At 44.7% G+C, this 576,716-nt stretch overlaps 9 protein-coding genes and 1 long non-coding RNA gene across 15 annotated transcripts; 5 read left to right on the top strand and 5 right to left on the bottom strand.

The window, feature by feature from the left end:
* Nucleotides 1-14,199: 14,199 nt before the first annotated feature.
* Ecel1 (endothelin converting enzyme like 1) lies at nucleotides 14,200-21,498 on the top strand. Its single transcript, XM_051154253.1, has 17 exons — nucleotides 14,200-15,080; nucleotides 15,654-15,722; nucleotides 15,854-15,964; nucleotides 16,051-16,143; nucleotides 16,308-16,432; nucleotides 17,115-17,337; nucleotides 17,790-17,888; nucleotides 18,050-18,124; nucleotides 18,239-18,342; nucleotides 18,601-18,659; nucleotides 18,738-18,789; nucleotides 19,343-19,410; nucleotides 19,562-19,686; nucleotides 19,991-20,056; nucleotides 20,487-20,582; nucleotides 20,853-20,929; nucleotides 21,075-21,498. Exons 1-17 carry the CDS (start codon nucleotides 14,295-14,297, stop codon nucleotides 21,172-21,174), a joined length of 2,328 nt encoding a protein of 775 aa, XP_051010210.1. The 5' UTR covers nucleotides 14,200-14,294; the 3' UTR covers nucleotides 21,175-21,498.
* Nucleotides 21,499-33,587: 12,089 nt separating this feature from the next.
* LOC127196069 (intestinal-type alkaline phosphatase) lies at nucleotides 33,588-36,499 on the bottom strand. Its single transcript, XM_051153661.1, has 11 exons — nucleotides 36,430-36,499; nucleotides 36,228-36,344; nucleotides 35,997-36,112; nucleotides 35,637-35,811; nucleotides 35,387-35,559; nucleotides 35,066-35,200; nucleotides 34,912-34,984; nucleotides 34,659-34,793; nucleotides 34,393-34,584; nucleotides 34,067-34,180; nucleotides 33,588-33,980 (listed from the first exon to the last, which is right to left on the bottom strand). The coding sequence occupies exons 1-11, from the start codon at nucleotides 36,497-36,499 to the stop codon at nucleotides 33,604-33,606; spliced, it is 1,677 nt and encodes a 558-aa protein (XP_051009618.1). The 3' UTR covers nucleotides 33,588-33,603.
* Nucleotides 36,500-58,246: 21,747 nt separating this feature from the next.
* LOC127196500 (intestinal-type alkaline phosphatase 1) lies at nucleotides 58,247-61,345 on the top strand. Its single transcript, XM_051154255.1, has 11 exons — nucleotides 58,247-58,477; nucleotides 58,564-58,680; nucleotides 58,795-58,910; nucleotides 59,132-59,306; nucleotides 59,375-59,547; nucleotides 59,784-59,918; nucleotides 60,004-60,076; nucleotides 60,180-60,314; nucleotides 60,401-60,592; nucleotides 60,807-60,923; nucleotides 61,014-61,345. Exons 1-11 carry the CDS (start codon nucleotides 58,408-58,410, stop codon nucleotides 61,343-61,345), a joined length of 1,635 nt encoding a protein of 544 aa, XP_051010212.1. The 5' UTR covers nucleotides 58,247-58,407.
* Nucleotides 61,346-69,875: 8,530 nt separating this feature from the next.
* Nucleotides 69,876-72,860, top strand: LOC127196492 (alkaline phosphatase, germ cell type-like). Its single transcript, XM_051154245.1, has 11 exons — nucleotides 69,876-70,099; nucleotides 70,180-70,296; nucleotides 70,419-70,534; nucleotides 70,703-70,877; nucleotides 70,957-71,129; nucleotides 71,364-71,498; nucleotides 71,614-71,686; nucleotides 71,850-71,984; nucleotides 72,065-72,256; nucleotides 72,367-72,483; nucleotides 72,571-72,860. The coding sequence occupies exons 1-11, from the start codon at nucleotides 70,036-70,038 to the stop codon at nucleotides 72,858-72,860; spliced, it is 1,587 nt and encodes a 528-aa protein (XP_051010202.1). The 5' UTR covers nucleotides 69,876-70,035.
* A 21,067-nt stretch (nucleotides 72,861-93,927) lies between these two features.
* Dis3l2 (DIS3 like 3'-5' exoribonuclease 2) lies at nucleotides 93,928-397,320 on the bottom strand. 3 transcript variants are annotated; one of them, XM_051154243.1, is made up of 22 exons: nucleotides 397,188-397,320; nucleotides 360,665-360,812; nucleotides 359,984-360,141; nucleotides 351,915-351,968; nucleotides 345,037-345,138; nucleotides 321,622-321,663; nucleotides 290,679-290,904; nucleotides 266,003-266,103; nucleotides 262,981-263,228; nucleotides 251,020-251,193; nucleotides 210,035-210,114; nucleotides 185,347-185,459; nucleotides 170,490-170,597; nucleotides 158,650-158,883; nucleotides 125,392-125,471; nucleotides 100,122-100,305; nucleotides 99,428-99,514; nucleotides 97,135-97,282; nucleotides 96,481-96,611; nucleotides 96,244-96,348; nucleotides 95,128-95,229; nucleotides 93,928-94,494 (listed from the first exon to the last, which is right to left on the bottom strand). In XM_051154243.1, exons 2-22 carry the CDS (start codon nucleotides 360,714-360,716, stop codon nucleotides 94,357-94,359), a joined length of 2,667 nt encoding a protein of 888 aa, XP_051010200.1. In that variant the 5' UTR covers nucleotides 360,717-360,812; nucleotides 397,188-397,320; the 3' UTR covers nucleotides 93,928-94,356. The 3 variants fall into 3 exon arrangements, with proteins under 3 accessions (XP_051010200.1, XP_051010199.1, XP_051010201.1); XM_051154242.1 differs by lacking the exon at nucleotides 397,188-397,320 and adding an exon at nucleotides 380,142-380,237; XM_051154244.1 differs by lacking the exons at nucleotides 321,622-321,663; nucleotides 397,188-397,320 and adding an exon at nucleotides 380,142-380,237 and having other exon boundaries at nucleotides 93,929-94,494.
* Nucleotides 130,623-131,166, bottom strand: LOC127196501 (uncharacterized). Its single transcript, XR_007831487.1, has 3 exons — nucleotides 131,068-131,166; nucleotides 130,785-130,840; nucleotides 130,623-130,673 (listed from the first exon to the last, which is right to left on the bottom strand). It is a non-coding gene; the product is annotated as an uncharacterized LOC127196501 (long non-coding RNA).
* A 29,900-nt stretch (nucleotides 397,321-427,220) lies between the features above and the next one.
* Nucleotides 427,221-431,745, top strand: Nppc (natriuretic peptide C). Its single transcript, XM_051154251.1, has 3 exons — nucleotides 427,221-427,464; nucleotides 427,849-428,159; nucleotides 431,277-431,745. Exons 1-2 carry the CDS (start codon nucleotides 427,375-427,377, stop codon nucleotides 428,137-428,139), a joined length of 381 nt encoding a protein of 126 aa, XP_051010208.1. The 5' UTR covers nucleotides 427,221-427,374; the 3' UTR covers nucleotides 428,140-428,159; nucleotides 431,277-431,745.
* A 58,809-nt stretch (nucleotides 431,746-490,554) lies between these two features.
* Cops7b (COP9 signalosome subunit 7B) lies at nucleotides 490,555-515,463 on the bottom strand. Of its 4 annotated transcripts, none has more exons than XM_051154247.1 (7): nucleotides 515,219-515,463; nucleotides 507,653-507,830; nucleotides 504,552-504,627; nucleotides 499,416-499,504; nucleotides 496,549-496,751; nucleotides 494,274-494,379; nucleotides 490,555-490,880 (listed from the first exon to the last, which is right to left on the bottom strand). In XM_051154247.1, exons 2-7 carry the CDS (start codon nucleotides 507,812-507,814, stop codon nucleotides 490,722-490,724), a joined length of 795 nt encoding a protein of 264 aa, XP_051010204.1. In that variant the 5' UTR covers nucleotides 507,815-507,830; nucleotides 515,219-515,463; the 3' UTR covers nucleotides 490,555-490,721. The 4 variants fall into 4 exon arrangements, with proteins under 4 accessions (XP_051010204.1, XP_051010203.1, XP_051010206.1 ...); XM_051154246.1 differs by lacking the exon at nucleotides 515,219-515,463 and adding an exon at nucleotides 509,656-510,019; XM_051154248.1 differs by lacking the exons at nucleotides 490,555-490,880; nucleotides 515,219-515,463 and adding exons at nucleotides 493,226-493,731; nucleotides 509,656-510,026.
* A 295-nt stretch (nucleotides 515,464-515,758) lies between these two features.
* Nucleotides 515,759-558,367, top strand: Pde6d (phosphodiesterase 6D). Its single transcript, XM_051154250.1, has 5 exons — nucleotides 515,759-516,005; nucleotides 552,812-552,900; nucleotides 553,498-553,623; nucleotides 554,181-554,286; nucleotides 557,778-558,367. Exons 1-5 carry the CDS (start codon nucleotides 515,956-515,958, stop codon nucleotides 557,857-557,859), a joined length of 453 nt encoding a protein of 150 aa, XP_051010207.1. The 5' UTR covers nucleotides 515,759-515,955; the 3' UTR covers nucleotides 557,860-558,367.
* Nucleotides 558,368-571,868: 13,501 nt separating this feature from the next.
* Ptma (prothymosin alpha) lies at nucleotides 571,869-576,027 on the bottom strand. The gene is made up of 5 exons (XM_051154252.1): nucleotides 575,778-576,027; nucleotides 573,446-573,517; nucleotides 573,131-573,230; nucleotides 572,807-572,880; nucleotides 571,869-572,609 (listed from the first exon to the last, which is right to left on the bottom strand). The coding sequence occupies exons 1-5, from the start codon at nucleotides 575,820-575,822 to the stop codon at nucleotides 572,562-572,564; spliced, it is 339 nt and encodes a 112-aa protein (XP_051010209.1). The 5' UTR covers nucleotides 575,823-576,027; the 3' UTR covers nucleotides 571,869-572,561.
* Nucleotides 576,028-576,716: the final 689 nt, after the last annotated feature.

The raw sequence follows: 576,716 nt of genomic DNA, 5'->3' as shown, positions 1-576,716 counted from the left end.
ACACGTGTATACACAGGCCTATACCTATAAGACTTTTTAACACACACACACACACACACACACACACACACACACACACAGTGTGGGGGGATATACCCAAAGACAAGTACACCAAGGCGTCTCCCCAGCCACATGCAAGCCTTGAGTCAGACTAGGCTAGAGCTCTCAGAGGCCCTTTGCTTTGCAAAAGCCTGAAGGAGGAAGCTCAGCTTTCCTCAATCAGACTCTAAGGAGCATTAGAGCCCAGGTTGGGGAAGGGGCAGGAGAGGGGGAAGGGAGCCTTGTCAAGGACACCAGCAAGGAAAGGGAGGGGGAAAAAAATGAAGTGGAAGAAATAAAATCAAAAGGCTTTTAAGGCTGCTCTCCCCAAGCAGTTGATGTCTTGGCTGCGATTGCCGGCAATGAAATATTGTGCTCTCTGATCGCTTAATGCACAGAGCCCAGCAGTCCCCTCCCCCTCTGCAGCCCCCTCCCCCCCCTCCATGGCAAAGCAGCTTCCTTTCTCCTAGAAGGGCCCAGGGTGTGAACTGGAGTGCACAGCTTGGCATTGCCCTAGGACCAGCCCTGGAAAGCCATAGCTTTTGGGGACTTTGCCCACAGCCTGGGCACAGGAGACGCCTAGCTCCAGTGCCCTCTCTCCCTGCAGTGTGCTGGCTTGGGGGAATATTTTGAGATGTGAGAGCTATACCTTCCATCAGAGGAAAGAGGAAATCAGGACCCTGTGTGGCATGTTGGGGATCCCCTCCTGCAGAGCCCTTAGGGGCTGATGGTGTGGGGTTGAGGTTCTTGGACACTGTTGAGTAGGTGGGTGAACAGCTGAACGATGTCTGTGCTGGCTTGAATCTCAGTCTTCGGTTACAGTGGAGCCCAGTGATAGTTAGAAGGCCTGGCTTTAAGCCCCAACTCTTCCTCCCAACTCCCATCACTTTTTGGCCATATGACCTTGAGCAAACACAGTGCCTCATGCCTAAGTTTCACATCAGGAAGGATGGAGAAAATAATAGAAATGGCCTCATAGGGTTATGGAGGATTAAAAGAGGAAAATATATGCAAAGTGCTTAGCACAGGAGGGGCCTGTAAGTGGGGGTAATTATCTCTGTAATCTCCCCAATGGCTCCACCGCCCCTTGCTGGACTATGAGGCCTCAGCCTGGAGCAGGCAGAGAGGTGGGGATGCCTGCAGCCCCTTCTGTTCCTATCCTCCTCAGCTCTCCCACCCCACCCTACCCTCAGGCAACTGTTCATTCGGTGCGCCTTTCTGTCAGGGCCGCCAAATTGGCCAAATCTCCGTAATGCTAAAAAATTGGTCCATTAGCTGGCAGGGAACATTGACAGCCGTGAGCATGACTGCTGTAGCCTCCAGGGGTGGATGGTAAGGGTGGTGGGGGTGTCCGGGCTTCTTCAGGGGAGCCAGGCATGTGTGGGTGTGTATATGCTCATGCTCACGTGTGTGTGTGTGTGTGTGTGTGTGTGTGCGCGCGCGCGCGCGCGCGCGCACGCGCATGTGCATGAGAGAGAGAGAGAGAGAGAGAGAGAGAGAGAGAGAGAGAGAGAGAGAGAGAGAGAGGCCGCCCCTGCCACGGTATGCCTCACATGCTGCCGAGAGCTTTCATTATGTTGCCTTGCATAAATCCCACAATTCCTGAGAGGCTGGCCCTGTTAGGCCATCCTTGCATTTAAGAGGGGAGCACCTGCTGATGGGCCTCGGGACCCCTGGTCCTTCCTCTACCACCCCTCAAGGATCCCAAATACTCTCACCCCAGTACTTCCAGAAAACCATCATAGGGTACTAAGGACCTGATTAGATGCTGAAGATGCAACTGCTGTCATTAGCCTCCCTAAGTGACCAATACACCAAGGCTAACAGACCGGTGAGGGTGAAGAGTGATGGTTGGCAGATTGGGAGAAAAGAGTTTTCTCTTGGCCATATCATTGGCTATTGCCTGGCTCACCTGTTAACTGCTCTCTGACCTCACTGTCTATTATAGCCTGGCTGATAGCGCTCCCTCCTGGCTGATAGGTTGAAACCAGAACACTGATGGCATTACTGGCATGGAACTCTTGTCCCCATAAAAGGAGACATGAATGGGTTTGCCTTACCCCTCTGCTCTCTACTACGTGAGGGTAGAGGAGGGAGATTGACAGGTACAACCAGGAACAGGTCCTCACCAGAGCCTGACCATGCCAGCTCCCTGACCTACACTCCCAGCCTCCCAAACAAAGGAATCCCAGGTCCACCATGTTTGTTACAACCACCCCTAACTAAACACAGTCCATCCTCAGCTTGGCTACCATTGGGGACAGGTGCCTCCTAGAGCTAGCCATGGCTCACAAAGCACAGGAACACAGGCAGCCTGGCTTCCGTTGTGCTGGAGACAAGACTGGGGAAGCGACTTGGTTGGTAAACTGCATGCTATCTAAACACGAGGAGCTGAGGTTCAGTTCTCTAGAACCCATGTTAAAAACAAACCGAAACCAAAACAGGCATAGCACAGCACTAAAGAGGGAGGGGCTCTGTCCAAAAAAAACTAAGTAGGCGGGGCTAGAGAGATGGCTTGGTAGTTAAGGAGCACTCCTTGCTCTTGCAGAGGTCCTGGGTTCTGTTCCTGGCACACACATAGGTATCTATAGCTCTAGGTCTAGGGAATCCGATGCACTATTCTGACCTCCACAGGCACCAGGCACACCCACTGTGCATATACGTACATGCAGGCAAGACACCCATACACATCAAATAAGAAAGTATGTACAACAAAAAATAAAATAGCGAGCAATTGGGGAGACACTGGGCTTCAGCCTCTGGCTTCTGCATGAGTGCATTTGTTCCTCACCTCCAGAACAAACAAAACTCTGGAGTTCAGCGTACATATTCTTTAAAATTTTTTATTTTAATTTTATGTGTATGAATATTTTGTCTGGATGTACGTGAGCCACGTGCTTGCCCTTGCCTGATACCTGCAGAGATCAGAAGAGGGCGTTCGATGGTTGGGAGCCACTATGTAAGTGCCTAGGGTTGAACCCAGGTCCTCTGGAAGAGCAGCAAGTCCCCTTAACAAGCTACCTCTCCCCTCCCTTTGCTTGAGTATTAATGGCTTTTCTTAGGATTCCCCCCCCCCCTGCAGCTCTTGTAAGGCACAGCCAGGGGAGGGCTGGGAGCAAGGCTGTTAAGCACTATTAGAGTGACAAGTGGCTGTCTGCTAAGAAAACTGAGCTAAGTACTGGGCACACCTCCATCTCTGCTGCTTCCTAAGTATCCCTAATGGGCATCTCCCAACTTCTCTTTTCTTTTCCCCTTGACACGGCCCAGTTCTCTGGACTGACAGTGGTGGTATGTAGCAATTATGCCTTCGAATTTGGGGGTCAAGCAGTTCAGATTCAAATCCTGCATCGGTGGCTTTGGGTAAGCTCTTAGGCTGCAAGGCTTGGTTTGCCCATCCGAGAAATTAGAGCATCCTTATTCTAAGGATTCGGTGAGGTTAAACGGTTCTGGGTACCAGGTGAGCCCTGGTGATGATGGTGGTGATGACACCACTGCTGATGGGACAGTGATGACATGATGTTGATACTGATGCCCATGGTAGAAATGATGATGAATTGTACAAAGACAAGGGTATTAGATGAGGTGATGGTGGTACTGATGGTGGAGAGGGAGATGAGGTTATGGAGGGGACGATGCTATAACAGGCCCACATTGAAAGGAGAGAATTGGCGGTTAGGAAGCAGAGTGGAACAGGACAAGAAACACAGAGGTGTGCCTCCTCCTCCACCAGTGAGGCCTACGTGCTGTTAGCCCACCGTCTCCAGCCATCCTAGGAGAAGGCAGGGGACCTTTTGCTTTCTTGCCTGACTCTGGCTAGGTCAGTATCTAGGCTCTGCTCTGATTATGGCCAGTGCTCTCCTCCCGGAGGGGCCTGTCAGCAGGTAACCACAGAGTCTGGAGTGACTGGCCTGGACTGATGCCTGATGGTAGGCATTGTCATGCATCTCAAGGCTGTACCCTGTCCCGTGAGGCCCCAAGGGTAATCAGGGTAGGGCTGTGGAACTCTAGGAGGAGACAGGTGTGTGGCTGGATGGGCAAGTTAGCCTAATGGCTTTGGATTTAGGGTCCATCCCATTTGAATCGTGTCCTACTAGGGAACTGATTGAGAAGGCAGGGCCCCATGGCTTTTTCTTCCTCTCTCCTGGGAAAATGCTGGTATCTCCACAGGAGTGGTTGTGTTTGCAAGTTGAATAGCCAGCAAAACACCTGCAGGGAAGAGGCTCCTGGGGGCTGCTCCTGACTTCATTATATGGTCTTTGTTGGCTGTGGTGGGCTCCACAGACTTTGGTCTGGACTACAGTCAGGATGCTCATGGGCTGGACCAGGGGCCTCCTGGCAGGCTGGCTGGGCTCAGTGCTTTACCCCTCTGACTCTAGCATGTGCCAGGCGCCTAGCTCTCTATTGCCTCCACCTCCTGGCTTCCCCCTGTGCCCTCTCCGCAGCCTGGCGAGGGCTCTGACGTGTGAAATAAAAAGGCATTTTAATTACCTCTCAGCAAAACAGCAATTAGAGAGAATCACAGCACAACAGCCTCCCCCCTCCGCTCCCTGCACCAGGCCCGCCTTCTGCCCTTCTCTCCAGTCTCCATCCAGTGCCGAGGCTAGATGTCATGGGAAGTCCTCCAGCTCAACTCAGCGCCTCTGTTTCCTGAACCCTGGGAGGGAACCAGTGCTAGAGGTTAGGGCTAAAGAGTGCAAGTGGCTGCATAGGAAAAGCCCCCAAAGCCTAGGGCTGGCTCTTGTGTCTACACCTTAGAGACACTGTACCCAACTCTGAGGTCCAGGTGGGTACTCTGGTCTGTGTATGTGCTCCTAGTGCCCTGGTACCAGACGGTGCTTGTGTGGTGTGAACGGCACATGAACATGCTGTGTGCTAGCAGCCTGTCAGCTACCTGGGTCAACATAACCTCAGGAAGACGCGCTGCACTGGGTAGGCAGCACATTTCCCTCAACAGGCTTTTAAAATAATTGCCTGTAACCCTGAGCTGTGGCTCTGTGCCCACTGGCCAGCCCCACCCCAGGGCTCTGCAGCAGGGGTCACATCTCTGTCCATCTGCACAGTCTGGGGCCCCTATGCTACATTTTAGGGGAGGTGGGGTGGACTGGTGGGGTGTCCCTATGGGTGGCCTGAGGCTGGGGGGGGTGTCGGGTGGTGGGTGGCTGATTGAAGTGGTAATTGCAGGCAGCAGGCCCGAGCTAATGCATGTTATGATTAAGCCCATTACTGAGGGAGGCAGCTCAAGCGTGGGGCGGGGGAGGGGGGTGGGAAGTGGGGGAGGGGACCATGGGGGTGACTGACAGCTTTTCTCATGGGGGAGGGAGCAGGTGGCCATTGCTTCCTCTGCATCTCACCTCTCTCCCCAGAACTGCCTCGCAGAGAGGAGAGATTGGCAAGAGAGGCACACTTCATAGACACATGAGTCTATTGTGGGCCTAGGGTTTTAAGCCCCACTCAGGTGTCTAAAGGCCAGACTGCATGGGTGAGCAGCAATTTCTGGCCATTAATCTTGGGGTTCTTGATGCTGGAAGGCCTCTGAGCATCAATGCTGGGGGCATTGTCATTGGGTTGCAGGGTCAGACTGGCTGGAGTTGGATGGGTCTCAGGGACTGGTCCCATTCATCTTATCAGGTATTACAGATGCCAGTCTAGCAGCCGCATGCCAACTGGCATTGGAAGGAGTGGGCCAGCTTGCTGGGTTTCTGTCGTGCGAGCATGGACTCTGATCAGTTTGTCTATGGAGAATGTATTTTAGTGTTTTTCATTGAACAGAGGCCCAGAGTAGTTACATGATTTTCTCAAGAACATACTAGATCAGACCCTGGGTAACCCTTGGGTCTCAGCCAGGCTACTGATCAGCTGTGTGTCTTTGTGGAATTTATGCTATCTTGTTTGCATTCTCTGTAAAACAGGGAATAGTGGTGCTCACTCCTGGGGTTGCCCCGAAGGCTGAAGGACATAGTCTAAGAGCTCAGGATCTGTTTTAGGTTTCTGTTACTGTGATAAACACCACAACCAAAAACAACTTGGGGAAGAAAGAGTTTATTTCACTTTATAGTCCTTCATGATGGGACATTAGGCCAGGAACTCAAAGCAGGAACCTGGAGGCAGGAACTGAAGCAGAGACCATGGAGGGTGCTGCTCACTGGCTTGCATCCAATGGCTTGCTCACCCTGCTTCCTTACACAACCCAGGACCACCTGCCCAGGGGTAGCACTGCCCACAGTGGGCTGGGCCTTCCTGTGTCAGTTGTTAATCAAGAAAATGCCCCCACAGACTTGCCTATGGGCCAATCTAATGGAAGCATTTTCTCAATTGAAGTTCTCTCTTTCCAGATGACCCTGGTGAGTTTCAAGTTGACAAACAAACAAACAAACAAACAAACCCCAAACAACTAATCAGGTTAGATCAGTGCTCAGTGCTCATATTTTAGCATTGGCTTTGACCTTTGACTTGTCCTTGTGGTAGGATTCTATGGGGTCATCAAGGTTCTAGACCCCTCGTGTCCACACACATCTCTCCCTGTAATTCAATCAAACACACATCTGGATACTACTCTGAAGAGGCTTTAAAGATGCAATGAAGATTCCAACGAGTTGGGATGGGGGAAATATTGGGTATTGGGATGAACTGACCCAGGACATGAGTCCTTCAGAGCAGAACATTCTCTTGGTTGTTTGGTGGGATCCAGTAGATGTTCAGATTTGCTGTAAAGCAAGTTCCCCATTGCTGGCTTTTAAGATGGGGGTGCTCATTAGGAGTGCAGAGATAACATCAGACCCTGGGGGACAGCCAGCCCCAAGCTAGCAACCTGAATCATCTAGCTACACGGAAGAGAATTCTGACCCATCAAGTGAGTATGGCAAAGGACCCTGACCTCAAGGGAGAGTGATGCCTGTGGTTGACACCTTCATATAAGCCTAGTGGGACATTGAGTACAAAAATATAGTGAGCTGCACCTGGGCCAGGAATGTAGAGACTGTGTTCCACTGGCTGTGTTTGGGGCAGCTTGTTAGGCAGCAACAGAAAATGAAAACCTTCTTCAGCAACAGAGACCAAGGCCTTTGGATATCTTTAGGAGAGGTTCTTTGGAGCCATGCTGATGCCTGTATGTGACTGGCCTTCTAAGCTGGTGCTCATCTACCTAGCTGATGGCTAACTCTGTGAGGCCAAAGTGCTTGCTTCAGGAGCCAGCGGCAGAGGAAGGCAGGGCAGGAACTTAACACCAAGGCTCTCTGCTCAGAAGTCAGCCTGGAACTGGGGAGGAGGGGGGAAGGGGAGGGGTGTCCTGGAACCCTACTGCTTGTTTTGAGAGGATACTGTGGAAGACCCTCGGCAAGCCCATTCCAGTCAACACCTGGAGGGGCGGGTACAGAGCATCGAGCTAGACAGTGGACACTCATGGCATTACACAGCTGCTCCATAGGACTCTTATCCTCCATCCATTTTTACCAACCCTCTGCCTTCCCCAAACACACATAGGCATTCTAGAAAGCCCCATCCATGGCCAGAGCCAGGCCTATCCCCTTAAGACTCTCCGTCCTCTCCCTTCTTGCAGCTAGGCTCTCTTTCCTAAAAGGAACAATTAGTGGCTCAGCTTTAATTACCTAACAATCCCCTTCAGCGCCAATCACTTGAAATGATGATGGAGTGCTGGGGGAGGGGACTGGGAGACCCTTTGAGCCAAGGAATGTTTCTTTTTGGGTCCCTTTGGCTTCTTTCTTGCAGTAATGGGCAGTGGCCATGGTGACCCTGGCAGGAAGGGGACACCTAGGTTGTGAGGTCCAATGCCACACAGTCCCTAATCCCCTGCCTTATTTCTGTCTGCAGCAAGAGTTGAGCTGGCTGGCTGGCTTTCCATCAAAATGGTGAGCCCCAGAGGCCCACCCATCAGAGCTGCATGCTTGCAAACTCGACTTCCTAATGTCAAGTCCTTTCACCCTCTGATAGATACTGCCTTGCTGGTTCTATTGGCCCAGCACAACCCTGACCCCGTGCCTGGTGCCCAAACCTCACTAGGCAGGATGGATGGTGCAATGGGTAAAATCTGCTTCCAACAGACCAAGGGAGGCTGCCACTGGGAACAGAGCAAGTCACAAGAGAATGTCAGGTGGGGACAAATCCGGTACAAGATGTACCCAGAGCAACTGATGAAAGATGGCTGGGCCACTCCAGACAGGGAGATCCAGGAAAGGCCTTTGGAGGCGGGATGTCTGGACAGGAGGCCAAGGCCCTAGCCACAATGTCTGAGATTCATTCAGAGGTTTCTGGGTAAAGCCAGCCCCTAGCACTGCCCTACCTAAGCTCAACACCTGCAGCTTAGGTCCTGGACCTGAGGTTAGAGCTGAACCACAGCCAACTTCAAGATGCCCTTGCCTAAGTTTCTGGGCATGGAGCTGCTCCAAAGTAGAGTGGAGGAAAGTGAGGAAGAACATGAGCAAGGGGCTCACATGGGGTATGGACAAAGGCCCCAGAGCATGGGAAGCGATGGGGAACAGAATCTTCAGGTTGGCTCCCAACAAATGTGCATAACTTAAATGGCTTAAAGCTTTTGAAACAAAAAGATACTCAGGTATTTACTAACATAAAACATTGTTCTAGGGGCTGGGGAGATGGCTCAGTTGGGAAAGTGTCCACTGTGTGAGCATCAGGACCCAAGTTCAACCCCTAGAGGCCGGGTATGGTGGCAGCTTTGTAATCTTGGTGCTTCCGAGGTAAGTAGAGGTGGATTCCCACTTAGCGAGTCTCCATAGTGGACTCAGTGCCAAGAACAGTATGGTGGGGTCTTGGGGAGGGCATACCCCAAGCCCATGAGGATAGGTCTTGTCCAGACCGCAGAACTGATGAGGCCATCCGAGAGTGTCACAGAAAGCCAGAAAGATGACTGACAACTGGCCAAGAGGTGACAGAGGAAGGCTGTTCCATCCAGTAAGTGCGAAAGTCCTGACGCACAAGAGAACCAGCTGAGTTCTGGGAAATGGGACCTAGTCAGAGTTTTGCAGGGAAGAGGAGACTCAGAATTGGAAGGTCAGAGAAGGACAGAGAAGTGGCCACTTCTAGGCTTGGGGGGGGGGGTGGTTGAGATCTCAGCTGGTAAGGTGCTTACCATGCAGGCTCACCAGAGTTTGATTCTAAGAACCATTTTTTTTTTTTAAATCTGGGTGTGGAGTCTATGCTTATAAAACCCATACTAGGAAAGAGGGTCAGGAAGCTCCCCAAAGCTTGATGACCAGCCATGTCTACTCGGCGAGCTCCAGGCCAATTGGAGACCTCGTTTCAAAAGACAAGGTGGGGTAGTACCTAAGAAAGGCCACCTGTAGTTGGTCTCTGGTCTCTACACATATACATGAACACACATACACACACACACACACACACACAGATGGGGAGGCCATTGCCTTAAGGGCTACATTAAAGTGACTAAGCTTAGTCATGAGGGGTGACTGGAGGCCAATGAGAAAGCCAAGGCAGCTGCCTATACTAAAGGATGCACAGGAAAGAATTGGGGTTTCACATAGGAGCTCAACTGGGGACCGAAGAGAGATTGAATGTAGGTGATTCCAAGCTTCTTTGGTCTCTGTCTCTTACTCCAGCCACCAGGGAATGACATTTCATTTCTCAAATTAAAAGGCCATTTCATGCCAGGCATGATGGTGTATGGTGTACCCTTTAATCCCAGCACTTGATAGGAGGTGGCAGGTAGATCTCTGAGTCTGAGGTCAGCTTGGTCTACAGAGTGAGTTCCAATCCAGCCAGGGTTACACAGAGAAACCCTGTCTCAATAAAAGAAAAAAAAAAAGTCATTTCATAGCCAGACATTGGTTGTCTGCTCTGTGACCCCAGTTACTTAGGAAGTTGAGGCAGGAGGATCACCTGAGTCCAGGAGTTTTATACCAGCGGTGGCAACATAGTGAGACGCTATTGCAATAACTAACTAACTAAATGATAAATAAAATACACTTTAAAAACCCGGTTGGAGCTGTGAATTACTGGGTAGGCTGAACCCTGAGAAGCCAGATGACCAGGCAGTGAAAACCAGGACTTTGAAAGGTGACAGACCAGTGAGGAGCTTGGCACAGGACCCTGAAAGCAAAAGGATGGTAGGCTTTAGCTGTTCCCAGACCTCATTACGGGCCAAGGCAGGACTGATGGTCACCCTTAACTCAATGACAGCAATGGCAGGAGTGTGGGTCTGGGTGGTGGGTGGGCTACATGTACCTCTGGTACCCCTAAAACCTGCTGTGGATATTCATTTTCCCAAGGATAGCCATAGCCAACAATTTTGTGCAGCCATCTCTAAGAGCCGACCTTTCTCCCCCACCCCTCCCTGCCACACCAGCCACTAGGGAGAGTCATTTCATTTCTCAAATTAAAAATCCATTTTGTGCTGTGAATAATGGATGGATGAGCCCAGGGAGGCCGGGCGGAGGGCAGGAAGCTGGTTGTGGCCTAAGAGCCCCTGCAGAACTGCTGGGAGACCAGGGCACTGGCTGGATGAAGGGAGAGGCTGGGGTGTCTCATAGAGCTGATACACTGAAGGGGCTAGAGCAGTTCTATCCCACTTGGTACAGAGCTGGTCTGGGACTGACCTTAGCTAGGTCTTGGATTGGCTCGTCTGGCCTTAGGCTATAACCCTTTTAGGGCAAGACACACAGCACCCTGGTGAATGCTCAAAAGCTGTGAGTCCTTAGTGTGAAGACTGCTGTCCCAAGGCTGTGCCGGAGATGGGACACTGATGCTCCTTTCGTAGAACCCAGATGCAGGGACAACTTATCAGCAGAGTAGTTGGGACATGCCCTTGGCACGTGTGGAGGCAAAAGACTACTTCTGAACGCTACTCTTCTGTCCCTGGCAACCTTTGTTCCTTCTCTGGCTGCCACCTACCTCCTCTCCCCGTGCTGGGATTCTAGAGCCTCTCTTGGGGCTTTGCTGGACTCAGCTAGGCATGGCCATGTCCTGTCACTCTATTGCTTATCAGTTCTGGGGTCACCTAGCAATTGAAAGAGGATCTCTGATGATCTCAGAGAGCGGTGGAGCAAAGACCTGGAGTCCAGATCCCAGGGCCTCTCTCACCTTCCCTTTTCGAAGATAGACAGGAGAGAGAAAGGATGGGTCTTTGGGCCATTTCTATGGGCAGCCTCACCATAGGACATTTCAGGGTGACAAGGACCTAGTGGTCAAAGGACCGAATTCTTTTTTTTTTTAATTTAATTTTATTAATTTATTCATATTACATTTAAATGGTTATCTCTCCCTTGTATCCTCCCATTCCTCCCTCTCTCCTGTTTTCCCCTTACTCCACTCCCCTATGACTGTTCCTGAGGGGGACCTCCTCCCCCTGTATATGCTCATAGGGTATCAAGTCTCTTCTTGGTAGCCTGCTATCCTTCCTCTGAGTGCCACCAGGTCTCCCCATTCAGGGGATATGGTCAAATATAAGGCACCAGAGTATGTGTGAAAGTCAGACCCCACTCTCCACAAAGGACCCAATTCTAAGCTAACTCCAGCTGCCCCTGAGGTGTTGAACACAACAGGAAGCCTGGGAGGCCCAAACTGCCTGGCCAGGAGACAGATGAATGGATCGATGGCAGCTAAGAGTGGGAGTGGTGACCAGAAAAAGAGAGTCCAAGGGCTGACCTCAGAGGAAGGAAGCAGAGGAAAGGACTGAGGACCAGGGTGCCCATCTTCCTGTGGCTGCAGGGGATAGTCCCTGGGGAAACATGTTTGCCTCTGTGCCTTCCTTGAGTAGTCAGCTTCTTGAGACAATATCCATTTTTGTATTTCTTGGAAATTTCACGGCATTCATTTCGGTGGAAAATAAAAGCTGTCATTGCTGGAGAAATGATACCAATCAGGGCCTGAAAAGGCTGGAAAATTATCCTCCTGGAGATGGAATGTTGAGGGGAAAATGCAGATTAAAAGCACAAAGAGCCACTCTGCCACCGCCCTGCCCTCCCCTCCCCCTCATGGAAACACTGCATTTTGCGTAATTCCTTCTCTCCTCAGTAGAATTAATTGGCGCTGAGAAGAATGCATGGGGCAGAGAAGGACCTTAGGATGGTCAGAGTGAGCGACATCCCTGAGAGTGGGACTTTGGAGATGGAGAAATGGACAGACTGCACAGACAGGATAGTGGTAGAAGGCTAGTGACTGGGTAGCTGGATGAAGAACAGCCCTAGGGGAGGGTGACAGGGTACCCTCCCGTACCACCTCAGCGTGGATTCCATCACACGGGTATTGGCCAGTGTCTGAAATATTGCTCAGGCCATGGCTGCAAGCTGGTGCCACAGGGTTGGGATTGCTGCGGCTGTGTAGACCTCTGCCAGGGACACGGGAAGAGATGGGTAAGGCAAGGCAGAGAAAGCAGATTTTTCAAACAGTCCTTCAGAAAGCTCCCCAGTTCTCTGTCACATGTAGCCTTCACCCTGTGGATACAGTGAACAGGCAAAGATGGTCTTGCCTCCTGGAAAGATGGAGGTTCAACACTTAAGAAACAAGTACAACTCAAAGGGGTGGAAGGCTGGACAAATTCACCCCAGGTAGTCCCATGAGGGAAGTGGGGCAAGATTCCGCTCTTTCCAGGCCTCTTCTTGCAGCCTCCCCAGTAGAGCTAGATGAAAGGCTTTGCACCAACCAGAACCCAGACGGGGCAAGCATGAGCATGAGGTGGAAGGACAAAGAAGTCCCGGTGCTGAAGGCGCCTGGCAGAGAGCAGGGGGCAAGATACAGTCTCTTCACCTGCGCCTCCCACAACCCATCAGAGTCTTCCCTAGACTGAGCTTCTGTGGGCTCGGCCCAGACGGCCCTCAGGCCTCCAGATCTCCAGCTTCAGCCCGTTTACCGCAGACTGGTAGGTGGCTCCAAGTGGGGGCACCTCATCAGAAAGGACTGTGTTTCGTCCTCCCGGGACAAATGTGGACTCCGGAGTCTTGGAGCCTGAAGCTGGTGCACAAACCTCAGGAGCGTATATCGGCGGACGGTCGCCATTCCCACCTCTTCACTGCTGGAGCTGACAGGTAGCCCAGAGGAAAGCAGGGAGAAGGAGGGGTGCAGGGGGCGGGAGGAGGAGGGTGGAGCCGCCGGCGCGCCCCCTCCTTCGGGGCTGGCGGGCGGCGCGGCGCGGCGGCAGAGGAGGCGGCGGCGGCGGGCGCACGGGAAGAGAGCGGCAGCCAGCTCAGCTCCGCTCGGGCTGAGGCCGGGCTTTGCTCCCGACCCCTTCCGTCCTCGCCCGTCCCAGACGCGCACCTGCCGGGTAAGTGACATTCGGGCCCCGCTGCTTCTGAAGCCACCATCGCAGCCACCTCCCGGGCCACCGCGGCCGCTGAGCCGAGCTTTCGGCTTTGTCTGTGTCCTCCCGGCTCTGGCTCCAGCTGCGGCTGCGGCTGAGACTCCAAGACTCGGCTCTCAAGCTCCGCTGACTGCGCCGCGCGACGCAAGGGACTCGGAGCTCAGGGATGGCGCAGCAAAGGGGGTGAAACTTCGCTCAACTTTGGGTTCTGGGGAGAACCTGTTGACGCTTAGGAATGGCCCGGGGCAGAGATGGCTGGCAAATAATGAAGCCAGTCTCTGGGTCTCCGTCAGGGCCGTCGGGGGTGGGGTGAGGGCTGAAGTGGGCTGCTGCTTGGAGAAGGGGCAGGTGAGCTTTGGGGCTACTAAAGAGAAACAGCCAGAGGCTGTCTTGGGAGTGGATCTGCAGACTTCCCCAGGACAAAGTTTGGGTGCCTGATCGCTCTTTAGTGCGGAGAGCCGAAGGAGGCTTCAGGGTCCGCATAGAGGCACCCCTGACCACACCTCCTTTCTCTGGTGTCTGCTTCCCCCTCCCCCACCTGGCCTTGGCTGGAGCAGATGATGGGCAAGAAAGGCAAAGGCAAGGGAAACAGGTTGCCAGTGAAAGCCCACTTTGTGCCCGGTGCTCCTTTGCTTTGTGTCAGGGCGTCCCTACTCTGCGGTGAGCAAGTGGAGACGTGGGGGAAGGCAGGTAAAAGGGTTACTATTCCCGTAAGAGCTGGTGGCGGCTGAGCCCTCCTCTTTCCTTCTTCCTTGGGTGGCGAAGTGAAGCCAGGCACAGGCTTCCTAAACTAACCTCTACCTCTTGTTTTCTGGGTTCCCTCGCTTTCCAGGGCCTCCCTGAGCCTGTTAATGTTATTCCCTTCCTACAGCGGCTACCGAGGGCCATGTGGTCGCCGACTAGAAAGCCCGTAGACGGAAGAAGTCTGTAACTGACCAAAAAAGGCGTGAGCGGCCAAAGCCTCGGCACAATGGAGGCTCCGTATTCCATGACAGCGCACTACGATGAGTTCCAAGAAGTCAAGTACGTAAGCCGGTGTGGCACCGGGGGCGCCCGAGGGACCTCACTGCCTCCAGGCTTCCCGAGGGGCGCGGGCCGCAGCGCTAGCGGGTCCCGCACCGGGCTGCCGCGCTGGAACCGACGCGAGGTGTGCCTGCTGTCGGGGCTGGTGTTCGCCGCTGGCCTCTGCGCCATCCTGGCGGCCATGCTGGCGCTCAAGTACCTGGGCCCGGGCGCAGCAGGCGGTGGCGGAGCCTGTCCCGAAGGCTGCCCGGAGCGCAAGGCCTTCGCGCGCGCTGCCCGCTTCCTGTCTGCCAACCTGGACGCCAGCATCGACCCATGCCAGGACTTCTACTCGTTCGCGTGTGGGGGCTGGCTGCGGCGTCACGCCATCCCCGACGACAAGCTAACCTACGGCACGATCGCGGCCATCGGCGAGCAGAACGAGGAACGTCTGCGGCGCCTGCTGGCGAGACCTGCGGGAGGCCCCGGCGGCGCTGCGCAGCGCAAGGTGCGTGCCTTCTTCCGCTCGTGCCTCGACATGCGCGAGATCGAGAGGCTCGGACCCCGGCCCATGCTCGAGGTCATCGAGGACTGTGGCGGCTGGGACCTGGGCGGCACGGCCGATCTTCCTGGGGCGGCTCGCTGGGACCTCAACCGACTGCTGTACAAGGCACAGGGTGTGTACAGCGCAGCTGCGCTCTTCTCGCTTACTGTCAGCCTGGACGACAGGAACTCCTCGCGCTACGTCATCCGCGTGAGTGTGTATACCCCCCTGCCCCCGCAACCCCGGCACCCCATCTGAAACCTCCGACCTCTGCGCTGCGTGCCTCATGCTCAATCCCTGAGTCGGAGATACTGGTTTCGGACCAAGAGGGGAACCAGGAGTAGACGGGCGCGCACGGGAGGAGGGCGCAAGTAATTTCCCCGGAGTAATTGCGGTGTTTAGCAGAGCTGCGGGAGCTGCAATTCCCAACCCTCAGGCAGGCGGGGTTCGGGGAGTGGGAGCCCAAGGGCGACAGCCCTGAAAGGCTAGGGGTTGGCCAGGAATTCCAGGGGCTCCAAGTCCCAGTATAGAGAGCCTCATGGTGTCCCTACAGGTGGGGAAAGTGAAGGCTGTTGGGGAAGGAGTGAAAGGTGGATTCTCCAAGGCTTCTTCAGGCTGGGCTAACAGCAGTGAGGTTTAGTTAGCTTTTCTGGATGGAGGGAGGGGCTGGTTTTCATGGTCCCGGAACTTGTGACAATGGTCTTCTCTTCTGTAACGTTTGAGTGGGGAACGCTGGAAAACTGGCCATGCACTTCTGACCTGGGGTCCCTGTTTCCTCGCCAGATTGACCAGGATGGACTCACCCTGCCAGAGAGAACCCTGTACCTAGCTCAAGATGAGGAGAGTGAGAAGGTGCCTGGGCATTGGGTGGGGCTTCTAAAACAGAAAGGAGCCCCAGAAAGGAGGTTGCGGGGTGCAGCGCGCGGGGGGGGGGGGCGGTGTGTCTCCCTCGTGGTAACTGAGGCGCTCTTGTCGAGGTGCAGATCCTGGCGGCGTACAAGGTGTTCATGGAGCGTCTACTCAGACTATTGGGGGCCGACTCTGTGGAACAGAAGGCTCAGGAGATCCTTCAACTGGAGCAGAGGCTGGCCAACGTGAGCAGGAGGGCCTGGGAGCCTCCAGGCCTGGGATAAGGGTGGGAACATAGGTCAGGCCTGGGTCTGTCTGGTCTCCACTCCAGATCTCTGTGTCAGAATATGATGATCTCCGTCGAGACGTCAGCTCCATGTACAACAAAGTGACTCTGGGGCAGCTGCAGAAGATCACTCCCCATGTGAGTGTTCCCAGTCCTGGTGGGTGGGCAATGGGGTGGTGGTGGCGCAGGACAGGCATTACAAATGTCGTTAAGTATGTCTGGGGTCTTCCATGACCCTCACTGCCATGCGGCTTTCTTTGACCTCATTGCTGTCTCTTGTTTCCTGCCTTCGGCCCCCACAGTTGCAGTGGAAGTGGCTGCTGGACCAGATCTTTCAAGAAGACTTCTCTGAGGATGAAGAGGTGGTGCTGTTGGCCACAGACTACATGCAGCAGGTGTCCCAGCTCATCCGGTCCACACCCCGTAGGTAAGGCTGCAGATCCCCTACCCCCCCTCCACCTCCCCCATCCCCTGCCCTGGCTCCTTACCTGTCTCCATCAGCACCTCAGAGCTGTCCACTTGGTGGACACCGCAGGAGGTGGGTGGGAGCACTGTCGTGGGAATCCAGATCCCCTGTCATATGCTGGGGCTCACTCTTGCGCTGTGGGAGCCTGAATAGGCTAGGCTCCCCTAGAGCTGCCCTCACCTCCTGGGATGGTGAAGCCAATAGTTTGGACGTCACTGAGGGACATGTAGCTGAAGTCATACTGTACGTGGGGAACTAACTCCTGCTAGTCTCTCCACATCCAGGGAAGGGAGAGAAGGCCAGTTGGGCAACCATCTCTGAGTGCTCCATGTCCCACACAAAAGGGAAGTGGCAAACACTGCTGGCCCACCAGGGTCAGACTTAAGGGCTCTTGCTAGCGGCAAGTCTGTATTCTGCCCTGCAGCTGGGGCTTGGGACATATCAGATAGATTTCTGCATGTCTAAATTGATCTCTCTCTCTCTCTCTCTCTCTCTCTCTCTCTCTCTCTCTCTCTCTCTCTCTCCTTAGTTGGGCAGGGTGGGTACTGAGTCCTCTCCTAGCATGGGAGCACAGGTGGGTAGGACGGTGATAACCTACCTGTCTGTCTGTCTGGCCAACCCCCCTGCTTTATCTGGCCTCTAGGATCCTACACAACTACCTCGTGTGGCGTGTGGTGGTGGTTCTGAGTGAGCACCTCTCCCCACCATTCCGAGAGGCACTGCACGAGCTGGCCAGAGAGATGGAGGGCAGCGACAAACCCCAGGAGTTGGCCAGAGTCTGCCTGGGCCAGGCCAACCGCCACTTCGGCATGGCTCTTGGTGCTCTCTTTGTACATGAGCACTTTTCGGCTGCCAGTAAAGCCAAGGTCAGGCTGCTGTGGGTCTAGGGCGGGGGGGGGGGGGGGTACAGGTGGTGAGCTCCGTGTGGAGAGTGGATGGCTCTGTACATTCCCTTGTGGCTCAGGGTCCAGGTTGGGCAGAAGGCTTGGCTGTCCCTGGGAAAGTTGCATGCAGTCAGCTGCAGGTAGCTTGCTGTCTTTCCCCCCGAGGGTCCTTCTTAACCATGCTTAGGAGACGTGACCTTAGGGCTGTATAGAATTGTGTTGAGACAGTTCCAGGTGAGGTGTGGGGTGGGGAGCTCCCCGCCACACTGCTGAGTGTAGGGCCCTACTTCCCAGGACTCTCCTTGGTGCTCAGCATGGTGCCCTGTAGTGAAGACGTGGCACCAGATAGGAACACCTTTGGTGCCAGGTGCTGGGCAGGTCAGATCTAGGACTTCCATAGTTGACTCTTGATCCCTGACTTCTGACCCTGGAAGGTACAGCAACTGGTGGAAGATATCAAGTACATCCTGGGACAGCGCCTGGAGGAGCTGGACTGGATGGATGCCCAGACCAAGGCAGCTGCTCGGGCCAAGGTGACATAGGGTCTGAGTCCAAGTTGTTGGCTCCACAAATATTATTTGTATACTGGGTATCTATCTAGTCTGGAGCTTTTTTTTTTTTTCCTTTTTGCCCTTGAGTGTCTGTCGTCTGTCTCCTGAGGCACTGGCCCCTTGCCCTGATCTCTCGCCTTCAGCTCCAGTACATGATGGTCATGGTTGGCTACCCAGACTTCCTGCTGAAACCTGAAGCCGTAGACAAAGAATATGAGGTAGGCAGGACGTCACTGCCTCCAGGTCCCAGGGAAGCCAACCATCATGGCTCCCCAGCAAATGGCTTGGCCCTCCCCCAGCTTGTGGCTGAGCACTGCCCATCCCCCATGCAGTTTGAGGTCCATGAGAAGACCTACTTCAAGAACATCTTGAACAGCATCCGATTCAGTATCCAGCTGTCCGTCAAGAAGATTCGACAGGAGGTGGACAAATCCACGTGGGTGCCGGGCCCTGACCTAGGGGGTCAAAAGGAGGGGCCGTGAGGGAAGAGAGGGTGTGCTGACATGCTGGACACATGGGCCTGGGAAGAGCATGAGTGACGGCGGTATGTGGTGGCCTGGCCCAGGGGAGACCAGAGGATGCACTGTTAGAAGCTAGCTGTGATGTCAGGGCCAGCTGGAAGGAAGCTAGGATGTGAGGGTCCTGGGGGAAAGTACTATGTGCCTTCCAGGTGACTCTGGTCTTCCTCGCACAGGTGGCTGCTCCCTCCGCAGGCACTCAATGCTTACTATCTACCCAACAAGAACCAAATGGGTAAGGAGATGTGCCCTGGCCTTCCAGGAGGTGGGTCTGGGATTGATGTGTTTTCCACTAACCATGCCTTTTTCTTAGTATTCCCAGCTGGCATCCTGCAGCCCACTCTGTATGATCCTGACTTCCCACAGTAAGTAGGGCACTTAAAAGGATACGGCTGAGCCCATCCCATCAGGTTGGGGGTTTGGTGGTGGGGAACTGGGTAATTTCAGCTATAGACTCTGGGTTCCCATAGTGCCATTTCATTTCATCTGTGGTAGGAGAAATTGTAGGCAATAGCTTCCTTTGTTGCAATGAAATACCCTGACCAGAGGCAACCCTTGCGCCAAGCTTACAGGTGGGAGGGAGGTCAATCCCTTACCCATCCTAGGTCCGGCTAGGTGTTTTAAAAGTGGAGGGGTGTAGTGATGTTGAAGGAGGCTCAGTCCTCAAGTGAGCTCCTCGGTTTCCTTCCTGCTTCTTTTAAGTCACAGCCTCCATCAGCTTTGTAAGATGTTATTCCCCAAAACACAGCTAGACGTGTCACTGGTCCCTTTCATGGAGTCTGTGAGAAAGCTGAGGGACGCATACCCATGATCTTGGAGATGCTGAGACCCCTGGGGCTTCCCTGGCTACCTGCCAGGGGCAATAGGAGCCTAGGCAGCAGCGGAAGGCGAGGGCCTAACCTGCTGCTGTGGGTCCAGGTCTCTGAACTACGGGGGCATCGGCACTATCATTGGGCATGAGCTGACCCATGGCTACGATGACTGGGGTAAGGCCTGAGAGGGTCTTGTGGGAGGGGGTGGAAGATAGTGGGAGGATCACAAAGGACCAGCTGGTAGGAGAGGAGGGGCTTAGTGCCAGCCTGGCTGTAGGGTGAGTCTCAGTCTTGGTAGGTTGGCATGCCTGTCCGTTGCCCACAGGGGGCCAGTACGACCGCTCAGGAAACCTGTTGCACTGGTGGACTGAGGACTCCTACAGCCGCTTTCTGCGCAAGGCCGAGTGCATTGTTCGCCTCTATGACAACTTCACCGTCTACAACCAGCGGGTGCGACCTCCCAGCCTTGTCTTTAGTCCCCCTTTGGCGGGCCACAAACTGGAAGCATACACATGCTCGCGCACACACATACACATGCCCAAGTAAGGCCATACGTGCTCCAGAGTCCCACGCACACCAAACAGCCACATAGTTCCCGGAGACTCACATAGAAGCTGTGTAGGGGGCGGCGAAGGGAGGAAAAGGCTTCCCTTAATTCCCTGGGGAAGGGGGAAGGGCAGCAGTAGCTCAAGGCAGCCAGATCTGTGAGAGGCCAGCGGGCCCCATACAGGCCCTTCCTCTTCCTTTCTGGCAGGTGAATGGGAAACACACGCTTGGCGAGAACATCGCAGACATGGGAGGCCTCAAGCTGGCCTACTATGTGAGCCACTGTTCTCTGTCTGCTGGGGGCGGGACAAGTGGGAGCTGATGAGAACCCCAGGCTAGGGACCCGGCCCTTCCCTTCCCAGGCTGCTGATGCTATGGCCTAGGATGGGGTACTCTGGGTTCAGGGCAGGGGGATGGGGTGGGGGGCGAGGGGGAGGGAGATGAAAACAAGCACCACCTTTACTGGAAGAACAAAGAGACAAAGAGGGCTACCTGGAAGGGGTGGCACAATCCTGGGGTCAACATGCCGGAAGCAGGAAGGTGGACTGACCGGGCAGGAGTGGATGGTGTAGAGCTGGGGCTGGCGGGGGAGGGGGTGTAGTCTTCTCTTGGGAGTATGACTGAGTGAAGGAGGGAGAAACGGCGGTGGGTGTTCAGCATAGGTGGCTGGTCACAGCAGCTCCCTGCCCTCCACACCCTCCCAGGCCTATCAGAAATGGGTCCGGGAGCATGGCCCTGAGCACCCGCTGCACCGGCTCAAGTACACGCACAACCAGCTTTTCTTTATTGCCTTTGCCCAGGTGAGCTGGATGGAGAGCTGATAGGGGTTGGGCGGGGCCTAGGTAGGGAACACAGCATCCAAGCTCAGGCTCAGCCTCTCCCAGGCCTTCAATGGTCAACCCCGGGATCCAGCCTGTGTCCTACCACCTGTGTCCTCTTGGAGGTGATGTCCCATGGCTTCACTTAGGCTGAAGCCTAAGCATGGGGGGAGCAAGGATAGAGAGTAGGCAATAGCCACCTGGCTCCATTTCCCCCTCCCTCTCCTTCCCTTTGCCTGTTGGCGCCCCCAGAACTGGTGCATCAAGCGACGGTCGCAGTCCATCTACCTGCAGGTGCTGACGGACAAGCACGCACCTGAGCACTACAGGTATGCTCCTCTGCCTCCCTGGGCAGTCCCCTCCTGGTGTCTACATGGGGGCAGAGGGACAAGAAGGGACAGGGGGTAACCTAGAAAAAATGATGGGGGAGGGGCTAATGAAGCCCACATTGCTGGGGTCTCTCCCCCACCCCAGGGTCCTGGGAAGCGTGTCCCAGTTTGAGGAATTCGGCCGGGCCTTCCACTGTCCCAAGGACTCTCCCATGAACCCGGTCCACAAATGCTCTGTGTGGTGAGCCTGGCCATCTGCCTGCCTACCTGCACGTCCCCACTGCCCTGCACGGATCACCTCCGCCAGCTGCTGGGGCACCGTGAGACCCATGCTGCCTCGCTCCGGGTCTAGCTGCCTTCCAACCCTTCTGTCTTCCCACCCCGACCCTGCAGTCCTTCGCTCAAGCAAGGGCCTGGAGTAGGGGTAAGGCTGGGTTCTGGGGGTACTCCAGGGGGAGGTATGAGCTCCCCACACCTGGTCTTAGGTGGCTGGACCCCCGCTGGGGCTGGACTGTACAGGTCCTACTGATGTGTTCTTGCTGATAAGTTTGGTCAATAAAGCTGCTGTCTGTGCTATAGCCCTGGCCTCCAGACCAAGTGGAGAATGGAGGGTCTCTCTGGGTGGAGCATCCACCCCACAGCACAGCTGGGACCTTGGAGAGGCATTCTGACTCCCTCTGGTTTTGGATGCCTCTGTTTCATCTCTCTGTTAACAACTGCTTAACCCCTACCCACACCCCCTTTCCTCCCTGTCCCCCACAACCATGAAAGCACTCCCACTCCAGCCCTGTGGCCTTCTGACCTTTTACTTTTAGGGTGACACGGGGACTTGCTGCCAGTGGAAAGCCAGTGTCCCATCCTCCACTCTCAGCCCCCTCCAGTGTTCTAGGCAGGCCTCCATGTCAGCTTGTCCTCTAGAAAGGTGACTGGGGGCCCCAGGTTCTGTCGACTTGGGTCCAGCCTCCATAGCACCTGGCATTCTGTAGCTTGGAGTGAGAAATGCTATGGGAGCTAAGTAGTGCTAAGTAATTAGCTTAGGGGCCCCAGACACAACCAGTGATGCAAGAGATACAGAAAGGATTGCCTGGGCTGGGCATGGCTCCATGTTGGGCAGCCTGACAGTCCCAGCGTCTATAAGGAAGGATGCCAGTGGGCACCTGCCTTTCTTCCCAGGTCTGGCTTTTTTTGTTTGTTTTGTTGTTGTTTTTTTGTTTTGTTTTTGTTTTCTTCCGTGGCCCCATCTCCATTTCATCACAGCACTCAGTCTCTTATCGGCCCAGCACCTGCTGGCATGCTCAGAGAATGTGTGACCAGAGTCCCCAGCTTCAGTGACATTTAAAAAGTCCCAGTTATCTATCTGAGCTTGGGCTACAATAGTATGACCCTTATGAGGGGGCAGGCTCTGCGAAGGACCTCCCACCCCCCCAACACTGCCCGCTTGAGTAGCCAGCCTAGGAGGGACAGCTCTTCCTCCTAGTCACTGAGGTGGTGGTCACCGAGGATTCCCAGGTGTTGGGAAAGACTGCTGAGGGCATGCTGCTCAGCCTTGGGCACACAGCCCAGCTCAGAGCTGCTTGTCAGGGACATTTTCATGACACTCCTTGGAGTTGGATCCCATGCGGAAGTGGTTTCTAGACCTTTTCTCTTGGGCTGGGTACAGATACACCATGCCCCTTGTGTATCTTGGGTAGAAGGAAATTCCTCTTGCCTTGACCTATGCAATATTCTGGGGTTCTGACATCTGAGACCTCCTCATATCCTAGACTCACCCCACCCTTCTGGCCCGGGTCTAGATGGAATGGGGCTCCAGACTGAACCTCCACATCTTTGCTAAGATTGTCCTGAATTGCCCAAGTCCAGTCGCTTCCGCCTCTGTGGCTGCAGCTAAGGAAAGTCTCCTCAGGGCAGCAGCCCAAGCTCCGCCCACAGCGCCCTGCTCAGGATGTCAGTGAGGTAATGAGAGAGGATATGGATAGCCTGAGCTAGAGACTCAGGCCGCCAAGCAGGTAGCTTAAGGCCTAAAGTCATTGTGTGTCACCCACTAGTTCCCACACTGTTGTTGCAGGTAGGCCCTTATAAACACTGTCATTGTAACCCAGAGACACAGACATAGCAATGGGTCACCTGCTGGCTTCTGAGTCCTCTTGCATTCCGGCCTCTAGATTCTGCATCTTCTCATATGTCACATACAGCAGAGGCCATGGCCATTGTCCAGCCACCTGAGGTGAGGAACATGCTTACACACACACTCCTGACACACACACACCTTAGGCTCCTTTCCGTTTGCTGAGGGGGCATCAGTGTGGCTGATAGCTCTTCCAGGTCATAATGACAGGAGTCTAGAAGCCCAGAAGGGCGCTGATGGGCTCCATCGAGCTCATCTTCACAGCAGGCGTACTCCAAACAGCACACTAGGGTGACAAAGGCAATCTTCCACTAAGCATTTAACAGCAGGGAAATAAAGGAGCTGGGGACAGTGCAATGGCACTTCAGCTGCCAGGCGTCCACCTGTATGCCCACGTGCCCAGAGCTGCACCTCTTCCCCAATGATATTTCCTGAAATCAGATGCCTGGGCCCTTCTAGGCTGAATCTGGTTCTATCACCTATCTTTGTGATTGGCCCTCAAGCTCAGGGGTTACTGCCGTGTGACCATGGGAGATAGCTACCTTCTCTGGGCTCCTAACAGCATAGGTGTGAGGCGTGCCCCTAACAATATCTCACTGCCACGTGTGATGATGGGACCACCCCCTCTTCCCTCTCCAGTGCTGCACCCCCATAACACCCCACCTCGGCCCTGCCCCATCATGGCTGCCAGGTATGGTCTACAGTATGAACTAAATTCAAGGCCAGGGACGCTGGGGTATTCCTCAGGTTGGGGTTATTGTTGTTGTTGGTATTCCTTTATACAAGTAGAGAAAGATTTGATGCTAGCTAGAAAGATCTGGAAGGGACACCCTGAAGGTCTATCCTGAATGGATCCTAGGAGTCATGTGACACCCTGAAGGGCCACTGTCTGGTGCCCCTAAGGCCCAGACTGCTCTAACACATTCAGAGGGGCCAAGATTTAGGTCTCTCTATTCCTGCAGTTGATCTTCTCAGCTGATCCAGATGTCTAGCATCCTGGGGCCCTGAGGCCAAAGACTCTAAGCATCATTTATTTATTTTTTAATATTGAATCTTATTGCAAATGTATTGGTGAGGGTCTTCCACATAAAAATCCCCATGGGGCCTTTTTCTACTCCCTTTATGCTTAGAAGTACCCATCTTTTCTGTCTCTAGTGTAACATTCATATAAGACTGGGACAGTCCCAGACCCACAGAAGGGACAGTTCTTAGAAGTGCTGAAGGGTATGGCCTGTGCAGCTGTTAAGGTGTTCTGCCTCTGTGTTCTCTCCCTTCCGAGTTCCTCCTGCTATCTCCCCAAGGTTACCAGCACCGCATAAAGGCTGTGTGTGGTAACACACACCTATAATCCCAACATTTGGGAAATAGAGGCTACGGGATCAAGAACTGAGGTTACCCTCAGCCACACCGTGTATGGTCAAGGCCATCACACATCCAAGGCCAGCAGCGGCTACATGAGACCTTGCTTCAGAAACAGAAGGGCTGAGGAGAGTGTTCTCCCCAGCTGGCAAAACTCTTGCTTCAGGAATGCGAAGGCCTCTGTTTGGATCTCCAGCACCCATGTAGAAGCGGGGCCCAGTGGCATACCTAGAACTCCACTGATGGGAAGGAAGACAGAGAGGGGCAGATGTCTGGAAGTCTGCAGGCCAGCCAGCTTGCCAAATATGGTGAAGTACTAAGCCAATGAAAGAACTATCCCAAAGAAAAAGTGGGTGACACCTGAGTTTGTCTTCTGACCTCCACTTATGTGCTCTGCACATATGCATGTGTACCCTCTCACATGAATGCACACACACAGTGTGTGTGTGTGTGTGTGTGTGTGTGTGTGTGTGTGTGAGAGAGAGAGAGAGAGAGAGAGAGAGAGAGAGAGAGAGAGAGAGAGAGAGAGAGAGAGACAGAGCAATTAGCAATTTCCTCTTTTTTCCTGCTGGCTCCAAATTGTCTAGGGCTGAGCACTTCCTGCCCATCCATGGCTCTTTGAGCCACCCGGTGCCAGGGCATGGCAGAACTATGGCTAGACTTCTGAGCCCAGCTTTCCTTCTCTTCATCATGGCCTCTGTACCAGTTAGAGATTTATTTGTACAGATAAGAACTACTCCTCTCTACCCCTTAAAAGAGGAGAGTTTCCATTTGAACTCACACTTTCCCTTCATCCTTGAAAGGGTCAAGGGCTTTTCCATCACCTCTAAACCCACAGGGCTGTGAAAGCAGGACCCTCTGGGCTTTGAAATCAGCAGTCTGCTGTCCAGGTTTAGGCCACTGAGCAGCAATTGATCTGCAGGAGGTGGTCCTTGGGAGAATTCATGGAGAAAAATCCACCCGTAATCGTGCTATTTATAACTCCTTCATATGCTTCGAAAAGGTCCAGGACAATGAGAAACTAAGCCCATCCTCCCTGGGGAGGTCCTTGCTCTATAAGCTCACTTGTCACTGTGTTTTGACGTCCATGGATTTGTATGGCTCGTAACTGACCGAGGGACCTGGCAGCCTTGCAGAGGACTGCAGATCTCTGCCTCATCCACCAGGCAGTCATCGGCCCCGCCTGGAGTGTCGTTGGGACTGGGGACTGTGCTTTCCTTTCCCTTTGAAATAAATGGCTGTCCTGACCCCTCCTGGCCTTTCCCACAGTCCTTGTGATGAGCTGGAGCACACACTCTGGGATCCTTGATGCCTTCCCCCACCCCCACCCCACCCCACCCCTAGACCCATAATTTCTTCCTCTAAGGCAAACCATAGCTCCCTTCCCTCATAGGTGTTATACCCCACTGCCTACCAAACACCATCTTCCTTTGTTCTGACTTGTTCATGTGACATGAGTTGTGACTCATTTGGAGCCTCTGGGGTCTCCTGAGGTGAGGACTCTCAGCCTTTGTTTGCCTGTAACCTATCTTTGAGGTGTCTTCCTGTGTGCTCCATTGGTCATAACCTCCATACTCTGTGATCCCTTCTGCAGTCATGGCTGTGCATTGGTGGTGATTGCTTTTTTTTTTTTTTTTTTTTAAACTGTGCTCATTTTGCCACATATTCCCAGCTCAAGTCACATTCCTACCAGACAGTGTGTTCAGGTGTAGCACAAATAAATCCACTTGGTGGGTCACAGCAGATGCCCCTTCCTCCCTGCCTTTCCCACCGCTGTAATCAGAACAGGGTTCAAGGTGCACAGAGTGATGCATGGGGCATTGGGTTCAGTCCCGAGTGGGCTAGAGTCCAGCATGAGCTCATCTGGTGGACCGCAGAGCAGGCGCCTTGCCTTCCAGGACCTCAGCTGCTGCCTGGATGCAGGGGCCTCTGGCAGCCGCTCACAGCTGATTCATTGGGCCGGCAGGCAGCTCAAATCCCCAAGCTGCTGTCACATGGAGCTGTAAAGGCACATCTCTCCTTGTCTATACTTTGCATAAATAAGGAAAAATAATTCTCCCGTCTTCCTGGGGGACCAAATAGTCCCAGGGGCTGCTGTCAGGGACTTGTGAGGTGGTGTCTGAAAGTGGCTCTTTGGGGGAACATTTTCCTTTCACCTTATGAGGTAAAGAGGGTCTGAGATGCCACGGTAGCCAATGGTGAGACTCTGTAAATATGATAGAAAAGAAGGCAGGGTACCACATCAGGATCTGGAGGCCCCTTCTTAAGGGCAATGTGTGTGTGTGGGAGGAGGATGTGGGGTGTCTCACTACTGGGGCAGGAGGAGACTGTTTCTTCTTGAAGGGCAGCTCAGCAGGTTCCTCCCCCTTTTGGTTCCCTGGCATCTTGCCAAATGCTCAGTGCTTGCAAGCCGACATCCCCAGTGGGCAAGGTTACATCAAGGGTAACTTCTAGCTGCTTGCAGGTGCTGCGGGCTGTTGTGTGAGCTACTAGCAAACATGGAGGCTTGGAACAGCAGAAATAAGTAGGCCCTGGGGCCACCTTTGATCAGGGGTGTGAGGGGAAACCCCACACTGCTTCAGTAGGCCTCTGGAAGGTCAGAGGCTGGATCATCGTGAGAAGGCTTCCTCAAGGGGCCATAGCTTTTCATGCAAATGCTAACGGGTAGAGGCACCTGTTTCTAGGATCAGTATCAGATGCAACTTCAGCAGCAAGGGCAAGAGGAGGGCACACCTGGCACCTGCCTGAATCCTCCCAAGTGGCTGAGGCAGCTGTGCCCATTTCTTCTTGTTGTGGCACTTTCTATGCCAGCTGTCAGTGCTTGGAAGGGTCTGTGAGCATGGGCAGGTAGTGAGAGCCTGTAGTACTTTCTGGCCCTGTCTGGGGCAGATCTGTGCCTGGGGCAAAGTGACCACCATCACAGGGAGTTATCCTGCCCAGGGCCCTGCACATCGGGCCCCTAGGGACTTGGCTAGGGGGTGCTAGGCCTTCCCAAGTGCCCACCATGTGCTACAGTATCTTCAGACATGTTTCTGTCATATGCTTCGCCACAACCCTGCACAGGAATAGTCACTCTTCATACGCAACGTCAAACTTCAGTGCTGGGGGTGTGGCTCAGTTAGAGGGATATTTGCCTAGGATGCATAAGGCTCTGGGTTCGATCGCCAGTACTGCATAAACCCAGCATGGTATTGCATGCCGGTAATGAGGCAGGAGGTTCAGGAGTTCAAGACCAGCCTGGACTGTGAGACTCTGTCTAAAAACAACCAAGACAAGCCAACCCCTCGCCCAAAATGCAGTCTGGAAGATATCTGAGTCAATAAAGTGCTTACTTTGCATGCAGGAAGACCCAAATTTGATTCCGATAACCCATGTAAAAAGTACATTGGTGGCCGGGTGTGGTGGCACGTGCCTTTAATCCCAGCACTCGGGAGGCAGAGGCAGACGGATTGATATGAGTTCGAGGCCAGCCTGGTCTACAAAGGAAGTCCAGGATAGCTAAGGCTACACAGAGAAACCCTGTCTTGAAAAACAAAACAAACAAACAAACAAACAAAGTACATTGGTGTACACATGTGATGCCAGCTCTGGGAGGTGGAGCCAGGAGGATCCCTGGGGCCACTGGCTGGCCAGTCTAGTCTACAGATTCAATAAGAGACTCTGTCTCTCAAAATAAAAAGTAACAAAAACCAAACCCCAAGCCCCAAAAGGTGAATGACTCCTGAGGAAAAAAAAAATATCTAAAATTCTTCTCTGGTCTCCATGTGCACGTGCACACACATTTAACTGCACACACAAGTGCACCACAGCAACATGCACTCAAGTGTACACACACACACACACACACACACACACACACATAAGAGAGGGAGAGAGAGAGAGAGAGAGAATATGAGTGCTTTATACTGGAAATCTTCACCTTTCACTTGGGTCCCTGTGTGAAGTCACAGGGGTCCCAGAGGAAAACAAAGGGTGCCTCAAACCAGGGTGGACCCAGTGGCTCTTCAAGTCTGGTGTGTCTACCTAAGTGGATTTATGGATTATATCATCCAGCTTTAACCAGACTAATCCTCCAGGGTGGCCAAGTGACTTACAAGATCCCTGCCAAGAAACTGCAAATTGTCCTGGTGAGCCAAAAAGAGAAGAGGCCAGCAGCTGCTCCGACACATGCTCATCGGCACCAGGTCCCACATGTGAGAAGAGTGCAGGACAACAGACCCTGGGAAAGCATTTGAGGGCTGGAGACATGGCTCAGCAGAAGATGGTGTTTGTCAAAGCCTACATGATCTGAGTTCAATCCCCAAACCCACATGGTGGAGGGGGAGAACCAACTCCCTGAAAGTTGTTCTCTGGTCCTCTGACCTACACAGACAGACAGACAGACAGAGACAGAGACACACACACACACACACACACACACACACACACACACACACACACATACACACACCCTAAAAACAAAAAAACCCTATTTTTAGGTTCAAGGTCTGAAGCCTTACCAGTTGAGCTATATAGGCATTTAAAAAAACAAACAGTTTTTGAAGTGCTGTTTGAAACACCCCGCTCCCGTCATTGCTAGTCCAGCCTCAGCCCTGGGTGGCTTCTGCCTTGAGATATTCATCAACGACAGCGTAAAATCCTCATGGTTCACCAGACATTTAAAAACAGCCTTCAGAATATGAAGACAAACCCCTGCAATATTTTCCCCAACGATGTTTAAAGCTATGTGCTTCTCAGCCCAGTACTTTTGATATTTCTCTAAGCAATGATAAATATTTGGAAAGCTTTTGTAAAGTTTCTTACATAATAGCATAAGACAAAAGGAAAAAAAAAACATCTAGCATCAGGCAAACACTTTTTCTTTCTGCTGCAGTAAAAATGGCAGAAACAATGAACAGTAAATGATCTGTCGACAAACCGAAAGGCATATCTTTGTCAGCAAATACTCCTGAAAGATGTGGGGGGAACACTGCCGTTGATTGGAAGGAATGAGTATTAGAGAAAATTACCCAGTGTGGGAGGCTTGCTATACAGTTGACTGAAAGTACAGATGTTTCTTAGCTTAAGGTATCTGCTGGATTCTTTTCCCATCACGAAGCACACAAACCACTTTTTTTTTTTTTGGTGTGTGAACCACTAAAGGCAAGATACAGCAGGGAAGATATATTGCCACAGTAAATGCCTTGTTGAATAAAAGCAACGGCCTATGGGGAACATGGTAAAAGTTACACTGATGGACGAGCCATTTGGAAAGGATTTTTCAAAAGGATTCTGGGTAAACAGTCAGGGTTGAGTGCCTGCAAAACTCACCCACCCACTCTCCAGTCCCTACTTTAAACCAGCACTGCAGGCAGAAGCCCGGGCACATATCGATGTATGAGGTATGGAGTAAGCTTTAACAAACAAGATTGTCCTGTTAGAGCAAAATCTTTGTGAGTCTTGGTAATGAGCTTGGGTGTGGTTTCAAAGGCTTTCTAGACAAGAGAGAATGAGTCAGGAATAATTGTGGCAAAGTCCTAGAGAGAGATGTCATGCGTCTTCCCCGTCCCTTTTCTGCCACATCCCCACTCCTGATGACACAGTCTCACTATGCTGCCCTAGCTAATCTAGAATTCCTTAGCTCAAGAAATCCTGCTGCCTCAGCCTCCTCAGTAGCTGGAACCCCCTGGCTGCCTTCCTCCTCTCTCTCCCTCCTCCTCCTCCCACTTGCCCCTCCCCCTCCTTTTTCTTCTTCTTTCTCCTCTTCTTCCTCCTTTCTTCCTTCCTCTCCTCTTCCTCCTCCTTTCTTTTGCCTCCTTCTTCTTCTTCTTTTTTTTTTTTTTTTTTTTTTTTTAAGACAGTGTCTCACTACATAGTCCAGGCTGGCTTATGTAGCCCAACCTAATCTTTGAACCCGTGGCTATCCTCCTGCCTCAGCCTCCCCAAGGCCTGGAAATTACAAGGCCAAACCACCACGCCTGGCTCTTATTCAAGATTCGTGTGTGGACATTTATTAAGGCAACACAAGTTGTCTGTTTAGGCACTTGGTGAAAAGCTTGAAAAAAAAATAATAAATGCGCTTTCCCTGCTTTTAGTGAGGATGTCCTCTTATTGAAAAAGTAATAAGGGCCTGTCTTTGGATCTTGAATAATGTCTCATAGTGAAGAAAGGGAACTTGACAACAGATTTGAAAAGGATTTTTTCTTTTTTCTTTTTGCATTGGTGTAGGTACCTGTGAAAGCATTCATAGTGGCCTCCTCTAGTACTCTCTGCCTTCTGATCCCAGAACTCACAGGCACCAAGCGCCAGAAATCCTCCTGGCTTCGTTCTCCATAGTGCTGGGGTTGTAGAGATCTGTGAGAGCGTGTCTGAATTGTCAGGTGGGTGCTAGGATCTGACCTCTGGTCCTCATGTTTGAGAAGCAAGTGCTCTCACCACCAGCCACTAGTCCAGTTCCCAAAAAAGCTTTTCACAAAAGCTTGATTCTGTGACCAAGTGATGTTTTTTTTTTTTTAATTAAATTTTTGCAGGGCAGTGGTGGCTGACACCTTTAACCTCAGCACTTGGGAGGCAGAGGCAGGTGGGTCAATGTGAGTTCGAGGCCAGCCTAGTCTACAGAATGAGTTCCAGGACAGCCAAGGCTACACAGAGAAACCTTGTCTTAAAAAACATGAATGAATGACTAAATAAATAAATAAATAAATAAATAATCCCCCCCCCCCCCGGTGTGTGTGTGTGTGCGCGCGCGCGCGCGCGCGCATGCTCATGCACGCACACACACATGCCTGCCATGAATTTTTTCTGGAGATCAGAAGAAAACATTGGAGCTTTCCTTTTACCTATAGTGGATTCTGAGGATCGAACTTGTGCTTCTGGCCAATAAGCAGGCACCTTTACCTGCTGAGCCGTCTTGTTGGTTGCCCAGCAATATGTGAGTAATAAAACCCTCACACCCACACCTTGAAGGTTATAAGTAGAGACCAGTCTAATCTGCTCTTTGACATGTAGGTATAATCTACATGTACCATAAAATTCTCCCCCTTAAAGCACACAACTTGGTGGTTTTCAGACTGTCCACAAAGTTGAACACCTATTAGCTAACATCTAATTCCAGAATAAGCTGGTTTTTAAAAACTGTGAGTTTTAAAATGAAGAGGTCTTTGAGTTTTGAGCAAATTTATAAAACATAAATGTGTAATGCTGCCCCATTGTGTTGAAAGAGCAACTAATTGACACCCAGGAAGCCAGAAATACATCAGCTGGGGCCGAACAAAAGCCCTGCAGAATTGGTGGATGGAATTTAAAAACTAGTATGATGGTTCTGGAAGCTCCACTAACGACGCCTTCTTCCGTTCGGCTCCCATATTTTCATGACAGCCACTAAAATCTAGAATTGAAATAAACTACTCCGAGAGCCAGGACTTCAAGTTGATGTTTCACAGTCTTAAATCAAGACTTTAGCAAATAAGGAAACATATTCAATCTTCCTAATATTACTAGTGGGAGCAAAGTGTGTTTTTGTGCCTTTATAAATGTAAAAATAAATTTGTAATGTTGCAGAATTTACTAGGGACCACAGATGGTTCCACCTTTATGTAAGTCTTTCAAATGCTATCATTGGGCAGGTTGGGAGGTGCAGACCATGACTGGACTGGGGTGGTGCTCCATCAAGTTCCCAGTGCAAGTCAGAGATGATTAGGGTCTGCACCTCACCTCCGGCTGACCAGATCTACTTCCTCCTTCACCCTGACAAAACAGAAAAGAAAAAACTGCATGTTTCTGGCAATAGCCAAAGTACGACACCCTGAGCCAGGGCTGGTCTGATTCCTATTCAAAGGCTTGTGACCCCAGCACTATAGACTCCGAAGCTCTTCCTCTCCTTTGACTTCCTGCCCTTGTTTTACATCCTTCATCCCAACGCCCTCTCCGACCCTGCCATTCTAACCCCGCGGATGGCTGCCTCAGGGCCTTTGCACTGCTGTTCTGTGTTGTTCAGGCCTTCACTCTGTTCAGGATTCTTGCTCAGCTGGTTGTGTCTCCTGGGCCTGATCTCCATCATTACCCACCCCTCCCCACCTGAACCCTGTGTTCCAGGCACTTTGGGCTTTCCTTCTGCAAGGAATCTACTAGAATGCTGGAAATGTGGCTCACTTATGATCCCAGCATTTGGGAGAATGCAGCAAGAGGATTGCTGCATATTTGAGGCCAGCTTCAGCTACAGAGTTTTAGGAGGAAGAAGAGGAGGAAAGGGAGGAGGAGCATGAGGAGGAGGAGGAGGAGGAGGAGGAGGAGGAGGAGGAGGAGATATTCCTAGAGGATGGGCACGTGGCTCAGCAGTAGAGCACTTTCCTAGCAGGCACTGGGCTCTAGTTTTGAGCTGAAGAAAAGGAAAATGAGTATTGATGTTGCATTGCACAACACTTTATTATTGGCTTGTCTCTCCCAGCCTAGACCTTGGAAGGAAGGGACTTTCCTTAGTTCAGACGTTTAGGCGCAGCCTGAGATGACCTGGGAGTGAGGAAGGGGTGCAGCTCCTTGGATTTCCTAGCTGGGTGATAAGCATGGGAGGGCTGAGTGATTCCAGAATCTTCTCTCTGTAGATTGGTATGGCTGGGCCCATGAAGGGTTCTGAGTGTGGAGCTGGTCCAGTAAGGGTGGGGAAGGACTATGCCAAAGGCCGGCTGGGGGACCCCATACAGCAGCCTTCTTGCCAGCACAATGGGTTGAGTACTGATGGGAGGGTAGCCTCTCTCTGTGTTCTCTTGTGCCCTTGTCCTGGGTACCCCAGAGCCTGTATGCATCCAAGCTTGGTGAGAGTACCAATGGGTGGGTGCACGTTAGGTCCTCCACAAATTATTGTTGGAGCCCTCTCTTTTGTTAGGGGCTGGTGGTGAGATAAAGAAAAGAGAGTCCAGACTGCCCCAAGGGGGGACAGGGCCAAGGGTGTCGTGCTGCCTCAGGAAGGAGGAGCTCTGTGGGATCTGAGGCTGGCTGCTAGTTCAGAGGTGACTGTCCTCTTGTGGTTGCTTGGGCAGCAACCCTAGGCAAGGCTAGGGGTTGAGGCCGCTGGCAGAAAGAGAGAGGGTCCTAAGGTAGGTAGGGCTTACCGCCAGAATGCAGGGAACACTAGGTAAGGGTGCAGCCAAGGGAGGGGACCGTGAGAAGTTAGTGGGAGGTCAGGGTGGGTGAGACCTGGTGGATGAGCTGGAGTTTAGGACTCTGCTGTGGTCCCTAATAGCAGCATCAGGGTTCCGGCCAGCAGCGTCAAGGCCAGCGGGCTGATGGCTGAGCCCAGGCTACCAGCGCTGCTCTGGGCAGGGGTGGTGGTCTGGCGGGTTGTCGTGGTGCTTTTTATGGTGGGGTGGCCAGGGGTGGTGACGCTGCTCTGGCCGGCAGGGGGCGGCAGGCCGCAGTCGGTGTAGGGCTCCAGGCAGCCTGCGAAGGCCATGACGTGCGCGATGTAGTTCTGCTCTTGCACTCCGTGAAGTAGGTGCGCCTGCGGGCCACGCGCGAATATCGCCACGTCCTCCCCGCCGTGGGTCTCCGACTTCACTGGCACAGCCGCCTGCTGCCGGTACGAGGGGTCATCTGGAGGGACAAGATGTTCAGGGAGAGGATCTCTGACCTGAGTGCCCTCTGCCTGACCCTCAGGTGAGCCACTCAGTGGCACTCACTGCTTTCAGCGGTAGTGACGTTGGGTCTTTCGCCTGTACCGACATAGCCTGGGCCGTTGCCATACAGGATGGAGGTGTAAGCCTTGCCGTCCAGAGCCATGAGGGGGGCCAGCCCTGCATAGAGGAAAGAGACACCTTGTTCTCCCAACGACTGGTGCTTAGATGATTCTCCCCACCTTCTGCCTGGCCAGTGGGTTCAGTCGCTGCTAGATCCACACATGCCTAGGTGCCCTTTCTGTCCACTTAACAGACAGAGAAACTACGGTCCAGAGGAAGCTCTGTATGTAATTTGTGGAAAAAACACCTGCCGCTGTCCCCTGACCCACCGAAGATGGAGGTTCCTCGAAGCGTGTAGCCACCAAAGGAGAAAACATGGGAGTGGTCAGCGGTGACAATGGTCAGCGTGTCCTGCTCACTGGTGAGCTGGCTAGCCTTCTCGATGGCTGAGTCAAACATCACCGCCTCAGTCAGCGCCAGATAGGCTGTGCCCAGATGGTGACCACGGTCGATTCGGCCCCCTGCAGGAAGCCAGTGAGCTTGAGCCTGCCCCCTGTCCATCATCCCCTCTTTTCATGGGAACTGGGAGACTCACCCTCCACAAAGAGGTAGAAGCCTTTGGGGTTCCTGCTTAACACTCTCAGGGCTGCCTCTGTCATGTCCTTCAGAGATGGGTCCATTAAGGGATCTCTTTGGATCTCGAATTTTGTGTCTACAGGCTCAAAGAGGCCTGAGGGACAAAAACAAAAAAAATGATGGTGACCACTTGGTAGTGGGGCCAGGGCGCACATACACACAGTGATCGCCATCTGAGAGGTGTACCAGCGCAGGAAGCGTGGGGCCATTACCCATGAGGTATGTCACTGATGGGTCCAGGGACTTCTGAATGAGTTCTTCACGGTTCCAAACATACTGGGATCCCTAGAGGGTCATAAACAATTGGTAAGGCCCGCAGTCCTCCCCTGGTCTCTGCCGTGCCACTGATCTTGTACACCCCATCACCTGGTGCATGGATAGCCATTCCTGAACCAGGTCCCGGCCGTCCAGCCTGGTTCCAGTCTCATTAACATCATTTGGATACTCGGGATCTGGGGTTCCCGCAGGAAACATGTATTTTCGGCCCCCACCAAGGATCACCTGTGGTCAGAGAGGATCAAGGAAGGTGAACTCTCCTCCTCCTTTTCCAGCCAGTCCCCAGCTCCCCAATAAGTCTATGGGAACTACCCAGCCCTCAGAGATCCTGGAAGATCCAGGGGGCTCAGTCTACAGGATGCCTGGGATCACCCCCTCCCCCAACCTCTTCCCTGCCCTTTTAGTCCTCACATTAATGTCCATGTTGGAAATGAGCTGTGTAGCAATGTCTTTGCAGCCTTCCTTTAAAGCTGAGGCAGGCATGTCGGCATCCCCATACCAGTTGCGGTTCACCGTGTGAACATACGTGCCTGCTGGAGAGGCATGCTGCACCCTGGTGGTGGTCACCACCCCTACAGATTTTCCTGAAGATGGCGAAGGTCAGTGTGAGACGTCCTGTACACCAGGCCAGCCGCTGTCCCTGAGCCGGGCTCCAACTCACCTGCTTTCTTCGCACGGTACATCACAGAGAAGACCTCATTGCCAAATGTGGTGTTGCACTGGTCGAACCGTGCAGCCGCACTCACACCTATGGTCTTGTAGTTGGTCTTGACCCCACACAGGTAGGCGGTGGCTGTGCTTGCACTGTCTGGGACCTGTCTGTCCACACTGTATGTCTGGGGACAGAGACACCCCCAACTGGGCTCACAGCAGACATTTATTTCTTTACCCAAGCCTGGGGCCTGCCCATTATGCCAGACCCTTAACTGGGCTCCAGGTCTCCTGGGCTCCCTCTGCCAGCCTTTACCTGGGCCCTTGTCAGCCTCTTCCCTGCATCCCAGAAATGTCACCCACAACTCACCTTGGACAGAGCCATATATGGCAAGCGGTCCATGGCTAGGGGTGTCTCAGGTCCTAGGTGACCATTCAACTGTCCCTTTAGGATCCGAGTAGCTGTCACGGTGGGTACCCCCATGCCTGAAGAAGCAAAATCTGGTCAGGACTGAACCATAGGCCTGCCCGGATCCGTGAGGGGGGCCTTGGGTGCCTGGAAAACGAGGGCCTCAGGGTGGCCCAGGCCTCACACACTCACCGTCCCCCAGGAAGATGATGAGGTTCTTGGCTGACGTCTGAATAGGCTGCAGCTTTTTGGCGACATCCAGGGCCTCCTTTGCCTTTTGGTTCCAGAAAGCTGGGTCCTCCTCCTCCGCTGGCCAAGGAAATAGCAGAGGTAGGGTCAGTGTGGAGGCCCGTGTGTGTGAACGGAGTGTGCATCGATAAAGAGCCACCGTTACCTGGGATGAAGCTAAGTGACAGCTGTAGCCTGAGGCCCAGCAGCAGCAGCAGCGCCCAGGCTCCCTGCATGGCTGGGGCCGGTAGTGGGACTGCACTCGATGAGGAATTGGGACACCAGGGTACCGACTAATGCCCAGTCTGCCTGGACTTAAATAGGGCAAGACTTTGCTCCTAAATGAACAACCCCTTGTCTGTCCCTCCCCCGGATCGAAGTAGCCGTCCAGGCCCCACCCCTACCCTGTGACCTTAACTGAAGCCCTGATTGCTTCAGAGGAAAATGCCAGGGTGTGTCTAACCCAGCCTGGGCCAGGGGTCCTGACAGAACAGACTCCACGTGTGCCTTAGGTGTCCTCCCAGGTAGCGTGGGAGGCTAGGCAGCTACCCCATGGGCAAGGAGCTTGTGCCCAGTGCTACCAGGCTGCCCACCTACCTCTTGCTCACGATGTCCTGTATAGACACATCACTCTTGCTCCGGAGAGGCAGGATGACTACGCTCTCAGGTGCTAGAGGCAGGTGGTCCTTGATGGACACAGCTTGGATGAGGGGCCATTGTTTGACCTTTTGATATCAGGAGCCACAATGACAAAGGAGACAAAGCACACTGAATGCCCTGAATGCTGTCCAGTTGGCCTCTTGTTAAGCTCGTCCTGGACAAGTGCTTGGGATTTTTTTTCTCTTTACTGTTTGTTTAAAACGGGGTTGCAGACACAGCTCTATCATCCATGTTGAGAGAGACATCACACAGCAGCCACAGACAGGAGCAACCATGTGCTACGGTTTGGATATGGCTGGAACTTTTCCTCTACAGGTGCACATGTTGCAGGCTTGGTCCCTAGTGCAGTGACGAAGCTGGAAGGATGGGACACCTAAGAAGTGGAAGGCAGGGGCAGCTAGGCCATTTGGGGCTATATTCTTAGAAGGGGTTATTGTAGATTTCATGAGATCTTACTTGAGCGGGGTTATAACGAAAGACCAAGATTGGCCTCTCCTTCGTTTCTGGCTCTCTTGGGAGCCAGCAGGATGCTACCCACCATGTGATTTAGTGAAGGGGGCCCTTATGGGATTCATGCACATACAAGAGCCAGGGTGTTGGACTTTCAAACCTACTTAAAGAAATCTACTTTTTAAATTCAATCCTCACTACCAGTTACTTTGCTATTGCAATGGAAAATGGAATTATACTCAAAGTATCTTTGGGTGGATGAATGGGGAGGCAAACAAACGGTCCATTTAAGTAATTGAATATCATTAGCCCAAAAAGGAAAGGGCACCTGCCAAGGGTAATTACAGAACTCAGGAGCTGGAGGCAGGAGGATCAGGAAGGAGTTCAAGCCAGCCATGGTTTCATAGTCAGTTAGCCAATAGGATGAGCACCTTTCATCCCAGCGCTCAGGAGGCAGAGGCAGGAGGCTCTCTCTAGGTTTGAGATCTGCCTGGTCTATATATTGAGTTCTAAGTCAGACAAGGCTACATAGTGAGTCTCAGTCTCTCTCTCTCTCTCTCTCTCTCTCTCTCTCTCTCTCTCTCTCTCTCTCTCTCTCTCTCTCTCCACACACACATATATACACACACACACATATATACATATATACACATATGTATGCCAACATATATATAATATATTAACATATATATATCCAACATGAGATAAGAGCAAGAAGGGTGATTGGGGCGACAGTTCAGTAGCAGAGTGCTTGCCTAGCACACATAAGGCCCCTGGGTTCAAACTCCTGTCCATGGGCAAAACTACCATGACCATCACCAAAACAACCTCAAACCAAAATCAAAGCCAAGGGATTCCTGATTCACACTGCAGTGAGGTTGAACTGTTAGAAGATTATGCTAAGTGCAATCCTCCTACCACAAAGGCACAGACCCTGCCTCCTTGCCCTTCTCAGGTACTACCAAGAGATGTAAAATTTTTTTTACATATGTAAGAATCCGGCGAGGTGCTGAATAGATGGCTCAGAGGTTAAGAGCACATTCCGTTCTTGCACAAGGTCAAGTTCAGTTCTTGGCTCCCGCATCAGGACGCTCACAGCCACCTGTAACTCTAGCTCTGAGGCATCTGTCGGCTTCCTTGGACACCGTACTCACACATGCGCATACCCACATGTAGTTAAAAATAAAATAAGGGGATGGAGAGATGACTGGCTGGTTAAAAACACTGCCTGTTCTTCCAGTGGACCCAGACTAGCAGAAGGCCCTGCACACATGTGTGTGTGCGCACACACACACACACACACACACACACACACACTGCACAGACATACACACCCATACATATAAAATAGGTGGTGGTGTAAGAATATCTTTTTTAAAAAAGAAGTGTAAAAAGTTTCAGTTTAATCAAGTTCATGAAAACAAAAAAGATGCCGGGTGATGGTGGCGCATGCCTTTAATCCCAACACTCGGGAGGCAGAGGCAGGTGGATCCCTGTGAGTTCGAGGTCAGCCTGGTCTACAGTGTGAGCCTGGGACAGCCAAGGCTACGCAGAGAAACCTTATCTCGAAAAACCAAACCAAACCAGACCAAACCAAACCAACCAAACAAACAAACAAAAAGAAAAAAAAAAAAAACCCAAAAACAAAGAAGGTTTTTGGGGGGCTAGGGGATGGTAGAGATGGGGGGCTTTTGCCTAATGGATTTAGTGTCTCAGATCTTCAGCACCTCTGGCCATGTGCTGCTCAATCACGTGAGGTCCTTAACACTGCATCTGTAGAACGGATCTCTAGAAGAGTCTGTGACCTCTAGGAGAACCTGTCTGCCGCCTCTCACCAGTGCTCTAGTCACACCCTCTACTTCCTGTGTTGGCTTGCTGTGCTAGGAAAATGAATTTTTTCAAGTTTATCAATAAATGATTTTATGGCCATACAATAATTACACATATTTATGGGTACAATGATAATTCAATCCATGATACAATATTAAATGAGGAAATCAGAGTAATTAGAGTTTCCATCTCATTAAATATGTCTTTGTACTAGAAGAGAATTCTTGGCTAAAGTTCAGGGGTGATTGGCTACCATGCAAGCTCTTAATCGATTAATAAAAAAAAAAACAAAAAACAAAAAACAAACAAACCAAGTTATAGGTTAAAGGTTCATGACCTTGCCATGGGTGCTCAGTCTGAAAGGCTTAGCTGTGACACACACCATTTTCTTTTAAACATTTTTAGCTTCCTCCTATCCTTTTCCTCCTCCTCCTCCTCCTCCACCACCACCACCACCACCACCACCACCATCATCATATCTCTCCTGCTACCTTTATAAGTTCCATGGATTGAACTCAGGTCTCCAAGCTTGTGTGCCAAGCACCTTTACCTGCTGAGTCATCTTGCTGGCCTCTGTTCCCTTTTGAAATTGTAATGTTGGCACAATTGTAGATTCCTGTTTATAGTTGTAAGAAATAAGATGAGCTGACCACCAGGGGCTAAGGGAAAGTGTGGGTGAACTTACCTTAGTTCCCTCAGTGACACAATCCTCAGACACTGTTCTGACGTCCCTCGTTTTACATCTGTGGATTTGTGTGGGGATGTGATGCTCTGCTCAGCCCCCCTTCCTTCACATTACAAATATTCATTTTTGTCTTTAGTTGTGTGTGTCTGTGTGAGGGTGTGCGCGTGTGAGTGCAGGGGCCTGTGTAGACCAGAGGGGATGTGGGATCCCTCTGAGTGCTCCATGTGGTTTTAAGTCACCTGAACTGGGCACTGGGTACCACTGAGGCATCTCTCCAGGCCTCTTCCTCCCTGCCTTTCCCACTTTCCTTCCTTCTTAATTCACTCGGTGTTGTCTCTGTGCAGCCCAGACACCTGGAGCTTGTGATCTTGCTGCAGCCTCCTGAGTGCCGGGGTTACAGGTGTGTTTCACCACAGCCAGCTTCTCCCCAGCTTTATCACCTGAGTGGGTTCATGTCTCACCACCACAGCCAAGTCCCCTCACATCTCTAAACCCACAAGAGCCTTCTGCAGCCATCGCTGGATTCCCCCTTCCTCTCTGTCCCTAACCCCTGATCCACTAATCCAACCTTCTGTTCTAAAATGTTGTCATTTCCCAGAAATTGTGCCAATGGAACAAAATTCTTTGGATCAGATTTTTCACTCAGTGTAATTCTTTGGAGTACCCCATCCCTTTGTGTGGCTGAGCAGTATGACCCTGGATGGATGGGATACCTTGCCACTCTCAGCCTTAAAGTGTATCTGTTCTTTTCAGCCTTTCTGGAAGACTAGAGGTGATTTGGTCAATAGTGGTGCTGTCACCTTCATATTGCCTTACTGGGCACCTTTATCATGAGTGTAGTAGCTGAGCTCCGAGTCTCCGTAGGGTTCACCAGGAAACAAGTTTCCGGGTAGCTTGACTGCCATCATAGTGTTGGCCCTGGATGGAAAAGCTTCTGACCAGTACAAACCATAACAAGTGCATGATGGGATGATGAGGCATGGATACTCTGTAAGCGTCCAAATAACCCCTCAAGGGATGGAGATACACCAGCTGGGTTTTCCTATATTCCCAGGGGTAAGGGCCACTCAGGAGCAAGCACCGATTATAAACCACTGTAGCAGACTGGGAATAGAAAACCTACAACATGTTCCCACAATTTGTACCATTTTGTCTATTCTATGAGTTACAGAGTCCAATACTTTTTCTAGCATTTATTTATTCAGTAGTTCTTCATTTTTGGCGTATTGAGACGGGTAGTTTTGACTGGCCTTGTAGTGTCTGTGTAGCCCAGGCTGGCCTCTAACTCTTGACAGTCCGTCTGCTTCAGCCTCATGGGTGTTGAGGTTACAAGTACACACATTCGAAGCTGGCTCAATTTATATGCTTATTTATTTACTTTGAGAGAAATGGTATCACATATCCCACACTGGTGTCAAATTTACTATGTGGCTGAAGATGACCTTGAACTTCTGAGCTTCCATACCTGCCCTCCCAAGTGCTAGCCTTATAGGTGTGTGCCACCATGTCAAGTTTACACAGAAATGGGGATTTGGCATGTTAGGCCAACACTACCAACTGAGCTACACACACAGCACCTACTGATTCTTTGAGAAAGGGGCTCACATGGCACAAGCCTTGTGCTTGCTATGCAGCCAAGGATGACTGAATTCTTGATCCTCCTGCCTCCACCTCCTAACTGCTAAGATTACAAGGATGTACCAGCACATCCTGCCTTATTTATATATTTTTACTTCATTTATTTCTTATTTTTTTGGTGGTGCTGGGGATCCAACCTGGGACTTTGCACATGCTGGGCAAAGACCCTGGGAGGAAGTGCTTATAACGGAGTTGTAAGGACACAGGGAGTCAGGCTTGTTTGTTGTCTTCCTTTGAGACAGGGTCTCCCTATGTAGCTCTTACTGGCCTGGAACTTGCAATGTAAGTCAGGCTGGTCTTGAACTTACAAAGACTTGCCTGCCCCTGTCTCTCCTTAGTGTGCACCACCACACCTGACACCATTTATTTTTCTTTTGAATTTGGTCACTGCATTCTTGTTGCTATCACTAGCAGAAATAGCTAAAAGTAAAGAGGCTTAGTTTCCCTCAGGGCGTAAGGGATGCAAACCACCATGGCAGAGAAGTCGTGGCAGAGTTTGCAATGGTAGAGGCTCCTCACATCATGGCAGGCCAAGAAACAAAGAAAAGACCTGAATCAGGCCTGGGCTATAAGCCTCAAGTCTCACTCCATGACCTAGATCCATTCCATAGGCCCTAAGTTCCAAAGGTTCCACACTGTCTCCAATCAGCATCATCAGCTGAGGAACAAGTGTTCAAACACTAGTTTAGGACTTGCTGACATAGCATGAAAAAACCTGCCTGCCTAGGACCCCCAAAACCTCAAACAAATCAGAGGTGGGGGGTACAGGAGATGTGGCTCAGTTGGTCGAGTACTTGCCCATCATGCAGGGAGCCCTGGGTTTAAGGCCCCAACGTCCTACAACCCTAGGTGTGCATTACCCGTATTCTAGCACTCAGGAAACATGGGCAGGAAGATCAGTTCCCAGGTCACCCTTGGCTACATTGGGAGTTTGATACCAGCCTGGGATACAGGAGACCCTGTTGGAAGTAAGACAGACAGACAAACAAACAAACAGAAAAGAAGAAGGAAGGAAGGGAGGGAGGGAGGAAGTGGGAGGGAAAAATCTACTAAAGTATTTTCTTGGTATTTAATAACTTGTCTTTTAGATGTGTAACCTGGGCTGGAACTCGAGCCTCCTGTGTGCTGGGATCTGGCCTGCACCACACACCTGGATTTAATGAATTCTTGCTCTGCTCACTTTGGGTTATTGGGTCTAAACCAATTGGTTTCTTGGGATGCACCCTGGGACTTCTCTGTGGTCCCATGGCTCCATCTTAAAGTCATCAGGAAGTTGTCAGAATTTTTTCTGAGGCAATCCTCAAGAACAAAACACGTTAGGTTGATGGTTGCTTGGGAAATTACTATGTAAACAACCATCTGTGAACGTGGAAATTCAGTTATTTCTTCTGCGTACGCTTGAAGATAACAAACTACGGTGATAGTGCACCAGACTGTCAGATCTGTATGAATTTTGTCCAACTTTTGAGACACATATTAGTAACACACTTATGCAAATTAACTCACCAGGCTTATCATTAACTTCCTCCTTGACAACGTTCCCATTTAATTCAATATATCAAGTAAGCCTAATTAGTTATTGTACCTTGTCATTGTTTGGGGGTTTTTAAAAAATGGGGTCTTGACTGGTGTGGTGGCACATAGCTTTAATCCCTGACAGAGGTAGGTGGATCTCTGTGAGTTTGAGGCTAGCCTGGTCTACATATTGAATGCCAGACCAACCAGGCAAAAAGGTAGACCATCCCTTAAAAAAAAAAGAAAGAAAGAAAGAAAGGAAAAGAAAAGGAAAGAAAAAAGAGAGGATTAGGCTTATTATGTGACCTAGACTGGTATCAAATTCATTGTGTAGCCCAGGTTAGCCCTGAACTCAAACTCCTCCTACTTTAGCCACCTGCGGGGATCAGAGGCGTGTGCCCCATACCTAGCATAGCCTAATTAGTTCACTTTTTCTTTTACCAAATAACAACCAGCCTGTGTTATTTGAGGCGAGCTTGTCTCAAAAAAGAAAACAAAACAAAAAATGCCAACTCTGTACATTGCTATACTGGAGACCAAGCCTTCAATATATTATCTTTTCAGCACCTATTATTTTATGCAGTAACAGAGTCTCATGTAACCCAGGCTGACCTTCAGCTTGATATGTAGCCAACAAAGGATATCTTGGAATTTTTAATCCCCCTGCCTCTATCTCCTAAAGGCTGGGGTTACAGGCATGCAATATAATACAATACTCAGGTTTATGCTATCCTGGGGATCAAGCCCAGGGTTTCATGCATGGTAGGCATCAATTAAAGTATATTCCCAATGGATGGTGGTGGCCCATGCCACCTGAGTGGCAGAGGTAGGAAGGTCTCTGAGAGTTCAAGGCCTTCCTGGTCTATAGAGTGAGTTCTAGGACAGCCAGGACTATATCCTGTCTCAAAAACTAATACATACATACACCCATCCACCCATCTATCCACTCATCCATCTGTTTGCTGTTACTGTAGTGGAATACTTGAAACTGTGTTATTTTCCTTTCTTTCTTTTGAGACATTGTTTAAGGTATTAGTAATCTAGCCTTAAACTCATGATGTAGACCGGGGTGACTTCTAACTTGTGGCAATCCTCTTGCCTCAACTTCCTGAGCACTAAGGCTACAGGTATGAGCCACCACCTGTGGCACCTTCTTCAGTTTTTTGTTTTGTTTTGTTTTGTTTTTTGTTTTTTGTTTTTTGAGACAAGGTTTCTCTGTAGAGTCTTGGCTATCCTAGACTCACTTTGTAGACCAGGCTGGCCTCGAACTCAGCAATCCCGCCTGCTTCTGCCTCCCCAGTGCTGGGATTAAAGACGTGTGCCTCTATGCCCAGCTATCTTCTTCACTTTTAATTTTGTTCCTTTTGTTGTCTTTGAGATATAGGGCCTTACATCTCATGCTGTGCTCACTCTTGCAATCCTGCTGCCTCTGCCTCTCAGTGCTGGGATTATAGGCGTATGCCACCATGCCTAGATCCCCCAACTATTTTATTAATGAATTCGATCTCACATTTACCAATTCTTTTTCTGCCTGCCATTGGGTTAGTGGTTTCGTAAACTCACCAATTTCTGCCAAGGAGTTCTGGAAAATTCTTCTCCAGTTGGAAGTTATTAAAAATTCACATTTCTCGGGTACCTCATCCTTCCCGGCAACTTCTCAGAAGACACCGCTTGAAGGTTTTAATGCATGCAGAAAGCATTCAGAAAGACACAGGATAAAGTAATTGAGCCCAAGAAAACCAGTGATACAGAAAGATCTGATAGTTCACAATGAAGACACCCATTATTCCTCAGCCTACAGAATTTAACGTTGCAGCCAGGTGTGATTGTGTCCCCGGCCCTCGGGAGGCAGAGGCACGAGGATCACCAAGAGTTCAAGGCCAACATAGACTGTATAGCAAGTTCCAGGTCAGCAGGGGCTACATCATGAATTCCTTTCTCAAAAAACATTAACAGAATTATGACTGTTGCCAGGTGCAGTGGTGCATGCCTGTAATTCCAGCATTCAGGGAGGCAGAAGCAGGTGAATCGCTGTGAGTTCGAAGCCAGTCCAGAACAGCCAAGGCTACACAGGGAAACCCTGTCTTGAAAAACAGACAAAAACAAAACAAAACAAACACTACACACACAGAGAGAGAGAGAGAGAGAGAGAGAGAGAGAGAGAGAGAGAGAGAGAGAGAGCGCGTTATGACTCTCATACAATTTTGGATCATATCTTAATAATGCATTCAAAACATCATTCATATAAAAATTCATTTATACAAGTGCAAGTCTTTTGTACTCTTTTAGGGACCATCTGAAAAATCCCAAAATTCCTTGTAGACAAGGGGCCTGATGAGATGGCTCAGTGGGTAAAGGCACTTGCTGCCAAGCCTGACTAATCTGAGTTCCAATCCCTGGGACCCACGTGAAGGTAGAGAGAACAGATTCCACAGAGTTGTCCTCTGACCTCCACACTTGTGCTGTATGAATGCACGCGCGCGTACACACACACACACACACACACACACACACACACACACACACACACACATGAATTGGAACAAGGGGGAAATTTTGATTTGGGGAAGTTTGCCAAATATATGAAAATCTTAAAGCACTTAGTTAACTAGGGCCATTTTGAAAGGAAACTTATGAAGAAACCTTTAAAGAGCACTCCAAGCCGGGCGTGGTGGCGCACACCTTTAATACCAGCACTCGGGAGGCAGAGGCAGACAGATCTCTGTGAGTTCGAGGCCAGCCTGGTCTACAAAGCGAGTCCAGGACAGCCAAGGCTACACAGAGAAGCCATGTCTCAAAAAAAATAAAAAAATAAATAAAATAAAATAAAATAAAATAATTAATTAATTTAAAAAGAAGAAGAAGAAGAAGAAGAGCACTCCAGGCATGGTGGCACAGCCCTGTAATCCCAGCACGAGAGGGGTAGAAATAGGAAGATACGAAGGAGTTTAGGGCTATCCTTAGCTAGTTTATTAAATTCAAAACCAGCCTAGGCTACACGATATTCTATTTCAAAAACAAAAGCCAGCCTGCTGTGGTGGTTCAGGCCTTTAATCCCAGCACTCCAGTGGCAGAGACAGAGGCAGGTAGATTTCTGCATTCAAGGGCAGTCTGGTCTATATAATGAATTTCAGAACAGCCATTAAAAAGACCCTGTCTCAAAGGAGGTTTAAAAAAAGCATTACACACAAAATAATGTAATCTCAAACCTTAGATTTTAGCCATTAGAGGAGCACTCCAAGCTGGGGGAATGGAGTGAAATCTTAGATTTCAGCCCGGCATAGTGGCATATACCTTTAATCCCAGCAGGTAGAAACAGGTAGATCTCTGTGAGTTCGAGGCCAGCCTGGTCTACAAAGTCAGTCTAGGACAGCCAAGGCTACACAGAGAAACCCTGTCTTGAAAAACAAAACAAAGCAAAGCAAAACAAAACAAAAAAGTCTTAGATTTCTAGGCTGACTGCTTAAAAGATTAAAAAACAAAACAAAACAAAACCGTTACAATTTCCTATTCTAAGGAGACCAAACAAGTGCGATGGGACAGGCCCATAGTCCTAGCACTCAGGAGACTGGGGATGGATGTTAAGGAACTTGAGACCAAGTGGGCTACATAGTAAGACCCTGTCTTGAAATATCAAAATAAAGCCACTCTGAAGGCAGAGGTAGATGGATCTCTGTGAGTTCAAGGCCAGCCTGCTCTACTGAGAGAGTTCCAGGAAAGCCAAGGACACACAGAGAAACCCTGTCTCAAAAAAACAAAACACAAAACAAAACAAAAAACAAAACAAAACAAAACAAAAAAACCAACCAACCAATCAAATAAATTTATGAATAAAAAAATCAGTCTTATGGCAAAGACTAGAACATAGGGTGAACAACGCCTTTGGATTATGTGTGTTTCTTTATCTGTCCTGTGTTTCCTCCGCTCTAGTCCCTCACAAGGCCCAAGCTAATCCATGAAGCCAAGACATATATGCAAGAGGGTAATACTGGCTGTAAGCGTAACTCAGCAGCTGGGTGCTGGCACACAGAAGGAAAACATCTTGTGAATAGTGAGCCGCTGTCATCCGGTAGCGCCACCCCTGCCCCCTCCCCTGCCTCCTGTGGCTGGGTCAGTAGCCTGTTCACTTGCTCGCTCAGCTTCTTCCTGATTTGAGCTGACATCCCAGTAAAGGATCTTGTCCCAGGCAGTTCATAATACACACTTGATGCTGTCCCAACTATTTGTAAGCCATCTATATAAACCACTAATGCCACTATTCTGCATTAAGGATTTAGGATTAAAACACAATTTCTAGCCTAGGACTGTGGATAAGCCAGTAGAGTACCCGCCAGGCAAGCACAGGGGTATGGCGGTGTATCCTCACAATCCCAGCACTCAGGACACAGATGCCTGAGGATCGGAAGTTCCAGGCTGTCCCCTGCCACACAGAGAGTTTGAGGCCAGCTTGAGCTACATGAGAAGCTATCTCAAAAAGCAATGTCATTTCTTGTTTCTGGATACATCTTTAGATTCTATAGTTTCCCTTTTAAAGTGTGGCTCATGGGGCTGGAGAGATGGTTCAGAGGTTAAGAGCACTGGCTGCTTTCCCAAAGGTCCTGAGTTCAATTCCCAGCACCCACACAGTGGCTCACAACCATCTGTAATGAGATCTGGTGGCCTCTTCTGGCAGACAAGCATACATGTGCTGTACACATGATAAAAAAAAAAGAAATCTTAAATACATCAAGTATACTCACTTCCCTCACATACAGAGCTGTTTCTTTTCTTATTTTTAGCTTTGTGAAGCAGGCCTTCAGGAGACTTATGCCAAGTTATTAGAAATCCCCCTCCCATGGGGCTGGAGAGATAGCCATTAAGAGTTGGCACTGCTCCTGCAGAGGACCCAAGATCCCAGTAGCCACAGTTGGGAGGCTCACAACCACCCGTAACTCCAGCTCCAGGGGATCCGACACTCTGGGCTCCTCAGGCACCTGTACTCTTGTGTATGCACCCACAGATGACAACAACAACAACAAATAATAATAATAATAACAATGACAATAATGATTATGATGAAATAAATCTTGAAAAAAAAGAAATCCCCCTCCCCTCTTCAGTTCTTTCCTTTCTTTGGAGGGGTTTGAGGTCTAACTTGGGCCTGAAACTCACTATGTAGATCAGGCTGGTCTCAAATGCAGCAATTCTCCTGTTCCTGTCTCCCAAATGGCCATAATTTTCAAATGTGGAAACAGAATGAGTTTTTTTTTTCTTTCTTTCTGTTTGTTTGTTGTTTTAGACAAGGTTTCTCTGTGTAGCCCCGACTGTCCTGGAACTCGTTCTGTAGACCAGGTTGGCCTCAAACTCACAGAGATCTGCTTGCCTCTGCAGGCACCACTACTGCCTGGCACAGAATGAATTTTCTAACAGATCAAAATATATTGGTCAAAAACAAAAACAAAACAAAATATATTGGTCTATTTTCCATATTATAAAAAACTAAAGGGGACAGGGACATAGCTCAGTAGGTAAGGAAACTTTTGAATCCAGTGATGTGGGGTGGAAAGAACCCAGACCTATAAAGATGACCTCTGGACAGCCGGGCAGTGGTGGCACATGCCTTTAATCCCAGCACTCAGGAGGCAGAGGCAGGTGGATTTCTCTAAGTTCGAGGCCAGCTTGATCTACAAAGTGAGTCCAGAACAGGACAGCCAAAGCTACACAGAGAAGCCTGTCTCGAAAAACCAAAAAAAAAAAAAAAAAAGATGGCCTCTGGACTCCACGCATGTGCTGTGGCCCAGAGGCATGCAAGCATGGATAACAAAACGAAGACATGTAATAAAAAGTATAAATCTTAAACTTAAGCTTAACAATTGAGGTTTAGAATGTTATTTTTGAGATAAGACCTCAAACTCAAGAAAATTCTTCTGTCTCAGCTTCCTGGGTTTCAGGACTATAGCTGTGCATTATGATGTCTGGCTAGGAATTTAACTTATTTGGAAATGGCCTAGATATCTAATTAATATGAACTTAAATTGGTATAACATAAAACATTTTCAGACTACTTGCCCGAGCTGTCATAAACTCCTTATCCTTCTGCCTCAGCACCCTGAACCCTGGGATTACAAGCATCTCTAGCTTGCTGGTTTTGGAATTAAAAAAAAAATTTGTGTGTGTGTGTGCGCGCACATACATGTGCCCATAAAGTAACTTTTATTTGCCTGATTTAATTGTTGTCTGGGAGGCTTACTGTCTCTGTTTGCTAACCTAGGCCTAGTCCTGGAAGCTTCTAGCCTCCAGACAACCTTACTTAGGGCTAGAATGTTTTCAGCCTCTGAAACTTAATGCTGAATAAGCTCATCCTTTCTTGTTCTTTCTAAGCTCTGGCTGGTTCAACTCAGCTGTTCTGGCTCAAACTCCTCTCCCAGCTGATTTATTTAATCTGGCTTCTCTCAGTTTCTCACTGAATTGCTCTGCTTGGCCTCAAACTAACTCTAGCAATCTGTTGTAATCTTTTGGCTCCTTTTAATTCTGTGGCTTGTTCTGCCTTTACCCTTGTCTGGCTTGTTTTCTCTTCAGGCTGTCTCTGTAAAACTCTCCTGGTAAAACTGCCTCTGGATTCCACAAGCTGAACTGCCATGAACTCCACTCCACTGCACTGCGTCTCAGCTCCCTGACTCAACTGAACTGCCTGATCAGCACTGACTAGAACTCAGAGATCTGCTTGCCTGTCTCCTGAGTGCTGGGATTAAAGGCGTGTACCGCCACGCCTGGGCCTAAGCTTTTCTATACTCGGAACTTGTTCTAAACCAGCCCGGCCTTGAACTCAGAGATCTACTTACCCCTGTCTCCAGGAATTAAAAGCGTGTCCATATTCCATCCAGAGTAGCCATGTTGCTGCATTAAAATTCCTCTGCATGCAGGTGCCCAAGGAAGCCAGAAGAGGGTGTTACAGTCCTTGGAGCTGAACTACAATTAGCTGTGAGCCCTGGGCTGTGGATAGCGAGTTCTCTGTAAAAGTTATATTCCCTCTTAATCTCCTGCCACCACTGCTGCCCTGAAAGGGTTTTGAAGCTAAAATTGTCTAGGGGTGCCCTTTGCTGCCTCCTCCCCTGGCCCTTTCATTCCTTCCTAATGCTTCACTGATGAGAAACCCTGCCCAGATGGTGAAGACTGTAACTATCCGGGAGTGGTGGTGCATGCCTGTAACCCCACAGGCAGGAGGAGTTGCTGCAAGTTTGAGGCCAGCCTGGGCTATATAGTGAGTTCCATGGCAGCCTGAGTTTCAGAGGTTGACTTTGTTTCAAGGGGAAAAAAAAAAAAAAAAGGAACTGCGGGAACTGACTTCAAGAGGCTGGGGTTCACCTCAATCTTCCAAAAGAGGAGTAAAGAGGAGGCTCCTGCCCTGTATGAACAAGACTTCAGTACTCAGCCTTCCTGCTCTGCTTCATCTCCCTATAAGCCAGTGGTTCTGGTCCCTATAAACCTGAGGGTCGCGACCCCTTGGGGCTTGGATATCAGATATTTACATTACCACTCATAACAGTAGCAACCTTACAGTTATGAAGTAGCAGTGAAAATAACTTTATGATTGAGGGTCACCACAACATGAGGAGCTGTATTAAGGGGTCACAGCATTAGGAAGGTTGAGAACCACTGCAAACGCTTGCCATACTCCCCGAGCCCTCAAATTGAGACAATGGCCCCTCTCTCTTCTCAAGACGGACAACCCTTGAACAAGCCTGATTCGTCCCTGTCAGCTCCCAAGCCCTGAACATTGGCCTTTGAGAGGCGAGCCTCTGCCTCCAGTAACACGGCGAGTACATTTATAAATTGCTCATTCCATTTATATTCAGCTCATTTACTTGTTCTTAACAATTATGTCTAAATTGCTTCTGGAAATTTCATGGGGTATTGCACAGAGCCTGCAGGTGGCCCAGCTTCTGTCGCCCTGAGCACTGCTTCATGGTCACCTACAACCAGGACACAAAGCATACAGTGTATCAACCGCCCACTGCTCATGACAGCCTTTCCTGTAGGCCCCCCTCAGTCAGTCAGGCTGAGAAGGACAGAGGAGTGGCCTAGGCTCCTCCCTTGGTCACAGAAATGCATGGACAAGCCTGGCATGTGAGACATGCCACATCATAGGGATGGAAAGGTCATTGCCACTCTGGCTAGGCTGAGGCCTACTCCCCCCCCCCCACTGTCTGCCTACCAGACCCCCATGTAAGGATTACCCACTCATGGAAGGAATGGAGCTATACCTCTAAGTCTGCAGCAGAATTGTTGCTGCCATACGATCTCGGGGTAGGGGTGAGGGCAAAGCAGGATTGTCACCAGTCATGTGACTCAGGCATGGAGATGTAGGCACAAGCCCAGGTGGTTCCACATGGCTGGAGGGTATCCATAGACTTTGTGGATAAAGCATCCTTTGATCACTGCAGGTGACACACAGTGTATGCCTGCTCTCCAGCCCCGCCCAGGCACATGAGGAACATTCTCAGGGAAGCCTGGCTGATTGTGATGGAGGGTGACAGCGTGACTACAAGAGAGCACAAGAGACACCTTGAGACACCTGTCAAAATAGCTAACAACAGCAAGAGGACAGTGGCAACAACAAATTAGGGTGTGACTGCATCAGAATCAAAATGAACCACTCACGTCAGCCCCTGCAAATGTTTAAGTGCTGCAGGTCATAGGGGGAGGGGCCCAATGTGAGGTGGATACTGGGACTCTGGCTTTGATATATTTGTCAGATCCTTTGGACTCTGGTGTGGCCAGTAAACATGATTAGAGGGTTATCTGTCACTTGGATAGCTTTCCAGATTCTACTATAAGGACTGTGGCGCCAACAACGCTCAGTAAGTTCTCTCTGCACAGTGAAGCTGGATCAGAACCTTTCTACTGAGTGTCTGTCAGTGTGGTCAAGAGTGTCCATGTTGTCCTTGGATAAACTCCTCAGGGGTAACTGAGATGCAGTTACAAAAGTTAAGAGACTATGCCAAATGTCTGGGTAACCAACATCTCGCCCAATTCAGTTCTCTATAGTTACTTTTAGGCTTGGGTTCATATTTCAAAAATGTTTATACAAAATGAAATTGTTATTATTATTATTATTATTATTATTATTATTATTATTATTATTATTACTATTACTACTACAATTGCATGATCTGGTCTTGAACTTCTGCCTCTTGAGGGCTAGAATTAATGCCACCACGCCCAGCTAACTTGAAGTTATTATAATGTTAATAATACCACTTTGCATCTTCATTTCTAAAAACCTTGTTCTTTGTTCTAATTGTGGTGGCTAGCAATATTTTGGAGGCTGAGTTGAGAGGGCTGTCATGAGTTCAAGGCCAGCCTAGGTGACATAGTGAGTTTCGGGTCAGTGTGGGCTACAGAGTGAGACCCTGTCTCAAAAGACAAAAATGCAAAAATTAAAAAACAATAAAGGGACTTGAGGGACGGCTCAGGGGGGTAAAAGTGTTTGTCATTAAACCTGATTCCCCTGAGTTTAACAAAGGGTCTCTCACATGGAAATGATTGACATGGCACAGGTAATCCGCACCAACAGCCCAGGAGCTTAACTAATGACATGGCCAGTGCTGGCACTCCTAGGCACCCCTTCCACAGAGTAGAAATGTGTGCGTATAGAAAACTGACCCTGCACGCTCACCGATACTTTATACATGAAGGCCAAGGCTGGAAGCAAGCAGCAATCCTTCAGCAAGTGAATGCTCAGTCACACGGTGATGCATCTCAGCCATGTGTCCTGGCAATGATGACCGGCCAGCTCTGAGAGAATCATGTCATGTGAAAAAAGCCATTCCAAAGTCCACAGATAGGTTCTGAGGCTATAACCTACTAGAAGCAACAGAATCTGAAGGTAATGGGTCCAAATATTAGCTCTCTGAGGTAAGGGACAGAAGATGAGGTGCGGGGAGGAGGAGGGGAGGCTGCAGAGGAGTCTGGAGGGGATGGAGCTGGGTGGTAACTTGAGCAGAGTGGCAGTTGTATAAGTGATAAGGCTGACTAGGGTCTCAACCTCCACCCCTCACACAAATATTCCTGGGGAAATAGGAATGACATCTATAGACAGAGTCATGGGGGAAATTGAGTGAAATGTATATGGTTCTCTCCATATCATTTATTTTAAAAAGAATATTTTATTATTTTTTATGTGTATGAGTGTTTCACCTACATGTAAGACTGTGTACTGTGTATGTGCCTGGTGCCCATGGAGGCCAGAAGAGGGCATTGGATCATCTGTAGCTCAGATGGCTGTGCCCTGCTACCTGGGTGCCTGGAATAGAACTAGGTCCTCTGGAAAATCAGCCGGTGCTCTTAGCCTGTGAGCCCTTTCTCCGACCCTTTATCTTGTTTCTTAAAATGACATGTGACTCTAGGGAATGAAATGTCTCCATGGGGAAAAGCCTGGCACACCCAGAACCACAGGAAGGCAGAAGGAGAAAACCAACTCCACAAAGTTGTCCTCTGACCTTCACGTGGGCACACCCACATTTCGGCTACACACACAATGATAGTAACACAAAATTTAAAAAGTGGCAGGTGGCTCTGTAGTAAAGTCAAAACTTCTACCGAAGTAGGATGTGCCACATCAAAGGCTTCCTGTCTGAAGACTGTGGTGTTCTGAACCTTTAATTTATAGCCTGATATAAAACTAATTAAATGATTAAGCCTTGCTCACTAGCGAGTCATCTCTGACCTTTAGTCAAGGAATTTTGTTTTCCAACACAAAGAATGCTTAAGAGACAGGAAGCACACTTACTCTGACTCCACTGCTACAAATCAACTGATCCAACAATACAACGTCAATATCCATAATTAGTATTTGCCAATTAAAATACTTTTCTAGTGCTGAGGATCCAACCCAGGGTATGGAATCTGTATGCCAGTCATGTACCTGTGCTGAGATAGTTCCCCAGCCCCCTAGGCTGGTCTAGAATTTATGGCAATCCTCCTGCCTCAGCCTCTTGGCTGCTAAGGTTGCAGTTATTAGCCTCAATGCTTTGCAATAAGCACTCTGTCAACTGCTAAACCCCTACACCTCTAGACCCTGTATCATTTCTTGACAAGCCTGAAAAACAATAGATGTACCCTAACGAAGCTTGATAATACAGCATTCTGGGCGGCAGCTATGAAGGTGGTGAAATACCTGTTGTTTTGTAGCGTTGGCAACTGAACTTTGGGCTGCGAATGCTAGGCAGGTGCTCTGCTGCTGAGCAAATCTCGGCTCTGTGGTGGTGGACACTGTTAGGACTCCCCCTAGGTCTTGCTTCTGTGATTTGGAATCAGCAGGTACAGATCTGGGGTAGAGATGAGAGAGAGGGTTCTGGAAAGCTCTGCCCGAGGGAAGGCAGGGGCCATGGGGGGCACCGTGGGGCAAGTGAGGGTGAGAGGAGGCTTGGGAGTTAGGCCTGTGGCCCTGGGTAGAAAAAGATGAACGTAGCTGGGAAGGAAAACTCTTTTCTTTTCCTTTAATCTTTGAAATATGTTTAAGTGCACCTAAAAGCATATACAATAAAAAATTTCACCATCTAACTGGTTTAGCTTATATTTTATTTTATTTGAGACAGGATTTTACTTTGTAACCTTTGCAGTCCTGGAACTTGTTACATAGACCAGGCTGGCCTCGAACTCACAGAGATCTGCCTCCGCAGTGCTGGGATTAAAGTCCTGTGGTACTATGGCCACATGGGTTTTCATTTTTGCCAGGGTTTAGCTGACTGCAAGGTAGGATGACCTTGAACACCCGATCCTCTTGCCTCTACCTCCTAACCATTCCCCAGGATTTCAATTGTTTCTAAGAATTTGACTTCCTGGAAACCTTCTACACATAGAGTTATGCAGCACTGTTAGCTGTGTGTGGGTCTGGACCTCTTATCCAAAGAGCTGAAAATAATTAACTCACATGGGTTTTCCCAAGGAGCAGGATAACTTTGTTTAGGGTGAAATGAGATTAAAGAGGGGTTGCCTGGCTGGGCGGTGGTGGCACACACCTTTAATCCCAGCACTCGGGAGACAGAGGCAGGTGGATTCCTGTGAGTTCAAGGCCAACCTGGTCTACAAAGCGAGTCCAGGACAGCCAGGGCTACAAGAGAAACCCTGTCTTGAAAAACAAAAAACAAACCAAAAACAAACCCAAGAGGGATAGCCTGGGCTGCCCGAGTAAGGGTACTCAACGGCCCCACTTATTGCTGTGGCTTTTTATGGAGTTTCAAAGAAAGAGGAGTTGGTCACCATCTTTGTTATGGTTTCTATTGCTGTAGAAATGCCATAACTACAGCCACTGCTATCAAGGAAAACACTTAATCGGGGCTGGTTTACAGTTCAGAGAAGCATGGCAGCACGCAGGCAGACATGATGCTGGAGAAGGAGCTGAGAGGTCTACATCTGGATCAGAAGGCAGCAGGGAGATGGAAGAAGGAGGGCAGGAAGGGGGAAGTGGGGGAGACAGAGAGAGAGAGAGACAGACAGACAGACAGACAGAGAGAGACAGCAAAAGAGAGACAGAGAGACAGAGAGAGGGGGGCATGGGGGAGGGAGGAAGGGAGGAGGGGATAGAGGGGGAGAGGCTGAGAGACTGGACCTGGCTTGAGCTTCTGAAACCTCAAAGCCTGCCCTCAGTGACACACTTCCTCCAACAAGGCCTCACCTAATATGTCACTCCCTATGGGCCTATGGGGCACACTTTCACTCAAACCACCGCAGTAACTAAGGGGTGTAGTCTGGGTTTTTATTTGGATTATAGGTGTCAGGTCATACATTTTCCTGCTACCTATGTCCCTTCTCGCAGTGCATCTGACTTTAATCATATGCACACCCAATTATGCACAGACACAATATAGGACATACAGACTCTTCCTAAAACGTTGCTTGGAGCACAGTTTAATTTTACTGCACATGTACCCAAACCCGTTCAGGCCAAGTTGGCCTCTACTCTTCATGCCTAGGAATGTTGGAGAATGCACTTGAATACAAACTTGTCTGAATTTGACTGTGGCAGGAAACTTATACTATTGGTCAAAGATGGGAGAACTTGCAGGCCAGCACAGGCGGGGTGTCAAGGGGTTCTGAGGGTTCTAGCAGGCAGGTTGTGCAGAACCCACAACTCATAACCCACCTAACTCCTGCTTTACACTCATGAGTGCTAGATTATCACTGTGAACAACACATCTTTTTTTTCCTTTCTGCTGCTACTTTTGTTTGGTTTTGTTGACATATGTTAATTGTACATTATAATGGTTTCATTATGACATTTTCATATGTGTATGCAATGTATTTGATCGGATTCCCCCCCCCCCCGCCCTTTTGAGGTAGATGACACCTGCAGTGTATGTGGAGTACATTTTGCTTAGCCATTGATGCATCTAAAATGCTTGGTACAACAAGAGTCTTTTCCATTGCCATAAGAAGATGCCTGGAGGTGGGTAACAAATACTGAAAAGAGGGTCACTTAGCTCAAGGATTCGGAAGGTCAAGAACTGTCACTGACCTCAACTCTGCTCTGCAAAGAGCCCCCTGGGGATGTCACAGGGCACATGGCAGCACAGTGCTCTACTACATGTGAGAGGAGGCTCACAAGGAAAGCTGGGACTCAGAAAGGGCTGGGGAGCTGGTCTTACTTTTTCATTACCCCATCATATCAGCACCCTTCTGGGTCCCAGGAGAACCACATTAACCTCTTCAGAGGACAGCGATCCCAGTGACTCAGCTACCATTCACTCCTCTTTACCTGCCCCCGCCCCAAGCCCAGCCTCACACTTAGGACTGGGCTTGCAACACCTCAGCCTTGGTGGGACACAACTAACCAAATCTAAACCATAGCACGTGCTCCCTGACTCTTGGTTGCTGTGAGTCATGTGACTGTCAATCTTAGGCCAGAGGTCTAGTTGTCTGAAACCCTGCTTTTTTTTAAAAAATCTATTTCTTCTAGCATTTGAAATATTCTATTTTAAATTATGTGTGTGTGTCCGTGTGTGGTGTGTGCAAATGAATTCAGATGCCTATGGACACTGGAGGCAGTAGGTCCCCTTGGAGCTGGAGTTACAGAAAGTTGTGAGTCACCTGACACAGGTTCTGGGAAACAAACTTGGGCCCTCTGCAAGAACAGTAATCACTCTTAAACTGAGCCATCTCTGCAGCCCCACTGAGCCGGCTCTTACATTTTTATTAATTTACAAAGAGGTTTTAAGATGGCATGTTTTCACACAACATTTGTTTTATTTATTTCTCCCCTTTCTTCCGCATTACCTCCCCCTCTCCTGTGCCCTCTCACCCCCAGTGGTCCCCTCTCCACTCCTATGTCACAAGTGATACTTTTAAACTTTGTTGTTTAATTGAGACAGTGTCTCCTTAAGTTAGCCCAGGCTATCCTCAAACTTAATCCTGTTTTTGACTCCCCAGAGCTGAGATTATGGGCAGGTGCTGCTGTAAGCAGTTCGTAAGGCCCCTGCTTTAATTCCTATTCATATCACTCTGAAGTGTAATTGCTAAATTGTAGAAATACTTTTGAACCTGCCTCTTACTCCTTATCAGAGGCTGCTTGGGTGTGCCCAGTGCTGGTGGATAATACAGTCACCCTCAGGCCCCATCTACCTGCCTGAGGGAACAGGGGTCACTCTTACTGACACAAGCTTGAAGTCTGCTCTGAAAAAATGCAGCCAATACCACATCTAGTCCAAGACAGAGGAGTTCCACTCCATCCTGCCACACACATAAAAGACAAATACTCAGGGATCTACAGGGCAGGCCCAGCACACCACCAATAACTGAAGACACGGACAAGGGTGTCCCCTTAGGTAGTGCCATCACCGCTATTTGTCCCACATAGCAGTCACTTTGAGGCCACATCCTGAGTGTGCCACCTGCCTCAGGCAAAGCTAGTGAGAAGGCAGTTGTATTGGTAAGGTACTCAGGCCACTCTCTGTGCTTCCTTCTCCTTTACAGCAAGCATCCTGCATCCAGGAGACTAAGTCCAGGTCCTGGCTTAGGCTGGGTGCTCAGAATCCCATTTACGTTCAGCTCCAGCTGCCTCCCAGGGAGTGTGAGGAATTCTCGACAAGACAGCCACAAGAAGTGGGTGGCCCAGCAGCATACAGCACAGGTTTCTCTTCCAGGATCAGTTGCCCCCAGCCTCCCATCCAGCCTGCAGGAGAGGCAGGACCCCTGGCCTAGCCACACCCTGAGAGCCAGACTTCAGTTCACAGGGCAGAGGTGGGGCCAGGGTGACTTTGCATCTAGGGGAGGGACGTGGACCCTTTACAGCCACGGACAAAGTCCTCCTTTCCCTTGAGCCCAGGCAGGCAAGCTGTAGCTGGTACCTTGGTTTTCTAGCTGGGCAGTCCACCAGTAGCCCTAACCATGCAGGGAGTCTGGGTGCTGCTGTTGGTTTTGGGTCTCAGGATACATATGTCCTTTGGCGACATCCCAGGTAAGAAGGCTTCTTTCTGACTCTCACAGAAGGACTAATCTGCCACCCACACTAGGACTAACATGGGTCTACTTCCTCTTGGCCAGAGGAGGAGAAGAACCCAGCCTTCTGGAATCAAAAGGCAAAGGAGGCCCTGGATGTCGCCAAGAAGCTGCAGCCCATTCAGACATCAGCCAAGAATCTCATCATCTTCCTGGGGGACGGTGAGTGTGTGAGGCCTGAGCCACCCTAAGGCCCTTACAGTCCAGGCACTCAAGGCCACTGATGGGTCCAGAAAGGCCTGGGAGCTCAGGCTTAACCAGGTTCTGTTCCTTCAGGGATGGGGGTGCCCACAGTGACAGCCACCAGGATCCTAAAGGGACAGCTGCAACAACATTCAGGGCCTGAGACACCCCTAGCCATGGACCGCTTCCCATACATGGCTCTGTCCAAGGTGAGTACTGGAACACATATCTGGGATGTGGGATGTCTGGGAAGGGAGCCTCGGGGAGGGGGAGGGGGAGGGAGGAAGGGTGCAGCAGCATTGGAGATGGCTGGAGAAGGAAGAATCCAGAACTGGAGCCCAAGTTTACAACCAGGACTGGGTGGACATGTCCCAGAAGCAGGGACAAATGTCTACCAGTACCACACAGCTGAGAGTATCTCTGTCACCAGACATACAATGTGGACAGACAGGTCCCAGACAGTGCAGGCACAGCCACTGCCTATCTCTGCGGCGTCAAGGCCAACTACAAGACCATCGGTGTGAGCGCAGCTGCACGGTTCAACCAGTGCAACACCACATTTGGCAACGAGGTCTTCTCAGTGATGTACCATGCAAAGAAAGCAGGTAGGTTGGTATTGGGCTTGGGAGCTATGGCAGGCCTGGACCACTGGGTGATCTTCCATCATCTGCAGGGAAGTCTGTGGGAGTGGTGACCACGACCAGAGTGCAGCACGCGTCTCCAGCTGGCACCTACGCACACACGGTGAACCGTAATTGGTACTCGGATGCAGACATGCCTCCTTCTGCAGTACAGGAGGGCTGCAAGGACATCGCCACACAACTCATCTCCAACATGGACATCGATGTGAGCTCCAAGAGCCAGAGGGAGGGTTGGACCAAGGGGTGAGCCTTAGACTGGCCATAATCTCAGGCATAAACCGACTGAACTCCAGGTCCTCTGGAGTACATGTAAGGGAGCATGTGGACCGTCCAAGAGAAGCATCCCCCCAGGCATGGTGTGGACACAGGGGGCTGTCTTTTAGGAGTGAGTAGAGTACTTATAAAGCCTTAACTCTACCTGTGCTGGTTCTCTGACCAAAGGTGATCCTCGGTGGAGGCCGCAAGTTCATGTTTCCCAAGGGGATTAAGGACCCTGAATACCCAGCTGACCCTAACCAGGCTGGAACCAGGCTGGATAACAAGAACCTGGTAGAGGAGTGGCTAGAAAAGCGCCAGGTGATGTGGGTTCCAGGGCAGGGGCCAAGGCAGGGCCTAGGGCAGCACTGTGCCTCTATGGCTAAGACTGGCTGTGTCCCTGTAGGGGGCCCGGTATGTTTGGAACCGCCAGGAGCTCCTTCAGGCGTCCCAGGACTCAAAAGTGACTCACCTCATGGGTACTACCTTAGCCCTGCCCTGTCACCTCTCAGATGGCTTCCATTGGAGCCTCCCTCCCCATTTTCCAACTTGGTGGTCACCATGAATTCCTGTACCCCTCAGGCCTCTTTGAGCCGACAGAAATGAAATATGACATCAACCGAAACGTCTCAGTAGACCCTTCCCTGGAGGAGATGACAGAGGTGGCCGTGCACCTGCTGAGCAGGAACCCGCAGGGTTTCTACCTCTTTGTGGAAGGTGAGCGGTTGTACCTGACAGAAGAGAGGAGGGGGCAGGAGTCCAGAGCAAACTAACGTATCTCCCACATCACTGGCTTCCTGCAGGGGGGCGTATTGACCAAGGCCATCATGCGGGCATAGCTCACCTGGCACTGACTGAGGCTGTCATGTTTGACTCTGCCATTGAAAAGGCCAGCCAGCTCACCAGTGAGAAGGACACGCTAATACTCATCACCGCTGACCACTCCCACGTCTTCGCCTTTGGTGGCTACACATTGCGGGGGACCTCCATCTTTGGTAGGGCAAGGGACAGTGTCAGGCGATGTTGCCTCAGGGCTATGGGGCTAGATATTGCTAGGCCTCAAGTTTCCTCAACTGTCAAAATGACACACAGAGCACCTGCCGGGTAGGGAGCTGCGAGAATTTAACCATTGAGCAGGCGAAATGAGCTCACCCGCCCACCAAAAGCTGCGGTCAGTATGAGGACAAGATGTCTCCTTCCTCCGTGCAGGTCTGGCCCCACTCAGTGCTCTAGATGGCAAGCCCTACACTTCCATTCTCTATGGCAACGGCCCTGGCTACGCACTTAATTCAAGCACCCGTCCCACTGTCACCGAAGCTGAGAGTGGTAAGTGCCACAAGGTTGCCTAGCTGGGGCTGCTGGCAGGGGAGACTAGGGCAGATGGATGCTACTCTCCTGAACACTCTATCTCTCTAGGTGACCCGTCGTACAAGCAGCAGGCGGCTGTACCCCTCTCGTCAGAGACCCACGGAGGGGAGGACGTGGCTATATTCGCGCGTGGCCCGCAGGCGCACCTAGTGCATGGAGTGCAGGAGCAGAACTACATCGCTCACGTGATGGCCTTCGCAGGCTGCCTGGAGCCCTACACCGACTGCGGTCTGGCGCCCCCTGCCGGCCAGAGCAGCGTCACCACCCCTAGCAAGACTGAAGTCACAAATGGTGCAGCTGGCCAGGCCACTGTCCTGCTGTCCCTGCATCTACTAGTCAGCATGCTGCTGGTAGTAGGGGCTGCCGTGGTGGCATCCTGATGGTCAGGTCCCCTTCTGGGCTTCTCTGATGGTTCCCTTCACCCCCACTAATAGTTCCCTGTGCTCTGTCAGTCCCACGTTCACAGTTCTCCACCCAAAGTTTTCACTGATTTTTTTTTGCACCCCAAGTTGGTAGTTCTTTTATGCAATGTTGAGACATCAGCTCAGCCCTCAGCTCTAGGAGCCATCCCTGAGAGAACACTCTGGCCTTCAGAATTTGCTTTGTAACTCCAGGCTTCTGCTTCTCAATGGCTGCCTTTGCAGGGGGAGATGCCAAATGGTACCCGGAAAGCTGAGGCCCATTGCTGCCCCAGACTCCCCTTCACACCATCACCCTTCATAGGGACACAAGTAACTTAGCTTTTCAGGCCTTGACTGGTCCCTATGCTCTTTCCATGACAGGAAATCTAAGCATTATTCAAGGAAGCTGTGGGGTCTCAGCAAGCAGCCTAAACCAGCCCTTGGCCTCCACCTCTATCCACCTTAGGCTGCATAAAGATACCACACAGAGACTATTTCCTACCTGTGGGGTCGCCAATCCTTGAAGAGACATAACAACAATAAAAGTAACTGCAGCATAAGGCAATGTGTCCAGTACTTTGTAGTAAGAAAAGCCCTGGATGCCTGGGGTGCAGGATACAGGTGGAGAGGTAGGTAGTGCAGATTAGGAGGTCAGAGAGGCCATCTAAGGAGGGGATAGCTGGGTGAAAATGGAAAAAGTAGAGGAATCACAACTTCCAGGCTCCGCCTTCTGATCAAAAGCTCGGCCACACACAGTTCAGCCCTTGCCTAAGGCCCTACCACATAGCTGGCTGGAGACGCAGGGTGGGGATGGGGTGGGGTGGGGGTGGGGCAAAGAGGTCCTGTGAGAGCAGCCAGGGCCTGCAGTGTTGGCAACGGCCCCAGCTGAGCCTGGACTTGAGAGTTGCAGAGAACCAAGGGGCTCCCCGATCTAGGTGGAGGCCAGGAGAGGCCTGGGAGACTAGTTTAGCATCTGTCCTACACCCTGAGCAGCTGGTAGGTGAGAGTAGCTGTTGGCCTGGTCATGGCAGACCTGGTGTCAGTTCCTGGGATTCATCACTGTCCTCCCTCTCTCAGGCTCAAGATGGGTGGAGACCAGTTAGCTCTCCCCAAGGTGGTCACACCTGCCCTGGAAAACAAACATCCAGACTTTTTACCATCCCAGGGTACAGGGACAGCTCAGTAGGACCCCAGCCTTCCCAGGGTCCCATGGGGCAGCTGTGAGCATCTGACCAGAGGGTCTGATCCCTACTGCAGTGCTCCCTGTAGAGATGGAAATTTGAAGGTCACCACGTAGACAGCTCTAAGATGCTGGTGGAGGGGCCCCGAGGCAAGGAGCTGGGAGTGCAGGAGTGGGGGGGGGGGTCTGCAACCTCACCCTGGGATGTGGAGATGAGCTGGGACAGCTGCTGCAGATATTTCATAGCTAGCAACACCTCCTTGTCCTAAGAGAAGGCCTTCTGGAAAATTGGATAACAGCCACTTCCACTGCGGCTGTGGGCTGAGGGCAGGAAACAAAGGACCTTGAGTACATGGGTATCTAGAGACATGGAGAGCCTTGGATGTCCCTGAGAAGATGACCCAGGGTTCCAGGACCTTCCTCATGTTATCTGTCCACCAGGTCTGGATGACCCTCACATGAGAGCTGATCTGCAGCAACTTCAGAGCACTACGTTGTACACAGCGATGACGTCTTGCTGCTGTTGTTGTTTGTTTGTTTTTCGGGACAGGGCTCTTCTGTGTAGCCTTGGCTGTCCTGGACTCGCTTTGTAGACCAGCCTGGCCTTGAACTCACAGAGATCCGCCTGCCTCTGTCTCCCGAGTGCTGGGATTAAAGGCAAACGCAACCACGCCCAGCTGAGATGATGTCTTGCTGCGGGGGTGATTATACACTCTTTGACACAGAGATCTGGGGTGGAGAGCAGGTGGACCCAGTCCTTATCAGTGTGGCCTGTCCCTGTCCCAGCCCTAGCTCCAGCTGCTCTCATCAGCTAGCTAATGTTCGAGCTGTAGGATCTCTGGGGCTCTCTGCTTCACAATATCTGCCCCAACAGGCTAAGAGGATGCTCCTAGGATGCCACCAGTAAGTATCTGCAGCTGGATGGAGGCTCTTCTAGGAGGCTGAGGGAGGAAGAGACTTCTCTGGGACCCTGAGATTAGATCTAAGGACATGTGGAATTCTAAGTAACACCATGTCCATCAGGGCTATTGCCTCTCCCTCTGACCTCCTTGCCTATGTGGTAGGTATTATGGCTTCCAAGGCTTGACTAAACCCTGTGAGGTTTTTTTGTTTTTTTTTTTTTTACCTCCCCCTCCAGTGCTCTGCCTCAGCCCAGCCTAGCTCCCCTCCTAGCACCAAGCCACCTCCCAGATTTCTGACAGCTGGGGAAGTCTCAGGGACAACAGGCACACTAGCACACAGTGGGAAGAGTCTGTGTGGCCCAGTCCCACGGTCAAGAAGAATACAACCATGCCATCCACGCCTCATTCGGCAGCTGGCTGAGGATCACAGACTTTACAGCGAATATCACTGGCCCAAGTGTTCAGAACCCACAGCAGTAACTAAGGGATCATGGCTCCAGGGGCTCCCGCATCTTTCATGAGCTTCACTCTTGCTATGACACAAAGAATCTTCCTATAAGCCCCTGGCTGAGCCTGTGACCCTGAAGACAACCAAGTTCCCACTGCTCTGTGGTGAATGTGCCTTTTGGTCCACACACAGGGAGTACACATTGTACCTATCTGCTCAGTGGAGCAGCACTAGCCTTGGAGGCCCTTCAGTCAGGATGTGTGGCTGAACCTTTGCCCCTGGCTCCTTAAATGCTTGAACAGACTTGGCCTGAGAGGAGAGACACCATGGCACAACTGATGAGAGGGTCACTGGCTGAGTGGGGCCTGAGATGACTTCTAGTCACAGCCCACCCACCCCAGTGCCCAGGTGTTTTATACCTACCAATCCTCTGCCAGTTCTGTGGGCTTGGAATCCTGATCACTCAAGGTCTGCTGCATGTGACACCCGGGGAAAGAGGCGAAATGAAACAGTCTTTCATCTACAGGAAGCAAGATGATCACATTGGTTTTGCTTGTTCGTGGTGGAGGCTCCCGTGACAGAAGGGTAGAGAGTGCTTGGGGAACCTACCTGAAGGAAGCTGTGCCCCTGTGTCTCACAGTACTCCCTGTGCATGCTGGGACTTTTGGTGGTCCACATCTATCTCCAGACGCTGCTATGTGTTCCCTGAGTGTAAAGGGCTGTCAGCATACACTTAGTAAGCTGTCCTAGTGAGATCTGAGCGGTCAGAAGCAGTCAGGAGCCACACCTGCTCCCTCACAAAGAACAGACAGACCTTGACAGTACCACCTCACTGCCCCCAATCCCAATGTTAATTCTATCAGTCTGGTGTGCTCCAGCCCCAGGCAAAGGTTATTCAAAAGTAGGAGGAATAGAGGCTACACACACACACACACACACACACACACACACACACACACACACACACAATCACTGTGAAATTAAAAACATTTTTCACTGAATATATTCATTGGTACGTTTTTGTTTGTTTTGTTTTGTCTCCAGTTTTGGTCTTTTGAGCCAGGGTCTCTGGCAGCCCAGGCTTTCCTCTCCTTGAATTTTTTTTTCCAGACAGGATTTCTTTGTAGAAACTGTAGCCTTGTAGACTAGTCAGGCCTAGAATCACAGAGATCCTCCTGTCTCTGCCTCCTAAGTGCTAAGATTAAAGGCGTTCACCACTGTGCCTGGCTTTACCTTGATCTTTTTGTTTGTTTGTTTTTGTTTTTCCAGACAGGGTTTCTCTGTGTAACAACTCTGGCCGTCCTGGAACTCGCTCTATAGTCCAGGCTGGCCTTGAATTTACGGAGATTAAGTGTGTCACCACCGCCCAGCTTCACCTTGAACTTTTGATGCTCCTGACTCCTGAGCCTTGAGATGACAGGCACCACAAAGGCCAGTCTATGTGGCCCTGAGGCCTGAACCCTGGGCTTCAGGCATATGGACAAGCACTCTGCCAACTGAGCCACAGCCCCAGGCATCTTATTTGTTTATCCCAAACTGCTCTGGACCCACTATTTAGCAAAGGATGGCCTTGAACTCCCCATCCTCCTGCCTCCATCTGCTGGGTGCTGAGGTCACAAGTGTGTACTGTCACACCTGGTTCTGTGGTCTGCAGTGGAAGAACTGCAACTATTATCCCCATAGTCAGGTGACTCAGACCTGAGATGGACACAGGGATCCAGTGGCCCCAAGTGGTTGTCTGTAGCCTTTAGGTATAGATGAACATCTTTTTGACCAGTACAGGTGACAGTCCAATCTTTTTGATCAGTTCAGGTGACAGTCCAATCTTTTGTAGACACATGAAGAATTTTCAGGAAACTGGGGCAAACCCCAGCTCAGGAAGTAAAGGTTTCCACAAGAACAGCAGGAGAGGCACTTGATACTGTGCATCTATCACAAGAGCAAAGATAATGGCAACAGCAGATTCAAAATGGAGTCACTTACATCAATCTTAAGAAGATAAACTATCAGTCAGATGTGGTGGCGCAAGCCTTTAACCCCAGCACTCTGAAGGCAAAGACAGGAGGACCTCTGAAAACTGGAGGCCAATCCGACCTACAAAGTGAGTCCAGGGCAGACAGGGCTCAGTTACACAAAGAAATGAAAAACAAACAAACAAACAAAAAATCCAAAAAAGAAAATATTGCTGTAGGTCATGGAGGGAGTGGCCAAATGCATTCGGCTCAATTGACACCGAGGCTGTGGACTTGATTTCAGATGCAGCGAAAACTGGGTCATTCAAGCATTGCTGTGGGCATGTAAAACATGCAGCTACTCTCTGTAAAATTGTTCACCAATTTCTTCAGTGTGCTGGGGACACAGTTCAGTTGTCCCAGTGTTTGCCAGACATGTATAAAATCATTGCTTACGGTGTACGCCTATGATCCTAGCACTCTTTGGCTACGTATTGAGTTCAAGGCCAGCATGGGCTATGTGAGGCCCTGCCTCAAAATATCGAAATCCTCAAATCAAATCAAGCAAACCCACCTGTGGCTGACTGAGGCGGCATCTGCCAGTCATCCCAGCACTCCAGAGATGGAGGCAGAGGATCAGGACTGCCAAAGGAACCCCAGCTCCATGGTGAATTTGAGGTCAGCCTGGACTACAAGAGGCCTTGCATCAAAGGCAAAAACAGACTCGGGGTGGTGTATTCTGCCTGAATTCAAGCACTTGGGAGGTGCAAGCAGGAAGATCAGGAGTTCAGGGTCATCCTAGGCTACACAGCAAGTTCCCAGCTAGCCTGGGCTACATAAGACTCTGACTCAGCAAAATCAAGAACACAAAAGCAAAAACCAAAACAATCACTATCCAAAACCAGGCATGGACGTTTATCCCATTCATTCTACCACTTTGGAGCCTAGGGCAGGAGAACTGTAATTTTGAACCCTATCTATCTTCAGAGCGAGACCCTATCTTCATACAATAAAATTTTAAAAGGGAAAGGCTTCCCGCCCCACCCTCCATTTGTGTATTACAGTGGCACATGCGTATAAACCCAGTTACTTGGGAGACTGAGGTAGAGGGAGCCTAAGGCCAGTGTGGGCTACATAGCAAAAACAGCCTGCACGACCTATTGAGACCCTATCGCAAAAGAAATTATTATAGATCATGCCCAGGGGCTCATGCCTGTAACCCCAGCATTTAGGTTTGGATTGAAGTTGGTCACATTCATAGCTTTAAGGCTGTGAGGGCCATAGGGGTCAACTAAGCTGAGTGATACAACCAGACAGCTTTACCAGCAGCCAACAGGAAGGTTATCAGATATAAAGCTTGCCAGCCATGCCTGGGGAGGAAGAAGCAGCTGACTCTCTGTGAGTTCAAGGCCAGCCTGGTCTCTATAGCCAGTTTCAGGCCAGCCAGGCTTAGTAAGGCCTTGTCTCAAAAGGACAACAAAGGTTAAGTTTCTATCCAAGGGCCTAAGGGAGGCCTGGGTTGTTTTGGCTTTTCACTTAAATATCATCTCCATAATCCATATCCTAGGTGAGCAACTAGCCTGAACTTTCCTACTTTATTATTATTCTTGAGACAGTGTTTCCTTATGTAGCCCAGGGTAGCCTGGACTCACTATATTGCCTAGGCTAGTCTCAAGCTTATGAACTCTGGTGACTCTTCCACCTCAGCCTGGAGTGGCTGGGCCCACAGACACATAGCATCATGCCGGATCTCCGCAAGACTTAAACATACAGATGTAGCTTCTTCAGTTCAGAGGGAGCTGAGTGGGGCAGGCAGCTTCTCTGGGTAGCAAGTGAAGGGGCCCTGGACTTGGGGACCAGCCTTGTAATCCAGGTATGATGAGAGAGGAGTAGAAAAAGAGGCTACAGCGGGTGGGCCTTGGTGAGGAGAGCTTAAGTGAAGAGATACTAATGCTGGTTTGGTCAGATGGTTTGTTGGCTGTTGAAATAGGATCTCATTATGTAGACCAGGCTTGCTTCTTCTGCCCAGGCCTCTCAGTGTGGATTAAGGTGTTGGGGTTAGAGTGCTGGGATTAAAGGTGTGCAGTACCATGCCCTGCTCCAGTTTGTTTGTTTGTTTGTTTGTTTGTTTGTTTGAGACAAAATCTCCCCTTAGCCCAGGCTGGCCTCCACCTCCCCCACAGCTGAGATTTCACACCAGCTACCAATCTGGCTCACTTTCTTTTGACTATTTGTTTTGTTCTGTTCTCTGAACCTTCTAATATAGTAAAAGAAAGTGACCTTGAACTATTGTTTTTTTTTGTTTTTTTTTGTTTTTTTTTTTTTTGAGACAGTTTCTCTTTGTAGCGTTGTCTGTCCCAGAACATGATTTATAGACCAGGCTGGCCTCAAATTCACAGAGATCCGCCAGCCTCTGCCTCCTGAGTGCTGGGATTAAAGGCGTGCACCCTCAGGCCAGGTGTGCCTTCATATTTCAAGTGCTAGGATAACACAAACCCAGCCCTGTCACACACACTTGTCTTATGCCCTATGGGGATCAAACCTGGAATTCATGTGTGCTGCCATCTGAGCCACATCCCCAGCCCACTTATCCCTATTTATTTATTTATTTGAGACAAAGTCTCTGTGTAGGCTGGGCTGCCCTAGAACTCATTTGTAGACCAGGCTGGCCTTGAATTCACAGATATCTACTTGCCTTTGCCTACTAAATGCTGGGATTAAAGGTGTGTGCTACCACTTCTGGCTTGATTGGTTGGGTGTTTTGTTGTCATTGTAGTTGTTTTGGCTTACTTGGTGTTTGGTTGTTGATTTTCAAGGCAGGGTTTCTCTGTGTAGCCCTGACTGTCTGGAACTATGTAGACCAGACTGGCCTTGAACTCACAGAGATCTACCTGCCTCTGCCTCCAGAGTGCTTTGATTAAAGGCATGCACCCCCAGTCTCTGGATGATTTGGTTCATTTTGAGTCAATATACTTGCTTCGTAGCACAGGTTAGCTTTCTATCCTAACCCTGCCCTAGATCAGAGGACCTAGCTTACAACCTTGAGCTACCGTGCCTAGCTGGATCACATTTCTTTGATCCTCTCATCCATTCATAGGCATATGTCTTCACCTACACACCACTTGGCCACTGGAGATAATGTTGAACTCCATGCGCATAGGCTCTGGGCCCCAGCTTTCCAGTCTCAATTTATGTTCTTGAGGCAGTATCAGGGCAACACAGAAATGCTTTGAGCCCACCCTTAGGCCAGAGGAAACTACCAGTTTCATATTGTAGGCTAAACCTACAGATGTGCCTAGGGTCTGTGCAGAACACTCACTCTGGTGTCCTGCACAGGAGAAGAGGGGTCAACATGAAGAGTAAAACAAACAACAAGGCCTGCTCCTCAGGAAGACCCTGGCCTTGCTTGGTTTGGCTGGGGATCTTATGTGTAAAACTCCACTGCAGTTTGCATTCAAACACACTCAAGCGGGACGTGGTGGCACACGCCTTTAATCCCAGAACTTGGGAGGCTGGGGCAGGCAAGATTGCTGTGAGTCCAAGGCCAGCCTGGTCTATGAAGTGAGTCTAGGACAGTCAAGGCTACACAGAGAAACCCTGTCTCAAAAAACAAAACAAAACAAAAAACAACAAAAATCAAACACAGTCAAAAGCAGAAGGCTCTACAGGACCCATCAGCCCATCTTTCTACTTCAATATTCCTTCTGCCTAACACTCTTGGATGCCTTACCTGCCCCCAGTCTAGGGGAGAGGCAACTGGGGCCAATGCTCATGGGAACAAAAAGAGTGATGGATGCCCATGGGCCAGAGTAAGCAGAGTGCTGCTGACTGTTGCAGCATAAGATCATGGCTCTACACTCAAGACAGCACTCCCCCAGCCGCCCACCTAACCTGGGTGGGGTGGGGTGGGGGGTGGGGCGGGGATGCCTGAGACCCACCCGTTGTCCCGGATTCAGGACACTGGCCTGAACTTCCATTAATCCTGCCACCTTCTTACAGCCAGACAAGCTTCAATTCATTGGCTAGGGTGGGGCTAGGGTAGAGCCTGAGGATTAGGGAGGGACCCTGAGCCTTTCAGGCAGGAACGAAGTCTTCCTCTATTTAAGAGGAGGCAGTCAGAGCCTCGGGTAGTACTGTGCTACTGCAGGTTCTCCTTCCACCCTCCTCATGACTACTCCCACACAGCCATGTGGGGAGCCTTCTTGCTGCTGCTGAGCCTCAAACTGCAGTTGTCTCTTAGCATCATCCCAGGTAACGGTGGTTGCTTCAGGTGCTCTTTTCACACACATGGGCCCTCAGTCTGACCCTGACTCTGTTCTTTTCTTGGCCAGTGGAGGAGAAGAACCCAGACTTCTGGAACCAAAAAGCGAAGGAGGCCCTGGATGTTGCCAAGAAGCTGCAGCCCATTCAGACATCAGCCAAGAACCTCATCATCTTCCTGGGGGACGGTGAGTGTGTGAGGCTTGCCCACCCTGAGGCCCTTGTTTTCCAGGCCCCCAAGGCCCCCAAGGCCCCCTCACGGATCCGGGCAGGCCTACGGTTCAGTCCTGACCAGATTCTGCTTCTTCAGGCATGGGGGTGTCCACAGTGACAGCTACTCGGATCCTAAAGGGACAGTTGAATGGTCACCTAGGACCTGAGACACCCCTAGCCATGGACCACTTCCCATATATGGCTCTGTCCAAGGTGAGCTTGGAGGCCCTGTGGGAGGCAACGAGAATTGGTAGAGCAGGAGGGAGGTTGGGAAGAATACAGAGCCAGGGCAGCTGGGTCGGGGGTGGGGTGAGGGGCAAGTCCCAGGAAGAGACAAGGCAAGTGTCTTCCAGTAGAGTTGAACTGAGTGTCTCTCCCCAGACGTACAACACAGACATGCAGATCCCGGACAGCGCAGGCACAGCCACAGCCTTACTCTGCGGCGTCAAAACGAATTTCAAGGTCATTGGCTTGAGTGCAGCTGCATACTTTGACCAGTGTAACACAACATGGGGCAATGAGGTCATCTCTGTGATGCATCATGCTAAGAAAGCAGGTGGGTTGGGACAAGGCTTAGGGACATGGGCAGGGCTTGGGGTCCTGGGTGGCTCACCAGACTTCTTTGACGTCTGCAGGAAAGTCTGTGGGAGTGGTGACCACCACATCGGTGCAGCACGCCTCTCCAGCTGGCACCTACGCACACACAGTGAACCGTAATTGGTACTCGGATGCAGAAATGTCGGTCTCGGCACTGCAGGAGGGCTGCAAGGACATCTCTATACAGCTCATCTCCAACACGGACATTGATGTGAGCTCCAAGAGTGAGGGAGTAGGGCTGGAACAAGGTGTCACTCACTGAGATCTATGCAGCCCACAGTCTGAGTTCTGAGTCCTGCAGGGTATTTGAGTGGTGGGTGGGGGAGGGGTAGATGGAGAAGGTGCAGCCCAAAGAGACTTCTTTCCCTCAGACCTACTGGGACCAGGTGTTGTCAGGAGGCAATAGAGTCATCAAGTCTGGTTTCAAACTCACCTCTGATCATAGGTGATCCTCGGTGGTGGCCGCAAATTCATGTTTCCCAAGGGGACGCCAGACCAGGACTATCCAGCTAACCCTGGCCAGGCTGGAACCAGGCTGGATGGACGCAACCTAGTTCAAGAGTGGCTGGCAAAGCACCAGGTATGGGGATTGCGGGGGCGGGGGAAAGTAGGTATAGGGCAAAGGGCAGAGCAGGAATTAGTAAGGTATTTACATTTCCAAAGTATGGACTTAGTGATTGGCTGTGTCCCTACAGGGGGCCCGGTATGTTTGGAACCGCACGGAGCTCATTCGGGCATCCATGGATCCATCTGTGACACATCTCATGGGTAATAACTCCCATTTCTTGCCCTGAAACCCTTCCATTAGGAAAGTGTGTGTGTGTGTGTGTGTGTGTGTGTGTGTGTGACAGAGAGAGAGAGAGAGAGACAGACAGACACAGAGAGAAATGAACCTGTGATAATGTCCACCATGGAATTTCTTACTCTCCAGGCCTCTTTGAGCCGGAATTCATGAAATATGACATCTACCGAGACCCATCCCAGGACCCTTCCCTGGCGGAGATGACAGAGGTGGCCGTGCGCATGCTCAGTAGGAACCCCCATGGCTTCTATCTCTTTGTGGAAGGTGAGTGGTTGTGCCTGGCAGAAAGGAGGAGAGGGGCCCAGCACAGGCTCAACCATTTTTCCATCACTGGTTTCCTGTAGGGGGCCGCATCGACCATGGCCACCATGAATCTATAGCGTATCATGCACTGACTGAAGCGGTCATGTTCGACTCTGCTGTTGACAAGGCGAATAGGCTCACCAGTGAGCAGGACACGATGATCCTTGTCACCGCTGACCACTCCCACGTCTTCTCTTTTGGTGGCTACACATATAGGGGGACCTCCATCTTTGGTAGGTGTGAACAGAGGCAGATATTGCTCCCTTGTAGGGATCTGGTGACGCAAGGTGAAGGCATGCAGAAGCAGCTGTTTGAAAGCAAGTCATTCCCTCTCTCCCTGCAGGTCTTGCTCCCTTCAAGGCTCAGGATGGCAAATCCTTTACCTCGATCCTATACGGCAACGGGCCCGGCTACAGGCTCCATAATGGTGTCCGGGCAGATGTCACTGATGAGGAGAGCAGTAAGTTCAGTGGTGTTACCAACATGAGGCGGGGTTGAGAATGCTCATAGAGGTGAAGAACTTGCTCTGAACACCCCCTCTTTGCAGGCAACTTCTCGTACCAGCAGCAGGCAGCTGTGCCCTTGGCCAGCGAGACCCATAGTGGCGAGGACGTGGCGGTATTCGCGCGTGGCCCGCAGGCGCACCTAGTGCACGGAGTGCAAGAGCAGAACTACTTCGCGCACGTCATGGCCTTCGCAGGCTGCCTGGAGCCCTACACCGACTGCGGCCTGGCGCCCCCTGCCGGCCAGAGCGGCGCAGCGAGCCAGGGCCAGACCACGCAGCTGTTCGTGTTGGCGGGAACAATGCTGATGCTGCTGGTGGTAGCTAAACCCTGACCACCTAAACTCACTGGACTCCACCCCCTGTGTTCCACAGCTGGCTCCAGTGCCTCCTGCCAGTACTGTTTTCTGGGCTCCAACCTTCTCTGCTGGTATTTTTCATCCCCACTTCCAGGTTTCTAATCTCAATCCCGCAGTCCCACCTTAAGCTCCAACAGGACCCAACCCACTCCCCCCCTTCTTCCTGGGGGCTCTCCATTCTCTTGGGGACAATAAAACCAATTGTTACACAATGTCAGTAGCACCTGTTTGTCTAAAGCAGCTGGAAGGGCGATCCCTGGGTGGGCATGGATGTGGGCACACTAACACAAGTGATTGGTGGTGGCAGAGGGCTGGTCTCTCATGATCATGCCTCACATAGGTGAGATGTATCAGGAATGGCACTGGAGTTCACGCTCCACTGTCCCCTGGGCTGGCCTCAGGTACCTGAATAACAGCATAGGGCAGACTCAGGTGGCAAACACCACATTGTTGTCCTTCTGTCCCAGAGCAGAGACAAAAAGGTCCCTTGGGCTCCCCAGATGCCACACTGGCTCAAGTGTTTGGCCTCCCAGAACTCATAGTAGTGCACAGTCATAGAAGGCAGAGTATCTTTTGTGCCAGTGCTTAGGTGTCTTGGTTATATTTCAGGACCTAGGGCCCCTGCTGCAGGATAAACCAGCAGGCTCAGAGCTACAGAGCAAGCTCAGGGCTACGGATGCTGAGAGGGCAGAGACAGTCCAGGAGCTAGAGACTTCCAAGGGCTGCAGTGGAGGCCTGAGGCTTGGCCTCTCTGCTACCTGTGGAGGACTGGAGGGAGGTTCCAAGTAGCTGCCACCTCTTGCAACCACGGCCACATTATCAGTTCATTAGACCCTTTCGTCATCCTGCTCACATGCCAGGATAGCACAGGGCATCCAGTCTGACGCGTGGTAGCTCTCCATTGACAGCCTGGCTCTTTTTGTCTTTGAGTTTCTTGTCTAGACTCTGCTTCACTAAGGCCAGGTATGACAAACAGTGGAGGCCAGAAGCCTCATGGCGGTGGTGATGGCGGCCCACACCTTTAGTCCCAGCTCTCAGGAGGCAGAGGCTGGCATAGCTCTGAGTTGAAGGCCAGCCTGCTCTACAGAACCAGTTCCAGGACACCCAGGGCTACACACACAGAGAAGCTTCTGTAAACAAAACAATGGAGAATGGAGATGAAGCAAAGAGCCTGTCTTTGTGACCTTGCAGCCTGTTCTATCCCAGGTGTGATTGAGATCTTTTTTTTTTTAAATCGTGGATAACCTTGAACTTCTGACCTCCCAGCTTCCACCACCCAAGTGCTAGACTGCAGGCATGGACTGCTGTGCCTACTTTACACTGTGCTGGGGGATGGAACCCAGAGCTATGCATCCTAGGCATGTACTCTACCATTTCAGCTAAACCCCCAGGCCTGAGATTCTCAGAAGAGCCAAGGAACAAGACTTTGTCCTTTTATAAATCTGATGGTTGTTATCCCACCTGCAAGTGGGAGCTGCCTGGCTGAGCATCCATTCTGTTGGACATACTCTTGCACCTCAAAATTTCTTCAGACTGAGACCCCTTGTGCCTTGGCTGCAGCTGCAGAGGCTCAACAGTTTGCTGAGGCTTTTTTTCTGGAAAACAGAAGTGTTTCTTGCCTTGGAAGTCTCCTTTCTGTCCCCATCACAGGGCTCTGGGGAATCCTCCAGTGCATGGGGATGCCTGTTCCTCTTTGGAGCAGAGCCCCAGCAATGACCTGCCTCACAGGCTTCCATCAGGATGGGTCTCGTCCTGGAATGAGCACCTATTTTGAAGCTGGTCTTGCACAAGACTTGCAGGCCCACTGTGATTCCAAGGCTTGCCTCTGTACTGAAGTTCAGGGTAAATCAGGCGGGCGTGGAGGTCCACGCCTTTAATCCCAGCACTTGGAGACAGAGGTAGGCAGATCACTGTGAGTTCAAGGCCAGCCTAGTTTACAAAGCAAGACCAGGCCAGCCAAGGCTACACAGAGAAACCCCGTCTCGAAAAACAAACAAACAAGATAGGTGGTGGTGGCACAGACCTTTAATCTCAGGACTCAGTAGGCAGAGGCAGGCGGATCTCTGTGAATTCCGAGGCCAGCCTGGTCTACAGAGCGATTCCAGGAGAGCCAGGGGCACAGAGAGAAACCCCGTCTCGAAAAACAAACAAAAACCTCCTTAGGCTGAAGCTTAGGGTACGCCCTCCTGTCTGTCACTCTACTCCACCTGTCCCTTCTCCACCACCACTCCCAAATCGGGCTGACAACAGCAAGTCTATTTAGAGCTACCAAAACTAGGAGACCTCTATCATAAGCCATGAATAGAGGGCAACTGTATTTCCAGCAGGCAAACTGCCTGTACATTCTCGCAGGTGCCTATTTGTTAGAATGCAGACGATAATTTAAGACCTATCTCAGTCTGCTACTTGTTGTAACAAAATATCTGAGGCTGGGTAACTTACAAGAAATGGAAAAGTGTTCACCTAGTGTTCTGGAGTCTGGAATACTTATCAAGCTGCGAGCATCTTCCTAAGAATTTCTACTATGGGCTCCACATCCGGTAGATTGCAAGGTCAGCCACTCCCATCCCCTCACCTATGCTTGTTCTTGGGGGCCTTACAGTACAGAACTATAATATATTCTTAGCCCTTGATTCTGAAGAAAGTTCAGAAAGTGGGTAAATTGCCACCAAGCAGCATGGTATACTGGTGTGTGTGTGTGTGTGTGTGTGTGTGTGTGTGTGTGTGTGTGTGTGTAGTCAATCTGGGATATAGGAAACTTAACTGTTAAGCTATTTGAAGAAATTACCACAGCCACCCCAACCTTTAGCCACCATAATCCCCCATGGGTCAGCAGGTATGTAAACCAAAAACAGAACACCCCCCCCCACCGCCACACACACACACACACACACACACACACACACACACACAAAGGTTACAATGTGCTGAAGGCTATGATGGCCCCTCGTACTTTTTGAGGCAAGTTCTTGCAGCATAAATTGACCTCAGTTTCAACCTTCTGCTTCCTTGCCCTTCTGAGTCCTGAGAAAGCACAGATGTGTGGTACCACACTCAGTGGGCCCAGCAGTTACGACCTAGAGCTTACTATGAAGTCTAGGTTGCCTCAGGCTCCCAATTGTGGCAGTTACAGGCATCAGCTGTCATTATCACTAGTTCTTAGCTGTTACACTTTTTTTTTCACATTGATTTATTACTTATTCTCCTTGGGCTGGTGGTCCTGGATTCTATAAGAAAGCAGGCTGAGCAAGCCATAGGGAGCAAGCCAGTAAGCAGCACTCCTTGATGACCTCTACACCAGCTCCTGCCTCTTTCCTGCTCTGAGTTCCTGTCCTCACTGCTTTTGATGATGAACTGTGATGTGGAATTGTGAGTTTAATAAGCCCTTTCCTCCCCCAGGCTACTTTTCCTTGTTTGGACATGGTGTTTCGTCACAACAACAGGAACTCTGTTTGGACCTAAGCTCCAAGGTAAGGCCTGCATTTAATAACGTGCTATTGTTCGTTATTGTTTCATTGTTTGCTGCTTATGGAAGCACTCCTGCCACCCCCAGACAGGGTTGTATTGTTTGTTTTTTGTTTTTCAAGACAGGGTTTCTCTGTGTGGCCTTGGCTATCCTGGACTCACTTTGTAGACCAGGCTGGCCTTGAACTCACAATGATCTGCCTGTCTCTGCCTCCTGAGTGCTGGGATTAGAGGCGTGCACCACCATGCCTGGTCACCCAGACAGAATTTCCATGTGTATCCACAGCTGTCCTGGAACTTGCTCTGTAGACCAGGCTGGTGTGGAACTCACAGAGATCCACCTTCCTCTGCCTCATGAGTCCTGGGATTAAAGGGGTCTGCCGCCACCATCACCCAGCTGGAAATACTGTTTTTATCTTTGTCCTATTGATGAGTTCTGGGACTGCTTCCAATGTTTGGCTATTTAAAGAAGGTCACTTTGGCCTGGCGGTGATGGTGATACATGCCTTTGTTTCTTTTGTTCTTCCTTCCTTCCTTTAACTTATTTTTGGTCTTTCTTTCTTTCTTTCTCTTTGTTTTTTTTTTCCCCAGACAGGGTTTCTCTCTCTGGGATTAAAGGTGTGCACCACCATACTTGACTATTTTTGGCTTTTCAAGACAGGGTTTCTCTGTGTAGCCTTGACTGTCCTGGATTCTCTTTGTAGATCAGGCTAGCCTCAAACTCACAGAGATCTACCTGCCTCTGCCTCCCTGAGTGCTGAGATCAAAGGTGTGCACCACCACACCTGGTTCATACACACCTTTAATCCCAGCACTCAGGAAGCAGAGTCAGGCAGATCTCTGAGTTTTGAGGCCAGCCTGGTCTATGAAGAGAGTTTCAAGGATAGCTAGGGCTACCCAGAGAAACTCTGTCTCAAAAAACAAAAACCAAACCAAACCAAAACAAAACAAAACAAAAGGTCACTTTGACCAGGCTGGTACATACAGCCCAGGTTACAAATATGGTAATTTTTCCTGTCACAGCCCAACTACATCCCAGACTCTGCATGCCAGGACCTTCCTGGATGATGCTCCCTGGTCCTTCCCATATGGTGCTTCTGTCATTAGTGGTGGGGACTCATTATGCTTCTCAGGTGCTCTGAACAGGTGACATCTTCGCCATATGACGGTCTTTGTTTTGCTTAGGTTGGACATCCTTTTCCTATGACCATTGGTTTTAGTTTCACTGTCTGCAAATCCTTGAATATTGTAGGGATCTTAAGAAATAAGCAGACAAGAGGGTCACGGACAGGCAGTGAAGAGACCCCTGGGAAATTGGGGCAGAGGCAGTAGAGACTGCAATGGATTTGAACACAGCCAGCCAGGCTGCATTTGTTTGCATGGGGTGGCCAGCTGTGGACAAGAAAACCTGGGCACAATCAGCCTCCTCTAGCTCACAGTGAGCCTGGACAACAGGAACTGCTTCTCTCATCACCTGCAGGAGCGAGTGTGTCCCCCTTGGGCTGGCAACCTGCGGGGAGGAGCAGAGGGTGGGAAGAGAGAATGAGCAATTTCCCCAAATAATTGCAGTGTTTAGTGAAGCTGCAGGAGCTGAAATTCCCAGCCCTCAGGTGGGCGGGGAGCGAGAGTGGCCAGGAATTCCAGAGGTCCCAGCTCCCGCAGTGGGCCAAGTGAAGGCTGACTAGGGAAGGGCTGCAGTGTGGGAGGGGACTCTTCTCTATGCTGGATGGAGAGGAGTGGATGGGACTTTAAGCACTTGGTGGCTGGGAGGAAGGACTATAACTGTGTTCCTGAAGTTGTGACAATAAATGTCTTGCAAGTCACCCAGAATTTGAAAGCTGGGCCGAGCAGTGCTATGTTTTGTTTAGTGTGTTTTAAAGAAAGGGTTTCTCTGTGTAGCCCTAGCTGGCCTCAAAACTCAGAGATCTGCCTGACTCTGCGTCCTGATTGCTGGGATTAAAGGCATGTACCACCACCACCCAGCTTCCAGTATCCACTGTTTCCTTCTGTTCAACCAGGCCTGAGTTGAAGCAGACTTTGGAGAAAAAAAGGCAAAGGCAAAAGAACCAGATTGTCAATGAAGACCCACTATGTGTCAGACTGAATGCTCTGTGCTAGCCTGCTTTCAACCAGGGACCTCCCAAGCCTGCAGTCTGGCATGTGTGTGCAGGATGAGGAGAAAGGGCCATGTTTGCAAGAGGTGGTATCTATGTGGAACCTCCCTCCCTCCCTGAACTGTCTCTGCACTGGCTCTCCACTCCCAGCTCAACTCAGCCTTCCTCTGAGCTGCCACTGCTCCTTCCTGCAGCAGTGGCCCAGGGCCTCAAGTGTAACCAAGCAAAGCACCCAAGGCACCGGCACAATAGAGACTCAGCATTCTATGACTGTGCACTATAGTGAGTTCTAGGAGGCCAAACACTTGAGCCAGTGTGGCATCTGGGGAGCCCAAGGGACCTTGCTGTCTCTGCTTCTTCCTTTCTTTAAATGTAGCAGAGTTGGAGTTTTACTAAAATACATTTTTATTAGAATCTTTGAGCATGGGGGCTAAGGGAGGTCAGAAAGAGGTGACTGGGAAGAAGGTAAGACACAGTGGCAGGCGTGAGTGTGAGCTTCTCAAGATTTGCCAGGTTTTGTTCTTTTTTGGGGGTGGGGGGTGTCTCATGCAGGCCAGGCTAACCTCAGACTTGAACTTGCTGTGTAGCCAAGGATGATCTGGAACTCCTGATCCATGTTCATCTGCCTCTCAAGTGCTGTGGTTGCAGGCAAGTGCTGCCACATACGGCTCAAAGACGCCTCTTGGTGGCTGAAGCAAGAGCCAATTAAGAGCGAGCCCAGGGCAGCACAGTGCTCTGCTTAGTGGGAACTCCCTCCTAGAGAGTCACCATTAGGCCAGGCATCCCAGTTTACATGCCACAGGAAGCCCCAGCCCCAGGCAGTGTGGACAGGTCAAGGCGCAGTATGAACACACCCTTGGGTGCCTCCTCTGGGTGAGCTGGAGTTCCCACCACCAGAAAGAGCACTGACCTCTGATGACACTCCCCATGAGGCTGGTCACCAGTTGTCATAGAGTCAGATACTCTGCCGCCTCTGTAAGCCCTGAGTCCTCTATAGTTACCCAGAGTAGACTGGAGGGGCCTTTGTCTCTTGGTTGGAGACCAGGGACCTCATGTAGACAAATCTCCAATAGGATTGACATTGTTGGCCTTTATCAAATCATCATTATAGACATGGATCGAGCCAGATTAATGACAAAGTGATACATGAACAAGTACAGCACTGCTCAGGAACCTAGAGTAATAAATAAACTAAAAGATCGGACAATATAGTTAAATCAGAGTGTGCTTAGATACTTAGGCCAAGGCATTTCTTCCAATAACAGATCACCCACTTTCATCATGAGGGAAGATCTCTGAAAAGTCTTTACTTGGAGACTCGGCTTCCTTAGTCTGACAAGAGGGGCTGCCTAGTGCAGAGACCAAAATAGCAACAGATCTAAAAAGGCATAGGTCAGATGCCAACATTTGAAGCAAAAGACTAGAGCTCCACATACAGGGTGGACTAAACAGCTCCAGGGCAGCCAGCAGGCATAGAAGAATGTTGCCCATTGTAGTATGTTCACTCATTTTTTTTGTGTGTGACCCCAAAAGAGAACAAGAAAGATACTAAAGCAGTCAATAGCTTTATTAGTCAGGGTTCTCAGAGGAACAGAACTTATAGAAAATCTAGCCGGGCGTAGTGGCGCACGCCTTTAATCCCAGCACTCGGGAGGCAGAGGCAGGCGGATCGCTGTGAGTTCGAGGCCAGCCTGGTCTACAAAGTGAGTCCAGGATGGCCAAGGCTACACAGAGAGACCCTGTCTCGAAAAACCAAAAAAAAAAAAAAAAAAAAAAAAAAAAAAAGAAAATCTATCTATCTATCTATCTATCTATCTATCTATCTATCTATCTATCATCTATCATGCGTGTGTGTGTGTGTGTGTGTGTGTGTGTGTGTGTGTGTGTGTGTGTGTGATTTTTTAGAATGGCTTACAGAGCCAGGTGATAGTAGTTCATGCCTTTAATCTCAGCACTTCAGAGGCAGAGGCAGGTGGAACTCTGAATTTGAGGCCAGCCTGGTTTACAAAGCGAGTTGAAGACAGCCAAGGCTACACAGAAAAACCCTCTCAAAAAAAAAAAAAAAAAAAAAAAAAAAAAAAAAAAAAAAGCAAAACAAAACAAACAAAAAAAGGAAAGAAAAAAAAAAAAAAAAAAAAAAAAAAAAAAAAACCCTCACAGGTGTACCCAGCTGCTTGGATTTTAGCTAATTCCAGACATAGTTGAAGTGACAACCAAAGATAGCTTGCATAGTGCCCTTTAAGAAAGGAACTGGCGGGTTGGAGAGATGGCTCAATGGTTAAGGGCACCACCTGCTCTTCCAAAGGCCCTGAGTTCAATTCCCAGCAACCACATGGTGGCTCACAACCATCTATAATGTGATCTGATGCCCTCTTCTGGCCTGCAGGTGTACACTGTAAATATAATAAATAAGTCTTAAAAAAAAAAAAAAAAAGGAACTGGTACGATCCTTGGGATGGCTAACATTTTCAACAGACAGGGTCTAGAATCATGAGACAAGCTTTGGGTAAACCTGTGTGGATTATCTGACCTTATCTTGTAAACAGCAGCGAAAATCCACAGAGCTCAATACGTCGTGCCTGACAGGGCTTCAGAGTGGGAGTAATCCGGCAGTGAGGTAGCTTTTCATATATGTGGGTCTGTTGGGCTAGAGGAGAACACACTTTGAGAACTACATGTGATAGCCTATGCTTTACAGTGGGGGTGGGGTGGGGTGAGATGAATCCTTCCATCCATGGGTGACAGCGTGAAGAATACAGGGTTGAATGAAAAGAGACAGGAGAGTTTCTTCACTCCATGCTGTGGCCAAGAGACCCTGGGTAGTGTTGGCTCAACAGGCGTAGAAAGTGGTGCCCTTGGGCTGTTGGAACCCAGTGTGGTGGTGAGAGGGTTTGTAACTTTTCCAAACACCCCATCTGATACTCCTAATAGGGCCACAGGGAGTAATTGGTGGTTAGAATAATGGTCCCTCTAGGCCCATATATTTGAATACTTGGTGAAACTGTTTGGGAAGTATTAGAAGGCATGGCCTTGTTGGAGGAAGTGTGTCACTGGGGGTGGGTTTGAGGTTTCAGTCAGCATATAAGTGCTCCAGAGCCATGCTAGGACTGCCTGTCACTATGCCTGCCTGCTGCCATGCTTCTGTCATCATGATCATGGACTCAACCTCTGAAACTGCCATCCCCAAATCAGATGCTTTCTTTTATAAGTTGCCGTGGTCATGGTGTCTCCTTATAGCAATCAAAACATAACTAAGACAGGATTGCAGGTGAGTTCAGTTCTATTTCCTAGGGACTAGAAATTCCGAGAGTGGAGCTGAGTGCCAATAGTGTGGGGGTGGCACCACAGGCTGGTGCACCTCTCCCATCTCCACCCCTGCATCAAGGAAGAGTTAAATTTGAACAGAAGTGATGAGGGAAACATGCACATGAAGAGGGCTGTGTAGCAGGAGGTGAGGAATAGGACCCAAGCCCCCTGTCCCAGAACTTGGTCTAGACAATTCAAATCAAATGATGGGAAATTGAAAGGCTACTGGCTGGATCTGTAAGCTTGGAGCTCTTCCTTTGTTAAGTGTAGGTTTACTTTCAGTTCTGAAATTCCCCATACCTAAACTGAAAAGGTGTGCGCTTGGAGGTAGTAGGGATTTTGAAGGTCTAGAAAGATTAACAGCAAAACCTGAGACCCTCACACATCTGAACTCAAGGGAACTAGAAAGCAGTAGCTTGAGCCACTGAAAGAGACCCTTGTCCGAAAAGCTCGGCTGTTTAACTCAGACTAGCCTAGCGTCCTCAAGCCCCTCCCCCAGCGGAGTCTGGGAGCACTGGGAAGACCCTGACTGGGCTGCAGATGTGTGATGAGGACGGAGAGGAGGTGGATGAGGAAGGAGATGAGATGGAGAAGGGCAAAGAGGGAGGGTTCGATGAAGAGGATGGCAGTGGAAAGGAAGAAAGAGGCTGTCAGTGGTGAGGAAGCTCTGAATCTGATGAAGATGAGGATGAAGGGTAGGAAGAAAGTGGGAAAGTGAAAAGAGAAAGAGCAGATTAAGTAAAAGATGATTAAAACCCTAATAACCTGCAAACCCAGAGCTGTTCAGTACTGGTAGGACTCCTCGTGGATTTGGTGGCTGGCTTATTATTTTTAAGGGAGCACATACACTTATGAATTTTATTGAGCTGGAAGGAAAAATGAAGATTTCAGGCAAACATATGAAACTGGAGAAAATATATATATATATTGTGTTAGCCAGCCCTGAAAGACAAATGTTCTTACACGTGGCTCTTAGCTTTGCATCTTTAGTTGTATGCACTTACCTTGGAGTGCTTGTAGAAGCCAGGAAACTAGAGTGAGTGTGTATGTGTGTGTGTGTGTGTGTGTGTGATCCCTTAAGTGTGAGGGGACAGCAAGACACAGATAAAATGAAAGCAGAAAGGCTTTTGGTTTCATTTCTTAAGACTGAATTTTTAATTTGTGTGTGTGAGTATTTTGCCTGCACGTATCTGCGTTATCTGGTGTATGCAGAGGCCTGAAGGGGGTGCTGGGTCCCTCAGAACTGGAGTTACTACTGCTGTAAGTTGCCAAGTGGGTTCTGGGAATCAAATCCATGTTCTCTGTAATAGCAGTAATGCTCTTATTAGAAAAAGAAGGGGTGTGTGTGGTAGGGGGTGGTTAACCAAAACAAGGTGTGTAAACTTATCTTCTAACACAATAATATATACCCTGAATAGCTGGATAATGCTGTTCCTAGAAGTTGTGGGCTACTAAACAAAACTCCCAGAACCAGGTTTGGAATACTTTCATGTCAGCTGCTGCTCAGGAATGCTCCAGAGACTCCCCAAATAGTGCAGGCTCTTCTTGCCACCTGCTTGGTTATCTATCAAAGTTATATAAGATACACCAGGCAAGATGTGCCTACTTGTTATGGGAGTAGCCAACCCCTGAGAAGAAATGTGGCTGAGTGCTTGGCCCTAAACAAGACATTTATACCACTCTTCTAAGGCTCGGAGAACAAGGTGAAGAAAGAAGAGAATACAAGCTGGAAGGCAGGAAGAAGGACTTGGAATTGCCAGGTTTTTTTGTTTGTTTGTTTGTTTTGCTATGCCAGTTATCACAACCATAAACTCACAAGACAGACACTGTCAACAATTAGTCAGGGATGGAAGAGAGGGACACGCTCTACATGGTCTTCAGCGGTGTACCACTGGTGGGCCACCCAGCACTCATCAGCATGAGCCATCTCAGAAGGAAAAGAGGAAGGAAGGAGCAGGCTTGCAACGTGATTGAGGTGAGCTGTATCTGTTTATGCCATGGTTCTCTTCTCCATCTCAAGCATCATTTCCAAGTTGGGACAAACTGCTCCGTCAGGTATCTTTTAGATGAAATGGGGTAGTTTAGCTGCCACCACATAAAACATCTTAGAGCTGATACTGAGACCGAGTGTTCAAGGGACAGATCCCTTGGATTTAGCCTCCCAGGCACAGGGGCTATGGGTGTGTGCTGAGAGCATTGTTGATCTCTCTTCCCACCCCTTTGATGATATCGAGGGAAGAATCTCAGTTGGTTCCTGAATATCTTTAATATTGTGCTAGTTTTACCATCTCCTTTGAAGCAGAGCCCTGCAGGCAAAGGGCTAGCACTGCTGTTTGCAGGCTTGGAATACACAGTTGCATTCTACTCATGGCTGGTGACGGTGGTCTTCCTGCTTTTTAATTAATTTAGTTCTTTGCCAATTTCATGCATTTAAATAATGCATTCTGGGTACTCCCCCTGCCTTCTTTTATCTCCTTTCCTTCTGCCTGTTTTTTCCTCTCCCTCCTCCTTCTACATGATGGGCTCATGTAGGCCAGCTAGCCTCAAACTTGCTCTATAGCCAGAGATGACCTTGAGCTTCCCCCTCCCCCTTTTTGAGACAGTGTTACTTTGCGTAACAGAGTCCTAGATGTCCTGGAACTCAATTTGTAGCCCATGCTGAACTCATAGAGTCCTGCTTGCCTCTGCCTCCTGAGTGCTGGGACTAGAAGTGTACAACACCACAATTGGCCATGACCTTGAACTCTTGATCCTGACTCCCCTCCCGGAAGTCCTTGGATTACAGTCAGACAGCACTACACCCCATTTATGGGGTATTGAAGATGGAACCCAGGGCTTTGTGCATCCTAGGTAAACACTCTACCAACTCTTGCTACCGCCTCTGCTGGCCTTTTGTTTTTGGCAGCTATAAGTTTCCCTTTCTAATTATTTCAAGGAAAAACCTAAGCTTGTTTAATGAACACATTAAATAAATATGACCACAGGCCATATGTGGCTATGGCAAAAAAAATTATTAAAGTGATATATGAATGGCTGGTGATTTTGATAAGTACTAATTTAAAGAAAGAAACCAGAGATGGTTAAGAGCACTGGCTGCTCTTACAGAGGACCTAGGTTTGATCCCCAGGACCCACACAGAGGTGCACAATTGACTGTATCTCCAGTTCCAGAGGATCTAAAACCCTCTTCTAGCCTCTGTGGGCACCAGGCACACATCTGGTACACAGACACACATGTAGGCAAAGCAGCCACGTATACACTGTTAGAATTAAAAGTATTTAATAAAGAAATGAGGTAAATTTTGTGTCTGAGCTCCTGTTTGCTCTCACCATTTTCTGATTATCTTTCAAAGGAATTCCTCCCCAAGTCTAGATTCTCTCACGCAAGAATGGGCAAGCGACAGGACCTGTACTCCAGGGCTGCTATAGGGACTCAGTGGGGACCTGTACTCCAGGGCTGCTATAGGGACTCAGTGGGGACTCGGTCAGTCTGCAATGAAGGGGAAGTGGGGGGAGGAGATGGAGGAACAGGAGGCCAAACCCTGAGCTTCAGAACAAAGAATCAAGCCTTGGAATCCTGGTATTCTGGAAGGTCTACAAGTGGAGCCCAGAGGCAGCGTTAAAGGATGTGCCTCATTTTTGCACAGTGACCCTTCTGTCCTGACAGAGTCCTACAGGGCAGAGCCTTGCTTTGATCATCCCATTTCCAGTGAGGAATATATGCACACAGCCCACCCCTGGGGAGCAGAAGAAGCCTTGACGCAGAGGAGCAGATAGAGTCCTGAGTGAATGTGTGTTGATGACATAGGCTGAGCTACATCAAGGACCCCAATGCCTCAAACCCACATGAGTGGCAAAGCCTTCCTCAGATGAAGCTCAGATGGATGGCAAAGCCTTCCCCTGGTCTGAATGCAGATTTTAACAGTAAATACAGAAACTATCAACCTCAGCTTCCTCCTTTGGGATGACTGAAGCCTAAGACTGCTCCTCTACTGAGACCTCTTATAAAGATGAGCTAAATCCACCTCTTCGTTCAGCTGTGTACCATAAACTCACCTCCACGACTCAGGTATTTAAAATAAATGCTCGGAGGTTCCTGGTTGCAGTTGGTGCCCTCCATTAGGGGGAGCATAGTCTGCCAATTCCAACTCTTCTGTACTTTATGTCCTAGAGCTGCTATGGGGACTTAGTGGCATCAGTCTTTCGGTCCTTTCTTTGTCCTCTCATCATGCCATTTAGGTCAATCCCTAAGCCATGCAGGATGCTGCATCCCCATGCACAGAACTTGCTGGGGCTCTGGGGTGGGAACAAGGAGGCTGATCTAACACCAAGGCAAGAGACATCCCTCCTGCCACTTGGCCCCATGGTCCCCAGGGAGGAGACTCAACCCACACAGAGAGCCCCTACTGCAGCTTCAACCAAGGCAAGGGGGTCTCAGCATGTGAGGATCTAGGAGTTCAGGAATGGGCCTGGCAGAAGTAACTCTCTCTGCTGGCACCCTTGACTGTTCATTTACCCACCAGGCGTGATCTCTTCTGTCTAGCTGTAGTGGTTGCAGCATCAAGGATAATTGGCAGGTGTAGTTCAAAGTCATCCTTTAAAAATTTATTATGGGGGGCTGGAGAGATGGCTCAGAGGTTAGGAGCACTGGCTGTTCTTTTAAAGGTCCTGAGTTCAATTCCCAGCAACCATATGGTAGCTTACAGCCATCTATAATGAGATCTGGTGCCCTCTTCTGGCCTGCAGGCACATATGCAGGCAAAACACTATATACATAATAAATAAATCCTTTAAGAATTTTATTGTGATGTGTATGATGTGGAGGTCAGTTCTCCCCTTCCATTTTTTTTTAAAGTGTGAGTTCTGGGGTCATTGTCACCAGGCTTGTGTGGCAGTGCTTCATCTGCTTAGCCATCTCCCCAGCCCCTAAGTCATCCTTTTCAGTCAATAGGAAGAATCTGGATTTTGTGGTTGCCTGGTGTTTTGGGCACAGAGGAATACAAAGTCACAGCTCTGCAGGGCCACACTTGGTAACTTCTCTGTGAGTTTGTGCCATAAGCACGGGAGGACAATCTCACCCCAGCAGCACTCTTGTTAGCTGGAGCATCGATCAAGGTAAACTAAGCTGAAGGAGAGCCTTTGCTTCTCACCCATCCTGCATTCGTGTTCTTGGTATTTGGATAACTGCTTTCCAGAACTACACAATGTACAGTTTATGAACACCGAGCAACACAGTGCAGTTCATGAACCTGTTTGAGTAAAACCACCCCTTTTTTAAAAAGTAAAATAAATTACTTAAATGGCTCTTATGCCCTAAAATGACTTTATATACTAGAGAAAGAAACCCTTGGTAGCCATCAAAGCTCATAGAAAGGCAGAGCAGGTTCAAAGAGTTTATCTTTTTTAAAATTGTTTTTTATTTTTTAATTTTTGAAGACAGGGTTTCTCTGTGTAGCCTGGCTGTCCTGGATTAACTTTGTAGATTCGCCTGCCTCTGCCTCCTGAGTGCTGGGATTAAAGGTGTGCACCACCACCACCTGGCCAAAGAGATTATTTTATGCTAGGGTTTAATTGGCCACTTGTTTATTTTTTGTAGAAATGAGGACAGAACTTGGGGAACGCACAGAGGCCAGGCCAACACTCCACCCTCAGCTATGCCTCCAGGCATCTCTCTCCCTTTAGTTTCTGTTTTGAGAAACTAACAGTGCTAAGAAGCCCAGGCTGGCTTTTAACTCATAGGCTCCGTAGCCCAAGCCAGCCTTCAATTTGCTATCCTCCTGAGCAGCTGGGATTACAAGGATAGGCCAATAGGACTGGATACAGTTATCGTTTGCAATTTATTTTTATGTATACAAATTTTTTTTTTGTTGTTTTTTGTTTTTCGAGACAGGGTTTCTCTGTGTAGCCTTGGCTGTCCTAGACTCATTTTGTAGACCAGGCTGGCCTCGAACTCACAGTGATCCACCTCCTTCTGCCTCCTGAGTGCTGGGATTAAAGGCGTGTGCCACCACTGCCTGGCATATATAGATTTTTATGTATATGCCTGTATGTATGTCACATGTGTGCCTGCTGCCCGAGGAGGTCAGGTGTCAGATCTCAGTGGGACTGAAGTTTGGACAGTTTGAACCACTGGACTCAAGCTAATTTTCCTAGGTCCAGAGCACTCTTTTCTCTAGAACCTTTCTTTTTAAGGGGCTGTGCTGGGATTGAACCTAAGGCTCCTTACATGCTAAGCAGGTACTCTACCACGGAGTTACCCCTTAGCTCTTGAACTTTTACTGTTATATAGAGCATCACCATTGTTCTCACATCCACCAAGGTAGAGTTCACTCTTCAGTCTATGTCGATTCCTCTCATCCCCATCCCAACTCCAAATAATCCCGGAAATCTGCGATTTCACTCCACAAAGGCCTAGTGTCGTGTAAGGTCCCTGGTCAGCTCTTCTGCAACATGCCTATGCTACCTTTCTCAGGCCTCCAGTGGTCTGTTCACTCTGCCCCATACCTTGGGCTCCAGACCTAGCCCTCAGCTCACACACAGGAACCTGCAAGGTCTACTGAGGCAACCAGCATTCGTCACCACCAGACTTGCTGCCTGTGTCTTTAAGCAGACCTTATGGAAGCATTTTAATGGTCCTGGAATGCCAGGCTGCCTGTCAGCAGGGATTTTATCTTAGTTACTAGAATAATGGATTGTTTAGTACACTCCTTGCTGAATGTACAGGAAAGCTTTTAGGCCAATTGTGGATCCATTCTGGCTAAATATAAATAGCTTCCCTCCCTACTTTTAGTTTTTTAAATCCAAATTATACATAGATATAAAGTGTCAAATGGATCTGGCAGGTTTATTAAAACAAAATGAGAGAGCACTTCCATGCTCCACGATGCATTTTCCATCTTGGAGGCAACCACTTTCCTGTTTCTGTATTTATTAGTGTGTGTGTGTGTGTGTGTGTGTGTGTGTGTGTGTGTGTGTGTGTGTGTGTGTGTGTGTATAGTGGGTATGTGTGTGCATTGGGCATGTGTGTGCATGTGGGTGAACATGGAGTCCCAAGGTTGACAGCAGGTACCTTCCCTGATTGTTCTGTTGACCCCGAGCTGACTGACTCCAGCTAGTCTAACTAGCCAGTTTGCCTCAGAGGTCCATCTGTGCCTCCTGAGTGCTGGGACTGCAGGCAGCTGGCACACCTGCCCTGCTTTGGTGTGAGCTCTGAGGATCAGAACTTCAGTCTATCCCCTGTGTACGCAAAGCACTTTATCTGCTGAGCCACCTCCTTAGTCCTCCCCAGTCTGCTAGAGTTTTAAAATTTTTATAGTTATCATTGTTTGTAAAAGCCACACCTCTCAGAAAAACAATAGAAAACCAAAAACAACCATTTCTCCACTTCTACTTTTAAGCTATATCTACTGATATTTTCCACTAATATTGTCATGAACTATCCCTGAGCAACTTACATATAATTATTTTCTTTTAAAAATTGACACAAACCAAAGCAGGGTGCTGTGGCGCATGCCTTAAATCCCAGCACTCAGGAGGCAGAGGCAGGTGGATCACTGTGAGTTCCAGGCCAGCCTGGTCTACAAAGTGAGTCCAGGACATTCAAGGTTACACAGGGAAACCCTGTCTCGAAAAAACAATTGACACAAACCTGCAGTTTGGACAGGGTTTGATGGGGCCCCTGTGTTTCCTCCATAAGGCCACCACTGGGGTGGTTTGCTGGAGGGTGGGGTGGGAAAGCCTTCCTAAGATGCCTCACATCTGGTGAAACTTACAGCTTGGCTGTGGGGCTCTCACACAGAGTGACCTGATACAGTGCAAAGTCCTCGCTTCTTCTGAACTTGAACTCTGCAGCCCAAGAGCCTGTCCTGATTCAAGAGAAGGACAAGAGCACAGAGTGTGTGTCATGGGTGGGCAGCGAATCTTCAGCCATCTTTAATCCCTCACAATCTCCCTCTGAAGAAAGTGAACTGACTACTCACCTTTCCCATCTGTCCATCCTCAAAATATGGTTCCAGGGCACTTTAGATGTCACTCAGCATTTATCTTAGAATGGCCATGTAAGTGCTGTTGCCAGAAGTGAAAGGTGACAAACCAAGGAAAGCTTCTTTCTTGTGCTGTTGTTTCCCCACGTCCCCCAAAAGCCAATACCTTTCTTATTGTCACATACGTCAGTGTGCTTAGTGCCAATGTAGTCCTGGAGTCATCTGTGTTTCTGAGCCACTTCTCTCTCCTGCTATCTCAGGCAGGAACCTTTTAGACTGGATGTCTCACACACCTGGTGGTGCTGGCCTGTTCAATCCTGAGCATTCTGTCACTACTGTTTACGTGTATGAGACATAAAATAATCCAACTCCCCCCAAGGGTGTTTGGTTAAGAATTGAGCACCATTAAAAACCATGAAAGTTAATGATGGGTATTTATTCTAAGTACCTCTTTAATGTTTATTTTTCCTTCCTGACAGTCTTGCTTTATGGCCCTGGCTGCATTAGTGTTCACTGTGTACTGCAGGCTGACCTCCAATGCATGGTAAGCCTCTCACCTCAGCTCCCAAGGGCTTGGATTATAGCTGTGAGCTGCCATACTCAGCTATTTCTCCTTACAATCAGTTAAGATGGGGGCCAGGGAGACTTGGCTGTAACTACACCTTTCTCTGGAACCTACGACAAATAGCCAAGCAGCCAACTGGATAGCCCTGAGAGTCATATAGCAACCACAGTTGGCTACCGTGTGGCCAGTTTTTTCCCCTAGGACTTGTTTTCCTTTTAAAAAGAAGTTTCCAGGGCTGGAGTGATGGCTTGGAGGTTAAGAACACTGCCTGCTCTTCCAAAGGTTTCAAGTTCAATTCCCAGCAACCACATGATGGCTCACGACCATCTGTAATGAGATCCAGTGCCTTCTTGTGATGTGCAGGCACACATGTGGGCAGATTATTGTATAAATAATAAATAAAAAAAAAAGTTTCCTTGGCTGTCTTTGTTTACAGATAGGAGCCACAAAGTGACTAGAAGCCCAAGTGCCCTAGGGACTTAGCAGACTGATTCCTCATGAGAAACCTGGCTGGGATTTCATTGGAGGAACCTCTGCTGCCACATTTGTTTCATGTAGGGACAGGATGTCCCCAGGGAAGATGCTTCCAATCTCCTGCCTGGCTGCTGACATCTTGAGGGCTGACTAGATGCTGCAGCAGAGGGGCTGGGGCTGTCTGCATCTCATGGAGTCCTGCACACAGGAGGCTTTACCAGGCCTGGTGGCTCTGGCCCAGAGAGTCTCAGCTTACCTCCCCAATGATGAATCTCTTGCCTGCTGGTGTGGGGGAAAGAGTCTAGTTTATTTTCTACAGCGGCAATATTGGCGTCTGTGGCCATTGTTCTACACCCCACCCCACCCCCGCCATCCAGAGCAGCCCAGTCTTGTTGGATGCTGTGCAGTACTGCAACTCTGCTGTTCAGCATTCTTTTTCTGATGGCCTAGAGTCTGCCTTTCTCAGATCTAACAGGAACTATTTTTTTCATCCTTACCTTCCAATTCTACTTCTTCCTCTATTTTCACTCTCCTTCACAGGAATCTCTGAACACAAGCTCTTTGTGTCTTGTGGGGAGGTAATGAGAATGGATTTTTATATTATTCAGAAACGTGTAGTTTTTAACCGGGAGATCTGGCTCTGGATCCCACTGACTGCAATGCCCTTTTCTAGAGCCCGACTATACTCACTTCACGTCGTCTAAGCCTCTTGAGATGCCCTGCATGCTCTCAGAAGTACATCCTCTTCACACAGTCCAGCTGTTTACACATGGAGTCAATCACCAGTGTCCTATAGCTCAGCCCTCTACTACAGGCCAGCCTCATTGGAAACACTTATCCCTAGTAGGATCTACCTCTGGCCTCTGTTGCTCCCACTCTACTCACTGCCACCTCAATTTTGGGAGACCACCCACCCTAATACTCTCTCTCTCTCTCTCTCTCTCTCTCTCTCTCTCTCTCTCTCTCTGGCCTCCTCCTCTCACCTGGACTGCCCTCACTGGCTGCTGCAGTGGGCGCCTGACATGTTGCTGCAGTGCCTATCCTCACTGGCTGCTGCAGTGGGCACCTGACATGTTGCTGCAGTGCCTATCCTCACTGGCTGCTGCAGTGGGCACCTGGCATGTTGCTGCAGTGCCTATCCTCACTGCAGTGGATATCTGGGATATTTCTGCAGAGGCTTTGTCTCTGCTTGGCACAAGCTCCATGTCTTACCATGCCTCCAGTGTGTGGTGTTCCAGTTCCTGTGAGTCATCATACTGGGCCACTGCAGTCTTTTCCAGGGCTCTTTCCAAAATAGGACTGTGGAGGGTAGGTTACAAACTCCTGCCTTAGATTCTTCATCAATGCTGGGCCCACAGCCTGCTCCATCTTCCCCTGGGAATACATTCGCCCCCTGCTTCTGAGCCTTGCCAGACTCTAGTCAGTCATGGAGTGGGATTGTTCTTGTCTTCCTTCCATGTTGAACTGAAGGGGCCCCTGAGGAAAAGCCAGTGACCTGCTCTGTATCTTATGCTTCAGGCAGGTGTCTTGGATAGCTAATGAATGAGCAATTCTTTGTTTATTTCTTGTCATCTCTTTTGCCATCAGTTCCCTTAGTGTAGGGTGCCACCTACCACCCTCTGTGGTGCACGGACACAAGTTCCATCAATGTGCTGACTTGGGGCTGAATGGATGGACACAAAGCTCAGCTTTTGCAATGTGGGAAGATGGTCCGGCCACTGGCTTTGAGTCTGGGAGGTGATGGAAGAGGACAGGTGGGTCCTGGCCAGGTGAGGACTGGCTGCATCATCTCAGGTAGAGACCTGAGACATCCATTTGTCAGATAGGTTGGGGGCAACCCAGAGCTTCCATGGCCTCATAGATCCCAGTGACATGCTGTCTAACCCAAGAGTGAAGCAAGTCTGTTGTAGAAGGTTCTCGTCAAACGCCTGCCCCCTAAGGAAGTCCTTGCTGACTGGTCAGCTGCTCCTCATGGGACAGGAGGGAGGTGGTGTCTCAGCCTCTGGGTCTTGAGAGAACCCAGTTCTCTAGCCACAGATTCCATGAGGGGCTCTGTGGGAGGCAGTGAGAGGAGGTAAGGGGAACCTGAGCTTGGCAGGGCCGAGAAGCTAGCTACTTCTCCTCAGAGGGTGGCATAGGTCTGAGGGATGGGGTCTTTAGTCTGGCATCCAGGACTGGGAAAGAACCAGAATCCTCTTCACCCAAGTACCAAACCACCATCTGTCACTGACCTGCCCATCCAGATATGTTGGTCTGGGAATGGGCGCAGAAGGGACATCTTAGGGGTGGTGGGATGGGCAGCTGAAGGCTATCTGAGGTTGACAGGGCATTGAGGAGGTAAGGAGCCCAAGGCAGGTGTAGCGATGTGCCTTTGGCTCTCCTCAGGCAACAGCCCACCCTATGGTGGCAACATCCTTGCAGTTGTGCCAGTAACACACTGCAAAGAAGCCGCCAGGGGATTCTACAGAAGCTTTCTTTGAAGAAAATCACTGTAACCATATCAGGTGAGCCTGTTAATCCTGATGCCACAGGAAACAGCACTGGAGAACAGGGCCTTGGTTGCTTTGGTTTTCATTCTAGATTCCAGTAGCTCTTGAAGCCAATTCATACTTTTCCAGTTTGGTGGAAGGAGGACAGGCTGTGGCCAGTCCCCTAGGGAGAGGCTGTCCAGTGGCCACGAGGGTAGGATCTACCAGTACTTAGGATGCTAAGCCGGTGGCTGGGTCAGGTGGGATCTGGTGTGAAGGCCTCCTGCCCTCTGGAAGGCCTGGCTTCACCTATATCCATGATCCCTCTAGGATGCTAGGGTACAGGTTTGAAAGTGCAGGTTTTGAGGTACTTACTCATATCCCAGATGTGAACAGGGCTAGTGGGAGCTTTGGCCTATGATATTCAAGAGGGAGAGGTTGTAGCCTCACACTCCCAGATCCCATGGGCTGGCAACAGAGAGGAAGGGTGGGGAGGGATGGCCGCAGTCACATGCACAGGGTGACTGGCAGCTCTCTGCTGTGCATACTAATTACATTTTTAATCAGCCAGAAGGAGGCTGCAGCATCAATCTGCCATACATGGCTTGTGAATCACCCTGGAGCTGTCAGGAAGGTCCTCAGCTGATGACCCCAGCTCAGCTGTGCGGTGGACCCTAGGGAGCCCCTTGCCCTTGGTGCACAGGCCACCCTGCTGCCATGCTTCCCCATGGCATTGACACAGACAGCAATTCACACTTGATTTTATTCCATGACAATGATTTGCTGAAACCCCCTATTTCCTGGGCAGGGAAGGGCAATGGGTGGCCTGGGAGAAGTGGGGCTGCCTGCCCAGGAGGACTAGGATCCTCTCTGCTCAGGGAAGCACTGGCCAGGCCTCAGCATTCCCTCCCCTGACCCCCAATCTTCCAGTTCATTTAAAAACTGAGCTGCAAAAGTAAAATAAAATTAAAAAAATAAAAAATAAAAACAAACCCCTGAGTTGTTAAAAACCAAATAAAAAACCCCCTTTGGTGTTAAAAGGTCCAATTCCTAAAAGCCAGCAGGGCAGGGCAGGCACAGGCCTGGCGTGGGCTAGATTTCAGTCCTCAGGCTCCTCATCAGACTCCTCCAGGCCCAGGGAACGCTCAGGGCCCGGCCGCTTCAGGACAGCACTGTACTTGAGGGCTGTGGCCTCTGCCTGCAGGACCACATCCACCAGGGTGAAGATGGTGATGACCTGTAGCAGAGCCAGGCACAGGGAGAGGACAAGGTAGGTAAGGGCCTATAATCCGAGCCAAGTTGACCACTGAGCTTCACTTAGCCCACCTGTAAATGGGAGTCACAGGGCCTGGGGAAAACCAGTGGACCAGATAGTGCTGTGTGGTCAGTGACCATTCATAGGGATCAAGAGAACAGTCTTTGGAACAAGAGGAATACAGGGCCACAGCTTTTATCAGCTTCTCAAAGAATTCTGAAAATTGTGTTTATAGGAGAGGGACATCTCCTGTCTCTATGTACACAGCAGTGGTTTTCAACCTGTGGTTCAACCCTTTGGTAAATCTCTATCTCCAAAAATATTTACATTATGATTCATAACAGTAGCAAAATTATAGTTATGAAGTAGCAATGAAAATAATTCTATAGTTGGGGGTCACAACAACATGAGGAACTGTATTATAGGTCTGCAGCAGTAGGGAGGTTGAGGACCGCTGTTCTAGTGGATATCCCCATAGGAGAACCTGGCAGTCTAAGCCAGGGCTTAGGCCTCGCCTTGGGAGCCTGGAGTGCTTAGGGTGAGATGGGGGCAGAGGAGGCCTAGGGACACATGTGGGAGGCAGAGGGTGGACTCGGGACACAGTTGGGGGCTGACCTGCTGTGTTGGCTCCGCTTCAAGGTCATCAGGCTCCCAGGTGAGAGTGAGCTCTGGCTTCTTCCCCACCTTCTGGAAGTGGTAGGATCGCAGGGCCAGTGCCTGGGGGTGGACACACCAGAGCCTCAGGCCATGGGCTTCAGATGCCACTTCTGCCACGGCCTATTTCTGATTGGCTGGAGGGAGCTTTGTACCTGGTGCCCTACTGCTTAGCCTGAGACATGGGCCACCTCAGCCTGTTTTAGCAGGTTCTGCCAAATCACCTTTGGCCAACGTAGAACCTGAAGGTGACCCAGGACCAAGGGACAACCTGGGAGGGACCAGGGTTCTGGTGGTGACTGTAGGGAAGGGGACAGGCTTGCCTAGGCTTACTCAACTACATGATGGCTGAAGCCCCTGCTGGCGAGAGGCCTAACAGCCCCGGCTAAAAGCCAGGCAACTGCAGAGCTGGCCTCAATCTGAACTCCCATCCTGCTCCATGAACCACAAGAGCCTGATGTTTCCAGCTGCACTTGGCCCTCTCCTGTTCTACCTCCTGCGTCTCTTCCAGTGTAGGGCTCCACGTTTCCCTAGGTACTCTGAGTGTAGGAGTTCAAAGCCAGGGCAGGAGCTGGGTGGAGACTTGGTGACCACAGAGCAGCTAAAGTGAAGCCCCCAACTGACATTACAGCAGGCACCAAGAGGACTTCAAATAGTCACCCAGGGAAGAAGCCAAGACAGAGCAGGCCTCTTCCTCCTCTTCAGGAACACAGTGTTCAGAGCGGTGCTGGCCACCCTCTGGTCCTTCCATATGTTCCTATAAACACCCAAGGTCTCACATATGTGCTGAGTGCCTGGGGCTTTAGGGAAGAGTTTAGACCTGACCCTTAGCCTCAAGTCCTGTCCCAGGCAGGCCTGCCTGGGTGTCTGTTAAGGGATCTGGACCCTCTTTGGCCAGCAGTGAAACCTACTGCTGAAGGGATCTCAGTTTAATCCCACCTTCATGGGCTGTTCTGGACAGGGACACACTTCCCCAACAAGGAAATACGCATAGGCAGGGAGCAGAGCACAATAAGTCCTGTAGGGTTGGGTCTGGCTTGCTGGTGCATGCCTCCCACTTGCACCAGGCACACTCACGTTGCAGTAGATGCGCTTTTGCACCCCAAAGCGCAGCACCAGCACATCAAAGGCTTGGTTCAGGACACCCATCACCATGGCTTCAGACTCCAGGGGTCCACTCTCCTGTAGGAACAATGCTTTAGTCATGGCATCCTCCCAGGGAGGGCCTGCACTGGTGCTCTACACAGGCTCCTGGTGAGTGTGTACCTAGGAGGTGAGGAAGGGGCAGGGGGAGGGGCCAGGCTAGACATTCACCTTCACTAGAACAGCGAAGAAGAGGCCGATGCTTAGCTCCTGAACACGCTTGGAAGCCATGCGGCGGTCATTGCAGTGGTCAGCTTGTTTCTGTAGGGTATCAGGCTCCACATCTGGCTGCCTACTGTAGCCTGGGGAGAGGATGATCAGGGTTGCTACTGTAGGGGTTGAGAAAGGCCAGCCTGGTCTACAGAGTGAGTCCAGCACAGCCCAGGCCACATAGAGAAACCCTGTCTCGAAAAGCCAAAACCAAAACCAAAACCAAAAACCAAAAACAACAACAACAACAACAACAACAACCAAAAAAAAAAAAAAAAAAAAAAAAAGGCTGAATGCTGAGGCAAGGGCTCTATGGTACCAGGCTTAGAGTAAGTCCCATTGCAGCTTCCATTGTCTCAGTGTGGATGGACAGCGTTCAGACTTAGGACCTCCATGGTCTGTGGTCACTTACTCTTTTTTGTTTGTTTTTGTTTGTTTGTTTGTTTGTAGACAGGGTTTCTGTAGCCCTGGCTATTCTAGAACTCCCTCTGTAGTCCAAGCTGGCCTCAAACTCTCAGAGTACTGGGATTAGAGGTGAGTGCCACCATACCCTGCTAGAAAGTGGCTAACTATTGACCAGCAAAGGCCTTCCCAGGCCAGAGTGATGCCCCTTACCCAGAGCAGCAGCCAGGAGGCGGTGTACTATGACATCAGCGAAGCGGCGGATGGGAGAGGTAAAGTGTGTGTAGAGGGGAACGTTGAGAGCATAATGCCGGAACTGCGCCTGGTCCTGCAGCACCCCAGAGCAGAAGTACAGCGCCATCTGGAGAGAGAGTGAGACTAGGCTTGGCTGGGTCTGGTGGGTACTGAGACCCAGAGCCTGGCCCATGGCAGGGTTGGTACAGACCTCCCCTATAAGCTGTAGGCAGCTGATCAAAGCCAGTCAGGCTCTTGGGGCCATCGTTATTCTAAGCAGATCTCAGCAGCTGCCATGGAGGACAGGTGGTGTTTAGACCCCTTTCCCACTCAGTGTACATGCTAGTCATGTCCAGGGATGCCAGGGCTCCATCCATGAGCGCAGTAACTTGGAACAACTCAGAAAACTATGCCCTGCTGGGTATGGAATGTTGGGAACCCTCAGGATGCTGCGTGGCCTCTAGCCCTGTGGGACTAGCCACCTGGGCAGCTATGTAAGGGCTCTTCCTCCTTAAGGCCTGTGCCTGCTGAGTCTCTGCCATGAATGATGCAGATTAGTTGCCTGGGGACCAATCCTCCTTAGGATGGGTCTGAGCAGCCACACTGCATCAGGATTGCAGACAAGAAAACATGGCCCTTTTGGCCCAGGGCTGTGAATTGTCTTCTGGAGATACAAGCAGGTGAGGCTGTCCCTGGCCAGCAGAAGATGCCAATCCCCATAGGAGTGCAGCCCATAAGGAGCTCCTTGGCCTTTGGTTGAGCCAACCCCATTCCCTCTGGCCCTGATCTTTAACCAGTTGATGGACACACACTGGCCCACCGGTTCCACAATACTTGAGTATATGCCAGCCATAGGAGGCAGTTTGTTAGCCTGTCAGCCTGCATCTCTTTGCTTCTGAACAACGGCCCAAGGTGACACACAGGTCTAAGAGACCTGAGCAAAAAGAGCCAGTGAGCTGTTGTAGCCTCAGTACAACCTAGATAAAGTCTGGCCTCAGCCCTGCTGTAGCAGCTGGAATCAGCAGCTACTGCCTGGAAGGACACTCAGTGTTTAAAAGCTCCAGGGTGCCTGGTCAAATGGGCAGCCTGCTCTGGTTACTCCATGTACATAGGCTTGGAATTCAGGGTACAGACCTGCTTAATCTTGAGTTACTTCTGAGGCAAGTAGCTATAGAAAGTGGGCATAGTCTACACGGTAAGTCATGTTTATCTTTGTTTTCAGTGGTAGCTCAGTTCCTCAAAAAGGTGACAGGGGTGAGGAGGAAAGGGGCCCAGGCTCCTTGGTCAGCACGGCTATCTCTGGCCAGAGCTTCTCTGCAGTGGCTGGAGAGCCTTGGGATAGCTCTGGTGTCCTTTTTCTAGATCTCTTGGGAGCTCAGGGCTTCCTCCTCCCACTTTTGTGATTTCCGTTGCTGTGCCCTGTCCTGTCCTGTCACTGGTTACTCCTCGCCATCAGAATCCGAGGAGGCAGGAGCATCCCATGGGGCACAGTCCAAGGTCCTTTAGGCTTCCGGTGAGCACAGCAAGGTGCTCAGCCCCTCTGCTGTGGGCACTGCCTAGGGCAGGGCTTGGGGTGGGGAACAGGCACTGGACATTAGGACCAGAGTACAGGCAGCCAGATCCCTAGAGGCCCTGATGGCTGCATTCTTAGTAGATCCAGGAGCTAGCAGGAAATAAATAAGCTGTGGCTGGCTGAGGCCACCTGACTCTCATGAACAGATTGAATCTGCTGAGAGTGACTGACCCTTGAAAAATGGCCTGCCACTGCCCTGGCAAGTGCTGGGGCCCACAGCTGACCCCATTAGTACCTGTAGCTCCAATTGACCTGCCAATCTACTGAGATGGCTCCCATCTCCAGGATGCTTAGGCCCTGCAGGAACTGAAGTGTAGCTTGGAGGGCTGTGACAGGTTGCTAGGAGCCAGCCCATCTGTCTACCTCATAGCTGTCACCTGACTGGGTACATGGTCCCAAGCAGACTGATTCTCCTGGCCAGACTCTGCAGCTGCAGTAATGGTAGAGACCTTTTCTCTTGTTTGGGGTCAGAGCAGCTCCTGAGGGCGGGAGCATGCTTTTGAGCACATGGGATAGATTCTTCTAGAGCCTATGGTCTGCCTGACCCAGGTGTGCCTGCAGCTTCTCTTGCCTTGTAGGGCCTCTTTACACAGCAGGCTCCAGAGCAGAGCAAGACAGTAGCAGACTGTTTACCCAGGATGCTCGCTGGCCAAAGTTATGGGTCCTACTGGAAACAGGGACAGGCACGGCCCTCCTTACCTGCATGGGTCGGGAGTACATGTTGGTGAGCACCTCTTTCCGGGCCAGAGAATACTTGTCATCTCCAAATGTTTTGGTCAGGCTTTTCTAGAAGCAAACCCCAGAAAACTGTCAGGCTTGGGAAGAGGCTTGGGACTCATTACTTCTGTCTAGTCTCTAGTTTGGGGAGGGTAGAGAGGGGTTCTCAGGCTATGGGCCCAGCCTTTGGTCTATGACTACCTGCACGATACAGGTACAGTGGTCCATAGCCTGTGTCATACAATGGGCCTAAGATCTTTCATGTGGACCCAGTAGGCCAGCTCTCTAGACTGGAGCAATCTTCTGCCCTTTTCACCCCCATCTCCATCTTGGAGCATGGGTGGGAGATCTCCTTTTTATTGGTTAAGCAAGGACACTAGTTTTGTAGCCCTATAAAGTTTAGCTCCAAGAAGGAACTTCCTCTTGTTTCCAGTCAGCCCAGCTCAGCAAGGCCAGGCCAGTCCTTGCTAGAGGACATGCGAGTAGCTACACCTTGAGTAGCCTCCCTTGGTCCAGACCTGATGACAGAGCCTGCCCCTAGAAGAGCCACTTTCTCCATTGCAGGGAGGGACTAGGTGGGACAGAGAAGTTACCATCAGCCCTCCTTCTAGGCTTTCATCCATTTTCTCAAAGCAGCACCCTACCCCCCACCAATTACCTGCCCACCAGCACTCACATTGAGGGCCCCTGCAGAGCTGACATCCATGGGAAGCCCCATCTGGTCACAGAACTCCACCAGGTCACTGAGCATCTTTGCTTGTGGTGGGGGATGCCGACGAAGCAGGGCAAGATCCGGGAAAGTGCGGAAGATCCTGTGGGCCACCGCCATGTTGGCTAGGAGCATGAACTCCTCTACAAGCCTGTTGGGGAGTGGTAGTAGTAACTAGAGGAGTCCTGAAAGCAGGTGACAATGTGTCTGTCCCAAGGTCTTTGCTCGGCTGGTTCTCTTACACCTTAGTTCTTGGTGTAAGAACTTCCTGTGACCTGATCAAACTTGCTCTTCTAGTTTTCTCTTTCATCTCCATGCTTGGGTTCTCCCAGAGTCAGCCTCTCTGTGACTCTGTGTGTGTGTGTGTGTGTGTGTGTGTGTGTGTGTGTGTGTGTGTGTGTGTGTGTGTGTGTGAGACTGTGTGTGTGCCTGTGACTGTGTGTGTGTGATCTCCTTGCTAAGTGGTACTCCTGGGGAACAACCACTGAAGGCGGATACTCCCAGGTCATGCCTGGTCCAGAGATGGTGTAGAGTGAAGACTTGTGGGGGAGACTGGCTGGGCTTCTTCTGGGGCTCACTTGTAAGAAGACTAATCATTCTAACTCCCCTTCACTTCCATGTTAGGACGTGTGGATAAAGCTCTAAATAGGAAAATGAAAGCATGTTAAGGCCCTAGTGGGAAGAAGCAGGGAATGATGGAAGATGGAGGAAGTGTGCCAAGACCAGGAAGCCAGACAAAGCAGAAGTTATTATCATCAACCAACCTGAGGTCAGTTACTTATATTCTGCTCCTGGGCAGGGCACATGCTTATTTTCCCCCCGACTTTATGGCTCCCTTGGCAAGATAAGTAGATTGAACATGAAACGTTCCAGACACTGTGCATCCTGATACTTTAGTCAGGATGTCCTGCGTGGGAAGCACTTGCCCCCTGGGAAGACATGGGCCATTAGAGGCTTTGTTCACTTAGCGGAGATACCAAAGCTGCATGTCAAGCCTTAGGCTTCTCCCACTGAGGCAGCTCCATGGGGTTGGCAGTCTGAGGAATCCCGGGATACATTCCCCTATTGGAGGTTGAGTAGTGTTGTTTGGTCAGACCTGTTATCTAGACAAGGTCTTAGAGGGGAAATCAGATGCAGTGAAGGAGTGTTCCTCTGACCTGCTGGGAGGAAGCTTGCTTCTGCTCTGCCAAGGTGCCTACTAGTGGAGCTGTCTCTACAGCAAAGGCTAGGTAGGTACCTCATCAGTGAGGGTCCCACCAGGGACCCTTAGTTGACTCTTTCACTATGAAGGAGACACAGCTCATGATGCCCACTAGTTTGTAGCCAGAACTTCTTAGGCTATCACCCTGCCTTCCAGTACCCAACCTATCCTTGTGGTTATAAGTGCCTGCCAACCACCGTTATTGATCACCAAGTCTCTGAGACACAGTTTGAATACTGGTCCTATCAAACCATCTTGTGGGACCCCCTAGTGAGTCACAGACCCCCCAATCTTCCTTCCCAAAGTAAGCCTGGGATAACATCTGATCACAGGGCTGGTGCAAAGGCAGAGGAACATGTGTCCTGGGTAACATACTAGGCAGGACTATCAACTACCCAAGACACAGTGGTGCTTTCCTTTCTTCCCAACCACTACACAAATGCTTCACATATCTGGTAATCCTTTGCCCTGCTTCAGCCTCCAGAGTGCTGGGGTGCTGGCTGTTCCTACTCCCACATCTGTGAACTTGACTACTCAACAGGCATTGATATTGTGGAGCAGGCATGTGGCAGACCCTTTCTCTTCACACAGTCCCAGAGTCCTATGGACCAGAACACACAGTTTGTTCCTTGTAATCTCAGGGTTGAGCTAGGACTGCAGTTTATGAGTGAGGCCGGCAGGTGGCAGCAGGGCCTCACATCAGGGCTGTGAGGACAAGACAGGCAGGCAGGCAGGACCAAGAACAGGGCTTGGCTAGTGGCTCAGGATGGGGACTCTCCATGCCCCAACCTACAGGTCAGAGAGTATCTTGGGATGAGCCAGGGACTCTTCTACTTTGCTATTCATGAGCTCGTGGGGAGGGGGCGGGAGTGAGGAAGGGACCACTATGGGAAACAGGCGCTAACAGACCCTAGGCAAGCAGCTTCTCCAGGGACATCTGCACAGCCACATAAGCTGCAGGGACATCTGCATAGCCCCATAAGCTGCCCAAGGCCTTGAGAAAAGATGCATATGGCTAGCTCTGATCACAGTCTGGCATGGCTCTGGATGCACAGGCCAGCCTTGTCCAGGCACACAGGTGTCAGTGGTTTCCATTTCTATTAGCAGCCCTTGACCGTCTGCCCATCCTCCTTCCCTCCATCCATCTGTCCTTTCCTTCCTTTCTCCATCTAAGACAGCAGCCTGTAAACTCTCCAAGCATTTTAGCAAGATCAAAGCATTAACCTAAACACCGTCACTAACCACGAGCATAGCACAGCAATTAAGTTCCCACTCTCTGGGAACTCATAAGGCTCATTACTGTTCTAGGGAGGCTGTGGGGGACCATTTCCCCACACCTTGCCCTTAAAAATCCTCTCACACATGCAAGGAAAAGGGGAAGGGGCAAGTATGTGCACGCCACAAAGGGCCTGACAGATGCTCTGGTCCTGGAGTTCCCCAACTCCCAGGAGCCTCAGGAGTTGTAACATGGTCCCAGCGGAACTGCAGAACGGTCAGGCTGAGACATGGCCTAGCCACCATCAGCCAGAGATCCTGCTCTGGGTCAAGATTCCCTGTGGGGCCAATCACCTCATGGAGGGGTGCTGCACAGGGATCCCCACTCTCACCTGGGGCTAACCAAGGCCCCCCATTGCTGGCACCTATCTACCCCTGGGCAATTCTCACCATGACCAGCAGGGGGCCAAAGGAATTTTCCCTCCCAGGACTTGGGACGTGGCAGGAATCACTTAGAACCCAAGAACTCCCCACCAAGGGGAAGTGGTCAAATATGGGGCACCAGAGTTCATGTCAGAGTCAGTCCCCGCTCTCCACTCAACTGTGGAGAATGTCCTGTCTATTGGTTAGATCTGAGTAGGGGTTCGATGTTTACTGCATGTATTGCCCTTGGTTGGTGCAGTAGTTTGAGCAGAACCCCTGGGCCCAGAAGAGAAAGGATAAGCAGGCTACCAAGATGAGACTTGAGAGCCTATGATCATATAGTGGGGGTGGAGGTCCCCTTCCGTCACAGACATAGGGGAGGGGAATAGGGTGAAAGCGGGAAGGAGGGAGGAACGGGAGGATACAAGGGATGGGATAACAATTGAGATGTAATCTGAATAAATTAAAAAAAAAAAAAAAAAAAAAAAAAAAAAGAACCCAAGAACTTGACCAAGAACAGCCCCAGCCAGAGTTTACAAATTGTGGCCTAGTGGCCCAAAGTCCAGGAACCCCCGAGACCTAGTTGCTGTTTCTTTCTCAGCCAACTGGCTTAGGGCTGAGGGTTCTTTGCAAATGGGTAGGATAGTGGCTGTGGGGCCTCTGACAAGTGAGCTCATCAATTGGGAAAGGGGCGAGGCTGCACACGTAAATTGGCAGCCAAATTCAAATGATGCCCTATGTTATCCCAGGGCAAATGAACCAGACTGGAGCACATTAGGGTTTGGGACTGGGAAAGTGGCTGAGGGCTGTCTGGGTTGCCATGGCTTAGACTTTCCTTCTGGTCTGGGCACCTGCCTTCAGTCTTAGGGCACCTCCTCCCACAGTGACAGCATTGCACAGGCATGAGATCACTCAACCCCGCTGGGGATGGGGAGCTGGAGCCCAGCAACTGCCTGACAACTGCTCTAAATAGGGGCTCAGGAATGGCTGCCAGCCAGGATCACCTTCCAGAACAGCAAGCCAAGCCCCCAGAGATGGGGCCTCAGTCCCAGGCCTGGCATCTGCTGAGCATCTGGAGCCCTGAGCCACTGGGGCCCCACAACTCTGGAGGTCTTGGGTGGGACTGTGCTGTGACAAGAAGCTGTCAGCTAGGACATTAGGGAGAAAGCTCCATAGCCCTCACAGCATCCCCTACCTGTTGTCTGGGCCTGCAAGGCCTGGTGGTGGAGGGAACTGGGCAGGTTTGGGGCTTCTCACCTCAGGGAATAAATGAACCAGGGTTTCATCTCATAACAAGCAACAAACAACCTGCATATAAGTACACATCACAGATGCACATTCCGTACCATATAAGAGGAGCTTCTGCCTAGAACTGAGCTAATACCACTCAAAGATAAAAATGTATGCGGGCTGCCATTTCTATTAGTACAGCACTCTTCACCTGAGGAAGTGAGCATGCTCAGCACAACTTACAAGAGAGATCTGCAGGACGCAGCACCCCACCGTCTGAGGACACTCACTGAGCCTTGTGTGCTTGTGTTCCAAATGTGCTTACTACTTACACATTTCTTAAGATTGCACCTTTCTCTATGTAGGGTCTTTCAGGCTGGCTTGAAACTTGTGATCCTCCTGCTGCAGCCTCCTAGAGATTGGGATTTGGTGTGACTCGCCATGCCTGACAGGGGTCAGACAGAGGTTACAGGGGAAGCATGCCTCTGAGGAAGGCAGGTATGCCAAGCAAGCAGAGAGGCAGTACATTAAATTCCTGGTCTTAAGTAAGTTCTGCACAGACTGTGCTATGTGTGCCCTGGCCTCAGACTGCGCTATGTGTGCCCTGGCCTCGCTAGACCTTGCTCCTCTTGTCTGTGCACCTGCCCTGTTATAACCTCCTTCTTCCTAGAGCAGCAGGGCACGCAAGACTGGCTCAAATGTTCCAATTCTAGAGTTTTGGGTAGATTTCCAGAGGCTTCTCTTGCTCTCCCACCACACTGTCATCACCTTTGTCCAGGTTGTCATCTCCTCTGCTCTGTTGCCTTCACACCAAACAGGTCATGTCCCTCCCAGCAGAAACCACTGTTTAAGAACGGTGGTTCTGCTACCTGGTAAGATGATGTGGTGTGTTTGGAGCTCATCATTCTCCACCTCCATTCTACCACTCCCGATCTACTGGACTTTTGAGGCCCTTTCGGCTTCTGTCCTTCTGTATTACTGTTCCCTCAGCCCAGAGTCCAGGCATGTTGGGGCTACTCTTCTCTCACATCTTTTCTTTGGCTATCACTCAGTCTGGAGGATGGTCTGAGGAATTCTCTCTCAGGATTCCCTTGGTTCCCAGCATAGCACCTGGCCTTCCTGACTGTGATGGCTCCTGGTCCTAGGTTATATCTCATCCCCATCCCTAGTGCTGCATGTACTAGTGTGCAGTTCAACAACCTGCACAGAGTAAAGGACTCCTGGGACAAATTGCATCAGGCTCCAGTTCAGGAGGGAGGACTGCTGGGTCCCTACCCCAGTGCCCTTTCTGTGTAGTCCCCAGGTGCTTCTGACTGCTCAGTGCCCACAGGCAGGCATGCTCATAATTTGGAGTCTCCTGCTCTTCCTCTACAGCCCCTAGCCCACCTACTGAGTACCACTTCCTAAGACACAGCAGCAGAGTTATTTACTACAGCAATGGCTGGTAGGTCTCAGCCTTCAGAGGTACTGTCTCTTTGTTGAACTTCTTACTCACCTTTTCTAGCTGTGGCCTCACTCCACCTTGGGTGCCACTTCTCCTATGGCCCTAGGATACATTTATCTTTCTGGGTGGGAGGAGCTTAATGGGTAAACAGGGAAGTGATCTGCTCCAAGTCCTACAACCCCCTAAGCAGCAGTCTGTGCTCTTGAGGCCAGCTGCCTCTGTGGCAATCAGAATGCCTCAATCCTTCCCTAAGATGCTTCCACAGGGAATTATACTTACAAGCAGGATTGACTCCAAGGGATGTCAAGGAATTAGGAACAAAACATAAAAGCTCCAGGAGGAAAGTTGGGAATTGAGGGTAGAGGCTTGGACTCCACTTGGGAGTAAAGGAAACTGTTTCAAATAAGAACGTGGTAATGGGTGGGTCTGGGGGACAGAAGTAGGGGCAGGTAAGATAAGGGTTGGGGAGCTCATGGCTGGTAGACAGTAGCTAAAGCAGTAAGGGAGCAGCATAGAGCTTGAGCCAGGTGAGCAAGGTGTGTGCAATGGCCCTTAGGAGGCCAGAGCAGAGGGTTGTGGATGAGTTGCAGCAGGCTGTCCCTGGTGAAACACTGCAGAGGCAAAGGGAAGGGAAGGAAAGGGCACCTCAGGCTGGCAAGTAGAGGCAAGCCACTGGGGTGGCAGGGCTGGGGAAGCTGGCTTAGACAAGCAGGGTAGGGTGGTAGGTCAGTGTGGACAATGCTCCATTTAGTTATGGTGAGAGTCGGCATCAGAAGGAAGGGAGCCAGGGGCCTTGCTACTATTTTCAGATGAGCTGAAGATATTCTAAGAGGCAGGAGCTCATGCTATGAGCGAGCCTGCAAGAAGCCAGCCAGCAGGCCATGAGAGGGGAGGAAGGGAAGGGTCACTGTTGTATGTCTCATCATAGAGCAGTTCCCAAGCCAGTGCAGAGGGGGGCCCACTGGTCTCTTGTAGGAAGACTGGTTCACAGTAGCTACTGCTGTTCCGTTACAGACCCTAGAGGTCACAGAACTCATCTCTGACACCACACTGCCGCTGTCAGGAAGACAGGACTCTTGCTCAGTCTTATAGCCAGTCAGGGACAGAGACACTAGATGCTCTATTCCCTGGGCTCCTCACCCAGCACGGTGCCAAAGGGCAGATGAGTAAATCCAGAGCACTGTCCCTGGAGCTGTCGAGCCAATTGGGCTGTGAAGAGAAGAGAAACTACCCTATGTACTAGGAACAGCTACCTCGCTGTGTGTGGCCTGGGGACATGGGTCCTAGGGTAGCCACTGTTTCTGCTCCTAGACCTCAGCTTCTTGAGAGAACAGCAAGAGGCTGGCACTAACCTTGGGTCTCTCCTCAGACAGGGATGTGGTGCCAACTCTGTCAAGACCCAGCCTCCTCAGACTTTGCCTTCATACTTTCTACTCCTCTCACCTGGTCTCTCAATGCTGCCTGGCAAGGGAGGGGGGCCTATGGGATAGTCTACACTCAGATCCATTGTACCTGCTAACCCAGAAGAGGAGCTCACTCTGCCCCTTCCATACCCAGAAGGCTTGCAAAGTGGCTTCAGAAGTGGCCTGGAGCTGAGCTGGGACTGAGGGTCTGGCTGTTGCTGAAACCTCCAAGTACATTCATTTCAAAGACTAAAAGTAAGTGTGAGAAAGGAGGAGCCTCTCTGCCCTTGGCCACCAGGGCATTTGTCAGACTCTGTGGGGATCTCATGATAATGGAATTAGGCCACTCACAGAGATTGTTCAATTAGCTCTTGGTGAAAACTGCTAACTTGGAAATTTGATAAGAATTGCTCCCAGCCAGTTTCAAATTCATTTCTTCTGAAAACCAAATTTTCCCCACATGGGCACATCCTCACTGTGGGCGAAGGAGCCTTTGGGCTCCTTAGTAGCTGTGGAGGCAGCTGCTGGGCCTCTCACAGGAGCTGTGTGCTGGAGCATGGCCCCTTTTCTACAGCTGGGCAGCCCAAGGTGGGGAGGCAGCAGCCGCCCTCACAGGAGACCTGCTGCTCTCTCAGCGGCCCCAAATTGAGTGTAGTGTGGTGGAAAACTGCAAGGGAATGGGGCGTGATGGGAAGTCAGTGGTCCGATCAGCACTAAATTGAGGGCTGCTGGGGGTGGGAAAGTTTTGAGATCTTTGTTGCAGTTCCCTTTGAGGCCAGGCTAGGGCGGAGCTGACGGATAGGGAGCTGGGGAGTGGAGGCCTGGGGGAGGGGCGATGCCTGCAGCAGGCCAAACTTCACAGAACAGGGAGGGATGCCTGGGGAGGAGAGGCTGCAGCAGACTGACAAGGCGCCCATCTTGGCTAGACCACAGGGACACCCCACGTCACAGCTAGGGCCTTTCACTGACCCCTTTCCTCCTGGGCTCCCTGCAACCTGCTCAACATTTTGGACGTTCCCATGAAACCACAGGGAAATGAATGGGGCCTAGTTCACAGGGATGGAAAACCCCAGAGGAGCGGGCCTCTGGAGCCAGACATAACAGGCCTTGTGGGTGAGGCCAGAGCCAGGTTTTCTAGTCTGGGGAGCTGAATCTACTCCAGGCCTTTCTATAGGTTCAGCAGGCAGAGCCCTGCTGCAGTGAGGCACGTTTGAGCCATGTTTTTCTAGTTCAAAAGAAGTCTCCAGAGGCTAGCTGTCCAAGTGCAGCCCTCTGGCCCTGCCAAAGGGAGGCCCAGTGGCTGCGGTAGGGAGGGGGAAGGGATTGCTCCCAGCCGGTTGACAGCACTGAAAGCCCTTTGTCAGCGTAAAGCTAGCCACAAAGCCTTGATCTTCCCAAGGTTCAGCTCTGCACATAGAGGCACGGGGCAGGCCTGCACGTGGGCAGCGGCTCTGGCCCCTAAGCAGAACCAGGCAGCAGTTTGTGCCCTGTGGCCTTGCAGCAAGGGGTAATTGGGCCTTGCTGGCTCCTTTATGATGTTGACACATATGCCTTTCTCTAGTTCCACTGGAGCTGGAACCACTGGGCGGAAGAGGTATGGCCAAGGCACACAGAAGCACACCACCTCAGGGAGCCACTGCTTGCCCAAAACAGCTTTGTGTGCCCCCCCCCCCCCCCAGCTAGAGCCTGGGCTCCCTCTCACACCCAAGTAGAGGAGGCTGACTCAGTAGACCTGCACCAAGAACAGAGCTTGGACAAGCTTAGGGGGAACCAACTGGGTCACCCCTGAATTTGGGAAAGATTGACTTGGGTTTAAAGCTAGAATTTGGGTGTTAAGATGTTCATGGGAGAAGGGTGTTTTCGAATACACAGGTTATACACAACTACAAAAGATAGATAGACAGGACAGAGGAGAGCTGGGTACGCCTGGGGATCTCAGGCTCTGCTTTATCGAAAATGTGTTTTGCTTGCCTCCAAAAAAAATGCTCTTGCCCGGGCTGCTGGGGAGTGGGCCCCATTTTCCAAGGCCACCAATGGTGCGAAGGAAAAAGAATGCAGCCAAGCCCTATGTGTGCTTTGTCATCCAGCCCTACGAATCCTTTCCCAGGAAGAAAGTGTAGGTCTTAATATGCACAGAGGGAAATTGAGTCTCAGAGGCTATAGACTGTGGCAGGGCCCAGATCTGGAGGTGGGTGGGTGGGCACCACTTTGACGTCACTAGGCTTTCTGGAGCTGTGGTGGCTGTGCTAAGTGGGAAGGAGATACAGAGATAAGTGATTCCCTTTGGAGAGCCCTGCTCTAGGGATGGCAAATGAAACCCAAATCCTTGCAGGAATTCTGTCCCCTAAATAACTCCATGCCTTACTTGGCCTAAACCCTCCAGCTCTTTTTCTATAGAATGCTACCCTTTCCTCCCCTTGTACGAGGCAGGCTTGTATATTAGCTTGCCTAGGCAGCTTACTCCCACAGCAAGTCAGAGGCAGAATACAGCTAGATTTGCATGGTGGGGCTGCCCCTGTGGGTCTGGGTCTGTATTCTAACATTGTTTGGTTCCATCCAATCAAGAGGACACTGGAAGTAACTGAGTGTCCTTTCTGAAGTGTAGGCGATCTCTGTCTGGGCAATACAAGACCATCCTGCAGAGGCCGTGGGAGGGACGCTAGTGCTGGGAGCAAGACTCTTCTTGGAGGGAGCCCTGGACTGAGTGAATCAAGCTGCCTGCTCTACCTCATTCCCCTCCCAGAGTGCACACTGCACCTGCAATGAATAGCTCCAGAACCAAGCATGGACTCATTTCTGTCTGCTGGTCTAAGGCTCCTGGGGAAGACCAGAAAAGATGAGAAGAGTAGACAGGCTGCATTCTGGCACAGGTCATAGTCAGAGCTGTCTGAGTTGTCAAGCTGCTGGGTGAACTGCCTAGGGCCCCCTCCACAGGCTTCAGTTTTTGGAGGGTCCAAGGGAGATGGCCCTTCTCACTTTTTCATCCTCTCTATGGCTCTGTTGACATTTAAGGTTGTGTCCGAGTAAGCCATAGCTCCACCACGCATGGGGGAGAGTTCATGAACAAGCCATGGCAGATCCATTCTCAGTGACGTCCTTGTAAATGTGCTCACTCAGCTGCTCTGTCCACAGCGGTCCTGGCTTGGGGTCTCCACCTGTCTGCTTGTGATTTATTTACTGCTATTTTTGCCCCTGCTTTCGTCTGGGCCAGACACAGCTGCCCAACATCACTAACCTAGGTGGCTCAGACAACTCAATTGCCTTATTTCCCAGTACCTTGAACACTATCTAGGACACAAGAGCAGCCACTAAATACTTTTTAATAATGTTAATATTAATAATAACCATTAATAATCAAGCCATCAACATTATAAATAAATGTTTTAAATTAATTATTAATAGGTCATTATAATTATAATTATAATTATTATTATTTATCATGTAGCCTAGATTACCTGGAACTTGCTACACTATAGACCAGGCTAGCCTCAAGCCTATGGGAAATCTTTTGTTTAGTCTCCTGAGTTCTGGGGTTACAGGTGTGCACCTGTATGCAGCAGTGATTATTTGCTCTGTTTATAAAGGACCAATCAATACCTTATGATTCTAGACATGCTATTTTCACAGCAAGACAATGGAGAGTTAGCAAGAACATTAATACCTCATGATGTGACGCATGCCGACAGGTGAGGCCTGAGCCACTAAGCTGTGTCATTAAAACATACAAGAGGCTAGAGAAGAGAGAAGGTGCCTCTGGGTATCTCAGTGTAGGACTTGGGAGGTGACAGAGCTTACCAGCCCCTAACAAAAGCTCTGTTGAGAGTTGTTTGGGGGTTAAGATGTTTTTAGGTCCCATCACAGCGGGTCACTACTTTCATTCTTTTTCCTGACTGGTAAGGGCGTCAATGAAGGCTGATTGGACTTGAGTCCTGACCTTCCCCTTCCCCTGACCAGTTTCCTCTGCATGCTCCAAGCCTAGGGAGGGAAGGTGTGGGGAATCTAGGCCTGACTTGTTTGGGAACTCTAGAGCAGGATATAGGTGGGCACTGAGGAGATGTTTGGGAACCAAGTGAACTATGCCAGAATCATAGTTTGTTTGTTGCTTCATAGAAATACTGAGTGAAAGGCACTATACCTTTTCAAAGGGTGAAAGCAGAGCTCTCCAGAGCTAGGAGCAGAGGTGGCGGTTTCCACAGCGTTCTTTCTGCTTATCCCTGCTAGACAACAGGCGCGTGAACTTAGCAGTCAGACCCTGAGATGGCTTCTGCTGGCCTGATGGGACCTACTGAACTTGCCCTGATTGAATTTTTACTTGTCTGTAGACAGTTATAATTACTTAAACCCAAACAGGGTGAGCATGGTAACTAAGCTCCTTTGTGGGTGACCTGATAAATGAATACTCTTGTCCAAGGGCAGCTGCTCTACTAAAAACATGAAACCCAACAGATTAAGAAAAGCCTCCTCCTGCCTGGACTGTTTCCTCTGAGCTCACACTTGTCTTATCACCCACTGGGATGTGGTCTGTTGAGTCTGGCAGAGCTCATTCGTTATGTGACTCTACAAATATTGACCCATGGTTTTATGAACTGGGTTCAGAGAGCTTTAAATGGATGTGTTCCCACCCAGCGAGTTCTGGGCTTCCCTGACGTGCGCCTGGACCACACCAGACACATATTCACAAGCGGTTTGCCCCTTTCCACCTCGCAGCACCAAGGCACCTGCTTTGTCCTCTCCATGTCACTTGCTCACAGAATACTTGCTCCTCAGATGAGCCCCCAGCTGAGAGAAGCAGTGCCTGCACTTTCCTTCCTAGGCTGGGTGTCTCTGAGAGCCTGGATCGTAGTTCCTTTGTCACCCTGAATGGTATGAACACGAAATACCCCCACAGGTTCATGAGTTGAAGGTTTGGTCGCCTGCTGGTGACACTATTTTGGAAGGTGGCAGTGTCTTTAGGAGGAACTGGGCCTTAAGGGATGGGGACTCTTGGGGTCTATTCCTTGCTCACAGCTCCTTCCTCCAGTCATAAGCTGCTTCCTGGCCAGAGCTGGGTGAACTGTGCTCATGTTCCCATCATACTGCTCAGCCTATTTGCAGGCCAGCTGACCACGGACTGATACCTCTGAGCCCAAGTATATCTCTCCCGTCAGGTATCTGTCATGAACGCTTTACATGCCTATCTCTGGGCCTTTCTTATTTGTGTGCTCTGCACAGTGCTTGGCTCCAGCAGGTGTCCAATCAAGTTTGCTGGGCAAGCCAAAGGATGAGCTTTATGCTGGAGTTACAACAGACACAGTGATTAGTCGTCTAATTTGTAGAAGCCATTTTCTAAGTTTAACGGTGGGGACAGAACTACCTGGTATGGAATACAATCTGCATAGAGGGACTTTGTGATGATTTCTGCACCTCCCGGGCTGTAGGATGGGACTACTGAGGCTCTGAACGACACTGGCTTGGTTCCCATGGTGGGCTGGCCTGAACAGGAAGGATGTGTAAAAATGATGGCAGTAGGTGTGAGGGCTGTGGAGTGGTATCCTCCCATGGATGGCAGCTTTATTTCCTAGCCCACACCCACCCCTACTCCCATCATCATCATCATCATCATCATCATCATCATCATCATCATCATCATCCTGGTCTTGTTAATTCAATAGGTACAGGAAGGGCATTGCTAATCCCACAGGGCCTGTAGAATCTCAGGTGGCCTACTTAACTGACCACCTCCCTCCCAGGTTATCCCAAGGAGGAGGAGGTGATTTCTCAGTTCTTATCTTAGGGACCAACACACTGCTAAGCACTCCATAAATACCATTAGCATATGCACTTCAGATTTCACTTCTTAGATTTGAGAATATTTGCAGAGACTCCCTGATACAAAAATATAAAGTTTGAAATGCTCTAAAAATTTAAAGCTTGAAGCGTATAAGGTATTTGGCTTTTGATTTTCAGATCAGGAATTCTCAACCTACATCATGAAAGCCATCTGAGTAGATGAAGGAGGCATGTTTGGAAGAGACAGAGGCATGTTAAGGTTAAGGACTGAAGGGGGAAAGTAAGCCGTGCTTGCACCAGGAGAGGTATCCACCGGGTGTCTGCCGAGCTGTGCTGGAGAGTCTGTCCTTGCTGTTGGGCACATGGAGTCAGAACACCTGCTCATCACCCAGAACTTCATCCGTGCTACCACTGGCTTTTTCTCAACAGCCTGTGGGGGCCCCAAGTCTGTTCCCAGCACTGGGAACTAGAATCTGGAGAGAATCCAGCAAAGCCTTTTGGTATGCATTCTTCACCTCACAGTCAGAGGCGTCCATATTCCACTGAGTTGCACAGGCAGAGGCAAGACCCGGCCTCTTGCAGTGCTCAGCAAGGGACTGGTGGTTCTGAGACAGAGGGTTATGTTAGCATTCAGGGTCAAGTTTGATGACATCATCACTGGAAAATACAGTGAGAAAAGTCAGAGGGAGTGAAAGGGCATTCTTTTCACTAGCAGAAAAGTGATGAGTGGCATTTCTTACACAAAACATGGTGAGCTCCTGACTAGTCTAGCTATACTGAAGGCTAGAGGACGTCCATTTAGCTTAAGCAGTGGCAGCTCCACCAGGCTCCAGGGAAGGCAGTGCTTCCTGATGGGATGGGATAGGATGGGATGCAGTGGGTGAGTCAACTCAGCTTAGTTGGCAGATGTGGAACACAAACATATGGAGTCTCAGGGAACGGAAAACGGTGCAGAACTAGGAGCTGAGCCTTAAACACAGCTCTGGGAAACATGTCATGTGTCTGCATGGAACAGGCACTTTGCTGTGTGGAGCTCCCAGGGCAGCCTTGGCTCTGACCCATAACCTTTCCTCACCTGGGATGATAGTTCTTTTAAAAAATTGTTATTTAATTAATTTATTCAGATTACAACTAAATTGTTATCCCATCCCTTGTATCTTCCTGTTCCTCCTTCCCTCCCGCTTTCACCCTATTCTCCTCCTCTAGGCCTATGACTGAGGCAGAGGGATGATAATTCTAACATTTGCCTCATCTCCCTAATGATTCTATGTCCCCACAAGGCCTAGTGTTCACAGCTACCACATAGACAGTGTTGAGGAGACAACTGGTGTGACTATCAGGGAAGAGACAAAGACATATGGGGCTTCAGTAAAGTCAAGTGAAAATCCTGCAACCCTGGTCACTTACTGTAAGGCACTTATGAGCACAGCAGAGCTCATAGAAAGCATTTCCAGCTGGGCATGGTACTGCAGGGGTGTAATCTCAGTTACTTGGAAGCTAAGATGGGAGCATCCCAAGGTCAGGGACAGGCAGGCCAACTTGGGACATTTAGAAAGGCTTTGTCTCAAAGTAGGAAATTAAAAATAGCCAAGGATGCAGTTCATGGTAGAGCTTTTGCTTGGTGTGTATGAAGTTTTAGCTTCAATCTCCAGTTTTGTAAAAACAAGCATAACACAACAAAACACCCACACACACTTTTTACATGATGACATAAATATTTTGAATAATCCTCAGTTATGTCTAGCTGATGCCATTAAAAGCATAGTATATACATTAAAGGACAATGTTTTGATGCTTCGCAGACTCCAACCTCTTCCAGGTGAAAGCAAGGGTCTATTATAGAACAAGCATACCCTATCATTCTAAACAGCGCAAATGCTACATATCTCTGCACACCAAAGCCAAGGGCAGACACCCATGAGAAGACGGCCAAGGTGTCCTTTGAGAAAAAATCAGGGACAAGAATGACACAGACAGAGATGTTATAGCTTTTGAGACAGAAGCCCTGGCAGGGTGAGTGGAGCACTGCCACCCTCAGGCCTGACTGCAGAATGAGAGAGAGAGAGAGAGAGAGAGAGAGAGAGAGAGAGAGAGAGAGAGAGAGAGAGAGAGAGAGAGAGAGCTCTAGACAGCCTTTAGGTTTATGGGGTGACAGCACAGTCTCCACATCTAGGGCTAAACCATATTTGCCACCCCCCCCCCAGAATACCTCCTTCAATGTGGTGCCATCCCAACTAGCCACCCCGTTGCTTGCTCACCCTGGAGCCTGGCACAACTTGAGGTAGGGTGGGTCATCTGAGGTTGCCCAGTAAGGTGGGGCTACAAGTCAATGAGTGATCTATGTTTTGCACCTTGGACAGGCTTTGCAAAGTTGTGCCTAACTGGGCTACTTCCTCCCACTTAACTCAGTGGGCACAGTTTGAGCCACTCTGTAAAAGCCCTTCCCAATTGGATGCCCACTACAGGAAGACATACCCTTAGGACAGCTAACATGCCCTCATCCCCTTAACTAAGCCAGGCAGCAGCTAAGTGATTTATAGCCATCAATAACCTTTGTCTGTCATCAAGCATGGCAATTCCTTCGGGCTCTGAAGGCTCGCTGCCCAACCACCAAGAAAAAGCCACAATGCCTCAGAGAGCAGGGAAGCAGCAGTGACGACAGATCAGAAACACTTCCCTATGGAGAGCACAGCCAAAAGCTGAGCAAGCCAAGCATGTCCTGGTCACCTGCCAGGTAGCTGCTGGAGGTGATGGACATGGGCACCTTCTTCAGAGTCAGATCCAACATGTGGTTCTGTGACCTGCTTCCTGTAGAGCTAACCTGTGAGTGTCACAGGCCTCTGGTGCCTGGGGAAGGTGTTTAGAGCAGGCACACTTGCCACTCTCACTTTCTGAATGTGCCTAGTGTCTGGTCCAGCGTGCCAATAGAGAGAGGCTGTTGCTCATGATCTACTCGATAGCAGTGCTGCGGCCTGTTCATTCAATAGGGGACAGGCCCAATGATCACAGCCTCTTCTAGAACGTCTTGAAATCTTAGAGAGGAGCCAGCTTCCTTGAGTTTGGAAGCTCCTGGATGATTATATGCTTAAAGAGCTTGGCTCTGAAGTGTCTCTGTAGTACAGAGGAATGCCTGCACAGATGCCCAGAGATGTGTACCCGCATGGGTACCCAGAGATGTGTGCCCGCACGGGTACCCAGAGATGTGTGCCTGCATGGGTACCCAGAGATGTGTACCCGCACGGGTTCCCAGAGATGTGTGCCCGCACGGGTGCCCAGGGATGTGTACCCGCACGGGTGCCCAGAGATGTATGCTTGCATAGATGCCCACAGATGTTTGCTTGCACAGATGCCCAGAGAAGGCAAAGGAAGCAACTTGGTCAGGCCAGGAAATTCAGAGAAAAGTATGGTTGTGACCAGTATAGATTCAGAGACAATAAAAAGCTGATGATCACCAGCCCTGCCACATTGCTGTAAAAGATGTCACCATATGCTGCAAAGCATCTGGAAAGGCAATGACTGAGGGCACCAAGAGGCTCCTCAGAAAGTCAAGGAAGAACTGCAGTTCATCACAAGCAATTAAGGAGAGAAAGTAGCAGAGTTAAGCAAAGGCAATTTAACCCAAGGGTCATTTAATGCCACCTTGTGTTAACCAAGAGCATACTTTTTAAGGTCTCTGTGAAAGATGAGAAATCTTTAGTTGGAAGAGTTCTTGGTCGCTTGAAGTTTTGTCTTGTAGGAAAATCTCTTGGGTCATCTTTAGGTAGTTATTTGGGCTGCAAAGAGAGGCATGTGGGAAGAACTGAGAAAGTTCTCAGGACCATGGCCGGCTCTTCCCAGAAGTCTCTAGGGACTGTTCGGTTTGGGTCTCTGTGCTCTTCATTTCTCTGTTTCAGTGAGTACAGAAAGATTCTGTGCATCTACCCAGGACTCATAAACTGCAAACAGGACAGCTGAGAGTTGCAAAGTGCTGTGGATCCTTTCTGTAGGCTGAGCACCTGGCCAACAAGACAGTCCTTAGTTGCTCTGGACACCACTGGGCACCAGACAACAGGAGTTAGAATGGCCTAAGAGACCTGATCCTAATAGTGTGTGGCTCATCCAGGAGACCATGGAGAGCAGCATGCAGCCCTCTAGGGTTGCACACAGACAGGCATGGAGGATTTCTTCTAGTTTAAGATCTATGACCATCTTGGTGATGCGTATCAGAAGATGGAATGGAGGCAGATGAGAGGGCCATAGGGGATTTGGGGAAGGATCCACTGGAGAAAGGAGCAAATGCCAAAACAAAACAACAAAAACCTGGTGTGGTGGTTAGTAACTGTCCTCAAGATCTCTGGTGTGATCTTGGAGGTTGCACTTTCAGTATTTAATCACAGACTCCAAAGACATTACTGCCCTAGGCTCTGTGGGCTTACAGATCTCCTGAGTACTGGTTTACCTGTAGAATCACATGTTTCTTTAGAGTATTCATGTGGTATGTTTCATTAGAAATTTCTTTACTATTTCTTGTAATGTTAAAGAGGGCTCTGAACTCATCTCTCCTGATGGGTTTCTCCTGATCTCTGCTTTATGCATTGATACAGGTTAAGGAGTATGAGTTTAAGCATAGTGACACCTCACAGGGAATAAATGTCTCTATAGCCATGGAAAGGGATAGAGGATCAGCCATAAAGTTAGGTCCCTAGGAGACACCAGAGGAGAATAGTTTACTGATGATTCTGTCTGTGGCTATCCTCAATCTGGAGAATTGTGGTTCCTGAGTCTAGAATCACACTTCCGTAGCCAAAGCCTTGGAGACCAGGAACCAGAGACTGGTGCTCTTAACTTCTCCTCCTCCATGTAAAGAGCCGCAGGGCCTTAGGCTTTGCTCCTGTCAGCTAGTCATTACTGCCCAACTCTGGGCTTATACATGCAATATATACAGCCAACAAAGAATTTATATCCTGAACAGGGTAGAAACACACACAAGGGAAAAGCCAGACAGGAAATTTGAAAAAGCCTGAACTCTGACACCTTGCTAAGTGCAATTATATATAGGATTATCAGTTTTATTCCTAGGCCTACACTCAAGCAGAATATATGCATGTGCACCCAAAGGTATACAGAAACAGAATTATCTGTAATAACGTCAAAGCAAAAACAACCCAAACACTGATTGGATTAATGCAGACTAGATAATCAGGTGGTTTTGTTGTTGTTGTTGCTGTTTGAGACAAGAGTTTAAGTAGTTCAAGATGGCCTCAAATTCACTATGTAGCCAAGGATGACACTGAAATCTTTTTTTTTTTTTTCCTGAGACAGGGTTTCTTTGTGTAGCCTTGGCTGTCCTGTAGACCAGGCTGGCCTTGAACTCACAGTGATCTGTCTGCCTCTGCCTCCCGAGTGCTGGGATCAAAAGTGTGTGCCACCATGCCTGGTGACATTGAAATCTTGATCCTCCTGCCTCCACCTCTTAAATGCTGGGATTACATTATACTTGGCTCTAAAAACCTTTCATAGTTTGGTTGCCTACTAGAACTTGACGATATTGCTCAAGACCCAACACCACATTTGTCACAGGTACTGACTGGTACTGACTAAGATGCTTCCTCCCTGCTGCCTAACTTTAGTAGTGAAAGTTGCTATGCAGATTGCTGTGCGGAAAGTCTTGAGTAGTTATTATTCAGCTGTGAACCCTGTGAACTACAATAATGACCAGAATAGTAAGACATGACCATGGGTGCAACTGTTGCATAAATGTTATGGGGGTAACCAATCACTTACTAGTTGGATCTAAGGCCCATTCCATAGGAAGCAACAGATGCCTGGTACTGTAAATCTGGCCAAGAACCCATGGTTGGGGAGTCACAGAGCCCAGAGGCAAACTTACTGTTAATACTTTGCTAAAAGAATATAGTCAAACTGCCCTTTAAATTTGTGTCTTTCTACCCAGAGACTAGTGGAGCTCTCAGAACTCATCAGAGAAGTATTCTTTGTGTGCAGTAGATGGTGGTCAGTGGAGTACTCAGCCACAAGTAGCACATCCATAGCACATCCATCTCCAAAGCCCAGGCACTATCTCAGAAGGAGATGAAGGTCAGGGAGGACTGGAGTGAAACAGTAGCGTTTGGGCATGACAGAATTGCTGTACTCACGCTCTCACAACAGCCAAGGTTACCTGCATATGACCTGCACAAGATCAAGCCCAGGCAGCATTCTAGCAAGGAGTGGGGAGAAGTTTATGAGCCTCCACCCCTAGCTGAGGACCTATGAGCAGTTGACAGCTTCTGGGAGAGAAAAGAAGTAATTTTATTTAGGGGCGTGGATCCTGGTAAGTCAGCCCACACCTAAAAGTATATAGACAGCACAAATTAGAAGAGGAGGGGGGAGGGAAAGGAGAAGAAGACAAGGAGGGGCCAGAAGAGAAGGAGGAGGAAGAGAAGACAAGAAGTTGGGGGAAGTAGAGAGGTGGCGATGGATCAGGAAGGAGTTAGAAGTGAATATGATCAAAATATAGTATATGAAATTCTCAAAAAAACTGATAAAAAGTCTTTTCTAAGGAAAAAAAAATATCAGTCGGGCATGGTGGTGCACGCCTGCAATCCCAGCACTCGGGAGGCAGTGGCAGGTGGATCACTGTGAGTTCGAGACCAGCCTCATCTACAAAGTGAGTCCAGGACAGCCAAGGCTACACAGAGAAACCTTGTCTCAATAAAACAAAAACAACAACAACAACAACAACAACAACAACAAAAACAAAAACTCTCAGTTATCTTATGTTATCCCAGTGTTAGGCATCAATCCCAGGGCCTTGAGCATGCCAGGCAAGTGCTCCATTGCTGAACTATATCTCCAGCTTTTCAAGGGAAAGTTTTGTAGCAATGAAAATGAATGGAACACAACCATATACAAGAATGAAGATTAATTCTCATTAATGTAATACTCAGAAGAAAATTACTATTTACTGAATTGTTTGGATGAGTGATGGGAGGCTCTGAATGGGGGAATGAACTAACAATTTGAAACTGTAATCGAGCCCCCAGTAAAATGCTTTCTTTTATAAGAGTTGCCTTAGTCATGGTGTCTCTCCACAGCACTAGAACAAAGACTTAGACAACTGCCTTGAACTACATGCTTAGGGACTGTAGCTTTTCTCTTATGCACATAGTGGTTTCAAAGCAAGTTTTACAAAGTGAGTTTATTGTATAAATTTGTGTTCTAGTATGCACCATGGAAGCAAACAGTGGAATTCCTACGTCATACTGCATGCTGGAACACGTACCACTCTGTCAGTGTATATGCACCGATGGGTCTGTGGCTAGCACAATCAGCTTATTTTTCTGCCCTTTGTGTTTCCTTGTTTTGGACAGTTCTGGCCTTAAAGGGGAGCAGTAGCTGAAGAGCCAAGTACCAGCTTAGCAGTATGGGAAATCTCTGGTAAAGAACTTTAGGGTTTCATCTCTTCAGCCCCACATCTCCTGGTGCTGCCAGTAAATCTGAGAGAAGGATGCTGACTTAGGCCGGCTGTTAAATACCTTGGTCATCTGTGCACAGATCACATGTGTACACACTGCAACCCTGAAGTGGCTGCATGCAATATATGAAGGTGCTATGAACCCTGATGCAGCAGTAGCTACCTTAGTCCTGCTGACTTCCCTGTCCCAGGTCCCCCAGGCAACTTAGCATCATTTCTCTATAGACCCACAGGCTGGGCCCATGCATGCTGCGCACCTCATAGAGGAAGCAGCACCCTAGGAGAAGCCTGTCTGACCGCTCTGCTTCTTAGACACAACTTGACCTTGGGCAGGACATCTCTCTGATCATAGGTTCCCTTTTCTGTGAAGTGAGAACCCTCATGATTTTTCATCTTCTGTTAGGGAAAGCAAGGGGAATAAAACACTGTATTTTGGCACCTAACATATCCTGGTTGCTGCTGCTGTCATCTCATGCTATGTAGCAAAAGAAAAAAGAGCCAAGGATACCCCTCTGTGTGGTAGGTAGTGGGGAGACATTACCCCAGAGTTCAACCCTGAAAACAGGAGTTGTGTTGGTGCCATGGAGACACCACACTCCACCTGCTGTGAGGGGTCATAGAAGCCCACACCTGCACTGTGAGTGGCTGACTCCCACGTGCATGTTTCAGCGGCAGCTGTTCCCATGAGGTCACTTCTGGCACTTCTATGGCTGTGCTGCCTCCAGCTCTGCAAGCCCTTCCTACCTTTGGACTGATTCAGCTCCTCTTTCTCCTAACCCAGGGCTTTACAAGAAACAAGAAAGCCATTCTTTATTCTGACCTGGCAGCATCTGTATTTGCGGGAGGCCTGGAGGTGCTCACCCTCTGTCATGAATGACTCTTAGGTAATACTGCAACAGTTCCGAGCACAGACAGAAAGTGCCATTTCCGAAGTGCTAGGAAGTGCAGGTGCTGGTTTGAAGTTGTCAGAGGCTGCTGGGAAATATTTCATCTGCTTGTTCAGGGGGAAGCAAGAGGAGAAGAACCACGCAGAGGGAGGGATGAATTAATTAAACATGGGACTTGGTCCAGAATACCTTGTTTTCCTCCTAAGGGTGGGACAGGGAAAGGTACACTTGGATCCTTTGTCATGGAGCATGAGCTGCTGATGGGCCCAGAAGTGGTTACTCAGTTCTGATGCTGCATCTGTCATGAAACCCTCTTCCTGCTGCCTTGTCTTGAGTCATTTCTAGCAGTTACCCCATGTGTGTGGAGTCCAGGCCCAGGCCAGGCCCTCAAGAATGAAAGTTGCCTCCAAAGGAAGGGCACTGGCCCTGGGGCATCCCATAGACTGGCTGAAGTGACTCAAAACTAAGTGCAGCCTGGGAGTCCCTCCCCAGCCCCTCCATTCCCAGATTCCTTCCCAGGGGATTGTAAGGAGGACTATGGCTGCTCTGCCAGTCTCCTGCTTGCTTTTCCTATTGTTATAGGTGGCACATTAGACCTCTCCTGGCCTCTGCTTCCTGGCAGATGTGAGCCCACCCAGATAAGAATAGATTGTTCTGAGAAATGTGCAGAGCAATAGAGTCAGAGGTTACATCTGTAATTCCAGCATTTAGGAGTCCAAGGCTGAATGATTACCAGTTTAATGTCAGCTCGGGCTATCTACTAAACAGTGTCTTAAAAAAAAAAAAGACAAGGAAAAAAAAAAAAAAAAAAAAAAAAGAAAAGAAAAAGAAAAAGAAAAAAAAGGAGTAAGGGGACTGAGTCATTTACTACCTGGTAATTTGTGGACAAAAAGGCCACTATGTGGTATGTGGGCAACGACAGTCTATGGGACAAACAGTTATCCCACTGACCAGGGATGACCTGGGAAGAGGGCTTTCCAGGCTTCTGGAAGGTGCAGTACCCAGGCCTGTGGTGGCTGAAAGGCAAGAGTGGTTCTACAAACAGAGGGCCCTGAAACATTTGAAGGCCAAATGTGAGAGCCAGAGGCCTCTTTAGTCTTTCCTAGATCAGATAGTAGGGCCATTATTAGGAGGATAAAGATGTGCTGAGGCCTCTCTCCTCAGACATGCCAGGTGTAAATGCCACTACAGTGCACTGAGGATGTGCTGAGTCACCTAGAGCCAAGAGGCTATACACCAAGTGGAAGCCTCAAGGCTAGGAAGCTGTATAAAGGGCCAGGAAACAAGACTAGATGAGTAAGAATGGATTTGAGGAAGTTTTCTTGAAATGCGGGACCATCCTGGAAAAGATGCCAGGGATGGGACAGCTTACTCTGAGCGGCCCTGAAAAACCTGATAAAAATGATAGTTAAGGGCCTGAAAATGATTTGGCAGATGGAAGGAGTAAAAAGGGAATAAAGTGGCCAAGCTGGAGTGAGCATATTACTTAGAACTAGGAGACCCTAACAGAAGGGCCCACAGTATACCCTACCACCATTATTACCTAATGTGCACACAACATGAGTAGTGGTGTCTCTCTTCTACAGACCAGAGTGAGAGCAGGAAGGAGTGCCATACAGGTGGGGAAATATGGGCTTCATTTCCTAACAGTTGCTATTCTACATTTGGACTTAGGCATTCTAAATAATAAAAATGAAAAGACAACTACAAACAGGGCGGGCATCACAGTCATGTTCATGGGTTCCTCCACGCCTCACCTCACAGTTCACTACTGTGAAGAGTCTGTTTTCATCAGAGAACATCACACACAACTGAGGCCATGGAACTACATCTGTCAGCGTCTTCCCTGATCATAACCTTGCTCTGGATCCAGATGCAGATGTTGGCATTGGGAAAACAAGCAAGCCATAGGCTGACAATTCTGCTGGGATGTGGGAAGGATACTGTGGGCATCCTGCATTCAAGGATGGTGATGCATGGTCAGCATCTGCACAGAGCACCCAGATGCCCACAGAAGAGACAAAAGCTCAAGGTTTAGGGAACTGGGAATGAACCCCAAGATGGACTAAAGACAAACAAGAGTGTCAGAAAGGGGTATTGAAGCATTTGGTGGCTATACTGTCTAGGTCATGGCTCCTGTACGATTTCCTCAACAGATGCTTTCTCTGAAAAGCCTTGCCGGGCACCAAGGCTGAGTTACACATACAACCCCTAAACGTTATTCTGCTGTGGGCTCAGATCAGGATGCAGAGTTTAGCTAATTTCTCATATTCAGACAACCTACATTGTCATCATCATTGGACATAGTACCTCTAAGACATGAATTTGAAGGAAAGAGCGCTAGTATCTCTGTCGTACTAAATAAGAATTCTGCAACAGCAGAGAGTCGGGCCAAAATTGGGTTTCACAGAGCTTTCTGGTGCTATGGCCTGTATGCCAGGGCTATCATCTACTGACAATCAGCAGGCAGTAAGGAGAGCAGTGCTGAGCAATGAGAGGGGTGCAGATGGGATGCTGCACTGTTTATGCTGCATGTATCTTACTCCCAAAGAAAGTATGTCCATCCACCCAGAAAGCTGCTCAGTTCCTCCATCTTGTCCTTGGCTTCAGAGAATCCCAGATGGACTTTACTGCTGACCTGAGCATAAGAAGAAACCATGCAGATATTTCTGACACAATGGCTTTTAGAAGCACTGGAAATGCCTTCTAGGCACAGCACCATCTAGACAGAGGGGAGATGGAGGCCCTGGAGGATGACTGGCTGACCTTCCCTAAGCATCATGTGGTGGGAGGTGGTGTTATCCTATAACAGCTCTAGACGCCCAGGAGGCAATCTGAGTGCAGATGTGGCCACAAGGGAACCCACTAACCTGTCTTCTACCCACATCTCAGCAGTAAATATGTGAGGAAGACATGGTATTTACTTCTGGGAGGTAATGGATGACTCTGCTGGCAGGTGTCTACTCCTTCCACTGAGTAAGATTACATAGTTTGGATAGCTATCTAATGATATAGAATACATGGTCTTCAAGGCCAGGCTGGGCCTGGTTATTGAGTATGGTTTCCTAGAGTGGTAACAACTGTCTTCCCCCTAGCCTTTCCCCAGTGTGAATATGTTCAAGTTGACTGTGTATGCAAGTTACTTGGAGTAAGCTGGCAGAGTTCCCTAGGCCTCAGCTTCTGCAGTACACAGTGATAAAGGCACACTCTTCTGTGAGTAGGAATGGCACATGCCAGTCCCCAGGAGTCTAATGCAGAGCAGATGCCTAATGTAGGTTGCTATCATCATCATCATGGCATATTCTCTCTGCCTCACTCACCACCACTGTCCTATCTTGCTAACAACACACATTCGGAGAGTCAGGGTCTTTGAAGCACAGAAAAGGTACTTTAAATTATGCCAGGGATGACTTTCTAACAGAGTTATCACTTCCCATCTGTGTACACCCCAGACACCTCCCAACTACAAAAGCCACATGAACGCTACAGAAGCAGTAAGTATGGAGGCAGTGACTACAGAACCAGAACAAAGGCCGAAGTCACACCTGAATCAGATAAGCAGGGAAGGGATTAACCATAGAGTCAGACAGTGAGGAGGGTGGAGCCTGAAAAGGAAGGTTTGTTTTCAAATACACTTCTTACTCATGAGCATCTCTTACACATGACTTATTTTCATGCATGTGTGTGTGGTGGATAGTTGGAGATATAGATGTGTGTGACGTACAGATACATTTATGTATATAATGTCTATGAGTGTGTGCCATGGAGCAAATGTGGAAGTCAGACAACAACTTCAATGTTGGTTCTCACCTTCCATCTTGTTTGACACAAAGGCTCTTTGAACATCGGGCTAGCTGACCTGTGAGCTTTGAGGAGTCTCTTTTCTCTTTCTCCCATCTCACCATGAGATACTGGGGCTATAGGCTTGTGTTACTGAACTTGGCTTTATGTAGGTTCTGAGGGTTCAAACTCAGGTCCTCATACTTTCACAGTAAGTGCTTTGAGCCACTGTCCCAGGCTCCTGTACAAGTTCTTTTCTATTTATAGTTAAGGGCAAAAGAGACTTTGTGGGGAAATATTGTGTGTGTGAGACATTTTTTCACATGGCAGCAAAAAGCTTGGGCACCCTTTTAAGGGAAGCCTGAGCCAGAAAGCCTGCCATCACTACTCAGCGTGTTTTGCTGATGCTTCCCCATTGAGCATGTGGCTTACTTGTTGCTGTCTCGGTACTCATAGATATGACATCCTTGAGGCAATCCAGTCTCATGGTCCAGAGTAAAAGCAAGCTTTAACTAAACAAAGAGAGAAAAGAAAAACAAGTGAGTTTTTGCTCAATGGAATGGAGAAATTAAACAAATCAACTACTTCAGTGTGATGTGGAGAATTTCAGCCTTTCACCGTAGGAAGAGCCCACACCTCACAGGAATTCTGACATCAGCAGATACTGTCACTACGAGGGTCATCTTATGCATTGGGCATGTAACCAGTATTCATAAAGCACCTTTTGTGCCTGCCTCTGAGCTGGTGGAGGACACAGGAGCACCACAGCAATGAGGAATCACCTTTGGGGAGCCTGTAGTCGATCACAGGAGCAGACAGCAGTCAGACCTCTATTCTAAGGAAGATTCAGGTATATGTTGAAGTCTGAATTGAAGACAGTTCTTAGGTCTGTTATGAGGGCAAAATATAATTTACTATGTTTCTAAGAAAGCAAATGATCTGACCTTAACAGAATAGGGAAGAAGGGGTGACAAGATCACAGGTGAAGGGAGCAAAGAGTTGTCCCAGGCAGAAGTCACAGCATGTATATAGGTCCTGGGCAGGAGCTACAGAAATTGATGGATGGCTAGGAAAGCTGGGTCCAATAGATACAAGGACCACAGTGGGTGATGACACCGGGGAGGAGGAAGGCCATGCAAAATATGCATGACATTCCTGGCATTCTGGACTCTCTGACCTTTGTCTTTACTGCAAAGGAAGACTACCGGTCTGCTCTAAGAACTGGGTGGATGATGTCACCACAGCTCTGTTTGGGAAGACCCTTCTGGCTGACTACTGTGCTGTCTGCAGGAAGAGGAGAGGAATGGGGAGCCTATGCAGGGCTGTTAGTGAGGCTGCGAGAGTGGGAGTGGGGGCTGGAGGGTGGTTAGGCAAGATGGAGAGAGTGGACACTTTGAGATCTAAATGGTTGTAAATATAGAATCAACAGGGTATCTTCATAGATATGGTGACATATCTGGGATTCAAGATTTTGATTTGAACAACCAGTCAGGTAAATATTACAGGAAAGAAGGAAGTTCAAAATTTGGATAGGAACTTGGAGACCCCGTTAGTGATGATGAAGACAGGAACCTGGTGAACCTGAGGACTCTGGCAGGAGACTTCAGGTGAGCACAGAAGTTCATGGAGCTCAGGCAGCTTACTGTCTTGCTGGAGCCCAGGCCTCAGAAGTTTTAGCATTTCCACATGTGGAGCCAATTACTATCTTTACAAAATCTCTGGGTTCTTGAATCACCAGGGAAAGCTTGCCTACATTAAGGACATGTTAGGGGCATAGTGTTATGATTTTTTTTGCTGTAGGGTTGTTAACATTGCCAATGATCTGCACCATTAGACACTGGACAGCTTCTCTCTCTCTCTCAGAGCAAAGCACACTCATGGGAATGCTCTGTCCTCTTTCTGACCCAGATCAACAGTCAAACTAGAAGCAAATCCTTCTTTACCACTACAAAGCCAGGAACCTCACTGGAGTCAAAGACATGCTTTTCCTACAGAGTATACCTTGGCTCTAACCAGGCCTCTATTTCAGCTAAATAAAAAATAATTTAGTTCAGCTACTATGAAAATCAGTGTGGAGGCTCCTCAAGAAAAAAGAAAAAGGAAGGGAGAAAATAGCACTATCCTCTGATCCAGTTCTACCGCGTCTGGAGAGCTGCCTAAAGGAGCCAAGGTGAGAATGACACAGACATCCATACCAAGGCGCTCTTCACACAGACCTTCACACAGTTCCATAGACCCAGCCTAGATGCCCATCAAGGGAAGGAAGAGAGGAAATGCATCACATACACATAGTGGAGTTTTACTCAGCAATAAAAAAAAGAAAGGGCTGGGGAGATTACCCAGGATTAAAGCACTTTTTGCCTAAGTATGAGGACCAGAATTGGACTAGAACCTACATAGATGCCTGTAATTCTAATCCTGAGACATAGAGGTGCCAGCCTCCAGAGCAAGCTGGCTTGAAAGACTGGCCATGTAAATGAGTGCTGAGCTTGACGAGAGAGACCCTGTCTCAAAGAAAAAAGGAAAGAAGCAACTGAGGATGGTTCCCAAGCCTCTGCATATACCCACACGTGTATATAGTTATATGGAAAATGAAAGAAAAAAAAAGAACAAGAATGAAAATTTGTCATTTAAAAGGAAATGCATATTAAGCGAAATAAGCCAGACCTAGAGAGACAAATATATTTTCTCTCATCCATAAAATCTAGATAAAAAAAGAGACATGAAGGTAGAAGTGCCTCTGCTTTGGAAGGGCAAGGGAAGCGGGGACACAGTAATGGGGATGACTATGATCAGAATACAAGACACACGTGTATAGAAAGGTCAAAGCGAACCCACTATTTGTATAATTAATACATGTTAAAAACCAAGAAATTCAAGGCAGGTGTGTGGTGGCACACTCCTGTTATCCCAGCACTCAGGGAGGCAGAGGCAGAGGCAGAGGCAGAGGCAGAGGCAGAGGCAGAGGCAGAGGCAGAGGCAGAGGCAGAGGCAGAGGCAGAGGCAGAGGCAGACAATGACAGGCCCCACTGCAGTCCTGTGGGAGAGCAGGTGGTCATGAAACTGCTCATGAAGAATTCTCACCAACCTGGGAAATTTAGGATGGGTGGCTAAAGCAGGCCACACATTTGATTGCAGACCTTGGAAACTACAGAAGGCTTGGGGGAGAGCGATGAATACAGCACAGTGGGAAGCTCCCACCTGGAGTCTCCTCTTTATATGCACTCTCCAGGTTCTTCATCACAAAGTGACACTACTTTGTCTTGGAGTAAGGACAAGCATGCTCACTGGCAGTCTTGCTTTATGTCTTTCCTGCTTCCCAGGGTTTTTGGCTCCTGGGCTTGAGAGCTGGTGTGTGCTGAATGTCTCTGCCTGTCCTACAGGTCACTATACCAAGAGATGTACTATCCAGCTTCTCAACCACCCCCAGTGTTTATCACGGATGGGGAATGGGGTTGGGGAGGACTAGACATCAGGCTGCTTCTGGGAGGCAAGCTGCAAGCGAGAGTATGATAATTTACACTGTCAGAAAGGGAAACCACAGTAGGTGTCAGAGAAGAAGACACCAGGTAGCGATGGGCTGAAGTGAGGGCGAGCCTGCAGGGAGAAGGGCTTTGGGGAAGGCCATCGTGGCCGTGGCCGTGGCCATGGCTGATGGAAAGGATAAGGCCTGGGCCTCAGGCAGGGTTGTGGGGATGGGGTCATCCAGAGACAGCTAAGAGAGAAGATACATCGAACCATGTAATGCTCCTTCTAGCCTCAAAGGTAAAAAGGGATGAAATAGGCACTGTGGTTCTCAGTCATGTGAACACTGGTAAGTGTGATTTTTTGGGGAGCTCTAGACACAGCAATGTAACAATGAGACAAGTCAGAGTGGTGGGAAGGAGGGGACAGAGGGCCACTCAGCTGTTGAGTAGCTATCTAGTCAAGTACTCATGTTTACCAATGCATACCAAGTGACGAAGGCTTTCCTTTCTCCTGATGACAACCACTTGAACTAGGTGTTATAACTTCCTTTTAATAGAAGAGGAACTTGGAGCTGAGAAAAATTAAGAATTTAGGTGGGTTTAGTGATAAATGCCTAGTCTTAGCCCTCAGGATTCTGAGACAGGAGGGTCACAGTTTTAAGGACAGCCTGGGCTACATTTTGAGATCCTGTTGAGGGAGGGGGGGGTGTGGCTATGGAGAGAGATCAGCTGAGAGAGGCTAAGGAGGTAGCTTAGTAGGAAGAGTACTTGCCTTACAAGCAGAAGAATCTGAGTTTGATTTCCCCAAAACCCATGTTTTTAAAAGCTATGCATAATGTGCATCTGTGGGCACATCTGTAATAGTGCTGAGAGACAGAGACAAGCACATCCTGGAGCACCTGTGAGCACATCTGTAATAGTGCTGAGAGACAGAGACAAGCACATCCTGGTGCACCTGTGAGCACATCTGTAATAGTGCTGAGAGACAGAGACAAGCACATCCTGGTGCACCTGTGAGCACATCTGTAATAGTGCTGAGAGACAGAGACAAGCACATCCTGGAGCACCTGTGAGCACATCTGTAATAGTGCTGAGAGACAGAGACAAGCGCATCCTGGTGCACCTGTGAGCACATCTGTAATAGTACTGGGGAGACAGAGACAAGCACATCCTGGAGCACCTGTGAGCACATCTGTAATAGTACTGAGAGACAGAGACAAGCACATCCTGGAGCATCTGTGAGCACATCTGTAATAGTGCTGGGGAGGCGGAGACAAGCACATCCTGGTGCACCTGTGAAGACATCTGTAATGCTGGGGAGACAGAGACAAGCACATCCTGGTGCACCTGTGAGCACATCTGTAATAGTACTGGGGAGACAGAGACAAGCACATCCTGGAGCACCTGTGAGCACATCTGTAATAGTGCTGAGAGACAGAGACAAGCACATCCTGGAGCATCTGTGAGCACATCTGTAATAGTGCTGGGGAGGCGGAGACAAGCACATCCTGGTGCACCTGTGAAGACATCTGTAATGCTGGGGAGACAGAGACAAGCACATCCTGGTGCACCTGTGAGCACATCTGTAATAGTGCTGGGGAGACAGAGACAAGCACATCCTGGTGCACCTGTGAGCACATCTGTAATAGTACTGGGGAGGCGGAGACAAGCGCATCCTGGTGCACCTGTGAGCACATCTGTAATGCTGGGGAGACAGAGACAAGCACATCCTGGTGCACCTGTGAGCACATCTGTAATAGTACTGGGGAGGCGGAGACAAGCGCATCCTGGTGCACCTGTGAGCACATCTGTAATAGTGCTGAGAGACAGAGACAAGCACATCCTGGTGCACCTGTGAGCACATCTGTAATAGTGCTGAGAGACAGAGACAAGCACATCCTGGTGCACCTGTGAGCACATCTGTAATAGTGCTGAGAGACAGAGACAAGCACATCCTGGTGCACCTGTGAGCACATCTGTAATAGTACTGGGGAGGCGGAGACAAGCACATCCTGGTGCACCTGTGAGCACATCTGTAATAGTGCTGAGAGACAGAGACAAGCACATCCTGGTGCACCTGTGAGCACATCTGTAATAGTGCTGGGGAGACAGAGACAAGCACATCCTGGAGCACCTGTGAGCACATCTGTAATAGTGCTGGGGAGGCGGAGACAAGCGCATCCTGGTGCACCTGTGAGCACATCTGTAATAGTGCTGGGAGACAGAGACAAGCACATCCTGGAGCACCTGTGAGCACATCTGTAATAGTGCTGGGGAGGCGGAGACAAGCGCATCCTGGTGCACCTGTGAGGACATCTGTAATGCTGGGGAGACAGAGACAAGCACATCCTGGTGCACCTGTGAGCACATCTGTAATAGTGCTGGGAGACAGAGACAAGCACATCCTGGTGCACCTGTGAGCACATCTGTAATAGTGCTGGGGAGGCGGAGACAAGCACATCCTGGTGCACCTGTGAGCACATCTGTAATAGTACTGGGGAGGCGGAGACAAGCACATCCTGGTGCACCTGTGAGCACATCTGTAATAGTGCTGAGAGACAGAGACAAGCACATCCTGGTGCACCTGTGAGCACATCTGTAATAGTGCTGGGGAGACAGAGACAAGCACATCCTGGTGCACCTGTGAGCACATCTGTAATAGTGCTGGGAGACAGAGACAAGCACATCCTGGTGCACCTGTGAGCACATCTGTAATAGTGCTGGGAGACAGAGACAAGCACATCCTGGTGCACCTGTGAGCACATCTGTAATAGTGCTGAGAGACAGAGACAAGCACATCCTGGTGCACCTGTGAGCACATCTGTAATAGTGCTGGGGAGGTGGAGACAAGTGCATGCTGGGGCTTGAGAACAGCCAGTCTAGCTTATTTGAATGCCAGGACAGTGAGAGTCAACAACAACAACAAAATGTGGGCAACCCCTGAGGAACTACCCCTGAGGTTGTCTTTTGGCTTCCACGTACAAGCACATCTGCATATACACATATGCCCACATATACACATACACACACGTGCACACACAAATCCACTCACACAAATAAAACATTAACTAATTTGTTCACAGCACAACAGAACCAGTTTTAACTCAAACTTTGCTGGTCTGGATGTGAAGGGGGAAGAATGCATCACAGACACTGTTACAGGTTCTCTGCCTTAGGAGGTGGGGCAGATGGTGAGCTACTCCCCCAGACAATGAGGGTTGGTGAGTTTGGGAGAACAGTGTGGGTCCCATTTGGGATTTCTTTGATTTTGGTGGGGATGACCAGAAGGCTGCCGTATGTGCAGTACTGAGCTTTCTAGGTGTATCTGAGGGCTTCATCTGGCAAGATGAAAGCTTACTGCAGTGGGTGACACTGTCTTGAGTAGGTGAGTGGAAGAAGAGGATCCTAGTGGAGCCTAGAGAAACACCTCCATGAGAGAGCTTGGAGCAGAGACTGAGAAGGGGTGGCTGTGGGTCTTGATTTATGTCTTAAAGGAGCTAAAGGGACACACTTCTAAAAGGCCATGTAGGAGAGAAGTGTGTGTCCCAAACAGGGACCCACTAGCTCTGGAAGAACAGGCTCTGGAGAGTGTGGAGGGAGTAAAGGTGGGTAAGAGACAGACTGAGAGGTGGGAAGGCAAGGAAATGGGGGCTCTAAGTGACACTTTAACAGTTGTAGGGGACAGGCAAGAGAAACTGCAGTGTGGCAGCACTGTAAGGGAACAAGGGAGCAGATCTAAGATGACGATTTTTTTTTTTTTTTTTTTTTTTGGTTTTCCGCTGTGTTAGCCTTGGCTGTCCTGGACTCGCTTTGTAGACCAGGCTGGCCTCGAACTCAAAGAGATCTGCCTGCCTCTGCCTCCCAAGTGCTGGGGTTAAAGTTGTGCGCCACCACGCCTGGCTCAGATGATGACATTTTAGGTAGACATGACTACAGTAGGAGAGAGAGAAAAAAGAGATCACCAGGGATTGGAGTCCAACACACAGTGGAAGACCCCTTCTCTACTGCAGAAGATGGTAAGGATGAGCAGGGGCGCTGACAGATCTGTAGGCCAGGCAAGGAAGGTTTAGAGCATTTAGTGTGGCTTCTGGTTTTTGTTGCCCCCTCCTTCGAGAACTAGGAAGCCAAATTATCTACAAAGAATAGAGAGTTTGGTGAGAGGACTAGAGTCTGAGGAAAGGAAGGTTGAAGCTGCTTCTTTGGAGGATAAGACAAAGGACTGGGGCTGGAGAGATGGCTCAGAGGTTAAGAGCACAGACTGCTCTTCCAGAGGTCCTGAGTTCAATTCCCAGCAACCACATGTTGGCTCATAACTATCTAAAATGAGATCTGGTGCCTTCTTCTGGCCTGTTGGCTCATATGCAGGTAGAACACTGTAAGTAATAAATAAATAAATCTTTAAAGAAAAAAAAAAAAGACAAAGGACTGGATGGGGCAGAGCATGAGGACTTCTGGGGAGCACCCAGGAGCTGCGATTAATGAGCAACCCTCTGCAACCTTGACATTAGTGTGAAGAAGAAAGACAACTTGGTCCAAAGTGGGATCTTTTCAGGAAGGTTTGAGGGACAGATAATGGGCAAGGGAGGGGCAATATGATATGGCAACAGATGGACACAGATGGACCAGTAAGTGTCAATAGACATGAAAGAAAAATGAAGCCCAGCTAAAGAAAGCAGAGAGTCTGAGTGACACATGTTGTATATGCAACTAATATTTATTAAGTACATCTGTTCTAAGCATCCTTCATGTGGTCTTACTAAAATCTCATACTACCCTGTGTTTGAGAGATTTGATAAGTGTTAGGCCTATGTCGGCTAGGAAGCAGCAGAATTGAGTCTATACTACATTGCAAACCATGGGGCTGTACTGGCCTCCTAGGTATTTATGAACTCTAGGGAGGTGGGAGAACCAGGAGCTGTGGTCAGATAGCAGACTGAGTGTGACCTTAGAGATGGACAGGTAATTAGAAGTGGAGAGGTAGGGATGGGGCAGGATGGGGACAGTCCTCTGGAAAGCTTTAAACTTCACCCAGGATGGTGATATGCTGTTTCTCAGAGAAGGCAAGCCATTACACATGACTACAGGTATGTAAGTGCCTACACGTGCCATGTTCAGTATGAATAAATGAGCACGCAATTCCTGTAACAGACACAGAGGCAGTACTGGTAGGCATTTCCTTCTTCCTAATGAGATGCCATCCAGGGGCTACAGGGGAAAGCAGACCTGATCTTGGAGGCAGACTAGACCTAACAGTGCTAAAGGAGGCCCATGGTCCTTCAGTTGCTGATCATATCCATACCAATAGTGTCTTGTCCTAGGCTCAGGCTTGGGAAGGGACGTGTGGCCCAGCTAAGGCCCACAAGCAAGGAGAGGGTGTACACTGAGTACAAGGGCCAACGCAGCTGCACCAGTACCTCCCAACCAGAGAGCAAAAGGAGGGGTTCCCAAGGGAAACAGGTCAAAAGACCTACAGCAGAGGACATCCAGGCAGAGAAGCTCAACAAAGACCATCTCTCCTGAAACTAGGGGCCCAAGTCCCTGGGAAGCAAGAAAGTGCTTCTATCTTGTCAACACCCTGAAGAGGAACAGTGTTTCCTGGATACCTCCCACAGCGAGCCAAGCCAGGACAGAGAGTCCTAGTTGCTGCTATCACTGACAGCCTGGGTCTATAATTAAGGGACTCACTCAGTGGGGAGTTGGCCTGCAGGAATGGTAGCCACTCGTGACACAGCTGCTACTTGGAACAGATGCACTAACTGCTCCTCAGTCCTCTTGCAAGGATGGCTTTCCTTGGTAGGCACTGTCTAGATGCACAACATCCCTGGTACTCAGTGAGGGGGAAGGAGTTGAAGGCCTCCAGTTATTCACAAGGCTGTTCTCGAGGCTTCTGCCACAGGGATAAGGAGAGGCAAGACAGAGAGGCAAGATCATCACCCTGACAAAGGACAAGCAAGCCTTCTTTGAGTAGAAAATGGAAGAGCTGCTGAGTGTGGTGGTATGCACCTTTAATCCCAGCACTCATGAAACAGAGGCAGGAAGATCTCTGTGAATTTGAGGCCAGTTTGGTCTACACAAAGAGACCCTACCTCAATAAAAGGAAGGAAGGAAGGAAGGAAGGAAGGAAGGAAGGAAATGAAAGAGCCTTTAATTTCCAGAAATGTAAGCTAAGATCACACAGGAGAGCAGGCTGTGGGCAGCAGAAGATAAGACTTCCGATGGAGCCTCCAATGTCCAAGCTCCATGATGGGGATGAACAAGGCATCTTGTCAAAGGACCAAGGCTGAGTTAAAGGCTGGAGCCCTCTGGAGAGGAGGAGAAACTTCCCACAGATTTTGGAAAAGTGGGTTGCAAGCCTTACTGGGGTTGTTGAGTCTCTTGGGTTTTAAGCGTAGTAGCAAAGAAGAGCAGCAGGGTACCCTTGCAGTAAGTGGCTACCGGGGAACCACAAGACTAGTTGGCTGAGGAAACATAAGGCTTCCTTTAGGATCTCAGATTCCACCACTTTGGGAGGAGACTTTAGCAAAACCTTAGGGAAATAAAGAACATCCAAGGCTAAGTAAGCATTGGGGGGGCATCTAGTTGTTCTCTATGACTAGTGACAGGCATGTGGCCTTACTCTGGATCCAATCACATTCATAAGAATAACCAACATAAGGTTATAGAACAAATGGGAAAGAGTGGCCATGCCAGGTGTCCCCTGGGCCAGTGAGCAAGTCAGTCTTACACAGCTCAGGCGTACAGCTGTCCTACCCAAGTGTCCTGACCTGGAGAGCACTATGGCCAGATAGCTGCTTCTCAAACCCCATCACTTAAGGAAGATAGAGGCGCAGAGCTTTTGGTGCTTTTAAAAACTACTAGTCAGACCTTGGGCAAAAGCTGAAAAACTCCATGCAGGCAGTGAGAAGGCTCAGTGGGTAAGGGGGCTTGCTTCAAGCCTGATGGCCTGAATTCAATCCTGCGAATCCACATGGAAGGAAAGAACTGACGCCCATGAGTTGTTCTCTGACCTCCACACATGCACCATTTCATTAGTACATTTATGCATATGTGTCTGTGTACATACATACAAAGATAAATAAATAATAAAAAAAATCAAGGAGTTCCCTGTCTTGCTACAATAGCTGCAAAATGACCTCATGCGCATCAGGCCTTCTGTGTGGGCCCTGAAGGTACTTGCAGCCCTTGGTGGTATGAGCAAGCAATCTGAAAGCCCAACTCAGAGATCCCTCCCAGGGATGTAAAGATAGAGGCTGGTGTGAAAGTTGAGCCTAGTTTTCTGGCTAGAGCCACTCTAGTTCAGTCTCCTTGTTCTCCTGGAGGCTGAGGTTGCTTCAATTTGTTAGCCGGTAGGACTCAGGTTCAAGCTCAGGTCAAGGAGCAATATGGGAAGCCTCTCAGCTTCCCATGGTGATGCGCCCTCACGGTTCCTGGGTCTTGCAGGGTATCTTACTCCTTATGTGCAAGGTAGCCAGTCCTACACAGGGCCAACATTTGGGGAGTGCCATTTACGGCATACTTAAAAGGGACAGAAAAGGCCCTCCCACCTGAAGCTTAGGTTTTGAAATTGAAAAATCTTATTACGAGGGAATCTTCACATTCTTTGAAGTGATCTTTAGTTTTCCTTTGTTAGTCTTCTTTGTTTGGTTTGGATTCCCTAAGCATTATTTCTTTTTTCCATCTCCCCTTTGCTTTCTTTTATAAGACAAAGATGCTGTGGGCTTTGCTTTAACTTGGTTAACAGCGATTCTATGGCAATGTATTAAATTTCTTTCTCCTAAGTCCACTGAAGTCTTTTTGGACTTGAAGAGCTTTTTAAGAAAGAACTTGCTCATTCAGCAGGATTTTCCTCCCTGCTCCAAGCTCTGGTTCTGACCTGGAAAAAATAAGAGTAAAAAAGAGCAAGAGAATCCTGCAGCCCTGACGCTCAACTTCACAAACCACAAAAAAGGCCCTCGTTCCAGTAACGTAATCACAAAGAGTTCTGGCACCTTGGTCTTTCAAGAAAAATACATCCATCTGCTGGCACAGGGACCCTCAAACCAAACCCTGTTCAGCATGGAGTTCCCGATTCATTAGTGCTGGAAAGTCTATAGCGAGGCTGGCTGCTCCCACTGGATGACGCCTCCCTGCAGTGCAGTCTGTAAACCCCACAGCTGTGTTTTCACTTAAGGCCACTTCTCCTGACTCCACTGTGTCTTGTTCCAGAAGCTTGTTCTATTCTTGTTAAAGCTAAAACCGACAAGACAAGGATTCTTCGATGTTGAGGTTTGACTTGCTCAGAAGAAGCCATGTCTGTCTTAGAGCTAAGGTCAGTCCCCAGGGAAGGCTGCTCACTCAGAAGGAACCAGCAAGCAAAGCAGTAGTGGTTGTCTTGCCCTCCTGGCTAGTTGCCTCTTCTTCTGAGGACCACTTCTTCACTCCCCATGGTAAGATAGGGCAGTAGGGCTATCCTTTACCACTGTGCTCTGTGGCCTCTGTCTCCATCATTGGTGAGACCTGAGCAGAAGAACCTGCTTTCCTCCCTAGGCTTTCTAGAAGATTAACAGTCCTGGGGGCCTAGAGGCTTCCAGTCAGCCTGGACACTGGGCCCTGCTTGCCTTTCTAGTTCTCAGTCAAGGTGACAACAGTAAATACAAAGTATGATGAGCAAGTCTGCATATGCACATGCAACCAGATGAGGAGGCTGTAGCCATCTGACCATCCTACTCAAAACACAACTACAGAAAGAACTATTCCTCTTGCAGCTAGGGCCTCAGATCAGCCGTTGTTTGGGCACTGATGCTGGCAGAGCTACTTACATAGGAAGGTGCCAACGTTGACTATGGAGGTTGTAAATGCTCCTCTGAGTGCATGGAAGATACTGTGCAGGTGTCTTGGTACATAGATGTTCTTTTTCTGTATCTACCTAGCTACTTTAAACCCTGTGATCTTACTGTGAACAGTAGAGACCTCCACCTCAAAGTGGCTGCCACAAAAAATTGAGCGTGTTACCTATTTCTTTCTTTGCTCATTTGTTTGTAGACAGGGTCTCAAATAGCCCAGCATAGCCTTAAGCTGGCTACATATCAGTGGCTGGTCTATCTTGCACTTCTGATCCTTCTGCTTCTGCCTCTTACGTGCTGCAATTACGGACATCGAACCGTGCTCAGGCTGTGTGGCTCAGAACTTGGTGTGCATTTGCACTTAGTGCACCAGCACTTTTCCAACTGAGCCACATCCACAGTGATGCTCTAACTTTACCTGGAACACACTGAGGCTCCAGGAGAGCTAATGCTTACCAGACAGCATGGCCTTCCTTGAGAATGACTTAGTCATAGTCCTCCATTCTCACCAAGGTTACCTTAAGACACATCCTATAAAACCTTTTTTTCATTGCTGCAAGTGCACATAATGTCCCTAATATCAAGCCCCATGTGAGAAATTGTTTAGAGTACTAGAAAAGACATCTTTCAACTTCTAGTGAAACTTGCTATTTCAAAGTTTTTACCTCATTACCTTCCCTCCTAAAATCTTTGGGATAGGACTGCTTCTGTCTTTGGGGTACGGCAATAAAAAATCTGATGCCTACTCTGCGCACACAGATATTGGGAGCTCACATCCCTTTTTTCTCCTTTCCTTGTTTCTCATGTCCTGTCTTCCTAGTGGGCTCACTTCATTGCCTATTTCCTTTGCTGCAAGACCTCAAACTCCTTTTGGAAAAAGAGGAGGGTGCACACAAGATAAGTAAAGCTCATTCAAATACAAGCCAAACATGCATCGAACAGAACCTGACTAACCAACAGCCATGATGGCAGGCCCTCAGTTCGTGGAAGAAGAAAGCGGGACATTCTCACACAGTCTTCAGAGCCAGTCATCAGGCTGGCTCTCTTCTTGAAAAAACAGGAGAGAACAGAATGATCTTCCAGGGAATTGGCCTCAGTTTCCAGGGACTTGAGGAGTCAGGAGTTATGTAAGCCAAGCTGAGAGCCAGCAACTTTGGCTTGCCTGCTCTCTCCTCGAGTCTGAATAGAGGTGGGCTCTGGGACCTTAGATGCCCCACCTGTACCATGGCGCTCAGTGCCTTTGTGGCTGTCCTGAGGTTTGTTTCCTGGAGGAATGTGGAATCTTTTTTTTAGGGCTATTGAAGGAAAGCATCTATAACCAGTCCTGCTATATCTGTTTGGAGAGAAGCTCAGCGCTTCTAGAAGAATCAGTATGTACCCCTTGAGATGTTTTAACGAGGACCAAGTGGCAATTATGCTCTCTGACTAAGGGTATCTTATGTAAGAAAGAATAGTTGTTAGGTTCATGTCTTGATGCTAAGATAATTGGCATCCTCCCTCCCAGAGGGCCAAGTACCTGCACAACATACTCAAAAAGACAATATTTCCCCCTTAGGCCTCTTCGGGTCTTGGAGGAACCCATCTGCCCTCCTCTATTGCCTGCTCTTTGCTCCAGTGGTTTTGGTGTACTTCCTGGCACGAGAGACACTCTACTACCATTCAGCCATATAGGGCTTACCATCTTACAACTGCTTACTAGATCATTCATAACTATCTCCAGTGAGTGTCCAGGAGGCGAAGGCTACATGAAATTGCTATTTTTATCTGGGTTGTTACCTGTGTTTGTGCCTGCTTCCTTATAGAACAACAGGCCCAGGCCTTATCCACCTGTGGTGAAAACTAGGGAACCTTACAGCTTAGATGAGATGCAAATAGTAAACAAAACGTAAGAGGTTTAGGGAGGGTAAGAGCAAGGGCCAGGATCCAGTAAGGAAATAAAAGCGTTCTACTGGCCTTGGTAGCTATGCGACATCACCTGTGGTGAGAGAGAGAGAGCCCTTGGCTAATCTTGGCCTTTAAGAAACTGCACATAGAGACCAGCGGGAAGGCTCTGGCTGCCAGTGTGATGACTTTAGATCCCAGGGACCTACATGGTAGTAAGAGAGAACTGAGTCCCAGAAACTGTTCTTTGATCTCCACATGTCCTGATCTTGTGCATCCCACTCACACGTACGCACGCACACAAAATAAATTAGGATGAAATTTTAAAAGAAACTATATATACTACTGAATGTTAACAAAATAAATTCACAGTCCTGTCAGGGGCCACTTTGTTAAGCAGAAACCTGTGTTCCCTCTAACTCTATACTATGTGACACACAGTCTGTGTGGTGCTCCAACACTACGGTTCAGGAGACAGACCAAGCCTAACTCTGTTCTAGTCTAGATCCTTTCCCCAGTCTAGCTTTCTTTTTCTTTGTAGCACTCCAAAGGCATCACCCTTGTGCTTCCGGCTTCCTTTTCTGTGCCCAGGCCTTACAGCTTGGGAAGGCTATTTAGAATAGAAGGAAAGGGCGTGGCTTCTTCAGGTCCTCCAGCTTTGAACCCCAGCTTTACTTTCTAACAGTTATGTGACCTTTCTTCTTTACCTCTTTGTGCCTCATTTTCTGACTGAAGGATTACAGGAGATAATGACTTCTGTACTTATAAAAGCACTTCTGAGGGGGTTGTGAAAATCAAATGAGGAAAACCACAGGCTAAGACCTGTCCTCGATGGTGACCCTGCAATGGCAAGGCCTGGGGCCTGGGGGCAGTCCTGCTAATGTGCTGAGCTCCAAATGAGAAACAACATAGTGAGACAAGCTAATTCAGTTAGTCCTAAAGAAATGACTGAGCAATTTCTACAGCTATGGAGTTGAGTTCCATTTTTCTTTTTTTAGATAGGATCTCACTATGTAGCCCTGGCAGGCCTTGAATATACTATAGACTAGGCTAGCTTTGAAATCACAGAGATTCACCTGCCTCTGCCTTCCCAACCCTGGTGTGAAAGGCATGTGCCACTGTGGCCCCAGCAGGGTTCAGTTTTTTAACTTGGCCTTCCTGGGGGATTTAACAGGAGAGCTAGGTTTCAGACTTCAGTGGAGTCTTGTAGCACTTACACTACTGCACAAGTGGCCAGGCTGACACAGGCTCCTCTGTCACGTGGTAGCCCCAGTCTTCTTCCTTGGTGATTGGTCTTTAGGGCTGCTTCAGCCTCGGGCAGCATTATATACCCCTAGCTGAGCTACACTGTTCAAAAGCAAGGCTTCCACTAGTGGTGCTGGTACATGCCTCTAACCCTGGCATGCTGGAGGCTAAAGCAAAAGAATAGAGAGTTTGAGGCCAGCCTGGGCTACACAGTGAGACTTTGCTTCAAAAACAAACAAACAAAACAAAAACAAACAAAAATACTAACAAATTACCCAAATAAACAAGCATCCAAATAAACACTCAGCCCTTCCTCAAGTCCCCAAATCAAACAACCTAAGACGCCCTGCTGGGTTGGCAGATGTGCCTCGCCATGGTAGCAGCCCAGCCAGCACCTTGGCTCCAGCAACACTTGTCTATTAATTGGTACCTAGGCAAGAAAGAGGCCACAATGCCCCATTAAAGCATGGCCTGCACTGGCTTACACAGTCCAGATGCAAGAACTGTTCTGTTTACTCTTCCCATTTATCCTCAGGCTGGAACGTGTCTGCACTGTGTATCTGCACAGCTATTATCCCGCCCCAACCAGCCTCGTTCTGACACAGAAGTCTCAACTTTGGGCCTACGCAACCTTGGGTAAATTATACTAAATAAAAACATTAAACAAGGCCAGGTGGGACTCTGGAAGAAGAAACAGGAGCCAGGCTCCTTGTGCAGCTGTAATGATGCCAAGAGGGTCACATGTCCTATTAACATCGCCACTATTAAAAGGAGTTCAGGATGGATGCTAGGGGAGGTAAAGTAACTTGGCTATTTAAAGTAAAGCAAATGAGCATTTGGTCAACTGGTATACAGACCCAAACCCATCTGCCTCTAAAGTCTACATTTCTCACTTGCTATCTTCTCCCATATGTAAGGGCCCATGCTACAACCTCTCATTGTCTAGATTCAGGCAGATAGATAACAGCAAATGGCATCCAGATGTCAACCTTGCTGAGGACCACCGGCAAAAGGGCTTCTGTCTATGCCCTTGTATTGGGACATGCAGCCCCCATGAATGGCTAAACACACTGGCCCTGCCAGAATCAGGGGCTGGCTGAAGATGTGCAGAGGGAAGGGCCTGTCGGAGGCAGGATACAATGTGGAGACTGGAGGGGCCAGGTATGTACATCTGTGTATGAGTGAGAGACACAGGCATGCTGGCTCTACCTTTCCATTCAATGTCAGCCTTCTAGCTAACATAGCTCAACTGCACAGATAACCAGTAATGAGACCAGAACTGAAGCCAAGAGGATCTCACTCTCAGAGGATGCTGAAGGCTGAAATAAGAAATGTTAGTCAGCTAGTCAACACAGTGACTGACAGGAATCAAGAGAAAAGGGGGGGGGGGCTGGGGATTCCTGTGTCTAATTTTGATTTCTTAGGGCATGGACCTAAGTATACATTGTCTGTAGCTCTGGTCACTGTGTAGACATTATGTGCAGTTCAGAGAAAAGGCTGGCAGAGAGTCCTCAGCCACATGTTCTACACAGTGGGAGTTCAGAGATGGAACTAGTAGAGGAACCTAGGCATAGGTCTACTGGAAGTTCTGAAAGGCATGATGGGAGAGACTCCAGGTGATAGGAAATACCAAGCCCTTTAGTGGCTGCCTCAGGTAATGTAGTGATTTGAATGAGAACCACAATAGGTTCCTATGTTTTGAACACGCGGTTCCCAGTTGGTGGCAGGGTTTGGGAAGAACTGGGGTGTGCTCTGTTGGAAGGTGTTTGTCACTGGGAGCAGGCTCTGAGGTTTTAAAAGACTGCTGTTATTCCCAGTGCTTGTGCTTGCTCTGTCTGTCTCATGCTTGCAGATCAAGATGTGAGCTCTCACATGTTCCTGATGCTATGCCTTTGCTCTATCATCAGAGACTCTAACCTCTGAAACCAGAAGCCCATTAAATGCTTCCTTTTAAAAGTTCTCTTGGTCACAGTAATAGAAAAGAAAGAAATATATGTAGAGACCACCTAGTTACACCTATCAGTTTATCACTAGTGACAGCCCAAATCTTCAGCAACATAGTGAGTAAAAACAGTGAAGAAATAAATCACCAACTTCAGAAAAAATAAAAATAAAAAAGAATACGTCTTGCTGCTTGTCTATCTGTTGGGTAGGTCTGACAACACCATGAAGAGTAGACACCAGACTAGACAGATACTCATGACGGAACACAAGGAATCACTTTCTGTGTTGAGGGAGGGAGGGCTGGGGCTAGAGGGATTTGCTGGGCTTCCGGAGAACCCAAGTTTAGTATCCAGCATTCATTTTAAGCAGCTCACAACCACCTATACTCAAAAAAAAAAAAAAAAAAAAAAGTGTGTGTGTGTGTGTGTGTGTGTGCACATGCGCACACGCTGCTAGATTCTCTCTTTTATTGAAAAAATTTTATTTGTGTGTGTGTATGTGTGTTCAGGTACGCACAAGTGTAGATGTCAGAGGACAATTTGCCAGAGTTAGCTCTCTCTTTACAATGTAAGTCCCAGAGATCAAACTCAGGTCATCTGCTGGTCAATGTCACTGGCTCCTCCTGGATTCTCTTACTGGCCTCTTGGGATGGACATAGCTAACACAGCTACCTGACAGCTAGGAACTGAGATGGTTACAGCATTTGAGAAACTTGCTCTGGTCCCCAACTACAGCCCTGAGGTACATAGGTCCAACCTCTAGTTTAGCACTTTCCCCAAAAAGAATAATTTCAGCTCACATCTGACTGGTGCCCTGGAAGCTGCATGGTATGAGCTACTTTAGCAGAATGAGGCTCTTGGTCTGAGACCTGGTCATCTCCCAGCGGTCATACTAGTGTCCCACACAATGGAATTAAGTAGCACTTTTGTCCTGCAGTACTTAAGAGAGTTAATAGAAACAAAAATGGGCCACAATGTTTTCATGCCTCTATCACTCAATTTCCACTGAAGGTTGCATCTTACATGGTTGTAGCCCAGGAAATTGATGTTGGCATAATGTCCAGATCGGGGCCACTCTGCATACACGGCTGGATCCCTGTAGCTGCTCCTGCCACTCAGACACAGATGGGAGGACACGGGACTCTCTCCTGGCCCCATCAGCTCTAACACCCAGCAACTATGCCCCGGGTCTCCTTGTCTGGAATTTTGTCATTTCAAGAATGCCTTATAAATATACTCACATGGCATGTTAGCCTTTGAGAGTTGTCCTAAATTGAAGACATAGTCTATTTTTAAAGTTTGTAGAGTATAAGCTGTGCCATCCACATCCGACAAAACAAACGGACTAGTGGCAGAAGATGCATCTGTAGTCCTGCCCAGTGTGTGATCTTACAATTCCTCAACCTCAAGCCTCGGTTTCTTCATCTATAAAAATGGGTATGAAGTCTGAGGGTGAAGGAAGACAGCATGTGAAAGCACTTGGCAAGTAGAAGGCTCTCAATAAATTCTAGCTGTTTGTTATGATTGAGAAAGAGCCAAGGAAGCTTCCGAGCTTTACTGAAAACAAGGCTCTTGCCGGTCACAGATGATTAAGGAAATGACCACACCAGCCCTTAAATGACCCCAGGTTTTTTGTTCCCTGTGTTCCCAAGACCCCAGCATGGGACCTCGACAGGGTGCTTCACATAGGCACCTCTACAAGTGCAGCCTCACGAGAACAAGTGGCCCTGAAGCACTAGATTCCCTGGGCTCAAAACATTCCGGGTGGGGGGTGGGGATGGGATGGAGGAAGGGCTGAGCACTCTCCCTCCACTCACTATAAAGGCTCTTGAGCAGCCAGGCTTGTGGGAGGCCCCTGGGAGCTACTGAGCTCAGAGGAGTGGCCAATATCAAGAGGACAGGGGTCAGATGAGTGATTGAGTTAGGTGCTGCCTGGATACCCCTAAAGCTCAGCACAGCTCAAAGGCTGCAGGGTGAAGAGGGATGATGGTCTGCATTGCACTTGAGGTCACTTCTACTCTAATTAATTATGGAAATTTGGAAAAAACAACCCTCCCCCCAAATCACATATGCAAAGACTCTGTTATACAATTGAGAGAGCACTCAGTGTCCAGCCTTTGAGTAGCTGGGAACCCAGCACAAATGGCTGCCTACATCTTAAGCAACATGCCCACGGCCCATTGAAAACAGGACAAAACTGGGCATTCAGGACCTGTCATGATTTACTGAAAGTGGCATTGTCTGTGCTTCTGCATGGCACCAGCAGGGGTGGGATGGGGGCGCTCCTCATGATGGCAGGGTCACTCCTGTGTCTCCTGCTCCCTGGGACTTTTCAACTTCCCTGGCCAGTATTCACTCTACTTAGTTTTCCTCCTTTGAAGTTAGAGAATACAGCCTCATCGATCACTGACACATTGGGCTTCAAAAGAACTGGGAGTGAATTCACTTTTTTTTTTCCTCTCTCTCTAACAAGTGAGAAAGACTCAGCTGGGAAGAGTGAGTGAGAAGGAGATGAAGAGGGAGAGGAGCAAGCCAGGACTAATAGGGCTGGCTGGGGTTCCCAGTCCCACAGTGAACAACTGGGGTTGGGGTACTCCTGTAAAGTGTCCTGCCCTGCTCCACTCCTAAGTACCTGGGCAGCTCACAGTGGCCACATCTAGATCTGCTTGCTAGTCTTGCTAGTCTAGCGGGGCAGGGAAGTGTAGCACCTTCAGGGATTAAGTCCTCCTACATATTTCACTGGAACACAAACAGAAGCAAAGATGGGCAAGACAGTTTTCATGTTCCCATCACCCAATGGATGTCTGCTTGTCCCTTCTAGGCAGATGGCCTCTCCTGGCAGCACCATTTGCCCCTACTGTGCAGGCAGAAATTCGTGGGTTTCCTGATGACTCCCCTACTCTCTCACCTGTTTCTTCCTCTCAGCTATGGTCTGATGTCTGATGACCTCTAAATGTCTCATGTGATGTCCTATCCTGAGCCTGTCTAGTTGGGTCTCTACGGAGATGGGCCAAGACATTTTCGAACATGGCAAATTAATGCACTAATCTGTCTGGATCTGTTCAGAGGAGCCATTCCTGAACTGTTCTCTCTCACTGGCCCTCCCTGACCAGAACTGGAATCTTCTGCCTGCCCCATTAATATTCCAGCACGCTCACTCACACTCTGAACCCTGACACTTCCTCAAGTCAGGGCTATGTCTCGTCTGATAAACAGTGACTAACACTGCATTATCAGTGCCTTCTGAACGCTTTTACTGCTCTGTACTTTCCCATGGATGAAGATGGCCGGCCTCTACTTAGATTGGCTGAGGGTGGTCATTTCACAGATTCCTATCAAACATTAGCTGCATATCCTTCCCAGGCAAGCAGGCTTTGGCCTCTCACCCACAGCAGGCTTTCTTCCCACCACACTGCACTCCAGCTGTTCAGAGAAAAACCTGGTTCCAATGGCAGTTGTAACCCACGAGCTGCCTTGTTGACTGTAGTTTTTAAAGCTGCTCAGCTATGAGATTAAAGCATGATTGAGTGAGTCACTGACATGGGTGTTTGCATGTAATCGGCAAAGTCTTGCCTGGCACCACTCACCATCTCCCTCTGTGATAGTCAAGAGGATTTATCTAGAAAGTTGAGAGGTTTTTCTCTTATCGTTCTGCTACCTGATTGAAAAGATACAATCCTCGGTTTTATGCCAAGTCTTAAGCCAGAGAAGATCTACTGACAAGCCACTGCTGAGGTAACTTGTGAAGCATACACTTCTTTGCAGATGGCCCCTGGAGGGCACTGTGTCTGGCACAGCTCCCAGGTCTGACTCACCCCAAATCTGCTCAGGTGTGTCCAGCTCTGTTGGTGGAACTGTTTTCCAAAAGAAACTTCTGGGCCTGGAAATGTGTTTATAAAGAAAGAAAGTAGAAATAAATTCTGAAGCTATAAAACTTCCAGAAGAAAATCTGTGCTTCTAGGTTAGTCAAAGATTTCTCATGCCAGGAGTTAGAGGAAGAAGCACTTACAAAGAGGAGGCAGGAGGCTCTTGAGTTCAAGGCCAAGACTGTTAAAAACAAAATGAATAACAAATAACTTAGATATAGTAACATAAGGACAAAATGTAATAAACTAGACTGCCTTAAAATTAACTTATTTTCAAAAGAAGGTGAAGAAAGGAAGGCAGGCAGAAAGACTAAGGCAAGAGAATGAAAGACTGGGTCAGATCATCTGCGGTGTCATACGCCTGGTAGAGGTTCTAGCTAAAAGATCAAAAGAACCTTCAAAACTTAGTACCAGGAAGCCAAATACCCCAACTAAGAAATGGGCAAAAAGTGGGCCCGGGAGATGGCTCAGCCAGTACATGTTTCTATGTAAGAATAAGAATCCAAGCTCGATCTCCAGGACCCACATTAAGAGCCAGGCATGGTGGTGCATGCTTGTAACCCCAGTGCTGGGGAGGTGGAGACAGGAAGAGCCTTGGGGCTAGTCTAGCCAAATTGGTCACTCTGAGTCCCAGTGAGAGATACTGTTTCAACAAACAAGGTAGAGGGTGCCTGAATAGTGACATCTTAAGTTGACCTTTGCCCCTGCATGTGTGTACTCATTCATAGCTTACCAGGGGCTAAGGAGGACAAGTGAGAAGGCCTGGCTACCAAGGGGCACACATGGAGTTTATTGGGTGATACAACTATTCTATTGTTTGACCATGGTAGTGGTCATATGACTATGTGCGGAGTTTGTGGGCCTGTACACTAAAAATGGTGGGTTTTATTGTATATAGCTCTACCTCCACAGGGAAAAGGTGGTTATAGTTGGTCATGGCAGAGGTCTGTGCTGATGGTGTTGGAAGTCTCAGGAATGTAGCATTTGCTTTCCACAGACCTCGCAAAGAGAAGCCAGAAAGTTGATGGAGACACAGAAGGAAAAAAGGCAGCTCTAACAATGAAACACCATTTCCAAGTTACTTAAACATTAACAGAGATAAAGCAAAGCCACAAGCTGAATTTGCTGAGAAGAGCAACAGCATAGTACTGTTAGCTGGTGGGGCAAAGCTCAATTAGTCCAACCTCTGGAAAATACTCAGAAGCCCAAATGCTCTAATATGTACAGTATAGAGTGTTCTTACTGGGTAATGCGTGGCCAATGGCTACCTTTTCCTTGTTCTTCCTACAGTGTTTATAATGTAAATATATATTACTTTTAAACAAAATAATCAAGGTTAACTTTAAAAACTAACACAAAAAAGTTCATTTTCTTCAATCTACTAATTTTAAGAATGTGTTTGTATTTCTAAGTGATTTGTAAACTTTATGTTTAAGGATATTAATTACAAAGTCATTTACAGCAGCAAAAACGGTAACCATCCCAAGTGCAACAACACCAGCAAGTGTTCGGCATGTAGGTCAGTTTGTACACTGATTTGAGTGCTCAGATTTGAGTGACTTGGAATGTGACATGCAAAATACCTGCTTTCCTTCCTTGCTCATGCTCTTGTTTTCCATCAAAAGGCAGAAGACCCTTGGGTCTGATGTGTGAGTCTAATAATGCTCATAAGTTACTCTGACATAAACAAAATGTGAAAAATGATAACTAAACATGGTTCCAACAAGATCAAGCAAGTTGATATAGAAAACCTGCTTCAGGGCTGGAGAGATGGCTCAGTGGATAAACATGCCTGGTGCCAACCCTAACAACTTGAGTTCCATCCCTGGGACCCACATGGTAAAAGGAGAGAACAGACTCCTGCAAGTTGTCCTCTGACCTTCACTTGAATGCTGTGCTGTGTATCCCCCCAACCCCAATAAATAAAAAAATGTAATAAAAATCCTACCTTATATTGTCACATTATGTATTTCCTTTGTCTTGGGGCTAGAATGTTTTTGTCTGTACAATATGGTGATTCTGTTTGTTTTGGTTTGGCTTTTTGAGATGGGTCCAAGCTGGACTCAAACTCTCAGTGTACTTGGAACTGTGGCTTTGAACTTCTGATTTTCCTGCTTCTACCTCCTGAGTGCTGGGATTTCAGGTATGTGGCCACTACACAGTTTATGCTGTGTAGGGGACTGAACCAAGGCCTCATGTTGTTAGGTAAACACTTAACAACCACACTATATCCCTGGCCTGGTGACTGACTTTTTAAAGAAAAATATCCTTGCTTGGCAAAATAGAATACCTGTATCTTGTCCCTTAGACATTTCTGCCATTGGTCCATGATATCCACAGGTTCTTAAGTGACAAGGCAGCATTTGCAGGAACTTAATGTGGCAAGAGAGTTTAGCACAGAAAATGAACAGAACAGAAGGGCTTTTGGCTTAGGAAACAGAGTCCCCAGCACACTAAAGAATAAAAATTGAAATCAACTGGGCCAGTCCCAAGAAGCAGTCATGGTTGAAATCTAAGGATCAGCTGCAAGAGTTCCCTTTCTCCAGTGCAGGTTTTACCAACGTCAAAGAATTCCATGTTTCTTATGTAGCTGTTTGGCTCACATTCAATTGACGTACGCGTGACATGGAGGCATGGCATGGGTGTGCAGTATGTCCTGTGAATAAGAAAAGTCCCAGGGTTTCCTAACTGTGAGTATAATTGCCCAAAAGACAAGGTCCCAGAAGGGCCAAATTTCATTTTATCTGTCAAGGCCACTAATATGAAAGAATCTCATCTCTGAGGAAATAAGGGTTCTGGCCACGCCCTGTTCAAGTCACAAAGGCTCTTATGCCTCTTCTGGTTAGCATGAGAGCCCTCTCTCCCTTTCATTATACCCTGGGAAGGTCAGGGACTTGTGTTTGAGTCACCTGGGGTTTATTCTAAACTCTCTTCCTTTCTTAAAAAGCCCCAAAGACAAACACAATGTCTTTATCTGATGGCAACTATTTCCATTCTAAGCAAAGCAGACCTCTTTTGTGTGTGTGCGTCTGTGTGTGTGCATGTGCGTGTGCGTGTGCGTGTGCGTGTGTGTGTGTGTGTGTGTGTGTGTGTGCGCGCGCGTGTGTCCTCTCAGAGACTGAAGGCTGCCATTCCTATCCAACTTGTTCCCTCCCCACCCAGGGCTGAGAGGAGCAGCTGATGGTAGCTCATCTAGAATTGTCTGGGGTCAGTTATGGGTCTGGCCTTTTCAGGCCAGCATCTCTCTTCTCTGGTGGGTGGAACCTTGGGAGGTCTCTGCCTTTCTGGAGAGTCCTTTCTGATACTCCCAATGGGGACATCCTAATCTGAGAGGGAGCCCCGAAATACTCGATAGCTCTGAAGTGCTGACAGCCCTAAGGACTGAACAAAGCCTTCTGACTCCTCACACCTGTCAAGGCAGCTCTACTTGAGAAAGTCCTCACCACATCTTGTTCTACATGCTGGATGCTCTGGCAAAGATTCAAATATCAGACAGTTTCTTCACACAGGGGAGGGCAGCCCTAGTTCCCACTGTATAGTAACTCTCTTATGCAAACACACCTCTGCTCTATGGCCTTGGTTTCCATTCTCCCCACTGTAACTAGCAGCACCTTATTTAAAAGAGCAGCATGTATAACATTGTTTAGAGATCTGGAACAAGTGGCTTGTTTAAAAGCAGCATGGATCAGGGACTGAGGATACAAAGATGAATACCATGTTGTCTTTGCCTTAGGGGAGGAGACAGGAGTACAGATGGAAGATGACAAGGCAATTGGACAATGTGGCAAAGACAAGCAAGAAGTGCTAGGTGCACCGTAAAAGAGAGGACTACCCAGAGGCTGTAGCAGCAGGAATGCAGCAATGCTTTTTTTTTTTTTGGCCTGGAAGAAATGAGGCTGGACATTGCATGTAGAAGGAACCAGAAGGAAAGCAAAAACTTCTGGAGGTGGGCTGGAAGCCAAGCTTGCTTTCTAGAGTTGCTTAGAAAGCAGACCTCTTTTGTTAATTGTTGATCTTAAGGCCTGGGCTGTTGGTGTTCTGTTCAGGAAGTTGTCTCCTGTGCCAATGTATTCCAGGCTCTCCCCCACTTTTTCCTCTAACCGATTTAAAGTCTCTGGTTTTATGTTGAGGTCTTTAATCCACTTGGACTTGAGTTTGTGCATGGTCACAAATATGTGTCTAATTGCATTTTTCTACATGTAGACATCCAGTTAGACCAGCACCATTTGTTGAAAATGCTATCGTTTTTCCATTGAATAGATTTGGCTTCTTTGTCAAAAATCAAGTGACCAAATGTGTGTGGATTCACAATTAATTAAATGGGACCTCATGAGGCTGAGAAGCTTCTGTAAGGCAGGAGACACTGTCAACAGAACAAAGCGACAGCCTACAGACTGGGAAAAGATCTTCACCAACCCTACATCTGACAAAGGTCTAATATCCAAAATATATAAAGAACTCAAGAAATTAAACACCACCAAATCAAATAACCCAATTAAGAAATGGGGCTCAGAATTAAACAGAGAATTCTCAACAGAGGAATATCGAATGGCTGAGAAACACTTAAAGAAATGCTCAACCTCCTCAGTCATCAGGGAAATGCAAATCAAAACGACACTGAGATTCCATCTTACACCCATCAGAATGACTAAAATCAAAAATTCAAGTGACACCACATGCTGGTGAGGATGTGGAGAAAGAGGAACACTCCTTCATTGCTAGTGAGAATGCAAACTGGTACAATCACTTTTGAAATCTACCTGGCGCTTTCTCAGAAAAATGGGAACAGGGCTTCCTCAAGACCAGCTATTCCACTCCCTGGAATATACCCAGAAAATGTTCCACCACACAACAGAGACATATGCTCAACCATGTTCATAGTGGCCTTATTCATTATAGCCAGAATATGGAAACAGCCTAAGTGTCCCTCAGTAGAAGAAAAAGATAAAGAAACTGTGATGCATTTACGCTATGGAATATTACTCAGCTATTAAAAACAAGGAATTCCCAAAATTTGTGGACAAATGGGTTGAACTAGAAATGATCATAATGAGTGAGTTCACCCAGAAGTGGAAAGAGTCAAATGGTATATACTCACTTATAACTACACACTAGCCCAAGGGATATGTCCCATGAAATTCTTCACCTACCAGGAAAGTGGGATAGATGTGAAGACATCCTATTGGGACTCTAGGTGAGAGAAATATGGGAGAATGGGAAAATAGAAGGATCCAGAAGGTCCTGGACACCTACAAGAAGAACACTATGATGTGCAGATCTGGGCCTAGGGGTTCTGCTCAAACTATGGCACCAAACAAGGATAATACATGCAGTCAGGATCAAATCCCTACCCAGATCTAGCCAATGGACAGGACATTTCTCTACAGTTGAGTGGAGAGTTGGGTCTGACTTTCATATGAACTCTGGTGCCCCATATTTGACCACGTCCCCTGGATGGGGCGGCCTGGTGGCACTCAGAGGAAGGATAGCAGGCTACCAAGAAGAGACTTGATACCCTATGAGCATATACAGGGGGAGGAGGTCCCCCTCAGTCACAGACATATGGGAGGGGAGTAGGGGAAAAGCGGGAGGAGGGAGGAATGGGAGGATACAAAGGATGGGCTAACAATTGAGATGTAATATGAATAAATTAATAAAATATTTTAAAGAAAGAAAGAAAGTAGGCGGCTTGGCAGAGGCCTGTTGACCAAAGGCAGAAGCTCTGGCTTTAGGCCTCACTACACTCTGCCTGGGAAGGACTCCCAGCAGCCAAGGTAATACCCGCGGTGGAGAAGTGTGGAAGTGCGTGGCTCCATCTTTGGCTACTCTTTGTCTCCTTTCATCTAAACTGTCTCAGGGGTAGATGGAGACACCTTTTTTCTCAGCCATTTCCAGTCTCTACTGGCTCAGGGCTCAGAGGAAGAACTGCCTTGGGCTCTTCATGATGCTCATCAGTGGGCACTGCCTTCCCCTTTAATCCCTTCCAGTCCTCAAACCCAACTGGTTTGAGATGCCCTCAGCCCCCTTTGCTCAGTCCACATGTTCTCCTCTACCTCATGTGACGTCTTAGGGGCCATCTCCCACTGCCTATGCTCCTTCCAGAGTTAGAGGAGAGAGAGCCCAAGAGGCAACTCATCCACCCATCACGGGCCAGTGGTCATGTGTGAGTCAACTTCTGAGATAAACAGGATCTGCTGAAGTTTTTAGAAGTGTGGGAAATGGCTCTATGCCACGTCATAGGAAGAATGAGTGGAGGGAGAGTGTAGACGATAATAACGAGCTGCCCAGAGGAGTTCACCTGACAAGGAAGGATGTGCCCCAGTTTTTATATACCAGTTAACAAGCCGCAGACAGTGATCAGGTCATAGAAGTGGCTATAATTAGTTATGCATAACTAGGTCAAGTTTCAAGGTTGTTTCCTGCCCATGCCTTAGGATGCAAAATATGACTATTTTCTGTAATTCATATGAAATTAATGCATAGTAACTAAACCGATTTGTTACTCTCAGAGGAAAGTTTCTGTGAATGCTGTGTGTCCCTATCGTGTGTGGTGATGGTGCAGCTCCCTGCCTTTCCTACCACCCATGAGAGTCCAGGTGCTGAGAGCTGGATCTACAAATGAAAATGGAACATTTCAGTGAAAAGTGTGCTTTCATGAAGGCTATGAAAGTAAATGGGAAAGTAGAAAAATCAGCAAGTTGCTAACTATCTGAGTGAAGCCACCTGCGATCAGCCCTTAAATGGAAGACCTGAACGTAGCAGCAGCTCACTGAACCACAGCCTCTACCCTACAGAGACGCAGTGCCAGTCTTTAAGGTGGGGGGAGGGAGCCATAGATAATGGAGGCATTTTCTTTAGTCTAAATTGCTGGTTTTTCTTATAATTATTCACATCAGGCTAACACAAATGACTCCTGTGAACTATTGCAAACAGGAAGTGAAAGGCACAAAGATAAGATAGAGACACTGTCTTCTGAAGATCAGAGGAGACAGCAAGCTCTTGGTGTCTTCAGGCTCATGGATGTCTTCAGGATTCTAAGGATTAGCACACTTGAGTCTGGGGCAGGAGTCACTCAGTCTCGGGTTCCGCACATACTTCCAACCACCCCTCCATTCCCTCATTCTGGGTGGAGTCTGTCTTGATGCTTCTTATTGTCTAGTGGTTTGCTGCCTCCCTCCCCATACCTGAAACTTCCCACTCCTCATCTTACAGTCTCAGCACCTACCACACACGAGGCTCCTCCTACGTGTGTGTGTGTGTGTGTGTGTGTGTGTGTGTGTATTTTTAAAGTTTTTTGAGACAGGGTTTCTCTGTGTATCCTTGACTGTCCTGGACTTGCTTTGTAGATGAGACTGACCTCAAACTCACAGTGATCCACCTGCCTCTGCCTCCCAAGTGCTGGGATTAAAGGAGTGCGCCACCACGCCCGGCTGGCCATGGCCTATCTTGTGCTTTAGTATGACACAGGCACTAGGACTAAAGGAAAGCCAGAAGAATGTGCCCATCCTTCGCAGCTGCATCCAGCTGCCAGTGAGAATGCAGCTATGGTGGAGAGAAGGACCGCGCTGCTGTGTTTAGCACTGTGGGCAGGTGCAGGGAGAGAAGCTACCCAGCTTCCTTATAGCCTGTTCTTCCTGGAGTAGTCCCACCCTCAAAGGGCCAGGGGAGGTGAGAGGGAAGGCTGCCCTGAGGCTGAGGATCCCACAGAGGAGAAAAGAGAGTGCTGTTTCTTTGGCTTCATGCTGGTTAAGGGGCTGGACCTTAAGGAAGGCAAAAGAACTGGTGCTAAAAGGAGTCACTCTTTCACTTCCAGCCTCCAACTGGACCCACTAAGCATGGTACTAATCAAAAGAATAATTTACTTAATTGCATGGAACCATCCTGAGAACTCACTTAGCCCACTCTTCTCCATTACCTAGCCTGGCTTCCTGGGGAAGTGGTAATGAGCTGCTAAAGGCTCTCTGGGTAATAGAGCTGAAAAGCTTGCTGGTCAGTTAAGCAGGGCTCAGTGATGTGTGGGCCACAGGCTCACCTGCTTTGTGTGGCCTGGGAATGAAGAAGGATTTTTACATTTTTAAATGGTTGAAAAATAATCAAATGAAGAATAACATTTTGTAGCCCGTGACAATGATATGAAATCCAAATTTCAGTGACCTTCACATTTTACTGCTTGTCAACTCCCCCCACTCAGTTGCAGCACTTGGTACTTTCACACTACCAGGCAGGGCTGAACCACAGAGACAGACCTTATGGGCTAGGAGCTCAAGTCATTTACTATCTGGCCATTCCTGAGAGAGCCTGCCAGTGCTGACTGAAAGGCTAGATTAGGTTAGGGTCAAACATAACAGCATTGCACAGCTTGAGTCCCAGTGTATTCAAAAATGGCTTTCATTAGTAAAGCTACCTTTACAAAGAAACTGCATGGAGCTTGGGCCTCAAAATTGTGTCAAGTAGGTTCCATGGATGACAGAGCTGAGTGAGAGCTTAGTAAAGGCTCCTTTACTTTGTAGGGATTTGCCCTAAATTTTCTTCACTTGACTTCCAAGGCCCTCTGAACTCAGAGAGTCACAGTTCTAACTGCCTGCTGAGGGACCCTGGCTGACCACTGCAAGCCTCTGGTTTGTTTCTCATAGAAGCCTTAACCTGACTGAAGAGAAATAAGAGAGCTTCAGAAAGTAGTGGGTGGAGTTTCCTGACTTCAGCCAGTATTACTAAGATGTCTTAGTACAGAGGATCCCTTTGGCCCCCCACTACCTTATCACCACATCCGTCCTGAAGGCAATAGCTAAGCTAGAAGTCCAAAGGGATACAGGGTCTTAGGCGCACCAAACCAGGCAGTTCTAGCTCCCTCCCTCGATGGCAGCTGCTGAGGGCAGGCCTTGGCCTGGACAGGAACGAAGCTCTCTGATGGCTTCCCTTGCACCAAACTCAGGATGTGGATATTAAAGACCACTATGCTTTCTTTCATTCCACACACATAGAAGTCTCAGCCCCATCATGAGAGCCCCCTTTTAAGATGCAGGAGAGACATATAAACAAATAATTAAAATAAAGTGGCCATCTGTATCAAGTCCTTGAACTACCCTGCCAACAGAAAACATGGATTCAGAGACAAGCCACTCAGAAGGGACAAACTGACCAAAAATCACAAAGTAGTCTTGGAGGCCTATGTAGCATTTGGGGCAGTGGCACAGAGGAAAATTCTAGAATATAACTGTGTTAAAATCGGGGCCAGCTCTTGGTGAGCATCACTTAGAGAGTTACTCTGCCTCAAAGCAGCACTTTAGAGTGCTTCCCAGCACAGGCCAGCATACCAGGCTGGAACAAGGCTGTCAGCTGGTGTCCCAGAGGCCTGGAGCCGGGCAGTTGGGCTAGGCTGAAGTTCACTATCCAGATTGGGCCAGCAGCTGAGTTGCTGACTGCAAACACCCCAAGCTCAAGTTGCTCTGCCGGTCTGCATTTATCAAGCCTGTATCTCCAACTCTGCAAACAGGCACCATATTAGTGCCTCGTCTTCCACCCTTGCTCACTCTCAGGGTCATCAAATACTGATTTCTTGGAAAGGCAAAGCCTCTGCATTGGCTGAAGACCTATTAATTGCTGTTGACATAAAAGGATGTGCTTTTTTTTTTTTTTTTTTTTTTTTTAAAAGGACTGCCACCCAAAACATGGGCACAGTGAACTACGGCAGACAAAGCTGCAAAGAACAATTCCAAACAGCAGGCCACTGAAAAGGCACCAAGGAAAAATGGACTTGTGAGGGTAAAGAAGGCAATAAGGACAGGAGAACAAATGCAGTGGCTTCTGAATACAGCCATTTAGCTGATTTATAAATGGTCTCACCAGTGTCCTTGGCTGCAGAGATTGATGTGCCCATCTAATGTGGGGGTCTACAGACTTGTTTTCTGGGGAACTAAGGAATCAACTCCAAGGACACAAATTCATTATTTTCAAACCTTAATTAACTGGAACCTAATTAGGTTTGTGAGGGTGTTTTTCCTTCTCACTTTAAAGGCAAACTTTTTTTTCTTATGTCAGCATGGTGTAATAAATGGAGGCAAACCAAACAAGGAGCTACTTGGCTGTCTGGCAATAAGCAGCCCTTTTACCTGTGGGGACCTCAGCCTTCTAATTTATGAATTAAGAGGGCCACTGAGGTATATATATCTAAAGTCTTTTCAGGAAAAAAAAAAAAAACCCAAAAACCAAAAACTAAGTCTCAGACATGCCAACAGCTCATCCTCTCTCCACCAATAACCTGTGGTCATTCCTTGATGACCACACTGCTTCTAATGGGAGGGAGCAGAAGTTTCCTCCTCACCCCCACCCCAGTTCACAGATGAATTAATCCACTTGAATTTGTTACAGAAATCTGACAGCTCAAAATGGTACTTCAGAAACTCCCTCATTTGCTGAGCTTGGGTAACAGTTGATTTGTCATTGTAAAAGTCAAGTAAACAAGGGAATTATTCAGAAGAGGCACACATAAATATACAACTTAACATTTTGTATTATAATTTAATTTATATAGATAAACATTTCTTCACCATTTTTGAAAAAAGTAAGACTTTAAAAAACAAAAGCTGGTACCTGGTGTAGGTGGCTCATACCTGTAATTCCACCATTTGGGAAGCTGAGGCAGGAGGCTAACCATGAGTTCAAGTCCAGCCTGAGCTACAGAGAGAAAACTAAATTTATTATTTTCATTTACTTTCTCTCTCCATCCTTTCTTTTATTCTTTTTATTTTTTGCCACAAGGTCTTGACATACACCTTATGTGGCTTTGCATTTTCAATCTTCCTGTTTTGGCCTCCTGAGTGCTGGGATTACAGGTGTCAACATCATAGATTTCTATAGTCAGTCTCTCTCCCTTTCTCTCCCCCCCCCTCCCCCCCGCTCGGAAATTAAACTCAATTCATTTTTCTGAAGACCTCCCTAAGCCTCACAACATTTGTAAAGTGATTTGAGTCTAGATGCCTCCTGAATTTTAGGATTTCCCAGCTTCTTACCTAAAGAAAAGAAATTTTGACGACTTATCTCATCCAGGTCTTTCCAAAACATTTATGTGTTTACAGAATAAACAGCTTCCTTTTGAGACTTGTATTTGGTAAGTCTGTCGAATATTTAGTCAAAGGATAATTGCAGCAACCTGTACAAGTGGCACACCCAGGTTCGGGAGCACACACACAACACTGCAGGGATCAGAGAAGAAGAGGATGGCAAGGAGCCCTGTGCCATGCTGTAGGCACCAAACACTCTTTTATGCAGAAGGAAGGGTAAATGAGCACTGGCAAGCTGCTGAGGGGCAGTCGGGCAGTTATGAAGGCAGGTGGAGAGACTAGATGTAGGCTGGGGAGGGAGGTCAGAGACGGGTTCCACCATCATTAGCATTAACTTAGCCACCTGGAATCAGGGACGAACTGTGGGTGGAGATGATGACAAGGCAGGCTCCAACACCAAGTGTAAGGCAAGGAGCAGAGGAAGAAACCTCTGCGAGAGGACACACTGGTGGCACAAAAAGACCCACGGGCTTCACAGAGAAAATCTGGGAGTGCTCCTTCTGTTTCTACTTCATGAATAGTTTAAGTAGGCTGTAGACCTTCAAAAGTCTATGCTATGACTCCATCTGGCCCTAGACTTTTCTTTTTAGCTGGAAGTTTTGTTTTGTTTTTTGTTTTTTACTATTTCAAGCTCCTCATTTGTTATGGGTCTGTTCAGGTTACTGACTTCTTTTTGGTTTAATTTTGGTGGTTTGGCTGAATCTAGAAACTTATCCATTTCATTTAGATTTTCCAACTTAATGGAGTACAGGTTTTTAAAGTATTCCCTTATGAAACTCTGAATTTCTCTGGTGCCTGTTGTAATGTTTCCCTGTTCGTTTCTGATTCTGTCATTTGGGTCCTCTTTATTTCTTTTGGCTAGTTGGACCAAGGGTCTCTCAATCTTGCTTATCTTTTCAAAGACCCAGCTGCTAGATTCATTGGCCTCACTGGGGTGCGCCCTGGAAAGTATATCTTGTCTCTGGCCCCTTCACATGTCTGTGTCTCTCTATCTCTCTCTGCTTATTGGCTGCTGTGAGACAAGCAGCTCCGTTGGGCCACATGCTTCTCACATGTCATGGCCCCCTCACTATGGGCCAGAAACAACAGAGCAAAGTTCCAAGTGCCTCTGAAACCATGAGCCAAAAAGTCTTTCCTCTCTTGTTTTTTCCAGGTACCTGTCACAGCAACGTCATCTAGCAAGTGAGAATTCAATCCTGGACACAGGCTTTCCAGGTAAGAGCAGCTGGGAGTCACAGAGCTACCTACACAGATACCATCTTGCCCTGACTCAGGTTACCATGGTGTGGTAGAGTGGCAGGGTAAACAGGTAAAGAAGAGAAAGAGACTACTAGGCTGCATATCACCCTTGGGTTTTGGACACAAGCCAGACTCAAGATTGCACTAAACAAAAGAGACTCAGTGACCTGATCTAAACGAAGTGCACCATCCACAAAGCGCTGCTGGCGGAGTTGCTTTGCAATGCTGTGCAGATTCAGGACTGCCTGTTGCACCTCCTCGCTGCTATGTTCTGGAGAAATGGGGGGCAGCTCCTCCTTGGAGATCTTCTCTGTCGGATTTTCAATCATGCTCTGGGCATGGTCGTAGCTCAGTTTGGTGCAGGAACGGATGATTGTGCGGCCAAACCACTCCTCAAGGATCTGCAAAGACAGATAGGCATTGCTTACTCATTTGCACACACACTCAATGGAGCACTGAGCGTGTGCTCTGGCTGATGTTACATATATGAACAAGACGCAGAAGCTTCTGCCCTCAGGCAGGTTAGACTACCAGGCCCAGGCAGAATTCAACAGATAGGTGAGGTTATGGTTCTCGCCAGGCACAAAGCAAGGCCACATGGGAGATTTGCACTGAAGTGTTTCCATTAATTTAGATGAGTGGTCATCAGTGTCACAGGTAGGGAAGAGAAGATGGGGTAGCTACCTAAGACATGGCAGATGGGGCTCTGAGTGCTAGCTGATGGCTTAAAGAAAGCAAGAGTAAGAAAGGAGCCCAGCAGCTGTGTACACACCACATCTCCTTAACACAGCATCTACCCCAGATGGAGACAATGACCTTTTCGATCACCCTCCCTGAAAGGAAGAACTGCGGCTTTTTGATAATGATACCATGGGCACTTGCAGAACAGCAGCTGCTGTTCACATGTTTATCTACTCAGCACAAAGACCTTTAAAAGAAGTCTGGAATTATTAATATTAGACTTTAACTTCTCTTTAAAATTTCTAAAACCATACTTTTCAGATTATTCCAAGAACTATCTCTATTGCAAATAGTAAGAGACTCTACGAGTCCATGTCTTCTACCATGGCAAGCAGGCCTCACATCTGGCACTCACAAGGCCTGCATGCTATAGGCAAGGACATCTATAGAGCCAGTTCCAGGGACTGACAAGTAGTCTGGAGACAGATGCAGTTAAAGGCCTCTACAAGAAGCTATCCAGATGACCCAGGCTTGAGCTCCAAGCATACCCACATTTCCTCAATGAGCCTCAGCCTGCTTAAGAAGGCCATGGCTGTGACCTCTTCATTCTTGTGGTCTCAAAGTTTCCCTGGAGCTTTAGTTTCTTTCCTTTTCTTCACTTCCTTCCATAATGAGGCTCCCAGGCCCGGCCATGTGTACAAGTGTGCTGGGCAACCTGTTTCCAGCCCGCTCACAGGAGGTGGCAGCTTACACTCTGTGCCACCTTTCTTATTCTTATACTTTCCAGTGAGCTAGCTCATGGGCTCTTTCCCATACCCAGGTCATGGCATATGGCCTCCTGCAGCCTGCATCCTCTTCCCTAGTAGTGAAGGGGGATCTGTTGTCACACAAGCTGGAGGAACAAAAACTGCTTTAAAATCTAACAAACATTCCTGACAAAATCTCATGGCAAGCTGTACATAGCTCTTAGATGCCCTTCTTCCTGTATGCCACCAAGTGTCCTAGATCTACACACCTGTTGCTTCCTTGGTACCCTTTGATTGTTGAGCCTTAACTAGGAGCCATGTGCAACCCTAGGGAGCTCTTAAAGTGTATTATATGCCTACTATTCCCCACCAAACCCTGTGCACATGGCCACGAACAGTGCAACATCTTACTGAAGCACCTGTTCTTGCCTAATGAGCACTTCTGCCTCTTTGCTTCCTTCTTGGTCAAGAGAGGAATCCTTTCCCCACCACCCACAAGGACACTACCAAACTTTCTTCCTCAGTGCTGGTCCCCACAGCGCCTTCACCTGACTTCTCTCCCTCTATTTCATTCCTGCATCACTGACATTCTGTGACATTCTTCACATACATACAAAGGAGAGACTTTTGGAACTTCCTTCCTTCCCCAGCCAAGGCTGCCTGGCTTTACCATGGTTCAGGACTTGGGGGAGGCAGAGCTGACATGCCCTAGAACAGTTCCTAGCCTGGGAAAAGCAGCTTTGAAAGTACCTCTGGGAAAGCCAATAGAAGGACGCCAGCCAAGGCAGCTGCCCACAGAGAAGGCAGCAAAGACCCACATGGAGGAGACCTGGGAGCAGCCAACCAACCCAGGGTAGGAGGCAGGCTTTTCTCAATGGAACACCTCATTAATTTCCAATCTGAAAGCTGTACTCATATCAACACCCAGTCCATAACCAGGGCCAGTGGCAGAAGACAAAGAACTTTTCATGGAAAAGGTAGGAAAAAAAAAAAAAAAAAAAAAAAAGGAGGAGACACATGGACAAAACCCTTGAGGAGAAAGTGCCCACCCTCCTTTGCAAACCACAGGATTCAGGCCACTCCCTTCTTCATCTATGGGGTGCCACTGTGCTGAGTGTCAGGTTAAACACAGTGTTGCCACAGATTGAAGGCACAGAGCTGGGAAGCACATCGTTTAAGGAGGCACACACACCGAGTCTCCTCACCCCCTACTCCTGATATCTGTAAGACCTAAAACAGCACAGCGCTGCTAGGTCCCACTGCCTTTGAGCTTCACTTTGACACTTTGGGGAGGGGGGCATTCTTTAATCAATTTTGCAGCTAGGCAATCTGGTGGGGAATTCCTAAGAATCACTCAAACTCTTAGGTTCATACCTAAAAATTCAGACTAAAAAATCTAGTGGATAGTGGATGGACATGGACACACACACACACACACACACACACACACACACACACACACTTGTTCATTTTTAGCTGAAGATCATAACATAGAAGGTGAAGAAGCAAAATATACCTCAAATACATATTCATTTCTATAGTTTGTAGATACAAGATGTGGAGAAATCTTTGGATACCCTGTCCTATTACATAAAATTGCTTTAAAAATTATTCTCTGAAAAATATAAACTAGTTGAGCCATCTTTTGTTCAAAAACTACTAATGGAGCTAATTTAAAATGTTAAATAACTAGATGTGAAATGACTTCCACATCTCTGGGCTTCCACACAGAGAACATTTAGTTTAAAAAGCCTGCTAAAGCAGCAAGAAACACTTTCCTGATTGGAATAAAAGACAGGCTGTCTGGACTGGGGTGGTGTCTGGGGCAGGTAGAGTTGATTGCTGCTGCTTCTTACAGCTACTGAAGTTAAGGCCATCCTGGCCAACATGGCCAAGAGGCAAATCAAAAGTGTCAGAAGAAAGTGTCTGGAAAAGACCAGGGCAGAAAGCAGAGAGGCTGGGGGATAGCAAAGGGCAAGAAGTTGCTTGATGATTCTATGGAATGTCCTGTGGCCAACTGGGTAAAAACTGTGAAGTGGCTTCAGGATGAACAAGGGTAGGCCAGAGGGCTAAGGTGACCAAATGAGACTCAGGTTTCTTCTTATAACAGGAGAAAGGCAGCAGGGTAGAGTGAAATTGTAGCAAGGCTGCCACCCTAGAGGCAGCAGTTCCCTTTATCCCACAGGCTTGCTCTTGTTGTGTGAAGGCAGTGACAGGACTCAGCTGGCTAAGGAGTGTGCCTTAGCAGCCTGGCAGCACAGGGCTGGTTCCAGGTCTGCCAGCCTGTTTGGGTTTTAAGTCACTTTGTTTACAGGCTAGAGCTTGCATAGAAAAGAAACTGGAGTTACCTACACAATCTTAGCACTCTTCTGGCTTGTCCTCCAGTCCCAAGAGAGATTGTTAAGTCTTTTTCCATTTTAATCTGTTGGCAACTGTGTGAGGTTCTAAACTAAAGACAAGGAAGCAGAGGAAACCAAGTCTTTGCCACAAATATACCTACTAGATCAGTGGTTCTCAGTCTTTGGGCTGCGGCCCCTTTAGGGGTTGAATGCTCCTTTCACAGGGGTCACATATCAGATATCCTGCATATAAGGTATTTATTTATGTTATGATTTATAACAGTAACAAAATTACAGTTATAGAGCAGCAACAAAAATAATGTTATGGTTGGGGATCACCACAACACAAGGAACTGTATTAAAGGGTGGCAGCCTCAGGAAGGTTGAGAACCACTGGCTGGATGGAGGGAATCGAAACTCTAGCTGAACTGGAGGGTCTGGTGTGGCAAGAAGACAGGAAGTTTGTTCTTATGACAGCAGGTGGAGACTCAGGCAGATATCTGAGGGGTGGCAGGAGGAACCTATAAAGGCTCATCTTTGGAACTGTTTGCTGCACAGGAAGGAAACTGAAGGAGGGGAGGGAGAAAGTGAAGGAGAATGTGGGAAGCAGAGGAGGGGACAGCACAGACACCTTCTGCCAGGCGAGCCTAGGACCCAGCCTTCCTTTGAACAAGTCCAATGGAAGCCAGCTCACAAAGCCCCTTGCCCTTGTAAAGACACCCAGCATGACTGTCTATTCTGTGTTTACTAAAACAAATGCCTTATTTCATTTCTTGAAAATGTTCCATTTTGAGTTCTGATTTTTATCCCCAAATTCACAGGAAAATGAGCGTTAACAACTGAGTTCTGTTGTTCCTCTGATGTGACCTGGGTAAGCCATTTAGGTGGCTTATGCTTCGGCAGGAAACTGGGACATGGGGATATGAGCACAACAGTTCCTTCCACCCCTCTCGCGCTGCAGAGGTCTTCCTACAGGTCTAGAATAAAACAGCTAGGTTCTGACCCTGGTAATGACTAATGGAGAGGTGCTGGGAGTGCTTGCTTTATGATTCTCAGAACTGGTCTTTGGAGCTTAGTGTCCCTCCAGGGCTGCTCAGGCAAGGTATTTTAGCAGGGCGCCTGGGCATGAAGCACAGCACCCAGCACCACTTCTGGCACTGTTGGAGCCTTGCTCCGTGAGCTTGCTATGGACTGCAGTGACCCAGGAAGAATGTAACAGATGCCTTTTCAGGATTTCAGTGGTGGTATCTGGCAGGCCAGTGGCAAGGCATGACAGTCCAGAGGGGTTGTTAAGGGAATGAAGAGCAGTGCCGTGGGGAAGCAGGGCAGAGCTGCCTGAGACACTGCTCAGCTCCTAGCAAGAGAGCAGAATGGAGAAGTGGCCCCAAATTGTAGGACCGCTCACATTTACCATGAGGGAACTTGACAGGGAGCCCATCTAATCACCCTCCCTTGACCCACTGAACCCCATCCATCCCAGAACCCTACCTTTATTTTATTCAAGGTAGGCGTGCTGGTCCTTGTCCCATGGGAGCCCATCTTCCACACACACTGAGTCTTGAGCCTACAACTGTCACTTTCTCATCTTGTCACTTTCACTTAGCCTACAAATACACTCTGATATCTTATCTGCTTCTTAAAAAACAGTTGAGAGAAAAATCTCAAAATGACTTTCGCTTTTAAGTTGTAATATACCATCACTGTAGGAAATTTAAAACATGCAGGTGGGGGAAAGAGAGAATAAACAAATTTACCACCAGGAGAGAATGACTTCTGTTTTGATGGGGATTTAATCTGGGATTTTCAATACCTTGTATGGTGTGTGAGCACAATAAATATCACTCGCTATTTACCAAGTGAATGAATAACTGCTAAGACTGTCAACATGCTTGGGTTTTGGTACGTGGCCCTGGACTTGATCCTGGAAGAAAGGCATTTTAGCTGGGTCACAAGGGATAAGCAGGCTTCCAGCTGGCAGTGGTAAGAGGAAGGGTATGTATAGAGTCTCAGTGTCACAACTCCCTGTTAAGCTCAATGAACCCCTCAGCAGCAAAAACAGAAGATGAGGATCTGGGGCAGGTGACAGATGGCTATGTAGGAAGAGAGCTGGTCTCTAAAGCCACGCTTGGGATATTGGACTTGTGGGGTTTATCAGGACATGTGGTCAGAAAAGGAATCAGATTCAGCTTCTAATGGAGAAACAGACTGGAAGGCTCCAGAATACGACAATGTGGACTGGAACTAAGGTAGTCACTGTGCTAAGAGAAAGGACTGAAGAGAGGTCCTGCCGAGCAGACTGGACTTGCTCCATGTAGCTGCTGAGAAGGGCGGTAGAGATCTAAGGTCTGAGAGCTCGGCCTCTAATAGATCTAGAAAACCAAGGCTTACTTTTAGGTAGCAGCTGAAGGAGGAGTGGGAAGGATGGGGAGAGAGAGAGAGAGAAGTGCTGATGTTAAAGGGGAGCGTCATCTGCACTGGCTTAATCAGAGCAGAGATTTTCTTGTGCGTGCTGAAAATATCCATATTTAAATAAATTAAAAAAAGGCAGGGAGGTCTTCTCATAGCACAGCTTGTCTGCCTTAGGAAGCAGGGTATTTCAATAGGAAGACCGCAGTAGGGAGATGGCAAAGCTTTCTCCACTTGAGCACCACCCCTTCTAGCCTTGTGGTCCTACACCAAGAGAAGCCTCCCACAACCTGCAACCTCAGCCTGGGGCTTTAGCCACACAGGCTTTGCATTTGTTCCTCTTCATTCACCTGGGCTCTTGAAGGGCTGCTATCTTTGCCTCTAGGGCCGTCCATGGCACCCTGACCTCCCACCTGGTCTCAAGCTTAGCTCAGGCTTTCCTGTCCAGTGTCTTGGATTAGCAGCCCTTGGGCCTGGAGTGTGGTACTGAACATTTCATTATGGGCATCTTGACTGTGGGTGAGAGAGGTCACCACATCCCTGGCTTACCAACTGAAATACCTCTCATGTGGTCACTGGGTCTGTGTGACCACAGAATGAAGAGTGTGGTTAGTGGGCCTAGCTCCACAACCCCGCCCAGAGTTCCCGCCCTCATACTTCCTATCTGGTGTGGCCTGGCGGGAAGCCCAGCACCCCTGTAGACCTGTGCCTCTTTACACCTGTCTTCCAGAGCTTCTCGGGCAGAAAGCCTGAGTTCCATATACCGCTTCCAAAAGAAACTCCAAAGGACAATGAGTGTTGGTGTTTACATTTTTCTACTGTTTCTTTTAGGACCTCCATATTCTAGAAGCACATTAGGCCAGGCAGCTCCAATTTCTCAGGTCTGCCCTGGCAGTACAATTTAGACCTGTACAGTGTTCTTTTCTGTTGGCTCAGGTTAGGATGCTTCTATGGGCTTTCATTTTCTATTCAGTCACATTAAAAGATATGTATTTATAAAAATATAAAAGTTATTTATATTTTTATAAAACATTAGAAAACAAAAAAGAATAGAAAAATTACTCATAGTTTTACTATCCAAATACAGCCACTAATGGTATTTTGTTTTATTTTCTTCTGGTCTTTTTCCACTCACCTCTCCCCAAACTTGCCCCCACATCCACCAGAATGGCTGCTGGCACACTGTACTCGTAGTTCCTGCTCTGTAGTTCAGATAATGTTTGCCTCTTCAATCTTGAAAAGGAACTTTTTACCAGATAATTAAGAGCTATAAAAACTAAATTTAATGTGTGTAACTTTATTTGATCCAAATTTGGACCAATCAATTGGCAAGAACCAAGGAAATGCATTATGGACTAGATTTCTGGATGGCATCCTGATACCAGCATTCATTCTTAGGTTTGCTGAGGACGTTGTGGTTTTATAGGAAAATGCCCAGATTTTTAGTCACACATCAAAACACACAGGAGTGAAATGACATGTCTGTGGTTTGTTTTAAAATACTATAGTCTGGACATAAACCAGAGTCTTGACAGTACTGACTCTGGGATACAGGGATGGGGGCTTACTGTGATGTTTTCCTTATGTTATGTATAACCGATCTTTTCCTAATTAGCGTATACATCATTTTAACACTATTTTTCTCTGTTTCGTTGTATTGTTGTTGTTGAGATAGGGTCTTGCTATGTAGCCCTGACTGACCTAGCACTCACTATGTAGCCCAGGATGCAGCTGTCTCAGAATTATTAGGGCTCACTGTATCCAAACACTTCTGTATTTATGTAAACAGGAAGTGTCACTGTTTTTGCTGTATAGATTCATATCTGTTTTGTTTGGTTTGCTTGATCAAACAGTAGTCTTCATCTTCAAAATTTTGTTCATTGCCTCTTGAGTCCCATTCAGGGGCCTATGTGGTCCAGTGCATTTTGCAGCCTGTTCTGTGTGCTGTTGTTTACAGCAATGGTCTAGACGACCTGTCAGGTAAATTATTTCACTTGTGTAGGATGCAGTGGTCACACTGCTGTCCCCTACCATATACTGGCAGTGAAGAAAAAGCTCGTTCCACTTAGAATGTTCTCATTGCACAAGTAAATCCTTTACTTTTTTATGTCTAATTTCAAGTACTTGTCTTTGTCACTGATACTTCATTAGGCAGGAGCATGACCTTTGGAGGAAAAGCATGCACATAGCTAGCCGTGAGCGAGCTGGTAGATTGTATTCTTAGAAAAATTCCACTTTTCTTTTTGCTTTTTGAGACAAGGGTTCTTTGTGTAGCCTTGGCTGTTCTGGACTCACTTTGTAGACCAGGCTGGCCTTGAAATCACAGAGAACCTCCTGCTTCTGCCTTCCTGAGTGCTAGCATTACAGGTGGGTGCCACCACACCCAGATAAAATAACATTTTTTCCCTGAAAGAACAGCTGACATAGAAACCATGGTTACTTAGACTGGGGTATTTAGTACTTCAAGGAAACAACTGACATTGCTTATTGACAATTCAAGTTGGACTGTCACAAAACTAGAATTTTAGAAACCCTACATATGATACATGAGCTTGTGGGTTTCCTAATACTGAAAAGGTTGTACTAATAAGAATAGCAATGACACTAACAATGTGGTTTTAAAATACTATATAATGAAATGTGCCCACAGTTAGAGGTCAGCATGTTAAGTCAGTACTTTCTAAATGGTCAATAGATGTTAAAAAGTCATGCCTGGGTAAAAAGTCTATTCTCAGTAGATTTTTATGTAACCTGATTAACAAAGTTCATCTGATACTGTGTTAGTCTATTCTGGCTGCTATAACAAAATACCACAAACCAAGTGGCTTAAGCCATAGAAATTTATTTCCCACAGTTCTGAAGGCTAGAAGTTCCAGATCAAGTGCCAGCCAGTCCAATCCTGGGGAGGGCTGTCTCCATGACTCCAGCACAGCAGCTGCTCAGCAGCATCTTCCACATGTCAAAGAAGAGACAGCAAACTCTCTGCTGTGCTTTTTTTTTTAATGGGAATGAACTTTATGGGACCATTGTTCCACTCTTATGATCTTATGTAGTGTCCACATGCCTATGTGCATGTACATGCAGTTCAATGTCTGTGGGCACTGCTGTCATGGTGCACATACAGAGGCCAGAGGCCAGCCTCAGGAGCCAGCTCCACCTTCTGGCATAGATTGAGACAGATTTTTTGGTTGTCTGTTGCTGTGCTGTGTATGGCAGTTGGCCAGAGCTTCTGGGGATTCTCTTTGCTCTGCCTTGCCCCACATCTCAAATGTAGGAGCACTGGGATAACAGATACTCACCACTACGCTTGGCTTTACATGGTTTCTGGGGATTTGAACTCAGGCCCTCATGTCTGCATGGCAAGTACTTTTATCTACAGAGCTATCTCCTTAACCCAGCAACTTTCTTTCTCCTCCTTTTCTTCTTTCTTATTCTCTTTTTCTTCCAATCTCTTATCCCTTCCCTTCCCCTTCTCCTCCTTTCCCTCTAAGCTTGCTCTCTCTCTCTCTCTCTCTCTTTGAGATAGTTTATCTGAGTATCCCAGGCTGGTCTTCAGCTCATGAACTTCCTGTCTCAGCTGCTATGATTACAGAGCCAACAATGAGGCCTTACGAAGCTTCATGAAAAAAGGCTTTGTAAGTGCTGCTTTGTTTCTGAGACTTCACATGGCTGAAGATGCGCTTTTTTGATGTTCACACTTTTCCGATAGCTTAGGTGGGTGTGTTGGATGGGGATCCTACCTTCGAGACAGGGAGGCATTTTCCCTGCACTACTAGAAAGCCTCTGAGGCTGGAGTGAAAGAATGTACATTTGCTCTACCTTCTGATGTATTTATTGTGTGTCTGCCTCTGGCCCTTCTTAGACGCCCTCTTGGTCTTTTCTTGTCACGTCCTGCAACTCCATAGTGGTTAGTATATTAGGGATGTTAGGGGTTGCAGTGAGCTTTTTGCACCTGCAAAGTCACATCCTCTAGGAATGAATGGTTTTGTTAGCATTTCTTCCTGTTTCCTCTGCTCTTCCTTCTGGAAATGTCACAGAGATGATTCTGGGTGTCTCAGATTGGTCCCCTAAATTTCTTTTCTTTGTTTGCTCTAGAATATTCAACTTTATTTCAAACCTGAATTATAAATCCCCTGTGCTTAAGTTGGCTATTATAGCATGGATCGCTGCTATTTAAAGTTCTCTAGGGATTCCTCTCCTTGTAAGTGTGCTTTGCTGTATTCATTTCAGGAAAAATGATTTCCACCTGGTTGTCTCTTCATGCACAAGAGTGAAATAGTGTAGCTGGGCATGTTGACAGGGGCAGGTGTGAGGTTAAGGCAGGTCGATCTCTGTGAGTTCCAAGTCAGCATGGTCTACATAGCAAGTTCTAGATTAGCTACACTTACATAGTGAGACCCTGTCTGGGAAAAAAAAAAAAAAAGAAAGAAAGAAAGAAGAAAGAAACCCCAAAAGTCTCTAACTGTGTAGGTCAAGCTTACTGCCACTAAGCTCCACTGTACCTGACAGTGCTGGCTGGAAGGTCCTTAAGGGCATTGAGTTTTAAATTTTGATTACTCAAATTCCTTGGAGAAAGATGGTCCCACCTCCTGACTCACAAGGTGTAGGTCTAGCTCCTAGAAGTCTGGAGCCCCTGAGGATCTGCACTATTAAGAGTGTTTTTGTCTCTGATTCACACATCCTTTCATTTGTATTATCTATCTATCTATCTATCTATCTATCTATCTATCTATCTATCTATCTATCTATCTATCTATAAAACTCTAGGTCTTCCGCTAAGACCAGGAGGGTCAATCTTTTCAATAAACTTTTCGCCAATACTGCTGTCAGCCTCACTCACACCCTCCTCTACCTCCAGAGTTATCTGGTGCTGTCGACTTCTGAATTTTTATTTCTTGGCTCCCTGCATGCCTGGCTCAGGGTTAGGCTTCCTCAGAACTGCTAAGTCCGTAACCACTCATCCATCTGCTCTCTGGCTTCCAAAGTTTTGTTGCTGTTGTCTCCTCTCCCACTCTCTTTGTCCTTGTGGGTTTATGTCTTTTTTGTTTTTTGTTTTTTTTTAAATCTCTTTACTGTTGTTTTAGTGAGGTTTTGGATGAAATAAAAATCAATGTGGTTATTTAATCTTCCATCTTTATTTGGAGCCTCTTTATAATTAAATCTTTTTTCACTTCCATTTATTATTATAGCATACACATTTCCCATGTTCTTTCATGGTATTTGCAAGCAGCTTTGCAGAAACCTGCCTCAGCAAGCCCTAGGTCCTCAAACATGACCCTGTCATTTATAGTTGCTCACTTTGGAGAGGGAGTTAGTTGGTTTTCCCAAGTGTCACCTTTATCTGTCTTCTCTCCTTCTTTTGTATAGGGAATGCTTGATGATGTTCTTTCTTCTCTGTGTTTTCCTTACCTCACGCTCTGATTCCTGTGTTACTCTACTAATTTTTGCTAGTCTTCATATTTTCAACATCTGACAGGATGTTGCAGCCCTCATGTCAGAGAAGCACACAATTCATTTACAGCCTGGCCTCCTATCCTGCGTCCAGATGTGTATCCACCCTCACTGAACCCATCTCTCACCCTAAGCTCCCGCCTCACAGTTAGTACTCTCCATTAACTGGTAAATATTGGCAGTAGGTAGGGTCAATCTTGCCTTCTAGGATCTTCTAGGCTAGGGTCCTTAGACTTCTTCTGTTCAGCAGCTATTCCAGACCTTCTGCATCTACCTACCATGAAACTCCAGCTTAGTGCAGGCACCCAGTGGGTACTTACCACGATACCCAGGATGGGACAGTGTTAAGTGGAGAATGAGTGACAAAGTACAATTTGCTACTACCTTGCCTTCAGGGCTCAGCTTCCAGATCACAGAGAAGGTCAGCTTGTCCGTCATGGGGTTGAGGCTGCACAGTTCCTCACACAGGAGCCTGGGAAGCATGGGGACCACCTGTGAACAGAGGAGAGCGTCTCAGCAATTTTGTCCAGTCTGCAGGAGCCTGTCTCAGGCACCCAGGCATAGCCCAGGCACAGAGTTTTGGTGACCAGTTTGAACTTCCAGAGTGACCTGAAGGTGAAGGAGGTTCACTGCTAGAAGCCTCTGCAGAAAGAGCACATTGTCTCCGCTCTGCCAAGGGACTGGAAACTGGGAAGTAGGAAGAGAAGGTGTTGTACAGCAACACACCGCCACTGTCTGCAGTTACTGTTCAACCTCTGGATCCCTAGGGCTCTGCCAGGGCTGGAAAGGTTTCTTCATTTTAAAAATTGCATCTGTAGGAATACATTTATAGATATTTTTCTTGTCATTATTCCCTAAGTGACAGAAAACAATATTGCATTATTATTCCTTAAGCAATAGAAAACAATATTGCACTAATGATTATGAGTGATCTGGGGAAGATCTGGAGTCTATGGGAGGAGGGAGCTGGAGAGATGGCTCAGCAGCTATGAGAACTTGCTGCTCTTACAGACGTCTGGTTCTCAGCACCCACATAGTGGCTCACTCCAGTTCCAGGGGATCTGGTGCCCTCTTCTGGACCCTTGAGCACCAGGCATGCACGAGGCACACATACATTCACATACATAGGTAAAAATAAATAAATATTTAGAGTATATGGGAGAGGTTTGAGGATATAACTGTTCTAATTGAATAACATACTTAAGAACTCAAAGGTTCAACATAAGCTCTCTAAAAGCTCTCTAAAGTCTTATCAAAGTAAAATCATCAGTTATTTAATTTAGTAATTGAACTTACAATAAAATGCAAATTTATGTTGTAGTATAAACAGAATAATAAAATATAAGTACGACAAATGAAATTTATAAATTTAGGTTCAGAGATGAACACTAGCTAACTAATCACCCATTTTTCAGGATAAAAAAATTCGCTATTTGTTTATGTGTGTATGGGGTATGGTGTGTGTGTGTGTGTGTGTGTGTGTGACATATGTGGAGGTCAAGGGACAACTTAGGACAAGTTGGGACAACTTAGTTCTCTCTACTATATAGGTACTAGAGATTGAACTCAGATCATCGGGCTTGGCAGCAAGCAGATATCCACTGTGCCATCTTGCCAGCCCTATTTTGCATTTAAAAAGATTTAATTATTTTATTTATTATGAATACAGGGCTCTCTGCCTGTATGTACACCTGCTGGCCAGAAGAAGGCATCAGATTACATTATAGATAGCTGTGAGTGACCATATGGTTGCTGGGAATTGAACTCAGGACCTTTGGAAGAGTAGTCAGTGCTCTTAACCTCTGAGCCATCTCTCCAGCCCCTATTTTGCAGGTTTTAAACCCTGAATTATTTCTCTTGCTTAGTATTTTTTAATCTCATAATAATAAACTGATCTTGCTGGATATTGTAGCTCATACCTTTAATATTAGCCTTCAGGAGGCAGAAGCAGAGGCAGGTGGACCTCTGTGGGTTTGAGGCTAGCCCAGTCTACATAGAGAGTTCTAGGCCAGCCAGGGTTATATAAACAATAAACAATTAAAAAGAACCCTAATTGTATGACATATCTCCTTAACAAAATAATCTGTCTTTACTATACTTTCAAATGATGACAGATAGCTGTCACTGAATACTGTTTGTATTATCTATAATACCAGAAGCAGAATTTGCATCCTCCCTGCTTCCCGCAGCCAAGATACTTTGCCCTCTCTCCCTCCTGCTTTCAAACATATTCCTTCTCCCATATTTTTCTTGATTATAATATCACCACTCACTCTATTACCCAAATTGAAATAGTATTATAAGTCATTTCTTTGCTGAGTTTACCGTGGACCACCCTGATGTATACCAATGAACCCTGTGCTGGGTTCCATTCACTGGGAAGGGAAGGCTGTTATACTATACATTTGTAAAATTAGCAAATTTCTTTATTAGTAAAATCAAAACAAATCCCAGTGGTTTCTCTTGCTATGTGACATTTCAGTAGCATACCATTTCCATAGAGAACATGCCCTTGGTATGGAAGAAATTCAAGAACACATGGCCTATAGCGATAACAAAAAATTAATAGTTGTTTGGCAGTATTCTAGAGGCTTTACACCTAGGCAAAACCCAAGGACTACTTAAAAACTTTTGGTAACAGCTTCTATATAAAAGTGTTATTGAAATTTTCTCTTTTTCTTGTCTGGTTTTTATACCATCAGCCTAAATGACACATACTATTTGCTATCTTGTTTTTTGTTTGCTTTGAGACAGGGTCTTGTATTGCCCAGGCTTGCCTCAGAATGGCTTTGCTGAGGATGACTTTGAACTTCTGATCCTCCTGGCTTCATCTCCTGAGTGTTAGGATTACAGGTGTGCAAGCCATGCCTGGTTTCTCCTGTGCTGGGGATCTAACTCGGGGCTTTGTGCATGTTAGGCAAGCTAGATCCTCAGTGCTTTAGTAGAGAGTTAAAATGCGTTCTAATATAGGAATTTTCTTGTGTCAAATGTTATAAAATACTACAACTTCATCTACACCAACACACTAAAGAGTCTCTGTGTCATACAGTTTGTGACTGAGCTACAAATATTTTATATAATTTCAGCCTTTGAAGTATGCTACAAACTGAATTGTACCTACCCATTTATATACTAAAGCTGCAGTCTCCAGTTTAATAGTATTTGAAGATGGTGTTTTTAGGTGATTACTAAGGTTAAATGAAGACATATGGGTGGGACCTAGTCACACAAAAACTGTGAATTTAGAGGAGGAGAGGACAACAAATACATAGCCCATCTCTCTAAGTAAGTGCAGAGGTAAAGTTATGTGAGGACACAGACATGAAGCAGCCAGGAAGAGGTGGTCACGAGGAATCGCACTGGCTAGCCCCTGAAATGGGGACTTCTGTCTGCCAAAACTGTGAGCCCTGAGTCTGCTGTGGAAGTCACCCAGTCTGTGATGCATTATCATGGGGGCCGAGTAAAGTTCCACTATGTTTTCTGGGTTACCTATCAGATGATGACACCAGCTATTCTATGGAAACTCCCTGCTTAATCAGTATGCTTACTGCAATGATTAGTCCAGAGCTCAATGTTTTTGTTGTTGGTTTTAGACAAATATCATACTTTAAGTCACAAGACTGAGCATCTAATAATGTAATATATCTCTGGGCACAACACTTCAGTGTTTGTCAAAAGAAAGTCATTGTATCTTGGGCCTAGAGTGGACCCCAAAACAAAAAACACTGATAGAAAAAATAGGTGAAATCCAAATAAAGGATGGAGTGCTGTTAACAGCAATGTCCTAAAGGCAGTCTTTTATGTGATACTTTTATAAATTATGTTATACATAAACACAAATATATGAATCTTACACATAGTAATCCTGATCTACTTTTGTAAACAAGTATGGCACTAAAATTTTATTTATAAAATGAAGACCTGGGTAGGGCTCAAGGTCTTAAGACCATCAAGCAGTTGAGGGCAGTACGGTGGTGTTGGCAGTAGCAGGTGTAAGAAAATAAGGAAGGCTTTGACACAGAGACCTGAAGTCAGACCCTGGCCCAGAGCTTCTTGATGATCCAATAAGTTCTGGCCACATAGGTTTTCTTCCAAGTGAAACAGCCCTGAAATGCCCAACAACAGCTCAAGGTGTCCAAGCCCCTATGCCACTTGGCTCAGCTTTCCTTACCCAGCCCTGTGCTCAGACACTCCCCTCCAACATCCATAGCTCTAACCCATGGCCCCTTTACAGGACAAGCCTTCCACCTGCCCCGCCTGCTCGCTACTCCAGCATGTGCACATGGTGTTCCCATTTTCTGGAACACCTTTCTGGACACTTAGCTTTGGGCAAACTTTGGCGCATCCTTCCACATTCAGCTCCTTGCCATTTCCACGGTTTATCCAGACTCCCCCAGGCAGAGAGTGTACTGTTTTGTAACTTCTGATTTTTCACAGAGGCTGTGGGGGCAGTCCCAAAGAATAAGTTAGGTACTCCACCCTCCCTGGTCTTTCACACCACTTCTAAGGCCCTGACCACACTGCATCCTGATTGCTTGTTAGGTGTCCCCTCACCAAGGCATCCTCTAGGCTATGGAACCCCAAGAACAAAGAGAGGTCTGGTTTTGTTCCTCTATCTAGTGCTCCCCCCGGCCCCGCCCACAGCAGGCACTATTAGTACACAAACGACTGACTTCTGTTATGAAAATAATAACCTGGGGTTTTCTATGTTTACTGTATACTCTTACACACACACACACACACACACACACACACACACACACACACACACACTCCTTCATGAAATCCTTGCTGACAGAATTCTATATTAACATCTTTACCAAAAAAAAAAAAAAAAAAAGCCTGTGGCAATTAATACTTTCAGTAGAAAGCAAAGAATTTTTGCTGGGTGAAAAAAATCCCAATAAAACAAAACCAACTACCAGCATACCCCATGGCTGCCCAGGTTATCAAAACTGCTTTGCTCCTCCCGCTGGTCAGATGCCAAATACCTGGAATTTCATGAAGAATTTGTGGCAGTGTAATTGCATTTAATTTTTAAGGGACAATCCTTTTAATAAACTTTCTACCAGGTCTTGGGGAAGGAATCAGATGGAATTCAGAGTTAACAGTCCATGCTCATCCAGTTTTGTAAATAGGTAGTTCAGCTTGTGTCTTTCAAAGGAGAAGAAATTAAGAGGTTACGATCACATTTGTGGTCTGGCACATCACACCCTCTCATAAATCCACTGGTCCTCCAGGGGTCACTGTGCATGCATTCCTGCTCAACCCAGAGTGCAGCAGGCTTCCTTGGAAGAGGACTGGTGAGGTGAGGCCACTCTCTTAAAAGCTAGTTTCTTTAAACCCTGCCCAGGCAGGTGAGGAGGGAGAGGGGTGCAGCACATGGCCCGTCACAGTACTTGAGGAGATTCTGGGATAGAGTGAAGTGCAGAGCACCAAGGGTACCCAGGAAAGATCTCTGTGTAGAGAAACTCCTGCTGCCAACAGCACAGTGCCTATGCTCCCTGGGCTCTGGTAGTTTTCTCCTGGCCCTGCGTTTATCCCATTCCCTGCCTAGCATGGACTTTCATGACAGTTTCCCAGGTGCCTGACTCCCACTGTCCTAACTGCAAGTCTTGTTACCCATCTCATAGTCTGCCTTCTTTGTTCTTGGGACCCTATTAGCTGAACACCAACGCTGGGCGGTGTAGAAACGCATCAACAAATAGTTCTAGCTCCTGCCATGCCTTGCTAGCATCTTCCCCAGGCTTCACACTCATTACTGCTCCCCTCCAACTCACCCAGCACCTTCTCACTTCTCAGCAGAAAAACTCAGCTCTTCTACACAGAGAAGATAGAGTTAAGCTGGGCACGGTGGTGCGTGCCTGTAATCCCAGCACTTGGGAGACAGAGGCAGGTGGATCTCTGTGGGTTTGAAGCCAGCCTGGTCCAAAAAGTGAGTCCAGGACAGTCAAGGCTACACAGAGAAACCCTGTCTCAAAAAACAAAAACAAACAAACAAACAAAGAAAAAGATAGACTTAGGTTCTTTCTAGCATTTTTCCATCAACTTCCCTCTTGAGCCAATTTCCCTAGCTTTTCAGGGATGCCCTGGTTCTGTTACGTCATGACAAGTGTCCCCACTCTTAAGCTTGGAGCTCTTGCTTATGATCTCAGTGCTCAGCTGGTTCAGTTCCCAATGATCAGAGCACAAGGGTGGAGCTACCCCTAACTCCAGGCTCTATTCCTCCCCCAGCCACACTCTTCTCACTTCTCCACTTAAAGCTTCTCAAAATGCTTTATGCTTCTCATCTTCCATTCCTTTTTTAACTGCAAAAATTACATGATTCTATAAACCGGGACTCAAAAACACAAGCACCATGGGATCCCAGTTCTTAGAATGTTAGCGTGATGGACAGAACTCACACCTCTCATTTGTGCACACATGACCATATGGAAGGTAATATGGGGTTTGTTTTATTTTGTTTTTTTCGAGACAGGGTTTCTCTGTGTTAGCCTTGGCTGCCCCAGACTCGCTTTGTAGACCAGGCTGACCTCAAAATCACAGCGATCCGCCTGCCTCTGCCTCCCGAGTGCTGGGATTAAAGGCGTGCACCACCACGCCCAGCTCCAGTAATATGTATTTTAGAGTCTATATTATATGTATTTTAAAACATAGAACCAGTGGACACCCAAGAGTGGCCTTTCCTATGCTCCCTTTTCAGTTGGCCCCTCACCTCTGCCCTCTGTTCTTCCTGTGGCACTGTCTCCTTCCCTCTGGATTCTGCTGCTGCTGCATTATGCTCAGGCCCTATCCACTCTGCATTTGGAGCTGCTTCTCCTTGGAATCTAGACTCCTCTATGCTGACACCTGAATCTGGACACTGTGGATTCTTCAGGCACAGCACTAGAACACAGAGCTCAGCATTTTCCTCCCGTGTGTTTCCACCCTCCCTGTGTTGATGCTTCTGTAGGAATAGTATCCCAGCCTCCATTAAGTGAGCAAACAAACAATAAAGCTTCCCAAACTCCTAAGAAACAAAACACCACATTCCCACTGCTCTATCCTCCCAGACAATTGGGTGTTATCTTGTGACTGCCATAGTCCTTACCCTACCCAGTCAGTGCCTGTACCGGAAGGCTTGGTATTTTAAATCTCTATCAAGTGATTTTCTTTGTCTCCACTTACAGTGTTCAAATGTGGACACTTGTTTTCCCTTTTGCATACAGTCCATAGTTTCCTGGGATAGAGGCAAAGCTCTTTGTGAAATCACTGTAGATAGAACTTCTACTATAGTTCAGACATGATTTGAATGTTCTCTCACTCAAGGGTTTGTGCAATTTGAGCTAGTTTCTCAGTGGAGCAGTGTTGACAGATGTCGGACCTTCTTTTTCTGTTGTTTGTTTTTTGTTTTTGGAGACAGGGTTTCTCTGTGTAGCCTTGGCTGTCCTGGACTCACTCTGTAGACCAGGCTGGCCTCAAACTCACAGCGACCCGCCTGCCTCTGCCTCCCGAGTGCTGGGACCTTTAAGAGGTGCAGCCAATACTGGCTCTTCCTTTCATCCTGGCTGCCTGTCATACCACATGATCTTTTATTTTATTTGTGAAATTTTTAGCCTTTATTTTTATTTTATGTGACTAGGTGTTCTGTCTACATGCATGTCTATATTCCACGTGTGTGTGTGTGTTGTGTTTCCTAGGATTGGAGTTATAGACAGTTGTGAACTTCCATGTGGGTGGTAGGAATTGAGCTTAGGTTCTCTGAAAGAGCCAGTGGTGCTCTTATCAACTCAGTAATCCCTCCAGCCCTGATCTTTTCTTTTTACATAGCTCCTGCCATTATCATGTCATTTGTCTTGAGGTGATACAAAAATGGGCCCTCACTAGAGATGCTCTATGCTGTCTGGACTTTCAGGCTTTAAAATTCAGCATGCACATCTAATTCTAGCCTTGTGAGATAGAGGCAAGAAGATCAGGGCTTCAACGTTACCTTCAGCTACATGGAAAGTTTATGGACAGCCTGGGGTACATGATACCTTGTCTCAAAACCAAACCAACCAAATAACAACAACAACAACAAAAAACCCCAAACAAACAAACAAACAAAAAACCCCCAAACAACAACAAATCAAACCAAATCAACCAATCAACTACTAACCAAACAAAAAGTCAAGACACAAAATTGAATTCAATAAACCTCATCCCTACCTTCAGATATTTCATGGTAATAATGGAAAACAGAACAATAAGGCTTCCTTCAGTAAGCCTTATTTTTTTTTTTTAAATATGGACACTCCTTAAATTTGCATGTAAGCTTTACTCAAGGGCAGTATTAATCTCTGCATCCCAACTTTGGCACATGTATTACTGAAGCAAACATCACCTGCCTTATTTTCTTTAGACTTCTGTATGATTTTTTGCTTTTAAATTTATTTATTCATTCTCATTCTCTCTCTCTCTCTCTCTCTCTCTCTCTCTCTCTCTCTCTCTCTCTCTCTCTCTCTCTCTCTCTCTCTCTCTCTCTGTGTGTGTGTGTGTGTGCATGAATGTATCTGGTTGTCTGTGGCTATGTGCACCTGTGCATGAGATCCTTTGGAGCTTAAGTTCCAGGTATTTTTTAAGGACACCTGGCTTGTTAACCTGGGTACTGGGATATCTCTGAAGCTTGGTCAGATTATGCAGCAAGTGCTCTCAACTACGGAGCTGTCTCTCCAGCCCATGCATCTTCCTTCTTACTACATCTCATCTGCAGATACCCTGCAATCCTATTCAGACAGGTGATCTGCCAGTAATCACTACATTCTCTGTCTTAGTGATTCTGTTTGTATTAGGTCCTGTTGCCTTTACCTTTCCTAGGAATCAAGGAGTTCGATGAGCTGGATTCAGCAAACTAGATTTGGGTCTCTTATGGATGAAAGGGACCCAGATACTTTTGGTTGGCTTAAGAAGTTGTCACTAAAGACTAGATCCATAGGTTGGATATTATTATAGACAGAAGCAGAAAGATCCTGAGCTACATAATGATACCTCAAGTCTACAACAACAAAAACAAAACACAAGGTGAGCAGGACTGAGTCCTTACAATCAGTGGCCAGGGGTCATATGTGCATAAATTTGCCCTCTCCATTTATCTCAACGTAGGCAGTAGCAGTACCTGAAGAAATAGCTTCTCCACTGCCCCACTCTTTGCCTTTCCTTCCTTTTTGCTCTGTGATAGGGATTGCTGGAATTGGAAGTGACTGACTACCTAGATACTGTAGCACTGATAAACTCTTTGGAGAGGCTAAGAATGAGCATCTCTGCCTTTGTGGGGACAGTTATTCAAAGCTTCACAGGACAGAGATGTGTAAAAGGACCCTGGCACTGACATGCTAGCCCTGACTTTGGATGAATTCTCTTTTATGCAGACTGCTCAGATGAGTTTTTAAAGGAAGGCCACTCAACTGTTCTTAAACCAGCATAACCTACAACCCCGAAGAAGCCCATTTTAAAAATTAATTCATTCATATTACATCTCAATTGTTATTCCATTCCTCCCTCTCTCCTGCTTTCACCCTATTCCCCTCCCCTATGACTGTGACTGAGAGGGACTCCCTCCTCCTGTAAATGATCCTAGGGTATCAAGTCTCTTCTTGGTAGCCTGCTATCCTCCCTCTGAGTGCCACTGGGCCTCCCCATCAAGAGTACGTAGTCAAATATGGGGCACCAGAGTTCATGTGAAAGTCAGTCCCCACTCTCCACTCAGCTGTGGAGAATGTCCTGTCCATTGGCTAGATATGGATAGGGATTTGATGCTTATTGCACGTATTGTCCTTGGTTAGTGCCATAGTTTGAGCAGAACCCCGGGGCCCAAATCTTCCCATCATAGTGTTCTTCTTGTAGGTTTCTAGGACTCTCTGGATCCTTCTATTTTCCCATTCTCCCATGCTTCTCTCACCTAGAGTCCCAATAGGATGTCCTCACCTCTATTCCACTTTCCTGGTAAGTGAAGACTTTCATGGGACATGCTCCTTGGGCTAGTGTCTAGTTATAAGTGAGTGTATACCATTTGAGTCTTTCTGCTTCTGGATGAACTCACTCATTATGATCATTTCTAGTTCAAGCCATTTGTCCACAAATTTCAGAAATTCCTTGTTTTTAATAGCTGAGTAGTATTCCATAGTGTAATGTACCAGTTTCTTTATCCATTCTTCTACTGAGGGACACTTAGGCTGTTTCCATGTTCTGAAGCCCATGTTTTTGATTCTACCACTTCAGGCCTCTTTCCAACTTTCCTTCTTGGTAACCCCTGTTACCCCAGCAAGTTCTTACCATGTGCTGTTTCTCAAGCACACTGCTTATAAAACCTTTATTTATTTACTCTGTGTGTGTGTGTGTGCACTCATACACATGTGTTTTTGTGTACCACCAGGAGCCAGGAAAAGCTAGATCCACTGGAACTGGAGTTACTAGGGGTTGTGAGATGCCAGGTGGGTGTTGGGAACTAAATTTGGGCCCTCTGCAAGAGCAGTAAGAACTCTTAACTGTTGAGCTGTCTCTCCAACCTCTGAACACACTTTTTAAAAGTGTGTGTCTGGGAGGTCCTCAGTACCCATTTCTGTCTATGTAGACATTTTCCTAAAATATGAGACACTGTCCAAAAGCTGACCTCTGTGTCATCTCAACTCTTGAAGAATCTATTCCCAAGTCCCTCCAACCCAGGTAGACATGACCTCCCTTTCCTCTCTGTACTTCTATAACCAAGGCAGCCCAGCGTACTGGAAGTGCTTGTAATGTGTCATCCTTAGTACTGCTACGTGGTGAGAACAATAGATCTGGCAGCAGAAAAGGCAGAGAGCCGGGGAATGCTGCAAACCTAAGGCCAAAGCTCAGTCCTTCAGAGCTTAAAGGCTGGCTGTAGACAAAGGAGTGATGACAGGACCCTGACTTTCTAAGCATTCTGGACCAGGGCTTGGGAGAGTTGAGGGAACTGGTCATTTAGGTCAATACACCACTGCCCAATACTGCTGGGTGGGGGTACCAACAAGACTATAAAATCTTACATGAGCCTCAGAGAGCAGAAACATCTGCTAAAGCCACAGCAGGCAGGCTGGCCAAGTTCAGCAGTGGGTGAGCCAGGACAGCCCTGTGACCAGTTGAAAGGGCCACAGAAGGGAAGAATCTATCATCTGGGTGTGGAGGAACAGGAAGGATGAGCAGTGACATCAGGCCAGACACTCACAAGTATTGGGGTCTCCTATTATCTGAGAGGTCACACTCTTGTCTTTTCAAGCCAAGGTATTGGCCAGCTCCCCAGGCAATGTCCTCTCATACCCTCAGTGTACTCTAGATCTGCAACATGGCAAGTTGGTGTTTTCTCCTTTTCTCAAGACTTGAAGGTGTTTATACTAAGGCATGCTCAGCTAGCTCCCTGCTCACAGAATAAAGAAATCTAAAGGAAATAGATAATGCATTTGCCAGCCGACATCTCTGCTTAAAGGGTTTCCCTTTTCATATCAACACTTCCACGAATTCAGAATTTGATCAACTCTTTGCTACACAGTTTGACATTAACAAAACAGCAACACTGACAACCTGCTGGTGTCAGGAAGGAGCATCTTAAAAACTCTTTGGCCTCTACATGAAGACAGGCTTCCAATCCCAATCTTTGATCTCTATTATAAAGCACTACCAATAAAATATCCTCGAGATTTATGGGCGAGCTTTCATTCGAGCTGTTTCACACCTAAAATAACATGCATGGCTGGGCCAGCAGACACAAAGTTTAGGTTTAAGTTTCAACTGTTTAGGTTTTCTTTTACTTTTAAAACTTAATTCACTTATTTATTTTTTTCTAATTACCTTAAAACTTAAAATTAAATTGTATTTCTTTTCCAGAGAAGACATTAGCTGAGCAGATGTCACGGCCTCTGAGAAGAACAAGCTCAACTTCAGATACACAGTTGCCCCCATTCTAATGGAACCATTTTTGTCAAAAAGAAGGGTGGATTTTAACAATTAAACACCATTTAAATTTACCTTTCTCTTGACTATGCTCCTTTGTTAATGAGTGTTACTGAGTCCTTATACTGTGAGTCAAATCTCAGCAAAAAGAATTTCATTTAAAGCCAGTGAGCTAGGGCCTGCACCCAGGATTGGTTCCATCATATATTGTTCCACTCTCTGGGATCATTTTCCAAACCAAGCTTAGATTGTAACTCTGACCACCAGTCGCTTATAAGTTGGCATCTAAATGAAAAGAAGTCAAAGCCACATCTCCTATGGATGGGAAATTAACTGGGATGCCCATCCCCCTTCTCTGGAGTGACAGAGTTGGGAAAAATGATTTGGCCAAATGAGAGAAGAGAGAATATGCACAGGGAGAGGCAGCTCACCCAGCTTTTAAGAAGACCTTTATAGGCAAAGTAAAGTGAAAACAGCAGAAAAGTTCCTGGACACAGTCCTTTAAGAAACAAAACTGAGTAGGAAGAAAGGTCAGAGCAGAGGTTCAAAGGCATCAGAATGCACAGCTCCTGCTGTCCAAGGTTGTGGGCCAGTGCCTGGAGCTCCTGCCAAGCTGGAGGCAGGACTGGGCAGTGGAGGCTCACAGTGCCTCTTCCACCACCTCTGCACCTTCAGAGTTTAGCAGCGGAGGGAGCCCCATGCCCCATCCAGCACTCTCAAAGAGATTCTCAGGTGGTGACAGTCACAAAAACCAAAGTAAAGGTCACAGAGAGGGAAACACCCAGTTATTAACCAATTTTATTCTTTTGGTTTCTAATTTTAAAACTGAACCCTTGGTTATAAAAGGAGGCTTCAGCTGTAAGAGAAGAGAAAACCACCTGCTTGGAGGAAGAGGCTCCAATGGCTTCTAATGTCCTCAACTCATCAGAACCAAAGCGCAGAGTGAATAGAGTGTGTTGCATCATTACTCATTGACAAAGTCTTTACATGTTAGAGAGAACTTCAAAGACTGAACTCCCCATCTCTATACTAGAGGGACCTGGAAGCTCATCTTTCTTCTTATAAGTTTGGACCAGGGAGAAGCTGGGTTTGGCCAGCATCACTGTCAGGCAGGAAGTACATACAGATGCCTTAAGCCTGAGGTCAAGTGGAGTCACTGTACAAGTATCAGAACTGCATTCTCAGAAGGGTCAAGCTAAGAGCTGGGTCCTGGAGTTTAATAAGTCTTTTTTCTTCAAGATGCTTAGTATAGATACCAAAAGAGACAAAGGTGAATGGAAGTTACTCTCCCACAAGTGTTGTATACGTGAGTGCAGGCACACACACACCACGGTGCATGTGTGGAGGTCAGAAGATGACCTCAAGTGGGGGTCTTTCCCTTCCAACTTGCTTGAGACAGACCAGAGTCTCTTTTGTTGGCCCCCGTGGATGCATTTGTGGTCTGCCTTAGCAGCACCTGGACAGAACAGCTACTAAGGAACTGAACTTTCTAGGGAGCGGCATGAAGTAGGAGCTCAGGTAGTTAGGAATACATGTTCTCAAGGTCTTGTTTGTCAAAGTGTGGAGGGAGCAAGAGAGGCCAGAAAGAACGAAGAGAAAGTGGGAGGCTGTCTTATAAAAAGCATAAAAAGTGCTCAGGCCCAAAGGTATGTGAAAACCTAGATCCTGGAAGACCTCGTTTTTTCATCCTCTGCAAGTTCCCTATGGAGAGAGAGACTTCAGAACTTCATTTGGGCACTCCAGTAATCATTCTAGCTAAAATAAACAGGGAGCTGGAGTGGGAGCAGCCAATTTATGAGGACACACAGTTTGTAAGGCAAAGTTCATGGCCTTGTACTCCCCTGCCAACAGTGTGGGCACACAGGCAGCTTGGAGTGGAGAGAGAATAGGAAGCTGTGTCCCTTCTCTGGGTGATGACAATTGGAAACTCTCAGAATGGAGTAGGTGTGGCACCTGGCTAGTCTCTGGTCCCTGAGAACTGGGGCCAAGCAAGCAATATCCAGCTCCGAGAATGCCTTGGGATGTGTTGGCAGGAGTAGGGGCAGACATTTTATCTTGGTACAGTCAATGATCAAATATCAAAAGTTATGCTCTAGAGCATGGGATTAGGGAGAGAAGTTTAAAGCTATTGAGTTCATGGGAACTAGACAGGAAGTGAACATCAAGAAATAAGATGAGCCAAAATGAGCAGAAGAACAGACTGTCAGAGAACAAAAAGGGCTGGAAGAATCCATGAATTACAGTGGAAGATAGTTATGTATGTTCTTTAATTTACAACTGTCTTCAGGCCTACTGCAATGCCTAGTAGACACTTGGTACCGAGTAAATACTTATAAAAGGGATGGATTCTCATAGTTACTTGTAGGGATTTGCTAGCTACATATGATGAAATAGATGTATTGCTTTCTCTACCTGCCTGTGTGTATGAGCGAGCACAGCACACATGCACACATGCACTCGTGCATGTGTGAGAAACCAAAGGTCAACATTGGGCATTTTCCTCTATTATTCTCCACCTTCTTCTTTGAGATAAAACTTTTTCACCAAACCCCAAACACACTGCTTTGTTAGACTTGCTGGCCGGTGAGTTTTGGAGAACAGTCTCGCCCCATTCCCACTCATGTTAGTATTACAGATGCATGTCATCATACCCAGCTTTTATGTGGGTGCTGGGGATCTGAACTCGGGTCTTTATGTTTGCATGGCAGACATTTTACTTATTGAGTCATCTCCCAACCCTTAGAAGGGATGTAATTTCTTCCTTTCATAGCTGAAGTGTGGAGCATGTAACAGCAGAGAACCTGTGTTGGGGGCTCCGTGGGCCACCTGAAAGTACAGCTCAAGACAGGCTTGGTGGCCACATTTAGAACAGTTTCTCAAAGGTCTACTGTAGATGGTAAATTGTCATCCCACTCTGTGGCTATGGTGTGAGTGCGGGCACAATAACACAAAAGATTGGATGTGGCTGGATCCTAACCAAACTATACAAAAACCAGCAGCTAGTGTGGGCTATCCCCTAGGCCCTTCTTTGGAGCAATAGTTTGAAAGCAATTATTTTCCCTCATTTCTTTTTGAAGTCGACCACTGTTGGAGGTACTTGTGTGACAAGGCTACTCTGAAGACGAGATGAAAACTTTGGCTTCTTTCAAGAAACTTCGCAGCAGCAGAGGGCAAACATATTCCCAGTGCCAAGCCCATATTTTAGACCTTACTAGATCTGAGAAAAGATTCAGAAAAGACATGTTCTTTACAAACTAAAAACAAAGAATAGTAAGTGGGCACACTTAGTGAAATCTAGAAACTCAAAGCTGATTTGTACCTTCTGAACCAAGTAGACACTTGTGGCTCTCTCAGCGGCCACCTGATCCAGAGAGGATCCCTCAGGAACAAAGTAACTCACGTCAGCAATGTGGACGCCCACTTCAAAGGTGCCTGTAAGTGAAGAAGAAGGAGTGTCAGCCTGCTTGGAGGATCAGCAGGATTCCTCCTGGGATCCTTTCCCGGGTGCCTGTCATAGCCACAGGCTCAGGCCCTGAAGCATGGGTAACCGTTCTAGTCTTGCCAGTTACTTCCAGGTGACTTGTGCTGGTGTCACCTTCCTCATCCTATACCAAACAGATGGAGAGAATTTTACCGTAAACAGATCAGGGGACCATTTTCACAAGCTATTTCTTATTTCTAAAGGCTTCTTATCTTTGTGTAAATCCATCATCACATTTGAAAAAGACAGGCCTAGTATAGAACTAATAGTTTGCTTGTTCCTCTCTCCTGCCCTTCCTCCCAATAGCCCAACCCCTACAAGGGCCACCAAAGAGGTAGTACCCAAGTTTGTGGGACTGTCTCTTAGGGCCACAGGAGAAGTAGTTTGTTGGTTGGTTATTTTGAGACAGGGTTTCTCTGTATAGCCTTGGCTGTCATGGACTTGCTTTGTAGACCAGGCTGGCATCCAATTCATAGAGATCCACCTGCCTCTGCTTCCCTGAGTGCCAGGATCATAGGCGTCCACCACTGTGCCTGGCTGGAGAAGTAGTTTACAAACTTAAGATATACTGTTGAATGTCCTGTTAATCAACTTTCAAATATGACATGCCATATAAACATACATACATGTGCATATGCACATATGTAATACATACATGGGTATACTTATGTGCTTATGGAAATACACAAAATGGACAGTATCTTAGAACAACATGCTCATAAAATAGGCATTTAACTTGGAGAAAGGTAGATACACTGGAGATACAAGCACAAGGCTGAAGGTGCTTAAATTAAGTATGTACCTAACCCAATTCCCTATATTCCATCCCTGTGGACAGTGACTATTCTTGGCATAGGCATATGACACACATAGACTGAGCCTGTTTTTTGAGGACGAAGATGGGCATCATCCAAGAGGGTTTCTCCTGTGAACTCATAAGCCTGCAGTTGCTAGGAACCACCTTCATCTGCATACTCAAATCAACATAGAAAATAACAAGTTTAAGAAATAGGGGAAAACCCAAGGTGACCTCATATGAACTCCAGGATCCAGCTGAGGTTGAACCTAGTCCATTTGTGTACTTGGCCATTCCTGAGCTAATGAGTACTCTTTTGGTTCTGACTCATTGGGAGTCCCATCTGATATCAAGGAGCTTATTAGCACACCCCATTTGCTCCTTTGGTGACCTGTGTGACCGGTCCTAAAGTACCAGACAGTCTTAATTTTTAAAAAATTACATTCTTATTTATATGTACATGTGTGCATGGGTTGGGGGTGAGCATGCCATAGTGTACATGTGAATGTTAGAGGAAAATTTGAGGGAATCAGTTTTTTTCCCTGTTTACTACGTGAACCTGGGGATTGAACTCACATCATTAGACCTAGGCACAGGAGTCTTTACCACTGAACCATCTTACTGGCCCATCAGATATTTTATATGGAAATATTTATAGCTTTCACTGCTTTTCTGTTCCTCTTTCAGTAGGGGTGCTTAAAATAAGGGCTAAGACTTATTCTTCAATTGTCCCGGACACACAGAAGTCCTCCCACTGAGTGTTCTTTGGGTTTTTCTGCACAGCCTTATAGCATTTACAAAGGAGAGGCCAAGTCTAAGGTAGGACGAAGGCTGCTATGGGGTGGTGCAATCAATCAGCTTATCTTCCACAGGCAAAGGCTGGCTGGGGAGCTGGGAGAAACCAGCCTTGCTCCAAGTTGGGCAGCCTCACTCTGACAGAAACACAGCAATGTTGCTGGGTCATGGGGTGCGGTGAATCCACCCGTGATGCCTGGTGCTCTAGGAACTTTACTCCAAGTGACCACAGGCAGAAGTCTCAGATGGCTCAGTTTCTAAATTCTAATATTTTAAGTATTTAAAACCAACACTTGAAGAAGGTAAAATAAAGGGTCTTCTTTTGAAATCAGGATATAATATATGGGCCTCACAGGTAAATATTGACTAAAGGAAAAGAGAGATGACTATTACATCATGATATAAACCATAATTTTAAACTCAGGCTCTGTGTTACTATACATGAACTTTCTGAACTTAGCGAAAATTGACAAACTGACAAAGAGTTCATTACAGGAGATAAAACATGGTGGAAGCCAACCAAAATATATTTGAGGTACTTGAATTTCATTCTGAATTCCCTGCAGAGCCTCTCAACCCAGCAAAAGATACGCTCTTACTCTCTACTTTGAACATTTTTTATGAAAACCCTAAATAAATATTTTATTACATATATTTTCATAATGTGAACTTGCAGAACTCTTGAGACAGTGGCACTGAGGTTTTTATTCTATGAAAGAAAATAATGTACCTCAAAAGGTCAGGCATGATAGCATCTGATGTCAGGACACTGAAGACTAGTGTTATGTTTTTTAAAATGCTCCCTCTTAATGTCTATTAAAATAATATAAAACTATTCTTTAAAAATTAAAAAAGATAGTTTTCTATCTACCGGGGCAAAGGGGTCTCCCATGAGTTTTGAGGAGCAGTAAGAAAGATTTCCCCAAGGCCATTCATGCCTGCCCCACTTTGTACAGAGGCTGCAAAGCTTAGAGGAATACAAACATTCCTTTGAATGAACTGAGGAGAATAGCAAACCTCTTCACTCATGTAAAATACTAATAGACTAGAGCTAGGGCGTAGAGAGCAGTTTCCCAGCTGCTGCAACCACTTCTTAGCAGTGTCCTTGCCATATCATCAGGGGTGGGGCCATCCTCAAGGTGAGGTTGGGAGCCTCCTGAGAGAGTTTTGAAAGAGCACATGTGCTCTTAATTGCTGAGTTGTCGCTCTAGCCTCAACAATGGGCTCTGTTGCATAAACCCATGATGCACAGAATGAAGTCTCTTGTTGATGCCAGCATTAGGCATCCATACATGAACATTACTGCTTTTAAGGAGGACTGGGCCTAACGAAAGTAGTAGATACACTGATATGACAGGGGACAAAAGCTATGGGAGTGAGTTGAAGTGTAACTGATGGGAAAATAGGTAAGTGTTTTGTAATCTATGACAACTACATTAACATAATATTGGCAATGATGTTCATAAAAATGCTAATCAGGGCTGGAGATTTGTCTCAATGATGTGTCATTTGCCCATTGTGCACAAAGCCCTGGGTTCAATCCTGTCCCTTCGAATGCTAATCAGAATAGCAGGAATAACAACCTTTAAAATATATCTCTGTGCCAGGGCCCCTGTGTACAATTGACAAAACCACACCCAACAGATTGCAAGGATAAATCATCTGAGGCTAGCAGAGGCTGCAAATCCTGGCCCAACATAGCCCAGCCAGGAAGTGATGAACCCTAATTCCAAGCCAGCTTGACTCCTGAGCTTTTGTTTCTTGTATGTGCCACTCCCACTCCCTCCACATCTACAACCCCTACCCACAGTCATTTCCAGGACAAGATGAAACCTAATTTTCTGTCTCAATGGGCCACAGCTCAAAAGCCCTCTCTATCATTCATGACTCAAGGGAAGCCACATTCTTAGCTTTGGATTCAGAAGTCCTTTTCCTAGCCTTGTTCAGAGCCACACCCCTGTCCCTGAAGGCTCTTTTGGTTCTCACTGCCAAGCTCCTTAACCACTTGTAGCAGGGCCTGATTATGGAACAACCACTAAGCCATTAACTCCAGTTCTCTTTAATTAGAAGAGTAAGTCCTGGAAACCCCAGCAGTTCCTTTCTAAATCTCGAGTTGACGGTCAGCTTTAGGGGGAAGCAGAGTGCTTGCCTTAACTACCAGAGGCTTGGCCAGCATCGAGGACTGGCCAGCAGAGGTGGCGGAGATGGAGGCATTGGCTGGCTTTCCTCAGTTAGGGCAAAACTAGGCCCTTACAGACCTGGGTCACTTAAGTGTGCCTGCACCACTATTGAGAATGGGCCTTGGTGACACAGGACCTTCCTAGCCCCAACACAACACTCCTCAGAGAAAAATAGTACGTGATGTCATAAACTGAGTATTGTGTCCTCTCTGAACCCTAACCCTGAATGTGACAGAGTCAGAAGATGGGACTTTTCGGGGAGTGACTGGGCCTTGAGGTCAGAGTCCACACCAATGAGATTAGGGTCCTCATAAAAGAGATCCCTCTCACTAGTAGTGTCTTTGCTTGGAAAGCTCAAAGCCATAGGTTTGACCCTGGAAAGAAAGACTACCTCCCCTACTCCCAAATCCCAGTATCCAATACAATGGTGTCCTTGTCCCTTCCACCATGCAAACACAGGCAGTGATGCTGTCTATGAAGTAGGACGTGGGTTCTCACCAGACACAGGGCTTCCAGTGCCTTGACCTTGACCTTCCCAGTCTCTGCAACTGTGAGACACAAGTTACTGTCATGCTTGAGCCACAGAGCACTTTGTTGAACAGAGGCATGTGCTAGTGGGTCACTAACGAGCTGTGCCACTCCATCCTGAGATTACAAGAGTGTCTGAATCCTGGGGACTTCTCCTTCTCACTCTTCTTCTGCTTGTCCCACCCATGCCTTTGGGTCATGCCTCAGAGCTTTGCCAAGCTAACTTCTCTGCTAAGCCCACTTTCCCCGCACTGTTCAATTTACTCAGTTGTGGGCTTCCGTCTCTTCACTCCATTCCACCCATCTAGGCCTCTCTGAGCTCAGGTTGCACCAGTCTACTAGTAAGTGCTATTTAGCTGCCCCAAAGGCACCTCACATGACTTCTCCATAGCAAATCCATTTCCTATTCCTGTTCCAGGTAGTAGGATCCCCCCACCCAACTACAACAACAAAGGCACCTTCATGGAGCAACTGAACCCAGGACCCACTCAGGCCTCTGCTGACCAGTCACACTGCACTCTACTTTCCCAACTTCTCTCATCTTCCCAGACCTCTTTCCCTCATCCCCACTTTACTAGAATGACCATCATTTCCTTTAAGGAAGACCTTCCAAGTTCCTCCTTGCTCCCTGCCATTGCACACAGCCAACTGTCACACAAAAGACAGTGTGTGAAAGGAGCACAGGCCTGCCTATCATGCTTGGGATTCTGCTGCTTTGACTCTCCCACTCCTCTCAGTATACTGTCTTGTCGCTGCATGGCAACTAACTGGGAACCAACAAAATTCCTCCTCACATTCCTCACGCCTGTCTTTCCCAAGCCTGGAGCTCCAGCTTCTCTCTTCACCCCGCTCCCTCCCCCACCCCCTCCCCCAGTGTGTGTGTGTGTGTGTGTGTGTGTGTGTGTGTGTGTGTGTGTGTACACACACCACACTCTTCCCTCACACTCTATCTAATGGTAAGTGAGAGAGGGCTTTCTCTGGCAGGACTGTCCTGAAGACCTAGACCAAGCTGCACTGTCATCCCTTTCTGTGCCTTCCTACAGCTTCTTACTGCCTCTCCCCCAGCACCAGTTACCACATGCTCAGTACCAGCTGCTTCCCAGTCCTGCAATCAGCTTGAAGGACAAAGAAAAGGCTTGATGTATAGGCAGGTTTCACAACAACTGAAAGAGCAGGAAGGTAAAACAAAGGCCCTAAGGCAGCAGGGTGGGGACAGTGGCTGCTTGCTCTACAAGTTCCCTTGCAGCACCAGGTGTCCCTTGGTGGTTTGTGCAGAGTATCCAGTCCGATCCTTCATCCTTTAGGTGACTTCAAAGTCAGGACTTGCCAGTGTAGTCGACTTCATCCTTATATCCAATGGCACATATGTATTCCGCCCTCCTCTTTCAAAGCCAAAACACATTTCCCTAGAATTTTTATTTACTGCTCTAGTTCCTACTTAAAGGCTGCCCAGAACAAGCTCATGTCCTTAGGGGACAAAAAAAATCTGTCTAAAAGAAAGAGTGGAACAGGGTTGGGCAGAGAGTAGCAACAGCTGTGGCTGCTGTCAGCGGCATGGAGCTTCTGGAGCTCCTCCTTCAGGTGAGACACAGCTTGATTGTGATTATCCCACAATCCTAATACTCTTTGCAACACGTTCTTGACAATGACCACCACTCATTCAGACATTTGACAAATGCTGTAAAGCTCCTACCATGTACATGTCAAATATTTTTTCAGGGGCTACGGCATAGTCATAAAGAAGGACAGCAAGGTCCTTTCTATGGAGCTTGTATTCTATTGAAAAAAGAATAGCAGCAAGTAAGTCAATAACGAGATTAAGAAGTCTACTGTAGACTTTGGATGAAGTAACAACATGGGGGGAATGCTTGGCATGTCTATACCAAATCTTGCAAGGTAGAATGGCTGGCAGGGCAATTCAGAACAAAGGGCTCAGGGCAGGATGACCTTGAGGAGCTAAGAAATGCAGAGACGGTGAGGAGAAAGGAGAAGGTAGGACATAGACATCTAGTGATGCAGATAGGCATGCTGGATCAGGATGAAGCTTGTAGCTTCCATCTCAACTGTGATGGGAAGCCACTGAGAACAACAGCAGGAGACAAACAGACCTTACTTAACTGAGCACAACAGGTTCACATTCTCTTAGCTGCTGGCCTCACTCTGTGTACCATGGGTCTACTGTTGGGGTTTATGGTGATACAAAACTGCAAACAGTAATCCCAAAGAAGGGCTTGCTCCCTGAAGAATGGTGTTGCAAGGCAAAGAGATGAGCTGTCGAATGAGTCGTCTTCATAGTAAGCACAGGCAGAGGATGAGTGCCAGCATCACCTGCAGGACTCTCTTTCTGCCCAGCAGCAGATGCTGGACTTAGATGGGCTCCCATCCAGCCTGTGATGGGAACACACTGCTCTTGGGGATTACCCTCCTGCTCTCATGGCCAGTGTCTCCACCCTATAAGCCTTCAGAAGGAGAGAAAAATGGCTGGAGAGCTCAGAAATGATATGCTGAGCAGAGGCTGAGAGACGACAGGCTGCAAAAACAGCTTCACTTTGGGTAACTTATGCAGCCCTGGCCTTGCTTGGTTCTTCTAAAGTTTTGAGACAGACTAAACCTCTGACAAACAATTGGGTTTACATCACCTTGTAGCCACACAATAAACTCCCTCTTTTAGCTGGGACAAGGAAAGTCTCGCTGACTTTGGTGGAAACACTGACGGAGTTGCTAGGTAAGAGGGACAATTCAAATTGACGAATTCCAGTTCCATGCGGTATTTCGTTATGTAATCTCCTCACACAAAAGTTGACCACCGGGATGGCATGCCATGGCAGCACTCCATGGCCGTGACGTGGTGAGGATTTGAGGCTATTTCTTAAACTTAGAAGGAGTTGAAGTAATGAAAAATTCCAGGACACATAAATCTGAACGTAATGCAAGGTCCGTGTGCGTGAGAAGGGTGCTGTCTGGCACGGCTGCTCAGGTGCCCCTCAATGCCAGGCCTGGAAGAGTTTATACATTTTCTTTTACTTAAAAAAAATTTTTTTTTCTTTTTGCTACCCATCAAGGGGTTAAAGAGAACCTCTAGTTATAAACTCCTTAACTGGTGAGCTCACCTTCAGGAACCAAGCACTTAAAGAACCTTTCCCCTTCACTGTTAAAAGGACTCTATCAATCTGCAAGTACTCAACAAAACTGCCCACACAGCAATTTTTGTCATGTTCAATCTAATTCTCAGGAATCTCAGTTTAAATTTATACGAACAGCATGGAAGAGGAACACCCAGGTAGTAAATTCCACTTTTTTCCTTCCAAATGATTTGAGCAATGGTCTCCTTCATTAACAGGAAGGAGGACAAGGAGCTGAACATGTAAGGCTGGCACAGGCAATGTCTGGGAATTTCCAGGCAGTCTCCAAAGTGGGGAAAGCCTGGGTCATCTGGTCAGGCCTGGGACAGAGCAGCAAGCACACACATCTGATCCTTCCTCAATGCCAAAACAGTGAAGCTTAGGGGTGGGGAAGCACCCTTGAAGGTGGTTACAAACTCAGAGAGTAAAAGCAACAAAAGCCAGGGGAGGGTAGGTGGCTAAGGTGGAAATGGGGCAGATTGGTCATGGTTTAAGGGGTGCAGAACCAACTATTCTGTCAGCTGGCTCTTGTGCATGTTCACCCCCCCCCCCCATCCCTCAAACTTGCAGGCGTGAAGCCAAGGAAATAAAAAAAAAAAAAAAATGAGTAGGACAAAATACAGTTAAGCAAAACTAGGCACAAGTTTTTTAAAAAAAGAGAAGTCAAAGAGACAAAAGACGGTTATAGTTTGGTACAGAATGACAATGTCCCTAATGATGACTTCTGGATTTGGGAAAATGAGATTATTACTGACATTGTAGTCCACATTTGTATTTGTCTTCAGAGACATCAAAAACAAAAAACAAACAAACCAGGCTTAAAAGTTCTTGTAGAGAGAGATATAAGAAGAAGAATGATCCCTGAGTATGAGGGCTGTGGATTTTTCATGCGTAAAAGTAATTCTAATTTTTCCATGATAAATGCCTTTCTTGTTTAAGTTTTATATTACTTTTTAAATGCACTGACAAAATACTGCATTCACCCCAACTTGCTTCCATATGACTTTGAGTCCATGGGACACACACTGCTCCCTGCAAGCCTAAGCAGGAGGCCATGAGATGGGGTGCCAGCATCCTTGATAATTCTCTTGGTGGATTGTGGCAACTAAAACACTTTGCCAGCAGGCTCTGAAAAGGCAACCTCAGGCACTAGCAAACCCTGTCTAAGCAGAACAACTGTTTTCTTTTTTCTTTTTTTTTCCAGAACAACTGTTTTCAAGCCTGACATGAGACTCTAGTATGTATAGGCTTGTGACACTCACACCAAGCACTTTCGAACGTTTCTCAGGTGCTCATGCGAGCTGTCCCAGAGGCCATGCCTCACTCTACTGTACGGTGCAGTGAACACTGTATGATCACTCTTCCTCCATCCTTTTCTCTCTCTGCACGACCTTTCTTGTGCTATGGTTTCTGACACAAGGTCTCACTTAACCCAAGACAGCCTCAGACCCAACTTGCTGCTGTGTAGGTGTAGCAAAGTCTGGCCTGCATTTTTGATCCTCCTACCTCAGCCTCAAAGGGCTGGGATTCCAGCAGGCTCCACCACACTCGGCCATTTGTGGATTTTTTTCTAGTTTCTCCTATTAACAAGATATAATTATTAGTTTCTAAAAGCAAACTTTAAAAGACACATAATTTTATACATCTCAAAGAATATAGGTACCATTAAATATCTAGGCACTATATGCTAACTGTAATTATCCACTGCTTAATTCAGTCTAAATCTTCCTTTCACTTGAAATTAAAATTTTCTTTATCACTTTAAATTCTGAGAGACAAAAGCTCAACACTTTATATCTTAGTGATAAAAACTTGGACGGGCTCTTCTCTCATTACAGAGACACTTTGTGGGGGTACGCTATTTCTAGTGATCTTAAGTAGCTTTTTCAATTTCATTCATTTATTTCTTTGCATAAAGGAGAAACCATTTTCTGACTTCAAAGAATAAGACAAAGCAAAAAATTATACTCATAATTTATACATGGAAAATATATAAATCTGCTACAAGAATGGAATATCAACTGCTCTCTGTGTATGCCTGTACAAACCCCTTCTATAAGTTTCTTTGTGATGGTATCTATCACAGTAATATACAGTCCAGATTATAAATATTTTCTTAACTTTTTTGGTTTTTTAAAAAAGATTTATTTATTATTACGTATACAGTGCCAGAAGAGGGCATTAGATGCCCTTATAAATGGTCATAAGGCACCATGTGGGTGCTGGGAATTGAACTCAGGACCTTTGGAAGAGTAGGCAGTGCTCTTAACCACTGAGCCATCTCTCCAGCCCACTTTTTTGGCTTTTTGAAACAAGGTCTCCTAGAGATTTGCCCGCCTCTGCCTCCCAGGGCTGGGAGTACCACGCCAAACCTAATCTTTTTTTTTTTTTTTTTTTTTTGAATTTTAATATTTTTTCCTTTTTTTTTGTTTTGTTTTATTAATTTGTTCAGATTACAACTCAATTGTTCTCCCATCACTCGTATCCTTCCGTTCCCCTCCTACTCTCCCACCCCCGCCCTATTACCCTCCCTTAGGTCCATGTCCAAGGGGGATCTCCTCCCCCACTTTATGGCCGCAGGCTAACAAGTCTCATCTTGGTAGTCTGTCTATTTGGAAAAAAGAGACCTAATCTTTTAAGGATCATGTTTTTCATGCTCAGCTTTAGAAATCTTTGTCTCCCCTAGGGCTGCGAGGTTATTATTCTGCCATCTTCTTAATGTACCAGTGATTTACCTTTGCCATGTAGATGTGTCTCAGGGAGTTCATTTTTATGTGTGGTGTAAAGCAGGGCTCAAACCCACTCTTCTATATAGGCTACTCACTTGATCTAGTGCTACTTACCAGTCAAACCTTCTCGCCACTCCCCTGCAGTCAGAGCTGAGCTGAGAAGGCATGTGTACATGCAGGTGCTTGGGATTTTCTATTGTGTTCACATCTCAGCTGCTCAATAGCAGCTCCCCGTTTGTTCCTATAGTACAACTCTTAGTGTAATTCCAGGTTAAGTTTAATCTTTCTACTTTTGTAGTAATGTTAATTATATTCATCGAACACTTACTGTTTGTATGGTATAGTTCTACATCCCAGGGATTCCAGGGATTATTTAATGTTCCCAGCAATTCTGAGTAACTACTACTATGCTTGTTTCTAAGAATAGAGAATGTGGAGCTCAGAGAGCTCATTTTTCCCCTTGGAATAGGAACTCTGTTCTTTCTCATTTTGTTATAGTAGCTATAGTTATGCCCTATAAAAATGTTTCTCTATTTATTTATTTATTTATTATGTGGGTGTGCACTTTGTGCTCATGGCACACCTATGCAGCTTAAAGGACAATTTGCAGGAAGTTGTTTCCTTCCATCATGTTTGAGCTCTGAGAACTGAACTCAGGTCATCATGCTTAGCAGCAAATGCCTTTACCAGATGACCGTCTTATTGTTTTTGTTGTTGTTTGTTTGTTTGTATTTGAGACAGACTGCATGGTAATCCAGGCTGGCCTCCAAACTCCCAATCCTCTTTCCTCCACCTCCTCCTGAGTACTAGAATTGCAGGCATGCACCACAGTGCCGAGCTTGTAGTTTTATAGAAAGCACTGGTAGAATATGCTACTGCTAGCACAGCTAAAGATCGTAATTTTTGCAACAACAGATATGAAGGGGGGCCCTTTATTTTAGTTTTTCATATACTTAGAAATTCACAACTGGTAGAAACTTGCAACAATGTCTAGTTTAAACCACTACTTTATTGCTGAGGAAAGGATTTCAGGGACTCCCAGACATGCCTAAACTTCCTGAGGCCATAAGGGTGAAGACAAGGTGGGCAGCCCATTCTTCTGCAACTATTCCAGTGCTCGCTTTGGCACCCTGCAACGGTCTCTTAAAATGCAATGGAAGTGTTGGGTCACTGGGCCTCCCCACTGGCTTCGAGGTTTACCTTGGTGCCAGATTCCTGACTAGTGGGTGCCAGGTTATCTTGGCTTTAATGATCAAGGAACCTGGAACCAATCAGCAGAGCTGGACGCAGATGAACAGGCCAGGGTCCAAATTTGGTTTAACAAGGTGCACTGAGACATCCATGAAAAAAAAGAGAATTTCCAAAGCCTGGACCCCACAGAAATCAGGCTAGCAAGATTTGAATGGAACATAGGAATAAGACTTGGAGGGGTGGAGCTGTCTCTCCACTTAATCTTTCCACTTATATCCTCTCTCAAAACAGGAGTGCATTGGCATGTATCCCAGAAACCCACTTTCATGCCAGAGCCCTTGCGTGGCTATTCAGTTATTTGGATATTTTGAGTAAAGGTACAATTAAGTAAAAAATGATCATCTATCAAGGACAGTTAGAGTTGTTCAGTCACCAGTGTCCCCCAGATGAATGGAGAAGACATGTACTTCCTTCTGAGCTGACTGGACCTACAGAATTTTCCGTTGCTCCTCCCAGATTCATCAAGGGCCCTGCTACCAAAATAAGGGTTGTCTGTGATCGAGTGCTTGAGTTGTCTGTGATTTGCCTGAGGTCAGAATGCCCTCTGACATAAGAGACTTCAAGAGGGGAAAAAAATCAGTGTTTCAAAACTGGGATTAGAAATGACTTCCCATGGAAGAGGCGTAGGCGGAACAGTATTCAAAGCACAGGGCATCATGAAGATGTCAGAGACAAAGTCCAGAAGTGTATCTGAGCGGAAAATTGCCCTCAAGTGGAAATTTTCTCTTCCAAAATCTATTGAAGAGTGAATAAGGTTCCCTTCTCAACACAAAGAACAGGTTTTATACATAGTTTTTGGTGAAATTAAATGGTACGTGTAGGTCTTATGTTTTAAAGATACACATGGCACATTTTCAGGAGATGAAAGATTATACTTTCCTAATTAGGGATGAGTTGCCTCTCGGCCCAGTATTCAATTTTTAAGACAAGCACCCAATTGAATCACAGCATTTTAGGACTCACTTCATGGAAGTTGATGGACCAGGGAGGAGACTAGCTTGTAGGCAAAAAGATTACGGAGCGCTCAAGTCAGGCACAAATGTCAGAGGTCTAGAAGGCCCATATGGGAGAATCATGACAAGGCCAGTAGATCAAAAGTCAAGAAAAAAGAACTCCAGGTGAAAACAACAGGAGGGGTGGTCGGCCACTAAGCCAGCCGGTAGGTAATCACATTGACTCTGAAGGGCCTGAGAGTACAGGCCTCTCTCAAAATTTGCTGGGGACTGGACACTCAAAGTTCTGCTTATAAAGTAATTCAGTAACTGAACACATTTATAAAATACAGATGTATCTGCACACAATCTCTGCATATCCTCCTCTAATATCACCTCTAGGTACTTACAAACCCAGCACGATATAAATGCGCTGTAAATAGTTATTGGCTGTATTGCTTAAGGAAGAATGATGAGGGGGAAAGCCTACATGTTCAGTGTGGACTCAGCTTTTAAATCTGTGTTGGATGAGCTGCTAGACAAGACGTGACAGTGCAGATGCTGAGATACACGTGTATTTGGCCCCGGTGAGCCAGCCTTGCAGGCATCCATACAGTAGTACCGAGATACCAAAGACTAACTGGAAAGCTTGATTCCCATTATGTGACTGATGTGGCAAGAGCTTGGGGCCCACCTTTCTAGCCCGTGTCACCAGAGCTTGTGAGAGGGCACTGGGGTACCTTCCAGGCATAGTAAAAGACACTGTTCATAGTAGTGGGAGCACAAGGGAATGTGGTTTCTTTCAAGCTGCTGATGTAGCAGAGGATGCTGGAGACTCAGTCTTTTACCACACAGTACAACCAGATGACCTGTTTCTCTTACACTGCCAAGGCAGTACGCTAACAAGATAATTCATTTATTGTGGTTTGTAGAGCAGGCACAGGCACAGGAACATTCTTCTCCAAAGGAACGAGCCTCCCTAGTAATACTCTTCCCAGGAGGGGTCAAGTCCTGAGACAGACTTTTTACAAAAGCTACCTAAGGTCTTTTTAGATGCTCTTAGGTCTAGACTTCTAAGGGGCAGAAATGAAGGTGTTGGTGCTCACAATTTGGACCTAGCTTTGATTGCAGGGGACAGCAGGCCACTGCCTTCTCTAACTGTCTTCAGTTGTGCTTGAGGTAATGAACAAAGGTTAAGGGACCACCCTTGAAGTGAAGTGCTAACAGGGGCTGTCAACAGCTGAAGCCAGCAAGCACAGGAGCATGTCCACAGGGAACAGGTACACCTTTCTCCCCAGGTGGTTTTTGGGGTATATAGGTTTCTTCTGTTTAAAAAAAAAAGCCACTCCTCTTTTATGGTGTGGTCCCTTGTAGTAACAACTTCTTCTTCTTTTTTTTTCTTTCGAATCTTTTTTTAAAATTTTATTAATTTATTCATATTACATCTCGATTGTTAGCCCTTCCCCTGTTTCCTCCCCTTCTTCCCTCCCTCCCACTTCTCCCCTTCTCCCGTAGTAACAACTTCTAAACAGCCCTGGGCTTACTTGTGAGGAACCAGGACAGCACAAGGTACATTCCAGAGTTAAGTGGCACTTGCATAGTTTCAGAAAAGTAGCACAAGTGGAAACCCCAAAGCCTAGAGAAGGGAACATTTGGTGCTCTGTGTAGAAAGCTGTGATGGGATTAACAGCCAAAAAGAGCTGGATAAGTAAGGTACATTCTTCAGGGTGCATTCGAGGACCACATTAAGTACACGCTGAATTGTGTCTTTCATCTGGTTGATCTTTGAGTGGAGGGGAAGAAGAGAAGGAAACATGTTATAGTTAAACCTTAATACTTGACAATTGTATGATAAGAAACTTTCCAAATCTGTTTTAGTTGTTGTAATTGTTGAACTTTTCTTAATACACTTTTTGCAATTAGTAATAAAATTATGGTCTAAGCATCTGATTGTATGATACTGATGATTTCTGAAATCTGTTTAATGGTTTAATTTTCTTTTTAAAATTCATTATTTATAATATTTTCCTGTGTGCTGAAAAACAATACTGTAGGTTCCAGCAGCTTCTGACAGAGCTGCCATGCATGCGGAGCCACTGTCCAGGCCTTGGCTACTCCTCCTCCCTGTGCCTGCACCCTCACAAAGCCCTGACTGCTTTTGTTCTGGTGGTCCCAATACGGGCAAGAGAACCCAAAGTGTGTGCATCATGGCTACAGCCAGCTTTCTGCAGGAGAGCTTTGTGACAAAAGGGAGAGAGCCTAGTTCACCACATGGACATATAATAAGTACATTAAAGAAGGAAAGTCTATGCCAGTTGACACAACCCTTGGTTTACTAAACAGGAGATGGGAGCCCAATTTTAATCTTTTGAAATTACACCTCAATTAATGGCTGGTAAAAATATATATCAGGGAAAATTATGTTTTTTCAAATTTCTGGTTGCAGAGTAATCAATGAGTTCAGGTTTCAATTCTTCTTAGTTGTTACAGTACTCACAAAACAAAGAAGGATACCGGCTAACTCTTTTTATTTTAAAAATTATATTTCTCATCGTGTCTTCTGTGAGTAACTTTTTCATATGCTGGTATATCCTACTTTTGTAATTACAATGTCCAAGGATTAGGGATTTCCATTCCTTCCTTTTGCAAAAGATTTCAATATTCCAACCTATTAAATGAATTTGGAGGACCAAATTCTTTTTTTTAATATTTTATTAATTTATATATATTACATCTCAATTGTTAGCCCATCCCTTGTATCCTCCCATTCCTCCCTCTTTCCCCCTACTCCCCTCCCCTATGTCTGTGACTGAGGGGGACCTCCTCCCCGTGTATATGCTCATAGGGTATCAAGCCTGCTATCCTTCCTCTGAGTGCCACCAGGCCTCCCCATCCAGGGGACGTGGTCAAATATGGGGCACCAGAGTTTGTGTGAAAGTCAGACCCCACTCTCCACTCAACTGTAGAGAAATGCCCTGTCCATTGGCTAGATCTGGGTAGGGATTTGATGCTTACTGCACATAGTATCCTTGTTTGGTGCCATAGTTTGAGCAGAACCCCTAGGCCCAGATCTGCCCATCACAGTGTTCTTCTTGTAGGTGTCTAGGACCCTCTGGATCCTTCTATTTCCCCATTCTCCCATACTTCTCTCACCTAGAGTCCCAATAGGATGTCCTCACATCTATCTCACTTTCCTGGTAGGTGAAGACTTTCATGGGACATGTCCCTTGGGCTAGTGTCTAGATATAAGTGAGTATATACCATTTGACTCTTTCTGCTTCTGGGTGAACTTATTCATTATGATCATTTCTAGTTCAATCCACTTGTCCACAAATTTCGGGAATTCCTTGTTTTTAATAGTTGAGTAGTATTCCATAGTGTAAATGTACCACAGTTTCTTTATCCATTCTTCTACTGAGGGACACTTAGGCTGTTGCCATGTTCTGGCTATTATGAATAAGGCTGCTATGAACATGGTTTAGCATATGTCCATGTTGTGTGCTGGAGCATCTTCTGGGTATATTCCAGGGAGTGGAATAGCTGGGTCTTGAGGAAGCCCTATTCCCATTTTTCTGAGATAGCGCCAGATAGATTTCCAAAGTGGTTGTACCAGTTTGCATTCCCACCAGCAATGAAGGAGTGTTCCTCTCTCCCCACATCCTCGCCAGCATGTGGTGTCGCTTGAGTTTTTGATTTTAGTCATTCTGATGGGTGTAAGATGGAATCTCAGTGTCGTTTTGATTTGCATTTCTCTGATGACTAACGACGTTGAGCATTTCTTTAAGTGTTTCTCAGCCATTTGATAATTCCTTTGTTGAGAATTCTGTTTAGTTCTGAGCCCCATTTCTTAATTGGGTTATTTGGTTTGGTGACGTTTAATTTCTTGAGTTCTTTATATATTTTGGATATTAGACCTTTGTCAGATGTAGGGTTGGTGAAGATCTTTTCCCAGTCTGTAGGCTGTCACTTTATTCTGTTGACAGTGTCTCCTGCTTTACAGAAGCTTCTCAGCTCATGAAGTCCCATTTGTTAATTGTTGACCTTAAGGTCTGGGCTGTTGGTGTTCTGTTCAGGAAGTTGTCTCCTGTGCCAATGTGTTCCAGGCTCTTCCCACTTTTTCCTCTAACCAATTTAATGTCTCTGCGTTTATGTTGAGGTCTTTAATCCACTTGGACTTGAGTTTTGTGCATGGTGACAAATATAGGTCTAATTGCATTTTTCTACATATAGACATCCAGTTAGACCAGCACCATTTGTTGAAGATGCTATCGTTTTTCCATTGAACAGATTTGGCTTCTTTGTCATGGAGGACCAAATTCAAAGGAACTTTTTGTGTAGTGAGTTCCTACTCAAGGTGTTTGGAAAACAAACTTATAAAGTGAATTTCTTGTAATGTTCTAAATATTTATCAAATAACCAGCTATTTCCTGTAGAAAGATGGGATGTAGGCATTGACTTATTATAGCATGACAAAGCCATATGGCAGAGCATAGCCTTTGCTTCCATGGGTTGGGATGGGATATGAGGGGATGACACAATCTATGTGGCAGGGGTCACAGCTAGTGACTAGGGCGCCTTATGGTCTGTGACGTAGTGCTATTCATCGTTAAGCTGACACTAGCCAAATTCCTAGAAAGGGAGTCTGACCCACATGCTAGATTATATTAGTATAATTCAGGTCTCAGTTCAGTAACATTTCATGGGCTTTTGTTTTGTGTCTTAGACTAAGTGCAAAGTTAGAATAAACTAAAAAAAGGCAAACCTAATGGTTAAGTTTCCCATTTGTATTTTATTTTCCAGAATACTTTTCCTCATAGTTATTTTTAAGAGATTTAAAAATCACTGTAATTTATACAGAAAATAATAACTGTATCTTATATTTAAGAAGCATAATATGCATTTTCTAACAGTAAATGTATAGAAAAGCTTATTAGAGCAGATATTGGCTATGTGGCTTAAATTTTCTGTAATTTTACCAAACCTCTGGTCTGTTTAAAGTATTATTTTCTGAGAAAAGTATATGAAATTAACCCATAGCAATAAAAATTCTATCAATTCATCTTTGTATTTCTGTTAAGTTTTGTTTTATATGTTTTGAAGCCAATTCTTTGTATGTGTTTAGTGTTATTGTATTTTCTTGAAGTGGGCCTTTGTGATAATAACTTAGTGAGGCTTTCCATGTACTAATACTTTCTGCATTGAAGCCTGTTTGATCTATCCAAGTCCGAGCTGTCAGAGGCTGTGTTACACTGTAAGGTTTAGCAGTCCTCATTATCCTCGGAATAGGCAAACTAAATGTGTGTGTTACATGGACTCATCTTAAAATGCATTTCTAAGGTCATCTACATTTTTTTCTTGTATATGTATCTTGATGATGCGTACAGGTGCTTGTGGCAAGCAGCTCCTCTGGAACTGGAGCAGCACACACTGGTCAGCTGCCTGACAAGGTACGGGGAACTGAATAGTACCCGCTCTTTACTCTGAGCCATCTCAATAGCCACCCCGGCAGCTTTCTTTTTTTAAGTTTTCACTCTCAAATTTAGGTCTTAAAATGTATATAAAAATATAAGACAAACTTCTGATACACTCATATACTAAGGGAATTTTATTTTGCTCAATGTTGATAACTTGACAGAAAGACTTTAGTTGAACTTCATACTGTGAAAATGGTCAAACAAAAGAAAGCCTTATATCTACAAAAGACTTTATAAACAAGTATGCTATCAAACAAGGTTTTTAAAACTTGCCCAAAGATCCACTTCAGCACCTGAATTTCCTTCCATCTCCTCCTCTAATTGGGTAACAGCATTAGAAACAATAAGCAAATAAACCAAGACAACTACACTACCTTACTTTAACTGTAAAGAAATGCTAAAAAGCAGTGGCATGGGTTACAGGGACATATGACACTCGAACCTTCAACTCTCCATAATCTCTTCATAAAATCCAACATATTTTTTAAAAAAGAGAGTGAAGGAAGGATGGACAAAGACATATAATTTAAACATAAGCAGTTAGTTGGAGCATGTATAGCAATTTCAAAGTAGATATTGGAGATAAATGAGACACCACAGAAGAGTCAGTTTCCTGACAGCTACAAGGTAATTGGTTTCTGCACACTCTCACTGATACAAGGTTAGGGTTAGGGTTAGGGTTAGGGTTAGGGTTAGGGTTAGGGCTAGGGTTAGGGCAAGGGTTATGGCTAGGGTTAGGGTAGCCAATGTGATTCCAGGGTTGTTTTTTTTAAAACATTAGGTTATATAGTGGGCAATGTGTTTATGACAGCAGGGGACAGAGAAGAAACAAGCTCAGAGGGAAGCCTGTCCTACAGCTCTTGTGGGCACACAGGGCAGACAGTGATGGAAAATCCAGCAGTCTCCAATACAGAACCAAGAGCAAGCAGGTCCCTTTGGATTTATGAAGACAGATGATGAGTGAGGACAACCTGGCTCACAAGGCTTTCTGAAGCTCTGCTGAGAGGCAGGAAGAAGAGACAGGGCAAGAAGCAGTAACATGACGACAGCACAGACTGCTCCTTTATGTGCCTCAATAGAGGGAGTGCAGGTTCCTGAGCTGTGGCAGGACTGGGCTAGGCTCAACAATGAAGGACAATATCTAAAGAACACTGTGTGTAGGATCCTTACATTTGCAGTGAGGGAAGAGTGTTGGCCTGGCCTTGGGGGCTGTGCTAAACATCTTCTCATGCAGAGGTTCCACGACTTTATTCTTTTCTTCATGGTGGCAGATCCAGACACTCTTAACTTGGCCTTTGGCTTTTTAAAACTGTCACCACCCAGTCTGTGCATCAGGCTCTCTAACCTATGCCTGGTACACAGGGATCAAGGTCTTGCTAGTTCCTACTTCCCTATGCTTCTAGAGGTTATCAGCTATGACAAGAATCTCTTGGCAAGTGTCACTCATAATTTATGGTGAAGTTGCTGAAGTAAGAAATGAACGCCTCTATGAACACCTCCCAGGAACTGCTTCTCATGCTGGCTCCTGGCTGACTGCTGTGGGCTTCCTGCGCATTCCTAGTAAGAGAATGGAATGAAAAGCCTACGATGGTTCGTGCTAATTTTCAGTTTGCCAGGACTTGGAATCACCAAGTAGACAGGTCACCAGATACTGTGAGGGATTATTTAGCCTCTGGACATGTCTTTGAAGTAACTGTGTAGTGAGAATTTTTGATCTCTTTAAAAAAACACAGAAATGCTATGGGAATATATTTTTACTTTAATCCCAGGTGTGGGATATGGGGGACTGCTTCAGACTGTCCACAGCGGCTGACTATGATTTGCCTCGTGCTCTAGCAGAGGTGTGATTTTGCCAGCTGTAGATAGTTTCTACAAGTGTATGACATTTGGGTTTCTGGGACTTTTGAGAGTGTATATAAATGCTAGAGCCCTGAGAGTGGCTGTGGCAGCTGCTGCTGGTTGCTGGTTGCTGGTTGATGTTGCAGCTTGTCAAGTGGTCATGAGCAAAGAAATTAGAAGAAATTGAATATCCTGATGGCAAAGATCAAACTTGCCCCAAGGAATGCTAATGCCCCTAATCAGCAGGAGGTAGTCTAACAATAACAATGCCCTGTTTCCCCTATATCCTTCTTTCTCTCCTACCTAGTATGTGTGTGTGGGGGGGAGTGGAACGGGATTGGCAGGGGGGATAAATATAGAGAAGGGTGGAAGAGAGAAAAAGGAACCCACAAAGTAGCAAATGTTGGCTACAGAACTGTATTGATTAGATTAATTATGGTAGAAAGACACACACATAAGTGGACAGTATCATTCTTTGGGCTTGGGTCCTGGACTGTATAAAAGGGAGAAATTAGCCAAGCACAAGCATTCATTGCCCCGTTTCCTGATTGTAGATATGATGTGCCTAGTTGCCTTAAGCTCCTGCTGCCCTGATACCCTTGCCATGATGCATTGTGCCCTCAAACTGCAAGCTGAGATAAACCCTTTCTACCCCGAGTTGCTTTTGTCAGGGTATTTTATCACAGCAATAGGAAAATAAAAGACAGCTGGGCAATCAAGCAGCCTTGATAGGAGAAAGGTGCCTTGAGAGCAGAGGAAGACTGAACTCTTTTGAGATATGTAGGCTGGAAGACATCCATTTCCTCATGTACTATCTTTTGCCAGGGGTGGGGCGGGCAGTGAGGATAGGTAGGCAGGTGCCTATGCAAAGAGATGGGTGCTTTGGTTTGAATTCCATGCTTTAGAAATGGGAACAGCCAGGAGGAGACAAAAAAGATGTGACTATTGGTACCCAGATGGACATTCCATTCAGATCCCTGATTAGTCATGGATAAAGTCTAAATTCTGATTTTCATAAAGCATCAAAAATAATTGGATTTAGATTTGTTCACTTATTTTTCTTATTCATTCATTCATCTTTTATTTCATTCATTACTTGCTCATTCACTCATTTTTTCCCTGTGGTTTTAATATTTTCATGAAGTTGTGCAACTATCAACCAACCCCAAATAGAAACCAAAGTTCATTAGCAGCTGTTCCCCATTCTTGTCCATTCATTTCTAAGTCCTGACAAGGATAACCCTGCCATGTTCAATGACAGAGCAAACATTAGAGAGTACAAATTACAAAACATCCTGTAGAATTGTGGGGATCCAGAAGCAATTAAAGTTTAAGGTCCTGCCTGACCACTTGTTCTTTGACACTTAGCGAAAAGCAGTAAGCGAAATAATGGGGACTTATTATCCAGATGCTAACTCTTCCAGTACAGATGAACTTGCTAGAACAGCTTGCAAGGCAGGGAGCCACACAGCCTAGACCTCACAGAGGCAAGAGGCTCTATGACATGGCAAATGGATTCACACCATACTGGCCACAAGACAGGAGAGACTATTTCGGACTCTTGGCTGAGATGCTGTGATGTAGAAGAACAGTGATAGCTCTTGTTTAGAAGGGTTTTCACAGGAGACACTGTATTTGTGCTGCAGGGCACCGAGGAACATTAACAGGATTGACAGATGGAAAACTGCAGAAAGATAAGAATATTTCTGATTCTTCCACACCATCTTATGGCAGAATGGGTTACCTTTAAGGTAACAAGTTAAAATGCAATCTGGATACTCAAAAAATGGATACTGCAAGGGTTATTAAGAAACCAGAGGGTGAGCTTATAACTATGGTATTCCCACACTAAAGTGGTGAGGTCAACTGTGACGTGTGTTGCAAGAAATCTGTTACAATCATAAAATACCAAACAGGGATTTGCTGTCTTTAGATTCTGGGATATCATTACAATACCATTTTTTATTAAACATTTTATTAAGCAAAAGTGAAAGAATCCACATTGCTGGAGAGCATTCCTTCCCCTTAGGTGTGTCTTGGGCTAAAGGAGTGAATCCCAGGTCAGATGAGTGGTGGAAGCTGCTTTGGAAGAGAGGTGGAGGGACACTTCCTCCTCCTTTTAGTTAATTTTAATACTTTACACAATTGGTTACCTGTATTTTGTATCTGATAGGAAAGACCGTGGCATACATTGGAACTCTATGAAAGGGAGTGTGAGCACTGGAAGGCTCTATCTATCTGTAAATTGATTTTTCACAGAATAGCTATTCAGATGATTTCTGTGAGACCAAAGGAAAACATAACTTTTATACAGTATTTTCTTTAAATAAACATAATTATGTAAATTTGGCTAGAAAACATTTATTTGCTTTTTAAAACAGTAAATATTTTTTCTTCTAAGTAGGAATTGACATGAACTGGTAACTAATGGAACCTGAACTTAGCCAACACCCTCCCAATCCAAACTGGACTTGCCTTTTCACTTTTCATCTCCCTGGATAAATGATCCTGGCAGAACCAACTGTCACAATGGCCAACTGTGGAAGTGCCACCATAAAAATGCTTGACTGACTACCTCGGGCCTTTCCCAAGACTTCCCTGGTTTCTTCCTTTTGCTGCTGCCTCACCAAATGCACAGATGTCAACTGTCTCTCTGGAATGCAAGAAATACCAAATACATAGAAGGATCTGATCACCTGGTACCGTGGGTGACTACTGGGCAGCTTGTGATTTCTGGCACCTCATAATTTTTTACTACAAAGTTTTTTCATTACAAAGCTATTACCACATTATAAAATTTGGAAAGTAGAGCAGAGAGGAAAATTGCTCGTGATCCCATCATCCTAGGAAGCTCATTCTCTGCCTTTGGGTGTGTTACCTTCCCCCAGGGCTCTCCTGTTACAGTTTTATGACATCACCTGTTCAGTTTATCTATTCTATTGTCAATAGGTTAGCAGCAACTCATGTAACTGCTTATGATGAGACAGGCAACCGTGATAGCCTGTCCAAACTCAGCATGTTCTGACTTTCCAGTTTCTACCTGTGGACAGATAGTTCCCCATTATCCAGGGTGAGCCACCTCTGTCTTTTCTTTCTCTATTCTGCCATTTGTTTCCACAGATTCTTCTCTTCCCCATTTCTACCTTACATCACCCATCATGATCCTTGCCCCATCTTCAGTGCAGGTCTGTATGCCTACACTTGTAAAGTTTCTCGGATCTTCTTTTTTTTTTTTTTTTTTCAGTCTTTTGATAACTTATTTTGCCTGCTGTGCCTGAATTTCCCCTGAACAATGTCTGTGTGGTTTTCAAAGATCTGCCAAATAAAGAATATTACTTGCCACTAATCTGCTTTTCTTGTAGTTTTTTTTTTTTTTTTTTTTTTTTTTTGCCATTTCCTTCATGAAACCTTTACCCACATACTTGCCTACTAGACATAAAGTAGCTCTGCAGAGTGAGCAAGGAAGAACATATGCTAGCTTTCTTGTTCTCCCTGAAAGTTTAAGAGTTTGAGGCTAGCAGAGATAGAGAAACAGGTATTAGACTTTTGCCATAAACATCTATAAAACTGGAGGGAATACACGGAGCAGCTGTCTTCAACCACTAACAGAGAAGAGCTGTAACACCAAGGGGAGAGAGGCCCAGCACCAGCAAGCTTCTACTAGGACAGGGGTGGGAGTGGGGAGAGGGCACTGTTCACACTGGCGCTTTGGAAAGTGGGATCTGCAGAGAGCAAGCTTACTGAAGCCACTGTACACAGCAGAGACTGCCCAAACATAAGGCGCTGGCTGGGCCAAAGTTGGCTCTTGTAAATATGATGCTCTAATTTTAGATTATGGAAACATATAACTGAGAGTATGTGCTGAGGATACAGCTCAGCAACAGAGCATTGCCTAGCACAGAGCAGCCTCATCCACAGGATTATTGGGGGAGAGGGGTGGAAAGCTCCTACTCAAAGAGGCTAAGCAGTTTTTTGCAACGTGTTCTGTCTCTTTGCTTATGCCTACTCATTCTCACTGCTCATTGCATCAGAGAGGGAAACACAGAGGTTTGCATCAGAAGAAGACAAGGGCTGAGTACTTTGGAGGTGGGCAATCAATGCTCTGTGGCAGAGTAAAAGCAGAAGGATGCGCCTAACTCATTGGTATACTAACAAAGGCCACGTTAGTCCAAGGTAATTCCCAGGAACAGCCAAAGTCACTGTAGTCACCAAGGTACCCCTGCAGAAAAGGGCCAGAAACACCTGGAAATGCTATCTGCACGGATGGGGGTGGGAACTGACGGTTTTTTCCCTCACATTTTCCCACAGATCCTTTGAAAATCAGCTGCTGCTCTTCTTCCTACTACAGTCATCCCTGACTTTTCTTTTTCCCAAAGAATGTTTAAAAGGCCCTTAACAGTCAGCCATTCACACTCTTTTTTATAGGCAAAGAGCTACAAGGAACAGTGGGGCTTCTGCAGGTCAGGCCTAGAGAGCCATGTCTCAGGAGGGTGTGCCTGCTGCCCACTACACAGCATGTCTTGAGAGAGGCCCCTCCATGCCAAGCTTGAAGGAAACACCAGTCTCTCTTGAGTACAGCCCGTAGGGAGTCTTCCTATTATCCCTCATACCCAAGCTAACAGGAGGGCCGAGGCCTAGAAGTAGCTCTTCTGCTTTCATGGCTGCCTCTTTTAGGACCCACAAACAGCTAGTGACAGAACGTTTCCTACTCTCTCCCTCTCCAGAGCTTCCATGGGACCTTAACTTTTAGCTTGAATGAAGCAATTCCATCCTTGTCCATTAAGCTACCTACAGAACACGAGGAAGCCTGACATGGGTATGCTGCATGTGGGCATGCAAGTTACTCTTTATACAGAGCAGCAGAGGAATGTCCGTCCTACCGTCAGCGAGCGGCCTGCAGGAGAGGGCATCATCGAGGTCTCGAGCAGTTGATGGGTCAATGGTGAAGATACAGTCTTTTCTAGGAAAGATGGAAAACAGAATTAGCACAAGCAATCCACTATCTTAGACTGTTAAAGAGCAGTTTGTTTTGCACATAAGGAAGAAGAAATGTGAGACTGGGAGAGAAAAAGATGTGCTCATTCCTCTCTTCCTCTCTGTGACTCGACCCCAACTTCTCCTTGCCCTGAGAGAGAACAGGCGTCACTGGGCATCCAGGAGGTGGTTTCTAGGAAAGAAGCTTCCCAAAAAAGAATTCTGTTCCAAGAAAGACAGGTCCTCTTGGTCAGGTTCTCTCTGGTGTCTAGTATCTAATATCTAATTGTGTATATGTACTACATTTTCATTATCCATTCATTAGTTGATGGACATCTAAGCTGATTCCCATTTCTGGCTATTATAAATAAAGCAATAATGAACACGGGCATGCAATTTTCCCTGTTATAGGGTACAGAATCCTTAGGAAATCTGCCTAGGAGTGGTATAGCTAGATTATGCTGTAGATCTACTTCTAGCTTTTTGAGGAACTTCCATGCTGGTGTCCATAGTGAACGCAACAGTTTGCATTCCCACCATCAGTAAGGTGTGCCTTTTCCCTTACATCCATGCTGTCATCTATTGCATGTGTCTATGTATGTATGTATTCATTCATCCATTTGTTTATTCACAGTTTTTAAATCTTAGCCATCCTGACTGGTGTACGATGAAATCTTGGATAAATAGTAACGGAAAGTCCCAGGAAGACTAAGTTGATTGTGGCTACACAGTGACAGACTGTACAAAGGGGAGAACCTTGAACTTAGTTTACAAGATAAAGGAAGGACACATTGCTCCTTGCTCCATTTGTTTCATCCATAAAACCTACTCAAATGCTTCATGAACATTACTCAATAAGAACACTTGTGTAACTAAATCTGACATGTCACATGGGATAACAGGAATGGTTTGGTCCTTTTATTTCATCATAATGATGTCATAAGATGCTGAAAGAATGTACCTCTAGGTCAAAATAAAAAAATTTTTTTTAATGCTGTTAGTTTAGGTGAGACACAATTCTACTGAGGATTAACTAGTAAATTGTGTCTTTGTGAATGTCTGGGGCCTCTGGGGCATTCATTTCTACAAACACAATGAATGAATGTTAATGCCTATTGGGACATTTCCAGCCAGAAACATTCATTGACAAACAGTCATTGGCAATACAGTATGACCTCTGTGGTTAGTTTGTATATTTTCCCTCTTGCTTTCTCACAGTTGGTTTCTGAGTAAATTTCTAGTTTACTCCATCTTTTTGATCTGCTCTTAAACCAGAAACACAAAATCTAAATTAAAGTGAACAATGAGGGACAGTACTAAAGGGTCTTACTGTGAAGATAAGCTGAGCAAGCGGTACTTTGGGACAGGAGTCTGCATGCAAGCATGGCCTGTCACCTGCTTGTAAATGGCCTGAAAGCCAACGTCAACTTTATGTGTATCGGTACTTTGCCTGCTTGCTTATATGTGCATCACTTGTGTGTTTGAAGTCTGCAGAAGCCAGAAGAGGGTGCCAGATCTTGTAACAGTTGTGAGCTGCCATGTGAATGTGGGAATTAAACCCGGGTACTCAGAAGAGCAGCTCTTAAGTGCTGAGCTATCTCTCCAGCCCTAGTTCTACATTTTTAAATGGTTGAAAACAAATCAAAAGAGCATGATTTCATGGCACATGAAAACTGTATTAATTCACTTATGTAAGTTCAGATATTGCTTGATTGGGATAGGCCCATACTTTTTTTTTTTTTTTTTGACACAGTAGCAGAGTTGGCTAGTTGTAACACAGGCAGTATGCTTAAATGTTTGCTGTATGAGAGGATGGGGTGTAGCTCAGTGACAGAACCTCAACGCTCAAGGCTTGATCCTCAACACTGAAGAACATTATTACTACATGCTCTAGATAGAACGTTGATGACTTTACGTTAATGTTTCTAATGCATTAAATGAAAACATTCAGTCAATGTTTGTATATGCTGGACTTATTTTCTAATTATAAGACTTCTTAGTGCCTTTAAGTTGGTAACAGCAGTTCCTGCCAGATGCATTTGCTGTCAGACTCATCTGCCTCTGGCTCTTTTCTGTCATACAGCATCTCCCTGAAGCTGGGTTCTGCAAGGAGATCAATGACCTGCTATGGGGCATTCCATACAGACCTCCAGCACAACCTTGGCCTACAAGAGGCTTTAGCAGCACAGAAGCTTGTCCTGAGAGACACTGTAAGAAGCCAACAGGGGACTATAGTGCTCGTTGCATGAAGGCTGATGGATACAGGAGCCAGTCTGACCATTTGGTGTTCTTTTATGAATTCTTATGTATAAAGTTGGTACAATACAAGCAAACAGTCTTGTGAGCTGATTTCACAAATGCATAAATTTTTATGTTTTATATTTAAGTTTCGTTCTTTACTTTGGCTCCTAGGAAACTTAGAAAAACCATCTGTAACTTGCTTCTAGAAGACATTTGTAGTTTCTAGCTTCTACCTAATTTCCTGTTCAAAGATACCTTTTGCCCCATTTCCTAATTAAAGAAAGTGGCGGTGGGGAGGGGGGTAATAAACAAATCCATATACTTTAAGATGAGGCTGATGAGAGCCACACAGTATGAACTCAGAACAAACTTCTTGATAGAGTCAAACTCAGAATACTCCCAACAAGGATTTGTTTTGCAGGAGTGGACCCTAGACTTGCCCACTCACTTTGGAAAGCAAAGCAGTAATGAACAACGAGTGTCCCTGATAACCCTCAGTCCTCAGTACTGAGACCCACTGATTTGACTGTCATCTCCACAATTAGGAACCTGCCATGACAATACGGTGTGTGAGGGCTCCTTCTGGCTGTGGGCCACAGTGGCTGAGAGCTGGTGGGTGTGGACGAAGGCGCATCACATCCTCTAGCTACTTCACTCCATAACATGCTTGAGATTTTACTGGCCCCCTTTTTGGAAGGTTTTGGTCTCACAACATGCAAGGAGCAGCCTGGCCTGCCAGCTTTTAGAACCTGTGAGACCAAATATTTAAAGAGTTCCGCAACAATGGTTAGAAAGAAGCTAAACCTGACCCACAGAAAATAAAGTGCCAGGTGGGGGAGGGAAAGAATGAGACTCCAGGAGGTTGCAGAATTCCAATTCTGGGCAACAGTTATATAACCTGAAAGCACGTGACTGAGGGGTGAGCAGAACTTTTTAAAGGGACAGTAAACTTCCAAGACAGTTTGTTTTGCTTGAAGCCATGGGTTCTAGAAAAGAACACATGAAGAATAGTTAAGCGCCTTCTGTATTCCTTATGATCTAGCCAAGAGTGCAGGAAAGAACTACACTGAAGATATTTTCTGCTCCTTTGTCTTTCACATCCTCTAGGTGAGCCTGTCTCCTGTCCCTCCAAGATAGCGTCATCTCTAACCCTTTCAGCTGGAAGCAGTTGCCCAGTCTCCACAGCACTTGGTCATTATTTACCTCACTAGATTTTGGCCATGACTCCTACCAATTATCACAGAAATTTCCCCACATGGTCATGGTTATTGCCAGATTAATTAGCAGATACCAAGTATATGGTCAAAACCCTTTATTAGCTCCTTAAAGAATAAACAGAAGTTCATCTTAGGATTCAGTCACTTTTTAAGTTAAGCTTTCACATTCTCAACTTGTGCATCCTCTAATCTCTAACTCACTGTTTGTTCTATTCCTGTATAGGGACATTCTTCCTACAAATTTCCAAGTTCTAAGGCCAACCTTGCTTTTAAAGACCTAGGTAGGGGTAATGTCATCTTTCTCCCAGGGATCTCCAGGACTCTACAGAGTGGAAACTGTATCCTCTGTTCTACTCTACCCATGCTTGTGACCTGCTCCTCTCTGATAGCACTGGCCACTGTCTTTGATATACTGGCATTTACATATGTAAATTACCACTGTGACAAGCCAGAGACAATATCAGGTCTGGCAGACATTCACCTGTATCTGTAATGTTAAGAACATACATGCAACGAAGAGTTACTTAATGATGAATGAAAAAAATAACCAAAAGGCTCTCTTTAGCACTTTTCCATTCAATGTCGCCACTGTGCCTTGGGAAACACATTTAGGATTAGAACTCATGACTTCCTGGCATGAGCTGCTGTGGTCACACCACAGTGTTATTGTTTCCAAGGGTGTCCTTTTCTGTCTTCATCCCATCTTCTTTTCTCATAAAATAGTGTTTTACAAACTGTGGTTTATGAACCATTTCCAGATTAACAAAATTTATAGAGGTCCTCCTCTGCCCGTGACTCTGGGTTTGTCTCCTTGGGAGCAAGCAATGATGGTGGGAAAGGTTCTGGATCAATGGTAGTGAATGGGTAAAAAAAAAAAAAAAAAAAAAAAAAAGTGGGGGGGGGGAGTCTAAGAAATAACTTTAATAGGATAAAGAATAAAATTTTTACTCCAATACTTTCTTAGTTAAATAGTGTCGTGGTTAATAGAGAAAGCAGAAATTTTTTATTTAAAACAAATCAGAAGAAGACATAGACAAAAAGAGTACTTATCTACAATGCTGTCTCCCTAAGAACACAGCCACAGAGCCCAGGCAGGTGAGTGGTGCATCGTCTGATAACCACCTCACTAGCTAGAATCATCTCTCAAAGTTCAGCCTGTCCTTCCTAGTCTAGAAAGAGGTGCAACAACCACTTTTTAAAATGGCAGTTGCCAAAACCTTAATACCAATTCTTTCTCTCAGTTCTACGGACATAGCCGCTACTTAGGAGTCTGACACAAATTCCAAATTTTTTTTAAATGGTAAAAGTCTAGGATCACCAATACTGTACTTCTATCTTCCACTCGGTAATGGAGTGACACTGAGAAAGATATACTGTGGGCAGAAAGAAATGGCCACGCATTCTTGGAAAGTCTCTTTTTACCTAGCCAGGAATTTTTAACTGTGGGTCCATGAGAGGCAGCCTCAACTGCTGGCAAACGTTCCAAGCGAGTGCGGTTCTTAGGTTCTTTGACTTTTTATAGGACAAGGATGAAATGGGACTCAGAACCACCTAAAATGACTTTTCCCTGTTCCATTCTTTCACTCGCTCACCCACTGAACTTTTCATGGCTCGGCAAATGCCACATGACAGGACTTAGCTGCTACTGTAGGAGCCAGGGAGCCAGCCACAGTGAAGCCATGGTTCAAATGCAGAGAATGAACTCAACACAACCTTCCTCCCCTGAATCCCCAAGGACATTTAAAGAGCAGCAGTAAAGTGCTCCATAGAGACTCGTCAGAGGTGACACCTGGTAGCTCAAGGCTGAGGATCATGGAGTTTTATGTCATCCAAGGTTACATAATAAATTTTGGGGTATCCTGGGCCTTGTAGCAGGACCCCAAATCCCCTTTCCCCATAAGCGACTACTCATTAGAGGCCATCATTTAGCCATATTTGCTGCTGCTTCTGTCTCCCTCTGAATCTTCCTTTATACACTGGCTTACTTCCTTTTCGCATCTGAACTCCCAGTAGGAGTCGTGCTGCAGGGGAACTCCCTATGCCCTCTGTACTACAGCATGTGTCTGAAGGCGAAGGGCGCCACAACACTATAGTCTATGCCAAGAAGGTAGTGGTTCTACCAACCAGTTTATAAATAATACATAAGTATCTTCAACTGCCCATCACAAGTCTCCAACATTTTTTCTCTTCCTGTTCAAGAATCAAATCAGTTTCCACACTGTGATTGTTAGTTAGACCTCTTGTCTGCTTAATATCCACCCATCTTTTAACAGAATACTGCTGTTTTAGAAGAACCAGGCCAGCTGCCTTGTAATCTCATCTATTCTGCTTTATTAGATTATTTCCTCATAGAGGGTAAAAGAGAAAAACAAAGATAAATAAATCAAGTGTAAGGTGTGGCAGCCTGCCTGTAATTGTAGAAATCATTAAGGAGAAGTGAAATGATCATGAATTTGAGGCTAGCCTGAGCACCAGGGAAGTTCCAGGCCAACCTGGGCAACAGAGCAAGAGCTTGTCTCCAAATTAATCTCATCTGTATTTCCAATAAGCAGAAAGGGTTGTTTAAAGGGTTGGCTTCTATGAAGAGGCTGCCTGGTTAAAAAGTGAGTGAATGTCTTGAGTACTTCCCAAGTGAGGGGTGGGTTTCACAAGGCATCCTATCAGAAGGTTAACACTGTCAGGCAGATTAAGGTACTAATGGCCAGACTGCTATCTGATAGCTCCCTGTTACCAACACAAAGACAATATCTTCTATAGAAAGAGACTCTCAGATCTTATGAATATACTCTTCACAAAAGACAACCACTCTACTAGTGGTTTCTTCTTAGGAGAGGTTATATTAATACAAAAAATAGGGGAGAAATAGACAAAAAAGAAAGTAGTATATGGATAGATATACTTTCACTTAAATATACTACACTTTTAAATTTCATTTACAAGTTCCAGGCAAAATAGTTAACATGTAAAAATAAAACAGAAATTGTAACCAAATCTTAGTATGACTTTTTTTTTGGGAGACTAAACACAATGGTAAAGGCCAGAATTAAATGGATTTAAATTCTAGTGGACAAAATTAGGAATAGTAACAAAGTCAAGGAATTAACTATGTCTAGACATCCCTCCTAGATTTCTATTTAAGGATATATATGTATATATATATATATATATATATATATATATATATATATATATATATATATATATATGTATATATTATATATATTATTACATATTACACACACAAACACACACACACACACACACACACACACACCCTTGAATTCACAAGCCAGGAGTTCAGAATCTCCCGTTGAAAGGATCATCATCCTTAATTCTCAATCCATTTATCAAGCTAAAATGCAAATACAAGTGTGAATACATTTCAACAGCCTGGAACTTGGAAGGTTCTCAGGGAACATGCTGTGCTAACTGGGGAAGGGTTAAGCCACTGCTATTTTTCAGATCTGAAAACAGCTGTTCTGATATGAGAAGAATCATCACAATGGTGCCATCTCTCTTCTATAAAAGCTATACACATTTTTTGAACAACAGTATGATTGTTATGGCAACCATAAAAATGGAACTATCATTCTTCCAATTACACACTACCCATACTAGATTACCTTTAACACTACCCCGGATTTCTTTTCAGAACATGCTGTCTGTTCTATAGATGCTTAGACGCAAGATAAAGTGATCTCTTTCAAAGGGAGATTCCGTAACAATGACTCTTTCAAAGGGTTAGCTCTTCAGGAATTCTAGGGCTTTCCTGTCAAGTCCTTTCATCCCCTGGTGACTGGGAGGCCTCAAAATATTCTTCCTGGGAGGCAGAGGAGCTGCCTGGAACATGTCTTCTCAAAATGAATGTTTTATTAAGTGGGTGAAATGGAAAGATGGTGTTCAAGCACCATGAACGGTCTCACTAGGCTGGCATAGTTTTGTAAAACACTGAGACCATTTGCCAATTCCCATGTATTAAGTAAGAGGCTGGTGCAAGTGAAACATACTACATTTTAATGAACTTTGCTCTGTAAATAGTGGCAACATGCACATATATTTTTAAATGCCAAAATAAATATAGTTATACTTTAGGATGACCAGGAACTCTACCATTACTTTCTCTAAAGTGAGTAAGATTTCAGAAACTTCAAAAGAAAAAAGTATGAACCTTTTCTTTCTTTCTTTTTTTTTTAACCTTTTCTTTTAGCAATGAGGAAAGCCATGCCTTGTCTTTTATGTCTCTAAGTTTTCATTTTGGGTCCAAATTCTGTTGCATTGTTCAGAACTGGTTCTATAAGTAAAAGCAGAGGTGGGAGTGTACTGACTATGAATTTCTGGCAGATTTAAGTTAAATACTTAGATTCCCAAGAGGAAAACATGCTGATAATTACTGCTTGGTGCATAGAGTTTCTAAAAAAGGATCTGGGATAGAATGAAGCATTGATGGCTCCTCTCTGTACCTGTGCTCAGGGAAGGAGAGGCTCAGGGAGCTCTGCACAGGGTTTGGGTCTGCCTACTCACTTTAAACAAAGTAATGATAGAGTTCCTGGTTGTCCTAAAGTATAACTATATTTATTTTGGCATTTAAAAATATATATCCATGTTGCCATTATTTACAGAACAAAGTTCATTAAAAATGTAGTATGTACCACTTGAACAAGCCTCTTACCTTAATAAATGGGAATTGGCAAATGGTCTCAGTGTTTTACAGAACTATGCCAGGCCTAGTGAGACTGTTCATGATGCTTGAACACCATCTTTCCACTTTACCCACTTAATAAAACATTCATTTTGAGAAGACATTTCTCCCTCTCTACCTTGGCTGACTCCACTGCCCAGTCCTTACCAAACTTTGGCGCAGCCCTGAATTCACACTCCTACTCTTCCACTCCTACTGAGGTAGCTCACCATCTCGGCCCTGGTCTCTTCCCATCTCTGCCTTTTTAATATGCTTCTGCATTTGACTATTGGGACAAAGTAAACTTCTAAGACAGAGTATTCAATTATACACCCTTTCTCAAATGCCAAGGGGCTTCTAGCTAGCTTTAGAGGATTGCACAGCAAGTGTCTCCCTGACTTGACTCTAATAAGGACTGTTGAGACTGTTCGAGCTGGATCCTTTGCTCAAGAGCTTAATCTACCTATGCCTCATGCAGCAACGACTTTGCAAAGGAGACAAGGCCAGACTAATCCTGAGATAAAACTCAATTAGACTACAGTTGGGTCAAGTCTAAGCTATACATGTGTGCATTCACTTTCCTTCTACCCATTGTGGTGTCTATATAATCTGGAAGTTCCTATGCAGGACTTCTGAAGACAGAGAAGAGGCAGGGGTCCCCAGTGTCTTCTGGGTATAACTGGACTGGTTATCTCTGCTCTCCTATTGTGGTGTTTGCATTTGATTTCTGGGCAGTGGCTGAGTTGGGCCTGTTAGGACTAGGATTCTGGTAACAAAAGTGCTTCCCCACCTCTACTGACTTTCTACTAGCACTTTGGCAAACCAGTTCTGCCCAAACAGCTTGAAAGAGGGAGAGTAATGTATGGGAATTTGTTTTCCCTTTTTCTGTACTTAATTCTCTCTAAAAAGACTGTTTCCTCACTTAAATGGGTTTTCATTCATACAGTGTCTGTTTTTTCACTTGTTTAAAATACTAGAAGTAGTATTTGTTGAATTAAATTTTCACTGGATTTTAACTAAATGGCTAATAAGTAATTTAAATAATTCTCTCGGGCTCTTTTTTTTTTAAATTTCATTTATATTTATGTATACTGAGTATGTACGTGTCAGAGAACAGCTTGTGGAAGTCAGTTCTCTCCTTCCACCACGGATTGAATTTAGGTTGGCTGCAGTATCTTTATCCAATGAACCATCTCATTAATATATTTTTCTTTGTTTCTTTGTGTGTGTGTGTGTGTGTGTATGTATGTATGTATGTATGTATGTATTTTGTGTGTGTGAATATGTAGACCTGCTGAGCCATCTTGACAACCTGTTTGGGTGTTCTTTCATCAATTCCAACCTTTAGAACAAAAGCTAGAGGTGGCACAAATGGTTTTCACCTAACAGAGCTTATACCACAAGCACCAACATATCTCTGAGAATGGATTCTCTTTGGTGATACCTTGGTGCTTCCAGACACTGCCTCAAAAGACTGTCTTGGAGATTTTTTGAGGGTTTAGGGGCAAATCCTTTGGATAACAAATATATAACAACGAATGATATATGAAAAGAGATGAAAAAGTAGGAGGGAAGAGCATCCAAGGGCACAGGTAGTACAAAGTATTTATTCTCTATAAAACTTAAATATCTTTTTGGTGTGGCATTTTATATTAATAATCTTTAGAAAGAAGGAAGAAGCAATATTTGATCAAGTATAATGGATATACAGCTCCAAGCTAAGCACCAGATATGTTATTATATTAAAGTCTACACAATACATGGGAAGGAATATATATCAACCTAAGGCTCAGAAAAAAACTATGTGACAAGGGTTACATAGTAAGTGGTAAATGAGAATTCAAGTCAACTTTAGATTCCACATTCTTTTTAAAAGTCTGTTTTAATATTTTTTTACATTTTTAATTATATATATGTTTGTGTCTTTGTGCAAGTATGTACATGTGAGTGCAAGTGCCCATGGACACCAGAAGATGGCATCAGATCCCTTGAAGCTGGAGTCACAATAGTTGTGAGCTGCCCAGTGTGGTCCTGGGAACGAAACTCAGGTCCTCTGCAAGAGCAGCACACATTCTTAACCACTGAGCCATTTCTCTAGTTCCTAAATTCCACATTCTTAATGATTTCTATGATATCAAAATAACTTAAAGTTTCTAAATCCTGGTATGAAAATTAGTAAGTAGCATGACTAAGAAAGACAGGAGTGAGAAATTCCAGACTAGCCCGAGCTACAGAATGAGACTGTCTCAAAAAGTCAAAACTAAATAAACAATATCCGAGTAAGCAGAGCTGTGGTTGCACGTAGGTGGCTGCACTATAAGGCCTCTCCTGAACCCAAACAGGGACAGTTGGAGCCATTGAACTGGGACAGCGAAAGAGAGAGGGATACAAGGAAGAGCAGGGTTAATAGGTGAGACATCAGTCATCCTCTGGGTGGATGGGACCAGGACACACAATGGCCTTCGCACTCGGGAGAAAGGCAAAGGAGGTACCTCTAGGTGAAGGCAACAAGAAGAGGCCCAGAGGAGGAAAGAAGTTGCGGGTTCCTGCCTCACTGCACTTCCTAGCTTCCTACCCTTCGGCTCTGGAAGGCAGCACAGGAGCCTTAAACAGATTCTCCTTTCTGCTTAAGTGAGCTCCAGTAGTTTCTGTTCATTGGCCCCAAAAAAAGTCTTAATTAAAGTAACAGCCGTGGAAAGTTTCCTAGAATGGCAAGTGTGTCATGGCTTTCTCTCATGCTTTCTCACTAAGGAAGCCATGACAGAATGTTGCAGTCACCACTTCCACACCACCCACTCCAGGGAGCAGTGTGAGTAGTCCAGGTGCTGGAGGCAGGGGGAGGGCACGGATGAATTGTAAGGCCAGGTTTCCTTATTTCAAAAACAAGCAACTTGAAAAATTACTGCCTTTGTCATTCAAATTCCATAAAGCACAATGCTAGAACGCTGGCCTTTTGGCCAGCAGGAGTTTAGAGTTAAAAAGATTTCAATTTCTATTTTCTCAGTGTGAGGGAGGGAAGACACTGCTCTTTTTATCATGGACAGGGGTCATGAAGGTGAAGACATGAGGGTCAGAGGAGAGAGATGCCAGAACTGCATACCCGAATGCAAGTTCCTGCTTGTTCCTTGAGGCTACAACAAGACCTTATACTTGTTGGAGCCATAGTTTCTGCATCTGTCAAGTGGAGCCATGTGTCCCACAGTGGTGGTTTAGTGATTAGGATGACACATATGCATAAGAGGAATAAAACCGCTATAAAATTCAGCAAGTGATATGTTTCGGTGCATGTGCATGATACATGGGCAAGATTAGGAGAAGTTTCAAACTTTTGCCTTTGTTCATTTTTTTTCACCCTGGATATTTTTCTGGCCAGTTATTAACAGAAAAGATGTACCAGGGAACTGATTTTTCCCCATGGTTTATATGTCAAACACAAGAGCAGGAAAGCCCAACGGGGTCGTCAGTAAGTGCCTATTGTGTGCCCTGTAAGTGCCTACTATGTGCCCTGTACTGCCTTAGGCTTGAGAGTATGTGAGTGATTTAATATTTTCAAAGTAACTATTTCAAAAAGAAACGATTAAATATAACTATAGAAAAGGATAATTGAACACACATTTAAAGTATTGTTATGCTTGTGGGAACACTCCTATCCTAGGAATTCTAATTACATCTGAAAGACCACAGGAGAACTGTTTAAACAATCACAGTTTGAAACTCTTGATTTTCGCATATATAAACTTTGGGCTAATTCCACTAAGACACCCCTTGGGAAACAGAAGCACAGGCAACTTGCATGTAAGCACAGGAGGGGAACTATGTAACGGGTCAGTTGCTTCCACAGGTGACAGCTCTTCTGTACAAGGTTACAGGACTCTGTGCACCCCCACGCACAGTGTCACGATGCCCAAACAGTCTTGGATTCTTGAAGAACCACTTGCTAAGCCAATTCATAAGCTTCACAAGAAAATCAGTTTCACTACTTGATAATTATACTTTAAAAAATAAGGTTGAATTATCCACCTTGATCACCCACCTGATTTACCACCTTTGGCTCTGAACTTACTCAGCTCTTTCCAAAAATCAAATCCACCCTCAAAAGACGAAGATTTGCCGTTGTTGAAAATGTGCCTCGGGCTCTGAAGGCAATTTCCAAAGAAGAGTCCAAAACTGTGCATGTCCTCTGGAGCTCCTCAGCCACCACTTGCCAGCCGCCCCAGCCCTCCTCATTCCGAAACAACGCTCAGGATCTTCCTTCTCTCAGGCTCCCCTCACCTCCCTGAACAGCAGAGCCCTTCAGAGAGACATCTGTGCTTAGACTTTGCCTCCCTGTCTGTCACCCACTCCTCAGTGGACTGGAATCTGGCTTTTGTTCTAGTCACTACAGAGAACAATTTTTGACACAGCTAAAAGACACAGATAAAAACTTGACAGCTAAGTACAGGGCTGTGGCTCGTGTTTCAGCCTCATCCCAACTGACTACGCTGCTCAGAGAACATGATTAGCACTGACACAAACTTACCTTTTCCTTTCCTTCAACTCTTCTAAGGCCTACATTTCTGTTTCCCCAAGTCTACCTTGCCCTAGGAAGCTTTGGGGAAATATGGCCTGCTCTGGAGTCTATTCTTGGCACTCTCTTGTTCAGGCTCTGTTCACTGGCAGCCTTTACTAATAATCATGTGACCTGAACAGGGGTCTGATGTCCACACTTTGCACCTGGGTACCAGGGCTATTTTTCTGTCTATCCTTTTGGAATGCTAAGCATATAATCTGCGAGTTTTACTCATCTTCCTCACAGAAAAGTTATGTTGTCCATATTCTTTATCGTGTTATCTTAGATGCTCTCGAACTCCACCACGGTCTGCAGCTTTTGATACAGATCAGGGGCCATGTGGGTATCTCCTCTAGTGAGGCATAGGGAAAACTCAGCAATCCAGGACTCCACTTAGCTTGAGCTATAAACATAACCCTTTCCCAAAAAAGCACCTAGCAACCTGGGACCAATCTCTACTGAGCTTCAGGCACACTCCTCTAAACAAAGGCTTATGGTCACTCTGACTTTTAGCTCCTTAACAACTTCTAGTAACTCCTTTTCTGTGGCCAAACATATCCAGAAACATCCAGCCTGGGCTGAATTTGGGCATGTGCACAGTAAGGCAAACTATTTCCTCTGAATCATCTTCAACATCTCTGTGTCCTATCTCACGCCTCTGCACAATTGGGTGAACACATGAGTAAAGTCTTTGGAAACACCAGGCCTAGGCAGTGGCCAGCAGTAACATCAGAGAGAACTTCTTTAAGAGCGCGTGACAATGTTAACTGATTCTTCTTTTTTAAACAATAAGACAAAGTACACTGACATCCTATTAGTCCTTCAAAGTTAAAGTCACTCACTCTGTAAAGTTTCAAGTTCCTCACACTACATCAGTTACTTTTTCATTTGTGTTTGCCCACTGTCATTTTGAGATAAAACCTTTTATTTGACATGGTTATAGATTAATCAGCAGCTGTGAGAAATAAAAACAGATGTCATGACCTTTTACCAGGTTCCAAACAGTTAAAGCTTACAAAGCTATACCACAGTGACAAAAGTCAGATACTGACACTGACACAGGCCAACCTTATTTAGATTTCCAATTCCTACTGCATTTATTTACATGTATACACTCCATATAATTTTATTCTATGGGTAGGTTCATGGAAACATCACTTGTCAATCAAGACCCTGATGACTGAAGGACCCCTTGTTCACTTCCAGCTTCCCTGAGCACCACCTGTGCTGTCATGAGCAACTAGAATCTATCCCCTAATTCTAAAGTAGGACTTCTCAAAACTCTTCCATAAATGGAGTTATATGCTATGCAGCCTTCAGGATTGGCTTTCTCATCCAGCAAATTTTCCCAAATATTCACCCACATTGTCAAATATACCCATGAGGACCATCCTGGATGCACAATAGTTTGTCTAAATTCACCAGTTGAAGGACATCTGGACTATTCTAGTTTGGGATTATTATAAATAAAGCTGCTATGAAAATCCATCTCCAAGTTTTAAAGAAAAGATACTTTCATTTCTGTGGGATAAACGCCCAGAAATGCAATTACTGGTTTGTATGATGGTTATGGTTAATTTGTTAAAAGATTGTCCAAGAGTGTCTAGAGTGGCTGTGGCATTTTGCATTTACACTGCCAGTATATGAGTGATCCACCATCTCACATCCATACCAGCTTTCCTCACCTTTTCTATAAGTTGTAACTCTGTTATAGGCGAGGTGAAGAGATGGCAAACACATTTCTTTTTACCAGTTCACCAACCCCTTTCTTTGTAAAGCCACATGTAATCCATGGCTTCCAATAAAAGATTTTAAGCAAGCTAGTCAGTAGAAAGTACCCTGGAGGAAAAGACTCATAGATGTTCATGGCAAGCTAGGCCTGTGCTTAAAATGTTGGGCATCTAGAAACTGCTAGGACTTACCTTCTAGGCTAGAAGACTACACTGGTTGCCCCCCCCCCAAATATTTTACTGGTTTAAGAAGAAAGGGTTCTTGTTTTTTGATGCTCATCTTTTCTGGTATCGTTTGAAGAGTACTCTTGTTTGATTTTGACATTTGTAAAACTCCTGGTAAAATTCATCCTCAATTCTTATTCACCATTTTTGGCTCCTAGCATTTTGTGATATGTTTGAAGTTCTTCTCAGAAACAACTGTAGACAAAGTACTGTCCTTTGTGTTTTTGGTACCAATTTTGGGAAAAAGTTTAAGAGAACAAGGAATAATTGGAATCTGATCACTTTGGGAGCTGTTTAGACCTATTTGGAAATGTCATGCAGGAAAATTTATATTTAATGGTATGTTTTGAGCTATTTTGGATTGTTTTGCTCCTTCTATTCATCTGACAAGAAATATGAATTTGTACATAAGAAGTTGAGAAGGAATCAAAGAAAAATCTCCAAGAGATTGACTTTCCTGGTTCTGGTGTCTGCTGTAAGGTATATTCTGGCATCAAATGACACAAGCTGTTGGGAATACTAGACCCTGGGACCTTAGCTCAGGAGGTTGAAAAGTAACTTTCTTGAAAGGACCCCACCACTTTCAACTTATACAGCCTTGCTATTAGCATGTGAGTGAAGTCTCTGCTGTAAAGAGGGCTCTAGGTTGGAACCCAGGAGCAGATGGCCCTAAGGACCCTTTCCAGCACTGTGATGCGGGTTTGGCAAGACACATAGCCTGTCACCGTGTTTATGGGAATGTCCTGTCTTAGCCATGCTGTTTTGTGTAAACACTTTCTTATTTCCTTTCATGTATGCTGGGTACCTAGGTCTCTTCATCCTAACCATTTCCTGACTTACAAAGGGACTGAAGGGAATTGGGGGTGGGAATCTTGGGATAAAAGCCCGTAACAACTCAGGCTGAAGAAATTACTTTTGTGTCAGAAATTACTTTTGGCTCAGCAGTGATTAGCAGGCCTGGAGGCCACTGAGGATAGACCCCCTCTTTTCATGGTCAACTCTGGACCACACCTCATGTTTCCCCATAAGCACTAGGTGGAAAAGCATCCGCTTTGCCCCTCCTTAGAGTTTAAAATGCCATATGAAAAGATACAGGCTTTGCTGAGGTCTATTCAGGAAAACCTACTGCTTCCTAGTCGAAAGAATTGCATGAGGGTTCTAAATGGCCTTGATAGAGATGTGACATTCTGGTCTTCCCCTAAGATTAGATTATTACGTACTAAGTTAACTTCACGGGGACTGTCAATTACCTGGCCAGAAGATCACCTCTCAGGAAAGCCGATTCTTAATGAAGACACTGAGAAGATGGGAGGAATAATTATCACTTTATGAGACACCCTGCTCATGCTTTGCAGAGGTTCCTGCCCGGCAAGCAGTTGCTTACAAATCTTTACTACACCAAGCCAGCCCATTTTTCTGAGTTCTAACTCAAAAAGCATAACTTTCCCTTTTTCTTCTTTTAATTTAAACCAAGCATGCTTTCCCTGGCAGGGCTTTCTGACCTCCATGCCTAACTCAAAAGGCATGGCTATCTCTCTCCCTCTTGGCCACTTCGCTCTTTCTGGCAGCTTCAGAGATTCTTCAGCTTTCCTGCTCCGTTGTTTTTCTTTCAAACTCTAATAAAATGGTCCTCGAACTTCCTTCTGAGTCTGTTTTTAAATTCTTTTTATTAACAAGACTAGGAACCCACAAAAGGGAACCCCAATTTCCCTAGAGGCATGTGGTGTGAAAATCCAGGATTGAATACATTCCTTAGGATACCGCTCTGGCTCAAGGGACAATTTCTCAGGGGGGTCACAGAAAGTGGTCTTTGCCACATTGGATTAGAAAGCACATTGCATATGAGTTCACTGTCTTTAAAGTATAACTTCCTAACACTTTATTTGACCATTTAAAAACTCACTATAAAAGAAACCCCCATTTACAGGAAAGTTTCCCTCTTTGCTAATCGGCTATTGAGACAAGGAAAGATACTGAGTGGTCATAACAAACCCAGTCTTTTGACTTTTTTGCTTGCACTGGGCTTTTGCTTAAGCCCTTCTAAGTTCTCTGTCCTGAGATGGAAATTTGTTGCTGGCTTGTAGAGAGTCACACATACTCCGGAAAATGCAGACTTAGCAATAATGAGTGCTTATTCCAATGGAGGAAGTCATTTGATCAATGACCTCAAGTTTTTAAATGACAAATGAGTATTGCAAAAATTGGGGGCTTTGGTCAATTTTCATGTATGGCTGTATCTATATATTTTAACTTAGGTTGAAATATCTTTAGGCTTATGTTTGCATACTGTCTACATGATACTAAGTTTGCTTACAAGTATATAAGACTTGGTCACATTAACTGAAATTGTGAAATTTAGCTCTATTCATGCCTTAAGTAAACCTTAGTCAAATAGGCTATGTTAGGATCAGGGTGTGTCCTTCTCTAAGTTACTACACTGTCTAAAACTCTTCTTTCAGAGTGTGCCTTCCCTGACAGATTTTTATTTATTAGTCTGTATGTGTGTGTGTCTCATATAAGAGTTTAAGTACTATGTACATATGGACACCCACAGAACTAGAAGAGGGTGTTAGATCTCCTGGAACTTAAGATACAGGTTACTATGAGTCACCACATGTGGATACTTAGCACTAAACCCAGGTCCTATGCAAGAGCAGCAAGTGCCCTTAACCACTGAACCATTTCTCCAGCCCCAAGAGACTCCAGTTTATATGCAGCTTTTGACTTCATTTTGAAGATGAAGGTAGCTGTGCACCCAAATGGACATCAAACAACTCTGTCTGTCCAGCACCACCTATGTAGCACAGACTGGGAGTAGAAAGGGGCTAGCCTATAAACTTACGGTGAAGGAATACTATAGGGGCACATGGGAATGTTATAATCATATTAGGAAAGTCAAATCCAAGAACTTCATAGACACACCAGACTGAGGAAAGGGTGCGACCCCATAAAGAGGTAGCCCTGTCCACTATGATGACAAGAGCCCCTACCAACCTGTCGTCACGGTCTATGTGTGAGCCAAGGTCCAAAAGGCAGAGAATTCCCAACGCTTCTTGGGGTTTCTGCTCCACTCAGCTGCAGCTGTTGACATTGTACTTAGCAGTCATCAGCCTATCCTCTTCCTCACCTTTTAGACATGGATCTGTCTCTTTTGCCTTTGCAGCTGGTTTTAACTTCGCATCTTCCCTCTCAGCCCAGAGCCATAGCCACAGCTTCTTTGTGGCTGTTAGGGTTCTCAGTACATCATCTTGTCAATACAGACTATTTACATTTCTATCAACCTACTTCTTAAACCTCCAGAAACCCTGCCACAGCCTCTTTATCCCTTTATAGCATAAGCTATATACTCACAACTGAGAACGAGATATTTGTTGTGTAATGTGTGATCCAAGAGTTACTATTAGTAATTGTGATAGAAATAAAAGAACCTGTGCTCACCTCTGACAGATTACCAAGGAAAATAGGAATGTCTGTCAAACTGCTGAAATCAAAACTGTTGTAGTTTATGAATTTATTCTTATTTAATAAATTCTGCTCAGCTATCAAAAACAAAGAAATCCCGAAATTTGTGGACAAATGGATGGAACTAGAAATGATTATACTGAGTGAGTTAACCCAGAAGCAGAAAGACTCACATGGTGTATATTCACTTATATTTGGGCACTAGCCCAAAAGGCATGTCCCACGAAAGTCTTCACTTACCAGGAGATTAGGCTAGATGTGAGGACATCCCCCCTGGATCTCTAGGTAAGAGAAATATAGGAGATGGGGAAATAGAAGGACCCAGAGGGTCCTCGAAACCTACAAGAAGAACATTGTGATGGGTGGATTGGGGCCCGGGGGGGGGGGGGGGGGAAGAGGGTTCTGTTCAAACTATTGCACTAACCAAGGACAATACAAGGAGTAAACATTGAACTTTTACTCTGATCTACCCAATGGTCAGGACATTCTCCACAGTTATGTGGAGAGCAGGAACTTACTCTGACATGAACTCTGGTGCCCCATATTTGACCACCTCCCCTTGGTTGGGAGGCCTGGTGACACTCAAAGAAAGAATAAGCAAGTTACCAAGATGAGACTTGATAGCCTATGACCATACAGTGGAGGAGGAGGTGCCCCTCGGTCTTAGACCTAGGGGAGGCAAATAGGGTGAAAGCGGGAAGGAAGGAGGAACGGGAGGATACAAGTGATGGGATAACAACTGAGTTGTAATCTGAATGAATTAATTAAATTTTAAAAAGATGAAAAAAATAAATTCTGATACTGTAGAAAGCAAGCAAGTATGTTTAATCTGTGTTTTTGACAGTGTATTCACAACAAGCTAATTTGATATGTCGATATAATAAAATTAAATTGACTTTAAAACTTAACATAAGAGAGCTGGGCATGGTGGCGCACACCTTTAATCACAGCACTTGGAGGCAGAGGCAGGTGGATTGCTGTGAATTCAAGGCCAGCCTCGTCTACAACAAGAAACCCTGTCTCTCTTAAAAAAAAAAAAAAAAAAAGACTTAACATAAGGGGCTGCAGAGATGGTTCAGTGGTTGAGAGCACTAGCTGCTCTTGCAGAAGACCCAGGTTTGATTTCTAACACCCATATGATAGCTCAAAACCATATATAATTCCAATTCTGAGGGATCGGGTGCCCTCTTCTGACTCCTGCAGGCACCAGGCACACACATGGTGCACATACACACATGCAAGCAAAACACTCAGACACATAAATTAAAACAAAATAAAAAATTTTGAGACAGGATTTCTTGTGTAGCTCTGGCTATCCTAGAACTTACTCTGTAGGCCTGGCTGGCCTCAATGTCATAGAGATCCTCCTGCCTCTAACTCCCAAGTGCTGGAATTAAAGGTATGTGCTAACATACCTGGCAATAAAATAAAAAGTTTTTTAAAAATTTAAAAAGACTACATATATTTCTCCTGTGTGTATATTTATACGTCTTTTAGACATTTAAGATAAAATACATATACAATGTCCAGCTATTTCAAATCCACTTTCTCGTATTGTCTTAGTTAGGAAGAGACACCCTGATCTTTTGTTTTTTTGTTTGTTTTTTTTGTTTGTTTGTTTTTTTCAAGGCAAGGTTTCTCTATGTTATCTTGGCTGTCCTGGACTGGCTTTGTAGACCAGGCTGTCCTCAAACTCACAGTGATCCACCTGCCTCTGGCTCCTGAGTGCTAGGATTAAAGTGTGCACCATGCCCGGCTCATGGCAACTCTTATAAAAGAAAACATTTAATTTGGGCTAAATAGTCTATTATCATAATGGCAGAAGGCATGGTGGCACACAGGTAAGACATGGTGCTGGGAAAGGAGCCAAGAGTTCTATGTCTGAATCAGCAGCAGCAGGAAGAGAGAGTGACACTGGGACTGGCTTGAGCATCCTAAACCTTAAAGTCCAACCCCAGTAACACACTTCTTCTAACAAGGCCATACCTACTTCAACAAGGCCACATATCCTAATCCTTTCAAATAATGCCACTCTTACTGGGGGCTCCTACATGGGTTTTCATTAAAATATAGGACTACTAAAATGTATTTTATTTAGTTTTAAGAATAATTTAAACAGGTGTAGTGGTACACACTTTTAATTTCAGAATTAGGAAACAGAGACAGGCAGAATTCTATGAGTTTAAGGCCAGCATGGTCTATATACTGGGTTCCAGGATAGCCAGGGCCACATAATAAAATTCTGTCTCAAAAAAAAGCTTAATCAAGGGGCTGAGGATGTAGCTCAGTGGTAGAGTATATGTGTGCCATGCACAAGTCACCAGGTTTAATAGCAAGTACCATATAAATACTAACCATATTAATTATGTCACATTAGAATTTATCATATGCATTATATATGACACCAATATCAAAAGCTTAGAAAAACCGGTGTTAATTATACATTTTTTTTAAAGATTAGAAAGAAAATATTGGGTAGAAAATTAAATTTAAAAGTTAAAGGTACAAATATTTGTAATTGTGGGGTTCTTGTTGTTACAGTTTTGAGACAGGGTCTCGCTGTACAGCTCTAACTGGCCTGGAACTCAATGTGTACATAAGACTGGCCTCTAGCTTGCAGACACACTGGTCTGACTTCTCACACGGGCTCCAGGCATGGACTGCAGGTTGTCCAGCTTGTACAGCAAACACTCTTTCCTGCTGAGCCATCTCCCTCACCCTGCTTAACGTTCTTAATGAATTTTAGATTACTGACTCCTTGATGACTCTGTGGCTGCAGATACTTTCTCCCAGTCTGCATCTTTTGTTTCTATCAGGGTCATTCTCCAATTAAAATGTTTAACCCTATGAGATGTCATGTCCTCTCTTGGGGACTGTGCTTTCTGTGCCCAAGTCTAAGAGCTCCGCAGTGTTTAGCACATCCTCTGCTCTTCTCTGTAGGTTTCCAATTTCTGTATTTATATTTAAATGTATGATTAACTCTGAGGTCAGTCTCACATAAAGCATGAAGTTTGGTTGAGGTTTGTTGGCCTGTGTTTGCTGAGTTCGTCCAGCACTCCTTGTTAGAAGGCTGCCCTGCTGCCACCCAATCCCTTTACTCCTTTGTCAAAAACCAACCGGGCACGTTTGCATGGTTCTGTTTATGGGCTCTCTATTTCATTTTATTCATCTTGCCTGACCTTTAAAGGTTTTTTTAGATCGTCATTATCAAGTTTACATTTTTCTCTTTTCCTGCCAACTAAGAAATTCCAGTATGTTTTAGTTCCTTGAATGTTAGACTTTTATATTATAAATGCTTTTCTATATCAACACCCCCCTCCCCAACACACAAATACTGGTAGGGGCTGTATCTAGAGTCTCACACATGCTAGGCTCTACTATGGAAAAACCACCTCAGCTCTGATCCCCCTTTTTTGAGAAAACATCTGGGTATGTAGTTTAAGCTGGCCTGGCACTTGCTTTTTTAGCCTAAGCTATCCTCAAACTGGCAATCATCTTGTCCAGTGTCCCAGGTGCTGGGACTATAGGCATGCAGCCTCACCTCTGGTTTCTTACCTCAGATAAGAATGTATGATACTTTTGATATGATAGCTTATATGCACTGATATTTTATAGTAGTAATACTGAGACAAAAGTCATATACCATAAGCTTCATTATCCTTGGACCCAAAAAATTCAAAGCTTTCTTGGTATTAAACAGAGCTGTATCATCATCATCAATCCATAATTTTAAAACATTTTCAGCATCAAGAAATGGGAAGTCTTGGGCTGGAAAAATGGCTCAGTGGTTAAGAGCACTTGCCAGTCTTCCAGAGGACCTGAGTTCAGTTCCCAGCACTGCAACTGACAGGATCACAACCAGTTGTAACTCCAGCTCTTAGGGATCCAATGCCGTCTTCTGACAAATGCATGCACTTCATACATGTAAAACACACACACACACACCTTTTTATTTCTTTAAAGAAAGGAGCTCGATGTCCATAATAATCACTATTTGATGGCTCCACAGCCCCTAGCAGCCAACAATAAACAAACAAACAAAAGAGTTTCTATTTTGACTACTTTCTGGGCATTTCATAAAGCAGAGTCATAAAATATGTAGCCTTTGTAGCTGGCCTCTTTTGCTGTGCATAGTATTTCCAAGGTGTGTGCACACTGTGGATGTGTGTGTGTGTGTGTGTGTGTGTGTATAGATATATGTTGTTTATCATATCCATAATTTTCTTCTTTTCCCACGTCTATTTTTGAGGGCTGTTTTTTTCCCCACTTAAAACAAAACAGACTTTAGGCCTAGTCAGTATTAGCTCAGTAGAGGAATCCAAACATATCTCTGCCACTGGGTGGCAATGGGGCCACCTTCTCCCTTGGCTGTGGCAACCCAATCCCCAGAGAGAAAAAGAACACAGCTCTCCCACTGAGAGGGGCACAGAACAGTTCCTTGCTTGGTTCTGCTGACCCTGTCTGGCAAGAGAATGAGAGTGCCACCAACCGCTTCTGCACAGCCTGAGGAAAGATCATCTACTTTCCCAGATGTACCTCAGTGGAGAAGAGAAGTGCTGTTTGTCCATGGTGAGTGGATGCAAAATTAACTCATTGCTGGACTCCATGATCACCACAGCTGTGGGAACTAGAGCATCACAGCTCACCTTCCCAATGGCTTTGAGTCCAATGTGAACATCTTTCTCAGCCTCATGGGAACTTTGTATGCACAGGGAAGGAGGCTTTTCAGCTGGAGGGTGACCCACATTGGGGTGGGGCTGCCAGCATATCTTCTGTTGCTAAACCATGCCCTTCTTTCTCCTGTAACTAGAGGAGGCAGGATTTTCAATGTTACCTTTCTGTGCTTTGTGAACATCTCAGGTTAGTGACTTCTGCAGTACCCTGAGACATACAGGAAGCAAAGAGGGAATCCAAAGGAATTTTACGTTATTCTTCAAGTCCTGAGACTCCCCAGGCTACTTTTGCCACCATTCACAATCTTCTTTTACCTGTCATGCTTCTATTTATGAGAAGGATTGGGACAGCAGGGGCATTCTATCTTTGCCAGAAACAGAAACTGCGTTTAGTATTTTATAACAGTAATTTTAATCTTTTTGATGCTTTCCCACCTAATTTTCTCAGTGAACTACAAGTTCTTTGAAGGCACCAAACTATATTTTATCATCATTTTCTTCAGAGTATCAAAAGAAAATAGGATTTTTCCTTTTGCTAGCGTTTGCTAAAAACACACAGCACACTGAGTAAGTTAGTAAGGTTTCTGTGGTTGTAAATAAAACCTTGGTAATGTCTTTCTCTTCTCCTTCATCCAACATACACTCCCTTATGTATGCTACTTATTATATTCTCAGTACTGCTAAGTTGGCTGCTATAAACATGAAGGTTTTGTTGCTAGAAGACACCTTCCTCGTGATGAAGAGTTTGTTACAGCAATAATGTCTTTCTTTGCCTTCAACCAGGAATCAAAAAGATTCAAGATTTGAGAGTGAACTCTTTCAGCTAATAAAAACAAGGAAATTGTGAAATTTGCAGGCAAATGGATGGAACTAGAAAAGATCATCCTTAGTGAGGTAACTGAGACCCAGAAAGACATGCATGGTATATACTCACTTATACATGGATATTAGCCACATAATACAGGATAACTACACTACAATATAGAGACTGATGCACCAACCAAGGACCATGCATGGTGAGGACCTAAACCCTCTGCTCAGATGTAGTCGATAGGCAACACAGTCTGCTTGTAGGTCCCACAATATAGGGAGCAGGGACTACTTCTGACATGGACTCTGGCCCCTTGCCAGGCCACAGAGGAAGAGGACACAGGTAGTACAGATGAGACTTGATAGGCTGAGGTCAGATGTTAGGGGAGGAGGGCTCCCCTTTCTGAGGACTAGGGGAGGGAGGGAGAGGGTATGAGGAAGGGAGGGTGGGGTCAGGAAGCGACAAGGGAGGGGCCTATAATTGAGATGTAAAGTGAACAAATTAAAAAAAAATTAAAAAGAGAGTGACCTCTTCAAAGTACTTACTATATAGATGCAATAACTCTTTAAATAAAAATTACCTAGCTCAATATTTTCAGAATTTGACAACTTAGCCAAAGGCTTATAAGAATGTGAGGTAAAAATATTTTTTTTAAGATTTATTTATTTATTTTATGCATATGAGTATTCTATCTGCATATGTGCCTACAGGGCAGAAGGGGGCATCAGATTCCAGTATAGATGGTTGTGAGCCACCATGTGGTTGCTGGGAATTGAACTCAGGACCTCTGGAAGAGCAGCCAGTACTCTTATCTGCTGAGCCACTTCTCCAGCCCAAAAATATTTTTTAAAAAAAGTCAACAGGAACAGTGAGCTTTAAGAGGTCTCTTAGATACTCTTCTATTGTCATGACAGAACATCATCAAGGCAACTTATAAAAGAATTTAGAGTTCACAGTCCTAGAGGGTTAGAGTCTATGACCATCATGGCACAAAGCATGGTAGCAGCAGCCAGGCATGACCCTGGAGCAGTAGGGCCATGAGGCCCATACATCTGATCCACAAGCAGGAGGCAGAGAACTATCTGGAAATGGTATAGGCTTTTGAAACCTCAAAGCCCACCCCTAGTGATGCACCTTCTCCAACAAGGCCACACCTCCTAATCCTTACCAAAGAGTTCTACCAACTGAAGACCAAGTATTCAGAAATATAAGCCTATGGGGGCTCTTCTCATCCAAGCCGCCATAGGTCTGCTGTCCCTGCCTCATCTTTGTAGTAGCCTTGAAAACCAACAGTCTTCAGGTCAGGGAAAGATAAGCAACTCCATGGATGTTTCCCTTAAAAATCACCCATTTTAGAAATTGTTTAATTTTAACTGTATTGGACTTTACTCAACACAAAAACATTACAACACTTTCTTCTTCTTCTTCTTCTTCTTCTTCTTCTTCTTCTTCTTCTTCTTCTTCTTCTTCTTCTTCATCATCATCATCATCATCATCACCATCATTATTATCATCTAACTAAAAGTAAAAAAAAAAAAGACCTGGAAAAGAGCTGTCCACAGAGGACTTAGGGAAAGCCTAAAATAGTCCTAAGGGTCTACACAATCATTTCAGTAGAAAAAAATTTGACAAAATCCACTACCCTTTCTTATAAAGAAAATACAAATACTAAACAAACTAGAACATGAAGGGAATAGTTAGTTTCAACAAGACAGGAGGAATTCACAATAACCCTACAGTCTGCATTATAATTAATAATTAAAAACTAAATGTTTACTGCAATCATCAGGATCAGGACACAGAAGCCCACTCCCAAACATTTTCACCCACTATTGGGTCTAGCTTGAGCAACTGAATAAGATAAGAAACAAAAGGCATCCACCAGGTTAGAAAGTAAGAAGTAAAACTATTTGCATTTGCAGATGACATGAATTCTAAGTAAAGAAAATCTTAAGTATTCAAAATAATTAGAGCCAAAAATGAGTTCAGGAAAACCACAGCTTACATAATTTATGCATGGAAATACTGATGGTATTTCTAAATATTAACAAAGACCAATTTGAAAAAGAAATTAAGAAAGCAATCTTACTTACCATATAACCAAATTTTGTATAGGAGTAAATTTAGCACAAAGATGAAAGTTTATGTATTTGAATATTATAAAACATCAGTGAAAAAATTAACAAAAAGAAAAACATCAGAGAAGTCAACACTAAGTTGGCAACACAACTGATCTTATAGGCTTAACACAATTATTAACCAGATTCTGTTTCCTGCTCCCTCAAATTAACAAGCTGATCTAAAATTCATAGGGAAATGCAGGACAGAAGCTCAGAATAGTGACAAAATCTTAAAGGAAAAAAAGTAGAGTTGAAAGATGTGTGCTTCTCTGTTCCCAAATTTATTACAAGTAACAGTAATCCAGGCAGCATGGCACTAGTAGAAACACAGAACTGAGAATCCACAAATAAGCCTGTACGTTTATGATCAACATATCTTCAGTAAGGGTGACAAGATAATCCAATCTGGAAAAATCATTTCAACAATAAGAACACAGTATAATGATGCAAATCTCTGAAAAAACCCACAATGGAACCTATTACTTTGTTTACTAACTTTAAAAATTAACCAAAAGGGATTGAGGTGATGACTCAGTTATATAGCAAGTATTACATACACAAAGATGAGGATGTGAGTTCTGATGTCCACTAGAACCTGTGGTGAACACCTGTAATCCCAGTGCCGGGAAGGCAAAGACAGGGATCCCTGGAGCACACTGGCCAGCCAGTCTAGCTGAGTTGGGGAGCTCCAGATTCAGTGGAAGACCTTACCTCACAAAATAAGGTGGAGGGCAACTGAAGGAGACACCTGACATCAACTTCTGGCCTCCACACAAACATGCATACATGTACCCACTTGCACACAAACACACACCACGTACACATGAAAAACTAATAAAAATAAAAACAATAGCTGTTTCCTGTATTGCTGAGATGACTAGAAATTGGATGCTTACTGTACATCATTTACAAAAATCAATAGAAAATTTATCACAAACATCAATATATCAATACTCTAAAGCTCTTAGAGAAAGTATGTGTAAATTGTGATCTCCTGGACAACAATTACTAAAATAAGACATCAAAAGTATCAGCAATGTAAGAAGACAGGCTAGCAGTCATGAAATTAGAAACATCTGTTATTCTTTTTGTTGTTGTACTTTCTTTTTTCAGCTGGAAACTAAACCCAGGGTCTATCATATGCTAGGGAGGCACTATCACTGTGTTATACACCCCTAATTCTAAAACTTCCATGCTCCTACAATAGGTTAGAATAGGTGTGATTGGAAGACAAAGAAGGCACACCTGTAATTTAACACATGGTGGTGGTGGGGCAACAAGGCAGCAGGATCACACAACTAAGACTAGCCTGGACACCAGCCAAGGACAATACGTGCAGTAAACTTCAAGCCCCTACCCAGATCTAGCCAATGGACAGGACATTCTCCACAGCTGAGTGGAGAGTGGGGTCTAACTTTCACACAAACTCTGGTGTCCCATATTTGACCACGTCCCCTGACTGGGAGGCCTGGTGGCACTCAGAGGAAGGATAGCAGGCTACCAAGAAGAGACTTGATACCCTATGAGCATATACAGGGGAAGAGGTCCCCCTCAGTCACAGTCATAGGGGAGGGGAGTAAGGGGAAAATGGGAGGGAGGGAGGAATGGGAGGATACAAGGGAGGGGATAACAATTGAGATGTTAATATGAATAAATCAAGAAAATATATTTTTTAAAAAGACTAGCCTGGAGTACATAGCTAGTGTAAGAACAACCTAGGCTGCAAAGCAAGACCCTGTCTGAAAAAGAAGGGAGGAAGAGAGGGGAAACAGACAAGAAAAAGGAGAGAAGTAAGGGGAGTGAAAGAAAAACAAGACAAACAAATGAGAGACAATCTTCTACTTGTATATGTGATAAATGACTAGAATTTGTAATATATAAACAATCCTTAAAATCCACCAATAAAACCACAAAAAATAAAAAATTAAAAAGCAGAGGGTTTACATAGCTATTTTATCACAGAAGACATTATGAATGGCCAAGATTTGCCTAAAAATACATTCAGCATCAACAGTCATTACAAATATGAAAATCAAAACCAAAATACGATAACACTTCACATCCACAAGGATGGATGGCTAAGTCATAAATAAATGTAACAAGTGCTGGTGAGAAATGGAGCAACCGAGACTGCTGTGCACTGTTACTGGAATATCAAAAATGGTGCAAACACTTGGAAAACAGTCTGACAGACTGACCACATGACCCAGCAATTCCACAATTGACAATACCTAAGAGTACTGATACACATATCCACAGAAAAACCCTATCTAAATCCCCAGGGCAGCATGATTCATACTAGTGAAGAAGTAGAACCAACTCAATGTTTCACTAACTGATGAGCAAAAGTGGTGCATTGCTACAATACTACTCAGCACGGAGAGAGATGAAGTTCTGATCAATGCAACAAAACAGATGAAGCCGCTGTGATTCATCAGAACAGGATAGCTTCTAAGAAAGCTTCCATATAAACTGGTCCAGTATTTTAGACTGTCCCACACAGAACTTCTATTATGCCTGGAATTTCTCAACATTTGAAAACTGGACCACAAATGCTATTACTGGCTTGATTAACCATGTTCCTCAATTTTATTTGGGCCCCTACAAAGGTACTATTTGCCCCAAATCAGCCAGAAGAAACCCTAAGAAAACGATGCCCCATTTCCCCTAAGGGGGGGGGGGGTCGGGTAGGTTTATGTTTGCCCTTTTGGGCTACAGATGCTTGTTTTTACTGGGAGTTGCTTCTAAGTTATGATTGTCTTATTTGGAGAGAAAATGAGGTTGGACTCAGGGATGTCTCTCTTCCTCTATCTTTCTTTCATAAATATGGAGATAGGGGTTGAAAAGAAAGGGGAGTATATAGAAATATATAGGGATGATAGGATAAAAAGTATTATTAAACCTACTCCTCAACCTAAGGCCTTACTTGTTACTAACAAAAAAGGTTATCTTTAATTCATTGGTATAGAACTTTGTATACTGATACAAAATAAGATTAACTTTGACATATTGATATAGAATTCAAATTTAAGAATATTCCCCACACACACATTATATATATTTCTACTCTAATATGAGGCACTGAACCCATACAACTCAATTATAATACAAAGCTTACTTCTAATACCTAGAAAGTGCTATTGCAGGCTGATTAGGATAATTAAGTAATACAAGCCATTTGTTAGTTGATCAAATTATGGTCATGTTAATTAAGAGCCTATTTTTAGTAACAAGAATATATATCCTAGGTTTAACAGATAGATATGATCCTATAAGCTGGGTGTGGTAGTGCACACCTTTAATCCCAGAACTCAGGAGGCAGAGGCAGGTGGATCACTGTGAGTTCGAGGCCAGTCTGGTCTACAAAGCAAGTCCAGGACAGTCAAGGCTACACAGAGAAACCCTGTCTCGAAAACAAACAAACAAACAAACAAACAAACAAAAAAGATACAATCCTATAGATAGATAAAGTAAAATAGTTACATAAAGTCTTCAAAACTCAGAGACCTACAGAATATGGCATTTATGAAGCTTTTAATATCTTAAAGGTTCTTTGACAACAAGACAGGCTAACTCCTGGCAACATCCAGACTATCTCAAGAAGATAATGAGCATCAAAGATCTTTCTTATGGAGATGGCTTCAAATATGGCAAACAAGCCACTGGGCAAAATATCCTCGTTTCTGTCACAGACAGATTTCTGCCTAAAAATGGTCAAGCTTGGATACAGGCAGAATTGATGGCCAAACTCTGACAAGACAGGATAAGTTCAAGTCCTCAATAGTCTTTGCCTCACAAACATGTCTGTCAGCTATATTGGGCCAAAAGGCTGAAGATGAAGCTCCAACATTATAGAGAGAGTAAACTGTCTCTGTAAATTTTTTTTCCCCTTCTCATTTTGGAAGCTGCTGACCTGTACTTCTGGTTCACTCAAGTAATTAGCTTTCATTCTTTCTCAAGTCTTTGATGAAGTTGAAGATAAGACAGTTTAGTCTTACAATTAACCTAAAGTGTTTAGGGGTTAAGATGCTTTTAGGTCTAGATAGAGGTTTTGAGTTGACAGTGATTAGAGATGCGAGATATTGATTCTCATTCAGAATTTTAGACCCACCAAGATAGAAAAGATGTTTTCTACAAAGTTGCCAAATGCAAGTAGCCAGAACACCTTGAATGTAACACTCATATGATCCTGATTGTTTTGTGGTTCTTCTTGTTGTATGTGATATTTCTACTTCGTGTAATAATATAAATGTATATGACAAATAAAATAAAATCTTAAATAAAAAAACAAATGAAGTTTGAAAATATTATGTCAAAGAAAAGCCAGCTAGGAAACACAGAAGCCTATTTAGAACAGAGACTTTGTGAAAACTGAATGTCCATGAATGATTGCTAGAAACTGGCATGGGATGGTGGATGGAGAGTTAGTGGAGATTTCTCCTGTGTATGATAGAAATGTTATGGAATTAGACAGTAGTAATGGGTCCATGACTGGGTGACTATGAAAGACACCACAAATTAGCAATCAAAGAGGGTCAATTTCCTTGTATTTGAATAATAATCTCACTATGAAAATCAAAAATACTTGAGAACCCTTCAAATCAGCTCCCTGCATCCTCATTTGCTCCAAACCCTAACCCATTTAGATGAAATAATTTTTGTTATCAGTGTAATTATCAACAGATTTTATTTAGAATATGTACAAATTAGTCATCTTACCTACACATTTATGTTTCTATACTATAAAATGTAAATTAACTGTCTCCTCTGCCAGAAGGCAGTTTTGCATCTGTTTGGGATAGAATCCACTCATCTTTGACTACTTTTCTGAGAGTAGTGTTGTTCCCCATAAGCTCTATGAGCTGGCAAACCTCTACAAGAAACACACACTTACCATCGAGAATGTGCGATTGTGGACTCCACTGAGGATGCACTAATCTTTGGTACTACCTATGAGTTTCCTGTCAGTTCACAAACAATAAGCTGGGACTGGCATGAAAGGAGTGATATTACAAGTAGTTTCAAATGACACCAATAGCTTCTTCTAGATGCCAAACAATCTAATCTTTCTTCCTTCTAGTTAAGGAAGGATGGCATGGGGTCCCATTGGCAATGGAGTAACTGAGTTTTAAAGCCCACCAGCGCCTTGGTGGGAAGAGACAATATTTATTTACTTCTTAGGGGAAAGTGGAAGGTAGTCACTATTTTCTCTCAAATGCCCAAATAAGATGTCTCTGATTAACTCAGCAAGACATTTCAAACACAAAGTTATACACTGGGAGATCCAGAAGTGAAGCCAGTCAGAGACAGCTAGCTCTCCCTGGGCCCTGGATGGGCACTGCTAAGCCCCATTCAGTGCTGTTGAGAATGTTACTTTGTGTTGAGCTTTTAAGACTGCTCTAAGTACCCACTGTGCTTTGTTTTTGTTGTTGGTGCTTTCCCTGTGAATGGAATAAGCAAAATCCCCCCAGAATGCCAGTCAGGCCTTTGAATAACAGTAGAGAGAGCAGATAAGCCCTGCTCTGATGCCTGGCTACCTGGAGTGGAAAACTGTCCACTCATCAGCCATTTCTTTGGCAACTGGCAAGTCCGCTCTCAGAGAAAGCAGCTGGTTTGAATGCTCAGGATGACTCTGAGGACACTCCAGCTGCAAGAACACTACAACAGCTATGACATCTTCTCCTGGAGGTCTTGCTCCAGTGACTACTGCTCCAAACTGCACTGGCCTTGGAAGGCAGTATTCTAGGCAAAAGGGCCCAAGTGCCTTTAGATGACCCTGAACCTATCCTCACACAAGACAGGAAAAAAGGAACATGATGCATGACTAACTCAACAAGAAGCCAGCATGATGGACCTGGAAGCTATGCAATAATTGGTGAAAACACAATCCTTTATTTGCATGTTATAACCCATGCCAAACTCACCTTCTTTGCTATATACTCTAGTTGTTTAGCTCACTTTTGTCAGTCAGAAGTATGTGCCCTGCCTGTTGAAACATTATACAATAAAAGACTATTGCTTCTTGTGATTATTATTAGGCTGAGCTGATAATGTGAAGAAAGACAGAAGAACTGGCAGCAGCAGCATAACAACATGTGGCTGTGAAGAAGTAGCTGATGACAAGGACTGTGTTAGAGTGACAAAAACTGTAACAAAGAAGTGATAGAGTGTTGTGAGGTTCAAAGAATACATGGGACTCTTAAAGTCAATAGAAAGTCTTTATTTGCAGGCCAGCCAGCTATACAGGGAACTTGCCCAAATCATGTAGCCAAGAGCCTTACTGTTCTTGGCTTTTTATGCACAAAACCCATATCCTGGTTGACTCATTTCAATTAGCTAGAACAATTAGCAATAAGCAGAGTGATAGAAGCCAAAGAGCAAGGTTAGTGTATTTAGGGACTTTCCAAGAACTATGAACTATAACGGTTAAGCTCTTGTCCTGGCTTTATGGGTGTTGTAGTCTACATGCTGAGCTCTTAGGTCAGAATGGTGCCATGGTGCCTCTTAACAGGGTGTCAGTTGTGCTAAAGTCTGGGGAACTGTTACAAGAGGAGCCAAGATCTCAGACAGTAGAAGTGAGTGTGGATACTGCAGGTTCAAATAACTAGGAACTACCATACTTTGGAGGCGGGTGTCCTGATGCCCAAGGCATGGAACTGCAACACTATCTACCATTGAAAGGGCCAAGTGTTTCAACACCAAAGGCTGAAAGCTGTGAGGCTCGCTGACACTAAGTGCTGGAGCTAGCTATTACTTATAGCTGAGAATTTTACTAGTTATGGAGTGCTGGGCTGCTAGCATAGGAACCCAGAAGCATAAGCCTCTCAGAACTCAGAACTATGAGTCTGTCTTCTCAGGCTGTGAGTCCTGAGTTCTCAGATTTTGGAAGTATAAGCCCCTGAGTCTGTTGGCTCAGCCCATAAATCTTCCGCATTGAAGAGCCCATGACTACCAACACTGGATGAGCCACTCCTCCCCTCCACAACAATTCTATATGAACAGAAGCAAAGAACTCTAGCCAGTTTAAGGGTTACAGAAAGGTCTGAGCTATGTAGTTCAGCATTTTAAAAAGTATATTAATGAACACACAAATTCCCTGAGATGATCCAGGAGAAAAGGTTCAGAGAAATATATTAACCCATTGTTTTCCAAAAGCACTTGCTTTGGAGCACTCTTCTGCTATGACCCTTACTGAGACCCCAAGGAAAATGAGAAATGACTTATGGAACCCTCTGAGACCCCAAGGAACACATGCTCTGGAAACTCTAATCTGGCCAGAAAAAATTCACATTACAAAAGCTAACAATGACTACTCCTACCCACTCTTGCCCAAGTCACCAGAGCGTCCTCAAGGAAGGCAAACTGATTTCTAGTGCTCTTCTACGCTGCCACCTTGCTTTCTCCAAGGAACCTTTTTCTAAATGGTAATTTAATCACATTGGACTTCCTGATAAATAATAAGGTCATTAGTCATTTAATGATAGCTATGTTTGAAAGTTTTCCCACAGAAGGCTTGACCTGAAGGAGGCTAGTATTGTGTGACTCTCCTTTCACATTGCTATTTCAAGGCTGGTTTTACCTGGAGTGAGAAGAACATTTCTTTGGGAACTCTCTACCTTGAAGATATTTCAATATTTTTACCATAACACCCTTTCTGTGCTCAGTATTTTTAGTTCATTGTTTTCTATTTTGGCAGCCGAGAAGCTGCAGTTTGTAATTTTACCTCCAGCTTCATATTTCTTCTTAAAAGTGAATACAATGTCCTGTTTATAATAATAAAATCACTAGTTGGCAGAACGACATTAAATGGAAAAAGAGAGAGAGAGAGAGAGAGAAAGCAATTGGAAAATTTAGAGCAAGCAATTTTAAGTGCCAAGTTTCACATTTGTAATGGTCCGGTGGAGGTCACTGGGCTTCCTTTTTATTGAGGGAATAGTAGCGAAACAGATACCACAAGCTCTCCTGTAAAAAGCTATAGACATCATCCCTGCTTCAATGAAGCTCATGGCTTTACCAAACAGTGATGTGATTCAAATGTCTGCAATAATACTAGCTATTGGGAAAACATAAAAATCAGGTTAACATGGTACTTTCCCCTCCAATGTATTTAGGTTTTCATTTTCTCCTTGAATTGAATTTTTAGGCTTCAGTTTCCCATTCTAGTTTAGTAACAAAGGAAACAAAACAACATGAATGAAATAAGAAAAAATGCAGTCAATCTTGGAAATGACCCTGGGGTTTCTCTGCCTCATATAGGACCAATTTTCAGCAGCCCCTTGGACACAGTATTTTCCTAGTCCCCAAACATTTGCAAGATTGGTGTTGTTTAACCTCAGGTGCCCTGCTAAAAAGAGCTACAAGTCTAAGCTATGCAAGTGGGGATTCTCCAGAGATGGGAGCCAAAAGTCTAAACGAATGGTGAGCCCAATCAGAAGGGCCAGATCACCCCTGCAAGTTCACACCAGCATTACTTCTTAAAAATTGCTAACCAACCATTTTTCTTTTCAAAATAAACACTATTTCTCTCAACTTCAGTTTGCAAAATATTACCCCAATTCCACTGGACTAAAAAACTGGAATTTTACTGACATAATTGGATTATGAGGTTTAAAGATTGATGGAACTTTTCTGTTCCAAATATAATTGTTAAATACCAAACCTAAACGAGTATGTAGAAGCTCTTACGTAGCTAGAGCCAGAGGAACACTGCAGGTTCCAAGGCAGGGTGACCCGAGAGAGAGGAGAGCAAGAAGCTGCAGATGGCTTCCAAGTCTTGTCAAGCATCTCACAGTCTGATGGTACATAGCCTTTCTGTAGTTAAAGTTGTCACTAAGATGGAGACAATTTCAGCCACTCCAGTCCCTAAATATTACCTCAATTCTTAGCTCTAAGTTCAAGTAACCAGCGGCCTTAACTGGATCAGTGTGTTCACATCCATATTACACTGCCACTCTCTGCAGTACTTACCTCAGTATGAACCTGATTTTCTAAAGATAAAGTGCTAAACCTCAGTTGTCTTCATCTTTTCAGTGGCTTGCATGCATATATATATATATGTGTGTGTGTGTGTGTGTGTGTGTGTGTGTGTGTATGTGTGTGTATATGTATATGTATATACATATACTGCACACACGTTAAATATATGTAAGTGTTTTAGCAGAAAAGACACAGAAGAGTGGCTTTGGGAGCTTGGAGAATGTCTGTTAGTTATTCAATGTAAGAGACTTCTCGGGACACACGAGGACTCAATCTAAGTTCCTTGGTCAAACTGAAGAAAATGAACAGTGCTTTTAAAAATGCCTTTGAAGATAGGGGAACCTCAGAAAGGAATGCATCACGCTATTACAAATACTTATCCTAACTACTACTCTCCAGTAAAGTTATCAAGCTATTTAAATATTTTAAGTACTTGACTATTCCTTAATATATTTAACTCAAGTTCTTTCACATGAGATTGAGGGAGAAGACCCAGAGGGGCAGAAACTCACATCTATTTCTATTAGTGACCATATTCCCAGTGTCCAGGAATAGCCTATCACCAATATTTGTTGGTTGATAAACTAAATAAACCTATCACACATCAAAGAAGCTAATCAGATCCAAACACATTAACAGAGTCATAGATTTTACTTTATAAACATTATTATTGTTTAAGAAAAAAGAAGAAGAAATTCCCAAGACTACATAAATACATGATTTAACCCCAATGCCCTCACTGCATGGATGGGTCAGTATAAGTGCATGACATGGGCTCTCTTGTTGGTTCCTGAGTCAACTGTGATCTACCAGGTATTTGTCATGCCTGCTTGCATGGACTTAGAGATCTCATTTAGTTTTAGCTAAATTAGTCTTTATAACATAAGCAGGTCTTGAAAATATTACCACAAAGATGCAGAGCCTTAAGATACCAGTAACTGGTAACATCAGTGCTCCTAGAACCAGGAGCACCAGGAACCGTAGCACCAGGAACACAGCAAATCAGGCACTTCTTTTCCTTGTAGAAGCTCATCACAGCCTCGCTGAGACTGCACAATGGCTGCCAAGAGCTTCAAGGTGCTTAGAAAAACTAAACATACTGGCTGTCCCTTTAAGGGGAAGATAGAACTTTAACACTGAGGGGAAAGGTTACTGAATTTGAAAACAAAGCACTATATTTATTAAGCATACAAGAAACCTCTCTTTCTTTCTTTCTTTCTTTCTTTATTTATTTATTTCTTCAGTGCTAGGGTCAAACTCAAAACCTTGCACATCTAGATGTTCTTAACAGATGTGCTGAAATGTTTCTATTACCATATTATTTGGAGCCTAAAATTGTATCTATGTACAAACTACATGCACAGACCCAATCTACATACCAGAATTTTACAACTAGTTTTTACTATGTCAGCAAAGAGTTTGCTGTGGATTTAACTTCTTTAAAAATATCTAAGGCTAGGTTTGGTGGTACATGTCTACAATTCTAGCATGTGGGAGCTTAAGGCGGGAGGACTGGAGTTTAAGCTACACAGTGAGACTATGTCTCAAAAGACAAACTCAAAGCTAATAATGTAGTACTTCCAACCAGTCCACAAGAACTGACTGACACAGGAAAAGCAGAGATTTATTACCTTTCAAATAAACTTAGATATAATTGTTGAAGACAACCTAAAAATGAGTATTATGGATTAGTAAACTCAGTTTACATCTTTAAAAAATACTTTATTTTAAAGATAGAAACAAAGATATAGCTCAGTAGTAGAGCACCTGCCTGTATGCATCTATGTATGTATGTATATATGTATGTTATTTATGATCATTAAAATCAAGTATTAAAATTATCTATCTGTATATCTATATATCGATCTATCTAGATCATTAAAATCAAGTGCCAAAATTAACAAGACTAGGCCAGCCATAGTGGAGCATGTTTTTAGTTTCAACACTTGGGAGACAGAGGCAGGTAGGTTTCTGTGAGTTTCTTGTGGAGCATAAGATGTTTCAGGGCACCCATGGATACATATAGAGATGCTATATAAACAAACAAAACATATAGGACTTATAATAAGATAATTAAATTTCCACGCTACAAGTTGTTAAGAGTTTAAAAATAACAATAACACCCAGTTGAACTGCTTTCACCCAAAGTAAAACTATCAATATGAAAAAGCAGGGTTTTTAATACCATTCATATGAAATACTAAAATATTTAATATTTGTTTCATTTTTATTTTTCTACTTTTGTTTAGGTTTATAATATAAAAGATTAGTAATGTATTAATTTTTCATAATTTTAAAAAGCATGCATTAGTGGGAATGCATGTTTATTAATGTTTAGACATTACAATTTTTAGACATCAAGAAGCTATTTAAAAAATTTAAATGTAAAAGAATAAATGAATCTGATCTATATTTTAGAACATAAAATTTAGACAGGAAGTGAGGGTGAAAGCATTGGGACATTAAAGGAGTTTTAAAACTCTAAGTTCCTCTACTTCTGGTACCTTCTTGGTGTGCACAGCTAGACTTTAACAGGAGCTTTCCACAGAGCAAGGCCTAGTCTCCAGCTGAGCCCACAAGGCAATATGGGCCAAACCAAGGGAATGATGGAGCCACAAAATGATAATTTGAAGCAACTCTGGGTCCTGTGACCACTGAAATGTTTAGTATTTTTCTGTAGGTTACAATCAGGTCATTTAAAAAGTGAATATATCTATCTTCTGATATTTGTAGTTATGATTTCTTGAAGTTATTTTAAAGATTTTTAGCAATGGAATGGTATGTTAAGTGAATAATAGAATATTTCTTCCCTGTCCCCTTGCTGCTCCCCTCAACCAATTTCCCATGTTAATCATGTAAGTGATCAGCTTGATTTACTTCCTTCCATTTTCTTGGCATACATACTTTTAATGTGCACATATAGGTATACACATACATGTGATTTTTTTGTGTATGTGTCTGTGTGTGTGTAGTCATATAGCTCTGGGTTACTGACTTCACAAAAATCGGATCATGGTCACATTGACATGCAGTTTGCTTCCTACACTTAACAGTATCTCATGGCCTCCCCTCTACACAGACCATATGGATCCATTCTCTCTTGTGCAGAGCTGAGGTCATGTTATCATATAAATGGACAGACCCATGAGTTGTTAAGCCATTCTATTACTGATGGACTCAGCCGTGTCAACTGTGTTTTCCCTTTACAATAAAACAGCAATGAAAATATTGGCTCATACATCTTTGTACATTTCTCTTAGTAGGATATATTTCTGTAAGCAGAAATTTTGGGTAAAAGTACATTTAAAATTAAATCAGCACAAGCCAGGCATGGTGGTACATACTTTTAATCTCAGCATTCAGGGAGGCAGAGGCCAGTGGATCACTGTGAGTTTGAGGCCAGCCTGGTCTACAAAGTGAGTCCAGGACAGTCAAGGCTACAAAGAGAAACCTTGTCTTGAAAAAACAGGGGGGTAGCCTAAGTGTCCCTCAGTAGAAGAATGGATAAAGAAACTGTGGTACATTTACACTATGGAATACTACTCAGCTATTAAAAACAAGGAATTCCCGAGATTTGTGGACAAGTGGATTGAACTATTAATGATCATAATGAGTGAGTTCACCCAGAAGCAGAAAGAGTCAAATGGTATATACTCACTTATATTTATTCTTGTTACATCTCAATGGTTATTCCATCCCTTGTATCCTCCCATTCTACCCTCCCTCCCATTTTCCCCTTATTCCCCTTCCCTATGACTGTTCCTGAGGGGGATTTCTCCCCCCGTATATGCTCATAGGGTATCAAGTCTCTTCTTGGTATCCTGCTATCCTTCCTCTGAGTGCCACCAGGTCTCCCCCTCCAGGGGACATGGTCAAATGTGAGGCACCAGAGTATGTGAGAAAGTCATACCCCACTCTCCACTCAACTGTGGAGAATGTTCTGTCCATTGGCTAGATCTGGGTAGGGGTTTAAAGTTTACTGCCTGTATTGTCCTTGGCTGGTGCCTTAGTTTGAGTGGGACCCCTGGGCCCAAATCTACCTATCATAATGTTCTACTTGTAGGTTTCTAGGACCCTCTGGATCCTTCTGCTTTGCTATTCTCCCATGCTTCTCTCATCTAGAGTCCCAATAGGATGTCCTCCCCTCTGTCCTAGTTTCCTGGTAAGTGAAGGCTTTTAAATGTAATCATTCCTCATTAATTTTGGTTTATTTTTATTATTTTCCCCTAATTATTAAAATTCGTAGCCAATTTCCTACATGAATACACTATATCTTCATCATATCCAACTCCAAGGTCTTTGGCTTTTGAGATAGGATCATATTGTACAGCTCAGCCTCATCCAGAACTCTATAATCTCCTGCCTAACTCTCTCCCAAATGCTAGGATTAAAAATCTGTGCCAAGCTTCTCATGAGAAGCCTGGGAGAATGGGGAAATAGAAGGATCCAGAGGGTCCTGGAAAACTACAGGTGGGTCTGGGCCCTGGGGTCCTCCTCAAACTATGGCACCAGCCAAGGAAAATATAGGCAGTAAACTTCGAACCCCTACCCAGACTAGCCGATGGACAAGACATTCTCCACCGTTAAATGGAGAAGGAGATCTGACTTTCACACAAACTCTAGTGCCCCATATTTGACCATGTCCCTTGGATGGAGATGCCTGGTGGCACTCAGAGGAAGGATAATAGGTCATCAAGAAGAGACTCGATACCCTATGAGCATATACAGGGGGAGGAGGTCTCCCTCAGTCACAGACATAGGGGAGGGGAATGGGGAGGAAGCGGGAGGGAGGAATGGGAGAATACAAGGGATGGGCTAACAACTGAGATGTAATTTGAATAAATTAATAATAAAAGAGGAAAAAAAATATTTAAAAAAATAAATAAATAAATCTGTGCCATACATTTGGCTTCATCAAAGTTTTTTATATAGTCCTAAATTCAGGGGAAAAAACCCTCAGTAAACCTCTCAATTGTACATGAGACAACAAATGTTCCAGAAAGTTAAGAGTCAAGGTCTGGGAAGAGTTAACACCCTATATATCAGCAAGAACTCAGGGGTGCAGGTTATTACTGACATCCAGGACCACACTTGAGCCAAATGAGCTCAAATACAATATATATTTATATATTTCCATCAGCCACACTGACAAGTAGGAAAAGACTATCATCTCATTTCGTTCACATACTCTCAGAAAGAAAAGAAAAGAAAAAAAAAAAAAAAAAAAAAAAAGAGAGAGTAAGTTCCCAAAAGATACAATCGTGAAAGGGCAGAAAGGTACCCTCAAACTTGGTGGAGTACTGGACCCTTGGAGCCAAAGGCACCGTAAGTTCAGCTACAGAGCAAGCAAGTGCAGTGAAAAGACTCTGACACGGGATAACCTTAGCAAAAACCTTCCTCAGCCTCCGTGGTGGGTTGTATGAAAACTTTCTTGGTTCTAAGTATCTCCATGTGGCATCCAGAATTAATGCCAGTACTGAAACCAAATTCTGAAGAGAAATATCAGAAAAGAACTAACATCCCACAATGAAGAAACATCTTCAAAGAAGATGTTGTTATAAAAATACCACAAAAGTACTTTCCAATAAATTCCAGACCTAAAAGTAAAGCTTTAAAATGAGACTCCAAGCACAAGGTCTTGAGTCCTCTGCTATGTGCCTAGAGAGGCCCATTTAGAGGAAGCACTTCTAAGCAGATGACATTGCCTTTTGTGATGAGTGAGACTTTGGGGCCCAGCAAGAAGAGAATAGGAAGAGACACCTCATTTTTTGCAAAAGGCCAGAGGGTCAATATTTTTGGGCCACACTACTGTTGCAATTACTTTGAAGCTGTCATGCAGAACGGTTGAGCAATACATAAGCAAAGAAGCATGCATAGCTGTGCTCTACTGCAAGCTGACTCAATGTGGGATTGTGAATCTCATATCATTTTAGGAAGATTGGTAACTATTCATAACTGTTCATTATTGCTATAACTTTTCAAACCAGTAAAAAGCTGAAATCCTCCTTCTGTTAATGAGCTCAAGCACTGGGCTGGATACAGTTGGTAATCTCTAACTTGCTGACTTCTGTCTGCACAGAGAAGCACCAGACTTATCAACTGAATCCAAACATTGGATGAAAAAATGAAACAGCTTAGCCCAGGGCCTAGAAACATCAGGGGAGGGGACAGAGCAGGGACAGCTGTTCCCAAGTGGCCCCCATGTTTACCTCAGGTCTCTTCTCTTGGCCACCTCATCAGGTGGGATTGTCCAGGGCAGGCTTTGAGGGAGACATTCAAGAACTTCTGAAGAGAAGTCAGAGAAGTCCACACCGTATTCTGTCAGGATCCCTTCCGTCTCAGGTTCGATTTCACCAGCTTGCCCAAGACTCTTAGCCAGCTGCCTGTGGACAGAGAAAAGAGTGGACAATTGTATTCATGAATGAGTAAAATGTAGGCCAAGAATGCACACAAGGGTACAACCAGCTGATGATCCTATGAACCTTGGGAGTCAAGCACTTGAAACAACAGTTCACATACATAAGTCTCAAAGGCTTTGGGTTTGAGGACTTCAGAAATAAGTAAAAAGAATGATAGAACTATCAGAAACAAAATTCCTGCTGGCAGCCAAAAAAGGGAAAGTGACACTATAAAAGACAATGATCACAGAGATTAAACTACACAAAGTGAGGATAATGAGGGAGGGGTGGGGAAAAAGTGGGGGCATTGAAATTGAAGTACAAAGATTTCAGGAAAATTTGTCTGGCAGATTGTGATGGGTAATCTTGACTGCCCACATGGAGGGATTTAGAATCACCATGGAAACCAATCTCTGGGCATGTCTGGGAGGGATTACTTTGACTCATATGGGCAGCACTATTCCACAGGCTGGGAAAGAAAAGTATAATTCATAGAAGTTAGTATTAATAGCTGAGTAGTATTCCATAGTGTAAATGTACCACAGTTTCTTTATGAAAGTCTTCACCTACCAGGAAAGTAGGTCAGAGGGGACTTTAGATGAGAGAAGCATGGGAGAATGGGGAAATACAAGAATCCAGAGGGTCCTAGAAACCTACAAGAAGAACATTATGATGGGCAGATCTGGGCCCCGGAGTCCTGCTCAAACTATGGCACTAGCCAAGGACAATATGTGCAGTAAACTTCAAACCCCTACCCAGATCTATCCAATGGACAGGACATTCTCCACCATTAAGTGCAGAGTGGGGACTGACTTTCACACGAACTCTGGTGCCCCATATTTGACCATGTCCCCTTGATGGGGAAGCCTGGTGGCACTCAGAAGAAGGATAGCAGGCTACCAAGAAGAGACTTGATACCTATGAGCATGTATGGGGGGAGGAGGTCCCCCTCAGTCACAGTCGTAGGGGAGGGGAGCAGGGGGAAAGTGAGAGGGAGGGAGGAATGGGAAGATAAAAGGGATGGGATAACAATTGAGATGTAATATGAGTGAATTAATAAAATATTTTTTTAAGTTAGTATAATTGTAGTACGGTGAGTAGAGAGGAGAAAAGGACCTGAGCACAGGCATTCATCCCACTTTGATTCCTGATCTTGGACATAATATCATCTGCCACCTCCTGCTCACTATGATGGATGATACCTTAAAGTGTGAGCCAAGACTAACCTGCCAACAATGATGTTGTCAGGCTTCTTGTTTTGTTTTGTTGTTTTGTCACAACAAGAAGACAAGCAACCACTACACAGATCAGATCAAAAGGATCTAATACTGGCATAGTTGAAGGTAGGATCTGACAGGAGGACTAGAAACCATTTCAGAAACATTACTAAGACAAAGTCCTGAAGTGGAAGGAAGTTGAGTTTCAGACAGGCTGGATAACATCTCAGAAAGAACTAAGACAGAAAATCACCAGAGAAACACATTCTAGTAAAATCATTCGATTTCAGAGTTAAAAGTTTCCAAATGCAAGATCTCAAGAGAACAAGGCTGTCATAAACACCTACTGAAGACCTACCAGGTGATAAAACAGAGGCCCACTAAGAGATGGAGGCAGTCCTCCTCAGGGACAAGAAGCCTGGATTACTGAACCATATATGTTAAGGGGAAAGACATAATAGTTAGCAAATATGGTGACGGACCAACAGACCATAAAATGTCACATAAGTCTCATAGGTCACCGAGCTGTTACTAAAGTGAAAGAGAAAAGAATTTCTTTTTCCTATCTTGTGCTTTCTGCTCTGCCAAACAATCTTAATTTGTTTATGAAATTACAGCATGGCTTGTAAAGACAAAAATCATATTTTAGTTATGCCTTCCAAATGTAATGAACATCTCCGAGTCCCTATTAGTAGTAATTAACATTTATTTTACTAAGTTTTGCAGAACGTTTCTCAAGTGCCTCATTTAAATAAATTCATTATGGATTTCCACTGGAGATATGTTGGATAGCTGCACAGACTGAAGAGCTTGCCCAAGATAAAAATCTAATGGGTCAGCATGGTCAAAGAGTTCATGCTGTTGAAAAGGGGCCTTAGAGGCCCCAGAAAGACTCCCCTCTATCTACTTACACATAAGACCTGATCTCTCTAAGCATTAGAATCCCTTGAACAAAGCTCTACCAGGGAACTGACTGGCAGGCTGTGTATTTATCTTGCAAAAGTGTTTGTTTTAACATTTTAGTTTCGGTGTAAATTTCCGAACCATAAAAATAACTTTCATGTAGGTGTGCTCCAGTTCAAATGGTATTGCTTTCTGTGTACTTTCATGGAGCTGGAGTTACAGGTGGTTGTGAGCTCGCAGAGGCCAGAAGAGTGGGATCCCCTGAGGTGAAGTTAAGGGTGTGGGATCCCCTGGAGCTGATGCTATGGGTGCAGGTACTAGGAACTGAAGCTGAGCCATTTCTCCAATCCACCTTGACAACTTTCTGGAAATCTAAGACTGCTTTTGTTTTTAATTCAGTTTATCAAAAAAAAAAAAAAAAAAAAAAAAAGAAAGAAAGAAAAGAAAAGAAAATTCCCAGTACTGAAAAAAGTAGAATTTAGATTCCCAATAATAGAAGAAAAAGGAGGTAGATCTTGCCCAACAGGACCAAAAAATGACTGAGAACATATTTTCGATTTTATTTTATTGTTGATTTTCTTTGTTTTAACCTTTAACTTAAATTTTTTCCTTTTTTTAATGATTAATTTATTCATATTACATCTCAGTTGTTAGCCCATCCCTTGTATCCTCCCATTCCTCCCTCCCTCCCACTTCCCCCCCTACTCCCCTCCCCTATGTCTGTTAGTGACATATGCTCAACCATGTTCATAGCAGCCTTATTCATAATAGCCAGAACATGGAAACAGCCTAAGTGTCCCTCAGCAGAAGAATGGATAAAGAAACTGTGGTTCATTTACACTATGGAATACTACTCAGCTATTAAAAACAAAGAATTCCTGAAATTTGTGGACAAATGGATCGAACTAGAAATAATCATAATGAGTGAGTTTACCCAGAAGCAAAAAGAGACAAATGGTATATACTCACTTATATTGAGACACTAGTCTAAGGGGTATGTCCCATGAAAAACTTTACTTACCAAGAAAGTGGGTCAGAGGGGAGGACATCCTATTGAGACTTTAAGTGAGAGAAGCATGGGAGAATGGGAAAATAGAAAGATCCAGAGGGTCCTGGAAACCTACAAGAAGAACTTTATGGCAGGCGGAACTGGGTCCTGGGGTCCTCCTCAAACTATGGCACCAACCAAGGAAAATATAGGCAGTAAACTTCGAACCCCTACCCAGACTAGCCAATGGACAGGACATTCTCCACCGTTGAGTGGAGAATGAGATCTGACTTTCACACGAACTCTGGTGCCCCATTTCTGACCACGTCTCCTGGATGGGGAGGCCTGGTGGCACTCAGAGGAAGGATAGCAAGTTACCAAGAAGAGACTCGATACCCTAAGAGCATATATAGGGGGAGGAGGTCCCGCTCAGTCACAGACATAGGGGAGGGGAGTAGGGGGGAAGTGGGAGGGAGGGAGGGATAGGAGGATACAAGGGATGGGCTAACAATTGAGATGTAATATGAATAAATTAATAAAAGAAAAGAAAGAAAAAAAGGCATATGATATAACCACAGCATCAGACTCAAAGAGAGAAGCATTCTACACACTCAATGACTAGTGCTCTACAAAAGTCTCAAATTACTAGAGGATGGCCACACACCATCACAGTCACAGCGTCTTTACCATGAGCTGCAACAGGGGATGTCCTGAAGCAGTCAAGAACACGAAAGGGGTATCAAAATTGCAGAGGGTGCAATTTTGTGGAGCTGGTTCTCTACTTCCACCTTTACATGGACACTGGGGATTGAGTTTAGACCTCCAGGTTTGTACAGTGTGCCACCTCAGAGCCCCCAAATAAATATTTCTATGATAACATTATTAATTAATTAATATCTTTTTTAATAAATATCAAACCCTTAATAATGAGTTGTTGGGGGAGATTTTTTAAAACTTTCATTGTCAATAGTATATATTTAAATAATTTTAATACTCAATACTCAATGTGTATATGTTTCAAAAATGAAAGTGAAAAATATATCTGAATTTTGATGTTGCAATAATAGTTGTAAGGAAGAAGCATTTCCTCAGTAGTGAATTTATTTATAAGGATCACCACTACGAACCTTTCTCACCCACCAGAACCCCCCCATGAATACTGGGTCCTAACATACAAGTAGCATTGGCACCATAGTCAAGCGTCTTCCAACTGGTGGGAGAAGCTATGAGAAACATCAGATTGACTGCCCTGAGTGATAAGGAAATGACAAAGTTACTAAGGAAAGGGACCAGCTACCGACAGAAGAGGTTATAACAGAGACAGTCCTTCAAATCAGCCTGTTTACCTAAAGGAAAATACATTTGTATTTTCTATTTGCATTGGCAAAACACTCCCAATATTAGTGTTCTCAGTAACTTGTTTTCTCTTCTCTATTAAATACTCTTTGAATGTGAACCTTAGAGCTAGTCTGTGCACAGGCCACATACTCTTGCACGTCAGCTCTGTCATCACTGCCCTTAAATAAATGCTCCCAGGTGTAATGAATGACCCATGTTCTATGTTGTAAACTCCATGCAGATAAAATGGTATCACAGCCTTGAGAAGCCACAAGTGGAGAACCAGCACTGGCTGATCCAGGGACCCAGAACACCGGTACCCATACAAAGCCAGGCTGCCACTCAAAGTGTGGCAAACACAACAATGTCTATGACCGTGTATTGTTCATACTGCTTTCCACAGTCAGGAGTGGAAGGTACGCTACCTTTTCTTCTAGATCAGTACTGTGCACAGCAAAAGGCAGCATGTAAAGAAAGGGGATATCAGGGGAAATGTTTTAACAGTGAAAACATACGTGAGCAGATGGAAAGTAAGTTTTGTTGTGGTTTTGTTTTGACTTTTGTTTTATTTTCTTTTGCTTCAGATAGAGGATAATGAAGAACAGGCTGCCCTCAAATTCAAGATGTAGTTGACAATGGGCCTTGAATTTCTGATCCTCATGCCTCCATACCTGCCCAAGAAATGAGGTTTAGCAATACAGAACAGTTTTAGGGAAGGTCCTGAAGCAAAAGTGTGAGTCAGTGTTGTCACAACGGGAGTAGCTAGAGGCTGAATGCAAGCTCAGTGTGTAGGAAGGCTGACATTATGCAAAGCCTGCACCGAGACATTTTAAGCAGGTGCGTTCGGAGTTGTAGTGGGAAAAACTAGAGTTCATCAAAACCAAGTTCTGAGAAGAAAAAAATTAAAATGCACAATAGAAATTTTAAAAAAGCTAACATTGTCTGTGCTACAGCAGAACCCAGAGAATTCTTACAACTGAAATTTTCTGGGTGCTAGATAACTGACCTTTCAATACTAAACGATCTATTAAATTTGCAATGTGTGGTTCTTGGTGCCGAGGTCTACAGACAAACTAGCATGTCTTCAAACCTTGAGCTGAGTTCCATGAGGGTTTTCTTGGCTTCTGACTCTTGTTCTTCCCTGTCTTAGAGGAAGCAGCAGCAACGGTGTCCACCTCTGGGCAGCTTCTTACGTGGCACAATGAGCCTGCAGAACTGCCTCAGCTGCCTTAGGACAGAGAGACTTTCGGGGACTCCAGCACAGGCAGCAGCTCAGAGTTGTCTACCCAGCAGCATGCCCGTCATCTTCCCAACCAGATTAGGATGCATTCTTTGGATAAGTGGGGGTAAACATTTCCCCAGCAGACTGTTTCTGTTCCTGGATGTGAGGGTGCTGCAGCCAGAATGGAGACATGTAGGGGCTCCTGCTCCTGCACTCAGACTACAGGCTGTCTTAACGACTAGGTTCACTGGGAAAGCAACCACTTAGTAATAGGGAACTGTATCAGGACCATTCTCCTTCATACCCTTGACTTCATAAGATTGAGGTTTTTTCCCAAAGCTGATTCTTTCAGGCCAGCAGGTGGAGCCCAACAGTCACTCAAAAGAGAGCCCCCTCCTCAGCCTGATTCGTTTTGCTGTCATTGTTTTGTTTTGTTGTTGTTTTCTTGCCTCTTATTCGGGTACAGCTATGAGTCAGAAAACGGCTTATAAAATCTTACTGTTCCATATAACTCGGCCTCTCTCTTAGATAATTATTTAAATAAGAAATGTGCCTTGGGAAAGTAAAATATTCATTTTGTGCAGGGGGAGGGATGATTGCAGAAAGTTATTTTTCTGTTTACTACTCTTGCTTTAGCATTAATTTCTCCCTTTTGCTTTTTAGCGTGGCCTGGCCAGCATTTTCTGCTAAAATTAAGTAATTCACATAAAGTAATTTTAGCCACATCATCAATTCATATCTATCCCCTAAAGAAATTCATATCTTTGAAACCAAATTGAAGCCAAGTATGGTGACTCATGGCATTGAGTCCAGTGCTCAACAGACAAAGGCAGGTAGATCTCTTTAAGTTTGAGGCCAGCTGGTCTACACAACGAGTTCCAGGGCATCCAGTGCTATATAAAACCCTATCTCAACAAAACAAAACCTTAACATAAGTATTTGCTCCCCTATGCTGATTATCTGAGGGCTGACCCTTTAAGTGCAAGGCTAGGAGCTAAAGATATTCAAGCAGACCCCACTCAACTCTCTTCTCCACCACACACCACAGCAATCAGAACTTCTCTTTGGCTGCTTCCATGTTGCCTTGCCATTGGAGCCGCCAATATGGCAACTCATTCTCTATGTCTCATTCCAATAGCCTTGAGTTAAGCCTGGACAGCCCGAAGTTCAACTATAAGTCTCAGCTTTGCTGCACCTGAACTGACCTATTCATTTCCCATCCAAGTCCCCAAAATGTGTTAAGTAATCTGAGCTATACATCAGTCTGCTCTAGACTAATTCCCGTCCCACATCCTCAGCCGTCAGTATTGCCAAAACCCCACAATTTGCTTCTCAGAGCAGCTACTGTAAAACTCTTCCATTTCCTTCCAGACTTATCCTTACATTATTTGAAAAGAAACCACAACAAATCTAGGAGGAAGTGACCATGAGGATCTTTGTGCCCACAAAATTATAAAAGAGATGAGGCCGAGACAGAAATCATTAGAGTTCTGTAGCAGATTTCACAAAGATCTAAGAAATGCCAGCATGACTGCCACTGCGGGGTTTCAAAAGGGAATGATGATTTAAGAGAGTTGAGGAGTTCCTAAAACTGTAAATCTCATTACATAATTGCAAATCATTCCAGAGGGGAAGCCAATGTGGCTCTTTGGTTATTCTGGACAAGAGTCCACTACTAAATATTAAAAGCACTAAGTATGCTGTGATTTATGACAAAAAGCAGTGGTCCCTAAATGCCAACAGGGCTCACTAAAACTACCTTTGGGGATTTGACAGAATTACAAGACTAATAATTCACTAAAGGTGGTAGATATGTTGTAAAGAGAAGTCAAGTGAGACTGCTCATGACAATTCCAACAAGACTGAAAATAACTCCAAAGACCATAGGTTGCTAAACTGTAAAGGCCTGTGAGCTTCCCTTAAATTGAGGTGCCAAAGGGTCACAGGGGATGCCAGAGAGGCAATGAGAGCACATGAGAGCCAAGACCAGTAGCTTCCTTGTAGATCCTCCCAGCGCTACTGATGTCATATATTCTATAAATGTTGATGTTCTTTTCAATCTCTTTGTTAGGTACCTCCTAACACTGGCATCCTCCATCTGATGTGTACACCTGTCCTGTGCTGTCACCAAGTGTCGATCTTGATGTCATGGAACTTTGGATGTCATTATTTTCCATTCTTAATTCCCCCTCATCCTCTGTATTTCCTAGTCAACCTAGCTCCAAACCTGAGGGTCACCTTCATTTCTACCTAATCATCTGAGCAGCTTTCTCCTAAGGTATCATTGGTCAAAATGAGCTCACAGCCTAGTAAAATATCATTTTAGCAACTGCAATCCAAACAATAACTGAGAGCTTTTAGTGAAACTATAAAAGCTATGAGAACACCCAGGAGGAGACCTGGGAGTCAGCTAAGGCTTTCTGAGTGGCCAACTGAGTTGAATTTAAAGGCTGAATATTTAAACAAGAGGTGAGAGTCAGTGCTAGGAAGTACAGTGTGCAAACCCTTGAAGCCATGAGCAGACACTGTCATCTAAGGAAACAGCCAAGGTCAGGGGTTAGGGAAGGATATGGTGGAAGCCAAGGCCGCTCTCAGGACAGTGTGGGTAAGCTACCACCAGCACCTACCCTCTCACCAGCACCTACCCTCTCACCAGCACCTACCCTCTCCCCAGCACCTACCCTCTCACCAGCACCTACCCTCTCCCCAGCACCTACGCTCTCACCAGCACCCACCCTCTCACCAGCACCTACCCTCTCACCAGCACCTACCCTCCACCAGCACCTACCCTCTCACCAGCACCTACCCTCTCACCAGCACCTACGCTCTCACCAGCACCTACCCTCTCACCAGCACCTACCCTCTCACCAGCACCTACCCTCTCACCAGCACCTACCCTCTCACCAGCACCTACCCTCTCACCCGAGTCTGAGACCTGGAAATTCATCTGAGACTCATCTCCCTCTTGCTTCATGCACAATTCAGCTTAACTGTTTTTATCCAAACCTTTTCACTCCTCTTGTCTCCTTCACAGAGTTCCCACACCCTCTGGCTTCTTCAAACAGCCCATAATAGCTCTAGCTGTTCCTCATGCCCCTTTCTATCTACTCTAGACCCTCAGTCTAGGAGATCTGTTAGCCAAGAGTTTTTTGTGTCTCCCAGGAAATGATCCTAGATCTCCTCTTTCTCCTATCTCCTCCAAACTTTCATAAAACTATTTTCTTTCTGTGGAAGAACTTGAGACATTTCATTCTGTAGTATAGTGGGAGCTCAAAAAGACAGGGCACTCTCTTCTGATTTCCCCATGCTCCTTCCCAGAGTCGGGTCCACAGTCCTGCACATGGGTAGAAGGCCGTGGAAGCCTGGATCCCACATCTACTTCAAGCGACCACCTGGAAAAATATCTGTCACAAACTTGCTCTGTGCAATTGTCTGACCCATGAATTCTCTCTTATGATCCAAAATTCAGTATGTGTCCCACGGACTGGCCACGTTTGCTGTGTTTCTCATAGCCCCTCCTCCTGTCCCATGCCCTGGGTTTTAGGAGAACCACCAGCTCCTCATAGTAACCCCCACTTGATTTAGTGTTGGTGGGATTTCAATTCTTAGAACCAAGTTCACTTAACTGTGCATACCGAGGTCTTCTATTAGTCACAGTTTCCAGAACTGATCCTAGCATGCTCACCCCCAAGCTTCTCAGGTAGTACAGCCCCTTACACATACTTAGGCTGTCTGCTGAACTAAACTTATCCACCAAAAAGGAATCTAACTTTGGACTTGAATACTTGGTAACAATGTCATGGGCAGAAGAAGCCCAAAACTGTTGAGGGAAAAGATGCAGGCACAGGGAAGAAATTCAGGAGGAAACCCCCTTAGCTAATTTGGTTTTTAGGCACTGTTTATGTGGCAGCTGAGCATCCATTCCCACCCACTGCAACTACTACCTCATTCTCCTCGTCAAAGCCTGGCACAGATGAGGGAGGAAACCTAGGCCACTGTAGCACATCATGTGCAGACTAGAAAACAGTGACCTCAGTTCCTAAAGATCAGTAACTGATAGCCAGAACAAAATGGCAGGGGACCACCAACAGCTCAACAGCTGCAGCTCTCACCCTCCAGGCAACCACGCCATCTGAGAACTTCATTATGGAAAGCTGTTGTGCTTTATTTTTTAAGTAAATTGTGTCTTTTCACAAATAACTTTGAAGGCACGGTTTTAGGAAATATAATTTGAATGTCTTTATATTACAAATGTAGACAACTCATATTTTTTCATATAAAAGTGACTATATTCAAGCTTTACTTTGGAAATTACATAACATATGATTATTGTTTTAGAATACTCTTTCTTTAGAACCAGTGAATACACTTGCTGTTTCCAGGGCCTGAATCCCTTTGTGGCTGCTGCTGCTGAACTTAACTCCAGTCAAGGGTTTCTGATGAGATAAGGGCTCAGCTGTGCATGGATAATATATAAGGTCCTTCAGAAACTCACACCAGGAAGATTTCCTGACTACACCCTTAGACTTGAATACTTAGGAAATGGCCCAATCAAGCTTGAACAATGGGAGATGGTAGAAAGGCAGATAAAAGACAGCTATATTTCCTACTTTGGCATGGCAGTCTTCACTTGTCACTTCCCAACAGCGTGTGGCAACACAATAAACAGGGGCAAGTGGCACAACCATCATCAGGCGCTTTGATTTGACGGTGAGAAACTGGCAAGCCTGTGAGAAGGGCTATTTAGAGCTCGAGAGGCTGTTGTCACTCTTTGATAATGAGTTAGGTAGGCTTTAAAAATGATGACACTATAACTACGTACTTGAGAGTAGAAAAGAAAGCACAATGGTTCCTAAGTGACTCTGAGACCTTGAAAATTACTCTAGTCTTCATATAACTGAAAAGGGGCATAGGGTGAGTGCTCTTAAATTGCATTAGTATGACACACACATAGATAGATAGATATAGATAGGTAGATAGATGAGAGAGAGAGAGAGAGAGATTTGTTTGTTGAGATGGGGTCTCATTATGTAGGCCTGGCTGGCCTCAAACTCTTTGTGTAGCCCAGGATGGCCTTGAACTCAGAGATCAACTTTCCTTAATTTTTTCAGTGCTGGGATTAAAGGTGTGGGCCACCATGCCTGGCCTAGTACACAGATTTAACTTAGTTTAACTACTAAGCATGAAGAATGTACAAGTAGGATAAATCTAATAAAAGCAGCACATAGTGGCCAGTGGTCATTCATTCAGCATTGGCTCTTATAAGCATAAAAGCATCCCCAGGAGGGTCTTAGACAAGTTGGCTGAGCACTAAGCTGGACTACAAGTAAATGTCCAAACAGACTCTTCTACATTATATACTTACATTTCATTTCCTGTGATACAAAAAATAGATACCATTATAAAAGATCAAAATATCACTAATACAATATTACTTTTCTTTAAAAATGAATACTAGGTATAAAAAGAAATAGGTATAGCATTTATGAGACAGCTAGGTCCAGCAGATTCTTCAAACAAAATAATCCTTCATAGTCTAAGGACCATGACATATATGTTCATGTTAGAATGATTTTTTGACAGCTTTCATCAAAACATTGTACCCTTATTCCTCCCTATAGTGGGATTAATTCTGTCTGCAATGCCATATATGAAATCTTTGGCATTGCTTAAATTGAGACCACCATGAACAAGCCCAACACTCAAACGATGTCTTCATGTTCATATTAAATCAAAGCCAGGGATCTCCTGAATATGGTGGGACTTTTCATATTTTAATCTGAGGTCTGAAATCAGAAGACTGGCTGTTCAGTATGAGAACTTATCTGCACTAGACAGGTCCCGGCGGTGTTTACGACATAGCAGGAGAGGCTCAGAACGTATTTATATTTTATGCCCAGAACAATGGTGTTTGCCTAGTAATTCAAGCAGTCAATAGGTGACCCAAGGGCCATGTCTAAAAGATCAGGGCCAAACTGCACCAGTACCAAGGCTTTGGTACAGAAGTGAGACAGACCTAATGCACACAAGTGGCTCACCTAAAGCCTGCCCACAATGACTTCCTCCTGTACCCCGCCTGCAGTTTTCTGCCAGAGATCACCTACCCCAGGGCAAAATTACAGTCCTCCTTCCAATCTATGATGCGGCAGATGAACAGCGTGTTGGCATAATCTTTAGGTCGAGTCACGAAGTCCTGGGGACAGTCCTTGAGAGGTACGTAAAGTCTAGGCACTCGGTGGTCTGAAGGAGAAAACAGGGCGTATTTCTTAAACAAGTCACTATTCTTATCCGCCAAGAGTTTGAGGACACCGGTTGCTGCTCGAGAATGCTTCTTCTCCAAAATGTAAACCACCTGAAAACACCAAAGACAAAATCACTCTTTCTCTATGAGTATCAGTCAGAAAGTCAGCAATACATTATCAGATGAGCGAGCTGCACCTAACTGCTTTAGGAGGTCACCAGGAATAGGTGCTCTGTGATACTCTGTAACTAAGTGATCTATATATAAGTTACAACAACCTGAGTATTCAGAAAAGGGAAAAAACTATGGAACAGATGGATAAATTAGACGAAAATGATTTGATAACCATGCCCTTTATCTTATAAATAGATGTGCTGTCGGGAGTGTCAAGATAAGCCTTCTGGAGGCCACTTCATTATAAGCATCAGTGGCTTCTAAGTCTCCTCAAAACATCCTGGTCCACTGCACATAGTGGACTACTAGGACTCTTAGCACACTAGTGAAGTCTCAAAATGGATCTGGGGCTAGGGTGGTGACTGCTTCCCCCTTTACAAAGTCTCCTGATGTGGTCTTGCCCCTTCATATTTCCTCATAGCTACACCAACCTGATTGATCACTATCGGTGATTGACATCTCCTCTTTTCTCAAATGTGTCCAGAGAATGTGCAATGTCTGTTGAAGATCTTTACAATAGCTTCTACTGGGCTCTCAGTCAATCACACAATATATTGGTGTTGACATCAACTGAACATCTTTTTTCACTTAATGTAATTGATTTTGGTTCTTAGTATAGTTACTAAGGAGTTTCTACTGTATTATGGACCTCTCGGCTATCACCTTAAGCAACTCTGGGTCCTACTTAACACAGACAGAGGCAGAAATCTCACTCAACTTTAGCACACTCTAGCCTATCGAAGTGGGCTTCAGTTCCAGAGATAGCTCTGTTTTCAATAGCATTTTGATATGTCTTGTTTCTATGGTAACGCTGGACTTCTGCTGCTGTCTGCTAGTTATTCCTGTGAGACAGAAGGGACTCTCCCAGGCTAGGACACCTGAAAGTATGAACGGGCCATTTCCAGCCTTCAAGAACAGAGTTTTCCAATTTGAAGTATCTTATTAGAGCAGGGTCTCCTTTGCTGGTACCACCAGGCTGCTCAGCATCTATAAGTATAAGAGAGGAATTCCCAGGCCCTAGGGATCATAGGCCTGGTGAGGCAGGGCCTTACTAGCCAATGGCTAAGTCCTCTGGATGAGGAAAAAGAAGCTTTCCATGCCAGGCTGCTTACTGGAGCCAAGGCCTTTTCACTGTGGTCTCTGGCTGCCTGGTGCCTCTGAGTTGGGAGTCTCTAGTCCATGTGAGAAAAAGACTTCTTGAGCTTTGTGCTTCTTGTTGTGGGATCTCTTGTGTTGAAGTCACTTAGATGTTTGCTGTCTCTTGGTAAGGAGAAATGTTAGGAGCCTGACGTAAAAGGAGAGTCCTTCCCTTGGCCATTTACTCTCCAGGACTCCCAGCCAATATCCTTTGCCAGTGCTGCCAGGATTGCCTGGTGTTTCCGGAGGGTTTCATGTTAGATCTGAGGAGTGACTCTCCCTGGGCCATCTATTGCTGGGCTAGATTCAGAAACACAGCAAGTGTCACTATCCCCACACTGTCTACCTTATCTCTAGAGTTCCCAACTAGTTCACCCTCTGTTTCCACCACTCATAGCTCTCTGATTGCCTCTTACTTCTTCTTTGCAGGATTTGTAGTTATGTTTAGGAGGAGGAGATAAACAAGTCAATGCTGGTGTCTGAACCAGAAGTCTTTGCTTCTCCGTTTAGCGGTTTATACTTCTGAAGCACAGGAAGCACCTGAGCATCACCTATTATGCACACAATGTCAGCTGCCCAGGGAATGACTCTAATTCCACAAAAACCTTGCATGTAAATGCTATTTTTCTATAATCTTAGGTCTAATTCATTATCAAAAATTATCCAAAAGAGATAAGGGAAGAATAAGCAGGGTTGAAAGGTGGCAGGGAATTACAGACAGACAGAAGTTCCATGGACAGAGGCCATCTTTATCTACAGTCACAGAGGATCACAGCTCAGTGCTGTCAGAGTTTGATTTGATAAGACAAGCAAAAGTCTAATTTTTAGAAAAACATTCTTTGTTTAATAAAACTATGAAGTAAAAAATTTAAATACTGCACAGGTAAGACAAAACAGGTATAGCTTTACACATTATGTATATACCACATACATAAATATGTAGTGTATAAATACATATAAATATATAGATATATGTTATATATAATACACAGCTAATATAGAGTGATAATTTAGATATCCCTCATGCCAAAACCACAGGAGGCAACCAAAGAACTGTGAGAAGAAGAAGGCCAACTGGACACCCCCCCCCCCCGGGCTACCCACTCACTACAGCCATTCCCACCTAGCAAGCCCTTACATAGTTATCCCAAGAATGCCTAGCGAGGTGAAGCTCTGGAGCAACAGCAGGACACACAGAGCACAACAACTTATAAACCCCTCATGTCAACAGGCAGGAGAGCTACTCTCCGCAAGATGGTTGACGTATAGCCCAGAGTAAATACTGACAGGTATCTCCGGTACAGGAAGTTTCACACTATGGTTTTACTTTATCTCTTGTTCTTGCAGCACATGTGACACCTAGAGGAAGAGTCAACTATGGATGGTCCTACACCCAAAAATGGCACTAGCATCCCAAATCAAGCATATAAATACACACTTTTATGCTTAAAGTTACAAATATCCTAATAATTTTCCCTAATTTATGGCTTCGATTGACTTTCTGACTAACTGAGCAACTACAGCTCTAATGAGGGTCTCATGTGACAAGCAGAGAAAAATCTGTGGGAAATGACCTTTGCTGATTTCTGGAGTGACTTCTCTGATGAGGCTCTTGTGTCCTGTGGCGTGAGGGTGTTCTCATCTTTCATAACTGAAGCACTAGAATCTTCTTTTCCTAAGTCAGAAAGAGAAAAAGAAGAGGGACTAATTAGCTCCATGGCCACTTGGGCACACAAAGATCTTTAAATTTGTATTAGAAAGGTTCCTGGACATCAAGTACTCCACATTACTCTTTTCACAAATGGGGAATGCACACAGCAGGTGCATGATTTGGATAAAGTCATGTCATTATCTGTGCTTGCACTGAACACCTGCTCTTAGCCAGCTACATTTGATCTACTTAACATTACTAACATACTAAACATCATATATGTAGAGAGCATTAAAATGAAATTTCTCATGAGTCAAAATACCAAAAAGTAAAAGATGTAGACTTTTTACACATGACTTCCTTACACAACAAAGAATGAAAGTGAAAGGCAAGTTTATCATGTTCATCTGCTAAAATAAATTAAATAAAATTAACATAAATGTTTACTTCTTTTTTTAGTTGGGAATTCTTACACAGTGCAGGTAAGGGGTTACTCACAAGAATATGGGTGACCTCAAAACAATCACATTACCATAAAGTCCCACCCTATCACAGATGGCAACCTGATGGAAGCTGTATCACAGAGTTCCTGAACATAAGCAAAGTACTTTGGAAAGTACTTTGATACCAGCCATAATGAGCAGAACAATGAGCTGTAAATTGTAGTTATTGAATAAATGAGTCAATGGCCTGATCCACCTCTGATTTTCCTAGATTTCAATTTTTCTTCTTTTTTGTTTGTTTGTTTTGTTTTTTGGAAACAGGGTTTCTCTGTGTAACACACAGAAATCTTCCTGCCTCTGCCTCCTGAGCATTTGGATTAAAGGCACGTGGCTTTATTTCAATTCTTATTGAATCAGCTCAATACAGAAGTCTACAGTTCAAAGGACAGCTAGACGGTGGCTTTATAGACAGCTTGCACGCTGCACACTTCTGTACTTCAATACACATTCTGTAATTCAGTACTTTCTGAGAGCAGAGGTTCAGCACAAATCTATAACTATTCAATCCACTGCTCTACACTGCTGTGCACAAGAAAAGGACACTGTACTGTCACTGCTGAGGAAGCAGAAAAGGTCTAGTAAGATACTTACAGTAGTAACCAACAGGTTGGAGACAGTGCTGGGTGGGAAAAAGCTGCCATATGGGGAAAGAAAAGAGAGACAAGCTCCATGGCTGAGACTCTAGTTACTGCACAATTCTACTCTCTTCTCTCCTAATAAGAGTTCCAAATTTTAGCAAGGCAGCCAGGTTAAAGGTCCATGCTCTTTATGGTTTTTTGCAACTATGCATGGCTGCCAGTTTGGGCCATAACTTTAACCAGTACCATGTAGGGCAAAGTACTACTAGTATCTTTCAGGAAATATCCTTAAAGTTCAGGGACCCTGTTTTCTCTTCCTTCATACCTTCTGGTAGGAATACAGGAGGTATCAGCTGCATTTGAACACTCACCTTAGTTTTGGGAGCCACATGACCTGCAGAGCAGCGGGACAGGGGGAGGCACATGGGGCCACCCTGCAAGCCATCACCTGCCCACATCTGGTCTTCCTTAACATGTGAGAGAAATAAACTTCTTTTCACTTAAGCCATCACTATTTTAGGATTCAGAGCTATTCTCAGCAGAACACGCTTTCTAGTGTACAGGTCCAGACAAACAGAGTGACAAGCTCAGACACTATCCCATAAAGCATCCTAGAAGCCAGAGATGCTTCTCTCTTGAGAGTCCTACAGCGCACAGGATTATGAAGCTGGTAGTGCTCTGGAGTTGACAGACACGAAGAGCAAGAGAGCTTTGAAAGCTAGAGTTAACATCCATATGAAAAACATGAATTAGGCGAGTGGCAGTGATGGCAAGCAGAAGCAATTCTTCTGAGAGGGAAGGAGGTGGGGGGAGGGGAAAGGGGCTGCTAAGTATGTCTTTATCACTAGGAATGGCGTGGTCTGAAAAAGCAAGACCAGAGTAAGACAAAAAGGCCACAAAAGGCCAACTCAAAGTACTATTTCCTCAGCAAAAGTCCTTTGGACTTTTTTTTTTTTTTTTTTTTTTTTTTTTTTTAACTGTCTCCCTCCCCAGGGAGCACCTGGGTTACAAGGCAAATGAAGCTGCAATAAGTGTTGGACGTACATGGCTTGGTAATTTCTGGCAAGCAGTGTGATCCAGATCCGATCTAATATGACAGGATCGGGTAGGACTGACAGTGCAGCTAGCCTCAGACCTGAAGGAGGAAAACTGAGTAGGAGCTGGCTAGACAGATAGACCTAGGTGAAATTCCAGAAGGGACAAGAATGTGAGCAAAGGCACCTAATCAAGGATACACTGAGCAGAGGAAGGTTTTGTGCATTTAACTGACTGTAAGGACCAGACCATGGAAGGCCTTATATGATACTCCAAGGGTTTTTTTAACCTTATACCTCAGAGATAGAAAGTCATTGAAATTTTTGAAATAACACGATCAGACATATATGACATAAAAAGTCAATGGCAGGGAGGTGGTAAAAGCCAGATGATCGTGGAGTTTGCTGTGAGACTGTGTCTCTTAGTCATAGCAGAAGCTACACCCATAAAGTCTCACCAACACAACTGCCCAAATGTGACCTGAACAAGGACACCACCAATGGCATGCTAAAGGGGATGTGGAAAAGCCCACAGGCCTCAACCTTACACAGGACGCAACTGAGGAAATGTGGGAGCAGGAGAGGTAGTCTTCCCCAGGAAGAGCACACCAATAGGGTTGCCAAATGAGAAGCCCTTAAACCACACAAATAAAGAACGCTATACACACTGAACAGGTTATATTTAGGAATATATGTGTATGTGTATAATACACATATGCAAGCAATAACAATTAGTGAAAAAAGAGGCCATGAATTTGAAAAGGTGTAGGAAAAGGAATATGGGGAGATTTGAGGGAAAGAAACAGAAGAGAGAAATGTTGTAATTATAATCTTTTTCTTATTTGTTTTTGTTTTGTCTTGTTTTTTGAGACATGGTTTCTCTGTGTAGTCCTAGATGTCCTGGAACTCACTTTGTAGACCATGCTGGCCTCAAACTCACAGAGATATGCTCGCTTCTACCTCCCAAATGTGGGATTAGAGGCATGTACCATCAGCACCCAGCTTATAATCTTAAAAAAAAAAAAAAAAAAAAAAAAGTTAGTGATCAACCTAGCTTTTAAGATTTTAAGATTTCTTTTTAAAATTTTCCACCTTACCTAAACTTGGATTTTAAAAAAATTTTACTTGCAATCAGTGATCTTAAGTCTGTGGTCTGGTATTTCACCTGTTTCAGAATTTCTCAGTCAATTTTTCAAAGCCACTTGCTTGCTCTTTTTGTCTTATTTCCTGCTAGGATTCAAACTAAGCTTTAACCATATCACTCCATGCTTTAGTTCTCCATTTTCTCTGTGCTGTACTACTCTGAATAACTTTTCCTTACTGTTCTCCAATTCATTAACTGTCTCTTTATTCAATTTGCAATTAGCTCTATCAACTTTTTTCTCTTCAAACTAATTACATGATTTCAGTACCTAATAATTTTAAATTTTTTATGGATGATTTGGCTGCATATATGTCTGTTCAATACACGCATGCAGGACTCTCAAAGGTCAGAGTGGGGGTTGAATTCCCCAGGCCTTGGTTGCAGGTGGCTGTGAACTGCCATGTGGGTGCTGGGAATTGAACTTGGGTCCTTTGAAGAGTGACAAGTACTCATATGCACTGAGCCATCTCTCCAGCCCCTGATAATATTTCTTAAAGGGACTCCTTGTTTGTGATTTCTTTCAGGTTTTAACTCTGGGCCTTTGCTTTCCTTGAGTGCCTGGGTATATTTATGTGTTGATCACTGAATAATCTTAGGCCTACGCTCAAAAACAAACAAACCAACAAACAAAAACAAAACAAACATTTTTTTCTTTTAAAAGAATTTCCACCATATTTCACCAGACAGCCAGAGGCAGTGTCAGCACTTAAACCAATTCAAGAGTGGAGGTCCCTTGGTTGCCCTCGTCAGTCAGCTTGACCTCAAGCTACAGATCCTTATGAGATGTCTGTTCCATGTCCACCCTGATGGTGGAGTCTGAAGCGCTCAGATTCTTGTGAAGAATCTTGACTTTATTTCTATCTCCACAACCACTAATCAAATCTACAATGTGATGTAAACTCCTTAAAAACACATTTTAGAATGGAATTTATTTACTGTGTATGAGTGTTTCGCCTGAATGTATGTAAGTATATCTTGTACAAACAGTGCCATTAAGGCAAAGGCACAAGGAGCGGAAAAAAGCAAGCACTGTCATGTTGCCTTGTCTCACCACTGACATGGGAAGTATTCCCATCTGGAGTGTTATAGAAAAGCAATAAGTAGTCAAAGAAGGGACAGTAGTGTATCCAATGGTCCAATCAATCAAGAAGGTGCTCAGCAGAAATGGGGCCCAGAGCCCATCATGGCTCCAGTCTAAGCTGTTCCCACCACAGTATGGCAAGATCTAGAAAAAGACAATGGCATGGATGAGGTGGAACATGGGTAGGAGGGCGGCACAAGAGTCTGCAGTTCAGTTATAAACACACATGGAAGGAGCTTAAGTTTTAGAGTTATCATACGATAGAGCCCCTGGTGTAATTTCACTACTTTCACCCACAGAGGTGACAAATCTCACTAAATCTGGTATCAGAGATGTAAATTAAAACCCAAGGCCTACTATTTTAAACTATGCAGCTCTGAATAGGTTATCCTGTGCCCGAATTTTTATCTTTGTAACTCAGAACTGTATAATTTATGTTGACATGTAGTAGCCCTGGCACAAGTATGCTAACAAAAATTGCTAGGTGGTATTAATATTATTGTCCTCATCAGCTCTTACTGTGAGCTGCTTTGTTGTTTAGTTGGTTGGGTACTTTTATGACAAGAGCATGCTACACAGTCTAGAGTGGCCTCGTACTCATGACCCTACTGCCTACTAAGTGCTGGAATTACAGGTTTGTGTCTAGAGTGGCCTTATACTCATGACCCTACTGCCTACTAAGTGCTGGAGTTACAGGTTTGTGGGAAAGATTAAGCTTTGTCACAGGTGGAAGCAATCTTGGCAGGCTTTACCCTTGGGGCACCCCATGAATACCTTGTGACAGACTGAGTGGAGCCATTCTGGGCCTGGAATTCAGGAAGCAGACCTGGGAACCCCAACTGGGCTATTGTTTTTCTAATTGACCCTCTACGGGAGAAGGAGACCGCCCTTGCCATGTGACTCAGGCAGGTGGAGAGGAGAGAACAACAGGTTCAGCCCGGGCTTGGTCGCGCGTGGAGCAGCGAACTGGCCCAACCAGCACACGGGCCAGAAAGACACCTAAGGACTTGTCCCGTGGAACAGATATCAGAAGGTTCACTCTTTTGTCCCTTTAACCTTTTTTCCCTCTTGTGTAAGCTAGTTGGGTTGTATAATAAAGTTTAATTGTTAAAAAAACAGAGCCAACACAGGTTTGTGTCTAGAGTGGCCTCATACTCATGACCCTACTGCCTACCAAGTGCTGGAGTTAGTTACAGGTTTGTGTCTAGCTTCTTAGAATGAATTTTGGGTGAATCTAATTCTTTAACCCAGGGCACAAGTGACTGTCAAAACTATAGAAGACAATAGCAACACTGTAAAATAAGTCACATTTCTTGTATAAAATGTAACCTACAACCCTGTGTTATTATTCACTTTTGCAACAAAAAAAAATCTCAGCTCATAGTTTCATTAGCTTCAGCTCAGAGCTGCTTCACTCCATGTGTTAGAGCTGAGCACCATGGCCAAGTGTGTGTGCCAGTTCACATTGTGGCAGACCAGGAAACAGAGCGCACCTAGAACTAGGGCTTGGCCTGTCCCTACTGACCTACTTCTGCAGCTAAGCCCTAACTCCTAAAGGTTCCACAGCTTGCCTAGAGCATAAGCCTCCACTAGGGAGTGCACACTCAAAACATGAGCCTGTGGGGGATTTTTCAGATTTAAAATATAACTTCTACCCCTAGTGCCCTAAAGCTCATGGCCATCTTGTAATACAACACCAGATTTATTCCAACACCACGACTCTCCACAGTCTTAATAGTTCTCACAGTTTTCAAAATCTAAAGTCCCTTTCTGAAACTTGAGGTAAAGCCTTAGCTGCTTGCTACATTCCCCCAATATGCAATGCCACCAAGCAAACATTTCTATCCCTAAAGTGAAGAATAGGAAGATAGAAAGGATGATTTATGCAAGATGCAACTCAGCAAGTAAACAGCAAATCTTGCAGCTCCCTGTTCAGTACCTGGAATACCTGGCATCATGATATAAGCACCAATGAGCTTCAGCAGCCCCAGGCCTATGGCCTGGCAGCCTGCACCACACATGGCCTAAGCCAGTTCCACTGAATGGCTGAAGTTTTCCTTAGCAAACATACCACAATTTTGGCATTTTCAGTATCTTGATCTCCCAATTACAAAACACCTTGGCCTCTCAGGGGCTCCCTACAAATAGAAATGATCCCATTTCTTTTGAATAATCCCAGGTTTTTCTCAGAAACCTTGGTGGAGGCCGCCAGGATTTCATTAACTTTTGCATTCTGTATGCCTGAGAACAAGCACCACATGAATAATGCCGTGTTCTATTGCTAGTTTGAGAACATGCCGGGGCCTTCCTGGGCATGGTTACACTAGCCTCTGAGTACCCGGGTGTCTTAATTTGGGTTACTATTACTGTGTTGAAACATCATGACCAAAAACATTTTGGGGAAGAAAAGGTTTATTTGGCTTATACTTCTACTTCATAGTCTATCATTGAAGGAAGTCAGGACAGGAACTCAAACAGGGCAGGAACCCGGAGGCAGGAGCTGATACAGAGGCATGGAAGGGTGCTGACCTGCTCCAATTGGCTTGTGCCACCTGTTTTCCTATGGAACCCAGGTCCATAAATCCAGAGGTGACACCACCCACTCATGGGCTGGGCCCTCCCATATCAATCACTAATTTAGAAAATGCTCTACAGATTTTCCTATAGCCCAATATTATGGAGGCATTTTTCTCAATTGAAGCACCCTCCTCTCTACTGGCTCTACCTTGTGTCAAGTTGACATAAAACTAGCCAGCACACTTGAACACTGAATCTAGAATAGCAACACTCCACATGCCTCTTTTCTAACACGGCACACTAGCAGCAATTTTTTCCTTTCAAAGTTAAGTCTTGCAAATGAGTTTTCATCTTTATAAAATATGGGACCTTTAATGGGCCAGGTTGTACCCTAAAGATACCTTTCCTATTGTCCCAGTGCAAAGTGTCTTTTCAATGGTTCTACTCTCATTAACAATTACAGCTATTTTGTCTACACGTGTATTCTTTTTCTGATCAAACAGACACTCTTCAAATCCTTCTGCTCTGCCTTTTGTTCATGAATCTCACTGCAAATCTGGCTAAAAGCAGGTAGCAGTAACTATTCTAAAGTCTTTATGCTAATACTATCTTGAAAATACCTTCACCAAATTAGTTCATAACCTTTGGACACAACGTCACTTGAATATTCAGGACATCATGGGTTGAATACAAAGTCTTTGCTAAAACATCTTTATTCCAATTCCCAGTTGAGTTCCTCCTCTTATTTAAAACCTCATGAATCTCACCTTCACTGTCCACATTTCTATAGGCATTCTGACACTGAAAATTCCTACCAGAATGGCACAGCAAGTTCCTCTTACACCTCTCTTGTAGGCATATTGTGTAATTCAAATGCGGATTTCTTTACCCTTCCCCGTCCCCCCAATCTGGTTGTAATCCTTGTTCTGAGAATCTCCTATCTCAATATTGTTTAAACACTGCTCTTCAATTACCCCCTGATATGCCAATAAAGCAGCTTACAGCTAGTCCCTGAGCAGGGAAGAGAACAGGACTGGACTTCTGCCATCCTGGGAAGAAAGAGTCAGAGGAGAAAATGAGGAATTCAGCTGCAGGAGAGGTCCAGGAGAAAGAGCCAGAACAGGAAAGCTACAAAGTGCAAGTATCTTTGGGATGTAAACTGGAAGGAAGCCAGATTAGTCTAGAGGGTTAAGAACAGAATAGTAACTGCTCAGTTCCTGTGTGTGAAGCTTACTTAAGTAATATAATAGGACCTCAATTATTTGTGTGACAGCCAGGTTAAAAGAAAATTGAAAAACAAACACAGTTATATACAAATAACTTTAACACATTCTAGCACTTCTCTAGCTTGTAGTTCCAAACTCATTGCTCCTAGAAACCAGTTCCAAAAGCCTACCTAAGAACCGTACCATCAGTCTAAATCACAGAATGGACACCATTTCTCTGGTACCAATTTTCTGTATTAGTTACTTTTGTGTCTCTATCCAAAACTCCTGGCAGAAATTATTTATAGGAGGAACAAATTACTTTGGCTCATGGTTTCATGGGGTTCGGCCCATGATTGTTTGGTCTTATGCAACTGAGCAGATCACATCATAGTAGCTACAGCATGTGGTAGAAAACAGTTACTTTTATCACGCAAACCAGAAAGAAGAGAGTATCTGTAACTAGGGCTCAAGTCTAACCTTTAATGGCCTACACCTACTTCCATCAGCTAACTCAAGCCCTAGCTCCTACAGTTCTGTAGCCTTCCCCCAACAAATGGGGAGCAAGCATTTAAAACATGACCCTGTGAGAAATATTTCAAATTTGCACCATATTATACATTACATAGGGCTAATGGGAAGAATAAATGGTAATGATGTGTATATAAAGTGGCCGCTATATTTGATGTTTGTTTCCTTCTCCCCACCCGCTACCTCTCTTTTCACAGGGTTTCATATAGCCCAGGCTAGCCTTGAATATAGCAGGGATAACCCTGAACTCCTGATCTTCCTGCCTCTACCTTCAAAGTGTTTGAATTATAAACACATGCCACCACACCCAGGTTTGTGTGGAGCTGGGGAGTAAACCCAGGGCTCCATACATTCTAAGCAAGTAGCCTACCAGCTGAGACATAGGCTTTCTTTGTACACCTCATTTGTGATATGCAAAACAAAGACAGAGAAGAGAATATTCTCTGTAAATAGAGTTTGGATTTATACCAATGAGGAGCTAAAGGAGAATGAAGGAAACAGTCTGGCATGATCTATGTGTAAAGAAATTTACACTAGTATCTGTATTGGGAAAAGAGTCAGGAAAATTGACTAGAGGCAGGAGGAACAGTTAGCAAGTTACTGCAAGAAAGCATTCTTGCAGAAGAATTAAATGGCCCTAGAGAGGGGAGCACTTAGAAGGCAAACCTAAAAGATGTAGAGGCCTATGGGGATCTGGAACTGCAGGACTACAGCAGGGGGGCAGAAAATTGTGCCTGATTTTCTTATAACGGGTTCTCAAAGTCTATTTTCCAGACTAGTAGCATAAACATCACCTGGGGGCCCATGTAAATCATAACCCCAGCTCCTCCTCATACCTGCTGACCCAAAAGCTCTGGGGACAAGACCCAGCAGTCTATATTTTAACAAGCCTTTCAGGTGATTCAAAGGCACACTGAAGCATGAGGAGTAACAGCTACCATAGGAAGAGCATGCTAAGGTAAGCATGAAAGGGCATAAACAGGAGGAAGTATTAGTGAGCTTGAGGCATCGGCTATTAGATATGTAGCTTGAGAGGAAGATTTGGACTAGAAATAGTCCGTGTAAGTCACCTGCGTATAGAGAACAGATGAATGAATGAAATTGCTCTCCCCCAGAGACTGTTTAGATTAGGAGGGATGAGAGCCCTGGAATATCAATATTTAAGCAAACCAAGAGAAGTAAAGTTTCCAAAGGAAACTGAGGTGTGGTCAGCAAAGTAGTAAAAAAAAAGAAGGCTGATGTTGGGGTCACAGGAGCCAAACCCTGAAAGCATTTCAGTGGAAAAAGCATGTTTAGCAATGTGGCTGCTGTAACAAGGTCATAGGTAACCCTGGTGAGACCAATTTTAATGAGTAAAACAAAGAAAATTCAGGATGCTGTGGCTGGGAAATAGAGTATGATGTGAACTATGAGGAGTGTGGGATGGGCTCAGGAAGTCTAGCTGAGAGGCAGCAGCATAATACAGGGTGGTGGCTATATAGGGAGAGAGAAACTGCCACGTAGTTTTGAATATTTTATTTTTTTTAAGATAAGAGAGGCTTGGAATGGTTAGCTGCTGATGGGAAGAAACAAGTAAAGAAGGTGTGGTAGAAATGAACACAATTAAGAAAGGGAGGGGCCCCTGGGAAGGAAGGAACAGGATCAGAGCCCAGGAGAAAAGATTATCCCCAGGCAAAAAGCCTAAGATGCTGATTGCACTGCACTGAAACACTACAAGAGGATATGAGATTATACATGGGCCAACCACATCTGTAAAAGAATATGTAGAGTTCAGTATTCCACAACTCTAGAAGAAACAAGTATGACAACGTGTCCCAAACACAGCCCTGCATATAACAAGTGTGGTGCTGTCGCACTAAACCCAGCACTTAGTAACCCATGGAGCTGATAGCACACATGTGGCATCGTACTAGAAGACTCACATACAGCCACTAGATATGATATTCACTAGCAGCCCAAGTGAAGTAGGCAGGTAATTCTATGACAGTTTTAAGTTTGGAGAAATGAGGCTCAAAAATACCAAGTAACAGGCTTTCCAATGGATACCAGTTAGGAAAGCACAGGGGCAGGTCAGAATTCAAGCTTGACTCTGCTGAGTGCCAAGTCCTCATCCTCTCCCTATGATGCCACATGATGCCCAGCAATGAAATGGCACTGATGGAGGTAAGAATGGAAAAGGAAACCATGCTATCTGAGAGATTAGCCTGGGCAATAGACAATGGAAGAGTCAACCTCATTTTGGATACTTTGACTCTCAAGTCATATCACAATGGAACAAGCATATGCTGTCCAAGATGGAGATACAGTCTACACCCTGTGATAGAGATTAGGAATATCAAATGGAATATAAACTAGGTAACTTGATGGAAATACATTGGCAGAGACTGGTGAAAGAAAAGCTTAATATATTAAGATGAATAAGTGAATGAAAAGAAGTTAATACCAAATCAGTAAGAGATTAAAAGCTCCAGACTCTATCAATTTCCCTGAACTATATTAATTTGAAAACCGGTAAGAGGTTAGAAAAGAGAAAAACTAATATGGCAGGGTGCTGTCACTTTCCTCCTTCTGCTGACCATGCACATACCCTCAGGTTCCCACAGTGGAGCAGAGTCCTAGTGTCTCTTTGGGGCCTCAACCTGAATCCTTCACAGGGTCATCTTAGATGGGGCTTTGCAGTGATTCCAATTCCCGGGGGTTGGCTGCATTAACTCCAGCACCCTCCTGCTTTTCTCTGAGTACTCTCTGCTCCAAATCTTTCCTCTGCCCAGGAGAAATGACTTTTAAATTCCTCTGCACTAAAGCTTTAATTGGCTTTTAGCCTCATAGCTCCCCAAAGACCCAAAATGCAGACATACACACTCTTGTGCTTTCATCTCCAGCTTTAACGCACCCTTTCTGCATCTTTCTCAACAGATGAATGATTCCTCTAAGTTTAAGTTGGCTTTCACCTCAGATTTCTTAAAGGGGCCAGCCATCACATCTTACTGTGATGTCAACACTTCAGTACCATAAATGTATTCACTAAAACCTGCCTTCTGAAGACTAGTTAGAGGCCGGGCGGTGGTGGCACGCACCTTTAATCCCAGCACTCAGGAGGCAGAGGCAGGCGGATCGCTATGAGTTCGAGGCTGGCCTAGTCTACAAAGTTAGTCCAGGGCAGCCAACGCCACACAGAGAAACCCTGTCTCAAAAAAACAAAAAATAAAATAAAGATTAGTTAGTACACTAGCAGTACAAGGGATGAAAAGGTTAGAAGCTATCTTAGGGCGTTACACGGGGATTGGTCCCTGAGCATGGAAGCTAGACCAGATGAGTTATGTCACATTTGGAGTTCACAAGCCCACAGATACCGAATGATACCATATACCTGTTAGCAGCCTTTTAAAGTATATTAAATATTCACCCTATAGGACATCTTAAATGTGGACCAGATCACCACTGGTTGAAAGGAAAAAAGTTAAATGCTGCTTCCCCAAAGGCCATCTCTTTTCAATAATAGGGCCACAAAATGATTATTTAAAGGGAACAGGAGCCAGCTAGTTTCAACAGAAATAAGTTAGTTTTTACGGATTACATAATTTCTAAGATCCATCAAGCTCCCAGGAAACAGAGCAATGCATCACTCAAACCTAGCTAGTGTTTTAAGCTGGTATTGTTTGTGTGTTAGATGGACAACTGCTTTTCCTTAATAAGACAGAAGGTGCTAGCATTGCATGAAATCAGGGCAATGTAAGCAACCATTCCAACCAGCTTATAGACAAGTAGATGAGTCACTGATTGCTACCAATTGGAAAAATCTCGAGATTTATAAAATGGATGCTGTGTAGCTGCTGAGCAAGAAAGGAGACTCAAGCATTACACAGGAGAGTGGCTGGTTTGGTCCTTCTTCGGCTTCACTGAATAGACAGAAGGTGTCTTTTGCAGAACAATATGCTAAAGAAGACTGCTGGGAGGTGCAATTGAATTCAGGATGTGCAAAAACAGTCACATGAAGGAAGAAAAGAGCCAAAGCCAACCACAAAAAATATTAGCAAAGGATAGCCAGGTAGCTACAAAGAAGGGTCACAAAAGGGTCAATCATACATTTGTTAAAAGAAATAAGTAAAGGCTTAAACAGGAAATATCTGTGGTAACCAGGCTTACGGTAGCCCAAATCATGTCCAGTCCCTTGTTTCACGTCTTTATATAATCCCAACGCCCTCAAGCATAGGTAGGGCCTGTGATTTGTTTCTAAGCAATAGAATAAAGCAAAGATAGTGGGATGCCTCTTCCATGAGTGTACCTTCCATCTTACTAGTTGACTCTCTTATTAAGGCTCATGAAGCCAGCTATAAAACAGAAGTGCCTGTGTAGGAAGCAGCCAAAGGCAGCCTCCAGCATACAACTAGCAAGGAGGTGGGGTTCTCAGCCCCAAACCTGCTAGGAACTGACTCTAGTCAATTCCACTGATGCTTAAAGTAGATCTTTCCTACAGTCCAGCCTTCATATGACCCAACAGCTTGACCTTGGCCCTGTGAAAAGCCCAGAAGCAAAGGAGCTGTATGAGCCAAGTTCTGACTCCTACCTCCTATAACAGAGATAACAGATGCATTGTGTTAACCTCCAAGTCTGTGATGATTTATTGCATGGTGATAGGAAACAAATACACTTCTAAAATAATAGCTCCAATTGGGAGAACAGGAGTCATATTCACAGGAGAGGCTAGGACTGGGTAGCTTTCACAGCAGAAAGAAGTACAGACACAGGGCAAAAAATGAGCAGGCCGTGTTTGGAGGCCCTTGGGGGCCTGAGCAGCAGGCTCAGGAGCACTGGCAGGCAAAGCATGGGACAGGAGGAATGGTGAGGAAGAGCCATCAGAGACCAAGAAAGCTCATCGATGATGCTGTGTGCAGTCTGAGAACCTCTGCAGGAGAGTCATGTGACACTACTTAGTTCAAGAGACAGCAGGCTTGAACAACATGGTTTGAAAAAAATCCCACAATGGAAGGCTAAGCTTATCCTTTTAAATGAGCCCTCCATCCCAATAATACCTCATTTGAGTTATGAAAGAACCCATGAATGGGTTAAGGTGCTTATTACAAAGGATTTTTCTGGATAGGGAAAATGACAAACATGACTCTTGAGTTCTTATCCCTCATGGTTTTGGCATATTTTGCTGCTAGAGAAGTAACCAGCTAGCCAGACAGACTTGGGTCCTGACCCCTCACTGCCCCAGTAGGGCCAAGGGAGCACTCACACCAAAAGCTAAAGAGGCAAGAGGACAAGACAAGCTAACAGTGCAGGTGGAATTGTGAAAAGGCCCAAGAGAAGTTGGGGTCAGATCTAGGGGGTTGGCTAGGTTGGAGCCTCTAGCTGAGGTACAGGACAGACCTCACCATGAGGCTGTGTTTCCTTCAGGGGACTAGAGAGTGAGTAGAAGGAAAGGGGGCAATATGTGCACACATCAGCATTTTAGAATATTATTGTTTTAGCATTATCTGAAAACCATAAACAGTGTTCAACTATACAGTGCTGAATGTACCCCTACTGATGGGCCTTCCACAGCCAAAAACACACAGCCTAGTTTTTCTCTAGCAGAACAAGCTGGAATCCTCACTAACTTTCTGAAAATCTCCACAAGTCATAAACATCATTACACCAAGTCCATTAGTCAGGCAGATTCTCGCTGGCATGTTTCTGCATGACTTGAAACTGTCTCCAAAAGTTCTCGAAGGAGAATGGGAATTGTTCAGAGTAATCCAAAGGGGACTGGATGCCAACAAAATAGACCTGAAGGCACATACAGTTCAGTGCAGTGGCAATGAATGATCTCCAAGCCTGCAGAATTAATACATGCTAATAAATATGCTAATAAATAAATAAATGCTTACTGTGGTTTTTTTTTTTTTTTTTTAATTAAAAAAAAAAACTTCAAGGAAGAGGGTTAAAGAACAGGTTACAAAGAAGATTTCATTGCTCAAGGGAACAAACATGGCACAGGCTGGCCAAAAGAGGAAAAGGGATGAACTACTTGACTGGCTCTTCCCTAAGGCCAGGACTCTGACTTCAGACATGTGGCCTCTGGGGCACAGGAAGAGGCAAGCAGGAATGCTCATCACAGCTGATTCATAGGTTTCTGGACCTGTTTGGTGAATCCTGAAATGAACTTTTTCATTACCTTGTTGTAAAATAAGAGTTGGATGCAGAACAGCAACCTTCCCTGAATAATGGCTGCTCTTAAAGAACTAAGAGAATAGTTTTCCTACATGAACATAATCTTCAGCCACTTCACATCCACTAAAGGAAAGTGAGTTACACCTTCATTTCTCCAAAATAGGCATCACCTCTTCCACAAATGTTTCTCCTAGGTCTTGCTCAAGGCTCTCAGTATCTGTTACTGGGCTCACCTTGCCCCTGAGTTTGGGGTTTCCACCAGCTTGTTTTGCTTTAGTAGAACAATGATTCCTCCAGGCAAGTCCCAGTGCAGCCCATTTACTTGACAAGCTTGCTGGTCCCCATAGCTTTATTAATATACACAGACATATGATGTCATCATCCCTCGTGTGGGACCACACTTCTGTTTTTAATCACTTTCTGGGTATCACAAACAGAATGTCCTCCGTGAAACTCAAGTTCAACCGTCAGAACCTGAATTCAAAGGCCTTCTTAGCCTTAGCCTTAGTTTTCCTTTTCACTTAAGACTGTTAGCACCTATGAGCTGCTAAGCTTAAATTCCTCTCTGCCTGTCCCATATCTGACCTGCCACTGTTACTCCTACTTCTGAATGTATCACCATCTATTCTGCATTCAGGTTAACAGTCAGGTCTGGTTGATGGTCATCTGAATGACCCTGTCTTCCCATCTCTCCTCTTTCTAACAATCGATCCTTTCCAGGTGACTCTTCTCTCCAGACTTCCCACTATGCATCCTGTACTGGTCCCCCTGAAGTTACAACTCACCTGCTTCTATGACCCTGTGCACACTCAGAATATTCTTCACCTTCTCCCATCCAGCAAACCATATCCACCCCAGGGGATATACTATCGTCTGCTGCTCTCTCCTTCTCTTACCTACTTTACCTTATCTCTCCTTTTCTATTCATGACACTGCCTGTGGTTACTAGCAGTCTCGGCTTTTTAATGCCTTTGTTTTGCTCCTGACTCTATAAGACATTACAACTTCAGAACCTGCAAGCCGTGGAGAAAGCATGATTGGTCTGTTAATGTGTTGGTTCTCTTTAAGTCAAAAGTCCACTTAAGACCTAAGCAGGCAGTGAGACCATTGTCCAAATACCATGCATCTATCATGTCCCCTGCTACTGTCTCTATCCTTAGCAAGTGAGTACCTGTCAAGGTCAAATATCTAGATTTTCTTTTGTATTCACCAACAAACACAAAGCATGTTGTGTGGAAATACCATATGGGCTACAAACAAGTATAATGCCCATGAACAAATAAACACCCTGGAGCCAGAGAAAAAAACTGCCAAGTTTACATGGTAGGCAAGGTGAGTGGAACCACCACCTAATTCACATTGCCCTTTACAGCACAGCCCTCTCCGTCTCCTATAAGGTTCGTTCATCAGCGTGCCCATCAGAGGCACTACAGATGTAGAAAACAAGAAGCCTGCAGGACCTCTGCCTCTACTTGGTTACTCTTAGCTGAAAGAACCAAAAATACAACTTATACTGGCTTACCTAACAAAGGTGAATCATTCGTTCATGTAATTGGAAGTCCACATGTAGGGAAGATTCAGGGTCAGTTGATCCAAGGCTCATTAATGGCTGTGAGGGCCCAGACTTTTTGGTTCTTCACTCTTCTATCCACAATATTTAGTAAGTCATAGGACAGCTGCCAATAGTAATTAGGGATAAATGGTTCCTTGTTCACATCCATCAGGAAACAACGTATGCCCCAGAATTCCAAGTAAGGCTCACCCTGATTAGACTGCTTGGACCACTGATCTTTGGAAAGGGGCAAAAAATATAAAGCTACACTGTCAAATAAAGAAGTCACTTCCCACATGTAGCTATCTAAAATAAAATTAAACACATTTGAATTTTCAGTTTCTCAGCCACACCAGCCCTGTTTCAAGAGGTCAATAGCCTCTGAGGTTATAGTACCGGCCTTTTAGGTTAGAAATTTTCCACTGCCGCATTAAGTACTACTAGCAGAAGGCAACTAAGTATGCCAAGAAATTTATATAGAACAACTAAGACTTCACTCTGCAGCCAGGGTCAACTTCACCCAAACTGCAAGGTATCTGGCAAGGATGTCGTTGTCCAGATAAAGGTGAAAAAAAGAGAGAAGAAAAACAGGAGCTTGATGGGCAATGAATGCTAATCGTACAGAAAGAATTAAACAAGTGGGCCCAGACTTGCTCTTTTTCAAAATACAGCCTATTAGAGAAGGCTTCCTCGCTATGGATACAAATAATCTTCGTTTATAAATTTATTAACTTCTTCTGGGCCCCTGAGAAAACAAGTCACTAATTTGAGCCCTAACAATCTCATTTGTAAAATAAAAGAATGTACTAGTTTAGCTATTTCTAGCCTTTTTAACACAGCAAGTTTCAGCTGGAAAATTTTTAAAATTAACTTTTGTCTAGAAGCTCACGTTTTGAGTATTTGTTTTATAACAACAACTCCATTTATAATTAATATCCTACCCTTTTTTAAAAAAAAAAAAAATCAAAGCATGTCACTGTTCACTAGAGCTTCTGAGGGTAAGAAAGCCAGGCACTCTAGAGGGCTCCAGTCAATTGTATCAAACATGATACAGGTTTGCTTTGTAGTTTTAAACCAAACGCAAACTTGTATTTTCATCCATCATTAGAAATAACTGTTAATAATGGGAAGTGCCTGACTAAAGCTAGTAGGTATAGGACACTGTGAGCTAGGAAGAGTATATGCTGTTGAGGATCTGTCCAGAGCCACGTTTCTCTCTCTCTCTCTCTCTCTGTGTGTGTGTGTGTGTGTGTGTGTGTGTGTGTGTGTGTGTGTGTGTACAGGCACAGGCCACAGTCTGCATGTAGAGGTCAGAAGACAGCTTGCATAAGTTGATTCTCTCATTCCATCATTTGGGTCCCAGAGATCTGCCATGTGAGGTAGCAAGTGCCTTCACCAAAGAGCTAGCTCACTGGTTCTGCTATGAGTTCTAAAGCAATACAATGTATGCATCAGCAGATATGACTGCCAGTCCATTTGCTGTCACTACCATGGACTAAAATGACACTGAATAGACCAGAGAAAGAAAGATCTGTGTGTAGGTGAGGAAAAAGAGTGGGAGGAGGAGGGCTTAAGTTTAGTGAGCATGGGAAGGGGGAAAAGTTGTTACCACTCAGAATTCTTCTTCCTGTCTCACTGCCAATGAGCTCAGAGAACATAAATTACAAAATAATCTAGGGAGAAGCTAAAAGGACACAGCAAGCAAGAGGCCAAGGAGCATCATATTGAGAAGAATATTTGAAGAGCACAAGGGAAGGAGATTCCAGAGAACGTGCAGATTTCAGTTCATTCAGAGAATGCTCACTGGGAGCAGAACATCTGTAGGGAAAACATGAAGCCTTCAGTACCTTTGCCTCTGCTTGCTTACTCATGCTAAGAACGTTAGGAACACACAACAACTGACATGCTGGAGGACTGGGAACCCCTTTCTGTAGACAATGGTGTGAAGAATGTTTGTTTCTATTATAATAATCATGTACTAAAAGTGCTAGCAAAACTGCTGACAAGCATTTCCATGTATTGTGAGGGGGACGGTGGACCTAATCAATTACTTGTAATGTTAGAAAAACGCACTGCCACCCAAGCTGTCAGTTCTTCTCCGTCAAAGAGAAATATGAAAGCAGGCAAGAATGACTTCTGGATTTAAAAAAAGAGGGAGGAGGGGGATGGAAAGGACAATCCTGAAAAACAGCCAGCGAGCTTTAATGATATATCAATAGATAACAGACCTACACATAGCAGATGTTGCTACCATCATAATCATTCCATAAATGCTCCGTGGATAAACACATGGCAAAGTAAAGTGGTGCACGCTACAGTGCTTTTCAGAGACTAAGCAGTGCTCATGGAAACACCAAGCCACTCAAGCTTATAAACCATCACAGTCTAGCTGATTAAACCCCTACTATTTCTGAAACTACTTACTCAAAGATCTCTGACTAGTTCTCTCATTTCAGGAACAAGTGGGGGACTTCCCTCCCAGTCCACTGCCACCTGAATGCCTGCTCTGTGATAATTGAGAAATACAATAAACAAGATCCTTGAGCATAATTTTCATAAGAAGGAGGGCATAGAGTAAAAGTAGTGGCTGAAGTTTATAGATTCTAACAGGAGAAATAGTTACTACACAGTAACAATTTTGGTTATTAATATAAGGAAGTACTTATGAGAAAGATTAGAAGGTCCAGGATGTAGCTCAGTGATCAAGCACACGCCTAAGACAACCGGGAACAGGGGAGTTTTTGCATAATGATTGGCAACATTGTATGACAAAATGTGGCTTTATTCTGTGTGACTTTTGCAGTAGATTAACTAAACAATCATTTTTGCCAAAACATTATCCCAAAAATTTACCTAATCTATTGTTATTTAAGCCATTTTAAAAATCTTCAATAATTTTACTGGTATGTTACATGAAGTATTGATATTTATTGAGAAATAAATTATGATGCAATAAATAAAATAATTACTGAAAAAAAATCCAGCCAGCTGGGGCTAGTAGTACAGCTCTACAGTCTCAACTCCTTGGGAGCATGAGGCAGAGGATTACAAGTTGAAGACCTATGAGGGCAGCAGTGCGAGTTCAAGGCCATCCTGGAAAACTAGCGAAACTCTGCTTCAAAATCAAACTGTGCTGGAACTAGAGCTAAATGCAGAACACTTTCCCCTAATGTGTGAGGCTCTAGCTTCAGGAGTCAGTATGAGAAAGGTGTGAGGGGCGGAAGATAGAGATTAAATAATTAAAATACAGAATTAAAGAGGTGAAAATATATAATAGAGATGTTTTTAAATTGGACAATAGTAAGAATATCAAGATGCTAAAACATCTGAATGGATAAATTCTCATTAAACTATACCAAAATTAGCACAGAAAAATTCATAATTTGAAAATATCAATTAATGTGTTTGAAAACAACAATCTCATTTTTTGAAAAACAACAGGTACGAACAACTTTACAATGCATTTTACCTAATCTTAAAAAAAAAAAAGTTAATTTGCACTTCATACAAGCTATTCTGGAAAAAACAAAAACAAAAAAAACTTCTTAGGCCATTTTATGGAGCTATTATAATCTCATCTCTAAATACCAAATAATGGCAAGAAAATCTTACATCCTTTTTAACATGAAATGAAAAATTATACACTATACAGTGCTTAAATGAACCTTACAGTATACTCAAAAAACAGCAACACATTGGAATTGCAGAAGAGTTATTCAAGGAATTTAAGGATGGTTCAATATCCAAACTAGAGGAGAAATCCAAATGATAATCTCAATCAATAAAGAATATATGCCATAAAACACATCAAAAGGTAAATCTTTAATAAAAGATCATATGGGAAAAGACCTGATGCCTGAAAACAGGAGAAAACTTGAAAACACATAAAAATGTGATTAATGTCCTAACACCAAAATAAAAGTCTTTATATTATATATACCATAGGAAAATTTTTTAGACAAATAACTAAATGACAAAAATTTTTAAAAGATATCTACAATGCCTAAACTGCAAGAATTTACTACAGAAACCAGACAAGAATTTCTGCAAATCATCAAAAATAGAGTGGCCTTGATACATTAATAGGATATGACAAAGTAATTTACAGACTTTAACTTGGACTGCAGAAACTGGAAAGCTGGGGGTAGTTGAATAGTTTAGAGACACAGGGCTTGCCTAGCGTGTAAGAGGTCCTGGCTTCAAGCTTCAGTACTACGGAAAAGAAGAGGGTAAAAACAGAAATCTGGACACTCCTACCAATTGGCAGAGGTAAGATATAAAAAGCTCAGACCTGCCAGTGGGAGTGTCTGTCTGGTGACATCACTTTGGCTTGGATGGAGGCCTTCTTAATGAAGAGCTGTGCCCTGTCTCACTTTGTCTTCTATGCATGTGTCTCTTCTGAAAACTCGGACAGGGAAGGCTATGTCTGGTCTGGGATAAGAGTGAGGGTCTTAGGACATTACAGGTCCTGGCCATCATCTCTTTACCCAGGATTACAACCTTATCCATCCTATCAACAAACAAACAAAGAGGAAAGCAAAAATTCCCCAACGTACCCTTCTGGACAGGGTTTTACCATTTTTAAAATCAGATTTTTATACATTGCCACAAAATTTTAGATAATAGAATTAGTAGGTGTTTAACATTTCTGAAGTAAATATAACTGTCTTCTGGTAGTACTAACCATCATTATGTACAGTGGAGATGTGGAAAAATAAGAAATTCAGATCTGAGAAAGAAAAATAGTTGGCAGACAACTTGGAGAAAAGGAAGGATCTTGGGGTTTTGATAACTCAGTGAATCACATCAGATAATCACGGGGGTCGGCTTCCCTAAGCCAGAGGGAAGGAAAGAAAACTCAAGGAAACATAGGCACTGAAAGTTCCAGCAGGCATTGGGGGAGGTTCTTCTTTTTCCCAGCAGTGACCTTGGCAAGCCTATGAAGAGTGGTAATAGACCAATTCAAATCTCAAGAGAGATTAAGGATTCCTCAGGAGTCTCCTCTTAGGAAAAACAGAAGCAGTTGGCTGGGAGATAGAAGCAAAGGCATCACTTTGCTCACACTCCAAATCTATAATCAGATCACTCGGCAGGTACTGGCAGTCACCATCAGACAAGGAAACTGGAAAAGGTCTCTGGAAGACCCTGCTGAGGTAGAGGGCAGGAAACGTACTTCATATGATCACCTGATTCTGAGGCCAAAGCTGCTCTTACCATCCCCAAGTGATGAAAGATACAAAGCTGTTATATTACTTGCTGAAGACTTTCATCCTTTGGTACTTGCTAACAAGGCAACCTTTGCCAAAAACATTTTTTTCCAAAGGCACTGATGCATTTAAAAGCAGTAGAATTTAATTAAGCTGTCCCAAGCTCTACACAATGGCAGATCATTTTTGCCAATACTAAGGATCAAATCCTGGGACTTGTGTATCCTGGGCAAGTGCTTCTATCACTTATCCCAGCCATTATGATAAATCCCATGCTGACAGGAAGCCATGCCTGTGGTGCAGTAAAAGCTCAGTTCCAAGAAGCCATGGAACTGGATCTTCAAGTAGGGCCAGGTCTTTGGCTCATCTTCTCTCTTATTTATTCATACATGTATATATACATATATTCATATTTTCTTCCTAGGAGAAACTAGTGGACCTGAGATGTACAAAGGCCGTTTCTCTTACTTCAATGAGTCCTTGCTACAAACAACTGACCTAGGATTGTGATTTCACTTACTAGAGAAGATAACAATAAAGTTTCCCAAACAAAGAGGAAAAACCTCTAGCAGATACATGCAATATATATATAACATTTGTTTTAGGTAAAGAATCAAGAAATTTAAAATGATGCTTTGAAACATAAGCATGAACTAGGATTAATAATACACTTGAATGTACAGTACAAAGCAAAGAACCTTTCTAGAAGTCTTAGGGAACGTTTATGATGTCCTTAAGGTTATGGTTTATTTCAATAACAACTTTCAAAACCTTAAATGATACAAAAAGTACTAACATCTTAACTGTAACCAGATTTTGTATTATCCTAAGCAAGAAAAGCTGGTTGAAATACCGTTAAAATGCTGTGATTTCTTAAAAGAGCAAATTGTGATTTTCCTAAATATCAAGAGAGCAAGAAATGAGAAACAGCCATGTGGCTTCATGAACTCTGTTTGGAGCAGCTGGAGAAAGGCATCTGCACCTGACACTGAGGGAAGGATTAAAGCTGCTCCCTCAGTCAAGACTAGCAAGAAAGCAGTAGAAATAGCTGTGGGTTAGGAACATGTGAAAACAATGAGGAAAATCTATAAACACACACGCCATAGATGTGTCAAGTGCTCTGTGAACTTTTCCTGTGACAGAGATGGAAATTACAGCAGATGCCACATCAAGCACAAGTTTGCCTTCAGAGCCTCCCTAAGGACAAAGAGGACTTCTCAAAGGATAAAGGACAAAATAATTAATAACCTAGATCATCAATTCTGCAATTGCCTCCATCTGCCATTTCCTTGTATTTATGTTAGTGTCTCACCTATGTGCCCAGGGAAAGGAGGATACTGAGATCTTCTGAGCCACCAGAATTGGATATCTTCTAAGTGGCTCTGATCAAGTATGCACCTGGTTCTAAAATGTTCCTTTCTTGATTTTGTCCTATAATCCTATAATGTCTTAGTGATCTTGAATTTTAAAAATTGGCTATTTGGGGTCCTAGTTATCGCCCTGTTGTCTCATTAAAAAGATATAACTTCTAGTATGAATGTTGATGTATACAATATACATGCATTCTAAGAAGAAAGACAAAATTCAACTATTTTTAAAGGAGGAAAGGAGAAACAACAAAAGAAAGAAATGTCAAGGAGCCATGTGCAAATGAAGAGCCAACTGCCCGACCCTGAACAAGGAACCATAAGTTGCTGCGGCCTGCCAAAAACCAGGAGAAATGAAGGTAAGCCAGAGTAACAGCAAAAACACTAGCCTGCTCATTCAAAGTAAATTTCAAAGCTGAGAAAGTCACTGTGAATGAGTAATCCTTACCAACAAAAGGACACATGCTTTCAGAGCATACTTTCTGGCTAAGGTCAATGGAGAAAAACAGCAATGCTTCTGCATCCTTCCTATAGTCAGCCCAGCCTCCAGGATTACGGAACTGTGTTTGCCAGATCTTACCATAAGTTGTCTGCTCAGCATCCTCCTTTGGTAATCTTTTGGCATTCCTTCTAGTGTTGCATGGTGATTGGGCCAGAAATGTCCTGATAACAATGTTCATCGTCTAATCAGCCTAGCCAGGTCCATGTTGCTCACTCATCTCCATTTCCAAGTATATACAAAACTCAAGTCCAGCTGGAAATATACCTTCCTTATTTAGAACCTCTTAGAAACCGAGATAATGCAATACTCAACTTGCTAATATCCTTTGCCCTTAAGTTTCCTGTAGTATGGCCAAGTAAAGCCTTTGGGTACAGCTCTTGATCCATGTGTTTGCAATTTGACATTTCTATAATCACCAAGCCCAAGGCTTATGTGCCATTCAGAAAAAATACGACTGACTTTTTCTTTTAAACATTTGGAATCAAAATACTTCCCGAGAATAAAATACTTTCAAAATTCAAACTGATCTATGCCTACCACAAAGACAAATAATTTTTTAAAATTATATACTGAACTAAAGCAAAACTGAATGTAAAATATTTTACAAAAGGATTTTAAGCCAGGCATGGTACACACCTGAAATCCCAGCACTCAGGGAGGCAAAGGCAAGCAAATCTCTGTGAGTTTGAGGCCAGCCTGATCTACAAAGCAACTCCAGGACAGCCAAAGCTACGCAGAAAATCTCTATCTCAGAAAAAAAGGGGGGGGGGGAGAAAAAAAGAATTTTAATACTTGCTTAATTCTGGCTGGAGATATAATTCAACAGCAGAACACTTAGGTAGTACGTGTAAGCCTTAGGTAAAGAGGGATGAAGGCATGGAGGAAAGAAAGAAATAGAAAGCGAGGATAATTCTGCTCTTATCAACCACAGGGTGAACCGGGACACCCTGCAGCACCTACCAATAGTAACTCAAACCTATCACAACCTTTGATAGTAGCTTTGATCAACAGGGTAGTGGCAACCACTACCACACAAAGCGCTGGACGGCAGTTCCTTCCATCCCTTCTCTTATAAGCAGTCTACCAGACATCCCCTTCCTAAAAGCCTCCACCGAATTTGGGACTATCCCGATCATTCTGTGAGTCTCTTACTCTGTTGCAAAGAGAGGCTCCAAATAATCACCTGCTATAACAAAATGTCAAACAGTTGCCTAAGACTCACCTTTCTCAGGAGTATGGACTGACAATTGCTTAACACCATCAACCAGTCCACTGGTGTTGCCATGTCTATCTTCTGAGTCGCTGTCATCAAACTGAGCCTCTATAATGACATCAGGACTATTACAGCCTTTTGGGAACTGCTGCAGGAGTTGGTGTCCACAGCACTCAGGGACATCAGTTTCATAAGTAGCTTCTGTTTCTTTGTCATTGCTCTCTGGTTTAATTGCCTGAAGAAAGGAAAAAAAATATTCTTCTAAAACACTGCAGGCAACTGGCAACACTAGATGTTAATAACATTTGACTGAAAAAGAAAATAGACCTTTATTATCCTGATGCACAGACACCCTAGGTAGACAAGTAAGCCAGCAGTAGCAGGCTGGTACTCAAGTCCTCAAGATGCCATCTTCTCAGGATTCTGATCTACATTTTCATCCCCCTCCCTTGAACACTAGAATACTAGAAAGTCCCATGCTGCTTTATGAAATTCTATCACACAGAAGCAATCAGCATCTTAGGAAAGCATAGAAGAATTCATCCAGGTATTGGATGCCACTAAGAGTGACTTCCAGATAAGATGGAGGCTCCATGCTGCTTTCATGAGCCCAAGTGAGGAAAAGACAGAATAAGGAAAGATAGACTCTGTTCCAAAGAGAGGAGAGAAGGAGCTTCAGAAAGGCAAAGTCATAGTGATAGGCAATAAAAAGTACAGAAAAAAACATGAGCAATGCACCCAAACCAACTAGCCAAGCCAAACAAAAAAGGTGGGGTAGATGGGAAGAAGGACAGAAGCATCCTCCAAAAGCAAATTTTTTCTTCTCTGGAGGGCTTCAGGGAGTTGAGCCCTAAAGAGGAGTCTTCCCAGTTGAAAATACCCCTGAAAAAAATTCGAAGATGTATTCAGAACAGTAGATGCACAAATCACAACACAGAAACAGGAGAAATGTGAAAAAGCAAGGTAACATGGGTCCTCCAAAAGATCACAACTCCTCAAGCACTGAAATCCAAAGATGTGGAAGTAGGTAAAGCACTAGAGGACAACTTCAAATGTTTGCTAGTGAAAACAATCAATGACCTCAAAGATGACACAGATAAACTCAATCCAGGACCTAAAATGGGAGTCAGAAACCCTGAGGGAAAAAATAGCAAAATGGATGAGATCATTAGCAATATGGATGAAAAAGTCAACATGGAAGAGAAAAGTCAGTGAAGAAAGTGAGAGATTTTGAAAACAGACAACAACAAAAATAGAAATGTTGGAAATTAACAACTCAGTGAATCAAATAAAAATATACTAGAAATTATCACCGACAGACTCAACCTACCAGGAAAAAAAATATTGGGAATGAAGAACAAAGCTGATGACATTCTACATTCAAACATCAATAAAGAAAAAACAAATATGGCCATGACACTCAAGAACTCTGGGATACAATCCAAAGACCAAACCCAGAACTCACAGGAAAGGAGGAGAAGCTAGGATAAGGTTAAGTGCTACCCAAGAACACAGATGTTGTGGAAAAGACAAAGTAAGATGTAAGAGATTATAAATTCTTCTCCTAAACATATGAAGCCTTGGGACTGGAGAGACAGCTCGGCAGCGTAGAGCATGTGCTGCTCGCACAGAGGACCAGAGTTTGTCTCCCAGCACCCACATGAGGCTACAAAGTCCCATGCTGCTTTATGAAATTCTATCACACAGAAGCAATCAGCATCTTAGGAAAGCACAGAAGCTCCAGCTTGTAATTCTGGGGCATCTGATGCCCTTTTTAACCTCCAGAGGCACCTATGCACATGAGGCAGGTACTCACACAGACATGTGTGCACACACACACACACACACACACACACACACACATTAATCAAATATTTTTAAACAATATAAAGCCTTAATTCTTCATTTTGGGCCTCAAATCAAAATATAAAACATAACAAATTATATAAATCACATCAACAATAAGAAGGAAACAAATATAAAAAAAACCTCTCGATCAATAATCAGTTAAGAAGTTTGATACAAGACAGACACATGACAATATTCTTTTCTGTTTATGAGTATGGTATAAATAAATTAAATGAATGAATGAGAGCTGCTGAAGAAAACCTGTGACTTGATATGTTAATTGGCCCATCAATATCAGTAAAAGGTAGTAGTAGAATTTGTGGGTTCTGGATATTACTACAAAATGGCGTCCTTCTTAGGACTCTATTGCTGGGTGAAAAAAAGCCTTATACAAGTTAAACATATAATAAAAACTAAAGTGACCATATATGTGTGTATATAAATACAAAAAAACAAACTCAGTCACTATTTGTGGTTTGTGCCTTTCACTCTTTTAAACAAATGATGGAAAATCCACCCTTGGTGAACACTATCTCAAAGTGCTTTATCTTTAGGGGGTTAACAGACTAATAACACATTATGTTCATTTAAAAATTCATTCTGGAGTATTTTACAGAGCCATACACTATTTTAGGAGCCAAGAATAGAGCAGGAAACATGACAGTTTACCAGGGATATGTGCAATCAGAACTATGGGAGAAAAGAACGAACTGGTTAAGATGCTAAAAGTATGAGAATGGGTTGGGGTTACTAGCAACAGTGATTGTTTTATCGATGCTTCAACAGAAGCAGCAGGTGAAGAGAGACCTGAACACAGTGCTGAGCAAGTCCTCCTTGTGCTTATATCTGTGAAGAGTTTAACAGGGAGATTTCAAAATATGCATCTACTTTCAGAAAAACCAAATTAGTAGTCTAAGTAAATCATGAAGATCATGCTTAATGAAAAATTCATCTTACACAGGGCAGAAAAGTTAATAAATTCTTCCCACAATATCCCAATGCTGTGGTTTTCAATTGCTGTAACTATCCCCAGATGATTAATGCTATAATGTTCACTTCGGAAACCAGAGTGAAATATTACAAAGAAACTCAGTCATAATAACAAATCTAAGAACTATCTCTAAATTTTTGAAAAACAACTGGATTTATGAAATTATAGCAACAGAAAAACTTGTATACAGTGGTTAGTTTTTCTGAGAAAAAAATACATATAAACTTGGAGTAGCAGATCACACCTATACACCCAGAATTCAGGAGACTGAGGCATGTGGATTGAATTTGAGGCCACTAGAAAATGAATTTTAAACCAGCCTGTACTGTCTTCAAAAAAAGGACAGAAACCTAAAAAAAAAAAAAAAAATCCCTCAGGTTCTTTTCTGTAAGAACACAAGTAAGTGAAATTGCACTACATAGACACTCAATTAAAAAAAAAAAAAGCTTCACTCATAACATAAATAAGTCCTGTATGTTCATACATAAATGTGGCACATACCTGTAATCCCAGTACTTAAAGGGCTGAGGCAGAAGAATTAGGAATTTTAGGATGGTCTGGGCTTTATAAGAATCTAGAGCATCAATTCTCAATCTTTAAGTTGTGACCCTTCTGGAAAACCTCTATCTCCAAAAAATATTTACATTACAATTAATAACAGTAGCAAAATTACAGTTACAATTTTATGGTTGGGGGTCACCACAACATGAGGAACTGTGTTATAGGGTTGCAACATTAGGAAAGTTGAGAAGCACTGATTTAGGGGAAGGAAGAGAGGAAATGAGAGAAAACATAGGAAAGAGGGGAGGACAGGAGAGAACTAGGGGAGAGAAAGATGGATAGAATGAGGAAGAGGGGGTGGAAGAAGAAGAGAGCAGGGAAGAGGAAGGGAGAGGAGAAAGTGAGAAAGGAAAGAGTGGAGGGGGAGAGTAAGTTATAAAAGAGAAAGACTGACATCACTCAAATCAGCAAAGATATTCAACTGATTTAAGTAAACCTAGAAATTCAATAATATTTGGTAACATCTAATCTATCCACAATCATCCCTAAACAACGAGTATAATAGTAAGTTTGTCAGAGCAACCCATACAAGCAGATGGAGCGGCCTAAGTCTCAGGCAGGGTGACTACAACCAGACACTGCTCTATTGTCTTATCACAAAGGAATCACCATTGGAGAAAAACAAAATGAGTAACATGGTAGACTGACTAGCAGGTCACACTAAAATATGGTCTCAATCACCCTCTCCCTTCCTCCCTTGTTCCTCTTCCTGTCTAATTTGTTTGGGCTTTTTGGGGGGGCAGGAGGAGGTATATTTGGAGAGGGTTTGGGGGATTATTTGCTTACTTGTTTTGACAAGGAAATAAGGACCCTTAGGCACATGCCACTGTACCCAGCTTTAGTTTCTTCTATGTGTTTATTTCCGACACTACTGGTTTCACAAATGAGTTGGATCTCAGAGACAACTGAGAAAATATTACACAGGGAACCAGAATTCTGACTTTACACAATACAAAGATTGACCAGTCTCACATCTTTTTTTTTTAAAGATTTATTTATTATTTATACAGTACTCTGCCCCCATGTGTGCCTGCATGCCAGAAGAGGCCACCAGATCTCATTAAAGATGGTTGTAAGCCACCATGTGGTTGATGGGAATTGAGCTCAGGGCCTTTGGAGGAACAGACAGTGCTCTTAACCTCTGAGCCATCTCTCCAGCCCCCCCCCCCCATCTCACATCTTTATCTGAATGGAAGCATATATAAAGATTCTAAAATCAGCATGATTCTGCCCAACTACTTATTAAGAACTATATTTTACTGGTACAATAGTGGCACAAATGTGGTGGGAGTAACCAATCACCTTTTCATTGGATTTAAAGCCCACTCCATGAGACAGAACCCACAGCCCTGTAAATGAGGCCAAGAATCTAGATAGGTCATGGGCCCTAGGGGAAAATCTACATTATTCTGTTAAATGAGCATAATAATAAGATGACTTCTATTGACATATTGCCATACTCGGAGATCAGTGTATCACTCAACCCATATCAGAGAAGCTTCTTCTTGTAATAGATGGTGATTAACAGAGAAACCCACAACTGTATAATGTATAGACAGTAAAAGACTTTGGAGGGCCCAACCCAATCTAAATGGGATAAGGCTCAGGGATCTAGGCAGAAGAGGAGTTGAAAAGATTCTAAGAGATAGAGATGATAGACCACTTCAAGGAAATGGCACTTTACAGACACAACAAGGCTGGTGCACATAAGAACTCAGGGACTGTGACAGCATGCACAAGACCTGCATAAAGTTCAAGCCAGACAAGTTCTCAGCAAGGAGAGGGGCAAGTGGGCACAAAGTCCCACCCCTGGCCAGGAACACATTTACAACCTATAGTTTCTGGAATGGGAAATATGTTTTATTCAATGAAGTGACAATGGGTATAGATATCAACCATACCCCAGTGCAGGTCTCATGTTTAGAAGTACTTAGCCAACACAAATTGGACTACATGTTTGTTGGGCAGGGGAGTGTTTTTGTTTTGGTTTGATTTGGCTTTATGGGATTTTTGGGGGGAGGTTTTGTGTGTGTGTGCTTTTAAGAGAGAAAGAACATAAAGTACAGAAAGTTGGGAAGGGGTAGGCTACAGGAAGAGTTCAGGGAGGCAAAGAATATGACCAAAAAAACTTTTTTAAAAGAATTGTGCTTTGGCTCATGTGTACACAGACCATGAAATTGCTAATGGTAAGATATTAGTGGAAAGCAATAACAAAAAATATAATAAAATTAGCTAAATAGTATTATTTTTTCATTTTACTTACAGTCTGGGAATCAACACTAGACACCTACTAGGCAAGCACTCTACCACTTTAGCCCAATCCTGCTATATAGCACATTCAAAAATTAACCCAGTTAAACAATGTTTTAGATCACTGTACTCAAGAATGAATATTTCAGGTTGGGGAAAAAGTTTATTCAGTTAAGTGCCTGCATGTATATTCAAAACTCATAAAAAGCTAGATATGGTGGCACATACTTGTAACCCTACAACTGACAGTGGGAAAAGGGGATAAAGACAACAAGTAGATCCCTGAAACATACTAGCCACCCAGTCTAGCTAAATCAATGAGATTTGTGCTCAGAGAGAATGAAGAGTAACCATAGAAAAAATCTGACATCAACCTCAAACTCCCACCATATACATCAGTACACATCAGACCAACAAGTACATATATCACACCACACAGAGAGAGGGCGGGGAGAATATTTTACTATTTTAGGTATTATATTCACTTTTGAACTACAGAAGCAAAAAATATGCTATAATGGGATTTCAGGAATAAATCAAGTCACTTAAAATTGGGCAACTGAAATATAAGTATGTATTGTAAATGGTTTTTTTTTTTTTTCATTCTAGTTTGTTAATCTAAGACCCATTTGAATCAATCAAGGACCAGTGAGATGAGTCAGAGGTTAAGTCTTAGGTCCCACTGTGGAAGGATAGAACTGCATCCCAAAAGCTGTCCTCTCACCTCTACATGCATATTGTGCTGTAAGTAAGCCCATGCTTACACACATATACATGCATACAGAACATCAATTAAAAAAGAAAGAATAGAACAAAGGGCATGGTGGGAGACACATAATCATGAGCTCTCAAGACCTAAGAACTATGCGCTTTTGAATCCTTCCATATTACATGCATTTAGAGTCAAGATGCAGGACTCCTTGGAGACACAACTAATTTAGGTCTGGACTAGGACATAGATGAGACAAACCTTGAACATGTTGTCTTACCAGAACAACAAGGAAACTATTAAAGGATATGAGTGTCTTATCTAAGGCACTCAGGAATGATCATGAAAGGGTTCTCTGGTGAGCCTTGCTGAACTGTAAGCATTTGACCTAGCTTTCCTATACAACCTGCAAAGCAGAGTAATCAAACAGTTGGTGAGGTAAAGTTCTTCACTAAAGAACTGTTAGAGTTAAAATCAGAAGAAATAAAAGAATCACTGTCTTCCTGCTTTCACTTGGATGTGGGAAATGATCATTGATGATTCCTGAAACCAAGAAGTCATTAGCTGGTTGGGAAAGAGTTTTAAAGTAGAAAGGCCCAGCTAGCAATATCTGGACCCACCAAATGCTACAAATGAAAAGGACCACAAGCTCTTCTCCACTCCTTATAAGACTATGTGCACATCACCATCTACAAAATATTTCCACAAACTGAATGTGAATCACATCTGACAAAGGAAGCAGGAAGCATTTTAAAGACAGCACCATGTCGTTACACGTGTGCCACACATATGTGCACAAATACACAATACTATGCAAAAATAAGATTAGCATCTATCAAAGAACACACCCAACATTAAACTCCACATGTATGTACATAGGCATGCTACTTACTCACACATATGCAGATGGGTGCACAAATTTACAATACAAATATACATATACCACAGACACAAAAAGATATTAAATTTTTCTTTTGTCCTCAGATATCATAAAAGAAAATTTAGAAAATGAGCATAGAAGTGCTCACATGTAGAACATATAAAGACCTCCTGCATATCCATGAAAGGCAGAAAATCTACCAGAACAGCAAGGAACCACTTAGGGTACTTGACAACAGAAATGCCCACAAGTCAGAAAATATGAAAGGGTACCCAGCCTCATTAGACATCAGAGAAGAAACACAAGCATATATCTCTATGGAACTATAGTTTGCAAAAACAAAAACAAAAAACCTGAAAATAGCAGTGTTCACATAATGCACAGCAATACACTGTGGGTAGGAATGAAAGGTGGTCCAGCCATTTCTTAGATTAGGATTGTGGGATAAAAAGCAATCCCACCTGACCCCCAGCCCTAGTTTAGTCCACTGCACTACTTCACCTGCCTTGGGATAAATATAAGAAAGAAAGAAGTCCAAGCTGAGGCAGAACACACTTGCAAAAGAAATGAGCTGGATTGTCCTTTAGGAACTGAGAGTAATGGTGAACTGCTCAGTGAGAGTGAGGAAGGATAGAGACACCAGTGTGAAGAGCCCTGGTGTCTTTTGCTTTCAGGTCTGTAAAGAAGGGATGAACTGCACATGCCCCAGAGACAGCTAAAGCTCTGCTACTTCCCAGGAGAGCTAACTCTGAAAATCCCACTCCTTGAGTCTCAGTTAGCCATCTTTAAAGAGGGGACAAAACTTAAATTATCATAAAGCTGTGAGAACTGAGATAGCTCTGAGGTGCCTGCAACTAGAAAGTCTGGAGTAAGTGAATCTTTTCATAATTATATTGAATTCAACAGGGAACTTAAATTCCCAAGAAAATCTGTAGCAAGAAGGGGAAGGAAGGGTCAAGCTCAACTGCCAGACACTGAATTCAGGTAGCAAAACATGAAATCTAGAAACAGTTCAGTTTTGTCTTAAGGCCTGCACAGTCCAAGATGTGAAGGAGCACCCAGGAGCAGTTGGAAATGGAGGTTCAGAGACTGGAGCACTGGGATCCACACTCGCAATCGTCCACCTCAGTCTGACAGTTGGCAGCAGTGCCCCAGACTAAGTGTCAGCTGAAAAAAACAGCGCTGTGGCAGAGCTCAAATAAAGGATGCAATAAGAGAAGGGGGGAGAGTGTATACAGTGAGCTCCCGCACTGACAAACCTTCCCTGTGCCTTACACACATCAGCTGATCTGATCTACACAATGGTTCTGTGGAAGAGGGGACAGCAATCACAGTCATACCATCTCATGAAAGAGGAAAGGGTTCAGATATGTTAGCCCCACGACTACTAAGTGTCAAGGGCTGTGACATGAACTTAGGGTTAAGGTTCTAAATCTAGCCAGCATTTTTGGTCCCAGACTCCTTAGAGATATCTCCCCTTCCTGGATTAAAGACAAACAGATTTAGAATAAACTTCATGCCCCTAGATACTGTAACTCATACCCACTGAGTGAACCATCTCTTCATCTTGTTTATGTGCAAATAATCAAAATTCAAAACCCAGTTCTTTGCCAAATATTCCTCTGCTAACCTCCCTCTCTGAGAAGTGTTCTTTGGCCTTCCTCTGGCCACTGCTCATCTGTTATTCCCTCACTGCAAGCTTCCTCCATCAGGCTGCATCCCAGGTATCTGCACATTTCATTCTTCCACAAGATAGCAAACTAAGTCATATTCATTACTGTAGTTCACAGAATTTCCCAAAATGGTTGCTTATAAAGCATGCTCAGGAAATCTTTGTCTCTTTTTTTCTGAGTAGAATAAGACTTGAATTAGCTGTTTTAAAACTTATCAAAAAAGAGAAGGAATGAAAGGGCTACCATATAATAAGAGTCACAAAATTAAAATGCATGTTCACCTGATGCTATACCATCCTGAAATGTCCTCATGACATGACACATCAGGAAAACAGTCAATAGGTACTTTACCAAAATGAAAACACACACACACACACACACACACACACACACACGCACACGCACACGAGAGTGCGAAATTGGAAGACATTAAGATAATTTCTAAAAGAAATCTAGGCCTTCATATTTAAATTACAACTTCAGTTTCCAATGTAGTCTCAAATGTAAGTAGAAAATTCACTGATTTCCTATTTGAAAGCAAATCTTAGCACAAAAAAAAAAAAAAAAAAAAAAAAAAAAAAAAAGCCCAGATAAAGAGGAGAAGGCCTACATCTGGTGACAGCTTACAGGGACACTCCTTGGTCATTTTCATAGTTGTAGTGTACCTTTCTAGCCCTCAAAAATGGGAGGAATTACCTCCACTGAGAAAGTAAATTAGATCAACTACAAATAGTAAGTGAAACTCACCAGAATTAAGAGGAGGAACTGGTCACTTCAAAACTGATGTATGTTAGATTTTTCTTCCCTTCCTTTTAAAATTAATATGCTGTATTTCAAGACTGAGGAACAAACAGAAAAATTCCCTGTAACCAAAAAATTCAAATGGAATCCTAAGTAACATTTCCACTATGCTGACTTACCCAAACTCCACACAAAAACATTTCATAGCTCTCTGTTTATTGATATGGCGGGGGGGGGGGGGGACATTCTGTGGACACAAAGTCCATCTTTTGAAAACTGTTGTTTTAAATTTTATAAAAAGAGCAAGCCTATTTCATGAAATATTCAATTCTGGGGTGGGGGGAAGAAGAGGAGAAGAGGAAGAGGTGGAAGAGCAAGAAGAGGACACTATAACATTCCCCTTGAGCACAGGGTTGCTATCAACTCAGCATAACAGAGCTTCTCTAAAGGACTCACACACTTCTGTCCACACATGTGCAGTCACCAGGACCACTGGGACGGTGTCAACTGAAGGCTCTGTGCCCAGGAGACAAGCCTTTTACACTGCACTGCACCTGAGCCTCTGCTTGGCTCTAATGCATGTCAACAAGTCCAGCTAGGAGCTGCTCTTCCTTTCTTGGCTAGTTGGACTGGGCTTAAGTGACAGTTCTCAGTTGCCACACATGTTTTAACAAACTTTCAAATCCCTTAATGGCATATTTGGGCTGGAGTGTAATACACTATTCAGGAAATACTTGGAGCCAAGAGAAGCAATTGATATTTCCACAGGGAGTTCTAGAGACAATTTGGCAACAAACTTCTTTCACTATAAAATACAAGTATGAACATTATCATCTTAAAGACATATTTATGGACACGCTAGAATACATGCATGATATAAGGTGGGTCATCACAAAAACCTTTCATCTATTTATTAGAAACATAAAAAACTACTTCCATTCTCCTACTTGTTCAGGCTTCAAACTCAGCTGTTCTCCATCCTTACCCTCTTTACACACCTCTCACCCATTAACCAGGTAGCCATGTCAGTTCTAAGTTCAGTGATGCCAATTTTTTGTTTGTTTGTTTGCTTGTTTTGTTTTGTTTTTCAAGACAACTTTTCTCTGTATAGCCTTGGCTGTCCTGGACTCACTTTGTAGACCAGGCTAGGCTCGAACTCACAGCCTGCCTCTGCCTCCTGAGTGCTGGGATTAAAGGTGTGCACCACTACCACCCGGCCAGTGATGCCAATCTTACTGACTTTCCATTAGTTCTCCTGAACACAGGCAAAAGACTTGGGAGTCTCTGTGTCCGTTTTCTCTCTACTCCCAATTAGAGACAAATGCCAACTCCAAATAATGATGCAGGGACCCTGCATGATACATTACCTTCACTCCACCCACTCATACCTTCATGCTCACCCAGTAACTCTCCCTCTCAGCCTCTTTGCTATTCCTTAACACAGCAGGTATGCACCAAATGCTCCACAAGACCTCTATAGGGAGCCCATCCCTTCCTGTAGTTGTTACTCCTGTTACTTTCTTGAGTCATTTATGAAGAATCTCAACTCTCATCCCCCAAACTCATACCCTTCATATTTTTCTACCTCTTTAGTGCTTATCACTTACTGAGCATGCCACAAAGACTATCTTAGTCAATGGCATCATAGCCTCCCCAATGGAATACAAGCTCTATGAAGGCAGGGAATTTTCCTTATTTGCTCATTGCTATAAACACAACACTTGTGAGGGCACCAATCACACAGTAAGTACTCAATACCTATTTGTTGAATAAATAAATATTGATAAATTTTTTAGAATCCAAATAATATGTATCAGATGTATATTTATAGTGCCTTTCTCAAGAATAAGATGGCTAATTTTCCTTGGTTGTTTCCCAGACTTGAAAGAAAGACACTATTGTTAAAGACCCACAAACTCTAGACACAGGCGTTGGAGGGATCACATTTGCCCTGACCTGAAAGCCTCCTCCCTGAGATCTAGTTCTCCTGGCCTCAGAAGGGCTGTGAAGTTGCCAGTGCAATACGTGATGAATGTCCCTATGCAGTGTAAAGCTGGTAGACCACAACAGCCAGTCCAGAAATACAACAGATGGCACAACAGTGCACTAATATCTTGGGAGTAGCTAACAACTGTCTAACTGGACTTAAGCAAGCCAAGAGGAAACTCATGCCTGGTCCTGTAAACATAGCCAAGAAGTCATGACTCATAGAGAGATCATTGACCCTGGAAAAGAACTTACTACTGCCATTTCCCTAAATCAATTTAGCTTCCAACTGTATTCTAAATACATATGCTTACACTCATAGGTAAACGTAGCTCTCACTACTCATCATAAAAGCTTTTTTTGCAAGAGAAAGAGGCTAATACTGAGATACATAAGAGGTCGAAATGCATAGAGTAAATGACTATGGGGTATCTAGCCCCAACTAATACATCTACAATACAACCCCTATACTTATGGCTCAGGGACATCAGGAAAGGGGGACTGGAAAGACTTATGAGCTAGTGACTAAAAAGATAGCTTGGCAGTTCAGAGCAGATATTACTCTTACAGAGGACTCACATCTGGATCCTAGCACACGCAGATCAGGAGACTTGCAACCTTACCTTGTCAACCTGACACAAGCTTAGTTCATCTGAGAAGAGGAAATCACAACTGAGAAAATGCCTCCATAATGCTGACCTGTAGGAAAGCCTGTGAGCCATTTTCATGATTGATGATTCATGTGTCAAGGGCCAGTCCACTATGCATGGTGCTGTCCCTGGGCATGTGGTCCTGGGATATATGAGAAAGCAAACTAAGCAAGCCAGGGGGAACAAGCCAGTACTCTTCCATGGCCTCTGCATCAGTTCCTGCCTCCAGGTTCCTGCTGTGATTTCCTGGATGGTGGACTAGAAACTGTAAGATGAAATAAACCCTTTTTTTCCTCAAATTAATTTTGGTTATGGTTATCACAGTAATAAAAACTCTAACTAATACACCTATCTCCAGTTCCCAGAGATCCAAAACTCTTTCTGGCCTCCATGGGCACTACATTCACATGCACAACTGCCGCCCCCCATCCCCACCCCCACCCCCGTACACACACATGCGCGCATGCGCGCTCTCTTTTTTAAAAGTATTTTTTTAATTGTAAGAAACAGAAGACTTGGATCACCTGCTTCAAGATAGTACCTTCTAGGCATGACATTAAATCCTAACAATAAGGCTACCTGCACAAGACCTAAACAATGACCACACCAGTCAACATGGCAACATGGATGAGGGAAAACTTCACAAGGCCTCACCTCTAGATGAAGAGCTACAGCAAGCATAGCTGGTGAAAGAGGAAGAAGAACCTTTTTATAGGTTATTCCTAAGTAGTCAGCTCTAAGTACGTGTGTGTGTGTGTGTGTGTGTGTGTGTGTGTGTGTGTGTGTGTGTGTGTGTGTGTATGTGTGTGTGTGTGTACATGTATTTGGTGTGACAATAACAATTATTAAAAAAGAGTTCATGATCTTGAGAGGAATGGGGGAGCACAGAAAAGAGTCAGACAGCGAAGGAGTCAGAAGAAGAAGAAGCAGTAGAAATAATATAGTATATTCATGTATGAAAATCTCAATTTTTTAAGTTTTAAAAGAATAAGTTTGTAAGGGTGTTTTGGATTTTAGTGTGTGTGTGTGTGTGTGTGTGTGTGTGTGTGTGTGTGTGTGTGTGTGTATGTGTGTGTGTGTGTGTGTGTGTACATACCATAACTGTTTTTGGCTATTCAAGGTATTTTGAGCTTCTGTATGAATTTCAGAATTCTTTTACTATCCTATGAAGGATGATATTAGAATGTTGGTATGGATGAGACAAAATCTATGCATCACTTTAGGTGATATGATTACTTTAACAATATTAATTTTGCTAATCCATGAATTTGAGAGGTCTTTCCATTTTCTTTTGCTTGCAATTTCTTTCCTTGGTATTTAGAAAAATTCATTTTAGAGGTCTTTCTCCTCTTTAGTTTTGAGGATACTGTAGTAATGTTTTCTTGATTCTTTCTCAGCATATCCATTATTGGTATACTGAAATCAAATTAATTTTGGTATGTTGATTTTGTATCCCGCCATTTCTCTTATATATATATAATTACACATATATGAAATAAACTACATACAGCAAGAAAAACCAAGAAAATCAGGAATTATATTAATGTTACATTCATAATGTTTTGGCTATTTGTATTTGACAACCTTGAAGAAAACATCTTTTCTTTCCTGGTGAGTCTAAAATTCTGAATGTAAATCAATATCTATCATATCTCATCTCTATCAGCTTAAAACATCGACCTAAACATAAAAACATCTTAACCCCTAAACAACTAAGCTTAATTGTAAAACTAAACTATCTGGTCTTCAACTCCATCAGAGTCTAGAGAAGGAATAAAATTAATTACCTGAGTAAACAGGAAGTACAGGTTAGCAGCTTCCAAAGTGAAAAAAAATGACAGTTTACTATCTGAACAGTTACCCAAAATGCTCTATAATGCTGGAGCATCATCTTCAGCCTTCCAGCTGACAGACATATTTGTGAGGCAGGAACTATTGAGGACTTGCTTACCCTGTCTTGGCAGGCCATCGACTCTGCCTGCATCCAAGCTTGCCCATTTTTAGGCAGAATTCTGTCAGTCCACCACTTTTCTGAAAGGGTGTATCAGATCTAACAATCTCCTTGCCAGAGGTTCTCAACCTGTGAATCCCCACACCTTTGGGATTAAATGGCCCTTTCACAGGGATCACCTAAGCCCCCTGGACCAAACAGATGTTTACATTATGCAAAATTACAGTTATGAAGTAACAGCAAAAAATAATGTTATAGTTGGGGTTACCACAACATGAGGAACTGTATTAAAGGCTGAGAAGCACTGATTTACATGCTTACTGCAAACATTTGCATCTCTTTTGTCTCTTTCTCTTGCCTGACTGCTCTAAGAATTCAAGCACTACATTAAATAATAAAAGGAGTGGAAATCCCTTTCTTGTTTCTCATTAGAGAAGAAACACTCTCGGGTTCTATCACTGAATATAATGTTGGCAATAAGCTTATCACCTACAGGCTTTATTATATTGAGATATGATCCTTTAATATATAGTTTCTGTAAGAATTTTCTCATGAAGGGGTTCCAAGCCTTGTGAAGGTTCTTCTGTATTTGCTGAGGTACTCATGTGATTTATATCCTTGATTCATCTTCTCATGTGCTGTATTACGTTCATGGGTTTGTATATGCTGAACCATGTCTACATTCCAACAATAAAGCCGTGCTTGTGGTGTATGATCTTTTCAATGTGTTGTTCACCTCTTTAGGTAAGTACTGCATTGAGAGTTTTTATATTTGGGATAATCAAAGATAGCTTTCTTCTCATGTCCTTACCCAGCTTTGACATCAGGGTAATACTAGCGTCGTACAATGAATCTAGAAGCATTTCTTCCCTTCTATTTTATGGGATAGTTGGAGGAACTTTGGTGTTAGTTCTTCCCTAGAGGACTCGTAGAGTCTGGCGGCAAGTCCATCCGGTTGTGGGCTTTTCTTTCGAGACTCATGACTGCTCAGTCCAGTGCTCACTGTACTTGCGTTTATACCGCTATGTCCTCTAGATACAATTTTGGTAGGTCATGTGTCTAAGAATTTGCCCATTCCTTCTACATTTTCCAGTTTATTGGACTGCTAGGGTTCCAAAATATTATCTAATAATATTCTAAGTTTCCATGATACTACTTTAATGTGCCCCCTTTCAGTTCTAATTTCATTAATTTGGGCCTTCTCTTTCTTTTGGTTACTTTGGCTAATGGTCTGTCAACTCAGTTTCTCTCTTCAAAGAACCACCTCTTTGTTCTACTGATCTATTGTATTTTCTTTTACTCTCCATTTCATTAATTTCAGCTCTGATCCTTATTTCTTTCCATATCCTAATTTGGGGCTTGGCTTGTACTTATTTTTCTAAGACCTTAAGGTTTATCATTAAGTAATTTACTTGAGTTTTCTCTGATATTTAATGTAAGCACAGATAGCTATAAACTTCCCTCTTAGAAATGCCTTGGCTGTATCCCAAAGGTTCTAACAATTTGTGTTTTCATTTTCATTTGATTCTAGGAATTTTCAAATTTCCTCCTTGATTTCTTAAGTGACTCACTGATCACTTACAAGTATACTGTTCAATCTCCATGTATTTGTAGTCTCTGTGGTTTCTCTTGCTATTGACTTCCAGTTTATTCCATATAACATGATAAAATCAGTTATTTTGTTGTCTTTTTCTTTGTTAAGACCTACTTTAAGGCCTTAAAAGATGGTCTATTTTGGACAAAATATTATGGACTGGTGAGAATAATATATATTCCACAGCTATTGCATAAAATGTTCTACAGATTTCTCATAAGTCCATTTGACTTATGGTGCAGTTTAACTATAAATGTTTTCTCTCTGGATAATCAATACATTAATGGATGTAGAGTACTGAAGCCATTATTGTTATTTGTCGATTTAAGTCCCATACTGTTTGTTTTATGAAATGGGATATACCAACATTCAGAGTATATATTTTTTCAATTATTGCTGCTGCTGCTTCTCCTCTTCCTCCTCCTCCTCCTCCTCCTCTTCTTCCTCCTCTTCCTTCTTATTTTTTGAGACAGGGCTTCTCTGTGTAGCCCTGGATGTCCTGGACTTGCTTTGTAGACCAGGCTGGCCTTGAACTCACAGAGATCCTCCTGCTTCTGCCTTCCCAAGTGCTGCGATTACAAGCATGTGCCACTGAGCCCAGCTTTTTACATCTTCTTAATGGATTATTTCCTTTAAAATTGTGCAGTGAAACAAAGCATAGTGGTACAGACTTTTGTACTTTGGATCTCTGTGAGTTTTTGATACTGGGGTGAATTTCTTTTAGACAACAAATGCCTAGATTCTGTTTGGCTTTAAATCATCCAGTCTGGATCACTTAGTTGAAGAGTTAAGACCATTTATACTTAGGTTTATTTATTTTTTTTTTTTTTAGGTTTATTATTAAGTATGTACCAACTTGTTCCTTTTTGTCTTAGAGGTTTATTGGTTTTATGAGTTTGTTCTTTTCTTCTTCCCATTGTTTATTCTCCTAGTAAATGTACTTCCCCTGCCCCCAAGCTCTTATATTTTGTGCAGTTTTTCTTTCTCCTCCATATGATACTACTCTAAATACTTTCAGACATGCAGGCTTAGTGGTCATGAATTGTTTTAGTTTATGCATATCATAGGGGGCCTTCATTGACTCTTTGATTTTAAAGGATAACTGCTGGGTATAGTAGTCTTGACTGGCAGTTACTTTGCTTCAGGGCTTGAAATAATAACTCTGTGCACTTCAAGTCTTTAGTATGTCTGTTGATAAGTCTGCTGCCATCTTTTTTGTTTGTTTGTTTGTTTGTTTTCTAAAGGCAGGGTTTCTCTGTGTAGCATTGGCTGTCCTAGACTCTTTGTAGACCAGGCTGGCCTTGAACTCATAGCAATCTTCCTGCCTCTGCCTCCCGAGTGCTGGGATTAAAGTGTGCACCACCATGCCCAGCTGTCTGCTGCTATTTTAATAGATTTATCTTTGTAAGTTATCTGACAATTTTCTTGTGGCTTTCAGTACTGTTTGTCTTGTACTTTTATAATTTAAGTGTTATGCTTATTTGTTATTTGTTTGTATGCAGTGAATGGGTATATATGTCCCATGGCAAATGTGTGGCAAATAGAGGACAATTTGGAGGAGTTGTTCTCTCTCTCCTCCACCATATGAGTTCTGGAGATCAAACTCAGGTCATTAACAGCAAGTACCTTTATGCCCTGAGCTATTCCACAGGCCTTGATCTGTACTCTTTACATTTAATGATAATATGACATGGAAAGTTTCTTTTCCAGGCATGTCTTTTAGGGATCCTAGATGCCTTGTGCACTTGGATATCCTTTGCTTTGCTAGACTTGGGGTATTTTCTTCTATAATTTCATTAAAATTTTTAGGTCACTACTCTGTCTCAGTGTGATAATTTGAATAGGAATGGGCCCCATAGGCTCAAATATTTGAATATTTGGTCATTAGGTAGTGGTAATACTTGAGAGAGATTAGAAGTAGGCGTGGCCTTGTTGGAGTAGGTGTGGCCTTGTTGAGGGAAGTGTGTAACTAAGGGTGGGTTTCAGAAGCTCTCTCTCTTCCTGCTGCCCGTGGATATGAATGTATCTCATTCTCTAACAATATGTCTGCTTGTGTGCCACCATGCTTCCTGTCATGCTGATAATGGACTAAAGCTCTAAAAAAATGTAAGCAAGCCTCAATTACATGCTTTCCTAAATAAAAGTTGCCATGGTTATGGTGTCTCTTCACAGTAATAGAACACTGACTAAAACACTCAGTTTCTTTTCTTCTATAATAAATTTGTAGTTTCATCTTTTAATCATGCACCAAAGGTCTTATATGTGTGTATGGACATCACTGTGTGTGTGTGTGTGTGTGTGTGTGTGCGCGCGCGCGCGCGCGTGTGTGTTCTCTAACTGCAATAACTCCTCAACTGTAGTCTCTACCCTTGAAATTCTTTCTTGTACCTAGACTATTCTATTGAATGCTTTCCACTGAGTTTTAAAGTTTGATTTACTGAACTCTCTAAGATTATGGGGTTATTTTTCCCCCAAGATGTCTATCTTTTTTGCTGACTTTTCATCCAAGTTGTTGAATTTCTTGTCAAGGTCTTAACTTTACTTATTTATACCATTATTTATTTGAATCTTCTCTAAAGTCACTGATGATTTCTTCCTATTTAAAAAATTATTTTATTTTATTTTTATGAGTCTTTTACCCACATGTGTGTCTGTGCACCATATGTATGCCCTGTTCTAGTAGAGGCCAGAAGAGGACATAGGACTGATTGGAACTGAAGTTACAATCTTAAGCTGCCATGTGTATGCTGGGAATTGAACCCATGCCTTCTGCAAGAGCAACTAGTGTTTTTTAACAGCTGAGCCCTCTCTCTCCAACCTCACTGATAATTTTTTAAACAATACTCATGAATTTTTTGTCATTTTAACCATTTCTGTACTTTTGGATTCAGCTACTGAAGAGCTGTGAACTTATGGAAAAGTCATATTGCTTTTCATATTTTTTGTGTTTCTAGGTTGCAATTTGTACATCTGTTGGAAGAAATATCTCCTCTGGTTTTATTTGGGGTGTTCCCAGTGAACAGCTTTCTGTTGAAAGATCATCCTCAATACCATACTGCAGTGAAGAGAAAGACAACTGCTACTTCAGCAATACCACCAAAACAAACCGCATTAAGACCAATGTCTACATCACTAGTAACCACAAAACATGAAAATAGAAAAACTAACATAGAATAAAGTACTAAGTTAAAAATGCCTGAAGTAAATGTAGTAATGATAAATAAATGAAATAAAAGAGGCAAAACAGAACAAAGAGATAGGGATCACTGAAAGTAAGAAAACAAAGAATATGAAAAGGGAAGAAATAAAAATTCCATTAGAAAATAAATACAGAATTAAAATTAGATATGGTAAAAATAATAAAAGTAAAACCAAGAGATTTTTAAAGTAAAAAAAGGAAGAATACACTAAAAAGGAAAAATACTTTAAATGACGGAGAATCAGAGGAGGTTATTTCTGGCTCCTCTAATGCTACATACAATCTGCTGGATGAAGGGCAGATAGTGAAATGGTGTTCAAGACTCATGTAGCTCCTAATATTCAAGCTAGTGCTGAATGTGGACTAAGGATCAGGCCAGTCAAGAGTCAGTTGTCAGCTTTCAGGCTACATTCATGGTAGAAGCTCTCCTTCTTTGCATACAGGGAGCCACTGCTGACCCCTGTAGGATCAAGGCCACATAGGACCCCACTAGATCCAGAGCCATCTCTCCAGTCCCCCAGTATGTGCAACAAGGGCAACAGGTACCCACGATAAGAGTCTTCCAAGGAGGGCTGGAGAGATGGCTCAGTGGTTAAGAGCACCACCTGCTCTTCCAGAGGTCCTGAGTTCAATTCCCAGCAACCACATAGTGGCTCAAAACCATCTATAATGTGATCTGATGCCTTCTTCTGCAGATAAAGCACTCATATACAATAAGTAAATGTTTTTAAAAAGTCTCCCAAGGACACTAAATTATGAAGGAAGTGAACAGAACATTGGGTTCTGCAAGGGAAAAGGAAAAGTGGGGAGTCTAGCACTCTGCCTAAGAATTTCAGTTTGTTCAGATCCCATGCAGGAGGGATGGGCATGGAAAATGGAGGGATAGGCATGGGACATGGAGGGATAGGCATGGGACATGGAGAGATAGGCATGGGACATGGAGGGATAAGCATGGGACATGGAGGGATAGGCATGGGACATGGAGAGATAGGCATGGGACATGGAGAGATAGGCATGGGACATGGAGGGATAAGCATGGGACATGGAGGGATAGGCATGGGACATGGAGGGATAAGCATGGGACATGGAGGGATAGGCATGGGAAACGGAGGGACAGGCATGGGAAATGGAGGGATAGAAATGGGAAATGGATAGACATGGGAAATGGAGAGATAGACATGGGAAATGGAGAGATAGAAATGGGAAATGGAGGGGTAAGCATGGGAAATTTGCTGGACCAGAGCACACAGCTCTGGGCCCTACCCTGCATAAGCAGAAAGGAAGCAGCTCTGGAATCCAAGCACTTTGCCAGTCACCAGCTTAGAATTCCTAGCCACAGGGTTAGGGATACTGATCATGGAGTCCTTTAGTGAACTCTCTGCTGACTACATTTTTCAGCCAGGTCATGCTCAGTTTGCTCTTCCCAACTGTCTCCTACTGAGACACTGTAGCAGAGTAGACCCAAGCTCAGAGCTTTAACAATCCTTGCTTTCAAGATCCCAAGAAGCTGACTCTCAACAGAAGCTCTCTTGTTCAAGAATTTACATCGGCTTACTTGTTTATGTCTTATTTATTTAGTGTCTGTCTGTCTGTCTCTCTCTCTCTTTCTCTCTCCCCCCCCCCTCTCCCCCTCTCTGTCTGTCTCTATGTCTGTGTGTGTGTGTGTGAGAGAGAGAGAGAGAGACAGACATGCCACAGCATACATGTGAAGGTCAGAAGACCACGTGAAGAGCTAGTTTTCTCCTTCTCACAAGCAGGTTCCAGAGACTGAACTCAGATCCTCAGGCTTAGTGGTATCTTTACCCGCTGAATCATCTACTTGGCTCTCAACAGATTCCTTCCTAAGATGAGGCCTAAACACTGAATTCTCAGATATAAGAATCAACAAAACAAGTTTCCTCTCTAATGCCAAATTGCTATGCAGGGAGTCACCGTCACACCAAATCCCCAGTTGCATATAAGGCTTTCAAGAGCAGCAGGCCTTCTGCAGAAGTTAAGGATGCCAGTGGGTTGTCACCAGTGCTGCACACCTCCCCTTGTAATTGTAGCTTCAGGTCTTTCTGGGTTGGAGAGGTTTCCTTTTCTGCATACTCTTTCTACTTTTCTGTGTTTTCTAAATGTTCTATCATCTCTTTGTAATTTCCAGTGGTTTTTCTATCCTCGGAATATAGTCTGTCCTTTCTTATCGAGTCTTCTCATCACGGTGTGAAACAGAAAGCTTCTGATGTACCACCATAACCTAGAAAACCCTTGTCTTCTTAAAGCAACTTACTGGCATATGTGTAAATAAGTCACTCCCATCAGATTAGGGGTCTCTCAGCTGACATTTATAGGATTTGTTTTCTGTCAGGTGTGTGTGTGTGTGTGTGTGTGTGTGAGAGAGAGAGAGAGAGAGAGAGAGAGAGAGAGAGAGAGAGAGAGAGAGAGAGAGAGAGAGAGAGAGAGAAATAATGTCAGACCCACTCATTTTTCCTCAACATTAGCTCCCCGTTGCCATAGCAGCCCCTGTCTTCATAGAGAAGGATGAAGAACACAGATACAAGCAGTTGCATATTACATCTCATCGTCTTAACTAACCCAGCAGAAGAAAAAAAATCTCTCACTAATATATTATGCAAGAGCCCCAAGGCCAGGTTCTCTGGGCCATATGCTCATTCTTGCACCAATCACCACAGCAGAGAATTAAACTAGACTAGGTCAGTGTTTCTTAAACTTTCTCCTCTTATTTCACTTAAGACATGTTTGTATGACACTAAAATGAGGTTTACAAATTAAACAATTACTAGCAAAATATCATAAAGCACTTTTATTTTTCTGAGTTCTTTGTTTGTTTGTTTGTTTTTTGTTTTGTTTTTTTTTTGGTGTTTTGTTTTGTTTTTGTTATTTTGGTTTTCGTTTTCATTTTTGTTTTTGTTTTTGTTTTTGTTTTTGGAGACAGGATCTCAGTCTACAGCCCAGGCTGCCTTGAAACTCTCTATGCAGTCAGACTGCCCTCAAATTTGCAACAATCAATCTGCTGGAGTCTCCAGGGTGCTAGAATTACAGGGTTCTACCCTTACACCTAGCATGAAATTTAGTTTAAAATAATTCTGAGGTATTCATATAATTTTATCATTTACTGGAGCTTTGCTATGGGTATATTTACTTTATAAAAATAATTACGTCTTGGCTGAATATTTGATACTACAGAACATACTAATAAAATACATATAGAAATGTTGAACATTTTCACAGTTGATCAATGTTTTGATTATTAATACTGAGAACACTACTTCTCAGTTATATTATAAAATGATCAGTTTAACAACAAAAACCAAGGCTTCAGCTGCCTTCTCAGAAAAGTGTAAAATTAATGTAAGGTCTGAGGCTCTAAGAAGTATTTGAGGGTGCAAAGGTGTTTGAAGGTTGATAAAGGTATATAAGAATTCTTCCCCTACTGTGCTCCTGTCGTATTTAGACTGTTCAGAGATTTTAAACTGCCTAACTTAAAAAGATTCTTGTAAGCTTCAGGAGATCCACTGGAATCTACAGGTCACACTCCAGATACGAATTTCCCATTTCAGAGGGTGGGATTCATCCCCATTCACTGGGTTTGGGACTCCCCTCCCTCAACCACCAAGACCATGGACCTAAAAGTTTTAAATGTAAATTCCTTAACTTTATCTTCTGTTCTTGACATATATACTCTCCAGCATCCTGCCAGGTGCTGCATCCAGAACACAGGTGTTCCAGCCTAAACCTCACAGACTGCATCAGGGAGAGCTGCAGTTTCCTAGCCACAGATGGTCTCACAGATCCTGACCGGCAAATACAACAGCCTGCTCTTCCTGGACTTGGCCAACATTTCAGCCTTTTGACCCCCTGTTGCTGTCCTACTTCAGCCTGAAGCAGTCAAAAGACCAGATTTCTGTGCCCCTTATCCATTTATTATCAACAAAAGGCTGGGATGTTAGGTCCTGCTGCAGGACGTGGCTAGCACGGCCTGCCCTCTACCTACCCAGGGACGGGCTTCTGCTCTCAGAGATTCACTATATAAGCCAGATATTTTGGTTTCAGGGTCCCCCTATTTTTCTCCACCTCCCTACCCTCTCTTCTTCCCTTCCCCCACCCCAGGACGCACTCTCCGCGCTCTCTCCTCCTTCCCCTTCCCCTGCTGCTTCTAATAAACCTGCATTTATCTATTATTAAAAAAAAAAAAAAAAAAAAAAGAGGCAATGCCTGAGTAAGCTGTCATATAGAAGAGCCTAATATGAAGGTTTCACACAACATAGAGCAAAACTAAGGACAAGCAGGACAAGTATTAAAAATCCTCAATCACATGTATTATCACAAATAAGTAATAAAATTACTCACAAAACACAGCAGGGAACAATACCTGAACAATGCATGTGGCCACCATAACCACCTAGAATACACCTCCCCCCGCATACACATGCACATATGCACACATGGAGGGTTCAAAAGGGTTAATAAGAAAAGAACTAGTAATATAAACAGTAAGTGGATAAATGATCTGAACTAATACTTCTGAAAGGAAAAGGTAAAACACCCAGTAAAATATAGATATTTAAGTGTTAAATATTTTTAGCCATTAAGGAGCTGCAAATCAAAACTAACTACATTGAGATTACACCTCACCCTAGTCATAAATGACTATTCTCTTTTTAAGTAATAATACATTCTGACAAGGTAGCGGGGGGGGGGGGGGGGGGGAGGAACTTCTCTACCAGGCAAACAAGCCCATTTACAGCAGCATTAAAAACAAAACAAAACAAAAAAACACTTGGAGTAAGCTAACCAAGGAAACAAAGAATTCTACAATGAAAACTCTAAAGAAATTGAAGTAGGCAAATTAAAATACAAAGACCTCCCATGCTCATGGATTGGTAGATTCAATACTATAAAAATAGCTATCTTACCAAAAACATATACAAAGTCAATGCAGTCTAATCAAAACCTCCATGCCATTCTTCACAGAAATATATATTAGATAATAAAAGCCAAACTTCCTGTGTCAGAGAAAGAAAATGTAAATGTGGGGTAAGGGAAACTAGAAAAAACTCTGTGGTGTTAACACTGGAACTGGAGATGTCTGCATGGACACAAATTTTAATACATGGGTGGAGGGGTGTGTGTGTGTGTATGTTGTTGTTGTTTATGTGTAGTGTTTGCGTGATGTGGAGGGTGTTTGTGCGTATGTTTGTGTGGTGTCTGTGTGTGTTTGTGGTGGTGTTTATGTGTGTGGTGTGTGTATACATGTGGTGTTGTTTATATATTTTTGTGGTGTGTGTGTATATATATGGTATTGCTTGTGTGTATAGGTGTGTGGTGTGTGTGTGTGTCTGTGTGTGTGGTTTGTGTGTATCTGTGTGGGGGGGGGGGTGTTTTTGTTTTTGTGTGGGGGTGGGGTGTATATATGGTGTTTGTGTTTGTGTGTGTCTGTGTGTGATGTGTGTGTGGTATTTGTGCATATATTTGTGTGGGTGGGGTGTATAAATGTGTGGTGTCATTGGTGCATGTGTGTATGTGTGTGTGGTACTGTTTATGTGTGTATTTGTATGGTGTAAGTGTGTGTGTGTGTGTGTGTGTGTGTGTGTGTGTGTGTGTATGTATGTTTACTGGTTCTGTTCACTAAGAGGGTTTCATAGAACCAGCATTTCTTCACTAAAAGGAAACAGGGCATCTTAAAAAGAAATGAGTAATTTCAGTGAAAGCACTACATATCTACTGCAATTTACACAAAATAAATGTTAAGAAAGTACTCCTCAGCAAGTACTGAGAATAACCAATAACACCTCTGAGAACTACCATGATCTGCTTTAACCAAAGAGCACCTTTGCAGTCTCCTGAGCTTCCTAGGAGCTGCGAATCAAGCATTTGCTTAATGCCCACTATCACTTCCACACTTAGGATTAAGTCCTTAGTGGCTCACGAGTCATGACAACATGAGCAGCAATCTCCCTTGGAATAAACCACCCCAAACAAGCCAGACAAAAGTGGTAGCATCTCAGCAAAGATAATTACAGAGAGAACAATACATAACAGTCTCTGAGGCCAGAAGGGGCATTTGTCCACTAAAACATGGTGCACCAGCCATTGCTCAAGATGACTCTAAGAATCCAAAGCAAGTTCCTAAGAACTCTGACCTGATTCTCAAAATACATTTGTTTGATGGTGCTTGGGTTTATGGAGGAAGGTTTTGTTGTTGTTTTTACTTCCTTTGGCCCTAAGAATAGTATAGCATCACTACTTTGTAGTGTGAGGGAGGCTTTAAAACAGGATAGCTATGGAGTGAGAAAGCATGTCCTTAATAAAGTATCTTCTTTTCCACAATGGATACTATGATAAAACCCAGTATTATTTTCAATTCATATTTCATATAAAGTCATGTTGTATTTTAAACTAACAAGGTTTCAAATGTTCCCTAAATGCTTTGCACACATGTACTTCCACGATTCAGAAACATAAGAGGCAGCTACTGCCAACTAGAAGGCTAGTCTAGCTGTCTCATATGAAATTATTCTGGAGGGTATCTACTTCTGGGACTTAACTGTGAAAAAAACTCTAGCAAAGAACAGAGGCCTGGCCGTGAGCTGTAAATGCATCAGAACTGCACGTGCACGTGTGCTTTAGCAACATCAGAGCAAAAAGCTTATCTGTGTATGATGGCTTCAAGCTAAGACCTGTCCAGGGTTAGCAAGGGAAGTGCATTAACTAGAAGCTCGGAAGCTTCACTGGCTAAGTCTCCAGCCATGCATAAAATCCACCACCACCACCATCCCTTTTTTTTTTTTTCTTCAGTATTTTCTAACTTCCTTTGCAAACAGCCACACCATGTTTTTCCAAACAGCTACTTTTTAGCAAAGTAGGACAGGGAGCAAAAAAGAGAGTCTGAGGCCACAAAGTCACTGCCCAGCCCTGAACACAGACCTTAAGAGGAGCTGCTAGAACCTAATCACAAAGAGGCTGCAATGTGGCTTCCAGTAGGGCTAGTGGTACAGTTTGCATTGGGTTGGGTTGCTTGAAATAGGATCTTATTTTATAGATCAGGTTGGCCTTGAATTCACAGAGATCCTGCCTCTGCCTTCAGAGTGCTGGGATTAAAAGTGTGTGCCACTACACCAAGACTCAGTTTTTTTATATTTAAGCAATGATTACCTTGTAGATGATGGATCAACATTTTTTTAAATCAACAATTTTGTTTTGTTTTGTTTTTCCAGACAAGGTTTCTCTGTGTAGCCTTGGCTGTCATGGAACTCTCTTTGTAGACCAGGGTAGCCTCAAACTAAGAGAAATTCACCTGCCTCTGCCTCACAGAGTGCTGGGACTACAGGCGTGTGCCACCACACCCTGCTAGTAAACCACTATTTTTTTAGAAACACAATTCAAGAAAAACAACTCATATTGTTTTATAGGAATAATTTTTTAAAACTGTCATCTTCCCTACACTGATAGAAACAAAAAAATGAGCTCAGTGTAAGCTGTTTCTACAATGTAACCTTAGTTTATGCTGCTGCAAAAATTCTGGAAATTACCCTGGGCAGAGATTTTTGTATACTAAGTATCAGCCAAGAACAAATCTTTACAGCTGACTTCTAAACTCTTTAAAATTACACTTTATAGTGGAAATACTGACAGATATTTTACCATAAAAGCACTGTTTAATATTTCTAGCTTTTAAAAATACAAAACTATGAACTCAGCATCAAGGAGCCAAGAATGAAAAATAAGTCATTAAGTTATACAATTACCTTTTTAAATAGGCATAAATAAAAATATCCTTTATCACAGCCAGCAAGATGGCTTGGTGGATAAATGCATGTCCTACCAAGCCTGATGACCTGGGACTCACATAGTGGAAAGAAAGAAACCAACTCTGCTGACCTCTACATGAGGGCTGTAGCATGTGCAAACACATGCACACATGCACGCACATGCACGCACACACACACACTTTATAGATCACATATGTTCACATGCCCTAACAGTTGCATTCATTTTTGCAAAGGTTCTGCTGAACCACCAAGTCAGTATTTTGATGAGTGGAGGGCTTACCCCAAGCATGCTTTGTCATCAGTGACTTAACCCATCAGCCCATGTGCAGACAGACTCCAGTTCTTGCCTCAACACTCTGAAGAAGGAGTATAGCATAAATTCATACTGACTCAAAGAGTACCTCAACTTAGGCCTTGAAAAACTTGCAACATAGGAAAACATTCTCGAAGCAGGTACTCAGACAAATAAACCTACAAAAGGACATCCCACTGGAGAGCATAAAGTCAGGCAAAGTGAACAATTGTGGCTATGTGAATTTTATTCTATACCTTCCACACTTCAAATTTAGCTCACTAGTTCTAGTCAGAACAAGAAAGAGCTAGCTACTCTCACTATACTCTCCACCACAGGCTACAGTACAACTCCAACAGCATCCACTTCACCCTCTGGAGTCTAGCAATTCTATGTTATAAGAAAGCAGACACAGAACTAAGACCTTAAGAACTTGGGTACCAACTGCATGGCTCAGTACTTAATTTAATGTCCTAATTCATCCTCCTTAAAGAAAGTTAGCAAGGCAAGTCTCTATATTTGCCAGTTTAATACTGTCTGAATTGCACAGTGAAACCACTAAGGCCAGGAAATATAAAATATAAGTAACAGCTTAGTAAAAGAGAAAGATAAAATGTGAATTTGCTAATGAAAAGGAATATCAAAACTTTGTAGCCAAATCTGCCATGCCTTTCTTGATAATTGCCCCTAAAGGGCCTGGAGAGATGGCTCAGTGGTTAAGAGTGCTGGCTGTTCTTCCAGAAGACTCAGGTTCAATTCCCAGCACCCACATAGCAACTCACAACTGTCTGTAACTCCTGTTCCAGGGGATTTGACATCCTCTGGCACACATGCAGATAAAACACCAATGCATATAAATATAAAAATAAACAAATTGGCCAGGCGTGGTGGCACACACCTGTAATGCCAGCATTCGAGGAGGCAGAAACAGATGGATCACTGTAAGTTCAAGGCCAGCCTGGTCTACAAAGCAAGTCTAGGACAGTCAGGACTACACAGAGAAACCCTGTCTTGAAAAACCAAATAAATAAATTATAAAAAACACAATTATATTTGTGTACTAATTAAAAGTAGTACAAAGGAATTCCATTAAGTTTCCCCCTGTTTTAATGCCTTTACTTAGTGTAATTCAGTTTTATTTGCATACAGAAAAGTACACAAGCCACATGTGCCTAGTGTGATGAATTCTTACAAAGTAAATACACTGATATAACCATACACAAGGTGAAGACACAGGGTCACTAAAATACTAGCTTTCTTTGCTGCACTTTGCCCCACTCGATTGCTCTGGGTTCCTCCTAAATCCTAAATAACTCTCCCTGCACATGCATAAAGGCTCATATTCATAGTCTGCATCTCAGCATGAGAATTATAAAAGGTGGTGGCCTAAAGAGCAAAAGGGAGAAGAAAGTAATATGATTTCTCTATTGCTAGATCTCAACAACAACAGGTATCAATGATAAGCTTCTAGACAAAATGGAAGAAAAGTGTAACAATGGCCACTCAAATTTAACCCATTCTCTGTAAGGTAGTGTTCCCTATCTTTGCCCAGCATTCTAAATTCTAAAGAGAAGATGAACTCAAGTTGGTTGGTTGGCTGTTTTTTTGTTTTGTTTTGTTTTTGAGACAGGGATTCTCTGTGTAGCCTTGGCTGTCCTGGACTCACTCTGTAGACCAGGCTGGCCTTGAACTCAGAGACCCACCTGCCTTTGCCTCCCAAGTGCTGGCATGAAAGGCATGTGCCACCACAGCCCAGCTAAGCCACCACTGCCTGGAGCACCTAAATTGTTAATGGTAGCTAGGCTGATGATCTTTCTTTCACTTTGCAGATACCAGAATATCTGGTAACCCTGAGGTAATGCCAGAATGTTTTCACATAGCTCCTTACTTTTAGGCCTGTGCAACAAGTAACACAAACTGTGAAGCTGCTAAGGTTTGGAATCTGTTTTATATGCCATATACATGCAGTGCCCAGCAAGGGCAGAAGAAGGTGTCAGGTCCGCAAGAACTGGAGTTACAGTCATTAGTCACCATATGGATGCTGGGAACTGAGCGCAGAACCTCTGCAAGAGCAGCCAGGGCTTTTAATTGCTGAGCCATCTTAACAAACCATGCTAACCAAGCTAAAGAGATTTAACTTACCAAAAAGTACTATTTCTATAAGAACTATAGGACTTATGCCTAAGAAGCCAGGTCCATGAAGAAGATTCCTCCCAGCACATGACCTTCCTGTCCACTGTCCTGGTCCTCCCTTGTCTCCCTGTAAAAGCCCGTTGTGCTCCTTTGACAAAGCTTCGAGGATAACAGTCTCTCCCTCTTATAAAACCCATCCTTGTATAATTTTCTTCCCATCAAATGGAAAGCAGTGAGACGTTGGACAGGAACAAAAGAAAAATAAGATAAAAAGTGAAATTACTTTTTACCAATTTCATTCTTTTAAAATCAGTTAAAGACTGAGCATACCTTGTAATACATTTCTTAGATAATGAAGTGTTTAAACTATTTGCTAAGGGAAAAATTAAATAATCCACTCAAGGATGCTTGAAATTGAAATTCTAGAAAAATGACTTTTCTAGAATAGACTGGTGCAGAGATTAGCTTATCTAGTCAATAGCCTTTTGACATCATATGCTCATAACCTCCCAAGCAAAACATAATTCCACCAACCAAAAGGAGGAGGGAGACTTGTGAGAAAGCCTGCAGTGATGATCAATACTTGCACATGTATATCCACCCACAAACACACATACACACACACACACACACACACACACACACACACGAACACACACCTAATACTTTATCTTTTCACCACCAAATCAACAAAGAACACTGCTTTTCCCTTTCTAAAATTCCTCTGCTATCAACTAATGCAAAAAGCAGATCTGAGCCCACAATTCCTAGCATCCACCAGTTAACTACTATTTTTTTCTTTTCCAAAAGCCCAGTGACATAATATTCAGGCTTCTGTGTGCACTGGGCTAAAAGCCCTTGCTCAATATTGCCTCCAAAAGAGTCACATAAAACTAAGACGGATCTTAGAAGGATAAAGGCTTTGAAAATAAGCCCCCCTGAATTAACCCAGAAGCAGAAAGACTCACATGGTATATATTCACTTATAATTGGGCAGTAGCCCAAAAGGCATTTCCCATGAAAGTCTTCACTTACCAGGAGATTGGGATAGATGTGAGAACATCCCACTGGGACTCTAGGTAAGAGAATTATAGGAGATGGGGAAATAGAAGGACCCAGAGGGTCCTAGAAACCTACGAGAAGAACATCATGATGGGTGGATCAGGGGCCAGGGGGCTCTGCTCAAACTATTGCACTAACCAAGGAGAAGTAGTAAACATTGAACCCCTACTCTGATCTACCCAATGGACAGGACATTCTCCACAGTTATGTGGAGAGCAGAGACTGACTCTGACATGAACTCTGGTGCTCCATATTTGACCACCTCCCCTTGGTGGGGAGGCCTGGTGGCACTCAAAGAAAGAATAAGCAGGCTACCAAGATGAGACTTGATAGCCTATGACCATATAGTGGGGAAGGACGTCCCCTTGGTCTTAGACCTAGAGGAGGGGAATAGGGTGAAAGCAGGAGGGAAGGAGAAACGAGAGGATACAAGTGATGGGATAACAATTGAGTTGTAATCTGAATAAATTAATAAAATTAAAATTAAAAAAAAGAAAGAAAGAAAATAAGCCTCCCATGGGTCCATTTACCACTAACAAATGATATAACTTTCAGTTATGCTCCGTGGATGTTTCTGTGCCTTTTGCAATATACTTTATAATAAACCCTAAGATTAAATCCTTACCACTACTTAAAATCAGGCACGAGAGTACATACCTGTAATCCCAGCACTCCAGGCAGAGACAAGGTTATCCTTGGCTACACAGCAAGATTGAGGGAGGAAGGAAGAAAGGAAGGAAGGAAAGAAGGAAGGAAGAAAGGGAAGGAAGGAAGGCAAGGAAGGAGAGAAGGAAGAAAGAAAACAGAATAATTTATATTTTATATTCAAAGGGAAAAATTATATCTAGATCCCATATGCAAACACCTAGAAAACCTGACTGAACTATTGCTGTTTTCCTCATCAATGACACTTAGTACTTAAGAAAACGAATTTCTGCTTCATAAGATCACAAAATTTAGTGAATTCACCATATGCTCATTCTTTCTAGTCACAAAATGTTACATCAAAAGAAATGAACCAGATGTTTTTCTAATGTTGTCAAATACTGAAATTGTTCAACAAATATTTATTCCCTGCCTACTATATGCCAGGTATTAGGTGGCTGGCTACAGAGACATAAAAGGAACAAATGAAACTCACATTTTAAAAGCATCATTTACTTCCTAAGGACTATCTTAGGTGACTCTAAGTCATTAATTTTCACCAACAAACACACCCATGTATAGGTGAATGCTTCCCCATACACTCCAAAGCCCAGAGCCAGAAAGGAAAGGAGTGAGAATGTAATCTCAGTCTGACTTGACAGGACTATATTCTGACAAGACACTATTACTATAAACACAAAGACAATCAGTCCTTACCATGGCCAATTTAGACTTAAAGGAATAATCCTTCTACTCCTTTAAACACATAGTCCTTTGCCTGAGATATTTTCTTCTCTCCTAAATGTTCATCTGGCAAACTCTCAACCTACAAGTCAAATATTATCCATTGTAAGAAACCTGAAAAAGCTCTACTAGGCTCTCTTCTCCATCAAACTCCTGCATGTCTGTCCTCTCACTGTTCAACACTCTGCTAAGCAAAACGTCCCATAGCACTGTTGAACATCTGATTTCTCTACTGGTCTGTAAGCTGATCTAAGGCAGTTAAAGATGGCAGTTACACCCCTAGGACCTAAGCCAGTGCCAAGTACAGCCATTATTCAGCCAACCAAAGCTGAGTAAACAAATGAATGGTGGAATTATTGAAATAGAAAAGGCTATTTTAAACTACATTATGTAAATAAAAGCCTATACAGAAAAGAATATAAAAAAAAGATAACAAGATTCAGGGCAGAAGCTTGGACTGTAAGAAAGGAAAATCAATAACAACAAAATAAAACTAAGAAAAATAATTTTATCAAGGAAGAACTTCAGGTACAATGTAAATGGTAGGTTGCCCACTCTCAAATGGTCAGCTCTAAACATAAGAACACATTAAAGAGACTTAGCAGAGTGTGTGTGTGTGTGTGTGTGTGTGTGTGTGTGTGTGTGTGTGTACATGTGCAAATATTGATCATCACTGCAGGCTCGTGTGTGTGCATGCACATGTGTGTGCATAATTAAATTAATCACAAATTTGAGAGGGAGTAGAGGAAGTGGGGGTACATAAGAAGTCATGGAGGAGGTAGAGGGAGGGGCTGAAATGTTGTAAGTACAGTACTCATGTATAAAGTCCTCAGAAGAAATAACAAATTTAGAAAATTTTAAAAGGAGAAACCACCTACTTGTAGCCTCCAAGAAATGTACCTCGTACAAAAGATGAACACAACCTTAAAGTGAAAGAATGAAAAAGGGTACTCCATGTAGTGAACCTAGGAAATAAACAGGTATCACTGGTCTAATATCTGACAAAATAGGCCTCAAGAAAAAACTAGTGAGGAAAAATGAAGGTTACTTCATACTAGATAAGGGAACACTCTGTCAAAAGAACATTACAATTCTAAATGTATATGCCCAAACATAGATACACCCAGTTCCATGAAATGACTACTATTAGATGAATAGTCACAGATTAGCCCCAGCACAACAGTAGTAGATAACTTCAAACCCCACTCTTAACAACTGACAAGCCATGCTGACCAGCAAGGGGGCAGGGGGCTGACATCATAGATCAAACAAACTTAGGTATCTATAGAACAGTCCATCCAAACACTGCATAACTCCCATTTTCTCATCAGCTCATGGAACTTTCTCTAAAGCAGATCATATATTAGGGCTTTATCCAAGTCTTTTTCAATTTTATTTATTTATTTTATGTGTCTGAGTGCTTGGCTGCATGTATGTCTGTGCACCATGTATGTGCACACTTGGTACCCACGAAGGACAGAAGAAGGTGTGAGATCCCCTGGAACTAGAGTTACAGGGAGTTGTGAGTCACTATGTGCTTGCTGGGAACTGAACCTGGTCTCCTGAAAGAGCAGCCAGTGCTCTTAACTGCTGATCCATCTCCAGCTCCTTAAATGTTTTCTGTTTAATTTTTTAAATGTATCTATATAGTGCCCATGGAGGCCAGAATAGGCCATGAGATCCTCTAAATGGAGGTATAGCTGGTTATTAACCTTCATGGTGGGCGCAGAGAACCAATCCTAGGTCCTCTGGAAGAACAGGTGCTCTTAAACCACGGAGCTATTTCTCCAGACCTTCCAAAGACAGTCTTAACAGATATACAAAAATTAAAGTAATCCTTGTATTCTAACTGATCACTATAGACAATGATTATAAATCAACAGAAGAAAAAACCTACAGAAAATACATGGAGCTTAAACAACACACAACTGAACAGTGAGAAATCAAGAAGGAAATAAAAAACACTCCTAGAGTGAAATGAAAATGAAAACACAACATACCAAAACTATAGGATTTAAGAGGGAAGTTTACAGCTCTAAGCGCCTATAGCAAAAATGAAAGAGCTTTCAAGTACCATATTTTTTGGACTATAGGACATACCTGACCATAAGATGCACCTAGTTTTTAGAGCAGTAAAATAAGAAAAACAGTAAAACAGCAATTGGATCATAAGGCACACCCTAATTCCCCCACACCCATACTTTGGGGGTGGGGGTGGGGGGAAAGTACATCTTATGGTCCGAAAAATATGGTAACTTAATGATGTATCTAAAAATCTCTAAAAAGAAGAACAAGCCAAACCTCAAATAAGTAAATGTAAAGACATAATTAATATCAGAGGATAAATTAATTAAATGGAAACAAAAATATAATCAACAAGTCAAAATGTGATTCTTTGAAAAGACAAAGTAGACAAAACTCCAGTCAAACTAACCAAAATAAAGAGAGAATATCCAAATAGATAAAATTAGAATTGAAAAAAAAATTAGAATTGAAAATGGGAGTCATTATAAGAGATAATGACAAAACTCAGAAAATCATTAAGTCTTACTTAAAAATATATATTCCAATAAATCAAAAAGTCTAAAAGAACTAATTTCTAGATGCATTAAGACCATAAGAATTAAACCATGATAAGTTAATAAATTTAAATGGATCTATAATAAAACAACGAGACTAATACAACAATTACAAATTCTTCCACTTACAAAAAAAATCCAGGCCAGATAAAAGTCACTGGTGGATTTTATCAGACTTCTAAAGAAAAACTAACACTATCCACACAATAGAAAAGAAAAGAACATTACCAAACTTTATACAAAGCTGTATCAAACCCAGAGGTGCAACAAGAAAATGACAGACCAATCTCCCTGACAAACACATATGCAAAAATTCCCAACAAAACACTGGCCAAACAAAATTTTTTAAAAAAGAGTATTCACCGTGATCAAGTTGGTTTTATTTCCAGATGGATGGATGGTTCAATATACGTATGTTATAAACTACATAAATGGACATAAGGACGGAAAGCACATCGTCATCTTGATATAAGGAAAGAACTTACAAAATCCAATATACTTTAATGTAAAAAGTATTGAAGAGAGCTGGGGAGATGGCTCAATGATTATGCATTTGCCACACAACATGAGAACTAGAGTCTAGCTCCTCAGAACCCACACAAATGTTGGATGGAAATGGTGACCTGATTGCAATTCCAGCCTCTGAAAGTTGAGACAACAGATGTATATAGTTGTGTCGCTTTTAATCTAAGTTCTCAATTCAATTGATCCATGTGTCTGGTTTTGTGCTGGCACTATGTGTTTTGCTTTGATTTGATTACTATGTCTTTGTGGTATAACTTAAAATAAGGTATAATAATATCGAAATAAGCAGTATTAGCAACCTGTTTTGAGAGACCCTACCTCAATGAATGTGAAAGACCTATCAAGGATGATGTATGAGCATTCTCCCCCCCCCTCACACACACACACACACACACCTTGGAATAACCCTAACAGAAGATATGATAGGTCTCTATAATGAAAACCATAAAATACTAAAGAATAAAATTGAAGGAGTCACTGGAAGATGGAAAGACTTTCTATGCTCATGGGTTGATAGGGATAATACTATAAAAATGGCCATGCTACCAAAAGCAGTGTACGGATTAAATGCAATTCCAATCAGAAGATCAGTACATTCCTCAGAGAAACAAAAAAATCTTAAAATGTATAAGGAAGCACAAACAGCTAAATTAATTCTGGACAAAGGAATGCTGCTAGAAATATCACTATACCTGATTCCAACTTAAACTACAAAGAAAAAAAAGTGCTGGCACAAAACCAGACACATAGATCAATAAAACTGACAGCTCAGATACAAGGCCACACACTATAGCCATCTGATAATTGACAAAGAGGTCAAAACTACTCATCAGAGAAACGACAGCATCTTCACCGAGTAGTGCTAGTAAAACTTGATGCCTGCATGAAGAATGACCTTAGGTCCTTCTCTCTCACCTGGCACAAACATCAACTCCAAATGGATCAGTCCTCAACATAAGAACTTTAAAAGGTACATATAATCCTGAGTCCCATGCTTGTTTTCTGCCTCCTGTCTGTCTTGAGGTCAACAACTTCCTCTAGACAATCACATTGCCATGACACCATGTACATGGGGCCAGGTACCCACGCACTAGACCCTCTGAAACCTTGTACCCAAAACAACCTTCCCTCCTTTAAGTTGTTCTAGCAAGCGTTTCAGCCTCTACTGTGTAAAAGTGATAAATTTTGTAAGTTTACTTTCAATAAGATTTCAAAATATATTGAATAAAACTAAAATATGGTTACAACTGATAGGAAGAAAATAGAAAAAAGCATCATTACAGACACAAGGTAAGAGGTAATTCTTCAGGGGCGAAATGAGTGAAACTGGAGACTAGTAAGAGAAATGACGTAACTACTTGAACTTAAAAGGTCTCTGAAAAACGGAAAGGAGAAAGGTTACAGAATGCTTCTTGGAAAAAAAACTGACAACAAATCAGCCCAACTTTTTGTCAATAAACGCATTTTTCTGACTACAACTCTAAGAATAATGTATCTTTCTCCTTCCTTTGCTGCAGCTAACTAGAGAAGGGAGGAGGGGAGAGAGGGAGGTAAAGAAGAGACTGCAGGGAAATTGTGCCATCACTTCAGTCCTCAGAAGGCTATCCTCCAGCTAAACTAATGTGCATATGCATGCTTACCTTCTTTAACTCTTTGCTTTAGAGGTAAACAAGTATCTACTACATAAATGTATATGAACTGGTGAGAAGATAAAAGGTGGCACAGCCACTAATGTAACAAAGCCATCAAAGAGGACAAAAGGCTGATGTGTTATAACACAGATAAGCCTTGAAGATATTACTTTAAGAAAATAAAATACAAAAGGACATATATCATTCTGTTTTATTTAATCATCTACATCAGTACTTCTTAGATACCAATGCTCACACAGATCATACAGGGCTCTTGTTACATGCAGATTTTTATCCACTGGGTCTTGGGAATAGAACTTGACAGTGTATGGTGCTGCTGGCACATGGACCACACTTGGAACTGGCAGCATTCAGATTAATCCAGCAGGAATGCCACACCTAACACCAAGTGTATGTTTGAGAGAAGTGGCAGAAAGCCCAAAGTCAATACATCCTAGCTGCCAATGCTCAACCTCTCATTTTCCAAAGACAACCAGATCGTATCCCAAAGGCCTAAGACAAACGCACTTACCAGCTAAAGATGCCATCATAGAATTAGAGACATGAGACTCCACCCCCTGCTGTGTCATGTGGTCATTGACAGAGATGGGCCATCCAGAAACTGTTACAAGCCTTGGAGCAGGGTTATGTCTTTACCTGAACCACTGGTGGGTACCACAGTTTGAACATGCCCTCTCAACACTCAGTGGCAGAGTGATGGTATTAGGAGGTAAGGCTTTACGAGTGGTCAGGTCATAGGGCCCTGCCTCCTCTAACAGTGAAGCACCCTCTGCTTATCCTTCTTTTGGCCTTTAATAATCAAGTAAAGGTCAGTGCCAAAGGCAAGAGGCAAAGTGTAAGGATGAATGTGAGGCTCCAATTAGGAAATGAATAGAGAGGGAGAAACAAAAGATCAAACTGGAACAGAAAATTCCTCCCCTTGTCACACAGTTGAACCTGTCTGTGCTTCTGACCCCTAAACTCTAAGACAACACGTTTCTTTTCTTTAGAAATATTTTCAAATATTTTGTTACAGCAGCACAAAATGGACTGAAATACTGGGTTTTCGTGCACACTCTGCCTGTGCCAGTGCCTGGGGAGAGTGAGGCCAACAAAGCTGATGACCTGTGTGCAGCTACTGCTCTTCCCCATGAAAACCATGCAGATGAATGGAAGCTCCTGAGTCTAAAGCAGCCTGAGTTCTTTTTAGATCACATCTTCCAATTCTTTATACACCCCATGCTTAATTTTCTCTGCAGTCTTTATTTCCTCCCAAAATTTCTTTCCAAAAAGCATTCCTTGGCCCTCTCCAGGACAAATTGGTAATCTTGTTGACACTCCCATCATACTCAGAATGTTCTCTGTCGACTCACTTTTCTCTGCATTGCTTCACTAGACTAACTTTCTCAAGCTAATTCCTTGGGAGAACTAGCCCTATTACACTAAGGAATTCATTATGTCTAACAAACTCACTTCTCTACATCAGGAATAGTACTATTCACATACCATTCTCGTTCCCAGCAGTCCTCACATCAGGTGCTATATGCTGTGCTGGTATTCCCAACCAGATTTCAAAGATCACCCACAATGTCTGGTTCACTGTAAGCTCTCAACCTAAGTCCAATGGCAAAGCTGCATATGGCCCACTTCACTCTCCCTGCACACATAGTCCAAGCCACTGACCTTGGTCATTCTCCTTTCTTTGCACCAACCTATACGACATCTCCTTTGTTCCTAATCTGTACTCACTTCCTATCTGTAGCCTCAAGCCTCAAGCACTGACCTTTAGTTGATGACTACTATCTGCCAAGACATCCTGGACCCTGACACTTCGTCTAAAGACACAATCAATCCCCACTTGGCTTTCAAAGGACTTAGGAGAGGCAGCATGATAGTGCACGCCAGTGGTCCAAAGCACTTGGCAGGTGGAGATATAAAGATGAGGAGTGCAAGACTAGCCTTAGCTACACAGTGAGTTCAAGGCCAACCTGAGCTAAATGAGACTCTGTCTCAAATAAAGATAAAAGGGATGAGTAGAGAAATACTTGTACTTTTTCTGATTACGGCAAAGAGCAATTCAAGTTGCCACTGCTAATGTTAATGATAAAGGCTTTACACATGAGAGCAGAGTTAAAGGACAATGGAGGAAAAACAGAGTGAGAACCTGGACTGAGCTACACTGAAGAGAGATCCACATCAGTTAAGGTGGACAATTTGGTCTCTGTTCCAAACCACATCAGTTAGAATGTCATCTGCATGATCCATTTCTAGCCTGATCAAAAAAGGACCTAAAACAGGCCATCAATATGGCTCACAGGGGAAAGATGCTTACAATCAAGACTGAAGACCTCATTTCAATCCCTGGGACTCACATGATGGGAAGAAAGAACATGGCACATGCTCCCACATGTGTACACACACACACACACACACACACACACACACACACACACACACACAGAGGGTTTTAAAGGACCTAAAACTGTGGTAAATATATCCAAAAAATTATTTAAAGACTGTCTCTTGTAGCTCAAGCCTGTATTGAACTCACTCTATAGCCAGAATGACTTTGAATTTCCGATCCTCCTGCCTTTTCATCCTGAGTTTAGAGATTATAGGCCTGTGCCACCATGGCTGGTTTTATGTGAGGTTAGGGATCAAACCCAGAGCCTGTATACTCTAGGCATGAACTCTACCAACTGAGCTGTTAATGTACCCTCAGCAACCAGAATTCTTAATAGACTTTAAACTCCATGTTCTAGCATGAATAAAGAGAAAATGCAAAACTCAGCCAACTAATTCCTAAGAACCAACAGAAGAGACTCCTTAACAATTTCTGATATAAAATCTAAAGACTCAAAAAAATTCAAGGTTGAATTAGTGGATTTTTGAAACAGATTCAAAGGAATCAGACACTTTCTAGCACAGTCTACATACTTCTTAGAGATGAGGAAAAGATACCTGGATCCAGGCTCAGCAGGTTCTTTATGGGGCAGAAGCAAGCTCCATCATGAGGTGTAATAACAACCTCTAGAACAGAGGCTGGCAAACTACAGCTTACAGCCCAAACCCTGTAATCTCTATAAAGCTGTGCATATTCATTTACATACTGCCTTTCACTGTTTTTAGGAAATAAAAGCAGCAGAGGAGTTGTGATACATCTGGACGGCCCATGGTCTAAAATGTTTGCTACCTAGCTTTTCAGAAGTTTGTTGAATCCTTCTGTACAAAGTCCCTGTGCTCCCCAAAATCATTCATTGAGTTATCTCCCTCATCCTGGCCCACTGCCCTAGGTGTGTCTGCCTTTAGCCCTATGTACTGAGTCATCCACTCTCTGACCACTTCCAGTTTCTAGCACTGTATCAGTCTATTCTCAGTGCTCTGTTCTCAAACTCTAGCTTTGGAATGCTGTTGAGATTTCCCTAATTAAATTATGAATAATGTAATAGAAATCATATATTTTCCACATAGGCTACTTAAGCAAGAATCTCACCTTAAATACTATGTTTAACTCAATCTTCTACCATCTAAAAACAACAGTACCCAATATCTATGTGTCCCTTATTCTGAGATCACTGGTCTTTTTGGGTCTTCCCATGCACTTCTTTTTTTTAAAAGATTTATTTATATATTTCTTATGCATACAATGTTCTGCTTGCATGTGTGCCTGCCTGCCAGAAGAGGGCACTGGATCTCATTATAGATAGCTATGAGCCACCATATGGCTGCTGGGAAGTGGACCCAGGACCTCTGGAAGAGTAGACAGTGCTCTTAACCTTTGGGCCATCTCTCCAACCCCTCCCACGCACTTCTTGACTCAAGGTACTTTAATTCCTCCATTCTTACTCCACTAAAACTGCTCCAGCAGTTAATATCATAAATGTACCATATTAACCAAAACTAACTCCCAGGAAGATTGCTCTGCATCTGTTAGCACCAGGGCAGTTATTGCTCCTGCAGATGTCCCCGTCTTCATTCTCTGTACCACATTCTCTCCTGGTGCTCTCCATCTACGTGTCTGTCTTTCCCCGCCTTTTACTTTCTGTCACTGGATGCTCTTCCTCTGCAGATACACAGTGCTTCCATATTCCTCAGGTTCCATCCTTCTTTTATCTTTCCATAAAATCTCCATTTAATGAAGTGTCTCTGAGGTCAACCAAACATTCACTTCTAATCAAGATCTCACACCTTAACTCGAAATCCTAAGAAAAAGCTCCCTTCTATCTGTACAACCTTACATATTCCTGTCTACGTCAAACTCAAGGCGAAATGAACTCTTCCTGCCCTAGCCACTGAGCCTGCTCCCTTTTCTAGATGCTACCTTAGCAGGTGATGATGCTATACCCTCATTTACCTAAGCACACAGTGTAGGATTCATCCTAGTTTCTACCTTCTGCCTCACTTACTATATCCTATCACCAGGTTTACTCAAGCCTAAACTCAATTTTTCAAATTTCTCAGTGCCACTGTAGTTTATCATCTCTCCTTAAGATTCTCTGAACAAATTTTCCTGTCAATCTCCCTCCACTTTTTTCCCTTTCCTTTATGAAATCCACCTTGCCAACCAAATTATTTTAATATGTAAATATGACTGTTCACTCTCCAGAGAAGTCTATGGTTCTCCAATGCCTACATGTTAATTTAGAACTTTCTTATGCAGCAAGACATTTCATGATTTGACACCATCCCCCTATATCATTACTGGATAAGGTAGACCTATTAGCTTTTTAAAACGAGAATCTAAACAATAATGGCAGCAGGAAGCTACTACTATCTATCTATCTTTACTGTTAGAGATAAACTTTTACGCTTTATGAATATTACCAAATAAATTCAAGCATATTTCTTTAGCATCCCGCTTACAAAAACTATACCATGGCACCAATAACTTAATTTGAAAAACAACAGGATTACTTTGTATCACAGAATGTACTTTAAAGCAAGATTACATAACTGAGGGTGACCTTGAAGACCATCTGGATCATTTTTGGCTACTTCTAAATTCTGTTTTCATTAATTAGGATGAATTTGCAGAAAGTGATGTGGAAGCTCATCCCACGAGCACTGACATATATTTTTCAAATGGCTACTCAGCATGCAACATATAATGAGTATAATTAATCCAGTGTGACAGCCCCAAGCACCATTTGGCAAATAGATCCTGCTACCCTGGCTTACACGCACTTGAGAGGACTGCACCTCTTGTTCCTCTTCTGGCTGGATAGAGCCAGGTAACTCACTCTGACCAACAAGTAAAAATAACTCCACCATTTCTGGACCAGGCATTTTAAATGCTGGTTTCCTTCTGCCACAGAAGTATGTGGCAAGAGAACTATATGGCAACAATTCCATCCAGTCTAGGCTCTAGAGTAAAGATAATGCAAAGCAAAAGTCATGGAGGATCTTGCTGGGCAAGGAGAATCAGTAAGATATAAATCACTATCTCTCAGTATAAGCTTACCTACCACATTTATTTAGCACTCAGATATTCTAAGATACCAAAATTTTATATCTCCTGTGCACAATTGTTATCAGTACCAAACTTAACAGCTAGAAAAAGTGCACTCGAGTTATGTTATCTTGGCCAAACTATAGGCTTATAGTTTTCATTTCTAGGAATAACAGTAATTAGCATCTGACACTTTTGGAGCACTTATATGCCATATTTGCTGTAACTTGATTACATTAACTCATTCATTGCAATGAATATGGATTTAATCAAACTATCTCTATAGAAATGAGGAGGAATTAAATTAATTTTAACATATAATCTTAAAATATTAATTGGGAGTTTCCCAGCACAAATAAACTACTCTACCTTTAAATGATACATTCTTTATTTCAGACATTTCAACCTGAATTACAGAGATCTGAAGACATATTTAAAACAGGCAAGAACCTGAAGTATTTGAGCCCAGAGCTGGCAACAGTAAGAGAGAAAAGATGACTGTTAAAAATAGGTTTATGTACATAAGACTGTCAGGAAAACCTGACCATGGTAGTAGATACACTTACCCACTGGACCACTCTGGGTGGAGGTTCCCAAACCTTCCCTCCATCATCAAGTACCTTCCAAGTCCTTTCTGGGACTACCATGCAGGCCAAGAAAGCAAACAGTTCTAAGAAATTCTAATTCCATTGAAATTGACAACAATCCAAAACGATAGTGGTTATGTAAAAGATTGGATTAAATATAATCTAGCATGATAGGTGCATATTTAAAGAGGAACTTGTAAGACAAAACTTTCAAACAATCACTTGAAGTAAACATTGATTGTCAAAGGAAACAATTTACTCTACCAGGCCAATGTCTTATGACCCTGAGAAGGTTTGGAACAGCCACTGAAAATTAGGATTAAATGTAAACTTTGATTTTTGTATTTGTTTAATTTAGAACAAGAGCAGCACTCCTATCAGCTGCTTTATTCCTTTATTCTTTTGTTTTGTTTTGGTTTGGTTTGGTTTTTGGTTTTTTGAGACAGGGTTTCTCTGTGTAGCCTTGGCTGTCCTAGACTCCTTGTAGACCAGGCTGGCCTTGAACTCACAGGGATCCACCTGCCTCTGCCTCCTGAGTGCTGGGATTAAAGGTGTGTGCCACCACTGCCCGGCTTATTCTTTCCTTTATTCTTTCAAACTCAAGCTCTTTCTCTCTGAGCCAATCTTTTCTTACAAACATTCATCTGAGCTCTAGCAGCTTAAGTGTCACTATCCCTGCACAAAAGTAAGCTAGCTTGATAAGCACACAATAGACACGTTGGAGAATATTCAATAAGGGTCTACCATTATCTAAAACATACACTCTGCTGCACTGTAAGCTGAGTGACCCAACAGTGTCTTGAGAGAAATCTAGACCTAACTAGCACAATACCTGACTGATTTCCTCCCACTTGTCCCCTGACACCAATGTAAGGGGTCAACAATACACGAGGTGATCCATAATAACTAAGTGAATGGGTCCCCAACATGAGGCTTCCAGGAGATATCAATATATCAAGTGGACCCCAGGCTGTCTTTTCATAATTTTTAATATTCAGTCAAAAGAATACAAGGGTGCCCGGCACAGTGGCACTCACCTTTAATCCCAGCACTCGAAAGGCAGAGGCAGGTAGATCACTGAATTCAAGGCCAGCCTGGTCTATAGCGTGAGCTCCAGAACATTCAGGGCTGCATAAAGAACCCCTATCTCAAAAGACAAAAACAACAACAAAAGAATACAAAGCTAAGTCCCAGCAAGTAAAAAGTTGGCTTGAAATCTCTCTCTTTCAGCCAACTTCTGTTTCACACTTTTTCTGATTGACAACCTCCTTTACTCTAGTTTTCTCTGAGCTGATTACTTTGGCTACATCAACAAAACTGCTCACCTCAGTTCCCAGCCAAGTCCACAGAAGGGCTTCCTTTTCAACCCACCTCTCAGAACCAGGATACCAGAGCTAAATCCTGTTCTCCAAGCCTCCTTTGCTGTAACCAAAAACTGCCAAAATTCTGCCTCTCGGAGTTCTACTTCTGCTCTGGACTGTGTTCCCTGTGTGACTCACTGTGCCTCCAAGATCAGTGACAGCCACCAAGACTCCATAGTTAAGTCCCACATCTCTGGAAATCTCCCCTGGAACCTACTACTTCCTACCTGAAAATTGCCTATTTGTCCTTTGAAAATCTGTGCTGTGTCACTTGCAATCTGCTGCCAATGAGCCTGGAGAGCATCTAGGTCTATCAGCCCTTTGACTCTGCTCTGACCAGGGCACTATAGCTCTTGCTTAGGCTTCACAGTCAGGCTAGCTATCAGGCACCTGGTAAGGCTCCAAAGACCATTACCAATACCTGCCTCCACAAAACCCTGAGAGGCTGCCACACCGCCTAGTCCTCACACAGCGACTAGAGTTCTAAGTAATTTTTTCCCAAACTTTTCTGAGACTGACACAGGCTTCAGACATTCCAACTGATAAAGTCAACTTCATTGCTCATGGTGGCAACTTAAGATGATATCTAATGCTAAGATATATAGTGCTATTTTCTAAATCCATACTAATTCTATGATACCAGACAATATCCATCTACAGATCAAATAACTCCTTCACTGATATTCCTGGATTAACAAATATCAATGAAATGATAAAACTGGGAGATGTAAATCTGAATCCAACTGTTACTCCTTAATACTAATTAATTAAAGTAAGATGTTTAAGTCCTATTTTTCCCATTTGTAAAACTGAGCTAGAGATAGCAGCACACTAAAGAATGAGACATCAAATACGGTACCTGCTATGAGAGCACACATAAAGAAGTTCACAATCATCAGGATTATATATGTTTCTTTATAGTATCCTACACTGGAGTATTAAGAGAAGGAAAATAACAGGATAAGGTTATTATGGTTTAAAAGACAGACCAAGGGACAGGGAGACAGCTCCTTGGGTAAAAAGTGCTTTCTGTGCAAACCTGACAACCTGAGTTCGGATCCCCAGAAGCCATATTACTAATGTGAATAAAATTAAAAACCTAGTCTCGGAAGCACAGGCATCTGTAATCCTTAGGAAATTCTAAGAAAAGATGGCAATCAGAGTCAAGAGAATCTCCACAAGCTCTCCAGCCAGCCACCCAGGCTCACGAACAAGAACTGACACCTTAGTTGTCTTGTGGTCTCCACATGTTCTCCACCCACACACACACAACACCCCCACACACACACACAAGATTAAGGACAAGACTGCATAAAAGTTATGAAAGATTAATTTTTTAAATCAAGAAAAGGATGAGAAGAACCGTGGCAATAATCAAGAAGACAGCAAACAAATATTTTGTGTGTGTGTGTGTGTATGTGTGTGTGTGTGTGTTATACACATGTGTATTCGGGTGGACCTGCTGCTGGTAGGCACCAATGTGGAAAACAAAGGTCAATGTCAGATGTCTTCCTATAACCCTTTCTGCCTTATGTTGTTGTTGTTTTATATTCTAGAGACAGTGTCTCTCTATGTAGCTTTAGCTGTCCAGGAACTATGTAGACCAGGCTGGCCTCAAACTCAAAAGATCTGCCTCCCCAGTGCTAGGAGTAAAGATGTGTACCACTGCACCCAGCCCTCCACTTACGTTCTAAGACAGGTTCTCCAGCTGAAGCCGGAGCTTGACACCTCAGCTAGGCAGGGAGGCCAATGAGCCCTGTCATTTGCGCCTCTGCTACTACCACCCCACCATCATCACCCCCACAGTAGTAGGGTTACTGATGTGCACTGCTGCACCTAATATTTTTGTGGGTGCTGAGGAGCCAAACTCAGGCCTTCAGGCTTGTGTAGCAAGCATATACCAATTAAGTCCTCTCCCCAGCCCTAGCAAACAGACATTTCTAAGCAAAGCAGTATATCATGGGACTATATGAGCTGCCAGGGACACTGGTTTCCATGGAGGGTATGGTACTGAGGGATGGTAGAACCCCCTTTTCCTCCTCATGTCTGGGAGAGTCAGTAGAGGGGCTTTATTTTTATTTTATTTTATTTTATTAATTTATTCAGATTACATCTCAATTGTTATCCTTTCACTTGTATCTTCCTGTTCCTCCCTCCCTCCCTCTTCCATCCTATTCCCCTCCCCTAGGTCTGTGACAGAAGAGGACCTCCTCTCCCACCATATGGTCACAGCCTATCAAGTCTCATCTTGGTAGCCTGCTTATTCTTTCTTTGAGTGCCACCAGGCCTCCCCACCAAGGGGAAGTGGTCAAATATGGAGCACCAGAGTTCATGTCAGAGTCAGTTCCGGCTCTCCACACAACTGTGGATAATGTCCTGTCTATTGGCTAGATCTGAGTAGGGGTTCAATGTTTACTGTATGTATTGCCCTTGGTTGGTACAGTAGTTTGAGCCTACTCCCCCTGGGTCCAGATCAAGAGGGGCTTTATTTAGCTAATAGTTCAACCCACATGTTCTTCTCTGAAGCCTGACATTTCCATAACCCTCTCCTGACAAAGCACTCTCATCCTGGAATAAAACAAAACAAAAGCTCTCATCCCTCAACCCTGACTTGTAACGTAACCTTATGCCACCTCCCCCAACTGCCTCAGAGAGTCTGCTGCGCAAATAATGATGTGTATTTCTTCCCATGCTGTAAACCTTACCAGTCATTATTTCCATCCCCTTCCAACCAGCCCACGAGCTCCTGAAGGGCAAACCTGGGACCTATTCTGTTTCTATCTCCAGGATCTAGCCCAGGGCAGCCTAAGTGGGAGGAGACACTGGTCACCCAGTGCAGTGCCAAGAAGAACGAGGATCAACGCTTGGGCATGGCTCCCACCACCATCACCCTTTTGAATACCTAAGGGAGAAGGAAGTCAAGAGATCCTGAGTCCATGCCTGGCTCTGCTCAAAACTCTGTTCAAACCACACACTCCCACAGTATCTAGTCCCCCAACTGGCAATGTAAAGAAACTATCATTTGTCCCTCAAACATCCTTCAATAGATGTCTATTATAAACAAACGCTAAAAATGTGAAAGAATTCTGGAATTAAAATTGTTATGTAAGAGTAAATTATTTTTATTATTGCCTCACAGCTTGATACTTTTATAGCTATCTATTTTGCCAAAAAAGCATGCTGTGAAGTAAATTGACTATTTACTACTATGACTAAAGAACTGCTTTTTTTCTAAAACCCTAAGGGCACTATAGTTTACATACCCAAGAGAGTGAACACAGTAAACATAAAGAAGCAAAGACAAATAATCCAATTACTTCACATTCACTTACACCACTGACTAGAGATTTCTTTGATAACAGGTTTGTATACTAACAAACCTGTAAGACAGTGGACAGCATGTTTTGAGGTATCTATATTATAGGTGTTAGGAATTTCTGATGACAGTCTGAATATTCTCTTCTTTCTAGTTTGATTCTGTCACCAACAACTGTCACAGATAGGTCACAGCAAATAGACCACCAAGCCCTTCAAACTGAGACACTGTGAAATACAAAAGTATGCCCAATGGAGCTGATCTGAAAAGAACCAAAGCCAGTGTCAGCAGGCCCTGTAAAGATTCTTGGAGCTCCACAGACATAGAATAAGCAATCAAATGGCCTCCAAATCTCAGACTTCTAAAAGCTAAAGAAGCACATGTGCACATTAACACTGCCCCTCAAGAATGCAGCCTCATGTCCAGTGGTGGCACACAGCTTTAATCCCAGCACTCAGGAGGCAGAGGCGGGCAGGTTACTGTGAGTTCGAGGCCAGCCTGGTCTAGAAAGTGAGATCAGGACAGCCAAGGTAACACAGAGAAACTCTGTCTCAAACAAAACAAAACAAACAAAACAAAAACAAAAACAACAACAAAAGAATGCAGCCTCTATGGCCCTACACCAGCCCTTGTCAGCAGTTACAAGAAGGGGAGGCTCCTGACAACCAAGCCTATGGCTGTCTATGTCAGTCTGTTCATTAGGGTGCTACCAATAGACAGAGGGCACAAAGCTCTAGCCTGGGACTCAGTGGCCCAGACACCACTGTTACTATCCACATTTCACACTCAACAATCTTCCCTCCAAACAGAGCTCAGGTCCAAGAAGCAATGACACCTACCTGCTGCACAGAGGAAGTCTTTTAGCTGCCCAAACAAGAGAACCAACATGAACTGGGAACTTACTAGAAACATATGATTTGGGCATCACCTAAGCCCTACTGAATAAGAATTTTTATTTATTAAAACTCCCAGATAAATAATTTGCAAGCTAAAGACCAGCCCCAGCCTAAGGGCTGTCACTCTCACCACCATCTTTCTCAAAGACAAGACTCAACGCTCTCAGCTCGCAAGCCTCTCTGATGAGTCCAGACTCCTGAACACTAAATGGGCTGCTGATAACTCACAGTTCCTTTACCCAGCCTCCTCTAACCTCTAGAGTTGTTCAGTCCCACAAAGGACACTAGCTGCTTTGCCTCTTGACAAGATACCTATACTACCTTCCAGGCAAAAGAGGCAGTCTCCAAAGCCAAGGGGGCTCCAGAGGCCTCTGGCCCTTGTAAGTCAGAGCTCTGTCTATGTTGCGTGCTAACTCAATGACTGAGGCTAGCACACAGCACTCAAGATTCAGGGACTCTTATTATTTTGACTTGCAAGATGCCACAGCTCATTCTAGGCCCTGGAATATTTCTTTGCAATATGGACTGATGACAAGTTCTGAGAGGAGCAGCTAAGTACACTTTGAGAGCTTTGCTGCTGCCTTGTTTTTAAACATGGCAGCTCTACCGTGGAAGGACGCAAGCATATCTCAGCTTACCCTAGGTAGGACCTTGCATCTAATGTCTCTTTTGGCTCTACTGCTATTTATATGCCTGAGGAAGAATACTATTGGTACTGTCCTCTTTCTTGATGACTCTCCACTAAGCTTCATCGTGCCAGCCAACCAAGAGATAGTAGAAGCAAACTAGGTATATTCAAAAGCACACATTATAATCCTAGGACTCAGAAAGCCGAGGGAGAACAGCGACTTAGCAGTCAACCTGGATTACATAAAAGACTCTATCTCAAAAACCACAGACAACAAAAGCACACCCTCATGTCTGCACAGACTAAGGACTACATGAGTCTGAGTTTGTTGACTCCACTTCACTGTTCATCTATTTCCTACATCCTCACAGATGGCATCGGTCCCTTATCTACACCAGGTGTAACTGGCCATCATGGTTTTGTCCACATATGACAGGGATGTGGGCCTCTCTACGCTGTCCTCACCTAACCTCTAAATGGTGGCAATAATTTCATTTCAGTTAGGTTAACTGTTGCAGGATATTTGACCCCATTGTGATCCCTGAGATTGCAAACTGTAAAAAGCTGTCTTTGATCCCATTGTGATCCCTGAGATTGTGAACCTGTCTTTTGTTTGGTGCAGTTCAGCCCTAACGCACATCTTTAATCCAAGAGCTATCTGTACACAGGATTTAATAAAATTAACTCTAAGTCAAGAGGTGGAGGAAGAAACCAGTTGACAGGAATTAAAGAGTAGGAGGGACTTTGAGTTGAGGGGTATTTAATACAGCATGTAAAAGTAGAAGGAATTCTTGGGCTTTTAGTTTTTAGATTTTAGCTTTTAGCTCCTCAGCTCCTTGGCCTTTGACTTTTTGGGCTAGGGTTTTTTGGCCTTTTCCTCCTGGGCTGTCAGCTGAACTAGTGAAACTTTGGGCCTTTTCCATCGGGACATGAGCTGAGTAGGAAGGTCAGCTGGGTGCTTTCTCTGCCTCTCTGAGATAACAGGTTTTCACCACAGCATCTGTCTCCTGAGTCTTTATTGGTAAAATAGAACAATTGGGATTTTCATTTAAAAGAAATGGAATGAATGGATCATATATTAGTCATATACTGAACTCTAAGATCAAAAATTGATAAATGGGACCTCATGAAACTGAAAAGCTTCTGTAAGGCAAAGGTCTCTGTCAATAGAACAAAATGACAACCTACAGAATGGGAAAAGATCTTCACCAACCCTACATCCGAAAGGGTTAATATTCAAAATATATAAAGAACTCAAGAAATTAAACACCACCAAACCAAATTATCCAACTAAAAAAGAGGGTCAGAACTAAACAGAGAATTCTCAACAGAGAAACATCAAATGGCTGAGAAAAACCTAAAGAAATGCTCAACACCCTTAGTTACCAGGAAAATACAAGTCAAAACGACTCTGAGATTCCATCTTACACCTAGCAGCATCGCTAAGATCAGAAACTCGAGTTGCAGCACATGCTGGCGAGGATGTGAAGAAAAAGGAACCCTCCTCCACTGCTGGTGGGAGTGCAACATGAACAACCACTTTGGAAGTCAACCTGGTGCTTTCCCAGAAAATCGAGAATAGTGCTACTGCCAAGACCCAGTTACAACACTCCTAGGCATATATACCGGAAAGATGCTCCAACATACAACAAGAACATTTGCTCAACTATGTTCATAGCAGCTTTATTTGTAATAGCTAGAATCTGGAAACAGCCTACATGTCCCTCAACCAAAGAATGGATAAAGAAACTATGGTACATTTAAACACAATGGAATACTACTCAGCTATTAAAAACAAGGAAATCTTGAAATTTACAGGCAAATGGATGGACACACATGGTATATACTCACTTATAAGTGGATATTAGCCCAACATAGATGTCCTCTGAGAGACTCCATCCAGAGGGGGATCAGTACAGATGCTAGGACTCACTGCTGGACTCTGGGTGGCACACTGAGAATAGTATGGATGACAGTAGTAGGGGGGGATGGAAGGACCCAGAGGGTTCAGAAGCCCCACAAGGAGACATCAAGGCCAGCGTGTCTGGACCCAGACAGGCCAACACAAACTGTAGCACCACCCGAGGACAACACATGCAGAAAACCTAGACACCCCACCATACCCCATCAGATCTAGGCAATGGACAGCTCATTCTCCACAGCTGTGTAGGGAAAAGGGACTGCCTCTAACATGAACTCTGGTGTGCCCAATTTGACCACTTCCCCTTGGTGGGGAGGTCTGGCAACACACAGAGGAATAGGAAGCAGGCTATCCAGATGGGACCTGATAAGCTGTGGTCATATGGTGGGGGAGGAGATCCCCTTCTGTCAGAAGTCTAGGAGAGGGGAATAGGGCAAAAGAGGGAGGGAGGCTGGGAACAGGAAGATACAAGTGAGAAGATAACAATTGAGATGTAATCTGAATAAATTATAATAAATTAAAATTTAAAAATGAAAATGGAAAAAGAAAAACTACCAAACTCCTTTCCAGAGTAATTGTTCATTTTTCCTGTCAACAGTACTAGTTACTTCATACCCACACCAACACATGGTCAATCTTTTTAACTTTAGCTATTCTTGCGAATCTGCAGTAACTTGTGATTTTACTTAGTATTTCCTTAATGACTACTTACATTGAATATCTTTTCCCATAGTTGCCATCATATGTCCTTAGTGAAGCTGTTCAAATCTTTAATGTATTTTGTAACTGAGCTATTATTGAGTTAATATTTCTTTATATTATAAATAAAAGTCCATAACCAAATAATGGTTTTTGTATTCTTTTCCCTCATCTGTGGCCTATCTCTTTATTTTTAAAATAGTAGTTATTGAATAGCAAAATGTATGCTCTTGATGAAATCAAATTTACTGATTTTTTTCTTATAGTTTTCTTTTGTTATAGTTAAGAAATATTGGCCAAATGTGATGTCTAAAACCTGGAATTCTAAAATTTTCGACTCAGTTGTCTTCCTTCTATTTGCTGGTCCCTATTTTGACCATGGTGTAGACCGAACCTAGAGTTAATTACAGTTGTGCTTCTTACAGTTGAGACCCTTCCTTAGCCCTTGGTGTTTTCATTTTCACCCTGTGACAGGCTGGCCTTAAACTCACTGTGTAGCCAAGTTAGGCCTCTAATCTGCAATACCCCTGCCTCAGCTTCCCAAGGCACCTCTGAGCCTCTTCTAATCTCTGTATATAGTAAGGGGCAAAGTTAATTTATTTTTATATGTCTATAAAACTAGCACAGAACATTTGTTGGGAAAAGATCCCCCTTAGCAATTCATGGCATATCTTCAAAAATGAATGAGTCTATTTCTGGGTTCTCTATTTTATTCCACTTTTCTGCATGCCCACCTGAACGCTAACAGCACACCTGGCCTTGGTTACGGGAGCATTAGCAAAGGCCTTGAAATCAGATGGTGCTGTGTCTCCAGTTTTGTTCTTTGTTTGGCTCTTCTAGATGCTTCATTCTTCCACATAGATCTGAAAACGCTGCTGATTCTGGGAAAGGGCAGCGCACTGAATCAGCTTGATCTGTTTGAGAAGAACTGGAACCTTAACAGTCCTGACTCTCATATTTCTCACTATTCGCTGAATTCTTAAGTTCTCTCACTAATGCTTCATAGTTTTAGTGTACACTGCTTATATTTTTGGTCAACTATCTCCTTAATTATATCATATTTCATCCTCTAGTAAATGGCATTTTCAGAAGTTTTTAATTTCCTGTTTTTTATTGCAGGATGTAGAAGAACAAATAAATGATTTTTTTATATAAGACTTCTGTCTTTCAACCTTGATAACTCACTTCTTCTAGCATCTTTTTAATAGGCTCATTAGGACTTTCTACATAGAAAACCATGTAGTAAGACAATAAAACAATTTTTGTCAGTTGTGCTTGGTTCTACCCTAGGTCTCTAAACAATCTAGCTTCCAAATCCTGGCTATCCAGGCAGTTTTGGGAGGAGAAGGAAGGGGGGTTGCAATCAGGATCTATTATATGGAAAAGAATAAAAAGAAAAAGAATATATATGTATGTGTATATATATATATAATTTTGTATAAAATATATATATATATAAATTATTTCTTAGTTCCTTTTGGTACTGGCTTGAATCTCCAAAACAATGTAGGGAAGACAGGCTTGGTGGCAGATGCCTACATCCCAGAACTCTCTATTCTAGTACTCAGGAGACTAGGAAAGGAGGACCCTGAGTGCAATGCTAGTGTGGGCTACACAGTGAGACTCTGTCCTACCCCACAAAAGGAGGCTGACAAGAGCATCCCTACGTCCCCTCCATTTTGAGGGTAGAGTCTTTCACCACTAAGAATGACACTGTTCTAATGTTTTCTACACGTTCTGTGCTCTCAGTTCATAACATGACAACTATTCTTGTTTTGCTGCAAAGCTTTATCCTAAATAGTTGTGCATTTTGCCAAATGCATTTTCTATGTCCACTGACTAATACTTGACTGAAATATGGGATCATATTCAGCTTGGTAAATGATGAGCTATGAGGATTGTTTTTACAGCCGGGAGGCGGTGGTGCACGCCTTTAATTCCAGCACTCAGGAGGCAGAGGCACGTGGATCACTGTGAGTTCAAGGCCAGCCTGGTCTCCAAAGCAAGTCCAGGACAGCCAAGGCTACACAGAGAAACCCTGTCTCTAAAAACCAAAATAACAATAACAATAATAAGAATAATAATAATTAATAAATAAGGCAACTTTTCATCTAGGACAAGTGCCATGCTCTTGTGCTCTGTTTGTACATTCATGTTCCTGGAGTCCCACTGATAGCATTTTGTTGCATGGTGTCTACCTGGGTGTATGAGAGGTATTCATCTGTATGTCTCTTATGTTATTTCCCACTCTGGTATTTCACAATGGTGGTCTCACAGAATGAACGGGAAAGGGTAGCTCCTTCTATAAATGTTTAGTGAGGTTTGCCAGCAAGTGAGACCATTTAGGGTGCTAAAGTTTTTTCTTCAGTAATACATCCAAAAAGAATATTAGTAAGATCAGGCAAAACTAGTGGCTTTTACAACAAAATATGTTCTTCCTAATGACATCACACTCATTTTGCTTAAACACAAAGTTTAACACGTGCCTGTGGCTCTCCTCTCTTCTTTGTCCTGTTCCTCAAACTTGCCTTCAATTCCTACCTGCTCTACTTCACATACCAACTTCTCTTCCCTGTAATTGCCATGGCCACATCTCAGCCTGCACAGTGGCTAGCTGGGACATGCAGCTTGTCCCCACTATAATCCAATGTTCACACGACAGCCAGCATGATTTCAGGTTTGGTTTCTTCCATTTTTACATATAACTGTAAAAGGAAACAACAGGTTTGTTCATGAAGCCTGAACTGCACTGACTGTGGGTGCTACCTAGTTTGCCAAACTGTTTACTGCTTCACTAGCTCTAGCACATGGGAATTCACAAAGTCAGACCTCTACATCCGGGCTTGGTGGCACATGCCTTTTATCTAAGCACTAAATGTGCATTGCTGTGTGATCCAGTACAGGTAACAGAAATCTATAAAGAATACCATCATTTCTGTAGATTGTTATCCAAGCTCTCACAGCGTGTGTGCGCGCATGCGCATGCACACACACACACACACACACACACACACACACAAATGCTTAAGAATATCATGGAATGTGCAATACCCTACGAAGAAAATAAATGAAAAGGGAAAATTAAACTCACCTTCCACTGGTCCTCAGGAAGCAGTTTTACAGCCACAAGGTCCCCATTTAAGGCTCTATTACGAGCAACAACTCCATCAATAAAAATGTCCCGATCGCCATCCTAAATTGGAGGAAGAAATTAAAGGAACAGTCAACTTACCAAGGCCTGGAGCCAAAATGTATTTCCTTAAAAGTGATCACACTCCAAATCTATCTGCTAGCTTAACAAGAACACTATTCCATAGCCTCAAACAAATCTAAAGGAAATTAAGTCTCTTCTGATAAGAAGAAATGGCGATGAAAACCTAAGAACAGACTAGCAAGTGCACAGAGACCCACTAAAGGCAGACAAGAACAAAGAAAAGTACATAAAGAAGAAAAACTAAGACTTAGATTACTAAAATGAGAAAGATGATACTCTTGTGTTATCCTTTTTAGCTTTAGATTGGAAAAATAAAAACCTCCAAAGGAAGTAGAGAGAAGGAAGAAATAAGAATTTGAGATTAAAGCTGGGTGTGGTGTGCGTGCCTTTAATCCCAGCACTCGGGAGGCAGAGGCAGGTGGATCAGGAGACAGAGGCAGGCAGATCGCTATGAGCTCAAGGCCATCCCGGTCCACAAAGCTAGTCCAGGAAAGCCAGGGCTACACAGAGAAACCCTGCCTTGAAAAATAAAAAATAAAAGAATTTGAGATTAGCAGATACATATGTAAATACACTTATATGTAATTATAAGTAAACATAAAAATAGTATGATTCCATAAAGAATCATATTTAAAACTTCAGTGGCATGAACAGGACACCCCTTTCGAGCTGTTTGTCAGGGGAGTCCAAAAGACTCTCAAAATAACATGTACTATTGCTGTTGCCCTAAATTGCCTCCAGAAATTGAAGGTCAATCCCTATTGCTGGAGATACCACATACTTCGGATGCAGGATTTGGAGGAGCAGAGCTGGATCTGGCCTGGAAGCCTCCTCCCTGAGAACTAGCTGTCACAGTGCTGGGGATAGAAGCAAAATCAATACTCCAACCCAACTGTAATGCCTATGAACCACAGCACTGACCAGAACTACAAGATAACCTCAAAGGTATGATAGTGGCACTCTATCTTTGGGGTGACCAATAGCAATCTAATTGGACTTAAAGCCCACTCAATAGAAAGGTGTTTGTACCTGATACTGTAAACCTAGACAGTTACTGATGGCTGGTGAGGCTATGAACCCTAGAAGAGAGCCTACTTCTGCTACATTCCTAAACTGGTCAATTTCCTAACTGCATTCTAAGTATTTACCTTCTACCTACATGTAAGTGTAGCTCTCACCACTCATCAAAGAAGCTTCTTTTTGCAGTACACTGAGACCATTACAGAAACTCACGATTGGTTAAAAGGCAAAGAATAACTGACTGGAAGATACGCAGCCTCAACAGACACACCTACAACACAAGCCCTGCACCTAAGGCTCAAGGAACATTGCAGAAGAGTGAATAGAAAGACCTTAAGAGCCACGTCTGTAATCCCAGCACTCAGGAGGCAGAGACAGGCGGATCTCTGCGAGTTCCAGGCCAGCCTGGTCTGCAAAGGGAGTCCAGGACAGCAGGGTTATTGCACGGAGAAAGCCTGTCTTGAAAAACAGAGACAGAGGGAGGGGACTAGATACTGGCTAAATGTTGGTTTTGGTTACAGGAGCTGATATCAAAAGTATCAGGAAAGTCACTTTTTTTTTTAATAGACCCACTCTATACTGCTTAGATTTAGCATTCAAATACCTGAATACTATAAAATTCTAGTTAGTTAAAACTGGCATTCCAAAATCACCAACTCCACCTCAAAAAAACACAGAAGGGAGATTTTAGCCACTCAGCATGTTTTATAGTTCCCAGTTACAAACAAATTTGAGATATTTTAAAACAGACTTTCTGTTCAATTTCCAATCTAGTGATGGCTGGCAGCTGTGGCCTACCCTCTGCCAAACCTGACCCCACCCTAGTCCCTGAGGAACAGCTACCGTGTTAGCCACAAAGAATTACGGCAGTTTGACCTTGTGATGAGCTTCTCAGAGAAACAGAGATGGCTGGTAAACAGAACGTGAACAACACAAGTGTGACCCATCACCATCAACGGCTGCCTCCTGCCATGTATTTAAAGCAGCATGAGCAGCGTATGAACCATGCTCCAGAGAGCTGTTCAGAGGTCACCCTAACCCATCCCCATGCATCAGAACACCAGGAATGCAGGGCCGCCTCAACAAGCAGTTGTACTCATCCTTTGGCAGCTCAGAGATTAAAAGATTAAATGACTATTTTTCTGTCTCAAAGAACCAAGAAAATAATGAGTAGAGCCTGAGACAACCTCTAGCTATTCTATTACTATTCAGTTCTTCTTCGATTCACTCAGAAGCCTATATCTATAGCCAAATCTACTATTTTAGAGATATTAAACTTACGCCAGGTGACGGTGGTGCCTTTAATTCCTGCACTCTGGAGGCAGAAGTAGGCGTATCTCTTGAGTTCTGAGGCCAGCCTGGTCTACAGAATGAGTTCCAGGGCAGACAGGACTATGTCGAGAAATGAAAAATAAAACACTAAACTTAGGAACTGCTCAATACTATCCCTCTTAACTAGTTTTTAAGGCCACACAACTCAGCTCTTCACTTGGATGCTGGAAGACTTGCCTTACGCATCAGAAAGAATGCCTAAAAGTGGGGAGGGGGAGAGGGGGAGGGAGACAGGAGGGGAATGATGAACACCCTTAGAAAAAATAAAAGGAGTATAGAAATATCTAACTAAAAAAAGACAATGAGGGAAGACAATATAAGAATGTCACAATGGTCAGAGCATCCTCTATTGGTGGGATTATAGGCCTTTTTGGACCAGAAATACATTCCACAGCTGAATAAAGGGTGCCTCCCACAACAAGACACAAATTACAGAGCTTCTTAAACCAATATAATCCAAGTCAGAAACAACAACAAAAAGTTGTCCATTTCTTTTCTTTATCTCAAGTCAAATAGGATAAAAAGATATTGTAATATTATCATTTATCTTACTTGCTTACAATCTATTTCTATTTATTTTCACTTTGTATTTTACTTTTGCCAAGAATTCCAAGATACTGGCAGTTATCTAACTGACTCATTCCATATACTTGGAATCTGCCATAAGGAAACAAAAATCTGCTTTCTACCAATAGAAATTATAACAATTCCAAGTCAAGTTCCCTCAACACAAAATATTAGTCTATAACTGATGATGAAGACTTATCCCTCTGGCCTAGGTGGATATTCTCACATGGCAAATAACACTAAGTAAACATTTTTAGAGTAAGAACAAACCTAATCTAAGCTTTTTTTTTTTCTCTCCAAAAGCCTTGGAATTTTGAAGTCATGACAAACATGATATTTAATTAATTCTTCATATTACAAATAAGGAAATCTTTCTATTTCCTATGGTCAGACCAGATTTTTTTTTTCTTTTTTTTTTTTTTTTTTTTTTTTTTTTTTTTACAATTTCCTTTATTTTATTAATATGGTATAGTACACTAATTTTAACAACTTTGTCCAGGTATAATAACTATTTATATATTACATTTGCTATATTTTATTTGATGAGTTTTGATATATACCTGTCAACTTTGTTTGATTTTTAGCTGTAAACCACATTCAAAGCTGTAGCTGAGCATATTTTAAAAATTTTTGTGCTTAAAATTTGTATGACTCAAATAGTATGTGGTCACTTTAGAAAAATTTATCCTTATAGCCTTAGGAATAAAAGGAAACAACCCACCCATAATTCCAGAGCTAAATTTAGTTAAATCTCAGTGCATAGTCATCCTATGAGCTTCAGTTTTAAGTTTTAAGTGGCACTGGGGAATCTAACTCGAGGCCTTGAACAGACTCCCCCAGGTACCCTGCTACAGAGCCACATGGTTTTGTTTGTTTTTTTGGTTTTTCAAGACAGAGTTTCTCTGTGTAGCCTTGCTGTCCTAGACTCACTTTGTAGACCAAGCTGGCCTCAAACTCACAATGATCCGCCTGCCTCAGCCTCCCTGAGTGCTGGGATTACAGGCGTGCACTGCTGTCCAGCTCCAGAATTCTTTTCATACCCTTTCTTTCTTACAGGCAAAGCATTCAAGCCCAGCATCCCACTTCCTAGTTCACAGAAGTTTGTTCTTGACATGGACATGAACTACATTTAGCCAGAAATACATACTATTGAATTCTACTACTGTCCTTGTCAGTTCCTCTGAAAAACTGAACTGACCAAAAGAGGCCCAAACAAGAATGCAGTGCTACTCTAATGACCAAAGTTAGACTGACTATATTCACCTACACTCAGCCCTCAGTGAGCAGCTTCCACAGCCAATCTTACCAAGAGGTGAATTTAGTTGTTTTTATCTTTCTGAGAAGATGTGGCTATTCCATTATATTCTAGATAAAAAGAACAAATGAAGCATAGAAAAAATTCATAACACTGAATCCATCTGAAACTTTCTAAACAGAACACAACAGGAAAACAGTTTCAAATAGGAAAACAACCATGAACCTCTGAAACATCAGTATGTTTTGCTTTTGCTTCCTAGCTTTTCTTTAACAAACCAGACTAAAGCATACAAACACATTTACAAAGTAAAGAATATGAATGTTCAGGCTCCACACCATCCTCTTATCTGTTCCCCTGACATTGGCCCAACCATCAAGGTAGCACCTCTGTACTTCGTGCAAGTTAAATGGCAGTATTGCTAAGAAGCACGGATATAGAACCCAGACCTATAGGGTAAGATAGCCATATATGCACACACAAGAGCCCTGGTTAAATGTAAAGGAACCAAAAGGAGACAAGGAATCAGGCTTGAGAAAGAAAGGAGGTAGAACACAGGTGAACAGTCAGCCTGAAGCTCCAAGGAATATGAATTCTACACATAAACAAGCATGGGTACATAGAGGCATATTTGTCATAAAATATATATTTTAATATTATTTATATTTATGTGTATGTGGAGGTGTGTCTGCACATACATATAGGTATCTACCAAGGCCAGAAGAGGGACTCAGATTAGCTGGAGCTGGAGTTAGGGGGCCTTGTGAGGTACCTGGTGTGGGTGCTGGGATTCAAATGTTCATCCTCTGGAAAAACAGCAAGTGCTTTTAACCACTGGACAATCTCTCCAGTCCATGAAATATATTTTACTTAATACATTGTTACTTTAATTTATTTATAGATTTACTTTTACTTTTTAAAATTAAGCATGGGGGTGGTACTGTGCACCTAACTGTGGTGTTCACAAAGCATAAGATCCCCTGGAGCTGAAATTACAGGTGGTTGTAATGTAGTCACTAGGAACTGAACTTGGGTCTTCTGAAAGAGCAGCATATGTCATCCTGACTCATAACTTTTATATATTTGAAACATGTGTCTCTTCTGTCCCTTAGTCCTAGGTTTCACATTTGTTAAGTGCTGGCCTAACATGGATTTAACTTTTGGGACTCATGACGGGCACTTAGAAAAAATAAAAGCTAGTAGTAAAATTTTCAAAATGTGTCAATCCCCTTATCATTCCAGCCAGCAAGGGCAAACATTCACATATGAAGGAGACGAGAGGCTTGACCTCTGCTCAGGTTTTCTATACCTCATGGAATGAATTCCATACTCCCATTAAGAGAGATTCCCATGCTTAAAAATCAGTGGTTTTCACACACAAGGACTCTTGATTTAATCAAGCTCTTGCAATTAGAATACTTTTTCTAAAATCCTTTCTAATTTAAGAAACGTTGGTTATACAGAACCTATTGAGACAGCTCATCTTGATTCTACCATGACACACGGCATCTTCTTGTAAACTCTAGAATCTAACCTCATGTAAACCACACTCTACACACTACTTCATAACAGAACTGTTCCCGGGGTGAAATACCACCGCAGAGTTGTTACTTTGTAAGTCAGAATATAGACAGGTATGTTTTGTCCAAGGAAGAGAATATGATTTAGAGAAAAGAATATGAAAATTTTAGAGATGCCTTTTCCCTAATGTAATGGTAAGCCTTGAACTTGGAAGTATATATAAATCCTTGTCTTCTGGTGGGAAAGAGAAAAAAAAAACTGGGCAGAGCTTGAGAGTAGATGATCGGCTACTGTAGTACAAACGGTAATAATAACAGAGTCACCTGTGAAGAACAGAGCGGTATAAACTTGCCATTATGTTAACTGAAATATTTACATCACACTTTTATTCTATAAGCAGATATATATCCATTAACAGGGCCAGGATCTCAAGACTATTGCTCTCCCAGTTTTGCAAAGCCAAAGCTCCTTTTCCACAGACCTGCTGCTAACTACTCATCTGTGTGGAACTACTTTAACCAAAGAGGAACTCTTAAAATGAGTCATGAATACAAGCAACAGCCTAAAAACCAAAAAAGTAAAGAGCCTTGTCTGAAGGCCTGTCACCTGCATGAAAGTGAAGTGAGAAACTGACAGAAAAGCATTACACATTATTTTTGGACAAATATTTAGATTAGCTCATGCAGTAGAATGAAAGCAGATAGCATATTTGTTTAGGAAAGATTAAGTTAAATCAGTGGAAAAACCTATAAATCCTTATAAGCTATAAACCAAGAGCATCCAATTACATGAACTGGTAGGTAGTCTGCCTGGGTCCAGCTGCTTTCTGCAGCCTCAGAACAAATGTCACCCCTCTCATTTAGCATTCAATTTTAAGACTGGCACAAGGGGTAGTGAACCAAAGGCAAATTTTACTTATTTAAATTTAAAACAAATCTTTGCCTAATCTCAACTTTGTTTTACTATTCTGCTTTTTAGTTAAAGTATATGATTTCAAGTTCAGAACACATCTAAAATATTCAATATGACATTAAGTTTATTATAAAGTTAATAAACTTACCGGAGAAGGAATGAAGGCTTCATGAAATTTCTTTGGATTGATTCTCAATACACCCTTTAAAACAAAACAAAAATCTGTGAAAAATCTAAGTAACTGGATATTTATTATTTTTCCTATGCATGTTGTTCTCTGATTAAAAAAAAAATTCTTAAACAATTTGATTTGGAAAACAAGTTAGATATATGAGAACATGGGTTAGGTGCATGAAAACTGATTGAGTGAGGGTGGTGTGTAAAACACCAGGTTCCAACACTGAAGGCTCAGGCTGCTGCCCCACTGTGCTGGGCAATGGTAAGAAATAACAGCACTTGGCACCGAGCAGGGCAGGACTACCACTGGTCTTCACATTTAAGCCTTGATCTTACATGGCTATCTAGAGAGCATGCCTCACGTTAGCAGCTTTTTTCGCTCTCTCAGTTCCATGACCTCTGCACGATAGAATGTTTCTGGGACTATTTTTCAAGCTGTCCTAACTGGATACCTGGCCTCAAGTACATGTTTTACTCTGGCTCCTCTGGAGAGCCGAATGAGTTAATAATTCAAAACAGTTCATAGGCAGCACTCAGTGAAAATGGCAGTGCTGGCTCCCATAGGTAGGCCACCCAGTCTGCCTTCAACTTCCTATAATTCCATATCCAAGTCAAGGTCTACATCTATTTATGTACAGGAGTGCTGCTGGGGGCAGTCCTCAATAGCAGCTCCACACTATGGGTCTTTTCAGGAAGGTATAACCTCCCCAGGGTCTAGCTACACTCAGGCCACTGTAACACATGCAGGGAAGAACCTGCTTTGCTAACAACACAACTGAAAGGATAACTTGAGAAAGTATTTAAATAACATTTTCCACTAAAATGAATGACAAGATAGGTGAAGGCATAAAATTAAATGGAAAGTAACATTTCTTTCACTAGTGTTTAAATTACAAATTTCCATGCCATGGTACACATCTTAACATACCAATCAGACTATCACAAATGATCACTCAGTCCTTAACCATTTATCAGATATTGATTACTGTCAGACCCCACACAGACCACATAGGGTCTGAATAACAACAAAGCTTAGTCCCCGAGAAAGAAAATGTGTAGAATGCTGTGAGGTTACAGCCACAGCATACTTCCAGCCAGGACACCATGAAAGGCCTGGAGATAGGTGGTGGACAGTCCTAATGGAAGAGCACACGGTGACGGTAAGCCAGAGGGAAAGGCAGTGGAAGTGTAGCACTGGAAGAGCAGGTGAGAGAGGCCCAGCACTCTTCTCATCCTGCCAGAACTCAGCTGAGTCACAGAATGAGGGGCCATGAGACATGGCTGACAAAGCTGTCCCAGGCTTTCGTAGTTAAGAGTGCTGAAGCAAAATCACTTCTAAAGCAACTGTTTCTTCTTGAAGGAAAGGGGAAATATTTATAATTGTTTTAAGTACCCATACACCCAACAAATATTCCATGACAACTAGCTTGACAGGCACTACACACAGTGACGGCACTGCAATAGGAAATAACAGGCAGTCTTGAGAGAAAATGCTCCAGTAAACTTAGACAGTTTTTAAGCATTTCATTTTCTGATTCCAGACTCCTCTTTCTAAGCTTTTTTAAAATTATTATTCTTATTCTCCTATCATATCCCTTTCAGCTCAGAAAAGTTTAGCCTCTTGGTTTGAACATGTCTTTACTTGCAGAACTCTGAGGGAAGCCAAGGCCGGGCTCCTGGCAAAGACACACATTGTTCAGATCTGCTCAACTTAAAAGAATATATATCAAAAGGACCAGGAAGCTCTTGATTCTTGATTCTCTATCCCAAACATCCGAATAGACAAAAGCACAGAAGGTAGGGTAGAAGCCTTGCCTCAGATTAGCATTTGGAAATTTGACTTAAAAACTGATGTCAGGAACAGAGCCCAGAGAGAAGAGGGCACATGTAGAAATAGGCAACTCCACCTGGGTCCTCAGAAGAGCAGAGCTGCCCCTACAGCCTTACAGAAGAAGGCAACAGTGTGGCCCATCGAGAATCCGTCTGCCAGCTCAAAGCTCGTCAAAGCAAAGGATCAGTCTCACGCAGAGGAAGCCAAGGCCCACATTTCTGTCTTTCCATAGTATCACCCAATACCCTCTCCTTCCTCTTTTCCAAACTTTTCTAGGCTTGGGGCTTGACCAATGAGGATTTTGTTTTACCCATCCTGTTCTGAATATTTCTACAACTTCTTATGAGAACCTGGCCCTGCCCTAATGTCATGGGTTCCTTTGGGATGCTATCAAAAAGAGCATCTCAAAGATGGGGAAGGCTGTTTCCCCATAGTGGATTTAAAATTAGTTTTTTCCTATATTCTTTCTCAAAACCCCTTTTGAAGCTCATGTCGTAGCCCTTTCTAGGCTTGGTAGAGCTGCCTTCTAACTTCCTGATCATAGCACTAATTCACTAACGGTTTCAGTGGAGCGTCACTGCCTTCCCTTCTGTCCCGATTCCTATAAACATTTAGGGACTTCGGATCCATATCAATGGCCAAATCATTCAAGCTACCCTCATCTCCAATCATCCCAGCTACCCTGTCCACTGCCTACACTGTGCCATCACATTACTTCCCAAGACAGGAAGTCTGACATCACTCTTTCTAACTGGAGTCTACTATTCTTCCATCCTACTTACCAAGAGAATTCCAATAATACTTCAGTGTCACTAAGACCTCCATGTCACAGCCCATACATTTACCAATACTGTCCTTCTTTGGCCAACTAGTAGTCTCTGCCATTATTTCTTAGCTTCACAAACCTGAGCCTTGGCTGCCACTTCCTCTTACAAACAATCAATAAGGCCTACCTCTCAACTCACCCCAACTATCTGTCTTCTCCTTGCCTATTACCCAAGGACCAGAATGGTCCTGCAGAAAAACAACACACAAATGGCCAAATTACTCTAACTTGGCAATCAAATACATTTTAGCTGGCTTACAGTATATTGGAAAAATGCTTAAAACTAAGGAATTTCACACATAAAAAATGTTGCCAGATTTTCTTGAAAAAAATCTTAAGATGTACAACAGCAGACAGCTACCTCCTCAGGGCAGCAACCACACAGATGATCTTTTAAAACAATCTCAAATACTACTTACATGTGTAGAATATGAGCCAGGTACTTTTAAGAAATAATGAACTAATTTAAATTAGCTATGAGCTACTTTAACTCCCACAACTATGACTTTGATAATACTTTCTTTACTTGTTATAGAGGAGACTGAGGCACTGAGATAAGAAAGTCTAGAAAGTTTGGTTTCCAGAACCCAGGCTCCCAGCTGCCTCTTTGCTATAGTTATCACCAGTGCCCCTTCACACATTTACACATCCCCAAAATCCACACATTTCCAAATCTGTCTTCTTCATCTTGACTAACAGCAAGAACAGGCCTTCACCTGCTCCACTCAGATGCTTAGGAATCATCCTGGATTCCTCCCTTTGCCTCCCTGTCCATATCTAACCATCAGCATGTTGTGTCAGCTCTAGCTCCACAGCCATGCACTCCTCTCCTCACTGCCACCACCCTTTTTTTATCTTTTTCATGTCTCCATATTTTCTTATCTAATGGACTTCAATGGCTTTCTAAGTGGACTTCCAGCTTCCATTCAGGTCTTCTCAGCTCACAATAGCCAAGGAGATATTTTTAAGATGTGGAACGGACTATGTTCTTCCTACTTCATGCCCTTTGATGACTTTCCATTGTTCTTTGAATGAAATCCAAGTTTCTAACACCATCTAAGTTCCTAAATGCCTTGGTTGCTGCCTAACTCTACCTTTGCTCCCTCATGTCACAAAAAGCTGCCTCTTTCTCTTTTTTCCCCATTCATTCATTCATTCAATCACTTTACAGCCTGATCTCAGCCCCTCCCTCTTCTCCCAGTCCCACCCTCTCACACATACACACACCCCATCCTCCTGCTTTCACCCTCTCCTTCTTCTCAAAAAAGAGGAGACATCACCCCTTATGGGTACCAACCCACCCTGGCACATCAAGTTGCAGCAGGACTAATGGCATCCTCTCCCACCGAGGCCAAACAAAGCTGCTTCTTTCTTAATCCTCAAAAACATCTAGTCTTCTGCTTGCTGTTCTCCCACTAGCTGATCTCTCTACCTGTAATCTTTTCCGAAGGCTGAAAATGGCTAGCTCACTCTTGCCCTTCAGGTCTCACCTACAGGATAAGCTCACAGAGGCCTTCCCTCACACTATGCGAAGTAGCTCCTGCTATCTATTCTCTCTCATCTTTCTCTCTGAGTGATGATCCAGCCTATAATTTCTTTCATTATAACAGTTATTTTTGCCAATTACTCCAGTGACTTTTCCAGTGTTCATTCCAGAATGCTCGACATTCACTAGGCTGTCAAGAAACCTTTCTTCAGTTCATTAATTACCTAATCTCTGCAGAGTTGAAGTTCCCCCTTTGTCCCTGTTATCATATCTCTAAATGTCGCCTCTCTTCTTCAGCACTCCATCATAATGTCACCCCTACTATTTTCTTCTTTAATACACACCTAAGCTGACCTCAATTTTTTTTTCCTTTATGTGTGTGGGTGTTTCGCCTGTATTCTGTACACCATGTGCATGCAGTGCCATCAGAAACCAAAAGAGGACAGATCCTCTGGGACTGTAGTCACAGACTACTGTGAGCCTCTATATGAGTGCTGGGAATTGAACCTGAGTCCTCTGGAAGAGCAGCCAGTGCTCCTAACCACTAAGCCAACTCTCTTGCCCCCTGACCTCAATCTTTACAAAGACTGAAATTCCTAGAAATAATACCATCGTGTCCTCTGTCCTACCACAAGGCCTTTTCTGAGGTTGAAAACATCTCACCAATATTCTGTTCCAAAAGGAATCCTGACATCATGCCTCCAGCAGCTCTGAGAGCTTATTTTGGACATCTACTAGTTAACGCATCATCTAGATTCTGAAAGAGCCAATTCTACCATTCTACCATCTCCTTGCCCATGTCTCTTTGGTTATTCCCTTAAACTAGAGCTCCCTCCAGGCATATCTATCATGTTCCCACCTCTCACAGCACCTCCCATAATAACCAACCAATACTGTGCCTATGTACAGAGGAATGACACCCTGATGTGAGAACTTGGTTATTAAGAAAACTACAGGCAAAAAATAAATAAAATAAAAAATAAATAAATAAACATAAATAAATAAATAAATAAAATAAAAAAAGAAAACTAGAGGCACCGAATCAAGTTTTGTTGCTATTCATTTCCAAATGCTGAAAAGAGGTTTCTTTGGTTACTGTGACCTCCTCTTTCCTACAAAACAATGAAATCTCAATTTTTTTGTCCAGGCATTGACTAATACTATCTTCCACTAATTTTTAAGATCTTAATATTTCTCAATTAAAAACTTTTCCCTTGATAAGGAAAAGGGAAGTCATGACATACCTTCATCTGAACACAAAAGTTGACAGATGTTTCTAAGTATATCTGATATACTTAATTTTCTCCAATGGCATTAAAATATAACTTTTTGTCTAGCTTTTTACCTTACCCAGACAGCTACACAGATCTTATCCAAGAGCAGATGTACTGTTTCTCTGCCTATGAAAATCTTATTTACAATGCTGTATATTTCTCATGGTGACTTCATATCTGGAACCTATTCCTCACCCCATCTGCAGAGAACAACTGTTCTCATATGTGGGGGATAGAGGGAAGAGGGCCTCTGGCTGTACAGGCTTATGATGTCATAGGCCAGGAGGAATCACTTACAAACTCCTGGGAATGTGAGCTGTTATATTGATCAGATCTTTTGTTTTGTGTTAACGCCAGCAGAAAGTCACTTCAAATGCAAAAATTAAAAGGAAGCAAAACTAACACAAGTGCAGAACACTGTCCTAGCCCTACCTCATAAAAATGTACTTCTATACTCAGAATCCAAAGCTGCTTTTCTCTCAAATTTTAACAACTGACATCCCTCACTCTTCTTCAAAAGGCAGCAACTATTCAGCCAGGAAAAAGAAGTATTTACTCAGTATGAGTTTGGTAACTCAGCCATGTCCCAGGCACCAGACCCACCTGTAGAATGTGTACTAAGGAAACAAGCAGTCTATTTGGGGAGACAGAAAAGCCAAACAAAGGTAATAGTTAACATGCCGACAACAAAGCTGACTTCATGAAGGTAGGAACACCCAACTCAGCTTAGAGAAGTGAGGGGGACATTTAACTACAGGCTGACCAGGGACTGCACGGCAAGCATGCTCACACTTTACTGGGAGGAAACAATTCAAGCACCAGGATGGCAAGAACAAAGTCTAGGCGGAGTCCTAAACTCAGTTTCATTTTGGTTTGATTGTTGTTGTTGCTGTTCTTGCTGCTGCTGCTAATGGTGATGCTGGTGCTGGTGCTGGTGCTGGTTTGGATTTTGGTTTTGTGGACAAGGTCTCACTATAAAACTGACTAGATAGATCAGGCTAGCCTCAAACTCACAAAAATTTGCCTCCCAAGTACTGGGGCTATCAGCACGAACTACCACACAAAGTAAGTACAGGTTTTAGAGGAAAAATGTAGAAGTCCAAGATAATCAGGACATAGCATATTCCTAAAAAGAGGAAGCAGGAGACAGCAATGAGAAAGGCACATCAAGACCTCAGAGAGAAACAAGAAGGGCCAAGATACTTGGAGGCAAAGTGTCAAACCCTGGAAAGCACGCAAATATATCAGCGAATGAACACGTCCAAATATGGTTTCTATTCTCTTAAGAGAAACTTGTCAGACATCCAGGCGAAAAAAAAGCCTAACTCAAAAAGACCAACTGATGTGTGAGAAATTAGTGATGTGCAGTGTCTGTATTGGTCACATGTGCTCTGGACCACAGGTGATTATGGAAAGGGGGTAAATAAACAGAGATCAGAGAGGCTAATATCTACTGTTTGGATGAATCTTCTGCCCAAAACACAACTGAATCTGAGTTTTCACAATAAGATGGGACTCAGTCACCGGTACGCATGTGTGTATACATGTGTGTGTGTGCATGTATATACATGGGTATAAAGAGGCCAGCAGTCAACATCAAGTGTCTTCCTCTGTAACTCTCCACCTGGCTGTTCAAGACCAAGTCTTTCAGTAAACCTGGGGCTAGGCAGGCAGCTAGCAAGTCCCAGGAATTCTCCTGCCCCTGCCCCTGCCCCTGCCCCTGCCCCTGCCCCTGCCCCTGCCCCTGCCCCTGCCCCTGCCCACTCCTCCCAGCTTTTCTCCAAGAGCTAGCGATCAAACTCAGGCTATTACCTTGTGTGAGAAGCACTTCACTGACAGCCATCTCCCCAGCCATCACTCAGTAATTGTAAGTGAGTCGGGTACAACATGGCAGTATTTCTTTCCAAGAATTATGAAACACTCTTAATTCAAAGAAGGCATGGTCATGCTTCCTTCTCCAACCTTGTTACCTACTAGCTACCTTAGATGTCACACTCAAGAAAACCTAATCTGCCTTATCCCATACTGTTTCACAAGTTCACCATGCAGCACTTTCCTAACAGGAAGTGTTCCTGGCTCAAAGATGGATGCTCAATGAACATCTGCTCAGCCACACCAATGAATAAATAGCCTGTGAACAGATTAGGCAAATTAAAAAGCATTCAATAAATACTGTTTACTGTTTCCTCTACAACTTTACCCAGTCATTCAGTATTGATGTGCTTCTGGCACACTGAACAATTCAGTGGTTGGTATGGTCCAACCCCACCACCCACATCTGTCTTAACAGCTCACATTGACTGCTTCATTTAGAAAGCTCATTTTCTTATACTTATTTGTTCAACTGCACCAATCCCCAGCCTGGCTCACGGAGATCTCTCCCAATGTAGCATTCTTAGGCAACAGTGACATGAACTACAAAGGCTCTCTTCTCATCTCTCAGAGATTTACCTATGAGAAACTGGTGGTACAAACCACCTCTACACATGCTATAGGTCTAAGAAGCACAGACCCTGCCTGCACCATGTCAAGACACACAACACAGAACAGGGAAAAGTCTAAAAGACGAGACTGCTGCTGTCCCACATATTCAAGGGATAAACAACCTGTAGGCTTTAAGCACCTGGATAAGCGTTCCTCTCTTCAAGCCTTCTGAAACATCCTCCTTGGACATGTAGGTTTCAAATATGCTCTTTTTCTTCCCTCGCATGGACTTGTTCTTTGACTTTTTGTCACCTGGCGAAGCACCAACAGCATGCGGGCCAACCACAGAGGACACACCTAGAAACATGAGGCAGCAGTCAGCCCTCCCTCAGGTAAACGTCTCTATTTTCTTAACTAGAGGTCTTATGTGTCACTGTGTTTTGTTGTTGCTCTTGTTACTTATAAGGTCAGCAAGAGAATGAACCTCTCCGTGAGTTCAAGCAGGCACAAGTGGGAAAGGATGGGTACGGCGGCGTAAATGAAACAGTGAAGGCCTTAATTCTAAGTAAGCACTGCACTATGCACAGAGCAAAATCTGAATAATGGATCTGGTATACTTTGTTGTTTGTAGATACAAACCCTCATAAATAGGAAATCTTTAAAGACTGTCACATTTCTAGAGGAAATAAAATGGCTGTACACCATCAACTAAACAATGAGACCATACCTAATTCTAGAATAAATAACACAGAAGAATATTTAACAGTTCATTAAAAGAATTAGTCTCCCTCAGTCCAAAGAACTCCCTCCACTCCACACCCGGTCCACTTGGTTTTCAAGTCTCCAGTTGACAAGGTGAGCTTCATTTTCTTTTCACTACCTCTGGGGGTTCCTGGAGGCCGAAAGTTCAGCTTGTAGTCAGAGTGGTTCATTACTGGTTCCAAGGTGGCCTCTTCTCTCCAGATCCAGGGACTCACTACTATTCAGCTCACAGTTCTTCCTGCCTTGAGCAGCTCAGTTGTCACGAGCTAAAATCAAAAAGAAACTGGTGACTAGAGAGCAGTTACCTGTGGTTTCCTTTGTTCCCTTGGAAATTTAGTACTGAGAGGCACTTAGATGGTAAAGGCATTTTCCTGGGTCCTGGTGTCACATTCTCCTGTACTGCGGTTCTACCCAAGGTCTTCACCCTTGGATAGGTACACTACATGGCTCCTTTGGAGCACTTCACCTAAAAAGTTTCCACTAATGAGGTAATGAAGTAGAAAATAAGAAAGTAGGCAATTCTGTCTAGCTTGTAAAATGCACAAAAATGGAGGAAATGGGTTTTTAAAAATATTTATTTATTATGTATACAGCATTCTGCCTCCATATACACTGCAGGCCAGAAGAGGGCATCAGATCTCATTATAGATGGTTGTAAGTCACCATGTGGTTGCTGAGAATTGAACTCAGGACCTCTGGAAGAGCAGTCAGTGCCCTTAACTGCTGAGCTGTCTCTCCAGCCCCAAGGAAATGGGGTTTTAAAGTATGGTTTAAAAAAAAAAAAAGATCTGGACTCTGAAAGCTGTAATGGAGTACGTATGAAAGCTTAAGACTATGTATCTGACCCACCTCTGGGCCCTGGCCGCCACTTAGCTCCTGCTTTCTCATTCTACTAGCCACCAGCCTGGAGTTAAATCTATACCAACTACCAAATCCTGCTAAGCAACCACTTCTCCACAAAATGGATCAAAATGTTATTTTGAACCATATCTTCTATATTCCTTAATTTTCCCTCACACAAGCCTTACCAAATGATCAAAGTTTTCTTTAAACTGAAACTGTTATTAACTCAGAAGAGACACAACAAAGATAAAGGTAACAGGCCACTTAGTGCTGCATGAAGGGACTGAAAGATAAAGTTAATGCAAATACAAGGAGGAAACAAAAGAGATATGCTCACAAAACAGAAAGGAAAAGAAGAGGAATCTAGGCTGTCTGAGGGTTAATGCAGAAATGCACTCATTCTCTTATTAATCTAAAAAATATGGGCAATGCACAAGAGTTAGCAAAATGAAAGAAAAAAGGTCAAAGTCATAGGTCATAGTAGTATGCATTGGGAAGTGATAGCGCCATGGTTTTCAAAGCATGGATAACTCTATATGAGGAGAGAGTGTGTCCAGCTCAGGAAATCTGAGAGAACCTTGGGAAAGTTTTTAAGAAGTAACTAAGACATTAAGAAGTGAGGAAAGCATACTTCTGGCAAAAGGGAACAAAAACCAGGATGCAAACAGAAAAACACAGGCAGATTCTTGCAGCATTAATTCCGTTTGGCTAGAGTCCTGCCTATATGGAGGAAGGCAGTGGCAAGGAAATTAAAACAAGTTGGAAGGTCTAGAAAACAAGCCGGGTTTTTCAAAGGCATTGGGGAGTTTCTGAAGCATGAATGAGCAGAGGAGAACAATAGACCAAAGTTGTTTTAGGAAGAACTGTCTTGGCAGAGAAGTCAGAACTGAATGGAACTGAGAGCAGCACCTGCACCTCGTGGAGAAACAGATGAGGCAGGACAACAGGAAGGGCCAGGACTGGAGTTATACAAGTGGACACTGACAACACGGGCCTCTGACATGGTCTTCCACTGCTCTGACTGACTCATCTACTCATCTGGCAGCCAGAAGGACCTGAAATACAACCACGGAAACTGGGTAGGTTCTTAGTGATGGGGCTGGGCATCAGGCCTGGCCAAGTGCTAGAAAAAATGATGGCTTCTACTTGAGGACTACATGCCCATGTAGAATAATCTAACAAATAGTAGAAAAGTGGAATATAATCAATAGGGAGACATTGCCTAGCTTTTACATAAAGATGGTTCAAGAATGGTTTAAAAGGGTCCATTGCAGCAAAGAAAGGAGTAAACTAAAGGATAAATCAAGTAACCTTTATCTTCCCATGAAGCACTAATATAGGCCCTGTGGTCCTGGCAAGGACTGAGCATTCTTGACAAATCAGTTAGGGCAACCCCACAAATGCAAACAGGAAGAAGTAGAAAATAAGCCGGGCGGTAGTGGTGTGTGCCTTTAATTCCAGGACTTGGGAGCAGAGACAGGTGGTCAAGGCTAGCCCGGTCAACAAGGCAAGTCCAAGACAGTCAAGGCTACACAGAGAAACCCTGTCTCAAAAAACCAAACCAAAACAAAACAAAACAAAAAGAAGTAGAAAATATAACAAAACAAAACAAAACAAAACAAAAAAACAGCAACAAAAGAAATATAAAGATCTAAGAGATAACAGAGTCAGGTAATAAGAAAACAAGAAAAGTTTCCAAAGAAAAATTCGTGATCAGAATTTGTTCCCAATGGAGCCTAACCTAAAGCACAACAGCAGGTGCCAGTGGGGTGAAAGGCTGGTGTAAATACTTAATCAAAAAACAAGAGCCAGAATTGAGAATGGGCTCTGTGATAGGTTGAATAAAAATGACCCCCAAAGGCTCACATATTTGAATGCTTGGTCAGCAGGGAGTAGAACTCTTTGCTAGAATTAGAAGGATAAGGAGGTGTGGCCTTGTTGGAGGAAGCATGTCACTGGCTTTGAGGTTTCAAAAGCCCATCCCAGGCCCAGTCTCTCTCTCTTTCTCTGTATTCTGATCAGTTTGTGCCTCCAGCACTTGCCTGAAGGCCACCATGCTCCCTGTAATACCAATAATGAATGAAACCTCTGAAATTATAAACAAGCTCCCATTTAAATACTTTCTAATATGAGTTGCCATGGTCATGGTGTCTCTTCACAACAATAGAACACTAACTACGACAGGCCCCTATCTACCAATCCTGAGGCAGTGAGACATTCAAAATTAAGTGAAGATACTACCCAATTTAAGTATCAACAGCAGAAATCACTACAGAAACCAGATTCCTGTAACTTCTACCTCAGAGGAAGAAACATGTTTGGTTGGGTCCATCACTGCACCCCTGTGGCACCAACAGTGCCTGGAATAAAGAGCCTGAGCAGCCTTGTTCTTACATAAACAGACGAGCATGCTTCAATGAACAAATAGTAAAAACAGCATGTGGAGCAGGGTCATTTAGGGAAACCACATTTTTTAAAAGTCAGCAAGGAACAGGAAGAGAACACAGGATTTAGGCAATAATATTGGCAAGAAAAAGCTAACAACTAGAGTCACAAACTCACCTATGATCACCAAAGCAATAGAAAGAAGCAAGGAAAAATTGAGTATACATGACAGGAGGTAAAAATGACTCAACAGACAACTTTACTTTCCTTGTAGCATTGTTGTGAAGGCTCGTGAACCCTGGAAAAACCCTAAGTACTCCCCTGATAGACTAAAGGAACAAGACAATTTCCAGAGTGAGAAACAATGATCCCCTGCCCAACAACACCTAGAAAGGGGCCCCACCATGGGCTAGGGTAAACAGACAGTAACAGACAACATGGCACATGGTACCAAAAGGCAGGCATGGCAATGAATGGGGAAAAGACAACTATACTTGAGAAAGTAAATCTCAAGACAGCTCATGAGCATATGAAGCAATGATAGCTTGAGACCCTGTGCCCTCTAAACCTAGCACAACACACAAAGCACAGCAGAGGCTCAAAGCCCTGAATAAATGCAGCCTATTGGAACAGAAAGCAAGTTACAGCAAACACATACTGGTAGGAAATACGGGAAAGAGGGAGCCAAGGGCAAACCAGGTTCCTACGGCTAAAACCTGAAAAAGCACAAAGTCCCAGTGACACACTGAGGAGCCTGAGAATGTCTGGATTGTTGTACCTTCTCACTCACTTTGGCCTAGTCTCATCCTTCAGGAGCAGCAAGGGCAGATGAAGCTGTTCAAAGAAGGGAAAGAAGGAGCAAAGTCAAGAAAAGCTTAATGACAAGCTGAACTCTGCAAAGCTGAGATGCTGACAGGACGCAAGCCCCGGAAAAAGTAAATGAGGGCAAAACTGGTGCAATAATAAAGGTGGGGAAGGAGAGAAAGTAAAACAGAGCTCACTGAAACCAAACAAATATTCTTTTACTACTCAGTGACAAACACATAGGTTAGTCAACGAGCAGCATTAAGCTACTTACCATAGTCTTGAGAAAGCCAACAGCTTCCTACTTCATAACATATGCTGAAAAGTTCAATTTGAATCAAATATGTTTAAAATGAAAGAGGAAGAAATGGTGGAGGGAGAAGGGAGGTAGAGAGACAGAATGAGCCAAAATGGTAGAATTACCAAATATTATTCCCCAAAACAAAAACAAGAATAAAATTGTACAAAACTATTGAAATAATACAAAGATCTAGATACTAGGAATACACATCAAACTGGGGCACTGGTTTGTGAAGGTCTACTGCTCTTGTAAGAACAGTAGAGGTGTGTGGTGTATGGCACTTCAAATGGAGGCTCTTACCACCCCAGCTACTCCCAAGTTCTTATGAGGCCGAATTCCTGCAAAAGCAACACACTCTGAAAGCTGCAGTTGCAGTGCTGAGGAAACTGAGTCTATGTGGAGAAGAGCACAGTCAACTCCATACATGGGGCCTGGAAATAAACAGCAGTGATTCCAGGATCAAGGACTCAGGTAAGGCCAATAGCAAGACTAATTCAAGTTTGCAATACCAGTCAGAGCAAGCTAGAGATTGGCAGACAAGTCAGAAGTTTAACAGAAAAACAAAGGGCTGATACAGGCGATTAGAACTTCTTGGAGGCTGCAATGTAGCTCAGGATAAAGTGCTTGTTAGTATCCACAAGTCCCTAAGTCTGGTCCTTCAGTGTGGTAATGCACTCCTGTCACCCAGCACCCAGGAAGAAGAGGCAAAAGAATGAGAATTTAAGGCAAGTACTCCTCAGTCACACAAGTTCAAGCCCAGCCTGATCCACATGAAACCATGTCTTTAAAAAGCAGGTGTGATGGTTCATCCCTCCAATCCAAGGACTCAGGAAACTAAAGCCAATTTGGCATCATGATAACATGCCTGGAATTAATAGCAGGAGGCTGACGCAGAAAAATTGCTGAAAGGTTGAGCCCAGCTAAGTCTACACAAGTGAGACCTTGCTTAGAAAACCAAAAAGGAAAGAAGAGAGAGGGAAGGGACAGAATAGGAGGATAAAAAGAAAAAGAAATAAAAAGGGAGAAAGAAAAGGAGAGAAAGAGAGTATCAACTTTATCCTGCTGGTCTGGAAGTCAATGGGTACATAAAGTTATAAACATGACCATAATCATGGAGGGAAGAAGGAAAATGCCACAAGGAGCCACTTGTCACTTCAGGAACACGACATCTCACGAATGCAGAAGGAAAGCCCAGTGCAGGGCAGGAAACCACCTGAACTCGGAAACCACTCCCCAAGCCTCAGAAGCACCTACGAAGAGTGGCAGCCTCCTTCCAAACAACCAAAACCAAACCTGTGACCAGTCACATGACAGCCACTAAGACATGCTGACCAAGGTAATTACTACAAAATCAGTCTGGAGAGAGGGGAGTAGGGAGGGACAGAGAGAGGGAGAGAGGGAGAAAAGTGGCACCTCCAACTTCAAAAGGAAGAAAAGGGAAGCAAAGAAGAAAATATGCTGTCAACAAAAGTCACAAGACTTGCAAAGAACCAAGAGAATAAACTAGACAGAGAAAGGAATGTTATTTAACAAAAGGTATCTCTGGAGGATCTAGGTTTATAAGTTATCCAATAGGGTATCAAACCAACTATTATAAATTTAAGTAGAGTGACAATGACATAATATCAAGAGAGATAAACTTTTTAAAAATGAATTAGATGGAACTTCTAGGTTGAAAAATAAAATAACTGAAATGAATTCACTAAAGAAGCTTAATATAGACAAAATTTAATAAATCTGAAAATGTACCAGCCAAATTATCTAACCTGAAGAAGAAAACTGAAGAAAAATAATTTCATTCCAAAACTGAGGCCTGGCTTGGCATGGTGGTGCATGCCTTTAATCTCAGCACACTCGGGAGGCAGAGGCAGGCAGATCGCTCTGAGTTTGAGGCCAGCCTGGTCTACAAAGTGAGTCCAGGATAGCCAAGGATACACAGAGAAACCCTATCTCAAAAAAAACAAAAACAAAAGCAAAAAACACCAAAACTGAGGCCCCCAGGTATTACAAAAGCCAATTCTTACTCTTTTAGCTTCACACAAACCAGCACAGACCGGCTTGTGTTGATTCCACTGGCTCCAGGAGTCTCCTGGATAGTAGTAAAGTCTCTTTCAAGTGCTCTTGGACTGTGGGGTATTTAAGTACAGACACCCCACCTGTTACATAGGAGAAGGTTCATTCTATCCCCACAGGACAAGAATATAACAGAGGCATCCCCACATACCATGTGGAAATAAAGGAATATGATAAATAACTAGGAGCCAATAAGAAAACTTAATTCTGGGTGGTGGTGGTGCACAGCTTTAATCCCAGCACTTGGGAGGTAGAGGCAGGTGGATCTGTGTGAGTTTGAGGCTAGCCTGGTCCACAAAGTGAGTTCCAGGACAGCAAAGACTGCACAGAGAAACCCTGTCTTGAAACAAACAAACAAAAAAGACACATATTACTGAAACTGATTCTAGAAGAAATGGTAAATCTAGGTATATAAAAAGAAACTGCATTGATAATTTAAAATCTACTAAAGAAAAGCAAATGGCTTTATTGGTGAAGTCTATCAAATACTGAAAGAAAAAAATAACGGGCACCTTTTAAACTTTCAGAAAAAATGTTAAATATCATTCTGTGCAGTCAATACCAAAGCCAAACATAAATATCAATTAAAAATCAATTAAAAATCAATTAAAAATCAAATTTAAGCCGGGCGTGGTGGCGCACACCTTTAATCCCAGCACTCGGGAGGCAGAGGCAGGCGGATCGCTGTGAGTTCGAGGCCAGCCTGGTCTACAAAGTGAGTCCAGGATGGCCAAGGCTACACAGAGAAACCCTGTCTTGAAAAAAAAAAATCAAATTTAAAACATATAAAATAGTTGTTTAAATAACAATTTAAAAATAGAATTTTAAAACTTTGTTCTCAGGTCAGTACTGTGAATTTATTTTTCTGTAGGAATTTGCCAATTTTATCTAAAGTCTGTTTGAGGGCAGAATGTTATCCAAGATACTCTCGAGCCATCTGGCTTTTTGCTGTGGTGAGGACTGAAGTTCAGGGTTTGTGTGTGTCACAGAAGTACCACTTGAAAAGATAAAAAAGTTGTTTTTCAACCCTGGCCACTCAGTACCTTCCGAGCTGGCATCAGGGCTGTTCTAAAACCACACCCTCATACCTGTCACAAGCACCTAACAACATGTGGTGTACCAAACTGAGCTCTTGCCCCCTCAAAGATAAAATAACCAGTAACCAATAATTTTAAAGGTCAACTAACCAATCATGTTTGTACTAAGTTCTGCTTCTGTAAGACTATAAAAGACCCAAGCCTTGCTTATTTGGGGTCTCCAGCTCAATAGAGCTTGGCAGACCCCATTGCGATGGATCAATAAAGTGTCTCTTGCTGATTGCATTGGACTGGACTCGTGTCTCATTGGGCTCCAGGAAGTAAGACCTTGCTCCCCCTAAGCCTTACACACTGAGCTACATTCCCAGCTGCCTTGAATATGAAAATACCTTTAAGAACTCTGTGGGGTTTTTTCCTTTTTTTTTTTTTTTATTAATTCATTCATATTACATCTCAATAGTTATCCCATCCCTTGTATCCTCCCATTCCTCCCTCCTCCCTGTTTTCCCCCTACTCCCCTCCCCTATGACTGTGACTGAGGGGGACCTCCTCCCCCTGTATATGCTCACAGGGTATCAAGTCTCTTCTTGGTAGCCTGCTATCCTTCCTCTGAGTGCCACCAGGTCTCCCCATTCAGGGGACGTGGTCAAATATGGGGCACCAAAGAAGAACTCCATGTTTTCTAAAGAGATAGAAACTTGCATCTTTGTGTTGTCCAGTATAACAGCCACTCATCTTGTCTTTTGAACATTTGTATGTTTGTTTTCATAAGATTTTTTGGCAGGATTTAGGATTCTAGACTATCAACTAGATTCAGAGGTTAAGATGTCATTCCCTTGTCTTATAAACTCCATGGTTTCTGTCAAGAAGTCAGCTTTTAGTCTCTTTCCTTTTTGAAAATATATTGTTCCCCATCCCTGGCACTTTGGAAACATTTTATCTTTGGTATTCTGCAGACTTACCATCATAGTCAAGGAATGAATTTCTTTTCATTCTACTTGGGGAGTCAATAAAGTTTCTTGAATCTGCTTGATAATTTCATCAGTTTGAGAAAGGTTTTTATCATTCTTTTTTTCAAACATTACTTCTGCCCATTTCAACCCTATCTAGGATTCCAATTATAAACTTGATTTCCTCGATATTTCTATGACTCTCTCAAGCTCTTTGGTATTTTCTATCCTCTTTCCTCTGACTTTTACCACTTCACTAATTCTCCATTCAGCTCTATCTAATCTTCTAATAAACCCATTATTAATATCCTAATTTCAATTACTTTTTCAGGACCTGCATTTTCACTTAACTTGTTTTTATGTTTTGTTTATTTCATAGAAGGGATGAGAATGTGCCATGGCACCACAGGGATGTCAGAGGACAGTTCACAGCAATCAGGTCTCTCCTTCAACTATGTGGGTTTTGACGATCAAACCCAGGTTATTGGGTTTGACAGCAACCATCTTTATTCACTGAACAATCTTACCTGCCTCACTTTTTGAATTTTAACTTTTCTACTAAAAATGTTGACCCTTGCCTTTATCTCTTTAAATAAGGTAACTACAGATACTCTAAAGTCAGTTCCCAAAAACTGCAATATCAGAAGTCCCTGTGGTTACAGTAAATTCTGTCACTTCTACTTCATTTTGTTCATGTTACTTGACCATGTTCTAAATAAGACATAGTGACAAAATATTTGCACAAGAACTGGGTGCCTATCACAAAGATATCATATTCCAAAAAGGACTTTAATTTGTTTCAACCAAGCATATAAGAAAAAGAAAATGAATTATAACTGTACTCATGATAAAACTGTAGTCCTGTGGGGGGGCACTATACTTATGTACAAATCACCTACCCTATGACCCTTCAGGGCCTCCATCTCAAAGAAGACTGGCTCAGCAGATCACCCACATACCACATTAGCTACTAACCTCAGGTCCTCTAAGAGGCTACCAAATGCACTGCTCGGCTTTTCAGCTGATCTTTAAAAAAATCAGCAAATATTCACTAGAGTAAAACAGTCCAAAATAATAGTCATATTTTCTTGTTTTTATAGTTTCCTAGGTTAACCTCTCATATCACTTCTCAAATGTCCTTTGAGGAGATATAGGGAGTAGGAAGCCTGGCTTTTCTAGTTGATGTGTAAAGGAAGATTTGACTCCCACTATTTTCTACACCAAAACTGAAAATACAAGCATCAGATGCTTAATTTTCATTCTCAGTATCTTGATTCCCAGTTCCTCCTATATAGACTCACTCTTCTGCCAGGACTTCTCCATACCTGTGTTATCCTTGCTTTTCTGTATCACAGGCAAAAATCCTCCTGCAAATTTAAGCCTAATCTTCTGTGTATTCATCTTCATCCTCTGTCTACTCTAGAATGTTACCACACCTACCTCTCTCTTCATAGCTGCCTTTCTAACAGCTGTCAATTAAAACTCAGGGCCTGGGCCTGCTCCCTTATGCCCACTTCAAGCTACTATGTCATTTCTCTCATTCTCATCCCGGACAAAGTGTAACAATGTGGTCTCTCACCACCTCTACTTCTCCTTCACATATTGTTTTACTCCCTGTTTGAACATGATTGTGTTTTCCTCATATCACTATTGGGGTACACTGTGTGAAGGGGTGTCTCTGTGTATTCAATTGTTGACTGCTAGACCAGCAGAGAGCTATGTACTAGCAGGGTCTTGGTATTGTTATTTCTATGACCCATCATCAGAGTTATACATTTTGTAAATATCCTTCCTTCCTCACTTACCTATTGGTTGCAATAATGAGCTGACACTGGGCCAGAAGTTGAGGGCGGAAATTCCCAGAGAGGGATGCTGGGAGAAGAAAGCAAATGGGAGCTTCACAGGCAAACACTGAGGTGAATGGATGGACCAGAGCAGGTACAGAGGCAGAGCTAGCCATGTGGCAGGATATAGTGCTAGGATTACTTGGGTTAAGCTAGACAGCTGGCTGGGAGACTACTCCAGTTAAAAGGCCTAAACTTTAAAATATTAAAAAGCTTTTCTGTCATTATTTATACCACTGGAAGGTCCGAAAGTCCCATAATACATCAATATAACAAAATGAAGGTTTTAGAATTACCAGAAGAAAATCCTCATTACTGAAATACTAACAGACTCAAGACTTTATTTTAGTCTTAGGTTGGTTTGGAATGCTTTCTATTATTGGTTTTGTTTCTGGGTTGTGGTTGTTGTTGTTGTTGTGTGAATGCTGGTCACCCTTTGATTATAAGTGCCTCACCCTTGGCCTCCAATGTACATTAGTCTCCTGACTCTCCAACTCTCAGGGCTTCTATGGGTCCTTTTCCTTCATTTACCTCTTAGGTTCTACCACACACGAGCTTCTGTTCTGACAACTGTCTCACTTCTCTTAGACAGTTAAATCTCCATCTCTAACCCTGCTGTCCAAAGCTCTTTAACTTTCCAACTTCCTGCTGAGTAATACTGGCAAGCACTCAGTACACAGCATGCTTCTAATTCGATTTAGTATTCTCCTCAAACTAAATTTTCCACCTGTGTACTGCATCCAGATTAATGACATCATTACCATCCCTCAGCAGCAAACAGTAGTTACCTCATTGTTTCCCTCCATTAATACCCTATTACCAAATTCTGTCTATTCTAATTTACAATGGTCATATAGATTCGCTCCTGTCCAGCTTGATTTTAGCTGTCTGAATTGAGGTTATCGCAATGATGTGGCATAAAGATGACAGAAGTTTCCTAACAGATCTCTCAACCACTAACCTCTTCTTCAACAACTCATGTTTTGTTTTGATTGGTTGGTTGGTTTTTGGTTTTTAGAGATAGGGTTTTTCTGTGTAGCACTAGCTACCCTAGAACTCACTCTGTAGACCAGGTTGACCTCGAACTCAAAGTGATTGACCTGCCACTGCCTCCTAAGTACTGGGATTAAAGGTGAGTACCACCACCACCCAGCTAACAACTCAAGTTTTAACTAAAACATAAAAGCTATTTTGAGGACAGGTCTTTCTAGATCTTCAGGCTTCCTCACTGGCTGTCACTCTGTAACCTAGCATACCATTCCAGTCTCATCTCTAAGAGAATTTCAATATCACACCAGGTGAACTCTTGATCAAAGAGCTCAATCACACTTGACATCAAAGCCAGAAAGTGACTTTAAATTGTTAGGTTACAAGTACAAACTCTAGAGATTGGGGGGCAGAAACAACTCCCCATAAGTTCTAAAGAATAAACAAAGTGACAGACTGGCTGGCAGCAGCAATCTGTTGAAGCATCTGGTACTGCAATGGCACTCCAGAAGACAGGACAACTGAAGAAAGGGTCTTCTAATTCCTAAGAACACCATCTAAGCTTCTCCCAACTGTGTGCATGTAGGAAAAACAAGGACTGGAAAATGTGAGCCATTATTTGAACCACCCTTTATGGAAAATAAGACAGTCTGAAGCTAAAACAGGGGGCTTGGGGTTTTGGACACTAACTACCAATGAAATAAAAAACATTAATCCCTTCAAGAAAAACTGAAAAGAATTCAGATCTACACAAGTATTAACTATATTTAGTGAACAATGGAAGGCAAGTACAGCGGCATGTGCCTATAGTCTCAGCTACTGAGGAGGCTGAGGAAAGAAGAGCTTCAACCCAGAAGTTCACAGCAGCCTGGAAAAAAGAATACATTCTGTCTCTTTAAACAAACAAAAACACCACCATTCAAAAATATCTGACATGAACAGAACCCAGGAAATGTGATCTATTCTAATGGGGGAAAAAAATTACACATTCCAGTCTCTGAGATGTCAGAGCTTATGATTATCAGGCAAGGACTTTAAATCAGCTATGACAATTAAAGATAAGACACCTGAAATGACTAAAAAGGTAAGATATCTCAACAAAAAAAATTAAGATGTGAACTTTATAACTAATTTATATACTGTCGAAGATAAAAGATTAGGTAAGTGAGTGTGATAGAAAAATAGTAAAAGAACAGAAGTATCTGTGAACTTCACTGAAAGAAATCACACAGACTGAAAAACAGAAATAAAACTGAACCACAAATATGCCTAAGCATTATAGACTTGGGGTAACATCAAGAGCTCAAATATAAGGCTAACCGGATACCAAAAGGCAGAGGGGAAATTCCCTCAAAGTTGAATAGTGACTTAAAACAGAGCAGAAGGAGCCAATTGCAGAGCAAAGGGAAAGTGCACACAACATGGGCACATACAAAGCACTTGGGAAAAACACTCTGAATAGCAGATTTACTTTGTTATATCTTCTTCCATGACAGACAAAGACAATGGAAGACCTTTAAAGTCCTGAAACAAAAAAACCATCAACCTTGAATTCTCGATGCAATAAAAATATCCTTCAAGGGGCCGGTCCTGCAGAACCAAAGCTCCAGGATCTCCACATCACAGCAGCAGCAGGAGATCTGAGAGGGTATCTTGAGAATCTAATACTGATAGTAACAGAAGCCAGAGGCCTCGAACCAGACCAATGGCTCACTGCAATGAACATCTGCAAGGAACACTGTTTGGGTAAAAGGGTGACACACCACAGCTTCCATAGGGGGGATGGTTGGTTGTTTTCTTTTAGGGGAGACTGCAAGGGCAGAGGGTGAATATGGAGGGACAGAGAGAGATGAGTGGGACTGGGCTGCATAATATGAAATTCACAAAGAATCAATAAAAAGTTTTTTAAAAATCCTTCAAGAGAGCCGGGCGTGGTGGCGCACACCTTTAATCCCAGCACTCGGGAGGCAGAGGCAGGCGGATCGCTGTGAGTTCGAGGCCAGCCTGGTCTACAAAGTGAGTCCAGGATGGCCAAGGCTACACAGAGAAACCCTGTCTCGAAAAACCAAAAAAAAAAAAAAAAAAAAAAAAAAAAAAAATCCTTCAAGAATGATGGCAAACTAGAAAACACTTAAGATAAAGGAGAAAGTCCATGCCCAGCAGTAACTACTCCAAAAAAATCACCAGGAGCAACAGGAGCTCACAGAAGTTACACTGAGCCTTAAAGAAGGGATATAATCACTGGAACTCTTGTGTATGTAAATTAAACCTTAATAAAACAGTAAACATTTAAGGGAAATTATTCAAACTTTCAACTATTCATATACTCATGACTAACAAAGTATGGAGATAGAATAAAGACAACTCAAATGTGAAGACTTCAAAGACCTCACATTCTTACAAAGCACAAGGATAATTCTACCACGATGAGACAGTTAACTAAAACTGATGGTGATCTGGGATTCAGTGCTGAGGATCCAGAACAAAAGAAGTAAGAGGAATTTTCTATGAGAAAAGAGATCTTAGCACAGCAACAATGCATTGGCATAAGGACAGCCTCTGCTTGAAGGCAACAGTTTATATTACAATAGTACCAAGAGAAAGACTTTTGGCACTAATGTCTGCTACCTAAGTGGCCACTCCCTTTCTAAACCAAAGAAGAATGCCTGAGTTGGCTTGGGTTGCTTCCTGTTTTGGGCATAACATGACCATAACTCAAACACACATAAACAGACATCCATACACAAGCATGTGTGCACATGTACACACATACAAATAAATATAATAAAATTAAAAATCAAAGTATACTACAAAGCTGTAGTAATCAAAGCAGTATGGCTCTGTCATGGAAACAATCAGGTTGTTGAAAAGAATAGAGAAGCTCAGAAACAAATACACACATTTATAACCAATGATCTTCAACAAAAATGCCAAGAAGACGCAATAGAAAAAGTACAGTCTCTAACAAATAGTACTAGGAAAATCAGAACCCTGTGCACATAATCACAGACAGCCAGGTCTTTTATTAAATGCCATCAAACAGCCAGTGCCAGCCTACACTGCCCCTTTAAGGCACGCTCTACCCTCAACCTGAAGACATTCTGATGGAGAGCCAATCCTGTGCATGAGGCACAGGAAAGTGTGCGGCTTGCTCCTCCCTGCTTCATACTGCCTCCCCTCCCCGCACAAAGCAGGGACTCTGCTGCAGCACGCCCTTTATATGTACCAGGCATATGGAGCAAGGGGAAGCAAGCTGCAGGTAAGTACCCAGCTTATAAGACAACCCCAGACTTTGGCATCGATTTTTCAGAGTTAAAAAGTTGTCTTATAGGCCAAAATATACATGTGGTATAGATGCAATCCAATGCTACGGGACAAGGGGGGTTGGTGTCATGATCACAAGGATGAGCTCAGAGGACATTGTGCTTAGTAAAACTGCACAGAAAGACAAATTTCACATTATCTCATTTATACAAGGAAAGGCAAAATGGTTGAACTCCTAAAAGTAGCAAGTCAATAGTCTTGGTCACCGGAGAGTAAAGGAGTAGAAGGTACAGAGGAGATACTGGTCAGAGGATACAAGATTTCAGGTAAAGGTATAAATTCAAAAGATCTGTTGTATGCTAATCACATATTGTCTATTTGAAAACTGCCGATATTTAAACAATCTCAGCACAAGAAAATAGGCATGTGCGTTAATACAGAGCTAATTTAGTAATACCACATGGATGCATATATAAAAATGTCATATTAAATATCATAAATTAGCATTTTTTATTTGTCAATTTTTAAAAGTAGATCCCTAGAGGCAGCAGAGAGAGGTCAGTGTTTAGATTACATACTGACTCAAGTACTCTTTTCACTGTTTGTTTGCCTGTTTGTTGAGAGAAGGTCTCACTATATAGGCTAGGCTGGCCTGGAACTTGCACCCTTCCTGCCTGTCACCAGAATGCTAACATTACAAGTATGCACTATCCTGCCCAGCTTCAAGAAGCTTTTGAGCACAACCTTTAACTTAACTCAGAGGCTGAAAACAAAAAAGAAGTATGCATAAAAGCTAAATGCCAGTTACAAGATTTGTTTTTCACAGAGAAATAAATTGGCAATTCTAAGATAGTCTCTATGTTCTAAGATTGAACAAGTGGGTAAAAATTTGTGGATAGTAAAAATCAGGTTTGTCAATGTTGAAGAAAAATTACAAATATAGAAATTATAATAGAATTAGATATAGTATAACTCAGTTGTTTAAAATAGTTTAAAAATAGAAACATGTCAATAAAAACATAAATACATACAAATATGCATGCAGATATTCTTCTATTGCCTACCTCTGTGGAATTAATTACTTTTCTGTTGCTATAATAAGATACCATAAGTAAGGCAACGTATAAAAGAAAGATTTTTACTGGGTTCATAGTTTTATAAAGGCAGAGTGAAAGCCTGTTGACAGTAGGATAGAGCAACAGCTGTGATCTCACAGCTTGATCCACAAGATAAAGACAGAGCATCCTCAAAATGGCACAAGTCTTTTGAAACCTCAAAGCCTGCCACCAGTGACATAGTTCTAAGCCTTCCCAAACAGTTCTACCAATGGGAGGACCAAAAGTATGAGCCTATGAGAGGCATTCTCATCCAAACCATCGCATCTATGTATTGAGAGCCTAGAATCAGTGATGACCCAGCAGCAATGACTTTAGCTAATACCCATATCTAACAACCATTTACCACTAACAGGAACCAGAGTTCCTTAGAGAAAAGGCCAATTCTAAGACTGGAGCCAGGAAATACAAACATGATGGACTGGGGCTGGGAGTACTGCTATATTTTAGTTGGTACAAAGTTCTTGGTTTCTATCCCCAGTATCACAGAAATTAGGCTTGGTGGCACACATGTAAACCCAGCAATCAGGAGGTAGATGGAAACAACAGGATCAGAAATTCAAGGTCATCCTCAGCTACATAGTAACCCTGAGGCAAGCCTTGGATATATGATACCCTGTCTCTTTAAAAAGAATTAATTAAAAATATATACATACATACAAAAAATGGAAAAGGAAAGAACAAAGGAGGGAAGGAAGGAACGCACATACAAATTAGAGCCCAGAAGAGGGGCTTGCAAAGACAGGCATGATGAACCACACTTGCAACCCCATCAGTTGGGAGGCTGAGATTAGGAGGACCATGAGTTTGAGAACAGCTTAAATTGGATAACAAGACCTTGTCTCAAAATAACAACAGCATTAATAGTTAGCAAACTATGGCCCATGGGCTAAATATAGTCATCCTCTTATTTTGTGAATAAACCTTTATTATAACGGAGACCACTCACTGTCTTAAAAACTGTCTGTGGCTGCTTTCCTGACACAAAGCTCAACAAAAATATTTGCTATCTGGCCACTTACAAAAAGTGTCTACCAAGAACTGGCCTAGAGTAAGAAAATACTCAACAAATGATAGGGACATATCAAAAGTTCACAGAAGCCAGATGTAACTGGCCAAATACATGATATTGTAAGTACCAAAATACTTAAATGATAACAGATAACTCATTAAATAAGAATCCATGAGTTTATACTGACAAAAAAATTAGTAAACAATAAAAGGGGCAAGACTTTCCTGATAGCAGAATCCAATTAACAAATGCAGGAAGGAATGAGAATTGAAAATTTACCACTGGCAATTATAACAACTCATGTTCCTCAGTCAGTGCTAAAGGTGATGTTGGAAGATTAAGGAGAAAAAGAAAACTAAATGGTCTCAAAATGCCTGGAGATGCTGGGCAGGTCCAAGGAGAAAATCAGATTTGGGTTATGGGGAACTCTGGCAGCCCCACTCTAAGCAAATGGTCAAAATGAACACCCACAAAATCAGCAGCAGCTGCCTCCTGGGCCGATGCACTGGGAAACAGGTCACTTTGGAAGCATCAGCAGAATCCAGATGGATAGGCTTGCTACAAACTAACTGTTAATGGTTTTCAACAGTGTTTAGCTCTCAGGAGGCTCAGACAGGAGGATCGTCTGCTTCAAGTTTCAGGCCAGCAGGGGACTATGCAGTAAGTTCAAGGCTATCATGAGCATGAGCAGGAGAATGTAAGAACTAAAGATTATTCATGGTCTTCAATGTGTCAGTCCTGATTTCCTGATTTGGGTTAATTACGCAATGGTTATCAAAAAAAAAAAAATGATGGCTTTAAGTTTCTGTTATTGACTCTCAAGCAGCTAAAATACGGGAGATGTGAGACAAGAGGGATATCAAAGAGAATGTGGTAAAATATTAGCAGGGGAAATGTGATTTGAAAAAAAAGAATACAGAGTAATTCTTAGTACCATTCTTGAGTATGTTCAAGCTTGTACATGTGTCTTCATGTGAAAGCCAGAAGACAACCTCTAGAGAAATGTTAATTCAGATCATGGATGTTCTGGCAAGAGATCACATCCAAAGACCTTCTAGGTCTGTGTGATCTGGCTGGAATACAAACATGCCTTTAATCCAGGAGACAGAGGCAGACAGACCTGAGTTCAAGGCCAGTTTAGTATAGAGTTCTCAGAACTCTAACTCAGGCCCTTGTGATTATAAACACTTTACTGAACCATCTTCCCCTTCGTGCCATTCTCTTTTTTCTGCTTCATATACACATGAGTGCATGGGCTGGCAGTTTCTGTTACAATCATGTCACACAAAGTGTGTGAAGGTCAAAGGATAACTTATGGAGTCCTTCTACCATATGGGTCCCAGGGATTGAGTTCAGATCATCAGGCTTAATAGAAAGTGTCTTTGCCACTGAGCCATCTCACCAGTCCCTACTCTTACATCTTTCCTGTAGGTACACAGTATTTACTTACTTGCTTTTCAGTGCTGAACAGCAAACCTAGGACCACTATACACTATATGCCCTTGTAATTCTACATTTTTCAATCTTTTTAATTGTATTTTATATGTGTGGGTGCTTTGCCTACATGTAGGTCTGTGCAGATTCCCTGGAACTAAAGTCACAGGTAGTTGTGAATCACAATGTGGGTGCTAGGCATCGAGCCAGGTTCTCTGGAAGAACAGCAGCTGCTCTTTACTGCTGAGCCCTATGATCAGTCCTTCTGTGACATTTTAGTCATATCTGCTTTAGTGAATTAACATTTTCCTCATTCTAAACAATATTCCTAACAACTGACAATATAACAATTTTAAGCACCTCTGCATGAATGAATACATGATGCATTCATTTAAACTATTCAGATAATCAATTAAAGGATGTGGACTACAAGATCATTCTATCCTGTTTCACATAAACCAAAAACAGATTTATTAACTGTAAGTCCAAATAAAAGTGATCTCAAATGAGAGTTATGTCAATGAAACACAGCCTCTTAAATGGGTCAGAAATTACTTTACTCATTTATATTTTGCAAAATATTTTGAGGAATTAAAAGATTAAATGTCCTGAAAGGGACAACAACTCAGCACTTCTGCTAACACAGCTGTTTGCTAAAGATCTTGAGAAAAGCAAGGCTCTAGGATAGACATCAGTTGTAGGAAAACACAGCACTTACAAAATTAGGTTTTGGAATCATACATTATTAATGTTGAGTTTATAGACATTCATTACTACATGGTATGCCTTCTTCTGGCCCTGAACAGAGAGCAATAAGCATGACCAACCACATCCCTGTTTTCATGGTCCTTACACAGTCTAGAATGATGATGCACTGAGCACATGACCAGTGAACACAATGTGGAAAGAGAACACTACCTTTATCTGTGCTGATTAAGAAACACCTCTTTTCTTTTGAGAAACTTATCTCGAGCTAAGTCCACTATGTGAGTATCTCAGAGCACAGCCTTCTAGGCAGAAGGCATGAGACCAAAGGAGGAACACTCCCTGCATGTTCAAAGAACTTAAAAACTCATTAATATCCTTTCTATAGTAGATAGCAACAAAAGGTAGGCAACTTTGTATTAAGTACAGCAACAGTATAGTGTACATATAGAAAATACTCATATTGCTGGATGAGCGAGACAAAGAGACAGAAAGAGTGTGTAAATGATGCCAGGGATTTTTGTAGTATGTCAGCAAATGGAAGATAAATTTTTTAAATGAATAAGGCAAATGTACCCCAAATATTGACTTTTGAGTATTTATAATGGGGGTCGGGGTAAATACACTGCTCTCTTTTTACTTCTATGTATGAGATTTTGTAAAAAAAAAAAAAAAAATTAAACTGCATTTAACTATATCTTACAGCTAACAATGCCTCTTCTTTCTCTTATTTTACTGCCCCAGCCCAGCCCTATCTTGTTTTGGAAATTAGAAACGAAAACTTTAAGGGTTTGGCCTACACTGGGCAGATCCTATACTCTATTACAGAGAGTTAACATACCTAAGGCAAGGTTGAAACCCAAAGAATATGCTCATAAGGTCACAAAATAAATTGTCACACACTGATCAAGTCATTCCTCCTGAGGAAAAACAAAAAAACAGGATTACCAGAACTGTGGCAATTCTTACCCTTTCTTCCTCTTACCCTTAAGTAACTTTTGGCCATGATGTTTTATCACAGCAGTAGAAGCCCTAATAAATATACCACACATATGCAAAAGTTTTTAAATAAGCCTGGTGCACGTCTTTAATCCCAGCACTCCAGAGCAGAGGCAGGTAGATCACTGTGAGTCTGAGGCCAGCATGGTCTACAAAGTGAGTCTAGGACAGACAAGGCTACACAGAGAAACCCTGTGTCGAAAAACTAAAATTAAATTAAATTAAATAAAAACATATTCATGCCAGGCATGGTGGCACATGCTCATAACCCCAGCACTTGGGAGGCTGAGTGAGGAAGACTGCTGTAAATTTGGCAGCCTGGGCTACATAGTAAGTTCCACGACAGCCTAGGCTACAAAGAGCCAGTGTCAAGAAAAAAGGGGGAGGAGGTAGGAAATATTTTGAATGATTATCCATATGTTCACTATCAAAACAACTATTAATTAATAGCTAATAGGTTTCACCTATCCTTAAACAAGCATACACATCTTAAATTATAATAAATTGATTTTTTTTTTAATTCTTTAATCTCCTTTTTAAAACTCTCAATTTTGAGTTACAAAGTCAAAATTCTTTCTATCTGTCTTTGTGGTACTAGACATTTAACTTAAGACCTCCTGGGTGCTTGGCAAGTGCTCTACCACTGAGCTGCATCCCCAGTCCTCTCCACCTCTGTGATTTTTTTTTCTTTACAATGTGTCTCTAATACAGAGTGTCCCAAAGTTGCCCACCACAGCTGGCCTTGAACTGTAATTCTCCTGGCTAGCTTGGGTTATAGGCCTATTCTACCAGGCCCAGACACAATGTCAAAATATCCTACTTAGCAATCAACTCAATAACAACTACTGCTATTAGGCTAAGGGGTGACTGCATCAGTAAAGTGCTTGTTCGGTAAGCACAGAGACCTGAGTTCAATCCCCAGAAACCATACAGAAATGCCAGGTATGGTGAAGCTTATTGATAATCCCAGTGATAGGGAGGAAAGGCAGGAGGATCCCTGGGGCTCACTGGTCAGCCAACTTAGACTAATTGGTAAACTCCAGACCAAGGAGACCCTAACCCCAAGGATAACACATGAAATGGTCATCCAGCTTCTACACACATACATGATTACAAAAGAAAAAAACTACTCACAAAAGAAAAAAACTACTTAAGGCTTTCACTATATAAATCATAAAGTGTATGAAGCAGGACTACCATAGGGACAATCCAAATTTCAGAGTGTTAGAGAAGCAGTTACTTAATGAGAGCTGAAAATAACTCATCTATCAGCCATGTACATCATTTCAATGGTCATCTACATCTATTGAAATGTCATCATCTAGAAAATAATAAGACATAAAGAGGACTGCAAAGCTTGCCTACACGGCCAATTTAACCATGGCAATTTGGGAAAATATGTGACTTTCATAACCTCCAATCTGCTGAACAAAATGACTAAAGCATACGTGAGTTGAAACTAGTTTTCCCTAGATTCATACCATTTCAAATAAAATGTCAGTGTTTGTACAAACATTCTTTACATTTAACAAAGAATATTACTATAAAGCTGGCTTCTGTGGGTTAGTAATTTAACAAAAGTTGGTTTTGTTTAGGTCAGTCATCATTACTTTGTCCTTGGTAAAGTGGTGCTATAACAACATTTAGCGCTCTCAGGGATGGCACTGCAAACATCTAGAATTTACTACCTACACACTCAGCCACATTCTGGCCTACAACATAAAGTCTATATCATGTCTTGGACAGCACTCCTAGAAGAAGTCATACAAAGTCACAAACATGTATCTCAAAATGCCCAGTCAGAAAAAAGCAAATAGTATCATTCAAGAAATATTGGAGAGTTGCCGGTGTGGTGGCACACGCCTTTAATCCCAGAACTTGGGAGGCAGAGGCAGGTGGATGGCTGTGAGTTCGAGGCCGGCCTGGTCTACAAAGTAAGTCCTGGATAGCCAAGGCTACACAGAGAAACCCTGTCTCAAAAAAAAAAAAAAAAGAAGAAAAAGAAAAGAAAAGAAAAAGAAAAATGAAATACAGAGAAATGCAGGACACAAAATTCTAATCAATAAAAGGTCAGACATCTACTATCTAGACTCAGTGAAATGTGGGCAGCTTAATGGTCCCTCGGCCAACTTGCCAGTTCTAGATCTGGTCTGTTCATCTTGTAGTGATGGATCTCAGAGGCCCAGCAAAGGCAACCCTGATTCTAGATCTCAGAGGCCCAGCAAAGGCAACCCTGATTCTAGCCTCCATTTATGTGAAGAAGTTGTTTTCTACATTTGCATCTTTCAGTGTGAGTTTGGAAGATGGTGATCCTATGGTCTGCAGCTTTTCCACATTTCCTATTCGCAAAATCTACCACTCAGATCAAAGAGATTCAACTCTGCAGGGACCTGGGACAGGGACCCGGCACTGGTAAGCCTGCTAACTACTTTCAAGGACTGCTACATGCTTTGAGAACACTAGTTTTATGTTGAGCTTTAAGTCTATTATAAATGCCTTTTTTTCCCTGTAAATGAGCAAACCACTAAAACTTCTGGGAGTGGCCCATTCAAGGCTTTGAATAAAGGTAGATAGACTATATATACTTGTGCCTGGCAGCTTGGAGTAGAGCGCCATCAGCCAGGCAGCTCTGACAACTGGGTAGACTGACCTCGAGGCAGCCCGGCTACTTCAGACACTTTATCACTCTGAGAACACTCCAGCTGCCAGGAACACTGTGGAGAAAGCCACAACTCTGGCTCCAGGAGGCCTTGTTCCCCTCACAACTGCTCCCAGTAGCTTGTACTGGCCTTGGAAGGCAGCATTCCAGTCAAGACTCAATAACCTTTAGATAACCTTGAAGTTATTCTCACTCACTCAAGTTACTCCTCAGTAACTCAGCAAGAAGCAAGTAAGCACGCAGAGCCTGCGGCAGGTCCCTCTGCAGGGCCTATGCCTGCTGGGACTGGACACTACACCATGATAAGTACAAATATGACCCTGTGTTTACATGCTATACATATGCCCTCCCACACACATCCTCTCAACTACACAGTCAGACCATACAGCTTACTTTGTAATCAACTAAGAAACATCTTTTGTGAAAGTTTCTCCCAACAGTCTTTTCTTGCCCACTTGTGACCTTTATACTAGAAACATCAAGCTAAACTTACAGTGCAAAGAGGAAATGGCATTGGCAAGAAAGCAGATAACTCACAGAAAGCAAATGAAGACTAAAACTCTGCAGGGAGTAGGGGCGGCTGCGGTGACAGAGGACAGTATTAGATGATGAGAGGAAGCAGAAACCCAAAACTGTAAGAGACAGAAGGGTGTAAAGAGACAACAATGAGAATTAGAATAATTCAGGAACCCGCCAAGCCCTAAGATCTAAGAGTCCTAGAAGCCATGGGTCCAGACTCTCAGGGTTTAAGAACTGTAACACTGGCCATCTTGTCTGCTACTGCTACTACTAGTGCCTAGCCACTGCAATGAACTGTGGTTCCCTGGTCAGAGTGTAGCACCACTAACAGTCAGTGCTCAGAACAATAAATCCCCAACTTAAATCTAAGACTGCAAGTTTCTGGCCTCCAGAGCTAGGAAGTATAGGCCTCTAATCCTTGGGATCCAGAGCCATAAGCCTGTTAGTCTAGCCCATAGCCTCTTAGCACTCAAGAGCCCAGAACCACCAACACTAACCAGCCACCCTTTCCCTACTCACAATTTCAATTCAGACAGAGTCAAAAATAACCCATTGGTAGCACAGTCACTCATAAGAACCAACCCATGAATTCAGTGCTTAACAATGTCGAGTACATGCAGTACAGTAAAATATGAATGAATAAATTAATAATCAAAGAACTTAAATAATTCCAAATTTCTTGAAGCACAACTATGACTCACCTCGAATCTCCATGTCTAGGATAGACAAAATAAACCATGGCCTATATACCCAGGGAAGCAAGCCAGTGTTTGTGTTTGTGCAAATATTGTGAGCGGAGGGTCAAAGAACAGGCCAGCTCCACAGAAAAGCTTAGAAATTCAGATGATTATTTTTAAATCTTCAGTTTGCAAGCATTCAGTTTGTCACTGAAAAAGCTACATCATTGAGATCTTGCTGTCTCTGGATGTATGTGAACTATAAAGGCTGCAATCATACAGAGCTTTGGCACACAGCCCATTAATGCAGATGCGAAGAAACACAGAGATACAGTTCCCACAACAACTACAGGCTTGGCAAACCTACACACATGCAATTGATAATACTGCTGATGAGGAGTGGCCTTCAACAAAGCCTAGACAAGATAAAGATGAACAAACTGCCTTGCTCCAGAGAGAAGGAAGCTCGTTCTGTGAGGTATTAAAGACTAAGCAGAGCGCTGAAGGACATCCTGAGAGAAATAATCCCTAACTGACCTAAAGGGCAGAGAGCAGGAATCTTGACAGGGCCTCTTCAACTTCCAAATGCCCAAAGCTTCCTGTAGTAGCATAGTAGTAACATAGACACTAATCAGGTGCAAAGTAGACTCAGGGTTAGCTCCATTTGAAAGAGACAAAGTATCTAGTTATCACCAAACAGATACTCTCAAACAAACAAAGTAATACTTGTTTATGCCAGCAACACATGAAAATTAAAGCATCAGTTTCTGGAAGGCCAAACATTGCTACTATGAATTTAAAGGGTTAATGGAAGACCACACAGCTCCATGGTTTAGAGACCTTGAGAGTCAAAACCTGAGAGTTCAATGCAGCCTCTTATCTCTTAAGAGCTGTGACAAAGTGTCTCACCTCTCTTTGTCTTGGTTCCATCACCTATAAGAGCCAATACAAATAAAATGTACCTGTAAAACTGTATTGAATAGTTCATAAGATAACATACTATACTAAAACAGGGAAAGAGAATAAAAGATACTAAGAGAGACCTTAGTATCAGTTGATGAGTAGGAGACAGTGGACATGACAGAAGTAGTATCCATGTTAAATTAAATTGATCATGTCTGTGCATATGTAAGAAAATGTCTTTACTCCTGTAAACACTCACTGAAATATTTGAAGATAATACTTTATGCAAATTACTCACAAGCACTTATGGGAGAAAAACTGTAGTGTGTGTGTGTATGTGTGTGTGTGTGTGTGTGTGTGTGTGCGCGCGCGCACGCGCGCACATGAGGAAAGGTAGACAGCAGAAACAAAGTAAATGTTAGCCACAGGAGAATCTAAAGGCATATGCACTTTGAGCATTTATGCCAGAGAAATGAACATGTATGTTTGCACATGAATGCTCGCAGCTGCTTTATTCAAACAGCCCAAAGCAGAACAGAATGATCATGCATGCTACAGAATACTAGTTAGCAATAAAAAGGAACAAACTACTGATACATACAACAAAAGTAAAGGTTTAGCGCAAAAATAAAGTTTAAAAAGAAAAAAAGATAGCCAGGTGTGGTGGCACATGCCTTTAATCCTAGCACTTGGGAAGCAGAGGCAGGCAAATCTCCGTGAGTTCCAGGTCTATCTGGCCTACATAGTGAGTTCCAGGACAGCCAAGACTACACAGAAAGACCCTGTCTCAAAAACCAAGAGAAAAAAAAAAAGATTTAAAAAATAGAAACAGAAAATACTATAAATAATGAAAGCACTAACGGCATTCCAGTTCCAATTAGCCTAAGAACAAGCAAAGGCTATGGATGGCTTTGGTGCTTGCTTTCAGTGCAGTCTAAAGGAGCTAGCCATTACTACCTGAAGGGCGATATAAACAGTATTTTTAAATGATCAATCATAAATAGAATCTACCTATGAAATCCAACACAATACCCATAAAAGGCATCCCAGTTGCTCAATGGTATCCAAATACAATACACAAAACTAGCCTTTAAATTATAGCCCAGAATATTTTTTTTTAAAATTATAGCCCAGAAGGGATGTTTGTGACAAAGAAATTAAAAAACTTCTAGTGATCAATCAGAAAACTCTAAAGAATGTCATTTGTACTTTCTGTCTTTGCATAGCTCACATACAGTGTTTCTACTGGATGTAATACCTGTCTCTAGCCAGTGTCTCCGAAACAGCAGTCTCTACTTCACCTGCCCAAGCACATCCTCACTCCTCAGTCATTTCCATTTTTCAATTTCTACTTCTTCCTTCACTATAGAAGTTAAAGATTCATTAGATATATTTCTACTCTAATATGAGGTATTGTACCCATATAATTCAATTATAATACAAGGTTTACTTCCAATACTTTGAAAGCTATTGCAGGCTGTTTAGAATAAATAAGTTATACAAGTTAATTGTTAGTTGATCAAATCATGGTCATATCAATTACTAGTCTACTTTTATAGCAAGAATATATATTTTAGGTGCAACAGATAGATATGATTCTATAGAAAGATGAGGTAAAATAGATAAAGTCTTCAAAAACTTCAGAGACATATAGAATATGGCATTTAAAAATCTTTTTATTATTTTAAAGATTCACTGACAATGAGACAGGTTAACTCCTGGCAACACCTACCTCAAAGAGGATGATGAGCATCAAAGAACTTCCTTATGGAGATAACTTCAAATGTGGCAAACAAGCCACCGGGCAAAATGTCCACATTTCTACCACAGACAGAATTCTGCCTAAAAAAAGGGCAAGCTTGGATGCAGGTAGAGTTGACAGCCAAACTCTGCCAAGACAGAGTAAGCAAGTCCTCAATAGATCCTGCCTCACAAATATGTCTGTCAGATATATTGGGCCAGAAAGGCTGAAGAAGATGCTCCAATGTTATAGAGAGTTTTGGGTGACTATTCAGGCAGCAAACTGTCTCTGTCATCTTCTCAATTGGAAAGCTACTAACCTGCACTTCTGGCAGATTCAGGTAATCAAGTTCACTCCTTCTCAAGTCTCTGATAGAATTAAAAACCAGGTAGCTTAGTTTTACAATGAAGCTTAGTTGTTTAGGGATTAAGATGTTTTTAGGTCTAGATAGATGTTTTGAGTTGATAACGATAAGATGTGATGGAGACTGATTTACATTCAGAATTTTAGAAGCACAAAGATAGGAAAGATTTTTTCTTTAAAGCTGTCAAATACAAATAGCTAAAACACTAAGAATGTAACATTTATATAATTCCTTATTGTGTCATGGTTCTTCTTGCTATAGGTAGTTTATTGTATATTGTGTAATAATATAAATGTATATGTGAAATATAAAAAAATGTTTAATTAAAAAGAAAGAAAAAAGAAGTTAAAGATTCAAAAAAGAGCTTCAAAAATGGTTCACAATCTTTCAAGGCCTTAAACATAGTCTTCCTACTTGGAGCACTGGTTCTGAGACCCTCATGTATACCAAAATCCAAAGATGACAAGTCCCTTATCCTAAACAGGATTGTACCTGTGTCTATATCCACCCATCTATCTTGGACAGGGGAAGAGGGGGCTCTGTCAGTAAAGCACTTGCCTTACAAACACCTGAGCTCAGTCCCAGAACCCAAGTAACAACAGCAGCCATACTAGCTGGCACTTGTAATCCCATCAGAGGAGGCACAGACAGAGGATCCATCCCTGAAGCTCACTAGCAGCTAGCCTAGCCTAATTGGTGAGTTCCAGGCCAATAAGAGACTCTATCTCAAAGGATATGGGTGGCCTCCCTGCATATGATAGCAGAGGTTATCCTCTAGCCACCACACAAACATGCACGTATGTGCACATGCGCACACGTACACTCGCACACACAGAGAACTACATTCAAACCCATGCATACAGGCATGTGAAAGAATTGTCTTTATATTCATTATAATATGCAATACCATGTAAATCCTATTGCAAATCATGTATTGACTACAGAATAAAAGAATCCACACCTGCTCAGCTCAGCGAAGGTGAGAATCTAATGACTTTGATCTGCTGTTAGTTGAAGCATTATATATAGACCCCATGGATACTAAGGACGATTGTACTTGGAACAAGCCTAAGCTAGTTTCCGGAGGTGAGGATCTATGGTTTCTTTTACCTCAGAATCTCCATTCTTTTCATCAGCTCTAGGAGACTCTACCAGGGCATTCTTCCTCAGGCCTCAGAAACAATCTGCCTTTGTGAGGCTTCTTTCTCTGACAAACTCCAGGTTCTCAGTCAATGAAGATTAGTACATAGCAGACCCCTATTTACTCCAACTATTCCTAGTCAAGAGTCCCTCACATTAGACCCAGTTTCAAACTATAGTGGCTTCTAAACCACTACCAGCCATATCCAACCAGTTCCTTCAGGCAGCTGAACTGTCTGCAGGAGCAAGGAGAGTGCGGTCATTATGACCTTAAATATCTCCCAAAGAGCCATGTATTAGAGGCATTAGGAAGTGGCAGACGCTTTAAGAACAGGGCCCAGGAAAGGGCCTTATGTTATTGGTGACAAGCCCTTGAAGAGGGTAATGGAATCCTGGCCTCTTTCCACTTCTTTCCTTTGCTCTCTGGTCATGGCATATCCAATTTATGTTTGCCATGCACTCCCACACTATGATGTGATACCTCACCACAGACCCAGAGCCAACAGGATCTCCAAAATTGTAAGCCAAAGTAAATTAGTCACCTAAGATGTTTTGTTACAGTCACAGCTGACTAACACATGTTGAAGTCCCAAACCTGAAGCATCTCAGCATGTGACTTATTTGGTTTCTGCAGAAGTAATTTGCTAAGATGCTATCATATAAGAGTCGGGGCATACCAATGATCGTTGTCGTTACAAAAAAGGAAAATCTGAACACAGACACACCCCCAGAGATAACATTCTGTGAAGATTAAAGCAGCATCAGAATGATGTGTCTAAAAGCCAAAGAATGCCAGAGATTGCCAGCAACTTCCTGAAGCTAGGAGAGGGAGAGAGAGGGAACAGAATTAACTCTACCAAAACCTAGATGTCAAGCTTCTGGCTTCCAGAGCTTTGGGCAGTAAATTTCTGTTATGTAACCCATTCAGTGGTACATTGGACCTTCTATATCCACAGATTTTACCTTGGTGGATTCAACCAACACAGACTGAAAGGAACCAAGGGGGGCAAAACATTGAATGTGCATGCATTTTTTCCTTGTCATTATTTGGTAAACAATTATATAAGGATGTTGTTAGGTATTATAATTAATCTAGAGGTGATTTCAAAAGAATATGCACAGTTCACATGCAAATACAGTCTTCCAAATAAGGGACTTAAGCATCAGCAGACTCCTGCAGGCCTCCAGAGACACAGGAACAGAGGGCTGGAGACATGACTCAGCAGTTAAGAACACTTGTTGCTCTTGCAGAGGACTCAGGTTCAGGTCCCAGCGCCCACACAGTGGCTCACAAGCATAAAACTCATAACACCAGTTCTGGAGGATCCATCACCCTCTTCTGACCCCCATGGACACCAAGCATGCATGTGATTAACATACATAAACACAAACACACACACAAACACATACACACACACATAAAATAAATTACCTAAAATGGAAAAGAAAATGAGAGACAACTATACTTTGTTAAATTATATTCTGTTAGAACAGCAAATTAATTTACCACCGTAAACAGGCTCAGGAGATCCAGTAAAAACCTCTCAGCAACTTTTCCAAAATAGGCAAGAAAGTCTTTAAAAAAAAAAAGTTTATAGCAAGGTCTCAATATTAACATCAGACCAAAGTCTATATAGTAAAAAGAATTACTTTTTAAAATGGTTTTCAAATAACCTTACCACACTGGTCACTGTTAGGAGATACTTAAACATGCAATAAAGAAACAAATGCAGATTTTTGTATGTTCACGGTGGTTCCTCAACAGATAAGGATTTTCACTTTATGATACTAAACAATGGCTAGCTATACAGGTGAAGGAGATGAACTCAACCCTTTGCTACTCCCCTACTTCCCACCAAATCTGACAGTGACCAGGCAGAATAGCAGCAGATTTAACTGAAAAGACTAAAATAGTAAGCATTGAATACATAGTCTATCATAAACATATGCAAGGACAAATATCTTGCTTTCTGTGTTAAGCTATTCCAAAGAACAGAAAAAGATGAAAAACTTGGGGCTGGGAAGATATTCTATCAGTAAAGTGTCTGCTGTGCAAGCATGAAGCCTTGAGTTCTAATCCCTAATACGCTGTGGGGAGCAACAACAACAAAAAGTTAGGCACAGCTGCATGCATCTTAAGAGGGGGTGGCAAAGATGAAAGAACCCCAGAACAGTGAAAGACCCTGCCTCAAAAGATAAGGTGAAGAAGATGAAACGATGGCTCTGTAGTAAAGAGCACTGGCTGCTCTTCTGGAGGACCTAGGGTCAAGTCCCAGCTCCCATGTGGTGCATCACAACCATCTGTAACTCCAATTAGAGAGGATCTGACACCCTTTAAGCCTCCACAGGCACTGCACACAACTGGCACACAGACATACACACTAACACTTATACATATAAAATATAAACAAATAAATAAATAATCTCTTTTAAAATATATATCTATCAAAAACAGTAAGCATAATATTTGTGGTATAACTTAGTAGCATTCTCACTAAAGATAAAATGTAATTTAAATTTTAAACATTTTTGTCTGTTTTATGTTTGTTTGTTTGTTTTTGCTTTTCAAGAGATGGCTGCTCTTCCAGAGGATCCTAGCTCAATTCCCAGCACCCACATGGCAGCTCACAACTGTCTGTACTGGGATTCCAGGGACCCTATACCCTCTTCTGGCTTCTGAGGACACTGCACACACATGGTACGCAGACATATATGGAAGGAAAACAACAACACACACAAAAAAAGTTTAATTGTTAATGAAAAAATAGAACAGGGCTGTAGTGGTACACTTTTAATCCCAGCACTCAAGAGGCAGAGGCAGGTAGATCTCTGAGGTAGAGGCCAGTCTGATCTGCAGAGTGAGTGCCAGAACAGCCAAAGCAACATAGAAAAACCCTGTCTTGGGGAAAAAAAAAAAAAGGCTACCCAATGATTCTACAGTTGAAGTTGTATTCTAATTTCTAAGATACTGGGATACCCTTTGGTTATAGTAAATTGACTGCTGAGATAATCAATAAATGAATTAGCATAAAGTATGCTGACTTCTTTGGAAGGAATTCTATGAACACAAGATTTAAGACCTCTCATACAATAAGCAATTCAATCACAAGCACTAATAAAGTAACTAAGTAACAGTAAAAAAAAAAAATGCTATCAATCAATCAATAAACCTGTGAATTAATTATGTGTAAGATTGTACTGAATAATGAAGGCAAATCTTAAAAGATGCCTGCCCTGGATCAGACTCATACAGTAACTAAAGACATACGGAAAACTGTTTTGAAGCCACACCCAAAACAAAACAAAACAAAAAACAAAAACCTTCTACAATTCAGTCCAACTCCTTTGTCATCTGCTTTCTCGGCCAAATACACGTCCAATCTTCCTGTACTGCGCTCTCCTTGCCCCTTCCTTCCCACCCAGACACCCCTCAGATGCTTCCCTCACATTATAGACCTGAAAAACTTTCCAGCTTCCAAAGCTTATCCCAAATGCGCCCTGCATGTTTGGAAGTCTTTTATAAGCAGCATGATGCTGCACACTCTGTTATGGTGCCTTCCCTACTCATTTCCTGTTTTATTTCTATAGTGTTTGTCTTGCTGGAATCAAGTTATACAGTTGGAAAGACCCAAATTTAAATCTGAACCACTAGCTGTCTGACCTTGACCAAATCAAACTACCAATTTTCTTAAGCTTCAGCTTCTGAATATACAAAATAAGGAAATCATCAGCTTGCATGCAGTCTTTATTTAATTAATGGGGATGTGAAGAAAAGACACTTGGGGTAGATAGAAGTGCCTCGCAGTTACAACAAAGGACATGGAAGCTGTAGTTATAAGAACTACACTCTATGTCTTGATGAGCTAGAGAAAAAGACAAGACAAATATTCAGAAGCTCCAAATCAGAGCTCTAGAGATTAAAAACTCTGGCACCTGTGTCTGTGAGAGGTAGCAGGCCATCACCAGCCACATCTGCCTAACAACTTGAGTTCTACCCCTGGAATCCATGGAAAGATGGAAAGAGAACTGATTCCACAAAGTTGTCCTCTAATATCTACAAACATGCTATGCCATGTGTGCACAAGCACACACATACACAGAAACAAAAATAAAAATGTAAAACTCTGAGGTCTAAGAGTAAAGACATGCTGCATGTACAGGATGACGGGACTAATAGAGTGGATCCTGCAGAAGGAAAGGGCTAGTGAACGAAGATACAGCAATAAGCATCAAATGAATCCAAAGAGAGAAATTAATATAAGTAGCATCAGTGAGCTGCAGAACCACCTCATGCAACCTAATATACATTTAATCAAAATGAGGAATAGGAAAGAAAAATACTAGAAAACTTGGTAGCCAAAAATTTTACAAAATTGATGAAAACTACTAAATCACAAATCAAAAAGTTCAAACACAAAGAGCATAAGGAAAGATACCAAACACAAGGAACATACGGAAAACATCCTAACACATATCACAATCAATTTGGTTTAACCAGTCTAAAGAGAACATCTTTAAAACAGCCACAAGAAAAAACATATATTATGTACGAAGAAACAAAAGAATGTTGGCTGCTTTCTTATCACAAACAAGTGAGACAGAAAACAATAAATCAACATATTTTAAGTGATTGACTGGGGGAGGTTCTAAAACTCATTACTTAGCAAATGTTTTTCCAAAGCAAAGAAAATACCTTTTTCAGACACAAAAAAGCTAAAACAGTGACCAGCAAGTTCCCATTAACAGAAACTTTAAAAGAATTCCTTAAAACAAATAAAATCATAAGATGCAAATATGAGCACAAACAGAGAAATGAAGAGAAAATTAACTCACTGCAGGTGTAACCATAAAGAAGTGTTTTTGGTTTGGGTTTTTTGGGGGGGTTGGGTTGGGTTGGGTTTTTTGGAGGGCAGGGGGAAGGGTTAAACAGGGTTTCTCTGTGTAACAGTCCCGGCTGTCCTGGAACTCAAAGATATAGAAATATAGAGGTAGATATAGATATAGATTGTGTGTGTGTGTGTGTGTGTGTGTGTGTGTGTGTGTGTGTGTGTAATTTAAATGGTAACTGACACTGAGCTGAAGAGATGTTCAGTGGTTCAAGCCTTGCCCTGCAAACAAGCCAAGGGACAGGGGTTCAGATTCACAGAACCTATGTCAGTGCTAGGTGAGTGTGGCAGCTTGCCTGTATTCAAGTCTGGAAGGAAGAGACAAGAGATCCCCCAGAACAAGTCAGACAGCAAGACTAACCACATTAGCAATCTCTGGATTTGAATGAGAGACCCTACGTCAATAGTAAGGCAGAAAATCTATCAGGATAATTACCCCCATCAACCTCAGGCTCGCATGCAAGTGTACACATGTGCATGTGCACCCAAACATGTCCACAATTATACACACATGCACATCATACGTGCACTTACATAAAAGGGGGAGGTTGGGGTAGCTGATTCTATTTTTTAAGGTTGCTTAATGATGCAACGTGCACTGAGGTTGGCAACATAAAGGATAGTGACCAAGCACAGCAGTAAATTCAACAGAACAGATAAAATTAATAAGGCCAATGAAAGGCACAACAGAAGTTCATTCAAAAAGAAACAGATACCATGAATACTGTGCACTAAAGTAAGCAGATTTTAGTAAAAAAGAAAAAGAAAAGAAAAAGAAAACTTTCCCATAAGGGTACTCCAGATCAAAAAGAAACACTAATAAATACTGGCAAATACCAACTGTATACAAATTGTAACAAATATCAACTGTATACAAACTGAAACAAAAAACTGAAGGAAAGGGACCATTTCCCAAGCCATCAGGGTTGCCACACTACTCGCAAACCAAAAAGAAGATTAAAAACAACAAAAATTCTTCCACACTGTCACTGTAAGTAAAGTCTGAAGACTAGAACGAAAAGTTGAGTATTTAAGAACTGACAGCACTGAATGGAGTGATGGAAGAACAGACGCAGGTGCGGTGCAAAAATATATAAAGGGGCCAAAATTATGACAACAGAGAGTAGAATGGTGGGTGCCAACAGCAGGCAAGAAGGGAATGAACTGCTCTGAAAATATGTTACATGTCATTAAAAAGTTACCACTTGAAACCAATTAGGATGGGTGCATGGCCCTGAAAGCTGGGAAGTCACCCTTAGGTGCTGTTCCTCAGAAGCTGTCTACCTTGGCTTTTATTTGGCATGGGTTGGGTTGGGTTTGGTGTGGTGGTTTGGTTATAAACTAAGCTAATTCCCAGCCTGACAGTAAGTTTTATATTATGTGTCTTACTGCAACTTTTTAAAAAGAGTAACAAGACACAAAAACTAGTTCCCAAGCCGTAGTACTGATTAAAAATATTTCTAATCAATAACTATAAAGGCCTGTTCTATATTTTTGGTTATGAGCCAAGCTTTTAATAGCTGAACCATCTCTCCAGCCCCAATTCTTCCTGCCCCTCCCCCAAGATGAGTACATCTTGCTAGGATATGGGGACTTCTCCAACTATAATAAAGCATGAGAGAGAGGCAGTGAGAAGGCTCAGGAAGTAAATGCATTTGTCAGGAAGCCTGACAATCTGAGCTCAATCCCCAGCACCCACTTGGTAGAAGGAGAGACTCCCACAAGTTGTGCACAGGCCTCCTCACAACCACACACTCACACTTGTGCACACACAAATAAATGTAAATTTAGATTTTTTTAAATTAAAATTTACAAAATAAAGCATAGGGAGTAAGTTGAAGAACAAGGAATGAGAAAACAATACAAAAGCTAAACACAGTGGTAGAAACACAAAGAGGACCATTCAGACACAAACATACTGTGTCATCCCCACAGCCTAAGTCCCTAAGTAAAACTTTCCATAGAGGCTTCTCTTTATTCAAAGCACAAAGAAAAATTCAGCTTGCCTCCAAGGCCCAGCACAATCTGGCCCCATTCCATGGCTCCAGCCCTCTGTCCTATCAGATTGTTCTACATGCCTCCAGCTCGCACTCTAATGTTTGTGTCCCTTATCCCTTCCTGCCTCCCTGCCATCACAGGACCTCTGGCCCGCTAACCACTCTCAGTAAAGCACTTCCTTTTTCCTATGCGTCCTGAATACCTCCATTCGTAGTTCGCATTTGTCCCTTCTCTACCTCAAAACTACAGCTTAACAACAGCTGCTAAAGACAGGGGTCACATCTGCATTCGTTCTCAACTCCACAGCCAAGCACAGGGCCTGGTGCCAGGTGTACAGTCCGATATCTGTTCAATAACTGGATTAAGCAATACAATATTAAGCAAGCAATAAGACATCCTAAAAGGGCTTAAGAGTTTATCCATATTCGTAATTTTATCTTTGGCAGATCTGCAAAGCAATAGCCTAAAATCCTTAAGTGAACTACTGACGTCCTTCTACAGGTTAAGTCAAGTGCTGAGCATCAAAGACGGATAAACTAAACACAGGAGGTGGGGGAGAGGCACACCATAGATAAAGCATAGTAATCAGCTGCTGAGTAACCATTGTTTTTGCTGTCTCCTGACACAGTGCCAGCTACATATGAAACCCTCAAGAATATCAGTCAAATAGCAAAATTTCACAACACTCTTAAGTACATATTAAACAGTAACCCTACTTAAACTGCTGTTTTATGTAAATATGACTGACTGCGGAAGCAAAGATCTCTAAGAGGCAAAGCACTGGTTTTAGATCTCAAAAATACCAGAGAGGTTCATACGTGGTGTGTTTTGAAAGAAATGGATCAGAATCGAGTGATTTTAGAATTTTAAATAAGAACTAAAGCACACCACGTGGAAATGTTTCCCAAACCCGAAAGAATATTTTAAAAATGCATAGCATATTTATATTTTGGAGGCAAATCAGCTATTGTCTTATCCTTAAACGTATTTCTGAAAAGCTCCAGCCTCCATTTATTTCTCCACCCTCTAACCACATAGATTGTATTTAACCAAATGTTATCTTAATTGTTTTCCCAATGGTGCAATGTGTACAACCTCGTATGTCTTCTAAGTTATTTCAAGGACATTAACACTACAGGTGCTTAATACTAACTGAAATGAAACGGTGCTTTTGAATGGTGGGTCTTCATAAGCTCCTGCATCTTACTCCTAAATAATTCCAGAAATTGTTCGCCTGTTTTCACTCCATCATTCTATTAAGTACAATCAGTAGTTACCAGCAATGTCCAAAGGTTTCTTAACGCCACTTGTCCAAACTCAAAGGAGCTTTTCAGTGCCACTGTATTTTTTGAAGTGTAAACCAGAGATAACTTTACACCTGGCCCGACTTCAACGTAGTAAATTCGACTTTAAATCCTTCCCAAGATTAGTCAAGTCCCAGGACGGTCCTTGTGTACGGAATTGGAAGCCACCACAGCTACTACGATACAATAAGCTATCCACAGCTCACTCAGAACTGGAACGCTAACTCCCGGGGTCAGTTCAAGGTGTACAATTAAAAAGAGTCTCTACGGCCCCAGAGAATGGATAAAGTGTATCACTTTTAAAAGCTCAGACAATCTACAAGTGCTGCGGCTCGGCACTCCCGAGGCGCCGCCAGCCTGTTAGTCTCCATCAGGACCCACGGGAACACGTCCCCAGGTGACCCAAGCCTCGGGAAGGCGCGTCTTCCCGGACACCGGCCCCAGTCCCGTCTCCCTCCTCTCACACTCAACTACACTACAAAAAAAAAGAAGAGGAAGAAGGAAGGAACCGCAGGGAGCGAGGGGCCCGAGGCCCGGCTGGGGCGAACGTAAAACGACCAGAGGCGCCGGGGTTGGGCGGCCCGTGAGGGGAGGGCGCACGGCCCAGACCGCCGGCCCTGACCGCCCAGCGCGGCACGGCGGGAAAGCCAGGCCGAGCGGCCGGGGCGTGCGCAGGGGGAGGGGGCAGGAGCCTCACCGTCGCTCCCCGGAGGCCGGCGCCGCCGCAGACCCGTAGTTGCTAGGGAGAATGCGCTTCCGGGTCACGAGCGAGCGTTCCAGAGAGCGACGGTGGCCGCGTCGGGCCAAGAGTGAAGCGCAGGGCGAGTGGGCGGTGGCGGCGGTGATCGCTGTGGCAGGGCCACGGGATTGAACGTGGGGGCGGTGCGTGGTTCATCGGACTGAGCGACGGGAGTCGCGCCGCCTTTCTGCCCGAGGTCCCTCTCGCGGGATCTGGATTCTGAACCCACCATCCAGCCAGAGTCACGTTTTTGCATCCAGTCCTGGCTGGTAGAACAACAACGCCAGCACCTTCCTTTCTGCCAAATCTTACTAATCCATATCCATTGACCCCTCACTCCTTCTTTGGACACCTTTTCAGGGCTAGGTGCATTGTTAGCACGTGCATGCTGGTGACCAAAGAGGTGACAGTGTCCAGCTCGCTGAGATAAGCGAAGGAAGCTGAGAAAGGCCTGCCCCGGCAAAAGAAGGGAAGAGCATGGAAACATCAACCAAGTGGAAGGAGCGGGAAAAGTGTGTCAAGCGGTGAAACAGATGCAATGCCGTAGGAAGCCCACCGGAAGGCAGCCTGGCCCACCCCAGGGAGATGTTAAGAATAGCTAATAGACTCTGTGAACTAAAGAAAGGAAACCCCCAAAGAGCATCCAGGGCAGCATGGTGGAGATCGTGTGTCCGGTGGTGCCAATAGAATAGTCAAAATTCAAGACTACAGTGTCAAAGGTGCTAGAATGGAGCCCACTTCTAGTGAAGAAAGCCACTGCATTTTCCCCGTGTTGAATCAAGAAAAGAAGAGATAGCAAACCTCCGGGTTTCTTAATGCTTTTTTTTTTTAAAGCCTCATCTTAAGGAGTGAACTTGAGGATCCTTTAAATTTTTTTTTCTTTTTTCTTTTCTCTTAGCTTTCTCTCAGATCCTTGCAGAACCCTCAGTCAAATTTCCATGTAAGCCAAACTTGCCTATTCAAACTGCAGCGAATAGATAGCAGGGGTCCGAAAGTTCATTGAATAAACAGGAAGCAGGCCAGCGGAGACAGAAATGAAAAAGGCCAGAAGAGACAGAGAGCAAAGGCCTAAAACAATAAAATATGGGAAGTGGGGTGTAGAAGTTGGGGGTGAGGCTGAGAACGGCAAGGACAAGAACAAAGAAAGAGCCAAGATCATTAGAGCATCCGAGACCTCATTTTCACTGAACATCTGTCCCAAAGGGTGGTAACTGGTGTGAAGGCTGACTGGAATACCTCCATGGCTTCTAACTGTAGTGGCTGGTCTTCCTCAAGTGAGCTGAAGGAAGACCACAGCACACTGCATGGCGGACCTTGGCTAAGAGCCTTGCTCCACGTGCCTGTCTCTGCTCCATGCCTAATCCTCATAGGACAAGTGTGTCCATAAGATCTTCCAAAATATATAGAAATAATGGTTTCCTCCGGGAAACTGTAAATCTATTCATGATTGATTTAACCAGCCATCTATAAAAGTACATCAAGGTTTTTGGTTTTTTTTTAACGTCTGACTGAAGACCATGGGAACCCACAAGGTCTGGTCGAGAGAAAGGTCTTAATCCATTCTGACTGCTGTAATGGAATACCATAGACTAAACACTCTGTGAACAGACTTTCCCTGGAGGCTGGGAAACCCAAAATCAAGGCACAGACCTATTTCAGTGTCAGATGTGGACTCACTTCCTGATCGATGGTCAACAGTCTGCTCGCTGTGTCCCCATAAGACAGAAAACAGAGTGGAGTTCTCTAAAGTCTATTACAAGGAGTCTATCCCATCCATGGAAACTTGGTGCCCGTGACCTAATAACCTATCAATGACTCCATCTCCTAATACCATCATTAGGTGCTGGGCAGACGGGGAGGGGCGGGAGGAGGACACAGACGCTCACTCTACAGCAAAGGCGTAGGTATAATACAACAAATCAGGACCCGTAAATAGTTACGGTTTAGTAAAAGTAAGCTACATCAGTTGTTTGGTGAATAAAAAGTCTAAAGCCACCTCATGATTTAGAAAAGGGCAAGCATGAATGCAAGAGTTGGTGAATCCTGCTTTGCATATACCTTGTAATATAGTCTGTTAGAGGGTCAGGTGATTTATTAGGCTCCATTTGGTTGGGTTTCTGTGGGATGTGAGTGGAATCAAAAGATACGGGAACTTACTGTTGTTAGGAAAGGCTTATTCTACTCTGCACTTCGGCATGATAAGCTTCATCCACCTTTAGTCTCTGAGTGACTTACAGTTCATTAACGATGCAAACTGCTTAAAAAATTTCTCCGAAGACCCAGCACATGATAGGACAGCCACTGCCGTGCCCTGCTGGGCCATGAAAAGTGCCATCTGCAGCCTCCAGAAGCACACGATTTGACTTGAAGAGGCATTGTACCTTCATCCTAGTCAGCCTTGTCTGCTGGAACTGCAACGAAGTATCATAGGCTGAAGACCTTAAACAGCAGAAATTTACAGTTCCTGAAGTTGTGAACTCTTAAGATCAAAGCACTGGTACATTGTCTGATCAGGACCAACTTCCTGTTTTCTCTCTCAAGACTGGAAAAGAGCTACTTGGCTTTCTAGACTCCCGTTAAAATACCAATCTTGTTCTTGATGGCTTCACCCCTGTGACACAATCACCTTCCAAAGGTCCCGCTTCCTATCGCATTGGGACCAGCTTTCAGAATATGAATTTGGAAGGATGTAAACCAGCAATCCATGAATCTGCTACTGATCCCTACCTCACTGATGTGTTAATTAGTTGTAAAGAGATGCTCTTATCCCAAGGCTTTCCAGGCCTAGTTCATCTTGACTCCTAACTGCCACTTCCTCTGCCAGGACTCTGCTACCATCCCCTCCCCGCAGGTATAAAGGAGTCATCCCTGATTGCACTTTCCCTGTCACCACATCCTTACACAGTCTGCCACCCACTAGCTGGTCGTGGAAGTTGTCTCCTTCTCCCCACTCAGTCCTACTGCCCTGAGAGACAGGGAAAGGAGCAGTTACTAAGCAACTTGGGGATCAATGAAAAAAAAAAAAAAAAAGTGTTGCAACCTCAAAGACGAACCCAGGTGATGAAGGCAGAGTGTGCATCGGCATGTGTGGGAGTCAGTGTGCAGGAAAACAATGCAGTGACCAAACCAAACCACAGGAACTTCCAGGTGAGAAGTCAGAATAAGTCCATTCGGCAGCATGATTTAATTGCTGTCTGTGTGTGCTGATTTCATCACACAGGAAGTGAAGGATCATGAATGGAATATGAAATAGGCTGAAAGTTGAAAACACTCCAAGAAGCAATGCAAAGGAGAGCTTGCTGGCCTGGAGGAACTTGGGGAGCCTTCAAATCATGAAGACTATATACACAGGCTGAGTGCATGGGCCAAGGACCTGTGAGTGAGCAGTAGAGATGTCTCAACATCTTACTACCTGGACCTAGACCCACCCAGACCACTGTTTCCAACTGGACACCATACGCTGCATTCTGGCTTTGTTATTGTTTTACTTTAAATTTATATAAATGCCTTTTTTCTTCCTTGCATTGGGTTTCTCTTTTCTTTAACTTTTACAATAAAAATCCTACTAGAACATTCTTTTTTTTTTTTTTTTTAATTCTTGGGTCTTATTGTTATATTATTGTGTTCTCTTTTTACCTTATAGGTCCCATTTATTCATTTTGTTTTGTTTCAAGACAGGGTTTCTCTGTGTAGTCTCTGCTGTCCTAGACTCACTTTATAGACCAGGCTGGCTTCAAGCTCCCAGAGATCTGCCTGCCTCTGCCTCCCTGAGTGCTGGGATTACAACTGTGTGCCAATGCACCCGGCTTATAGGTCCCATTTAAATTTTTGATCTCTAGAGAGATCACTCAGCAATTCAGAGCACTGGCTGTTCTTCCAGAGGACACAAGTTCTCAGCACTTACAATGCTCCATAGCTCCAGTCCCGTATGGATATGACGCCCTCTTCTGACCTCTTTGGGTATTGCATGCACATACATGCAGGCAAAATACATAACACGTAAGATAAAAATAAAATGAAAAAATAAATATAATTTCCATCTCTCTAACTATTTTAACTATCAACTTATCATATTTTTAATTTTTAAATTATGGAGTGTGTGTGTGTGTGTGTGTGTGTGTGTGTGTGTGTGTGTGTGTGTGTGTGTGTGTGTGTAAGAGGAAAGCTTCGGGAGTTGGTTCTCTCCTACCTCATTGAGACAAGAGTTTCTCATTTCTGAATGATGCTTCCCATTCTAGGCTAGTTGGCCTGGGGGCTGGCTAATGCTCCTGTACCACATCTCATCTCACCATAGAAGGAATAAGATTACAGATTACACCTGGCTTTTTACATGGGTTCCCAGGATAAAACTGCAGTGGTCAAACTTACACAGAGAGGACTTTAATTTTCTCATAATTAACCCAGTATTTTGCTCTTTTTAGACTTAGTCTCTTATTACTAGTTTTCTAATCTTTCTGGTGCTCTGCTTATTTTTTTAACTTCATGTGTGGATGCTTTAAATATGGATTTTTGAGGCCAGCTACACCGTGAGATCTAGTCTCCAAAGGATTTTATTTTTATTCTCTCTCTCAACAACCTGTCTTGCCTTTCTCCAGTCTCTATCTTATGCATCTCTTTAGATTCTGAATGTTCTCTTTCAATCACAGAATGTCTCACCAGCTCCGAGCGGTACCTAATGAACTGTTGCACTTAAAGGAGAGAAGGATGACAGAAAATCCCCAAAATCCAGACTGCTGCTGGGGACCTCACTGCAGAGAAATGGCTTCATTAAGCCAGACTTTCCTTCTCTTCCTTCCTTTGCCCCTGCCTAGTCCCAGCTCGGTCTGGAGATCAGTCAACAAGATGGAGCCTCTTGAGCTGTGCTGTCAAGGGCACAGCAGCACCTAGCAGCCCTTGCAGCAGGGGGAGCCAAGCTTCTGGGTGAGAGCCAACACCCCAGCTGCTCCCTGGGAGCTACTTACTCACTGTGCGCTCTAGGACTAATTATTTAGCATCTCTGAGTTGCCCTTTCCCTTCCCTCTAGAGCAGTGGTTCTCAACCTGTGGGTCTCGACCCCTTTGGGTAAATCTCATATCATAGATTTACCTGACAATTCATAACAGTAGCAAAATTAGTTATGAAATAGCAGTGAAAATACCTGTAGGAACTGTATTAAAGGGTCACAGCATTAGGTAAGCTGGGAACCATTGCCACAGAATGTGGATGGTTACAATACCGTCTATAGTAACTATAATGCTACTATAAAAGGGCTAATAGATGTAAACCATTCGTAAAGGTGCCTGGCACCTGTTACATATACTGTTATCATTTAACAAGAAGTTATTCTAAATGGTTGCCACTCTCAGGAGTGTAAAATGACTATGTGTCTCATGGATGGTGGTCCTTCCTAACAACCGAGGTAGTGTTTATATTTCTGTAGCTGGCCACATAGCCTACCAATCCTTTTTTTTTTTTTTTTTTTTCACCTCTAACAAGTGGAACACCAGCTGTTTTGTGATCACATATCTAGGAAGCCTTGTAGGAGCAGTGGGTCCGAGTGTGCCAGCAGGCATGTATGTTAGGATGGCAAAGAAGGAAAATGTAATGAAGAGCTAGTCTCCCTTTCCACTCAACAATACCATCTGTGTTCTAGAACACCACACAAGAAAACAGCGGATTGCCTTAAGTCAGCCTTCGAACTGAGTTAGGGACCCTCCGAGCTGAGTCAGGGAAACAAACTCACCCAGTAGTATTGTCACTACTCAGGCCTATGATGTCTTATGGGTGAAGGTGTAAGTGTGTTTTCTCAGGGTAGAGGGACGTAAAAGGAGAACAGATAGAAAGAAATAATAACTTCATCCAGAGTAGCCTGACCTCTCCACAGATACACGCATCTTAGTGAAGAGAAGGAATATGTTGTGAAGGCATAATAAAAATGGAATGATCACATTTTAAAACACCTTACTGGGGGGGGGCAGGGGTAGGGAGGGACAGTGAGTTGGTTCAGTGAGTTAAAGCAGTTTCCACCAAGCCTAGCAACCTGAGTTTGATCACCAGGACCCGTGTGGTGGAAGGCAAGAACCCCTTCCTACAAGTTATCCTCTGACACAATGCATGCTCAGGACGTACACACATAATTTTAATTTAATTTCTTTTTGCTGAGAAAAATTTTCGTAGCAAACCAAGATAATTTGATTAATGAGGATTTGTAGAAACAAGCTTTCAAAAACTTGACTCTATGTATAAGAGAGAAATGCTTTTGAGTTCAAGTATGTCTGAAAAAAAAAAAAAAACAAGGGATATTTAAGTTAGTTTAGATAATTGAAGGCGGTGAGTAAAGCTCCAGGAAGTTAGGTTCAGAAACATTACATTTGATCTCTAAATGAATCTCAAAAAGGCATCTATTAGAAACCCTGTGTTAAGTTTAGAAGAAAGCCAAGAACTTTATGAACTGAAAAAATATCAGGCAACACAATTACAATTATAAGATTACATGTAAATGGACTAAGTTCTCCTACTTTAAAAAGAAAAAAAAAGAATCCCAGAGCGGATTTAAAAATTCACATCTATGCATTTTATAAAATACATATATCAAAAGAAAGGAGAGAAGGAATGAAATTTTGGCTCAGATAAACCACACTTATACAAAAGCAAGTGTTGCATGCGCCAGCTTGACTGGCAAAGCTATCTTCATCTCAGGATTGCAGCAAACCTTGGCGCGCCCAGCACCAGAGGGAGACCCTCCTCAATGTGCATGAGAGGCTCCCCCCTAGGGGAGAATTTCTTCTTCAGCCAACGTCAGAAAGAGGACTGGGGACAACAGGTCACCTGGTTCTTGGCGTGGCAGGGAAACTGGAAGAAAAGGGGTGCTCACAGTGCATGCCATCTGGCCAAGGGCAGCCCTGCCCTGAGGGTTTTCAACAGAAGGATCACCGGCGGGGGAAGGGTGCTGTTGGGGCACGTTCCCCCACAATACTCCATTCATGAGGCTCAAACGCAGACTTTGACCCACTTCCACTGAGGAATCACTAGCAAGTCCCCACACCTCGGCTTCCTCCACTGCAGAAAGCTATGGGAGAGGCTTTCCCAGAGGAGAACTGGGACATGAGAGCTTTCCCCCAAAATAACCATCATTATTTTATTAACATTACAAAAAAATAGTTACAGATTTAAAGACAAAGGTATTCTTAGTAGATAGTATCAAGACTCAGACATTCAACCTCTGTTAGACTGCAATGCAGTAAAATTAGAGAGAACACCGGGAAGCCATGTGCCCCGTGTGACAAGATGACGTGGGAGAAATGCTCTAGAAGGGAGGGAGCACCTGAGTTGCTGGGCTGCAGTGTCTTAAAAGACAAAGCTTATACCAGGCACACAGTTCAAGCTGTGTTGGAGAAATGTGTATAGCTTTGAACACTGTTGTAACAAGAAAGAAAAGAACAAAACAACAGGACCTACATCTAAGTTTTGCTTGGGTTTTTAACATAAAAGTTTAAAGGAAGAGTCATAAAGCTGGGTGTGGTGGCACGAGCCTATGATCCCAGCACTTGGGGAGGTAGAGGCAGGTGGATCTCTGTGAGTTTGAGGCCAGCCTGGTGTACAAAGCTCCAGGACAGCCAGGGCTACGCAGAGAAACCCTTCCTCCGAACGCCAAAAAGCAAAATCCAAAAAAAGCTAAAGTATACAATCCAGTGTTTCTTAGCTTAGTCGTGATGTCTAATAATAACCACAGCCACTGTGATAATAACAGCCATGATGTATAAAAATAGCCAAGTGCCATCAAACATCCACTACCACACCAAAGAGAAGCCCTGTACCCATTAGCAGTCACTGCCGTTATCCACCTATCCTTGAAGCTCAAAGTCACATCCAATCTAGTCTTCTCTCCCTACAGAGCTTCCTATCTTGGACTTTACCACAAATAGAACCGTATAGTATGTGGTCCCTTGACTGGCGTTTTTCACTTAGCGTAATATTTTCAAGGTTTTGTTCATACTGTAGCACAGATCGACTTCATTTCTTTTTATGGCTGAACTGTGTGGATATACCACATTTGGTTTATCTATTCATCACTTCTTGGTAATTACAAACAATGTATTGTCAACATTGACATACATATACATATTTTTGCATGGAAATAGTTTCCAATTCTTTCAGTTATACACTTACTTGGAATTTCTGAGCTATGTAAGTTGTACTAAATAATCACTGCACCATTTTACATTACCGCCAGTAGTGTGTTAACATAATTTCTCTACAGGTTGGCAATATTTTTGTTTGGTTGGTTGGTTTTTCGAGACAGGGTTTCTCTGTGTAGCCTTGACTGTCCTGGACTCGCTTTGTAGACCAGGCTGGCCTCGAACTCACAGCGATCTGCCTGCCTCTGCCTCCCGAGTGCTGGGATTAAAAGCGCGCATCACCACCACCACCCAGCAAAGAGGTACTTTGTTTGTTTGTTTGGTTGGTTGGTTGGTTTGTTTTGTTTTTCAAGACAGGGTTTCTCTGCGTAGCCTTAGCTGTCCTGAACTCACTTTGTAGACCAGGCTGGCCTCAAACTCACAGTGATCTGCCTGCCTCTGCCTCCGAGTACTGGAATTAAAGGTGTGTGCCACCACGCCTGGCCCCTAGCAATATTGGTGCTTATTTATTATTGTGGACAAGTGCATGGTGTGTACGTGATGGTGCATGTACAGAGAGCAACTCTGTAGAATCAGTTTGCACCATCTCCATGTCCCATTGCAGAGAGCCCAGGCTTGAAATCACTTCACCAGGCTTACGCGACAAGTGTCTTTACCCACAGAGGCCAGAAGACAACTTGTAAGGACCAGTTTTCCCCTTCCACCACTTCCAATCTGTGGGTAGGCTTTTCATTATCTTAATAGTGAAATAGTGTGGTTCCATTTTTTTTTTTAATAATTCTGGTGACATCTAAATAATCTGTTTTCTTGGGTTGTTTGTGTTTCAACATCATAGTGAGAATCTGCTGCCCACTTCAAAGTCACCAAGATTCACACCCAAGTGTATCCTTTTAAGGGTTTCATGTCAAAATCTTGGTTCCCGATTTAGAGTTAAGTAGATTTCTTCCTTTTTCTTTCTTTATTTCTTTTCTGTCTTTTCTTTCTTTCTTTCTTCCTTTCTTTCATGTGCTATGAGGTTAAGGCTTTGTCTCCAGTCTTTTACACAATGCCTGGTTACTCAGCACAGCATATTGAAAAGACCTTTCTTTTCCAATGATTTTGGTGTGCTTGTTGGTATCACTTGGCCACGGAGTTGTATGTTTCCTCTGTCTCTATTCTATCCCACTGGTCTGTCTGTCTGTCCACCTGTAATCCAGTACCATGCTGCCACAATGACTGTAGTCTTACAGTAAGTGTGTAAGTGGAGATTTGTGCTTCCACTGTATGGGATATAGTTTAAGACCTTAAAAATCATCTCTAACTTCACATTTTTGACACATTTTCATGTGTATGTACACGGTAAAATTCTACAGCATCAATTTAAAACATGTACATCCATGCGTGACAAAACTTTTCCCAGGAAGAAGCAACACACACACACCTATTCACCCCAGATAGGCATCCTATGACAGACCAAAGTTTGGATACCACCAAAGTCCAATGAGTTTTATTGGGGTTACCTACAGGAGTATGGGTAAGGGGTTACTTACAGGAGCAGAAATGACTGAAAGACACCTGCATCACCCAAGCCCACTTAGCATGGTAGCAGCACACTAAAGCTGGGAACCCGGAGCACACTGCACAGCCTGCAGGCAGCTCAGTAAGGTGAACGGTGTCCTTTCCAAGTGACTCCGGTCTAAACCTCTTCCAGGCAGCTAGGCTGGTTTCATTGCCTTCCAGGCAGCTGCTCTGATCTCAGAATCTTCTTTGCAGTTTGGCTTCACGTCATCTGAAAAGGACTCCAGTCCTCTTTTATTGCTTACTCTGGCAGGGAGGAGCGTGGTGAACCTGCTCAGCTTCAGTGACTTCCTGAATCTCTCTTGACTTCTTTGCCTTCCTGCTTAAGGAGCTTCCCTGTGGGATGGAATGCCTTAATCTCAGAGGAAACTGTCATACAACCACAATCATACATCATTAATTTTTGAATATGGTGTTAGCCTATTATTAATTTTTGAATATGGTGTTAGCCTATTATTAGTTGTTTAACAGAATTTATTTTAATTATTAGACACATCAATAATTCCACATATTTGTTATATTAAACAGTACTTAAGAACATCCAAATAACAATCTTTTCACATGCATGACATTTCCTTTAGAAGTAATCATTTTTTAAATTGTATAGTAGTTAAATAAATTTGTATATAGAAATTAAATTACGTTTTAACACTGAGTAATGGGGTAATTGTATCTGTATATTTTATTAAACTTCATTTGGACCACTTACTTGCATAGACAAACAGATTTATTAGTCACAGAATATAAACATTTGTATGGTAACTGGCCTGTATCAAACATATATTACACCAGTTGAATTATCCTACAAAATATCACACTTTAATCCAACTACTTTAGTGACTGAGAAGAACGTCTTCCAACAATGATTGAAATGTTGTGCTGTAATTACATTTGGCTTTTAATTTTTTTAATTTTTCTTACATGCACGTGTGTATTGCCTGGATGTAGGTCTATGCACCATATGTCTGGTGCCTGCAGAGACTAAAAGAGGGTATCAGATGCCATGGAACTGGAATTACAACTGTAAACTGCTATGTGAGTGCTGGGAACCCAGCCTAGGTCCTCTGCAAGAATGACAAGTGTTCTTAGCCACCAAGCCATCTGTCAAGCCCCTTTAATTATATTTGTATCATTTCTACATATGTTTTAACATCTGGATCCTAGGCATATATTTTCTCCTGAGTATATTTATTCTTTTTATTAAGAATACCTAATTGTCTGCTAAGGCCTTCCCTCCTCTTTATTCCTAAAGTCTCTTGCCAGAATGTCACAGTACAGCCAGGCACGGTGACACATACTTGTAACTTCAGCACTCGGGAGGTGGAGGCAGGAGAATCAGAAGCTCAGGATTGTCCTCAGCTGCATAATGAGTTCAAGGCCAATCTGGGATACATGAGAACTTGTCTCAAAAAAAAAAAAAAGTGTCAAGTTGCAAATTAAAACCACAGTAAGAGTAGTCAAAAAAAAAAAAAAATGTTAAGCTGAACATTAAAACCACAGTAAGATTACCTCATCGCTGTAACAATGCCGATTAGCACAAAGGCAGGGCAAAGGACTAGCCAGCATGTGAAGACAAGAGAGTCCTTAAACATTGGTGAGGGGGTGTAAATCAGTTCAGCCATTGTGGAAAACCTGGAATTTTCTCAAAAAATTATACACTGATCGACATTATGATCCAGCAATTCCTCTTCTGCGTATCTACCCAAAGGAAATGAAATCAATGTGTCAGAGACATCTGCTTTCCCGTGTTTACTGCAGCACTCTCTACAGCAGCCAAAATATGGAGCCAATATAAGTGTCTATCACTAGAAAATGCATAAAGGCAAGTGTGTGTGTGTGTGTGTGTGTGTGTGTGTGTGTGTGTGTGTGTATGAGGGAGTACGAATATAAGTGGACTTAAAAGGGGCCAAAGAAAAGGTCTGCTTTTCTAGACACCCCCTCCCCGTGACCCACTTTTTGACACCTCCTGCCTTTCCCTGCCCACCAATAATCCCACTGTATTAAGAATCCATCAAGGAATTAATCTATTGTCAAAGGCCTTTCAAGGGCCTTCGTGAAAGGCCCAGCTCTGGACACTACCGAGTCAGGCATTGAGCCTCCATCCCACTGGTCTTGTGTGGGGTGAGGCAACTTCACATCCGTACCATAAAGATGTGATGCGCTGCCATACAGACCTCTTAAGAAGCAGGGACTCCTGCCCCTTGTAGTAACGGGCACACACTGAAAGGGCATTGTGGCCCATAAGAAAAAAAAGAGACACTGAACGGAAATAGGCCCTGACTGAGCTCACACCCGGAAGTAGGAAGGTGTGGTGGGGTTTTGTTTGTCTCTTTGTTGGTTTTGTTCCCCACCTCCCAAGGGATACAACATTTCAATAGACCTGCAGGATGTAAAGCCTGCACTGGGAGGCTAAAGCAGGAGAGCAGGAGTTCAAGGTCAGCCTCATCTACATAGCAGGTCAGCGTGGACAATGAGACCCTGCCTCAAAAATAAATAAAAATAAATAAATAAATAAATCAACAGAGGAGAAGACTAAGTTTCAGAGACCTATTGGATACCACAGTGGCTGCAGTGAATAGCAAGAGATTATACACTAGACAGTGGCTAAGAGAATACACTTCAAATCTTCTCACAATCAAGTCAGTATTTAAGACAGTAGGTATATTCATTAGTTTGATTTGGTCCTACGATGAGTACACTATTCAAAACATCATTTACACCATACATTACCACTTTTATTTTTCAGTTAAAAATCAAAATCTTAAATGAAGAAAAATATCACATTAGCCACTTCCCATCACCTCTGCTAGACGTAATTTCTTGCCCATTTTGTGCTAATTTTTATTATAATGCACAAGAAAGGGAAGGGAAGCCAGAGAATCAGGCTGTGTGGAAAGTACTGCTTTTGAAAAATGAAAACTAGCTGGGCAGTGGTGGCGCACACCTTTAATCCCAGCACTGGGGAGGCAGAGGCAGGCAGATCGCTGCGAGTTCAAGGCCAGCCTGGTCTACAAAGCGAGTCCAGGACAGCCAAGGCTACACAGGGAAACCCTGTCTCGAAAAACCAAAAGAAAAAAGAAAGAAAGGATATAAAAACTGAAACCAAGCTGGTTTGGGGTCCTTCAAAAGTAGCCTTGAGGGCTGGAGCATAGCTCAGTCAGTAAAGGGCACAGCACATGCATGAGGGTCTAAGTTTGCTCCTCAGAACCCACAGGGGAGAAAAGCAAGAATTGGTTACGCGCACTTCTAATCCCGGTACTGGGGAAGCTGAGACAGGACATGCACCCTTATGCTTGCTGTCCTGTCACCCTAGACTAATTGGTGAGTTGTAGATCCCAGAGAGAGATGTTTTCTCCTAAAATACACGGAGGACAGCTTCTAAGGAAGGACGCGCAAGGCTGACCTACACACCAAAAAAAGAAAAAGCAAACAAAAAACGTGAGGGAGAAGGATGAACATGGTGTACAAAATTCTCAAAGAATTAATACAAGATTTTTAAATGTTTAAAAGAAGGGAGCAGGATTCTAGAGATGTAGCTTGGCCTGTGGAGCTCTTGCAAAAACTTCGCAGTTCAAGCCTCAGCACCTTACTGAAGCAGGCAGAGCGGCTGCCCCCGTAACTCCGGCACTCAGAAAGTAGAGGCAGGAGGAGCAGCAGTTTGAGACCAGCCTGAGATACAAAGCACACGGTCCTGAGAACCCAAGACTTTGCCAGAGCACCTGCCAGGGGCTCCGGTTCTCCTCTGAACTGACTGTGGGAGTTCTAAAGAGGAATCTCCCACACCATCGCCACCATGTGCTGTGACAGGTGACAGAGGCCAGTGGGCAGGGAGAGCCAGGCCCAGCCCACGGGCAGGCAGCCTGCTTTCTGTGCACAAAGAACACCTTCTTAATATGTGTGTGTTTGCTCTCAACTTAAACAATGTGCTATTATTACCTTAGGTCTGTCCTCCAATGCAGGTGAGCCAGCTCCCAGGGACCTGGCTCTGCAAACCTGGCTCATCTCTAAACTTCCTGCCCTGGCTGTCTGATCTATTTCTTTACCAGTAAACCGTTGTATGTCAGTTTGATAGTATGCTTCTTGTATCTCAAAGGACAAATATAGCTTAACATTTTTTTAAATTGGCTATCTGCATGTATTTCTCATTCCCATGAGAACTGAAGATCAGTTTGTTTGGTTTTGAGGAGTCGTCGGGTTGTGGAGATTTTGTTAAATCTCTGCAGTACTTAGAAAGTGTTAGCATCTTTACCAGGGTAAGCTGTTCAAGGGAGGAACACAGCCCAACTCTGTGTTGAGTTGAATATTCCTTTACGTCTCCTGTGGTTTCATTTTTAACAGATGTTTTTTAAATTTTTATTTGTTCATTTGTATTTATTTATATAAGTGTTTTTGCCTTTGTGTATATATGTGCACTGCGTGTGTGTCTGTTCTTTTCAGAGACCAGAAGAGGGCATCATATCCCCTGGAACTAGAGTTACAGATAGTTGTAAGCCACCTTGCAGGTGCCAGGAATTGAACCTGAGTCCTCTGGCACAAGAGTCGGTGCTCTTAACTGCTGAGCCATCTCTCTAGCCCCTGCGGTTTCATTTGTGACATTGCTATTGTTAATGAGCTTTTTTTTTTTTTAAAGGTACATTTAATGATGGGTTACTGTCGTGTAAAAATATGTGTGTGTGTGTGTGTGTGTGTGTGTGTACATGTTCTCGTGTGTGTAGGCATACATGTGTAGGCTTTGAACTTTCTTAAACCTACTTTATTTGAGGTTCTTTAATGCTTTTACCTCCCTTCCAACCTACCTACCCTAGATAGGAGAGAAAAGAAATTAATGGGAACAGAAGTAGACCTTCTTAGACTCAGTTCCTCGGAGCAACTCCACACTTCATTGTCAGGATTCCAACAGACCCATTAAACAGCAAACCAGCCATTCAGCAAAGGTGACTGCAACCACAGCAGCTGGGACCCAGAACCTCAAAGAGCTCTCTGGAGCATTTCTCTCTAGGAATATCTTGAAGTGGAGCAATGAACAGCCAAACAATGGGAACCAGCCTCTGGTTTTGGAGATATATATATATATATATCCTCTCAGAGTCCTTACTAGGATGTTTATCAGCTGGCAAAGACCATGCCCCCATAAGAGGCAGTTCCTCTTCTAGTAGACAAACACTGCACATTCTCACACAAGTCTGTTTCACATCCCACACTTGGGGTCAAAACAAAACCATGTTTACATCCACTACATGCATGTGTGCGCATGCATGCAGAAGCCAGAGAACAACTCTGAAAGGCATCTTTCAGACACCATCCACCTTTTTGTTGAGGTAGGGTCTCTCTCACTGGCCTGGAACTTGCCAAGTAGGGTAGGCTGGCTAGCTAGTGAGTCTACCTGTCGTTTTATCTTTTACGCTATGTATTGGAGTGTGGGTGCACGCATGAGCACACACAGGTTAGAGGGCAATCTGAGAGTCAGGGCTCTCTTTCTCCCATGTGGGAACATCACTGAATTTAGGTGGTCAGGCTTAATGGAAAATGCCTTTATGTGCTGAGCCATCTTGACATCCCTTATTTTCTTTCTTTCTTTTCTGTTTTTGTTTGTTTTGTGTTTTGAGACAGGGTTTCTCTGTGTGACCTTGGCTGTCCTGGACTCACTTTGTAGACAAGGCTGGCCTCGAACTCACAGAGATCATCTACCTGCCTCTGCCTTCCCAAGTGCTGGGATTATAGGCGTGCACCAACATGCCTGGCTCCTTATTTTATGTCTATAAATGTTTCTTTGCATGACTACTTTGAGATTTTTCTCTAAACGGCCATTTCATTACACCCAGTTACAAAAACTGATAAGCAGGCTACATGATACTTATTTGCTAATTATTTGACTGTTTACCAAAAAGCGTCCAAAAGATTAAAAAAAATGCAATAAGGATGCTTATTTATTACTTCAAATATAAATTACTATTCAAATATCAGTAGTATTATTTGTGCTAGCAACAATCAATTATCAAATATAATTTTAATAGTCATGAGTAAGAAAATACAATTTTCAAAATCTCACTTATTATAGCTTTGAGAAATCAAGAATGAATGTTGTGGCACACACCATTAGTCCCAGCCCTCGGGAGGTGTAGGTAGGAGGGTCTCAGTGAGTTCGAGGTCAGCCTGGTCTATATAGTGAGTTCCAAGACAACCAGAGCTTCATAGTAAGACCCTGTCTCAACACTCTCCCTGCCCAAAAATAAGGCCAAGAATAACTTAGTAAAATTGTGCCAAATGTGTGGATGGAGAGATAACTCAGTGGGTAAGAGCACTTGTGTACAAACATGAGGGCCTGAGTTTGGATCCCAGTACCCACATCTTTTAAAAGGCATAATTGCATACACCTGTAACCCCTGCGCTTCTAAGGGTAGAGACAGGAGGGTCACTGGGGCTGTCTGGCCACAAACCCAGCACCAAGTTCAGTGAGAGACCCTGTCACAAGTGAATAAAGCAAGGAGTAAGAGCATGGAATGCCTGACATCTGCCTCTGGTCTCTACATACAAAACCATATGCATGCACATACAAGACACTTGCACATACACAAGCACCCAAAAAATGAAAAGTGGGCAGAGTACATACAGTGGCAGCTCAAAATCATTTTGTTTCTTAAAAGGAAAACTCAAATTTTGACAAAATACCACGGTTTCTTATTAGCATATAAAGTCGATAAAAATCATTGGACAATACTTTGGAAACTTGAGGAAGTTATTCTAAAGGTTTTGTTTTGTTTTGTTGTTTTTTAATTCTAAAGTTCTTATGAGAAGAGAGGGAAGGTCCTGAAAAAGAAGAATCGCTTTGGACGGGTGCATTCCCAGATGGCTAAACATATTTTAAAGCCATAATGAGTCAAACAAAGTGGTCAGAAATAAGAGGCAAAGCAATAAACAGGGCCCAATTTCTTAAGGTAAACTTGATGACACAGCACGAGAAAGTAAAAGTCTAAATACGTAGGAGAAAAACTCAATAAATGGTGTTGAAGTAACTGACTATTTTTTTTAAACTGCATTTTTCACTTTAAATCAAAATAATTTCTATAAGGTCAAAAATGCACATTTGTAAAAAGGGAAAATGTACTGAAGTTTGAAGTGCCTTTATAATCTCATGTTAGAGCCATTGGTGAATGGGACTTTCCGCCTTTTGAATACATTTTTAAAAGCAAATGAGTTAGTCCTCATAGCTAATTCTTGGTCATGTCTTTATTTGGGCATAACCACACAGGGCCAGAAGGCCCAATGACATAAAACTAGGATTGTGATGTCCACTGAGGCAGCCATGAGCTCCTCCTCTTTGGAAGTGATAAAATGACTGTGGGGTGGTAGTGTAACTCTGGTGAACACTTTTGTTTTTGTGATGCCAGATGTGCCTGTCTCCCACCAGGCCGAGGTAGACTCTTCCCCTCCTGTCCCTACTGCTCACCCTCTAACCCCCAAATCTGTGGAGCTCTTAAGGAGACAGAGGCTGGCTACTATTAATCCTATTAAGAATTTTTTTGTGGTTCAGGTGCACGCCTTTAATCCCAGCACTCGGGAAGCAGAGGCAGGCAGATCTCTGAGTTTGAGGCCAGCCTGGTCTACAGAGTTAGTTCCAGGACAGCCAGGGCTACGCAGAGAGACCCTGCCTCAGGAGGAAAAAGAAAAAAGAACAAAATGTTTGCTTATTTGGATACCTTAAGATCCTCTGAAGGAACACTTCGAGGGAGCTAGCTCTTCCTCTTATCTCCTTTCAACAGATGGTCAGTAAATTAAATACACTGCATCTCAATACGTGAGCTTTGCCCTTGATGGCTCTTCAGCCGCCCCAAGAAGCAGCAGACAGGATATGGCAAGAGACAAAAGACAGCATGAGAGGCAAATCTCTCTGCCGTGTGCTGACACCACTGCTGCTTTCTGCTGACTTGGAAGGAAATCTAATTTGAGCCATGACGTACCACAGCGTGACTTTCAGCAGGTGTGCGGGTAATACTGGGGGGTGGGGGTGGGAGTGCTTGCCTGTTGGAGTTTTATGAGAAAGGTTTGGTTTTCCAGGTGGCTTCAATTCACAGAGCAGACATTTGCTACGTCTCTGTCACGCTCCCATGCAAATGACATAGAAGTTAGACTAATGAGTACAAACTCTGGAATGACTTTCCTGGGTTTGAATCCCAGTTCCACCAACCCTAACTATGTTGACTGACCCTGGGCAGTTTCTCAACCATGATGTGCCTGCCTCGGTTTCTTCATTTATAAAATGGAGGTAAAACTAGCTACCAAAAGCCCAGCACTCAGGGAGGCAGAGGCAGGCCGATTTCTGTGAGTTTGAGGCTAGCCTGGTCTACAAATGGAGTCCAGGACAGCCAAAGCTACACAAGGCACTTACACATGCACACATGTTCATACATGTGTGTGTGATGCAATTTTTGAAGGCTGAAGACTAGGAGTTCTCTCCCCTTCCCTCTGCCCCCTCTGTCTCTCTGTCTCTCTGTCTCTGTCTGTCTGTCTGTCTGTCTGTCTGTCTGTCTCTCTCTCTCTCTCTCTCTCTCTCTCTCTCTCTCTCTCTCTCCTCCCTGCTTCTCAAACCATCTCAGAAAGAGGGTGTCATAATCAGTCCTTCAACCTCCCAGATACTGAAGGAAGAGCAGAATAAACCATTTTTGTTTATAAATGACAGAGCCTGTGGTATTGATCACATAAAATCTACTGACCTGCTTTGGAGGGAGCCAGTTGGACCCCATCCTTTCTTCTGTTGAGATGGCTCGGTGGTGCCCAGACCCCACCTCTGCATGCACCATGCTCCTCCCTCTTAACTCCATCCCCAGACACCAGCTGCTCAGCACACTCCCTGACACATTCACTGCCAGGAACATGTGGGGACTCAGAAACGGCCAAGGCCACTAACCTTGTGGCCAAAGGAGCAATCTCTGTGGGTTTGTTTGGCTAATGATTTGTTAGTTTGGGTTTGTTGTTTGTTTGTTTTCATTTTTCAAGACAGGGTTTCTCTGTGTAGCCTTGCCTGTTCTGGACTCACTTTGTAGACCAGGCTGGCCTCGAACCTCTGCCTCCCCAGAGTTAGGGTTACAGCTTTCCTTTAGTTAACTTCCTTCAGTTAAATGAATGGATAAATGAATCTTAAGCATTTAATTACTGTGTCTGAGAGTGCAGTTCATAAATGACGTAGGCCTTAAAGTTTTACCAGGAAGCATTATTGTCTAAAATTGGGTGTTCAACATTTTACTTGGATTTTTAAAAAATGATTGTGGTAGGTGATTAAGAGCATCTGCTTTCAGCTGGGTACAGTGGTGCACGCCTGTAATCCCAGCACTGGGGGAGACAGAGGCAGGCGGAGCTCTGTGATTTCGAGGCCAGCCTAGTCTACAAAGCAAGTCCAGAACAGCCAAGGCTGCACAGAAAAACTCTGTCTTGAAAAAAAAAAAAAAAGGAGCACCTGCTTTCAATGTTTCCATGGTGAAAAATAAAGCTGGGTTCCTACCTCACACCTAATAAAGGCCAGATGGATTTGAAGTAAAGACATGTATACACACATCAGCATGCCCAAACTATTCCATAAAAGTACTAGGAAAAATAAGTGTGTGTTTATTTAGTTTTAAGGGGTGAGGAGGAAGGCTTTTTCTAAAAATAACTCCAAAGCTAGAAAACATTTAAAAATGATGGATTTGGCTACATTAAAAATAGAAAATTCCATATGGCATTCACATGTATTTAAAAACCAAAGCAGAAACTGAGGGCATTTTGACATGTGAGAAACCATGGAGATCGTGTCCTCAGTAGATGAATAAATCTTACAAACCAGTTAGAAATACATATATTCAGTGAAAAGTGGATGTTTAGTATAAAGATTGCAAATGGCCAGTGAGGAGAGTTTGTAAATGCTCACTAGAGAGGCTGAAGAGATGTCTCAGTGGTTAAGAGCACTGGCTGCTCTTCCACAAATCCTGAGTCCAATTCTCAGCACCCACATGGTGGCTTACAACCATCTGTATTATGATCTGATGCCTTCTTATGGTGTACCTGAAGACAGCCTACTCATATACATAATAAATAAATAAATATCTTTTAAAATGCTCACTAGAAACCAAAGGACTTAAAAAAAAAAAAAAGAAGAATAGCTGGGCCTGGTGGCCCAGCACTCAGGAGGCAGAGGCAGGTGGATCGCTGTGAGTTCGAGGCCAACCTGGTCTACAAAGCGAGTATAGGACAGCCAAGGCTACACAGAGAAACCCTGTCTCAAAAAAAAAAAAAAAAAAAAAAAAAAAGAAAGAAAGAAAAAGAAAAAAGAAACGAAAAATAAACACACACATATTACCACCACCTCCACAGAAGCTGTGGGAGCTTTTTTACTAAATTAGTAAAGAAGAAAGAAGCACCACACACAGTGTTGGTAAGAAGACAAGGAAGGGGCTTTCCACTGTGCCCCAAGGAGGGGCAAGGCTGTTTGTGGGAGGTGGGGGGGGGGATAGTCTGTCAGTAAGTATCAAAAGCCTTTCATCGAGAAAGGTTTAGTCACCCCCACCAAGTTTGAGGAAAGAAGAGCATCTCCACAGCCTCCACCACACTTCCTCTAGAACACAGCACCAGCCCCTCTTCTCAAGTCTCCTAGAAAACAAAGACCACATCCAGGCATGGTGGCGCATACCTGTAATCCCCCTGTAATCTAGGCAGAGGGAGGCGAACACACTCTCACAGTTTCCTGGGGCTACATCAGAGTACAGCAGAAAGCAGGATCATGGTCACTCTCCAAGCCCAGATACCACATGCCCTCTCAAGTCACTCATTTGGGAAATACCTGCAAATGACTGAAGCAATTCACTGCCCAATTCAGGTGTCTCCTTAAGGCTGTGTCTTGCTCAATTCCTACCCATAAGCTTCAGAGAGGAATTTTTCCACCACCCAGAAGGCCCTAGGTACCAATAAAGTCCCTTAGAGTTAGAATTGGGTTTCTTCTGATCACTAATTCAAGGGCTCATGTTCAGGCACGAAGAAAATGATAGTAATATCCATACCCTACAAATATTATAGTTACATTCTCTGACCACAAGGCAATAAAATTAACTAGCCATTACAAGAGCTTAAATGAAAATAAAATATGACTAATTAAAATTAATTCTATAAAGGTTTATAAAGTAATAACATTTATATGGAAAAGTGGTTTCAGGAAAATTCTTAAGTCAAAATCAGGGGAAATGACTGAGAATCTATGGGACATAAGCAGCAATTATCAAAACTTTATGGAAAAGGCAGCTGTGGCAGCACACACCTGTAGTCCCAGGATGCTGGAGGACCAGAAACAGGAAGATCAAAACTTCAAGGTCATCCTGGTCTACATAGCCAGTGTGCGGCCAGCCTGGGATACATGGGATCCTATCTAAAACAATACAACAACAAAGTAACAACCACGTAACATATATGAACACGTCTCGGTTAGATATTTCATGACTCAAGTAAAACTCACATGTTGAAAGAAATAAGCATCACTCCATTAATTTGGGAAGTGAGTAGTAGTAGGGGTGTAAACAGCAAATAATTCTTTACTTTCTGGTTACCACAGAACATTCCAGACAGGTTGAAGCTAAATATATCCACGTACACACATTCACACAACGACGCTCGCAAAACCACAAAAGGACAATGTAGAAGTTGCCTGCTTGTGTGTTCTGCAGAGACTTTGGTGTGGGAAGAAAACGTGAGCACCAGAGCTGACAGACTCTTGAGTTTTGGTCCCACCTGAGAGAAGTCGACTCATGGCTGAAGCATCTCTGAGCTCAGTTCCCTCTCTGCACCGTGTAACTAGACATGTCAGATTCACCTGAGTGGAAGCCACTTTGTGGCCTTACCTTGCTGGCTGGGAGCTGAGGGACAGAAACGTGTTAAGCAGAGCAGAACTCTGCCTTCCTGGGACAGGTGGCCCCCAGGGACAAAGGTGTGAATCAAGTGACTGCACAAGAAAGTAACAAAGGGGAAATACAGAAAGTAAAAGAATGTAATCTACATTTGGTCACCGTGGAGTGGAAGAAAATGTTCCAGTAAACATGAGAAATAATAGTATCAAAGGTTTTCTGGAATTTTTTTCCCCAGAGACCAGGCAAGTGCCACCACACCCAGCTGATTTTTTTCTTTTCTTTTCTTTTCTTTTTTAGTTTTTTGAGAAAGAGAGAATGTGAAATTGGGTAGAAAAAGAGAGAGAGAGGATCTGGGAGGATGGAGAAGGGAAAAGACTATGATCAAATATATTGCCTGAAAAATATTTTCTAAACAAAAAAATCAATTGGTTAACAAAAGATGTAATAATCTGAGCCAGATACAGTGGTTCCTGCCTGTAACCCCAGCACTCAGAAGCCTAAGAGGAGAGAATATCTGAGAAGCTGAGGCCAACCTCAGCTACTTAGTGAGAGCCAGGGCAGCCTGGGCTACAATATGAGACTGTCTGAAAAAAAAAGAAAGAAAGAAAGAAAAAGCCACATAACAGCATCATCAACAACTATAATCTGATTTTCAAAATATTCAAGAAAGTCTTTGGAAGACAACTTTAACCCTAACCAAAATCCTGATCCCTAATCCTAATGAGTACAAATGAACTGCACTAAGGAGGAGTTGAAAAAGAGGCCACTAATTAGCCTGGTGGTGGTGGCACGCGCCTTTGATCCCAGCACTTGGGAGGCAGAGGCAAGTGTATCGATGTGAGTTCAAGGCCAGCCTGGTCTACAAAGTGAATCCAGGATAGTCAAGGCTACACAGAGAAACCCTGTCTTGAAAAACCAAAAACAAAACCAAAACAAAACAAAACCCAGAGGCCACTAAATAGGTACTTACTCAGGCTCATCAACCTTGAACTGCTAGTAACTTCCACCCCTGGGTCTCCTGCCATCCACTCTCTCAACCAGAAAATCTTTGGATGAACTGGTTTAGGACTTGCATGACTTTAAAGTCAGCTAGATGGATCAGTGGGTGAAAACAATTGCCTCAAAAACCTGACAAACTGGATGTGATTCCCAGTGTACCAACCCCTGCAAACTGTCCTCTGATACACACATGGGACGTGGCATGCACACTCGCCCTATATGTGCACTAATAATAGCAAATAAAATTGATTCCTCAAGAAAAAGAGAAACTAACTTTATTTTTAAAAAAACATTCATCACTCCATCCAACCAAGCTCAACATCGAGACAGCCGAACTCTCTCAAAACCGGGTTCTTTGGGCTCGACCTCAAGTTTCCAAGTATCCAAGAGAGATGTGTGTGGGATGGAGGTTGCAAGGCCAGTACAGGCAGCTGTGCCAGGCTCCTGGCATGCAAAGCTTGAGTATGTCTTATCACATGAGCTCATGTGAAAGGCCCAAGCCTCTAGGTCTCCAGGGAACACTTGTCATTCTTTTCCTGTCACTACTCAGATCTTTGCTTGTGCCCATGACTTCAGTGCTTCTGGGCAAGTTGTCTGAGGGTCAGCTGCTTGCTCTCTTCCCAGTCTCTTAGTCCTGCCCCCAGACCTAAGAAACACAGGGCTGCTGATGTCCACTCTTAGAGTTCTATACCAGAATGCTGTGTGAGGTGATCCTCCATCTTGGGGGTTTGGGTAGGTTCTCTGATCTCACCCTGCCTCCTCTGGAAGCTGCTCAGCCACTGGGGCCAGGCAGACCCCCTCCCAGACACAAGGCCCTGCCCTGTCTGAACCACTGTCTCGTTTCGGTCTTTCTCATCTCGGTCCCAGATTCTGAGAGCTTTGAGGCAAAGTTTCCTTGCAGAGCAGTGTCATTCCCAAGGAGGCATTGGGGACGAGTAATGAACTGTGAGACCCTGCTTCTTTGAAGCCTGTCAAGGTAAAGATAGAGGCTGTGGCCTCAGATGACTCATATTGAGAATGGTTGCTTCAAGGAGGTCTATGTTGGATCATTCATTGACTCTGAGGCCCAGGAACCCCACAGCACTCCTGACTAAGAGTCCAAAGCAAGGCCAGAATTCTTGAAGTGGTACCCATGGCACTGTAGTCTCAGAGCCCTACCCTGGCCCACCTCCCATGCCAAGGTCTCTGGCCTGACACCTGCTAATCCACAGTGAAGGGCTGCTTTCCTCACACCAGAGGCTGGGTCCTAACACTCTCTGTGGCCACAGCATTCCCAAAGAGTCTGGCCCCATACTTCCTAGACCTCCCAGAAGTTAACTAGGAAAGAATGGAAAGAAAGTCCCAGAGACATGGCTGCTGACAGATGTGACAAAGGCCCTAGAGATCCTGAGGTTATTCCTTCCCCCAAAAATGGCCACTGGTGGCAGAGGAGCTGTGTCCAGTAATCTGCCAGGCCACACACCACATTCCCACCGGAGCCACTCCATACAAGGTGGTGACAGCTGTCCTCCCAGCAGATGTTCTAGAAGCAGCACAGAGCCTCACTCCCTAGCCTGTCCCCACGACTGACTGGATGTTAGCCAGCTTGCCGGCAAGGCCTAGACCAGTAATGAGGCCCTAGCCATGACCGAGAACAGATCGGGGAAATTGCTTGGGACCTTTTCAGCCTCTTGCGCAAAGTGAATCCGCTGGTAGCTTTGCCAGGCTTCCCCACTGCAAGTGCCGAGGCTTCTCTCTAGTCACTAAGCACCCACAGTCTGGTAGGTAGTTTAGGAGCCTGTGCCTATCAGGGACAGATGTGACTGTCCCTGAAAGATAGCAGAACAAGAGAAGGAAGGCTCAAGGTAACTGGGGATATGATGATGACATTCTAAGAGAGCTATGGTCTCCACTCCTGTGAGTGCTTAACCAGGGAACATACATTTCTCCAGCAGGGGAGAGCCAGGTGGGAACCATCAGGCTTGGGGAGCACAGCCTTGGGGCTCAGAAGACCATTCCTGTCCAGCCCACCCATTGCAGACACGGTTAGAAACCAAAGCGAGTGGCTGCTCACCTTCCAAGTGGCTAAACTCCTTGAAGATTTCCCTGACCAGCTCCGACCAGCACCACAGCTTCTCTGCTGTCCCCTGCTCCGCAGTCTTTTGGCAGATGGGAAATTCAGTCTTGGGTCAGGTCAAGGGGATGACACTTGGCCCTTAAGAGTCCACATTTCCTCCAGACTCCTGTGAGGGGCAGGGCCAGCTCCATTTGTCTTGACGTTTCTCTAAGCTCGGGGATGGGAGGGGGGGTGGGGGGGGGTTGGGGGGGAGAAAACAACCTGATTGGATAAGAAGGTTCCGAAGTCAGAAATATTTGCTTCACCAAATCATGCCTGTGATTTATGTGGTACGTTCTTTTCATCTAACTCTAAGTCAGAACCGATCCAGGGAGCATCTCATTCCTTCCGTTATCCCTTGACAACAACTGAAAACATGGTCTTTAAAGAACTGGCGTGGCCTGGCCGGACTTCACCCCTGAACACTGCCCACGCGATTCATTCTGCGGGTCTAGACAGAAGCCACACAGCCCACCTGGTTTTGCTTCCCTGCATATCATCCCCTTTGCCCAGTTACTCGCTGCTGTGGGAAGAGACTGCGCCTTCCAGGTGCCTTCACCTTTACCTAAGAGGCTGTGTAAGAGCAAGGTCTCTGGCAGGTGCATCATCCCAAAGATGAAGTGTAGGGCTGAAGGTATGGCCCTTGTTTGGGGCTATGTGTACGCAACAGAAACTTACCTTGTGTGTGAAATAAGAAAGGAGATATATTTTAAAAGGTGTTATGCAGTCAGGAGAGCTTGGAAATGGCCCGCCCACGGTTAGTCCACAACGCAACTCACAACAGAGTGGGTCCAAGGAGAACCACTCTGTAGCCATTTATGAGAATATTCACATTGATGACAGCCTTAACACAAGAGAGCAGATGCTACTGGTGTGTCTTCTCTGCCCCAGGAACTGCTCTGGCTATGTGACAGACATTTCCATCAGCTGGCTCCTTTAATAACACAGCAGCTAATTGAAAACTAAGGGTGAGACAGCCCTACTCCGGGTTATACACCTAAGACTACCTCAAGGGCACCTGGGAAAACCATCTCTTGGCATTCCAGCTTCTCCTGCAGGCCAAGATCCCAGGCAGCCAAGGCTAGTGTCTAATCCACAGGACCGTCTCTGCCCTTCACCACCTCCATGGGGACCAAGATCCCAAATCAGCTGCTTGACAGGCAGCTCCAAGACCACTGAGCCATGGCTTTCTCTTAGAATTATTTCTACGTGGCAAAGGAGGCTATTGACTCAGGAGAAGGTTGCTTTTTTTTTTTTTTTTTTTTTGCCAAGCCCACACTAGGACATAAGGCAGGGACAGGTTGTTATATAATGTTTCTCATTCGGCCCAAAGACAATTCACACAGTCACCATGGTGGTTTTTCAAACAATTTATGCACTTCAGATTTTAAAGTATTTTCCAATCCCTGGGAAGCAGGAATTGCAAGTGGTCTGTTCCTTCCAGCTAGCTGTCTTGAGCACTTGGCGTACTCATGTGTCTTTGGTAAGTTCTAGAAACTAACCACTCGCCAGGGGGCAGCACATGGGCACATGGGGCAGAGAATTTCTGGATTAGAAAACTCAGAGAAAATGGTTCCCTCAAACTAACTGTGGCCCAAAGATCCTGGCCAGCGCATCTCATGAGCCTCTCTGTGAAGAGGCCAATTTAAGGGGCTTTCCTAAGACACTTGGAGTTCCTTATGTCCTCTGGAAATGACACCACCACCACCACCCCCAAGACTGTGGCCTCCAGCAAATCTGAAACCTTCTCTCTAGGATCAGATAACATAAACCTTCCTGTGGGTCCAAACTAAGAAGGGGCCTGCAGCAACTGGCTCTCACCACAGCCGACGAAGAGTGTGGCTCACTGCTTGGAAAGCTGCACAGAACCAACATTTTACCACAGCCCAGCCAAGGCGAGACCTCGTCCCCAGGGCAACAGCCTGGCAGCAGACTCAAACATCTGGTGCAGACTTCACATGGATGTTGGGGTGCTCAGCCTGGTTCCGCTGAAAAGGCCCATCTCCCTCACTCTGATTGCTTTCTCAAGGGTCAAGCTTCAGCCCTGCGCCCCCTCACCGGCCTGTTGACAGCCAGATGAGGAGCGGTTGTTCCCCCTAAAGGAACTGAGCCTATCTGTAAGGACCTATCTTTTTTTTTTTACAAGTGAGAGAAAAGATGGGTGGAGAGGGATAAACTCTGACGTCATGGGACTGCGTAGGACAGTGGGGTTGGAGGCCATCTGGAGCAGGTGCTGGCAGGGCCTCTGGGAAAGGGGAGGAAGGGCAGCTGCCTTGTCAGGTGGGGGTGTCCTAGGGTCAAGAAAAGACTCAAATCTTTCCTGGAATTTCTGGCCTGCAAAGGACACCTCATGATGTTTCCTTGGCTTCCCGTTTCTCTCCTAAAGGCCAGGCCCATAGGTGCAGGCCTCTTGGGGGAGGTGCCAGGTCCAAGGAGACCTAGCCAAGCCTCTGTGTCCCCCCCCTCCCCCGACGGCTGTGCACTATCAAAGCGTCTCATTCATCATATTGGGCCCTGCTGCCTGGAAGAGTGTGTACGTGTGAGCAGTAACATTCAGATCCCACCCACCCCCCATCTGCCTCAGCTGCTTCCTGCCGCCTCGGCCAGATTCACTCTGTCCCTGTCCAGGAGGCAAGGACGGCCTTTTCCCAATTACAGGTGGTGAAACTGAAGGCCCAGCAAAGTGATGAGATCTGGCTGGCATCCCGCTGCAATTTCCCTGCCTGGCCTCCCCAACAACAGCGCACAGCCTGTTTAGTGTCCTCCCTGAGAAGTGCGCAGCTGGAAGGGGGCCCCGGGATGAAATAATTGCGGAGAGAACAGATGGATTTCTCAGCAATGCGCCCTCTCCTCTGAGGGCCTGAGAATCCACCCCTGCTACCCTGGGGCCAGGAGGGGGCATCGTGCTGCCAGTAGCTCCGGCCTACATCCTGTTCAGGAGGGGACAGTTCTGTCATAGTGGCCCTTTCCTGGCATCCCAGAAGCATCACACATCTTTCACAATGGGACCTCTTCGACTTCCCATCCATACTGGACTGGACAGTGACCCCCCCCCCCGCCGCCCCCACCCCCACCCCGCCCCACCGTGGGTACTAGGAACCAATCTTTGGTACATGACCTTCACTCCTGAGCCATTTACAGCCCCAGGATAAGTTCTAACACTGAACACTCAGTGCAATGTCTGGTCAGTTGATTTCAGCTATTCAGTGGGCTAGCCCGCCACTCTCTCACCTCTACCAGGTCCCTGTAGGCAAAGGCAGGAGACATAGACTTCTCAGAGGAAAGGAGCTACAATCTCAAATCTAGGCCCAGGAGGAAACCCAGGAGGAGTCCTTCTGTCTCTTAAGCACTTACATGTTCCTTGCCTCCCTGCCCCAATGTCCCTGCAGACTAGTCCTGGGCTGCCGGCCCACCTGCTTCCTGCCTCAGCAAAGCAGAAGCTACAGTAGCAGCAGTGGAGGCAGCAGGGAAGATTAACTCAGCCAGGATCTACAGTCATTGGCCACAGATCAGGAAGCAGGAGCTGCAGGTCATCAAAGGTCAAAAGATTCCCACACAGGGCCAGCAAGAGGGCCTAACGTGTGAAAGTGCTTGCCTCTAGGAAGCCTGAGCTTCATCCTGAGCATCAGGTGATAGAAGGGGAGAACTGGCTCCTGCAAGTTGGCTTTGGACCTCCACATGTACACCAAAGTACATCACAGGGCAACCCACCTGTAACAAGGGGCCTTATAAGGCATCGCTGCTGTCTCAAAGCTTGGCTGGTACCCACACCCCCACCCCAGCCCACCCCCCACCACAGATCAGCTGAGGACCTCACCCTCACTCTCACCCTCACCCTCCTTGCTTCTCCCTCCTTCTCAAATACAAGAGGGTTGTCATTCCGGACGTATTAACACTGAAAGGCCATGGGAGGGAGGAGATGCGTGGAGGTGGGCCACCAACCTTCCAGAACTGACAAAGGGTTTGAAATCGATGCCTAGATCTTTCTTCAAGTCGTTCCCTAAACAAAAAGCTGGAAAGAGCCTGTGGTCCTCATCTGGGAACTTTGGGGTGCTATCATAGGAAAAGACAAAGAAGAATGTGGTGAACTGTGCAGGCAGTACAGTGAAAGCACTGTACCTTCCAGGAATTTTTTATCCTCCCAATCCATGTTGACCCATTGTCTTCCCACTGCCACCCCCTCACCCCCCCACCCACCCCACCCCTGCCAGATCCCTCTTTCTGTAAAAAACTGCCTCTGGCTCCTGCCTCTCACCCCTCCCCCAGTTCTTTGCTCCTAGAAACTGCAGGGATTCTGCCAACATTTGGTTCCCCCTCTCAAGCCTGAGTCCTGCTCAGCAGAAGGGACACAAACTCCTCCTGCCCACAACTCGATTCTTGAAACTACAACAAGCTCTTTAGCAGCTGCTAAGTTGCAAGGCTCCCAGAGTCTGAGGGACCAAGATTCCAGGCCAGGGAGAGAAGCTGTGTGCAGCAGGGATAAGTGGCCTGGTCATTATAGCCAGAAAGTAACTATAGGTGATGGCCTGTCAAGGCTTGGAGCTGAGTAAAGCCCCAGTACTGCCTATAGTTGCTTGTGGTGTTCAGGACACTAAAGTGGACATCTCCACCTGCAGGCAAGGTTAGTACACCACTGAAGAAAAGCCACCTGCCTTCTAACCCCTCCCCCCAGACACACACACACATACATACACACAGCTCATACGTGTGGGTTGATGGCATCCTTGCAGCTCGCGGGTTCTGATGAGTACTGGAACCTTTACAGCTATAGCAAGCAATCTCTCTCTCTCTCTCTTTCTCCCCCCCCCCCCCCCTTATAGGATCTTCAACACTGTCCTCCGCCTCCCCAGTGTAAAGGAGTCTGGACACAGTCAGCTAGCTCTCTTCCATTCTGGCTAGAGCGTGTCAGGTGTCAGCGATGATGCCGTGTTAGTGAAGAGTTTGAATACGAGGCAACCTGTGTGGATTTCAGCCTGCACCAACTTTCTACCTGTGTAATTTTGCATAAGGGACATTTCTTCTAAGCCTTTGCACCTGCAAGAGGAAGTACAGACGCATACCAGGACAGTGCGCGCAGTGAGGACTGGACTGGTACACAGAGCACTGGACGCCTAGAAGACTGAGTACTAAAGCAAGAGCATTCTACAAATGGAGTTCCCTCGTGCGCGCCGCTTTGTGGCTCTGAGCGCAGCCGGCCTAGCCGCGGGATCCTTCAGAGGTGGGATGTGGGTGGGGGCAGCAGGGGGAGCCCCCGCGGCCCCATCCCGACCGTCGATTCGGCAGCGTGCGCTGTGCCATTGGCCCTGGCGTCCCGGTGGGCGGGAAGATGACATCAGCGGCAGGTTGGATTATAAAGGCACCGACCGTGCCACGGACTCAGAGCGCACCCAGCCGGCGCCGCGTAGCAGTAGGACCCGCGCTTCCCTAGCCAGCCTGTTCTGCATCTGCCTGTCCGACTGCTCACCGGCCGTCCCGGCTGCAGACCGTCTGCACCCCTCGGCCCTATCGGCATCATGCACCTCTCCCAGCTAATCGCCTGTGCCCTGCTGCTCACGCTACTCTCACTCCGGTCCTCTGAAGCCAAGCCCGGGACGCCACCGAAGGTGGGTGCTGTCGCCGGGACGCTGGGCTTGTAAGGGGCGTGGGAGGATGCGGCGCGCAGGGGGTAAAGGCAGATCGATCCCTCGGACTTGCGCCCTCAAAGCAGGGACTTCTCGGGTCCATTCCCCAACCTCGGGAGAATGTCAACACATACACATCTCCTGTGCCCCAATGTGCCCAGCAGGACAAGAGGCACGGAAGGGGAAGGGGCTCCCCGAAGGAGCAGGCGAGAGGGATGCGTGGCAGGTGGATGCCGACTCAGCTGTCCCGCATGGATGGGATGAGGGGAATCACGGCTGGGGAGAGTCACGCCACTCTGGGCCCTGTAAAAGTCACCTGGGCTACATCAGTGCACCCTTTCACCTGCCCACTCTTTTCTCCGACAGGTCCCAAGAACCCCGCCAGGGGAGGAGCTGGCGGAGCCCCAGGCAGCTGGTGGCAATCAGAAAAAGGGTGACAAGGCTCCAGGCGGCGGGGGAGCCAATCTCAAGGGAGACCGATCGCGACTTCTCCGGGACCTGCGCGTGGACACCAAGTCCCGGGCGGCTTGGGCCCGCCTTCTGCACGAGCACCCCAACGCGCGCAAATACAAAGGCGGCAACAAGAAGGGCTTATCCAAAGGCTGCTTTGGCCTCAAGCTGGACCGGATCGGCTCCATGAGCGGTCTGGGATGTTAGTGCAGCGACCCCTGGCGGCGGTGAGTAACAGCATGGGACGCTCCCTGCTCGCCTAAACTCTGCACCCGGGAGAACCAAGCCCTCTGTGGGAGAACACTGCCCTGTGCAGGCTGTTTGGTTTGTTCCCTGATCCCTATGCTCGGTGACCGGTGACCAGCCCCAAACCTATTCTGGCATGGAATCAAGTGTAAGACAGACATTTGCCTGCTACCTCACTTATCACATTTTACAGATTAAAAAAAGAAGTGGCCAGAGAACATGGGCAAGGTCAGAAACCGGGTTCAACCTTAGAGAACCCCACCTGGCTTCCTCTAGAAAGCAAAGGCAGGCTTATGTAGGCCAAGGCGCCGTGGACCATAGTCCAGCTAGACAACTTGGAAATTGTTAGAGAGATCCTGGAAAGAGTGAGAGAAAGGTGTACCGCCAGGCCAGGCAGTCAAGTGCCAGGGTGCCCTTCTGAGCCTGTTGTCCCTGAAGTGAGGCAGGCAGGCAGGCAGATATTCCTGCTCCTCGCAGTGGAGAGAAGAGCCTCTGTGGGCAACAGCAGGCACCCTTCTGCCTGGGGCATTCTGAATCTTATCCCTGCTCCAAACCCAGCTGTGGGCAAACTGGTCTATCCAGGGTCCTGATGCTGCAGCCCTGGGGCTCCTGAGATGAAGCTCCAGGTTTGTGACCCTGTTTCAAGAGAAAGACAGGACAACAAGCCAAATCATATTTCCTTGTCCTAATCTCAAACTTAGTGTGTCCAAAACGGAGTTTTTACTAACACTGGCACCCACCCACACTGTGCTTTGAACCGTTTCCGGTCCTCTTCCCCTCCACCCAGACTGGAAATGTCCATGGCCCAAGGCTGCTGGGTCCCTCCCGGCTTCCTTCCCACACTCCATCCCTGATGATGTGAAGGGGGGCAGAGCTTAGATGGTGCTTGACAGTCAGGCCCTTGCTGCTTCCTAGCTTTGGCTCTTGCTCACCCAGCTGCCATCGCTTGTCCCACACTGTGTCTGTCCCACCCCAGAGCTGAGGAGACAGCTCTCCCCAACCCAGTGGCCAGTCTTTTCCCAGTAGGGAATAGGAACACCTACACCTCCCCAAGCACATCACAGGAGCTGTCTTCTTCTTCTTCTCCTTCTTCTTCTCCTCCTCCTCCTCCTCCTCCTCCTCCTCCTCCTTCTTCTTCTTCTTCTTCTTCTTCTTCTTCTTCTTCTTCTTCTTCTTCACATGAGAGACCTTCATGGAAGTACAGTGCTCTGTGAACTTGTTTGTGTCCACATATTAATTTGTGAGTAACTTAAGAGACAGACCCTCAAGAACCCACATCATACTCAGAAGGGATCTAGGAAATATTGGCCAATTGCCAGAGAGACAGAGACCCCCCAGCACAGTATCTCTACCAAGTACCCTGGCTCGGGAATCTCAGCTGGCCCTCTCCTTTCTGCATCCAGTTTTGAGCAGGCTGTATGCTTCACCCCAGTTCTACGGGGTTGTTAGGGTCTCCACTCCCCTTTCCTCAGGAGGAAGAGCGAGCCTGGTTCTGACGGGCAAGCCTTGATGTCATGGCGTCTCTTGATCTCTTCTGTGTGAATATCTAAGAGACGGAGTCTGAGGGCTTGGATTTTCAGTTTGTGATTTAAGCACCAAGAATAGACTTTAGGGTCTAAACAAAAGTTACTTAACCTCTGTGTGAGTGCCTGGGACATACTTCCCTGATGGTGCCTTGGGCTTAGGCATCTGTGAGCACAAGGTGGTGAGGGATATTAAGGAAGGAGGGAAGACAATTAAGGCTTCTGGACCCTTGTCAACCTTAGGAGGTAAGCGGTCTCCTAGAATTTCTCTGGGCATAAAGGGACAGCCTTAGCCTTTTCTAACCCAGCACCAGTGAGAAGGGAGATCATCCTTCTCAAACCAGAAGTCTCCTAGTGGAGCTGACCAGTGGAGAGCCCCCACCCCCACCCCCACCCCCGACCTCGCCTGGTCTTACGGAAGAGTGCAAGGCTCATTCTTCTTCACACTGATGAAAACTCCCAATGCTGTGACCATTTCTCCACTCAGGGGTTGACTCTGGCTCCAAGCCCCACCATAATGACTGTCGCTGGTGGTTATAGGTTTTGATTATACTATAGACAGAGACTCGGGTGTGGCTGAGACCTCAGTGGACACTTTGGCCCTGGTCCCTAGGACCATCTCACCTGAAAGAGCCAAAGAAGTGAGTTAGGCAGAATTGTCCAGACCGTTAAAGCCAGACCCCTTTGTGAATGCTGTGCTTAGGGAGGGCCCTACATGTCTGCCACTTTTTAGAACACACGGCCGGGGGACGTAATCCCCCTCAGGAACAGTCATAGGGGAGGGGAATAATGGGAAAATGGGGGGGGGGAGGAATGGGAGGATACAAGGGATGGGATAAACATTGAGATGTAACAAGAATAAATAAAAAAAAAAAAAATAGAACACACGGCCACTGGTAGGGCCTGAATACAGTGCTTATCGCCTTACCCTCATTCTCCAAACCCACCATCTAGCATGGCTGTGCATTTGCCCAGGCCAGTGGCAGGCTCGAGTTTACCTGCTGCAGAAATAACCAATTTCTGAGACAAAGCTGCCTAGGAAAGGAAGCACTCTTTGCTGCTTGGTAGCTGTGACCCAGACACTGCGGATGCTTAATATGTGACCCTGTTGAATCCCAGCGCCAGTTCTAAGAGGCGGCTATTATCCATTTTATGGGTGAGCTCAAAGCTCCTCAGGGCCATCCAGGAAGTCAGATCTGACCGAGAGTTTGAGATAGTCTCTTCTCTGTCCTTACATAGCCAAGCAGACACAAGATGAAAGCGACTGCCTGAGGGTTTGTGTTATAGCAAAATGGAGCTGGAAAGAGGCCCCACTATTCTTGCCCATTGCCGAGAGCAAAGCCTGTAGTTATAGCTTGGAGGGGGGGGGCTGAGGAGAGCGCAGGTCTGGCAGATACGATGGTTCCACCTGTGCTGGTTCAGCCAGTGTCAATCAAGGACTTGAGGATCAAAGGCACAGTGCTTTGCCTCGAAGTACTCTAAGAAAGGGGGAAAGGTTCTAGAACTACCCCGTGGGCTGGACTTTTTCAGTTAAGAGGCCAGAACTGAGCGTCCTGTGTCCACTTTGTGTTTCAGGATTGGGAACCGCTCCGTGCGCTGAGGTCATCCTTGGTCATCAGCCTCCAGCATCTGGAACCACCTCCAACGCAATGTGGCTTTTACATTTCTTTTTTATTTTTTCCTCCTGGTACTGGCAATACACAACACCAGCTGTTCTGTTATTATTTGGGGAGGGGAAGGGATGAGTTTGTTGTTTGGGGTTATTATTTTTTTTTTTGAAAATGAAAAATAAAAAGTTATATATTATATATATTATATACATGAAACACAACACTCCTACACCGTCTTGAGGACAAGGGACAGTTTTTAAAATGACTGACAAAACCAGCTGTAAGACATTGCTGTTTGTAAATTCACGTCATGCATAAATGTATTTATGTTGTAAAGCTATTTATATTGTTTATAAAGAGATATTTATAAAAATTTTATTTATGTAACTAAATGAAAGAAGCCAACCATTGTAATGTTTTTGTCCTAACTAGTTGAAAAAAATGTTTAAAAAAAAAAAAAAAAGCCATTCCACGAACATCATGAAAATTGTCTTTATTTATTCATTGTTTCTCATTTCCAAAATTAAGCTGAGCAGAGGGAGAATCTGAAGACAGGGCATCTGCCTCCAACTACAACTGTCAGTCAGAGTTCCGACTCTGAATTTCTCAGTGTCGGAATCCCTTAGGAAGCCTGCTAAAACGCAGTTTCCTTGCCCCGTCCACCCTTCGATCTACTGAAGTTGGTCTCTCAGGACCGGGCTGGCCATGTGCACCACCGCAGGGTGACTGCCAACTCTGCTCCAATGCCTGCGAAGCTGATGCCAAGTGCTAAACTGGAGTTGGTTCAGCTGCTTTAGGGCCCCCCACTTCCACCTCACCTTCTCTCGGCTGTGAGAAGAAACTGCCCCAAATTTGCCCTCTGTCTCGAGGGTCAGGTTTCTGTATGCCTCGTGGGATTGTCAAGTTGCCAACTACAGGCCTTTTATAGTGTTTCCAAAGCGGTTGGGTGGGCGGCTCGCCCTAACTCCCTAAGGACCGCGGTGCTCAGTCTTTTGGGTACCACCTCTGAGGATGAGCGGGAACGGCCAGACTCCACGCATGCGTCATGGGGAGTGCTTAGTCAGGAGCCTGCTAACACCACAGCTCCTGAGCTTTGAGTGTGAAATCATAACTAATGACTTGGAATTTGTGAATACAATTTAGACTAGAACCTCCTTTCCTGAAATCAGCAGGAAACTGTTCAATAATTCAGCAGTAATCCCGCCACATCCTCCATTCAACAACATGGTTGTGCAGGCTTTCCTGCACAATCTCGTTAGAGGAAAGAAGAGCCACAAAGAGCCTCTCGGAACTTAGTTTGGTGGCACTTTCCTGTATCCCCAGCACCTAAGAGGCAGGAGAATCACCATGAGACCAAGTCTAGCCTGGTCTACAAAGCTAGTCCATGACAACCAAGGCTATACAGAGAAACCCTGTCTCGAAAAAAAAAAAAAAAAAAAAAAAAAAAAAAAAAAAAAAAGGACAGGGAAAATTAATTAATTAAAATTTAAACCTCCTGGTGATGTCATGACACCATCCCTGTGCCATGGGATCAGTGGGCCTAGCACAAGAGTCTCAGGAGACAACTGTCCCTGAAGGACACTGGTGTCACCTGGTCTTTCTGCAGCCACCGAGGCCCCTGACCTTCATGGTCCTCCAGCAGGATCTGAGTGACCGATGCAGTAAGATGCAACCCAGCTGGAGAAGGCTGAAGCCTGTCTCACTTTCCAATCTCCAGGACCTGAGGGGACATTCCCAATTCCCTTCTGAGGGCCAAATGACCAGTCATGGGGGTGGTTGCCTTCCTTCCTCTGCCTCACAGGTCTATGGCTGGAGACCCAGTACCATTATCATTGAGGGTGAGGGCTGCAGAGTTCAGAATTCAGGCCTCACTGTGCCTCAGCTTGCCCTGCAGGTGGAGCACCCCTTACCACTAGAGGGATATGCCAGAGCCTTGGAGGTGACAAGAGCTAGGCAAGTGGTCGTGCTGTGGCTTTGCTGGTGAAAAAGCAGGTGCTTCGTCTCAAAGCCGAGACAAAAGGGGTCAGGAATTCTAACCACTAGAGACAAAAGGGGTTTCCCGTGGTCATCCTTGGGGGGAGCCAGTAACTGCTGATAAGGACTGATACGTATCTGGGTCCTTGCTTCTATGCTGCCCTCACTCCAAGTGTTAGCGCCCCTCCCCCCAGAAAAATAGGCAAGGCCCACAGTTGGCAATATCACCCATCATCAGTAAGACCAGACCCTCAACCTGTTAGCACAAGTCCAGGGTGTCACTAGCCAACTGCTGTCCTGTGATGATTAATCTCACCTTAACAAGATCGGCTATAGAACTTTTTAGGAAATTAACCTCTAGGCATGTCTGTATCAAGTTTCTAGGTTGGTCAATTGAGGTGGGATGGCCCTAAGGTTGGGGTTCCAGACAGAAGAGAAATGAGAAAGGAGCTGGAAAGATGGCTTATTGGTTAGGGGTGTGTATGTTCTTGCAGAGGACTGGCGTTTGATTCTCATCACCTGTGCCAGGTGGCTTACTACCCGTAATTCTAGCTCTAGGCACTGATACCCCTCTCACCATCTCAGGCAATGCACATATACAGACACATACATACACATAAACTATTTTTTTAAAAACCCACTTAAGGAGAAGAGGCTGAGCACCAAAATGCATCGCTCTGTTTCCTGACTGCAGACCTTTTGTTTCGTTTTGTTTTGTTTAGGGTTTTTTTTTCTTTCTTTTTTTCTGAGACAGGGTTTTTCTGTGTAGCCCTGGCTGTCCTGGACTTGCTTTGTAGACCAGACTGGCCTCGAGCTCACAGGGATCCGCCTGCTTCTGTCTCCCTGAGTGCTGGGATTACAGGCATGCACTACCGTGCCCGGCTCTGACTGAAGCCTTTATTTATTTATTTACCTTTGTTTTATGTGCATTGGTCTTTTGCCTGCATGTATGTCTATGTGAGAGTGTCAGATCTTGGAGTTACAGACAGCTGTGAGCTGCCATGTGGGTGCTGGTTTGAACCCGGGCCCTCTGGAAAGGCAGTCAGTGCCCTTAGCCGCTGACTGCAGCCTTGATGCCATCATTTCTTTCCCTACATGAGGGACCATACCTTCAAGTTGTTAGCCAAAATAAGCCCTTCTCTCCTCTAGGGACTTTTGTCTGGTATTTTGGCAGAGTGAAGGGAAAAGTAATGCAAACTTAAAGGCCTGCGTCTGCCTCCTTGGTCGCAACAGAGCCGTGCTGGGGTATTCCTTAGCAGTATAGCCCAAGAACTTGAAGCCTCCCCGTCTGGGTCTTGCCTCCTTCCTGGCATTTCATCTCATGTTGCCTAGAGAACTGCAGCTTCTCTCCCACGTGAGAGACAGTAACTACCAGCATCTGGAAAGATGGCCCTAGTGATGGGGCTGGCTGGAGTCCTGGTCCTCTGGGACTGGGAGGAGCCCTTGGCAGTGTTAGACACCTCTGTGCAGGGTCAGTTGAGTGGGGGTGGTCCAAAGTACAGCAGAGAAACAGAAAGTTCCAGGTTATAGAAGGCCCCAGGGCCTCCTGGTGTCCTCGAGCACACCCTTTGTAGAAGCTCACAGGGTGTGAACACATAGGGCAGTGAGGTGTGGTGGTCGCACATACTTTCAGGAGAGTCAATGAATAGACTTTCAAGACTTGTCAGGCCGGGCATGGTGGCGCACACCTTTAATCCCAGCACTCAGGGAGGCAGAGGCTGGTGGATCGCGGTGAGTTCGAGGCCAGCCTGGTCTACAAAGTGAGTCTAGAACAGCCTGGGCTACACAGAGAAACCTTGTCTCAAAAAAAAAAAAAAAAGACCTGTCTGCAGGGCTGCGGGAAGGCTCCATGCGGAAGAGCACTTTCTGCACAGGACTGCAGTTATGCCCAGCACCCACATAAAAAGTCAGCCATGGCCTCACTATGGGGCACAGAGGCAGGAGGATCACTGGAACTTGCTGACGACCAGTCTAGCTCAAGATTTAGTAAGAGATCCTTACTGAACTTCATAATGATAGAGTGGGACACCTAACATACCTCCCAGTGCATTCATAGGTACACACACACACACACACACACACACACACACACACACACACACACACATAGATCAAAGTTTCAACAAATTATGGAAGCCCTTTGTTAAGCCCTCAAATATGAAGGGTGTCAGGGTGCACAACAGAGATGCTCCCCAGTCTCCCTGGTCCTGGGTGGACAGCTGCTGCTAACAGAAGCAGGAGTAGGCCCGGGAACCTGACCTTGGGTTCCCAGAACACCTGGAAGAGGGGTCCAGGCAACCACACCCCCTCGAAGATGTAATTCTAAGATGTGGTACAGAGGCATGGAAGTGATGAGGCGCTGGCAGATGGAGAGGTTTTCCTAGGTCCTCAGGGAAATGAGTGGTGCCCACCCGCCCGCCCCGGCGCTTTCTTTTTCAGAAGTGCGTGTGGTAGAAGAAGGGGTTGTACTGGACAGGAAAGTACAGGAGTATTCAGTGAGGACACAATGTCTAGACACAGTCGGAGCCTTGAGTGAACTCCCAGCCAAGGCAATAGAAGCAGGCGGCTGACTGAGTAGGCCATGCTAGAGTTTGAGAAAAGCATATTGGAAGGGAGTGTTGGTCAGGGTGCATAAGTTTATTTTCTACCCCTATAGCAAAACACTTGAGCAGGTTTTGGGGGGCAGAAAGGAGTAGAGATTGATTTAGCTCACTGTTCCAGAGTCTGGAAAGTCTGAGGGCGTAGTAATAGCCTCTATTCAGGAGCTTTATTGGGACGTGACAGAGGACACCACATGGTGAAGCAGCAAGCAATCTATGTTTCTCTTCTTCCTCCTCTTTTTCTTCTTCTCCTCATCTTTCCTCCTCCTCCTCCTCCTCTTCCATTTTTCTCCTCCTCTTCCTCGAAGGGAGTGGAAGTTATCACTGAGTCATTGGGGGTCCCTGGATCAGAAACAGAGGCTTTGATGACTAACAAAAGCAGTTTAAGGAAGGCTTTGTTCTGGCTCCCAGCTTGCAGGTACATCATGGCAGGAAAGGTTTGGTGGCAGAAGCCTGAAGCCACTGGTCCCACTGCTCCACCGACAGGAGCAGGGAGCGGTGAACGGTGAGAGCCTCTTCTCTTTCATCAGCAATCAGGATGGGTCTTCCTGCCCCAACCAATTCAATTCAGCCACTGCCTTGCAGGCACAGCCAGAGGCCACACTAATCTAGACAATCCCTTACAGCTGTGCTTGTCACAATCCACACCAGCCATCACACCTACTACTGTCTCCAGGTTCTTATCCACATGCTTGATTGACTACTTATTTCTGAGCAAGGCTGTATCCATATCCCAAAAATTTGGCCTGTGGCAGCCTCACTACCTCACCTTGCTTTAGTCATGACTTCCATTCTGTCTCAGTACTTAAACATTACCCAGCTCATCTCTACATTTTCATTGATTGTGTAAAGGTACGTGGATGCGTTGAAAATAAGATTAATGCATGTTTACACAGTATGAGAATTCTACAAATACTTGATGAATTTTGTCTTCTATATTACACATCTCAATCTTTTTTTTCACTGATTTGATTTACTGAAGGCTAATAATGATGTTGGGAAAAATAAGATGTGACTGGGGTTGTTTTTTTTTTCTATTTAGATGTGTGCATAGGCATATTTGTTTATGCTACTTTATTTGGGTTGTGTTATATCTACCAACCTTCTCCACCCCACTCCCTTCCAGCACCCCAACACCAGGTAGGAGAGACAGATGGCTAGTGGGGAGAGGGGACACTGAGATCTTTGTAGACTACTTCCTGCTGATTAGGAGCATTGAGTTCCTTGGGGCAAGTCCAATCTCTGTCTTGACAGCATATCGCCAATTTCTTTTTATAGTTTCTTTTCCCACAACCACTTGACAAACCAGCAACAGGAGCAGGAACCAGCAGGAGGAACTACCACACCCCCTCCCTTGGGGCTCTGGTCTTTTTATATCCTCTCTAGAGTCCCCAGAGTTAAACTAGCTTCAGCTGTTGATCCACACCCCTGCCAGAGCATGCAGGAGGCCAGTAGTCAGCTGCTGTGGACAGCCTGAGGCAGCCCCATAGCCCACACCTGGGATTAAAACAACAACAAAAGAAAAATGCTTACATAACATAACTGGGGTTTTTGTTGTTGGTGGTGGTGGTTTGTTTATTTTGGTTCTTTGTTGTTGTTGTTTGTTTTGGTTCTTTGAGACAGGGTTTCTCTGTGTAACCTTGGCTGTCCTGGACTCTCTTTTTGTGGAGCGGGCTGGCCGGGAACTCAGAGATTCGCCTGCTTCTACCTCCCCAGTGCTGGGATTACAGGCATGTGCCACCACACCTGGCATGTAACTAGGTTTTTTTGTTTGTTTTTAATGTTTTATTTTACACACCTAGGTTTTTAAAAACCCCAAAATTCTCGCTACGCTTGTGTTTTAATGTTAATATTCAGTAGTGAAAATTTGATATTAACATGTGTATTTGAAAGAATATATGAAGTTATGATATGATAACAAAAAATCCCCAACTCTCACAGACTGAAAAATACCAAAGATTTAAGCCACACCTATTGGCACACACCTGTAATTTCAGCACCTGCTGGCACACACCTGTAATTTCAGCACCTGCTGGCACACACCTGTAATTCCAGCACCTGCTGGCACACACCTGTAATTTCAGCACCTGCTGGCACACACCTGTAATTCCAGCACCTGCTGGCACACACCTGTAATTTCAGCACCTGCTGGCACACACCTGTAATTTCAGCACCTGCAAAACTGAGGCAGGAGGACTGCCTCATGTTCAAAGCCAAACTGGTCTACAGAGTGAATTCAAAGCCAGCCTCAGATACATAGCAATACTTTGTCTCCAAAACCAAAATGAAACATGATTTGTGTCTTTTGTAAAGATCTGGTGGTAGTCACCACTGAGAGGACTCCATTATTTTGAGCCTCTCATACCCTAGTCCTAACCCTAACAATTTTTTTCTGATGTGGACATTATGAGATGTATTTTCTCTTGTAATTTTTGAGAGAAGATCTCATTATGTAACCTTGGCTGGCCTGGAACTAGATATGCAGACCAGGCTAAGCTCAAATTCATATCAATCTACCTGCCTCTGCCTCCCAAGTGCTGGGGTTGCCAGATATTTTATCTTACCTTGTTTCATTTTGTCAGGGTTTTGGAGGGTTTGTTTGAGGAGGTTGTTTGCTTTGAGTCAGGAACTTGTGTAGCCCAGGCTGGCCTCGAACTCACTGACACTGAAGCTGACCTTGAACTTCTGATCTTCCTGCCTCCACTTCGCAAGTGCTAAGATTACAGGTGTGCGCCACACTCCCTAATTTATTTTTATTTGTGCATGATGGTTTTATCCAAGCTTTACTTCTTTATGTGTGTTTTTAAAAACGTAAGTATGTATATTATATTTTATATTGCATTTTATTATATTATATATTATAATACATAATATGTTATATTATTATGTTATATATTTACATATAAGTATGTATATTATATTAAGTATCTGTAATGTATTAGATCAAAATACATCTAATACATTACAAATTGAAGAAGGTCTGGCTGTCAATGAGGAGACCCGACTGTTCCTATTTGTCATTGCTTAAGCTGACTTTCTCATTTAACTTGGAGAATCTGCTTTCAAGCTTCCTTGTTTTCCTTCCTCTATACTTAACTTTGCCCCTCGGGTTGCTGTGCCTGCTTTCATCTTCTGCAGTGGCTTGCAAAGCAGATGTCCTGTTCTTGGTTTTCAGCGGTTCCTTAATGTTTTTGATGAGACTTATTAAATCCATATTTATATTACTATCAACGTTAAAATCAGACAATAAATTCAGGCTCCTTCAGAAAAGAGACTATAAAGTTACCCACTGTGGTTTCTCCTGTCTCTTCCCCCGTTTCAGGAGCGGCCATAAAATCCTCCAAAGACTTGCTCATTACCTGGACTGCTGAGCCCACCAAGGCCTCCCCTTGGTGTCTTTCAGCATTTTCTTGGTTTCTCACTTATATCAAGTGTTCAAATAGCCTCTTCCTGTTTGTGGACCCTCACTTGTCTAGTCTGGGCCTGACACCCTGACCACTACTGTCTTTTTTCATGACGGCCAAGCCCCTCTGGTAGGATGGAGGTTACCTCAGCCCAGAACACTCACACTCTCTCTCCCTCTCTCTCTCTCTCTCTTTCTCTCTCTCTCTCTCTCTCTTTCTGTGTGTGTCTGTGTGTGTGTGTGTGCATGTCATCATCTGTGTCTGTGTTATATGTATTTGCACAAGTGAATATCTTAATCCATTTTTTCTCTAACAACATACATAAAACCACATACTGGTCTACAGTATGTGTTAAGCTCAAAGTTCTGGATTCTGGAAAAATCTAAGAACATCGTATTGGCATCTACTTGGCACCTAGTGATGACCTTCAGGCTGCATTCACAACAGAGCAAAGGACTTCCAATGGTAAAAACAGAGCAGTTGTATTAGAGAGAGCTCATTTTTATAGCAAATCCTTCCTTCAATAACCCACTCAGAGGCAGGAGTGGTTAAGAGCACTTGCTGCTCTTGCAGAAGATCTGGTTTAATTTCCAGCATCCACATGAAGGTTCACAACCACGTGCAACTCCAGTTCCAGGGAACCCAACACCCACTTCAGCCCTCCATGCCAGAAAGCAACCATTATAATACATACATGCAAGCAAACACTCATACACATAAAATTTTTAAAAATAAACAAATCCTTTTTTTTTTTTTTTTTTTTAGCTTTTCGAGACAGGGTTTCTCTGTTTAACCATGGCTGTCCTGGACTCGCCGTGTAGACCAGGCTGTCCTCGAACTCACAGCAATCCTCTTGCCTCTGCCTCCCGAGTGCTGGGATTAAAGGCGTGCGCCACCACGCCCAGCACAAATCCTTATTTTAAATGACCCATTCACCAATATGTTATGTGTGAATTCATGAGGGTGAAGTTTGCCTGATCCAGCTCCACCCAAGGGTCCTACCTCTCAACACTGCTGCAGCAAGGACCAGGTTTCCAGCACAGGAAACCCTGGGGGACACATTCAGACTGCAGCAGTAGGGGTGAGCCACATAGTCCAAGTCAGCATAGGGTACAATTCCGCTGTGGCGCCACCTTTTGGTTCCATCACCAGGGGCAGAAACAGGTCCACACTGCACTCCTGAGGGGACACTCACTGTCTTTAGATTGTTCCTGTGGCCATCGAGCCAAATCGGAATCTCCGCTGCCCTCATGGCATCTGCTGAGGAGGCCAGACATGCAAACAGGATGCAAATACGGTTCCCAGATATCCTGTCTTAACAGTCAGGGAAGGCCCGGAAGAACCAGTCTATACTTGAGGGACACCATCGATGTCTCTGAAAAAGGACTAAGGACCCCTTGGTACCAGTCTATCCCATGGCATTGGCACTGTAGGACCCAATGCTGGTCTGAACTCTGCACACGAGTGAAGAGGTCCCTGGCAGGCACACTGCTTATTGCAAAGGAGCCCCTGAAAATTCAGCAGGAGAGAATGTGAGGCTCCTTCACGTGACTTTAGACCATGGTGCCTAAATTCTGGACTCGTGTCCCCATCAGTAAACACAGATATAGTCACTCATTTATATACTTGTGTTTATAGTAAAGTGCTTCTATAATAGTGAAGTTATAAGACATATATATGCATATAAGCCACTCTGTGCCTGCATTCATACTTCCCCCCAGGCCCAGAGACTGTCTTGTAGATGCATCTCACACGCTATGTGTGACACACAGAGAGCCTTCAACATCTGCATTAGTTACTTTCCTCATCACAGTCACTGAATATCTGATGCAAATATCAGAAGCAACCTGAAGAAGAATTTATTTTGGCTCACGGTTTTAGGGGATACAGTCAGTCCATCATGGCGGGAGCATGGTAACAGAAATATGTTCTTGCTTTTTCATAGCTCAGTGGGCCAAGAAGCTGAGAGCTCTACCTACCAATGACTTACTTCTGCCAGCTAGGCCCCACCTCCCGAGACAGCACCACCAGCTGGGTATCAAGTGTTCAGTCACATGAACCTATTTCAGACTCATAGCATAACAGTGTCCTTCCATGAAATTCCTGTCAGGGCTAGCATCAACCTCTCCCAGAACCCATGAAGACTGAGGAAGATGAGTCTTTCTCAAGGCAAAGGTTTGGATCATTTTTTGAGGCTAATTTGTAGAAGGATGTTTGCCAACCATGACAGATACTATCTCAAGCTCCCACACTTAAGGCAACTACAACTTTTTAAATCACTGCATGTGTGTGGTCGAACTGATGACGTGAATGCACACATGCAAACATCCATAGTAGCATCGCTCATCAATTAAAAAATTAGAAAAAATTCTGAGTAATCGTCAACTGATGAGTAGATAAATAAAATGCGTTGTATCCACACAAAGGAACAGTATCTGGCAATTAAAGAAAGAAACCATTTATGTTATGGCATAGATAAACCTTGAGAACATCAGGCTAAGTGAAAAGAAGCAGAATAAAAGTCTATATAGGCTATAACTCTATTTGCATAAAAGGCCAGAATAGGCAAATCTGTACAGAGTACAACAGCACAGGATGGGGGGAAAAGGGCAGCCTGGCCTGTTCCTAGCATCTCCTGTTACTGGCCAGGAGGCAAGCTCTGGGAGATGGTGCAGTGGTGTGGTCGCTCATGGATCTGCTAGACGGTGACCAGAGAGCACTGGTTATGACAGCCCTGGGACATGCGCGTCCCACCCCATTATGCATCTCCCTCAACCTCAAGCAAATGCTAAAACAGTGACACCCAAGTCACAATCACAGCCACACATACAAACAACACACACACACACACACAGCCACACCACCACCAATATCATCCTGTCACTCAGGATGCCCTGAAAGAACTGCACCTCTAAACAACACAACTGCACACCACACACTCTCTTTCCTTCCCCTCTCAAGGGACATTGCCACTGTCAATGTCCTTCAGGAACCATACTCTGCAGTGGTGGCATCCCTGGCTTTCTGGGTACCCAGGCCTGAGGCTGGGCCTGAAATGCCTCTGGTCTCACGTGGCCAAGGCAGTCCTGCTGGGCCAAGCCCATGGTCTCCATAAATGCCTCTCCTGTTACTGTTCCCTGCCACTGGGCCTTCAGCCCATCAAGTCCGTGCCCTACAGTGAGAAGTGGAGGATGGGGTGGAGAGTGGCTATCCCCTCCTTTCTCTTCAAGTCCTATCTCTGACCTTTGAAGTGTCCTTACACTCCACCAGCATGCCCCACCCCCAAATTCTTCCTGCTTCTGCCAAGAAACAAAGGTCTCAGTCTTACCAAACCTGTAAGCCGACAGCTGTCTCCCAGGTGCACAAAAGCCATCACATTGGGCCCGAGCCAAGATAGTCTACTCAATTCCAAAATGTCTCAAAATTCTCATGGTAAGGCTGGGGTCTTTCTCCTCTTCATGATTCTGACTCAGTGGACATCTGCTAAAGCAAAGGACAAGCCCAAGGCTCCGGCTCTGGTCCCTTCTGATGAGAGTAGGGCTGGCTGCTTCACACTGGAGTCACAGTCCTGGAGTGACTAGGGGATGGCTAACAGGGTGGACAAAAGGCCACATTCTCTTATCAGCAATTGAATCCAAAGTAATTGTGTCCCTAGAGATAGCTCAGGAACAAGAAGTGCCTGGGGCAGCAGATGAGAAGGCTTATATATAAAGAGGGGGCTGGGTATAGTGGTGTATAGTTGTAATCTCAGCACTTGTGAGGCGGAGGCAGGAGGATTTCTATGAGTTTGAGGCCATCCTGGGCTACATAGTAAGACTTCTCTTATTTAAAAAAAAAAAAAAAAAAAAAAAGATGGAGGAGGGAGGAGCTAGGAAGTGTAGTTCTCAGCTCTCGCTTTCCTCTCTGCACATCTTCCAGTTCAGAAACAACAGAATTGCCAACTTCCTCTCTGCCTTGTCAGTACCAATGTTTTATGTCCCCTAAGTAATTGCCCTGGCGTGTGGCATTCTCCGCCTCCCAACCATGCTGCCACTTTACTCCCTTTCGTGCAGTTGACACTGTATCTGTAACTTTACAAGATTGTTGCTGTGACCTTTTGCTCTCAAGACCAGCACTTGGGGGTTGTGCGGTGGGGCAAATATCCCACATCTGAGCTGTGGTTTCTTATCTATCATAGAGCAGGATGACAGGTCACTGGAGGGCCACAGGGGGATCAGCTGCCCTTGAGGTTCTTGTCCATTGACACACTCAGTAAGTGAAGAAGAACGGGGGGGGTGGGGGGTACAGGGTGCTCTGCAAAGTGTGCTCAAGCCAGGGAAATGAAGATCTGGTCTCTCCCAGACTACAGCTCCTTCAAGCCAGTCATGTCCCTGTATCAGAGTCATCAGCAGGAAACCTGAAGCTGTCTCCTCCACTTGTTCCTTTGTCTAACGCAAACCTTGGTGCTGTCTACCCTGCCTCTCAACACAAGCTGATTTCTGAGCAGGTCTTGGCTGTCCACTGCTCAGGTCCCTTCTATCTAGTCCCAGGCAACAGCAAGAGGCACCTGGTGGCTCTCCCAGCTTCCCCTATTACTTCCTGGTTTCTCCACATAGGTGTGGCCCTCTGATCTACCAGGACCCCTCCCGCCTAGGACCTCTGTGTTCATCGGTTCCTTGTCCAGGCAGCCTGGTCTGGTCATTGCTACATCTTGGTGATGATTCAAGGGTGTACCCCTAAGAGCAGGTGGTCCAGGAGGGTCCCTTGTGTGGCAGCAAAAGAGATGGTGGAACCTGCACATAACATGGGATGATAATTCAGTTTTAGAGGCTGTTGCTCTCATAGTGGTTAGTGTCTCTCTCATTCTGAAAGCAGCAAGCTGTTAGAAGGGGAGGCTACTCCGTGAATGCAGTCGGCCTTTCCACATGCTGTTCTTTACCTTCTCTGTCTCTACCCTGTGGTGTCACAGCTAAAAGGTTCCCCTACAAGAGGCTGAACAGTGGGCCCAAGTCCCTGAAGCCGTGAGTTAAATAAACCCTTCTCAGTCAGGTATGGTGGCATATGCCTGTAATCCTAGCTCTTGGGGGTGGGGGGTGGGCGGAGGTCAAGAGGATCAAGAGTTCAGGATCATCTTCAGCTCTGTAAGACCCTGTCTATAAACAAACAAACAAATCTACCCACCTCCTTTTTTTCACAAAGTGAAAAAGTGTGTCACCACTGACTAACCCACCAACTTGTTTCATTCCCATCTCTATTCAAATGCCCCGTCTCTCAGTCAGACCTTCCCGAGCCATGCTATCTAGAAGGTGTCTTGGTGTCACTGTCTGTGGCCCGGTTTCTCATTGCTCCATCTTACTGTACTCTGTGCCTGTTTGTGGCATGCCACATGGCAGGATTTTGACTTGTTCACAATGAATGTCTAGAATCTAGGCCCCCGGATATTTTAAATACTCAATAAATATTTGTTGAGTAAATAAAGCATTGTGGTTACAGCCAAGTCTTCAATAACAGTACATTAAATTAAATCAATGTAGAATTTAATGGATGTGACTTTTAGTCAGTTCTAAAAACTTAATCTGTCCTTTCATAACACTCATATAAAATCCCCCACAAAGTCCTGTGGGCAGGAAAAATGACCTTTGCAATCAGGGAGGTCCCTTGCAGGCTTGCCAAGGGTTCTGCAAAAGTCCTCTGGGGTCTAAGTGTCTCAGACAAGAAAACTCAGGTCCAAGAAGGAGAGGGTGGAATGAGTCTCTCTGTCTCTCTCTGTCTCTGTCTCTGTCTGTCTGTCTGTCTGTCTGTCTGTCTGTCTCTCTCTCTCTCTCTCTCTCTCTCTCTCTGCCTGGCTGCTGACCCAACCATACTTAAGAGTCCACCACAGCCTGCAGAAGTCAGCCATAGAACTGAAAAATCCAGCTATATCAAGAATTCTGTGACCGGCAGTAAGTATGTATTTTAAACTTTTATTGAGTCAAACTACTTGTCATTCAGCACCCAGCGCGAAGCTAATTGGAGCAGGAGCTGCTGGTGAGAGTGAGTTGATACACACTGAAATACAGGTATGGTCTCACCGATATTTCTTGGCATGATATTGGAAACATATTTAGTCTTTAACATTATGTAAGATATGTACAATGTCTCCTGCTGTTATAACTCAGTTTATTTATCTGAATAATCTTAACTATTACAGGAGAGAAGAATTATAAATTCAGTATAATGATAACTATACGGTTTTAAAAATAAAAAAGTCAATGGGGTGGCATGCACGTTTGTCAAAATCCATCAAACCTGAATCCCCTCAAACACTTGCAATGGGTACACTTCCAAGATGTTAATTGTAGCTTATCTGAGATTTTAAAGGGTAAATGTTTGGAGGGAAGATGGGGGCAGAGGAAGGGAGGGTTCTCTAAGGACAGCCAGGCTTTCAGAGCTGGGGACCCTGGCTACAGTGGAAGGAAGCAGGCGCTGCGGGCGGGGGGGGGGGGGGAGGGAGGAAAACACTGGATAGAGGGACACTGCCTCCTGTCAGGACTTCACAGAATGCTGACTTCTAATAGGACACCATGTCTATTTCTGATCCCAGTGTTGTTTTGTTTTGGTTTTCCCTTCTATACCAAACAAAACAAGCGCGGCCAGGTAGGTTCTACCACCGCAGAAACATATTGGCTCCACAGCTGAGCAAGGACTAGACCAACTGTGCCGCACAGTCCGAACAGGATGGCACTTCTGATACCTGTGACCGGCCTTTGAGGAACCTGACAGCAAGCGATGACAGGTGAACCACAGCCTAATGGTGCCCTCTGGTGGTGAGGTGACAGGATTGCATAGAATTACAAAATTGCAAGTCTGGTTCTCTTAGCTAGCACACATAACGTTCAGATTTGCCTTTAAACCACAGTTTGTTGGGTGCTGCTCCCAGTTTCTAATTTGGGCAGTCTGAGGTAGGCCTGAAAGGATTTTTAAAACATTCCCAGGGACAAAAAGAAAAAATCCCATAGGAGATTTCTGCTGCCATTACTAACACCATTCTTGGAACCATCAATTCAGTGATGTAGACGGGCATTGTGTCTAACCTGGTTCTAACTGCATGCTGGGAAATCAATGTGAAATCATTTGCTACACATCAACAATGGCTTGGAGGTTTCTAGACTGCTGTGGTCTGAGCGTGTCACCCAAAACTCATGTGTTAGTAAGTGGGACTTTTGAGTATTGTTCAGGTTAAAAGAAATCTACTCTCATGAATAGAATAATACCATTATAAAGAGGTTTCTAGAGGAAGTTTGGTCCATTTTTGAAGACACGGCTTTCTTCTCCAGAGGATGTGACGATGTTCAAGGCGCCATCTTGGAGATGGACTCTGTCATGATCATAAACAGAGATGGGACTCTGTTGTGGCAATAAACCTACCACAGTTTTGATCTGAGACTTCTATGCTCCAGAACCATGAAAAGTTTGTTCTTTATAAATTATTTGGCATCAGGTGTTTTGTTATAGCAGCATAAAGTGTGCTAAGGCACAGCCTGTTCCCTGACAGGAAGGTGGGAACTGGACATCTTTGTCAAGCAGTCCTACCCATGGAAGCCAACTACCCCTCACGTGTGTGAGCTTTGTCTACAGACACTCTACCACAGCCCCCACAGAACTGTGGGAAACATATCAACAGACAGATGCTGATCTTGACCAATGGCCTTGTTCCCCTGGACAGGCCTGGAAACCCACTGCCTCTCCTTCAGGCCTGGTCCCATAGCTATGGGGCCTCCTGAGATATCTATAGATTCTAGAAACTAAGAAGTAACACCCACAATTGGGGCAACTGATCACAGACTCCCCCCCCCCCTGCAAATTCTGGGTCTCCAATGTAGTTGATCAGAGTGGTTTTGAATAGCCGCAGACTCCTCCCCCCAGCAGCCCAACCATGGCTTGGAAGCAAAAGATTAATTCCCAGAAGTCTGTGTCTTGATTCTAGAATCTACGACTATCTCACTGTTCACGGAGCCATTCCCTGTGATTTCTGCAGTGCCTGGTGTGGTTTGCCTTTCTGTCTCTCCTGGGTGTGGACCCTGCTCTATCACTGAGGATCAGGGTGTGAGTCTGTTGACCTCTGACATCACTAGCAAACCTCCAACTGCATCCCTAGAGACACGTGGGAAATGTCTGTGAAGAGTATCAGTCCTGGTTAAATAAACAGCTAGGAAAAAAAAAAATAACTTGGCCTTGTGTAGTCGGACTTTTTTAAAAATCTGATGCTCTGTGAAAGGGAAGGGAGTCACCAATGCTGTCTCAGCAGGGGACAAGGGCCCTCTTAGGAGGGTGGCTATCTTTGTAGAGAAAAAAAATCACTTGGAAAATGGGAGATCTGAGAACATAGGTGGCAGATGAAAGACAAATACGGACATGACTGCTCCTGGGCATGGTCGAGGAGGAGGCTTGTTGTAGATATGAGAGGAAGCACAGCCAGAAGCATCTGGAAGAGTCCACACAGCACTGTGCCAGCAGACTGAACCAGGCCATGAGGCAGGTCAGGGGAAGCCAGAGAAGAGAGTGGGAGCAAAGAGAGCACATGGGGACCAAGAGAATCAGGAGGACACATAGCCAAAATGGCTGGATTATAATGAATCAGAGGAACTGGGGGGAGGGAGGGGAGAGCTCAGAGGCTGGCGAGGTTTAGGTAGGAGGCTGGGTGTGCCAGCCAGGATGACTCTAACAGGGTCTGTGTTGATAGCCTGGTGGCCAGGTCGTCCACTTTGATACGTCAATATGCACCTCAGTTAGCCATTTGTCCTGCTCTCTCTGATACCTAACAGCAGATACCAATGGGTTGCCATGGAAGGGTATAGTCATCCAATGAAGCCGGCTAGTGGTTCTGTCTGAGCTAAAAGGGAAGATTCACCTTGCTCCAGGGAGACTGGGGATGAGGCGAGGGGACTGTACGAGCAGGGAAGGAAAGACAAAATGACAAAGGCCAAGAGTCACCCAAGGCCAGCTGAGGAAGAAATGTAGTGTTAACACAGGACACATCTAACAGTCAACTTGGAGCTGAGTTCACTGGGATGTAAGTCCTTCCACTTGCCTGGGTGCGCTTGGAGAAGGTGAGGTCAAGGACAGGCCTGAGTCTTTTTTGTTTGTTTGGTTTTGGTTTTGGTTTTGGAGACAGGGTTTCTCTGTGTAATAGCCCTGGCTGTCCTGGAACTCTCTTTGTCCTGGAGTACACACACACACACACACACACACACACACACACACATACACACACACACATTCTGACTGTATGAAATTGGCAATTAGCCAAGATCTTCCTATCTGCCTGCCTGATACCTCCCATACAGTGGATAAATGTTGAGGTCCATACCACTTACAACATTCCCCGGCATGGGACCCTTGATTCTCAAGTACCATCACTGGTCCAGGAGCCAGAAGGCACCACGTCCTGCATCACCAGCCAGGAGGACAGGCACAGCTGGTAGGAATGGCATGGAAAGCCATTGTGGAGCTACATGCTCTGGTTGGCTCCTGCACTGGCCACCTTGAGCCTGTCATGGCCACCTGGGCAGCCAGCTTCATAAATCCCCAGGTGGCTCTTCGGTCAGTGTCCCAAAATCCCACAAGGAAGGTCCTCAGCTATTCTCAGGCATTCTCAATTCAAAGGGGCTGTTCAAGTTTTTTCTCTTAAACCTTTGCAACCAGAAGCACTAATTACCTCCCCTGAGGCCATGCCACTGTCATATTTGTTCCTTAAAGCACAGAGTCTCTGTGGCCCTCCTCCCCCAACACTTAGTAATAACAAACCCCTGAGCACAGGGTGTGCCTACCCACTGTGCTAAGGTAAGTAGGGCTGCCCTAACTTTATGAAACATTTTCCTATGAAGAGGAATAAAATACAAACAGTCTCCAACAGAACACCCTGACATACCTATAATCTTCTATTTAATTTTCAGGCAAAGATAGTGAACATCTTTGTGCACATTAAATCATAATACATGTTTATTAAATTATCTGCGGGTATATATCAAACATTGGCTGTACAGCCATATATCTGAGACTTCATCAAGAACAAACATTATTTTATATTATGTCAAAAATAAGATTAAGGGCTGGAGAGATGGCTCAGCAATTAAGCGGTGCACAGATACACATGCAGGAAAAACACCCATACACATAAAATAAATTATATTAAATTTTAAATGATTTGCTCATCTCTGTAGCTGCAGTAGCAAGGAAAGTACCTGTCATGTAGTAGGTGTTTATATTTGTTAGAAGAGGAAAATGTGGCTGGAGAGGTGGCTCAGTGGTTAAGAGCACAGACTGCTCTTGCAGAGGACCTGAGTTCAGTTCCCAGCATGCACATTAGGTAGTTCACAACTGCCTGTAGCTCTAGCTCCAGGAAGTCGAACATCCTCTTCTGCAATCCGTGAGCACCTGCAGTCACACACGCACATGCTACACATACACATACGTACACATACAGACATAATATACACACATATATAATTTAAAATAATAAAAGAATCTTTTAAAAGAAGGAAATAAACAATTGTCAATTTCACAACAAAACTTAAATATAATAAAGTATCTTCTGTATTATAACTGACAGCTTTCATGCAAAAAATTGAAGCAGTGCCATAATGCAGCCATTTTGTATTACCTTTAAATATCTAATATATGAATTTTGTATTACTTTAAATAGATTTAGTGTCTCACTTAAAACAAGGCTGAAGATTCCTATAGCATTAAACTTCTTTCCCTAGTATGACAGCATAGCATATTAGCACTAATAAGTATGAAAATTTGGGACTAGTGGAAACTCATTGGGGAAGCAGCCACGTTTATTGGCCAAAAGAAAGCCAAGATGTAGTATTCACTCAGCCAACTATGTGTTAACTCCTGATTTTTCCACACCCCATTTCCTTGATGGACTCTACAAACTCCTTTCTTGCAAAACCAAAATAACAGCTCACCTTCCTCTGTCATGGAATTACTATGAAGATTAGACAGGATCACAGATGACAACACTTATAACCTCATATCATACCATGCAAAGCTGTGCCCTCCTAAAGAGCACACCTATGAACGTATTTTAGCTCACTTTCTATTGCTGAGTCAGTAACTAGTCCAGAATAGATGTTTGGACCAGTGTAACGCTGCACGGCTATAACTAGACTCACTTTGTAGTCCAGGCTGGCCTTGAACTCTCAATGATCCACCTGCCTCTGCCTCCTGAGTGCTGGGATTAAAGGCGTGTGCCACCATGACTGGCCCAGTTTGTTTCTAATTTAAGGAACACCTGGTGGCTTCATATTATTAGGATGTTCTACCCACAAAGAAATATCTTTTCATTTCCTGAAGTCTGTTTGTTCATGTTTGTTACTTTCCCCATATACACACAGTGTAAACATTGCTGAGGAACTTACTTGAAGATATGGCTTGTATATGGTTATATTGTTGAAGGGTTCCTTAATAAATCCTAATTCTATATTGCTTCTGATATCTGATAAGGCTCTAAATTTCATTTATTTGTCTTCTATGTGGACATATTACATAAGTTTCTTATTATTTCAATACTGTCAATTTTACTTATTTTGAGAAAATTCTAAGTTTGTCTTTTGTTTTCTAACATTTATGCCTCAACTTCCTTATTTAATTTCATTATTTGAAACATGTAATCTTGGTTTTTTTGGGGGTTTTTTGTTTGTCTGATTTGGTTTGGTTTTGGTTTGTGTGTGGTGTGTGGCAGTGGTGGTGGTTTTCTGGGCAGGGGTGGGGGGAGGTGTTTGTTTGTTTTATTTGTTTTGGTTTTGGTTTTTTGAGACAGGGTTTCTCTGTGTAGCCCTAGCTGTCCTGGAACTCACTCTGTAGACCAGGCTGGCTTCGAACTCAGAGTTCTGCCTGCTGGGATTAAAGACTCCAGTCTGACTATAGGAAGGCAAAGGTGCTTAAAAATGGGGACAAATGGGGGCTGGAGAGATGGCTCAGCGGTTAGGGGCCCTGGCTGTTCTTCCAGAGGACTGGGTTCAATTCCCAGCACCCACATGGCAGCTCACAACTGTCTCTAACTCCAGTTTCAGGGGAGTTGTAAGTGGGAAGTGGGCATTAGGCTTTGTTCTGAACCAAGTGAAGCCTCCTCTAGCATGCCTGCATCAGCACAGGCTGTGGCCGGAGTTTGAGGCAGGAGCTTGCTGTGTATTTTAGGCTGGCCTCAACCTCATGGTCCTTCTAGCTCAGCATCCCCAACACTGGGGTCACAAGTATTTGCCACCACACTCGGCCTCTGGCAGTTGGCACCTGATCGATATGTCTAGGTATCCCTAAGAAATCCCCAATTTTGTGTTTTGTATGTTGGTCAGAAAGAGATTTTGAATCATATTTAGTAGTTTTTCAACACTTCCCCAGATCAGTGGCTTTCAATACTGGTTCCACATTTTAATTACAGCGAATCTTTAAAACAAATATTGTTGCCCCAGCACCTCTTCATCTAGATTCCAGTTTCTCTAAACTGAGGTAGAAGCCTGGTGATTTCTTAAAAAAACAACGCCTCCTACCCAGTCTTAAGAACTATGGACCATTGTTTCTCAAACTCGTAATGTGCACTTGAAGAGAATGGGTGTGGGGCAGTGGGCTCAGGAGTCTGCATTTCCTGCTGTGGTCATTCGCCAGTGGGGGGGGGGGGGGGGAACGGGACAGCAGCTGCAGCCAGAAGCCTGTTGAAAGGATACAAACTGGGCCCCATCTCAGACATTTGACCAGAATCTATACTTTCATGGGCTCTTCAGTTGACGTATATAGTAAAATCCAAGGCACATCAACGATAATTATGTAATGAATATACTACTAATACAATAATTTGTAAACAAGCTTCTCTACATTTTTTTAAATTTTTATTTATTTTATGTGCACCAGCGTTTTTGCCTGTATGTATGTTTATCTATGTAAGGGCGTCAGATCCCCTGAAACTGGAGTTAGAGACAGTTGTGAGCTGCCATGTGGGTGCTGGGAATTGAACCCAGTCCTCTGGAAGAACAGCCAGGGCCCCTAACCGCTGAGCCATCTCTCCAGCCCCCATTTGTCCCCATTTTTAAGCACCTTTGCCTTCCTATAGTCAGACTGACTTAGCGCCCTGAGTCAGATTTGTCAATATTTTATTCCAGATATTTTCCACAACATTCAGAAATCGATCTGTGCAGTCAGTCTTCTTGTGCCAACTTGTCAGGTCTGGATGCCAAGGGATGACACATGGTTATTCTCCATATCCACTCCCAATGCAGTGTGTGATTTCACTGTAAAATAAGTCCCAAGATTCCATGGTTTATTAGTCTTTAATGAGTACTTTCCCTCATTACATATGTCAATTCCCTCTGTATCCCAAAGTCTAGTCATCAAGAAAATTAAACTATTGGAAATAGTTTGTTACCATTTCACACAGTTTTAACTATTATAGCTTTATGAGGCACTTTAATGGTTTTTGGCCAAGAGGTTTTGGTGAATCCACTGAGTGCTCTGAAATGTTCATGTTCCCTACAGGCGCCTGGTAGAATGTCAGGAGACAATGATGTCACCTTGGAAAGGTTTCGGTGTGTGCCACTCAGATGACTGGCAGCCACTTGCTGTGTAGGTATGTGGGCCTCTAATCTGTCAGACCTGAGACACATTTACCTTCATAAATGCTTTTACCACATGCTGAGCAATCCTGAAAAGGAGTCTGGGATTCTGGGATCAGCCTAGCCAAGAACACTCTGTCCCATCTTCTGTCTTAATAACGAACCGCTGACTGCCTGCTAAAAGATGCACAATTTATTTTAAATATATGAATAGGATGATTGTTTAAAAAGAGTTCCAGCTGGTTAAATTTAGGTTTTTGCAATAAAACTCTCCTCCGGCACATTCTCTGGCTTTGGGCCCTGGAGGGCTGCAGGTCCTGTCTGCTGAATCAGGGCTGCAGGTCCTGTCTGCTGAAGCTGAGGCTGTGGTCTCCTGTGTTCAGGTTTCCGCTGGTGGTTTTGACATTCTCAGTTGGGGCGTCAGTAACAGCATTGGCCTCGAGAGGGCTTCCTGCATCATTTGAGCAGTCCACTTTGCTGTTCTTGCCAGCTAGCAAAAGTTTTATTCAGTGAAATGCTTTGAGGGAACCACTGGACACAAAAGCAAGTGTCCTCTTTCCTTTACCATTATCACACAGGAAGTCTCCTAACTCCTTCTAATGTGTTTATCAGTACTTGAAGAAGGCCACCTGGCAGAACCCCAAGAGATCACAGGCAGCAGGTGTCGAGACAGGAACCTCCTGGACCTCCTTCAGCGGTTCTTGGATTCAGTTAACAAGCTCGGCCCATAGGTTGCCTGGCTTTTTGATTTTGTGTCTGTCTCCCCTTTGAGGGCTTGTTCCCTTCCCCTCTGTCAACTTCCCTTCTGCCAGGAGTCAGCCAGGTCTCATTAACAAGCAGATGGGCCAAAGAAGAGCTCAGAGGTGGTCTGGGAATGGTCCAGAGCATCCAGGTCTGCGTGTTGGAAAGATCTCAGTAAGGAGAAGGTAGATCTGAGCCATCAAAGGGCAGGTGGACGGAGCGGGGCAGGAGGAAGGCGACGGAATGACAACACAAGTGAGCTGTTTCTCGCCTGCAGCTTGCAGTGGGGAAGAAGGTGTGACCGGGCTAGTCGTCTTTATGAAGTTTGATGGAGAAAAAGGATCAGAACAGAAATTTACACATGATTTTAAGAGTGTCTGAAATCAGGGCTTAAAGATGGCTCATCAGTTAAGAACACTTGTTGCTCTTGGAGAGACCCAGGTTCAGTTTCCAGCACCCACATGGTAGCTCACGACCATCCGTAGCTTCAGTTCCAGGGGATCTGGCGCCCTCTTCTGGCCTCTCCAGGCATTCTTATGATGCACATACATGCATACATATACATACATACATACATACATACATACATACATACATACATATGTAAGCAAAGCACTCATGCATATAAAATAAAAACAAATAAATCTGAAAGAATTTTTTAATGGAGTGTCTGGAATGGAAGGCTTGTCAAAGGAAGAGGGCGGGAGGTGATGCTAAGTAATGAACGGGTTGCAGGTGATGGCAGAGGAGCCTTCCTGCAGAGCTAAGGAGAGCGGAATTAATAAAGCAGGCACTGGGGAGAAGGGTGATTTAGGAGGTTTATTAGATAATAGTGTGTAGGATATCTGGAGCCCCATAAAATCTCCTCAAGTTGATGTGAGGTTTTGTCCCAGTGAAACCATTATAAATTGAAAAATCTGTTAGATGCATTTAAAGTACCTGACGAATGGAATATCCTAGCTTACCTACAATGTTGCTCAGAATGCTTCTACTAGGCCACAGCTGGGCAAAATCATTGAATATAAAATCTATCTAACAATCTCGTGTAACTTACTTGCTAATAGTGAAAACAGAATGCATTCACTTACATAGCCTCTTAAAATGCAGGGGGGAAACCCTGTTAGGTGTGGACTTATACAGACAGAGGCTGCTGGGAACCGTCTTTCTGTACTTTTCATCGAGACCACCTAATTGAGCTTGAGAACACTGCATGAGTCCCAAGGCCACTGTGTCATGCTGGGTGACAAACACAACAGTATCCAAAGCGGAGAGCAGCAATCACCTCTACCACACTCACAGGTGTGCCCGCTGCTGGGGCTGAGTCTAGTTCTTCAGCAAGTGCCTCTCACCCAAGGACCAGGGACTGCTGGGGGTGTATTCTTCCCATAGGGAATAGAGGGAGCTGAGGAGGGGTAGTGGCAGCAGCACATAAGTGGAGTGACGGAAGAACATATGGGACAGTCATTTCTGCCCTTATTCTAGGAGCAAAACAAATCCTATGGCCAAAGCCTGGCATCTGCAGAGCATATACATTTGCTCACTCCAGGGAAGAGCACGTCACAATGCCGCCACAGAAGCCATGATTATAATATTAGAGCCATCATTTGATTATCACAAAATCCATCCGTTTCAGTCTATAGTTCAAAAGTGGCAACATAGCAAAGCACACTTCTATTCTATTGGCCAGTGTCCTGCTCTCTGTTGCATACAGTGACTCCTAACCAGGACTGCGTGTCACACAAGGGTTTTCAGCGAGCTGGCCAGGTTAGTAAGAATCAGAATACAGGGCGAGCAGCACGGGCAATGGGTGAAGGTGCCTGCCATCAAGCTGAGTGTGTTGCCTGTGTTTCCCATAGTGGGAGCAGAGAACACCCTTCCTCTCACAAGTTGTCCTCTGACCCCCACATGCATGCCATGCCATGTGTGCATGCATGTGTGCATGTGTTGTATGTGAGAGAGCATATGTGTGCACAAACACTAAATATAATTAAAAGAATGTTTAATCAAAATACAAACAGAATTCTATGACCTTTTCATTATTCCACATTCTCTCATCTGGGTTGTATTTGTGGATCAGGCACTACTTTGAAATGACACTGGTCCTCAGATCTCCAGTTCACTGTCCGAGCTGTGAAATTAAATGACTCTCAGTAGACCATTAGGCTTCAGCCACAAACCAGACCCCGTGAGCAGCTGGACAAAGAAGGCACAGAAGGCAGGTGGGTCAAGGTGAAGAACAGGGCAGGGCTGCACAACACTGTAGCCCTTTCTTTTTCTACCCTGTCTTTCCATGTCAGAGTCCCAGAATAGCCTGATACATAGAATTTAGGTCCTGGGCCCCAAGCACTTTTTGGCAGGCTGAGGGTCCATGATGTGCGCTGTGAAGCTCCCTTTAACTTCTTCAGCAATGAAGCTGGACTTCCTGACCTACGCTTGCCAAAGGCTGCTCCCAATATGGAGAAATGAAGATCCTCCAAAAGATTTCAAGAACTCTGTTAAAAGGGGAATGTGGCCAGGTGTGGTGGCGCACGCCTTTAATTCCAGCACTCAGGAGGCAGAGGCAAAGCAGATTGTTCTACAAAGTGAGTCCAGGACAGCCAAGGCTAACACAGAGAAACCTCGTCTAAACACACACACACACACACACACACACACACACACACAAATAAATATAATAATAATAATAATAATAATAATAATAATAATAATAATAATGGAATGTGGTGAGAATTTTGGTTTCTTTTAAAAGCCTGTTATGTTATGTGACTAACGTTTTTGTTTTACTCCCAAGTGTAGGATATGGACCTGCTTCAGACTGTCCACAACCATTCACTATAATTGTCTCATGCTCTAGGAGGGGTGTGATTTTTGCCAGCTGTAGATAGTTTAATTCTGGGGACTGTATAAATGGGATATCCCCAAGAGGGCCTGTGGCAGCTGCTGCTCTCCACCACTACCACCACCACCACTGCTGCCCCTGCTGCTGCTGGTCCCTGCTGCTGCTAGCTCCTCTGCTATATTTGCTAGTGCTAGATTGCTGGTGTGCTGGATTGCTGGATATTCTGACAACAAAGATTAGACTTTCCCCCTAGGAACCCAGCCCCTCCTAATCAGCAGGAAATAGTCTAATGAGGTCTATGGCCCCTTTCTCCTCTAATTGTCTTTCTTTCCTACCTAGCATTGGAAGGTTAGAAGAAGGGGCTGGGGTGGGAAATGATGGTGGATATAAAAACACAATAAAGTAGCCCAAAAAAAGTATGCATACAGGGGAATGATTATCTAATGGCCATAGACCAACTACTGCCCATGACAAATGGGCAGAACATTTTCCTAGTCAGCTTTAACTGTCACTTGACACAGCCTAGAGTCACCTGAGAAAAAAGTCTCAGTAGAGATTAATCAGACTAGCCTGTTGACATTCTTGGGGTGGGGTTGTCCTGATCATTAATTGGTGTAGGAGAGCCTAGCCCACTGTGGGCAGCACCATTCCCTGGACAGGAGGTTCTAGGCTGCATAGAAAGGCTAACTAGGCATGAACCCATGAGAAAGCCAGCGAGCAGCATTCTCTGTGATTTCTTCTTTAAGTTCCTGCATGAGCTTATTCCTGACTTCCCTCAATGATGAAAATTTTAAAGACTGTGGGACTTTAAAAGTCATGTTGTCTTTAATGTTATGATATTAACATGAGCTCTTAAGATAGTGAATTGAAAGATGATAAGTTTTGGGTTTTTTGGTGTTTTTTTTTTTTAATATATTCTTTGAGAATTTCATTCAGTATATTTGTATCATATTATTTCCTCTCCTTCAACTTCTCCCAGATTCTCCCTGCCTCCCTACACACCCAACTTCATGTTCTTTCTCTCTCTTAAAGAAAAAAAAAAAGAAAAGAAAAATAACACCACTAAAAACATGGATTCTGAACAATCTGTGTTAGCCATCTTCCCCTGAGCTTGGGCCTGTCCTGGAGTGAGGCTGCCATACCCATTGTCACTCCATTGAGGAAAATTGGCTTTCCTCTCCCAGCAGGCATCATATGTGGATAGTTTCTTGGCTAGAAACAATAGATCAGTGTTCCTGCCCCAACTTCCTCAGTGACGTGACGGACTGTAAGCTACAAGCTGAGATGAAAGCTTTCTTCTCCAAGACTACTGTTACTCGGAGCATTACATCAGGACAGTCGCTGAAATAAGTGAGGTAGGGGAAATGACCATTCTCAGAAACACTTTGCTCTATGGTGCTTGTAGGGAGACTAAGACCCAACATCAAGATGGGACAATAGGAACATCTACAAGAAATCTGCGTCTTTCTCTGGAATGGCCAAAATTGCTAAAGCTTTTTGGTTTTAGTTTTGTTTGTTTTGGGGTTTTCAAGACAGGATTTCTCTGTATAATAGCACTTGTCATCTGTCCTGGAACTCATTTTATAGGCCAGGCTGGCCTCAAACTCACAGCGATTTGCCTGCATCTGCCTCCCAAGTGCTAGGATTAAAGGCATGTACCACCACTGGCATCAAAATTACTAAAGATTTTAACCAAAATGTCATGCAAATTCTCTCCTGTCTTTTACATCACAATACAAATAAAGATATATTTATCCAGCAATTACCACATGCCAGGTACTTCTCCAAAAATTAATCACCTCATTTAATCCTGACAAAACATATTAAGTGGTTACTCTTATAGGTTTTGCTTTGTTCTGTTCTTTGGCAGGATTTTGTTAGTTATGTGTCTTTTGTGGGGCTTGGGGTGGTGTTTGCTTGCTTGCTTGCTTGCTTGCTTGCTTGCTTGCTTGCTTGCTTGTCTGTTTACAGACAGAATTTCACTCTGCAACCCAGGCTGGCAATCCTCCCTCAGCTTTGCAGTGGCAGGCATGAACTACTATGCTTGGCTGTCAAGTGTTTCTCAAGCCTATCTTACAGGGTCAGGCTCGCTCTTGATCACACATCGGGTCAGAATTAGAACGAGAACTCAGGGTAAGCCAGGCAGTCTTGGTTGGGATCCCATCCATGGGTCCTTTTTTCAAAATTCCCTGTAGGGACTTAGGTCAAATACTTGGGAGTCTTTTTTATTTTTTTAATAAATTATTTGTGTTTATTTTATGTACACCGGTGTTTTGCCTGCATGTGTGGCATGTGTGTCTGTGGGAGGGTGTTGAATCCCCTGGAACTGGAGTTGAACAAGTCTTAATAAGAGTCTTAACAAGAGAAGGTTTTTTAGGTGCTTGTAGCAGGATGTAACTGTGAGAGCAAAGGAGGAGAAAGATACTAAAAAGAAGACAGGTCTTAAAGACGTAAAGTACACAAGGAGACAGAAGCGTCTTTCAGACCCTGAGGAGGCCTCTGAAGTGCAGGCTACAGAGGGTTTGGATGCAGCAGTGTCCTTGCATTCCAACTGTAGCTCCTACCTGGCGAGGGCCTCACATTTCCTCTGGGTTCCGGGATGGTTTGTATTCCATTCCAGACTCATCTCTCATGCAGCCTGGCCCAAGCGTGGGGCCAGGTGTACGGCCCAAGCACAGCTGGCTCTCATTTGAGGGGCCTTCTGTCATTTTATGATGACTTCACCCCACTCCCTTAACTTCCTCCCATGTGCTTCATGCCGCTTTTCAAAACTCCTCGTGGTAATATACTGGGCTCACTTCTTGCACCATCCTGTCATGTGAGGGTTTTTTGTTGGTTTCCAGGATTGATAACAGCTCCATGGGACTTTAGAAATGTGTTAACTAAAGGAGTGATCAAGGCCAGGCGTGGTGGTGCACGCCTTTAATCCCAGCACTCGGGAGGCAGAGGCAGGTGGGTCGCTATAAATTCAAGGCCAGCCTGGTCTACACAGTGAGTCCAGGTCAGCCAAGGCTAAACAGAGAAATCCTGTCTTAAAAAAAAAAAGGAGTGATAAAAAACTTTCTCCTTTCCATAGTTCTGGCTGCATTTGGTCTTAGAAAGAATTCCTTTCCACCCTCCTCGGCCTCCCACAGCTACCTTTGAAAGGCCAGTATATTATTTGGGACTGAGGGCTAAGTAGTGGCTCTGGAATAACAGACCTGAATTTGAAACTTGCCTCTGACATTTAACAGCCCTATGACTTTTGGCAAAAGAGAAGACAGCACTGGACACTATATTCCAGGAGCAGCAGGAAGTCTTATTCTACGGGAAGGGCCCACACCCTCCATGCTTTCTCAAAGGGGAAGTCTCTTTCACAGTTTCTGTGTTCCATAGTATTCTTCCACAGCTTCTGATCTCTGAAAGCTTCATATGAATGGAAAATAGAAAGCAGCTAAACCAATCAGATTCTCTGAGGATTCCAAATATGGCAAAATAGAGAGTGAATAGCCTTGGGTAGAGGGGTGGACCAGGGGCCAATCACTGGCAAGCATCTGTGTTTCGGGTAGCTGGTAATAGAGCCTGGGGTGAGGGCCCCGGCTCATCTTTTGTTTTGGATTCATTATTGGTTTGGGATTGTTGTTGTGTTGAGGCAGAGTCCCACTATGTAGCTCTGGCTATCCTGGGATTCACTATGTAGACCAGGCTAGCCTTTAATTCAGAGATCTGCCTGCCTCTGCCTTTTGAGTGCTAGGACTAAAGGCATTCACTGCCAGCCGCGCATGGTGGCACACGTCTTTAATACCAGCACTTGGCAGGCAGGGGCAGATCTCTGTGAGTTGGAAGCTAGCCTGTTCTACAAAGTGAGTTCCAGGACAACCAGGTCTACACAGAGAGAAACCCTGTCTCAAAAGCAAAACAAAACAAAAAGGCATTCACTGCCACTGGCTTCCCCTCTCGTCTTTGAACAATGACTGGGCTACCTAGCTGGTCCTGTGGCTGCCTTGAATCCAAAGCTCATCCTCAGAGGGTGGGTACTCTTCTTTTCTTCTTTATGAAAGAAGACAGTGACCCTTACCAAACACCACCACGAAAATTACCTCACAACGGACCAAAGACGAAACACATGGACAGACAACATCCAACATCCCGGCATTTTGGGAGGACTCCAGAGGTTGGCACTCATGAACTTTTTGACAACCCAGTCTGCTACCCAGGGAGTGTGACAGCCAGACCAGCTGCACCAGGGACTGATGTCTTCCCTTTAGCATGGCCTTCCATGCTGAATACGTTGCCTTTCTTGTCACTGTGGCAAAATGCCAGGCTGTCTTAGTTACTTCTCTGTCACAGTGATAAAACACATGACCAAGGCAAGAGTTTGTTTGGGCTTCTGTGTGGTTCTAGAGTTAAGGTCTGTGAGGGAGGGCTGAAGGCAGGAGCAGGAAGCCAGGGCTTGCCTCTTGAGCCACGTGCATTAAAAACAGAATGCCCGCTGGAAATGGCATGAAGCTTTGAAACCTCAAATCCCGGCCCCGTGACATATTCTATAACAAGGTCACACCCCTTAAGCCTTCCCAAACATCATCTGGTGCACCGAATGTTCAAATGCTCGAGACTAGGAAGGACATGTCATTCAGACCACCATACTGAACTAAATGCACCTCAAGCGCAGAAGGGCTTACAGGGCAAGGCGGTCCATTGCGTGGAAGGTACGGTGGCAGAAGCAGGATGCAGCTGCCTCAAGAGATACAGAGTAAAGACACCCCCGTTTCTCCTTTGCATTTGGTCTGGAACCTGAGCCCATGAAATAGTGCTGCTCGCATTTAAGACGGGTCACAACACCTCAATTCATTTATCTAGAAAATCCCTCACAGACATGCCCAGAGATTTGTTTCCGTTAGGATGCTAAATCTTGTCACAGTAACAGTCTTGTCACAATCAAGATTAACTATCAACGGATGCCACAACAGCAAAAAATTGTGCCTGTCACGGAGCAGATGACAGAAGCACCCTAAAATAGGATCAGGTGTGGTGGCGCACACCTTTAGTCCCAGCACTCAGGAAGCAGGGACAGGCAGTCTGCGAGTTTGAGGCCAGTCTGGTCTACATAGCAAATTCCAGCCCAACCAAGGCTACATATGAGACTCTGTCACAAAGAGGAGGAGGAGAGGGAGGACCCAAAATAAGAGTCCAGACATGAGGGTTATAGAATGTGTCACTTCAGTCCTGCTCCAAACTCAAGATGAACTGAAAGTCTGAGGAAGCAGAAAATCAACAAGTGAGATTTAATGCCACTACTGAGTTAGGTCCAAGAATCACAGTCTCAAATGCGTTCCCTCCCACAAGAGAAGTACATGGTCCTTTTTACGAACAAACGTTGAGGGTTTTGACAGTTTCACTTTGAACTTGGCATTTCCAAAATAATTTTTTGTGAAAGGGATCCTGGGTCTCTTTGTCTTGCCGTGGGATGCAGGGGCTTGAAGCATCAGAGAAATCAGGGTGTCCCATCACGAAACATATGCCACTTTGACATAGGGTTAGTTTTGCAATGGAGCTCCTATAATCCTTTGTGGACCATAGAGCAGGCCCTCCCAAAAGAACCCAATTGCTGCCAGTCCCCTTCCCGAGCAGCTCTAGTACTCTTAGACGCAAAGGCATCAGCACCACATCTGTCAGTCATTTTGCCTGACTATCTTAACTTATTAACTTGCTATGTAGGCCAGGCTGGCCTCAAACTCACAGACACCTGTCTGTCCCTGCCTCCTGAGCACTGGGACTCATATGGGGTTATTCTGTCACAAACCATCCAATCTCCCATCTATTCCTCTCAGGAGCTGTGTTAGTCAGGAGCTTCTATTGTGTGACTAAAAACATATCAGCAACAGCAACTTGGGGAGGAATGGGTTTATTTTCATTTTACAGCTTGTAGTCCATCTTCTAGGAAAATCAGAACAGGGACTCAAACAGGGCGGAACCTGGAGGCAGGAGCTGATGCAGCAGCTGGCCTTTTTTTCCCTCAGTAACACAAAGAGGCCACCCAGGGACTCCATGCAGAGGAGTGCTGCTTACTAACTACTCCCTGGCTTGCTCAGCCTGCTTTCTTCTGCCATCCAGGACCCTCCAATGCCAGTACTCCCTATGGGATGGACCCACCCGTATCACTCATGATTCAAGAAAATGCACCATAGGCTCGCCCATGGATCAGTTTGGTGGGAGTATTTTCTCAATGGAGGTTCCCTCTTTTAAATGGACTCTAGTTTGTGTCAAGTTGACACAAAATTAGCCAGCACTGGAGTAATTTATCTTTCCAAAAGGCTATTTGTTTTCCTATCCATACCCTTCCTCCTCCTTTTTCCCTTGTGAGTTAGGTACATAGATTCCCTCATCTGACATCACCTGAGTTGCACTCACCTGAGTGCCCCATATGTGTGCAGGGTCCACCTGCTAATAACCTCTGGCTTGTCTCTCATTTATCTATTGCCTGTCAATCTAAATCACAGAGAGAAGCTAGAGGGTAGAAAGAGAAGGATCTTGTCCTCCCTACAGTCACAAGCTCTTTTCTGTTCTCTTCAAGAACAATCTTCTTCTCAAGTATTATTGGACTTCACTTCCCAGCCTCCTTTATTATTAAGTGCAGCCATGTTATTGAGTTCCACCCAATGAGATGTGAGCAATGTGATAAGCTTGGCACTTGAAAATTCCCTGGTGGGTGGGTGAGTGGTTGTCTGTCTGTCTGTCGTCTGTCTGTCTGTTGGTCTGTGAAAGCTTTGACATTTACACTGATTATATTTGTGATAAATACGTCCTTTCTTAAAGCTGTCCAAGATATTTTGATTTTGCAACCACTGGAAGTTAACACCCAGCACTAAGCTTGTGGAGAGGAAGAGAGTGCTTTGCTTTACCAGCTGGCTGCACAAGGAGCCATATTGCATCCTTGAGGGTTTATAAGAACAAGCCTGACAAGTTCTAGCATCAGGAAGTTCATTCCTCCCATCAGGAGGCTTAACACTGACCATGTCACCACCTTTGCCTCTCCAGCTGTTGTGCCTCTGTCACTAGCCTCACAGCAGGGTGCCTGTAGCCCTCAGGGATACTACCACTGCTGGTGCTCCCTCAACAATGCCCTTTATTTGGACTTCTAGGACTCTTTCTCCTAAGGTCACTTCTGTCCCCACACCATCAAGGTGGCCGTGCCCCAGAACACTTAGCTTCAGCCAGAAGCTATATGGTCCTTTCAACCAGGAGACCTTGGCCAGAGCCTTCTGGATGACCCCGCTAGTGTACTGGCCAACAACTTGGGGAGAAGGGGCCGAGGGTCTTTATTCTTTGTTTCCAGGGGGCTCCAGATCTCTGCTCACCGGGGAGGCTAGCACCTGCTATGCCTGCTCTATACTGACCCCCGCCCCCAATCTGGAGAAAAGGAGCTGGCCTTTCTTCTACAATAAAACAAAGAGGCCACCCAGGGACTTTATGCAGAGCACAGATCTGCTCCAAGATGTCCTGCTGGCTTGCTCAAAAGAGCAGCTGGGCGCTTTTTCTTCTCTATTAAAAACAATCACTGCAGATTACATTGAGTTGAGAGGAATAGATGATGAGCCCCTGGGAAGATATTAATTTCCATTTTGTTACAAAAACATACAAGCAGACTGCTGAGAACCCAGTCCTCTCATTTGCTTGTAAAACACATTTTGCATTAGTTCATTCCTTCTTCTAGAGTGTATTAATTTGCATTTGCTCCTTTTTAAAATTTAGCTAATGGCTTATTAATTTTTTTCACTGCCTGTAAGGAAGTTTTCCTTCAAAGGAGCATAATATTAAACCCTACAACCAGCCAACCCACAAAAAGTAGGGGCTCAGCACAAGCAGTGAGCCCTCACTGGCCACTTATATCCCAGCCTAACTACCCCATTGCCATGTGTTCTGGCCTAAGAGCAGACAGAACCATGGACTTGCCCTTTTCTCCGTCAGCATGGAATTTTGCTGAGGAATTTGACTACAGACTCAAGAGGAAAAATGAATAAGTAATAACCAATGTGGCAACAGAGGAATTGAAAAGTACGCATGTGAGACCATCCCCCGAAGCCTTGGCCTGCCTTCTCCATCAATGCTGGGGCTCCTGGGGTGCATTCCTGGTTGTGAGCATTCTATTCACTCCCCCAAATATATCTGAGGAACTCCAGTCTGAAGCCCACAACAGTGGGTGGCCACAAGGTCAACAGAAGCCCCATTCTCCAAAGCCATCTGCCCCCAGGTAGATACAAGGAAGAACCTGGCTGCTTGGCTGACCCTGTCCTCCCACCCCTGTCCCATACTGCCCCACTCTGCACAAAGGTCATTTCCTCCAGGTGTCTTTGATTAAGTTTATCAGCTCTCTCTTCCTCCATTTTGTTTAAATTTATTACTTCCTCTTTCTCCTTTCTCTTGGTTTGTAGCTTAAAGGGAACAAGGTTCGTCAAGCATGGGCTTGATTTATTATTTCTCTTTTTTCCCCTCCTTAATGTAAGCCCTGGGAGCAATGAATCTCTTCTAAGTACTACACTGGCAGCATCCCAGAAGCGGAGATGTGTCACTTTCATGGTTGTGTTCTTAAAATATTCAGTGCAGTCCCGAATGTCTTCCCTAATGAAAGGTTTATTTAAGAAAGGATCTGCTTCGCCCAGTGCAATGAGAAACAGCTGAGAACGAGTCAGGTCCAGAGGAGCAGGAAGAAGACACCATTGTCATTTGCTGAGACCAATTTCATACCATGGCAATCAAGTGGAAGCTTCTTGAGTTAAACAAGGTGACACACTCACGTGATCCCATTAATTCACAAGGCTGAGGCACGCGGATCCTAAGTTCGAGGACAGCCAGGGCAACGCAGTGAGACGTCTCAAAAAATAATAATAATAAGTAAAGTGAATGGATACAAAGTAAACATTCACAAATGGGCTCCTCTCCTCTTATGAATGAATATTTAAAAACTACAAGACTGGTAGAAGGCTGAGGATACGGCTCAGTCCCTGCGTAGCATGCTTTCTATTCCCAGAACCATATAAGCCAGACCTGGGGGCACATGCACTCAGAAAATGGAGGCGGATCAGAAGTTCAAGGTCATCCTCCTATATACAAGGCCAGCCTGGGCTAGGTGAGACCCTGACTCAAACAAACAAAATCACTGAAATTTTTAGGGAAAGTTGTCTAAATAATTCTGAAGCTCATCTGTAAAACAACAATGAGTCTTGGAAGGCAAAGGCAGGTGGATCACTGAGTTCAAGACCAGCCTGGACTACAAAGCGAGCACAGGACAGCCAAGGCTACACAGAGAAACCATGTCTCAAAAAACAAAAAACAGCACTCGAGAGGCAGAGGCAGGTGGGTCACTGTGAGTTCAAGGCCAGCCTGGTCTACAAAGCAAGTACAGGACAGCCAAGACTACACAGAAAAAACAGCAAACAAAATACTCAATGAGTTAACAGAGCAGCAGTGGTGCACACCTTTAACCCCACCACTCAGGAGGCAGAGGCAGGCAGATCTCTGTGAGTTTGAGGACAGCCAAGGCTACACGGAGAGAAACTGTCTCCCAAAACAACAACAACAACAAAAATACAAGTTGTAATCCATCCTTGCTCCTGGGGAAGTGGTGAAGGTTTAGACTAGACTTGGGTGGGGGTATGGATGGCTGGGAGGAAGGCAGGTAGGGGCCAGCTACCATCCAGAGCCTTGTGTTCCCTGAGATGCATCTTTGGGCATTTCTCACTGGGGAGTCTATCCTGGTCATTCAGCAAGGACTTGCTAGATACATGGCCCATATGAACTATGGCTAGAACAGCAAAGAGGATAAAGAATCTACCTCTAAGATATGGAAGGCAAGCCTTAGAATGTGAGTGCGTCTGAGTACAAGATGGCTCTGTGGGGAGGACTAAAGCACCCAGCCAGGATGGAGGAGTGCTTTAGCAGAGATTGCTCAGTCTGGGGGGTGTGGGGTCATGACTGTGAAGGCCTGCTGGGAATATGGCCATGAAGAAAGGAAAGGAGTCAGGCAGGGCTGTGTCACACTGGGACTCCACCCCACACCTCTGCAGACTACCCTCAGGTCTCAGTAAACCAGTAAAACCTGAGCTGTGAGCCCAGACAGGCAGTGACTCTGGAAGAATCTAGAATGAACACAGGACTGCATGGAGTTATTGAGTAAAGAAAGGGGCACTGTGAGGAAGTGGGGAGATAGGCTCTGAGGGGCTTGGGTCCAAGGCTGAAAACAGGATTGGGTGGGTAGACAAGGGGGATGGGCCAAGAGGGCGTAGAGAAGAGACAAGACAGGACTGTCCACAGTCAGGGATGGACTTTCAGGGTCTTCACACAGCCCTGGGTCTGTGGGTCTCATCAATTCTGTGAACACCTATCTTTCCTCTGTTGGTTACCAAATGACCAACTTACCAGACTTAGCCAGGACACTAGTTTCCCAAATGCTATTTTAGGGAACATTTTTTTCAAAACATTGTCCATTCTTCAACTCTCATCAGTAATTTAAGGTATGTTCAAACTGTTAAACACTGGAAGGTCACTTGTGCCTTCTTCTGACATACTCTTTACGTAACAGTATTCCAAATTTGCAAGGTCTCAAAGAAGAACTTTTCAGTTGACAGATTTCTCTTGAGTTTTCTCAAAAGTCATTTTCTGTTTTGCCAACACTTAAGCATTTTTCAGATTCTTCTCCAGTTTCGCTGAATGACCAACCTAATGAATTTAGCAAATGCTCGGGTGAGCCAGACTCTTGCTTCCGCTAGGTACTAAGCTGACAGGCAACATGTATTTTATGGAATGGTTTTAAAAAGAATTTAAAAGCACTTTTGGTTTTGTCTTCGGATGGCATTTCAATGACTGTTCATTTTGCCTCTGTCCCACAGATGGATGGAAGAGAAGAAACAGGATGAAGAGCAAGTGGCACATAGCAGGGCTTCTGACTGCGGAAATGGAGAGCTGTGGGCAGGGACAAAGAGGACACTAGGCATCGGGGTCTGTGCACACAAGCTGTCAGGAGTGAGTAGATGTCAGCACAGGCCCACAAAGAAGGCAGCACTGGGGCTGGAGAGATGGCTCAGTGGGTAAAGGTGGGATCCACATGGTGTAAAAAGAGAAGGCACAAAAGTTGTCCTCTGACTTCTACATGTATGCATGGTATGTACATGTACACACACACACGCACACACACAGTAGGAGGCTGGAGAGATCGTTCAGCAGTTAAAAGCATGTGCTGCTCTTGCAGAGGACCTGAGTTCAGTTCCCAGCACCCACATTAGCTAGCTTACAACCATCTGTAACTCTAGCTCCAGGGGGATCCGACACTAATGTGCATATGCCCACCCACGTGTAGATGAATACGTGTACATGTAATTTGAAATAGCAAAAACAATTCTTTAAAGTATTAGCAAATAAATGTTAGGAAAACAAACAAAGAAGAAAACAGAGTGGCCCTGGAGAGAGGCCTGGCCAGAGCTGGAGAGTGGGGGGGTAGGCAGAGCCCCAGGCTCTCTGGTCAAGGCAGGTTCTCTGTCACCAGCTTCAGCATCCTCAGAACAAGCCTCACATGAGTCTTTCTTCCTCAAGACCATGTTGAGGGCAAGAACCCCATGAACATGCAATTAACTTGTTTGTTCACCCACTGACCTCAGCCATGTTAGGTTGACTCTCACTGGGCATTGAGTGTTTACCATGTTCAGGATCATTTCCTTAGGGGAGAACTTGTAGGAAATGGTGAGCCAAAAATGTAAAGCACCATGTCAAATGGTTCCCCTTCTCTGGGGAAAAAGATCTTCTGGACAGATGCTAGGAATGTCTGAGAGGTGCCATGGCTGTTTCCTCAATGTTCACTAAGCATTTGCTCCTTACGTCCCCAAGGGTCAGAATATTGGTCTGTTTTCATTACTGTGTCAAAGCAAAAAGCACAGCTCTTGCCCCGCATGGTAGTGCATGCCTTAAATCCCAGCACTTGCGAGGCAGAGACAGTCGAATCCTACCCCACAATCATTGAAGTTCTCAGTCAATCAGCCTTGGAGATGGTTTGATGAAGGTACCCATTTTTTCTGGGAACTTCAGCTATTTAAAAAAAAAAATCCTAGCCAGGCATGGTGGCACATGCCTTTAATCCCAGCACTTGGGAGGCAAAGGGAGGCAGATATTCGTGAGTTCAAGGCCAGCCTGGCCTACAAAGTGAGTCCAGGACAGAGAAACCCTGTCTCAAAAAAAAACAAAACAAAAAACAAAAAAACACCAAACCAAACCAAAACAAACAAAACCACAAAATCCTGACAGTCTAACCCTATAAAGATCTTTATTTGGCTTATAGTTTTAGATGCTGAAAGTTCAAACAGTGGGTTTTTGCAAGAGGTTCCATCTCACCTCCACATCACCTCCAAATACAACAAAACAAGCACACATACTGGAGTCCCACAGTGTCCCCATGCCCCGCCCAGTGATCTACAGAACTTGTATTAGACTCCCTTTCTTTCTTCCTTCCTTCTTTACTTCATTTGTTCTTTCATGTTTTTAACCTTTATTTTTACTTTATGTGCATGCATGTTTTACCTGCATGTATGTCTATGGCCTTCAGAAGGCCTCTGGGACTGGAGTTTCAGGCAGTGATGAGGCACCACGTGGATGCTGGAAATGGAATCTGAGTCCTTTGGAAGAGCACTATGTGCTTTTAGCTGCTGAGCCATCCCTCCAGGCCCTAGACTACATCCTGAAAGGTCCCACACCGCCTTCTGAAGACCCACGCCCCCAACACATGAGCCCTGGGCACATGTCACAACAATGTGACACTGACGCTCTCAGATGATGCTGCATCTCCCTTAGAGGCCCTTCGGGTTGTTTGATCTTGGCTGAGGAAGGTGGCTCCGGTTAAGGTGAGAGTGTTTAACAGTGGCCACCTCTGGGAAATCCTTTGTGATTTCTCCTTTGATATCCCCTCCCTTTGTCCGGCAACCTAAGTTCTAGAGAGCGGCTGCATCTAAATGGTTAAGGTGTTAACTGCTAAACAATCTAGATTTACAGAACCCAGAGCATCTGGCATCCTGTGATGACATCAGAATGGGTACGTGTAATGCCCCCTCCTTATCCTGCAGTTCTATGAGTCAACTGACACAGAGCAGGGAAGTTGTGTGAGATTTAGCTTGAAGTAGTTTAGCAATCTAGAGAACCATGAGAACTTCTTACCCTGAGGTCAAGGTTAATTGGAAACAGTTGATAAAATGGCAAACACTGAATGACACAACCCCACCCAGCATATGGTCTTCCTGTCCAATGCCTCCTGCATGTCCTCTCCCTCACTATAAAAGCCCTTTTCATAGGCCAGGGGTCCTAAGATGTTGGGGAGTGGGGTGGAGTCGGTGCATTAACTCCTCCATCTTCCCAGGATGCCAGCCCTTGAATAACCTGATTTTCTTCCCACCACTTCTCATCTTGACTTTTGAGCAAAGAGCAGACAGATTTAGGTCCATTAATAAGAGAATGTTGCAGGTCAGGGGCCAAAATGGCCTTAGCTTTGTCCCTGTAGCCACATCTGCTTCTGCCTCTGGATCTGGCCTGCCACCCCTGTGACTTTACTATACAAACCTTGCAGAGTATATTACCAAGCTTAGCAGACCTCTGTTAACCTCTCAGAACGCATCACTGAACTAGCCTGTGCCAACTCCAAAGCAACAATGCAACCAAGCAACACTGGAAACCTCTAAGATGATTTCCCCACCCACAATCCCAGTGGAGCCCAACGTGGGATGTTGTTGAGTTTGAGGCCATCTTGAGCTACATAGCCAGACCCTATCTTGAGAAATACAAGAGAAAAGAGGTAAGCATGGGAAGAGGTAAAGAAATGGAGGGAAATTAAGGGAGAGGAGAGATGTGGAGAGAGCAAGCAGGGAGGAAGAAAGATTTAGCTGCTTTGCTGTAGTCCGCCTACCTAACCTCCACCAGTGTTTTTGGTAAATGTACTGGTTTATGACCTTTGTTTTGTGACTATAAAAGCCCAAGTAACCTCGTTCCCACAGAACATGTCATTTATGCTGGACCAGTCCTCTCCATGAGACCTCGCCATCTCACAGCAAAGAAGGCTTAGTGCCGGCACACCTGGACGGACTTTGTCACAAGATATTGTCTGTTCCTCTGGCTCATTCCAATTCTAAAGAGAATCATTTTAGTCCCTCTGGCTCATTCCAATTCCAAAGAGAATCATTTACAAGATATTATCTCTCTCTGGGGCTCATTCAAATTTCCAGAGAATCATTTACAAGCTAATTTCTGCCTCCTGAGTCTATTCATCTTCCCTAAAATCATTTACTATCCCTCAAAATTACCTAAACTCCCCACCTTCCTCTGCCTGAGGAAGAAAGGTATTTAGCCCTACTCGATTATGCAGGGCACCCACTGTCCTGTGATTTCCCCCTTGTGAGTTAAATACATTTGCATGACTTTTCTCCTGTTACTTTGTCTCCTTACAGTTCATATTAGCAGACCCTCAGAGGAACAGTAAATGGAAGACATTCAATAATTTCCCCATTTGATGATTTTTTTTAAAAGACAAGAGTCTCACTATATATATAGAGAGAGAGAGTGAGTTTCGGGACAGTCTTTTCATTTATTTACTTATTTTAACTTCATGTGTGTACGCATGTCTGTGCATGTATATATGTATGCAGGTATGTATCATGTGTGTACATGTGTATGTGTATGCAGACGTGTATATTCATGTGTATGTATGAATGTGTGTGTGCTTATGTGTGTATATGTGTGTGTTTACAGGTATGTATATATGCATGTATGTGTATTCATGTATACAGGTGTGTGTATATGCATGTGTCTGTGTGTGTGTGTGTGTGCAGACATGTGTGCCATGTGTCAGTCAAAGGACAACTTTCAGGAGATGTCCCCCCCTTCTGCGAAGGTTCCTGAGATCTAACTTGTTATCAGACCTGTGCAGCACATATTCATACTTGCCAAGCTATCTTAGCAGGTGCAACTTTTTCACTTAAAGCAGAGTACTTGGGCTGAGGAGTAGCTCAGTTGGTAGAACACTTGCCTAGCATACACAAAGCCCTGTGTTCAATCCCCAGTGCCATGTAAGCTGGGAATGGTGACACACACCTGTAATTCCAGTGCTCAGAAGGTAGAGGCAGAAGGTTTCAGGTCATCCTTAGCTATAGTGAGTTCAAGACCAGCCTATAAGACTTAAGACATGGGGCTGGAGAGATGGCTCAGTGGTTAAGAACACCACCTGCTCTTCCAGGGGTCCTAAGTTCAATTCCCAGCAACCACATGTGATCTGATGCCTTCTTCAGCAGATAAAGCACTGAAATACCATAAATGAAATAAATAAATCTTAAAAAAAAAAAAAAAGACTTAAGACCCAATCTCAAAAAAATAAAGCTGAGTATGTTGATGCAAGTGACTGTCCTTAGCCAATAATGTATGAATGAGGTTTTTAAAACAAAAAACAAAAAAAAAAAACTTGAAATACATATAACCAGGTATGCTGGCTCCCACCTATAATCCTAGCATTCAGGAAGCTGAGGGAAGAAAATATTGAGTTTGAGGCTAGCTACATAGTGAGGAAAAAACAAACAAACAAAACCATCTGTCTAACTCCCATATTGTTTTCTGCTTTCAAATGCTCTTAATGATTTAATATGGAAATGAAATCATTTTAGAAAACAGTTTTTATCTGAGCAAGTGCCAAAATTATAGGGTTTGATGATTGCTAAGAGAATTGCTAGCTCCTGGACTGATGAGGGAAAGGAGGGAGTGTGTGTGTGTGTGTGTGTGTGTGTGTGTGTGTGTGTGTGTGTACACGCGCTCATGCGCATACATCTGACCTGTGTGTGTGTGTGTGTGTGTGTGTGTGTACACGCACTCATGCGCATACATCTGACCTGGGGGTGGAAGGTTTTAAGTGACTGATTCAGCATTGTCACTCACAACAAAATCACTTCGCATTCACTGCCTGTCTAAGCCTTGAAGAAAAATACTCCGAGCAGGCTTCCATCTTCATACTGACCTAAACTGAGAAACCACCATCAACATCTGGGTGGGAAAATCCCAATATCCTGTGGTCCCAAGCCCTAATGGATCATCCCCCTCCCCCTTGGCAGATGTCATGGTTCTGTTCCTGGTTCTGATGACAACTGAAAAATTTCTAGGCATCAAAAGGCTACAGAGGAAAGGCCTGGTTACTCCTGCCTGTAACCCAAACATGAGGGAAGCTGAATTCAAGGCCAGCCTGGATAGCCAGCCTCTGAACAAGCAGACAAACACCCTGTGGAGGTGCAACAGAAGGAAAGAAGGCTCTCAGAAGACCAGACTCTCAAAGAAGAGGCAACAGGGTCTCTCAGCCCAGCTCTTCCCTCCGCCTCTGTCCATATATTGCAGACTCTGTCCTACTATGAGAAGGGCCCTTTCCCGCCCTCTAGTTTCACCTGCCTTCTGCCAAGGTAGGGGGCTGGAGGACAAGCCACTAAACCAAAGCAGAGGGAGGTTAGAGCGCCTCAGTAAGGAATTCAGCTAACTGTGGTTGGGTAGCTGCGAGTTTGGTGCTGGGATGGGAACAGTCCTGGGGAGTTCTGCATCCCAGAAGAAAGGGTGCTGTAATTACCTCACCACCCAAACACCCACTGTCTTAGTGAGGGTTCCCATTGCTACGATGAAACACCATGACCAAAGCAAGTTGGGGAAGAAAGGGTTTATTGGGCTTATGCTTTTTTAAAAATTATTTACCTTTATTTTGTGTGCATTGGTGTTTTGCCTGCATGCACGTCTGTGAGAGTGTCAGATCTTTAGAGTTACAGACAGTTGTGAGCTGCCATATGGATGCTGGGACTTGAACCCAGAACCTCTGGAAGAGCAGACAGTGCCCTTAACCTCTGAGCCATCTCTCCAGCCCCTTGGCTTACACTTTTATGTCACTGTTCATCATCAAAGGAAGTCAGGACAGGAACTCAAGCAGGGCAGGAATCTGTAGGCAGGAGCTGATGCAGAAGCCATGGAGGGGTGCTGCTAACTTGTTTGCTCCCAGGTTTCTTGTAGAACTCAGGACCACCAGCCCAGGGATGACCTCACCCACAATAGGCTGGGCCCTCCCACATCAATCACTAATTAAGAAAATGTTGTACAGGTTTGCCTACAACTCCATCTTATGGAAACATTTTCTCAGTTGGGGTTCCCTCATCTCTGATAGCTCTAGCCTTTGTCAAGTTGACATAAAATTAGCCAGGATGCACTCGGGAGGGAGAGGCAGACGGATCTCTGTGAATTTGAAGCCAGCCTGCTTTACAAAGCGAGTCTAGGACAGTCAAGGCTACACAGAGAAACCCTGTCTCAAAAAAACAAAACAAAAACAAATAAACAAAAAAAAAATAACCATCATGACTACTATGTGCCAGGCACTTCTAGGTGTTTATATAAAAAGGAAAACTTTTAAATTTTAATTTATTTTCTGTGTATGAGTATTTTGACTGCATGCATGTATGTGTACCAAATGTGTGTCTAGTACCCACAGAGACCAAAGAGGCTACTGGACACCCTGGTACTGGATTTGCAGGTAGTTGTGAACTGCCACGTAGTGCTGGGAAATAAACCCAGGTCCTCTGGAAAAGGAGCCAGTGCTCTTTACCGCTGAGCCATCTCTTCAACCCCAAGAATAATTCTTTAGACATGCCTCATATATCCCAGGCTGGCCTCAAACTCTGCATTTGGCCAAAGGTGACCTTGAACTTTTGGTCTTGCCTCCATCTCCCTAATGCTGTAGCTAGAACTACCACACCCAAATTATATGATGCTAGGGATCAGACCGGGGCTCAGTGACTGCTAGGCAAATGAGCATTCTGCCAGCTGAGCTACATTCCCAGCCTATAAGTACAAATCTGAGAAAAATAAATAAGTAACAAATTCTCTCCAGGAAATGAAGAATTCTACAAGTCTGTAATTATTGTGGTTTGACTGTGAAATATTGCCCGAAAGGCTCGTGTGTTTGAACACTTGGTGTCTGGCTGGTGGCCCTGGTCTGGGAGTTCACGGAACATTGGAAGCCTGGCTGGGACCACTCTTGAAGTTTGTAGGGGTAAGGCATACCAGTCACGAATTCCAATCACCATGATGCCACCACAGCCATGCCTCCCCCATGATGGATTAAATCCTCTTCAACCATGAAGCCAACATGACTTGAGGAGGAAGAGGAGGAGGTGGAAGCAAGGCTGGAAGTGGTGACTCACACCTTTAATCCCAGCACTTGGGAGGCAGAGGAAGACAGATTTCTGTGAGCCTGAGTCCATCCTAGTCTACACAGTAAGGGCCAGGCCAGCCAAAGCCACATATGAGATGCTATTTCTGGGTGGGTGGGGGGTGGGGAGGGGGGAGGGAACATATCCTTAAGTTGCCTTTGTCAATTATTCTGTCACTGTGACTGCCTAGGGCAAAGAGGGCTCAAGCTCCAATTTGTGGCCCCAGCACACAAAGAGCAACAACCCTTCCTGCTGTGGCGAGGCTTCTAGAGCACACACATGCATGTGCCCACATCCCACAACAAGCCCTGCCTTTGCTTCCACTGGGGGCCTGAATGTCATGACTCACAGGGCCAGCTGGAAAGAAAAAGAGGACTAGGGCTCAGCCCCAGCATTCGGGGAAGCTAGGCTAGCTGTCACAGAGTGCTCTGCAGTACCTGCCTCTGCTGCTCATATCTGGGGGCCATACATCTTCTAGGAGCCATAAAAGCAAGCCAAGTACCAGATAATAAACTTTCAGGGTATCACTTAGTGACAAAGATGAGAGGTTTTTTTGATGACAGTGTGAAAGCATAAGTAGGGTATTATATCCCTATATAAATTATGATCGAGGCCAGGTTAATTTTTTTTCTGGGGTTGCATATGGCTGAGGAAAAGGGTGTTTGCATTTTAATGAGGTCATGGCACGTCAGGGCTGACTGATGTCTGAATAAGCATTTCAGCCCAGAACTTTAACCCTCTCCTAGCTGCCTCTTGACGGAAAAAAAAAAAAAAAAAAACAAACATGAGGCTGGCCACCCAATAACTGTGTTGAGGCAGTTGCTGAACCCACTTGATAGTGTGGAGGAAGACTCTAGATGTGCTGTCTCCTGTCCCTGCTGGCGTCTGGGCAGCTCAGAGAGTAGAGTGGCTATGGAGAATATATGAAACTTGGTTAATGTAAACTTGGAAACACTGCATCTGTCAGTTGGGGACGGCACACACCTATAAGCCCAGCAGGAGAAAGGGGAGACTTAAGATTTGGGGGCTCCTCGAAATGCATCAAATGTGTTTTGCATTATGAGATGTCCATGGGGGCAGGACATCAGCTCAAGGTCAACTCAAGTACAAAATGAGTTTGAGGCCACCCTAAGGCACATGTATACCTTAACTCCTGTGAGTGACCACATGCCCAGGCCAAACTCACTGCCTTCATAGGATCAAATGGATACGCCAGGTTGCACACCCAGACGCCACGCTGGAGTAGTTAATGGTATCTGTGTGTGATGGCACACCCTATCAGTTACAAAGAGGCTTCCTTCAAACTTCCCAAGAATACAAAAGGTGGGGAAAAGACTGATTTCCCAGAGTTATCAAAAAAGCTTGGGAATCATACGTCTCACAGACCTGCTGGGTATTCTGTGGACTGAAGACCATCTCTCGATCACATTCACCAGAAGGGCACTGGGCATGGGACAGAACAGGGGATCACAGTGAAACACCTGGAAGGGCAGTGACTGCTCACAATATCTGTAGCCATGTGGGTTATAAATGGCTGCTCATTCCTGTTGGAGCTGGCCACAGCATGTGAACCCCGACATGGATGTAGGGGACTCAGTGCTTGCCCTCTGGGTCTCAGGGGGATGTCCTAGCTGTCTTATTCTGTGCCACTGTATTTTAGGAATACATACTTTTATCTAGCAGGGGTTCATGGTAAAGAGTCTTCCTTTAACCCCAGAAGAAACTTAGAACTTGGCCTTCTGGACAAAGGGGAGAGTTAAGATTTTAGAGTTCCTTGAAATGCACCAGATGTGTTTTGCATTATGGGATGTCCATGGGCTTTGGGGGACCAACGCAGAAGGTTATGGCTTGACTAGAAATATGTTCCCACAGGCTCGTGTGTTGAATGCTTGGCCCCGGCTGGCAGAGCCATTGGAGAGGTTCTGAAAATTTTAGAAAGTGGTGTGTAATTGAAAGAAGTGCCAGTAGAGCCTCTTTGAAGGAGATAAGCAGTCTGCAGTCCCTTTGGCCTTGCTCTTGTCTGCTCTGAACAAACTGCCTCACCACAGGCTCAGAATCAAAGGAACCAAGGACCGGGAGCTGCAAGCTATGAAACTGTGAGCAAAACCAACTCCCTCAGTTGTTTTCAACAGCTATTTTTATCACTACCATGAGGAGAGTGTAAGTATGACATCATCCTCACACCACTAGCATACCGACTTGCTTAGTATTTTAGAATCAGGAAGCAGATGGCTTCCATACGTCTTATTCCCAAGATTAGTTTAGCTGTCATAGGCTTTTTGGGTTTCCATATAAATTTCAGGGTCAGCCTGTCAATGTCCACAAAGAAGACAACCAAAATTCTGGCAGGAATTATAGTGAATCAATAGTTTGAGAATTACTGTTATTTTAATAACAATAAGTTGTTCCATCAGTGATCAGAAGACATTTTTGTACTCATTCAAATCTTTAAAATCTGGAAATATTTTATATAGGGTATGATTCACAATTCTGTTTTATTTGTTTTTAATTTTTTTTTTCCTTCTTATTTCTATTTTAGGTGTATGGGTGTCTTGTCAGCGTATGTTTGTGCACCAATGCATGCAGTGCCCATGGAAGTCAGAAGAGGGCAAGAGTTCTCTAGGACTGGAGTCAGACATGGTTATGGGTGCTGAGAATTAAACCTGGGGCTTCTGGAAGAACAACTAGGGCTTTTAACTGCTGAGCCAACTCTCCAGCCCTCCTGTTTTATTTCTTAGAAATGTGATGTTTTATTTTTGAGACAGAGTCTTATTATGTAGCCCTAGCTGGCCTGGACCAGGCTGAAATTTAAGGGATTTACCTGCCTCTGCCTCCCAAATGCTGAGATAAAAGACACATGCCACCATTCCTAACTTTAAGAATTGTAATTTGTTGTTATAATTTATTCCTTTTTTTCCTTAAATGTGTGTAAAAATGAAATTGTATTGAATACAGTGCTGTGACAACACTGAATTTTTTGTTGTTGTTGTTAATTCTATAGTATATCATAGTAGGGTGTTTTGTTTTGTTTGACACTACATGGCAACAGGAGAAGGACTATAAAGTTAGAAAAGCTTCCTCAAACCATCTACTTCTAAAATTCAATAAAACTGATTTTACATTTTTAAAAATAAGAACTATGAATGCAAATCCCATTCAAGATGTCTACAAGATAAAGATCACAGCGCTTTTTTTTTTTTTTTTTCCAAATCAAGAAGAACAAGAAGGATGGGTGTGGCTCAGTGGCAGAGCATGTGTCTAGCAGGTGCCAGGCTGTAGATTCCATTTCCAGTACTGCCAGACACAGCTCAGTGATAGGCCAGTTGCCTAGCATGCATGGGGCTCTAGACTCAAATTCTAGCACTGTAAACAAAATATAATAATAACTTTACCTGACAGACATTGAGTCCTAGACTTTGGAAAGTAGAGGCAAGGGTATCAGGAGTTGAAGGTTATCCTTAACTACATAATAAGTTTGAGGCTAGCTTGGGCTCTATGAGAACCTATGTCAAAAAAAAAAAAAAAAGTCATGGGGACTGAGGGCTGAGGCACACATATAGTTCCCTATATCCATAATCACAGGCTGGGGAAGGAGCAGAGACAGGTAGATCCAATGGGGCTTAATAGCCACCTGTCTAGCCAGTCAGGGAGTTCCAGATTCAGTGAGAGATCTTGCACCCAAAACTAAGATGTGAGGCTGCCAAGATGGTTCAGTGGGTAAGGGCTCTTACTGTCAAGCCTGACAACCTGAGTGTTCCATGTCATACACACACACACACACACACACACACACACACACACACGCACACACACACGAATTTCAGTATTAATAAGCTATAGAAGCAAATGATGATGAAGACACCTGAGGTCACCCTCTAGCCTCTACATATACACATGTGTACATGTGCACACATGAACACAAACACACACAAATCTAGGTGTGAGTGGATATGCTTGTAACCCCAACACAGATGAGAGGAGACAAGTGAATCTCTGGGACTCCCCGGGATCCTAGCCTAATTCATGAACTCCAGCCTATGAGACACCTCTCTCAAAATAAGGTGGATAGGTTTCCTGGGGAACAACGTTGTCCTCTGATGCCCATATGTGCCTGCATACACATGTGGACACAGACACATGGGGAAAGGGAGCTATTACACCTTACACAGGACCCATTCAGGAAGGAAAAATTACAACGCAACCTGAAAGGGGAAACGTATTATAATGAATTGCTAACTCTAACGGACTGGAGTGATGGGAGAGTGGCTAGTAAGAGTAAATCCTCTGAAAATTACAGGGAGTGGGGGTGGTAAACGGACACGCTCTACATCTGTGGCTGAGACGGAGACTAAGAAATAGTCTCCATGTCCCAGCATTGAGATCAAGACCTTGAAGCAGACTCATTAGATGGTGAAGTTGACGGAGGTTTTTGCAGCCTCCTGCAGGAGGGTGCTAAGTGCAGTTGTTCTCCTGCCATGAGCTGCTGGCTGGCCACCAGGAGGAGGACTGCAAAAGCTCTACTTTCGTAGAAGTGGTTCTCAACCTGTGAGTCAGATCCATTTGGAGGATAGACAACTCTGTCACAGGGATCGCCTAAGACCATCAGAAAACACAGATGTTGACAGTACAATTCATAACAGTCGCAAAATTACAATTATGAAAAAGCAATGAAAATAATTTTATGATTGGGGGTGTCACCATGGCATGAGGAACTGTATTAAAGGGTCACAGCATCAGGAAGATTGAGAACCATTGTTATATAGCAAAGCAAGATGAATCAAGTCCCCTTCTCCGTTCCATGTTCCTACAGCGCCCTCTACTGGCAGAACTGAATATCGGGCCTGCAGGCAAATGATTACGTCATTACTGGAGAGCAGCTTTGGAGTTATATATGAGATTAACAGCTGGTATGTGCATGCTATACAGAATAAACTACTGCTTGAGAATAGAACCCAAAATTAAAACACCAAGTCATATTTTAGGAAATGTGCTATGTCGCTTTGGGTAAAAACTCTGGAAGTATCATGAGGAGGAAAAGCAAGTAACTTCCAAAGGAAAGTCGGCGAGCTGCAGGCTTCTACAGCAGTGCTGTGCAGCAGAAGCAAGCAGTGCAGCATGCCTAAGCGAGCACTCTAGTCACTTCTATGTGTCTGTGAGAAATGCTATGACCAAAGGCAAATTGGGGAAGAACTTTTTTTGGTTTATTGGGCTTACACTTTGGATCACGATCCATTCCTAAGGGAAGGCACAGTAGAAGTCAGGAGGAACGGAAGCCCAGGGCCACCTGCCCAGGAATGGCACTGGCCACGGCAGGCTACCCCACCACATCAATCAGTAGTTCCCACAGACACGGCCCAGGCCAATCTGATCTGTGCAACCCCTTAACTCTTCCAAGGAGACTCTAGGTTTGTATCAAGTTGACAATAAATATTGATCAGCACAGCCAGGCACGGTGGTGCACGCCTTTAATCCCAGTACTCGGGAAGCAAAGGCAGGTGGATCTCTGTGAGTTCGAGGCCAGCCTGGTGTACACAGTGAGTCTCAGGCTATCCAAGGTGACACAATGAAACCTTGTCTCAAAATCTAAAATTAATTAAATTAAAACTAATCAACAAAGGGAGTTAAATATGAATCAAATAATTGATATCTAGGAAGAAGGAATTTCATATAAAGTGCTACCTGTATATCAGGACTCAGAATGTTGTTCCCATGAGACCTGCCTGAGGAGTGTATTAGAGATAAGCCTCAGGTTGCCAAAACCAGTAGTGACATCGAGTGGTAGAGAGCATTAAATTCATAGGGACCTGTCAAAATAAGCATGAGGCTTCAAAGGAGAGGACTGCAAATGCTGACAGTGTCGGCAGGAACTGCCCTATGGCTTACTGTGCTGGACCATCATGGGGACCGTTCCACACAGTCCTATGTCTTCAAAATCAAGATTCTTGGCAGAAGAAAAGAGATAAAGATGTTATTTTTAAAGTATTTTGTTTTGTTTTCGTTTTTCGAGACAGGGTTTCTCTGTGTTAGCCTTGGCTGTCCTGGACTCACTTTGTAGCCCAGTCTGGCCTCCAACTCACAGCAGTGCCTGCCTCTGCCTCCTGAGTGCGAGGATTAAAAGCACGTGCCACCACACCCAGTACCTTTTTTTAAAGGATTTAAGCAAAATCTATAGTGTTACCTTGATATGACGATACATACCTATAATCCCAGCATACAAAAAGCTAAGAAGATCACCAACCCAAGTATGAAGCCAGCCTGGGCTACAGAGTAAGACCGTCTCAAAAAAAAATCTATAGTACTAAAATTTGAACTGAAAAATCAGTGTGAACTCCTAGGATGTCTATCACCGTATGTCTGAGGTTTTTCCTTTCATTAAAATCTTACATGTGTGTACAATGTGTATGTTTGTGGCGTGGTACTTGTGTGGAAGGAGGAGACAACCTTAAGAGCCAGCCCTCACCTTCTACCTGAAGACAGAGTCTCCTGTTTGCCGTTGCGTACCCTAGGCTGGTCAGCTGCTGAGCTTCCTGGGGCTCTCCTGCCTCTGCATCCATCTCCCTATAAGGGACACTGAGATGACAGACACAGTTCAAATGCTCACCATGCTTGCAGGTCACACACTTTATCCACTGAGCTGTAGCCCAACCCTGCAAGCGTGAAGGGAAAACATCCCAGCAGGAGCCTAGGACATCTTGGCACATAAGACAGGCAGAACCATCACACCCATGCCCCCCTCCCCGTGTCTATAAAACCTTCTACCTGAGAAATAAAGTTTGAGAGCTTAATCAAAGACTTGCTCTTCTTATTTTGTGTTCTGTCCCTATACAGGAGAATTCTCCTCCCGAGCATTAGTCGAAACCCGGAAGGCCGGGTCAGGGGTGGGTCCAGCCCATTATGGGCAGTTTCATCCCTGGGCTGATGGTCCTGGGTTCTGTAAGAAAGCAGGCTGAGCAAGCCATGGAAGCAAACCAGTAAGCAACACCCCTCCGTGGCCTCTGCATCAGCTCCTGCCTTCATGTTCCTTCCCTGTTTGAGTTCCTGCCTTAGTTTCCTGCAGTGCTGTGGAAGTGTAAGCTGAATAAACTCTTTCCTCACCAAGTTCCTTTGGTCACGGTGTTTCATCACAATAGTAGCCCTAAGACAGCACTGGGCATCACCAGAGCCCAGCAGGTCATCAGGCCATAGTATACTGTCACACCTGCAAGTCCCTTGCCAGGAGCTCTGGTCAGGCTGGTGGAAATAGACAGGCAAATGGGCATGTGTGAGGAGGCATGCAAGTCTAGATGAGATAAAAATGCACATCACACACCATGCCCTGCCATCAGCCTGGGGCTTGGGCAGTACCAAGGTGACTGAGAAGTGACTTCTAGCTAAAGGATCTTGGATACTTCTGTGGACAGAATTCATTTCTCTCTCTGGCACTTGTAGTCTTGGTCTTTTTTTTTTTTTTTACACACATTTTGTGTGTGCACACTCACGCATGCTTGTGCTCTCATACCAGCCACAGTGCGCATGTGGAGATCAGAGGACAAATAAGGAGTTACTTCTCTCCTTCTCTCAGAGTGGGGTTTAGGCTGTCTGACTTGGCAGCAAGTGCTTTTTACCTACTGAGGCATCTCATCGGTCTCTTGGCCTTGCAAAGTCATCTCTGTGGACCTAACCACACCACAGGCTCCAGTTTGGAGTTTACCACTTATTCTGGATTTCTGAATCCAGGCTGAAGATTTGTCCAGAACACATTGTTAAGCTTCGATTCCAGCCCCACGGCATATGGTATACCTCTGTCCTCTGCTGGCCATTTGTAGGACTTAAGATAGCGCTTTAAGAATAACCCTAATGGCATGTACCGGGACTGGACCTAGAAGCCTGGCATGAGTCTCATGCTGTCCACTAAGCTCTCGTTCTGCATGTTGCCCTCACCCACGCTCATTAGACTAAGAGCTATGTAACCAGCGAAGAGGACTCATCTAGGATTCCAATCTACAACTAGGAAAATGTCATGGGGGGAAATGGCAAGCAGAGGGATGGCTCTGAAAGCAGATATGCTAGACCACACTCTCATAGACTCCCTTTACATATACAGACTCACTGAATCAGTTCTTTTTCTCTAAGGAACCCTGAGTAATGCACCATCTGACAGCTTCTCTTGGAGTTTCATTTTGTAGTTCTTGGGTTTTAATGAGTATTGACACTTTTTTCCTGAAAATTCTTTATTGATAGTTACATGTGTATGTATCATAAGACAGAAATTGAAACCAGGACAAAGGGGCACCAGATCTCATTGTAGATGGTTGTGAACCACCATTTGGTTGATGGGAATTGAACTCGGGACCTTTGGAAGAAAAGCTCTTAACCTCTGAGCCATCTCTACAGCCCCTTAATTTTCTTAATTAGTGACTGATATGGGAGGGCCCCGTCAATTGTGGATGAGGCCACCCCAAAAGGTGAATCCTGGATTCTGTAAGAAGGCTGGGCAAGCCTCCATGGCCTCTGCATCCTTGCCCTGCCTTCTTTCAATGACCAACTGTCATGTGGAAGTGTAAGCCAAATGAGCCCTTTCCTCCCCAAGTTGCTTTCAGTAATAGTGTTTCACTACAGCAATAAAAAATTTTATGTTTATATGTGTATTTTAATTATATGCATATTTGTGTGCTTTTGTGCACATGAACGCAGTGCCCATGGAAACCAGAAGAGGGTGTCAGATTCCCTAGAGTTACAGGCAGCTGCAAACACCTGATGTGGGTGCTGGGAACTGAACTTGGATGCTCTCTAAGAGCAGAATGTGCTCTTAACTGCCTTCTCTCTAGTCCCTAAACTCAGTTACTACTGAGAGAAACCGACTTCCAGGGAGAGAAACTGGACTTCTGTCTTCAGCATTCATGGGAGTGCCCAAAACTTAGCAGACAATTTTAAACCACAACATGGAAACGTGTTTACAGTACACTAAGAGAAGGAAGAGAAATATGAAGGCCCTGGTTGACTGCTCCTTTGCTCATCCATACTCAAAGCCTAAAGCTAGCCCTCTACCCCCACCATCAACAACTCCCCAGAGGCACAGCACAGGACTTCAAACCCTGCAGAAAATGGTTACAGACCAAGCCCAAGTCACACCTGCGGATAGGTCCCAGTCTCACTACACAATGCACCACATTCTGTGTCCTCATTAATAAGCAGACATTTTAATAGTCCTCGCCCAAGTGCTGAGATGAAGCTCACTACTAGTCAGTTGACCTGAGAAAGCCTAAGTGGTACCGCTTGTTCACTGCAAGATGAGGCCCTGGTGAATGTGCGCCAGCAAAGGAAAATGGTCCTGTAATTCCCAGTAATGCTATATCCTAAGATCCAAAGAACCACAGAAGCCACCTCCACACACCTTGGGTCAGACAGCTCAGACTCAGGAAAGCTTTGTTTGCCCAACACCTCTCAGGCTTCTGCAGACACAGAGACAGGCTACTTTGGACACAGACACACACAGGCTACTTCAGACATAGACAGACACAGGGTATGGCACACACACACACAGAGCACACTCCTCCTTTCCAAGAGCCACACTGTGGGGGAGCGGTGATAAGTACTTCCCAAGAGGGTCATATAGCTAACAGGAGCAGAGCAAGGTGCAGAGGAGGATGGCTTCTCCTCACCAAGGTCAGATTATGGATGAATGCTTGTCCCATAAATCAGGAAGGACAAGCCAGGCAGAGCAAAGTGCCCCAAAGCAAAACAACACAGATTAGGAAAGCACTTCTGGGCGCCCCAGCAAGTCAGAGAGGAAGTCCAGGACTAGTACTCATTAAGTCAGAAGCATGTCAAAAGCACACTTTGGTTGGGAAGACCTTTGGAGTTTTTACTGAAAGACAACATGCACTGAATCAAATACCTTGGGATTTTATCATTTCAAGGAAGCAATCTTTGCTTAAGCTTAGGATGTGCCATATGAGATATATGTGCTTGGCTTTATATAACTTTAACTCTATACCCATAAACACGTTGGGGTCATTATTGAGGGTGTACAAATGACATGTTTGTGTGCCACAGACATCAGAGGACAATTCTATGGAGTTGGTTCTCTCCTTCCACATTATGTGTGTTTCAGGGATTGAATTTGGGTTACCAGGCCTGCAAAGTAAGTACCTAATGACCCATGGACACAGTTATTTTTAAAAGAAAAAAACACTCTTGCTGGATTCTGGCAGTAAGACTCAGCTAGAAACTTTGAATTTTCTGAAAAATCACCTCGTCAGCTAAGGATGGGAGTCACTGTAATAAACATGAAGATGACCTTCATGAAGGTCTGTCTTCCATAGTTTTTACTTGCTGTTGTTTGGCTTTGCACTCTATCAGTCAGCTGCTTCCCCGCCCTACCATTCATCACCGTCACCATCTCCATCTCCTGCTTCTCTTCTTTTTTGAGACAGGATCTTTCTCTTGGAACTCACTATGTAGACTGGCCTGGCTCAAACTCACAGGGCCTTCCAAGTGCTGGAATTAAAGATGTGCCACTGAGCCTGGCCTCTTTTTTTTTTTTTTTTTTAAGTACAATAACTAGAGTGTGTGTGTGTGCCCATGTGCAGGCCTGCATGCCACAGGGCGCACATACTGGTCAGAAAACCGTGTGAAGGAATAGATACTGTATGTGGGTCCCAGGATGGAACTGGCTTAACAGCAAGTAGCTTTCCCTATCTTTAATTTCTTGATTGCTTTAGCTCATAAATTATGATCATTCATCTCCTTCCAGAAAATTGTTATTTAGAATGACATTTAAACTAATGGTCTTACGCTTTTGTGGTTCTCTTTGCTCATTTGTCTTGAATTGCTTTGATAGGTACTTTCCCTTTTGCGTGTGTGTTTTGTTTTGTTTTGTTTTTTTGTAGACAGAGTCTCTCTGTATAGCCTTGGCTGTCCTGGACTCACTTTGTAGACTAGGCTGGCATCAAACTCTCAGAGATCCACCTGCCTCTGCCTCCCTAGTGCTGGGATTAAAGCCATGCATCACCACACCCAGCCCTTTTCGTTTTATAAAAGAAAAAGAAAATTTGGATTTATAATTTTGACTTTGCAGTTTATTTCTACTTGTCTATTTCTTTCCATCTACTGCTGTTTGAGATAGTCTTACACTTGTAGTCCAGGCTGGCCTCGAGCTCACTATGTAGCCTGTCTAGCTAGTCTCCTGCTTCATTCTAAGTGCAGGGATTACAAGTATCAAGCACCACAGTCGGCTTTCCTCTACTTCTGTAATCTTACATATTCTGACCTTTGGCTGCATTCCTAGGACATAATGTGTACCCAAAAAGGATGCTAATAAACCATTTTCAAATGCTTGAAGTAGCATGGGAGATAGGAAAAGAGCTATTTTAAATAATGAAAATACAAGTCAGGATGTGGTGAATCAAATATAGTACAGGAACGCATTAAGAATGAACCTCCAAAAAAAAAAAAAAAAGAATGAACCTCCAATTCTCAATCAGATAATGACTATTATGGACTGTACTGTGTCTAAATTCATCTTGAAGGCCCTACACCCCAATGTGAATGTACTTTAAAAATGGACCTTTAAAGAGGTAAAAGTTAAATGAGATCATGAAGGAAAAAGTCTGTACACACAGAGAAAAGGTCCCGTGAGGACAACGGTCTACACTCAAAGGAGGCAGGCCTCAAAGAAACCAATCTTTCCAACACTGTCCTTGGGCTCACAGCATCCAGAACCATGAGAAAATTAATTTCTGTTGTTTAAGACACATGGCCTGAGGTCTTTTGTTATGGCAACCACAAGAAACTTGGATAGTGAACACCTTTTATTGACAACAGATCTGGGAAATGGCCAATTGGCTGTTTTTCACACTGAGTAGCCACAGATGGAGTGCTGGGTGCTGTGAGACTGAAGTGTGGGAGTGAGTCACACAACCTATGCAGTGTATATAAAAGCAAAATAAGGGGCTGGAGAGATGGCTCAGAGGTTAAGAGCACTGTCTGCTCTTCCAGAGGTTCTGAGTTCAATTCCCAGCAACCACATGGTGGCTCACAACCATCCATAATGTGATCTGATGCCTTCTGGTGTGTGGGCATACATACAGGCAAAAACTGTATATGTAATAAATAAATCAATCTTTAGAAAAAATAAGTAAATAAAATGAAAGCAAAATAAGGTCACAATGGGCCCCAAGGAAACAGATACAACCGACTCTACAGAAAACGCTTCCTGTCAAGAGTTGGGATCTGAAGCCGGGCGGTGGTGATACACGCCTTTAATCCCAGCACTCGGGAGGCAGAGGAAGATGGATTTCTGTGAGTGCGAGGTCAGCCTTGTCTACAAAGTGAGTCCAGGACAGCCAAGGCTACACAAAGAAACCCCGTCTTGAAAAACCAAAAAAACAAGCGAAAAAAACCAAAAAGTTGGAATCTGTACTGTCCTCTCCTCCCCAGAGGTTTGTGGTTTGGTCCAGGATGGTGGAGATCCGAGGACAAGTGGAAATGCTAGGAGACAAGGTGGGACCTGGCTGCAAGGGAAAGGTGTGTATCTTGTCCCAGGCCCCTCCCTTTCATCCTCTTCGTCACAGCTGTGCAGCTCCCCATGATGCTCTGCCCCCCACCCCACACACACACACACAGCCCAGAAACAACAGAGATCAGGGACCACAGATTGACGCTTCGAGTTGTCTCAGGCTATTTTGTTATGAAACAGAAAGTAACTAACACATCCCTGAAAAACTTTTAGAGCAAGCAGAGAAACACAGGAGAAGCCGGGAGACTGCCTGAGCAAGTAGCTCATCAGTGTTAAGCAACATGAAGGGAAGATTTACAATTAAAAGGATGTCAGGGGCAGAGAGATGGAGGTGAGTGATCCTCTTGATGAAGAAGAAAAGGGAGGGGAGGGTGGCTGTTTGGACCAAGTGCTGAGGAGAAGGAAGCTCAGATAGAAAAGGCAGACAAGTCAAGAAGCCTGGTTGTTAAAACAGAGAAAGACGGAGGCTAGAAAGGGACACTGGACCAAGAAAGGATCTCCCTGGGGTGTGAAAGCCTTTGTCTCATACAGGCGCTGAAGATGGAAGATGCAGAAATGTAAGAAATGCTGGGGAAAGTGGCGCAGGAAGAGAAACTGAACCCACATAGAACCTTCCATCACAGTAAGATCAAAGGAGGCAAGATACAGCTGTATCTATAGATAGAAGAAAAGAAGCTGGCTTTCCTGGTTAATGCTTATTCTACTTTCCCAATGAGGTAGGAAAATCCTGTCATCCACTGACAGAGAGACAAGTGTGACAGAACAAACCACTGTCAGAATGGTGGGAAACAGGACTGGAGAGATGACCACTGGAGAGAGAGACCACTCCAGAGGACTGAGGTTCGATTCCCAGTGAAGCTGCCTAACAGCTGTGGGGAATGCGAACAAGCTGACTGGTGGCCTTGCATGATGGCCGAACAATCAAGACTGAAGAGAACTTACCTACATACAGTGGAGCAAGACATGAGAACCACTGTTTTGACCCACAGCAGGAATATCCTGCACTGGGTGCAGTGGCACACACCTGTAATCCCAGCACTTGGGGAGGCAAAAGCAGACAGATCGCTGTGAGTTCGAGGCCAGCCTGGTCTACAAAGAAACTCCAGGACAGCCAATGCTAACAGAGATCCTGTCTCGAAAAACCAAAAATAAATAAATAAATAAATAAATAAACAAACCCCATTTTCTGCCTGGTAGTAGTGGCACACGCCTTTCATTCTGGCACTCAAGAGGCAGAGACAGGCAGATCTCTGAGTTCAAGGCCAGCCTGTTCTACAGAGAAAGCTCCAGGACAGCCAGGGCTATGAAGAGAAACCCTGCCTCGAAAAAAATTAAAAGAACAAAAAATAAAATAAGAAAAAAAAACCCATTTCCTAATCAATTTGCAAGTGAAGAAAAAAGAATGTACACAGCTAATGCTACACAGATAGACCCTGTCTCGGAAAAAAAAAGAAAAAGAAATACCAATACTGGGCTGGAGAGATGGCTCAGAGGTTAAGAGCATTGCCTGACCTTCCCAATGTCCTGAGTACAATTCCCAGCAACCACAAACCATTTATAGTGAGATCTGGTGCCCTCTTCTGGCCTGCAGGCATACATGCAGGCAAAATACTGTATACTTAAATTAAAAAAAAAGAAAGAAAAAATATCAATACCTACCAGGCGTGATAGTGAGCGCCTTTAATCCCAAAGGCAAAGGCAGCTGGATCTACGTGAGTTTGAGGCCAGCCTGGTCTACAAAATGAGTCCAGGACAGCCAGGGGTATTATACAGAGAACCTCTGTCTCAAAAGAGAAGGAAGGAAGGAAGGAAAGAAAGAAAGATCAAAACAAAAGGATCGTGGTGAAATCAATGCGGGCATGGGCTTCATCCCCAGAATGCCTCCAAGACCTGAGTAATGAATCCAGTGAGGATATGGAGCGCAGGGAGTGGCACATTTATTTAGTAACAGAACCTTCTTCCACACAGCATATGATCTGCGGATTCATCAAACACACTTTGAAACTCAAACTTAACTCCTGGTTAGGCACAGTGGTCTATGGCACATGGACCAGCATAAAAGGAAAACAAAAATACTTTAACACTGGATCAACCCACTTTCTAACCATGCAACTAAAACAGCATCACGTTTCCCTGAGCCACCCCAGTGACTGCCCTCCAAACCCACCAGCAAGCAGCACAGCCCCATAGTCCACAGTTGCATATGTCAAATCTACACTTTTCTTATTTTGCTGGGGGGTAGGGGTGTTCTTAAAATGTGCTTCTTCAAACTCAATGAAGTTTAAATTAGTCCTCTTAGGAAAACACAATGAACATAGACACACACACACATTCTCTCTCTCTCTCTCTCTCTCTCTCTCTCTCTCTCTCTCTCTCTCTTTCTCTTTCTCTCTTTCTCTCTCTCTTTCTCTCATTCTCTCTCAAACCAAGTGAGAAATCCCCGGCGATTACACTATAACAAATATTGACACAAAGGAAGAAAAAAGCATGTTGAAATGTATTAGAATCAACCTGTACAAAAAAAAAAAATTAAAATATAACCTGAAACTGTTCAAGTTCAGAAAGTCTAGTCAAGTCCTTTTCTCTGGCCAGGAGTATGATGTCATCAGAGGGCTCTGGGTCACCAGCCAAGGAGGGGCAGGAAAAAAGGAGAAAGAAGCAGCAATGGTCCTTCACCAGTCTGAGGGGCTTGGGCACCACCATTCCTACCCCAGGGGCAGCCAGGAGGCATGAAAAATCTTGGGTGAGCAAATGTTGGCAGACAATCCCAGTGAGCAGCCGGGCCCGCATGCCAAATCGAGGCTGAGCAGTCAGAGACAGCAGGAAGAGTAGCCAGCAGAGGACACCAAGCTAGGAAAAACACCTTCTGCCACCCACAGACCCAAGCGCCCTCCACTTGCATCAGACACCAGAGGTTAGTCAGCCCAGTGCCCCAACTTGACAAGAGATTCTGGCTGGGCTTAAGAGGCTGAAAACCCAAGGGTTTAGTAAACATAGCCCAGCACCACATCCCTCCATGGCCTGAACTGGCACTGCCAACAGGGGTAAGGCAGGAGAGGGAACAATGTGGCTACCTGGCTAGAGACACTTGCACCATTGTGGGTACTGTGGTACATGGGGCTGGAGATGCAAGGGCCCCTCTTCACTCAGAGAGGAGCCACCTCCACAGTCATCCCTCGGGGCTGAGTAAACTGCCTCCAGCTTAGGACCAGCCTGACAAAATGACAAGGAGCAAAACAACAACTGGGAAGGAGGTAGCCCATACGCAGAGACAAGGACCCCTGGAGGGAAGCCGGGCAGTGTCGGACCCTGTTAGGATGGCATCCGTTGAGCCCCTGAGTCTGAAGGGAACAAGTAGGAAAGGAGGCGGGGGGGGGGGGGGGGGGGGGGGGGGGGAGGAGCAATCATTTTCCGCAATGGTACCAGTGGATGGGGAGGTACTGGTGAGGGGTGGGCAGATCTGGAACTCACTGCAGTTAGAGAGAGGAGAAAATAGGCCCTGGGTGTCCCCTCCCGACCTGACCCAGGCCTGGTGAGTGCCAGCTGCCCCAGCCGGCCCTAGTGGCGGCTGGAGACCAGACCTTTCACTTTGGACATCTTCTTAGTGGGTTGCCTCTGCTCAGAATGAGGGGGACACTCCCGTTCAGCCAGCTGTTGCTCCATTTCCTGAGCCGAGGAGGATGCTGTTGCTTTGAGGGTCTTCTTGATGTTGCTAACCTGGAGGGAGAAATAAAACTTGTGTGACCTACCTGTTTGTACCCAAAATTCACTGAGTCCTGTTCTCAGTATAAAGATCACCCAGAGAAGCAGGCCAAATCTGAAATGACATTCAGAAACCCAGAGGAAGGCAAGCAAGCTGCTCATGGATGAAACGGAAATGAGTTTAGCAAAAACATGGAACCAAGAGGTGGAAGATGGCCCCAGAGACCAGAAGAGACTGGACTTACAGATGGTTGTGAGCTGCTACAGGTGAGTGAACTGAGCTGGAGTCCTCTGGAGGAGCAGCAAGCACTCTCACCCACTTAGCCATCTCCGCAGCCCACATGTTTACAGTTTAGGAAGCAGCACTTTTGGTACTAGTATAAGCAGCCTTCTACTTACCTCTGCACACGGGGAGCATTTGGGAAGGACACGCTCTTTGAGTGAGCTTCCCAGACCAGACGCGTGTCTTATGCTGACTCAGTGGCATTGTGTAGATTGAGTATCCAGTGTGGGAAGTGACTCGGACCTGAGGCGTTTCAGACTTCAATGTTTCAGGGTTTTGTGATAGACAAATTTGGGGTTGGATTTTACCGTTGTCCAAAAGTTTGTTCAGACTGAGACCAAAGAGACAGCTCAGCAGTTAAGAGGACTTAATGCTCTGGCAGAGGAACTGGTTGAGTTCCCAGCACCCACATTTGGCAACTCACAACCTCCCATAGTTGCAGGGGATCTGACATCCTCCCTGGCCTCCCCAGGCACCCAAATACAAGTGGCATTCACTCAGACACACAATATACACATAGATAAAATAAAAGTAAAATCTGTTTTTTAATGTCTTTGGCCAGCCATGGTGGCATATATCTCTTATCCTAACACTGAAAGATAAGGATAGGCAGCTCTCTGTGAGTTCAAGGCCCAGTCTGGTCTACATAGTTGAGTTCCAGTCTAGCAGGACTACATGGTGAGATGAAGTTTCATAAGTAAATAAATAAATAAACAAACAAACTCTTAATAAAAGCCACAACTCTGCATTTTTTAAAAAATCTACTAGTAGGCTAAGCCAATAGCGTAGTGAGCCAAGCACTTAACGTGCAAGCACAAGGACCTGAATTTGATGTGCACCCACATACAAAATGCCAAGCCTAGTAGAACACAATTATAATCCCAGTGTTTGGTGGCAGAGACAGGCAGGTCCCTGGGCCTCACTGACCAGCCAGCATAGCCTACTTGGAAAGTTCCAGGACAATGAGAGACACAGTTTCAAAAAGGAAGGAGAGTAGCCAAGGAGTGACACCTGAGAGAGTTCTCTGGCATTCATTTACCTGTGTAAACTCATGCACCCACAAACCTATGCACCTGTACCCACAAATATACACACACACACACACAGAGACAGACAGACAACAGACAGAAAACAGACAATCACAGCTGGTGCTTCTGCCAAGCAGTACAGAACTAAGGGTGGCCATCCATGTCCAGGATTCAAGACTGGCCAGCCTGGCAGGTCTACCAGTTAAACCTATTTAGCCTTAAAGCCTTTAAGGGATCTACCCCCTTTAAGGGATCCCCACCCCCACCCCAGCCACTTGATAACAAGTACTCCCACAAATGTGTCTTCTTTGACCTACATCTGACCAGGGCCCTTCTGATTTCCTTCCTCAAGGGACTGGCTTATAGGCTATCTCTGGCCCACGTCCTCTACCCAGGTAACCTAGGTTTGTAGAGCTTTTCAAAGCATAGGCCTTGGGAATATTCCAGTGGGCTGCACCTGTTAACAAAAATGTAACCTGGCACTATCAGAGACCCTAAAGGCAAGCAAGAGACAGAAGAGCTCCCCAGGGTAGGAAGCTGCCTTTGAGAAGGGGACAAGGGAGAATACAGGGCAGGGGTGGGGACAGACAGGTGTGGGGACAGGTAACTACAGCCCCAGAAGTCCAGAGGCTGAGGTGGGAGGATAGAAAGCTTGAAGCCAGCCTGAGCCTGGGCTGAATTTTAAAAAGCAGGCAAAAGCAAAAAAGGCAAACACAAATCAAGCCCATAGGAGATGCTAGTGAGACGTGAGAGATGGTGAGAATTGCTCTCTGTAAAGTACCCAGGAGGCATGGTTTTAGCACACTGCAACAACCTAACTCCTGAGGGATTTTCTACACAATAAAAAAATAACACTTACTCTGTTCTATTACCTACATTGAGTGGAACACACCCTGTTTTGTGAATGTGTAACAATAGCTATATATTAAATTTCCACAAAACACCAGACATGGCACATTCAAATATAAATTAAAAAAAACGATTCCAAAAGCAAATGTAATGAAAAGGGCCTTTGTCAATGCTGTAAACCATCCTTCCAGGCTTGCTCAGAGACACCGCAAAGCCTTGGAATGCTACTGCTGTGTATGTCTCCCCCAGGTACACTGAACTATACTTAAATAATGCTATGTCTATAAAAGGCTAATGAGAGAATTCTCAGGCAGTTTGTCACAGGGCTGACTGAACTCTGAGGGAGGCTCTGGAAGGCACAACTCACCAGAAAGCTGTTGTTCTAAGATTTGGAAGGAAAACATCAAGTTTCTCCCCTCTGAGAACAACATTATTTAAAGACAAATGAAAAAATACATCTCACCTACTCAGTTGAGAAAATGGTTATGAATTTAGGCCAAACGTAACAGAAGCAACAACACAAGGAGGGTATGGCAGAATTACCTTTGTTCTCTGTAGATACATGCTGAGTTCAGGTGAGTGTACAGTAAGCCCCTGAGTGTGGCTCAGCCAGGAGATGGCGAGCATGTGCTCTCGGTACCAGACAATGGACTGGGCCCTGCGTTCAGCTCTCTCTCCATCAGTCTGTTGTAAGTCTTCTAGAAGGCTAGTAGGTCATCAATTATTTTAACTGGCATGACAGAGGTGCCCTGCCCTTTTCCTCACATTTCTTTCAAATTTCAATACTTTTTAATATTTATTTTATGTGTGTGTGTTGTCGCCTGAGTGTACATCTGTGTACATGTGTATAAAAGCCTATGAAGACCAGAAGAAGGCTCTGGATCCCCTGGAACTGGGGTTTCAGGTGGCTGTGAGCTGCCACTGAGTGCTGAGAGCCAAGCCTTGGTCCTCCGCAAGAGCATTAAGTCCACGTAACTGCTGAGCCATCTCTCCAGTTCTCTTCTATCCATTTTTAAAACACACCCCAACATTCCTTTTCCTCAAAATATACCTCCAAAATATACCTCACTGAGAATTGTGCAGTCCATAATGAAAGCCTGCTCATGCTCCGCTAACTCCCTGCATGCCCGTACTAAACACCAGGGCAATCATCTGTATTCACACCAAAGAACATGACAAAAATAAACACTGCAAACTAATATCTAGGCAAATCCTAAGGACAGAAGCCATTGTCCCCTTTCTCTTTACCTCTGCCTCCACCTGCTGCTGAGTCCGGTGGTGGTTCTCTTTGTACTGGTTGGCTCTCAGAACTTGCTGTTCAATGCCCAACAGGACTGCCTCACAGCCATCACACCTGCAATGGAAAAACCCAGGCCTGAGCTGCAGTGAAGCCCAGGAAGGCGCCTGCAGACGCGGAAGTCTCCCCCCCCCCCAAATCCTCTATGGGACTTCCTTTAGTGTCCCCTCTGCAGGTGGTTGCACTAGCCCCTTCTTCCTTCCAAAAAGGTCACCTAAATAGGCAACACAGGCCAAGGATACAGTGGCTTGTGGGTAGTTTCTTAAAATACAGCTCTAATTTCAAGTCTTTGTAGCCCATACGAAACAGTTTTACAGACTAAGACTAAAGGAGGGACAAACTCTTTAAGTAAGTGACCGCTACAAGTGACTGATCCCTTTCAACAGAAAAAATAAATTTTCCAAAAGCACACTATTTTAGAGATTGACTTTTTCCTCAAAATTTAAAGTTATTTCCTAGTTACCAACCACTTCTTACTTTTATTTGGCTTTTTTTTTTTTTTTTTTTTTACTTTTTATTTTAAAATTTGAAAACAGGATGGGCTTGGTGGCACAGGCCTTTAGTTCCAGCACTCAGGAAGCAGAGGCAGAAGTAGTCAGAGCTGAGTTCAAGGTTAGCCTGCCAATACCAGCCAGGTCTACAAACAGATCTGCTCTCAATAAAAATATTTCTGAAAGGTAGTATAATGACTATTCATAAGCCATCCACTACTATTCAATATGGTCAATATTCTGCCATATTTGTACCGTCTCTCTGGACAATAATTCTGTTTCCAATTCACCTCTAACATCTAAAAACGAGACCAGACAGTCTCTTCCAGTGGCTGACGAGAAGCCTCAGTGGTTTGGAGCCATCTTGCTGCTCTTACATAGGACCCAAGTTCAGGTCCCAACACCCAGGCACTAGCTCACAACCATCCATAACTCCAGTTCCAGAGAATCGGATGCCCTCTTCTGACCTCTGTGGGCATCAAGGAAACACACAGTGTACTTCTATACATGCAGACAAGGTGCTTATAAAATAAAAATAAATAAGTTTGGTTTTTTTAAAATCTGGGTGTGGTGGTACTTGGGAGGCAGAGTCGGACAAATCTTGAGATTAAGGCAAACCTGAGATATATAGTTAGTGCCATGTAAGCCTGAGCTAGAGAACAAGGCCCTCTAAAAAAAAAAAAAAAAAAAAAAAAAACCTAAAGGACAAAACAAAAAATAGAGCAAGTTTCCCCCTCTCAGCACAAAACTGCCCACCCTGTCTAATAGCATCCAGCATGCCAGGAGCCTATGTGGGAACACACTCCCCACTTTCAATAATGCTCTCTCCCTTAAAAATTCCTACATATCTCTAAGATGCTCTGGTTTCATAAGCGCCAAATCATTTAAATAGCTCATAACAGGGCTGGAGTCATAGGTTAAGAGCACTGCCTGCTCTTCCAAAGGTCCTGAGTTCAATTCCCAGCAACCGCATGGTGGCTCACAGCACCTATAATGCTCTCTTCTGATGTGCAGGTATACTTGCAGGCAAAACACTGTATATTCAATAAACAAATAAATCTTTTAAAAACTAAAAAAAAAAAAGCTTGTAACAAATCCTTGTAAAACTTGTAATCACTTTGGCAAACATCAAATTCCACTAAAATAAAAATATAGCCAAAAGCCCCAGTTCTTTTTACTAAATTCATTTACTCATGGCAAGAGGGGTGGGAGAGATAAAAGATAGGTTCTCCAACTGGCTTCCAACTCATAAACCTTCCAGCTCAGCATCCTGAATGCTAGGATTATAGGCATGGACCACCACACCTTGTCACCAAATTCTTCATATACTCAACTGTCAAATACTGTATGCATTGATGTTCCAAATCACAAAAGCCCATTCACTGTTATACAAGAACTAACTTCCTGACCTTGGCCAAAATGAGTTTAGGGTTGGAAGGCGCAGATTTTGTGCCACACATCTAGAACACAGAGACTCTACCTGCATCTCCACATGAATAGTTTATAACCCACTGTTAAAACTGCCCAGCTGCACCTAAAGTCAATTTTACAAGCCAGGTACCAGGAGGCCTGGAATGATTATTAACGCGCACAGCTATAATCACAAACGCAGCCCCTGTCTCAGTGTCCTAAGCCCCTGCTTCCTGGCTGCCCCAAGCTCACTTCTGAAGGTCACAGTTCTGCAAAGAGAGGCACAAAGGACACACTAGAACCTCCCTCCATCTCCCAGCCTCACCATTCATGCAAGGTCTTGACGATATTATTGATATCTTTCTTCTGGATGTCTCGGCCAATGCAGAAGTCCACTTCCAGCAGCTGGTTTCGCTGGTCCAGCTTGCCCTGGATGATGTCAGTGTAGACAGCCTCAATGATAAGGTCTTCTAGTTCCCGGAGGTTCCTCATCTCCAGGTCCTTCAGCAGCACAGAATAGGGGATACACTGTGGATAGGTCACACGACAGTTCTAAAAACCACTCAGCAAACATTGGGGGGAAAATTCAAGTACTACCTGTCTCTCTGTGCTTAGGCAATGCACACCAGTGGTAATCATCAATAGCTAAGACAATAGGAGACGGATAAGCTGTGGAACCTGTGACACCCAAACAAGATCCTGCAGCACCCAAGAAGGCACCTTTTTAGTTTTCTATGTCCTGGACTTCACCCAGCTCTCAGCTTCTACATCCATAGTCTTAACAGATGCTAAGCACTCCTTCCACAGGAAAGAGAAATACTCAGAGTGTGCTACACTGCCACCTTCTGGAGGCTTGCAGTGTTTGCATATGCTGAATGGCTGCAAGCCTCAAACAGATCCCAGGCACTGATGGTTACCCAGTAAAGGCATAGCAAAACAAAATATATACACATGACAACAAAAACCAAACACAGGTTATCCTGAAATTTACTCTTGTTTCTCAAACTCTTACAATCAACATACCAATACCAAATCTCCAACAACAGCCCTGTACCAATGACTAAAAAACTAGTATCTAATAACCTGTATTCTACAAATCCTGAGATATCAGAACTAGTTTAGAAATAAAGTGATTAAATAAGTAGAAACAGGGGCTGGAGAGATGACTCAGTGATTAAGAGCACCGCCTGCTCTTCCAGGGGTCCTGAGTTCAATTCCCAGCAACCACATGGTGGCTCACAACTATCTGTAATGAGATCTGATGACCTCTTCTGCAGATAAAGCACTCATACGCAATAAATAACTCTATAAAAAAAAAAAGTAGAAACAGACAGGAGGAGGGTGATCGCAGAAGAGAAACACAGCACACACACCCAGAGAGCACCCATGCTCTCTAGGGATGGTGGGAGGGTATAAATGACAGGCTGCATAAAAAGAAAAGTCTTTCTACTCTTTACCAGGCTTGAGGAGTCCATGACTAAGAGAAGAAAAAGGTCCTTGTGTTCTCTGTTCCCCCAAGAAACCAGGGCTGACTAGGTTATGGTGCAGCACAGTGGTGGAGCATCAGACAAGCCCTGAGCTTGGTCCCCGAGTTTAATCTCCAGGACAAGGGTGGGGGAGGGAAGGAGGAAGAAAGGCGCCTCCCACCTGAGATACTAGGTTAACAACCAGAAATTTGTGATTAGACCAGATAAAAGATAAATTAGATTAGACCACATAAATTTTAACAATTGAAAGGACAATCAAGGAACAAATATGCAATTCTTAATCACAGAAAGATGCAAACTCTCTGGCATACTCTCACAAAAACAGACACAGGTAAGGAAGAGGTGAGCCAAACAACTATAAATTAATAGGAGTCTGTCCCCTCTTTGTTAAAAGTTGTAAGCTACTGGCTGTAAGGCTTCTTCTAAATCAGTTGAGGCAGAGAACCTGCAGGTATGGTGTAGTGGAATCTTACAGGACAGGGACTAATGTCAGCATATGAAAAATTAAGTAAAATCTAGCTGCACTATAAGTAGTTGGTTTGTGTGGGATGGTTAAAAAGGCCAAAGATGAAAGATTTCTTTTCCCTTATTTTTTGTCTATGAAGTTACTGTTTATTTATTTATTTAATTTTTTTTTTTGGCCTGTTTGATGTATGTGTGAAACAATGTCCAACAATAAACCGGAATTTTATTTTGCTGAGTTGTTCTAACCAAAAAAAAAAAAAAAAAGAAAGAAAGAAAGAAAAATTAAGTAAAATCAAAATTAGCAGCTGACAGAAAAATTGACCTTGAAAATCCCAAAGAAAAACAGAATTATTAGAGATCTACCTCTCACAAAATAAGGTTGGGGGAGGGTGGGTGAGGGAAGGAGGAAGGGAAACTATTGGGGGGCAATAACAATGATGGGCCTTGTTTAGTGCTGATGTTATGAGTTCTTTAAATAAAATAACCAATGATGTCATTGCTCAAGGGAGCAGGCTTATGATTGTATAAATAAAGGTGGCTCGAGCTATTCAGGGCCACTTGCTTGACCATTAAAAAAAAGAAAGAAAAAGAAAAAAAGGAATCTACCTCTCTGACTGTGGCTTGGTGATAAAGAATATTAACCTAACATGCACAAGCCTTGAGTTCAATCCACAGTATCACCAAATAAGTACAAATCCACTCAGCCCCCATAGGAAGTGTTCCCTCCAGCATGAGTGCATTTAAATATGTGCTAGGAAATTTTGGAAACTGTTAATTTGTTACAAGAGCCTTACCAAGGCCAGGTGTGGTATGACACACCTGTAACCCAGCATGTGGGAGGACCGCCAAGATTGTGAGGTCAACCCCTGCTACCTAGTGACTTTGAGAATAGCCTGGACCACACAGTGAGAGTCTGTATCACCTTAATAAAAACAGTCAAAAAAAAAAAAAAAAAGATTCCTATCTCCCAAGAGCCTTTAAATAGCAGGCTCCTCACTACGGCAAAGGGCTTCCCTGCATGAAGCCCCACAGCAGGCCAGAACAGAGACCTGTTGAATCAACCACTGCTGGGCTTGCTTTTCCAAAACAGAGCGGGGAGTGACTGACTGTCCGCACGTTTTGACTGTCATCTTTTTATCTGCCAAGTATATCTCATGCATTTAGGATATGACTAGCCGCAAGTTCTTTCACTGATGCCAATGAGGGTTCAAATGAAGACAAGAATGGTTTGGGACAGTACCTTCATTCTTGATGCTAAACTCACGATGGTAAGATGTTTCAGCTTGTTCTGTTGAGCTGCACTCAGTTCTGGCAGGCTCTCCTTGTTGGCTGCTCAGCCCCACCCACCACAGAAATCAAGACACAAAATAAAATTAGGATTTATTTTCATGATAAACTCATCAACTCCCCCACCATGTCTGCTACTAGATCACGATCAAGACTGTGCACTTACTCACTCAGCAACCACTTCCTTCTCTGGAAGATCATGTGCTTCCAGAGGGCAAAGACCCAATCTCCACACAGACTTCAGTATGAAAGCCAGGCACGGACAAAGGGAACAGCCTGGCCAGCTACCTTAATGGATACTGTTGGTGCCGCTGTGAAGCTCAGTTAAGTTCAACCAGCCTTCACTGAGCATGCTGTGTGGAACAAACACGTCTTACAGGGAGGGAGTAAAGGATGAAGGAGACTCTGGGCTTTGACAGGGGCAGCACCACACGGCTCCATGAGCATCGCGTGTGGAGTGACAACTCAATAACCCTGAATCTGTCCTCAAGTTTGTTGTTTTGTTGTTGCTTTTTTGACACAAAGGGGGTTGAGATAACGTCTTATGTAACACAGGCTGACCTGATACTCATTATGTAGTTGAGGATGACCTTGAACTCCTCATCCACCTGCTTTTGCCTCTGCCTCTCAAGTGCTGGGACTGCACATGTGCGACAACATGCCCAGCTGCAGTCTTACAATGAGATGTTGCCATCGCTACAAAGGCAAATGTAAAACTACCAGAAGAGAAAAGTAGAAGGCAAGGAAGAAAGGCTAAAGAAAGAGAAGAAAAAAGGGGACAGAGAAAGAGAGTAAACAAATACAATCTCAATTGGGAGATACAAAAACCAAAAAGGATTCATGGAAGAAAAGTTTGCAATGATCACAGTAGCAGCCACACATAACACAGAGAGCAGAGCCAGATCCACCCACACATCTGCACATGCAGCTCCTCCTACAGTGACTCCATGAGACACATGTCAAATGTCCTCAACCCTTTAGCCGTAATTCTGGATTCCAAGATACTGACAGGGTTCCTCTGTGTAGCCCTGGCTGTCCTGGAATTGACTCTATACATCAGGCTGGCTTTGAGTTCAGAGAGCCACCAAGATAGTACTTGGGAGGCAGAATCTGGTAAATGTGAATTTAAAGCAAACCTGGGATACATAGTTCCTGGCAAGCCTGAGCTAGAGAACAAGACTCTGTCTCAAAACAAAAAAAGTAAGTTTCCCTATCTCCGCACAAAGCTAGCCAGTCACCGTAATACCATACTGCAAGCCAGGAGCCTATGCGGCTCACCTGCTTCTGCCTCCCCAGTGCTGAGATTAAAGGCCTGTGTCACCACCGCCCAGCTGACTTTTTTCTCTTAAACAATGTTGAAATGCATCAAGTGACAATTCCTACCTTGAACTGGGCCAGTTGCTTATCCTACTTGTGTCTATTCATCTGTTTTGTGAAAAAAATTATGAATATGTTTAACTTCAGCTATTGCCTGCATCCCATGAAACTGCTACATAAAAAAGCACATACTACCTTTCTTTAAAAATATCTTTATTCTTTTTAATTCTGTGGGAATATCTGTGTGTGGGTATCTGCACATGTGTACAGGTACCTTGGAGACCAGAAGCATCGGATCCCTGGAGCTGGAGTTGCCTGATGTGGGTGCTGAGAACTGAACTCCAGTCCTTTGAAAAAGCAGCATGTGCTCTTAACTGCTCTCTCTTTAGCCCCATGTTACCTTTTTAAGTCCCCCAAAATTCTAAATCCTAAAAAGATTTAGCCTAGAGAGAAACAGTATAATTACTCTTATTTTACAGATAGGGAAACTGAGGCACACCTGTGATCATTTAAATTGCTAAGAGACACACAACTAGTAGAAATGGAGCTGGAATCCAATGCATGCAGTCTGCTTCCAGAGTCCCTCACAGTGCTGCCTCCTTAGGCAATGACAAAGTGCACTCGGCAGAACAAAGAGCCGGTCAGAGAAAGGTCGCGTACCCGGAAGTGGCAAACTGTTCACCCTGACAGCACCATAGAATAAGTAGAAGTGGCGAGAGAGACAGGAATAGATGCCAAGGAAGCAGGAGGGGAGTCCTGAGTACCTGGCCACACTTACACTATTGAAAGAAAGGAGATGAGAGGAGAGAGAAAAGAATTAGAAAAGCCCGAAGGAAAAAAAAATGAGTTAGAAGGGGCTGGAGAGATGGCTCAGAGGTTAAAAGCACCGACTGCTCTTCCAAAGGTCATCAGTTCAATTCCCAGCAACCACATGGTGGCTCACAACCATCTATAATGAGATCTGGTGTCCTCTTCTGGCTGGCAGGCAGGATATTGTATACATAATAAATAAAGAAATCTTAAAAAAAAAAAAAAAAAGAGAGATAGAAATAAAGTGACATGTGGGTATATAAGTACCTTACTCTTGATTATTTACTGTTTCTGAGTCTTTTATTCACTGTGTTTGTGCTAGTGTGTGTGTGTGAGTGTGAGTACACTCATGCTGTAATGTGCATGTGGAGTCAGAGAACAACTTTCCAGGATTGGTTTTTCCTTCCACTCTGGGTTCCATGGAGTGAATAGTCTGTTAGGCTCGCACAGCAATAGAACCACCTACTGAGCCACCTTGCCAGCCCACTCCTGATTTAAGATTGTAATTTAAAAAGAAGCTTCTTCTTACAGGTAATGGTAATAAACAGAGAGACCCACAACTGTACAATGTGCCAAGGGTGAGAGACTTTGGAGCACTCAGCACTAACAGGGATGCCTTCATCAAACTCATCCCCTCAGGCCTCAGGGATCTATACAGAAGAGGAGGTGGAAAGATATTTGAGAGCCAGAAGTAGTAGACAGCTCCATGGAAACAGTGTCATCCAGACATAACAGGATGATGAGCAAATGAACTCACAGAGACTGTGATAGCACACTTGAAACCTGTGCAGGCTCAAACCAGAGAAAATCCCAACACTGAGAGGGGAAACAGACACAAGGTCCCGGCAGAGAAGCTATTTGTAACTGGTGCCTGCTGGGAGAGGGAGAATGAGTGTTCTTCAATGGGGTGTCACTGAGTATAGTCTATCAAGCAAACCAGGGCAGGTTCCATGCCTAGGAATAGTGCAGCAACACAAAATGGAGTCCATGGTTTTTGCCAGTCTTTCGTTTTGTTTTGTTGTTTCCGACACAGGGTTTCTCTGTAGTCTTGGCTGTCCTGGACTCACTTTGTAGACCAGGCAGGCCTCAAGCTCGAAGGGACTCACCTGCCTCTGTCTCCCGAGTGCTGGGATTACAGGTGTGCACCACCACACCCAGCTTGAGGGGTTTTGTTTTTGTTTTTTTTGTCTTGTTTGTTGTTTTTACTTTGTTTTTTATTTTCATTGTTTTCTTTTTGAGAGAAAGAAAGAACATGGAGTTGAGTAGGTAGGAAGGAGGGGAGGATCTGGGAAAGCTAAAGGAGAAAAAGAATATGTTAAAATACATTGTATGAAAATTTTTAACAAGAAAATAAGAGAAAATAAAAACATTCACATGGGCTAGGAATGTAGCTCAGTGGTATAGTGGTTTATTATGAAATAGTAAAAATGAGTACACACATGGTACCACATATCTGTAAGATGAAAAACTGGAAGGTGGAGGCAGGAGGATTTCGAGTTTGAAGTCAGCCTGAGCAACACAAGACTCTGACTTACAATAAAAAATTAAATTTAGAAAATATGTATTGGAAATATTTGTGGCCTGGGAAAGGCAAGGTATGGATGCAGATACAATCTAATTTTATCTATAAAACATCTACATATACACATCTATATATCACATCTAATTATATCTATATAACAAAAAACTCAAGCAGAAGGGAAAAAACACAGAGAACCATAATGCTAACAGTAACCTCATGGTCTATCATGTTTTATTCTTTTCCAAATTTTCTTCAATATGGTAATCTTATTTTAGTAACATTCAAGCTGGGCATGGTGGGCCATTCTTATAATATCAGCACTCAAGAGAACGAAGCAGGAAAGTTTTGAGTTCAAGATCAGCTTATGCTATACATAACCCAATCTCAACAAAACAAAGCAATTAAAAACAAAAAACAAAAACCTGGGGGCGCGGCTGGAAAGATGGCTCAACAGATAAGAGGACTGTGTGCTCTTCCAGGGGCCCTGAGTTCAATTCCCAGCAACCACATGGTGGCTTACAACCATCTATAATGTGATCCAATGTGCACTGTATACATAATAAATAAACCTTTAAAAAATGTTTTTAAAAACCTGTGTGCACGTGTGTGCGTGCACGCTAACACAATGTGCATCGTAGAGGTCAGAGAACAACCTGTGGGAGTCAATTCTCTCTTTCCACCATGTGGGTCCTAGAGATTGAACTCAGGTTGTGAGTAAGACTTCATTATCAGGTGCCTTTACCTGTGGCACCACCTGAGCAGCACCCTTCAAAAAGAAATCCTGACCATCTTTAAAACACTGAACTACCAGCCGGGTGTGGTGGTGCACGCCTTTAATCCCAGCACTCAGGAGGCAGAGGCAGGCGGATCTCTGTGAGTTCAAGGCCAGCCTGGTCTACACATCAAGTCCAGGACAGCCAAGGGTACATAGAGAAACCTTGTCTCAAAAAACAAAACAACAAAAAAAAACAAACACTGAACTGTCAGATACAGTGATGCACGCCTTTAGTTCCAGCACTTAAGGAGGCAGAGGCAGGCATATCTCTGTGAGTTCAAGGCCAGCCTGTTCTGTATAGTGAGTTCCATGCTGGCCAGGATGACACAGTAAGACCCTATTTCAAAAAAAACAAAAGCACGGAATTATTTTGTTAGCTGGGTGCCCTACAAACACTAGTTCTCAAGGCACTGATATGGGAACTAAACAAGGGCTCTGTTCATAGCTGCTCACACACACAATTCCCATTTTACATCTAGGATATTAAATGGCTATCAGGGAAATCCTTTGATGAAGCTACCTTCAAGGCACAGAAGATGGAGGTACAGTCAAGTCAATAATTAGACCTGCCTACCCTGCCCACACCTACACATTATAACCACACCTCAGCCACCCTACAGACAGCTCCAAGAGGCAAGTCTTCTAAAGGATCTTAACCAACTCACCTAAGTAATCTGGGTATGTACCATAGGCAAACAGGTTCAGCAACTGCAAATAGGCAGCATTAGCTCCTTCTGCAAGCTGAAAAAAAAAAGAAAAAGAAAAGTTCACCACACAACAAATTTCCACCAACCACTACAATAGTCTAATAGAGAACATGTGACCAAATGCCAAAGACGTCATGGCCATTTTTTCTGTACTGTTAGATTTAATAGTCCCTAAGGTCCTTTCCAATTGTGATTCCTGGAGAAAACCTAAACAAAATTATTTTAGTCTAAAAGTGCATCTTCTTCCTTCCTCAGTAAGACATTTTGCATAACATTTAAGAGGTTCAAGTACCCTCTTCCTTCCCTCACTAACTGCCTCTTTGCTTTAAGTTCACTCCATCACAAAGCTTTATGTAGCAGAAGCAGTTCCCGTTGTTTCAGGATCTCCCCTGCCTGAAAACAAATACTGACGGCTGGGAGAATTGCCTAGCCTGGACAGAGAGCCAGGGTCAATCCCAGCACTGCATAAACTGGGTGTGCCTGTAATTCCTCAGGAGGTGAGCACAGGGATCAGGAGCTCAACGCCATCCTCAGCTACATACCGAGTCCAAAACTAGCCTGGATTACTTGAAAAGGAGACCCTATCTCAAATGAAGAAGCAAGAGTGAAGTGAGCCTGTCTATATACCAACTCTGTATGATTTTTGTTTGTTTTATTGTTGTTGTACATGATGTATGTAGGATGTGCATGTGTGGTCACGTATGCAATGCACATGTATACAGTCACAGACAACTTTGTGGAGTCTGTTTTCTCCTCCCAGCTTTATGAAGGTTCTTGAAGATCCAACCCTGGTCATCAGGCTTATGTGGCACCTTTACCCACTGAGCCATCCTTCCAGCCCCCAACTTAGTACGCTGACACCTACTACCAATCAAATTTGAACAAACGGCATGGCTAGTTCCAAGTTTCAGCACTATATATGGCCTGTGAGCCCTGGAAATATTAATAGTGTAAGGTGTGACAGAAAAGCTATACTGTAACAGAGCTGTCAGCCTGAGCCAAATAAAACTGTTCATTAAAGTACTTTGATGCTGGTGGCAAAAAGGTGTCCCCAGGGGGAAAAAAAAAATGCAAGGAGTCACTTTGCACGGCCTGGAACCCCCACTCCTCCTGAAGATAAAGGACAGCACTCAGTGGCATGGCAGCTGCTTAGCATGCACAATACTGTGGGTCCAAGCCTCAGCACCATACACAGCACTTCTTCCAACTTAGCAAACTCCATATGGCAAAACAGTTCAATTGATCTTCTCTTTCAAAAAAATTCCAATAACTGCATCCATAACTTTAGAACACTGAAAAACTAGCTTATTCCTGACTCAAAACAGGAAAAGCATAAAGTATAGGCTAAGTGATTTGCTAAGCACCAGTAAGCACTGATGTGAGACTAGCATCCTTACATATCCTCTGAAGTTACCATGAACTTCTCAAGGCTCAAGGGCAGAGTGGAAGAGACTCAGCAAAGACCACTGAATCTAGCTGCTGCTCTTCACACAGACAAAGCTATCTGGAATAGACTATCTTCTCTAACAGAGGCACCTCAAAACTTCTCTGACTGCCTAAGTCAGTAAGGTCTTACCAGCTTGCTTTCATCCATTTCCTCTTACCCAATTTTCAACAGTCACAAAAAACAACTACGTGGCATGTTCATTTGTGGTACACGCCTGTAATCCCAGCACACGGTAGGTGGAAGCAGTAGGAACAGCATCAAGGCCGGTCTAGGAAACATGAGACTCAAGCTCAAAAAAAAAAAAAAAGCCTAATTCCCAAATCTTCCTCAAAGAATTATTGATTGAATTTTTACTAGAAGTCTGCTGTATGTCAGGCTATGTATTCGGCTCAAGGAAGCCATGGTAAGCACAGCAGACCTTACCCTCGCAGACCTTGATATAACAAGCAAGAGTGGCACTAAATAAAAACTTACAATTAACAAAATAAAAGTCAGGCTGGCTGGGAATATGGCTCCCAGCTACAGTGCTTTCCTACCATGCATGCATGAAGCCCTAGATTCAGTCACCAGCATCAAATAAAACCAGATGTGGTGGTACATGCCTATAATTCCAGAATTCAAAAGGCAGAGACAGGAGGATTAAAAGTTCAACATCATCTTTAGCTACATATTAAGTTTAAGGCTACAACACCGACAGGAGCTTGTCCCCACCTGCCCCACACACACACCAAACTTTTTATGTGGCTCCACTTCTATCTCTGGCCACCATAGAAAGAAGATCCGTGTGTGAAGTGATCACAGAAACTCTATTTCCCAACCAAGAGCAATAAGCAGACATATAGTGCTGAACCTAATAACCTGGACCCACACCTCAGGTTACAGTTGGCTCTGAGATAAAGCTGACAATGGATGCCAATGGTGTCATAGTGTCCATGGAGGCTGACTACCTAACAAATGACAACCACTTCCTATATACAGACTACCACCACCAAGAACATCAGGGCCACCCTCAGCAGCATTCAACAAATGATTAACAGGAATTACCTTGACCTAGATCAGCAGGCAGTAGTCACGCATACAGCCAGTGGCATCCTATATAGGCAGAAGCTGGTGATGGCAAAGGGAGGAGAGCCTGCCCCACCAACACACTGAAATCTCCTGAGAACTCCCTCCAATGCATAAATATGTCTGCAATTTTCTCAAAACAACAAAGAAAAGTTGTGTCTAAAGTGAGAGGTACAGGCTGAGAAGCATAAATTGCTTTGCATCTCTTTGTTCCACCCAATGATTCCTCAACAAATCTCATTTTTAATGTACAATGACCAAAACCTAACTACAACAGTCAAACATAACATTACTTTAAGTCAAGATCACTCATTTCTTACCATCTTTCAGACAGCTAACAACTCAATCTAATTTATCCAAGAGCAGAGGAACACTGAATAAAAGAACTCTAAGACATTATCCTTGATCTCCTCCCCTGGCCCACCAATTTCCATCTTTCCTTTAATAGAGAATCAAACAAGTCCACAGGGCTTCAGTGTTGAAACTCACTGGACAATCAGAAAACATAGCATAGAGAAGACAGAAACTGTCTGAAAACTATTCTTACCTCCTGAACATTGGCCAACTCCAGCAGTTCTCCAAACACATACACTCCAGGAGCCTCCAGCACCTGGCTTATGAGAGCAGTGAGGGCTGAGCCACTGGTACCTTTGGCTAATAAAATAAACTGCTCCAAGAGGTTACTTGAGGGTTTCTGTTCACCTGCCATTCTCTGGTCTTGAGATCTGTCCAAAAGGAAAATGGGTCAGTCACTCTACTATCTTCTCCTTTCAAAAGTGTGAATTTAAGCTGAATCAGACACAAGAGCACTTTAATCTCAAAATCTTCAGAAAAATAGCTCCTGAATTGAGATACAATAGCCACTTTGTGAGATGGACAGAATTCAGCCTGGAGTTGAAGATATTCTGTCCTCAATTCTGAAGCACACAACCCTATCTGTCCCTTCTGAAGCATCACCTTCTAAGGCTATAAAGCTGACCAGGGCACACCTCATTTACAGGTGTGGGTCAAGAGATAAAGAGAGAATACTGCCCATGCAGTTTTTGTGTCATTAGAATCCCACCTACAGCCAGGCACATATCAAAAACAAAGTGAAGACAAGAGCCACACTTCATTTAATCAAAAACTGCAACTGAAAGTGATGCTGAGCATACCATACAAGGCACTAGATTGCCCAGCAATGAAATAAAAAGTCATTTAAGCATAGGAAAATGGTAAAAAATAATACAAACTTAGGCAGTAGCCATTCAAATCTAGACAATACATTCTGTTTAAGTCAGGAAATACTTCTATTTGGCCTCCTGATGATACAGACTTTTTAACAAACATAACTCCAAAATCTTAATAACAAGATATAAGAAAACTGTGTAGCTATCGTTTTTTAATTGATTTATCTACAAGACCATTTTGTCTGCATGTATGAATGTGCACCACGTGAGTGCCTGGTGTTCACGGAAGACAGATAGGGCATCAGATCCCCAGAGACTGAAGTCACAGATGGTTGGAGCCATCGTGTGGATGTTGGGAATCAAACTCAGGTCCTTTGGAAGAGCAGCCAATGGGCTTACCTGCCGAGCCATCTCTCCAACCCCCAATGCAGATATTGTACTGTCATCTTCAAGATATTAGGTGCAGAAGAGTTCCTCAATTGTATGAAATAAGTATATGCTGAGTATGAATGGACTCTAAAGAAATCTCACATAAGACTTGTCTTCCAGAAATGATACACACTGTAGAGTGTGACAAAATGAAAGAAAAGGGGTGTATGTTTATGAATAAACAAAAAACAAAACAAAAAACTATGTTTTCCTGTGGAGTTTTACAGCACCCTTTCAGGATATTAGGAAAAGTAAGTATGTTGCCTCTCTTAAAGTTACCTAAGAAAGCCCTGTCAGAAACTGAAACAGAGAAGTGCTAGAAAACAAAGAGTTCTGAGGAGGGAAAAATAAAGCTGAGAAATGGAGTAAGAGAAGGAAAGAAATAGAAGAAGACAGGAAAGAAGAATACTAAGTTAGAAAGAGAGGAACAAAGCCTGCCTCCTCCCCCAGCAGACACAACTAAAAAGATAGGTGGGACTCTCAGTCAAGATACTAAGGAGAAAGGGATGAGGACGGGCAGGAACTCGGGTGCCTCCAAAAGATCTCAATTTCAAAAGCAAAGCCTGTGGGGATAGAGAGTGGATGGAATAAGATGGTGATTAACGTTTTCTTCTGAAGTGGGAGGCTTCTCGTGTAGGCGGATAGGGACATGGTGGAAATAAATTCCTATCTCAGGAGGACGCTATTCTGAAGGTCCAAAAAGGGTGAAAGGAGACAGCTTCTACAGAAAGGGGCACATCAAGGGCGGACACCATGTGGAAGATGACAGCTGCAAGCTAGAGTGGACGTCAGGATTGGTGGTCTTGCTCCTAGCCAGCAGCTAGAGAAGCCTCCCGGCGTCCTGCAACGGGGGCGGGGCAGCGTGGTCACCGGCTTTCTTGGGAAAGCCTGCCGGAGCGAAGCGGGAGGTCCAGGCAATACCAGCGCAGCCTGCCCTCTTGCCGTCCCCTACCTGTCCGCGCCAAGTCTCTGTCCCCTTCGCCAATGTCTCGGCCTCCCAGAGCCTGCCTGCAGGTTGTCAAGCCTCCATGATCAGCCCGGCGTCCGGCACTTTTCTGTCTCCGCCGACCCGTCACCGGTGCTCTTCCCCAGGAAGCTTCCCACCATTGCACTAGAGTTCCGCCTACACAAAGTTCCCGTTCTGCTTTCACACCTTCCCATCTTAAGAGTCAGGCGGGAGAAGAGGGTCCCCTCTGGGCTGCAGTCCCTGAGCTGGGAGAAAAGGCAAGTAAAACATGGAGCCCAAGAAAAGGAATATGGCCTAGGTGATTCTAAGGCCATATAGTAGCCATCGTCATCACTATCCTGTGCCAAAGGCACACACCGTTTGGCTGACCTTTCTCTGCAAGTGCACCCTGAGATAACTGCAGCTAACCTGGGGTTCTGAAAAACATTACGCCCAAAGACAACACTACTTATTGAACTATTTTTTATGTGACAGGCGTTTTCCATATTTATCTTGTCAGCATCTCATAAAACTATGATTTTTTAAAAAATGATCTGTATAAAAGATTTCCATTTTCCGGGCAAGCTAACTAAAGCTGACAAATCAAGTCAGTAAGTGGCAATGTTGGAAACCAGGCTGTCTGAAGCCAAAGACTATATTCTTAACCTCTATTCTGAAAATATTTACAAATAAGCAGATGGAGACTGGAGAGATGGCTGAGCAGTTGAGAGCCTTTGCTGCTGCAGAAGACTTAGATTGGGTTCTAAGCACTTTTCTAAGCAGTAACAGCTCACACCCACCTGGAAGTCCAGTTCCAGAGAAATCTAAGACCCTCTTCCGGCCTCATACACTGCACTCACATGATGCACATATATATGCTCAAGCACACACATACACATTAAAAATAAATAAATCTTTATATTTTTAAGCAGTTGATGGGCCTAGAGAGGTGGCTCAGAGGTTAAGAGCACTGGCTGCTCTTCCAGAGGACCCAAGTTCAATTCCCAGCACCCACATGGCGGCTTTCAACTGTCTGCAACTCTAGTTCCAGGAAATTCTAGAAGAGTTCCAGGAGTTCTAATTCCTCTTTTTTACTTTCAGACACTGTACCCATGTGGTACACAAACATGCATGCAAGCAAAACACCCATAAAACACTTAAAATTTTTTAATTAAAAAATAAATTTTAGCCTGGTATGGTGGCCTTCAATCCCAGCACTCAGGAGGCAGAGGCAGGTGGATCGCTGTGAGTTCGAGGCCAGCTTGGTCTACACAGTGAGTTGAGGACAGCGAAGATAACATAGAGAAACCTTGTCTCAAAAAAAAAAAACAAAAATAAATAAAAAATAAATAAAATAAAATAAATGTTAGGGCTGAAGAGATGGTTCAATTGTTAAGAGCACTGATTGCTCTTCCAAAGGACCTGGGTTCAGTTCCCAGCACTCACATGGCAGCTCATAACTGTCTATAATTCCAGTTCCATGGCTTTGACACCCTCATACTAATGCACATAGAATAAAATTAAATAAATTATTTTTAAACATAAAAATTAAAAATAAATACATTTTAAGCAGTTGAGTTGAGCCAACAAGGGTTCTGTAAGCATAATTTCTCTCATGGAATTGAATTTGGTATCCTGAGAAGATAGCCAAGAGCTGCCATGAAATTAAATAGTTAAACAGATTTCTTCAGCGTATATACCACAGACTTTCAGATTCTAAAGACATGAAAAAAGTCCTTTTCACTTGGAATGAAGGAGGCTAGCACCAACCAATTCACTCTTTTGTTTTGTTTTGTTTTGTTTGTTTGTTTTTGAGACAGGGTTCTCTATGAATAGCCCTGGCTGTCCTGGGACCCACTTTGTAGACCAGGCTGGCCTCAAACTCACAAAGATCTGCCTGCCTCTGCCACCCAAGTGCTGGGACTAAAGCCATGCAGTACAGAGACCAGCTATGCTAGCTCTTCTTCTTCTTTTTTTTTTTTTTTTTTTTAAGAACAATATCCTCCCATATTTTCCTGAGAAAAAAAAAAAAAAAAAGCAAAACAAAAAACAAAAAATAAAACCTCTATTAACCATACACTCAGTGGTTTCTTAAATTCAATGGAAAAAGCAGTATTTTAAAATTTTCAAACCATTATATTACATTAAAATTAATCATATCTAGACAGACAGTAGTGCTGCATGCCTTTAATCGCAGCACACAAAGAAACCCTGTCATGAAGAGCCAAAAGACAACAACAACAATAACTATTACTACCACTACTATTATTGTCGTCGTTGTCATCATTATTGTTTTTATTTCTGGCTATAGGTAGTGCTGTAGTTACTGCCCAGCCTGCTGTTCCCTTATAATGTGCTTAATAACATTTTCTTTCTTTAAAAAAAAAAAAAAAGGGACTGGAAAGGTGGTATAGCAGTTAAGAGCACTTCTTTCTCTTATGGAAGACCCAGGTTCAGTTCCCAGCACACACACGGCAGTTTACAACCATCCACGACTCCAGTTCCAAGGGATCTGACACCCTCTCTGACCTCCAAGAAAACCAAGCATACATATGGTGCACGTACACACGTGCAAGCAAAACACTCATATACATAAAATAAAATCAATCAACCTAAAACAAATTTTTAAATCTTTACTGGGGAAGAGATGTAGATGAGTGGCAAAGCTCTTGCCTGGCATAGGCAAGTTCTTGGGTTCAATTCCCAATACTGATACAACAACAAAAAAGAGATAATTTCTATTTTAAAAGACACTAGTAAGAAAATGAAGACATGCAACTCCTTGGAAAACAATATTTGCAAGGTGTATATCAGAAAAAGAAATCGTAAGACTACATAAAGATCAATAGGAAGACGAACACCTAATTTCAAATAGTGGACAAAAGCCTTAAACAGGCACTTGACAGAAAGACCATTAAATAGGCAGTTAAGAAAACCAGAGCTGAAAAAAAAAACAAAAAAACAAAAAACCAGAACTGAATACTTTAAGGAAATACCACATTTAGCCAGAATGACTAAAATTAAAAAGACTTATGACAAATACCCAGTGTTGACAAGAATGAGCAGCAAGTAGAACTTTTCTACATAGCGGGCAAAAGCCCCAGTTCTACAATGCCTTTCAAAAACTAGCAACATCTACTATCACTACCCATCCGTGTATTTGACCAGGCTAACCCTTCTTCCCTGCAATCTATGCAGTGTGCCAACAAAAGGAAACATACAAGAGTGCTCACTTCAGAACGGCTCTCTGTTAATGATAAAACTCAAATGCCCACCAAGGAGAGACTTAGAAGAAGGAAACTGTCGTTTATACATACAACTTGCCAAATGAAAAATGGTACAAGCACAAAAACACTAACAGGAGAACTAGACAGAGACTGTGCATACTGTATAATCACATTTAAGTAAAACCTACATATAAATTCAAATACAGACAAGATATCTAATAGTCATAAAAGCAGGAAAGTGGATTCGGTACTGATTAGGAAAGGGCATAATGAGTTCTGGAAAGGTTCTGCATCTTGATTTGGGTGGTATTGATGGATGTATATTATCTTCTCTTGCTGAATGTATGATATATCTTATTAACAAAGGTAACTCAGGATTAAAAAAAAAATTTTTTTTAACACGGAGGGAAAATTCTCATCCTGTAAGTCAGTGGTTCTCCACCTTCTGAGCCTTTAATACAGTTCTTCATGCTGTGGTGACCCGAACCATAAAATAATTTGCACTGATACTTCATAACTGTGACTTTTCTATGTTATGAATGGTAATGTAAGCGTTTTTGGAGATAGAGGTTTGCCAAAGGGGTTGTGCCACACAGGTTGAAAACCGCTGCTTTCGCCCAGCTTGGTGGCACACGCCTATAATCCCAGCACTCTGGGAGGCAGAGGCAGGCAGATCTCTGTGAGTTTGAGGCCAGCCTGGTCTACAACGTGAGTCCTGTCTCAAAAAACAAAAACAAAACAAAACACTGCTTTAAATTAAAATGCCACTTCTACCGTAAAGTCTTGCCAGCTATTACACTTCATCAGAACGTCTAAGGCACTCTCCACTTGTTTGTTTGTTTGTTTGTTTGTTGAGGGGTTTTGTTTTGTTTGTCTTTGGTTTGTTTTGGTTTTTTGGGTTTGTTTTGTTTTGTTTTGTTTTTTGTTTTTTCAAGACAGGTTTTTATCTGTGTAACAGCTCTGGCTGTCCTGGACTTGCTTTGTAGACCAGGCTAGCCTTGAACTCACATAGATCCACCTGCCTCTGCTCCTCCCCCCCAGAGTGCTGGCATTAAACACATGCGCCACCACATCTGGCCACTTGCTCTTAACCAAAAGGCCAAAAAGCAGCCTTCTGTGGCACTCTGATGTCTTCTGTGTCATTTATCAACCCCATCTTGAATTCTCCTTATCTCCCTAAACAGTTATGTACCTTCCAAACCAACAGTGACTTATCTTACACTTAACTCGGTACCTGACCAAAAACCAAACACAAAGAACGAAGAAGAATCCAAAAAGTTTGCTGAATTACTTGGGATAAGGGGGGGAAAAAAGGTAGATGTTCAAATGGGTATAGTGGGTACAGGAGAGGCCTAGGGAAGAACATGTTTCTCCAAGGAAACAGAGGATTAAACCAACTTTACCTACTTCCTGAAAAAAAAAAAACCCCTTATTAAATGTCTACTTGAATGACAAAAAAGCAAGTCAAAAGCTGGAGATGGTGTCTCACACCTTTAATCCCAGCACTTGGGAGACAGAGGCAGGTGGATCTCTGTGAGTTCCAGGCCACCCTGGTCTACAAAGAGCATTCCAGGACAGCCAATGCTGCACAGGGAGACTCTGCTCAAAGTACCAAAGAAAAACAAACAAAACAAAACAAACCCAAAAAGCAGCAAGCAAAAACAGTGGCGGCACACACCTTTAATCCCAGCAATCTGGAGGCAGAGGCAGGTGGATCTCTGTGAGCTCAAGGCCAGCCTAGTCTAGAAAGAGAGTTCCAGGACAGCCAGTGCTATGCAGAAAAACCCTGTCTTGAAAAACAAAACAAAACAAAAACAAAAAGTAAGACCTATCTAGACTGAGAATAAAGAACTATCACACTAGCTCCTTTCAGAAAATCCACCAAATAAACACCTAGTCTCTGGGTGTTTCAACACTAGTTGGGAAAACTGTTCATTAAGGAAAAAAATCACATAGTCATGCTTCTAAAAATATCACCTCCTTAGTGCAGTGCAAAGAGAACACATTGCAGGTCAGTAGACTTAAAGTCAGATTCTGTCTCAACTTGCTGGGATGTGTGGCCAGCCAGTCTCTGCCTCACTGGGCCTCAATTTCCTCATACTTAAAAATAAAAGATAAAAAAAAATTTTTTTGGATTGGCAAATTCTTTTAAGTCTTCCTGTACTGGCATTGAGTATACAATCCTTACCTCTCCCAATCTGAAGCAGAAACACAACATAAATCCTTCAAAACACGTAAAAATGCACCCCTGACTAATAAACTAGCACTATTTGAGGAAGTCATTTTGTTCTATTATCTTCCATGGCTTAATCCGTGGTTTTGTTAGTTGTTTGCAGTCTTACCATGGTTTGCAGACTTCTGAGTTCCGTGTAAACAGAAGTTAACTGGGCTGACACGTCTCCAGGGTCAAAGAGGACCGGCCCGCCGGGTTTCAATTAACAGGATTCAGAAACCAACCCCACAGAAGGATTCCAAATATGCGCACACTGCGCGGCACACTGGAACCTAAGTTAAAAAGACGGGGCGCAGAGTGTGCTGGGATTTGTAGTCCCTGGCCTTTAGTGGTGCACTGGGATCGCCCATGCTCACTGGGATGCTGGGAAATGTAGTTTCTGCCACCTTCCACAGTGCAGCCTGCTATAGTCCTGACCACTAGTGTGGCTGGCGACAAGAACAGGCTCCTGAAACCTCTGAAGATTTCAAGCCATAGATCTGCTGGGACGAACTCTTGGCAACAACAGGAATGAAAATTCTGTCCTCCGGGACTCCTCCAAGAGGGCCTTTCCCACTGACGCGCTCGTCCCCGAGCGGAGCCGCTGAGCGTTGCTATTGGCTATTCAAGATGTCAATCTTCAAGGATGGCTTACCATTGGTTTCAAGGCGGGAACTCCACGACTAGAGGGAAGGAGAAGGGATCAGGAGCGGGAGCTAAAGGGAGGGAGAGGCCGGTTCGGGTCTGGCCGCCACCGCTGCTCACCTGAGGTGTCTGCGGGCTGCGACTCTGTCCTCGGTTCCTGGGTACCGTCTGCGAGGCCCGCCGAGCCAGCGTGGGAGGGCCGCAGGCGGCAGGCGCCGCATCATGTCAGCCAAGGACGAGCGGGCCAGGGATATCCTGAGAGGCTTCAAACTGTATCCGCCCGGGAGCAGGGGCGGGGCTGGGAGGACTTGGGAGGAGGCCCTAGCTCGGAGGAGCCAGGCTTTGGCAGGGGCGCCAGGTGGGCACCCGGAAAGAAGGGTTGCGAGAGGGGTCAGGAAAGGAGCGGCGTGCCCGGCCCCCGGGAGGAACTGCGAACGGAAGGCAGGCACAGGGGCACCCTGAGGGAGGAAGGGGACGTTGATGGAGCCTTGGGGGAAAAGAGACAGAGGACCACCGGGATCTGGCAGTGAGAGGTGTCCCCATTAGAAACCGGTGTCCTGAAGGGCAGTCGGTGCCTGGAGACCAGGAGGGTGCTGCGGTCCGCATGCAGACGCCGAGGGGGGTGCGGCGAGCTGGCCTCTTAGCCTACCTAGGAGCATCTTTGGCGGGAAGCCCATCTGGTAGCAAGGGAAAGTGACTCCAAGCAAGTGACCTTGTGTGTGTAGGATAACTTCACATGCTCTTGGGTACCCCATCTCACTCCACCACACACACACACACACCCGTCTCGTTTCCACAACTTCTCTTGCTCACTTGTGGCTTCTTCTAGGGCTTGGAGTAGTAGAGAGGTGGGGAAAGAGAAAGCCAAGCTCTACCCCACCGTAACACTTTCTTGGCCTTTGGAGCATTGGATGGTCAGTTTCTGCACGACCTCGCAAGTTCTTTCCAGCAAGATGAGGAACATGAGGTGTGTGAGATGCCTTGAGGTACTTTGGTTTTGAACTAACTGCTGGCAAAACTATCTTTGTTCCTTGGCATTACTTTGATGATTGCTTTATTATGGTGGAGCTGTTCACGGTAGCTTTATTGTGTTGAGGACACTGTACAATATAAGAAGTCACTGCTTTGATGGACTTGGTGTGGAATGCCTGTTATCCCAGTACTTGGGAGATGGAAATAGGGGGATCAGGAATTCAGGTCATCCTCAGCTTCCTAGAGAGTTCGAGTTTGAGGCCTGCCTGAGTTATAGGAGACCTGCTTCCAAAAGAATGTGAGGAGACAGAAAAGAAACCGTTGCCTCAGGCCTGTTGTAGTTGTAGTGTGATTTTTGCAACCTCTCTGTATAGAGTAAGGAAGCTTCAAGTGGTTTGTTTTGTTTTGTTTTGTTTCAGAGACAGGGTCACACTGTGTAGCTCCAAGTGTAAACCAGGCTGGCCTCAAATAGAGACCTACCTGCTTCTGTCTCCTAAGTGCTGGAAGTGCTAGGGCTCAGGGTGTGGGCCAGCACCTCCGACTAGAAACTGTGTGTTTTAATGGAATATTTGTCACTATAAAGTCCAATTTTCTATTCTGCTGACTTTATATTCTGCTTACATCCGTGCTGTGTGGTATGGAATATTCATAAGTTCCTCTCTCAGTACAATGTAACCATTTCTTACTAAGCTCCTACCTGCGGCCACCACCCCACCCCCACCCCTGGAGGTTTAGGCTTTCCTAAACCTGTTCTCAGAGCAACCTCTTACATCGTCACAGGACCCGTTTTTTGGTCTTCCAATATTTAATTGCTTTGCCACCATTAGGAACCAAGGTGAAAGTAAATTCTAGAACACATAACAAGACATGATAAATCAGGATTATAATCTCAGCACTTGGTGACTGGAGCAGGAACTTGTCATGTGTTTAAGACCAGTCTAGGCCCTGACTTCAAAAAAAAGAAAAAGAGCCAAAAAAAAAAAAAAAAAACCCACACACCACAGTGTGCAAAAGGATGGAGGAATAGACTGGAAGTATAAATGAGGTCTTGGATTTCTGTAGCACCAGAGAGAAAACGACAACACAGGAAGTTTGGGATGTAAAAGTGAAAAGTCAGCCTGGCAGTGGTGGCACACGCCTTTAATCCCAGCACTTGGGAGGCAGAGACAGGTGGATCTCTGTGAGGCCAGCCTGGTCTACAGAGCAAGTTCCAAGACAGCCAGAGCTGTTACACAGAGAAACCCTGTCTCAAAAACAAAACAACAAACAAAAGCAAAACTAATCTACCAAGGTTTTGTTGGTTTGGTTTTTGAGGGTGAGTGCATTGAGAAGGATTAGCTCCCGCATTTGAGGGGGTGGTGGTGGGCAGGGACTGGAAAATGAGTTGCCCCTGGTGTGCTTTTTAAAAACAGAAGGCTGCATCTCCTTTCATAATGTCATTCATGGTAAACTCTGTCTTTAGATAGTGAAGGTTAGTAGCCAGCTCCTTTGCAGCTCCCTGCACTTCCCTGTTTGTCTTTATAATGAAAGCTCTAAGCAGATAAAGACGTCTGAAGTGCTAGAAAAGCTATAGCATGGCCTTTATTCTTCCCTTAAATAAATTGTACTGTTATAGTGTGTGTGCTGTGGGTAGTGAGCCATAGGCTGTAGGGAAATAAATTCCAGAAGCAACAGCTTTGTCCAGTTATAATTAGCACTACTAAAAACAAACGTTTGGAATAAAGGAGTACAACAGAAAATCTTACACCTTGTCACCTCTATCCTTGACATGAACCTGTTGAGAAAAAGGCTAAAGGGAAAATATAGAAAAGATTGTAAAACTGGGCATGGTGGTGCACACCTTTAATCCCAGCACTTAGGAGACAGAGGCAGGTGGATCTCTGTGAGTCTGAGGCCAGCCTTGCCTACAAATTGAGTTCCAGGTCAGCGAGGAATACACAGAGAAACCCTGTCTCAAAAAAACAGAGAGAGAGAGAGAGAGAGAGAGAGAGAGAGAGAGAGAGAGAGAGAGAGAGAGAGAGAGAGAGAGAGAGAGAGAGAAAGGGGGGGAGGGGAGGGAGTGAATCAGTCACTTAAGTAATGGTGTTAGTGCTTCAGGAAACAGGCTTTCAGGCAAAGCTTAGCCTGAGCTGATTAAATTATAAGGCACAAGGGAAGCAGCCACATAGAGTTAGCATGGGAAGGAGGGATGCTCAACCTCTGGTACCCTTTGTTGACATCTGAAAATAAAGAGAAGGAAAATGGAGCTGGAGATACAGCTCAGCAGTTAAGAACTTAGGATGTTAATTGCTCTTGCAGAGGACCTGGGTTTGATTCCCAACACCTACATCAGGCAGTTGGCAACCTCCTGTAACTGAATGCCAGGAATCTGACGCCTTCTTGCCTCCTGAGGCACCTGCACACATGTGGCACACATAAACTCATGTAGGCTTGCACACATAGATACACATAAGTCTTTAAGAAAGATAAAAACAGGAACTGTATGGTTTACCTGCTTTTTTTTTTTTTAAGTTAAGTTTATGATAGAAACATCTTGGTCACTCACCACCTTTTGTTGGATAATTTTTTTTTCTGAACTCTTTTACATTGTTTCTTTTTTTTTAAATGTGCTTACTACTTTTCTTAATTACTTTTCTGTTGCTACGATGACACTATGACCAAGGGAACTTAGAGAAGAAGGCATCTTGGGGCTCACAGGTTCAGAGGGTTAGAAGCTATGACCATGGGAGGCCTGGCAGCAGCCTCCAGGCGTGGTGCTGGAGCTTACATCTGATCCACAAACACTAGGCAGAGAGAGCTAACTGGGAATGTTGAGGATTTTTGAAACCCCAAAGCCCACTCCCAGTGACACGCCTCCTCCAACAAGGCCACACCTGCTAATCCTCCCTAAACAGTTCCACACACTGGGAGTGAACCAAATGTTCAAATATATGAATTTGTGGAGGCCATTCTCATTCACAATACCATATTACTATTTTTTTAAAGGGCAGCATTATATTCTCCCACCAGTGACACTCAGTTTTGCACCTTGACTTGTCTTTATTTTTGAAAATCTTATTTCATTTGAAAAGAGAATGATACCTTTTAAATTTTTGTATTCCCACATCCCTAGCTCTCTGGAGAAATAATATGTCATAGTGGTTAAGTGCTAAACTAGCTAGGCTGTGGTGGCACAGACCTTTAGCCCCAGTGCTTAGGAATCGAGGCAGGCAGATCTAAGTTCAAGGCCAGCTTAGTTTACATGGTTTACATAGCAAATTCTAGGCGTTTTAGGGCTACATAGTGAGGCAATGTCTCAAAAAAGGGGGCCAGGGAACTATACTAAACTGAGGAGCTACAGCTTAGAAGTTTAGCTGGGGCAGTTTCTCTAAACCTCTGCCTCTGTCTTCATTTATATAATTTTTATGTGCCTTGGTGTTTTGCCTGCATGTATGTCTCTGTGTGTCAGATGTTGGCGTTACAGACAATTGTGAGCTGACATGTGGGTGCTGGGAGTTGAACCCGGGTCCTCTGAAAGAGCTCTTAACCACTGAACCATCTCTCCAGCTCCTGCCTAAGTCTTCTTAGGTAGAAAATAAGACTAATAGCACTTGCACATCTATTATGACATGGAATGAATTGATAGCTAAAGCTTTAGAAAAGCATCTGGTACACAGTGAGCCTTATGCCTTGGTAGTGTTTATATTAATGAAGTTGCAAATTGCATGGTTTTCAATTTTCTTCTCTGAACTACGTATTTGGTACTGTTTACCCCATTTTACTATTACTTTCTATTTACTATGTATATAATACATTCCAGTCACACTCACCCCACCTTCTCTTTTCTCCCCATTCCCTCAAGTCTCCACTGTCATGTCTTTTTGTTTTATTTTTCGTTTTGCTTTGTAACTTACTGGGTTTAACCAAGGCTGCCTAGTGGGCATGCTTGAGTTACTCACGCACCAGTGCACCAGCGGAGGGCTCCACATCAGTGCTACATCCCTGAGGACAGTGACTTCTTCCCCAACAACCCCTTGCCCAGACCAGCCTTGAACTCACTCTGTTGCCCCAACAAGCCTTGAAGAGCTTCCTTCTTCAGCCTCCCATGAAGCTGGGATTTCAGGCCTGTGCCACCATGCCTGCCCCACCCCCTTGATTGAACAGAATTCTTTTTAAATTTTTTCTTAATGTATCTATAGCTTCCATTTGGCTTTTGCATTTTTGTCTTATTTAAGATCTCCCTCATATGCTCTGGTTCAGCTCATATAAATACTTTACCTTTTAGTAAAGATTTCTGTAGCGAGGAACAATTTTGAATCTTAACCCAGTTTTTGAGGCTTTACAGAAGCAGAGGGTATTATTGTTGTAGTTGTTGTTAAGGTGCTGGCTATCTTATCCTGAGATTAATCAAATAGCATGTTCTCTTAGTTTCCTTTAATCTCCTGACATGTATTTATCCTTACAGTGTGTGGTAGGAATAAGCTGTCTGGAAATCAGCTATCCCAGTAATATGTACTAGCCACTTAGACTACTCTTCCTCTATTGACTTGGAACATTGTCTTTGTCATGGAACACACTTCCGTAAGACATGTTTTACTTATAGAGTATTGTTTCGTTGAAGTAAAACCAGTCACCGAGGTTCAGTCTTTAGTACTGAAAGGAAATCCTTTTAATAGTATTTTCTTTTGCTGTTAAATTTTAATGCAGTATTTTAGTGTATTTAGTACAGCTTGCTAACGTGGCTAATGTTTATTGTTACTTCCTGTTATAAAACTTAGAGAATTGTTTTGAAATGTCTTTACTTAACTTCATCATGTTCATAATTTCCAAAGATAAGTTCTATTGACTGCTTTCAATGGTTCACATTTATCACAGTGCTTTTTGTTTGAGACAGGGTCTCTTTGTTGTCTAGGCTAGTCTCAAGCTCCCAAACATAAGACATCTCTCCCTCTTAAGTGTCCCAGATGGCTGCGACTAAGCCTTCTTCACCACAGTACTCTTGTACAGGTTTCTCATATAGCTGGCTGTATTATTTTACCTATTTGATTTTTTTCCATTGGTATAAATGTGTACTTTAAGAAATTAATATAGGGGCAATGAGATGACTTGGTGCTGCCAAGACAGAGTTAGGCATGCTGAGTGGAATACAATTTTATTGATTGTATTACTTAGGATTGTGCATGAGTATTCAAGTATGTAGGTGCAATGTGTGTGAATACAGGGAGAGGCCAGAGGTGAGTCTAAGAAGTAGTCCATTTTATTTTGAGACAAGGTCTGGAACTCAATGGTTGGCCTAGGTTAGGTGGCCAGGAGCCACCTGTTGCTTTCTTCCTAGTACTGGGATTGCAAGCCTGTGCCACTATGCCTAGCTCTTTTGTGTCATTCCAGGATCAAACTTGGTTCTTTACATGCTTGCCTGGCAAGCACTTCACCAACTGAGCTATCTCCCCATACCTAAGAATTTCTTTTTCGTTCTTTATAACTATTTATATTTTATGTATATGTGTGAGTGCCTACATTGTGTATGTGTGCACCGTGTGCATCCTGGTACCCTCAGAGGCCAGAAGAGGATGTCCATTCCCTAAGCCACTTGATGTTGGTGCTAGGAAGCAAGCCTGCCTCCTCTGGAAGAGCAGCAGTGTCCTTGGCTGCTGAGCCATCTCTCCAGCCCCTAATTCATATTTCATCGAGGGTTATTCTTCACTATCATAGTTACATCCTCTGCATTGCTTTCAGTTTCTCCTCAGCTCTTAAACTTAGGGGACAGAGTTCAGCCTGGGATAAGAAAAAAATTTTAACAATTAGTCATCTGGAAGGTTAAAATATATTTTTCCCCAGAAAGTATTTAAATAGCAAATATTCTTTTTAAAATATTTTATTTTATGTGTGTGCACATGTGTACATGACTGGGTGTATGTGTAAGTACTCCTACATGTAGGAGGCTGTGGGGGTCAGAAAAGGGTGTCAGATCATCTGAAACTGTAGATACACACGGCTGTGAGCTACCATATGGGTGCTGAGAATTGAACCCTGGTCCTTAAGAAGAGTAGTAAGCACTCTTAACCACTGAGTCATCTCTCCAGCCCCAAATTGGTATATCCTTGGTTTCACTATTTTTTCCATTTTCAACACAGCTTGTAGTCAAGAAATGGCTACTCACAAGAATACAGTTAGCAACTTTAATCATGATCATATTATGGGAAGTTGTTACTCAGAGCTAAAAAGCACAAGATTATGGGCCATTAGGTTTTATGCAAAGTTACTCACAAAATGTATCCCACAAGGAAGTAGTCTTCAAATGAGCAAATCAGACCATCCTATTAATGGGAGAGAAGAAAGAATGCCTCACATGATCCTCTTAGGCCACAGCACAAATAAATGCATGTGTATTGGTAGTAATTTTTTTTCCAAAACAGGGTTTCTCTGTATAGCCCTGGCTGTTCTGGACTCACTTTGTAGACCAGACTACCACTGCCAGCTTGTACTGGTAGTACTTAGAAGACCACCTTGCGAATAGGTCCAGTTATTTCCACTTTACTCTGGAATCTTGTCTTTAAACATATATGAAAAGTATCAGATAAAAACTATTTTGTAGGCAGTCGTGGTATGGCACACCTTTAACCCCAGCACTCAGGAGGCAGAGGCAGGAGGATCTCTAAGTTCCAGGACAGCCTGGTCTACAAAGTGAGTTCCAGGACAGCTGGGGCTACGCAGAGAAAGAGAAATCCTGCCTTAGGGGAGAAAAAAAATTCCTTTAAGTGTAGATTGAGATGAGAATAAGAATATCACAAACTGTAACCTATTGTTTTGTTTTCTTGAGATAAGGTCTCACTATGTAGTCCTGGCTGTCTGGGAACTTGCTGCGTAGACCAGGCTGAACTCAAATCCAGAGATCAGTGTACTCAGATTAAAAGCATGTGCTACCACACCTACCTTTTCTATAACTGTCTGATTTTGTTTTGTTTTGTTTTTTACTGTGGTCAGGGCTGGAGTGATGGCTTCTGCTCTTGCAGAAGACTTAGGTTCCCAGCACCCACATGGTGGCTCACAGCCATCTGACTCCAATTCCTGGCAATAGCACGCCTTCTTCTGACGTCTGCAGAACACATGTAGTGCACATACATGCAAGTGAAGTAATTATACTTATAAAATAAAAATAAATACATTTTTTAGCATGATAGGTAGCTGAGTGATAATTCAGCTTGGGAAGCATAGTACTTGTCAAGTCACTGCACACCAAAGGGTAAGGAGGAGGAATGGGAGCACTCTCATGGAACTAGAAGTGAGAAGTAAGCCTTAACTGCTGTTGAGCCATCTTCTACACGAAGAGTAAGTGAGGAGGTCTCTCTGTAGCCACTTCCTGACTTCTTCATTTGTTTACAACAGCCATAAGTGGCATATCATCTGCTAAAGCCAAGAAATATAAAAAATATAAACAAGTCTAAACGTCCAGAGACTTCTAAACTGATTGTGGTGTGCCACAAGTTTGAGGCCAGCCTGGTCCACATAACAACGTTCCAGGATGCCCAGTGACACATATCTAAGACTCTGTCTCAAACATAGCAAACAAAAGTGTGACCTCAATAAGCATATACAAGGGCCTGAGTTCAGATCCCTGGGACCTGTATAAACGCAAAGGTGCAGCAGTGCATAGCTGTAAATCCCACCCTGAGGAAGCAAAGACAGGACCATTCCTTGGGTTTACAGACCAGTTAGTCTGGCTAGTGAGCTCCAGAAGGTTCAGTAAGACAGTGTTTTAAAAAAAAAAAAAGAAAGAAAGAAAAGAAAGAGAATTAGCTAGGCGAAGTGGCACACTCCCTCTGGCCCCAGCATTTCAGAGGCAGAGGCAGGTGGATTTCTGTGAGTTCAAGGACAGCCTGGTTTACATAGCAAATTCCAGTACAGCCAGGGCTACATGAGAAGGTCCTGCCTCAAAAAATAAGGTGAAATGATTAAGAAATATACTTCAAAATCAGCCTCTGACTTCCTCAAGACTCATCTAAGGGAGATGGAGAGAACAGCGTGACACGCGCACAGCATTATCATAAGTGCAGTAGAAATGCAGAAGAACGGGTGCTGCTGGGGCGGAAGTGGGAGGCTGCGGTCGTCGTCTAAATAGAACCGTGAAGGATGAGTAGGTGTAAGGAGCTTAATCTTTTAGATACTGGGGAGTAACAGCAAAATGATGGCATGGATAATGCGGAGGAGCATTTCAGGAGTGAGTTGGAGTCCAGCAAGAGAGCATAAGGATCAAAAGTCCTTGGAGGCTGGAATGGAAATTCCATTCAGTGAATATCTGAGACTATGCTGAGAATCTATAACAACTTACACATCAGTAGTGATCCTCTTAAGAATGATACCTAAGGAGACAAGATTAACTATAATCTGCCAATATTAGAAAATGGATGGTAGAGGAAATAAAGCCAACAAAAATATATTATTCAAGAAATCTGGTGACAAAAAACAAAGTTTAGGAAGTAGCTTAAGTAAAGTTGCCATGACTGGTAGGTGGGTGGCTGTGAGGTTCAGAGAGTGCTAACCTAGCTTGCATGAGGCCAGGGATTCCCTCCCAGCACAGAAGAAATCAAGAGGATTCAGTTCAATAGTGAAAACCACTTTCTCAGCTGTCCAGGAGTTTGTGCATCATTTATTATCTGTGAGCACGACCGTGCTGGCTCCATTTGACTTGCAGGGACATAATGGAATTACGTCATCCGCTTTAAAGACCGTAGCCCTTCAAATGTATTGTGCTTGCTGTTGCTATATTAGCCGTTTATCTAACTTTGCTTTAAAGTGTAGAATTGCTTTTAAGATTTATAAGTCTCATGTTTCAGGATGCCAAAAAGGCCAGAGACTAGAGGATTTTCTTTCACCCTGTCTTAGACCCCTGAAAGCTTCTGTTCATCAAGCTGGGAAGTAATTGGCTTTTATAGTGAAAAAAGAAAAACCTCAAAATCATCTTCCACTTTCCATTTCTCTATTTATTTGCAGGGTGAGATGAGGCTGGCCTAGACAGCATTCCCCTGCCTCAGCCTCCTAAGTATTAATTACAGTTGTGAGCCACCACACTCAGCTTTCCTTTTATCTTTTTTTTTTTTTTTTTAATGGTATTTTTGGAGACCAGGTTTCTCTGTGTATCCCTAGCTGTCCTGGAACTCACTCTGTAGACCAGGCTAGCCTTGAACTCAGAGAACCACCTGCCTCTGCTGGAATTAAAGGCATGCCCTACCACCACCTGGCTTCCTTTTATTTTTTTAAGGGTTATAATGTAAGGAAATTGATTCCCCTCTCAGTACTGTAGCTTTTTTTTTTTTTTTTTTTTTTTTTTTTTTTTTTTTTTTTTTTTTTTTTTTTTAATTAGGTGAAGCTCAAGAATTCCTGAATGTAGTTTTGGGTTTTTTTGTTTGTTGTTTGGTTGGTTGGTTGGTTGGTTTGTTTGTTTTTGAGACAGGGTTTCTCTTTGTCACCCCGGCTATCATGGACTGGCTTTGTAGACCAGGCTGGCCTCAAACTCACAGCGATCCGCCTGCCTCTGCCTCCCAAGTGCTGGGATTAAAGGCATGCACCACCACACCCAGCTCCTGAATGTAGATTTTGATGAAATTCAAAAACCTAATTCTGTGCCTCCAAATAAGGTGAAAGAAATAATCTTTGGGGAGCATACCCCAGAAAGGGGATCAATGTCATCTCTTCCGTCAGCAGGTGCTAGGATGCAAGCAAGGCAAAGCTAGCCTCCAAGAACCTTCCAGATGTGTCTCTTCTGGCTTGTCTGAGGCCAGTTTGAGATGCTTAGCTACAGGCCAGTAGAATAGTGGACTCTAGAAAATGAAAGGTTTGTTTCATTGTCTGACTTTGCTAGTAGAAGACTGTGTTATGTTCCAAGTGGTGATCTCTTTCTCATTACCAAATTACTTGCCTGCACTGTTTCCCAGGCCAGTCTGGATGTTGATTGTCTCTTTTCCAAGCACAGTAGCTTTGCCAGAGCCAGAGTATTATTTCACCATGATATCACTTGTTAACAGCATATTAAGTTTCACAGATGCTGAAGCCTTAATTCTCAGGGACACATTTATATTTTCTCACCATGTCTTCTATAAGTGGGAACATTGCTGGAAAATTATTGAGTAGAGAAGTTGGTTTAAATGTATGTCGTTTAGAATTGGCTTTTAAGACTACTAAAATGTGGCCAGCAGGATGGCTCAGTAGTATAAGGCACTTGCTACCAAGCCTAAGCTTCTGAGCTTGATCCTTCAGGACCCAGGGAGGAAGGAAATAACTGAGTCCCACAGCTGTCCTCTGACTACCTGTGTGTGCATGTGTGCTCGTACATGTGTGAACACACGCACACATGATAAATGAGTGAATATCACTTTTTTTTTTCCAGAGCTGAGGACCGAACCCAGGGCCTTGCGTTTACTAGGCAAGTGCTCTACCACTGAGCTAAATCCCCAACCCCAACTTCTAAATTTTTTTAGAAGTGGGGCTGGAGCCTGGAGAGGTGGCTCAGTGGTTAAGAGCACTGACTGCTTGGCTAGAGAACCCGGGTTCAATTCCCAGCTCCCACATGGTGGCTTTACAGCATCTGTACCTCCAGTTCCCGGTCATCTGATCTTCTTCAGACACCACACCAGGCATGCACATGGTACACAGACACAGATGCAATCAAAATACCACTACACAGGATAAAATAATAACAATTTTAAAATAAACCTTAAAAGAATGTACTAGCAGGCCTGTCCTACGTAGCCAGCCATAGGGCAGAAGCAGCATGAGGGTAGTAACAGTGTGCAAACAGAGAGGAGAGCACATCACAGCCAGAAAGCAGAACAGCAAAGGAAAGGAAAGCATTGCTATGATGAAAATAGAAAATCTCCCTTATTCACTGCCAGGCACTGTGGCTGCTTCTACCACAGAGGAATTCTTTGTGCCAGTGACCTTGGTATGGAAGCTCTGCCTCAGACTGCTTCGGTCTGCACTGGCCGACATTAACATAGATCACTATCTGCTGAGTCAGCCATTTTGCCTGGGGGGGCGGGGAACCCCTACCTACCTTGAAATTACTCAGAGCCACAAGCCCATATATAATTTACACGTACTCTGCCAAGTCATGAACTCAGGCCTAATGCAGAAAAGGCTTTTAAGTTGTTATGTGTTTTACGTACAATTCAGCAGGTTCATTTAGCTGGTCTTCTTAGAGACAGTGGGTGTTCAAGGATTTATTTTGTTTTTCAGATTTCTTTTTAATTATATGTGTGTGTGTGTGTGTGTGTGTGTGTGTGTGTATGCACATGTGTGCAGGTACTCACAAGGGCCAGAGGCTCCTTGGAGCTAGAGTTACAGGCAGTTGTGAGCCTGGTGTGTGTGCTTGGGAATTGAACTCTGGTCCTCTGCAAAGCACTCTTAACTGCTAAGCTCTCTCTCCCACCCTTCCTTGGTTAGTATTTTGTTTTGTTTTTGCGGAGCACCAGTCTGATTTTCCCCGTCTACAACTTGCTGATCACAAGTGAGCAGCTCTCCTGTCTGCTCCTTAGGCCCTCCTCAGCTGCCCTTGCTGTGGGCGGGCTGGCCTGCAGGAGCACCCCAGGAGCCCTCTGACTCACCCTCTGATGTCCACTTGTGCTTCGGTGCGTACTTGAGTATTGTTGAGAGCTGAGATGATCAATAAGGCAGGGGGGGATTTGATGTAGAAACCCAGATGCACACACCACGCCAACATATTCTACAGCGCAGTGAGACAATTGGCCAGGTCAGTGGAGTGCCAGAACAGACAGCACTCTGGAGAACAGAGTGAACGGCTGCGCCTATGCTCAGTGGCTTTCTCCAATAAGCCTTCACTTTCTACCTTGACTTTTCCACCCCTGGTTTAACCCAGCTTGTTAACCTGCTAAACTCCTGTTACATGTGATTTTCTGTTCCCTGCCAGACTCCTCTTTTTACTGGCACTACTCCTATCTTCCTATCCTACTGTCTCTTTAGCCTATTGGCTATTTACTTTAAAAAAAAAAAAAAAGTCAGGCATGGTGACACAAGCCTTTAATCCTAGCACTTGGGAAGCTGAGATAGGCAATTTCTATAAGCTTGAAGTCAACCTGGTATACAAAGTAAGTTCCAGGACAGGCAAGACTGCATAGAGAAATTTGTCTCAAAAAAATAAAATTCTCTTTAGGGCTAGCATGATGGCTCCGCAGGTAAAGGTGTCTGCTGCCAATTCTGACAACTGAGCTCAGTCCTCAAGACCAGCATAGTGAACAGAGAGGACAGAGTGCTGCAGATGGTCCTCTAGCCTGCCCACACACGCACACACACAGGCACATGCGCACACACAAGCAAACAGATAAATACTTTAATATTTTTTCAATCTAACTTACAAAGCCTGAACTATATATCTTTCTTAGATACTGATGTAGACTAGACAGACCTTGTCAAGAGTGGAAAAGGTTTTTTTCCCTATTGCCTAGAACAGTGCTGCTCAAGCTATATTGTTGGAGAAGAATCTGATATGTTTTTACTTCTTATCCTTCACCACAAACATGATGACAGTAGGTGGCCAGGCAGGTCAGTGGGCATGTGGACTTGGAACCTGCTATCCTACGGGAAACCTTCCCTTCTGCTGTCTTAGGGCAGATACATACAGTCTATCCCTGTACAGATTCCTAAGAAACTCAGTTTGGGTCCTGCAGTACTTTGACTGCAAAACAACACAAAAACAAAAAAGCCCACTTGCTTCTCTGAACTAGCTTTCTAGAGCAGACCTGCGGCTGCCAGGCTTGGTTTCAGCTACTGACCCCTTAAAGCCAGTGTAAGAAGTGAGATTTTCACCATTCTGCCAGGTGCTTTTCTCCTGAGACTTTCTGATCTTTTTATATTCTCATAACATTATGCAAATAGGGTAAGAGGTCTTTTTTACCAAAGTCATTGTTGCAAGCAAACCTCTATGTCAACTAAGGTAATTTCAGGCTGCTCTACAGTGTTATATCTTCTACTTAAAAATGAGACGGAAGTTCTTGAATCCCTTTGAAGTAAGTTCATGGCCTCATCAGGGTACAGAAAAGCAAAAAGCTGCTTTTAATCATCAAACATTATTTTGAAATCAGATCATTATTTTGAAATATTTAAACTCAAGTATTTATAACTTATAATAAGGAAGTTTTGTTGTCGTGAGTAGAATTCTGTTACATGTGTGAGTCTGTGCAGCTTCAGTAATTTTACATTCCCTACTAAGCCTTCCTAATGGCTTTAGGATCAGATAACTGCTCCCATTTAGGGGTCTGCATTTCTCACCTTCAGCTTTTCTAGCTCTGGTGACCTGTCTTCCCAAGGGACCTGACCCTGCAGCTGCACTCTCGTCCCTGGGGTATATTCAGTGTAGACAGACTTTTTTGTCTAAATGCCACCAGTGCTGGGTTTTTTTGTTTTTTTGTTTTTGTTTTGTTTTGTTTTGTTTGTTTTTGTTTTTGTCTTGTTTTTGTTTTTGTTTTTGTTTTGCGCTGCAGTATATTCTGGGACAAATGACATGCAGGATAGCTGGTAGTGTCATAGATGCTAAGAGCACAGCCATTGGGATCAGACGGTGGAAAGGCAACTTTAAAATCAAGCTCCTGTGTTAGTTAATGAAGTGTTTCTCCAGCATGAATGAAACCCTGGCTTCAGTCCCCAGCACCACCTACAGTGGGGTTTAGTGGTTTATGCCTATAATCCAAGCACTTGGAGGTGGAGGCCGAAGTTCAAGGCCAGGTAGGGCACATAAAACCCTGCCACCAAAAAGTGAATAAATAAGACTTTACCAAGCCAGGCACAGTAGCACACACCTGTAACCCCATCCCTCATGGAGGCAGAGGCAGGCAGATCTCTGTGAGTTTGAGGCCAGCCTGGTCTACAAAGTGAGTCCAGAACAGCCAAGGCTTACCACTTACTGGTTTTGAAACCTTTGAACTTTCATCTTGGAACCAAAAGTTGCTCATCAAAATAGGTGTTGTAATAATAATGCCTATTCCATAGTATTATGAGGGTTCTTATGCACATGGAGAAAGCTTGTGCACATTGGCTGGCACACTGGACCTATTAGCAATCATTATACATAAATAGGAATTTGAAAAATGCCCATTTCTGCCAAGGATTCTTATCTTTCAAGCTGTATATAGGATGGATCGCCTAATAACAGAACCTCCTTTCAGTTTCTTCTGTTTATTTAAGCAGAAATTTACTTAGCTATGGCCCATTCAATGAGGGTTGTTTGATAGCATGTGCTTACCATGTTACATAATTTCTCTGGATACTTTTTCAAAAAATTTTTATTTATTGTTTTAGAAATTAGAGAAATAAAGCTGGGTATAGTGGTGCATGCTTTTAATCGCAGCACTTGGGAGGCAGAGGCAGGTGGATCTCTGTGAGTTTGAGGCCAGCCTGGACTACAGAGGAGTTCCAGGACAACCAGGACTATACAGAGAAACCTTCTCTCAAAAAAAGCAAAAAAAGAAAAAAAGAAAGGAAAAGAAATTAGAGAAATAAATATCTTCTGGTAACTCTGAACATTTTTATACTACTTGTTATTCTACAAGTATATGTTAAGCATTTCTCATTTCCATGGAAAAGCCCAGGGAGTGGGCATTTTTTTCTCTTTTAATTTTTTTATATTCTAATGAAGTATATCTGGAAGCTTAAAGAGTTGCAGAAGGGTGTTGGCTGGAAGCTGCCAGGGGACACCACATTTATGCTTCTGGGTGTTCTCTGCACATACAAGAGAAACATCTGGGCTAGTGGGTTTGGTTTGTTTTTGGTTCCCAAAGCACTGCCAGGGGAGACTCATTCCCCTGAGTCCCTGCTTCCCCCAGGAGGGAGTGATAGAAGATGGCTGTTACTCTACCCATCTTGAGTTTAACTGGACTGGTTCCCAGAAACATTTCTGATGGGGGAGGGGTTCCGGCAGGCCTCCTCCTAGTGCGTCTCTATACCTTGCCAGCTTTATAGCCAAGGGCTTGCTTTTTTGTTTTTGTACACTTGATCTTTTCCCCTCAGTGGCCTCTTCTTCCCCGTGCCAGCTTGCCCTTCTTTGTACACACAACTGCAAAAATCCCAGTGGCTGCTCTCTACACTCCCTCAGAAAAAATATGCTATTCCAAATTTTTCTGACCCATAAAATCTCCCTTCTTAGAAACATGTTTTATTCTATAGCCCCACTTTGTTGATTGACCCTATCTAGTAGTGTAGTATGTGGACCTCAGTGACTGTAATTTTTTTCTTTTCGTTCTTTAAGATAATCTTCCTTTCAGAATCACACCGCTACTCGGAATTTGGCTTCTGGGCAACTAGCTTTTGCCTCACTTGGGAACTGGTTAGAAATAAGGATGACAGTTCCTAACTCAGACCACTGGAACTGGTGATTTGTATGAGCATGAGAGTTTAAGAAAGCCAGCCTTGGCTGAGCACAGTAGCACACTTACAACTGCTTAGAAGACTGAGGCAGGAGTATGGCCTGTTCAAGCCATCCTGGACAACTCAGGGGACCCTGTCTCAGAATAAAATAAAAGATGATAAGGATGCTAGCTCAGTGTTGGAATGCCAGTCTGATTTCAGGCCTACTGGCTCCGGGAAGGAAAACTCTTGTCAACTAGTAGTTCCCAACCTGGCTTTCAGTAGAATCACATTGGTTTTGGACTTTTGGTGTGGGCTCCCCCTCACCCCCTGACAAGGTTTCTCGGTGTAGCCCTGGCTTGCCTCCTGTCTGCCTATACCTCCAAGTGCTGGGATTAAAGTTATGCGCCACCACCACCACCACACAATATTTGTGTTTATTGTGTTTTATGTGTACGCGCCTGAATAGGTATGTGTATTCTATATATACTACATAAGTGCAAGAGCCTGTAGAGGTCAGAAGAGGCATCAACCAAGGTCCTCTGTAAGAGCAGTAAGTGCTCTTAACCACTGAGCCGTCTCTCCAGCCCCTACATGAGACTTGTTTGATGAAAGCCAGGCACGGTGGTGCACACGTGTAATCCCAGCATTCAGGAGCCAGAGACAGGCGGATGACTGTGAGTTCAAGACCAGCCTGGTCTACAAAGAGAGTTCCAGGACAGCAATGGTTACTACACAGTGAAAACTTATCTCAAAACACCAAAAACAAAACAAAACAATTTCTGGAGGTAGAACTCAGATGTCAGTGGTTTTCAAGAATCATGTGCTCCCAGCTAGTCTCAGACTTGCTATGTAGCCAAGGTTGACCCTGTACTCCTGATGTCCTGCCTCAGCTGCTGGGGTTTAGGCATGCTGTGCCACATCCCACAGAGGTGCCCAATTAGAAGGACTTCATTTTGTTTTGTTGCTGTTTGCAGTACTAAGGATTGAGTTCAGGGCTTCACATATCCTGGGCAAGTGCTGCTAAACCACTGAATTGTAGGCCCAGCCCAGGCTCTGTTAATGACCTTCAGACTATCACCTGTGTGTCACTGGTGGCGGTTATGTTTCTAATATTTCACAAGTTTGGTTCTAACATAGAAAGCTAGAAAATTCAAAGCAAAACTTCTTGTAAAGCTTGACAATTTGCAATTGGCTGAGCTCTGTGGTGACCCAAGAACACCAGAGCCACCAGAGAGCAGCTCCATGATAGAGTGCTTGCTCAGCATGCAGAGGGCTCTGGCGCTGAGGAAAGAAATGAAAAAGTCCCTCTTTGACACACCTTTGGAAATCAGTGACAACCTCAAAAACACTGATCTACTGCTAGGTGAGGTGGTGCACACCTTTAAGCCCAGCACTCAGGAGGCAGAGGAAGGTGGATCTCTGAGTTTGGGGCCAGCCTGTTCAAAAAAATGAATTCCAGAACACCTAGTGCTACACAGAGAAGCCATGTCTTGAAAAGCCAAGGGGGGAAAAGGAAAGAAAGAAGGAAAGAAAAAGCAAGCAAGCGAAAACAATGATCTGCTTATAGAGTCATTCTCAGATGGCCATGTAGCTCAGTGGTTGAGTATGTGTAAGGCCCTGGTTCCACCCTCCAAAACTACAGACAAACTTCTTAGAAATGTACAGTTCCAGAAAAAGCATTTTAATGTGTGTGCTCAAGTGCTCATTATGTGTATTGTGGGGGTGTGCCACAGCACACTTGTGACAGTTCTCTCCACCTCTTCACGTGGGTTCTTGGGAACAAACTCAGGTCACCAGATTCAGGCAACACTCATCTTTACCCACTGACCAATGTCATCACCTCCTGCCTCAGCCTCTGAGGGCATAGTCCACCAGAGCTGGCAGCCATGGCTTATTCAGGGCTTGGGGGAAGTGTAAACTTGGGGTTTGAACATGGTCTTGCTGTGTAGCTCAGACTGGCCCAGAACTCATATCCAAGCCGACCTTAAGTTAATAACAGCCCTCTTGCCTCAGCTTCCCAAGTGCTGGGATTATAGGCATGATAAAGTCACCATATCTGGCTTTTTTTTTTTTAAAGAAATATCATATATCTCAGGGCAGAAAGACTGTTGTGTAGAATATGGACAAGACCTGAGCTTCCTTGAGTAAGTAGTGTTTGGTTGGAATTTGTCTTCACCTGAAACTATCGCTATCGGCTTGGCTATCTTGTCCAGGTATGCAAATCAGGAAAAGAGGAGACACCTGGGTACAGCACCGGACTGAAAGGTGATACAGGTTAGTGAACAGATCCTCAGCCTCACAGGCGTGTTTTAGACACTGATGGTTATCTTATCTTGCAAGGCCTCCCACAGGCAAGCCAGAGATGGTCCTTTGTACAAGCCTCTTCTGTAGATCAGGCTTCTCACATCGCATTGTAAGTTTTCTCTACTTGGCAGAGACTGTAAGGACCGTAGCAGAGACTGAGTCCAGCATTCATAACCAGTTAGTAAACGCCCGATGAGTGACATGCTCAGGTAACCTTGTTATAATACCGCAGGGTTTGGTCCGTTTTAAGTCTAGATTAACACTACCTTTTTTTTTTTTTTTTTTTTTTTTTTTTTAATACCAATCATGGTTTTATACCGGTAAGGCTTCATCAACTGTAAAGTAGATAAGTATTCTGGAGTTCAAGAGGAAAATTATTGTGAACTTAAAATTTTTATCAAAACTTTCAGATTCAGTTTTTATACACTTTTTGTTTTATTTGAGACAAGGTTTCTCTCTGTAGCCTTGTCTGCCCCAGAATTCAATTCTGTAAACTAAGCTGGCCTCAAACTCAGATCTGCCTTCCTCTGCTAGGATTAAAGCTTTGCCTAGGACTAAAATATCAACAAGCCCTGCTTGTTGTTTTCTGTTTGTTTTTGTTTGTTTGTTTTTTTAATTGGGTCTTGCCGGGAATGGTGGCACAGGCCTTTATTTTGGTTGACTGTTCTGGAAGAGTTCTTCAGACGTCAACTGAAACAGTTAAAGAGGTTTAGCTCAGAGACCATATTTTTCCAAACTTTGAAAAACGTTAGGAAATTATAGGCACCTAAACTGGTGGTGTGTGTCTTTCATCCCAACATGAGGAAGCAGAGGCAGGCAGATCACTGTAAAGTCAAGGGCAGCCTGCTGCGATACACAGCAAGTTCCAAGCCAGTCCAGCCTGATAGGTAGGTAGGTAGACAGCTGACCAGAATGCTTGCTTATAAATATATATCTATATATTCCTATCTATATATTCCTAAATTGATTTCTGACTGGGAGTCAGATATCTAAACTGTTATCAATAACAGTTTAGTTTCATGTTCCTTTATTTCAAAAAGAATTCTAGGTACATGTAGTTACATTCTCTGCCCCACCAGTTCATACCCAGGATGCATAGAGTGAAGACTGTCTCTCCCATGCCCTTTAACATTTGTCTTCATAATTCTTCAGGTTTGTCCTTTTATTTTTATTTTATTTTATTTTATTTTACATTTGTTCTTTTAAATGTTACTTTGGGGAGAGCTGGCCTCACCTGTCCTCAGGAGACTTGGCTCTAACAAGAGCTTATCCCTTTTGCCTCAGAAAACTGAAAAGATACAGGGAGCTCTTTGCGGATATAAACTTGGATTTCATTCTTGACCCTGAATTGATCTTTCTCAGAACAAAACACAGGCTTCCAGGATGCTTTCTTTCTGAAAGCCAGAGGCTAGTAGCACTCCCTGGAGGAAAACCTGGGTTCTGGTATCTAGGGAGTGATGTTGGAACCAGAGCTGCTGACGATGCTTGTCTCTCCCTGGGGAAATCTTGGAAGAACAAAAGAACTAGCCCATTAGGAGTGCCTGACACTAATTCATAGAAATCCTAGGACATTCAACCCAAAGTATCACGTTCATCTTCATCCCACTAGTCAGTAGATATTTTAGTCCTAGGCAAAGCTGTAATACCTCCAAAACTTAGTCTTCTCACGCAGAATTTGGAGCTAAAGGCAATAAGACCAACAGGCCCTTGGTTTTGTAATTCAGCGGTGCAGGGTTGGGGACAGCATCTGTTAATGGGGTAAAGCATAAAGCAGGAGGAAACAAGGTCCAGAGTCTGCATGTTAAAACTTGAATTAAAAGAGAAAAATTACCGTGTGCAAGCTCGTAAGCAAGGCTTTGTGTCAGTACAAAGAGGATGAGTGTTTCTTTGTCCCAGGCACCCTGTTAGATTTTGTTTTGTACAGTGCAGCTCTGGAACTGGAACTCAAGGCCTTGCACATACTGAGCAAGTGTTCCATCTCCAAGCTACATCCCCAGGTTGCACTAGTTGTATTAATACATTGAATCTTGTTTAATTTTTACAGAAGTCATGTAAATATTCATTACATTTTAGAGTTTAGGCAAGCTTAGCATTAAGAACTTAAAAGGCAAGCCAGTCGTGGTGGCACACACCTTTAATCCCAGCAGTCAGGAGGCAGAGGCGGGTGGGTCTCTGCAAGTTCAATGCCAACGTGGTCTACAAAGCAAGTTTAGGACAGCTATGGCTGTTACACAGAGAAACACTGTCTCAAAAAAAACTTAAAAAAAAAAAAAAAACAAAAACTAAACTAAATAGGGCTGGAGAGATGGCTCAGTGATTAAGAGCACCACCTGCTCTTCCAGAGATCCTGAGTTCAATTCCCAGCAACCACATGGTGGCTTACAACCATCTATAATGTGATCTGATGCCCTCTTCTGCCGATAAAGCACTCATATACAATAAATGAATAAATCTTTTTTTAAAACTAAATAAAAAATAAAAGAGAAGAAGTAGTTAAGGGGTTAAGGGGCTGGAGAGGTGGCTCAGCAGATCAGCACACGTGTTGCTCTTACAGAGGACCTGGGTGTGGGTCTCAGCACCCACATGGTTTACAACCATCTTTAACTCCAGTTCCAGATCATCTGATGAGTTCCTGCCAGGCACACGCACAGTGCAAAAACACATACTGGCAAAACACTCAAGCACATAAAATCTTCAAATTTTTAAATAACTTGTGGAGCTGGTGAGATACTCAGTGGATAAAAGCACTTGCCAAGAAGCCTGGCAACCCAAATTCAATCCCTATAGCCCTCACAAAGATGGAAGGAGAGAACTCTGTAAAGTTGCCTGCTGGCCTCCTCATGCACTCCCCAGATAGATAAAACAAACTCACACAGAACTTAAAATTGTAAAAGAAGTTAAATCACAAAACTACTAAAGGACAGAGCCATGACTGTACCCAAAGCTAAAGAAGACTCCACATTGTACTGTGTCTAATGGAGGAGAGCAAGAGGAGCTGAGCATGACGGAAAGCTGGGATACAGATTAATAAAGAGAACAGGAAGGGTAAGAAATCCACTAGGAAAATATAAAAAGGAGCAGAGATAGAGGAAGTGGGAGAGGAACCGAGAGAGACTGCTCAGTGGTTGACTGTCTTTAACTAGAACAGATGGTTTTTGAGCTGAGATAGAAACAACCTCGTCAAGTGTGTTGACCTGTGGAGTCTACTGGATGTGATCTACTGAAAGGGTCAGGGGAAGCTCTGAAAGGTTCTGAACAGGGAACTGCATTAGGCAAGTGATACTTGAGAGGACTACTCTGGTGGCACTGCGCTGAAATGTAGAGGGGAAAGAATGAAGGGAAAAAGCAGGAAGTTCTTGCAAAAAAAAAAAAAAACAAAAAACAAAGCTGACATGGAAATATGAAGCCATTTGAGTGGGAGGAATATCAAGACCTAGCATACAGTCTGGGAAGGACGGTCATGGGGAGGTGGTGCAACAGCGGGAGAGACAGTACTCTCCGCACCAAAATAATTTTACTCTGGTTTAGCAGGCTGGACACCTTGAGAACAGTCTGTAAATGATCATAACTACTGCCATTAACTTCCTATACTCCCAAATGCCAGCATCTCCAGGCCACAGTCATTTCTGACACCTCTCCCCCACAGCTGCTGCCCATCAGAAAAACTAGCATTTTAAGTTGAACCCTGCCTCTCTGCTCAAGAGTCCATTGCACCTGGGGAAACTGCACTTCCCCATGCTTTGCCTAATGTTCATGCTCTTCTTTGTCTAGGCGTTCTTACAGTCAAGTACTGGCCCTTTGAGGGTCATAAACAGTTTTCTCATTTTTCATTTGGCTTGACTTTATGGTTTCAATTTACAGGTTTTCTGCTTTTACTTCCCAAAGTACTTTCAAAATTAAAGTCACTTACTCAGGCAATGCACAAATACATGGCCCTTGGAATTTTTAATGTTTTTATGCGTATGGGTCTTTTGCCTGTTTGTATGTTTGTGCACAACATGTGTGCCTGGTGCGCATAGAGGCCAAAAGAAGGTGTTGATCCCTCAGAACTGGAGTTACGTGTGGTTCCCTAGGAACCAACCCTGGCTTGTTTAGGAGAACAGTTAGTGTTCTTAACCTCCCAGCCATCTTCTCCGTGTTGTTTGGTTGCTTTGGTTTTCAGAGACAAGGTCTCACTATATCACCCTGGCTGTCCTGGAACTTGCTGTGTAAACCAGGCTGGCCTTGAACTCACTGAGATATAAACTGTGCCTCCTGAACACTAGGAATAAAGGCATATTCCACCATACCTGGCAGAATTTTTAAAATTATATTTGTGTATGTGTGTTTGTGTGTGTGCACACGTGTGCATGTGTGCGTGTAACAGGACATACTTGTAGATCAGAGGACCAATTTGTGAAGTCTGATCTCACATCCTACATTTCTGTGAATTCTGGGGACCAAACTTGAGTTGACAGCTATCATAGCACCATTACCCACTGAACCATCTCTCCAGCACAGCTTGTGTTCTTTTGAGATGCAGTCTCCATATATAATCGGCCTAAACATGTAATCCTTCTGCCTCATGTTCTCCAGAGCTGAGATTTATAGGTTATGTGCTACAACATCTAGCAACTTTCTCTACCTTTTTATTCTTAAACTTTATTTTAAAAATTATTTTAGACTTTCAGGAAGTTGAAAAACAGTACAGTGTATTAAAATGTACACTTGAAGTGTGAGTGTTCCTCAGTGGTGCAATGCCCAGGTGCCTTTTTTTTTTTTAAGGCAGGTTTCTCTGTATAACAGCCCTGGCTGTCCTGACTCTGTACACAAGGCTGGCCTGGAACTCAGAAGTCCAACGTCCTCTGCCTCCAAGGTGCTGGGATTAAAGGTGCACACCACCGGCCACCCGGCTAGGAAATGTTTTTTAAATAAATACCTACTGTTTTACTTGAATAATATGTGCCCTGTAATTGTCTCACAAGTTAATTTGGTAACCAAAAGTCACAGACTTGAATGCTTGAGCTTGGTTTCCATATGATCTCTTTAGTGAGAGTTAAGTGAGGAGGGAGGGAGTTACAAATTGAGCAAAGACAAGTGTGAAAGGAACTCGGTAGACCTCCCTGCCAAGCCAGAGCTACAGAATTCCCTTCTTCCCTTTGTCTTAGTGATACTGCCACATTTGCCAAGGAGCAGCCACAGGTTTCAGGGCCTATCGGATTACTTGGGTTACTCTGCTATTTGGCTTGCTGTTTCCAGGGCAAGAGCAGGGGAGGGAATCCACAGCCTCTGCTGTTGTTACCAATCAAAAGCAACCAGCTCCATAGCCCTCCCCTGTGACTCTGACTCAGGGCAGAGGAAAGTAAATTGACAGAGGCCACCCTTGCCAGCGATCATTAAGTTACCACAGAGGCGCGGGTTCTCTTGGTCACACAGGTAGCCTTATCCTGGAAGTGGCTTAAATACAGATAGTTTTATCTTGCTGCATGAGGAGGTACTGAGAGCAAGAGTGTGCTTATCATAAAGGGTACTGTGTAAGCAATGATGCACCTTAGATTCTATTACTTAAAAAAAAGAAAAGAAAAGAAAGTGACTTAATAAAGAGATCAGATGGGAGGGAAAAGCTTCAAGTATGGAATGGAAAGGCCAGGCAGGGGTGGCGCACACCTTTAATGCCAGCACTTGGGAGGCAGAAGCAGGCAGATCTCTGAGTTAGAGGCCAGCCTGGTCTACAAAGCAACTTTCAGGACAACCAGGGTTATACAGAGAAAACCCTGTCTTGAAAAACCAAGAAGGAAGCGTGGAAGGAAATGACATTGTGCTGAGGAGTTCAGCATCCGAATGTGCTGCTTGTTTCTAAACTCCAGGCCTGTGCAGGTGTCTCATAGTGACTCTTGCTGTGATAAGACACCATGACCAAAGGCAACCTGGGAAGAAAAGGGTTTATTTAACCTACACTTCCACAGCACAGGTCATTGAAAGAAGAAAGGGCAGAAGCCTGGAGGCAACACCTGATGCAGAGCCCTGGAGGGGTGATGCTTTCTGCCTTGCTCCTGATGGCTTGCCTAGCCTTTCTTCTAGCAACCAGGACCACCTGCCCAGGGCTGGGTCCTCCACATCAATCACTAATTAAGAAAATGCTCTATGGAGCTGTGGAATTGGCTCAGCGATTGAAAGGTTGAGAGCACTTGTTGCTTCTAGCTCGAGTCAAGTTGATATGAACACTAGCTGACACAGTTGATCCCTTGTTAGCTTGGCACACAAACATCCCTTTTGTTTGTTTGTTTGTTTGTTTTTTGGTTTTTCAAGACAGACTTTCTTTGTGTAGCCTTGGCTGTCCAGGACTTACTTTGTAGACCAGGCTGGCCTCAAACTCACAACGATCCACCTGCCTCTGCCTCCCAAGTGCTGGAATTAAAGGTGTGCGCCACCACCGCCCGGCTACACATCACTTAAGACATAAACTTTCCTTTCTTGTTTCCAAGATCTCATATTAATGTTAACATCACAATATAAAACATTCCAACTCTTTAAAATTTCAAACACTCAAAACTTCAAAGTTTCTTTAAAATATTCAAAAATCTCTAAAGATACAAAGTCTCTTTTTAAAAAGTTCAAAATCTTAGCCACGCACAGTGGCACACGCCTGTAACCCCAGCACTCGAGAAGGCAGAGGCAGGCAGATCGCTGTGAGTTCGAGGCCAGCCTGGTCCACAAAGTGAGTTCAGGACAGCCAAGGCTACACAGAGAAAACCCTGCCTTGGAAAACAAAACAAAACAAAAAAAATCTCTTAACTGTGGGCTCCTGTAAATTCAAAAATAAGTTGAATACTTTTGTTTTTAATTTTAAATTTATGTGCATTGGTGTGAGGGTGTCAGATCTTAGAGTTACAAACAGTTGTGAGCTGCCATGTGGGTGCTGGGAATTGAACCCAGGTCCTTTGGAAGAGCAGGCAGTGCTCTTAACCACTGAGCCATCTCTCCAGCCCCAAGTTGAATACTTTTTTATTCCAAGAGAGAAGAACTAGGGCACAGTGACAATCTGAACAAAGCAAAACCAAGTCCAACAGTGTAAACCATTCCACTATATGGGATTCACTCACCATGGTCTGGGCTCCTCCGAAGGCCTCTGCCCTCTGCTCCGGCTGGCTCCATTCCACAGCTGCTGCTGTTCTTGGTAGCCATCCCATGGTCCTGGCATCTCCAAAATACTGGGGTCTCCTACTGCAACGGGGCTGCACTTTGAACAATAGCCTTTCCTGGGCTCTTCATGGTGCCATGACCCAACTTCTCTGCATGACTCCTTCATTGTGGGGTTTCAACTGCTGCTGAGGCTGCGCCTTCACCAGTGGCCTCTCACAATGCCAAGCCATTTTATGCCATCAAAACCAGTACACCTGGGATACTCTTACACATACTAAGCTCAGCTGCCAGGGCAAGGTACAACCTTGGCTACCTGGAACACAGCTGCTGTGTGTTGACCGTGTGGAAACAATTCCTAGATTTGACCTCAGTGATGCTGGTCTCTTCTTAATCACCACTAACTTCTCAGCCCCAGCTGGGCAGCATCAATTGTCCCAGCAAAGCAAAGGTTTCATTCAAGGCCGCTGGCCTCTTGTTAATCACACCTGATTCTTCGGCTCCCACGTGCCAGAGTCTAGCAAATGGCCTGTTGAGTCTCTCTGAGACTCTCAAACTTCCTTCTGAAACTTCACAAGCCAGCCCTCCATTGTTTTCGTTTCTCTCAACATTTCTTTCTCCCAAGCTCCACCGAACAGCCCACTGAACTCCAATACTCAGTGACTTTTCTAGCCCAGCTTTTCAAAGTTCTTCCGCAGTACTCCAGAAAACATCATGGTCAGGTCTGTCACAATACCTCATAATCCTGGTACCACTTTCTATCTTAGGGTTACTACCACTGTGATGAAACACCATGACCAGAAGCAACTTGGGAAGGAAAGATTTATTTGCCTACACTTCCACAGCACAGTTCATCGTTGAAAGAAGGCAGGGCAGGAGCCTGGAGGCAGGAGCTGATGCAGAGGCCATGGAGGGGTGCTGCTCACTGGCTTGCTCCTCATGGCTGGGCCCTCCCCATCAGTCACTAATTAAGAAGATGTACTGCAGCCCTCCTTATCTTGTGGAGGCAACTTTTCAGTTGAGGTTCTTCCTCTCGTGTGCCTCTGGCTTGTTGAAGTTGACATAAAGCTAGCCAGCACAGCATGCAAGTGCACACTACCTGTGTGCTGCACCACCAGTCCTGGTTTGTGAGATAAGACCTATATAAAAGACCAACTTTGAGTTTGGGTTTTGGGTTTTGGTTTGGTTTGGTTTGGTTTTTCAAGACGGGGTTTCTCTGTGTAGCCTTGACTGTCCTGGACTCACTATATAGACCAGGCTGGCCTCGAGCTCACAGTGATCCACCTGCCTCTGCCTCCCAAGTGCTGGGGTTAAAGGTGTGCGCCACCACTGCCTGGCTTAACTTTGAGTTTGGTATGTAGCCCAGGCTTGCCTTAAACAAACAGTCCTGCCACAGCCTCCCAAACACTGGGATTAGAGGCAGGGACCACCATACCCAGTTCAGGAATAATCAGGCCCCGAAGATGGCTCAGTGGGTGAAGGCTCTTGCCATCAGCCCTGATCCGACTTCAGTCCTCAGAACTACGTGGTAGAACAAGAAAACCAACTTCCACAAGTCATCATCAGACCTCCACACTCTCCTCAGTTTGGGTCTCCACATGGTGGAAGGACAGGGAGAGCTCTCTGAGTTTTCTAAGGGCCCAAACCCATCTATGGGTGCTCCACTCTCATGACCTAGTCACCTAAAACTAGCATATTAGGAGTCAAAGTTTTAACCTTTGAATTTCATGGGAGCACAGACATTTAGTCCACTGTAAGAAATAAAGGTGGGAGCTGGGCATGGTGGCACACACCTTTAATCTCAGGAGGCAGAGCAGGAGGATTGCTGTGAGTTCAAGGCCAGCCTGGTGTACAAAGCAAGTCTAGGACAACCAAGGTTACACAGAGAAACCCTGTCTCAAAAAACATAAAAATAAAAATGAAAAATAAAGGTGAGGATAGAGAGGTGACTCCGGTTAATAGCACTGGCTGCTCTTCCAGAGGACCCAGGCTCTGTTCCCAGAACCCACATGGAGGCCCACAGATGTCTGTAACTCCAGTTCCAAGGGATCAGACACCCTCTTCTGGCTTCATTGGGCACCTCACACTCTTGGCACACTTACATATACACATGCAAAATGCTCCTACACAACGTAGAAATAAAATCATTCTCATTTTAAATCTGTTAGAGATAGAAGAAGGAGAACTAATCTGATGCTCCTAGTACAGTGTGTTAGAATATAAAGGCAGCAAGTGGTACTTAGACTTCTTTATTGCACAAAGAATTGCCGTCTTTCTGTGTTAGTATTTATCGGGGTGGGGCAGTTTCATGTGAAGATCAGAGGACACCTCGAAGGAGTCAGTCCCACCATGCAGGTTCCAAGGATTCAGCTCAGGACTTCAGACATGGCCACAGCATCTTCACACACTGAGCCATCTCCCTGGTCAATATTTCCATTTAGTTTTTTTATTATTTTCTTTCTTTAGAAAATTGTTGTTTTTATTAATGTGTATGAGTATTTTGCCTGTGTGTATGTCTGTACACTATGTGTATGCCTAGTGCCCAGAGAGGCCAGAAGAGGGTGTCAGACCCCCTGGGATTGGGGTTACAGATGGTTGTGAGCAACTGTGTGGGTGCTGTGAATCTAACCCAAGACTCTACAAAAGCAGCCAGTGTTCTTAACTGTTGAGTTAAGAGGCTATCCTGGTCTACAGAGCGATTACAGGACAGCCAAGGCTACATAGAGAAACCTTACCTCAAAAAACAAAGACAAAAATTAGGATTAGGTCAGGTATAGTGTCATATACCTGTAATATAGTCACTTAGAAGGTAAAAGCTACTTCTTACTATACTGAGATTTTTGTGTCATCATCATCATCTCCCTCTGCAGCCAGACTTTTGGTTACTTTATTGGGTTCTTTTTCCTACCTCCCTACACCACCTCTATCCCTCCCCAACCTCCCAGCACAAGGTAGGGAAAGGGTCGTCGGTGGTATCATTAGACTACTTTCTGCTGATAAGAGCATCGAGTTCCTTGGTGCAAGCTTTATCTTCATTGTCAGGATATCTCCAAACAGCAACAGCAGCTGTAGTGAAGCAGCAGCCACGGCCTTTCTCAGGGCTCTGGCATTTACATCCCCTCTGCAGAGTCCCCAAAATTCCAAACATAAACTATATCTGCAGCTGACAAAATCATGCCCCTGCCAGAGCATGACACAAATCATTTAGCTGCTGTGGACAATCTGAAACAGCCCCATTTCCCACACCTGGGATTAAAACAAAAACATAAATAGCCAGGCAAGTGGTGCATGCCTGTTAATCCCAACACTCAGTAAGGTAGAGGCAGGCAGATCTCTGTGAGTTCGAGGCCAGCCTGGTCTACAAAGAGAGTCCAGGACAGCCAAGGCTACACAGAGAAACTCTGTCTTGTAAAACAATCAAACAAAAACCATAGTCACATAACACTTTTGTGGGTTTTTTGTTTTGGGGGGGTTGATTTTTCAAGACAGGGTTTTTCTGTGTAGCCTTGGCTATCCTAGACTCACTTTTGTAGACCAGGCTGGCCTCAAACTCACAGAGATCCGCTTGCCTCTGCCTCCAAAGTGCTGGGATTAAAGGCGTGCGCCACCACCGCCCAGCTCTGTTGCATTTTTCTTACTCCCTTCTGTGTATATCATGGGTTTTTTTTTTTTTTTTCTCTCTTTTCCTTCTCCAACTTCCCCACTTTCTCTCTCTGCTCTTTTCCCTTTTCCTCGTTTCTCTCATTCTTTCTTCTTCAATGAGGTTCTGGCATGTACAATCTGTTTATTATATAGAAATTGATGTAACCGTTTCCGTTTAAAACTAAGCTCCTAGAACCAGTGTGCCCACCCAAAATGCCTCTGGGGGCTTGCTAAAAGATATCTAAAACATTTTAAGCTCATTTCCTTCATTCACGTCTCTCAAGGAAATGGACCTGGTACCCCACTCCCCTAACTCAGTGGTTCTCAACCTTCCCAATGCTGTGACCTTTTCATACAATTTCTCATGTTGTGATGACCCCCCCAACCATAAGATTATTTTGTTGCTACTTTATAACTGTATATATCTGATATGTGACCCCTGTGAAAGAGTCATGTGACCCCCAAAGGGGCCATGACCCACAGGTTGAGAGCTGCTGCTCCAACTGTTTTCTCCAAGTCCCTAAGTTTTCCCTGTGCACTTTGCTACTTTCTTCCACCACTACCTTATACTGCTGGCTCCAACTCCTCTACTGACTCATCTAAATTATTTCATTTACTTACTTATGTATGAGTTTTGTTTCTGCATGCATGTTTGTATGTATGTTTGTATAAGTCTCACATGTGTCCAGGTGCCTGTGGAGGACAAAAGAGTGCTTTGGGTCACCTGAAGTTGCAGATGTTTGTGAACTGCCATGTGGCTTCTGGGAACCCAGGCCCTCAGCAAGGGCAGGAAGTTCTCTTACCTAACCACTGGGCCATCTTTCCAGCCCCCACATAGATTCTATAACACAAAAAAATTTATAAAATCTTCCCTTTAAGCTGAGAGCCTCTCATCCTTTCATGTTATTTGCTTTGTTTTTTAACTTTTTGGAGGCTCAGTGTGTTGCAATCTTTGACTTTGCTCTGAAGATTATTGGTTTTGTTGTTGTTGTTGTTTTAAATTTTTAAATTTATTTTTAAATTATACACTTTACATCCCAATCGTAGCCCCCTCCCTCCTCTCCTACCAATCCCTCCCTCCCACCCTGAAACTTATTGTTTTGTTCTGAAACTTAATTTTTTTGTTTTTACTTAGTGTGTGTGTGTGTGTGAATGCCACAGCTTCCATTTGGCAGAGGACAGCTCATGGAAGTGGCTTCTTTCTTTCCACCATTTGGTACCAGGGATTGAATTCAGAGCATCAGGCTTGGTAGCAAGCCCCTTCACCGGGACTGAAGCTTGTTTTTAAAGCTGTTTGTGCTTTTACATATGAGGGCATTTTACTTGGCCTGATCCCAGGTGAGGGAGTCCTAATTCCAAGAAGTGCTCTCCTCTAAGGGAGACTTGCAGTAGCAAAGAACCAGTCCTCTGCTCATCCTCCTCACAAACACCAGAGAGCCTTTAGAAGGGAGATGACCTGCCTGACCCAGAGCGCGGTGTTTATAAATAGTGCCCAGCATCCCCTCCTTTAAAGCCTGTCAACCTAATCCTCGCTCTAGATTGGAATTGACTTGACCTTTGAGCCTTAAAACTCAGGTCGCTTTTTCCTCTGAAAATCCTTATTAACAAAAGGCTGTTGAAGCAAACACACTTTTCTTTATTTTTATTTTAGAATTTTATGTATATGAGTATTTTGCCTGCATGTATGTCTGTAGCAGTGGCACGCAGGACCCACTGGAGTCAGAAGACAGCATTGGATTCCTGGAACTGAAGTTAGAGTTGTGAGCAGTTATGAGCTGCTCTTTGGGTGCTGGGAATTAACCCTGAGACCTCTGGAAGAACAGCAAGGGCTCTTAACTGCTCAGCTGCCTCTCTAGGCCCAAAGCAAAAAGATGATCATCAACAAGGTGACTGATCAGTCGTCAGAGCTTGTCTTTCACTTTTAAAAGGCCAGCCGTTCTCATTGTTTGTTGAAGTTTTGTTTGGTTGGTTTTTGTTTTAGCTTGTTTTGTTATATTTTCATTTTTTGGTTTTGCACTCAATTCTGCTTCAGCTTCCTGCATGCTAAGATTACAGGCCTGTGAGCTAGTTTGTTTGCTTGTTGGGGATCTTTGTCTGTCTGTCTGTCCCTCTCTATTCTGAGAATGAACCCAGAGAACCCAGGATATTGAAAGGCTATCTCAACACTGAGCCCCAGGCCCACTTTTCGCTCCTAAACCTCAGACCTTGAAGGGGCCTTGGCTGCTTCCACTCCACCACCCTTGGATGGAACCCTTTTTGGTGCTGTCTGCTTTCCTATTGTCTAAAGTCTAACAAGCCCCCATGACTGTGGAATGAAAAACTTACCTAGACACCGGCAGTTTTAATGTGTCTTGTTTGCCTACATCTGTCTGTGCACAATGCAAATGCAGTGCCTGTGGAGGCCAGAAGAGAGTGCCAGATTCCCTGGAATTGGAGGCAGTTGTGAACCTCTTGTAACCCCAGTTCTAAGACAGCCAGTGCCTTCTTTTGAACTCTCTAGGCAACTGTACTCACATGCACAAGCCCACAGAGAGACACACACATACACACAAACACACACAAACACACACACCTAATTAAAAATAAGTTGGAGAGATAGCTCAGACGTTAAAAACAGACCTACTCTTCCAGAAAACCTGAGTTCCATTCCCAGCATTTACATCAGACAGTTCACAACCGCTTTAATTCTAGCCCTAGGATATACCTCTGGCCTCCATGGATACCCACACACATAACATAATTTTATTTTTTGAAATAATAATGTAATTACATCATTTCTCCCTTCCCTTTCTTCCAAACCCTCCCATATGCCTTCCAAAAATAAAAAAAAATACGTCTTGTGCATGATAGAGTTTTCTTGCTGACCTGGGCCAGGGGCATCTTTTCCAGACGCAGATTGATCCGAGACCATTTCTTTAAGGCTTTTTCCAGCTGAGGCTTTTTGTTAAGAATGCCTTGGCTGCCTGTGAGTCAGGAATTGTAGAGATAATTGCTGTTTTTTATTTGCTCTTGTTTTTTAACTTGCACACAGTCTGATGTGCATGTTGTTGCAGTGGGTACATAAGGCACTGCTGTGAGGTATTGAGAGGCCTTTGCACAGCAGGCCAAGTAAGGACAGTGTCTTCTGAAAACCCAGGGCTTAGGGCATCTAGGCCAAATCTGAGCTCAGAGTGGGTTAACAGGACAACAGTGTCAATTGTTCCCCATCTCAGAATGAAGAAGCTTTCTCTCGTATATATAGGAAGAAGTAGGAAGATTTTCAGTACATAAAATTGTAAGTTATAACCTAAGTAGAAATGTGTACATGGAAGTTGCGTTTAAATTCAGTCACTTAAAATAAAGGGTAGGGCCATGTGGTGGTGGTGCATGCCTTTAATCCCAGAGGCAGGAGGATCTCTGAGTTCAAGGCTAGCCTGGTCTACAAAGTGAGTCCAGGACAGCCAAGGCTACACAGAGAAATCTTGTCTTAAAAAAAAAAAAAAAAAAAAAAAAGCAAAGCAAAGCAAAATAGCCGGGCATGGTGGCCTTTAATTCCAGTACTTTGGGAGGCAGAGGCAGGCAGATCTCTGAGTTCAAGGCCAGCCTGGTCTACAAAGTGAGTCCAGGACAGCTGGGCCTACAAAAGAAACCCTGTCTTTAAAAAAAGGAAGAAAAGAAAAAGAAAAAAGAAAAGAAAAATCTAAAGTAAAGGGTAGGCCGGGCGTGGTGGCGCACACCTTTAATCCCAGCACTTGGGAGGCAAAGGCAGGTGGATTGCTGTGAGTTCGAGGCCAGCCTGGTCTACATAATGAATCCAGGACAGCCAAGGCTATACAGAGAGACCCTGTCTCAAAAAAAAAAAAAAGTAAAGTAAAGGGTAGGAGTCTAATTTACTTGTAGAGTGTTTGCTTAGCCTGTGAAAAGCCTGGATTAGCCGGCAGTGGTGGTGCATGTCTTTAATCCCAGCACTTGGGAGGCAGAGGCAGGTGGATCTCTGAGTTCAAGGCCAGCGTGGTCTACAAAGGGAGTCCAGAACAGCCAAGGCTACATAGAGAAACCCTGTCTCAAAAAAATAAAAATAAAAAAATAAAATAAAATAAAAAATAAAAGGGCTGGAGAGATGACTCAGAGATTAAGAGCACTAACTAGTTAGAGGTCCTGAATTCAATTCCCAGCAACCACATGGTGACTCACAACCATCTATAATGTGATCTGATACCCTCTTCTGGTGTGCAGGTGTACATGTAGGCAGAGCACTGTATACAAAATAATAAATATATTTTTAAACACCAAAAAACAAAACAAAACAAAAAGAAAAAAAAAACCTCAGTGGCCAGAAGCATGTCAGGCACTTGGGAGAGCTGGTTAGGACCCACACCCCAGGGAAGAAAGGCATGCATAACTCTGGTTCCTGGCCTAACTACTCAACAGTCCTAGGCTGATGGACAGTCCACGCTCATCTTGTGTATCTTCTGTGTAATAGCAAAACCTAGACCTTCAACCAGGCATGGTGGCGCAGGCCTTTAATCCCAGCACTCAGGAGGCAGAGGTAGGTGGATTACTGTGAGTTCAAGGCCAGCCTGGTCTACAAAGCAAGTCCAGGACAGCTAAGGCTACACAGAGAAACCCTGTCTCAAAAAAAAAAAAACAAAACAAAAACCTAGACCATCTCCGGGTGAATGTCATCCTGTCAGCTGTGCTGTGCTGTGCAGGGTCCTCAGCTGACCTCAAGTCAAACAAATGGGACAGTGTGGCAAAGATCTGCACCAAAAGGCCACACAGCAGGAAAGGGCAAGTTGATAATGTCAATGCAAGCCCACACAAAAACTCTTCCTCAAATACTTGTGCAATACCAGTTTCAGGACCCCAGAACTGAGGTCTCCAGTGTCCAATTCTAGGCCATGTGCTTGCCCCAGCTGTATACAAGAGAAAAGAGATCTGTACCACCTAGCTGCCAAGGTACGGCATAGCCCATGCCTCTCAGGAGGATGGTGGCACAGGGCTTGTTGTTAAACAGAAGAAGGAAAAAAAAAGCTGCTTGGACACTTCACAGAATATTGCTGTATAACTTTTACATACTTTGCCTCTTTGATTCCATAGCAATAATTTTCTTTGTCAATCATTTTTAAAAGAAAATTTTTTCATGGTTTTTTTTTTTTTATTTGTTTGTTTGGTTGGTTGGTTGGTTTGGTTTGGTTTGGTTGGTTGGTTGGTTTGGTTTTTCGAGACAGGGCATCTATGTAGCCTTGGCTGCCCTGGACTCGCTTTGTAGACCAGGCTGGCCTGGAACTCACAGTGATCTGCCTGCCTCTGCCTCCTGAGTGCTGGGATTAAAGGCGTGCGCCACCACACCCAGCTTGATTTTCATGTTTTTTTAAAGATGTGTTTATTTATTATTATGCATACAGTGATCTGCCTGCATGTACACCTGCATGCTAGAAGAGGGCATCAGATCATGTTATAGATGGTTGTGAGCCACCATGTGGGGGCTAGGAATTAAACTCAGGACCTCTGGAAGAACAGCCAGTACCCTTTACCTCTGAGCCATCTTTCCAGCCCTTCGCGTTGTTTTTTGCTGCTCCTTTTGCTGCTGGTTCCTGCTGTTGCGTTTGCTATTTCTGGTTTGCTGGACTGCTTAATTACTGTTTGGAGATATTCTAACGATGAAGATTGTGCTTTTCCCATAGGAACTCAACACCCCTAATCAACAGGAAGTAGTCTAAAGAAGTCTATGCCCCCTTTCCCCCCTAACCTTTCTCTCTTACTTAGTGTTGAGGTGTTGGAAGGGATTGGGGTGGAATAAGGATTAGAAGGGTTGTATATATAAGAACCCAATAAAATAGGCCAAAAAAGTATGTCTTTAAGTGGTGCCCAATATGGGGCTAGGCATACTGCTGGTGGGTACAAAGGAATGAATACTCCGTTGCAGGGCACTGCAGGGTACTGCTGCCACCACAGGCCCTCTCAAGGCCCATTTATACCCTCTCCAGAGTCCCCAGAGTTAAACTATCTGAAGCTGGCAAAGATCATGCCCCCACCCCACCCCTAGAGCATGAGACAATCATAGTTGACCACTGTGGACAGTCTGAAGGAGCCCCATATCCCACACCTGGGAGTAAAACGAAAACATAGTCACATAACATAACTGGGGTTTTTTTGGTTAGCTTTTCAAGACAGGGTTTCTCTGTGTAGCCTTGGCTGTCCTGAACTGCCTTTGTAGACCAGACTGGCCTCAAACTCATGACTGCCTCTGCCTCCCTGAGTGCTGGGATTAAAGGCATGCACCACCAGGCCCAGCACATAACTAGGTTTTTAAAGAAACCAAAATTCTCACTACACTTCATAGTAAATATCTTGGTTTCTGATTATTCTTGGCTGACCAATGTGTGTGTATCTGTCTCTGTTCCCCAACACATACCCCACGGGGCGTGGGGTGTGTGTGTACATATGCTACAACACTTTTGTGGAAGTCAGAAAGGCTGGAGGACAATTTTGGGAATCCGTCCTGCATTTCCACTCTGAGATCCAGAGATCAAATTCAGGTTGTCAGGCTCCTGCAGCAAGCACTTTTACCTGCTGAACCATTTTGCCAGTCCTCAATATATTCTTTTTAAAAAATATTTATTTATTTACTTATTTGAATGTTCAATTTGCATGTATGACAGAAGAGGGCATCAAATCACATTATAGATGGTTGTGAGCCACCATGTAGTTGCTGGGAATTGAACTCACGACCTCTGGAAGAGCAGACAGTGCTCTTAGCCACTGAGCCATCTTTCCAGTCCCCTCAATGTATTCTTTTGGGGGGGGAGGGGTTTGTTTTTTTTTTTTGGTTTTTTTTTTTTTCGAGACAGGGTTTCTCTGTGTAGCCTTGGCCATCCTGGACTCACTTTGTAGACCAGGCTGGCCTCGAACTCACAGCGATCCGCCTGCCTCTGCCTCCTGGGTGCTGGGATTAAAGGCATGCATCACCACGCCCGGCCCCTCAATGTATTCTTGAGTGTGAAAACAGGACACTAAAAAGCTATGTGAGAGCCGGGCGCGGTGGCACACGCCTGTAATCCCAGCACTTGGGAGGCAGAGGCAGGTGGATCGCTGTAAGTTCAAAGTTAGCCTGGTCTACAAAAGCGAGTCCAGTACAGCCAAGGCTACACAGAGAAACCTTGTCTCAAAAAAAATAATAATAATAAAATAAAATAAAGAAAGAAAAGAAAAGAAAAAGCTATGTGAGAGTTCTGTGCTATTGAGTGACACTCATGGACTGCGATCTTCACCACAGGACTGTGTGACTCAGTCCTTTGGCAGTACCCTGATAATCTGACCTGTTGTGTCTTTACAGTTTCGGCTGATGAGATTCTTTTTCACTGTTCTTTCTTCTAGCCCTTGCTACAAGTTCTAGTTGCTATCCTGAGTTCTTTTTTTCTCCCAGTTCTGGAGATTGAGCCAGGACCTAGGAAATGCTAAGCAAGCGCTCTACACTGAGCTTTTTCCCAGTCCATGTCTCTGATTCTTATAAGATGGTGTAGATAAAAACCTCTCCAGCGCTCTCTCCCTCTTCCCTTAGGTATTTTTTGGACTCTCCTCCACATACTTCCATGCCTTCCCAGCACTGAGAAGTTTGCCGGGCCTGCTACAAAATAAGAGCTGCTAGGAGCAAAGTTGAGACCCTTACACTACACAGTGGGAGTCCCTCTCAGAGCCTTAGCTTTCCTTAATCCTATTTGATCAGAAACTGGATGAACCTTCGGGATGCCGAAACAGGGAAGATACTCTGGCAAGGAACAGAAGACCTGTCTGTCCCTGGTGTGGAGCATGAAGGTACTTTGCAGCCCCTTGAATGCACAAGCTATGCCCAGTGCCAGAACAGACCCTGGCAGCAGGGACCTAAGTAAACACGCAGCTACTAGACAGGGGAGCCCTACAGGCAAACAGAAGACATCTGATTTCACTTCCGCATTTCTTTCTCTCATTTCCCCAAATCCACTTTAGCACTGGACCATACTCAGATGTGGATGTGATACCATATTCCTATTACCCCATCACTTTGCAGGTTAAAGCAGGAAGATCAGGAGTTCAAGGCCAGCCTCAGCTATTTAGTTAATTCAAAGCCAATTTGGACCACATGAGACCCTGTCTCAAAAAGGAAAAAAAGAAAAACAAATCAAAGCTATAAGCCAAGATTTCAACTTTTTCCAAAAGAAATTTTTCATTTTTTTTATCTTTCTGAAGGAAAAAAAGAAAAGGGAAAGCATTTGGATGAATCAGCATGTAGAAAAAGCACCCACAGAGCCTGCAGAGAGAGAGGATGCTCACAGCCTCAGCCTGCTGAGAGCACTCCCAGGAGCCTGAAGCATCATATCCTTGTGGCTCTCATTAGAAGGGTACCAATCTCTCTCTCTCTCTTTCTCTCATCAGCCCGTGTGCCCAAGAAAATCCTCAAGTGCAAGGCAGTGTCTCGAGAACTGAACTTTTCTTCAGCAGAGCAAATGGAAAAATTCCGCCTGGAACAAAAAGTTTACTTCAAAGGGCAATGCCTAGAAGGTATTCTGCTCCGTGTGTGGCTGGAACCAGAGCGTAGGAGCATAGGGGCAACAGGCAGAGCCGTGCTTTGAGAACACTGATTTTGTAACTAAGAGAATTTCTACATTCTACAACGCTGGGGAAAACAAACCAAAACAAGGCTGGCCACAGAAGGGCCTGGGTGCCTCTGCCTCGTGCGTTAGTACAGTGTGATCCTGGAAGAAGCCATTATGATGTAGTATAGGACTGTACCCACACATCATAAGCTGTGACCAGTGAGGACTCTGCACTGAGTTCTCAAAATGTAAGAGGACAAACATGTAGGCATTCTGGAGCCAGAATTCCAAAGGCCCCTTGTCTGCTAGACCCCAGAAGAAACAAGCCTGTGGCATAAACCAGAAGATAGTCTGCAAAGGTCTCCGTGTCCTTTCGTTGTGCCTCTGGTTTAGGAGGGTTCTGACAGGATCCTTTCATGGTTCTGGATAGGAGGAGCCCCTCTAAAGGAGGGGTACATACAGCCTGTGGTTCCCCCATGCCCACAGTAGCACCTGCTCACTGGCTTTTCCTTCTCCCTTCAGAGTGGTTCTTCGAGTTTGGCTTTGTGATCCCTAACTCCACAAACACTTGGCAGTCCTTGATAGAAGCAGCGCCTGAGTCCCAGATGATGCCCGCCAGCGTCCTAACGTGAGTGAGGGCCCAGAAGGTTCCAGTGTGTCTCAGAGCAGGCTCTCAGGCAGGTGGGACTCCGGGTCCTGTTTGCCGGTAGAGAACTAGAGAGAGAAGAATGAAAGAGTGGTGTGTGAGCCAGGCGTGGTGGCGCATGCCTTTAATCCCAGCACTCGGGAGGCAAAGGCAGGCGGATCGCTGTGAGTTCGAGGCCAGCCTGGTCTACAAAGTGAGTCCAGGATGGCCAAGGCTACACAGAGAAACCCTGTCTCAAAAAAAAAAAAAAAAAAGAGTGGTGTGTGAAGGTTCCTGACTTTGGTCCTATAAAAAAATAACATGCCAGACTGGTCTACAAAGTAAGTCCAGGATGGCCAAGGCTACACAGAGAAACCCTGTCTCGAAAAACCAAAAAATAAATAAATAAATAAAAATAAAAAATAAAAAATAAAAAAATAACATGTTCAAAAACTTTAGACTACATTTTAAATTTCCAGTTCACCCTGACTACCTGTCTCCATGGACGATAATGTTTTATCTTTCTGAGCCTTACTCTTAAGAATAAAGTGAAGGTAAAAAATGAGACAGTGTTAGTCTCAAGAGTTGGCTCAGCAGTTAAGAGTATTGGCTGCTCTTCCAAAGGACCCAGGTCCAATTCCCAACACCCACATGGCAGCTCACAACTGTCTGTAACTCCAAGATTGAACACCCTCACACATATATACAGGCAAAACACAATGCACATTAAAAAAATTTAGATGAGACAGTGTGGAAGGAAACTGACACAAAATAAGTGTCAGATGTGTCAGATCTAGCAACATGCTGTCCTTGAGCCTCTCTGTACACTGTCTGGACCCCCTTTACACATCTGCCAAAGTGCTCTATCTTATATTTGGGCATAGCTTTTCAGAGCCTGGCCTAGAATTTAATAACTGTGCTTCCTGGTCAAAGAGCAGTTTGTTCATATTGTCAAAAAAACTGTCAAAACTGGCAAGACCTGCTGACCTAAGTTTGATGCCTATAACCCAAGCTAAAAGGAGAGAACAGTCTCTGAAAGTTGCCCTTTGATCTCCACACATGTACCATGGCACACACCACATGCTCCTGCACTAACACACATCATACACAGATACACAGTAATAATAACAAAATGAAAATGTAAGGACATTGTTAGTAGCTGCCACTTGCCATTTTCTTTTAGGAAAAGACAGAGTCTGTAAATGTTCAGTACGCTGGGGGTTGTATCTCAGTGGTAGAGAACACGCTTAACACATGTGAGTTCTACACCCCACACCCCCAAAAAAAAGTTTCAGTAGTAGTGCTGAGAGTTTATACCCACACATAACTGTGCAACACTAGAGCATCTGCAGGAGACCCTTCATGAGAAACAGATCAAATGTGTAGAAGAGCTGTAGAGAGCCTGGAGCGACGGCTCCGCCGTTCAGAGTATTGAGTGCTTTTCTGAGGACCCAAGTTTGACTCCCAGCACCCACAGGTCAACTCTCAACTCTGTAGCTCCAGTTCCATGGGGCCTGATGCCTTCTAGCCTCCGCAGGCACCAGGTACATGTATGTCGCACAGATTTACATGCAGGCAAGACATCCATGCACATAAAATAAAATTATTTGTATTTTTAATTTTTACTTTTGAGACAGGGTTTCTCTATGTAGCCCTGGCTGTCTTGGAACTCATTCTGTAGACCAGGCTGGCCTCAAGCTCATAGAGATCTGCCTGCCTCTCCCTAATCCCAAGTGCTGGGATGATTAAGGGCATGTGCTACCATAGCCAGACTTAAAATGATTATTTTTAGGGCTGGAGAGATGGTTCAGAGGTTAAGAGCACCGCCTGCTCTTCCAGAGATCCCGAGTTCAATTCCCAGCAACCACATGGTGGCTCACAACCATCTGTAATGAGATTTGGTGCTCTCTTCTGGCCTCCAGGTATAAAGCAGTCTTATACATTAAATAAATAAATAAATCCTTAACAATAATCATTATTTTAAAAAATAAAATATCCCTCTGCCAAAAACAAACAAACAAACAACAACAGCTGGGCATGGTGGTGCACACCTTTAATCCATTCTGGGAGGCAGAGGCAGGCGGATCTCTGTAAATTTTAGGCCGGCCCGGTCTACAAAGCCAGCCCAAGATAGCCAGGGCTACACAGGGAAACCATGTATTGAAAAACAAAAAATAAAATAAAATTACATTTTTTTAAACCCTCAAAGGGATTTGGTATGGCAACAGTATCCCATCTTATAAATGGGAGCGCTGCCATTTCTGTCTCTGTGGGAATGTTCCTGCCTGGCACACACAAGGTGCGCTCTGCATGGCCAGAAAAGACAGAAAGAAAACAGAATGGACCACTGAGATAGCCAACTAGTCACCCACCATCACTGTACAGGTGCCTCATTTAAGGCTCATTGCTTGCAAATTACAGTGGCAAGCCCTGGCTAATAGCGTTAGCCTGAGTTAGACCAAGCAGAGGCCAGGGCAGCTTGGGAGAGACAGGGAAAGAATCTGTTATGTCTCCCTCAAGGAGCAGCTGAGGAAGGCTGCTATTGAGGGAAGCGAATCTGATTGGCGTGAATAGAATGCTGTGACCCCCTTGTAAGGTGAGGAGGGGGTCACTCAGCTGACCCAGGCACTGGCAGAGGAGTTTGTCTGTAGAGGAAGAGCAGCAGCTGCCACCCAGAGTCAGGGGGCTGCTGCAGGGCAGGCCATCTCCTAGCTGTCTGCCTTAGTCAGTGCTGTAGGAGAAGCTGCCCTCCTGAGGTCAGCCCAGGATTTGCAGCTGTCCGTTGGTAACCAAGCCAGAGGGCTCTGTATGCAGAGCACCCTGCAAGGCCATTAGTGTGCCAAGACACAAGGCAGGCTCTTACTCTGACATCTGTGCTTGATAGGAAGAAACTAGTCACGTGAGTTAAACACTGAGAATCTAACCCATAGAAACATTTTTGTTGTTGTTGTTGTTGTTTTTCGAGACAGGGCTTCCTTGTATAGCCTTGGCTGTCCTGGACTCACTTTGTAGACCAGGCTGGGCGTGAACTCACAGCGATCCGCCAGCCTCTGCCTCCCAAGTGCTGGGATTGAAGGCGTGTGCCACCACACCCGGCTAGACAACACTTTTTAATTTTGTTTTGTTAACATTGCTTTCTTTCTGTTTTGAGACAAGGTCTCACTTTGCAGCCCTGGCTGGCCTGGAACTCAGCGATCCACCCACCTCTGCCTCCCGAGTGCTGGGATTACAGGTGAGGTGGCGTCTCACTGTATAGCCCAGAGCAACCTTGACCTCAGATCTCCTTCCTCGCTCAGCCTTGCACATGGGGGGCTGGGCAGAGAGGGGGTGTTTCTGGGTGTGCACATCACACCTGGCTTTCAACAAGGACTGCAGTGTAACAAGCTGAGGCTCCAGGCGGCACATGGGCTCATCCTGGAGACCTCACATGGACGCGAAGTGGTGCCTTGGCCTGTGGCACTCACTTCCTTTGCCCTTTCAATTCTCTCCCACAGGGGCAATGTCATCATAGAGACGAAGTTCTTTGACGATGATCTTCTTGTCAGCACATCCAGAGTGAGGCTTTTCTACATCTGAGAGGAGAGCTTGTGTGCACTTTCAAGAATTTGGAACGGGGGCAGGAGGAAGCTTTACTTTTTTCCTCCACACATTCGATTTTTGATACTTCAGCCGATTCCTTCAGCACAGAGCTCACCTGTGGCACCAGGAAACCAGCTCTGTATAGGTGGCCAGTTGGCTTTTTCTCCCAAAAATCTCCATCTTCACTGAAAAGACTAAACTCCCAGCCCCAGCCAAGGGCAGAGGACAAGCCTCGACTCCTTCCTGGTGCAAACATGGGATAAAGCCGAACCAGGAACCACCCTGCACCTGTCACCTGCCCCACCTCCTCCTTGGGCCCTACAGGCTTTCTTTGGCCTCCAGTTTTGAAAGTTTTGACCTTTCTGACCCGTTTAGTTTTTTTCCTACCACTTCTATTTCATACATCCTCATACCTTTAACTTGTAAAATAGACTATGATATTATTATTACATAATGTAATTAAAGCATTAAAATATTCCTACAGTCTTTAGCATGGCACTGCTTCCATCTCTCCTTTTCTTTCTGGGCTGTGAATTTAACTTTCTGAAGGAAGGAAGATTCCTGTTTTCACCCCAGAAGTGGACTGATGGCTTCCATCCCAGACGCCTCCACTGCTGCTTCTGGAAGTGGACGGTCAGAGGAGAGTGATGGGGAAACATTGGGCTGGGGAGAGAGGGAGAGGAAGCCAGCCTGGGAGGAGCGCAGTCCTACCTCAGTGCCTCAGGCCTGACACAGAACCACAAGGAGTGCTTTGACAGGGCCTCAACTCTAGGCCAGAGTTCACTGTCCTTTCCAAAATATCAACAATTTCAACTTAACCGGCAACCAGAATGGTAGGCCTGAGGGCCAGAGGACGCTACCTGGCTCCCTAGTTCCCACCTTCCTTCCCAGCCCTTTGCCTGTCCCTGTCCATGCTCTTGGGTGAGGAGAAGATACTGTACATTTTAGAGTGTCCCAGCACCAATTTTCTGTGACAATTCTCTTTCTCATGTTATCTTGGAAAGCTTGTTTTGTCTTTCTCATGTAGCCCAGGCTGGCCTCATGCTGGCCTAGAGCTTCAAGGATGATCTTGAACTTCTGATCCTATCTCTGCCTTCTCAGTACTGGAATTGCAGGTGTGTGGTAGCACATAGAGTGGCTTCCTGCATGCTAGAGAAGAGCTGTGTATCCTCCAACGTGAGGGGCTCAGGATGTAGCTGAGTGTGCTGGCACACACCTATATCTCCCTATCTATCTACCTACCTATCTATCTATCTGTCTGTCTCTCTCGCTCGCTCTCTCGCTCTCTCAGACACACACACACTGTAAAGTAAGGTTTCCTTTTGTCTTCTTGAAATCATATCACTTCTCCATGTCACCTATATTCTGTTTTCCTGAACCACATGTGCTCCCAGAATTCTCTCGGGGAACACTTAGAAGTGCTGGACACATGGTGGGGAAGCTAACACCTGGAAAGTTCTTTCCCGGGGTGGGCAGGCACGATGGCTTACCTCGCACACTGGAGGTGAAGGCAGGAAGAGCAGTTCAAGGTCATCCTCAGCTACATAGCGAATTTGAGGCCAGCCTGGGCTACGTGAGACCCTGGACTCAAAAGAAGACTCCTCTCCCTTCTCTCACCCAGCGTCTCTGAGAAAGACAGAAAATAATTCTATCTCTGTCATTTTTGAAGCCACCTGTCTCTCTGGGGTAGAACACATACGTTCAAGAAACAGTTCTCTGGAAACAGCAGTGGAGACACTGAGGCATGCGTGAGGTTTGAACCAAGAGAGGACAGCGGAATGCTGAGGGATTGGAAGAGAGGAGGGAGTTAGCATAGATCGTGAATGAACAGACAAAAGGAGACATTATGAGACCTGCAGGCTGGTTACAGTTCTGATGACCCCTAGGTTGATCATCTTCAGCTTTTTTTTTTTTATTTAAGACAAGGTTTCTTTGTGTAGCCTTGGCTGTCCTAGACTCGCTTTGTAGACCATGCTGGCGTCGCAGCTTTTTTTTTTTTTTTAAGGATTTCTTTTTATTGTTAATTTTATGTGTATGTGCACATGAATACAGGTGCCCACAGAGGCCAGAAGAGTCAGATTCCCCTGGAGCTAGAGTCACAGGCCTGATGGGGGTGCTGGGAATGGAACTCAGATCCTCCTCAAGAGCACTCTAATCCAGGAAGCCATCTCCCCAGCCCCAGGCGAGTGCAGACTGAGGTTGGAATTGATACCCAGTTGGCTGAAGGCCTGAGTATTTTCTAGACGCTCTCAAATTCTAGAAGAGTATCAGAGGAAACATATAGACAAAGCCTGGCACCGTATGTGGCTGCTGGTTCTCAAAAATCCGTACATACTTGCTCAGGTCCCAGAGAGTCTTACTTGAGAAGTATAGGGCATGACACTCTGCACACAGAAGCACCTCAGGCTGCGGCTGTGCTCAGAGGTGGAGCTCCAGGCTTCAGTGCTCAGCACTGCCGGAGAAAGAAAGCACCCCGGTGACCAGTGTCGACAGTCTGTCCACAACAGTAAGGCACATTAACGCAACCTTTGAACTGACGCAAGTGTACATGAGGGCATCCGCAGACAGGCCCAGGTCTCTGAGCAGACCCACTTCTGTCCTGTGCAAACTGAGGGGAATATCAGCCAATATCTTGAGCCCTTTAAAAAATTTTGGGGGGGATGAGAGGCAGAGGCAGGCAGATCTCTGAGTTTGAAGCCAGCCTGGTCTACAGAGTGAGTTCCAGGATAGCCAGAGCTACACAGTGACACTTTTGGGGGGGCAGTGGATATCTCCTAGGGTGGCCTCAACTGCATCACCCTCCAGACTCTGCCCCTCCCTTCTCACATGGTGTGGCCACCACACCCAGTAAACATTGTTTTCTTTTCTTTTTTTTTTCCTCTCTCTCTCTTTTTTTTTTTTTTTTTTTTTTTGGTTTTTGTTTTGTTTTGTTTTTCAAGACAGGACAACAAGGTGTAGCCTTGGTTGTCCTAGACTCACTTTGTAGACCAGGCCTCGAACTAATAGAGAATCGCCTGCCTTTGCCTTCCAAGTGCTGGGATCAAAGGCATGCACCACCATGCCTGGCCCCTTTTTAAGTTTTAAATATTTATTTGTGTACCAGGGTGGATGGAGGTCAAAAGATGACTTGAGTGAGTTGGATATGGCCTTCCACTATGTGGGATCCTAGGACTGAATTTAGGCTGTAGAGTTGGCAATAAACACCTTTACCTGCTGGGGGATGTCCAGGCCCTGAGTTTGGCCTGCGTGGAGAATGCCACATTCAGGCTACACTCAGAAACCATTCTATGAATCCGTAAGAGGCTGTGCTCCACACAGTTCTGCCTTTCTGCCTTGACTGGACCCCCTCAGTAGGAGGAGGTTATAACAAATGGTTTTCATAAGATGAGCATTTTCAGGAAGTGACAGATAAGACCAAAAAAGCCCTCTCCCCAGCCGACCAAATCAGTCAGTTGGTGATTGATTAGTAGGTTGGTTTTGTTTCCAAGGTGCTAGGGATGGGCCTTATGCATGCTAAGCATGTGTTCTACCATTGAGTGACAGCCTCCGGCCTAAATATACCTTTGCATATAAGAGGACTGGAGAGATGGCTTAGCAGTAATGCTCTTGCAGAGGAGCCCAGCTCCGTTCCTAGCACCTGCACTGGCTGCCTGTAGCTCCAGCTCAGGGTATCTGATGCCACTAACCTCCATAGGTACCCACACTCACATACAAAACTGAGAGGACTGCAGCAATGGCTTTATTTAGCTCTTACAAACGACCCGAGTTCGGTTCCCAGCACCCACATGGCCACTGTAGTTAGTGTCTAACTCCAGTTCCAGGAGATCCCGCACCCTCTTCTGGCCTCCCCAAGCACCAGGCACGACCATGGTGTACACATACATATGAGCAGGCAAACATTCGTGCATATTAGAACATAGCAATCTAAAAATAAGCAAGAGCCGGGCATGGTGGCGCACGCCTTTAATCCCAGCACTCGGGAGGTAGAGGCAGGCGGATCTCTGTGAGTTCGAGGCCAGCCTGGTCTACAAAGCAAGTCCAGGACAGCCGAGGCTACGCAGAGAAACCCTGTCTTGAAAAACAGAAAGAAAGAAAGAAAGAAAGAAAGAAAGAAAGAAAGAAAGGAAGGAAGGAAGGAAGGAAGGAAGGAAGGAAAAGGATGGAGGGAGGGAAGCAGGCAGGCAGGCCTTGGTTTCAGCTTTGCGTCATCTTCCTCTATATTTGAGGCTTCCTAGGAAGTGTCTACCCCAAAGCCACTACCTCCCCTCTGCCTCCCTCTGTCTCCCTCTGGTGGCTCCTCCCAGGCTTCTTGCTTCTAGGCTTCACCTGACCCTTTGCCTTCCCTGGAAATTCTTTTCTTATGGTCCAGGCACACTGCTCCTTGCTCCTTGATTGTTGTCTTCTTTGTCTTCTCCTCCTCCTTCTTCTTCCTTCAATGACTTAATTCTTGAACAATTTCATACACACATGCATGCACATGTATACACCTTCATTTTCTTCCTGCTATCTTGACCCAGTTTGCGGTGGGGGGGGAGGGATGTTGTTTATTTGTTTGTTTTGTTGTTGGGGTTTTTTTTTCCTTTCTTTCTTTCTTTCTTTTTTTTTTCCCCCAAGACAGGGTTTCTCTGTGTAGCTTTGATTGTCCTGGACTCACTCTGGAGACCAGACTGGCTTCGAACTCACAGCAATCTGCCTGTCTCTGCCTCTCAAGTCCTGGGATTAAAGGCGGGCGCCGCCGCCGCCGCCGCCACCACCACCACCTGGCTTCTTCTTCTTCTTCTTTTTTTTTTCTTAAAACGGTTTCTATGTGTAGCCTTGGCTGTCCTGGAACTCACTCTGTTGACCAGCCTCTTGACCCAATTTTTTAAAGCTGTTTTCAAAAACATACTATGTTCATTAAGCTCTAAGCCTTGACTGATTTCCTGAGCTTCAGGCAGCAGGCACCTTGCCGGATAGAGAAGCAAAGCCTCTCACCTCTTCTAGCACTTGTTCGCGACCTAGTGGCTGTTTCAAAGCTCTCAAAACACAGAGCCATGTGTGCCAGTATAATTTGGAGGCTGAGGCACGAAAACCTGAATTCAAGGCCAACCACAGCTACATAGTGAAATTGACTCAAAAAAGTCCTTTTCTTATCCAGGCGGTGATGACGCACGCCTTTAATCCCAGCGCTTGGGAGACAGAGACAGGCAGGTCTCTGTGAGTTCGAGGCCAGCCTGGCCTGCAGAGTGAGTTCCAGGACAGCCAGACCTACACAGAGAAACCATGTCTCCAAAAAAACCCAAAACAAATAAACAAACAAAAATGTCCTTTTCTGGTGGGCACGGTGGTGCACACCCTCAAACCTAGCAGTAGGAAGGTAGAGACAAGAAACCTCTGTAGTCTGAGGCTATCCTAGTCTATATAGCAAGTTCCAGGACAGCCAGGGCTACACTGAAACACTCTGTCTCAAAAAACAAGGGCTGGACAGTGGTGGCCCACGCCTTTAGTCCCAACACTAGAAGGCAGAGGCAAGTGGATTCCTGTGAGTTTGAGACCAGCCTGATCTACAGAGTGAGTTCCAGGAGAGTCAAGGCTACACAGAGAAACACTGTCTCAACAGAACAAAACAAAAATTCTATTAGTACTGCAAGATGGCTCAGCAGTTAAGAGCACTTGTTTCTTAAGTGCAGAGAACCCAAATTTGATTCCTAACACCTACATGGGGGTTCACAACCATTCCTAATTCAAGTTCTAGGGTATCTCATACCATCTTCTAATTTCTGCAGTCACTAGGTATGTATGTGGTGCACACACTCACAGACAGACAAAAGGCACACGTAAAATCTAAAATTTTTTTCAAAACTGGGGGCTGGAGTGATGGCTCAGCGTTTAAGAGCACTGTCTGCTCTTCAGAGGTCCTGAGTTCAATTCTCAGCAAGCACATGGTGGCTCACAACTATCTGTGGTGGGATCTTCTGGTGTTCATGAAGACAAAGTACTCATGTACATAAAATGCATAAATAAATATATTTTTTTAACTTCAAAACAAGCCTGATGTGGTAGCACATGCCTTTAATTCCAGCACTCAGGAGGCAGAGGCAGGCAGATCTCTCTGAGTTCGAGGCTAGCCTGGTCTACAAAGAGAGTCCAGGATAGCCAAGGCTACACAGAGAAACCCTGTCTTTAAAAAAAAAAAAAAAAATTTTTTTTTTTTTCAAAACAAATGTAGCACTGGGTGTGGTGGTGCATGCCTTTAATCCCAGCACTCAGGAAGCAGAGGCTGGTGGATCACTGTGAGTTTAAGGCCAGCCTGGTCTACAAACCGAGTACAGGACAGCCAAGATAACACAGAGAAACCCTGTCTCGAAAAACAAAACAAAACAAACAAATGTATGTGTAGTTCTAGAAAGAAGGGCACATGCCTCACACTGACAGTTTCTTGACACATGTCTACAGTCCTAGCCCTCTGGAGATAAAAGCAGGAATACTGGGAGTTCAAGGCCACCTTTGGCTATATAATGAGTTCAAGACCAGCCTGAACTACATGAGGCACTGTCTCTAAAAACAAACCAGGCAAGGCTGAAGAGACTGCTCCGTGCTTAAGAGCACTGGCTGCTCTTACAGAGGACACCGAGTCTGATTTCCAGCACTTGTGATGGTGGTTCACAAGCTTCTGTAACTTCAATTCTAGAGTGTCCGACTCCCCCTTCTGGCCATGGAGGGCATTGCATGCACAGGATGCCCAGACACATGGCAGGAAAAACATTTGTGCACATAAAAGAAAGAAAAAAAGCCAACCAAATCAACCCAGTTCCCAAGAGTTATTTCTGAACTGAGCCAGGGTTGAGGTCACACAAAGCAGTCTCTCAGTGTTCCTGGCAAACACTCTTCTAACGTAGGCTGAACAGTAGAGTAGTTCAGGTGAGTCTGTAAATAATGCTGCCGTAGACATATTTAAGTCTAGTACCTACCCCAGCAGCTCTTTTGTGCCTAAGATGGTTTCCTAATAGTGCAATTTCGTGATAAAGAGTATGGCTGTGGGGCCAATAGAGTGGCTTAGTAGGTAAAGGTGCTTGCCACCAGGCCTGATGACCTCAGTTCAATCCACAGGACCCACCAACTCTCACAGGTTCTCCTCTGACCTATACATGCATTTCTTGGCACACACACCTCCACATGTGCTTTTCTTGTTGGTGATGTTTTATTTCTGAGACTAGATTACCAAATAGCCCAGGATGGCCTGAAACTCATAGTGATCCTCCTGCTTCAGGTGTGGGATTACAGACCTGAAGCACTCTGCCCAGTATATGTGTGTGTGTGTGTGTGTGTGTGTGTGTGTGTGTGTGTGTGTGTGTACACATATATGTGTATATATGTATATATTGGACCTTAATATAGAGGGTAGAAATGCTTCCCAGCTAGGTCTCTGTTGGTTTCCAGCCTTTGCTGTCTCCCGAGCCTGCTGGTGCCAGTTACATGCCTAGCCAAGGGCACATGGGCTCTGCTCTGTGCTGAGCACAACCCCAGACTGCCTGTGACCAAAAGCCTAAAAAAGGTTCTATGCTAAACTATAGAACTAGTTCCTAAAGGAATCCGCCTCCTGCCCAGTTCAGTTCCTACTCCCTAAGCCCTGCCAAGGGTCTGCGTTTTGCAAGATCAGCTTTTTTTGGGACACCAATGTCCTTCAGTATGTTAATGGGCTCTATTGAAAAAAAAAATTAAGGTCAAATAAATTTAGAGAGCTACTTGTTAAGCTTTCTGGGAAACTCAGCACTCTTGGATATGGTTAAAGGCCCAGTGGGCCCTTTACAATGAGGAAGAAGAAGGGAAAAAACAAAACAAAACCTCTTCCTGTCACTTCAGCAATCAGGATGGCTCTCACCGCCCATTTCTCAGGTGTGCCTTCTTCAGGCAAAGACTTGAAGCTTTCCTGACAATGGGGAGGGGATTCTCTCTTATCCAGGAGTCTCTCCAAGCAACAGAGTTAGTTGAAGGACTAGGGCAGTCTCTGCAAAGCAAAAAATAATAAAGCTATGAAGTCAGTGTGCCAAAGGCTGAAGAAGAAAGGAAAGGAGCTTTAGGCAGAGGGTACAAGGTGGCCCAGCCAGATGGCCTTGGGCCATACCCTATCTATTGAGAGTGTTTTGAGAGGGACCAGAATCCTGCTAAGATATGGCCTTTGAAGGTCCTTTGCAGAGGACCTGGGTTCAGTTCCCAAGACCCACCCATATGGTGGCTCACAACTATGTGTAACTCCAGGTTCAGCGGATTCAACACCCTCTTTTGACCTCTGTGGGCACCAGGCACAAACATAACACACATACATACATAACATCCAAACAGACAAAACATTCATGCATATAAAAAACAAAAACTATAGCTGGGTAGTAGTGGCGCCTGCCCTTAACCCCAGCACTAAGGAAACGGAGCCAGGTGGACGTCTGTGAGTTTCAGGCCAGCCAGGGTCAGAGTGGGAGCCAGGCATCTGTAATCCCAGCACTCTGGGAGGCAGAGGCAGGCAGATCTCTGTGAGTCCAAGGCCAGCCTGGTCTAGAAAGCAAATCCAGGACAGCCAAGGCTACAAAGAGAAACCCTGACTCAAAACAAAAAAACAAACAAACAAAAAAAAAAAATGGAGGATGGTGGGATGGAGAGAGGGTTCACTGATTATTGATTTACATATTTATATACATTGTGTTCTGCCTCCATGTATGTCTCTGTGTCAGTTCCACTAGACAGTTGTGAACTGCCATGTGGGTGCTGGGAGTTGAACCTGGCTCCTTTGCAAGAGCAGCCGTGTTCTTAACCACTGAGCCATCCCTCCAGGCTGGGTTCCAGTGGTTTCTAAGTGTATGAATGCTCATGTCGGCCTGTACACCTGCAGGCCAGAAGAGGGCGTCAGATCTTTTTACACATGGTCATGAGGCACCATGTGCTTGCTGGAAATTGAACTCAGGACCTCTGGAAGAGCAGCCAGTGCTCTTAACCACTGAGCAATCTCACCAGCCCCAATAAATAAATATGACTATTTAAGGCTGGCTAGATTGCTCAGTGGCAAAGGCACTTGTGGCCAAAACTGTGGCCCTGAGTTTGACCCAGAAGCCACATGGTGGAAGGAAAGAACCAAGTTCTGCTCTCCACACGACCACACCTTTGAACATCAACCTCTTGTGATAGTGACTGTACCTACTTTACCTGTCTGTGCTCCCGCGGTCCAGGAGCCATGTTAGCCAGAAAAGGCAGGACTGCCAGCCAGAGAAAAGACGGCCTCCACTTTATCTTTGTGTTGCCTCTTTCTCAAGCAGCCTCTGTCAGTCTGAAGGTCAGCTCTGAACCATTAAGCTAAAGAGAAGTGACTGGTTTGTGTAATTGGGACTGTCTAGCTTCAGACAAGCTGAGCTGTGCAGTTCGAGCATGTCATCAGAGCTTGGTCCTTGGTCTCTCTATTCAGTTCTGCTCCACTACAGGGCCTTCTGTCCCAGCCTCTTGGCCCACTGTCTGAGACTCCAAAACCAAATGTCTCTCCCCTTCCCAGCTACTTGGAGGTTTTTGTTTGGTCGGTTTTGGTTTTTCTTTTCTTTCTTTTTCTTATTTTTATTTTTATTTATTTATTTATTTTTGGTTTTTCAAGACAAGGTTTCTCTGTGTAGCCTTGGCTGTCCTGGACTTGCTGTGTATACCAGGCTAGCCTTGAACTCATAGCAATCCACCTGCCTCTGCCTCCTGAGTGCTGGGATTGAAGGTGTGCACCACCGCCGCCCAGCCCGGTTTTGGTTTTTCAAGACAGGGTTTCTCTGTGTAGCCTTGGTGTCCTGGACTCACTTTGTAGACCAGGCTGGCCTCAAACTCACAGAGATCCACCTGCCTCTGCCTCCCAAGTGCTGGGATTACAGGTGTGCGCCACCACTGCCCAGCTAAAAATAGATATTTTTAAAGAAAGAATAGAATAAAAATAATTGTTTAAAAATAAGTAAGTTGCTTCTGGAGAGATGGCTTAGACCACTGGCTGCTCTTCCAGAAGTCAGGGTTGGATTCCCAGAACCCACATGTCAGCTCACAAGCATCTGTAACTCCAGTTCTGGGGGAATCTGATACCCTCTTCTGGACTGTGTAGGTACCCCAGACACATAGTGCCTAAACATACATACAGGCAAAACATCCATATCCATAATATAATTTAAAAAAAATTTTTTTTGGTTTTTTGAGACAAGATCTCTCTGTGTTAGCCTTGGCTTTCCTGGACTCATTTTGTAGACCAGGCTGGCCTCGAACTCACAGTGATCCACCTGCCTCTGCCTCCCGAGTGCTGGGATTAAAGGTGCGCCACCACGCCCAGAGAGCCCTCCCAGCCCTTGGGAGGCAGAGGCAGGTGGATTGCTGTAAGTCTGAGGCCAGCCCGGTCTACAAAAGTGAGTCTTAGACAGTCAAGGCTACACAGAGAAACCCTGTCTCGAAAAACAAGAAACAAACAAAATAAAATAATTATTATTATTATTATTATTTAATTAAAAACCTAGGGCTCAGTTGGGCGTGGTGGCACATGCCTTTAATCCCAGCACTTGGGAGGCAGAGGCAGGATGGTCACTGTGAGTTCCAGAGTAGCCTGATCAACAGAGTGAGTCCAGGACAGCCACAGCCTCAAAACAAAGCAAACAACAACAACAACAACAACCCAACAACCCAGGGTTCCCTCTGATTGGGCAGCTTGGGATATGTGGTAATGTTGAACCACTCAGTGCAGCCAGGACCAAGTCTAATGCTCTACCTCAGTCTGGCCTGAGAGTTATAAGAGGAACATTCTCCAGGAGGGAAAGCAAACACACTATTTCAGGTGGTTATCACCAAAAGGATGGAGGAGTGTCTCAAGTGACCAGCTGGCACTCCTTGTTACTATGGGAGCAGCTTTGATGAAGAGCCTCTGGGCATGCATGCTCCAAGCTGGGTCCCTTATGCTAAGAACTTTATGGAATCCACACAAGCTCCAGCTGGCGGCATTTTCTCCAAGTAATGTGCTACATACCATTTGCCCAGTAGATGAGCAGTGGGCCAGGTGGCCTTAAACCCTTTGAGCTATTTCCCAAGCTAAGCATCCATAGTTTCCTACAAAGTCAATCAAAGCTAAGGTATCCAGAGAGGAGGGTGGTCTCGGGTGACAGCCTTGCACCTTTCCCTGGCTGGTCCTGTCCTTTTGGTGAAAACAAGCTGGTCATCATGCAAAACTGGAGCACACTTGTAACAGGACTTGGCTGGTGTGTATGTTTGTTGGAGGAGATCAGGCCTGTGAGACCAGACCAGGCTGAGAGAAGCCCCCAATAAAGCTGGGGATAGGCCTTCTGTCACCAGGAAAAAAAAGAATTTCAACAGGAGGGGACCACAGAGAGGTCAGAAGCCTGAGGCAAGCAAGGCTGCCTCATTTCTAGGACACAGACATTGACAACCCGCACAAAGCTGGAGTGGCCCCAGGAGGGCGCTGTGCGCATGCACCATCCAGTGAGCTGACAACAGGGCATGTAGCTGCAATGCTGGTCCTTTTGTTTTGGTTTGGTTTGGTTTTTTGAGACAGGTTTTCTCTGTATAGCCTTTGCTGTCCTGGAGTCGCTTTGTAGACCAGGCTGGCCTTGAACTCACAGAGAGTAATGCAGGTCCTTGAGGGCAGCCCAGGACTCAGTTATGGACTCAGGAGACACCATAACACCAGAACCTCTTGGGACCTCAGCTCTGCCTCTGTGAAGGTCTCCCCTCCAGACAAAAAAGGACTAGGTCCTTGGGATGAGACATTAGCTGCCCTGAGGTGATGGCATGGGAAATGACACTGACTCTACATTTACTAGGGTTCCAGCAAGAGAGGTAGGCAAGTCTAAGGGAAAGGACCGATCCACCTCTCCTGGACCCAGTCCTCTGAAGGACTAACAGATCCTGCAAGCACCTGTCCTGTGACCACCAGAGGGCGCCCTTTGCTCAAGAATCTTCCAGAGTCCTTTCCTGGGCATTGGCAATGGCAGCTGCAGGATCTTGGTGACCCTGAACCACGTGGAAAGGTCCCCAAGCAGTGGTTAATTGTGCGTGCGGTAGGCTGGAGACGAGGAGAAAAGATACTCCATTAAGGGTGGTAGTTCCCACAACTAACCTCTAGAGAAATGAGGACTCAACTGCTGGAATAGGATGCAGGCTCAGTGTACATCTGGGTCAGGGAACTAGGAAGTCACTATTGTCTACATTCTCCAGAAGACAAGATTGAGGCTCCAGCAAGACTCGCTCACTGGCTCCCTATTAACATGGCTCCCAGGTCTATTCTGTCTACAGCCTCAGAGAAAAGGGTTAGCTGCTCCCAGCTTCATGCACAGATGTTACAAGTGGAGCTCACAGCCTTTCACCTGATTTGTTTTGTTTTGTAGACAGGGTTTCTTGTGTAGACTAGGCTGGCCTGTCTCTGCTGGGATTAACGGCGTGCTGCACCCACCCAGCCCCCTTCGCCTGCTTTAGAAACCTCCCCTTCCTAGACTCTGGGTTTGGGAATATCCCACAACTGACCAACTGTCCTGAGATGAGGTGGCTGACTTTAGTTTCTTTCCTGGAGGAGGCAGCATAGAGATGAAGACTGGGCACACAGTTCCACCGAGGCGTCAGTGGCCTGGAGTCTGAGCAGCCCAGCCAATGAGCAGCTCAGTTACCTCAGCACAGGATGTCTTCTCAGGCTGCAGTAGTGCTTCAGGGGCAGGCCTTACAGGTCCTTCTCTCCAGATGCCTTGTGCGGACCCACTTCTCTCCCTCCATCCCCCTTAACTCCAGCCCTTCTGTATCTCCCAGCCTTGCTTATCCATGAGCATGGTTTTTCTTATCTCTTCAGGTTTTTTTTTTTTTTTTTGGTTTTTCGAGACAGGGTCTCTCTGTGTGGCCTTGGCTGTCCTGGACTTGCTTTGTAGTCCAGGCTGGCCTCGAACTCACAGCGATCCACCTGCCTCTGCCTCCGGAGTGCTGGGATTAAAGGAGTGAGCCACCACGCCCAGCTTCTCTTCAGTTTTTTGAGATAGGTTTCTCTGTGTAGCCCAGGCTGGCCTTGAGTTCAAGAGATCTGCCTGCCTCTGCCTTCCAAGTGCTGTGATTACAGGCGAGCTACCACCTTGCCTGTTTCCTCTTTAGCAGGACGTCAGGGGTCTGAGCCACTAAGGGTTTCTTACAGCTTTTGCTGTCCAGGAACTCTGAACAGGCTACCCTTCAACTCCCTAGTAAAGACATGCTACCAAAGAATTTTAAATGAGTGCCCTGGTTTGCAGCTTATCTGCCCGTGTAGGAGGCGGGGAGTTGAGGTATAATCCTTTTGGGGGGAGGTCAAGGAACTCATAGCCCCAACTAGCTATGTAATGGAGTCCTTACTTCTCAAAGGCTGTGGCCTCTCCATGCCCTCCCCCAACTGCAAATTAGGAAAGCTCATTGTCCTCAGCCTCTACGCACCTTTAAATTACTTTTTAATGCTTCAGTGATTCACACCCCAAGGGCACAGCAACTCTTGGGCTCCCAACTCCTCAGGCACCCCCTACAGGATGCTCCGCAACTAACCTAAAAAAAGCCAGTCCTAGAACATAAACACTTACGACCTAGGGGCTTAACTAGCAAGTACCATGAGCCAACACTAGGAGGAGCCACTACTGTATTACCAGGACAAGGCCAGAAGACAACTGGCCATAGGGCTCCTCATTTGGGCTGTCACTAACGAGGGCTCCATATCCAGCATGTTTTTCCCAGTCCACACCCCGCAATTGGCCTGAGTCCAAGTCCCAGGAAGATGTCGGAACCACAGTAGGAAAGTTCGGAACCCATAGAACCTCACCATTTCCTGGCCAGGCTTTACCTGAAGCTTCATCCAAACCTTCTACTGGAAGGAAGTCAAGGTTAACCTCCAACCCAACTCTAAAACTAACCTCTCTCTCAGAAAAACCAGGTAGGAAACAAGTATGACCACTCAGGCTTGAGGGACAGAGGACTCAGTCTTAATAGAGCTAACAGAAAAAACAGGCTTTGAGACACCATTGTTAGAACAACTCAGCAAAATAAAATTCCGGTTTATTGTTGGACATTGTTTCACACATACATCAAACAGGCCAAAAAAAATAATAAACAGCAACTTCATAGACAAAAAAAAAGGGAAAAGAAATCTTTTATCTTTGGCCTTTTTAACCATCCCATACAAACCAACTACTTATAGTACAGCTAAGTACATACACAAAAAAAGTTACTGGAATGCTCGGATAAGATTGTTTTTTTGTTGTTGTTTTTGCTTTTTTTTTTTACAAGGTTTTTTTTTTCTCCTTTGAGATTATAATGAACATGGTCACACCACAAGTAAAGTCAGAAGTTGGACAGAGAACGCTCTGAAGGCTGGTTTGGTCACCCGTTATCATTAAAAATGGCTGACCCCTAATATGTACAAAAATATAAAATGTAAATAAAAAATACAAACAAATTTTCCTTTTAAAGTATTTTTAAGAAAAAAAGCAGGGCCTGGGACGTTTTGGTTTTTTTTTTCCTCCTCTGCTGCAAATTCATGTCGTGCTTTTGGTGGGGTGGTGGAGAGCGCATGTCATCTGTGGGTGGCACTGCCCGCTGTGGGGTGGGCGGGGCCTGCTTCTCTACTCGAGGGTGACCACGTTTAAATTCTGAGACGGGAAGTGGAGGGTGAATAGGTCACGGTGGCCTTAAGTTTAGCTTTTCCTTTTTGCTGTCTAGTCATCCTCCTCAGTCTTCTGCTTCTTGGTGTCAACATCATCATCCTGCACAGAGAACAACAGCCCTGTCACTCCAGGATCCAGGGCAGAGAAGGAAGAACTAGGCCCAGAATCCCAGGTCCTTCCCTCCCAATCTCGCAGGAAAGCAGAGCAGGGATGCCCCCACTCAGAATCCTTTGCCAGAAGCTTTGGCACCTCAGAAAAGGTACCACACACATTCTAAACCCTAAGATAAGACCCACCTCATCATCTTCAGCTACCCGCTTGCCCGTAGGAGCCTCAGCTTCCTCATCTTCATCTCCATCCTCTTCCTCACCTGGAGAACCAAGGACCACATAAACCATTGTCCACCATCATTGACCCTGACCTGTTTGTGATACCCACCAAAGCAGAACAGCAGAACTGTGACTGAGCGAACTGTCCAGCAGGAGTGCTAGACTTTAGTCAGGCCCTGAGCTCCATTGGTACACTGCAGTTAGACGTGGTCCACTTCCCAGAAACCCGACCTCTCTCCCCTTCTGGCAGCAAAGGCCAGGGAAAGAACCTGAGAACACAGGGCTACTCACCGTCACCTTCTTCCTCCTCCTCCTCTTCCTCCCCACCTTCTTCCTCTTCTTCATCTACCTCATTGTCAGCCTCCTCCTGCTCCCCATTTTCGTCATTCTGCTTGACAAAAAAACACCTGCTTTTAGCCACCTCCAAAGCAGGACTGCGTGCCTAAGTGCACCTTGCCGCTAGCCAAAAGAAATGCCCACACACTTCCTGAAATTTGAGGAGTTAGAGGTTCCTTGCCTGATCTCCACACCCTTCACCATCCTAAACTCAGCTGAAAATTAAGAGTAGAAACTGGGAACAGAAGCCCCAGCTAGCAGGACACTCACAGCATTCCCATTGGCAGGTGCGTCTCTTCCATTTTCTGCCTCCTCCACAACTTCCTTCTTCTCCTTCAAGTCCTTCAGAAGGAAGAGGAAACCCATTAGTCTTCAAAACAATCCACTGCGGCGGCCATCAGCCAAAGTGCTGAGAATTAGAGCAGATCCATACACTAAGGTTGGGGAGTCACCGACTACCCTAAGGGAAGTCAGAGGAATGTGCCATAGTAAACACTCAAAGCCACTGGTCCAGCTCCTACGACTTCCATATTCTAGTCACACTTTAAACAAGGTGGATTCAGGCGCCCAACGCAAGCTTCTAGCTACCATATGGCACCAACAGCTACAAACCCGCTAGTCCGGGCAGACAAGCTTGGGAACTGTCGCACTCACCTGCACGCGCCCTTCGCCGCCTCTTTCCAGCTAGAGGGAGCTCCACCCCTCAGAAACCCTTCTTGGAAGGCGGTGGCTGTGTGCCATGCCATAAATAAATAAGGTAGTGGAGGGAGGAGCCTGTCGGTGGAGAGCGCTCTGGGATGGGAGAATTGGATAGGGAAAGGGAGGGCGCCTGGGCCAAACACTATCAAGGCACACCAGCCAGCCGTAGCCCAACAAGTATCTAGCTGGCACTCCGGAAAACTGCAGCTTTGGGGCCGAACCGTTCGGTAACTTTTTCCACTCCGTGGCTGAATCGGTCACCCACCTGGGGCGCAAGCAAATGGCGCCGCTAAGCCGCGGTGTCCAGCTTTTGGGCCACCTGCCGGCGTTGGCGGGTTCGCGCCCACCAGAGGCCTCCCTAGGACCCCGAGGCGTCCGCTCCCGCCCCCTGGCGGCCAAAGCCCGGGGGAGTCAGTGGGGGCGGGGTGGCAGCGGCGCGCAGGCGCACAACTCACCCAGCGAACTACGCGCGCGAGCCTCGGCACGCACCGCGCGCAAGGAGCACGTGGCCCGGGGCGCCGAGTGCGCCCTGTGCCCTGGAGACCCGAGGTACGCACAGGTCTGAGAGTGCGAGGGTTACTCGCTGTACAGCTCACTTCGTGACGCCCCCTGTGGTCGCCACCGTGAGGGTCCACGCGTAGCTTCCGCCTCTAGTTTTGGCGCGCAAAGTCCCGAGGGAGGCCACTGGGGATTCGGAGCCCCTCAGCTCCGAGCCTCGAGATCGTCGGGGGCGCACTCCCCAGAAGCGTCTAGCCTCGCGGGAATTCACCTTGGAGAGAGACTCCCGCCGAGGCTCGCGTTGCGGGGGGAGGGCACCATGCCGGCTGGCAGGTCAGTCTACAGGGACCCCCGGGCACCGCTCCAGAGTGCGCTCTGGGTCCTCTCGACACGGGGCCGCGCCGGCTAAGATGATGCCGGGGCCACCCGCGCGTTCCAAGAGACACCAAGGTGACTCACGCGACTGCCCACTGCAGGGCGAGCGGGGCGCGAACGGCGATTTATTTGAGAACAAGGCAGCCCGTCCCGTCCGCGGAGCTCGAGGGCGGAGACGCTCCGCTGGGCGAGCCGCCGCCTCAGAGGTCTCGGAAACCAGCACCCCGACTTTGCGCGGGCGACCGGACGGCCGCGTCTGCGAGCCCTTGCTGAGTAGCCGCGGGGGGCGCCCCTGGCCGCTCCGGCGTGCCGCCGCTTCACTTTCTGTTTCCTCCCCCTCAAGCGCGTGGGCTCGCCGCCCGGGGCCCAGACACCGCCAGCCATGAACGCCACTGGAACCAGGTCTCCGCCGCCGGGAGCTCACACTCCACGGCCAACCCACGACCCACCCGGGGATGTGGAAGGAGACCTTTAGAATCCTCGGGAAGGTTCCCACGGCGCGGCGCGCCGCCCCATCCGCGTCATTCCGGGTCGCTCCGGATAACCCGCTGTCGGCCCCGTTACAGGGCGCGAGAAACCCGGGCGCCTAACAAAGAGCAGCGCGGCCGGCGGCGCCCGCAGCACCGCTGCATACGCGCCCCCCACACTTCCGACGCGCCGGAGTTTCAAAGTTATTTCCGTGCGCCGCGACCCCCCCAAGGCCAGCCCCGCCACCACGAACCACTGGCGAGCAAGTTCCGTGGGTTTGTGGGTCGGCCCTCCCTGTTTTCGCCCCGAGGTCCGCGTCGACCCCCCAAGGCCGTCGGCCCGCTCCCGACGGCGGCACGAATGCCCGCGCCGCTTCGCGCCCCCTCCCCCGCACACAAAAGAGTGGGTGCCCGGGGGCCGTCGCGCTACTGGAGGGCGGTGAGGTCCTCGCGGGAAGCCTGCACGGCGTGTTCCGCCAAACCCGGCCCGCCACGCGCCCCAACACTGCCCGGGGCGACGGCGCGGAGACCCCCGAGGGGGCGGGCGGCCATCCCAGCCTCACCTTGGTGGTGATCTCAGAGCTGGTGTCCACTGCCGCGTCTGACATGGTGGGGCACGCCGGTGGTCCGAGATGCAGCGGAAGAGAAAAAGAAACCGAGTTCGAGGACTCTGGCGAGAAAGCTGCCGGAGCCCGCGGTGGAGGAGAAGGAGGAGGCGGGAGACGAAGGCGGCTGCAGCGAGCGCGGAGCAGGACCCGGGAACAATGCAAAGATGGCTTTTCAAGCAGCCAGTGGAGGACTCACGCGGCGCCAGAACCTTTAATATAGATTAGTGGGCGGTGCTCAGCCACCCTAGCCCCCACGCTATTGGCTGAGTACAGGGAGCGGGCGTTTTCTCATTGGCTCGATTCCGAACAATGGGCAAGTGAGCTTAAAGCGGCAGTGCCTCGGCTCGGCGCGCGCGCTGCGCAGTTCCCCCGCCCCCTCCCCCTGCCGCCGCACTGTCATTCAGAGTCTTGAATTTGTTGGGTCTCTGGGACGCGGAGGAGAGGGCTCGCGCGCGCTCCCGCCGCTGTTTTTGCTAAGGATTCTGACGCAGAAAACCGAAGCGCGGCAAAGCCGCGCGCCCAGCCCCGGTCCTCCCCCTCCCTCGCGACTGCTTGGAAGGAGGCGGGGGAGCAGAGAGGGAAGAAGAGGCGGGGAGGGGGGCAGGAGCACGGCCCGCGAGGGGGAGGGGAGGGCGAATGCTGGGCGGCGCTAGCCTCGGGCGGTGCCCCGAGTGGTTCCCGCGCCCACGAGCGGCCCGCACCTTCGTCCAAGACTTTTCCCAGTCTAAGTGGACGTGAACCCACCACGGGCACGCTGACTCTCGCGTCTGCCGCCGCCCCCCGCACCCTCCTTTCCCGCCGCCTCGACTGCACTAGGCAGTGATCCCCGTCGCCCAGCACCGGGCCCCGCCGTCCAGGGCCAGCTGATACGTGGGCGTCGCGCCAAGCACACAC

This window comes from Acomys russatus, chromosome 12, assembly GCF_903995435.1.
Source record: "Acomys russatus chromosome 12, mAcoRus1.1, whole genome shotgun sequence".
Classification (NCBI taxonomy): Eukaryota; Metazoa; Chordata; class Mammalia; order Rodentia; family Muridae; genus Acomys; species Acomys russatus.
This window is presented reverse-complemented; position numbering and strand designations above follow the sequence as displayed.

Coding starts and splice junctions, on each gene's coding strand:
- Ecel1 (XM_051154253.1), top strand. CDS start 14,295: ATGGAGGCTCCGTATTCCATGACAGCGCACTACGATGAGTTCCAAGAA. Junction 18,660..18,737: donor ACCCAACAAGAACCAAATGG/GTAAGGAGATGT, acceptor CCTTTTTCTTAG/TATTCCCAGCTGGCATCCTG. Junction 19,687..19,990: donor TCACCGTCTACAACCAGCGG/GTGCGACCTCCC, acceptor CCTTTCTGGCAG/GTGAATGGGAAACACACGCT.
- LOC127196069 (XM_051153661.1), bottom strand. CDS start 36,499: ATGCAGGGAGCCTGGGCGCTGCTGCTGCTGCTGGGCCTCAGGCTACAG. Junction 36,113..36,227: donor CATCATCTTCCTGGGGGACG/GTGAGTGTGTGA, acceptor TTGCTTCTTCAG/GCATGGGGGTACCCACCGTG. Junction 34,985..35,065: donor AATGGCTATCCATGCACCAG/GTGATGGGGTGT, acceptor ATGACCCTCTAG/GGATCCCAGTATGTTTGGAA.
- LOC127196500 (XM_051154255.1), top strand. CDS start 58,408: ATGCAGGGAGTCTGGGTGCTGCTGTTGGTTTTGGGTCTCAGGATACAT. Junction 58,681..58,794: donor CATCATCTTCCTGGGGGACG/GTGAGTGTGTGA, acceptor CTGTTCCTTCAG/GGATGGGGGTGCCCACAGTG. Junction 60,924..61,013: donor TGTCACCGAAGCTGAGAGTG/GTAAGTGCCACA, acceptor CTATCTCTCTAG/GTGACCCGTCGTACAAGCAG.
- LOC127196492 (XM_051154245.1), top strand. CDS start 70,036: ATGTGGGGAGCCTTCTTGCTGCTGCTGAGCCTCAAACTGCAGTTGTCT. Junction 71,499..71,613: donor AGTGGCTGGCAAAGCACCAG/GTATGGGGATTG, acceptor GTGTCCCTACAG/GGGGCCCGGTATGTTTGGAA. Junction 71,985..72,064: donor CTTCTATCTCTTTGTGGAAG/GTGAGTGGTTGT, acceptor GGTTTCCTGTAG/GGGGCCGCATCGACCATGGC.
- Dis3l2 (XM_051154243.1), bottom strand. CDS start 360,716: ATGAACCACTCTGACTACAAGCTGAACTTTCGGCCTCCAGGAACCCCC. Junction 290,905..321,621: donor CTGGAGTGCTGGGATTACAG/GTATGTACTCTC, acceptor TCCTTTCTTCAG/GCAATTAAACCAGAGAGCAA. Junction 95,230..96,243: donor AAAAGCGCATCTACTGCAAC/GTGAGTGTGCCT, acceptor GTCCACCCCCAG/GCACTGGCCCTGCGATCCTA.
- Nppc (XM_051154251.1), top strand. CDS start 427,375: ATGCACCTCTCCCAGCTAATCGCCTGTGCCCTGCTGCTCACGCTACTC. Junction 427,465..427,848: donor AGCCCGGGACGCCACCGAAG/GTGGGTGCTGTC, acceptor TTTCTCCGACAG/GTCCCAAGAACCCCGCCAGG.
- Cops7b (XM_051154247.1), bottom strand. CDS start 507,814: ATGGCAGGTGAACAGAAACCCTCAAGTAACCTCTTGGAGCAGTTTATT. Junction 504,628..507,652: donor AGTTGGCCAATGTTCAGGAG/GTAAGAATAGTT, acceptor TTTTTTTTTCAG/CTTGCAGAAGGAGCTAATGC. Junction 494,380..496,548: donor GTCAAGACCTTGCATGAATG/GTGAGGCTGGGA, acceptor TTTCCATTGCAG/GTGTGATGGCTGTGAGGCAG.
- Pde6d (XM_051154250.1), top strand. CDS start 515,956: ATGTCAGCCAAGGACGAGCGGGCCAGGGATATCCTGAGAGGCTTCAAA. Junction 516,006..552,811: donor ATCCTGAGAGGCTTCAAACT/GTATCCGCCCGG, acceptor CTATTTGATCAG/AAACTGGATGAACCTTCGGG. Junction 552,901..553,497: donor CCCTGGTGTGGAGCATGAAG/GTACTTTGCAGC, acceptor TTCTCTCATCAG/CCCGTGTGCCCAAGAAAATC.
- Ptma (XM_051154252.1), bottom strand. CDS start 575,822: ATGTCAGACGCGGCAGTGGACACCAGCTCTGAGATCACCACCAAG. Junction 573,231..573,445: donor CACCTGCCAATGGGAATGCT/GTGAGTGTCCTG, acceptor TTTTTTGTCAAG/CAGAATGACGAAAATGGGGA. Junction 572,881..573,130: donor GGAGGAGGAAGAAGGTGACG/GTGAGTAGCCCT, acceptor TTGGTTCTCCAG/GTGAGGAAGAGGATGGAGAT.